Consider the following 576716-nt stretch of genomic DNA (forward strand, 5'->3'; position numbering starts at 1 on the left):
ATTGGACGTCTCAAATATCATAAGCCAGTATTAGGTCACATGCCCATTTCTAAGCCAATCATTGCAAGAAAAATACTATAACCATGATTGACTTAGAACAATCATTTTGGGGAATGGTTATTGGGCAATGCTAAGAGAATAAAGGAATGAGGACCACCAAAAGATATTCTTAGAGGAAAAAATAGGCACTAGACATGTATGGGGTAGGGGAAGAGGGTCATGGTATATAAGAAGGTAAAGGGAAATTACATGCATTTAGAAAATTGAAGAATTACGGGAATAACTCTGGTTTCTTAAGTGAGATATTAAAAAGTCTTTGTCCTAAACTTCAGAAAACAAAGTAAGAAAGAAGGAAAGAGAGAAAGGAAAGAAGAGATAAAAGAAAATGAGATGAAGGAAGGAAGGAATAAGAATAAAGAAAGAGAAAATCGTTTCTACGGAGCCTCAATCTTAGAAGAAACCCTGGCATCCCCTTCTATGTAAAACAAAGACTTCCATCATCATACTTTCAACCTGAAGATGGTATCAGAAGTGTAAGGCCTCAGGCAATCTGCTAGGAAGATGGCTGAGAGGCTTAGAACTTTCTTGTGAAGCCTAAAAAGCATGACAAAACCAAAGTGAGACCCTCTCCAAGGAAGGCATGCAAGGTCTAATCTGACCCAAAGTGTAGTAGGTACACCTCCACTGTTTAAGATGTAGTGTGTGAACTAAGCCATGGTGAGAGACAAGGAACTGGGAAGATGTAGCAGTCAACCAGACCTCTCATCAAAAAGCATCTTCACTCCAGAGAGTCAAACTTAAAAAAAAAACAAAACCCACAACTCAACGAATATCGAGTCAGAGCTGCTAACCTCCAGAAATAGGACATCAGAGAACCAGGCAGTAGACATGATGTTCGTAAAATGCCTCTTGTTGGCAGTTTATTTGCTATTTGTGGAGAGGACGAGGACCCATCTCTAAATCCTTCCCCTAGCTCACATCTCTGGAGTGCATTGTGATGAGTTTAAACAGGAAAGCACTTCACGTGTGGCAGTCACTGGGAGAAAGAGCCCAGATCCAGCAAGAGACGTACAAACCTTCTCCACTGCCTTCAGGGATGCCGTGGAGTCATCTTCTCTGGAAGGGAGTTTACAGTTATTTTTATAGAGTATCTATACAACTCTTTCCAGATCAGGGAAACATAGTTATTGAACCTTCCAAAAATTGGATTTTCTCATTCTTTAAGTCAGGGATTTGGATTCTCACCTTGTCTGAGAATCACAGAGATGGTTTGCCTCCGTTTATACCCAGGAAGCTGGAACCAGTGGTCCCAGGGGCAGGTATGTCACCAGCCTCCCAACTTCACAGTCACTGAGAGGAAATCAAGTGAATTCAGTGCCTCTGGTTTTGAATGTGAGCACTAAAGTACAAACATCGTCTGCTAGCTTGACAAAAAATAAAGATGGTGAAAGGTTTCTTTTATGTTCCAGGAAATTATTACATTTTAGTGAAGTGCTTAGAGGTATAATATGAGCTGGATAATTTTCACAGCATTTGATGTAGTGAATGTGGTGGGGCTCTTCCATGACACATAACCGGTATTAAGCCAACATTTATAAAATAAAAAATGAAACCAAGTTTCTCACCGGGAAAAATTAGTTTCCGTTCAGCAAGATGTCCTACGGCATCCTTATAATTTTTAGGTTTCAGTTTTCAGTACTAACTTTTACCACAAGGGATGACATTCAGAAAATAAAGAATCCTAGATGTCCCCTAAAAGGAAGTGTACCAAACGATTAGGAGAGTAGCTGACCCCAAGTAAATCAATATTTAATTATAACCATTGGTCTGAACCTTCTTCTTGCCCTCTTCTTATTATAAAAACCCCAATATTGCTGTTTTCTTTATTCTTCCCTTTTGAGTAACTTTACAGATCAACCCTTTTCCTAATATTATACTTAGTACTAAGAAAATGGACTTTTGACATGTCTATGGAGAGCTACATAAATTAGTGCTATTAGTATTAAATAATATTTAAGACATTGTGTAAAATAAACAGCAGTATAAAATATAATCCCTGCCCTTTAATAGCATGTAACTGAACAGGGAAATAAAACATATATGCTTATAAAAGTAACAAATAGGGCTTCCCTGGTGGCGCAGTGGTTGAGAGTCCGCCTGCCGATGCAGGGGATACGGGTTGGTGCCCCGGTCCGGGAAGATCCCACATGACGCGGAGCGGCTGGGCCCGTGAGCCATGGCCGCTGAGGCTGAGCGTCCGGAGCCTGTGCTCCGCAACGGGAGAGGCCACAACGGTGAGAGGCCCGCGTACCGCAAAAAAAAAAAAAAAAAAAAAAGTAACAAATATATAAAACATTATGCTGATACTTCTAAAAATATGGTCTACAGGTGATCTGTATCAGATGCATTTAGTATGCTGTTAAAACAGATGTGCTTAGGTCCCATCACAGATTTACTGAGTCAGAAATTCATGGGAATAGGACCTAAGAAGCTACATGTTACAGGCACTCCAAAGTTTGCACCTTTTTTTTTTTTTTGTAGTATATGGAACTACCAGAAAATATTAAGAACTAGAAGTTCTCTCAGCCAGCAGTAGAAGGGGGAGATTATATGCAGATGATCAGGAAAGGTGGCTGAGTATGTGAGATTTGAACTTGGTTTTGAATAATGAGCAGTATTTTGGCAGTGGTGGGAAGATAATACAAAAGATAGGGATGTAACGTTAAAAAATGCTGATGGGGGAAAAATAGCCAACTGGTTCTGCTAAAGATGAGGAGTGTTTGGAGAAAAATCTGGAAGGATAATTTAAAGAGCTTTTGAATGCCTAGCCAAGATCCCTAACCTTTTCCAGTTTTTAAAAAAATAGTGAGGTAAATATTAATTATAAATAATGCAACTACACTACTAACATAAGATTACAGACATTTCTGAGTTGTGTGGGTAGAGATGGCCTTCACAGAGCATGCGCCATCTTGAGAACAAAAAATAAAATGAAAAATCCCTCAAAACCACCTTTTCTAAGAACCAGCCCCAGAGAAATGAGGAGTTTTGTGAGAACTACAAAAATAATTTCTCCTGCTCCTGTAACTGCCACAGTGACCAACTGATTCTCTGTTTTCTATTTACAATTCAGGGGCACTGATATATGGTGCAAGTCCTTCTTGCTCAAATGCATTTTCTTTCTTTTACAAGTGAAAAAAAGGGAGCACCGTGGAAAAATCTATTCTGATCCTGAAAGCTAAAACTCCTATCCACCAGTTGATGAGAACGAGAAACAAGCTGAAAAGTTAATTCTTGGAAAATTGGCAGAGTGAATTCACTTCCTACTCTGCATATGTGTTAATAGGTGGATTCCTACTACTGCATTCACCTGCCAAGGTGAACCTTGGCCTGAGCCATGGCCCCTTTCCGGCGGGTGGCAGCAGGAGAGTTAGGGAACGCAATTCACAGTTAGGTGTCCAGCAGAGGGATGGTGCTGACAAACCCGGGTAAAATTACATCAAGCTCCTTGAAAGATGTGGCCCCTGGCTGGGGATGCCTCGCTAATTCTGTTGAAGGCTTTCTCCTCAGGAAGGAACAAAGCAAGATCTAGGTAAATGAAGGAGGAAGAGAGAAAAAATGGAACTGCAAGAAACTGAAAGAACAAAAGAGAATGTGATGTTGAAACCTGGAGAATGCTCTGAGTCCTGAATTAATAGAACTAAAATTAAAAATAGATCTTGTGCAGTAAGTCCCAGTAGGATTTTTTGATACCACTGGAAGAAATATATATGGGGGGGTCGGGCTTAAATCTTTAAGAATATTTCTGCGCAACTTTTTCCTCTTATCAACATGAAGCATGAGAACACTGGGACTCATGTCCCTCTAAGGGACATGGTACAAAACTAGAAGCCAACAATGGAAGTTTAAAGAAAGATAGAAATGAAGTAAAGTTCTTTACTACAGGCAAGAACTGAGGTTTACCAAAACAGATGGACTTCGTAAGAACAAGGGTAGGTGGGAAGGAGGTGGGTCAGGAGATTTCTTAGTAACTGGGGAAACACACCTGAGGGAAATGCGAGGAACACAGATAAAGAAACAGCTTCTTGGGCTCTCCATAGCAACGTCTTCGTCTGCAACTCTCACTGTACATACAGTTTCATCTTCTGCTGCCCTTTCCTCTCCCATATCCTCTTAAGACTTGAGACTTAAGATTTCTGAATGTAATTCTCATCCTCAGTACCAAGGACGGTGGGAACAATTACTCTCCCAGGAAAAGGTTGTACAGTGGTTTTGCAGACATACTTGTGTTGGAGAGTGTTCTTCATCCTACTTAAAAAATATTTTGACATATATTTGATATATTGTGTAAATTTAAGATGTGCAGCATGTTAATTTGATACGTATGTATAGTGTAATGTGAATGCCATTGTAGCAGTAATTAGCACCTCCATCAGGTTACATAATTATCATCTCTTTTTAGTGGTTGGGCATCATCATACTTCTTATTGAAACATGTTACCCACAAATGAGGCATGCTGAGAATAATCCTGTCCGTGGATTTTGTTCTGCACTTCTTTCTGCTGTTTTGTTCACCTACATATTTTAAGTGAACTTGCATCTTTCTTTTCACTTCAAGACTACATCTTCGTGGTTAAAAAAAAAATTTTTTTGAGCTTGCTCCCATTTTCTGTGTGATACGGTGTAGATAAGAGACTTGCAGATAGTCATTCTATCCTGAATATTAAAATACTAGAATCATTATTATATTTTGTCTACAGTATGCAAGTCAAGTAAAATGATTATTAAAATAATAGCTAATTGTTTTTTGATTTTACTAAGAGCCAGGAACTGTTTAGGTGCTTTTCATGCATTAAAACATTTAATTATCAAAATAGAACTGGGACATAGATATAATAATTATCCTCATTTTACAGATGTGAAAACTGAATCATACAACAAAAACAATGAAGAAGAGATGAAGCAATAATTCTAACTGCTAAGTTCACAGTCCTTAAGTCTTAATAACTTCAAATGGTGTGTTTTTTTAACTTAAAAAATCATAAGTGGAATATATGTAGCTACATACCCCAAACTCAGAGGCAACAAATACATAAAACTTTGATTTATGCAAAATGAACACTCTGTGTGTTCAAATGAAAGGGTTATAGAAAACAAACCCAACATATATGATCATGAGGGACTTAATAAAAAATAATCTGGAGGGACTGGGTGCTAAAGGCATGACAATGAGACTAAAAAGAATTACCAAAACAGTGAAAGACCACGGTATTTTCAGCAGCTCTGGTCTGGTTGTATCCTCTGGGTGCTCATCCTGTAGGCAAACATTGGAAGGAAGGATTCATTCCAAAAATTCTTTGAATTGGAAAACTGGAAGGGAGTCCACTTTATAAAGGATATGAAAGTTAGTGGGCTCTCCTGCCTGAAATGCCTAGGAAAGATCCATTGTGAAAGGCTGGCTGTGGGAGTTCCATGGAACTGAAACTGAGGAGGGTTGTTTTTGAAGTCTTTTATTCATTAGGGCCAATCACTTCCTGTCCATGCCCACTGCCCATCAATTGGTTACTTTGCTTTCATGTATGAGAAGATTTCTTATTTCTTATGCAAGAAATGACCCAGGGAATATTTGCTTGCTTTGGTATTCTCTGTCCATTGACAATTGTCTCAAGCCTTCCTCCCTAAGGTTTCAATTACGGAAGATAGTGTTAACTTTTCATAGTCTTCAATTTAACATCTGCTCCTGCCAGGTTTATTTCATCCAGCCTGGGAGAAATAGCATAAATAACACTTCCCCTCTCTTCTGCTCCACCTGATGAAATGGGGTATAAAACACAGAATGGTGGCAAACAGGGAAACATATCAGAACTTCTCTACCTGAGATCATGAAGACTATTAACAAAGACGTAAGTGGTAGAGAAAAGGATTATCAGATGGACTTGTTTTCCTCTGATGGGTTAGAGAGTGTTACATGTCGTTATGTGACTATCATTAGCCCCCTAGTTTACAAGTATACTATAAAGACTACATAAAATGAAATAAGAAATAAAAATAGTAAGTAGGAATAATAGTAGATGCAAATAAATATGGCATGAAAAAGCAGAAACTATATAATATTTCATTAATCCTTACTCCTATTTCTATTAAATGTGGTAGGAAGTTTTAACACGTATCTTTTAGAGATGCATGGTAGCAGCCCCTTGGATGTCAGACAGAGGTACATAGAAGGGACTCTTGCTGATTTTGCTGTCTAGACTAGGGCTTACATTGATCAGTTTATATAAAAATAATGAAAGAAGAACTGGCCAATAAAAACAGAATTAGCTAAAGAGAGGCTTCTCGACCCAAATGCAAGTCAAATGCCTGCAGCTCTGGGATGAGAATAGGTTACAGGTTATTCGATTTTTTGTTGTTGTTGTTTGTTTGCTTCCTGACCATAAGAATTAGAAGATTAGTCTGGGCATATCTTTTGATTTTTCACATCAATATTTTCCCCAAATATTATTCCTCAAACTGTTTTTGTTGAGACAACACAAAGATTCTAGGCTATCTATTTCCTTTTGCTAGTGTATGTCTGAAAGGACAAGAAGTAAAGTGGAAGTGGTAAATTAAGACAGGGCACCTGACATTCTTTAGAAAATTTACTAGTTGGACTTTTTAAAGATCCTGTCTTTAAAAATGTGAGGAAAAGTTAATTTTTAGGTTAAGGAAGAGTTCTAACATTTTACCGAAATGATCATGTGTCTCTAGGTCTGGACTAATTTCCTACAATAAAAGTGTCAAACCAGAAAAATCACACTCTCTTGTGAAATTCAAGTATACTCCTTCTTAAGCAGAGGCTATGATAAATGTAATTATATGAGACTTAAACAAATTGTTATGGAGGTTATAATAAAAGTATAAACACGACCCAGTGAATTCACCATAGCTATTTAAATACATCATAGTAGGTCCTACATGTCACTACATATAAGACATCCATATAAAGTTTTGGTTTTCAGTAGGGGTGTTGTCCCCACAAGATGGAAAGAGAATACTTCGTGGAAGGTGACACTGGTGAAACGCGGGATAAATCCAAAATTCCGATACCTAGTATTAGTGGGATCATCAGTCTAATGCATATCACCCATGGAATGGAAGAGAATCTAATACTCTACATTATTTTAAGGTAGATACTAAATACATAACATTATAACAAGGTGAAAGCTGATTACCTTCTGTATAATCAAAAGATTATACACCATCAGCTGATTTTTGTCACACACAAAATACAAAATGTCACATAGTAATTTCTCTAGATCAGTTACAGTTGGAAAAATTAATGAAAGTGATATCTTTTGTAATGGTATTCCAAAAATGACATGTCTAGGAATAAATCTATAAAAATAAATATAAGACTTTTCTGGGGAATATTATAAACTTTATTGAAAAACATTTCAAAAATCTAAATAAATGGAGGTATATGCTATGTTCATGAATACAAAGTCTCACGATCATGAGGTCAAATTTTCTCAAATTATGTACAATTTCAATGACATTTTAGTCAAAATGCTAGAGTTTTGGGGTTTTTTTTTGTTTGGGGGTTTTTTTTTTAAATAAAAATTGACTAGATGCTTCTTGAATTTGAATGGAAGAGCAAAGCATTAGAAAAAAAAAAAAAGTACCAAACATTCCTGAAGAAGAACAAAGAAGACTAATGTATGGCATGAGGGGTGTATGACACACGCTAACAACGAGAAACTATTGTAGTTTTGGCCCAGAGGTAGCTAATACAATGACCAAGAAAACAGAAGCTGAGCCACAGAACAGGCCGAGGCATACATGCCATCTTGACATGTGACAAAGCTCACATTGCCGGGTAAAGGGCTGGCTAGTTAAACCAAGGTATGGGGGAAAATTATTTATTGGGAAAAAAATTAAATTTCTAGCTCACACTTACAAAAATCAATTCCACGTAGAGACATTTAGTCTCATTAAATTTAAGATTTACTATTTAACAAACAATACCATGAAGGCAACAATATACTTGGAATACATATAACAAAAGGACTAGTATAGAGAAAGGATGCCTATGAATCAGTAAGAAAAAAATGGCTAATCACTAGAAGCAGGCATTTCACTTATAAGGAGATGCAATCAAACAATAAATACATGAAAAGAAATCAATCTCATTAGTTCTATCAAGTACAAATTAAAGCCAAATGCACTAGTATTTTATATCCTTTAAATTGGAAAACAAATGAAAAGCATAGCAATGCATTAGTAAGGATTAATGCATTCAAAGTTCTCATCTTCCGCTGGTGGTCTTAAAGCCAACTACAACTTTCAACACGGAGAAATCACAAAAATATGTTGTAAAAAAAAAAAAAGACAAGTCACAGAAAAATGTAGGCCATATAAAGTTGTTTGTATAAAAGTCAAAACTAGCAGAACTAAACAATATATTATCAAAAAATACACACAAATTTAGTAAAAAAAAAAAAAAATTAAAAACATGTAAATGATTAACACCAGATCAGGACTGTCATTCCCTGGAGAGGGTGAAGGTTCATGAGTGGTTAGTGTGGAGGAGATGGCTGTATTGGAACATACAGCAAGCTGGTAATGTTTCGTTTCTTAAGCCAAGTGGTAGCGATATAGTGTTTATGTTATTATTTCTTAAGCTGAACATAAAAGTTAATGATGATTTATATATAATATATTTTACCCTTAAGAATTGTTCATATGTAGTGGAATTTCACATTGAGTCTAAGACTCATTCTTTGCTGGGGCTAAGATAAGTTTAGAGATTTCAGGTAAACTAATTTATAAGGAGCACTGAGGAGATCCTTGGGAAGTAATGCAATCCTAAAGAAAAGGGGCCAGGTATGTTGCCTTTATTACTGGGAAAAATTAGAAAATAAGGATAATAATAAATTAAGGATCAGTCCTTAATTTTGCAGAGGGCTGGAGCCCTTGTTAGAGAGAGGAGTATCAAAAAGTGTTAGGATATCCACAGGTATCTCATTTAATGCTTGTAAGAACTCTTTAAGGTAGGTAGAATTTTCTCCATTGGGGCAAAACGGGCTTGTCTTGCATTCCACAAGGAGATGGACTCAACGATGTAATTTGTCCTATGGTCACATCTTAGTCAACAGATCTGAGTTCTAATCCAGGTGCCCAGTACCTTTTCCCTTACCCTAGAATTTCTCAACTTCTGCACTATTGACATTTTGTGCTGGATATTTCTTTGTTGTGAGGTCTGTCCCATGCACTGTAGGATGTTAAGCTACCTCTCTGGTATCGACCCACTAGATACCAGTGGCACCTTGTCCCCCCACCTCTAGCTTGTGACAGCCAAAAATGTCTCCAGACATTACCAAATGTCCCTTGGACAGCAGAGACCCCCTTACCCCTCGCCCCTCACCCCTCAGTTGGCAATCACTGGTCTACACCATATTTCAAAGGAGACCATGATTTTAAACGTGTATGTGTACATCCTTATACATTCTTGTAATAGTGGGTTTCTAAAAGTAGTTCATCTTATGAAGCTCTGAGCCTCCAGAGTTCACACCAAAATTACTTGTAGCACATGCTTATCAATATTGAAAGTCTAAGTAAATGTGCATAGAGACACATATGGTGAGATATATGTACATTGCAGCTATGAAAAGAAATACCAAATCACAACATTTTTAGATACTGAGGTAGAAAGAGAGAGAGTCCTTTTTCTTTCTTGATTTCCATCTCAAAAATTTTAGATCAAATGAATCCAAAGCAGTTATTGAAATAACTCCAGACAATACGAGGGCAACACTAAGGAAGTAAAAGTGGTGGCTGATGCATATATTTAATCAATCAGTAACTTTATTGTTTCTTGATTATTTGGTTTATTAGAGCAGTAATCTTTTTCATACCAATCTGGAGGATTCTCCTATCTATATCTGTGTCACCCATTAATTGATTCAAGGTGTCATAATTTGTTAACCTGCAAACTGGAAAATTTATTTACGTGATGCTCCATGAAAGGGGGGAAATCAGGAGAACATATCTGGAAGTTGAGAATATAGTCTTTTATTTATTTAAAAATATGTTAGCCCCTATTTAATACCAGGGGCTATACTAGATATAGGTAGAAATGTGATGAAGATATTTCAAGATTAATTCAATGCTGCTTAGGAAACAGTGTTCAATCTATGGGTAGGAAAAATAGCAGAGTGAATTGGCTGGTTTTGTTCTGGAGGAAAACCTGCCTTCTTGGGAACTTACAATAGCATGCATGTGTTTTAAAGCCTAGAGGAAAAGAGACTTTAAAATCTGTTCATGATCTCCACCTCCACTGTGCTTAGTTAAGACTTCAGTTTTGTCATTAAAAACAGAGGAAGTATTACTCTTTTATCTAGTCTCCACAACAGACCAATTTTCATCCCACCAAAAGAAGTTTACAACTGAGAATGATATCAAACAACTGACAATACTTTCATGCAGTGACTTCTCTTCCTACGAAAACATATCTTCAGTATGCTTTATCTATATTTCTAATTTATCAGTGTACACACCCACCTGGGTATGCACACACATACAGAGTTTTCTGCAGGAGTCAGAAAGATAAACTAAGCCTCTTATCTGAGGTTTTAAAAATAATAATAATTACCTTTATTCCCAGCATAAACTCAAACCAATGTACCTATCTTATTCATAAGTGTGTAATTGTATTATCCACTTGACAAATTGATAGTTTGTTACATAACCTTATTATCACCAACATGAATGTATGTCTTCCCCCTTAAAAACATCAACATTCGAAGAAAATGAGATAAGTTCCCCACTCTCTCAATCTTCTAAAGATTGAAAACCTAGTCATAATGTCGAAAATTATCATGGATTCTTAATTGACAGTAACTTTATTTGAGATGCATCTATTGATTTGGAAAACATACTTTTGAAAACTCTAGTTCTATGAATGAAGTCATGTTTTAAGTACACTTACATTTTATTTTTCCTAACATCTACATATATTTGAAATACAGTAACTATATGTGAAACATTTAGCTCATAGAAAATGCCTGGCGTGCAAAAAGGAGTTCTCACTCTGACGTTGTCTGTTTGTCAGTAAACACAAGATGGGGATTACTGAAAGAAAGAAAGGACGCACAAGGAATTTTTCTCCCAGATCTTGGGAAACACAAAGCCAATCAGAGACAGAACCCATAGAGTCCTCAGAGACTCTCAAGGGTGTCAATTTCCTTGGCCATAAGCTTGGGACAATATGTGTCTTCAATACAAGGAAAGTTTGGTAAGTCAGATATTAATTGTTAACTAAAAATTGTCCCTTGCCATCTACCTCTACAGAGAAATAGCAGGAAAGGGATCTCCTTTGCCCTGTTAACACTTCTCTCTGCACCCTTTCCCCATCTCACTTTAGACCCAGGCATCCACTCCTCCCTTCCTAGGTGCCTTTGGAGTACCAGGTGCCAACTACAAATTGTCGCTTGCCATCCGTTTCTACAAGGATGAAGCCACTAGCCACTGCAATCACTGACCTTCGACACACCCTGAAAAGAGTTCCCGGTGGAGATCAGGAATGGGGCACTCTGTGCTCTGAGAAAAATGGCAGAACAGGCCTTCACATAATTAGATATTTTCAGGAGAAGATTCTATAAGCCCAATTTCTTGCATCTTCTCATATCTAGAAAAGCACTAAAATTATTAACAGAGACATCTGCTCCTCATGACTAGCTGCGACCTTCTTGTGACCAGCAGCAAACAAGACCAAAGGGTGCACCCGAGCTGCACAAGCAGGCAGCCCAGACTCTCTTATACCTGTCACTGTGACACTGCACCTCTCCCTCAGATTAGACCTGTGGCCACAGGGGGTGTGTTCCTTATGACCAGCTGACAGAGGAGAGAAAAAGCCAAGCTTGGTTCATGGATGAGTTGGGTCAGTATGTGGATGCAAACTGAAGACAGACTGCCTGCCAGGGGCGGCCTTATTGATGGAGGTGAGGGGAAATCTTTCTAATGGACTGTCCACCTTCCCATCTGCTTTTTGTGGATTCTAAGGGAATAGGGACCTTGTCTACCTCCTTGAACTCTGCATTCCAAGTACTTAGGAGTTTACTGGCAGAGAAAGAGGTACTCAATAAATACTTGCTGAACGAATGAGTCAACTCAACAATATTCATTAAGCACATATGCGAACCCAGGAATATCGTAAACATTTGGTGGCTTATTAAGACTTTCATTGATTTTGTACCTGGCACGTCAACACAAAAACTAGGAAATGTGCAGAATCCGTTTTTAAAAAAAGCATTGGGTAGATCTTGAGTCTTTACTTGATTAGACAATTCATGCATAAATAACCAAGTTTGGAAAGGAAGCACAAGGAAGGTGTCCACATACAAAAGCATGGGGAAAAGGTGTGGATATGATTTGACACTATATTCTCCTCATATTTCCATAATTCTAAAACTTTTTTAAGAGTTTTTCATTTATTTTGAAGTAGATGCACATACTGCCCTTACACTTCTTTTGGAAGGAAAATTACTTTTCCCAGTCATTATTCCATTGGGTTATCCCAGTTTAACACAAGCATTTACAGATTTCTGCTGAAATGAATTGAATTTAGTTCAGTGAATGTGCAGAAAAGAAAATGCAACATGTAACTTAAATCAGATATTAGTCCGGGGGCTGATAAAATCCAATCAATTAGATTGTTTTATTTGTGGCAAATGTGTGCGATAGTTCATACCCTGCCCATAGGCTATAATATGGAAAATGTGCACACACATACGTAGAATCCTGGTCCTTGCAAAACTTCTGTTCAAGATTCCATATGTACAAATAAGACTCTGATCCAGCCATCACGCCGCTTGGTGTTTACCCAAATGAGTCGAAAACTTACGTCCACACAAATACCTGCACAACGATGTTTACAGCAGCTTTATTAATCGTCGCCCAAAGTTAAAAACAACCAGGATGTCCTTCAGTAGGTGAATGGATAAATAAACATCCCAACTATGAAATATTATTCAATGCCAAAAAGAAATGAGCTTTCAAGATATGAAAAGACAGGAAGGAAACTTAAATGAATATTACCAAGTGAAAGAAGCCAATCTGAAAAGGCTACATACTGTATGAAATGCAACTATGTGACATTCTCAAAAAAGGCAACACTACGGAGATAGTAAAAAGATCGGTGGTTGCCAGGACTTAGAGTAGCAGAAGGGATGAACAGGCGGAACACAGAGGATCTTTAGGGCACTGTAATAGTGGATACTTGTTATCGTACATTTTTTAAAGTTCATACAGTGTACAACACCAAGAATGAATTCTAATACAAACTGTAGACTTCGAGTAATAATGGTGTGTCCATGTGCGTTCATCAATTGTAACAAATGTTCCACTCTGATGCAGGATGGTGGCAGGAGGGAAGGCTATGAATGTCTGGGGGCGGGGACTATATGGGAATGCACTGTACTTTCAGCTCAATTTTTTCTAAAGCTAAAACCACTCTAAAATATAACATCTATTAAAATTTATAGAAAGAAAGTAAGCAAAAAAAAAGTAATTTGCTATAGGGACACTTATGGTTCATGGGCAGGATGTTGGCTAGGCTTGATAAGGGGCTAGGCTTGATAAGGGGCTGGGCAGAAAACAAGACAACTATTTGGAATGCAGGCAGGCATTCTCTTTTTTCCTTCCTCTTAGACCAATCCCTAGTCTATGCTTTTCTAAAAAAACAAAAACAAACTAGCATCTGTAACCCACATTGGTGGTTGCTTGCTCAGTGTCTATTCTCTGTATAGTTGTCTCTTCCCCATTACTAACAGAACTCCAGTGTGCTCAGAGAAGCAATATGCCTAGCTTTCCCAGATACCTTTGCATCTTGGACATTGTCCAAGCTAATGAGATGTAAGCAGAAGCAGATATCACAGGGTGATGATCTCAGAAAGCTGTGAATGAAAAAAACTCTCATGGTGTGGACCTTTTTCCATTCTGCCTAGAATGAACCACCATGCAAGGAGATGGAGTACGTATCTTGTGGCCGAGAGGGTGACAGCCACATGCTAATGGTCGTGGAGCAGAAAACTAGAAGAATTATGGGTATTTTACCAGCCCAGGACTGCCTATCTCTGTACCTCTCATTATGTGGAAAAAATTTTTTAAAGTAAGCCGAAGTAGTTGGGTTTCTGTTTCATTCTTTCAACAAATCTCTAATTGATAAAACATCTACTAGCTCTTTCTTTCTGGGCAGATACACATTCTCCGTTGCTCTGGTCCCTGGAGAAAGATGGCTGCCCACGTATTTGCAGTTTATATTATCTCAGTTGGTGAGAATGGTCCAGACTGAACTAGAATCTCTCAGATTGCAGGTGAGCTTCATTAGAGAAAGAATCTGATGAGCCTGGCTGGTCCAAATAACTATGTGTAGGGGCAGGATAACATCTATAAATATGGCTGCCCGGGCCCTAACACTGAAGGATTTCAGAGAAAATGGTTCAACATAAAGGAAGAAGATAGTCTAACTGTGTGAATTGCTATCACTTTATTTAGATTCAGTGAACTCAACCACAGCAGCTGACTCTCTGATCACTTCTGTTACGCGTGCGCAGATACAATTGTGCCTGATGATTTAAGTTCTCCTTAGCAGGGAGCATTTCTGGGTGGAAATAACTTTCCTGGAAGTTGAGTTGAGATCAGAGATGTGTATAAGAGGGTCCCTGATCTGGCATCCATTTTTCAGAATTTCTGTGTGTGTATGTGGGGGGGGGGGTTCATTTATACATAAGTGGGAGCCAAATTCAGTCAGGACACTGTGTATACCATCTGTACCACCTATATGCAAGGACTGGAATATACTAGCAATAGGAGACATGGTGTCTGTCATTTCATACTTATAATTTACCTACGGAGGCAGGGTATACACATAAAAGTAATTAATAAGGTAAATAAAGTTCCAGTTTCTCTGCCCCCAAAATATGATTTAGATCATAGTTGTTATATAAGAGATCAGAGAAAAGAGAGAAGATGGTTGTCATTAAAATTTGTTTGAAAATGACAGATCAAGTTCTATCCCAAGGTGAAGCAGGTATTATAATTAGACAAAAGAAAACTATATGTGATGGTTCTCCATTCAACCGCAGAGTTAGTGTCTGAGAAGACACATCTAAACACAGATGTATAAAGGAGTGACTTGCCAAAATCTTCTGTAACACAGAGTGGAATGGAATCCGGTAGTCTGCAACTATTTGACACCACTATAGTACCTGGGCATAGACCTGACAGCCTAAACTTCCTTACAGCCTACAAATCTGTTAAAGGAAGTGATGTCACATGTCAGATGCACTTCACAACCTCAGGGTCTCCTGGACTTACTCTGTGAGATATATTTTCTATCACTGGTGTTTACAGAAACATTATAGTACTGGCTACTCGACAGCTCATTTTAATATATTTTAAAGACACCTTCTTTTATAATCCAAAGACAATAATCCCAAGACTGTAGTAAAAATTTTGATAGAGATTCTGTGAGAATCATCACCTAAGACTTGCAACATCCTTCAGAATATTATATTCCCCATCCCTGTCATATTTAATTCACTCATTCAGTCCATATTTGTTGTGTGCTTAATCAATACCAGGTGCAGTACTAGGCACTAGGGGTACAGAAGGGAATAAGACAGATAAGTGTCCCTCGCTTTACGGAATTTACAGAGTACCGAGGAAGACTGATGTTAAATAGTTCCAAATGTAAAAAATGTTACGAGAGAAAACATATACAGACTATGATGGAGTGACCTAAAGTTAACTCATGGGAGGAGAATAGTACCAAACATTTACACCCTTTCCCCATAATCCAAATTTAAAGTGTTAGATTATCAACCTTTGAAACTATCTCTGGAAGGATAAGATCCGAAAATGCTCAATTCCAAGAGCACTTCCACTTTTTGGAACGGTAACTTGGGCCTTTGCCAGTATCACACCAAAAATAAATAAATAAGCAACGGGACCCATCTATATGCAGCTGTATCGAAAATTGTATTCCATATGTGACAACATATTATTAAAAGAGCAAAATCATAGCTTCCAACTGCCTGTTGAGGTGCACAGCATCACTCTTTTCCCTGTAATGTTAGACTTTATTGCATTTGTCGGCAGCATATTCTATTTTAATATTTGATAAATAGATACAGAACGAATTGTTTCAAGCTACAATCCTGTACTGCTTCAGCTGTTCACCTCCTTTCTGAAGCAAACTCTACCCTCAAACGAATATCCCCCCTCCAAAAAGGAAAATCAATTTTATATGACTGTGGAAATGTGTTTATTTTTCTACCCTCAGGATTAAAAAAGCTGAGAAATGATTAATAATAATTTGTCTAGAAAGATAACACAGGCATTTTAGGGGGGTAGTGATTTAGCATCTTTAATTTTCATCAGTTCTAACATTTTATCATTAAAACTGCATGAATATATATAGAAAGAGAGATGAAAGAAAACAAGAAAGGTAGTATTACCTCCTGTCTCTTAGGCGGTATTTCCTATGTTTCAGATTTCTACGTGGTCTGACCCCATTTCAGTCAATTTTCCATAGCCTGCCTGTCTCACATCCGCTGAGAGAACACACCAGTGCTGTGTTTATGCTAATTTTATGCTCTCTGAGTTGTGTCTGTTATTCAAAGCAGTTGAAGCAGTTATTGCCAGTAATCTTATTTCTGTGGGAGCCCCGGGGCAGACGAGGCCTCAAAATCAGGCCTGCAGACTGAGGCAGAGCCATCACAGCCTGCTGGTAAATGGCAGTTCTTCCCCTCCGAATCTGATATCAGTTACTTCACAAACACAGTAATAAAATGAAACAAATCAGATTTTCAAGTAAATAAACCAGACTTCAGTGAGAAGCGACAATGGTCAGGGCAACAGGAGTTTAATAAGTGATACATAGGGGGAAATACAAAAGCACTACGCCTCTTCCTCTACCCTCTTTATTTTAAAGCAACCTCCCTAACACTGGAAACAGAAAGTTGCTTGAACCCAACAGCAAGAAGAGAGGAGGAGAATCAAGCAGAACCAGCAGTAAGGTCGATGTCGACTTTCTCTTTTCTAAAATCAAGCAACAGTACTGAAAACTGTATTATTTGCTACTGAAGTGTGGCTAGGGATGTGTAAACAAAAGATTCACAAAGACTAATGGACTTGTCTGTTCTCTTCACCCATAAAAACTAACAGCCTTTAAAAAACTCAACAAAATGGAAACAAAGGTAACCAGTGTAGTTTCCTGATGAAGGGATATTAGTTCTCCGGTTAACACAGGGTAACAGGAGCGTTCTGATGCAGCAAAAGTGGTGACCAAGGTCTCTTTGTCTCATCGAAGAATCGCAGACTCAGGGGATCATTCATTTCTGGCAACTTCTTGTTTCCAATAGGTTGTTAACTGTTCATTCTTGGCTACTTCCCCACTCCACCCGCCTCCACCGTTATCACTCACTGGTTATAAACAACTAAAAAAGCTGCCCTGCAACAAAAAATAAAATGAGGAGTGTCTAAATCTACATTAGTAGTATGACAGAATTCTTCCAGAAACCATGTGCCTTCCGACACTGGCTTCCTTCATTCGGCATAATGGACTTGAGACCTTTTTTTTTCCTGAGCAGTATTCCTTTATATGAATGTACAACGTAGTTTGTTTATTCATTCACTGAAGGACATTTTTTTTTCCCAACTTGGGGCATTTAAAGCTTTTTTTTTAGATACATTTATTTATTTTTGGCTGCATTGGGTCTTCGCTGCTGCACGCAAGCGGGGGCTACTCTTCATTGTGGTGCGCGGGCTTCTCATTGCAGTGGCTTCTCCTGTTGCGGAGCACGGGCTCTAGGCGTGCAGGATCAGTAGTTGTGGCTGGAAGGCTCTAGAGTGCAGGCTCAGTAGTTGCGATACACAGGCTTAGCTGCTCCGTAGCATGTGGGATCTTCCTGGGCCAGCGCTCGAACCCGTGTCCCCTGCATTGACAGGTGGATTCTTAACCACGGTGCCACCAGGGAAGTCCCCAGTTTGGGGCATTTATTAACAGAGTTGCTATACACATTCATGTACAGATTTTTGTGTGAACACTGTTTTCATTTCTTTAGGGTAATTATCCAGAAGGGCATTGGAGGATTGTATGGTAAATGTATGTTTATTTTTATAAGAAACTGCAAGCCATTTCCGTAGTGGATGAACTACTTTTTATTTGCTCCAGAATGTATGAGATTTTTATTTCCTCCACATCTTCACCAGCACTTGATACTGTGCTAGTATTTTCTAAATTTTAGCTACCTAAATGGATGTATGCTGGGTTTAATTAGCATTTCACTAACGGCGAATGATACTGAACATCTTCTCATGGGTTTATTTACCATTTTTGTCCTTTGTCTGAAGTGTCTAAGCCCTTTGTTCAATTTTAAATTAGGTTGTTTGTTTTACTATTGCAGAGTTTGAGAGTTCCTTAGTGTATTCTGAATACAAGTCCTTTTTTGGATACGTGACATGCAAATATTTTTGTCAACCTGTAGTTGTCCTTTAATTATGTTACTAGAGTTTTTTATAGAGCAATTTTTAAAATTTTTGATGAAGTCCAATTTATCAATATTTTCTTTGATGAATTGTGATTTTATGTCATGTCTAAGAAATATTCCTCTAATCTAAGTCATTAAGATTTTCTCTTAAGTTTTCTTCCACAAATATTATAGGTTTACATTTCACTTTTAGGTCCATAATCCATTTTGAGTTACATTTTGTATAAAGTCAGTTTACTTTTTTCCACCTTTGGATGACCAATTATGCCAATATAATTTGTTGAAACCAGTTGGGTGTGGAGGAGTCTTCTTAAGGAGATTTCAAACAATAAATTCAATTTTATCAATTATTATAGGACAGGCAGGTTATCTTTTTTACCTTGGGTATGTTTTTTTCAATATTTTTCTGTTGTTCAGATTAGATAATTTCTACTGATGTATGTATCTTCAAGTTCACTAACTCCTTTGTCATCTCCATTCTCCTGTGGAGCACTTTGAATGAGTTTTATCTTGGTTATTGCATTTTTACAATACAATATTTAGGGAGGGACCAGGCTGCTAACTATGAAAGTGACTTTTATGGGAGCACTTGGAGAACTTGAAATACATGCCTCCTGGGTAACACTGAGGACTGGTGCCTGATTCATGCCACGGAGAGCTACAGTGGCATATGTCAACATCAGAATTGGCTTGCATTTGCAAAGTTTGGCAAAGTATGCATCAGTACTTCCTATGGTCCAGAGGTTGGTCACATGGAAGAGAGAGCCAGCTTGGAGCTTTTTAGTTCTATTCTTCCAAGAGTGAATACATTTTAACAGAGAGTCTGTGTAGTGTGAATCTATGGAAAAGTAGGCACTGAAGAGGGAGTTGGGAGTCCCAGGGAATACATTACCCATGAGAAGAGAAATGTAATTAAGAGGAGGTTTCCCAAAGCAGAGGACTCTGAGGACCGAAGGAACATCCCTTTGTTAAGAACTGTGAAAGGTCTGAGATTTTGTTTTTTTGCAAGCTGGGGAGTTCACTTCCCCCAGTTTCATGGATGCTGGCAGAGGATACAAGACTCCTGCATCAGAAACCAAGGGCTTTATTACTCACATCACTAGCAATACCCAAAAAAATCAGCATTCTCTCGCACTAGTTCCCTAAGCCCCAGGTTATACAGGGAATTGCAGGAAGGGTCAGACGACACCTACCTGAGCAATGGGTTGCATTACAGAAGAGAAGCCCTGAGCTCAAGGAATCTAAATCTTTTATACTGGGAAGTACACATGACTATTTTTTTCTCTGGAGGGAGACCCTATTCCTATCTTCTGAGGCTATACCCTGTATAAACAAACACCCTGAAAAAGACAGTCTAGAACAAAGGCAATCAGTGCCTCTACTCATGAGGTGTCCAGAAACAGAAGAGACCCACCAACAACTGTCTTCCAACATCACAAAAAAATCAGCTTTGAAAATCTGCTCAGAGAGAGTGGCCCAGGGAGGGTAAACGCCAACTTCCAATAATACCTGTCACTTGGCCAATACGTATTTTCTTGTCTTTTTTTCAAAGTGCAACCCAGCAGCTAGAGCAGGAAGTGATGAGCAGAGTAAGAAAGCAGAAGCCAAGCACACAAGGCAAACTGTCCACACGTACAAGTCAGCAGGAGGTGGGGAGACTCTTACTTTCCCATGAAGCTGAAGTGTTTACTGCTATCTTGAATGGAACACCTTTTCTTTTTAATAAAACTACATTTTTGTATCATAAAGTACACAGAACTATCTAGTATAAGTGGAAGGACAGGAAACTCATGTGGTCTGCTGAGTTTTCATCTAGTGGCAGGAGAAAGGTTTTCTCCAGCCTATAAAGTACAAAAAGGTGGTGAAAGAGAAATATGTGTTACATTTTGATTATTACCACTTGCCATGTTGTTCCGTTTATTGGTTACAATAATAATGATGACTACCCTCTATTGAATGTTTTCACCCTACTGGCACGTTCTTTTTCTTTTGCATAGATTAATTTATAAACAACCCGCATGGTGGTGGCCACTATTATGCCCATTTAACAGAAGAAAAAAGTAAGGTATAGGGAAGTTAAGCAACTTGCCCAAGGTTGCAGAGTTCATAAGTTGTGAAGACTCAAACCCCAAAATCTGACTCCAGAGCCTCCCTTTCTAACCTGACTTATGGCACCTGCCTGTGTGAAGCTAAGCATATGTGTTAAAAAAAAAAAAAAAAACGAAAGGTGAAGAAGATGGGGAGGGAGAGATGCTGCTTTCTGGTTGAAATCCGTATATAATTTTAGAAATACACTAATGATGTTTGAAAGCCACCACTAAACCTTTGTGAGTGGATAAGCAGAAGGCATACTTATCATGGATTTTTAAATTATCCTTTTGCTTCTCTGTGGAGTTTAATGATTTAATCTATTTAGATTTTATTCTTTATCTCTAATACAAGGGTATTAAATGGGGGAGAATTCTTAAGTTCCTTAAGATTCTTTAAGTCCAACCTATGCAGGCAAATCAAGACCCCTATGACCTCAAAACTTTATAGGCAAAGGGACAGAAATGTACTTAGATAAATATGACAGAACTAGAGAAAGGGTGCAGCTAAAGAGATGGTATATATAGATTATTTTGTACAATGAGGAAGTTGGCGCAGTTTCAAGAAAGAATAAAATGTACTTTAGTCAAGATATGATCTTGTGAGAGACGTTCAAGATGGCAGAGGAGTAAGACGTGGAGATCACCTTCCTCCCGACAAATACATCAGAAATACATCTACATGTGGAACAACTCCTACAGAACACCTGCTGAACGCTGGCAGAAGACCTCAGACCTCCCAAAAGGCAAGAAACTCCCCACGTACCTAGGTAGGGCAAAAGAAAAAAGAATAAACAGAGACAAAAGGATAGGGACGGGACCTGCACCAGTGGGAGGGAAACGTGAAGGAGGAAAAGTTTCCACACACTAGGAAGCCCCTTCGCGGGCGGAGACTGCGGGTGGCACAGGGGGAAAGCTTCGGAGCCGCGGAGGAGTGCACAGCAACAGGGGTGCGGAGGGCAAAGCGGAGAGATTACCGCACAGAGGATCGGTGCCGACCGGCACTCACCAGCTCGAGAGGCTTGTCCGCCCCCCCGCCGGGGCGGGCGGGGCTGCGAGCTGAGGCTCGGACTTCGGTCGGAGCGCAGGGAGAGGACTGGGGTTGGTGGCGTGAACAGAGCCTGAAGAGACTAGTGAGCCACAGCTAGCCGGGAGGGAGTCCAGGAAAAAGTCTGGACCTGCCTAAGAGGCAAGAGACCATTGTTGCGGGGTGCGCGAGGAGAGGGGATTCAGAGCACCGCCTAAACAAGCTCCAGAGACGGGCGCGAGCTGCGGCTATCATTGCAGACACCAGAGACGGGCGTGAGACGCTAAGGCTGCTGCTGCGGCCACCAAGAAGCCTGTGTGCAAGCCCAGGTCACTATCCACACCTCCCCTCCCAGGAGCCTGTGCAGCCCGCCACTGCCAGGGTCCCGTGAATCCAGGGACAACTTCCTCAGGAGAACACACAGCGTGCCTCAGGCTGGTACAACGTCATGCTGGCCTCTGCCGCCGCAGGCTCACCCCGCATTCTGTACCCCCCTCCCTCCCGCCTGAGTGAGCCAGAGCCCCCTAATCAGCTGCTCCTTTATCTCTGTCTTGTCCGAGTGGGAACAGACGCCCTCAGGCGACCTACACACAGAGGCGGGGCCAAATCCAAAGCTGAACCCCAGGAGCTGTGGGAACAAAGGAGAGAAAGGGAAATCTCTCCCACCAGCCTCAGGAGCAGCGGATTAAATCTCTATAATCAACTTGATGTATCCTGCATCTGTGGAATACCTGAATAAACAACGAATCATCCCAAAATTGAGGTGGTGGACTTCAGGAGCAACTGTAGATTGGGGTTTGCTTTCTGCATCTAATTTGCTTCTGGCTTTATGTTTATCTTAGTTTAGTATTTAGAGCTTATTATCATTGGGAGATTTGTTTATTGATTTGGTTGCTCTCTTCCTTTTTTTTTTGTATATATACTTTTTCCTCTTACTCCTATTGTGAGTGTGTATGTGTGTGCTTCTTTGTGTGATTTTGTCTGTAGATATTTGCTTTTACCATTTGTCCTAGGGTTCTGTCTGTTTTTTGTTTTTTTATTAGTATAGCTTTTAGCGCTTGTTATGATTGATAGATTTGTTTATTGGCTTGGTGGCTCTCTACTTTCATTCTTTATTTTTTTAATGACTTTTAAATCTTTAATAATTGTTTTAATAACTTTATTTTATTATTTATTTATTTCCTTTTTTTTCTCCCTTTTCTTCTGAGCCGTGTGGCTGACAGGGCCTTGGTGCTCCAGCCGGGTGTCAGTCCTGTGCCTCTGAGGTGGGAGAGCTGAATTCAGGACATTGGTCCACCAGAGACTTCCTGGCTCCATGTAATATCAAACAGAAGAAGCTCTCCCAGAGATCTCCATCTCAATGCCAAGACCCAGCTCCACTCAATGACCAGCAAGCTACAGTGCTGGAAACCCTATGTGAAACAACTAGCAAGACAGGAACACAACCCCACCCACTAGCAGAGAGGCTGCATAAAATCATAATAAGGCCACAGACACCACAAAACACAACACAAGACATGGACCTGCCCACCAGAAAGACAAGATCCAGCCTCATCCACCAGAACACAGACACTACTCCCCTCCACCAGGAAGACTACAGAACCCACTGAAACAACCTTAGCCACTGGGGGCAGACACGAAAAACAACAGGAACTACGAACCTGCAGCGTGTGAAAAGGAGACCCCAAACACAGTAGGTCAAGCAAAATGAGAAGGAAAAGAAACACAGCAGATGAAGGAGCAAGGTAAAAACCCACCAGACCTAACAAATGAAGAGGAAATAGGCAGTCTACCTGAAAAAGAATTCAGAATAATGATAGTAAAGATGATCCAAAATCTTGGAAATAGAATGGAGAAAATACAAGAAACGTTTAACAAGGACTTAGAAGAATTAAAGAGCAAACAAACAATCATGAACAACACAATAAGTCAAATTAAAAATTCTCTAGAAGGGATCAAGAGCAGAATAACTGAGGCAGAAGAATGGATAAGTGACCTGGAAGATAAAATAGTGGAAATAACTACTGCAGAGCAGAAAAAAGAAAAAAGAATGAAAAGAATTGAGGACAGTCTCAAGGACCTCTGGGACAATATTAAATGCACCAACATTCGAATTATAGGGGTTCCAGAAGAAGAAGAGAAAAAGAAAGGGACTGAGAAAATATTTGAAGAGATTATAGTTGAAAACTTCCCTAATATGGGAAAGAAAATAGTTAATCAAGTCCAGGAAGCACAGAGAGTCCCATACAGGGTAAATCCAAGGAGAAACACCTCAAGACACATATTAATCAAACTATTAAAAATTAAATACAAAGATAAACATTAAAGGCAACAAGGGAAAAACAACAAATAACATACAAGGGAATGCCCATAAGGTTAACAGCTGATCTTTCAGCAAAAACCCTGCAAGACAGAAGGCAGCGGCAGGACATATTTAAAGTGATGAAAGGGAAAAACTTACAACCAAGATTACTCTACTGAACATGGAACTCATTCAGATTCAATGGAGAAACTAAAACCTTTACAGACAAGCAAAAGCTAAGAGAATTCAGCACAACCAAACCAGCTTTACAACAAATGCTAAACGAACTTCTCTAGGCAGGAAACACAAGAGAAGGAAAAGACCTACAATAACAAACCCAAAACAATTAAGAAAATGGGAATAGGAACATACATATCGATAATTATCTTAACTGTAAATGGATTAACTGCTCCAACCAAAAGACATAGACTGGCTGAATGGATACAAAAACAAGACCCTTATATATGCTGTCTACAAGAGACCCACTTCAGACCTAGGGACACAAACAGACTGAAAGTGAGGGGATGGAAAAAGATGTTCTATGCAAATGGAAATCAAAAGAAAGCTGAAGTAGCAATTCTCATATCAGACAAAATAAACTTTACAACAAAGACTATTACAAGAGACAAAGAAGGACACTACATAATGATCAAGGGATCAATCCAAGAAGAAGATAGAACAATTTTAAGTATTTTTGCACCCAATATAGAAGCACCTCAATACAGAAGGCAAACACTAACAGCCATAAAAGGGGAAATCAACAGTAACACATTCATAGTAGGGGACTTTAACACCCCACTTTCACCAATGGACAGATCATCCAAAATGAAAATAAATAAGGAAACAAGCTTTAAATGATACAATAAACAAGATGGACTTAATTGATATTTTTAGGACATTCCATCCAAAAACAACACAATACACTTTCTTCTCAAGTGCTCATGGAACATTCTCCAGGACAGATCATATCTTGGGTCACAAATCAAGCCTTGGTAAATGTAAGAAAATTGAAATCGTATCAAGTATCTTTTCTGACCACAACGCTATGAGACTAGCTATCAATTACAGGAAAAGATCTGTAAAAAATACAAATGCATGGAGGCTAAACAATACACTACATAAGAACCAAGAGATCACTGAAGAACTCAAAGAGGAAATCAAAAAATACCTAGAAACAAATGACAATGAAAACACGATCACCCAAAACCTATGGGATGCAGCAAAAGCACTTCTAAGAGGGAAGTTTATAGCAATACAATCCTACCTTAAGAAACAAGAAACATCTCAAATAAACAACCTAACCTTACACCTAAAGCAATTAGAGAAAGAAGAACAAAAAAACCCCAAAGTTAGCAGAAGGAAAGAAATCATAAAGATCAGATCAGAAATAAATGAAAAAGAAATAAAGGAAACGATAGCAAAGATCAATAAAACTAAAAGCTGGTTCTTTGAGAAGATAAACAGAATTGGTAAACCATTAGCCAGACTCATCAAGAAAAGAAGGGAGAAGACTCAAATCAATAGAATTAGAAATGAAAAAGGAGAAGTAACAACTGACACTGCAGAAATACAAAGGATCCTGAGAGATTACTACAAGCAACTCTATGCCAATAAAATGGACAACCTGGAAGAAATGGACAAATTCTTAGAAATGCACAACCTGCCGAGACTGAACCAGGAAGAAATAGAAAATATGAACAGACCAATCACAAGCCCTGAAATTGAAACTGTGATTAAAAATCTTCCAACAAACAAAAGCCCAGGCAGGACCAGATGGCTTCACAGGCGAATTCTATCAAACATTTAGAGAAGAGTTAACACCTATCCTTCTCAAACTCTTCCAAAATATAGCAGAGGGCAGAACACTCCCAAACTCATTCTACGAGGCCACCATCACCCTGATACCAAAACCAGACAAAGATGTCACAAAAAAAGAAAACTGCAGACCAATATCACTGATGAACCTAGATGCAAAAATCCTCAACAAAATACGAGCAAACAGAATCCAACAGCACATTAAAAGGATCATACACCATGATCAAGTGGGGTTTATCCCAGGAATGCAAGGATTCTTCAACATATGCAAATCAATCAATGTGATATACCATATTAACAAATTGAAGGAGAAAAACCGTATGATCATCTCAATAGATGCAGAGAAAGCTTTCGACAAAATTCAACACCGATTTATGATAAAAACCCTCCAGAAAGTAGGCATAGAGGGAACTTACCTCAACATAATAAAGGCCATATATGACAAACCCACAGCCAACATCATCCTTGATGGTGAAAAAGTGAAACCCTTTCCACTAAACTCAGGAACAAGATAAGGTTGCCCACTCTCACCACTATTATTCAACATAGTTTTGGAACTTTTAGCCACAGTAATCAGAGAAGAAAAAGAAATTAATGGAATCCTAATCGGAAAAGAAGAAGTAAAGCCGTCACTGTTTGCAGATGACATGATACTATACATAGAGAATCCCAAAGATGCTACCAGAAAACTACTAGAGCTAATCAATGAATTTAGCAAAGTAGCAGGATACAAAATTAATGCACAGAAATCTCTAGCATTCCTATACATTAATGATGAAAAATCTGAAAGTGAAATTAAGAAAACACTCCCATTTACCATTGCAACAAAAAGAATAAAGTATCTAGGAATAAACCTACCTAAGGAACAAAAGACCTGTATGCAGAAAATTATAAGACACTGATGAAAGAAATTAAAGATGTTACAAATAGATGGAGAGATATACCATGTTCTTGAATTGGAAGAATCAACATTGTGAAAATGACTATACTTCACAAAGCAATCCACAGATTCAGTGCACCTCCTGTCAAACTACCACAGGCATTTTTCACAGAACTAGAACAAAAATGTTCACAATTTTTATGGAAACACAAAAGACCCCGAATAGCCAAAGCAATCTGGAGAAAGAAAAACAGAGCTGGAGGAATCAGGCTCCCGGACTTCAAAATGTACTACAAAGGTACAGTAAGCAAGACAGTATGGTACTGGCACAAAAACAGAAATATAGATATATGGAACAGGATAGTAAGCCCAGAGATAAACCCATCATATATGGTCACCTTATCTTTGATAAAGGAGGTGAGAATATACAATGGAGAAAAGACAGTCTCTTCAATAAGTGGTGCTGGGAAAACAGGACAGTTACATGTAAAGGATGAAATTAGAACACTCACCAATACCATACACAAAAATAAACTCAAGATAGATTAAAGACCTAAATGTAAGGCCAGACACTATCAAACTCTTAGAGGAAAACATAGGCAGAACACTCTATGACATAAATCACAGCAAGATCCTTTATGACCCACTCCTAGAGAAATGGCAATAAAAACAAAAATAAACAAATGGGACCTAATGAAACTTAAAAGCTTTTGCACAGCAAAGGAAACCATAAACAAGACCAAAAGACAACCCTCAGAATGGGAGAAAATATTTGCAAATGAAGCAACTGACAAAGGATTAATCCCCCAAATTTACAAGCAGCTCATGCAGCTAAATATCAAAAAATCAAATAACCCAATCCAAAAATGGGCAGAAGACCTAAATAGACATTTCTGTAAGGAATATATACAGAGTGCCAACAAACACATGAAAGAATGGTCAACATCATTAATCATTAGAGAAATGCAAATCAAAACTACAATGCGATATCATCTCACACCAGTCAGAACGGTCATCGTCAAAACATTTACAAACAATAAATGCTGGAGAGGGTGTGGAGAAAAGGGAACCCTCATACACTGTTGGTGGGAATGTAAACTGATATAGCCACTATGGAGAACAGTATGCAGGTTCCTTAAAAAACTAAAAATAGAACTACCATACGACCCAGCAATCCCACTACTGAGCATATACCCTGAGAAAAGCATAATTCAAAAAGAGTCATGTACCACAATGTTCACAGCAGCACTATTTACAATAGCCAGGACATGGAAGCAACCTAAGGGTCCATCGACAGATGAATGGATAAAGAAGATGTGGCACATATATACAATGGAATATTACTCAGCCATAAAAAGAAACAAAATTGAGTTATTTGTAGTAAGGTAGATGGACCTAGAGTCTGTCACACAGAGTGAAGTAAGTCAGAAAGAGAAAAACAAATACCATATGCTAACACATATATATGGAACCAAAAAAAAAAAGGTCATGAAGAACCTAGGGGCAAGACGGGAATAAAGATGCAGACCTACTAGAGGAAGGACTTGAGGACATAGAGAGGAGGAAGGGTAAGTTAGGACAAAGTGAGAGAGTGGCATGGACATGTATACACTACCAAACGTAAAATAGTTAGTGGGAAGCAGTCTCATAACACAGGGAGATCAGCTCGGTGCTTTGTGACCAGCTAGAAGTGGGGGATAGGGAGGGTGGGAGGGAGGGAGACGCAAGAGGGAGGGGATATGGGGATATATGTATATGTATAACTGATTCACTTTGTTATAAAGCAGAAACTAACACACCATTGTAAAGCAATTATACTCCAATAAAGATGTTAAAAAAATACTTCACATTGTATAATGTGGAATTAATAATAGACTCTAATAAATAGGATTGTTTTTTACAGTGGATCACTGTAGATATTGTGATTTACGAAGCTTTTAAAATTCATTATTATGATTATTTCTCTTTATAGGGTATAAAATGGTACTGTACTTTTTAAGAATATACTTTCCTAAGGCTATTTATATGCCACTATATACGCAACAAAAATGCCTGTATTCAAAAGAAACTATAAACTATCTGTTATCCTACCAGAAAGGCAGCAAAATGAATATCAGGTGAATAATCATCATAATATTGTTTCTAAGATGTATGGCCTTTAGTTAACTTTACTGCCTTCCTCATCTGAAAAATGGAAATCAAACTATTTCATCACTGTGTTTTCTTCATTGGAAAATATGTTTATCACTACAAAGTGTAATTATTATTTTTACAATTATCAATACAAAGCATTTTTTTCAAGAAATCGATATACTTGTCAATTCTCCTTTAACTTGAATATTCTATTTCAAAAAACTTAATAAGTTTTTCAGTATTTATATAAACATTTAGAAAGAGTAACAAGATAAAAGGAATCACGAGCAATCTAATTATTACCAGCAGCTGTAACCTGTTGCATGCAATGCAGGGACTACAATCTAGGCTACTTTAACCAAATGTTCAAGCATTTAAAACGCTTCTTTTCTCTGTTCTTGTGATTCAAAAGGAAATTACAGAGTGAAAGCCTTACGCAGGACACAAATGTGTTTTCTACCACATAGAAAAAAATCTTAATCCATCTCCAGGTAGCTTTGACACTTTTGAATTATGAGTCCCCTTAGTTCTCAAAAATGAATTCTATCTCCTATAAGTGGAGATGTCAAGTATTTCACACCATGTGGTCTCTTTTTCTCTGCTCTATTATATATCACTTTTAAGAAGATGCCATTGCAGTTTGTCATACTGCACAGTGATTGGAATAAATTGTTATGGTGTTTCATGGGAGAATAATCTCCTTTTAACCAAACATGATCAATGAAAAGTTGAGATTTGGGCTGATGCTTTATTTGAAAATCACAATATACTTGATTTAAAAACCACAATTTCAAAGAGCAAGTTGTCACAATTCATTTAGATGGTTCTATTATATACACATATACAATTTACAGTGTGCTTCTTACAACAGTATTTCATGAAGCGAGATATTCCTCTAATGAAAAAGAAATCAAGGGACTTCCCTGGTGACGCAGTGCTTAAGAATCCACCTGCCAATGCAGGGGACACAGGTTCGAGCCCTGGTCCGGGAAGATGCCACACGCAGCGGAACAACTAAGCCCGTGCGCCACAACTACTGAGCCTGCGCTCTAGAGCCCACGAGCCACAACTTCTGAGCCCTCGAGCCACAACTACTGAAGCCCGCGCACCTAGAGCCCGTGCTCTGCAACAAGAGAAGCCACCACAATGAGAAGCCCGCACACTGCAACGAAGAGTAGCCCCGGCTTGCCACAACTAGAGAAAGCCTGTGCACAGCGGTGAAGACCCAATGCAGCCAAACATAATTAATTAATTAATTAATTAATTAATTTTTTAAAAAAGGGGTCAAGCTCTATTTCATTCTCAAGTTGCAATACAGTGTGTCTTTTCCCCTAAATATATCCCTTAAATAAGCTTACTTACAGCCTTTGAGTGGTAAATGTACAAAGCTTCTTACAAAAGGTTCTGTGTATTATAAATGATGCTCCATTCTCTTTAATACAATTTTCTTCATTCATACAATGGGAAAGGGGTGAAAGCAGAAAGAGGTTAGAAAATGCGGCGTAAGGAGAGAAAAATTGTAAGAAAGAGAAATAAGACTTCCACAGTTTGTTTTCTTATAGAAAATGCAAACGACATGGGACAAAACCACGAGAAAATTTGTCTTCCTTTGTTTTAATTGAAATTAATTTTGGTTTCTTTTTCTGGTGGTCCTTGGGTGGGGGAAGCTTAATGCTTTGTTCTATAGAATTGGAGAATTAATACTGCTCCTTTCTGGTTCCCTATCACATTGCCAAGTGTCTGATAATGAAAGTGTTTTGTATGGTGACTTTTTCTGTTTCCTCCCTCCTTCCTTAAAATAAAGTTTATTGCCTTTCCTGACCATAATAAAGGAGAAAAACATATATTATTGAATTTATTTTTTTTTAAAAAGAAACCCCATATGTTGTATGTTCAACATACAACATATGTGAGCCTCCCCTCACATCGAGGCTTGGGAGGAATTTAGTGCTAAATAAATGCTGCCTCAAACCAGGCAAGATAAAACATAAATCACTGCATTAAAACCTCTAACAAGTCTATCTGCTTTTTGAAATGACTGGGAGATGAAAGCGAGGAGTCTCATTTAAGAAGGCCCAGCGGATCAGTTCTGCATTTATATAGCTGTTATCAAAAGCAATTCATTTGGAGATCAAATAGACTGACAGATAGGACAAGCAGGGGATCACCACTGCCTTCAGGCAGCCCAAAGCTGGGACGACTCCCCAGCACCATCACTAATATTGAGTCTAGTCAACGCTTGTGTTATTACCACTTCCATCCTCTGCCAACTGCACAGTAAAGCACACTTCTTCCATCCCATCTGAGCCAAGACACTGCAGAGGGAAGAGCAATGAGAATAACATTTCCCCAGCTGGGTCTGGTGGAAAACCCCTCTGCTGTACCACAATGAGAAGACTATGTTCATCTTAATTTTGGACGAGGGTGACCAAGGTGATGAGGAATAAAAGCAGGAAGTAGTAGAGGCTTGCCAAGGGACCTCAGGTTGCATGACCCCTCTGTGGTTGGCATATTCCCCAGGACCTCACCACGCTGCAGCTGGGTCCTCTTCAGCTGACTCTCCCACGGGGGAACAAGGGGGAGGCAAGCCAGTACAAAGTGAATTTGCGCAGGTGGGCACCTCCCAGGCTAGCGGCGGTGGGGAGGGGTGTTTATCAGTGCAGAGGCTGGGGTCTCTAGTCCTTTTTAAATAGAACTTACTGGATTTTTATCTAATTACAAGGTAACTTGTTAATGGTTGAAATTCTGAATAAAACAAAAACAAAGAAGAGAATGTAAAATACAAATAAAACCATCTTTCAGAGATAACTCTTGTTAACACGTGTACATATATATATATAAATATGGGCATCAGACAGACGTACAAATGTATGAGATCATGCTCTATTTGTACCCTATATGTTTGACTTACTAGTGAAAAATAAGGATTTCTTATGCAATTATTACATGAAAACATAATTTTTAATGAATCAAAGTCTTTTAATTATATGGTTGTATCAATTTAATTATCTCATTTACTTAGTTTTTAATTTAATTATTTCTCTTTTGTCAGTAGTTTGGGGAATTGGTTGTTATTGTTTTGGCATATAAGTGCAGTGTATAGTCCAATGAATTATTTAGGTAAAACTTTTTTGAATCACTTAGACAAATGTATACATTTTATAGTCCTTTGATAATGATCAAATTGCCCTCTATAAAGTTTATACCAACTGAGAGCCACCCCACATGGGAACACTTATTAGGCAGTGTTTTTGCCAATACCAAGAGTATTCCCATCTACTGGATATTACATATTCTTTAAGTATTTGCCAATTGGATAAATGAAATGTGGAGTCACCTTGTTGTTTGAATTTGCATCATTTGATCACATCGAAATGAGCCTTTTTATATGTTTATTTTTGTTTGTATTTTTTCTTTTGTAAACAGTATGTTTACCAGTTTAGTTACGGGTGGGGTTTGGCCACAGTCATCTTTTCCTAAATAATTTTAAGAGGCTTTTATTTATTAAGTATATTAATCTTCCTTTTCTTTGTTATAAATATTTTTATCCAGTGACCAGAGCTTTGAGGTAGCATTAAATTAAAGATCTAAAAGTGGTGTGATAGTGAAATAGACACATTACTGACTTTAAGGTATAGTATCTCTACCAAAGGTTTATGAAACATCATGTGATTATATAAACCTTAGGTTTTAAAACAGTACTACATGTGGTATATGCATAAAGTACTTGTTTTTAACTCACATTATCCAGGAGCAGATAAATGGGAAAAATATTATTGTAAGCTCCTCCCAAACTTGTTTTACACTTAAAACTTCAACCATTTTGGCATAGAATTTGGGGGGAAAAGGGCTAGAAAGCTAGCCAATGCCATGAAAATGAACCCAGAATAACTTTCCTTCTGTAGTACTTAAGGAACTATTTGTTGATTGATCAATCAACACATATTTATTGAGCAACTATTCTCCTCCTCTTTGCCTAAGAGCATCATAAATATTTAGAAATATTTATTTACAAATGTGCTGAAAGCACAGATCTTGACTCAAGTCTGATTTAGGAAAACAGTTTTCCCATACTCATTCATTCAACATCCACATCCACTCTGTTACTAAGTCACTGTAGTAGGAGTGTGGTGGAGAACTCACAGATACAGGAGACAGGGTCCCTGCTGTCACTATGTTTATAACCTGGTTGGGGAAACAGACATATTCTCTAAAATGTCAACAGCCACTCCTCACCTGGGTATGACCTCGTATTGTAAGGAAGGCAGTGTAGACAATTCCCAGGCAAGGGAAAGCTCACTGGGGCATGAGAGACCAGAGGCAGACCTTGTCTGGGCCCCAAAGAATGTATAGGATGTGAACTGTGGAAGGAAAGGAAAGGAAAATCGCACGTATAAAGAAAAAGATAAATATTCTCTCTTGGATTTCTTGAGCATTAAAACATACCACTTTTGCCTCAAGATCCAATAGGCCCCATTACTTCGATCTCTGTGTCTGTGGCCCCTTTCCTGAAGCTCGTATAACCCCATCCCAGCAGCACTGAGAGGGGGCCTTAGAAAGGACTGGACGGAAGTGGACAGGAGGGCTTCATTCTATGACCTCTCCATTCTCACTACAACAGGGACCACAAAGGTATGTGATGCTGGTGGTTACGCATGCAGTACTCCATCCCCAGTTCCCAAATTATATGCTCAGCTGTATGCAGGGATAAGGTTTGTCATCATTATAGCTTTTCCTTCCTACAGAGCCAACCTCACCATAGACATAAAACCAGAGAGAATATTATTTGTAGGAGGCTGAATAATGACCTCTCAAAAGCTATCCTCACCCTAATCCCTGGGACTGTGAATGTACCTTACATAGCAAAAGGGACTTCCAGATGTGATTAATTAAAGATCGGGTAATGAGGAAGTTATCTAGGATTATCCAGATGGGCCCTAAATGTAATTGCAGGGGTCCTCAGAGAGGCAGGAGATCAGAAAAACATTAGAAGTGAATCAAGAATCCAAAGTGAAGGACATTGGAGATGCATTTTGAAGATGGAAGAAGGTCCACAGGACAAGGAATACAGGCAGCCATGAGGAGATGAAAAAGGCAAGGAAACAGATTCTCCCCTAGAATCCCAAGTAGGAATCAACCTTGAGAGCATTTTTATTTCAGCTCATTGAAACTGATTTCAAACTTCTGACATCGAAAACTTTAAGAGAATAAATTTGTGGTGTTTTTAAGGCAGGAAGTTTGTGGTCACAGCAGCAATAGGACACTAATATCAATACGTTATTGGAGGGACCTCTCCTAATATAGCCTTCTCCACTTACTGGAATTCAATCTTTAGATCTATTCCTTTATGCCATGCCTTGAGAAATCTGTTAAAGTGAAAATACCATAGGAGGTGTGATATAACTAACATTAAAACACTAGTGTGAATTATTCTATTAAACTATCTAGAAATTCCAGACAAAATGGGTCACTGGATAGGTAAGTTTGATGGAAGGATATAGAAATGATAGGTCCAGAGCTTGAAATACATATGGTATGAGCTGGTTTGAGTACCAAAGGTGTGGAGACTAAGATTGGAAGAAATAAACTAAGACAAAGGTCAGGGCAAACCCAAAATACACACGTTAATGATTCCACCATTTTGCCTTGAGTTAGTGCTGCTTTTATGCTCTTTACACATATAATTTGTGCCCATTTTTAAAACAAAGTACCCTAGTTTAATTAATTAGTACACAAAAATACCAAAAAGGAGTAGTAGTTAAGAAACCGAATGTATTTCGTTAAACAATCAAGGGCTGTGGCTTCCAATACAATAATTCAAGTTAAAATTTCTACATTCCCATATAAACTGTCTTCTTGTGCAGAAAATAGTGTGGCATTATTTTAAAATTCTAAACATAGCACCATCGATCTCAGGGGTCAGACGTCTGCCAGGTGGGAAACGAATGCACTGTTTAGCCCAATACTTAACTTACATTTTCCGCTCTTAAATGCAATACTGTATCTAAACTGGGTTTTACCTTTTAACTAGAGGCATTTGTTTATGCAATATCAGCTGTGTTCTAGCACATCCCTAAGCCCCTGAAAAGCAAAACTCGGATGCCTTTATATTGATTACTTACAGCTGTATTAGGAAGAATGTTCTTAAAGCTTAACCACAAAGAAAGAAAAGGATAAGAATGCCATTTTCTCAGCTATCAAGTGTAATGCTTGCGTTGTGTCCTCACCTATTTTGGAAGCCTTAACTCTATCTGCCAAGTTTGACCAAGACAAGGAAATCACTTCCAGATACAGCTATAAGTTTATTTAGCTCAAAATCATTTCTCAAAAATAAAGTCTACAATACTAATAATTTATTAGCGTATAAGGGATTACTACTTTATATTATTTATAATAGTAATGTATTAGGGTGACCAACTCATCCTGGTATGCCTGGAACTTCCTGGGGTTTTCTGGTTTTCGCGCTGAAAATCTTATATGCTGGAAACCCTCCAGTCTCAGGCAAATCAGAACAGGTGGTCCAAATACCGATATGTTCTTGACAAAATGTCATTTCAAAAATAGTTTACCCACTTAAATGAGCAAGTTAAAAGAAAATAGATTCAATATTTTTTAAAAAACGTACAACAGTACTTACAGTTTTCATTTAAATTTGTCAAGTGGAATTTGGATAAATAGAGTGTGTATTTTAAGTAGTCGTGGTATTTTCAATGTTCACTTTTGGTTCAAATTTTATGTTATTTTGAGAGGCTGCTGGGAAGATGGCGGAAGAGTAAGATGCGGAGATCACCTGCCTCCCCACAGATACACCAGAAATACATCTACACGTGGAACAACTCCTACAGAACACCTACTGAACGCTGGCAGAAGACCTCAGACCTCCCAAAAGGCAAGAACCCCCCCCCCCCCACGTACCTGGGTAGGGCAAAAGAATAAACAGAGACAAAAGGATAGGGACGGGACCTGCACCAGTGGGAGGCAACTGTGAAGGAGGAAAAGTTTCCACAAACTAGGAAGCCCCTTCGCGGGCGGAGACTGCGGGTGGCACAGGGGGAAAGCTTCGGAGCCACGGAGGAGAGCACAGCAACAGGGGTGCGGGGGGCAAAGCGGGGAGATTCCCGCACAGAGGATCAGGGCCGACCGGCACTCACCAGCCCGAGAGGCTTGTCTGCTCCCCCGCCGCGGCGGGCGGGGCTGGGAGCTGAGGCTCGGACTTCGGTGGGAGCACAGGGAGAGGGCTGGGGTTCGCGGCGTGAACACAGCCTGCAGGGGGTTAGTGCGCCACGGCTAGCCGGGAGGGAGTCCGGGGAAAAGTCTGGACCTGCCGAAGAGGCAAGAGACTTTTTCTTACCTCCTTGTTTCCTGGTGCGCGAGGAGAGGGGATTCAGAGCGCTGCTTAAAGGAGCTCCAGAGATGGGCGCGAGCCGCGGCTAAAAGCGCGGACCCAGAGACAGGCATGAGACGCTAAGGCTGCTGCTGCCGCCAACAAGAAGCCTGTGTGTGAGCACAGGTTACTATCCACACCCCGCTTCCGGAGAGCCTGTGCAGCCCGCCACTGCCAAGGTCTCGGGATCCAGGTACAACTTCCCCGGGAGGACGCCCGGAGCGCCTCAGGCTCGTGCAACGTCACGCCGGCGTCTGCCGCCGCAGTCCCGCCCCGCACTCCGTGCCCCTCCCTCCCACCCCCACCCCCACCCCCACCCCCACCCCCGGCCTGAGCCTGCGACCTACACGCAGAGGCGGGGCCAAATCCAAAGCTGAGCCCCGGGAGCTGTGAGAACAAAGAAGAGAAAGGGAAATCTCTCCCAGCTGCCACAGAAGCAGCGGATTAAAGCTCCACAATCAACTTGATATATCCTGCATCTGTGGAATACCTGAAGAGACAACGAATCATCCCAAATTCAGGAGGTGGACTTTGGGAGCAAGGTTTATGATTTTTTCCCCTTTTCCTCTTTTTGTGAGTGTGTATGTGTATGCTTCTGTGTGAGATTATGTCTATATAGCTTTGCTTCCACCATTTGTCCTAGGGTTCTATCTGTCCTTTTTTTTTTTTTTTTCATTTTAACATCTTTATTGGAGTATAATTGCTTTACAATGGTATGTTAGTTTCAGCTTCACAACAAAATGAATCAGTTATATATATACATATGTTCCCATATCTCTTCCCTCTTGCGTCTCCCTCCCTCCCACCCTCCCTATCCCACCCCTCCAGGCGGTCACAAATCACCGAGCTGATCTCCCTGTGCTATGCGGCTGCTTCCCACTAGCTATCTACCTTACGTTTGGTAGTGTATATATGTCCATGCCTCTCTCTCGCTTTGTCACACCTTACCCTCCCCCCTCCCCATATCCTCAAGTCCATTCTCTAGTAAGTCTGTGTCTTTATTCCTGTTTCACCCCTAGGTTCTTCATGACATTTTTTTTCTTAAATTCCATATATATGTGTTAGCATACGGTATTTGTCTCTCTCTTTCTGACTTACTTCACTCTGTATGACAGACTCTAGGTCTATCCACCTCACTACAAATAGCTCAATTTCGTTTCTTTTTATGGCTGAGTAATATTCCATTGTATATATGTGCCACATCTTCTTTATCCATTCATCCGATGATGGACACTTAGGTTGCTTCCATCTCCAGGCTATTGTAAATAGAGCTGCAATGAACATTTTGGTATATGACTATTTTCGAATTATGGTTTTCTCAGGGTATATGCCTAGTAGTGGTCCGTTTTTTTTTTTTTAGTGGTCCGTTTTTTTCTTAATAATTATTTTATTTTAATAACTTTATTATATTTTATCTTACTTTATTTTATTTTACTTTATCTTTTCTTTTTTCCTTCCTTCCCTCCCTTCCTTCCTCCCTCCTTCCCTCCCTCCCTCCTTTCTTTCTTTCTTCTTCTACTAATTCTTTCTTTCTACTTTTTCTCCCTTTTATTCTGAGCCATATGGATGAAATGCTCTTGGTGCTGCAGTCAGGAGTCAGTGCTCTGCCTCTGAGGTGGGAGAGCCAACTTCAGGACACTGGTCCACAAGAGACCTCCCAGCTCCACATAATATCCAACGGCGAAAATCTCCCAGAGATCTCCATCTCAACACCAGCACCCAGCTTCACTCAACGACCAGCAAGCTACAGTGCTGGACATCCTATGTCAAACAACTAGCAAGACAGGAACACAACCCCACCCATTAGCAGAGAGGCTGCCTAAAATCATAATAAGTCCACAGACACCCCAAAACACACCACCAGACGTGGACCTGCCCACCAGAAAGACAAGATCCAGCCTCATCCACCAGAATACAGGCACTAGTCCCCTCCACCAGGAAGCCTACACAACCCACTGAACCAACCTTAGCCACTGGGAACAGACACCAAAATCAACGGGAACTACGAACCTGAAGCCTTCAAAAAGGAGACCCCAAACACAGTAAGATAAGCAAAATGAGAAGACAGAAAAACACACAGCAGATGAAGGAGCAAGATAAAAACCCACCAGACCTAACAAATGAAGAGGAAATAGGCAGTCTACCTGAAAAATAATTCACAATAATGATAGTAAAGATGATCCAAAATCTTGGAAATAGAATAGACAAAATGCAAGAAACATTTAACAAGGACCTAGAAGAACTAAAGATGAAACAAACAACGATGAACAACTCAATAAATGAAATGAAAAATACTCTAGATGGGATCAATAGCAGAATAACTGAGGCAGAAGAACGGATAAGTGACCTGGATGATAAAATAGTGGAAATAACTACTGCAGAGTAGAATAAATAAAAAAGAATGAAAAGAATTGAGGACAGTCTCAGAGACCTCTGGGACAACATTAAACACACAAACATTCGAATTATAGGGGTTCCAGAAGAAGAAGAGAAAAAGAAAGGGGCTGAGAAAATATTTGAAGAGATTATAGTTGAAAACTTCCCTAATATGGGAAAGGAAATAGTTAATCAAGTCCAGGAAGCACAGAGAGTCCCATACAGGGTAAATCCAAGGAGAAATATGCCAAGACACATATTAATCAAACTGTCAAAAATTAAATACAAAGAAAACATATTAAAAGCAGCAAGGGAAAAACAACAAATAACACACAACGGAATCCCCATAAAGTTAACAGCTGATCTTTCAGCAGAAACTCTGCAAGCCAGAAGGGACTGGCAGGACATATTTAAAGTGATGAAGGAGAAAAACCTGCAGCCAAGGCTACTCTAGCCAGTAAGGATCTCATTCAGATTTGATGGAGAAATTAAAACCTTTATAGACAAGCAAAAGCTGAGAGAGTTCAGCACCACCAAACCAGCTCTACAACAACTGCTAAAGGAACTTCTCTAGGCAAGAAACACAAGAGAAGGAAAAGACCTACAATAACGAACCCAAAACAATTAAGAAAATGGGAATAGGAACATACATATCGATAATTACCTTAAATGTAAATGGACTCAATGCTTCCACCAAAAGACACAGATTGGCTGAATGGATACAAAAACAAGACCCATGTATTTGCTGTCTACAAGAGACCCACTTCAGACCTAGAGACACTTACAGACTGAAAGTAAGGGGACGGAAAAAGATATTTCATGCAAATGGAAACCAAAAGAAAGCTGGAGTAGCAATTCTCATATCAGACAAAATAGACTTTAAAATAAAGACTATTAGAAGAGACAAAGAAGGACACTACATAATGATCAAGGGATCGATCCAAGAAGAAGATATAACAATTGTAAATATTTATGCACCCAACATAGGAGCACCTCAATACATAAGGCAAATACTAACAGCCATAAAAGGGGAAATCGACAGTAACACATTCATACTGGGGGACTTTAACACCCCACTTTCACCCATGGACAGATCATCCAAAATGAAAATAAATAAGGAAACACAAGCTTTAAATGATTCATTAAACAAGATGGACTTAATTGATATTTATAGGACATTCCATCCAAAAACAACAGAATACACATTTTTCTCAAGTGCTCATGGAACATTCTCCAGGATAGATCATATCTTGGGTCACAAATCAAGCCTTGGTAAATTTAAGAAAATTGAAATTGTATCAAGTATCTTTTCCGACCACAATGCTATGAGACTAGATATCAATTACAGGAAAAGATCTGTAAAAAATACAAACACTTGCAGGCTAAACAATACACTACTTAATAACGAAGTGATCACTGAAGAAATCAAATAGGAAATTAAAAAATACCTAGAAACAAATGACAGTGGAGACACGACGACCCAAAATCTATGGGATGCAGCAAAAGCACTTCTAAGAGGGAAGTTTATAGCAACACAATCCTACCTTAAGAAACAGGAAACATCTCAAATAAACAACTTCACCTTGTACCTAAAGCACTTAGAGAAAGAAGAACAAAAAAACCCCAAAGTTAGCAGAAGGAAAGAAATCATAAAAATCAGATCAGAAATAAATGAAAAAGAAATGGAGGAAACGATAGCCAAGATCAATAAAACCAAAAACTGGTTCTTTGAGAAGATAAACAAAATTGATAAACCATTAGCCAGACTCATCAAGAAAAAAAGGGAGAAGACTCAAATCAATAGAATTAGAAATGAAAAAGGAGAAGTAACAACTGACACTGCAGAAATACAAAAGATCCTGAGAGATTACTACAAGCAACTCTATGCCAATAAAATGGACAACCTGGAAGAAATGGACAAATTCTTAGACATGCACAACCTGCCGAGACTGAACCAGGAAGAAATAGAAAATATGAACTGACCAATCACAAGCACTGAAATTGAAACTGTGATTAAAAATCTTCCAACAAACAAAAGCCCAGGACCAGATGGCTACACAAGTGAATTCTATCAAACATTTAGAGAAGAGTTAACACCTATCCTTCTCAAACTCTTCCAAAATATAGCAGAGGGCAGAACACTCTCAAAATCATTCTACGAGGCCACCAACACCCTGATACCAAAACCAGACAAAGATGTCACCAAAAAAAATACTAGAGGCCAATATCACTGATGAACCTAGATGCAAAAATTCTCAACAAAGTACTAGCAAACAGAATCCAACAGCACATTAAACGGATCATACACCATGATCAAGTGGGGTTTATTCCAGGAATGCAAGGATTCTTCAACATACGCAAATCAATCAACGTGATACACCATATTAACAAATTGAAGGAGAAAAACCATATGATCATCTCAATAGATGCAGAGATACCTTTCGATAAAATTCAACACCGATTTATGATAAAAACCCTGCAGAAAATAGGCATAGAGGGAACTTTCCTCAACATAATAAAGGCCATATATGACAAACCCACAGCCAACATCATCCTCAAAGGTGAAAAACTGAAAGCATTTCCTCTAAGATCAGGAACAAGACAAGGTTGCCCACTCTCACCACTCTTATTCAACATAGTTTTGGAAGTTTTAGCCACAGCAATCAGAGAAGAAAAGGAAATAAAAGGAATCCAAATCGGAAAAGAAGAATTAAAGCTGTCACTGTTTGTAGATTACATGATACTATACATAGAGAATCCCAAAGATGCTACCAGAAAACTACTAGAGCTAATCAATGAATTTAGCAAAGTAGCAGGATACAAAATTAATGCACAGAAATCTCTAGCATTCCTACACACTAAAGATGAAAAATCTGAAAGTGAAATCAAGAAAACACTCCCATTTACCATTGCAACAAAAAGAATAAAATATCTAGGAATAAACCTACCTAAGGAGACAAAAGACCTGTATGCAGAAAATTATAAGACACTGATGAAAGAAATTAAAGATGATACAAATAGATGGAGAGATATACCATGTTCTTGGATTGGAAGAATCAACATGGTGAAAATGACTCTACTACCCAAAGCAATCTACAGATTCAATGCAATCCCTATCAAACTACCACGGGCATTTTTCACAGAACTAGAACAAAAAAGTTCACAATTTGTATGGAAACACAAAAGACCCCAAATAGCCAAAGCAATCTTGAGAATGAAAAACGGAGCTGGAGGAATCAGGCTCCCTGACTTCAGACTATACTAGAAAGCTACAGTAATCAAGACAGTATGGTACTGGCACAAAAACAGAAAGATAGATCAATGGAACAGGATAGAAAGCCCAGAGATAAACCCATGCACATATGGTCACCTTATCTTTGATAAAGGTGGCAGGAATGTACAGTGGAGAAAGGACAGCCTCTTCAATAAGTGGTGCTGGGAAAACTGGACAGCTACATGTAAAAGTATGAGATTAGATCACTCCCTAACACCATACGCAAAAATAAGCTCATAAAATGGGCTTCCCTGGTGGCGCAGTGGTTGAGAGTCCGCCTGCCGATGCAGGGGACACGGGTTCGTGCCCCGGTCCGGGAAGATCCCACATGCCGCAGAGTGGCTGGGCCCATGAGCCATGGCCGCTGAGCCTGTGCGTCCGGAGCCTGTGCTCTGCAACGGGAGAGGCCACAACAGTGAGAGGCCCGCGTACCGAAAAAAAAAAAAAAAAAAAAAAAAAAAGCTCAAAATGGATTAAATACCTAAATGTAAAGCCAGAAACTATCATACTCCTGGAGGAAAACATAGGCAGGACACTCTATGACATAAATCACAGCAAGATCCTTTCTGACCCACCTCCTAGGGAAATGGAAATAAAAACAAAAATAAACAAATGGGACCTAATGAAACTTCAAAGCGTTTGCACAGCAAAGGAAACCATAAACAAGACCAAAAGACAACCCTCACAATGGGAGAAAATATTTGCAAATGAAGCAACTGACAAAGGATTAAGCTCCAAAATTTATAAGCAGCTCGTGCAGATCAATAACAAAAAAACAAACAACCCAATCCAAAAATGGGCAGAAGACCTAAATAGACATTTCTCCAAAGAAGATATACAGACTGCCAACAAACACATGAAAGAATGCTCAACATCACTAATCATTAGAGAAATGCAAATCAAAACTACAATGAGATATCATCTCACACCAGTCAGAATGGCCATCATCAAAAAATCTAGAAACAATAAATGCTGGAGAGGGTGTGGAGAAAAGGAAACCCGCTTGCACTGTTGGTGGGAATGTAAATTGATACAGCCACAATGGAGTACAGTATGGAAGTTCCTTTAAAAACTACAAATAGAACTACCATATGACCCAGCAATCCCACTACTGGGCATATACCCTGAGAAAACCATAATTCAAAAATAGTCATGTACCAAAATGTTCATTGCAGCTCTATTTACAATAGCCCGGAGATGGAAACAACCTAAGTGTCCATCATCGGATGAATGGATAAAGAAGATCTGGCACATATATACAATGGAATATTACTCAGCCATAAAAAGAAACGAAATTGAGCTATTTGTAATGAGGTGGATAGACCTAGAGACTGTCATACAGAGTGAAGTAAGTCAGAAAGAGAGAGACAAATACCATATGCTAACACATATATATGGAATTTAAGGGGAAAAAATGTCATGAAGAACCTAGGGATAAGACAGGAATAAAGACACAGACCTGATAAAGAATGGACTTCAGGATATGGGGAGGGGGGAGGGTAAGGTGTGACAAAGCGAGAGAGAGGCATGGACATATATACACTACCAAAGGTAAGGTAGATAGCTAGTGGGAAGCAGCCGCATAGCATAGGGAGATCAGCTCGGTGATTTGTGACCGCCTGGAGGGGTGGGATAGGGAGGGTGGGAGGGAGGGAGACGCAAGAGGGAAGAGATATGGGAACATATGTATATATATAACTGATTCATTTTGTTGTGAAGCTGAAACTAACACACCATTGTAAAGCAATTATACTCCAATAAAGATGTTAAAAATTTTTTGTTATTTTTATTTCAATAAACATGCATTCAAAATTTGCTTTTTTTCCACTAAGTTAATCACACTTAAGACCCCAAATCAAGATTTTTCTCTACACACAGTCAGACATCACCTGTCAAAATTCCAGACAAGCCCGTAATTGTGCACATACACCCAGAACGAAGCATCTATATTTCTAATGCAATTTCAAGCCAGTGTATCGGGTTTAAGATCTTTATTATCTATGAGACAGGACAGCATGTAGATAAATGTCCGGATGGTCCAAGCTTTCAAAGAATGTCGGCATTTATTCTGTTGATATGCATCCCTGCACAGCCACCATCCAGGACTGTGCATGACACAGCTAAATACAATACTGTTTTCCCAATCCCCTACCTCTTCCCCTTTGCCCCCGAAATCTCCCCTCGTCTCTTCTCTGCTCCCTCCTTCAACTGTTCATTTTGAAGATATACTTTTCACTAGGATTAATACAGGGTTTGCATTTACAATTTTCATTTACCAAACAGAAAAATATTTTACTAGAAGGGAATGGTATTAAGGAGAATGATTTTCCATGTGCCCCGAGGCCGGGCATAGGCAGGATTTGATTTGCTATGTTCGGCTGGAATCTGAATTGATACGCAGAGAGGAGAGGGGGTGTTTAATAAAATTTACATTTCATTTTCTCACTTGACATCAGTCTCCTGTCACACATGGAACTGATGGGGATGCTGCAAATAACTTTTTTCAGAATCTAGTTGGGGGGACAGACTGGGAAATGAGAAGACAGAAGGGAGAGAGGGAGACAAGTACAGTCTGGCTTGTTTCCATCTTGTGGTTCCAGGATGGGAACAAATCCATGGTGTCTGGAGGACCTGAGAGCCGGCATCCTCCACCCTGGAAGGAGCGAGCGCCAGTGGGACACCCAGAGAGGCACCAAGACTGACGCCATCCAGATGCCCACAGGGTAATCTACGGGTCGAGTGAGGGGTTTAAGCTTCTGGTGGACTGGAATTGATTCATGTCCACTGAAAAAGAGATCAGGAGACGTCCAAGAGACTGGAGCAAGGACAAGACAGAGGACTCGGCTCCCCTTTAGTTCAGGGAAACCGTAGCGTCTCTATAGCTGCATAACAAATTACCACAACTGAGTGACTTAAAACAGTACCCACCATGGAATATCACTCAGTCTTAAAGAAGAGGGAAATCCTGCTGTCTGCAACAACACCGATGGTCCTAAAGTATATTATCTAAGTGAAATAAGCCAACACAGATAGATGAATAATATATGGTCTTGCTTATATGTGGATCTAAAATAGTCATACTCAGAAGCAGAAAGTAGAATAGTGATTGCCAGAGGCTGTGGGCAATGGGGAGGTGATGGTCAAGGGGCACTAAGTTTCAGTTATGCAAGATAAGTTCTGAAGGTCTACCATCCAGCATAGTGCCAACTGCTAACAATACCGTATTACCCTCAGTGGTCCCTCGGTATCCACAGGGGATTTGTTTCAGGAGCCCCTGCAGATACCAAAATTCGCAGATGCTCAAGTCCCTTACATAAAATGGCATAGTACAATTGCATATGTACTTATTGATACAATCTTCTGAGAGGGTCGACCCTATGTTAAGTGTTAAAAGATATAGTGATAATAATAAATGAGTCGTCATTTTGAGACTGAAATGAGGGATGATATAGAGCAATCAATTCAAATCCCAGTAAATTCTAGGAAGTCCTACAAATGTGTTAAACAGATCTTCCATCTCAAAACAGACCAGATTTATGGGCAGAATCTATTCTTTTTTTGAATTGTTCCAAGCAAAGAAATTCCCAGTCTTTTGAGGCCTAAAGATAAAAATGGCTAGAAGAATACTTGTAAACACCCAAATCTATGTATTCAACCATTTAAACCTCATTTAACTTTATAAAAAAATGTTTTATCCCTTTTTAAAATATTAAGTTCTGGAAATGTGATTTGCCTCTCAAATATAACTGTAATTTGTCACAGTAATATAGTATAAGCTGAAATCAACAGTTCTACATTCATCAGAGTAATTCCTTCTGCTTATAGCTCTTTCAAAATTGACACAATACATTGTAAGTTCTGGAAACAAAATATGGAACAAATGCATGAATTTTAAATGACAGAATTAATTAAAATCCTTTACTGTTATTGACATGTACATGACATTTTATAGAAGCTTGGTTGATTAATATTTGCATGTAATTTACATTCAATTTCCCCATGCTCATTTTTGCATATAGTTTGCATACATTTTAATGTATAGTAATTTTATACTTTTGGAGTTAGACTGTTAGATGGAAGGGAGCCATTCAACTGAATAATCCTTGAAAGGGGACATCCCTGAGGTACTCAAGCCTCTCAGTACTCAGCAGCCTCTTTGGGCAATGAGATGGGCAAGTTTGCTTCAGGACACAACCTTGGTCAGATTGGCCCAGGCTCTCACTCTGAGAGACACACGAAGCTCTGTCAGAGTCTGGTACCTTCCCTGAACACACTCCCCAAAACTCAAGAGATGGTGGAAACTACCCTAGCTCCCATCATCCCTCTCAGCTTTAACATCCATAAATATTTACAAATAATTTTGAACTGTCTACAATTTTAGTTTGTTCAGTATCTTGGAGGAAAGGAGTCCATCACACATAGAAAATCAGAAATGGGAGGCAAGAAGAGGTCCTTTGAAATTACACAGCAACAAGACATTTTAAAATTACTTATTTGAATAAAGGGTAAGGCTTGTTACTGCTGGGAAACACTTACTGGGTTCCCTATGTTAACGGTCTGAGTAAGTTTAGGGTTGACCTACAGTGGGGCTTTATTTAATCAGCTCATCTCCAGACAAAAAGGAACCAAGAACTCTTCTCTTTGCTTCCAGAATTTACCCAATTCTCTCATTTTTTGAGAATGAAAAAAAGAACTGCCTTGACTATGGGCTGGGGATTCTGGCTAGACTCTGAAATCCCATGACACATGCAAGAGCCCTGCAAGTTACTCTGGGTATTTCTGGCTGCCGTTCAGGCCCAGAGAGTCCATTCTGGGCCCAGGGATCCTAGGTTTTGCTAGGGTAAAATTAATAGGTCGATTATGGTTGCTCCCAGCCAGAGGCATAGGATCAAACTTGCCTTCAAAAAAGATCAGTGTTTAGCACATGGAGGATGGATAAGAAGATAGTAGAGATTGGGAGAAGGGTAAAGAAGGTGTAGAAATAAGAGCTGGTAGCTGACTTTTGGGGAAGGGTTAGATAGAAGAAGAAGTTGTGGGTGACTTCTAGATTTCTAGTCTGAATGTGGTCATGCCATACACTGTATGAGGGCAAGCCTAAGGAGAAGCAGGTTTTAGGCCCTGTTAACATTGTAGTGGCTGTGGGATAACCTAGTGGAAGTTCTCAGTAGGCAGCTCGATAAACAATATAGAGCTCAGGAAAGACACCTGGGCTGGAATTGGAGGTGGTGAAAGGGAGAATGTACAGACAAACCCTTAGTGGGCAGTTTTCTACTCCTCAAAAGCCTTAACTTCTGAAATGTTTTTGTAGTGAAAGATCACAGCTCTCTGAGGACCCAGAGAATCCAACACAGTGTCACAGAGAAGACCGCTTACCTCCTTTCAGGGGCAGCTTTAAGATCTGAGATGTCTGCGAGACGCCTCAAGAATGGACACAGGGGCTGAGAACTTCCCTGCCAGCTCATGGTAGAGTGAGACATACCTTCCCGCTGATGCCCTCAGATGATCACTTTCTGCCATTAATACCTCCTCCGGGGCTAATTCCAGGACATCGTTGTTTAAATTCTGCCATGGAAGAGTGTGTTTCCTTCCTCTGCTCCAATTCAAACATAGGACAGCCCCTTCATCTTTCAGAGATTGGAAAATCCTGGTTTCGATTTAGGGAAAAGCTCAGAGCAAGTTCTTTCTAGATATTTTCTTCACCTTTGCAGTCTTGGCTTTACTCCCTTGGTGCATAAGACCTTCTGGATCCACAGGCAAGGACACAGGCTGCTTAAAGTATCAGTTAGTTTGGACACAGACGGGCCCTCTGCAAATGTGTGAATTGGGTGAAACTGCCTTTCATAGCCTTACTCAACTTATCAGCATAGCTAACACTCTGCTCTGGTCTCCACCTGAAGCCCTAGCACACAGCCTAGAGAGGCTGCATATGATGTAATCTCTCCCATGCACTATCTTCTCCAAAAAGCAGTTAGTTCTCTAAAATTAAGTTAGCTGATAATCCACTTGGTCACCTCTAGTCTCCCAATACAGTTTTTTTTCCACTTGTAAATCTGACTCAGTTATTAACAGAAAGAACTATTGAAAAATATAACTGTGGTCCATGGACAATTTCCATACCCAAACTTGCTATTTTTATATTTTGTCCTTAACTAAAATCTCAGCAAAGCCCAAGAGAATCTCAATTTCCATGTGTCAGTACTCATGAGGTGCAAGCTTGGTATGTTTGCTCAACTGTGGGCTCCTAATAATGATTGAATTCAAGCCATGAAATAAAATCATCTTGTGAAAAACCAGGTGGTTGCCTGGTGGTTGGAAGGTAAGGCTGACAGACCAGGGAGCGGGGTCTTCTCCTGTCCTTCAAATATTCCCATAGGAAAAAGAAATGTTTTGCTTTAACACTGCAGAAATAGCTGTAGCAGACCAGACTTTTTCATGATCCCTTCTATAAGAGAAGCCCAAAGCTCTGTGGGTGATCATCCTAGAGGAAGCTTAATACCACCCCCTACTGGTATAAATGAGCATTACACCGTTATTAAAATTGGGAAATCAGAAAGATAAGCAGCTTAAGCTAAAAACAAGTAAAAAATTATCTAGTATTTGGGAACCTATTATTTGCCTGACATTGGACTAGGATTCGTGATAAATACAAAAGATGTATCAGATACCATTTCAATGTACATTCATTTATATGACTGTCTTCCGTTTTAAAGTTGAAGACAGAGAATTCAGAGTCCATATTCTCCCTTCTTAGTGTCCAGACTCCTCAGGCCTCATCTCCCCTACTCATCATGATCCAGATATATTTTCAACATTATGACTCTCAAATGCCCTCACTACTCCTTGATCACAGCTGCCCCTGAACGGCCTCTGGACGCACTGAATGGAGGCAGAATGCCTCGGCGGCACTGCAGGAGGCTGGCTTCTCCTGGGGCAGCCCCAGGCTACCATGCTCCTTGCCCAGGCGACTCCAGCCCTGCAATCGCTGCGTCTCTCGTCTGAGGTCTGGGCAGGGCAGCAGCAGCTGATCTTGGCCCGACAGCTGGTATCGGAGCACCTGCTCCTGGGCCTCCTTCCAGCTCCCAGTCTCCTGCAGGTACAGCTGCTGAGCAGGAGAGCCCAAAGCACACGTGTTCCCGTGTGATGCGACACTGGTAGTACCGGGAGCAGGCACAGCGGCCTCGGCCTCTTCTCGGCTGCCACCTTCCTCTTGGACTGCACGGCGGCTCACCTTCCTTCTGGACACACCATTCCGTGACTGATGGGGGGGCTGGTTCAGCTTGCCCAGCATGACCTTCATCCTCAAATCTGTGAGAGAAAAGGAGGAGGAGAAATAGACCTGGTCCTCAGTCAGCTGATCGCACATTTTGCACATTTAGCATTCCTGAAAAGATACCTCCAGCTAATTAAAGATTGAGTTATATCACCTTATCGATTTCCAATTATCTTTGGGAATAAATACTTTTTCGAAAAAAAAAGAAAAACACGATATCCTAAGCCCAACTGATAATTAATATTAACTGTCTAACACAAAGTTGATAATAACATCATAACTTTTATGATGTTAATAAGGCAATCAGGATTTTTCATTGTAAGCATGGCAGCTTAAATATGAAAATTAGGCCAGAGTCAGACCTTACCAAGTGGGTTAACTCACACTTGTATTTAGAAATGTGAGCTCTAAAAACAAGTCTTATTAACACTTTTGGCTTTTAAGCCAAATTCATCATTTAAATATTTTTGATTTTACAAAAACATAAATATAAACATATGCAGAGATAAATATATAAAAAACACATATCCATATGAGTGTGTATATATAATTTTTTTTTAATAGTGATCTTGGGGTCTTCTTATTTATTTATTTTTATTTTATTTATTTTTGGCTGTGTTGGGTCTTCATTTCTGTGCGAGGGCTTTCTCTAGTTGTGGCAAGCGGGGGCCACTCTTCATCACGGCGCGTGGGCCTCTCCTTATCGCGGCCTCTCTTGTTGCGGAGCACAGGCTCCAGACGCACAGGCTCAGTAGTTGCGGCTCACGGGCCTAACTGCTCCACGGCATGTGGGATTTTCCCGGACCGGGGCACGAACCCGTGTCCCCTGCATCGGCAGGCGGACTCTCAACCACTGCGCCACGAGGGAAGCCCAAATTATTGTTTTTAAACAAATTAAAGGAAATTCAAAATTATCCTATGTTAATGATACTCATCCTTTTACATTCCAGTATGTGTTCTTGTTCTTTAAAGAGAGAAAAGATAATCATTTAAAGTAACACTTATATAGCAATTATCACATGCTGGCCACCAATTTTTATATATATATATATATATATATATAAAATTTAATCCTTACCAGCACTCTGTGAAGTAAGTGCTATTATTATCTCCCTCTTAGAAGGGAGGCCATTGAGATATAAAGAGATTAAGTAACTTCTCAAGACAACATATAAAGGAATGGCAGATCTTACTTACATTACAGAGGTCAAGATTTGTGGCTCCCGAGTCTGTACTGTGAGAACCACACAATATACTGTGTAAAGTTAAGATGGCAGTGGGGAGTTAAGAAGAAAGTCTGGCTGGATACATGCATGAGAGTACGGCATGACATTTCCCATCCCTGCTTATCTCATATCTCACCACCAAATGCACAATGCGAACTGTCGGGAACCAGCTGCAAGCTGACACAGTCCTTGCAGCTTAAAGCACAGCAAAGTCCTGCTTAATTCTTGACAGGACCCCAAAGAGTTATTAGAGAAGATGTGAGTCTTAGCCCGTGAGGTTGCTTGCGATTTCTCTAACAATAGTTTGTACTCGGAATGCTTTGGTAGTCACAGTCTGCTCTCATGCATGTTTATATCCTGGTTCGCAGAATGTTTTGTACTATAATTTCAACATTAAGGAAATACTATCTGATGATTCGGTTTGGTCATTTTAATAAAAACACGTACTGTCTACTGCAATATATAAAAACAAGTTTGACGAGAAATAAAGTGTGTGTGTGCTTGTACACCACCCTCCTGACCCCGTCTCTCCTTAATCCCCTCCCCTGCTCTCAGGACCTGTTCCTCAGTCTAACAGCGACTGACAGTGAACTTTTTATACGTGTATAATTTTAAATACAAGGTAGATGGTAATTTATGAACCTGTGTATTATGCTCCTCTCTTAGTTTACTGAGACCCATCTTGGCTTGTGTTCGGAGACAGTCATCATGTCTATATCGTGGTGTAAGAGAAGTATTGAGGCAAAGGGTAACAATTTCCCACCTCAATTTAATCTAACAATGAATGGGAGCCGAGGTGAGGAAGAAAGAAGGTAATAGCAACATAATATAAATCTGAGTACTCTCTCTCTATATAAAATATATATAACACACTGTTAATTTGGAGCAGTAAAACAAGATAACGTAATCATGTTGTTTATATAGTTTTGATGATGTGTCAATTAATATTCTACGAAGCCCACATTATCCATATCTTCTCTCTCTTCTTCCACAGTCCTTTTGCCCAGCATGTATCTGCCATGGTCCTCTAACTATGGGATAATTCTCTTGCTTAGAGCTTTCAGGTTATCCTAGTCTCACTTATGAGATCTTCAAATCCTTCCAGAACTGTTCCTTGACAGCTCAAACTACATTGATTTGTGCCTCAATACTTGTTGGCTGGACTTTCTCATTTGACTTGGGCAACTCTTTCTATTACTGGACACCTTTCCTTGTATGATAGTCTCATCTTCCTCTTAGGACTTTGAGTTCCTTCAGGGAAGGAACTTTTTTTGCCGTTAACCTTGTCCCTCTGTTAAGCCCAATCCTATGCCAAGTATTGAGCTTGGTGTCATCTCTAATTACCGCTCCCACCAGAAGAAAAAGATATAGTTTATCAAGATCAGCAAATAACCAAATAACAAGAATAATCAATTGTCATATAGAAGCAAAGTTTAAGAAGGAAAAAGGGCTTTGGATTTTTATCCCTTGGTACAACCAATACCATATCATGTAAGGGGAATCAAACACTGCAAGTCACCTATTTTCAATCCATTGAAGGTATTGTTATCCTGGTTTTGAGAGACCGTCTTTGGAAATCTATTCTCCCTTGTTCTTCAGGTCTGCGTCTATTCATAAAAGACTAACACAAGTGTAGCTTTCCTCTGCAGGCCCAAAACCATTTAAAAATCTCCCATGAATTATTTACATGGCAGCTCCAATCAGCAACATAGCTGACAGACTCCCCAGCTGAAATGAGAGTGCACTGAGTAAAGGTGCAGAGGGGGGCTGGCCACTTCCCACTGTGAGGTTATAGACAGAACTAAGTCAGCACACATTATATGTCAGCACCGACATCAGAAGGAATCCGATCCTTTGATCTTGGACCTCCACAGGAAGCTTAGATCTCAGACAAATGAGATTAAAAAAAAATGAATTTATAGCAGATATGTGTCCTAAGGCATTCAGCTGAATATCTGGGTTTTAGGGAAGGAAGAATAGTGAGTATCAAATCATATGAAACGGCATGCCTCCTTTCCACCTCCACCTCATTGGTGAGTCCCCATTAAAATGGAAAGATAGCATTTCACATTGCTCCTCCACGTTAGCTCAGAGTCCCGTTTGTGGGTTTGATCAAGTTTCAGGAAGAACGGGGTAAAATATGGGAACACAGATCCTTTCTCTATGAAAAGGAAGACTCCATGGTTTTGGGTCCATCCAGGTTCATCCACAGTCAGCGAAACTTTTCCAGGTAACCTTGATCTCTTTTGGCTTCCAGAACTTTCTTGGGCAAGAAATATGCTGAGCTACGATTTTTAAAATTTGTGTGGGTAGTAGTCATTGGCTTCTTTTTATTTTTTTTCCTGCTTCCTTTTTGTTTCATTCACTAGTTTGTTGCATTTTTTAGATTCCACATGTAAGTGATACCACAGTACTGGTGACATCACAGACAGTATTTGCCCTTCCCTGACTTATTTCACTTATTGGCTTCTTTTGCAATGGGATAATGAACAATGAATCTCTCCTCTCCCCACCCCACTCCCACCCTTTATATTTTCATAGCATAGTCTCCATGTGCTGCATTTAGTGTTGGATGACCTGGATTCAGTACAAAAGACCCAGTATAATGACCTCTGTTTTGAAGCCTAAACAGGATCTACAGCAGCAAGATGGATGGCCGATCAGCCCGCATAAAGAATGGGCTCCACTTCGGTTTCTCATTTGTCAATAAGGGCACAGTCCTGCCCACATACTGAAGAAGACATATACATAATTAATAAATAACATTAAATTATTCATTATTAATTGGTAAGTATTAATTAATATTAATGGATAAATATTATAAATACTATCACCAATGTCCTTTCTAGATTATTAGTTCCTTTAAATGAAAAATTATTATTTATTTTTAATAAGCAATGCATGGCAAATCAGGAAGTATGAAAATTTTTAGAAGGTAAAGAAAAAAATGCCTTTGATCCCACATATCATAAGTAATCTCCACTTTATTATGTTTGTAATACTCTAGCAATGGCTATGTTTTAGTAAACCTAATTTAACTCATTAATCTATCCACAGTTTACTTTGGTGTATTTTTTGAAGTGTGAATCTAGATTAATAAATGTTCTAAATAGTCAAATTTCTAGCCCCATTTATAGACTAATGCTTGTGTTTTCCTTTATTTTTATTATCTCCATCACATGTTACATTTCTATATCTAATATCTATATCTATACCTAATTGAGATTATTTCTCATAATGTGCTCATATATTCTTGTGTCAGTATCACATTGTCTGAAGAAGAGTGACATAAATATTATCTCTCTGGTTGAGCTACCTTTTCCCACTGCCAAAAACAAACAATTTCCTGTAAAAAATTAGTTTTCTAGTATTGATCTATAGTTTCTGAAGAATTTTAGAATCATCTTATGCTGTTCTACTCCTGTATAAAATAATTGGAACTGTGTTAAACCAAAGTTAATACAGAAATAACTGAGGTCTTTGCAATATTAGTCAACCTAATTAGAAACATGTTGTAATTCCCTATGTATTCAAGTCTTCTCTTTAAACTATTCAATAAAATATAGTTTATTTTTTATATAAGTCCCATATATCTCTTGTTTAGATTTTTTTCTCCAAGGCAGCATATTCTTTGTCACTAACGTGTATTTCTTTGTCTTTCCTAACTGTATACCATTGGCTTATACAACATGATTTTTGCATAGACTGACATTATATTTGAGTAGGTTACTCAAGTTATTTATAAATGATAGCAGTTAGTGGTTGAATCTTTAAGTTACCATTAAATAATCATCTGTAAATCATCATATATCTTCTCCAAAATTGTCCTCTAAATTTTGTTTTATATCTGACTTTGTTTCTTCCTATTCCAAAATATATGTTATAAAATCATGGTCAGAATGAGCTCTGTGTTTTATCCTCATTTAAGCAGGAATTCTTCTAATATTCCGTTGTTAAAGGTGATATTGGATCTCGGTTGCAAGTAGCATTGGAACTCTCCATCTTATTTACCAGGCATCTTACTTATTCCTGGTTATTTCATTTTAAAGTTTCCTTAAGGAGTAAGTGATAGATTTTATTTATGTCTTTAAATTAGGAGATGTTCATACCTTTTTATTATATGGAATGGACATGCTATTTATTAATAACTTCCAAATATAGTTTTACTTCCTTGGGAACTTGGGACAATCTCTTGCTCTAAACTGTTTTGCTCTTCACTGTTTCCAGACATCTTGAGGCAAGCCCTCTCCTCTCCTCTCCCTGTCATTCCTATAGATTTGTGCTTACAAAAAGGTAAATTGACAGTCTTTTTTATTTTACATTCACAACACACAGCATATACAGTCAGTAGAATTCAAACGTGGTAGAGATAAGAAATCCACTAAGTTAATGTTTATGGTCACGCTTGCATGGTATGGAGCCCCTTTTCACACATCAGTCTTTCATTCCCAATATTCGGGGCATGTATTTCACATACACACACACAATAGTGACCAGTAGCCAGACACAGATCAGGGTACGATTTGGAGAAGGTAGCACTGAGATCTCCAGCAGTAGCTGTCCTGCAAAGACAAAGGCAGTCCCCAGGAAACTGGGAGAGGAAACTCAGGTGGCCAGCAGACAGCATCGCCTGGAAGGAAGTTGTTGCTTTTTGCCCATTGTTAGGACCCAAAAGATGTGTGGCCATTGTCCTGTTGTTAATCTTATGAACCAGGATAAAATTTCTCCATCTCTTTCAGATGAGATGAGTAGCCATTCTTTTTTTGTCAGCAGTTGTAGGAACTGCTGGAATCTAGGGGTCTCTGGAAAGGGGAGAGAGAAAGGAGAAAGGCTCATTTCATCTCTACCTTCACCATTTACTCAACAATGGTGATCAATGGTCTCGTGTCCTAACACCCTCTGGTAAATGTGCTGCTGGGATTAGAAGAGGTACAGAACTTAAACAGAAGAATCTGGACAAGATAAAAACAAATAATTATATTACATATAAAAGATGTTAAATGAATAAAAGGGAGGTGTCACAAAAGTGGACAGAAGGCGACTATTCCTTCTAGATAAAAGATTTTGAAAAAAAGAGAAAAAGTATTTGATCTGGGATTGGAAAGAATGGAAACTTTAGATCTGTGGGTACATTATAGAAGGGTATCTTGAAACCGAGAGTCTTATTCTCTGTGTACAGGGAATACTGTCCTGGTGGGAAAAGAGAAAGAGTGAAGGAAGAACATCTATAAGGAGTGTGTTAACTGAGGCTGAACTGAAGATATATCTGGGAAATGGAGTGGGTGGGAGATGAAAACTGACACAACAGAGGTGGAATTGATAAAACCTAGCAAGCAAGGGGGCAGGGTGGTAGCGGGAGACTAGCAGTTAAAGGTAACTCTGAGGTGTCTAGCCTGGGAGATTTGGGGGATATTAACCAAATAAGGGGAATAAGGGTACAGGTGAGAAGGAATGGTACAAAACTGAGCTTCAGCAGAGCAAAGCAGGGCTGCTTCCCTGCTCTTCTGTGAACCTGAGTTTGTGCAAAGTACACAATTAAGCCCTTAGCAAATGGGATTTGAAACCGTGTGATATGATTTGGGAGCTGGAAGCACTAAACATGTAGCTTAGGATAATGGCATTCTTTCTCTGCTTTGGCATTCTCTCCCCTCTTCAAATTCTTCAAATACGTATTGTTTGTTGTGACTGCTTTACACTTAATTGTTTATTGCCTGGAATTGTTCTTTCATTTTCCCCCCAATACTATTCTTGTGTCCCAATCATATTAGAAATTCATAAAGGATAGGTAGCCAAATATCATCTCTTTGTAACTATACAGAGAGGACCTTATAAGGTACAAAAAAATTCAGGAAATAAATACTTCTTTAATATGCATTGGAAGATAAAATTTAAGTTCATTCATTGTAATTCCAGCAATCTCTCACCTAAATGTTACAAAGACGAGTAATCACTTCTGCCAGGATTTCTCAACCTTGGAATTACTGACATCTTGAGCCAGATCATCTTTGTGGTGGGGGTGATCTCTTCTCACTAGATGCTAGGAGCATCCCCCTCCCCCAAGCTGTGACAACAAAAATGTCCCCAGACAATGCAAGGATCCGCTGGAGGTAGGATGACCAAAGGTCCCAATTTGTCTGAGACTGAGGGAGCTACTGAGACACAAGGCTTTCATTTTTAAAACTATGAAAGTTCTAGGAAAGCCAGGATGACTTGGTCACCCTACTTGGGAGACAAAATTGCCCCTAGTTAAGAACCATTGGCCTGTGGGAACAGAGAGCCATCTTTATGTGACAAATTCCAAAAAACATTAAGTGCTACTATGGAGGTATGATTTCAGTATTTTTGGAACCCCAAAGAGGAAAATATTCATTTTCATTGAGGTGGGGAGGATTAGAGAAGATTTTATGAAAAAAAAAGGGCATAGCAGCTGGTGTTGAAAAGCTTGAGGAGGTTTTAACAGGTGAGTGTGAGGACGGGGCAAGAAGATGAAACCCAGAGTAGGAGGAGGAAGACACGGTGGAGTCAGGTCTTGGAGGGCGTTGAGTCCTAAGTAACGAGAAAGACCAACAATAAGTAACACATACACAGCACATACAATACGCCAGGAATCTTTCCGCACTCTAGAGTGACATTAACTCAATCAGCATCACAACATCTGAGTGTGGGCAGAATTCTTACAACAATCTTCCTGATGAGGAAACCGAAAGGCACAGAGAGGACTGTGGACCTGCTGGAGGCCACGAAGTAAGTCAACAAGGGAATCAGGATTAAACCCAGTCTTGCTGACACCCGACTTTCACGCTCTTAACTGTCACATTCTCCTGCCTCTCTAAGTGAGGCTGGTAATTCATTAAATCTTCTGAGTAGCAAAGTGACAAAAGCAGATGTGAATTTTAAAAGCTAGCTCAGATGCTCCCTATGTCAAAAACCCCGGTAAACGTAAAACACAAGGGATACATGCTTTACTCCCTTCCCTGTTGCTTACATACAATTTTTGCTAAAAGCCGTAATGTGATGAATTTACAGTCTGAATCTACTGGACAGTCAAAATGCTTGATTCCACCAGCTAAATATGTGATGGTGATGCTGTGTGCTTGCAGAGTGCTTATGAGAGAGACGGCCAATCGCTTGATCAGCAAATGCCACAAGTTTAAAAACACAGAAGGAAAAGGAAACTAGAGTGCCCTGGTAATAATAAAATAAAACCTAATTTATTTAAAGCTAACAATAATTAGATGTTTTGTAGCTGGTAATAATCTCCAAAGAAAAGCAAGAGATGCCTCATTACTTCCCTTGGAAACAATGTTCTTAAGATTCGGACAAAGCTTAGAAGATAAGAAAACAAATCCGCTCTGATCCCCAGGGGAGGATTTGGATCACACATCTTTCTATTTCTAACTTGGATGTCCTAATAAAATGGCCTCTTTCATTCTTCCATCTCTTCAATCTAAACTCTTTCACAGGAGCCCTGTCCCTTGTTTCATTCCTGATAATTTATTAATAAGCTCCCACATAAAAAATGTCCCTTAATAAAACATCAGGCATCGTGGACTGTGTAATGTAGTTAATTTAAGCCGGGAAACTGAGATTCATGTAAATGGCCATATTAGATTAGGGGAAAGATTAGCATCACTCCTGCTGTTTACTGGAAAATGCAGTTGAATATGCCCTTCTTCACAGAGCTGGGTTCAGAGGACCATTTTCAAACACCTGTCCTGAATTTGCATGCCATAATATGGACAAGAAGCTTCTGGAAACCAAAGTCAAAGTGGTCTTAGATGGAATCTAGAAAGATTTCCTGCCCCCTTCTCTCTATCTTCATCCTTCACACCCCCACCCACTCACATTCCCTACTACTTTTTGATGCAGGTCCAGGAGGTGAATGGAGTATGGATGGCTAATTTGATGGGAAACTTAAAAAAAAAACAAAACCCTCATTTACTCTGTGGGAAAAAATCCAAACAGGCAAACAAACTGATACACAGATACACACAGTCACCAGAGTTCTTTAAACTCATTAGAGGCAGAACAATTTTGGACTGCTATGGTTTGGTGAAACATCCACTCAGAACTGGTAAGATTTGGATTCCTTTTCGAGCAGAAAATATCATGATAATTGGCTATCATTTAGGGGAAAAAAAGGAATATTCTCCTGTTTAGAGCATATGTTTCAAAATATTTCAGATCCATGGAAGTTTCATGTTTTTCATACACCATACTTGTACTTGGCAAATCCATCTTGTATTCTGCCCATCGTCTTTGTAATTTCTGTGTCCTTAGAAGGACAAAACATTGGTCTGCAATAAATGCTTATCTTTTCTCTGCTTGGCAGCAACTCTAATGACAATTTAACAATATAACAAGCAAAATCATCTGGCATCGTGCACAACGGAGGCAAATAATACCTTTTGCAAAAAGTACAATGAAACGACAAAGCAGAGCTTAACAAAGCTGACTTGTTTCTTGAGGGTTCTGCATTCAATCTATTTTGCATAGTTAGTATTTGGCAACTCCATTCTCTTCTTTCCCAGATTCAATTATGTTGCCAAACTGGCAGCTTTGCACTAGCTAAGGGAAAGATTATATGCCTATACTCTGGTTTTTCTTTCCTCTATATAACGAATTCAAATGTTAAACCCATAACCTTCTAGTAAGAAAAAATATATATAAATATCAACTCAGATAACTGGTTAGTAGCTGAGTGAATCAGCTGGACTTATGTGTTCTTATGCTGGGGTATAATTTCCTTGAGAAGAAGTAACAAAGGCTAAAGAAGAGACTATAAACTAAACTGATTCAGAAACTGGCAGCCAGCGGGAGGCTACAGTTCACACACAATGGGTTTGTTTCTCTTGTGGGAATCATCCCATTGTCCAAGCTTACCTTCTGCCATCATGGTGCCTTCTTTTTCAGTCTCTACTTGTGATTCTTGGCGTTTGGGTGAGACGTGGCTATGATTCTTTTGACCATTAGTCTGGGATTCAGAAATCTCTTCACTTTTTATTTCTGTATTAATGAAAAAATACATTGGCTTTTTTTAGAATAAAGTGACATTTTTATTATACATGGGCCCTAAGTGTTAGGATATTTCCCTTCTCCGCTCCCCCAAAATTATTGTGATATACATGCAGTAGAATGCATTTAATAGTCTCAGAGCTTAAGGAATAATGAAATAAAATCCCATATACTGATCACAACATTGAGGTATAAAACTACCATCCAATATAGTTGCCACCACATGTGGTTACTGAACATGTGAAAAGTGACTAGTTCAAAAAGAGATGTCCTGTAAGTGTAAAATACACACCTGATTTTTCAAAAATGTAAGATATCTAATATTTTTATATCCATTACATGTTGAAGTATTATCTTGATATCTAAAGTTAAATGGCTGCTAGAAAATGACACTATGTGTCTCACTTTGGTGGTTCGTGTTATCTTTCTGTTGACCAGAGCTGCAATGTTACTAATACTTTTTAAAAACATTTTATTTTGAAATAATTATAGATTCACAGAAAGTATCAAACAAAATGTACAGGGATGACCCATGCACCTTCACCCAGCCTTCTCTCTACTTCCAACAACTTGTATAACTGCAGTATGACATCAAAACTAGGAAATTGGCATTGGTGCAATCCACAGAGCTCACACAGCTGTGTGCTTTTGATTGAAGACTTTATATCTTCAGTCTGCTCTTGACTAGAGTGATGCCTTCTCTCCTATTCATTTATTCATTAAATATATTAATAAAAATACATTTATATTCTTCATGCCAGGCATTGTTCTAGGCACTGGAAAGCCAATGATAAGTATGAAAGACCAGGTCCACCCTTATAGAGCTTTTATTCTAGTTGGGATGGCAAAAGAAAAAAAATAAATTGTAATATGATGTCAGATAATGCCATGCCAAGACATATGATGATTTTCTCAAGGAAAGGCACTTTTGTGATTGAGTTTTGAGCTGAACTAGTTGATTTTTTTCACAGGACACCATTTTTACGTTGAACGAACTTGAAAGAATGATTGAAAAACAAATTATGGTTATTCATACTTTGGTACTGGGGAGATTTTTTTTTTAAGTAAATGAAGTGAGCCTGTAACTTCAAAGAAACGATTGACAGTATTTGTTGCCAGTGATATAAGTCAAGCTCACATGGGAAATTTTAGAACTTTAGAAAAATTTTATCAACTACTGTAAGCTTCACAGATTTCTAATTCTGTTGATATTAACGTGATTTTTAAAAAAAATTATAGAAGGAAATATATCAGCATTTTGTAGACCTCCATAACTCAGTGAAACAACATTTCCTAAATGGCCAAAGCATAATGTTTCAAAATCACGCATGCGCAAAATCTCTATTCAAAGTACAAGGTAGACTGGTGCATTTTCATGTAACAGAATACAAAAAGTACATTGAGATGTACCTTTAAGTAACTTCCTTTTGTCCAGTTTGGGTGCAGTATCAAAGAAGAATGTCTACAATATCTGTAAAGGTTATTAATATTCTTCCTTTTTCTACTATGTATCTGAGTGAGGCTACATTTTTCTTCATATACTTCAGCCAAAACAATACATTGCAACAGACTGAATGCAGAAGCTGCTAAGAGAGTCCAGCGGACTTTTTTCAGGCAGATATTAAAGAGGTTTATAAAAAATGTCATTCTTTTCACTATATAATTTTAAAACATAGTTTTTAAATTAAAAATATGTTATATTAACATATAATGCATGTCTTATTTGTATTTTAAAATAAATTAATAAATAAGCTTTACATGTTCTCTCTTAACTTCTCATTTGGAAATACTGATAGATAGAACACACAGTGACAAAAGCTCTTTGGGGATTTTGATAGTTACTGAAAGTGCGATGAGGTCCCGAGATCAAAATTTTGTAAAGTGCTGCTCTAGTCTGTACAACTGGATCAGAGAATCACTTTCTAGGAGGAAGATGGGGAACAGTATCCTCTCTGATTCTAAAGTAATAAATGCTAATTACAGCAATATGAAAAATACAGAAAGATATAAAGAGGGAAACAGAAATTACTCATACAGAACTGATTACTATGTATTTTTTCATGAAGTTCCTCCTAATCTCTTTAGATTTTTTAAAAGAAAGTTAGAAGTCTGTGTCCAGTCAAGAAAATATGGAAATTAAATACAGGGAAATGTGTCCAAAGATATTGAAAGGTTGAAAAAGCAAAAAGAGGACACTGAGATAACTGATAATTTTAGTAACTGCAGGAAGAAGCTTCCTCTAGAGTTGGGTGAACAAAAGAGAAGAGATGGGGTGAGCAAGCTTAGAGGACAGTCCCTCCATGGCTGGGAGGTTTAGCTATAAAATGGAGGGTGAGAATTAAATCACCTACTTCACAAACCATGAGATTAAAAACTATGAAAGGTCTTTACTTTCAAACCAGAAAGCACTATTCACATATACACACGTACACACACACCACACACACACACACACAGATTTTTAGATTTTAAAACAAACACCAAAACCCGTGATTCAACAAATCACAGGCAAAAAACCAGGATGAGATCCCATTCTTCTTGAGAAAGACAAGGGATCCTTGAGTTTTCTTTAAGTCTGTGAAGCCTGATGATGCCAGGGAGGGAGGGAGAGACCAGGCTGAAGCTTGGTTCAAACTAAAGAGCATCTAGTGGAGCTTCCATCCCTCAGCATCTCTCAGAAATCCAAGCATAGTGAGCTGTCTAGTGGTGGCACCAGGCTACCTCCTCTTTCCTTTCTTAATTTTTCACTTTCTCTCTTTGCCTCTCCTCATTTCACCTCTTTTATTCTCACTCTTCCTTATCACTTTGGTTTCCTAGTATCTCCTAATATCAAAGTGTTTCATCCATGTCTCCACCTACTGCCCCCCCCCCAAAAAAAAAGAAAGAAAGAAAAAGATCAGCTTCTGGGAAAATGCCTAAAAACACAATTTCTATGCTCCTAGTGAAAAAAACAACAACAAAAAAAACCACACCAAGCACTCTCTTCCTTCTTCTGAAAAAGCAGAGGACATTCCCCCTTTATTGAACTCTCCTTTTGGAGGGTCACATGGGCTGTAGGGCACAGTGTTTCAAAGAGTCAGATATGGAGAGAACCAAACTTTGATCCTGATGGTGAAACCTTGGGCAAGTCACTTAGCCTTTCTGGGCTTCATGCTCCACCCCTGAAACACAGATGTAGTACTTAGTACCTACTTCACAGAGTTGTTGTGAGAACTGAATGAATTCACATCTCTAAAGTACTTAGAAGCCTATCCATAGTGAGTATTCAAAAAATAAGAGCTGATATTATTATCGCTATTATTATTATTTAGAATTAGACAATCCTTGTTTCTACTGTATGAGTTGAGTAATTTGGCTCCATGTAGTTTGATATGTTACAGAGGCTCATAAAAATGTCTCTTTGGGGGAAGAAAAAGAATAGTTAATATATTGTACATGATGGCATTTCCTTCAGATATTTTTACTAAAAAAAAAATTACATACTTCTGCTTTTGCTTTTCTTAAACCAACAGCATACGAGGCAGCACAGAGCCAGCCACGAGACCCCTGAGCACAGGGAAGCAGCCAGTATGATCGTGGGCCTCTCGGATGGAGTTGCAGGTAAGACAGCAAACAGCCTGGAGCGAGCTGTAAAATTGACCCCTGTTAAAAAAAAAACCAAAAATAACAAAATAGTAACAATAGCATATTAATAAGATGCTAATATAAAATACTGTGGAAAAGATATGGTTACAATAGTACCTGGCACATAGTTGATTCAATAAATATTTATTGAATTAGATGATTCAATACATGAGTCAATAATAAATCCAAGACTCATATTTCTAAAGAATTTCAAGATTCCAACAATAATATATGATTGTTCTTTCCACTTCTGTCCATTATGATGGGGAATTCTTCCAATGCTGTCCTATTTTCAGACCTTTTTTCTCTACCAGTGCAAAGCTGTAGCTTCACTCTCATGTTCCACTAATTAGAACAGAAGCACTCTGGACTCCAGATTGCGTGAAACTACTTGCTATGACATATGTATCTCATTTCAAATACAACCTGTAACACATCAAAACAAGGGCACAGGGACTCCTACTATGGAACCAAGAGAATTTCTAAGGTCCATAAGAATTCTGTTATCTGGAAAACTAGGGGTAGAGCAGGGATAGATGGATAGAGTCACCGTGGCTATGGACGAAGGGGCAGAATAGCCGTTCCCTTCAGGGAGGACATCTTTCTAAGAACTCGTCTCAAACTCCTCCCTGTCTTGTAGACTGAAAAATTTGGTTCTCACTCCATTAGTGTTTTTGAAGCAAGGTAGAAAAGAATCTAAAAAAGCAAGAAAACAAAGCAAACAAACAAACAAACCCTGTCTATACACACAAAAACCTGTACACACGTGTTTGTAGCACCTCAATAACCACCCAAACCTGGAAACAATCCAAATGTTCTTCAACAGATGAATGAATAAACCAACTGTGTTTTTTTCAGGCAATGGAGTATGACTCAGCCAAAGAGAGAAAGAGAAAAAGAAAAAGGAGTGGGGAAGAGGATGAGGAAGAGAGGGAAGGAGGATGGAGGGAGAGAGGGAGGGAGGAAACTATTAATAACCTGTAACTACTGAGATGAACATCCAAAGCATTATGCTGAGTGAGGAAAGCCCATCTCTAAGGGGTATATATAATATGATTCCATTCATATGACATTTTAGAAAAGACAAAATTATACAGATGGAGAACAGATCAGTGGTTGCAGGGATTAGTGGGAGGATGTGAGGACAGAGGAACAGCATAAGGGAGACGTCTGGGAAATGTTCTGCATCCTGATTGTGGGGGTGATTGCATGAATCTATATATATCTTTGAATTCATAAAATGACCCCCTAAAAATCATCATTTTTACTGTATGTTATTTCAAAAAATAAAAATTTAAAAACTTTGCCTATAATTTTGGGAATGATAGATATGTTCATCATCTTAACTGTGGGGATGGTTTCATGGAAGTATAGATTCATCAAAGTTTATCTAACTGTATGCTTTAAATATGTATAGCTTATCATATGTCAATTATATCTCAAGACAAAAATTTAAAGTCAAAAAAAAAACACTTGCCTGTGATCATAAGTTAGCTATAACCAGTATTTTTGAGTAGGTCGTTCAAAACAAACAAACCCCAAATCTCTGCTTTCATTTGAATAATTCAGGCAAAAGCAGAGCTTGTATTTTCTCTACTCAAGGAAACACCATGTTTTCTTTGCTGTGCTTTCCTTGGGCTGAACCTGACAATTTGATTGGAAGTCACAGTTAGAGCTCCAGTCTCTTGACTCCTGGCTGACTCGGTCCCAAAGCTACTATAACAAAATTATCTAGAAATGCTTCTCCTGTGGGTACATCTTATCCTTGAGCCATATTTGGCTTGTTTGTTATTAATTAGTTGCTTTTTATGGGCAACTGAATAAGCTAACTCTAGCCCAGAGACAGGGGTATGGATTTTACTAGGGATTTACAGAATTAAGAACAAAATTCTTTATTCTTTTATCCATTTTCCAATAACTGCTCAGTGATTGTTTACTTCACCACGTGGATAAGTTACTGTTCTCATTCTTAGGATACTTACAAGCCAATAAATGAAATAAGATACACATACAAATATTTTCCATACAAATCAGAATGTGACCCATGCCACCAGAATAATGCAAATCCATTGCCTTGGAAGGTTATTTTCTAGGAATATGATTGGGGAAAGCTTCCCAGAGGAGAGAGTATCTAGATGGGGCTCTGCAGGTTGAGCAAATAAAGACAGAAAAGAGAAAAAAAGCAATCGACGTTGAAAAAAGTACTGCCAGGAGATACTAGGAATCAGTGCAGGAAAGCATGTGAGGCAAATTCTGGCGGGCATTAAATGGCAAAAGCCAAAATGCCCTTGACAACATTCTGAAGGCGATGAGGTGTCACAGATGGAAAAATTCTGACCTGGGAAGGGGCATGAGCCACCTGTGATATAGAAGATCAAGCCATGGAAGTGTTTAGAACACAAATAATGACAGAGAGGCTGAAGTCAGGCCTGAGGTTTATAAGCCTGGAGCAGTAACCTGAGTCTAAGGGTGAAGACCACCAGTTTTTAAATATTTTTAGCAGCAGAACATTATTTAAATGTAATCTTAGGCAGAATCTCAGTATACCCACTTATTCATAAACAAATATTTATTTGTTTTTGTTTTTTTTTTAACACCCTGAGGATGTAATGCTGAACTAAGCAGAATTCCTGTCCGTCCTGGGACTTAGGTTCTAATGGGGGACAGAGCAGGCAGGCAATAGATAAACAAGCAAATACACAGATACTCTGACGCTAGAGAGTGATGAGTGCCATGCAGAAGTCAGAGGATGGCTGGAGAGGGGAGCAGAGTTGAGACTGTGGTGTGGACAGAGTGAGGCAGAAAAGGGCTCTCTGAGGAGGTTACATTTGAAAAGAAACCTGGGTGAGCTGGTGAGCGAGCCACGAGAAGTTAGGGAGGAGGAATATTCCAGACTCGGAAACGGCCACTGCAGTTGAGTTTTTCTGGGTTGGGTGGCAGGGTGCATCCTGTCTCAACCCAGCGGCCCTGGAGAACCCCCTAAGAGTCCCATGGCTCCAGGAAATGGATAGAGAAACCACAGCCTAGACCATGGTAATGACAATGCATGTGGAAAGGTTGGGTGGGAAGTCGGTAGAACAAACTTCACAGACACTCTGCCCTCTTGACAGTGTCTCAGGAAGTTCAGAAACAGATAAATGAGCTGGATTAGTCCACATGTTATAAAGACTTATGAGGATTCCATACATACTTGGTTAGACCTATGTAACTTCTCAGTTCCTCAATTTCTATATTTCCAAAATAGCACAGCGATTATAGTCAATGATACTGTATAATAAACTTCAAAGTTGCTAAGAGACTAGGTCTTAATTGTTCTCACCACAAAAAAGAATGATAATTATGTGATGTGATAATTATGCGATGCCATATAGGTGTTAGCTAACACTACAGGGATAATCATATGGCAATATATAAATATATCAAACCACCATGCTGTACACCTTAAACTTATACAGTGTTATGTCAATTGTATCTCAGTAGAAAATAAATTATACATATGTATATGTATGTATATATATACATATACATATATCTTTAATGAACTAAGTCCTTAACTATAAGTCTTTGGTGTATCTACGGAGCTGAAGAAATGTATGTCTTTGTATGCAGTGATCAATGAAACATTGATTAAAGTGACATCTATTTCCACTTAAAAACATAAAGACATGGACAATGTTGGAAACTTTAGAAAGACAGATTGCCAACTTCCATGATCTAAATATAATCAGGAATCACATCTGCCATTATCTGCCATCTCTGGGCATTAAGCAGATGTTGAATTCTGTCCTTTTTCTTCAGTTTTAAGAAAAATAAATAAATAATGAGACAAAAAAATACTAAAATAGGAATAATGATGTGTTCCTCTCTCTAAGGGAGAAGAGGGAAAATAATGAAAATGATTGCAAGTCTTCTGCTTGTTTCAGGGATGAAGCAACAATTACAGTCCCATGAATCAATGCTTGTCACAGCTATTCTTTTGGAGCTTACTAAAAAGGAGAAATGTCATTGAGTGGCCTATCAATGTGAGGATGAGAGCTGCTTTCCCAAATAATTCCAGCCTTAGACACTGATACACCTGGAAACGAGGAGTCCCTCTCAGGATCTGCACTGGTAATGAACAGGTGGCTATGGGGTCACAGAAGTGCAGGCCTTCTGATGTTTTCTATTTCTCCTCCATCTTTTCTCTTCTCACTTAAACAGAGCCTCACCTCACAGAGTCAGTCTTGAAAATTACGAAGAATAATTTAAGGAAAATTCTAAAGGAAAAGTTCTCAAGACGATTCCTCATTTAGGGGACGTTACAAGCTGAAGGTGGAAATTAAAGGAAGCAGTAGTCCAGTAACTGTGAACACCAGGGCCAGCTCACAATCACACTGTCACTGAGAAGCTGCTGTCTACACTATAGTTTACATCCGGTTGTATAACTTATGCCTTAAAGTAAACTGGATGAAGTATTTAGTCTTAGTTAGCCACTGAGGAAACTGGAGGGCAATGGTCTTTTAAATATGCAGCAAATCGGGACCAAAAGATCCAGCTCTGCATGTGTTACCCTTCAAAATATATCCTTGGGAATCTCATGGTCAAGGCGCTGAACATTCTCCATGAATCTGTGCTTACATCAGGACAACGTCTTAGGTACTATAAGAATAGGTGCCCTACACAATTAATACTACTACCTGACCCCAGATGGTATTCCCTTTGTGAAGAAAAATTGTCCAAAACTTGGAACTGAGAGAAAAATAATGATTACAGATCTTAACAATATCATACTGGAGCATTTTCAAACAAGCCCATCCAAGGTTTATCAAATTCTCTGGAACACACTTTTGTTTGACTTAATAGTCAATATTTAGGGGTCCAGTCTTGTGAATTTGTAGAAGATTGGTAAGCTGCAAGTGATTTTCATCCAGTAAGAATGGAAGTGATATTTGTAGACATGCAACTCAAAGATTAGAGTTTGATTGCCCTGTATCCAATCTAGCAAACTGATTTCAAAGCAGTCCTTTCCAGGCTATAAACCTTGCCATCCTCCTGGTTCCCTCATTAAAGAGTAAAGTAACTTGTTGACAAGTACTCATTATATATTTTCATGAGAGCCATATTTTTAACTTTTTGAAAAGTATACTGGTGGTTTGAATTTAAGTTTCATGAAGGAGAACTAATACCTGGCCTTAATTAAATATTTGTTGTTGGGCTTCAGACACCTCACATCAAAACATTTAATTTCCTTTGCCATTTCCAATATCTAAGCAGTTTAAATCCACTCATGATTGTTCTAGTGTATTTTTTAAAACTTTGCATTATCACAGCTGTGCATTAACTACTTTCCACAACTGCATGTCTTAAGTACCAGACTAATTTCCCTGACTCAAATTAATAACTGATTATAATTATCTACCTTTCAGTTCAAACGTGATGTTAGTATTTTTAGAACTCTTTCAGATGCTCTCTTAGGGGAGGAGGGTTTTTTTCTGGTAAATTACAATATTTAGATAACTTTTTTCAGGTGGTAATTCTGTGTCTCTATCAGAGTTCAATCCTTTATAAAAAGGATGTCCAAAACTGGACTCTCGCTACTCCTCTGTAGGGTGCAGCCTGGACTCTACCCATCATGGAAATGGGAGAGTAGTATTTTTCATAAGCTCATCTGGCTTTGAAGTTTAAGTAACATATTATTTACTACAAAGTTATTGAATAGTATTACACTCTAATAAAGCAAAATTTGTCAAGAATACTTCCGAAGGGAGAAGGTTTCTCTTTAATGTTTTGTCAAGAAGAACTGGATCATATAAGCAATTTACACACACCTTATACCTACCCTTCTAAAGTACCAAGATTTTGAGTGGGTATAGTCACCATTTTAAAGGTGGGGGTGGGGCAGTGGATGAGGAGGGCAGGACTGAAAGATAAGATTTCATAATACTTGATATCCCAGGACTCTCCTTCTTATAAATTAAAATTCTTAAATTAATACCCAACCAAGTTCCATCAGATGTCATAGAAAAAAAATAGAACATTCAAAGTAAATTTTAATAACTAGAGGAAAATGTACTTTTGGATTCTTGCTTACCATGATTCTCATGAGGCTTGATTCCTACATGTGTTCTTGCTTCTCACACCTTAATGATACAACCAAGGGGATTTTTTTCTCTAAACTACAATGACTTCTTATTCATGATAGAAGCTAGTCCCATTATAAAGGAGAAGGAGTTATATATATATTTTTAAAAAGGAACAGATAATAAAAACACACTGTGCTGGAATTACCTGGAGGGAAAGTGACAGTAAAAATAAAGTGCCAATTTGACCCAGAGATCAAAACTGCCAAGTTGGAGAACCTCACATAACCATCTTGAGTTTCTGCCTGAGTACATCCTGCAAATAAACACAAAACCAAAAAGTGAATGTTAGTTACCTACACAAGAGCGATTTCTTCAACTCTTCCCTGTAGAGAGGCAAATGGACAGTATGGGAAAAAAAATTTAATTGAAGAGGTTACTAAATCCATCAGGCTTCTCTTAGACAAATCTTGGAACTAAATAATCCAAGACAGAATAATAACAACAAAAGCCAACATATATTGAAAGCTTACTATGCCAGACGTTGTGCTTTATATTCATCATTGTACATAAACTACACAACCCTATAAAATATACTATTACCAATATACTAGAGATTAAGAAATAGACTCAGGAAAGGTTAAATTACGTGGTGAGAGGGTTATAGCTCAAATCTGCCTGTTTTCAAAGTTTGTATTCTTAGCCCTTATTATATACTGAATATTTAAATGTCTCTCAAGAAAGAAAGTCTATTCTCTTTCTAGGTGGTCAGTTTCTAGGCTCTGCCTCTCTTCTATTCAAGGGATCTGTGGTTTATGCGGTGACAGAGTTAGGCCAATAGATCAGGACCACAGCAATGCATCAAATCAGGAGTGATAAAAGCTACCCTGTTCAGCAACTTGGATCGTCTGGGCTATGGTTTCCCTGAATAAAATGCAAAAAGGAAAGCTGACATCTTCTAACAATAGGCCATCCATTTATAAAGTAAAAGAAGGAAACTTAGCTCTGGATCCCATTCACAATGCCTTTAATTAGTCTTCTGACTCCACTATCCTCAAATTACTTTGCTAATTAACAGCTGCTCCATTTCACTCTGGAAATGTCACTATGATTGGTATGATGGACAATGAGATAGGAGAGTGGTCCTAAAGTTTAAAAATTGGTTTGAGATCTTTAAGGCTGAAAGGTATCATAAAGATAGAATATGCATAGTGTTCTATTTCTCAATTCAATTGCTCAATCCTTTTTGGGAAAACATTGTCTTTCTTCATCAATTTTTCAGAGCTAACTAAAATTTCCATTTTCAGAAACATCTTTTCCTTCATCTCTTCAGAGTCCCGAAATAAATAAAATGCCCAGAAAAAATGGAAATAAATAAGCCAAGACTGAAATAAATGATAGGCACCAAGACAAATGCCGTTTATACTCTTTAAAACCTATATGCATCAAAATTATGGTCAATAAACTCTTGCAAACAGTGAACTGCAGAGTACAGATGTTCAACATGAAATCATTTGCTACAGTTTTCCCTTTGACAAACGTTCTTATTGTTCCCATCTTTGGAGGAATACAAAGCAGCATTTAATTGAAATGTGTCCGGCGAGCACAGTGAGTCTGCCTCATAGAACAGCCGCCAAACTGCCTAATGGAAAGTACTTTAGCTCCAAATCGGTTTGCTTTTGTGTTAAATACAAGCTTGCCTCAGAGATCTCTACAAAGATTCCCATATATATCTACGATATTCTCAGCTTTGAAGCATATGTGCCCCAAAGCTGAGGCAGTTTGCTGCCAAGTACAGTACATGACTCCGGGGTTCATCATATCTCTGGAATGGTAATTGTAAAATAGACAAATGTCATTGACAGGCTCCCTGATCAAGCTGGTCCTGGCTGAGGGAACCTGGGAGGAGATGGGGTGTTGGGCTTCACATAAGATTGAAGTTGATGACATGCTTTATCAGGGAATGCTACTTGAATGTGATTCTGTAGGGCATAGGGTTTCTAAAATACTTTTCACCCCCAAAACGATCCCTCTTACACTTAGCTATCCACACTAGCAAACTGTTACATCATTAATGTTGAGAGTTTATTTTTTTAGTATTAAGAACACATTTTTTCTACAACTAGGATCTATAGCTAAATATCAAAGGATCTGAAGGACCCTAAAATAATTGTCTTTGCGTATATAAACCCATTTTTGGTTATAACCTCTTTTTTTTTTTGAACTGAAGAGGATTTACTGAGACAAAAGAACATGAAGTTAAACTGCAGAACAAAAGACTTAGGCTAGACATATAGACCGGGTTTTGTTGTTGTTAATTTATTTTTCTGCAGGAAATACTTAGAATAAGTTAGGTAATCCATGCCAAATGGTTTTGCTTCCATTCTTTCTGAAGTTAAGGAGAAATATTTCATGATGTCTTCAAGAGATACTTTCAATCACTGAAATAGGGTGTTTGGTGATGTGGGCATTCTACAAAGAAAATGACACCAGATTCTTTTCCTATTTTATGACACTCACACACACGCACAAAAACGTGTGCATATAAGATGACCTCAGCCCATTCCTCATAAGCTCTCATTGAATCTCCCAAAGAGAACAACAGTGAATATACTGATCCAGGGGAGTCAGTTGGCTTGAGCATGAGTTGGTGTTAATGGAGGAAAATAACAAACGGTTTCACGCCTCTTTCATTTTGCACGATCCAATATGATTCTAAGCTAGACAGTGATGATATCCTTGGGATAACTGAGAGGAAACCAATGACGAATGGGGGGAGTATGTGTCAGGAGTGGGGCACAGTAAAGTATGGAGGCTGAGTAAGGTATAGTAGAGGAGTAGGTATGGGATACGATAAGGTATGGAGTGTGAGTAAGGAACTGGGTATGGGTAATGTATGCAGTATGGCAAGGTACATATTTTATAGGAGGCATGTGAATGAGCTTAGACTCAAAGCCAGGGTAGAGCAAGAAGTAACTGGAAGAGGGCAGACAGCAGAAGTAAGAAGAACTACAATCCTGCAGCCTGTGGAACAAAAACCAAATTCACAGAAAGATAGACAAGACGAAAAGGCAGAGGGCTATGTACCAGATGAAGGAACAAGAGAAAACCCCAGAAAAACAACTAAATGAAGTGGAGATAGGCAACCTTCCAGAAAAAGGATTCAGAATAATGAAGTGAAGATGATCCAGGACCTCGGAAAAAGAATGGAGGCAAAGATCAAGAAGATGCAAGAAATGTTTAACAAAGACCTAGAAGAATTAACGAACAAACAAACAGAGGTGAACAATACAATAACTGAAATGAAAAATACACTAGAAGGAATCAATAGCAGAATAACTGAGGCAGAAGAACAGATAAGTGACCTGGAAGACAGAATAGTGGAATTCACTGCTGCTGAACAGAATAAAGAAAAAAGAATTAAAAGAAATGAAGACAGCCTAAAGACCTCTGGGACAACATTAAACACAACATTCGCATTACAGGGGTCCTAGAAGGAGAAGAGAGAGAAAAATGACCCAAGAAAATAATTGAAGAGATTATAGTCAAAAACTTCCCTAACATGGGAAAGGAAATAGCCACCCAAGTCCAGGAAGTGCAAAGAGTCCCATACAGGAAAAACCCAAGGAGAAACACGCAGAGACATATAATAATCAAATTGGCAAAAATTAAGGACAAAGAAAAATTATTGAAAGCAGCAAGGGAAAAATGACAAATAATATACAAGGGAACTCCCATAAGGTTAACAGCTGATTTCTCAGCAGAAACTCTACAAGCCAGAAGGGAGTGGCATGATATACTTAAAGTGATGAAAGGGACGAACCTACAACCAAGATTACTCTACGCAGCAAGGATCACATTCAGATTTGATGGAGAAATCAAAAGCTTTACAGACAAGCAAAAGCTAAGAGAACTCAGCACCACCAAACCAGCTCTACAACAAAGGCTAAAGGAACTTCTCTAAGTGGAAAACACAAGAGAAGGAAAGGACCTACAATAACAAATCCAAAACAATTAAGAAAATGGTAATAGGAACATACATATTGATAATTACCTTAAACGTGAATGGATTAAATGCTCCAACCAAAAGACACAGGCTCGCTGAACGGATACAAAAACAAGACCCATATATATGCTGTCTACAAGAGACCCACTTCAGACCTAGAGACACATACAGACTGAAAGTGAGGGGATGGAAAAAGATATTCTATGCAAATGGAAATCAAAAGAAAGCTGGAGTAGCAATACTCATATCAGATAAAATAGACTTTAAAATAAAGAATGTTGCAAGAGACAAGGAAGGAGACTACATAATGATCAAGGGATCAATCCAAGAATAAGATATAACAATTGTATATATATATATACCCAACATAGGAGCACCTCAATACATAAGGCAACTGCTAACAGCTATAAAAGAAGAAATTGACAGTAACACAATAAAAGTGGGAGACTTTAACACCTCACTTGCACCAATGGACAGATCATCCAAACAGAAAATTATAAGGAAACACAAGCTTTAAATGACACAGTAGACCAGATAGATTTAATTGATACTTATGGGACATTACATCCAAAATCGGCAGATTACACTTTCTTCTCAAGTGCACACGGAACCTTCTCCAGGATAGATCACATCTTGAGTCACAAGTCAAGCCTCGGTAAATATAAGAAAATTGAAATCATATCAAGCATCTTTTCTGACCACAGCACTATGAGATTAGAAATAAATTACAGGGAAAAAAATGTTAAAACACAAACACATGGAGGCTAAACAATATGTTACTAAAAAACCAAGAGATCACTGAAGAAATCAAAGAGGAAATAGAAAATACCTAGAGACAAATGACAATGGAAACACAATGATCCAAAACCTATGGGATGCAGCAAAAGCAGTTCTAAGAGGGGAGTTTATAGCAATACAAGCCTACCTCAAGAAACAAGAAACATCTCAAATAAACAATCTAATCTTACACCTAAAATGGACTAGAAAAGAAGAACAAACAAAACCCAAAGTTAGTAGAAGGAAAGAAATCATAAAGATCAGAGCAGAAATAAATGAAATAGAAACAAACAAAATAATAGCAAAGATCAATAAAACTGAAAGCTGATTCTTTGAGAAGATAAACAAAATTGATAAACCATTACCCAGACTCATCAAGAAAAAGAGGGAGAGGACTCAAATCAATAAAATTAGAAATGGAAAAGGAGAAGTTACAACAGACACTGCAGAAATACAAAGCATCCTAAGACCCTACTACAAGCAACTCTAGGCCAATAAAATGGACAACCTGAAAGAAATAGACAAATTCTTAGAAAGGTATAACCTTCCAAGTCTGAACCAGGAAAAAATAGAAAATACGAGCAGACCAATCACAAGTAATGAAATTGAAACTGATATTAAAAATCTTCCAACAAACAAAAGCCCAAGACCAGATGGCTTCACAGGCGAATTCTATCAAACATTTAGAGAAGAGCTAACACCCATCCTTCTCAAACTCTTCCAAAAAATTGCAGAGGGAGGAACACTCTCAAACTCATTCTATGAGGGCACCATCACCCCGATACCAAAACCAGACAAAGATACTACAAAGAAAGAAAATTACAGACCAATATCACTGATGAATATAGATGCAGAAATGCTCAACAAAATACTAGCAAGCAGAATCCAACAACACATTAAAAGGATCATACACCATGATCAAGTGAGATTTATCCCAGGGATGCAAGGATTCTTCAATGTACACAAATGAATCAATGTGATAAACCATATTAACAAACTGAAGAATAAAAACCATATGATCATCTCAATAAGATACAGAAAAAGCTTGTGACAAAATTCAACACCCACTTATGATAAAAACTCTCCAGAAAGTGGGCATAGAGAGAACCTACCTCAACATAATAAAGGCCATATACGACAAACCCACAGCAAACATCATTCTCAATGGTGAAAAACTGAAAGCATTTCCTCTAAGATCAGGAACAAGACAAGGACGTCCACCCTCACCACTATTATTCAACATAGTTTTGGAAGTTTTAGCCACAGCAATCAGACAAGAAAAAGAAATAAAAGGAATCCAAATCGGAAAAGAAGAAGTAAAACTGTCACTGTTTGCAGATGACATGATACCATACATAGAGAATCCTAAAAATGCCATCGGAAAACTACTAGAGCTAATCAATGAATTTGGTAAAGTTTCAGGATACAAAATTAATGCACAGAAATCTCTTGCATTCCTATACATTAACAACAAAAATCAGAAAGCGAAATTAACGAAACAATCCCATTCACTACTGCAACAAAAGGAAAAAAATATCTAGGAATAAACCTACCTAAGGAGACAAAAGACCTGTATGCAGAAAACTATAAGACACTGATGAAAGAAATCAAAGATAACACAAACAGATGCAGAGATATACCATGTTCTTTGATTGGAAGAATCAACATTGTGAAAATGACTAGACTACCCAAAGCAATCTATAGATTCAATGCAATCCCTATCAAATTATCAATGGCATTTTTTACAGAACTAGAACAAAAAATCTTAAAATTTGTATGGGAACACAAAAGACCCTGAATAGCCAAAGCAATCTTGAGGGAAAAAAATAGAGCTGGAGGAATCAGATTCCCTGACTTCAGACTATACTACAAAGCTAGAGTAATCAAGACAACATGGTACTAGCACAAAAACAGAAATATAGATCAATGGAATAGTATAAAGCCCAGAGATAAACCCATGCACTTATGGTCAACTAATCCATGACAAAGGAGGCAAGGATATACAATGGAGAAAAGACAGCATTTTCAATAAGTGATGCTGGGAAAATTGGACAGCTACACATAAAAGAATGAAATTAGAACACTCCCTAACACCATACACAAAAATAAACTCAAAATGGATTAAAGACCTAAATGTAAGACTGGACACTACAAAACCCTTAGAGGAAAACATAGGAAGAACACTCTTTGACATATATCACAGCAAGATCTTTTTTGACCCACTGCCTAGGTTAATGGAAATAAAAACAAAAATAAACAAATGGGACCTAATGAAACTTAAAAGCTTTTGCACAGCAACGGAAACCATAAACAAGACAAAAAGACAACCCTCAGAATGGGAGAAATTATTTGCAAACAAAGCAACTGATAAAGTATTAATCTCCAGAATTTACAAGCAGCTCATGCAGCTCAGTATCAAAAAAACAAACAACCCAATAGAAAAATGGGCAGAAGACCTAAATAGATATTTCTCCAAAGAAGACATACAGATGGCCAAGAGGCATGTGAAAACCTGCTCAACATCACTAATTATTAGAAATGCAAATCAAAACTACAGTGAGGTATCACCTCACACCGGTTAGAATGGGCTACATCAGAAAATCTACAAACAAGAAATGCTGGAAAGGGTGTGGAGAAAATGGAACCGTCTTGCACTGTTGGTAGGAATGTAAATTGATTCAGCCACTATGGAGAACAGCATGGAGATTTCTTTAAAAACTAAAAATAGAATTACCATATGACCCAGCAATCCCACTACTGGGCATATACCCTGAAGAAAACCATAATCCAAAAAGACACATGCACCCCAATGTTCATTGCAGCACTATTTACAATAGCCAGGAAGCAACCTAAATGCCCATCGACAGAAGTATGGATAAAGATGTGGTACATATATACAATGGAATATTACTCAGCCATAAAAAGGAACGAAATTGGGTCATTTGTAGAGATGTGGATGGACCTAGAGACTGCCATACAGAGTGAAGTAAGTCAGAAAGAGAAAAACAAATATCGTATATTAACGCATATATGTGGAATCTAGAAAAATGGTACAGATGAACTGGTTTGCAAGGCAGAAATAGAGACACAGATATAGAGAACAAATGTATGAACACCAAGGGGGAATCGTGGGAAGGGGTGGTGGTGGGATGAATTGGGAGGTTGGGATTGACATATATACACTAATATGTATAAAATAGATAGCTAATAAGAACTTGCTGTATAAAAAAATAAATAAATAAAACTAAAAAAAAAAAGTTCTGAAATACGTTGCAGCATAGATGAATCTTGAGGACATTATACTAGGTGAAATCAACCAGTCACAGAAGGACTAACACTGTATGATTTCACGTATATAAAGTATCTAAAATAGTAAAACTTATAGAAGCAAAGAACAGAATGATGGTTTTTGATTTTCATATGCACAACTCCAGAAAAGTAAATGAAGCTAGCAGTGGTACTGGGACTGAACAGGAAGGTAACGGAGGACCAAGAAAGCTGGAGAGGAGAAAATGAGCTCTCAGGGCCTGTTCTGGGCCAGGCGCTTTGCATTTGCCATCACATTTATTCTTTATAACATTGAGAGCCAGTGTTTGTTTCCCCATAGAAACCACATTGTACCTATGACTTGATACTGTACCAGAGAATCATCTGTACATGATTAGGGGGCCATGACCTTTTCCTTACACTATACTGAAGATACAGGTATGACAATAATACTCCTCACCATGTTGGCAGGGGTGGGGGTAGGTGGGCAGATGGTTTGTTAAACATTTCCTGCCAACCTAATGTTCCCTTTTGCAGACACTGGCGTTGTAGACTGGTGGTGAAGGGGATTTCTTCCAAACTAACAAAGATACTGAGTATTAGCGGCTTTTGTTATAGATTCCCAATGGTAGCAAACATTTCTGTGCAGATGCAATTATAGCACGTCTCCGAATGTCACAGGTACCTACCTCTCAGCATGGAATCTGATGTCCCTTCCAGAGAAACAGAAATGACCCAAGGCTCTGATGGGGGCCCCAACGACTCTACTCTCCGATTCTGGAAACAGGAAAAAAGGGGAAAAGTTGGACTCAGAAGAGAATTTTGTGAAGTTATCTGAAAAAGAAGAGGATTCACACAGAATCTTTTATAAAGCACACAATAAACAAAGGAAAAAAATAATAAATAAATATTTTCTTTCTCAGGTTAAGAAGAATATATCAAATTAGCTTACTGAGCAGAGAGAAGGGAGATTATTGCAAGAAAAGTTGGGGCAGGGCAGTGAAGAGGAGAAAGGAAAGTTAAGTTTACAGAAAAGGAGAGTGCCACGGTGTGCTGAGGGTTAATATGGAAGGAAAGATTAAGATGACAAAGCAGGAGAGAGTTGGGTGAGTGCCAGGCTAGAGCAGAAGTGTGGACCTCAGGCCCATGGCCTTTAGCCCTCTGTAAGCACGTCAGGGGAGGCATTTCTAAAGTCAAGGGTGGAAAGCTGATTTGAGTATCATATTTCACTTTTCCCCCCTTGATATTAGTAAATATAGATAAGACAAAATAGAATCAGAGGGCATGGACACTGAAATTAGAATTAAGCACAGAAGGCTCTTGTTGATGCTGTACTTAACCACATACAGGAGAAATCATTTAAAATAACATAGAACTATAATGCAGATGTGATGGCATAAATTCCTTCATTAGCATATGAAATGACTTCTTCAGATATAGATCCAAAACTTGGAGAAGGCGAGATTTCTGAAAAGATACATGAGACCTGCTGTAAGAATGTGCTTGAGGAGGGCTTCCCTCGTGGTGCAGTGGTTGAGAGTCTGCCTACCGATGCAGGGGACACGGGTTCGTGCCCCGATCCGGGAAGATCCCACATGCCGTGAAGCGGCTGGGCCCGTGAGTCATGGCCGCTGAAACTGCGTGTCCGGAGCCTGTGCTCCGCAATGGAAGAGGCCACAACAGTGAGAGGCCCGCGTACCGAAAAAAAAAAAAGAATTTGCTTGAGGAGAAAAAGTATCAGAATTCTATTTTTACCCTTGATCAAATTCTGGACACTTATAGAAAGTGGAAGGAAAGCAGGCTGTGAAATGGAAGGAAAATAATGAAAGTAGTTAGATGTTCTAAGTGCACCAAATGTCACAGGGTGGGCACTCTGTACATGTGTATCTTGAAGATGATGCAATGTGAAACATGCGCCAGATACAACATGGTACCCGGCTCTGAATAAAGATTGTTACCTGTGCACAAGGTACCTGCTTATCCAGAAAAACGAGCTGTGGTTGTACTGTAAGTTCTTTTCCCACTTCTCCATCTGAAGGCTGGACTAGGACTGAAAGACCATAGGGCCGAATATATATCAAGTTCCCAGTTTCGAAATTGCTTGTATTTCTGGCACATGTTAAAAAAGAAAAGAATACATGCCTAAGATTACAGATATCATATCACTGCAGTAGCTTTTTTCCATAACACATTATTACCAGTGAGAAGATTTGCATTTGCCTTTGTTTCTAGAAACTGAATAATACACTCTATAGCAAACATGACCTTATAACTAAAGAATAATTATATATTTACTTTATATGTTTGCTTTGCCATAGGAAAGAATGCACTGGTTGGGGCGGGGGGGGTGGGGGAGGTGGGAGGAGAACATACTATGAACTTAGATTTTATCACAATTTGTTAATATCAGCTCCAAAAAGCCTTAGTGAGGCAACTTATCAGACTAAAATATTTAGAAGGTGGGGATGTGTTCTAAGTATGCTAGTAAACCAGCTCTCCCCCAAGAGGTGTTAGTGTTTTCCAATTTCCACAGTATAAATACATTCACCATGGCTAATTCTGTGGTACCAAGATGACGTCACCGAAAAGAACTGGAAAGAGATGCCTGGGAGCAACCTCCCACACCACTGTTTCACATGGAATAGCTCATTTAATCTCACAACCACCCTTTCATGTTCATTGTCTCCACAGGATGTTTGCACTAAATAGAATCGACAACTGTGGAATTCATTGATTAATTGATTTCAGTTGAATGAAGTCCTTAGGGAGAATAATACTTATAATTAATATATGCTGAGCACTTACACCCTGTACCAAGTACTATTCTATGCTTTCCACCTATAAACTCATTGCATCTTTAAAGTGACACTATGACATAGGTACTCTTATTTGCACATGAAGAAACTGAGGTCCAAAAAGCCTTAAGTATTTTTCCAAAGGTCTTACCAAGAGTAAGTGTATGACCAAGGTCCAGAGCTATACTGTTTTTCATCTCTTTTGAGCACATTAATTGCTGATGTGACTTAGCAATAAAATGGAATAATTATAAAATAAAATACTTACATAATTCATGATACCTCAAAACATCTTTTTACCGGAGCTTTGGTATTTTTGAAGACCCAAGGCAGCTCTGTTAAACGAATATTCTGGGTTATACACCTATTGTCCCATTAAGCCTATTGTGTATTACACATCAGAGGCATGCAATAGAGTTTTAGCAATTAAATGGATATATATAGACACCATATATCACACATATTACCCTAATATAGGGTAATAGATTACCGTCAAAACACCCTAGGTCAGGTCTAACAAGGCTTTGAGTTTTTTTTTTTAAATAGTATCCTACCCAGCCCTCAATTAAATGCTTGTGAGTCAACTACTTGGTCCCCTAATCTTTTTTTTTTTTCTTATGTGAGGAGAAAAGGATATTTATTTTAACAGAGAGTGTATGCGAGGTAAAGGTGACAATTAGTCCTAAGAAGAGGAAACAGTGCAAGAACAAATACAGAGGATCACAAACTATGAAGTTTCTGTAGGGAGCAATTTCCCTCTCCCCTGAGAATCCTGGAAAATGGGGGATGGGGCATGTGTGGTCCTACGAATCCCTTTTGGTCATTTACCAGCTAAGGTCCTGACCTCTGCTAGAATCACTCACTCGGAATTCCACACACACTAGTCTGATCATCATTTATTAGTTTGCTTAGCCTGAATGAGTAAGGCTCCTTTTTATTTAAAGAAAAAATTGAAATCATATTTTAAAACCCCATGTTATTCATTGCATCCTCTATGGCTCCTAGGTTACTGGAAAATTCTAACATTGTTATCAGATGCTATTTCTCCACTGGCCTATTTCTTTTTTTTTTTTTTTTTTTTTTTTGCGGTATGCGGGCCTCTCACTGCTGTGGCCTCTCCCGTTGCGGAGCACAGGCTCCGGACGCGCAGGCTCAAAGGCCATGGCTCACGGGCCCAGCCGCTCCGCGGCATGTGGGATCTTCCCGGACCGGGGCACGAACCCGTGTCCCCTGCATCGGCAGGCGGACTCCCAATCACTGCGCCACCAGGGAAGTGGCCTATTTCTTAAAAGCTTTCTGATGCAGGACAGGACGCAGGCTGTCCGTGTACGTTAAAGAAACCAAAAGACTCCATCCAAGGTCCTGACATAAGCACGTTGATGTCTAGAGACGAAGGGATGGGAACCAACTACCTGAACACTTGCTAAAAGGCCCGTCTGTGACACACTTTAAAGTTTATTGTGAGCAAACATCTCTGATTAAATGTAAACAGCATCCCACTGGAGGTCAGAGACTTGCTGCTACAGCATATCCCAAGGTAATACCACTTTAAACTCCACATAAACTCGTAGGCAGTTTCTAACCTAAAACCTGACCGTAGGTGGTACAGTTTTTTACGATATGTTATAATAGTGCAATAAATCTGTTAGCTTAAAATCGAATCTCCGTGGCCTTTTAGAGAAATCATCATTAAATGCAGGGTCTTGTTAATGATGCCATCGAAGTGAAATTGTTTAATCTGCTAAGGGGGTGAAAGGTCACCAAATGAATTTTTTATAATACATCAACTTGACACGCAATAGGGAAAACTGTAATAGATAAAAGCAAAGGAAAAGGGCACTGTCTTCTTCTGATAGGTCAATAGCAGCCAAGAGAGTCACTCATCCACTTTCCTTTCACGATGGGGCTCCTTTTGCATTTAATATGGACACCCAATTAATACCTCAGCACCACAGACAACCTCATTTTAGGTGACTTATAGCAATTTCTCCCCCTTCCCTGAAATGAAAGTGATCACAATACATCATAGCATTGTGCGAATTAACGTTAATTGATTCAAGTTACCAAGCAATGATGGGCCACTTATATAACCTAGGCGTTATTGGGTGCTAGAAGGGATGGAGGGAAGATTAGATTCCAGTGTCCGTTGCTGTGACGACGGGAATCACCTGACGCCTTGTTAGACAGTTGTAAGGTTCTATTGCTGGCCCCAGTGGGGTCGTCAGTAAACCGGAGTGATGTCCAAACATCATTATCCGCTGCTCCGATATTAAAGCAAAGGGATTAGCAACTTATTGCAAGCAACCTGGATTTGTCATTGTGCTGTCGTTATCCAATTTCCAACCGCTAATGTGACTGTAGCCTGCAGGCAGAAGGACCTACAGCCAAACTTTAAAAAATGGGGGAGGAAAGTTCCCTCCAATCCTCCCAGTTTAACCACTATTTCACAGCTTCCAATAGCCAGCCAGGTATGTGGAAGAATTTTTTTTTTCCTTCAGTGCTTAAGTGCTAGCAAAAGAGAAAGACCAAGAAAATACAGAAATGTCTGAGTTCAGAGATCACTACTATTCACTCCAACTCTTGCTTTTTAATCTGCCAGATCTGCAATGCTTCCCCTACAGAGGAGGGGATTGTTTCTATCTGCATGGCAAACTGAGCAAACAAATAAATAAATCATCTTGATGAAGGCTAGCTCTGGGCAGTGAGGTGAGGGTGGGGCGTTTTGAGATACTTCCTCACTTCCTCTTCAGCCTTGGCCTCCTCAAAGTTACTAAGTCAGGTTCCTATAAAAGAGCTCCATGTTTTGATTAAATTTTTTAGGGTATGCCATGAGGGAACTTAAATTTCAGAGGAGTTTGCGAGATTCTGTACCCTGGAAGAAAAAAGCAAGTTCTCCACTCGGTTCAGTTTAACAAACAAATGTTAACCCTTCCACCATGTACAAATATTGTTTTAGGCACTATGAGATAGGCAAAGATAAATACAACACCATAACCTCGGTCCCTCAGGAATGTTCTTCCACAGAGTCCGTAAGGCAAGAATGACTTTCCTGGCTATCCTTCAGAGCTAACAGATACATTTTATTTATATTTCATAGTCCTAATGCTCCCTGTTAAACCTAGCCAAATGCCCTTAGCTGCCATCAACTCCTAAGAGAGAAAAAAATGTCTTATGATCTCATGGTTTCTTTCTGGCACCATAGCATAGTGATTCCAAACTTTGCACATTACAAGCATCCAATACATGTTACTATAGGAACACTATGACCAATCAGTACCCACCATGCACTTCCTCTGTTCTTAGGTCATTAAAATGCCTCTAGAAAGCCGCCACCTATCTTGGACTGGCCAACTTCAAGTTCTGATACAGTCTTGAACTGGTGCACTTACTGCTGTGCTCTAATACTTGTTATTAAACTCTTATGGTTCTTTGGAATTTTTCATTTCAAACTGAGATTTGAGGAACCACAGGCATAGGTTGCACTGTGCCATGAGAATATAAAGACACAAAATAAACGTGGCACAACCTCCAACAAGGTCAACTCAGAGGTCAAAACCTAAGTATTTTAGTCAGAAAATTGTTCAAAATAATATTTTATAATAAATCTAGCATGAATATCTTATCTGGGATAATGTAAATTCTGAATACATTTTTTAAGATCATACACAAATATTCAAAATGTCCTGTTTGTGATGGAGTCCCCTAGCAGTCATAGTCTAACCAGGAAAAGAGAAATCACTCAAGATCTTTCTGATGGAAGAGATTTGTTACAGGATATTGGTTGCACAGGAGTATTAGAATAGCAGAGAAGTCAAACCGGTTACATTTCACTATTTGCAACATGTATTTAACGATCACTTATGGTGCATGACACTGCTTAGGTACTCTTGGGAGTATAACAGTAAATTGAAGCCTTGACCAATGAACGAATATTATAAAGATAAAAATATACTAATTTTATGAAAAACTAGATTAATGGTTAAGCAGGTTCATATTGAATTAATGATTTCCTTGTAATAGATATAGAATAATGAGATTTAATATACCATATTCTTATTAGACAGTTGTGTAAATGTTTGTTTTCCCTATCTATTAATTTTTAAATCTCTAGATTTTCATATAAGCCATACAATTTTTTGGACATAATAACTGTTCAATTAATGTTTGGGAAATAAAAAACATTCAAATGTAAGTTTTCATGAGTCTTTATTATATTTAGCTACAACTTCACCACCCGTACACATAAATCTTAAATTGATTGTAAGGTAGTACGGTTCCGGTTCAATTTCGGAATTAGAACTACATGTGCATGTGGGTGGAAAACTACTGGATGCAGATAAGTCAACAGCAATAATGGATTAGAATTTTCCTCCTGTTTATAAGGAAGAGAGAAGGGAAAATGTAAACTGTAGAAGTAGAATCAAAGATTTAGTGGTCTGGGGCCATTTAGTATAAGAACAAGGGTCCCTAAGGGCATCACTGCAGTAACAGAGCTGTGAAATAAATGATAGCTTTAATGATGACATGAATCATCAATAAAAATGTGAAAGGTCTACATTATTTTCCATTTAATAAGGCTGGATAATATCTATTTCTTTTTAGTTTAAGAGATGAAGTCTTTTTTAAAATGTAGTGATAAAATAAACAATTTTTAATTAAATGGAAAGTTTACTTATGCAGAGCATCTCATTTTCCCGCAAAGCCACATATATAAAATACCATTATGATAATTTTACCATCCACCTAACTCAACAAAGCAGTGAATTTGTATTGTAGTGAAAAAAAGAAATGGTGCAAAAACACTCTTTAATGGCAAAGTTGTGGTTTTGCCAGGAGGGAGGAAAGAGACAGGCTAGCAGTACGGGAATCCCTTCCCGGATGAATATTCTGCCAGTCTTGAGAAGAGCATCCTTCAGTGTTGACAGAAAGACCCTGTCCTTGCATACTCCAAATAGCTGTTTCCTAGAATGCAGGTGCCCAAGGGGCAGGGAGAGATTGCACAAGAGAAGATGTTAAATGAGCCTGAATGTCACCAAATGACTCATGTCACCAATTGTCTCTCCTAGTTTTCTTCTCTATTCCAAGTCAGCTTGATAAGGTGTGTCTTATACACAGTGAGGAAACTTAAAAAGCTACTAATGTGAAGGGTGCAAAACACACAGGTGTATACCGCCACAGAGCCATGCTCACATTCCCTATAACTGTTTTTAGGGTCCAAGGTTCATGGCAACGTCAGAAACAAAGAGTTTTATGTGAGATAGCGTATTAGTTTTCTACGGCTGTGAAACAAAACTCCACACACTCAGTGGCTTAAAATATCACAAATCTATGATCTTCAGGTTGTGGGTCAAGAGTTTAGACAGGCTTGGCTGGGGGTTCACTGCTTAAGTGGAGGCTCTCAGGAGAATCCACTTCCAAACTCATTCCAATTGTTGGTGGAATTCATTTCCTTGTGGCTGTGGAATGGAGGTCCCTGTTTCCCCTGGGCTGTCAGCCAAGGTCCACTCTGTACTTACAAAGTGCATCTGATTTTTTTCTCATGTGGTGCCTTTCATCCTAAAAGCAGTGACACTTCAATTCCTTCTCACACTTGGAATCTCTCTGCCTTCCTCTTCTGCCACAGCAGGATAAAGCTCTCCTCTTTTAAGGGCTGTTGTGTGTAACTGTGCCACCTTGATAATCCTGGGTATTCTCTCCAACTTAAGGTCTACTGTGCCACATAACACAGTGTCTTCATAGAAATTCTATCTGATCCTATTCATAGGTTCCCAGGATTAGGGCAGCACACTTTTGGGTGGTCATCTTAGAAATTCTCAACCACAAACAGCTTTAGCATTTCAATAGCTAAACTTCCATGAAAGATACAGATATATTTACGCTTACTATATGACAAAGAATATTATTTAGAGGGGGGTTGTTTTTATGAAGCAGGAGAAAGAGAGGGAGAAGAAGAAAAGACAGGAGGGAAAGAAACTCAACAGAGCAAAAATCAAATTTCTACTGCCAGGATTCCAGTAAAAGGCAGGATATAAAGTAAGCCCCTCGTGGGGAACCCCAAGTTTAAGAAGCAGAGGTTGAACATATGTTTATCTCTGTTCCCTCTACTCCACCGAAATTACTTAAAAGGAGAAAAATGAATAAAAATGGTGTAAATCAACATGGATAAAGAAGGCAGGAGAGGAGAGAGCAACCAACAACAGAGGTTAACAAAGCTTTGGAAGATGGAAGACAGGTTCATGGAACTGACTGAGCCATGCAGAAGACACTTAAATCTAGATGCCTCTAGAGGAGGATAAGGACTGGGAGAGGCCAATGTGTTGTATATTATTTGATTAAAAAAATAGCACTCCAGTTCTCCCCACAAAGCAGAAAGTTGGTAGCTTTTTGAAAGCAGGTAGTACTCCCCTTGATAAGTAAATGTCTGATATGGCCTCAATTTGTTGAAATGCATGTAACGCCATTAAATTAACAAGAGTGAACCTTTAAAGAACATTGTAGATGTTTCCACTGAAAGGCCTATGTCCTCAGACTAATTTCTGCTGTCTAAAGGTCAATTCATTAGCTTGTCAATGGCTCTCCAGTGAGTTCAATGGAAGTCTGAGTTGACACTGATGGAAGTTGAAAGAAACAGGGCTGGCCCTGGGATCTGCCCCAGGCTTCAGGGTTGTTTACCATACTGTACAATTCTTAGGACCATGGGAAAACCTGCTGGTTCTCATTAAGTCCCTTAGGACATGGCATTTCTCATTCTGCAGAGATTTATTCAGATATACTTAAGAAGCAGCCTTTCGTTAGCTTCAGAAGATTTTTTTTTTTGCATATCTAGGAAACCTCTCTTAAAATACTAAAGAAACTGAGAGAGATGGGGACTATAACACATCCCAACAGAAAACTGATGCTACATGTCACCAATTGTCTGTCTGAGTTTTCTTCTCTATTCCAAGTCAGCTTGATAAGGTGTTCCTTATACAGAGTGAGGAAACTTAAAAAGCTACTAATGTGAAACTGTTGATACATGTTCAGCAGTTTCTTATCAAGTCAGAAATACATGAGTTAAAAATGAAAACATGATGGCTATGACAGATGGTGGGCAATAAAGGTGCTCTTTTATCTGAAGCTCATGATAGGATGATATCCCACACACATATGTGTGCATACCTACACTTGTGCTGGGTCCACTCTCTTTCCTGGGTTTCCTCTGCTTTATCTCCATTGCTTCTACTCTTTGACTTTGCTCTCCTTCTAGTTAAAAGCTAAATATTCACTGAGTCTTTTTTGTTGTTGTTTTGGGTTTTTTTTAAATTTATTTTTTTTCTTATTAGTCATCCATTTTATACACTTCAGTGTATACATGTCAATCCCAATCGAGTCTTTTTTTATATAATATAAAAATCAGTCATTTTAGAAAGATGACCTACTAAGAAAGCTCAGTACTGTAAAATCTAAATAAAATTGAGCAATGAACTGGCTCTATTTCTCTCTAGTCACCCATACATAGAATATGCTCATGAGAACTCGGTGGAATCTAAATGAAACTGGACTAAAGGAAAGAAAATATATTTAAATGTAAGCTAAGATACATTAGCACCATTTTTTCTCAGATTCCTGATTTTTATATTATCATGCATAATATCATAATTACATCAATAACATGGTGAAGGTTTAGTGGTTAGTAAAAATATCCAAGATATAATAGATTCTGAGCGCTCATGCAACTAGGAGTATTTTTAAATTCTAAACTAACAATCCTCAAAGCCCTTCACATCAACCAGAATCCAGAAAAAAAATTGCTTGAGTTTTCTTTCCATATCTTCCGTACATACTAGTGTCCTGTAAGGAAGAGGAACACCAAAGACAGGTAAAGTATGCTACATAAACATTAGCAAAGCTTTCATTTGGATATGTTGCTCTACGTATAAAAAGGCAATCAATGTATTAGTTGAATATTCCTTAAAATGTGAAGGTGTGTCTTTTTGTTTTGCTTTTTATTTTATAGTGAATACCACATCCACTGGAGATGGTTGTATAGAAGTAATTAATACCCATTAAATATTAGTTGCTTATTTATTAGCACTACGACAAATACAGTGAAAAAGCAGCAAGAGAATAATCTAAAACAATATGAGCATTCTAAACTTTCACTGAGTAACACAGCTCAGAATCTAAATAATTTTTACCTATTTCAGGGACCCAACATCAACTATATCAACTCAAAACGTGCATAGGTTTGAGCTTATTTTTCCAGTGGTGATGACAAGCTTGCAGGGAATATCCATGTTTGAATCTCCTGAGTCCTCTATAACCCAGCAGCATGCATGTGTGAAACGGTTAGTTCATACACGTTTTCTAAGCATTATGGCAATTTCACATTGTCTCTCAGTTTGGAGTATCATTTCTGGTTCTTTCGTATCTGCTAAAAATTAGAGCTTGGGACTCTAACAGTCTTGACCTTGTGACAGATGTCTTAGATGAACTTGGGCTGGACAATTCATTTCTTGGGTAATACAATGTACAAAAAAATTGAGAGTCATTTATACTTGCCTCCTCCTATTGTGTACTTCATGTACTAAGCTCGGGGAAATATTCAGCTAAATTTACTTCTGAAGTGTGTAGTAAACATTGATCTGGTAAAGAACTTCAAAATACAAGCTTGTAGAGGCAGAAGAGCATAGCACAAAGGGTATTATGGATCCTACACAGGTCTGTGCCATAAACATAGTTGGCAGCAATCATGTTCTGCCTCATGCAATTTGACATCCTTTCAGGGCTTTATAATCCTAGGCTAAATAAAACCCAATCAGGGTCACGGCTTTAGCTTGGTAAACTCCTGGGCATCCCTCCAAAATGTTCCTAAATATAAGTCTCTTCCCCAGTCCCTACAGGCAGTATTATTAACAACACCCTGAGTACTCAAGTCTTAGCTCATAGCTCTATGGAATTGTGATAGATAGTGTTTTTGTCCCATAAGGCAAAGATCATATCTGTTTCACCTTAGCAAACCCAGAATCTAGCCCACTGCTTAAATATGCATTACATGATAAATGAATGAACAAGCACATTGAAAACAAGTTGCCTTAGAAAAATCTCTTCCTCCATGTTTTTCATTTTAAAGTACCAAAATAAAACATCTACATCTACCCAGGAAATAGAATAACCATGAAGACTACAGATTTAATAAAGAATTTTAAAATTGAGAATTTAAGTCTGTAAGTGGCTCTTGACATTTTTATCCTTATCTTAAAAAGCAGACAGGTTATGTGACTCAGTGTAAGTAGGCTGACATTTGCAATACGCTTCCAAGAAATCAGCTCTCATTTAGAAGTTATTATAATTAGTACTTACCCATAGCCAATGACTCCCTTTGACTGAGTCACTAGTAAGGCCCCAATAGTCATATTCAGAACATTCTCTAGTACTCCAGTCTGCTGAGCAGTGATAACCTGGTGAGCCAAAGTCTGTAATTTGTTACTTGATAAGGATGGAATTACTCCAGTGTTCCTTACTGCTGGCAGATCACCAATTTCAACGACCATCACTTTTGAGATAGTTTCCATAGTGGTGGGCGGTAGGACTCTATATGAGCTCATTTCCATCATGAGAAGTCTACGCTGACCAACTCTATCATGACTGGCACAAGTCACAGTTGGGCAATTGCGCTTTCTCTTTGCTCTACGGTCAGCCATGGCCTTTAAGGTTGCTTCATTACCAGGCATCTCATGAATAAATCTGATTTGGTCTTGGCTAACCTGCAAGAAGTCAGTTAGTCTTTCAAGGGTCATCATTTCCCAGCCTTTTTCTAGAACTGAAAACATCACAGTGAGGGCCAAATGAATGGAAACACCTGAGCGAATTTCAACGGGCTCCTCTCCTTGTAGGACAACATACAAGAGGTTATCCATGATGCTGAAATAGTTGGCGCCAATAGACCCATTCAGCAGTGAGGAAGTTGATTGAACTTGAGTAGGTTTAATGAATCTTTCCCCTAAGAAAACATTTGGGCTCTGGAGTTCATGGTAGAATACAGCCAAGAGGAGCTTGGAGGTACTTTTGTTCCCCAATAGAAAAAAACGCAAAACTTGAGGAGTCTGATCCACAAAGCAGACCTTGGTGATTTCCTTGGTGGGTAAAATGGAATAGAAAGCAGATACAGACCCTGAAGTGGAGCAGGGAGTATTGGCATTTACGCTACTGAAGGTGTCAACAAAACCACTAGTCACAGATACAACTGGATATAACTTTTGCATTGCCCAAGTGGCATCAGCACTGTCAAGAATTAAGATCACTTGGTCAGTCTGTTTGCAGATGTAGCCTTGTATCAGCGATCGGTATGTGCATTTCTGCTCTTCTCTAAATGTGCCTATAAAATAAAGGAAAATAAACAAGTGACGTAAGAACCACAATCTCTCAAAGATGATTTACAATCCATCACTCTCACCATCATCAGTAACCTCAGGAAACATTTATTGAATATTCAAGTGTGAGAATGCAAAAAATTCTTGGGCAAAATATGGAAAGATACAGCTCTTTAATATAATTTAAATTTATATGTTACATAATATGCTATTTAAAGTTAATAATGGGCATAATAGCTAAGTGGTAAAAGAGCTGAATAAACAAAGTAATTAAGAAAAAGGAATAATCACTAAGGTCTACATAATGGAAAAAGGATAGGCGAGAAGAGGGTAATGATATTTGAGTCAATGGGAAAGAGGTAGATTGAGGGGGCGGGAACAGAGATTTTATGGAGGTATATTAAAATTGAAAAGGTATATTGTGACCAGATTGTGAAATAGTTTGGATGTCAGACTATATAATTTCCTCATACTTTTTCTCTAAACATGAAGAATAAAGAAATACAACAGGAGGAGAAGAGGAAAGTAGTAATTTGGGGAGTGTTGACATTAAATAGAGCCCAAGTTGAGGATGACTGCAGCTGATGAAAACATTTAAAGAAACAGCATTATTCACTATTCCCACTATTCCTAATCTTCCTGTCTATGAACCTAGAGTACTTCCTGTTCTGAATTCAAAGGTATGTGTTACCTTCCAACCAAAAAAAGTTCCTTTGACTTTAAATTAATAGTCACAAAATTGTCTTGTATTGTTTTCTACATATTTTAATTTTCCTTAGTGCATGTTCATCTAAGTAGCCTAAGGACTGGAACCAAAAAAAAATCAAATTATTACTACGTAGGATGTACTACATTTGAGCATGATCTAGCCTCCTTCTGCATCCTTCCTTCCATGTAATATGATAAGAAATCTGTGCCAAGCAAAAGTACAGTGAGGTATCACCTCACACCGGTCAGAATGGCCATCATTAAAAAGTCCACAAACAATAAATGCTGGAGAGGGTGTGGAGAAAAGGGAACCCTCCTATGTTGTTGGTGGGAATGTAAATTAGTGCAGCCACTATGGAAACAGTATGGAGGTTCCTTAAAAAACTAAAAATAGATTTACCATATGATCCAGCAATCCCACTCCTGGCCATATATCCAGAGAAAACTATAATTTGAAAAGATACATACACCCAATGTTCATAGCAGCACTATTCACAATAGCCAAGACACGGAAGCAACCTAAATGTCCATCGACAGATGAATGGATAAACATGTGGTATATATATATATACAATGGAATACTACTTAGCCATAAAAAAGAATGAAATAATGCCATTTGCAGCAACATGGATGGACCTAGAGATTATCATACTAAGTGAAGTAAGTCAGAGAAAGTCAAATATCATATCACTTATATGTGGAATCTAAAATATGATACAAATAAATTTATTTACAAAACAGAAGCAGACTCAACAGACATAGAAAACAAACTTATGGTGACCAAAGGGGAAGAGGGGAGGGAGAAGGATAAATTAGGAGTTTGGGATTCACAGATACAAACTACTATATATAAAATAGATTAAAAAAACAAGGTCCTACTGTATAGCACAGGGAACTATATTCAATATCTTGTAATAACCTATAATGAAAAAAAATATATATGTATAACTCAAACACTTTGCTGTACATCAGAAACTAACACAACATTATAAATCAACCATACTTCAATTTAAAAAAAGAGTGTCATAGGGCACTGAGGAAAGCTGAAAGAAGAAAAAAAGATCTGTGCCAAAGCTGCCTATGGTGTCAATAAACTTAATTACCAAAATGCTACTTCAGGAGTAGGACACCTGAACCTCAAAAATAACAGCAACAAAAGGGTCAAAATTATAAGGAAAACTGTAAAATATTTCAAATGGAATGATAATGAAATTTTAGCATATCAAAACTGTGGGATGTGGCAAAAACACTGCTTTGAAGGAAACTTATGTTAAATGCTTATATTACAAAAGAAGAATTGTCTAAAAGTGATGCCTTAGGTACTCCCTTACAAATTCAGAAAAAGAGCAAAGTAAACCAAGAGTAAGTAGAAAAAAAGGAAATGATAAATGTAACAGCAAACGTCAATGAAACAGACAACAAACAAACAAACAAGAAAAAACAGAGAAAGTGAACAAAGCTAAAATTTGGTTCTTGGAAAATGTCAACCAATTGATTAACCCCTCGCTAGACTGATCAAGATATAAAGGAAGAAGACACATCACCAATTTCAGGGATGAAAGAAGGATTACGACTTCAGATCCTACAGGCAAAGATTAAGAGACTCTTACAAACAAACTTTATGCCAACAAGTTCAACAACTTCGATGAAATAGGCAGATTCCTTGAAAACTGACACAAAACAGAAAATTCTAATTGCTCTATGTCTCTTAAATCACTTGAATTCATTAAATTAAACATGAAATTGTTAATCTAAGTAGAGATTTAATTATAAAATATTTTTAAATGGTCACCTATACACAGTGTGTTTTTTCCCGGTGGTAATATAATATGGAAACGTTAATGTGAAATCAAGAATTATCTTCCAAAGCATGGAACCAGTATGAAGGGAATTAATTAACTGCACGATCTTAACAGCCGTGGACATTTTGCTTTGAGACCCTGATACATCACTCGCTACTACAGGTATATCATTTTCAAAGGAGATAGTAAGGTAGCCTTTCCTCGTGGGTTATCCTCAAATCACACTAGTTCCTCTTTTCTAAACCTACTGCTCACTCTCCTTTTTACACATTTTTTTCAGCCATGCTGATGCCATTGATGAATCATTCACATTCCATCCAGTTTTATAGATCTCTGACTTTATTCTTCTTGCTTCTCATTCAGGAGTTATAAGGTCTTTCATAGTGACCTCTGTAGATTGCTAAATTCTTGGAACTGTACCTAAATAAAATACTTATTCTCTTAGTTGATATGATACTCAATCATTCTCTGCTACTAACTAACTATATGTACTTGATAAATTACATAAACACTAGGAACCAATGTCCTTAAGGTGTTATTTCTCAAGGCCTAAGGCTATATCTCATATTTAAATTACCATAGGGTTCAACATCCTACCTCAAACACAGTAGAAATTCCTTAATATGTATTAGTTGATTGACATGTAATGTCCTTTTCAAAACCCCTATTCTTCAAATAACTTTTATCTATTATTTCCAGGTGTCTAGTTATAAGATCATTATTCTATAGCTTGAATACAATTTAAACCAACTCATCACAAGAACAGAGTATACTACAGAAGGGCATTGTGAGAATTGCCCCTTGAATTAATGTTAATATTTGATAGTGTTCTGTGAGAGATCCAACTATTTCACATGAAACCATAAGACTGAAATTATGGCTGATTATATTTATATGAATCTTCTGCTCTTGAATCACATAATTGATCTGTCCACACACAAAAACATTCTGTTATGACAAAGCATTTTTTTCTTGGCTGATTCATTCATTCATTAAACAAATGGAGGAAGGGAGTGAAAGGTTGGATAAGCCTATGAATGAATCAGGAGAACAATGTGTCTTCTGCAGACAGTAAATAGAATGTGCTGGTGGATTTGCTGTAATGACTGAGGCAGCAGGGATACTAAGGAAAACACACCGTATCCTTATATTCTGTAACAGTGGCATGGAAACTATCAGAGGGGTCCTCCTGATAAGACAAAACTTTCACACAGTTTTGTTAATGGGAGACTCTGACTTATTGCTTCAACAGGTCTTAGATGGCCAGAGGGTGGTCATCCCATGTTGTTGCAAATAATATATAATGGTTGCTTGGGAGAGCTTCAGATAGAGAAATATCTGACAGGAAGTCCATAGACTCATGGGAATGGTACCTGGAAGGGGTATGCGATAAAAGAGGGATTAGAATGCCAAGAGGAAGACTTGACCTCACTACAAAGATACCCTCAAGCTATAAGGCTGGTAATCCTTCCTTCCTTCCCTTTTTCTTTCCTCCCTCCTTCTCTTCCTTCCTCCTTCCCTAACTTCCTTTACCTAAAACTTTCTAATAGCAAGTTTAATTATCCATAGTTTATAGATAGAAAAATTGACTCACAGCAATTATGATTCACACAATTACTTAGTAACAGCCATGAGGAAGAGGAGGAAGAGAAAAACATATTTTTTAACTTCTACCTGTGCTCTTGGCAAAATAAAATGGAATCCAAATAACTTCATTTGGGGATTGTATTTAGATGTGGGGTCAGCTGTGATGATTAACCCTGTGGGAAGGGTGCTGTATAGTCAGGAGTTCTCTTAACACAGTCTGTTGACAGGAACTCACGGAAAGGTTTTTGGTTATTTGTCAAGTCACATATTTGGCAAGAGTCCATTTGCTTCTTTTCTATTACCATTTGGCCTTTTAAATATTTGAGCATACTTTCCCTGAAGTATAACCGTATAGCCACTAATTTAACAAAGGCAATAGACTAAAGATTATCAGCAAGTCACATTATGTAGTTTTGTAGCCAAATGTGGAATCCTGGTGTTCATAAATAAGAAACTTTACTTTTATTTCTCCAAAACTTACCAATGACTAAGAGACAGTGGTTTATTGGTATCTTACCATCAATTTTCCTATTTCACCTTCAGAGTTAATCAATCCCAGTATTTTAATTTTGATGTGAGGCAAAAATCAAGCACAGGAAAGCAATGCCTGGGATTCCAAAGCTGCTACATGGGTGCGGTTCTTCATTGTGGGAGAGAATTGACATTAACTCCTTAGGAGAGGGCTACGCACACCCAAACACATGTCACGTCCCCTCTCCCAGACACAGCCGGCAGCACCCACATGGACAGTCTGGCTTCCCTTCTAAATAGCGATCCAACTCTTCCTTCCCTGGGTTTCTCTTCCTCCTGCCTCTCTCCATTGGAGAAGGATGTAGTTTTCAGTAATGATTCTCTTTCTCACTTTTTTTTTGTCTTTTCTTTTCTGATTTCTCCAAATGGCCTTATCTGCCAGTCACAATTTTTGTGGTCTGCAATTCTGATCACTTTTAAATGAAACCCATGCTGGCTTTGGTAATCATAATGTCATTTACAATTTACCACTAAACACGTTTATTCAGTTAGTAGCACACTGGAGAAAGAGAACTCCATATGAACTCACCGTGAAAGGCCTAATCTGATTATTTCCTCATGAAAATCCAGGCAGGGGTGCTTGTTAAGAGGGGCTGAGAGAAGAAGGGTGAAAAAAAAAAACAAACCCACCAAGGTCTGGCCACAGCTGACTTTCATAATCAATGTGAATAGATAAAGTGACCCAGCCTGTCAGGGGCAGCCACCCAGTCGCCCCAGGGCATTCCTCTCCAGAAGGCAAGAGTGGACAGGACTTAATAAATGCTGAGTGACCGGTGAGTATTGGCTTGGCCTATGCTCTTTCATTCAAGATGGACAAGACCAGTGATAAAGTCCAGAAGCTCCTCTCTAAGTGGGGGAAATTAGATGAAGCAGGTTGTATGTGTGTGTGCATGTGTGCATACGTGCACTTGTTTCTATGTGTACTTTAACATCCTAAAATATCCTAGACATACAATATGCTCTGTCTGCCTTTCCCTAGATTGGAAACCATGGACCTAGAAACCAGAAAGGAGGAGCGTTAGGTACTCCTGGTAAAGGAGGAAGCAGAGGAAAAGGTGGGTGGGTATGTATGTGAATGTGTGTGAGTGTGTGTGCACTCAGGTTGCTTCCAGGGTTCTAACAATTATTAACTTTGTGTCAATATTTGTCCTTCCTGTCTTGAAATGAGGATTTTCCACTTCATTTCACATTTGAAAAGAAAATATGCCAAAGGGGTCGTCTTTGCTAGGAAAAAAAATTAAAAGAAAAGGAAAAAGAAAAAATTTCTATCCTTTATTTAGAAAAATGGATCAGAAGGAAAGAAAGAAGTATTTTAAAAATAAATGTTTTGACTCAAAGGCACATGGATTCCTTCCATCTTCCCCATTTCAACAAAAGAGAAAAATGTATATGTTTGAAAATAGCAGATAGCAGATTTTGACAAAAGTATAGCAGATTTTAACAAAAACAAAATATATAATCATTCTCTTATTTTCAAGAAATGAAATCATTTATAATTCTTTTCTGTCAAACAACATTTACACCTCATTGTTTCTAATTTAACAAATATAAATGGCCACAGATCAAATAAAGTGAAGACAAGCTGAATTTATTCCCATTTATATAGGTTGTCATAGACCTTCAGGCTATGAGGAATGAAACTCCAAAATCTGTGTTCCTAAATGTACAAATGGAGTAACTGAAATCTTGCAAAGAAATATTAAAGAAAATATGTATTTTGTCATATTAGCAATAATAGAGAAAAACTATCTACCTTTTGGAATGGGGAATTCAAGCTAAAAACTATTTTTTAAAACCTCAAAACTAATGGGCATGTGTTATATTTGTAAAGTGAAGGTAAATTGAGGGTGATGTTCTTGTGCATAACAGATTCCATACAGATGACAAAAAACACAACCTTGCTAATTTGGAGTCTAGAATTGTTGGTCTTAAAATATATCGAGTGACCATAATATGGTAGTTCTCGTCCTTGTAGAAGACATGAGGTATATATGTTTGCACATATACCCATACACTCAGATAGTATTATAAGAAAATGTAATTTGAGAGACTTAAATTTCAATGAATTGGAAAATTTAATGTATTCCAAGTTCGGGTCGTGGAGCTTCAAAATAAAGGCATTTCCAGGTTGGTTTTCACAAATTGCTAGGCAGTGGCACTCAGGGGCTGAGTCTCCTTGCATCATTCTCAGTAAGGAAGACACTGTAACAGCTGGTGGCTGGCGTGGCGAAGTGACTCCCCACGTTCAGGAGTCAAGAGAGGACAGAAATAAGCCATAATTGAAAAGAGTATAAAAAAGGAATGTACATATGTGTATAACTGAGTCACTTTGCTGTACAGCAGAAATTAGCACAACATTGTAAATCAACTATACTTCAATTTTTAAAAAATTAAAATTAATAAAAAGAGAGATGTCTGAGCATGAAGACAGCTCTAAACGACAAGATACTGCAGAGGTGCGAAAGGCTCTTAATGACGAATGCACATCTAGAGGGGTAATGGGCTAACAGACTTCAGGAGCTACAGATTCTAGGATCTGTGCCCATTTTTGAGCAATCTCACCAAAGTTCTTGAACTTGAGTCTATTTTCCGTGGGAATACATATTCAAACTAATGTGAGAAAAATGGAAAACCACATAAGACCAACCATTATATGAAGCAAGGATGCCTGTAAGGCCTTCTGTGAAAGGTCCTTCTGTCCTTACTAAGTTCTCTTGGTGAATATTTTGAAATATTTGTTCCCTTTTATAAAAAGTGTTACTTTGATCAGGAGATGAAACTACTTTGAATGCAGTGGTAATGAAGATGAGGGAGAAGGTCAGATATGTATCAAATAGACCTTTCTTCTGAATCAACCATCTTTCCTTTCTCCTTTTTCAAACTAAAAAAAAAAAAAAATCTTAATTTTGGTGATGAAAGTCCATTCAAATTAATTCTAGAGGACTACTTTATATGATTTCACTATGTTGAAATGTCATTGTCTATATTTTGCTTGAAATAAGTCTCATAGAAAATATTTTTGCAGTTTTGTTATTTTATTTTTGGCTGTGTTGGGTCTTCACTGCTGCACGCAGTCTTTCTCTAGTTGTGGCGAGCAGGGGCTTCTCTTGTTGCGGAGCACGGGCTCTAGGCACGCGAGCTTCAGTAGTTGTGGCACTCGGGCTCTAGAGCACAGGCTCAGTAGTTGTGGCGCATGGGCCTAGCTGCTCTGTGGCATGGGGGATCTTCCTGGACCAGAGATCGAACCCATGTCCCCTGCATTGGCAGGCAGACTCCTATCCACTGAGCCACCAGGGAAGCCCAATTTTTGTTATTTTGTTGTATCATGATTTCACCTGCAAACATCTACGGGTATGGTCTCAATTATGATTTTTATTCAGTGAATACTGCTCTGAAAACAGCCAATGTAAATCCAAGTTCAGGAAGCCCAGTTTTGGGGGCAAGAGATCAGGTTTTCCTGCTAGAGAAACCTGCATTGCGTCCTGGCTCTGCCACCTTCCAGCTGCAAAACCACAGGCAGGTTACATAAGTATCCTCTCTCTGACTCAGGTAACTCATCTGTAAAAGTGGTTGAGAGCAGTTCCCAATCCACAGGCTGATGAACAGCATTAAATGTGATGATGCACGTGCAGAGTCAGGAACAAACACTTGCTAATATATACAAGCTGTTACATTCGCCATAATTTAAAAAGGAGTATTTTTTAAAATACTTTTTGCACTCTCCTCTTGCTTTTTTTGGCACTATCCTTATCTCCAACTAATGACATTTGCCTCGTAGGAGTCTAAAACAGCACCTATAAGTGTTGCAAGCATTCACAATAAAGGATTTTGAAAGAGACAAGTTACAGCTGAAGAAAACACTAAAATGTGGGCATAAAATTCTGTGATTTTAGAAAATACAGGTCAGAAAGAAATACATGTATACACACATACATAGGTATGTGGGCACACACGTGTCTCTAAGCAGGACACCTATTTTTTTTCCACTAATCAAAAAATAAATTAAAACCTGCAAAATTCAAGGTGATTTCCCTTTCATCTAATCTTTACTTTTCCCTTAAATACTCATATAAGTAGAGGACTACTTTATATGATTTCATATACTCTCCACCCCATTCCACCTTTTCTCGCCACCCTCCTATTTCATTTTTACTAGCAAACTTTGCCTGCCAGCTTTGAACAAAGTGATGTCCATGGGCTATATTAAAGGAAGGGACAGCCAACAGCCTTCTTTACAAATACAATTCGGGCACACTCTCTCCCCAGAATGATAAACTTATCCCCACTCCAGTCCTCGGCGTGAAGCTACAGCAGTAATTCTGTCGGATGCCAAAACTGAAATGGATGTAGCCATGCCATGCCCAGCTCTGAGCTGTGGCTGTAATGAGATTTGAATGGGAAACCCCGGACACAATAAATCCGCACCATATGTGACCGTTTCCTGTGTCAGTTCCTTTCTCATAACCAGTGGAGACTTTTTTTTCCCCTCTCATGACCCCACACCACGACTCTGAAATCTTTCATGGCTGCTTATGGGCCGCAGGCTCTTTCCAGCAGTTGTATAAATAAATGAATTTGACAGCAAACATCATAACAGTTAGCAGTAATGTGTGTTCGCCACAAGTGCCTATACTGCTCAGTGGAGAAATGGCAGAGGAAACAGCTTGTTTTGTCACCTAAACAAAAGTAGTTTCATTTGACAAGTGGTGAAAGAATTAGTCAAATAAACTTGAAATCCACTGGGACTATTTTTGCCAACTCCTCCTGCCGGTGAAATGTTCCCAGCTTCTCAATGCCCATGACTCATGAGAGATAAATTCCCGCCCTTTATTCTGCGATAAAGATCTGGGCTGGGGATACCAAACCTTTGGCTGATATTTTGTATTAATCTGCTTTGCAAGGCAAGACTGTCATGTATGGGAACTCAAGTACAGCAGGGGGTTTTCAAGGAGGCTTGTGGCAGACAAACCAAGGACACTTCAGGTGGGAGGGAGAAGAGTGACAATAATGACCCAGCTCATTGATGACCTGTTGACAGCAAACTGAAGCCTCTGAGTGCTTCCTTTTCTTTCACATTCCCTTCATTCCAGAAAGAGAAATGTCTACACCAGACAGTTGCTGAAAGAAAGGGGGTTAGCATTTTCCCTGTATCTCCACAGTCCCAGGAAAATGCAGTTGCCTCTATTCAGTGAATCTGTGGTCAATTTAGATAAACACCAAAATGGCACAGATTTTCCTACATGACATGGGTTGATTGTTTTTAAGTCCTTAAATTTTGCTGCTTCTTCACTGGCATCTCAATTCTAATCCAATTGTCCCAGCTGTGAAAGATGTCAGAGCACAGTGGTTATTCCTACAGTTGCTGGTTATTTATGGATTCTGGTGCAAACTGCGGTGGTTCAAATCTTGGTTCTGCTACTTACTCTCTGTGTAATATTAGGCAAGTAACAACTTCACTGTGCCCTCAGTTTCCTCCTTTGCAAAGTGGGAAGAAAAATGGAATGGTAACAAGCTCATAAGGCAGCTGTGACGATTAAATGTATTTTAAAAGGTTCAGAACAATGCCTGGGACATAATCAGTGGTATTATTATCATTATTATTATTCCAAACAAAGAAACTTAGACAATAGTCTCTTTAGAAACACTAGAGCTTTTCTCTGTAATAGCTTGATATTGGCAGTTAATCTGAGAAATGAAATTTGAAAACATAGCACCTTCAAGTAAATTACAATTAATTTCAAGGTATAGTACAACAGTACTTTAAATAAAAATATCATCTGGACCTTGAAAGTACTTTTTTTACATGTAGGTTATTCTCACTCTTTTTAAGCGGTCCTCTTTATCATGGTCAAGAAACCTTTGCCTTTAGAATCTTCTCATATTCAACTGAAATATCACTGATTAGGAGGGTGAAGGTTAAGGGCTATCACCAACTAAGGGATCCTAGTTCAGGTATATGTTTTGTTCTCTGTTTTTTATCTTTTTGAAATGTAATTATTAAAATGGCTTACTGAAGTGTTTTGCTGTCTGATAATATGCAAAAAATGCCCTAAAATTCTAGAAGGTATGGATTGTAATCAATATGAGCAGATATTTCCATGTATAGAGAGCCTGCTACCTGTATAATAGATTCCTAGTGTCTCTGTTTTAACTGACAGATCCACTTGAATATACATCTCTCTATATCTAGTCAAACTCTTCCTATGGAGAAAAGTCAGATATATTAATGAGTTGAAGTGTGTAAAAATAAAGGCACTCATTAAGTTTTGCTCTTAGAGCAGTAAGTACCAATAAAACTTAAAAGAGGTGAGTCAACGGAAGGCACAGAACCATTTGACTTTATAAAACAATGGTGAACCAGGAGGGGGCAAGGTGGGGTTGGTTTGATTTGGGGAGGGAGGTAGGTTTTGCTAGAAAACCAGATACACAAAGTGACATCATCCTGTGGTACAATGGGTTTAAGTGAGACTCCATCTATAGTAAAATGAACCGAAAACCCCATCTGTCACTGCTCCCTGTGACCAGGCTGCACTGCGACATCAGGAAACTTCTCAAAAACTGGCCTGCGAGAAAATGACTTGTCCCCTAGGCAATTTCACTGTTGAGGAATGTCATCTGATACAATGCCTCTCTTGCTCCTTCCAAATCCCTTTCCAAGGTCTGCTTCCAGGGTGCATATCCTGACTCACTTTAGGATCCCCAAAGGTGAAGGTACATGGCCCCCAGGGCTGCGTAAACAGAGCTGGGCAGCGTCCTCTTTGACTACCCAGCCACTTCCACCTCCTGTTACGGAGCAAATGAACACTGCACCTTGTAGTCTGATTTTCTGAGTTAAGGAGAAAATTGAGGGGACAGGGAAACTTTAAAAGACCTGTAGGTTTAATCAAGCATTGTGGAGCTGTGAAAATAACTGCTCAGCTATTCTTCTTCATTTTCCAGGTATGTGTGTGAACACATGTAAGGCCGGGCTTACCTCGGGAAGGGACAGGCTTGTACTTCCCCATCCTCTCGTGGTTGAGTAGAATCATTAGTTAGCCGTTAGTCATTGAGCAGAGGTACCAAGTGTCCCTTTGGGGCTATGCAACTTAAGTGAAACAGCTGGCAAACCACAGGCCATAGGCCAAATCCAGCCCACTGGCTATTGTTGTAAATAAAGTTTTATTGGAACACAGCCCATACTCATTTGTTTATGCACTGTCAACTACAGTAACCTCTGATTTTGCACTGCAGTAGCAGACTTGAGTCATTGTAACGGAAACTCTATGGCCTGTGAAGTTGAAAATATTTACTATCTGGCCCTTTATAGAATATATTTGCCAACTCCTGCTCTAAAGAGTTCCAAGTTTGTCACTAAGACAGTGACCAGCAAAGTACAAGATGAAGGTTGATTTCTCAGACTGGGTCCCTGCCAACCAGAGACAAATAAGAAGTGTAAGCAAGAAATAAACCTTGGTGGGTTTTTTTTGAGGTACTGAGGTTTGCAGAGTGTGTGCTATGGCATCCTAATCTAGCCTACCCTGATGGATACAGCATCTTTGCTCTTCTCATATGTATCCTTTTCTCTGAACATACATAATATATCCAGCTTTAGGGAAGCGAACAAAGAGCATAAAAGGACTTTTGTTGTTGTTGTTGTTCCTCAGGAGACAGGATGAGGACATGAAATGTTTGAATTCTCAGTTAACGTTTGGCCTAGAACTTTCTAAACATAAATATTCTTTACATAATTGATCCTGATATTTGCTTCCAATACCTGAGAATCAATCTTCTCTGTTAAAGCTCCTTGAAAAACTAGTCCCCTGGATCTCTGCAAATTTACTTTCTTTGCCATAAAATTTCCTCAATATACTGCACAGAGAAGGTTATTAACGTCAATGGGGGGAAAGATTTCCGTAAGCCCAGAACTGAAATGCTCGTGTCTTTCAGAATGAGTTCTTGCATTTGGGCTTTAGGAGTTTTAATATGGGTGAAAAAATGCATACAGATGGCCCAACTTGCTCATTTTGCTATATCTAGATCTTCTCCTTTGGAAGAATAAGAAAAGGTCCATTTGGGGGGCAGAAAACATGGTCCTTTTCAACTTCACAGAAGGACAAGTAGAGTGGACAGCCTGCTGCTCTTTGGAAGCAGGAAGTGATGGAGACACCTTGAGAGCATTGTGTTCCTGGTGTCAGACACTGAAAGGGGAGCCAAGGGGTATCTTGCCAAGAGAAGTGCTGTGATCAGATGGAGAGAGACACTGGTGTGAAATGTCGATTCCAAGTTATTTTCTTCCTATTCCTGGTAACCTTTGACAACAGACGGATCACTATGCACCTCAGTTTCCTTATCATGCATGCAAAACAATATGCATGGATATTGACCTACAGTGAGATGGCATAAACGTTAACTGCGCTAATGTCTAGGAAACGTGGCAGGGGAAAACGGGTTGAGAGAGGAGGCAGCCACCCAAGCAATCTGCTCACTGAGGGCAATAAATAGGAGCCAGGAGGGAGAGTGGATGGGAAACATGATCAGGTTGACCAGACACTGTTCAGTCACTTGAACAAATAAGTTGTTAGGATTCTTACAAATAAGGCAACAGACCAGGGCCTTGCAGGTAAGCAACTTCCAAGTCATCTCTTAAATTCAATGTTTCCTTTTGAAAACGGGTGCAACACAATTCAGCAAGGTGAAAGTGTTTTAAGGACATTTTGGAATTCAACTTTGAGTAACAAAACATAGCTAGATTACTGAGATGCACAAGTGGCACCAAATAGTCAGACAGAAAAATAGTGCAAGTGAACTTATTTACAAAACAGAAACAGACTCACAGACACAGAAAACAAACTCATGGTTACCAAAGGGTGGTGGGGGTGAAGGGAAGGGAGGGATAAATTAGGAGTTTGGGATTAACACATGCAAACTACTATATATACAATAGATAAACAACAAGGATTTACTGTATAGCACAGGGAACTATATTCAATACCTTATAATAACCTCTAATGGAAAAGAATCAGAAGAAAATAGAATATAGATATACACACATATATAGGTCTATAACCGAATCACCTTACCACACACCTGAAATTAACACAATATTGTAAATCAACTTTACTTCAATAAAAAAAAAAACAGAAATTTTCATCTCCCTTTAAATTCTACCCTTCCACTTGTTTACCCTATCTTGGAAAAAAAAAAAATTCAGACAGAATGGCTTATTTATAGCAAAGGCTTTACACAAAATGGGAGACAAAGTAGTGGCTGGAGCTATGAAAACAGGTACTTCAAAAAAGATCTACAAATGCTAACAAACACTATATACAAGCTTAACATGAAAAGGATAACAGATTAAGCAAAACTTTAGTTATACAAAACCATATATAAGATTTTTTTAACATCTTTATTGGAGTATAATTGCTTTACAATGGTGTGTTAGTTTCTGCTGTATAACAAAGTAAATCAGCTATACATGTACATATATCCCCATATCTCCCTCCCACCCTCCCTATCCCAACCTTCTAGTTGGTCGCAAAGCACCGAGCTGATCTCCCTGTGCTATGCGGCTGCTTCCCACTAGCTATCTATTTTACGTTTGGTAGTGTATATATGTCCATGCCACTCTCTCACTTTGTCCCAGCTTACCCTTCCCCCTCCCCATATCCTCAAGTCCATTCTCTACGTCTGTGTCTTTATTCCTGTCCTGACCCTAGGTTCATGAGAACCATTTTTTTTTTTAGATTCCATATATATGTGTTAGCTTTTATAAGCAGTTGCATACTGTGGTTTGCATATAGGGATCCTTCAAGATAATCTCTTCAATTTGGATGAAGGCTGCTATAGAATCAGGAAATCGATAGCCATCCTGAGCATTACCTTATCATCTTGGATTTTTGTAAATTCTGGGGGCAGGTGGGTGACGGAAAGAGAAAACAGGAAAAGAATCTCATTTTCTAGTTCCTTCATTGCACTGATTTAACGCTATTAAGCTTTTATCATTATCCTGATAGGATCTAGACCTTGGGAACATGATAGTGGACAATAAAAGGAGAGACACAGTGTTTGCCTCCATGGGACTGACTTAGTCACGTTTCTAGTAACAAATGTGCCTCCTCTTTTAGAGACAGTGAGCTCGTGAGCAGTTTGAGTACAGGTATCAGCCCCACTTCCTCTTGGTGTGTCTCCCTCCTTCCCATACACTCACATCTGTGCCTGATACACACACAGAGGGAAGAAACATCAAAACTTCCTGACCATGTACTATGCGCCAGGCCCTGTGAGAGTCATTCAACATGTCACATTTTATTTAATCGGCACGACAAACACAGAGGTATGCTTTTATGGCTTCCATTTTCCAAACAAGGAAACAAACCTGAAGTTGGGCTTGAAGGACTCTAAAATGGCAAAGCCAGACCTTAGCCAGCCTCAATCCCGGTGTCACTACCAGATGCACAGCTGCCAGGGGTCCCACCCACCCACCCTTCATCAGGCTGGCATGTGAGTAGAGACAAACTTTCCATTTCGTTAAACAGTTGAGATTTGGGGGTTATCTGTTAACTGGAGTTAATTGCTCTGCCCTACACAATGTTCATCTTATACCTAGGTAAATGAAGTCAATTTTAAAAGTGAATCGGTACACAGAGGCAAAGAACAAACAAGGTTAAGGTCCCAGTTAGTTTAGAAGGATTAGTAAGAGGAAAGGCCAAAGGCCCTGCCTCTCTGACCTAGACTGTATCTACCATTTTAAAGAGGCTCCATTTCATAAGAGTAGTGGCTTTCCTGTTTAGAAGTTCACTGAGAATTGACTACAAAAGAGTTCTGCCCTCCTAGGTGATCTCCACTCAGTGGCTAGCTCAAAATTTATGCAGGAGCCCTTAAAGCCAGCTAAGGATTCAGAGCCTCACTAAGGTCTGGAATACAAGAGTTCCAGCAGCATCCTACACGCCAAGAAAGAAAGTCAAAAGCTACAGGCAGCTAGTTTGAACTTTCAAAAAAGTTTGGCAAAAGGGCAAGAACATATTTTTAATTCCTAAGGGATAGCTCATGTGCTTTCCGTTGGACCTGCTCTGTGTCAAAGGCCAATTTCCAACCATTACGATACTCTAAGTTAGTTACATGAATATTATGTTTAGACACATTCACACACTGGGTCAAAAGCAAAATTAGACCGTATCTGTCATTGGGGAGTTTATCCTTCCACCAACTACAAAATTCTTTTTGTTTGGATTCAAGGCTGATTTCCCCTAAAATACAGGATTTTCCAGATAAAACTAGCCACTGGTCTTTCAAGAATGGTTTTTCAGGTTAATAAGAGCTGTCTCCTGGGAAAATATTACACCCCATAATGCACCTGGTCAATCCTTTGGTGTCATTCAAATTGTTAGGGGTAAGAGTGGGAGAATTCCTTCCTGTCCTCTGAGACAATCATTTTATGCCCCAAAGCTTCAACCTCATTATTCTTATCTTAAGGCATAATTACAATGTTATTTTTGGTCATAAAATTAACCAGATTTTCCTCTCTTTTCTGTTCCTCTTCAACATTTGACTCCCTGACCTTCCTCAGCTGAAAAGTCTATGGACTTATTATGCACTAAGTGTAGAAGTATTTCCTTTTATTTGTTTTAAATTTTCCCACTGTTCATTTCACTGAGAGCATACGTGTTCTCATATTGTGAAATGGGGTAAAGAAAAAAATAAAAGAAGAAGAATTTCCACTACTCCTTTGAAATGTGAAAATGTTTACTCTTGTCTCCCAGTGATTCTAAAACTTTTCACTTTTGTCATCTCACTATCCAGAGGTCCTACTCTGCGTTGACTTCACCCTGTAGGTCCATGGTTAACCTTATAATCCAAGCTTCTTTGCCAGTTGCTCCACTGTACTCTGTGCAAACTTCACCTCACTATTTTCCAAAGCAACTTATTTGCCAAAATGGCCAAAAAGGTTTCACTCCAAAGGCTGGTGCCCATCTGTAGCAGTAGTTGCTAAAATACAGTCTTAGGAAAGGCAATGAGACCATGCAAAGAGTCATTAGAAAAAGTGTTGCGATAGATGAGTAGTCTGCTGGGATGAGGGGTGTACCTACGGTGGGTCTTCAACAAAATTTACTCTCAATACAAATACCACTACATCTGCTATGCAAACATCTTGCTCAATAGAACTTATGTGAACCAGAATTTCATGGAACCAGAATCTCAACCCTAGTCCACCCACCATCCGGAATTCTATCCAAATTCTGTTCTACCAATGCACATCCTTTTAAGCAGCTAAAAATATTTTCCTAATATTCTTTCCGTGCTAATCACTGGCTGGCAAAATGTATTCCATCATTTACTCTAAAGTTGAAAATTATAATCACTGGCTGATAAGAATCATTATAAATTGACTAAAATTGAAAGTGTTGTCCCAGATGGATGGCAGCTTTGGCTGACACCAACTAAATCTTACTTTCCTGAATTCAGAAAGGCAGTAAAGATGCAGGATGAAAAGCCTTTTGAACAACTGATTCATGCTCCTTCATAAAGATGGACTTTATATGTGAAGGGAGTTAGACTTGATAATCCTTAAAACCACACCAAAAGCTGGATTTCTTTGCAAAAAAAACAGGGTGCCTTACGTCTGACCTCATCTTTTGATAATTTTCCTTTCCAACACTCTGCTCAGACCATTCACCCTCTTTGGGGCCTTGGACAAGGCAATCTCTCCACTCTTCTCCCAGCTTAGTCATGTGGCCCATTTCTACACCTTTTTTCACTTTTCTCACATGTTTCCCCCTCCATAAAGCCCACCTTGATCAGCCTATCCTCACACATGCTCTTGTTGTCTCTTATGATGCCTTGCATTTTAACATTTTGTCCATGGCATTTTTCGCTTTCTAACCTAGTAGATACTTCACTTATCTTTTACGGAGATCACTTACTGTCTCTTGCCTCTGGAAAGTAAGCTTCATGAGGGCAAAGATCTTTGTCTCATCTTACACTTATGTACCCCAACTAACTGACATCTTAGTCCAAAGATCTTGCCATAACATGATGCTCTTTGTGTTTCCTGTAAAATGAGTAGTGGGTAGACTTATGAGTGAATAAATCAACCAAGGCTTGACTCTGTAATCGTCAAAGTGACCCTGAAATTACTGTATTTTCATATTTTCAAACCATGTGGATTAATACCCAAAACATTTTTAATGAGAACATAGAAGAGGAGCTAAATTCTCAGACTGAATTCTACAATTACAGCCTCGAGGGCCATCCACTTGAATTAATCAAAAATGCCACTAATTAGCTAGACTTAAGCAAGGGCTGGTGCGAGGCAATGTGACTTTTTTATGTCACGTGTCACCTGGATTACATTTTCTTTCTGATATACAAGCCATTGGTCAGGATTTGACACCGTGGATTTATCTGATGAAGTGTGCAGAAGAGATTGGTTTGTTAATTTCTAAGCATGATCTAGAATCATTTTATGAGTGTTTCCACCTTTACTGAGCAAATCAATACTTCAGTGTTTCAAGTATATAACGGTATGTTTTATTAAACATAGTCCCATATTGGGAACAAGGGGATTTGGGTTCCTTTGTTTTGCCAAAATCCACCATTCTTAAACAAGTTGCCTTAGCTCTCAGAGCTTCAAATTTACCATCTTAAAAATGAGATTAGGCTAAATAAGTTATTGTTGAGATCCCTTTCAATGTTCACATCAAAAAGGATTTTATCACTTACACATCATGCTACTAGCCCCCCAAATGGCCGTACTCTGGCCCTTTCATTTCTCTGACATCTTAGAAAGGAAACTCATCTCTCCAACCAAACCTCCTGCCTTACAAAAACAAATGAACAAGCAGGCAAACTCCTTGTGCTTATACTCCTGCTGTACCTATTCCTTTACCTCCTTGAAACTTTAGTCTTGGTTCTTCGCCCTCTCCTCACTTCCTTCCATTTCTTACCTAATGGTACTTCTTCCTACTCCTTCCAGTAATCCCAACATCTCCTCCCTCATTCTTCTCCCATGTCTACATATAAAATCCCCATCCTTGACAAAGCTATGCATCTATTTCCATCACTTTTGCTCCTGGGAAGTTTAAGAATTCTGTAGAAAATCACATAATTAAAAAGAAACTTCCAGTTGCAAAATAAATGAGTTATGAAATGTACAATGTAGGGAATATAAATAACTAATATCTTTGTGGTGACATATTGTAACTAGACTTGTGGTGATGATTTTTGAAATGTACAGGAAAAAAAATCACTATGTTGTATAACAGGAACTAATAGAGTGTTGCAGGTCAATTATGCTTCAAAAATAAACACTCATAGAAAAAGAGGTTAGGTTTGTGGTTCCCAGAGGCCAGGTTGGAAGGAGGGGAATTGGATGAAAGTGGTCAAAAGGCACAAACTTCCAGTTACAAGATAAATAAGTACTAGGGATGTAACATACAACATGATAAATATAATTAACACTGCTGTATGTTATATATGAAAGTTTCTAAGAGAGTAAATACTAACAGTTCTCATCACAAGATAAAATTTTTTTCTATTTCTTGAATTTTGTATCTATTTGAGGATACAGATGTTCATTAAACTTATTGTGATAACAGTTTTTGATGTATGTAAGTCAAATCATTATGCTGTACATCTTAAAGTTATACAGTGCTATAGGTAGATTCTATCTCAATAAAACTGGACGAAAAAATACAAATAAAAATTACAAGCATAAAACAAGAATAAAAGCTCACATAACTGAGAACTGTATCATTTGGTGCTATCACAAATATTTTATCTGCAACCTCAATTGAGCCTTCAGTATTAACCAAGCCCTCTTCCATTCAACGCTAGTTAAAGTTCTCTTCTGTTCAAGGATTTAGTTGCCCCTACGCTCTCATATTAATGACCAAGTCACCGACTTCACAAATAAATCTGGGGACACGAGGAACTAATTTTCCTACATTTACTCCTAACATTTTCAAATATTCACTCTTCTTTTTCTTCTTCTCATCTGACTCAAAGAAATGGGTATCTTTCCTCTTTCCCAAGCTAACTTCTATATGGGCGACCTCAGCCCTGTCTCCTTCTCCTTGAATGTCACAAATTTGCCTCATCAACTGCTGCTCATTTCTTGGGTCTTCAAACCTCTTCCCCATTACCTGGAAGCATGTATAAGTTTCCCACCTTCCTTTCTTTCCGTTTACTCTCACATTCCTTGAAAAGATAGGTTTTCTTTTTATTTTGTTCTATTTATTGATTTTTCTCATCTTCTAGATGGGTCTCAATCCACTGAAATCTACATTTTGCCCAACTCACTCTATTGATACTATTCTCAGGGATGTTACTGGAAGCTTCAGTTCCAGTTCTAAGATCCAGTTGCTTTTTTCTGATTTAATCATAGTTGGCTTCATTATAGCACTTGTTGTTCTTCTTGAAATACTCTTTTGTCCTAATTCCTAGGACATCTTTATCTGCTATTCCTCTTACCCCTGTTTCTCCTCAACTGCTGTTGTTGTTTGGGGGGCCTCCTTCATCCAACCCTTTAAGGGATGGTATTCTTCAGGGTTCAGTTCTCTGTCCTCATCTCACAACACATATGCCCCCTGTTTGTATGCCCCTCACATATAAACAGAACGAGAGAGAGAGAGAGAGAGAGAGAGAGAGAGAGAGAGAGAGAGATTGATTGATTGATTCATGTGCTAATGGACCCCAAACTCATCATCTCTCCTGAATGACAGAACTGAGTGTCAACTACCCTCTCTTTCAAGGCATTACACACACCTCAAACACACCCACTGTCCTGCAGCCCTTCTATGCCTCAATATGAACTACATGCTCGTTCTCTTCTACGTAAGAATGATTAGAGCTAAGAAACCCAGAAGGTAACGTCCCTTATCACATATGTAAGTTTATAGGGAGAGGTTCCTATAGAATAACTTCTAACATTGAAACCCTGACCGTATGCCCGAGACTATGGGGAGTGGTTTTACAAGCACTGTGGTAAGTCTAACCATAACAATAAACCTAAAATGTCTATACAATTTTCATCTCCATCTAAAGATGTGGAGACAGAGTAAAGAGAAGCTCAGAAACTTGCTGAACAAATATGTGATAAAGACAGGACTCCCAACCAGCCCGCCTGGAGGCAGAGCTGCTCAGTGTGTGATGCTGCGTCCAGAAGTATATGCAGCTTCATGTAAGGCACCTGATGACCGTGGTACAGCCGTTCCCCCCTTTGCCCATTGAAAACCATCGCAATAATAATAATAATAGCAGGCTACATGTATCGAGTGATTTTAATGTAATTCATACAGCTTTAAGTGCTTTATAAGCATCAACTCACTGAATCTTCACAATGACTCTGTGGCATAGGTACTACTATTACTCTCCTTTTACAGATGAGGGAAATGAGGCATATATGGTTTAAGCTTCTTTTCCATTTTTCAGTAGCTTGAGGAAAGTGAACACAAGGCAGTCTGTTCCAAAGCCCATGTCCTTGACCTCTATCCTACACTCTCCAGCTCTTTAAGCATTTTACTGTGTTTCTTAAAATAATATTGAGTGCTGGTTCCTATACATCCCTTCCTCCACTCGCACCATCACCAAAACACCTGACTTTATCCTAATAATTATAGCCCTGTGGTCACGATGCTTACTTGTATCTTTTCTCCCCCTCCCTGTTTTGGCTTGTTAATGTATAGCAATGTCTGCAAATGTTTTCTTTCTCAGTTCCCACAAAACCCTTCCATATTCAGTTTCATTCTGGATCATCTAATTTTATTGATTCTTTTTCACAAGCCACACACTCCCAATACCATAAAAAAATAAACAGGAAAAGCCAAAAAGTAAACACTTGATCCAATTACCATTCTCTCCATATAGCCTCCTAAGTTGATGGTGATCGTGTAACTTATTGTTCAAACCAAGACACTTTTGAGAGTAGATGTATTACAATTACACTGGAACAGCAGGTACGAACTTAGGTTGTCCTGGGCAAACCAAGAGGTATGGTCAAATCACTTCTGACACACAGAGGACAATTTAGCTACACAACCACATTGTGACTAAAAGAGATTTCCTAGCTAACAGCTTCCCCACTGGCAATGATATCATGTCTTCTTCCAATAGCACTGGCTACAGAAGAATCAGAATTCTGCTGGGGCCTTCGAATAACAACAAGCACAAAGAAAACAATCTTGCCAAAATTTTAAAACAAAAAATGAAGAATAAAAGAATAAGCCTTAAGGTTCTAAGTCTATTATAACCAATAGCAAGTAGACAGAACTGAATAAAAATGGACTTAAAAGTATTTAGTAATATTTCTTTAAATCAGCAGGGTTTAAAGAACAGAGACCTTACTTCTTAAAGTCTTTCCAACAAAATCCTCAGTTAAATCTTATTGAAAACACTCATTTCTTGTTAAATAAACATTATCTAATGAACAAAGGATTTTCACAAAATCTTTTCATATCTTGTTATTCTCAAGTATAAATTAAAGCTTTTAACTTGTCTTTATAATGCAACCTCAGTGTCAACCCTCTAACCTTTCTCCATAGTATTTAATACTGCTATTTCTGAAACATAAAGAACAGCCACGTTGCCAAAAAAAAAAAAAAAAAATAGAAGAAGAAGAAAAAGAAGATGAATAATATATGAAATGAAATCCTGACTTCGTAATTTATTAAATTGGTAATGATCAAGAAATAACTTTGACCTATTCAACCTATTTTCAGGGTTCATTGCTATAGTTCTTCAGATTAAAACAATGTTGCATTTACCTGTCTCAGAAATTGATACTCGAGAACATTTTTTCATAGATCGTGAAAATAACTGATGGCTATTTAATCATTGGTTTAAAATAACAATATGGATATATGTGAATATCTCTGAGAAGTATATTAATTATAAATTTCTAGGTTTTGTAGAGACTTTAACGAGCCTGAAATTCTATTAGGTAACAGTGAATTCTAGAAAAGAAATCTTAATCCCTTCTCTTTCCTGCTCTACTATCTTGTATCTGTTGTACATCTGGATAAGAAAAGTAGAAGAAAAATGGCACAAGCCCAAAGTGAAATTTTGAAGTAAGAAAAGTCTGCCTTTGATGGCCTTCCTGGCCAGGAAGAAGAAAACCTCTCCTGCTTTTGGGTTCCCAAAACTGTTCTCTGTTCCTACAGAAGAAGAAAGAATCTGCCATTCTTATTTGAATTTTCATGAAAATTTGTTCTAACAAGTTGGCACCCCCAGTTTGCATTTATAAGTTTAACTTTTAAACTCTCTAGTGGATTTGAAAGTTTATCTTCATGCAAAGGAATGCAACAAGCTTTCAAGCAGTGCTGTGATTTTTAGAAAAGGGTCTTCCCCAGTCTGCAAAGCCATAGCACTCTGAAGGTGGATCTGAATCCAGTTCTGCTTTAAGGATTTGGCAGCGATACAGACACTAAATTAACCAAGGGTGCTTGTTGGTCTATAGCCCATAGACCCATTATTGATCCCCAGGAGAGGGACAAATGGGATTGAAGATTTTTAGAAGGTGAGTTCTTCTCAGGAGCAGCACAGCCAGATTCACGAAAGCCATCATGAGCACCACCCAGTAAGGCAAAACTCTGTCCAAACTTTTTTGGATAAAAATCACCCAATCCAAGGACTGAGATACCCATCCTGTCCCCATGCACTTTCCCCTGCACAACCCACTGTATATAGTCATCTCCTGGTCCAGATACCCTCCTATTTACTATCTCATTATAAAAAGTTTATTTTCAAGATCCAGAATCCAGAGAGAGACAAATCAACAGGATTTTTCTGCTCTAAACCCCCTCAAGTTTAAGATCAAACAGCTAAAGAGAGGATTAGCGAAACAGAAGTTAGAGGTGAAACATAAAACTGTAGCCCTGGAGAACTGTCAGGGGCAGCAAGAGAACCCCAGCTGGTGGGACACGTGCTCCAAACACTGAGAGCCGTTGATGGTGGGGATGAGGAAAAACCGATGACCGATCCTTGAAAACTATAACAGAGAAGAGAGGAAAACAATGCTTAGTCTCATAGGTTAAAAAATAATACTAGTAATAGTCCTCTTAATAAGCTGCTTTGCATGTGTGCCTAATCAAACATGCTATGAAATAAGTGTAATGCGTATCATGAAATTTGTGGTCAATACGCATTGCTTTGCAACTTGCCTGATTCCAATAATAAACACCCTCCCTTTCTGCCCTGAGTCTGATTTGATCAGTCCCTTGTGAAAATCCCCTCAATATATTCTCTGCGCCTATCATATTCAAGGCATTGTGTTTGACGCTCAAAGCACATCTTCTGTACTTTATAGAGCAGGGGTTCTCAATCTTGGCACAATTGACATGCTGGACTGGACAGTTCTTTGTTGTCGGGAGTGTCCTGGACATTGTAGGATGTTTAGCAGCATCCCTGGCCTCTACCCACTAAATGTCGGTAATTACACCTCCAAGCCCCCAGTTGTGACAACCAAAAGTGTCTCCAGATATTGCCAAACGGCCCCTGGGGGTTAAGCATCCCGGTTGAGAAAACACTGCTGTAGAAAATTCTCTATATACCCTATCCTTAGGTTATTTACTTCTCATGTGGTGTAGTTGCCTCCTTACCAAACAAACACCTCAGCTAGAACTCTGCTTATAAACAACAGCAACAGCAAATATTCTCATTGAGCAGGAAGCCTAAATTCCAATTCCTGCATGTTTGTAAAAGGATATGTCTCTCACCTGGCTTTCATTTTTAAAAAGTCTTTTTTAAGAAGATGTAAACGCTAAATAAGTTGCTGTTGACCCTAAAATAATGTCTATGCATTTAATATCTACCTAGGAGATAGGAAGGCAGAAAAGGATCACATTGTATCAGTCAATTAAACTGTTCCATTTTTAAGGAATCAAAGCAATATATTAGAAAGAAAATGGTAAAAAGTAACTGTCTAAAGAGTTACTAGTTGTCAATTATTTGGGAATAATTAGTTCTGAGACCATAGCACATAAAGCTCCGAACAGTCATCTTACAAACATGGAAAGGATCATTTGCTTTTCGCCTTATAAAATATAGGACTTCTAGAAGTATAAAACACGTTACATTATATGGGATTTTTATCTAGTCATTCTTGTAGCCTCATAGGGAAGTAGAAAAATCAAATCTTTGAGCATTAAATCAAGTGTGTCACAGCATTTCTTATCATTTGGGATCTAACCAGTATGGTCAAAACGGCCAAAATACAATTAGATTTTGAAAATACAAATGAATTAATTGCACTAAAAGAAATTTCAGCCCAAGTTTCTCATCCACATCTCAACAATGAGAATCAACACTATGTGAAACAATGGTCAGATGCTTTGGTCAGATGCTTTACAATAAAGATTTAAATGTCCCTCAAAAGCATCAGATAATTACCTAAGCCAGAAGCAAGATGTTAGACTAGGCAAACTAATGATCTGATCTAAGATGGTAATTCCCATGGTTCCTGAGGAGTACAAACATCAATCATTTAATAAATATGTGGTTTCCATTGGACTCCAGACTGGGTGAAAAAAAAATCTCAGCAGTGAGAAAACTGTCCAAGTTTTCCTGGCATATCAATATGCACGTCCCTTAAAGCAAGGCTATTTCTAACATAACGCATTTCTAATCTTTCTTTCAGATTCTGTTATATTAATTAATGCCAGAATAAGCACCAGAGGGGAAAATCTACATAACTGGACAATAAAGTGATGGCTTCAAACAAGATCTCGCAATTCTGTTTGTTGAATAAAAGTATAGGAGAGTTTCCTTTTTGATAGTACTACTTTATTTCTTTTGTAAAAAGTATACTATAGCTTACTTTTCTAACTTTCCACCTCTCAGATAACTAGATCACGGCTTTTAAAACCCATGGTCTCCAGTTGTGATGCGCCTGGGAAGATACCACTTGACTGTAAGTAAGCAGCCATTGGTTATACAATTACTTAAATCTTACTAACTGAGAGATTTTTTATGTTATTTTTTAAAATTACCATATGGTAATTTATTTTCTTTTGCTGTAAGGGTCTATGGATTTCAACAATGTATGGATTTGTGTAACTACCACAATTAGGATACAAAACAACTTGCTGATGCACCTAAAACCCCTGTGCTACCCCATTATAAGACTATTCTCACCACACCCAGACCTCTGGCAATCACTGACCTTTCACTGTCTTTACAGTTTTCCCATTTCCAGAATATCACATAGTTGAAATCATATAGTATGTAGCCTTTTCACACTGACTTCTCTCACTCCCACATGTCTTTGGGAATCATCCATCTTGCCTGTATCAGTATCAAAATGTATCAATAGTTTGTGCCTTTCTGTCTCTGAGTAGTATTCTACTGCATGGATATATGACAGCTTGCTTATCCAGACCCCTCGTGAAGGACATTGGGTTGTTTACAGCTTCTATCTCCAATAAAGCTGCTCTGAACATTTTAATGTAATAGGAAAGAACAAATCTGATTCCATGTTAGACCTGGTCTATTGCCTGTGCTTAGAAATGTTGGCTCTGCACATTTTGTAAAAGAATGTTGCCTATAGCCTGAAATATAAAGGATAGCCTATACTCAGGTCTCTGACCTTTAGGAGTCCTTTCATATAGAGATAAAAAGTTGCAGAACAGAGAATAACATTTGTTTTATTGGAGGTTTATAGGATCATCCTGACCTGACCTAAGTAGACAGCTGCTAGAACAAAGGATCGGACACCAAGAAGTTTGCAACAACTAACCACACCTCTCCCTCACCTTGCCTTTAAAAGTGCTTTGCTGAAACCCTTCCAGGAGTTCAGGGCTTTTTGGGTATGAGCCACCCTTTCTCCCTGCATGGCCCTGCAATAAATCTTTCTCTGCTCCAAACTCCAACATTTCAGTTTGTTTGGCCTCACTGTGTGTTGGGCGCACAAACTTGCACTTGCATTCGGTGGTAACAACACGTCTGCATGTTTTAGTGGGAACATAAGTTTTCATTTCTCTAGGGTAAATAACCAGAAAGAGGATTGCTGGGGCATATGTTAAGTATATGTATAACTTTGTAAGAAACTGTCAAACTGTTTTTCAGAGTATCTGTACAATTTTGCACTCCCACCACCAATGTATGAGAGTTCCAGTTGTTTCCAACACTTGTTATTATAGGTTGACAGTTTTAATAAGAATTCTAGAATGACTTTATTTAAAAAATTTTTTTTAGCTTTTTAAAAAATTTTTTTATTTTATATTGGAGTACAGTTGATTAACAATGTTGTGTTAGTTTCAGGTGTACAACAAAGTGATTCAGTTATACATATACATGTATCTATCCTTTTTCAAATTCTTTTCCCAATTAGGTTGTTATGGAATATTGACTTCCCTGGTGGTCCAGTGGTTAGGACTGGGCACTTTCACTCACGGGGCCCAAGTTCAATCCCTGGCCCTGGTCGGGGAGCTAAGATCCTGTACACCACGTGGGGCAGCCAAAAAAAAAAAATCTTTATCAACTGTTATAATATATTTTAGCACTCCAATTGGGAAATAGCATTATTTTCCAATAAAGTGTTTTGTAGAAAGTACTTTGATATCAAATATTTGAAACCATAATAAAATGTTTTATTCAATACTGTAATATCCTCTAAAATTGTATTATAAAATTGGTCAGGGGAGCTGTAATGGCTCTGAACTACTTATTTACTTCTTTTTGTATTTATGACAACTATAAAAATGTGCTGCATGCTTTTGGGGCTGCTGCAAGGACCAGAACCACACTCATCAGTTCAGCAAACAAATATTCAGTGAGAGTTATTATCCTGGGAATAATTGTGAAGAGAACAGATTCGGCCTCTGCACTCGTGAGGCATATATATATATATATATATATATATACACACACACACACATACAATAATTCAATTATTGTGATTATTCAATCACAATATTATTCAGTCTAAAGATATGCATAGGGTATATTAGCTGGGGATGTTTTAGAACTTGGCCTTAGTTTGAACAATGCCTGGTACTCACTCTTAGGAAACATAAATAGAAAATGTCAAATGTGCTTTAATCCTGACTTTGTAGCAAATAATGAAATTCCCAAGTGTTCCTGAGACATTAGTACAAATTAAAACCTAAAATATAATACAAATTGTGATAACTGAACACAAACCTCCAATATTGGAAGAAGCAGATCTATAATGCAAACAGAAAACCATGAACGGTGCTTTACAATATCAAACCTCTTTTGATAAATGGAGGGAACATATGAGTGTTATCGATAGCTAAAAGTCAATTCTCCTCTTTGGCTGAGGAATGTCACCAGTCCCCACAGCCTTCCCCTCTTCTTTCTCTGAATGCTCTCTTGTCCAGATTCCCAGCTCTCATCTCATTAATAAGGATCATATCAGGGTTCTTATTCTCTAAGTCCTCTGGATTGCTGACCCTGGATCATATCTGGAGCTTCGCAGTGGCAGACAATAGACCACGAAGGACTGGATTTGTCCCAATCTCAGACTCCTAACTCGCTACACCCCAGCCCCTCGGCTGGCTCATCCAGAGAGGGAATCAGACATGAAAAGCTCATTTGTGATTCACTAAGGAAAGGATAATATCCCGAACCGTTCTTTCACATGCACTTAACATTACTCCCTTCGGTAACATGCAGCCATTACCTGAAAGCCGTGTGAAATTTGCAGGGAATTGAAAACCTCATGCTTATACAAAAGGCTGAGTCGTTTTCTAAGAGTTAGGCAAGTCATTCAGAGAGTTCAACTGCTAACAAGATTCCTCAGACATGAAGCCAAGGGAACATAATCAGTTTACCCTAATTGATTGCACACAGTTTTATTACAAAACTGATGGTTTTAAACCCCAGCCAATTAGTTTGTCAAAGAGAGGTTAAATTCTTGACTGGTTTATTCCAAGTACATTTAGGCAGGATTTACAATACAAGCCGCCTTATCCAGGCAGCCGGAAATATACTTTTAACAAGTCAATTTAGGAAGGACTTCCTAGGAACCAAAAGGGAAAAAGAAATTCCACTAAAACGCTCAACTTAACTAACCAGGACATTAACTCTGGGTTTTTTTTTTTTCACTCGATGTAATTCCTTTGCTATGTAGTTACCTAATTTTGAGATCTTTTAAAATATTTTTATGGTTGGTGTCACTGGTAATGCTGCATTTGAAAATATCAAATTAGAATTAAGTAACAATCAATCTATTTAGCCTGACATATTCATTCAGAGCCATTTCTTAACCTGGGTGAGTTATCACCCCCAGTCCTTCACAGATTTTGCCAACTGGTAACATGTGGCAGAGAGTTAAGTCTGCCTGAAGATTCTGGCATTTATTTCTGAGTGTACGCCTCATAGTCCAGGCCAGTCATTTAAAATAATCCTCATTATAACTATCTGGGTTTCAGGGATTCCCTGGAGGTCCAGTGGTTAGAACTCTGCACTTTCACTGCCGAGAGCCCGGGTTCAATTCCTGGTCCGGGAACTAAGATCCCGCAAGCCTTAGGGCACGGCCAATAAATAAATAAATATTTGGGTTTCCATTGCATTTTTAAGAAGAGGCCATTCATTAAAATTCTAATGGGATCAGGCAAAATCTTTTCCTAAAACTGAGCAGCTTGAGAAAAAAATCAATTAACCATTACTACTAAGCATACATTCTGCATTCAGCCCTATGCCCCGTCAAGTAAAGTACAAAAGGAGGTCAGACATAGCTACAGGTGAGAAGCAGAACTCACCGTTTTAATGTCCAGGCCAGTGTTAAAATGTTACATTAGAGAAATTTTTACAAATCAATTGTCTCTTAAACTTAGATAAAGTATTTTACAGAACAGTGGTCAGCAAACATTTCCTGTAAGACATCTGATAGTAAGTATTTTAGACTTCACAGGCAAAGAGGCCAAGTTGAGGATATTACATACATACCTATATAATGAGAGAAAACAAATTTCCACAAACTTCTTTGGATGAAATCCAAAATTTGTATCAGATTTACCTTATCTCAGACAATGTAGTTAGCAGAAGTAATTGCCACATATTTTATCTTCTAAGACCTCAATGAATAACATGGAATGGACCAAACTTTCTCTGGGACTCAGAATGATCAGAAATTCATTTTTTGCTTGGAGTTGTCATCCATTAAATATTATTACTATAATTCTCCCGGAATTTGTGCTAGGTGATGAGGCCACAAAGAGAAATGGCCTCCTGCCCTCAAAGCACTAAAATTCAAGAGCAGAAAGACAAATGGACAAAGTACAGTAATGGTATGTAACGTGGCTGCAATAAAAGTATATATACATAGTGTTACATAAACATTTGTTTAAAGTGCTACATAAACACAGAGGGAGGACTTAGGAATATGCTGTTGAAAGTTTCTCATCATAAAAATGTATATTTCTCCTCTTGTAATCTTAGCAATAAGGATATTGGATCTTCAGAATATTTAATGAAGAATCCCTGTATCGCTTCTGAATAACAATTCTGGTCTATTTTCACTGCATAGCTTTACAGACAGGCATTCCAGATAATTTGACTGAATTGAAAGGGACGAGGAGGACACAGTCAAGAGTATTTTATTTATATCTTTTCACTACATCTATCACAATAAATTTTCTTTTATTCTGACAATTAAGATTCTTTTTATTTGAAAGCTCCAGTTAATGGAGAATTGTTCCCTAGCCATCTCAAGAATTAAAATGAGAAATTACAACAACAAACAAGAAAACCCCAGATTATTCAATATAAATCCAAGCTAGAATAAAGAAGAGAGAAAACTTTAATATTATTTTTTTTATCTTTCAAACTAGTGTAATATACAATAGGCAATAAATACCAAAACCACACATATATTTTATAAATTCAGAAGGAAACCAAAGTCTTATGTCTCCTCTCTCCTGAGGAGGCTGGTGGTGAACTATGACCTAAAAGGTGGCAACGTGGCTGATTGATGAAGGCTTAAAAGGCTCATAACCTTTTCCTCTTCAGATATCAGTCAGATGATGACTTCAGCATCTCCCTGTATTATACCAAAAGCTCCACCTTTGGTTTTTTTGTTTTTAATTTTTATTGGAGTATAGTTGCTTTACAATGCTGTATTAGTTTCTACAGTACAGTGAAGTGAATCAGCTATACGTATACATATATCCCCTCTTTTTTGGATTGCCTTCCCGTTTAGGTCACCATAGAGCATTGAGTAGAATTCCCTGTGCTATACAGTAGGTTCTCATTAGTTACCTATTTATACATAGTATCAATAGTGTATATATGTAAATCCCAACCTCCCAGTTCATCCCACCTCCCCTTTTCCCCCTTGGTATCCATACGTCTATTCTCTACATCTGTGTCTCTATTTCTGCTTTGTAAATAAGATTGTCTATACCAATTTTTTCAGATTCCACATACATGCATTAATATATGATGTTTTTCTCTTTCTGATTTACTTCACTCTGTATGACACTCTCTAGGTCCATCCACGTCTCTACAAATGACCCAATTTCTTTCCTTTTTATGGCTGAGTAATATTTCATTGCATATATGTACCACACAACCTTTAGTTTTCATTCCTGGAAGGCTTTTCTGGTAATAAACATAAATACAAGGGTTTAGAAGATGCTCTGCTGTTTCTGAGGGATGCAGGCTCTTCACATCTCTGCTCTAAAGATCCTAGTTTGGAGGGTTCCTAGCACATTTCCAAAAAGTTATTTCTACCTCAGAGTCCTGCCAGTCCTGCTAATACAGATGAGAGGCGGTGGTAACCAGATGAGAAATAATACATCCTCTACCCTTCTTTGTTGTTCCCCTGACATTCACGTCAATCGAGCAATACCTGTAGAAAGGGATTTTACCCCACAATCCCTTCTAGCGTGGAGTCTATATTCTAGACAGATAGACACTCGTGAAATTGAGAGAATGATCCAGAAGCACATACTGTCCAAAGGTACAGAGGCCTCAAGCAACATGAAATGTTTAATTGTACTGTGGAGGGAAGTGGTGCCTGAAGAGGAGGGTGGGGTCTTGTGATGGAGGTTCCATCACAAAGTCCATCAGACGTTATGCTAATGAACTGAGATTTTACTCTGCAAAATAAAGGGAAGCCAGTTAACCGTTTTATGCTGACGCTTACATGATTAGATTTGCATTTTAGAAAGAGCACGTCTTCCTTGTGTAAATTGTAGAATTATAGAGGTTTAGAGTAGGGAAAGGGAGAACAGTATTCACTGCTACAACTCAGATAAAGGCTTACTCTAAGGCAGTAGGGAGAAATGGGAGAGAGGATGAATTTAACAACCTTAATGGATTTGGCAAGCCTTTGTGACTGCATGAAGGAAGAGGTTGAGAGGGCAAAGCAGCCAAAGGTGACTACTAATTTGGGAGATTTAAGAGTAGGAGGGCTGAAGATAAGGCATTCTAACATAGATAGAATGGAGATATCACACAGATAGTTGAATATTCATATCTGGAAAGAAGGGTGAGTCTGGAAGAGAAGTAGAGATTTGTGACCTAAGAGTCGAAGGCCAGGTCATAGATAAGATCAGGAGGGGGAGAAGAGGAAAAGGAGAAGACTGTTAATGACAAAACTTTAAAGATCACTAACATTGGAGGGATAGGGGGGAAAAGGACTCAGATGGAGCATATTAGGAGGCAACGGCTGGGGCAGTGGAGATTCCAAACTTTCTATTTTGAAAGGACTCAGACCAGCAATCAGGTCAGAAGGGGGTTTGAATATTCATTACAAGAATAAGGAAATTCAGTCGTGTGTACCCAAGAGTGGGGATGCTGCTGGACATTACATTTCCACCCCAGCCCCCACTTTCAGTTACCCTACTACTGAGAGGCTGGAGAACCAGGGGAGCACGTTGTCTTGGAAACCAAAGCAGGATGCAATTTAAAGAATCAGGGAGCAGACTCAGAGTCAAATTCTGCAGAGACCATACAAATAAGGAGAAAACGTCCAGTAATTTGCAGTTGCTGATGCTGGTCAGCCACAATGCAGCGGGAGAGACTGAATGAGACATAAGGAAGAGTCAGTCAGGGCACTTCTCCTTAAAGAAGTTTGACTATGAAGAGATGAAGAGGATATGGCAGGAGCCACAGTGGGATACAGGGTCAAAGGGCCTCAAGAATAGTTTAAAGACACAAGTAGAGACCCTGTCTCAGAGCTGTTCCTCACAACCCACTGTGAAAGACTTGCAATGCCCATCGCACAGATTGATGGCTGCCCTTCTCCAGAAAACATCTCTCCCATAGGGCCCCATTTCCACCTAAAAGTCCACTATGAAAGATTCATTTAGTTGGACCTTAAAGGCTTTTTACCAGCAGCAATTTTCTATTAAAGTGCAAATACCCAAGTAACAACTGGAAATGAGGCCAGGATAGATGCTTGAAGTAGAGAAGGGAAGTGAGAAGGCAAACACCAAAGAAAACCAGTGCCTGCCTCACAGCTTTGCTTGAGTTGGCCCTGAATTCAATCAGCAGTAATAACAGAAGATGGGCAGAGAACACTGAGTAATCACTGGTGCTGTTTAGCTGAAATTATCCTTTATGCCCTACATACAGAGAAGCATCATACATAGATTGTCAATTTCCAAGAATAAAAATTCAACTTAATAAACTTAATACTAATTTGGAGAAAAATTAAATCTATTAGGTGATATACACGGCACTTAAAAGTTAAATGCCCAGGGTCAAACATAGGAATTCATTGTAATTTCCCCTAACTACAATCACAGAAGTGAAATGAGGATGTGGGGAAATCTGACAGTGGTTACTAGGTGACTAGGTAGCAGAATATGCCTCCCCCCAGAAAACACCAGTTTGGCAGGCTGATTACTTTGAGCTGAAGATAATTTAGAAGTAAGCAGATACAAGAAAAGCCCTCTGCAGTCCCCCTAAAAGCAGAATATAAATTTGCAAAGGTGTCTCCCCTCCCCTCTCTACCAGGAAGGACTGAAGTTAGTCATCTGAGATGCTAGACCCTTATTAGCCCAGAGATAGTACCAGGGAAACCATATAACTCTTATCTACCATTAGTGTCTCCGTACATTTACCTTCCCACAATTTGCCACCTCTGGAAGCTCAAAGTCCCTTTCTTTTGCCTTGTCACTTTTCTTTGCAATTATTGTTCTTTGCTAAGATGCTCAAGGTCTAAGCTCAAGTTTGAACCACCCTTTTGAGTTACTCATCACTGAGTACTTCCATGTCCATGCACAATGTACACATTAATGAACTTCTGTTTGCTTTTCACTTGTTAATCTGTCTTTTGTTAGCCTAAGTTGTAGGACTCCAGCCAATGAAGTCCAATGGGTAGAATTTTTTCCTCCCCTACACATTCCTCTCTTGATATTTCTTCAACAGCTGGAACAACTCACTGATATTTGTGTCTGTTGTGTCTGCTGCTCTCCCCATGCCAAGTCTTGTTTTTTGGATCACGTTCTCTCATATACTGAAGGCAGGTCATTCACAATTTATGCATGCCCAACCTATTCACATCCCTATGTGCACAGAAGCAACTGAAAAAACACTTTTAACCTGTATCAGAGGTACCGCAGCCCCAAGAAGGACCTTCCTTTCTAATTCCAGTTGAATGTTCTTTCCCATCCCTATCAAGGACAGCTTCATACGTCATCTCTAATTATCACCTCACCCCAGGTTTGGTCTATATTGGTAGAAAATGTGTAGCATAACTAGTAAAAGAAGGATAAGAACGAAGAAGAGGAGGAGCAGGTAGACTAGGTGGAAGGTGACTCATTAAACACCAGAAACTGTTTTCCATCTACTTGCCCAGCCATTCCTTCAATATTGGGAGACTCTTCTCACCCTATACACATAATTCCATTCAGTTTCTTGGCCTTGGTTCCCATCTACACGATGAATCTTACATCTTTGACCTTTCCTGTGAACTACAGAGCTGTGCATCTAACCCCCTATTGGGCACCCCCTCTCGGAAGTCTAGCATACACCTCAAATTCAGTCTGTCTAAAATGGAATTCTTCTTCTTTTCCAAAGTTGCTCCTTCTCCAGGGTTCTCCCTCAGTAAATGGTATCACCAGCCACCCAGTTATTTTAGGAAGAACTCAGAAGTCATTCTTGACTCCTTTCTCTTCCTCGTCCAATCAATCAACAAGTCCAGCCATGTACACCTCACAAATCTCACTTGAGTCCCTGTGTTTCTCATGTCATCATCCTGATCTGTGCTGCCTCATTGTCTATCCTTTGGACCTTTGCCACTGCACTGGATGCCCTGCTTCCTCTCTTGTCCCATCCAATCTGTTCTCTACAGGGCAGTCAGAAGACTCTTTTAAACATGCAAATCTGATCATGACCCTCCTTCCTTTTAAGTCCTTTATGAATGCCTCTTAACCCTTAGGATCAAGTCCAAAATCCTTAGCAGGGTTATAAAACATTCTGGGAACAGATCTCACACATCTCGACATCATCTTGGGCCACTCCCAGCCAGGATGGATTTCTTTTCATTCTCCGGTCCCTATGCCTTTGCACATATTATCTTTCCATATCCTTTTTCTACAACTCTTCCCCTGGCAGACTCACTCACCTTCTAAATCTCTGCTTACATAGGCCTTGCTCCAAAAAGGTTTCTCCTAGAACAAGGGTTGACAAACTACGGTTGACAAATTTGCCTGTGGCTGTTTTGGTACAGCCCTCAAGCTAAGAACGGGTTTTAAATTTTTTAAAGAATTTCGAAAGAAGAAAAAGAAAAGGAGGAAGAGACAGATGATGAGGAGGAGGAAAAACAGAAACCATCTATGATCATTAAAGGCTAAAAGAGTAACAACCTAGAATATCTCCTATCTGGCCCTTTACAGAAAAGGCCCCTGCCTTAAAGCATCAACCTAAGGTCCCCTACTATGTGCTCCCCTGGTGCCTGGACTTCCTCAGTCATCACTTAGGCTTTATTACAATTAGTTGTCTAATGTCTCTTTTTTGCACTAGACTCTAAGCTCAGCAAAGTTGGGTACCATGTTCATCTTTACCACACTATATCTCCAGTATGTAGTACATGGTAGAAACTTAGTAAACATTGTTGAATGAACTGCAACGAAAACGAAAATAAGTGAGAGCTTCATATTGCTGGGTCCACAGACAGGCCATGGAAGTACTTCTAAACGAGTATGACTAGGACAACCATCCCCCCAGTGCTCTCAGGACAATGATGATTTATGCTCGTTCTCCCAGAAAAAATATTAATAGCTCCCCCTCTACTCTCAAAAGTGTCCCTCTTTGGAGGAGTTAGGAGACTTGGAAAAAGTTCATAGGTCCAACTGCCTGTGAAGAGAGAAATTTCCCAAGATCACTGGAGCAGAAACCACAGTGGCTTTTGTAATCAAAGGGTGGAACTCTTTCCATGGAAGAGTTCAAATCATTGTAACACGTAGTATTCAGAAACCAGACTAATAGTAGAAAAATACTGTGTTTATGGAACATCATGATTAAAATAGACTTTTGCTTTACTGACCTGGAAGTCTGCCTATTATTTTTAACATAGTCACTGTGTGAAAACACATCCTTCATTGTAAATAACCAACTTTCAAAACTCAATCTACCTTGAGTCTGGAATGGCCAGTATAATTACTGTGAATAAATACTTTTATGACAAGCTCTTTTTTTGACATACACAGGTGACTCAATCTTTTTGTCTTTCAGTACAAGTGGGAAATCAGATATTCTAGCTAATTAATATTCAGGAATAATAAAATAAGTTATTTGGGGATACAAAACTTAAGAATTGAAGTAAACTTCAGAAATCATCTGATTTAACACGCTGACTTTACAGATATGAATTTGGAGAACACAGGAAGCAAATGTTCCTGCTCTGTGTAAGGCTCCCTTGGAATCAGGCCTGTTTAAAATTTTCCGATAAATTTAAATTAAATTAAACATCATTAATAATCAAATTTATGCTGTATCTATTTCTTTAATGATTGTGACATCACTTTGGTATCTTCATGCCTGAGATTCATCTTCAAGAACAGAAGTCTATATTGTACTTTATGTGTACATGAATCTCACCTGTCTAAAGAAAGGCATGAGTCCTACATCTTTCTTAAATTCCCTTTTCACTTCTTCTCTACAGAGTGTTTTGCCACCATCGGTCTGAGCTGTAGGCCAAACTCATCAAACCTATGTCGATTATTCATACTATTGATTATAATGATAGTATTTACTGAATTTGTACAAGGCACTAGGCACTAAGCTTATGTGATTCACTTTCTTGTCACGACAACCAGATGAGGTAAGTGTTATTAAATTAAAAGGGAGAAAGGTGGGCCTAGGAGCAAATAACTTGCCCAGGATACAGAGCTGGTAAGTCATCCAGATGGGGCCTCAACTCATAACTCTATGAACTACCAGCCTATAATAACAAATTCCTCCGGATGCTGTGTTGGATACCTGCGTGTACCATGTCAAGTCCTCTCCATCCCATCTCTTATTCCAGCCACTGATGTGTGGCTCCCATTTCCATGCAAAAGAAAGCTGACAGTGCCTTGCCTTCTGCCCTTGGGCCTCTCTCATGCTGCCACATGAGATGAACCATTTAGCATTCATACCTCTGCAACCAGGAAGTGTTGGGTTTGGAGCTTTGACCAGTTGGAGACATGAACCAGTGTCTTCTCTTTTTGCCCATGGGCAGAATTGAGATACACTTCAAAAGGGTCCTCACAAGATCAAGCATCTCCTGTAGACATCTTGAGCTGCTTTCCCTCCTTTGTTTCACTACTTCTGTCCTCCATTCCTGCTCCCTGAGATCATCTCCCAAATAAATAAACTCTATGCAAATTTTGTCTCAGGCTCTGCTTTCAACAGCATCCAGGATGAGAGGAGGCCTTCTTCCCCACCATCAGACCATCTTGTTTCTCTCCTCCTGAGCTTTCTATCACTAATATGCAACAGCTAACATACTTTATCTGAAGAGGAAATCCTCTGTCTCTGATGGACCTGACTTCTTCATTTCCTGTGAATAGCAGAGCTATCTGCATCTGTAGGGTCTCAGGACCACATTGAGAATATTTGTCTACCTCTGCTGGAAACCCTTCTGATTAGTCAGGCTCCTTGAGCTGGAAACATAAGGATTTATAATGAAAAAGAATCACACAGTAAAAACAGAAAGAATGAAAAGAAAACAAACCAATAAAGAACCTATCCTATCATAATATTTGAGGTTCTGGTATTTGCTGGCTTTGGAGGGAGTTCAAAATAAATGAAAGAAATGTGTATTTTATTAAATGCTAATATTTAGAAGATGTAGGGGGGGAAGGAAAGATAAAGGCTTCCAATCATATTTGCAAATATGGGTCGTCTCCTAGCCCCTTCAAAATGGTTAGATGTTTTCCTTGCATCTGAGCCACCTCCGCAGTTTTGGAAGTAACACCTGGGACCAACGAGAAAATCATGCAAGGGGTAGCGAAGCTGCATGTGTATCCAGCCCACAGAGCTGGGCACCACACCGTGCTCTCAGCCTGGACTGTAATACGATAACGAGCTCTTTCTAGCCAAGTTGCAGCTGCCCATCCGACTTCCTCCCCAGGAAGAGCCTATTGCTTCTGACCCCACATAGGTCTGCCTGTAATAAACTCTATCCTTCCCTTGCAACATCTGCTATTGTTAAAATGATCTCTGTTTGTCTTGAAGTATAAATAGGCCCCAAATTTCAAGAGTTCAGAATACACTGAACCGTAACAGCATAGCTTTTTCTTTTCCTTCTTGGTAAGAGCCTTATCCCTCTCTTGGGTTTTGGAATTCATTTTAAGAACAACAATGAAATAAAGTGGAGAGGAAGAAGATTTGAGAGGGTCAGGAGGACTCTAGGGGGTCAGAAATGAAGAGCTGGCCCTGGCTTTTGTTTTTCCTATATTTGCCGGAATACATGTTGATGGTCCATGTGAGCCATTTTCTGTATTCTTGTTTCTCCATACTAAACTTAAGACTTTGGGGCAAGAGAAGGAACTAATTTTATTACTAATGAGTACCCAAAGTGTTTTGCAATGTTCAAATCGACCAACTTTTAATTTTGCTTGAACGAGACAATTTCTTGTTCCTCATCATGAATGTATTGTTTTCAAGAAGAGAAAATAGGGGAGCCTTAGTCCTGGCCTCAGATGTAGGGTCTTGGTGAAAAGCAAGACACTGAGGCCTGGTGGCACTAGATTCCCAGCCTAGACCTGCCAGTAGGTAAACTGTCCTCTCCTCTGAACCTCAATGGATAAAATAAGTGATTATTTCATAGTACAGTTAAAGTAGTAAATGAAATAATGCCTGTTAAGTGTGGTTAATAACTATTAGATGATCATGATTTTTCAGTATATGAGATTTTATCTTCCAGTGAGACTCAGAAGGTCTTCCAGTCCAGTTATCAGAGCTTCCTCAGAGAGAGAGGAATCAGTTCCATATGCATCTCCAGCTGAGGGGTTAAAACAGATAAAATGCTTAGAAGAGTGCCTAGCAGGTTGTAAACACTTGATAAATGTTAGCTATTCATCACCATCATTATCTATGTATCATTAATAATGTACAATTATCCTTATTATTATAATCTGTTTACTGAGTGACCTGGACTCAGCAGGTGCAAGAGAGGAAATTTAGTCTTCCTAACCCATTCCCATTTAAACTCATGCTGTCAAATTACTTTTCTCAGATCCTGGATGAAACCCCAGGCAGATGACACAGCTTTTCTGATTACTTTCACATATGAAACATTCCAGTCCAATCCAATGCAATCTCAAATCCTTTTGAAACCTTCTTCCTTCCTTCAGCTTCAAAATCTGGGAAATCTGTGATGGGGAAAATATTGTTGGCTTTGCATTACTTCTCCCCCTTGATTCCTCTTCCTCCACTCACTACAAAGCCTCTGGTTTTCCAGAGGCTTTGTAGGCTCAGAGGGTTTGATACCCTCTGAGTATTGCAGATGTCTAAAACTGACTCTTTTTTGAGTCCTCCTGTGGGTTCCACAGAGACTTGCACTAAGGATCTGCAGTTGCCTGTCTGGCATGGGAGATGCCTGTTCCTGGTGGCTACTTATGACTTACCTGAAAGCCCCTGATGCCCAGTGTCCACCCCCACTTGAGGTCACTCCACACCTCTTGGGTGGGTCTCTGTTAAAATGGTACATGATACACTCCCCTAACAAGTCCACCCACACCTGGAATACTGTGGGCCTGGCATCTTTGCTCAGCAAGCTAGGAAATGGAAACTTCTTCAGCACAAGGCACTTCGGCCAGTCTCTCACCAGGAGACTCTTCTTCAGTGTGTCAGACAACAGTCTCTGTCAACTTCTAGTGGTGCTTTAAAACCCAGCTCCTCTGGAGAGGAACATGTAAGCTCTGCCTTCCTGTGAGCAGAGATGAGGAGTTCATTGCACACTGAGAATTATCTACAATATGGTCCTAGAACAGTTCCCTTCCACCTCCCAGTGAATTCTCCTCTTCCCGTATACCCGGAGGTACATGAAGGGCTAGAGAGTCAGAGGCTACACTAGGTTCTAGCCACTTCGTTTACAAGATCAACATAGATTATCTTAGTCTGCACTGTCCAACACAGTAGCCACTCACCACATGTGGCTATGTAAGTTTAAATTTTAATGAATCACAGTAAAACAAAATAAAATTCAGTTCCTCAATCTTCCCAGTCACTTTCAAACACTCAATACCCACACGTGGCTAGTGGCTACCATACTGAATAGCACAGATGTAGAAAATTTTCATCATTGCAGAAAGTTCCACAGACAGAGCTGGAACTCTGGAACCTCACTTTAGAAGGTGAAGGTTTTGTCAACTATTGTTTTGTTCTCAGGGCTTGGAGCTTCTCTTAAGGTCATAGTACAAGAGAAGATTCATATTTACCAGTTTTTTAGATAATCATTAAGTAGATCGATTTTGACATCTGGGTTCTGGACTAAGAATGTGTTAAAGCAAATGAATACAAGACCATTTTTCATGATGCTAAAATCTTAGATAAAGCAGAAAAAAATTAATTGGGGTTCTTATGTTTAAGCCTCAAGTCTAAAACAATGTCTACTAAAAATAAAATAAAATTAACAAAAGGAACAAAAGGAACCCATATCACTATTTTTTCTCACCTGGATCACTGCAATAGAACGGCTAACTCATCTTTCTCTTATCCATTCCTGCAAACCTCCAGTTACTCTTCCAAAGTTTAAAAAATGCAAAGTAAATTTCATCAGTTTCCATTGCAAGTCGAATAAAATCTCATGTTCTTAAAATGTCCCATAAGCTCCTCAGGATCTGCCTCTTGTTCACCTGTGCAACCTCATCACAGGCTACGCATCTGCATGCAAGCCCACTATTATTCAGTCCCTGTGGGCTTCCTTCCTCCGAGGTTCTGCTCCTCCAGCCTTGGGATTTACACACAAACTGCTTTCTCTGCCTTGAAGGCTTTCCCCTCCACATATTACCTGGCCAACTCTTATTCAGTCTGGGTCTCAGTTTTAATATTACTTCCCAGAGCAGCCTTCACTGACTCACCACCACCACCACGACCACTGTGACGCACTTATGGCATGCCTGTTCTCTTCTTTATAGCATTTATATGTAATCATATATTTACTTGCCTATTTTATGTATAGATTTCTTATTGCTTACCTTTCCTAATATGATATGAGGATAGGAATCATGTCATTTTGTACACCAGCTTTTATCCTGATACCTGGAATGCAGTAGCTGCCCACTAAATATCAGCTGGGTAAGTGAACGAATGAATAAATGAATGTGCACATCTTAACACTGACTTTCTTTTCTTTTTCTTTAATTTAATTTATATTTTATATAGCAGGTTCTTATTAGTTATCTATTTTATACATATTAGTGTATATATGTCAATCCCAATCTCCCAATTCATCCCACCACCCTCCGCCCTTGTTTTCCCCCCTTGGTGTCCATGTTTGTTCTCTACATCTGTGTCTCTATTTCTGCTTTGCAAACTGGTTCACCTGTACCATTTTTCTAGATTCCACATATATGCATTAATATACGATATTTGCTTTTCTCTTCCTGACTTACTTCATTCTGTATAACAGTCTCTAAGTCCATCCATGTCTCTAAAAATGATCCAACTTCATTCCTTTTTATGGCTGAGTAATATTCCGTCATATATATGTACCACATCTTCTTTATCTATTCATCTGTAGATGGGTATTTAGGTGGTTTCCATGACCTGGCTATTGTAAATAGTGCTGCAGTGAACATTGGGGTGCATGTGTCTTTTTGAATTATGGTTTTCTCTGGGTATATGCCCAGTAGTGGAATTGCTGGGTCATATGGTAGTTCTATTTTTAGTTTTTTAAGGAATCTCCATACTGTTCTCCATAGTGGCTGTATCAATTTACATTCCCACCAATGTGCAAGAGGGTTCCCTTTTCTCCACACCCAACACTGACTTTCTGAAGGAATATCTCTAGCAGCAAAGGTAGCACTTTCAGCCTAGAAGGAAGGACACAGCATGGGTAGGGAAAGTGTTGGGGGGTCAGCAAGGCCCTGGGTGGACCAGTCCCTTAAATCACCTTGTACCTGCACCAGTTTCCTCCATCGACACACAAGACTGGCCCAACTTCTCCTCTCACTAGAGGACAACCCACCCCATCTTTGTCACAGCTCATTGTTCTCCTTAAAACACCTCAGAACCCAGCAAGGAAACAAAGAGTGAGAGCTTTCCCGCCTCTGGTGGGTAGTCCTACCTCTGTGCCCCTTGTCTCTGCAACCAACAGTAAAATGATAAGCCTCGCTTATCTGCTTGCACACTTCCCAGTGAAGGCTCTCCTCAATGCCATGCATTCCCCAAAGTACGGGCTTCAGTTTCTTTTCTTTCTTCCTTCTTCAGCAATCATTTGCTCTATTGTTTCACCTAACAGCTAATTCCAGACAATTTTCAGTTTTCTCTCTAGCTGTGCTTTACCTTTCAGTTTCTAATCCCAGAGATTCCCGCTGCCAGATGGATATTTGAATAGTTCCTCTCCCCTATAGTGGGCATCCCAAACTCACTAAAGACAAAGCTTAGGCCAACAACCTCTTCCTTCTTATTTCCCCATATCTACTGTTGGAACCTTTGTTCCGCAGGATATGCTGACTATGGACAATACAGTAACTCTTGATTTCCTCTCATCAGTTCCCAACAGTCAGGAGTGGGCAAGCCCTTTCTTCTCCCTCTCTTTTGTATGTCTTTGATCTGTACCATCCTCTCCCTTCTGATGGCCATCAATCTCCTCCAGATCCTCAATGCATTTCCTCTAAAGCTAAACAACTAAAACAGTGTCCTATCAGGTCTTTCCATTTGGCCCATGCTCCAACCCAATCTTCACCCTGCTTCCTGCAGCCTGAGTAAAGTACAGCTTCCCATAGGCTCCTCCTCTATCCTGGACTCTTCAAAGTCCCCTCAACAGCTCATGAAGTAAATAAAGAAAAGTACTTCAGTCTGGCTTTCAAGGCTCTCCAAAACTACAGCTCTGTCCTCCCTTTTTCTCAACATGTCTCCCATTCTACAACCAAATGAAAATACCCCACACGTTGTGATGTCAGTGTCCTTTATTCATGCCTCGATAAGGGAAGTTTTTTCTCCTTCTGTCAAAGTCCCACCCATCCATTTTGCTCAGAGTACTATGTATGTATTTGCAGGTGCTTATCTTACATTGTTTCGAACTAAGGTCGAGTACTCGAATTATCATACTAAATTATTATACTAAATTATCTCCTTGAGGGTCAAAGATGAATCTCACTTATGCATAATTCCCCAGACAGCCTATATCCAAGAAAGGTCATGGTCATTAAGAAAAAAAAGCATGGGTTCAGACAGATTTGGGCATAAATCTTCACTTTATCACTTGACGTACATCTTAAACAAAGCCCCTAAACTCTGTGAGCCTCAGTTTCATCATATTTAGAATGATAAAAATGAGACTTACTTCCCAAGTTACTGTAAAGGTATGATATATAAAGCACCTAACATGATGTCTGGCATGTAAGAGGCACCCAGTAAATGGAAACTACTGCAATAGAAGTAACTATCATTAAATTGTAATAGAGAATCGATATGTATTGGTTAAACTAAGCTAAAACTAGCATAATAAATCTATTCTGCCTTCCAGAAGGTTATAATCAAATTGGGTAAAGAAGGCACCACCTCATTCTAATATAATTAATCATGCTGAGCAAAATGTAACATGAATGATGACATTCCAGTAAGAGCCAAGGCAGTCTGAGGAGGAAGACTTCACTTCCTCCTGGAGTGGAGAGGGCATCCCCTTGAAGGACGTGTAGATCCTCAGTAAACTCTTGAAAGATGGAATAGCCACAGGAATAGGCCTACTCTGAACAGTAAAGGTTACCCTCTATTACTTTTTCTTTAAAAAAAATATTGAAGCTTGTTTTAAACGAGACCTTAGTCACTTCATTAGTGTTTATTTCACTAATTACTGATTTCTTTTGTAATTAACTTTTTCTTAAAAGGGAGTTTAATACAGGGGGAAAAATACTGGCTGGAAAAGGAACTAAAAGTTTGGTCTGATAGGCTATACGATTGTAAAGGAGTCACTTTGTTCCTGGGACCTTTGTGATATCAGCTGCAAACAGTAAAATGCCAGATATGTTTTTGAGGAAAGAATCAGGTGATGAAACGCATTTTACAACAGATTCAAGAATGAGTTCACAACATGGATGGACCTAGAGATTATCATACTAAGTGAAGAAAGTCAGACAGAGAAAGACAAATATCACATGATATCACTTATATGTGGAACCAAAAAAAGAAAATGATACAGATGAACTTATTTACAAAACAAAAACAGACTCACAGACACAGAAAACAAACTTATGGTTACTAAAGGGGAAAGCAGGAGGAGGGATAAATTAGGAGTTTGGAGTTAACAGATACGCACTACTATACATAAAATAGATTAAAAAACAAGAACCTACTGTACAGCACAGGAAACTATATTCAACAACATACTGTAGTCACCTATAATGGAAAAAATCTAAAATATATATATTTCATGTACATATGAAATATATATATGTATATATATAAAATATATATATGTATATATATATATACATATATATAAAAAACTGAATCCCTTTGCTGTACACCTGAAACTAACACAATATTATAAATCAATTATACTTCAGTTTTTTTAGAAAAAGAGTGAGTTCATATGGAAGATCTAAATTGCCTTGGGAATTCCCTGGTGGTCCAGTGGTTAAGACTCCGCGCTCTCACTGCCGAGGGCCGGGGTTCAATCCCTGGTCAGGGAACTAAGTTACCACAAGCCGCTCACGTGCATATGACATGGCCAATAAATAAATAATTTAAAAATAAAAATAAATAAGAATTTAAAAAGATAAACGGCCTTTCTCCTTGTCCCGTAGGGAGATAATCTTTGTTAGCACCCAGCCTCCTGCAATATTCATTCCCCAGCACACATGACCCTGTGTGGAAGGGGAATATATGTAAGAAATTTACAAGCCTTTCTAATTACTAGGTACTATCACACAAACCAGTGCCAGAGTTGATAGCTATAAAATGACTGACTATTCAAGAACAATTCATGTGTGAGTGGAACCATTTTGAGAGAGGTGGGAAAGTCAACTGTTGAGTATTTCAAATGGTGATGATAAACCTACCTCCAAAACCAGAAGTGAAAATTTAAAATGATATAAAAAATTGATGGTGAGGTGTTATTTTAAATTTGTTTTGAGTGTGTGATCAAGAGTGATTTAGGTGATTCAGAATATTTTCTTTCCCCTTTCTTTTTCATTCCTGTCAAGAAGAGAAAGGGAAAGAAAATACCTTAATTGTCAAATCTGGACTTTCTAGATTAAAATATATATATTCCGTATTATCCAGGTGGGCTCTGCTGGGGAGGGAGAAATTTCCCCCTCTACTTCTCTTGAGTTCTTTTGGCCAGACTAATAATAAAATTGACACAAGACAGATTAACAGCAGAAAGAGGAACAAATTTTAATTCATGTGCACAGAGGTCTCATAGAAATGGGACCTAAGAAGTGGCCAAAGCCAACAGCTTTTATATTTTTTTAGACATAGAAACAATAAATTTGAGAGGAATTGGCAGGACAAAAGAATTTAGGTTTGGGTGCCCAATTAGTAAGAAATGTAAGCAAAGTTTGGGCTTGGGTAATAAATTAGGAAAGAAGTAACAAGGTTTATTTATACAAGCTTCTTGGCCCTGAATTCCCTGTGCCTAGCGATAAGGGTGTCCCTTCTACCTCCACATGCGTGAAGGACACCTTTCACATGGGAGATTTATTTCCTCCTTTCAGGGAGACAGAGAAGAAGGTCAGAGTGTCCCTCTTGCATCGAATGTTTCTTAAGTAACTTTAATTCAAAATAATCATATGCCGTTAAGGCATATTTTGGGGTCGTCTACCCTGGGTCCCAATAGTTCTAATATAATCACAAGTGTCCTCAGAAGAGTGATGCTGAAAACGTTTGAAGGAAGAAGAGAAGACAAAGTGACTACAGAGGCAGAAAGAGTCATGCAGGGACCTGCAAACAGCAATGTTACTGAACTGAACTTGGGCCCCCTTGCCCAATGCACAGCTGAGTCAATCTACTGACACAGGTTGTGGAGAAGGAAAGTACAGCATTTATTGCAGGGCATCAAGCAAAGAGAATAGGCAGCTCATGATCAAAAGACCCAAATTCCTTGATGGCTTCCAGGAAAGGGTTTTTAAAGGCAACATTTGGGGTGAGGGCTGCAGGGGGCATGACTTTCTTCTGATTGGCTGGTGGTGAGGTAACAGGGTGGTGTTTCAGAAATCTTCATCATCACCCTCTGATTCCAACCAGTCTGGTGTCTATGCTCAGCATGTATTCACCCTCCTCCACCTGGGTGGGTGGGTGGGGTCTTAGTTTCAGCAGAACAACTCAAAGATGTGTATCAGATTGTTATGTATATCTCTTGAGGAGGAGTTAGGACTCTGTTTTATCACTGAAATATTGTTTCTTGACTGCTTTTCCTTTGTTTCTGTATTCCCTCACTTCCCTAATTAGTAACTGCTGGAGTCTGCTCTTTGAAACTCCAGAAAGATCTAGGAGACTAAAGCCTTTTTCCTACAAGCAAGAAATTGGGGACCCAGAGGGGCCCTGCTAAGTTTCAACAAGATGCAAAATGAAGCAAAACATTCCAGTCACGCAATGAAAAAAATTATAAGACAGGTGCCAGCTATGAGGTTGTAGGGAGAAAAGGGTCAGCGAGAAGAAATGCTCCAGAAGCAGCTTTCATGCCCTGAGGTTCAGTGCTTCCTGGTTGGGGCCTTTGTTATGGGGGCGTTACAGTAGGTCTTGGGAGAAGGGAAAGCAGCTCGAAACTAGTCAGGTTCCTGGAACACAGAGGCACTTCCTGTGACCTGTGTGCATTCCTGCTGTGGGAAGGACCCATCCTTCATGGGTGATGAAGGTACATCACCCATTCACACGGTTGGCTTACCTGGAGGCAGTTACTAGGCAACCAGTGTGGGAAGACTAGCACGTACCCATCAGGAACAGGCATTTGGATCTTTTTTAAACAAGACTAAACAATTGCTCCTTCTTTTTCAAAACTCTTCTGTTTCTGTAGCTGTTTTCACGTTCAAGGCAAACAGAGAGCCAGTGGAGGCTTGGCAACTGAAACCTTGCCTCTGTTTTGTAGGAGATGTAACTCCAAGTGTCCTTTGGAAAAATGTCCCACCATGGATTCCATGACCCACATATTCCATTTGGAGAAATGGAGGGAAAGAGGAAGAAAAGGGGAAATACAAAGTAAAAGAAGAAAAATGAAACAGGAGCACGAGAGCAGGAAAGTCTGAGAAAGAAAGAGAGAGACCATCCTGCGCTTGTGCGCGACTCTCTTTCATATGGAATTAATGGTGGTTTAATGGGGTATGAAGGGCTGTTTTACTGGAAACAATGAGGAACAATTGTCTAGCTCACGTTTCATTTCACAGGTCATTATTGCATTAAGAAGTAAATCGACCAAGTCCGGTAAATAACAGTCTGCGTATTGCCGAGAGCTTCAAACCAACAATTTTAGCCATCGCCAACTAATATCTCTGTCATTTTAACTCTTGCAGGGGAGTGCTAGGGGGCTAAACAATTACAGACTTCACCCAGCTCTAGCAGGTGAGCATAATTCATTGCCCCTCCAGTCCCTCCTTTTGCAAAACCCAGGAGGCCATATTTTAGCACTGTTGTTGATGAACCAGCCAGAGCCCACTGCAGCTCTGGTGGCCTTGAAAAACAGCCCCCATTTTAGTGAGTCCTGCAGGCATCTTTAAACAGACTGCTTCCTCTGCAAAATTAATTGCTGCAAAATGCGGTGCTCCCTCATCTAAGCTTTTGCAAGTTCATACTCAGCTATTTGGGTGGGCCATTGATGTGTCTGAGAGAGCCAGGGAAAATGAGCCGCTTTCCCTTATTACAGAAGTTCACATTTGTGTCACCAAGCATCATCAGGCACTGGATATTCAGGAGTTCCTAATGCCTAGATTCTGGTTCCCTTAATTCAGGGGAAATTTGGTGACTGAGGCTGTATTTTGAAGTGACAGCATTGTAAATAAATATATCAAAGACAGTTTATAATAAAGTCATAGTTAAAACACATGTAATAAAATACATATTTAAATGCATATCAGTACACAAGCATACCTCATTTTACTACACTCTGCAAATACTGAGATTTTTACAAATTGAAGGTTTGTGGCAACCCTGCGTTGAGCATGTCTGTCAGCACTATTTTCCCAACAGCATTGGCTCACCTCGTGTCACTGTCGTATTTGGGTAATTCTCACAATATTTCAATCCTTCCACCAGCATAAAAGATGACAACTCACTGAAGGTTCAGATTATATTCAGCAGTTTTTAGCAATAAGTAATTTTTAATGAAGGGATGTGCATTGTTTTTTAGATAAATGCTATTGCACACTTAACAGACTAGAGCATAATGTACACATAACTTTTATATGTACTGGGAAACCAAAAAATTTATGACTTGCTTTTTTGCGATACTCACTTTATTAGGCAGTCTGGAACCAAAACCGCGATATCTATGAGGCATGCCTATAAAATATTTTTTGCTTCAAATTGTAACAAAGATGAGACAAAAATCAAGCTAAGAATCATAATGTTACATAACCATATCAAATAAATCCAGTTCTACTGATAGTTTTTCCATCAAAACCTGATGTTCACCCTGGAGAGCGGATACGGAGACCTCCATATTTCTACAATACCTCTAAAATCAGATAAACCAGGTCTTCCTTCTTTCCTGAGAGAAAAGAAATCTTTCAGAGATAGCATCAGTATTCCAACTTACTATTTCTTGTTCTTCCCCCTTCCAAACTAAAACTAAGGCCTTACAAAGAACTATGGTAGGCTGAGTAATAACCTCCCAAAGATGTCCATGCCCTAATCTTGACCATGTGAATATGGACTTTGTTGGTGTAATTAAGTTTATGGATCTTAAAGTGGGGAGTTTATCTGGGTGAGCTCAATCTAATCCTATAAATTCTTAAAAGCAAAGAACTTTCTCTGGCTAGAATCAGAGAGATGCAGCAGAAGAGAAGGCAGGAGAAATTCAAAGCATGTGAAGGACACAAGCCACCCTTGCTGGCTTTGCAGGTGAAGCAGGTCACAGTCAGGGAGTGTGGGCAGCCCTAGAAGTTGAGCATGATTCCTCCAGTCTACAACCAGCAAGGGAATGGGAACCTCAGTCCTACAGTCACATAGAACTGAATCAGGCCAAGAACCTGAGCGAGATTAGAAGTGGATTCATCCATAAAAACTCCAGAAAGAAATGCAGTCCTGCTAATATCTAACTTTCAGCCTTGAGAGGCTCTAAGCAGAGAAACCAGCCAAGTATCCCAGACTTCTGACTTGCAGAACTGTGAGACAATACATGGGTGTTCTTTTAAGTCACTAAATTTATAGTAATTTGCTACGGCAGCAGCAGAAAACTGGTAAAATAACCAGTTAAGATGGATGCTCAAATGTTCAAGTCATCACCCCAGTCAGAGGCAGGATAAATGGAGGCAACAAAACAGTGGTCACTAGTACTCACTTAGTGCCTATCCCAAGCCAGGTGAGGGGCTGAATAGTTTACAGGCATTGTGAGTTTTATAGCTCTAGGATCTGCTCCTTTGCCTCTAAAGTGCTCAAAGAAGAGAGAATATGGTCTAGATGTAGGGATAGGCTGGTTTCCACACGGGCCATGCTTAAGGAAAGTTGTGTCTCACCAACATCACCCAAAAGGGAAGAGACTATTATCCACAGGCACAGAAAAAAATCAGCTTCAAATCCCTTTCTCCATGGCAATTACTTTCAGGAACTTATATTCAATTTTTATTAACATTTTTCCTGTGAGGGAGTTAAGCAAATTGGAATTGGGTCCTACAGGGAGTCCGTAATTCCGTAATAGACAGATTGGCTTCTAGGGCTAGGAAAATTTCTTTTCTTCTGCGTCCCTTTTCCTGACATGCTTTACATAATAACCAACTCATATTTCAGGATTCCCATTTGTTATATAAATGAGTTTTACCATCATTATTCTTATTAAAATAATAAGTAATACATATATATGATGTTTAAAAATGGAAACTTCCCTCTAAGCTGCAGCACTGAAGATCGGGATAGCAGAGGGTAAAGACAGGGAATTTTTTTCTTTTTCATTATATATGTTTTACTGTCTTGTTTATTCGTTCAACAAAAATTTTTAGGATAACTTCCTAAAAGTGGAGTTGTGGAGTCAGAGGTATAGGCCTTTAGATAGTTGCCAACACTACTGCCAAAATAATCGTATTAATAGTAAATAATAGTGGCAATGGTCATCACTGTCTTGGTAGTAGTGGTGGATACTTTTGTTGAGTTGCTCTCTTTTAATCCTTCCAATAAACGTATGAGTATATACTATTAATATCTCCACTTCCTAAATGAGGAAACGGAGGCTCAGAGAGAATAAGAAGCTTTCTTGGAGTTGCCCATCTAGTAAGTGGACACAATGCAGACAGCTCAACTCAGTATAAAAACTCTTAACCAACGCTCTGATTATGAGAGAAACCGTCTTTCTCTCTTTGTATGTTTTGTATGGCTTTTTGTATGCTTTTTGGCATTTGTATTTATTTCTCTGTGAAATGCACTTTAGAATCCTCTGAATATTTTTTGAATTGGTTTGTTCTTTTTTTGTTCTTAAATATTAGTAAGATTTTTTTTGGTATATTAAGGAAATTAGCCCTTTTCTATATGAGTTGTATTTTTTCCCTAGTTTTTTAGTTTAGTTTTTAATATCCTTTGCAGAACTTTTTAATTTGAAAAGAGTCAAATTTATCAAATATTTACATATATGTCCTAGATTTTGATTCATGCTAAGAAAAATCTCCATAACTCTAAGGATATATAACCTCACCAAAATTTCCTGGTAATTATATATATTTTTTTCATCTTGAATCTGTATGAAATTTATTTTTATAAAGAGAAAGATATGAATTCCTAATTTTTTTCCCTGAGTGATTAGTCAAGTGCCTCAGTATCATTAATGAATAGTTTCTATTTTCCCATGATTTAAAATGTCATCTTTGTTATAAACTAAGTTCTTTAATGTATTTGGTTTCTATTTCTGACCTTTAAAAAAATTTTTGTTCCATCCACATATTTATTTCTAGGAGATTTTAATGATTGCATTCAGAATGTCACAAAATAGCATTAATTTTACACCTAGTGAGTGTGCAAATATATGGAGAAAAAAACTTTAAACTAAATCAAAGAATCTTTCAGATCCATAATATTGAAATGAAAAGGTTTCAGTCATGAACTTGCTTAGCACCTATTGGTAAGGCACAAGTGCTTTATTTATCGGTGGGACTGCCCAAATGTTTCCTTCCATTAAAATGCGTGTGCACGCATACACACATACACACACACACACACACACACACACACACACACACACACACACACAAAATAATCAAACACATAGAAACCATCCATCTGTCTTAGGCATAAAACAAGCTAAAGTTTGAGCTTCTGCCTTCTAAATCTTTCAATAATTCTTGTACCAAAAGAATGAAAGCAGCATTGAAGGATTCCTCCATTATTAAAATTTTACGAATAAGACCACAGTTTACTATTCAATGAAGTCCTGGAAATAATCCAGGGGCAGAGGCTGGGGGAGGAAAGGCGAAAGAAAGACAAGAAAATGAAAAAGAGAAAGGAGAGAGCCAGTATATCATCATGGCAAAAAGTTAAGTAATTTCACTTAGTGACTGACATTCAAAAACAGCCCCTCTTGTGGAACACTGATGTTACTGCTTCTCATAAAACAAACCATAGATATGTGAATAGATTTCTCAATAAAGGATTATACCCTGAATAGTAAAATTCCCAGGCTCAGGAAACCTTGACGCTTTATTTGGAGGACTGGATATTTAAACAGTAGTTTCTGCTAATAGCAGATAATCCCAGCTAGGCAAGCTTCTCTCTTTTACTGACCGAGTTATATGCCCAGAACCAATTAGGTGGTCTCCAGAATGGCTTCTAATTCTGTGGTTAGTTTCTAATTCTAGAAACCCAAGATGCATATGATGACCTATAAAAAGGACTTATAAAAGTGAAATTTATCAGAGACAAATACAGTCTAGCACATAGGTTTTAAAAAATCAGTTCTCTTTAATATTTATCCCTCCAGAACAAAGGAGGAAATACTCATCTGCGTGTAGCTATTTAGGCCTTGAAAAATGACTAGTGCAACTGAAGAACTAAATTTTAAACTGTATAATTTATATAATTATATAATTTATAATTATAAATATATAATTTAAAGTGTAAAACTGATAATTTAGTTACAAAAAATGTTTAGGTATATTTGGAACAAATTGTACGTGCATCTACTTTTCGATTGTAAAGTTTATGAAATCTAGATACAGATCAAATATTTCTTATGAAAATGTAGTTTCTGAATTGAGATATGCTGTAACTGTAAAATTCATGTGAAATTTTAAAGACAGTATGAAAAAAATACAAATATCTCAGTAATTTTGTACTGATTACATCTTCAGATAACTTTGAATATATCGGATTAAATAAAATATATTATTAATTAAATTTCATCTGTTTCTTTTTTCCCTTTTTTAACCTGGACACTAGAATATTTAAATTACACTTGTGGTTTGCATTATTATTTCTATTGGACAATGCTGTTCTGGATAGGCAATGCTCAGTTCTGGTTTCTACATTTTGGAAAAATCATCAACAATTGAAGAACATCAAAACAAGCCAGTTTAGAAAGTGAAAACCTGAAAAAATCTGTCATATATTTCCTAACAGAAAAAAGTTTAGAATTTCTATGCTAGAAAAAGGTAACCACTTTTGAATATGTAAAAAGATGCAATATGGAAAGAATTATTTATACTCTGTCACCAGAAAGCAGACTAGGTTAGTAGACAGAAATCATACAGGAAGATCCTAACAATTAAAATTATTCAAAATATATTAGGCAGTCTTGTAAGAGAATGAATTCCCACTTCCTGGGAAAGTTAACAATAGAGGCCATCCTCACATTGAATGGGAAGTGCAACTGATTGACCTTCAAGAAACCATCAAAATCAAAAATACTGTAATCTTATCATTTCGTTTCCAACTGGCATGTATTTCTGCAGGCTAATGGATTAATATGAGACAATATTCCCCAAAATGCATTCTGAACTACACTAATTCCAAGGAGTACTCATGCGTAGTGTGAAAATGTATTCTGTAGTCAAAAAGTTGGAGAAATACTGGATAACACAAAGTTGAACAGTTTTTGTTTTTGTTTTTAATTGCAGGACTTATCAGAACCTTTAACATTTTAATTCATGTGATGAATCTCCAAAACGGGAATGGTCAGAGTTTTCAACATATATCTGGCCATGCATCACATTTTTCGCAATCTCCTAAGATAAGTGAATGGGAAACACTCTTTAAAAATGCTAAAACAAATTGTACATTGAGTAAATCTACAAAACATTTTGTGAAACAGCTGATGGCAAACTTCAGTTCTTGACTTTTTCACTCATTTAGTCACCCATTTATTCATTTATTCCCTCACTCAGTAAACATATACTGGGCACATATTATGTTCCAAAGATTGTACTAAAAATTCAAAGATGTTTGCCTTCAAGGTACTCAGTCTGGTGAGAAGGCAGGCTTGTAAAGTGATGGCTGTAGAGCATGAGATGAGCTATAATGGAATTGAGTGATAGATGAAACAAGGACATAAAGAGACAGAGTCCCAACTGCATGTGGGAGCCAGGGGCATTCCATAGGAGAGCTATTACATTGCAACGCACAGGAAGCCCTGCATCTGCTCCTTCTAAACACAATTCTTTACTTGCCTCTTTCATATATGCCTTCTTTTCTTATCTACCTTGATGTTCTTTCTAGGTTACTCCAACAGTACACAGTGCTTTGCTCTCACTGGGTACTCGATAACTATTTGCCTAGGTTGGAAAAAAAAAACAGAAATCATACAGGAAGATCCTAACAATTAAAATTATTCAAAATATATTAGGCACTAGGTCACTGGGGGAAAAGGAGAAGCTACAGAAAAATTACCACAATACACTTTTGATCTCATGACCAAAGCTGCTTCTCCATACAACTCTATTGCCATCACACAACCTTCAGTGGTTAATGCTGGCAAAATGCTTTTCTTGGATGTGACAGAGTCTATTTAGTTTGTCCATGAAAACTAATATATATACACATATATACTAGAAGAAGAGGAACTAAATGAGGTTTTTGTGTGATTGTTATTACATTGTTTCTTAAGAATGTCATAGTAATCGACAGTTATTTTTTTTAAACCTAAACATCTATTTCCTACCATGTAAAGTGGAAATATGTGAATTACTCGGTTAAATATATCTCTGTACAGCACCCCACCAGATGATTCAGACCACACGATGATAATTACCTAGAAGTGGTTACAAGCCCAGACTTTGGAGTCAGACAAATACAGATTTAAATCTTGGTTCTGCACATTCTAGCTGCGGGACCATGAAAAATTAGTTAACTTTTCTAAACCCTTATTCCCTCAAATGCTGAAAGGGATAATAATTCCTACATGTTAAGGTTGTTGTAGGGATAAATGGGAATGTTTATAAGCCACTTAGCATAATGCGTGGCACATGGAATATGCCAGATAAATGGTAACTATTATTATTGCTAGTTGGGGTGGATAATTGCTGGAATAATTGCACAGTTTCAGTTTGCTTTGTTCTTCGTAGATAGAGCTTTGTGTGTGAGAAAAGCTGATAGATCTAAGAGAGCTTACCTTGGACAATGTAGTGAAAGAAGAAAAAGTCGAAGGAGGGTACTGTGTACAGTACAGCACAGTGTTAAAAACACGAGTTCAGTCCTGAATCTTCTATTAATTAGTTGTATGACTTGGGCAAGTTGCCTATGTGTCTCATCAGCTTCCACATCGATAAAATAGAGGGGACAAGAATATTTATCTCCTAGGATAGATCCTGTCCATGGCATTAAATGAGATCATTCATCTGAAGGTCTTAGCACAGAGTCAGAAACATACTCAACAAGTATTAGTTGTTAATGGAAGGGCTGAAGAGCAAGAGAATCACAGAAATAGGATGTCTAGATTGAAGAAAGGAAAGGGAAATTGCTCCTGTAGATCATAATGCCTCTTTACGTCACCCTTTACAAGTCACATAGGAAAATCACTCCAATTCACAGTACGGATTATTTAAAAATGCAATCAAATATTGTTATGCCCTTCACTGCCTGGAGACCAGACAAGTCGTGGAAGAGGGAGAGACTAAGGTGGAAGAAAGGTGCTCTTTGGGTCTTACAAAGCATCCCCGGAAGCTTTATCCTCCTCTGCTCAGGATAAAAATCCCTGCAGCCACATATCCCAAAGGTTCTAATATTTTCGGAGACTCCACTGTGCCTTTATATTTTAATACCCTGACATCTGGAATCCTAAAAGTCTAATGTTTAACCATAAATATCTGCTGAGATTAAAGAGCTATATACCAAGTTTCAATCTTTGGGGCCCATAATTGCTTGGGAAAAGAGAATGGTATTTCCCCCTCTAGCTAGAAGAAAAGACCTCTACAAGCACATATATTGGCAGACAAATTTTCTAACAACCGTTTCCTCTCTCCATTCTGTCCTCTCATTTTCTCCCTCCCTCTCCTTCTCCCATTTTATAATACCATGTTGCTGTCATTCCCAGGGCAAATGGGAAAAAAGAGAAGCCTGGAAAACTTAAAGAAAAGACACATTTCAAGACCTAGCAACAAACAGTTGAAAACATGCTGGCTGCTCTCTGTTAGGCAGCTGAGCACACGTCTCCACACTGAAACTTGAGTTTCCCCATTATTCAGTTACAAACCACTTCATCACTCTATGTGCTCACAGTCAAATGCCAGCTTTATTTTCTTTTTCACCAACCTCATCTTTTATTTTTGATTTGAGGCTAGTCACTTTTAAGATCTCCATAATGGTTTACAACTTTCTTTCTCAAGAAGTGTCCAAGAAGTAACACGGTTTGAAAAATGTTTCTTACTCTTTCCTGGGAAAGAATGGGAAACTCTCACCTGCCCTGAAGGTGGATTTGGTCAGAAGTCCCAGTCAGACCACAGTATTTTGCTGGGCATGATGTTGAGGAAAGTGTGGGAAAAGCTTATCACGAGTTTATACTTTTAGTACAATGATTCAATATATAGTTTAAAAAATAAACTTAACATTGAACCCATTTTTATCCAGTGATATATTGTGAAAGTGATATGTTGAGGTCATTTAACTCACTTCAACACTAGGAAAAATAATCTGAATTTTTAAAAAAGGTTTAATATATTCTTATTATTAAAGACTTAATTTAGATTGTAAATACTCCTATGTCTTTTTAGTTAATGTTCTTTTCCCTTTCAGAAATATATCCAGTGTGTATATAAGCAAGTATGTTTATGTCTGCTGGTATTTGGCACAGAGAGCTTATTCTTGATTCTTCATGAGAAACTGAAACTGCCCGCTTTTTACATTAAAAACATTAATTGTCTTCTTAACATCCTGTCTGTTTACTTCAAAGGGGGCGTATAACTCTATAACAGTGATTCTCAAGCCTTAGCACAGCAGAATCACTTGAGGAGGACGTCTGTGTGTGTATGTGTACGTATGCGTGTGTGTGGGTGTGTATGTATGCGTGTATGTGTGTGTATTTGTGTGTGTGTGTGTGTGTGTGTATGTGTGTTTGTGTGTGTGTTAAATACAAAGGCTTGGGCTTCACACACCTACCGACTCATGCAAACGAATGTTTAATGTCCTGGGTGATTCTGATAATAAGCCAGCTTTGGAAGCCACTGTCCTAAGCACATCAAATTTACCTCCTAAATTGAAGAAGCAGAAAAAGGGCAGGAGAACGAGGGGGTTTTATGCTTTGTTTGTTTGTTTCAAAATTTCCAGTCTATTGAGAACCAACACATTTAAAATATAATGCAAATTATCAGACAAATTAGACATACAAAATGAAAGCCCTAAGTTTTGTTCATTAGATCCAACAGATGTACAATTACTGTCAAGTAGCTCTGGTTCTACAGGTGACATTTCTGTCATCACCTCACTGTGGACCGGCGCAGTCTGTGGGCAGCACAGGGCGGTGGACCACTCATGGAGTCCTGCGTCTGTTGGGCCCCCTCAACCCCAGCTTTCTAACTACACTGCCTACTCCCAGCCTCGCTCTCACCACGATCCATTCACTCCACAGCAGCTTGTACGATCTTTTCAGGAAGTGAATAAAATCCTAGCACCATCTTCCAACCCCATCTTACTAAATCACTCTGGCCTATAAAGGGGCTAAGCCCTGACTACCTGCAACTACGCCCCCTCTCATTAACTATACATCACTCCTATGGGTCTCTTTTCCACCCACCCCTCAGACACATTGAGGCCATTCTGGTGTCAGAGCCCCTGCTCTGGCTGGTCCCTCTCCCCGGAAAGCTCCTCCGTATGCTCAGAGGAGTGATTCCTCGCTCCTCATTCAGGCCTCATTGAAATTGTAACTCTATTTCTAATAGCAGCTCCCTTACACACACACACCACATCACACACTACATACACGCACACACACCTGAAGCTACCTCTCTAGTCCAAAACTCTGTTTTATTTTCTTCATACCTCTCATCACTATTGAAATATTTTTATTTATTTGTTTATAGATATAGATATATAGATATAATCTCCACTGGAACATAAGTTTGATGAAGGCAGGAATGTTATTCACAACTATAGTTCCCATCCTTAGAAAGGCACTGGTAGACTACAGATGGTCAAATGCATTTGCTGAATGAGTGAAAATGTCAACTTCAGCACATCGCGTGCAAAAGGTGCTCAAGGGATGCTAGCTTCCATTACACCCCCTTTCTACTTTCTATATCACGGCTAAGAAATTGTAAAATGCCATTGAAACCAAAGCTCTGATTTCCTTCAGTCTTCTCCCAATAACATCAGTAGCCATATGTACAAAGTGGGCTGAGAGGTGATTCCATGCATTTGTAGACTGGGACAGACAGGAAATGAGTCAGAAGCCAGGGTGGAAAGCTCTAGTACTGATCTAGTCCTACCTAAATGGGATATTAATTTCAAGACTTTGTTTTTATAATTTTGGATTTTCAGATGATCAGATGTCTCCATCATCAAAAGAAATTCTCTCCAGAATAAAATGCAAATGGCTCTTAGAGGTTCTCCTGCCTGGGATTAGCTGCCTTGCACCCTGTTGCCATGCATGTTTCAAAGTTGGCTGCAAATGAGAACTTACAGATAAGTACAAAACAAAATTAACAGCTCACTTTTCCCCTGGCTAAACACCCTGCATTACACAGATAGCAAAACCCACTGGCACAGTGTTCCCCATAGCTGATCCACGTGGATAATTTTTGCTCCCAACACCAAAGCATATAACAATACATTGGGACCTGTGGATATCTGTCTGAATTTTGCATGTGAATTTATATGTGCAAATAAAATTTGTATTTTTCAAATTAAAAATAAACCTCAAAGGCAATGGACTCCAAACTGTTTGTTAATAAAATGGAGAAAGGCCAAAAGGGTGTGTTAAACTCAACGCCATTTGGAATAAATATAAGAGCTGGTTCCAGAGGCCTCCATTTTCATCTTTGCTGGCTGCTTCCACTGTTTTATAGATGACCATAGATTCTTGTCTTGAAGAGGAAAAATACAAAATAGACATTTATTCTCTTAAGATTACATTTGTGCTTTTCTCCTCTACCATATTGTGGACAGAAACTGGAAAGTAGCATAAAACTATGGTTTAAAAAATGAGAAGGGACTTGAACTAGGGAAGGAGGGATCTATTCCCATTTTGGAAGTCACAGGAAAACACTCCAATCCTGTTAGTACCCGGAAGGCACAATTTACTATGTACTGTCTCCTTCATGGCAAGAAGACACAGACTGTATTTGTAGTGCAATAAACAGTGGATTCTACTGTGGGAATCCTTACAGTTGGGACCTACAGCAACCTCATTTAAAATGTTATAAAGCTTTAAAACATCAGGAGTTTAAGGCAGTCCAGCCTACACACCTCCCAATATACCTTCAGCCTTCCACACGTATGCTCACAACTGTCCATATGCTGAGAGTAAGTAGCATGTAATATTGTAATACCTATCAGAGTTTTACCATTGAATCATGTTTCATAAGCAAGACAAAGAGTGGTGAAAAAATAAAATATACAGCTTTTCAACCAGCAGCAAATATGCTTGTGCCTAAACAGTATATTTATACCACATGGTAAGCACCACCTAAGAATTCATTGAAAGAATATTATTATTCACACCTGGAGTATTTGATGGACATTTTAGAGTTCCTGTTTGCAAGAGACATTTTCAATGTCACCCCATATCTTCCTGGCATTCACCTTCACATACCAAAGATGGCTGCTACAAAAACCTACCACTCCTTTCTGAGGAAGGTTTTTCCTTCCTCAGAAGGAAACCTTCCAGGAAACGTTTTTCCTGGCCTTGGGAAAGAGCATGATTGGCCTGTTCAAGGAAAGCCAAAGGGCTGGAGAGTTAGTGTACCCAGGAGCATCCCTCAGCCAATGAAGAGTAAGGTTTTGAAGTGTCAATATTTTAGCTTCTGCATGGCTTAGCTGGGACAACTGTGGGTCACGTCTCCAGGAGTCCCCACTTGGGGCATATTGAGTCTAAGATGCGAATTATACCTCCCAGTGGAGTCATTTGGTTATAACAGACTACAGTTCAGGGTGGAGTCTGGGCTGGAGATATAAATTCATCAGCAGTAAATGGTATTTCAACCTTGGACTTAGGAGCAAGATAGGAAGAGAAGATAGTCCTGGAATATTCAAAACTTCAAAAGAGAAAGGGAGACTAGAAGAGAAGTCTGAAAAGAGTCATCCAATGAAGTAGGAAGAAAGTTGGGATGTACTTGCAGCAGTTTCCACCTGAACAAAAATGTAAACTCAGAGTTACATTGTTTGTAGAAGCAGAAAGACAATGATCTCTCCAGGGGTCCAGCTATAAAAACTGATAGCCCGATGGGCTTGTAAAAGCAAATAGAATAAGAAGGGATTTTGATCATAGCCCCCAGGGACAATTAGCAGATGGAGAAAAGGAAGGCAAAAAGAAGGCATGCCATCTAGTCTACCACCCTTTCCAGAGTGAGGGCATTTAGCTCTGGTGGAAGAGAAGGATTCAGAATCCAGAGGAACTGCTTCCAAGGCAGACACTGCGAAACGCTGAGCACAGAGAGTGCTGCTTCAGGCCCAAGAGACCAACCTAGTGAGAGAACCATTCTCTTCACCTGTGCACAGGTGGGTGTTGGGAGTCTGTACCTTTGACATGGACCACAGGCAATCTCATGGAGGGCAAAACAGTGGTATTGTGACATCCCTTAAGCACCCAACATTCCTGAGATAGAGGTGAGTTGAGCAGCTTACTGGCACAGACTCCAACTCTATTGCTCAGTTCCTCTCCAGGATATTTTGTTCCCACTGGACCACACAGCCAAACCAGCTCCGTCCCATGCTTGTTCCCTCCACTGGAGACATCGAGTTCAGATAGAACTGACCTGTGTTGAAGAAGGATCCAGTCCATTCTGCTTCAATTTTAGGAAATACAGAAACTGGTGGAGGCAGACCCAGAGCTCTCCCATCCAGATCCTTAAAGAGATATTTTCTAGGACTTTCACAGTCAGATTCAGAGCAGACCAGTATTCCTAAATCTTTCCTGGGAAGATAGATAGAAAGCAACTCTCTCATTTCCATGATAAGCCACCAAAAGGAAACATATATTGGTAGTGCTGACGTTATGAAAAATAAATTCAATAAAATTTTATTATTACTAATGTGTTACCTAGATATGAAATAACACTCTATAGAAAATGTTATTTCCCAGTTATATGTCAAGAGAAAAAGATAATTCTTATTAACCAAATATTCTGGATATCGAGTTATATAATCTTTACATAAATCACTAATTTTCTAAGATACAATAAAATGCCCCTAACTAATAATATTTATTAAACATGATGTGATCAATGCAATGTTCCAATGCAATGGAACTTTGGGGCCTTGCAGTATTTTAAGATTATCATTATAAATATCGATTATACTTGTACTATATAAAAACAATGTAAAAAAAGATGTTCTCATGCAATAAATATCTATTGAAAACCTACTACTTGTACGTTGGGGAATACAATGGTGATAAACATAGGCATCAGAATTTAGAGTCAAGCAGGGTATATAAAGAAGTTATTGGTTATAAATAAATAAGTTATTATTATTCAATTATAACACTGAATTATAGAGAATTTATTTTATTTCCTCTCATCTAACATTTTTAGGTACCATTAGTAATAATATTAAATATTTATTGCATGCCAACCATGTGTCAGGTATTAATAGTACAAATAATCAAATGCTAATATCATTTAGCTTTATAACTATTTCATCCCATAGGTAAGAGTTGAACAAAAAGAAGATTGGACAGTAGAAAAAAATGACAGAATAACACAAATTGTACACCTAATAATGTTTAGGTTCCAAAAACGGTTCAGGGATGGGCATCAAAAAGAGACTGGTGTTGGGCCAAACATATAAACTTTCTAATTAGGGTGCTTTTCCTGATTCTTTTATTCCAACTAAAGAAGTTTTCCCAATGTTATAGGAAAGTAAAAATAACCTATTTTCCCTGCTCTGACTTTCCCACTCCCTCTTACAGCAAAAAAAAAAACAAAAAAAATTCCTCGTCTAGTTTTCAGATTCTTGAATAAAACTCTCAGATCATATGTTCAAGAACAGTAGTTACGCCTGGTCTGAGAGCAAATATCTGTCTAAGCCATATGGTTCATTCTAGGGATTCCTAACAGCAGACATGGTCTCCTTCCCCACCAGTGCCTGCACAAGGACACCCAAGCCTCCTTCTGAAAACTAGTGACACCATACTCCATGGAAGGTTCAAGAATCAGGGTCAATTTTTTCCATTGATTTAGAAAACATCCCAAAGAAGTACCTCTAATAAAGATAAAACAATTAAACAACATCAATAAGACTTGCAATCCATCACTTCTGCCTCTTTTGTCTGCCAGAGGACATCACGTGGTGGATTCCAGATTCAAGGAAGAGAGAAACAGTCTCTTTCTCTTCAGTGAGAGAGACTGCAAAAATTGTATCTCAAAGGGCACAAATATAGGAGGGTAAAGAATTGGGACCAATCAATCTACCATATTTTTCTAGAAGGACTTATTTCTATTCCCATTGATGATTTTATCCTTGTTTAAAAAACATGTTGAGGTATTTGGAGAATTACCAAACCCTTCATAAATATGGCTTACTATAAATACCAAAACCGGTACCTGGTTTGTAAAGGAGGAAAGTAGAACTTGTTTTTATCTTTGATCTTTAGCATCCTGGTCCTCTCTGCCGTTATTAGAGGCACGATCCCAGTGTTCTCTGCATTGGACAGAATGCAGACATCTAGATCATCGCTATAGCAACTCTTCACAAAACTAGAAAAGGTCACATCTGAAAAAAAATGTTTAAGGTATTACAACATTATATCATGTAAACTACCAACCACAAATACAGACTACGCAACTAAATATTCTTATACTAATGTATGTCCAGGAGTAAGTTTAAGCTACTGTCCAGGGTAGCTCCAGGAGTTTACGTAAATCTTGACTTAAAATATCTTTAATTCTTGAAGACATGGACATTGTATACAAGGTAGAAGAGCATTCCAACACATTGACATCTTAAGAGCAATACTTTCCATCAAAGGTTTGATCAAAATCCAGTGAGGAGTGAGTACAATAGTACAAAAGAGAGCTGACAGAAGATTCTCTGCGTAGGTTGTAGTATAATTGGATTAAATCCTGGCTGCCCCACCAACTACTTGACAACTTCACTGAGGCACAATTTCCGCGTATCAATTTCCTCCTCTGTGTGACAGGAAAAGTAACACGTACCTAAGAGATTAGGCATATAATCAAATGAAGTATTTCCCTGGGAAAGCTCTTCAACAAGTATAGAGCGGTGACTTTTTAAAGAAATCACTCACTGTCATTATAAACTACCATGTGGTTATCAATGCCCAGCAGATGGTCAACTGGACAGCAAGCACCAGACGACACTGTACGCTTTTGTTGATATAATTTCAAAAGGCTGTTAAAGCTTCTATGCACAGATGTATGACACTACATTGCTTGGAAACCCAAACACCCCACCTTGAAGTTTCATGATGCCTGAAATTAAATGGCCACTCCTGACTTTGTGCCATGGCTCCTGAGGCCACCGATTTGGTTCCGAGGTGAATACAGGCCACAAAATACCAACTCGACCTCCTCTGGGATTGGAAGGAGCTCGATCAGGTGATGTCACGTTGGCAGAACGAGGCTTAACTCTATCCTGAATGCAGTCAAAAGATGAGCTAGTGGCCACGATGACTGAATTCCTAACCACAATCTGTAGATTTTCACTATAACACTGTGGGGCAGAAGACACATAAACTACTGCCAAAAGGCCAATAGTATTGTCGACCAGAGTGAGGTTCTCTATTTCCATGCCATGCTCCACATGGAGCATGGCACCGTAGTCAAAGTTCTTGAAAGCCAAGAAGCCAGAGATACTGGTACAGTTGTCAAGTCCAGTCTCCTTATAGAGATGAAGGCCGTGAAGACTTGAGTGGGCCACGTTGTCAGACCAAAGGGCTTCAGGAGAGGAGCACCTGTAGCCTCGGATGTGAAAGCCAAGTCTCTCGGATCCTGCCACAACGTTGCCATGGAGATGGATGTCCTTTGCCTGATTCACTTTGATTCCTGCCACCCAAATGGGAGACCAGGCTGACTGTGTCATCAGAACCACAAGGTTATTAGAGAGAGAATAGTCCTGACCCTCCAAATCAATGCCATGGCCAGCTGTGCTAAACACTACATTGTCATTTAAAACGATCCCCTGACTGGCAGCTGCACGAATGCCCCCACCACAGCTTTGGTGCAGAGTACAAGATATCATCCAGGATCCTGCCGACGTATCAGTGAGCTCGATGGAGGAATACAGTGGTGAGCCAAAGTTCTGAATTTCCACATTGAAAAGTTGAAGGATACCTGCAAGTAAAATGCATGTCATCAGGTACTTGCTTCTTCCCTACAAAAGGCAGAAGGATGGGGCTTCCCTGGTGACGCAGTGGTTGAGAGTCCGCCTGCTGATGCAGGGGACACGGGTTCGTGCCCCGGTCTGGGAAGATCCCATATGCCGCGGAGCGGCTGGGCCCGTGAGCCACGGCTGCTGAGCCTGCGCGTCCGGAGCCTGCGCGTCCGGAGCCTGTGCTCCGCAACGGGAGAGCCCACAACAGTGAGAGGCCCGCGTACCGCGAGGATAAAATGTCTTTCTCACATAGATATTAGGATTAAATGAAACAAAGTAGGCATGGAAACCATCGTGGTTCCTAGTCCATAAGAAGCATCGAATACAGATTCTCTTTCCCTTCCCCAGGGATGATTTAAGAGCCCTGACCAGCAACCCAGAGGCTCAGGACTGAGCCAGCATTGCTGGTGGTTGGGCTCTGGCTTTGGTGCTCAGCTGTAAGAATCGGCCTTCTGTCCTGCTCTGGTGATGAGGTTCCAGCCTGGACTGCAGTTACCGTGGAAAGGGGCCCTGTCTTGCGCTCCCTCCCTAATTCTCTGTCTTCATAAACTGCAGGGTAGTTTTGGTTTTACACAACCACAACCGGGATTCAGCCTTTGTCTAGCCTTCCAGAGCAGGGTTCCTCCACCTCAACATGACTGACATCTTGGACCAGATAATCCTTTCTTGTGGGAGGCTGTCCTGTGCCTTATAGAATGTTGAGCAACTACCCGCTATATGCCAGAAGCTCCACCAAAGCTGTGACAAGCAAAAATGGCTCCAAATATTGTCAAATGTCCTTTGGCCAGGAGGGAAGAGCAAAATCACTTCTGTTGAGAACTGACGGAGCTGGAGCTTATGGAGAGAGAGCTTGTTCTAGGAACCAGAAATCGCGAACTTCGGACGCACAGGCTCAGCGGCCACGGCCCACGGGCCCAGCCGCTCCGCGGCATGTGGGATCTTCCCGGACCGGGGCACGAACCCACGTCCCCTGCATCGGCAGGCGTACCCTCAACCACTGCGCCACCAGGGAAGCCCTCGAACTTTTGTTTTAAGGTTCAAACATTGCTCTTTACTATACTGGTAAAGCAGATATACCCACAAAAAGTGTTCCGTGCTCAATATACTTGGGAAACCGTTAGATCCTTTGCTCCAGGCTTTCTCAGAGCCTTTATTACATTCATGTACGCAGTGACTTTCTGAGATGGGGCTTTATTTGACTAGGAAGCAACTTGGGAATCAATTTTAAGGAACCTAAGTTTAAGAAAAAGGTACTAATCAAATAACTTTGCAGCATTCCAGAAGAGCTAAAGCTTGAAAGAAATGAGAGAAATTTAACCGATCCCTAAAGCAGTCTAGAATATGGAAATCATTCTTATTTAAATTTACACTATTAATTTATAGCATGAGATGAGGCCTGCCATCAAATAGAGCATGCTACTGGGAAAGAGTAATAGAAATTCAGGAAAGAGATAAAATTCAATTGGTCATTAAATCATCTATAATTTCAAAGCAGAGGAAATTTCACATCTGCTGAAGTTTTTTTTTTTTTTTTGAGGTAAAAATGTGCCTGTGTGCTGATAGCTAGTATATTATTTTAACATCACACTGATAATTAAGCACAGATTAGTACTGAAAATTCATAGCTTCTCAGAGCACAGAGAAGCATCTATTTCAAATATTTTGTTTTATAAATGAAAATTCCCACCGTTGGAATTTCTGAGTGTCCCAGATGCATAGCCTCCGATTGGTAGTGCTTAGTAACTTAAAATTTCAGTTACCTGAAAATTCTTCCACGCTGGACTTCCTGAAGGACCCCACAAGTAGTCTCCCCCCGCATGATGTATCACCCTGGATTTGTATGTTTCGGGTCAGAAGTCCAACCTCTGAAGCCAAACGAATGTGTCGGCCATCCTCCATGACGTGGACACTTCCTGGGGCAACGGGAGTTGGGAAAGGAAAAAATTTTTAAAACCTATTTCGGAGATCGCCAGCTGGGGACCCAGCGAACCTGACAAATGAAAACACTCCTTTCCCCGCGGAAGTCCTCCCAACATTAAGGTCTGCTTTTCCTCGGGCGTCCTCCCCAAACGTCGGCCGAGAAATGAAAAGCCCTCACTGGTCTCTCATTGGGATCAGAGTGAGCGTGTTTGAGCAAGAATTCATTTGTCCTCAATCACTATGGGTACCGGGACAGGGATGTCAGGGAAGACCGGTCCAATTAGTGGGGTCCCCGGCCTCCTTCCTTCAATTCCTCAGTGTGAGATCCCCGCCTTTGGTTGTGCATTGTTCCTGAACCTCTTTGAGAGAGTGAGGAATCGCAGATCCACTGAGGCAGTGATAGGACTGAAGCAGCAGCGGCAACGCCCTCTCCTGGCGGGTCTGGAACTCGTCACTCCCAGAAAGAGCCTCCCCAGTCTTGCTGGTTTGTTCCACTGCCCACCCCACTTTGCATTGTACGTTGTGTATTATAGGCAAGGATTGCTAACGATGTCTCTTTTCCCCGCCACTCTTTAGAAACAAAATCATCCTTAAAGCCATGATTTAGAAATAGCTTTAGATACAGTCCTGCTGAAAGCATGTATTTCCCTCTCACATATCAGAGACAAGAAAGATATCCCCTAATCCCTTTATGTCCATGTTTTTTACTTATTAGCTATATTTCCTGGGTTAAATTTATTTATTAGGCTGAAGCGGGAAATATGGTTATTATTTATAATGCAATATATTTTAAGTGTGTATACTGTATTAAAATATTCAGTACTTTTTTTTTCAAGAAAAAGGTATTTGGTTTTTATTTATTTATTTATATTTTGGGGCAGTAGTAGTAGTCAATTGATACAATGAACTTCATGTCAGGAAGGACACATTCCTAAGTATGGAAAAAGGAGTCATTATTTACAATGACTACCACATTCTAAGTGGCTGTGTGATTCAGTATGCCAGGAAATGAACTGGAAACTCATCTCCCATGAGATTTATTCTGGCTCAGCCATGAAAATACCCGGTGACCTTGAACAAGGTTCTTAACCCTTCTGCTTGCTTCTAGGCTTGCCATTATAAATAGAAAGTTTAAAAATTCCCTCACATCAAAGATTTTTTTTAATTAGGCAATAAAAGTAATGAAGGGATGGAGATAAAGCCTTCTAAGGATGAGCCTAGGGCAGCAGTAAAATATTATCCATCCCCTCTGAACGCCGATCAGATCCAAGGTCCCAAGGCAGGTTGCTGAACACGTTTTTCTTGGCTCATTCACTTCCCTTAACTAACAAACCAAAGCCTTACCGACGTGCCGGTGTCTGAGCCGCTCATGGATGCTAACATGGTGGCCCCAGACTTCTTTCACAGTGAGGACCTCTGCTTCGTGAGGCTCATATGAAGAGGAACTAAGGACAATCTTGTCTTGGGGTCGCCAATCCACTGTGTTCTCTACTATAATTCTGTAACAGCATAAAGATGGAATCAGGTACACTGGCAGTACAACACAGATGACCTACTAAACTCCAGGGAGAAGAGGAAATCCACTGCAGACAACAATTCCCACCAGGGAGAGTAAAGCAGAAATATCAAGTCAAGACAGAGAAAAAAGGTCTTTGCAAAAAAATTAATGCCAATGGAGTTCATCTTCTGGCTGATATGTATACAATACAGGGTTAACAAAGATATTCTGTGGCCATGAAGTACCAGACAAAGCAACAAGAAAGGGTAAAAGTTCCAGAGTTTAGTATATGCCGTCTACATATGGTTTCCTAAAATGGAAATCGTCTTCCTCAATTGAGAAACAGTTTGAATAATAAAGGTATTTCAGAAGGGATCTTTTCTCAAATTTTCTGAAGACCTCTAATACCATTTTCAGACAATCATCATGCATTAAGGCTCATACCTTCGTGGTCAAGCAGAAACAGTGTGAATCCTAGAGGTTCCACTTAGTAGCTGTGTGACCTTGAGAGGTCACATAACTCTTTTGAGTTTCATATCTTCATTTGAAAAGTGACGATATTTTGAGCTTCCCTTCCCCATCTCTCTGTTATTGCAGGGACAAAGGTATGCATTCCCTGAGGGTGCTAAGTTCCAAGCATTGTGCTTTCATCACAATATGTAATAAGGGTTTTGTTCACTTTTGTTTTTTTAACTCACATTTAATAAAGTTTTTGTTCAATCGTTCCCTGCTGCCTAGCTTTTCCAGTGAATATATTTGCTTTATTCTCCATTTACAGTCATTACCAACTTCAATAGCGTAAGTTTATATTAATGGCCTGCCTCTTTTGCTAATGTCCACACTTTAGCAAGTGTTGACAATAGAGTCTCCTCTACCAGTAAAGGTTCATCCAGGCAGCAGGTCCACGTGAAGGCCATTCAACCGAGCAATATATATTGTCCGCTCTAAGCAACAGTATGCACCAGACACTATCGTAGGTGCTAGAGACATAATGGTAAATAAAACATATGGCCTTTGTGTTAAAAAATGACAACTTAGATTTTGACTAGCAGACACTCTTAAAGAGTCTATTGTGTGAGTGGGGAATTCACAGATGTTTTGTACATAATATTAACACCAAAAAAGAAAGAAAGAAATTAAAGGGGGTCATTCTTGGGCCAATGATATGAATCTGTTATGAACCAAAGATTGTAATTAATTTAAATCTGTGTGCCTGAGGTTAGACAGAGAATAAGAGAGAGTAAAAAAGAGAGAAAAAAAGACAATTGTGGATGGTTGCAATTTTAATTAAAGAATTTAGAGTCTTTGTAAGACAGGATTTGCTGATTTGCTATTATATCCTAGAAAAGAGAAAAAGGAATTATTGAAATTATTATCCCAAACTTTATATTAAAAACATAAATGAACTTAAGTCAACCTTTTTCATGAAGACTTCCCAAACTTTACAGATTCATAAACATTTCTCTCTCCTCTATACTCCTGAAGCCTTGAGATTCTATATCTCATAAGGACATACACAGATGGCAAGGGAGCATGACCCTATGTCCACACAGCAACAGTGGTAACTTGAGAAAATTTTGATCCTCATATCAATAGACTAAAAAGTTTTGCTACTCAAGTATCAGTATTCAGTATTCCTTAAATTCCAATATCCACTCTTCCTATTTGCAGTCGTTGACTCTTATGGTTGCCCTTCAACCGTTTCAAGAAATCCTAGCTTGGGTTTCCCTGGTGGCGCAGTGGTTGGGAGTCCGCCTGCCGATGCAGGGGACACGGGTTCATGCCCCGGTCCGGGGAGATCCCACATGCCGCGGAGCAGCTGGGCCTGTGAGCCATGGCCGCTGAACCTGCGCGTCCGGAGCCTGTGCTCCGCAACGGGAGACGCCAGAACAGTGAGAGGCCTGTGTACCGCAAAAAAAAAAAAAAAAAATCCTAGCTTAAGGATTTGAATCCCAGCTTAAGGATTTGAATCCCAGCTCTATTTCATGTATCTGATTAATACTAATAAGAATCCTATAGCTACAGGGAAGAGGAGAGACCTGCTCGTTGTTCTCAGCAAAACACACCAAAACTAATAAATAAACAAAAAAATTAAGAGTTGTTTGCAACATAACTGGACCTAAATAGAAACCATATGAGAAGAGAGAGGAAACAATAATCACTGAAGAAGTCTCCTGAAAGATAACTTTTGAAAAGTATAAAGAAAGTATCAGCAGTTTCCATTATTCTGGCATTAAATTTTACCTAGTATAGGGAAAATATAATACTTTTGGTCAAAAGAACATAATTACAAAGAATGAAAAGAAATATACTTCCAAATTTGATTTAAAAGTTTTTACCACTGTGTATAAACCATTCATATAGAAACACCTATAACTTAAATGAATTTAACTGAACTTTGGGGAGGTCTTAATGATAATAGCTGCACTTGACCACAGTCTCAGAGTGTCCAGATGCCAAAATGTTTTCCTCCAAGGAATAAGAGTGGCCATAGACTTCTGAACTCTAGTAATACTGAGGCTTTTTTTTTTTTAAACTCCAGTTTAAACTTTCTTTTGTCAACTGTCGTTGAAATCTTCTGACACTCTCAGACCACACTGGACTATGTGAGGTGTTTAAGAAATCGAATCCTGTAATGATGCTGACGGTGACAACAAGAATAGCTGTCGTAGGTGTCAACTGTTTGTCTACCTGACCTCCTTTCTCCTTTGTTCCAGGAAATCCACCACATCTCTTCTGAGAACCGCTCTCCTCACCCACCACACTAAGTGGTCCTAGTGAGATCTGAGAATTGCAGTCTCACAAGCCTTTTACCAAAGGGTGAGCAAGGGATCCAACCTGTCTTTGTTGATCAAAATCCTTCCCCTTTTCCAGCATTATGAGGTATAATCGAAAACTAAAATTGTAAGATATTTAAAGTGTAGAATATGATGATTTGATATACGTACCCATTGTGAAAGGATTTCCCCCATTGAACGAATTAATACATCTGTCACCTCACATATTCACCCCTTTCTTTTGTTGGGTGAGAACACTTAAGTTCTACTCTCTTAGCAAATTACACAGTACAGTGTTATCAACTGCAGTCACCTGGACTTTTGAATTGAAACTAAGGGGAAAGAGAAATGTCCTCCCTGGTGGTAAAGCTGGGAAGAGCCAACAGCTCTGGGTTCACGTGCACCCTATAGAACGTGGAAACCTCTTCAGCAGAACTAAATGAGGTTGAAATATAGAAACAGGAGAGGTGGAGGGAGGGCCTGATGCAATCTCCCAAGTGATGAAGAAGGGTGGCTTTTACTTTTACTTTTGACTGAAAGAATTAGGATTCTTACAATACAATACAATAACTACGATAACTACCACGTCGTGAGGCTGACTTGGAGCCAGAAACCGGGCTAAGTTCTTTATCCACATTAATTTACTTAATCCTTATAACTACTCTATTAACCAGGCATTATTATTCTCATATTATAGAAAAAGAAACTGAGACTCAGAGAGAATACTTTACCCAAAATTACACATTTAGTTAATTGCATAATTAGAAGTATTTTAACCTGCCTGCACTAAAAGTCCAAGCTCATTTTCATTGTAGAAATCTATTGCTCTCCTCCCTTCCTAACTCACATGTCTTTTCCTAGCATGGAGACAATAGGCAATCTGAGATTAGCACCCACTAGTTCATTGGACCAGAAGGAATCATCTTCTTTTGGAGACTACAAAAGTGATCCTGAATTCCTGCTAATAAATGAATAAGGCCACCAGCTCTACGTTCTAACATTTGAACTAAATTTTTATAGTATAATAATGAGGTTTGAATAATGAGCCAAAAAATGAGAGTAGTTTTTGAAATTAAATTCAAGGTTCTAATTTATTAGACAAGATGCCATTGAGTCAACAGGCTCAACAAGCTCTGATTTCCAGAAAAGATACATCAATCCAGCGTAGCAGGCATTTATTGGAACTCTTCTTTATGTTCTGTTGTGTACTAGATGCTAAGTAATATACCAAATCAATAAAAAACACCAATATTTTCCTCTCCTATAGAAGCTGCTTGGAAGAACAGGAAATACATACCTGAAGCAGTTCAGTATCAATCACTAAGAAGCGTATTTAAATTAAAATTATAAATCAGAAAATCACATGGAATAGTGATTCAGACAGTGGGAAAATCATTGTGTGCTGGAGGGGAGATTGAATGCCTTGTACGAGATGTGATGGAATCTTTAAGGATCAGTAGGAAGTGTAAAGGTAAAGAGGAGATGCAAGGGTACTTTTGACCCTCTAATTGCATATATCAAATATTTAGTAAGCCAGTACAGAAGCTGTTATAAAAAACCACGTGGAAGCGCCAAAGTGAGAATGTAGCAGAAAGCAGACAAACAAGAAATATTCCAAACAAATGTATCCATAGAGCAGCCACTGTGGAAAATAGCACGGAGGTTCCTTAAAAACTAAAAATAGAGTTACCATATGATCCAGCAATCCCACTCCCAGGCATATATCCAGAAAAAACCAAAGTTCTAATTTGAAAAGATACATGCACCCCAATGTTCACAGCAGCACTGTTCACAATAGTCAAGACATGGAAACAACCCAAGAGTTCACTGACAGATGAATGGATAAAGAAGGTGTGGTATGTATACACAATGGACTATTACTCAGCCATAAAAAAATAATGAAATAATGCCATTTGCAGCAACATGGATGGGCCTAGAGATTATCATACTAAGTGAAGTTAGAGAAAGACAAATATTATATGATATCACTTATATGTGAAATCTAAAAGATAATACAAATGAACTTATTTACAAAAGAGAAACAGACATATAAAACAAACTTATGGTTACCAAAGGGGAAGGGGGGTGGGATAAATTGGCAACATGGGATTAACAGATGCATACTACCATATATAAAATAAACAACAAGGATTTACTGTATAGCACGGGGAACTACATTCAATATCTTGTAATAAACTATAATGAAAAAGAACAGGAAAAAACCCAAAGTATATCTGTAGAATACCACCATTGATTGGATATGGTAGATAATAAAATAGATATCATCAATGATAACCTTAGAATTAAAAGCCTAGGACCTGGAAAAAGTTGAGACAAGAAATGATTTGTTCTTCAGGTCAGAGTTATTTTCTTATAAATAACAGAATAAGTTAATAAACCACATAAGAAACAGAAAAATACCAGGACAAAGAGGCCGGCCAAGGCTTTACGCACTTTCTTTAAAAAGTAAATGAGAGGGCTTCCCTGGTGGCACAGTGGTTGAGAGTCCACCAGCCGATGCAGGGGACACGGGTTCGTGCCCCAGTCCGGGAAGATCTCACATGCCGTGGAGCGGCTGGGCCCGTGAGCCATGGCCGCTGAGCCTGCGCGTCTGGAGCCTGTGCTCCGCAACGGGAGAGGCCACAACAGTGAGAGGCCCGCGTACCGCAAAAAAAAAAAAAAAAAAAAGTAAAAGAGATAAGAAAAAAATGAGAGCCTTTGAGAAAGGTTCCCTATAAGCCTACTCTTTTCCCTGTTGTCCTCTTCTCACTAAATTATATCTCACTAAATTATATCACTCTTCACCCAGTTGTTCAAGTCAGTGACCTTTGAACTCTTCCCTTTTGCCCAGCCCACCAGCAAATCATGTTGGCTCTTCTTCAACATCTATTTAACCACTTCTTTCCTCTTCCATCATCCTACCCCAATCTAAGCCATCAGCATGTGTCTACCTGAAATACTGCAATGTTATTGCAATGTTTTTTTTAAATTTAATTTAATTTATTTTTTATATAGCAAGTTCTTATTAGTTATCTGTTTTATAGATATTAGTGTATATATGTCAATCCCAATCTCCCAATTCATCCCCTCTTGCTTTCCACCCTTGGTGTCCATACATTTGTTCTCTACATCTGTGTCTCTGTTTCTGCCTTGCAAACTGGTTCCATCTGTACCATTTTTCTAGATTCCACATATATGCGTTAATCTACTGTATTTGTTTTTCTCCTTCTGACTTACTTCACTCTGTATGACAGTCTCTAAGTCTATCCACATCTCTACAAATGACCCAATTTTGTTCCTTTTAATGGCTGAGTAATATTCCACTGTATATATGTACTACATCTTCTTTATCCATTTGTCTGTTGATAGGCATTTAGGTTGCTTCCATGACCTGGCTATTGTAAATAGTGCTGCAGTGAACATTGGCAAAGCTTCAGTAATCAAGACGATATGGTACTGGCACAAAAACAGAAATATAGATCAATGGAACAGGACAGAAAGCCCAGAGCTAAACCCATGCACCTATGGTCAACTAATCTATGACAAAGGAGCCAAGGATATACAATGGAGAAAAGACAGTCTCTTCAATAAGTGGTACTGGGAAAACTGGACAGCTACATGTAGAAGAATGAAATTAGAACACTCCCTAACACCATACACAAAAATAAACTCAAAATGGATTAAAGACATAAATGTAAGACCAGACACTATAAAACTCTTAAAGGAAAACATAGGAAGAGCACTCTGACATAAATCACAGCAAGATCTTTTTTGACCCACCTCCTAGAGCAATGGAAATAAAAACAAAAATAAACAAATGGGACCTAATGAAACTTAAAAGCTTTTGCACAGCAAACTATAAACAAGATGAAAAGACAGCCCTCAGATTGGGAGAAAATATTTGCAAATGAATCAATGGACAAAGGATTAATCTCCAAAATATATAAACAGCTCATGCAGCTCAATATTAAAAAAACAAACAATCCAATCCAAAAATGGACAGAAGACCTAAATAGACATTTCTCCAAAGAAGACATACAGATGGCCAAGAAGCACATGAAAAGCTGCTCAATATCACTAATTATTAGAGAAATTCAAATCAAAACTACAATGAGGTATCAGCTCACACGGGTTAGAATGGGCATGATCAGAAAATCTAAAAACAACAACTGCTGGAGAGGGTGTGGAATAAAGGGAACCCTCTTGCACTGTTGGTGGGAATGTAAATTGATATAGCCACTATGGAGAACGGTATGGAGGTTCCTTAAAAAACTAAAAATAGAACTACCATATGACCCAGCAATCCCACTACTGGGCATATACCCAGAGAAAACCACAATTCAAAAAGACACATATTGCAATGTTTTAACAGTTAATCTCTCTGCTTCCACCTTTGTCCTCCCAACAGTCAATTGTCCACACAGCATAAATCAGATTCAAACATAAATTGGACCATGTCTTGTTTAAAATCTTCCCAGACCAGGATAAAATCTGAAAACTTTATCATAGGATTCATCAAGTAACCACTTAACTTCAAAGAGCACATGGTCTCCCTAAAGAGACCCACAGTAAAATATACTTAATGGATACATACATACTTGTAATGGATAAAAAAATGAATTTCTTTTAATCTAGGTATAACCTCCTTGGACTTATCTGTAATCCAAAAATCCAACATTTTTATTCATCAGTCTCCCCAAAAGTCAACTGAAGCAAGCAACAGCAAGGAGTAATTTAATTTAGAGAGAAATTGATATAATAATATGTAACAAAAGAAACTTAATTTTTTTTTCAAATATCTGGCTAAGCTTACTTTGGTTGGTAGTGTAAGAAATGAGCCTAAGTTTATAAAGTTAAAGTTTATAAAGTCTAAGTTTGTAGAATGAAAATTTTCCTCTGAAGATTTCACTGTAACATCCTTCATAAAATAAATACATTATATACAAATAAATTCAGATCTACAATTCTGGTAGAAAGAATTCTTGGTGAAAGTTCATAAAGGGGTCCAAGTAAAATCTGTCCCCATAACAGTATATTAGAAAGACTTACTAAACTGGCTTTTGATGGAAGAAAGATTGTAGATCAATGTTTAAAGAAACAGTTTGAATAAGGTCTGTAGTTCGGTTAATACTGTACTAATATCAACTTGCTGGATTTGATAAAGTCTATGGTTATGTAAGATACCACCAGGGAGTGCCAAGTCAAGGGTACATGGGAACTCTGTACTATTTTTGCAACTTCTTGTGAGTCTTAAATTATGTTACAAATTTTTAAAAGGTTAAAAAAAGAAATTATCCATAAAATAAATACACTGTGATAATTACATATCATTCATATAAACTCATTAAAGTACTCCTCATCAGGACTGATACTAAATAATTTTGTTTTTATATCTGTAAAATGAAGATAATAATACCTAACTTATAGCACTCAGAGATTTAAGTGAGATCATGTATATAAAATGCTTGGTAGATGCCTGACACAGAGTGAGCCCACATGATAAAAACTCAGTAAGTGGCAGCTAGTTAATTACTATCGCTAATTTTAATTAATAAAATTGAGTTTCTTTCAAAATAGCCTGTAGCTCAGATTCTGAATGAGGTTTTTAACACATTCTTATAAGAAAAATCCATTCATATGGCTCCTGCCAAATTCCAACTTGCTAACCTGATAATGATGAAAGATTCTTATTGATCCCTGTTGGAAATGCCTCCCTCACAAATCCTTTAGGGGATCAGAAAAGCACTTCAAACTCAACATGACCAAATCTGAGCTCATAATCATTTCCCCAAAGTTTAGTCCTCCTCTAGTGAATGGTGCCACCATCCATCTACGTAAACCAGAACCAAGAAAGCACCTCACGCCCGATTCATCCAAGAGATTCTATGTCCTGTCTGTACATCTGCCCACTTCTCTCCATGGCCACTTCAGCTCCTAACCACAAGTTACACTATCTCTTGCTTGCACCTCCTAAGTGATATCTCTAGATCCATTTCTGACTCCTCTTATAGTCTGCATTATAGCTAGAAATATTTTTTTTAAGATATAAAAATGTGATTATCGGTGCTACCTCCCACCCATACTATCCCCTTAGAAACCTAAAACAGCTGCACAATGTTCAGGAGGCCAAACACAAAAATTCTTGACATCACCAATGAATATGGCCCTGACCCGTAACTACCCCTTGGAATCCTATCATCATGGCTTGGTCTGTTCTCTTTGTCAGCCATCCTGGCATTCTTTCAAGTCCCTCGTGTTCTCCATTCTTTCTCCCAGCACAGAATCACCTCTTGGGTCTCTGTTTCTCAATCACCTGTGCTGGGTCCTCCTCTATCAACTTCTAAAAAATAAGACTGGCCCCAATCTCATTTCCAGGCTCCAGTTTTCTCCTCTACCCATTGATAGTCTTCTTATCAATAACATCATCCACTTCCAGGATGACTCCCTATCACTGTCTCCGTGAGCCCTAAGTTATGTGTTAAATTGCCTTCTTCACATCTCTACTTGGTGTCTCCAACTCAGCACATCCCTACTATCGTCCACCCTGACAAGCTTGTTCCTCTCCCAGTCTCCCCATCTCAGTGCGTGCTTCCACCACCCACCAGGTTGGTCAATCAAAAACCTGAAGGACTTCCCTCACCTCAACATTCAATTCATGAGCAAGTCCAGACAGCATCATTTCTTCTCTCAATCTCCACTCCCTCTAGTCCTAGCCATTATGATTTTTGACCTCGACTGACCTCCTGATACCCCAGCTTCTGCTCTTGTCTCCATGATCCATCATCTACATAGCAGCCAGAGTGATTTTCAAAACCTATATCAGACTCCACCAATTCCCCTGCATAAAACCTTTCAGTAGCTTCCCTTTGACCTCTCACACCTAAACAAGGTACCATGTGACTTGGCATCTGTCGTGTCATGCAACTCTACCTACTGCTCACTCTGGTCCAGCTAGAGTGACCACCTTTCTGTTCCCCAAGCCCCAAAGGCCACCTCAGAGACACAGCTGGATGTCCGTCCTTCACTGAGAACTCTTGTCCATTCTCACCAAACAGGAGGATCCCTCTTACCATTCATATCTCAGCTTAAATTTCCCTTCTCCAGAAGGATCTTCCTTGTCCATTCAATATAAAAGGGTACACCTGATACCCCCACCCCCAGCTATCTTGGATCATACCACCCTATTTATTTCCTTTTTCTTTTCTTTTTAACATCTTTACTGGAGTATAATTGCTTTACAATGGTGTGTTAGTTTCTGCTTTATAACAAGTGAATCAGTTATACATATACATATGTCCCCATATCTCTTCCCTCTTGTGTCTCCCTCCCTCCCACCCTCCCTATCCAACCCCTCCAGGTGGTCACAAAGCACCGAGCTGATCTCCCTGTGCTATGCGGCTGCTTCCCACTAGCTAGCTATTTTACCTTTGGTAGTGTATATGTCCATGTCACTCTCTCACTTTGTCCCAGCTTACCCTTCCCCCTCCCCGTATCCTCAAGTCCATTCTCTAGTAGGTCTGTGTCTTTATTCCTGTTTTGCCCCTAGGTTCTTCATGACCTTTTTTTTTTTTTAGATTCCATATATATGTGTTAGCATACGGTATTTGTTTTTCTCTTTCTGACTTACTTCACTGTGTATGACAGACTCTAGGTCCATCCACCTCACTACAAATAACTCAATTTCTTTTTTTTTAATGTCTGAGTAATATTCCATTGTATATATGTGCCACATCTTCTTTATCCATTCATCTGTTGATGGACACTTAGGCTGCTTCCATGTCCTGGCTATTGTAAATAGAGCTGCAGTGAACATTTTGGTACATGACTCTTTTTGAATTATAGTTTTCTCAGGGTATATGCCTAGTAGTGGGATTGCTGGGTCATATGGTAGTTCTATTTTTAGAAGAAAAAGTATCCTTATAGTCTTAATTTACTGTTTATTCCAAGAATGCAAGCTGAATTTTACTAAATGCATTTCTGTTTTGTATCAAACTGAACACGTTCTTAGTCTTTATATTTTTTGTTTAGGTAAATTATATTAATTAATTATTTCATTTTGAACCATCCTTCACTTGAATAAATCATACTCTTTTTTTAAAAAATAAATTACTGGATTTCATTTGTTGCTGTTTTATTTAGGATATGGCTTGGATGTTGCCTTAGTTTTCTTTTTTTGAGTTACCTTTAGCAGCTGTTTTATAAATTACTTTATGCTTGCTTGCTAAAACAAATTGGAAAGCTTCACATATTTTCCTATGCTATGGAATAGATTGTACAACACAATAAGTGTCTGATGACTAAGTGAATGGCTAGAAAAACATGACATAAATTTACTTGAGCCAAATGTATTCTTGGGAATAAATTTGTGATAACTTTATGTCTTGCTGTTATTGGTTCTTTCAGTTTTATTCTTCTTTAGCCGATTATGATCATTTATATTTCTTTTTTTTTAATTAATTAATTTATTTATTTATTTTTGGCTGTGTTGGGTCTTTGTTGTTGTGCACGGGCTTTCTCTAGTTGCGGCGAGCGGGGGCTCCTCTTCGTTGTGGTGCATGGGCTTCTCACTGTGGTGGCTTCTCTTGTTGTGGAGCATGGGTTCTAGGCATGCGGGCTTCAGTAGTTGTGGCACGTGGGCTCAGTAGTTGTGGCTCACAGGCTCTAGAGCACAGGCTCAGTAGTTGTGGTGCATGGGCTTAGTTGCTCCGTGGCATGTGGGATCTTTCCAGACCAGGGCTCGAACCTGTGTCCCCTGCATTGGCAGGTGGATTCTTAACCACTGCACCACCAGGGAAGTCCCAATCATTTATATTTCTATATATAATTTTTAAATTTCAGAATGACACTCTATAGATATATACATTTTTAGATTACAATTTTAATCTCTTTGATATCTATTATAGTTGAATCCCCATTTCTGAATTACATTTTGTTTTCTTTGTATGGTTAGTTATTAGAGATTAAACCAGTACCTCTAAAAAAAAATCAAGTCTATTAATTTCCTACTTTGTAATTCATCAATTTCTGCCTTTATCAGGTACGGATTGATTTCATTAGATTTGTTGGTTATTTTCTTTCTGATTTCTTACATTGACAACTTAGTTTATTTTGTACTTTCTTATTCAACAATGAAAGCATTTAATGTGATGACACGTATGGCCATCTCTCATGTAATACTCTCATTACTGTTATTTTCCAAGTAGTCTATTGATAAAGGTTTGATCTCCTCTTAGATACAAAAGTTATGTAGGAGAGCGTTTATCTTTTTTTTCTTCCATCTTGCAAGACATTAAGGTTGTTGGCTAAACTTTTATTTTAATCTCCATGTTTATTTTATTGTGATTATATTGTATCAATATATAATTTCTGTTTATTAAAATTCATTAAGGTTTTTAATTATATATATTAAAGATATATTGTACATATATACAAATTAAATTGCCTTTATTATATTGGTTATATTTCTTAATATTTTCTTTATAATTTTAATCTAAAGGTTAAAAACTGAAAGAGGTAAGTAAATTTTATTACTTTCATTACTATTTTTGTTTCTGTTTATTTCCTTTCATATTTTTTACAGGTTTACTTTATATATTTCTATATTATGTTATCTGGTATAAAACTTTCCGTACTACTAGGGTCTCACTGAAGATTGAAGTCTTTATTAATATAAAATGCATTTATTTTGATTTTTTACTTTTCTTGTGAATAATTTTGAAGTCCTTGCTTCCATTTTATTTTTATTTTAAGGATTCATTTTGTCCAATATTTAACTAAACATTTTTCTGAACTAGTTTGTTTTCCTCTGATAAAAAAAGTTATGATTACATTTTTATTCATTACTAATTTTTTTTCTATATAGGGTCATTTTTAACAAGCATATTTTCTTTTTATAATTGGCAGATTTATTCTTACTTTCTTACTTTTATTGTCATTTTGTACCTTTTTTGTTGTTTTAGTTATCACTATTTCATGGTCTTCTCTGTATTTCACCCTTTATTTTATAGTTTCTTTCATTCTTTTTCCTCTCTGGTGATTTGGAAGGTATATGTCTTATTTTACTTATTTATTTATTTATTTATTTATTTTGTGGTACGTGGGCTTCTCACTGCTGTGGCCTCTCCCGTCGTGGAGCACAGGCTCCGGACGCACAGGCTCAGCAGCCATGGCTCACGGGCCCAGCCACTCCACGGCATGTGGGATCCCCCTGGACCGGGGCACGAACCCGCGTCCCCTGCATCGGCAGGCAGACTCCCAACCACTGCGCCACCAGGGAAGCCCTATATGTCCTATTTTTAATTCTGTTAGAATTAACTCATATTTACATATTTACTTCCTATGGCTCTCTTATGCTCCATCTCCAGTTTCCTGTGGCTATAGTCCCCAATTTCAAACCTAGATTTTTATTTGAGAATTATAACCTGTGATGGTTAGTTTATGTGTCACCTTGGCTAGGCTATAGTAGCCAGGTATTCGATCAAACAGGAAGCTTACTGTTGTTGTGAAGGTATTTTGCAAATGTGGTTAACATCTACAGTCAGGTGACTAAGTGAAGGAAATGGTCCTCAATAATGTGGGTGGGCCTCATCAATCAGTTGGAAGACCTTAAAGCAAAATTGAAGTTTCCCTGAAAAAGAAGAAATTCTACTTCAAGATTACAGTATCAGATCCTGCTCAAGTCTTTGCACCCTGCCAGTCTGCCCTACAAAATTTTGAACTTATAGCTCTCCTAGGCATATGAGTTAATTCCTTGAAACATATCTCTTTATATATTATAGTGTATATAATATATATACACATACACATACATACACATATAATCTACTATTATATATATTTTATAGAAACAGAACCCTGACTAATACATTAACTTTCAGATTTTATATAGTTTCTTTTATAAGAGCAATTAGAATTTGTCTTATTTTAATAACCATAGTTACAGTATTATATTTAACTTATTCCAATGCTTGCCTTTGATATCTATACTTTATCTACCTTTATACAATTCCTGAATTCTATTTGTATTCTTAAATTTTAGACTCAGTTTAATCTCTGTATTATAACACATTTTTAAATTTTTTTCAGTTCTTGCAAAGCAAAAGAAATCTTTTGTTTACATTCACATGTGAACAGCATTTTAGCAGGGTCTATGTTTACAAGCCAGGCCTTTGCTTATAATCTTTTTTCCCCTGAACATTTCTAGATTTTGCACCACTATCTTCCTACATTTGATATTGCAGAAAATTCTAATGTTATCAAGCTTTATGTCCCTTTTTGTTTTTCTTTTACTTTTTCACTTTTTTTTCTTGTACTGTGAGGATATGTATCTATCATTATTCTCGATGTTATTCAAATTAAATAGAAATAATCCCAGGTCTGTTATGTGTATTTTAGTTAAGTTTTAGTTATTCTTTGTGTTGTCATTATTCTGGACTCATTAAAAAGAGCAGTTATCAAAATGCGCTTTTATTTTCTGTTCTCTATTTCTAATACCTTCTCTTTTATTATTTTTATCTCTTGATTTTGTCTTCTTCATTCATGTAGACTCCATCAATTTCTTCATGTTGCCTGCTCGCTTTGACACAGTAGTGATTTCATTCTTTACTACCTCCAATGCATTATTAAATTCTATTACTGCAATTTAAATTCCGTAAGATTCTTTATGTGCTTCATCTCACTCTTATTTCATTTCTATCTATCTCTTCACCACCTATCATTTCAATTCAGACATTGCGGTCCCTCCTTATATTTCATCTATTATCTCACAGAATTCATATTTTTAAAGATTTATTGGCAGCAGAAAACATGTATGATCTAAAATTTACTCCTTAAATAAATTATATCCCCCCTGCCTTTAGCTTGTTTTGTTCTTCCTCCATTATGTGACAGAGAATATTTTAAATTCCTTCTAGCCTTTTATTTTTCTATTTATTCATCCTTAACTTATGATCCTTAATCTAAAATTTAATTTCATATTGTAAAAAAACCTCCAGCAGAAGCAAACCAAACCAAAAGCTACATCCCTAAGTTACTCTCATTCCTTACCTCTCATTGCCTGAGGCAATGTCAGCCCCAAGATGTGTCCAGGATTTCTTAGGATAAGCACTATGAAGCTGAAGTTTCCCAAACACCCCTGAAAATAAAAGGAGCAACAGTTGGATAGGAAAATCCTTCCAAGAAATTAAGGCCACATAAGCAAAACTCATTAGAGAGCTTATTGTGCAAGATACATGATATAGAAACTATATATGAAGATGTCCACCTTATCAGAAAAAGAACACTTAACATCTCACTTGGCTATGAAACATTTTTATTCTCTCAAAAGCTATAGAGAAATGAATGCTACACCACATCTAGTAATCCAAGAGCTGGGAAATAGACCACTCTAATGGTCTATTCCCAGCTAACTAGTTAGATTTCTACCAGTAAGTCACTCCAAACCATTTGCAATTCTGTTTGAAGTTAACTGGTTTTGATATTTTGTGTTATACAGTAGACTTTCCAAAGGCAAGGTAATTTTGTTCCCTGAGGAAAGAGATTTGCTGCTATTAGCTTTGTTTTCCATAGCTGGATCTCAGATATTTTTGTATTACAGATATCAAAGGATAAATCTCTAGCTCATTTGTTCAAAATATAATTTATTTCAGACTCATAAATTAAAGTCTTACCAGGGACATGCTTGATGCAGTCCAGTTTTATTCCTTCAGGTATTTCCTCTTACACATTTTATTGCCATTTAAAATCACATGAAGCAAAATTCCTCGTATTCTAGTGGTCTAAACATGTTTTGAGCATGAACCCAAGCAGTAACAAAATTATGATCATGCACACCTAACACATGTCTATTTGTTTGTAGATAAATAACCATACATACAAATGAATATATTCATACATGTTTGAATAAAAGTTCTAATAGTTTATTCCTGCACCCAAATGGATTGATTGTCTTCATACTCCTGGATTAGTGCACCCCCATTTTATTGCAAATCACTAATCTTGAAATCTAAAGATTTCACAAATTTTAGCAGAAAATGTGTAAGGGAAGTAAAAACCAGTAAGGTACAAATAATATGCCTTGGGTTTTCATCCAATGTGAACTAAAAAAGCTCAGTTAATTAGAACCTAACCAAGTGTTTAAGTCAACATCCATAATTTTACCATACTCTAATTCAGCAAAAATTCAGAAGATAATAAAACTAAAATAAGGATTAGTGGAAATGGAAAAAATACTCCCACTTTTAGGACAGGACCTGGAATCAATCTTTCATAATAATAATAATATCATCATCATCAAAAAATTAATCACTATTAGCTAAGTAAGCTAGACAGGAGAGTAAAATGGAATAATTTAGAGAAATTTCCAACTACAAAGATTTTAACAAAAACCAGTTTATTTCCTTCAGTTTACCAGAAAGCAGATTTCTTGATCATTCCCAATCACCAAAGGTTAACTGTAAAATGACACCATTTCCTAGTTGTTTCAAGGCGATTATAATACTTGAAGAGATTAAAATATGTTATTTACTTATGATATCACCAAATTTTAAGCATGCAGTGACAAACATTCCTTTTTCAATTTAGTATCAGAGAAATTTTTTCAATTCAGTATCCTTTTTCAATTTAGTATCAGAGAAATTTTTAGAAACACTTGTTTTTTCATTCCTTTTTCATTTAGTATCAGAGAAATTTTTAGAAACACTTGTTTGGCAATACAGCTGGCACTGGGGATCAAGACAGGCACCCTCATATGCTCCTAACACAAAGTCCAGTTCAACGTGGCACTCCCTGGAACAGAGTGGACACCACAGGCAAAAAGAGTCCATGCTCCTGTTGTGATCCATCTAGCTTGTCAATTTGAGAAAAGTAAAATATTCCTTAACCTCATATTCTTAAAAAGATAAAATAAATAGCATATATGAAAAATCATTTGAAAACAATAAAGCACTATCAAAGTATTATACGGCAATGGCTATACTTTATGAAACCAGGTTACCAAACTTCGAACTATCCTAACATGATTGTTTTTACTGAGTCGCTGAAATCTTATAAAATTAGGATTACCATACAAATATAGTTTTAAAATGCTAGAAATCTATAAAAAGCCTCCTATACCTTTCCCTTAAAAGTAATTTATTGAGTGGCCCTTACATCATAGTTATACAAGTCCAGTCCTAGTTTCTGTGCTCTTCTGTGCTTTAAAAAAGGATTTGAATTGGGAGATTGGGATTAACCTGTATACACTGATGTGTATAAAATGGATGACTAATAATAAATAAATGAATAAATAAATAAACATTAAAAAAATAATAAAATAAAACAGGATTTGGTATTGTGGCAGTATCAAAGGAAGAAACTGCCAACAGTAAATGATTCTTAGTAATCTATAGAGCTATCAGTTTAAAAAATGTATCAATAACCACATAGTATTTAAAGTTGATAACACAGACTCTTCATCCAGCCTTTGGTGTGTGACCAATCTGGATATGAATCTAAGTTCTGACAGTATAAAACTGTGTGGCTTTCTGCATATTGTTCACCATCTCTGAGGCTTAGTTTTTGACATCTGTAAAATGTATACTCCTTACAGGAGAGCTGGTAAGTGAAATAATAAATTCTCTAGAAGATTGCCTGGAATTTAGTAGGTGTTCTATGAATGGTACTTCCCTATCAGAAACACACACACATTTCATTTTTAATAAAGCTGCACTTTACTCTTACCAATTGTTCCTGGATCAATACGAATTCCGATGAAACGGTCACAAAAGACTCCCTCTGAAGCTCTAAGGAGAATCAGGAGCTTTTTTTCTTTTTCTAAGGGATTTTCTAAAGTACCTGTTTACAAGAAAAGTATATCATGTAAATTAATTTGAAATTTAAGGAGGGAGAGGGAAATTGTGATGTAATTTTGAGAATGCAAAGTAGATGCTATAAAGTAGACTAGATGGAGAAAAGCCAGTGTTCATAGATGAAAAAAGAAAAGGTGGAAAAATGAGATGCAGTAAACTTCTCTGAGGGAGATTGGATTATTGTTCAGCAAATATTCACTCTTCTTAGGGCAGAGTATACTTTCCTGACCTATTAATACTGAGCCTGGACACATGACTTGTTTTGCCCAATGAAATTCAGGTAGAAGTGACAGTAATGCCAATTCTGAGTTGACGCTTTAAAATGCTTGGCAAGTTTCACCAGGTCACTTGCAATAATGTTCCCTGCCATGAAAGGAGAATTTCTTAAATAACCTCTAGGGCCTGGATGAAGAGACGTACACAGCAGACCAGAATGGAACCCATGAGCTGGAACCAAGTCAGATCAAGTCTGGCATCAACATTTGTTGTTGTGAGCCACTGAGACTTGGTGATTCTTTGTTACACAACATTATTACAGCAAAACCTGATTGATACACTGTCTACCGCTGGATCCCCACATTGCTCTACACGTATTTTAGCATTAAATCTTCACAACAGGGGCTTCCCGGGTGGCGCAGTGGTTGAGCGTCTGCCTGCCAATGCAGGGGACACAGGTTCAAGCCCTGGTCTGGGAAGATCCCACATGCCGCGGAGCAACTGGGCCCGTGAGCCACAATTACTGAGCCTGTGCATCTGGAGCCTGTGCTCCGCAACAAAAGAGGCTGCGATAGTGAGAGGCCCGCGCACCGCAATGAAGAGTGGCCCCCGCTTGCCACAACTACAGAAAGCCCTCGCACAGAAACGAAGACCCAACACAGCCATAAATAAATAAATTTAAAAAAATATACTGGGGCTTCTCTGGTGGCGCAGTGGTTGAGAGTCCACCTGCCAATGCAGGGGACACAGGTTCGTGCCCCAGTCCGGGAGGATCCCACATGCCACGGAGCGGCTGGGCCCGTGAGCCATGGCCACTGAGCCTGCGTGTCCCGAGCCTGTGCTCCACAACAGGAGAGGCCACAACAGTGAGAGGCCCGCATACCAAAAAAAAAAAAAAAATACTGATCACCATAAATCTACTGCACCCATTCCCCTGGCATTTAAAAAAAAAAAATCTTCACAACACACTTGAGAAGTAAATATGATTCTTATCTCAGTGTTAAATATTCATACAGAATGAGGCTAAGGGGTTAAGGGACTCGTCCAAATTTATCCAACTAGTAAGTATCAGTCTGAATTTGAACAATGGTCTGTTTATGCTGTGTTCTATTAAACAAGTAATAGGTTATTATCTAAGCCTAAATTCTTTTAGCAGTAAAAGGACACAACCTTCAAGCTGTGATACTCAAATAGCAGTTGGGAATTACTTTTGACCTTAATCTGCTGATGTAAACAGCAGACTTTGGTCACTTTCACAGTATGAGAATAATTTGGGGAAATTACTAAAATTGTGTTTCTGAGTACGGACCTGGCAAAGATTATTTTCTTCAGAAAATATATCTTAGAGTACATAAAATATTACAAAGCATTAGATTTTTTAAGAAGCAACTAGTGAGAAGATTGTCTCCAAACTATATACTGGATTGGAGAAGTTGACAAAACACATCTGCTATCAAACATGCCTTTCCACTTAGAAATTCCTGAAAACATAACCCAAAATGAGGTTGTCAAATATGGTAAAATGAGGTTGCCAAATATGGTAAAATGAGGTTGCCAAATATGGTAAAATGAAGTAAATGGAAACTTCAAATTGCCTGGTTGTGCTTTTGGCTAAGTGGTCTTTCAGGGGCATAAAATCATTTTCCCCAGTTGGCACCCCATATATATACCTGGTTAGCCAAAGGCTCGGTATGAGTTTCCAGCTTGCTACATACCTAGCTCTAGAGTTCAGCCTGCACAACCATTGGTCTACAGGGACTGTTGAAAGTAAGACTCAGAGGGGTAAGTAAATTTCCCTGGAGTCACACAGTAGGCCAACGGGCATGCAAGGATTGGACCCCACAGCGTGTGCTTTCCCAATAAAACGCTAAGGTACACAGAGGCTCCACGTAGGGAACGTCAATCCTCAGCTGAGTGACTAACACATCCTCTTAGCCAAAACAAAGATGTGCGAGAGCAGAAAGAAGGGATGTGGGAAGGAGGAGAATGTGAAGAAAATGTGCGTGGTATAGCTCTTATCTGGCCAGTAAGCCGTTTTCCAACTGTGATTTCATTTATTTCACGGAGGGTAGTTTAGATTCTTGGGGGAAAATGGTCTAGCACTAAACAGATACCAGAGAGAAAAAAAGTAGGACAGTTTTTGCCCTAGAGAAATGTACACAGAGTCCCACGAAAAGAGTTCAGTGTTCCTCTAAAATCAGAGATTAAATCAATTATGCAACCCAAAACGGCAGCACATGTGGAGCTTTCACAGAAAGTCTGTGCAAAATTAGTCAGCCTGCCGTGATATTTTGGTATCTGAAATGACCAAAGTTTGTATTCTTTTTTGTGATGTGGGGGAAGGGAAAGATGGAGAATAGGGACGGAGCAGAAAGAAGGCAAGAGTACCTAAGAGAAGGAAATAGATACTATTTTAACATGAAAATGCAGTGCTTCTCAAATGCGTGAAAACTGGTAAAGGGAAAGCCTTAAAGTCCGGACTCCTCATTTTATGCTCAAATCTAGCGCTCAAAGAAAGGTGAGGTGCTCTCACCAGCTTGGGCTTTGCCCCTAAATGAGAGGAGCCACCGCTAAGAGAAGGCTCATGGGATCATGCAGTTCTTCTCTGATTTCCCTTTTTAAAGCTGCTTCAAGCTGCTCTAAACTGTAACAAAAGGCATTTTCAACCTGGATGAATGCAGATACTCACGATGGAGGGGAAATCCTTGTTCTCATGCTGCCGAGACAAGCCAGGTGTTTTTGCATATTTCATTCAATTATCACAACCCTGTGAAGGATATTGTTGAGGCTCTCACAAGGAAACGGAGACAGAGAGAGGTTAAAAAACCTGTCAGAAATTACACAGCTAAAAAGTGGGGAAGCTGGGCTGAGACTTATAAGTCCCATCCGAGGACACATGGACGTAGCGGAATAGGAAAGAAGTAAACGGAAGTTGTCACAACTTAGGATGACGGTGGGCAACGGAGGGGAAACAGAATACGTTCCAGATGCTAAAATCACCTGGGGAGATGGAAGGAAAATAAGTTCTGGTATATAAAAGATAACGGTTATAATGATTTGAGGAATATGGTACAAATGGATTCCATGAACTTCAAAGGTAAGAAAAAGGTTAAAGGACTTTATACGATTTTATTAACTGAACTTCTTTGATGGAATCAAATATAAACCTAGTTTACATTTAAGTCCACTCTTTTAGTATGACTCCCCACAGCTTGTGACTAAGCCAGCCCACCCTGAATTATTTACCTCCACCCTCCTCTGTGCCCGTGAGATTCCCCAGGCTTTTATATACCTACTTTCATCCTGTCTAACTCCTAATCATCCCTCAAAACTTGGCTCCACTATAATTTATTTCTAAAAGCCTCCTATGACCTAGAGCTAGATGCCCCCTTTTGTGCATAAAAATGTCCGCACCTCTTGCTGCAGTAAGTCTTCTTCGAGGAACTTGTCCTAAAGAAATAGTATAGAACACGGGCAAGGGTTCATGCTCAAAGTTCTCCACTGCAGTGCTACCTATTTACAATAGCGGACATCGGAAAACTCCTTGAAATAGCAAATGATTGGGAACAGCTTTGTGCATTTAGAACCCCTTCCTTCCCCGCCACCTGCGCCCCAGTTTCCTTGCCACGCTTGAGAGCTGAGCCACCTAAACCGAGTCCCCAAACAAGAGCAAACCCAGCTCAGAGGCCACCTCCTCTGGGAGCCTTCCTTGTCAACTACGTCTGTTTTAAGTAGCCCGCTGTGGGCTACCACACAGGCCATGCTTTTACCTCAGTGCTTCAAGACTGTACTGTAAGTGTCTTTTATCAGACTGCCTCCTCTTTACAGTACACTCCCTGAGAGAAGGAGCTGTGTCTTTCCAGCAAAGTTCACATCTATTTTGTCCCCAAAATGGTGAACTAAGTAATTTTAACCAATCCTCTTGCAGAAAACAATTAAAAATAAAGAGGGATACTCCACAGTAAAAAAGACACCGATGTTATAAGAATAGTAAGTATGTATGTGCCTAGCATCATAGCTTCAGAATAAAGCAAAAATGAGCAGATATACCAAAAATAACAGTGGCAAATTAAATAAACAAGAAAATAGTAAGGATGCAACAGTTTTGACTAATATAATTAGCAAACAACATAATATGTGTAGATGCAAAACTAGACTCACAAAGAATACATATTCTTTTCAAGCTTGCATAAAACATTCACAAATATTGGTCATATGATGACCCTAAAGCAACTTCAAAGCTTTTGCACAGCAAAGAAAACGATAAACAAGACCAAAAGACAACCCTCAGAATGGGAGAAAATATTTGCAAATGAAGCAACTGACTAAGGATTAATCTTCAAAATTATAAGCAGCTCATGCAGCTTAATAACAAAGAAACAAACAACCCAATCCAAAAATGGGCAGAAGACCTAAATAGACATTCCTCCAAAGAAGATATACAGATTGCCAACAAACACATGAAAGAATGCTCAACATCATTAATCATTAGAGAAATGCAAATCAAAACTACAATGAGATATCATCTCACACCAGTCAGAATGGCCATCATCAAAAAATCTAGAAACAATAAATGCTGGAGAGGGTGTGGAGAAAAGGGAACACTCTTGCACTGTTGGTGGGAATGTAAATTGATATAGTCACTATGGAGAACAGTATGGAGGTTCCTTAAAAAACTACAAATAGAACTACCATATGACCCAGCAATCCCACTACTGGGTATATACCCTGAGAAAACCACAATTCAAAAAGAGTCATGTACCAAAATGTTCACTGCAGTTCTATTTACAATAGCCCGGAGATGGAAACAACCTAGGTGCCCATCATCGGATGAATGGATAAAGAAGATGTGGCACATATATACAGTGGAATATTACCCAGCCATAAAAAGAAACAAAATTGAGCTATTTGTAATGAGGTGGATAGACCTAGAGTCTGTCATACAGAGTGAAGTAAGTCAGAAAGAGAGAGGCAAATACCGTATGCTAACACATATATATGGAATTTAAGAAAAAAAAATGTCATGAAGAACCTAGGGGTAAGACAGGAATAAAGACACAGACCTACTACAGAATGGACTTGAGGATATGGGGAGGGGGAAGGGTAAGCTGTGACAAAGCAAGAGAGAGGCATGGACATATATACACTACCAAATGTAAGGTAGATAGCTAGTGGGAAGCAGCCACATAGCACAGGGAGATCAGCTCAGTGCTTTGTGATCACCTGGAGGGGTGGGATAGGGAGGGTGGGAGGGAGGGAGGGAGATGGAAGAGGGAAGAGATATGGGAACATATGTATATATATAACTGATTCATTTTGTTGTAAAGCAGAAACTAACACACCATTGTAAAGCAATTATACTCTAATAAAGATGTTAAAAAAAAAACCATATTGCATATACTCGTCTACCATAGTTCAATCAAAATGTACAATCCATCTTGAGAAAGGTCTATAAACTGAATTGTATTAAATAAAGGTTTTCCAATTATCTAGAGATAACATTAAGAAAGTGAAAAAGGAAGCCACAGAGTGGGCAAAGGTATTTGTAACACATATAACCAACAAAAGGTACATTCCAACGTGACCCAGCAATTCCACTACTGGGCATATACTCTGAAAAATATCATAATTCAAAAAGAGTTACGGGGCTTCCCTGGTGGTGCAGTGGTTGAGAGTCCGGCTGCCGATGCAGGGGACATGGGTTCGTGCCCCAGTCCGGGAAGATCCCACATGCCGCGGAGCGGCTGGGCCCGTGAGCCATGGCTGCTGAGCCTGAGTGTCCGGAGCCTGTGCTCCGCAACGGGAGAGGCCACAACAGTGAGACGCCTGCTCAAAATGTTCATTGCAGTCTATAGATTCAATGCAATCCCTAACAAACTACCAATGGCATTTTTCACAGAACTAGAACAAAAAATTTCACAGTTTGTATAGAAACACAAAAGACCCCAAACAGCCAAAGCAATCTTGAAAACGAAAAACGGAGCTGGAGGAATCAGGCTCCCTGACTTCAGACTATACTACAAAGCTACAGTTATCAAGACAGTATGGCACTGGCACAAAAACAGAAAGACAGATCAATGGAACAGGACAGAAAGCCCAGAGATAAACCCACGCACATATGGACACCTTATCTTTGATAAAGGTGGCAGAAATGTACAGTGGAGAAAGGACAGTCTCTTCAATAAGTGGTGCTGGGAAAACTGGACAGCTACATGTAAAAGTATGAGATTAGATCACTCCCTAACACCATACACAAAAATAAGCTCAAAATGGATTAAAGACCTAAATGTAAGGCCAGAAACTATCAAACTCTTAGAGGAAAACATAGGCAGAACACTCTATGACATAAATCACAGCAAGATCCTTTTTGACCCACCTCCTAGAGAAATGGAAATAAAAACAAAAATAAACAAATGGGACCTAATGAAACTTCAAAGCTTTTGCACAGCAAAGGAAACCATAAACAAGACCAAAAGACAACCCTCAGAATGGGAGAAAATATTTGCAAATGAAGCAACTGACAAAGGATTAATCTCCAAAATTTATAAGCAGCTCATGCAGCTCAATAACAAAAAAACAAACAACCCAATCCAAAAATGGGCAGAAGACCTAAATAGACATTTCTCCAAAGAAGATATACAGACTGCCAACAAACACATGAAAGAATGCTCAACATCATTAATCATTAGAGAAATGCAAATCATAACTACAATGAGATATCATCTCACACCAGTCAGAATGGCCATCATCAAAAAATCTAGAAACAATAAATGCTGGAGAGGGTGTGGAGAAAAGGGAACACTCTTGCACTGCTGGTGGGAATGTGAATTGGTTCAGCCACTATGGAGAACAGTATGGAGGTTCCTTAAAAAACTACAAATAGAACTACCATATGACCCAGCAATCCCACTACTGGGCATATACCTTGAGAAAACCACAATTCAAAAAGAGTCATGTACCAAAATGTTCATTGCAGCTCTATTTACAATAGCCCGGAGATGGAAACAACCTAGGTGCCCATCATCGGATGAATGGATAAAGAAGATGTGGCACATATATACAATGGAATATTACTCAGCCATAAAAAGAAACGAAATTGAGCTATTTGTAATGAGGTGGATAGACCTAGAGTCTGTCATACAGAGTGAAGTAAGTCAGCAAGAGAGAGACAAATACCGTATGCTAACACATATATATGGAATCTAAGAAAAAAAATGTCATGAAGAACCTAGTGGTAAGATGGGAATAAAGACACAGACCTAGTAGAGAATGGACTTGAGGATATGGGGAGGGGGAAGGGTAAGCTGTGACAAAGTGAGAGAGTGGCATGGACATATATACACTACCAAATGTAAAATAGATAGCTAGTAGGAAGCAGCCGCATAGCACAGGGAGATCAGCTCGGTGCTTTGTGACCACCTAGAGGGGTGGGATAGGGAGGGTGGGAGGGAGGGAGATGCAAGAGGGAAGAGATATGGGAACATATGTATAACTGATTCACTTTGTATAAAGCAGAAACTAACACACCATTGTAAAGCAATTATACTCCAATAAAGATGTTAAAAAGAAAACCAATATTTGCTTTTTGTAATAATAATAGTAATTATTAATAAATGTTGCTTGATTTGAAAAAAAAGACTTCAACAAATCAATATAAAAAAGATAATTCATCATTTTAAAAGGGCAGGGCAGGAATAAAGATGTAGACATAGAGAGTAGACTTGAGGACACAGGATGGGAGGGGGAAGCTGGGGTGAAGTGAGAGTAGCAAAGACTTATATACACTACCGAATGTAAAATAGTTAGCTAGTGGGAAGCAGCAGCGTAGCACAGGGAGATCAGCTCGGTGCTTTGAGATGACCTAGAGGGGTGGGATAGGGAGGATGGGAGGGAGGCTCAAGAGGGAGGGTATATGGGGACATATGTATACATATGGCTGATTCACTTTGGTGTACAACAGAAACTAACACAGTATTGTGAAGCAATTATACTCCAATAAAGATCTATTTTTTTTAAAAAAATGGCAAGAGAACGGCTACTTCACAAAACAAGATACCAAATAGAAAATAAAAATGTTAAAAGTGCTCAAATCACATTAAATATTAGAGATATGCAAATTAAAACAACCATGAGATCCCACTACATACCCACTAGAATGGATTCTTATTTAGTTGAACTTGTACTTTTTACTTTGCAAACTTTTCTGAACGTGTGTGTCATACTTCATAATTAACTATTATGTTTCAAGGACACTCATCAATACGTACTTGTTCATCAATAGAATGGGAACTCATCAAAATTATATTTGTTTTTCTGCTTCTCTAATGCATTAAATTCTTTTACAGCTTTAATGAAGTATAACTGATGTATTAAAAAAACTGCATATATTTAATAAATATTGATCAAAATTTTAGACTCATCTCCCTAATAAACTTTTTGTCGGGTCCTGTTCACTGAATCCAAAACAACAAATTGTGTTTCTAAATAATCTGTATTTCCCTCCAAGTTAACCTTGAAATTCCATAAATATCATGATTGCCCATAAAAGATAGGTTAAGAAATTACCCCCCAGTATCAATTTTACACATTTTCTCCTGCCCTCAGAACTAAGTTATATATTGATGACTTTGGAAGCTGAGCTTCCAACTGAAGCATGACTATTTTTCTCATGTCTTGCTGTAGCTATTTTCTTCAGAGTAGAGCCTCCAGAACATTCTGGACAAATAGTGATAAATCAATTAAATTGTGAAGCCTGTTTTATTCTGAATTAGCCTTTAATTCCCAGTGTATACTTGACCCACTTAGCCCTAAAACACCCCTCCTCAACAAAATCAATCCCATGTGAAAAAAAAAAAAAAAAGGAGGGTGGAAGGGCTTTCAGCCCAATGAAATAAGACATGGTTCTAAGAATAACCAGTAGACATTATCAAATGATAATCTCCAGCCCCTCAGACAGTGATTTTATTCAAGCTGACAAATTTCCATCATTGATGAGGGGGGCTCTCAATTTGTTAACAGTTGATAGAAATTAAAATAAAAGTTAATATATAACATATTCATTCACATATTTGCAACATGTATAAAAACCCTTATAATTTCATAAATAAGACTGAGCTAATTTACTTCTGTAAGCCTCAGTTTCTGCAACTTCATATAAAATAGGCACAGTAAAAGCATCCATTTTTAATTAGGCTTAAATAATTTAGTACATGTTAAAGATACATGGCAGGGTCTGCATATAATACATGCTCTTAAAAATGTTGGCTCTTAGTAGTAATAGTGTAGACAGTAGTGGTAGTAACAATAGAGAAGTGAAACATTTTAAAATCAATGTTTAAATCTGGTAATTAAGAGAAAGAAGGCAAGCTCTTCCTAGCAAGTAATGTCCTATCCCTAAGGTACTAGAAACTAGACATTTCAAAGGTAAACATATTAGGTGATCACTTACTTGAATGTCCAGACCAAGGAACTGCAGAAAACACAATTAAATTCCTCTTAAACTCAAATACTGTCATAAGAGTTTTCTAACCAAGAAAATAAAGTAGTCATTCATTCATTCACTTGTTTGCTTAAAATTATCTAGCTTTTCCATGAAAAAATAATTAATTAATATTTAACAATTTTTTTATTTATCATATAATTAACTATTTAAACATTTTAAAATAATTAATAAATTTCTAAGGAATTTTATGTTATTGTGATAGAAGTTCAAGTGTCCAAAATATATTTGGGGAAATGCTGATTTAGAAAGTATTAAAATATTAAAGTAAAATGATTACTGCAATTGTGTTTAGTAGAGACAAACCCAGCAAGATAGAAGGATTATTTCTTGTACCCATGTTTTGCTTAAAAATACATATACATTTAAGAATAATGTGATACATGGGCCAACTTCCAATCTTTCTTAACCAAACTTTTACAACATTTACTTCACTTGCCTTCCCTCTGGTTTCCCCCAAACCATCCACCCTTTCTTTACTTAGGATAAAGGTCAAGCTCCTTAATGTGACCCACGATGCTCTGCTTTCTCTGATTCGCAGCTCTATCTCACAAACCATTCTCTCTCTTGCTAACAAAGCTTCAGTTACACTGGCCTTATTTTAGTTCCACAAATGTTCCAGCTTCCCAGTTTTGGGGACTTCAACATGCTATTTCCATGGCCTGAAATGCTCTCTGGACATGACTTGCATCTCCATCTACCACTCCATTCTTTCTTCATCTCCCCTGCCCTCTCCCCCGAATCTTTCGCTTTCTCACACAGGGCGAGCAGAAGGTCTTTAGTAAAATAATATACCCACGTTGTACTATAAGAGGAGAGCAATATTTGCAGGAAAAAACTCTTGTTTTCAAAATGTGTCTGTGTGTTTATTTTGCAGGTGCTACACTCTAGAGATCCTAAAAGGCCTTACTCAATTAACACGAAGGCTTGAGAGGTCTCACAACTGCCCTCCTAGAACTGTACTAGAGCCAGGAATTTCCATGGACTTGACCACAGAGAGCACTGACTGGATGGAGAGGATCCTGGGGATAGGGCAGAGGGAAAAAAAGGGAAGACGAGATGAGATGAGAGCAAAAAGGGACCCTGGCACCCATCTGATGCTGTCTCTGTATGGAGTTAATTTAATGGAAAAAATTAAAAACTGTTTCACACCAAAAAAAAAAAAAAAGAAGAATGTGATATTTGTCAGAGGACTAATATCCATCTGAAAACAAACAGATATTTCTATGCCTGATCTAACTTTGAAATATGTATTATTTAACTGTTGGCTACCAATCTTCTGAGGAACTCACAGAAGTGGAGTTTAGTGCTTCCTGAACCTGTAAAGAACAAAGGTTTTATGCTTTTGCCCTTACAGTTAAGTAAGTATGATATTTAAAAATCACATCCCTTTGATTTCACCTTTTTATTAACTAGTAGTTTGATTAGAGAATGGTCAGTATAAACAGAAACTGATTTGTTGACTGATGATCTATATTAGCTAACTTATAAACCATCTACTTTACAGATATCTATGTACACATATTTACACATTAAATTTGTGGTTAATTTGTATTATTTTTTAATCATAAACTTGAAAGAATATATTTTTGTTTGGTTTGTTTTTTTCTCTTAATATATTATTTTTAAACAAACATCACCACAAGATTCTCTCTGGCTACTCAATGAGTCTGACTACTGGGTATTGTGTCTTTAAGCTGGAGGATATGTTTTAATCTACACTTTTCTCTGGTTTGTCTCCTTCTTATTACTTAATCATCCAATGAGCCTTACAGAACTGTCAGTTTGGAAGGCAATAAACTGTGTATGGATTTTTCTTCTTTAGGATTGAGAAAGTCCCAATCATGCAAGCAATGAAAGAAACTTCCATACACCTAGTACTTCATTTCCTGACAATCAAAGTCATGGGCTAATGATGACCTTAGGCTCCTGGCTACAAATGTGAGACAGAGCTGACAAATACACATCACTGGCTCTGCAAAACAATATGTGACAAGTTTTAGGATAAAAACCCAGTTCCTAGCATAATTACTGAGTGACCAGGCAGTGCATCACGTGACTTGGCTCTGACAGGCTGAAGGAAAAATGCACTGCTGAGTCCGAAGGGACTCTGAAATGTGGGGCATGTGTTGTTTACTTAGGGATCAAGGAGACTTCTGTTAAGTTTTAAAGACACACATATATTATTACTGATTATCCCTCTCTGAAATCCTCCTACAAACTATCACAAGAGAATTTTTCATTTGCAATTTTAAAAGTATGCATAATATTAAAACACTTTCATTGAGTTGCACATTTGGATCAATAACATGTTAATATCACTGATATCTAACATAACAAAGGATGCATATTAAAGCATGGAATGATGTCTCAACTAAAAAAGGACACTGGTGAAAAGGATGAGTTCAGACAGCTATTCCTGTACAAAGAAATACAAACATTTAAAACACTCAACAAACCAATGCTTATTGAACAGGCTTTGAGTCAGGCATTTTTATTAGCTTTCCTCTCCTAGACAGAATAAAATTTAGATTTGTACAAGATCATCAATTTTTTCAATGTGTTTTTAGCCCCTGTTTATTGCTTTCATATAGGGAGAGGGGGGAAACATTGTGGTCATTTATACATTAACACTGTAAGCCCTTCCTCACAGATGTTGACATTTAGGTGTCAGTAGACTGGATGTATTACAAGAAAAAGGCATTGAGCTGAAAGACACACTTAGATGTGTCCATTCATTTATCAATAAACTAATCAGTCACACAGCACATTATCAGAAGCGTACTATGCACAAGGTACTAGGGTTACAAAATTCTGTAAAGAAGCCTATCATCTAATACAGAGAAGACATTCATGAAAACATACCATTTCATAATAGTAAAATGAATGCAGGAATGACAATACGAATGAAAGAATGGACCAGGAGAAAAGATACACTGAAACCTATTGAATGGAAAATGCCCATAGTAAGGGTAGTCCTTGGGCAAAGGCTTGAAAGACAAATATTTGAAGTGACTAAAATAACCTCTAATCCTGGTCCTGCTCTTTACGAGCTATGAGACCTTGGAACCAATCAATAATCTCTTTGGATCTCAGTTCCATTATCCATACAATGATACAGATGATTCACATAATCTCTGAGGTCTGAGATATCACAGTTATAAATCCACTCTTGAGGAATTTTCCAGAAGTTGTTTAATGACTCGCTAAACTAGATTTATAATCCAGATTTCTAGAGTTCCCATATTCATGAAGGTCCTAAACTAATTTCTGTCTTCTTAAAGTCATATGCATGAGATTATCAAAAAGTAGCAATTTTCAGCACAATTTGGACTCACTCGCGTTCTTCATCGCTTTAGAAAACAACCCTGCATAGCTTAAAATCCATCCTACACTGTGAAACTCATGCCTACTTGTCACTAGTCTCCAGCTACCAAGGCAGCCTTTCTGCCTCACAATTATGTAAAGCACATGCCTGGCTCTGCCTCAGGACTTCTGCACCAGCTCTTCCTTCTGTCTGAAACCCTCTTGTTCAAATCTTTGTGAGTCTAGCTCTTTCTTGGCTCCATGGTCTGTAGTCACACTGATTCTTCAGAAAGGTGTTTACTGACTACCTAATCTATGGTGCCAACACCTCTCTTCAGCTCACTCCTCCATTTAGTTTTCTTCAGAGCATGTACTGCCATCTAAAATTATCTTCCCCATTTACTTTACTATTTCATTGTCTATTTCCCCAACAAAAGAGTGCATGCAGGAATCTTATCTTGCTCACTGCTGAATACTCAAGTCCCAGGAAGAATGCTTGGCACTGAGTTGACATTCAATGAAAGAGAAAGTGAGAGAAGTGGGGAGGAAGGGGATGGAGACAGGGGCAAATCTATTTTCTCCCTAATATCTACTGTTTTGCTCCATTTTATCATCGAAAAGAAAGTTTGTTACTCATGAAAGCATAGAAAGGTTTGATGACATCACTCTTAATATATACAACGGTTTATTTTCAAACATGAGATTGAATCTGTTCAATTGTACTTAAGGCTATATTTTAAGCCAAAAAATCAAGTTGTTAAAGTATAGGTAAATGGCATTAAGCTTATTAGAAGTAACTGTCTTTCATGGATTGTGTCGAATTTTTTTCTTTGTTCAAGAACCTACTGTGTAGCACAGGGAACTCTACTCGATGATCGGTGGTGACCTAAATGGGAAGGAAATCTAAAAAAGAGTGGATATATTTATACGTATGACTGATTCACTTTGCTGTGCAGCAGAAACTAACACAACATTGTAAAGCAGCTATACTCCGATAAGAATTAATTTTATGTAAAATAGATAGCTAGTGGGAAGCAGCCACATAGCACAGGGAGATCAGCTCATGCTTTGTGACCACCTAGAGGGGTGGGATAGGGAGGGTGGGAGGGAGATGCAAGAGGGTGGGGATATGGGGATATATGTATATGTATAGCTGATTCACTTTGTTATACAGCAGCAACTAACACAACAATGTAAAGCAATTATACTCCAATAAAGATGTTTAAAAAAAAAAGAATTAATTTTAAAAAAACATGCAAAGTAACATTTTCTATCAAAACTATATTTGACAGCCATTATATTAAAAAAAAAAGAATAAGATGGACAATTTCCTTTCCTGCTTTCTTTATTCTCTCCGCTGTATCTCATACTACTAACCACTCCCTCTTTCTTGCAAATTTCTTTCTTTGTTTCAAGACACTATCTTCCTTTTCTTTTTTTTTTTTTTGCGGTACACAGGCCTCTCACTGTTGTGGCCTCTCCCGTTGCAGAGCACAGGCTCTGGATGTGCAGGCTCAGCGGCCATGGCTCACGGGCCTAAACGCTCCGCAGCATGTGGGATCTTCCTGGACCGGGGCACGAACCCATGTCCCCTGCATCGGCAGGCGGACTCTCAACCACTGCGCCACCAGGGAAGCCCAACCTCTTGGTTTTTTTAAAAAAAGTTAAATTTAAGGTCACACCTCTAAGTTCAATGCACTATATACAGATCGTGCAGAGTATGACTATGAAGAGATACAAATTAGTCCATGCTGAAAAAGACTTACCAGGGTACAGAATCATTTTCATAAATACATATAAAAGTCTTGTGAAGATAGAAGAGGACTGACTCTTCAGGTTTTCTGAGACACTTTTCAAAGTGATTCAAGGCACAAAATGTGCACTACTGTGAATACATACATGTGCCTCTAATACAGCCCATCAAATATTTGGCTTCATGACTTACAAAACTAAATGTACTGAAATGAGATTCTGCTTCTTAGCTGAAAAACCACAGAAGCTATAAACATCATGTAGATAATTACTCCAAAATATGGAGATACAAATACAAGCACTTTATTTGAAAAAGCAAACACAAAAGATAGGTGTAAATTCAAAGTATTTAAATGCTTCCATTTTGAATAATTCAGTTAAGAACCTATACAGGTTTGTTCCCAGAAGCTAATGCATCAATCACTAGTCTCCACTAAGGAAAATGAATTCTAAAAATTAACATGGTTTTCAATAATTCAAATTTCACTATTTATATAAAAACCTAGAGAGACCAATAATACCCAATAGCTTCAAAAGATAAGCTAAAGACTTTTTTGATGTAATCAATTTACCGATGTTTGTCCAGGTCTGTTTAATATATACGCAAGGAAAATATACTCACTCTATAATTTCTTATAAAATAGCAAGTAAGGAGTAGATGTAGGAGATGTAGAAGGGGAAAGAGAATTCAAAATGTCCTTCTCCTCAGTAACTTCCACTTCAGAATCATCAAAAAGCAACCACTTCCCCTCATACTCCTTTAAGCTTTGCACTACATATGAAATTTTGTTTTCAAAACCACTCATGTTAATAATGCCTGTTTGGTCACTGGATTCCTTGTTTCTATCAGATTCATGGGTCTCATTAGTACTGTTAGTCTCAGAATTTCTGTTTTCAGCAAATGCTGTACTGGCAACTTTATCAGGATTAGATGCTTTGTTGTATAACTCATAATCTGCTTTACTCTTTTGTCCTCCAAGAACTCCGATAGCGTCTACGTTTTTTTTGTTCAAAACTTTGCTTGGCTGGGTATTTCCACTGACTCTAATCGACACTTCTTCATTGTCATAATTTTCAACCACACCCCTGGCTTCCTCCTCATTCAATGGTTCTGGCTTACCTATTTCACACATTGGTCGTTCACAAAATTTTCCTTATCTAGTTCTAAACTGTTAAGGTCAGTGACTTTAACAGAAGCAGTATAATGCCCACTACTAATTGTAATGCCACTGTGCATCACAACTGCAAATAATTCATAGCTGTCATTGGTTGGTTTTGTGCTCCGTTCTTCTAGTGACAGTTTAAGAGGTGTCAGTAAAGGAGTGTTGATCTTGGAAAGTCCACCACCATAACAATCAAACACAAAGAATACTGAAATAAGTACTAATATTCAGGTGCTTCTGTGAAGGATATATGGCACCTCCCCCCTTAATTTTCTTTATTTTCTCCAAGCCACTAGCAGCAAAGCACTTCAAATGAATAGTTATAACTTCGGGCATTTTGTCAAACAAAAGACTTCGTTCAGCTTCAGTATAATGATGGCAATTTTCACAGAAATATTTATCTTCTCCTACAATCCTCTCCACGGAGGCAAACTCTGAAATTGCCCATCTCAGGGTCTTCATTTCTGTTTTTGGCTCTGGAGAAATTTCAGAACTCTCCTCTACTTTGGAAAGCTCATCTTCTTGCACTGGTACACTGATGTCTTGAAAATCTTCTCTTCTTTCTGTTAAACTTTCACGTTCTAAGCAATGAGTCCTTAATACCAGCTGACCTTGAAATAATTTCTCCACTAGCTCAAAACCAATTTGCTCTGCACCTTTGTTTATGGGCTTAACTTCATTAACAGGCATAACATTATTCCCTGGAGATTCAAGTCCACAACCATTAGCTGTATTATCATTCTCATACTTCCCCAAGTCCTCTTCAAGATCATATTCATTTTCTTTAGATTGTCCTTTGGATTCTTGGTTTGTTGTTATTTTACCCAGACTACAGAATTTAGAAATAATGCTGGGCTGCTTAGCTGCAGACTTTAACCAGTTTATTTTAACTCTTGGTTTCTTTTGTGAGGGTCTTGCACTCTCATTTTCAGAAATGTACTTGGGGATTATTTTAGCAGGAATATCTAATGAATCAACTGTAGCTTTTCTTTTTGATCTGGTTTGTCTCTGGTTTTCTTCCAAAGACTGGTGTTCCTTAGAGACTTTAACTTTTTCCTTCATGTTACCAAATTCAATGTCACTTTTTTCTTTTCCCATTTACTTTTGGCAATTTTTCTTTATAGTCTTCCGAATGCCTCATACTGTCCATCTCCATGCTGTTATTACCACTCATTTCCTCTTTCTGATGTTTTTCTTCTACCTTAGTAGATAACTCTGCCACATTTTCTATGTCTTTCTTTAGGAGTTGGCATGTTTCTTGAATGTTTCCCAAAATCCACTGTAATACTTCCTGTGCATCATGCTGTAGATATCCTTCATACACAGGGCTGAGTTCCCTGAGTGTGTTAAGTAGTCGCCCTGGCTGAGTAGCCAGTTCACCAGTACATTTCTCTGGATTTAAGAGAAAACTAGCCTGAAGCTGTTCGACTGAAATGATCAAGGACTGTAAGCTGCATATTAGTTCATAACTTGCTGAAGAATCATCTTTGCAACTTCCCTTATCTTTTTTTTTTTTTTTTGCGGTACGCAGGCCTCTCACCGTTGTGGCCTCTCCCGCCGCAGAGCACAGGCTCCGGACGCGCAGCCTCAGCGGTCATGGCTCACGTGCCCAGCCGCTTCGCGGCATGTGGGATCTTCCCGGACCAGGGCACGAACCCGAGTCCCCTGCATCGGCAGGTGGACTCTCAACCACTGCGCCACCAGGGAAGCCCTCCCTTATCTTTTTGACTGGCTTCATCTTTTAGGGCTTCTTTCTTCCTTGAAATAATATTAAATAAGTGCTTTACTCCAGATCTAAAACCAGGACAAAAATATAATACCTGAAGTACACTATTAAGATAACAAGTATTGCCAAGATTATTCAGTCCCACAAACGGTAACAAGTTTTCTCTCTTCTCACAGTTGATAGGTGAGGACTGTGCTGCAGGAACAACTTGATCAGTTTCAGACCCTCTATATTCAGAAGTTTTTTCTTCACTTTCTTGAGAATCTGTGAAATCCAAGGCTCTCTTGGTTTCCTTTTTCTGAAAAAACTTCAAGGAAAGTCTGGGTTTTTTTTTGATGGACCACCTCTTGAAAGCCCATTACTTTCACTAGGTACGACACCGGGCGTTTTCTCTTCAAATCCCAAGGAGTTGAGAAGAATTAATTTATACAGGGACCTTGTAATCACCAGTCATATCTAGAATATAACATTTTACCAGGTGCCGTATCTTCTGCTATACCATTTCTTGCTGCTGGCTGTCCTTATCACTGGAGGTTGTTACATCAAAAATGTTTCTCCCATAACTCTGGTCATGGCCCAGAGCGAGGTCCGCGTTGGTGACGCCGAGGAGTCTAAGCGGGCTGAGGGCGGGTGCGACAGGTGAGCCCCGAGCCTGTGGGCGCCCACGACCCACGGAAAAGCTGGCCGGATTGCCCTCCCCGCAGGGGAGTGACCATTTGCTCTCAAGAGCGGGAACCCGGGCTGCCGCTCGGTCCTGCCAGGCGGAGGCACCGACTACATCCCCGAAGCGGCGACCGACCGCGTCCGCCCCCGTCCCTGCCCCGGGACGGCAAGGAGCGCCAGAAACGGCTCCACTCGCCCGGCGCCGGAACCGCTGGGGTCTCAAGACATTATTTTCTTCTCATTTTCCATCTACCTTCATAGCTGTTTCTTTTCCGTTCTCCTTCCTGAACTCAGCTTCCTCCATTACCTTAAAAGGTTGGTTTTTGCCAAAATTTCAGCACTGGTCATTTTTTCTTCTCTATCTCACAGCTTTGCACATTTTGGCTGATGACCCATACACAGTTAGCACAGTCCTCTCTCCTGTGCTTTCTCATAAATCTATTTGCCCTCTACATGTTATCACTTACACATCCCACTGAAACCTCAACTTGACAAATGTGAATCTATGGAATCAACAAACCACTGTACAGGCTCACTAAGTGGCTGATACTATTCAAGCACTTTAATAAATATTAATTCACTTAATTTTTATAAAACTCTATAAAATAAGCATGATTATTATTGCTCCCATTTTAGAAAGAGAAAGCTCATTAATTTACCAGAGTCACTCAACTAAAATGTGGTGGGAAGGAGGTTCTGTCCTGGCACCGCCGTGGACCCAGATCTCCCAACCTGAACCCTAAGATGTATCCTAACCAACTCCCCTCCTCACATCAAAATTGCCATGCAGTTCTAGTGATTTTTTACCTCCTCAGTACTTCCCTAATTCATTCTTCCCCTTTAACTCCAGTGCCTTAGTTCAATCTTTTACAATTTCTTTTCTGAAACACCTCGTAGCCTTCTCGCTTTTCACTGTGCCCCTTCCAACACATGCCCCACACTGCCAAGAGTGATCACTCTAAGACCAGATCTAATCATGTCACGTCCCTGCTTAAAACCACCCAGTGACTGTGCACTGCCTTCATGATAAAACCCAAACTCCGTAACATAATGCATAAGGCCAAGAAGCTTCATCAGCTACCACCATTCTATAAATCCTACAGTCCAGGCCTACCCATTCCCTACAGTTTCCTGAAGGTATAATGCTCATCCACAAATATGTGCCTTTTCCGATCTCTCCTTTTATCTTTAATCCCCCTCCGCATTGGAGGAGGTGACACTTCCAATTATGTTTTCATTTGTTTGTCTCCACGGCTTTATTGAGACATCTCTTGAAAGCTAGGTTCATGACTTCTATTTCTGTACATCAGCCTCTCCTGTGGTACTTGGCACGTGGTAGGCAACGAGCAAAAAACATGATGAATGAAAGTATGGACAAACAAGTGAAATACCTTAAGCTTATCTTAAGTGTTTTATCAGACTAATGAAACAACCACTGAACAAAGAATGAAACTGAATTTGGCATTTGTGATGCAGCTGCAGCCCTCTAAGCAAAGCTTTGATCTTAAACTTCCTTTCTAACGCTAGCATTATGATTCCACTCTACTAAAAGTCAATTGATACCTTTTGCCAGCACCAGTTGCCTTAAAAGCAGGACCACCAAGAAATATAATTCCACAATGTTGGGACTTGGATCAAATGGCATCAGATAGCAGACAGACTCTGGCAGTGCTCTGTGCCAATGTCCACATCTATTAGATTTATTTGCTAACTAGTCTTATTATCTATTTCATGTTGGGATTTCTTTAGGGTGTGGTAGAATGGGACAGATGGGTTGAAAGTCTTCCTTCAGGCATCATACAGATAGGATTGGGCAGATGGGTTCCTTTCAGATAATCAGCCTTTAAGCCTGGAACACATGGACAAGCAGAGAGAAAAAGAACATACCACGTCTAGTAATAGATGAAAATATCGTTGGTAATGGACACAATTAAAAGTAAGATTTGAAGTGTATAAATCAAAACTGGAAAGTGGCATTGTGTCACTTCCCTTCAAAGGTACAGATTTTCACAAGCAACAAGTTTGAATTATAGTAATAAGTGACCTCAGAAACCTAAAAAACTTACAAAAAAAGACCACTCTTAGCAATAGAAGATGCCAACCTGAAATAAGTTTTGTAGTAACAAGAACAAGGCTCAATTTTATTGAATATTTCTATCAGTTAACTGGATGAGAATTTTATAGAATATTAAACAAATGAGCAAGTGATATTAATCTGGGAGGAAAAAAGCAGAAGCCAAAAGGATTTCCTCACTGTGGAAAGATGGATTGAAATAATTAAAAAAAGACATAAGTAAAGAATATTGCACTTAGGTCTCCCTAAAACCCAAGTGAAAACAAAATAATTCTTATACAAGTGTACAATGTAGAGATATGTATTTGAGGCAGCATATGCAAAAAGAGAAGGAATTAGAGTTGATGAAGTAGTTGGCATAATCAGCTGGATGAAGTTGAATCTTTGGCTGTTTTAAAAGAAAAACCGTATCTGTGGTGGAGAGCGCCCACTGACGCTTCATTTCCAAACTCTGCCCTCCTTTGCTCACTGCCCCGGGACACAGCTGTCCTGGACACAGGACATCAGTGAATCTTCCTTTACTCAGAGTTCTGGTTGGGTTTGGCTAAATGGTAGCATGAGCAGGAGATGAGGGAGGACAGAGAGTAAGATGTGGGTATTTACTCCCAGAGGTCCTTCTGGGTACTGAGTGTGTCCCAGTCACACAAAAGTTCATGGTGCTATCTGACAACCATCTTCAGGCATTCACCTCCATCTCTGATTCCAGTTAACAATCTCCTTCTCTTACTCCTTTAGGGAAAGGGATGATAAGGATACTCTCCTGTTTCTAGCCCTGGGGTTTGCTCCAGGCCTTTTGGATTTTTGTAAATGGTTCCTTCATTAAAATCTCCTCCAATTGCCCAAGTTAGTATGACATGTACTTCCCGCAGGCACCCTTACAGATAAACTAGCATTTATTAAACACCTATTATATGCCAAGCACTTAGTAGGAGCTGTTATACTTATGGTTTCAGCATCCCTCTGAGGTAGGTTCTATCATATGTTACAGATGAAGTGATGGAGGCATCCAGAGGCTGATGTATTTAAGGCCAAACATCAAGTAGGTAACCAGGTTGGACGTGACCCCAGGCTGTCTGACTTAGAGCCCATGAATATAGCCCAATTCTGCTATATTCATTTCACTCTGTTCAGAATAAGTCATGACTTATGCTTATAGTCTTAATCTGGAGAATAGTTCTTTCCCCCTGGCTTCATACTTTCAGAGGAATTAAACAAAACAAGTGTGTTTAGTGACAATTTCAGGAAGCATGAGGGGATCTCATAACTCAGAAATGTGGAGGCAGTGCAAATTTGTAAAATCTTTCCAAAAAGCAATTTGACAATATGCATCCAGGACCTTAAAGCACATGCACTTACCCTTAGGCCCATTAATTCCACTTATAAAAGTCTATCCTAAGAAAATAATCAGAGATGTAAATAATGACTTAAGTACTAAGATGTTTATTGCAGAGTAAGTTACAAGGACAAAGAAAACAAAAAAAATCAAAACCTGAAATAATCTTGAAGTTCAACAATAGAAAAACAGTTAACTAAATTATTATGCAGGTATGTATATGTATAGACTCACATGGATGTGGAATATTAAAGCTATCAAAATTGTGTCTTGGAAATAGAATGAATTAAGGAAATTCTCATATTGTTAGTCTAGGATTCAGAAGATTATCAGACTGTATACTCTATGTTTTAGAGCACGTGTGTGCATGTACACATGCACGTGTAAGGAAAAAAATGATTTTAGGGCTACAAAACATTAACTGCATCTATCTTTACATTTGGGAGTATAAGTGATTACTTTATTTCTTCGGTATAACTTTCTACTTGCTTTTCTGTATTTTCCAGGTGGCACAATAGAAGCAAATATAAAAATTATTTTAAAACATCAATAACTGTGATTAAAATGATATAACTATAATTATATAATCATAATAATAACTGTGATTAAAATAACTGCGATTTATATATGGCTAAAATAATAGGAACTGCATAACCTGAAAAAGAGAAGATTCAATAAAATGTAGATGAAGGGCTATCAAAAGAAAGAGTTTGACACTCGTCCTAAATAGATCAAACAGAAGAACCTGAACCAACAGAAATTAGAGGAAGATAGATAGACTTTGTCTATAAGAAGGGAAAGAATTCTAACAGACTTTTTAAAAGTGGGAACACGTTGTCTCAAAAGGTTTTGATTTTTCTGTCAGTGGAAGCATTCAAGAAGAGGTTTGACCAAAATTTTTCAGGAAGCTTCTTGCAGTGATTTAAACTTTGGACAGGTAGTTAGGCCTAGAAGTCTCTCCTTCCAGAGAGTCTAAAATTTGCATGCTACTGAACAACAATACCTAAACATTTCCTCACCATCAGAGATTGTTTCTTTGGGATAAGGTATTTTTGTTTCTGAAAATTCTCTTTTAATCTCCTCTGTGGGGGCAAAGTAGAATGCCTTTCTGAGTTCAAAAGTAGTTCCTTTGAGGGCAAGGGACATGTCTTCCCATCATTGTGTACAACAGTTTCAAGTACAGAGCCTACCTAGAGCAACTCGGGTTTTTATTTAAGTAAGCCAGTGTACCAGACCTGGTTAAAGACCACCCCAGATCCACTCCATCCTGCAACATCCCTCACTTCCCAGCGGGAGGACCCTCATCTCCTAGCACCATTGCATCTCCCACACTGTGCAAACAGCCCTGGTTCCTCGAGAGACTCACTCTCACTGCACAGCGATTTCTGCCCCAGTATAGCACGAGCGCACAGCTTAGCTTTCAGGTCTGTTCTCTGAAGGACGTGCACTAAGATAGCAACTGAAATTTTCCTGTGAGTTGGTTGATCAAAGGATAACCAATCCACCCTACAAGATCTTCTGAAAGACTGAACCACGGGTAAATTCTCACACAAAGAACTAAAGGGAGAATTGATGTGTGGCCTGAAGGAGGCAAAAAGAGCCCTGCAATGAGTATGAGGACCCTGGGACCAGATGGCAGCAGACAGCGGGTGGACAGGAGGGGGTGACCAACAAACATCACCTCTGTCTGTGTCCAAAGCTTGCCAGGGAGAAGCTTTACTAGCAAACTTCCTCCTTGCTTCAGCCCTCCCCAAACTCCCTCAAGCAACCCTGCTGGAGGACACCATCCTCTCCCAAGGCCTCTCCCTCCTCCCAATCCTGGTGCCCTTGCCTTTGACTCACCGACTTTCAGTTCCCCGCCTGCAATGAGCATGCACGCCAGGCTCAGAACGTTGCTTCTGTCCACAGGGAATTCTAGAGTCCCCATCACATAGAGGCCTCTGAGGGACGGAAGATCTGTATCCACAAGGACAGTCCTGTCTGCAGAAGGAAAAGAAATTGCTCAGACGCATAAGCACAACGAGAATTACCTCCTCTCCTCCAGCGACCTGCACTGCGGTGCTCGAGGCAGTTCAGGAGCTGCTTCCCTTGCTGCCTGGGCCAGGACAGGGGCAGGAAGTGGAATAACAAATGGTTTTCCAAAGGCTAGGCTTTCATAAAGAGGCAGGGGAAACAAGAGGCATGATGCATACATTCTGCCATCGTTTTACAAACTGAGGGTCATGGCCAAAGGCATTGCTGATGCCCCAAACCCTGCCCCAAGCCTACTTTAGTGCAAATGTCCAGATGAGCTCCACACCCTTTGTCCCCATCCCTCCAGTTTGGCTCTCATGTCTGAGAGGTAGACAACCATACAGACGACCTTGGCCTCTGAAGTCAGACTATCTGGATGTGAATTCCAGCTCTGCTACTGTCTGACTGCGTGGACCAACAATTTTACCCCTCTGTGCCTCAGTTTTCTAATCTGTGAAGTGAAGATGATAATAAAAATACCTGCTTCATTCATAAGGTTTTTGTGAGGATTAAATGAATCAATAGACCTAAAGGGCTGAACCATTCTCAATTCCCCAATCCCACCACGAAAAGTCCAGTGTCTGGTACATGCTCAATAAACACTGGAAATTTTCATTATTAGTACTGTTGTCCATTAGCTTGGCAAGCTTACAGAGCTCATGGGACAACTTAAAGCTTATTCTTCATTTCCCCTTCCATAAAAGCAGTTTCCATACAACTTCAGGAGAAAGAAACATTGATTTTTGTTTGAAAGTAACAATAGAGTAATACATGAGTAAAAATTCACCTTTAAAACAGTAAATATTTCATGTGTGCCAAAGTATTAAGTGTTACTTTCTGAGGCTTGGTAGTAATTCAACCCAAATTAAAGATATCAAATAAACATTTCTGCTTACATCTTAAGTATCATAATCACTGACACATGCAAAGGTTTTTAAGGAATTTTTAAAAAAATTTATTTTGTTGAAGTATAGTTGATTTACAATGTTGTGTTAGTTTCTGGTGTAAAGTAATTCAGTTATATAAATATATATATTCTTTTTCATATTCTTTTCCATTATAGGTTATTAGAAGATAATGAATATAGTTCCCTGTGCTATACAGTAGGTCCTTGTTGGTTATCCACTCTATATATAATAGTTTGCCTCTGCTAATCCCATACTCTCAGTCCTTCCTTCTCCCACCCCCTCTCCCTTGGCAACCACAACTCTATTCTCTATGGCTGTGAGTCTGTTTCTGTTTCATATTTAAGGAATTTTTTAACATAATCTCACTTCTCATTCCAGAAAACAATGCACCTGTTGTTCTCAAGGACCTGCTCACCCAAATTAACTTCTCAGGAGTTGTCTTTTCTGGTTCCTGCCTACTGCTCAAAGGATAAGACCACCACACCTTCCTAGGGCAGAGAGCAGAGGGTTGTGAACCAATCATTTCCCTCTTCCTCCTGGTTCATAGTTAGACTACCTTTTCTAGCCTCCTCTACAATTAAATGAGCCATGTGACTGAGGTGTAGTCAATAAAATGTAGGCAGAATCGAAGTGTGACACCTCCGGACCTGGTCCCTAAATTCTCCTGCACGTATTCCCTCCCTCCCCTTGTGTCTCAGTTAAATAGTAGAACACAGGTTCTCATGGTGTGGGCATGGGAAAACAGCATCTGCATCACCCACTCATTCATCAGAAGCAACCCAAGTTTTAGCTCTGCTGGTAAGCCATTCATGGTCTCACACTGGATCCACCACTCCCCTGTGAAAATCTCTCTTGTTACAACATAGCACTAAAACACATTATTGTAATTACATACATGATTATTGCTTGTAAGGAGGGAACTGTCACTGGGCTGGTCCTCAGTGTCATTATGTCTTTCTCTCCAACTGTTACTTCCTTAGGAGAAGAGAACATCCCTTTTTCAAAATCCCTAGTGCTTACTGTGACATCAAAGATAAAGCCGTTAAATAAACATTGCCCAGATCTGTTGAGTTTAGTTCCCGACACCCCGTAAAATTCAAGTTTATTAGTGACTGATACAAAATGAATTATCAGGCTAAACAGATGAAAATAAATTTGCATTTCACTTTCAATTTCATGTTTGCTCCTTTCCACACATTCAAACAAGAGTGAAATATCTAGAGAATGTTCTAGGTTTAACATATATTTTATAGATTCATGGCTTTAACATGACTTCAAAAGCAAGATAGAAATTATTTCAAGCAAACACTTTTCAATACAAGAGTTCTATACAAATAGCCTTTATCTCTGCCAACCTATGGTCCATTCTACCAGTGTTTGGCTGTTGAACCTGATTGTACAAAATAACTGAATTTCTTCAATAAAGGTTTTCTCTCATTCACAAAATACACACAACACACACACACACACAAAAGCGTGATATTAGGTCTCTTTTGAATATACTTCTCAGTTAAAATATGTCTATTACATGGAATTTAAAGTTTTCCCTTTGGTCTTTAGCACATTCCCCCTTCGTAGATGTTTTTCTTTCTTTCATTTATTTTTTCTACTGTGCCATGAAGCTTGTGGGATCTTGGTTCCCAGGCAGGTCAGGCCCAAGCTCCTGTGGAAGGAGCTCTGAGTCCAAACCGCTGGACTAACAGAGAACCTCAGACCCCAGGGAATATCAATCAGAGTGAGGCCTCCCAGAGGTCTTCATCTCAGCACCAAGACCCAGCTCTATACAACTGCCTGCAAACTCCAGTGCTGGATGTCTCAAGCCAAACAACCAGTAAAACAGGAATACAGCACCACCCATCAAAAAAAAAAAAAAAAAAAGAAACAACAAAAAAATATGTTACATACGAAGGAGCAAGGTAAAAACCTACACGACCAAATAAATGAAGACAAAATAGGCAACCTACCAGAAAAACAATTCAGGGTAATGATAGTATAGATGATCCAAAATCTCGGAAACAGAATGGAGAAAATACAAGAAATATTTAACAAGGATCTAGAAGAACTAAAGAGCAAACAAACAGTGATGAACAACACAATTACTAAAATTAAAAATACTCTAGAAGGAAGCCGTAACAGAATAACTGAGGCAGAAGGATGGATAAGTGAGCTGGAAGATAAAATGGTGGAATAACTGCCAAGGAGCAGAATAAAGAAAAAAGAATGAAAAGAATTGAGGACAGTCTCAGAGACCTCTGGGACAACATTAAACACACCAACGTTCGAATTACAGGGGTCGCAGAAGGAGAGAAAAAAAAGGGTCTGAGAAAATATTTGAAGAGATTATAGTTGAAAACTTCCCTAACATGGGAAAGGAAATAGTCGATCAAGTCCAGGAAGCATAGAGAGTCCCATACAGGATAAACCCAAAGAGAAACACGCCAAGACACATATTTATCAAACTATCAAAAATTAAATACGAAGAAAAAATATTAAAAGCAACAAGGGAAAAGCAACAAATAATATATAAGGGAATCCCCATAAGGTTAACACCTGATCTTTCAGCAGAAACTCTGCAAGCCAGAAGGGATTGGCAGGACATACTTGAAGTGATGGAAGGGAAAAACCTACAACCAAGATTTCTCTACCCAGCAAGGATCTCATTCAGATTCAATGGAGAAATTAAAACCTTTACAGATAAGCAAAAGTTAACAGAATTCAGCACCACCAACCCAGCTTTACAACAAACGCTAAAGAAACTTCTCTAGGCAGGGAACACAAGAGAAGGAAAAGACCTACAAAAACAAACCCAAAACAATTAAGAAAATGGTAATAAGAACATACATTTCAATAATTACCTTACATGTAAATGGATTAAATGCTCCCACCAAAAGACATAGACTGGCTGAATGTATACAAAAATAAGACCCATATATATGCTGTCTACAAGAGACCCACTTCAGACCTAGGGACACATACAGACTGAAAGTGAGAGGAAGGAAAAAGATATTCCATGCAAATGGAAACCAAAAGAAAGCTGGAGTAGCAATTCTCATATCAGACAAAACAGACTTTAAAACAAAGACTATTAGAAGAGACAAAGAAGGACACTACATAATGATCAAGGGATCAATCCAAGAAGAAGATAGAACAATTGTAAATATTTATGCACCCAAAATAGGAGCACCTCAATACATAAGGCAAATGCTAACAGCCATAAAAGGGGAAATCGACAGTAACACATTCATAGTAGGGGACTTTTAACACCCCACTTTCACCAATGGACAGATCATCCAAAATGAAAATAAATAAGGAAACACAAGCTTTAAATGATACATTAAACAAGATGGACTTAATATATATAGGACACTCCATCCAAAAACAACAGAATACACATTTTTCTCAAGTGCTCATGGAACATTCTCCAGGATAGATCATATCTTGGGTCACAAGTCAAGCCTTGGTAATTTAAGAAAATTGAAATCATACCAAGTATCTTTTCCAACCACAATGCTATGAGACTAAATATCAATTACAGGAAAAAAAACTGTAAATCATACAAACCCATGGAGGTTAAACAATACTCTACTAAATAACCAAGAGATCACTGAAGAAATCAAACAGGAAGTCAAAAAATACCTAGAAAAAATAAACAATGAAAACATGATGGCCCAAAACCTATGGGATGCAGCAAAAGCAGTTATAACAGAGAAGTTTATAGCAATACAGTCCTACCTCAGGAAACAAGAAACATCTCAAATAAACAACATAACCTTACACTTAAAGCAATTAGAGAAAGAAGAACAAAAAAACCCCCAAAGTTAGCAGAAGGAAAGAAATCATAAAGATCAGATCAGAAATAAATGAAAAAGAAATGAAGGAAATGATAGCAAAGATCAATAAAACTAAAAGCTGGTTCTCTGAGAAGATAGACAAAAGTGATAAACCATTAGCCAGACTCATCAAGAAAAAAAGGGAGAAGACTCAAATCAACAGAATCAGAAATGAAAAAGGAGAAGTAACAACTGACACTGCAGAAATACAAAGGATCATGAGAGATTACCACAAGCAACTCTATGCCAATAAAATGGACAACCTGGAAGAAATGGACAAATTCTTAGAAATGCACAACCTTCCAAGACTGAACCAGGAAGAAACAGAAAATAAAAACAGAGCAATCACAAGCACTGAAATTGAGACTCTGATTAAAAATCTTCCAACAAACAAAAGCCCAGGACCAGATGGCTTCACAAGCGAATTCTATCAAACATTTAGAGAAGATCTAACACCTATCCTTCTCAAAACCTTCCAAAATATAGCAGAGGGAGGAACACTCCCAAACTCATTCTACGAGGCCACCGTCACCCTGATACCAAAACCAGACAAAGATGTCACAAAAAAAGAAAAGTACAGGTCAATAGCACTGACGAACATAGATGCAAAAATCCTCAACAAAATACTAGCACATTAAAAGGATCATACACCATGATCAAGTGGGGTTTATTCCAGGAATGCAAGGATTCTTCAGTATATTCAAATCAATCAATGTGATACACCATATTAACAAACTGAAGAAGAAAAACCATATGATCATTTCAATAGATGCAGAAAAATCTTTCGACAAAATTCAACACCCATTTGTGCTAAAAAATAAACTTTCCAGAAAGTAGGCATAGAGGGAACTGACCTCAACATAATAAAGGCCATATATGACAAACCCACAGCCAACATTGTCCTCAATGGTGAAAAACTGAAACTATTTCCACTAAGATCAGGAAGACAAGGTTGCCCACTCTAACCACTATTATTCAAGGTAGTTTTGGAAGTTTTAGCCACAGTAATCAGAGACGAAAAAGAAATAGAAGGAATCCAAATCAGAAGAGAAGTAAAGCTGTCACTGTTTGCAAATGACATGATACTATACATAGAGAATCCTAAAGATGGTACCAGAAAACTACTAGAGCTAATCAATGAATTTGGTAAAGTAGCAGGATACAAAATTAATGCACAGAAATCTCTTGCATTCCTATAAACTAAGGATGAAAAATCTTAAAGAGAAATTAGGGAAACACTCCCTTTTACCATTGCAACAAAAAGAATAAAATACCTAGGAATAAACCTATCTAAGGAGACAAAAGACCTGTATGCAGAAAACTGTAAGACACTGATGAAAGAAATTAAAGATGATACGAAATTAAAGATGGAGAGATATACCATGTCCTTGGATTGGAAGAATCAACATTGTGAAAATGACTCTACTACCCAAAGTAATCCACAGATTCAATGCAATCCCTACCAATGGCATTTTTCACAGAACTAGAACAAAAAATTTCACAATTTGTATGGAAAGACCAAAGACCCCGAATAGCCAAAGCATCATGAGAAAGAAAAACGGAGCTGGAGGAATCAGGCTCCCTGACTTCAGACTATACTACAAAGCTACAGTAATCAAGACAGTATGGTACAGGATAGAAAGCCCAGAGATAAACCCATGCACATATGGTCACCTTATCTTTGATAAAGCAGGCAAGAGTATACAATGGAGAAAAGACAGCCTCTTCAATAAGTTTTTCTGGGAAAACTGAGCAGCTGCATGTAAAAGAATTAAATTAGAACACTTCCTAAAACCATACACAAACATAAACTCAAAATGGATTAAAGACCTACATGTAAGGCCAGAAACTCTAAAACTCTTAGAGGAAAACATAGGCAGAACATTCTATGACATAAATCACAGAAACATCCTTTTGACCCATCTCCTAGAGAAATGGAAATAAAAACAAAAATTAAAAAATGGGACCAAACGAAACTTAAAAGCTTTTTGCACAGCAATGGAAACCATAAACAAGAGGAAAAGACAATCTTCAGAATGGGAAAAAATATTCGCAAACAAAGCAACTGACAAAGGATTAATCTTCAAAATATACAAGCAGCTCATGCAGCTCAAAATCAAAAAAACAAACAACCCTATCCAAAAATGGGCAGAACACCTATATAGACATTTCTCCAAAGAAGATATACAGATTGCCAACAAACTGATGAAAAGATGCTCAACATCACTAATCATTAGAGAAATGCAAATCAAAACGACAATGAGGTATCACCTCACACCGGTCAGAATGGCCATCATCAAAAAATCTACAAACAAGAAATGCTGGAGAGGTATGAAGAAAAGGGAACCCTCTTGCACTGTTGGTAGGAACGTAAATTGATACAGCCACTATGGAGAACAGTACAGGGGCTCCTTGTAAAACTAAAAATAGAACTACCATATGACCCAGAAATCCCACGACTGGGCATATACCGTGAGAAAACCATAATTCAAAAAGAGTCATGTACCACAACATTCATTGCAACACTATTTACAATAGCCAGGACATGGAAGCAACCTAAGTGTCCATCAACAGATGAATGGATAAAGAAGATGTGGCACATATATACAATGGAATATTACTCAGCCATAAAAAGAAACGAAATTGAAATAGTTGTAGTAAAGTGGATGGACCTAGGGTCTGTCATACAGAGTGAAGTAAGCCAGAAAGAGAAAAACAAATACTGTATGCTAACATATATATATATATGAAATCTAAAAAAAAAAAAAAGATTCTGATCAACCTAAGGGCAGGACAGGAATAAAGACACAGACATACAGAATGGACATGAGGACACGGTGAGCGGGAAGGGTAAGCTGGGACGAAGTGAGACAGTAGCATTGACATATATACAATACCAAATGGAAAATAGATAGCTAGTGGGAAGCAGCCGCATAGCACAGGGAGATCAGCTCGGTACTTTGTGATCACCTAGAGGGGTGGGATAGGGAGGGTGGGAGGGAAACGCGAGAGGGAGGGGATATGGGGATATACGTATGCATATAGCTGATTCACTTTGTTATACAGCAGAAAGTAACACAACACTGTAAAGCAATTATACTCCAATTAAGATGTTAAAAAAAAAAAAGATGAGTTAGACATGTCTCCCATCATCAGGTGAAGACAGACAAATAAATACAATGCAATATCCTTGAAATGATAATATACTTTTTCATTACATGGAGATTGACCTCATCTTCATTTTCATCGACTTCAAAACAGAAGTTCTGTCCAAGTGCCTATTATAAAAAAATTCTGTGAAAATGAAATAAACCTATTACCACTCAAGAATTTTGTAAAAGAATTCTCCTTGTATTACGGTAACAGAGATGACAGCTAGCATTGCAAGTGATGCAGGCAAAACACTTCCCCCTGACTTAGTATCTAGAGCAGATCAGGTCCAAATGGACCAACCCTCAGCTATAATGACAGCTTCTAGAGGATTTCTCTCTGTTCCAGGTGTGGAAAGTTAGGACCAATATGTCACACTGTCTAGGAGTAGCATGATTTCCATGAAGTTACTCAAGACGTTTCAGAAAAATCATTCAGAAGCAGTTATGCACACAACCCACTTAGAAACTTGAATGATAGACCACATCTAATTTAACTGTGGCCCAGTGCTTTTCACCTTGTCTTGACTTGGCCAAGGCTCCTGCATCCTACTATGTCAGTGACCAATCTATCCTACTGAAGAGAATGAGCACTGGCATATGGGAGGAACCATCTGGAATTTCTGTTGCTCGATGGGAGGCTGATGGGGGAACATATCCGTAAAGAGACTCCAAAAAGAATTAATGAGTACCAGATGTAATTAAAGACTTCTTTCCCCCTCAAAGGAGCTCAGGACCAGCCATGGGGTGGTGACTCTTGGTCCAGAATTACACCCTCTTTCTACTTGTTCATCCATCAAACACTAAACATCCCACCATCTTTATTTTAGTGTTTTTTCCCATGCGGTGTTTGGGGGTTTTCTTCTCCCCTGAAATGGTTGTATTTTGACAATGAGAAGGATAAAGCTTTATAAATAATATCTGGAAAGTTAACACTCAGGAAAAATCACCTGACTTTCCCCACGTATCAAATGCAACTACAAAAATAAAAACAAAGAGGCATTAGTCTTCTATAAATGCATAGCTACACTTAAGACCAGAAATCCTGAGCCACATCAAAAGGCAGATGTCTCTGACAGAAGGCGAGGGCTTCTTTGTATCAGGAATGATCTACTATAGCTACAAAGCATGCCATATAATTTCAAAACTAGATTTAAACTCATTTTATTCCCCCAGCAAAGTCAGGGGATCAAGGTCACTATTGTGTAGCATTCCAAGGGTCTGACATTCATTTAAATCCTGTAGAAAAGAGATCAAGGGCAAAGGGCACAGATCCTGGGAATAATGATGGGGTCTCGCGAATAAGCACAATTTAGGGCAGGCAGACCCACTGCTTGTGTTATATTCACTGTATCAGGCCCATAACTTAGGTGGTGAAGACAGTTTCCACGACAACCCTGCTATTGTCAGGAACACAGCCTACACCAACTTTGGACATGTCTCTGACTTCTAGGGGAGAATGATGGCATGCAAGGGCAGAGCAGGACATACAAGGACTATTTGTAGGCTTATTATTTTCCTGTATCTTCCATAATTAATAAGCTTGTTTCTACATTCAGTCTTAGCTCCAATACTTTCCCATAAATATGTGAACCAGTGGAAAAATAAGTTTTAATGCCATTTCAATCACTATTAAGTGACCCAATCTTCCTTTTTAAAAAGAGAAGACTATTTTTAGCTCTAAAGTAACTATTTTAGATATTTAGATATACATATGTACACAGTCATTGGTAGTATTTTCTCTCCTTTGTAGTCATTTAGCTTTTGGTGACTCTAACGATTTATCCAAATATTCCATCTATCACGATATATGAGGATGGTTCATCCAAAAATATTACTTTTATAATAGAATGGAAATTGTCATACATAAAGAGTTCACAGGAATGAAAGGTTAACATGATTGAAAATGAAAGTCAAGTAGACTAATTTACAGAGATGTTGGTATTCATTTATAAAGAATTCATTGTCTTATAGAAAAATCAGAACAAAGAAGTGCTAGAAGATGATGCAGTCTTTCTATAACTATATTCTTTTCAAAGAGCTGCTAACTTTACAGCCTGCCTTTTTCATCAAATCCACACAGGTGGTTTCTTTATTCTACTCTATCATTTTTTTCAAACTGGTCTTAAATATAGGCAGAAGAGGCAGTTTTCAAAGTACCCAGAGGCACATGATTCAGGCCTGAAAGCCAGCTTCCTTACACCTTGAAGAAAAGCCATCTGCCTGCCTGGTGTGTGTGTCTTTGGGGTGGGGGTAGGGGGAGGCTGCTCTCTTCACTCTCACCTCATGAGAAGAGTCCAAGTTAAACTTCGGACAACAAATTCCCATCCCCTCCCCACACACACTCTCTCTGTTTCTTTCTCCATCACAGACAAACGTGCATAATTCCCACAGTAGAATCAACATGTTAAATTATGATATTTTAATTGATCAATAAAATGTTTAACATACAGTGTTTATCTTTTCCTCTAATCTATACCATCTGTTCTTCAAAAATATTTTGAATCTATTTAATAGGAAGGTCTTTAAGTAAAATTACCAACTGTATCAGATCAATCCTCTAAAGCCCAAATTCTGAAAGGAACATACCAGAAGGTGCTGCCATTTTTATAGAAATAGAAAAGAATTTGTGCCTTCTTTTATTCCAGCTTTCTTGGTTTTGTTTTGTTTTTAGTCTTGAGATGCTGTTATGCTGCAGCTCTCTCCATTAGGCTTCAAAGAATTCAGCGTGGCCAACTTGGTATTGCCTTTTTTTAATACAACTTTAATATTTTAAAAATTGATGTATAATTGACATGCAAAAAGCTGTACATATTTCATGTATACAACTTAATGAGTTTAGAAATAAGTATACACCCATGTAACATCACTACAATCTAGGCCATAAACCTATCTATTCTTTCCAAAAATTTCTTCCCACCCGTTTAATTAATCAACTTATTTACTTATTTGTTATTACTTTTGGATAAGAACACTTAACATAATATCTACCCTCTTAGCAAATTTTAAGTACAGAATATCGTATTGTTTGCTATAGGCACTTTGCTGTACAATATCTCTCTATGATTTATTCATCATGCATAACTGAACATTGCACCCTTTGACTAGTACCTCTTCGTTTCCCCATCTTCCCTGTCCCGGCAACCACTCAATTTAAAAAATGGGCAAAGGAACTGAATAGACATTTCCCCAAAGAAAACATAACAAATGTACCACAGGTATATGAAAATGTGCTCAACATCACTAATCATCAGGGAAATGCAAATTAGAACTACAAGATATCACCTCACAACCCTTAGTATGGCTTTTATCAAAAAGAAAAAAGAAAACACAGATAACAAGTGTTGGCAAGAAACCGGAGAAAATGGGACCTTAGTGCACTGTTGGTGGGAATATAAACTGGTACAGCCACAATGGAAAACAGTATGGAGGTTCCTCAAAAAATTAAAAATAGAACCACCATATGATCCAGAAATTCCACATCTGGGTATTTACCCAAAGGAAGTGAAAACAGGACCTCAGAGATATCTGCATGCCCATGGTCATTGGTTTTGCCACTTGAAACAAGGTCCATGGTGCTCTGATTGCTCAGGTGACTCGAGACTCAAAAAAACAAGCAACAGGATAACAACAGCAAAAACCTAGACCTTGCAATCCCCAGGAGACATAAAAGTGAAGAGCAGGCATTCTGATAAATTTGAGGTCAGATGTTTTATCCACGTAATGAGGGCAGAGGCTTTATCCACATAATTCTGTTATCTCAATGTATCATTAATGAATCTGTACTAACCTGAAGTTTCATGATTAAATTCCTCTCCATCCCTTGCCGTACATGACACATTCATATTTGGAAAGGCATAAACTGATAAGTCTCAGGTGATCCAATTATTAAATTTTTACATGTGGCAGTTAGTGTTAAAGCCAAATGAGGCACCAAATTTATTTTATGTGGGTTTTTGTTTTATTTCCTTAAGAAAAATAATGAAATCAGCTTGTAGTAAATAAATATATTTTCCCAATTTAATCCTGAAGAAAAAACATGAAGATCTATGAAATAAGTGATATAGCTCCATGTAGCAAACATTATATTCAATGAGTTTATTTCCCCTTCAGCTCTTTTTTGAAAACAAATCCTCTCTTTTTTTCTCTGCTTGACACTAGAGAGGGCAATGTGTCCAGAAAACTATGAGATTCTTAACTCTTCTTTAATATTATTGGTTATTGTTTTCTCAAGCTTTCAATTATTTCTTCCAGCTGGAGGGAAAAACCCCTCCAAAACACTATTAAATTCCTTAAAAATAAAATGCTTGTATTCTATTTGTTTTAAAAATTATATGCATTATTTCATAAATGCATAATTGATGCTTAAAAGAGAACTTAGAATATAGTACCTGACTAATAAATATTGAGTAAATAACCTCTGTTCTACATTTTAACACATTGTATTCAAGTTCACAACTTCGGAGCAAACTAGTCTGTATTTTCCATTCCTAAGATCATGAACTGCTTATGTTCTATATAAATATAAGAATTACTTCTGTAGAGGTGTTCACTGTCCTCAACATTTCCATTGTTATATATTTTAAAAATTCCCAAAGTCTTTAAGAATTTCTTTGTAAATTCCAATAAATTACATTTATTTAATGCTTGGGGTTTCCAAAATAACTTCCTTTCCCCTTGAGTTCAAATACATCCCAGAGACCATGAAGGTTCCTAAAACTTTTATTCACAATTCACATGTATTTCAACAATAATATCCAGACTTTACAACCCCTGCCATAAGTCCCAATACTCTAAAATATCTTCATACTGCTTGGCAAAGATACTGAAATCCCCATCCTTAGGTTTAATCGTTCTTTTTAATCCAGGGTGTCTAGAAATTCCCAAGAGAAGAATGATATATAAAGCAAAGCATTATCACTGACCAATAAGTTTATTCATTCACCCATTCATTCACTTAGCAAATATTATCAAGTGCTTTGTTGGATACTGGCATATGTAAAAGAAATGAATATAAATAAAATAAGGCTTCCCATTCCACAGAGAGAAGTAAATACTTTTATGAGATTGATCGGATGAGTTTTTGGTGGAAGGAAGAAGTAGATCTGAATCCTTTTTAGTATTTGCTTCTGATATGCACCAAAATAATCATGGCAAGACCCAGGCACTATTTCAAAGTAAGGAACATTGTGTCTGTTTCTCCCTTCTTTCTAGTGCCCATCCATCCCCGAGAACCCAATGCCTTCATTTGCTCATAACCCCCAATGGCTGGAATCCCCATGATGCCCCACCTACCTACCCTCCACACATATCCAGGGTCTAAGTAGTTCTACAGTCCCATTCACATCTCAAGGATACCCCCATTCTCTCCAGGCTACAGTCACTGACACCTGACTAATAAAGAATTAGTGTAAGAAAAACATGTAGGCTAATCCATCTACTACTATTTGCCCAAGTGCAGCAGAATGCTCACCTGATTAGAATTCAGAGACCTAAATCTGAATCCCAAATAAGCCATTCCTTGGGAAAATTGCTTAGCTTCTCTGATTTTCTGTTCCCCGCGTGCAAAATAAGAGAACTAATACTTCATGGAGGTGATAGTAAGGATTAGGTGAAACATCACATATAAAAGTATTACAGTGGGGCTTCCCTGGTGGCGCAGTGGTTGAGAGTCCGCCTGCTGATGCAGTGGATGCGGGTTTGTGCCCCAGTCCGCGAGGATCCCACGTGCCACGGAGCAGCTGGGCCCGTGAGCCATGGCCGCTGAGCCTGCGCTCCAGAGCCTGTGCTCCGCAACGGAGAGGCCACAACAGTGAGAGGCCCACACACCACAAAAAAAAAAAAAAGTATTACAGTGCCTGCCCTTACCAGGCATAAAAGTATTAGCTATCATCTGTTTTTTACACCCAACATATATTTTTGAATGTTCGCTCTATGCCTGTCACTTCATTATTTGGTGAGCCAAAGAGACATAGGCCTGGCTCTCATGAAACTTAAGTTTTTGTGGAGGAAACAGACATCTAAATATAATCACACAGATAACTACATAGGCACAAACTGTGCTAAGTGGTAAGAAGGAAAAATGCAAAATATCATGGGGATAGAGCACCCTAGACAGAAAAAGTAGTATATATGAATAGCACAAAGTGGGGGAAGCTCCATACACCCAGAAGACTGACAAATAGCAAGGGCACCTAGACTGAAGAAGCTGGGGGACAGTGGTGAGAGGCGGAGGTGGAAAGGCAGGCAGGTGAGCGGGTCAGGCAGGACTTTGAAGGCTACGTGACAAACTGGAGACATTCTCCTAAGAGTGACATAAAGCCAACAAAGAGTTCTAAGCAGGGAAATTACATAACCACTTTGTATTTTTAAAAGATCACTCTGGCTGCAGTGGAGAAGAATGGAGTTGATAAGGGCAAGACAAGCCAGAGGAGAATACCTAAGGGGCATCCTAGTGGTTCACCTGAGAGGTGGTGAAAGGAGAGATGATGAAAAGCAGGCAGATGGGAGAAATACTTAGGAACAGAATATACAAGATTGGTTGAAGTGTCAAGAAGAACTGTGCAGTCGGTAATGGGAGACGACATCATGGGCTCAATCCAAAAAGCTGGGGAGGAGCAAGGTGGCAGCTGGGAATGGCAGACTCGTGCAGGGAGGAGAGGGATAGAGGATGCTCTCCAGGGGTTTAGTTTGAGATACCTGTAAGTCATCTTAGCAGAGGTTTCAATTTGACAGTTGGACATATGGGTCTGATACTTGGAAAAAGAAAAAATATTTTCCTGGCTTTAAATACTGTCTATAGGTTGATGGCTATCAAATTTACATTCTCAGAAATACTGGGGAAGCAGAGACAGAACGAGGAGAGAAGAACTAGCATCAAGAAGTCGATGAGGGCTCAAGGGAATTTTTTAATCATATGGACATGCAAAAAGATGCATAAATGCTGTTGGGAAGCATCCTGTAGCAGGGAAAGGTTGTAGACAGGGAAAGGAAACAACCTGGAGGGGAAGACCGGCACGTGATGCAGGGAACGCCAGGTGAGACTGACCTTTGAGAGAAGGTAAAACACTTTCTCTGTTAGAACAGAAGAGAAGAAGGTAGGGGCACATGCAATCCGTGTGCACTCATCTCCTTTCAAGAGGAAACTGAATATTTGTACAAAGTGTACAAATTAAAACACCCTGCAAAGATTGCAAACTTGGGACACCCTTTCAGCTCACCTTTAAATCACATAATGTAAACATTAAAATCCACCTGACAATAACCAATCAGGGATGATCTCTATTACAAAACTTTTTGTATGAAATGAATCTATATATCTGGGCATTTGGCTTAGTTTCTCCCTAAGAAATTATATTCCCTCTACAACATCTGAATGGGGTTCTTTTAAAAGTAATTGAATTTATAGATTCATATGGGGGAAAAATGTTGGCAACGTTGTGTCTTCTTGTACTAGTGTGTCATAATTTATTCACCTAAGTTTTAAGGTTTTTTCTTTTTTTCATATGCCTTGTTAAGTTTACATCTAGGGTTTTTTTCCATAAAAAGTAGAATCTTTTGTCTATTACCTTTTCTAATTGATGATTATTATGATATAAGAATGTTATTGCTCATTATATATTGGTGTGGTTTCAGCTGTTTTACTGACCTCTTTTGTTTAACAATATTTCATTTGAATTTCTTGTATTTTTCTAGTGAAAAATAATGTTTACCAGTAATTGTTTTCCTCCTTCTTTCTCATGGTTATGCCCTTTATTATATTTTTTCTTGTCCTATTGCATTGTCTGTCATCTCCAGTCACAGGAGCTGTTTTGCTCCTGACTCTAACAGAAAGTAATTAATCTTTCATGGTTATCTTTGAACTTTCCTGTGGATTTCTAATAAATACTTTATATCAGGTTAAGAAAATTTTCTTCTATTTCTAGCCTAATAATTTTGGGGTTGGTTGAGTAGGCAATGAAATCGATCAAATGCTTTCTCTTTCATAAGTTGGTAAGCCTTTGTGGGAAATCCTCTTGCTACTCCTACAGAATCCTCTTGTTATTACCAGGTAAACATTTTTCCTTTGGGTGGGGAGAAGATAAGTTTGACACACTGTGATCATTAGCTGTAACTTTTGCCCCTAAGTAATGCATAAAGATAGCTCTGTGCCCCATTCAAGAGGAAGACTGCATATTTTTCACACCAAGAAAAAAAAGCAGAAAATGGAATACTGTCAAAAAATCTTGCTTGAAATATTTGCTTAGATTTTATTTTTATTTTATTTACATGCTTCTATGAAATAACTTGGAGAAATTTTCCCTTCAGTGTCCCAAATATGCTGAGAAACTTGTGACTGGACACCATTATAAACCTATAATTTGTTTCAATGATTTACTCCTTCCTCAGCACTTCTTAACCCATCCTCTCTGCCCCACTGTCCTAGTATGTTTTTTTTCTTCATACTCAAAGTTAGTTCCCCAAAATAAATAACACTTCCATCACTCACCCCCATGACTACATGGCCTCTGCAGCCTTGGACGTTTTAGGTCTTCAAGAGCCCATTCTTATGTAGAGAGACAGAGTAGTGTAGGTGAAAACTGGCACTGTATTTGATAAGGGGAGAAAGTTAAACTTTTTTGGCCGTTCTCTGGCTCTTCATATATTGAAAAGTGTGCCTTATTATTATAAAGAGATTCAAGGTACAGTCTTGGGGAGAGAAAGGTGTTCTAATGTTGCCTTAATTAATTACGTTAATAAATTTTTCCTGAAGTAGAAACATACTTGCATTCCTAGGATTAAACTCTATTTAATCATTATATATGATTCTTCTAAAGTACAGGTACATTTGATTTTCTAAAACTTCTCATCAATGTCAATTAGATTAGCACCTAATATTCTTTCTTTGTGCTCTCTTTGTCTAATTTTAGAATCAATTTTATAGCTTTGAGAATGAATTCAGAAGCTTTGTGTCTTCTTCCGGGCTCAAAAAGTGTTGATATTTTGGTGATTACATGTTCCTTGAAGGTATGTTTTGAAGTTTTTAAGAAGCATCCTGAGTGATTTCAGACATAGGTGGGCTATGGATTCCACTTTGGAAATCAACTGGCCCAGAGAAATTCTCCCACTCGTACAATAAGGTATAAATATTTTTGCTGTAATAATGCTTGTAAAAATTGGGGGAAAAAGTTAAGTTCATCAGTAAAATAGTAGTTCAATAAATCATGTTACATTTTTTCTCTGGAATAGTCATTTTAGTAGGACGTAGTAGATTTCTTTTTACTGATATGTTATCTCCAAGATATATTGTTAATTTTTTAGAAGTCCATATGAATACTTAGGACATATTTTCATGCTGAATTGATTCAAAATGCAAATCATTAGTAGTTTACAACCTTCTCAGTTGATCTCATGCGCGCTAAAGTTTAAGAACTTCTGCTCTCAATCTTGGTTTCCTTGTGCACAGACTGTGGTGCCAACATCACAGCATCTTTATAAGCTTCAGTGAGATAAAATGATATTAACACAACGCCCGGCACATAAAAGAACTGAACTCATTTTATCATCTTATTAAACAAATGAGTATATTATTACCAGTGGCACTACTATTAACACTATACTGTAATTACTATTACTAAATGAAGGATCTAAATCTCTTTGATCTGTCATATGTTTCTGTAGCCTTATATTTACATAATGTATCCCTTTTTTTGGCTCAAAAAATTAAATTTGAATACTTCTGCTATTTCTTGCATCATTTTTTGCTGATAATATTTTACTGCCTTCTGATTTTAACCCAGCCTCTCTGACTACTATCATTCAAGTAATGTGGGACCTTGTGGCAAGGCCAGCACTTGGCACTGAAGTGCTGGAATGGTCCTTATTATGCAGTGTGATTTGGGTTTGCCTGTGATGGAATATGGTGGAATTTGGATGGGAGAAGAAAAGATACTAAAATCGTAGAGTTGCCAAAAATTGTGGCTAAAGTTTTCCTCTCTGAGTGGGGCTTGAATTAAGCATGCTATGGCAAAAACTATTTACCAATAAAATACTCTATTTTCCAAGTACCAACCAGTCTCTCCCTTTTCTTTGTTACCTGAAAGACCTTGGCACGAAGCTACATGCCCCTTTGGTCCTAGTTCTCCTTTTCCCTTGGGGAAAAAAGTCCACATTTCTCACACAGCTTAAGAGAAGAGACTCATAACCATACTTAATGTATAAAAGCTGTGATTTCCATGCAAACTGCTGCCTTCCCAGAAAAACAGAAAAGCCCTCTTTAGCCGTTTAAAACCCTTTAACTGTTTCCTTCCCTTTCCACTTGAACTACTGGGCTGCTCTGCCAGAAGCCTTCTCTGATGAATGAGATAATTTAAGAAGTGTGAGAAGCCTTTTTAATTCATTCAGACTCTTAAGATATCATTAAATACACACCAGGTACACACACCCGGAGCCAAAAAGACATACTGCACCACTCCGAAGATTCCCTCAGTTACAATGATTTCCTCACTAGTGCTATGATTCAGACCTGAACTAGTCAAACAGCAGCACTTGGGTCCCTTTGCAGTAGCCAGTGTCATAGCTCTAAGCAGGCGCTGATGTTTTCTCGTTTACCCTCTTCTTTTTATAGTTTCACCAAAAAAAGAAAACAAACAAAACCAGGTGCGTCCACGCTATGCAAATGAGAAAAGGTAACCTCTGAAACAATTTCCCAGCAAGCAAAAGATCCCCAAGCTGCTCTAGCTAACACCACAGGAGGTGTGTCATCTACCCAGGTGCTAAGCCAGGGCGGGCCTGCGGGCTGGGGAGGCAGTTAAGTCCCCAGAGAGCTCAGAGCTCCTGCTCAGCAAGCCACGCCAGGCCCAGCAGATCCTCAGGTGCTGACCCACGGGAGGAACATCAGGCTCCGGTGCAAGGTGCGGGGAGGAGCTTGAGCGAAGGCCACCAGCTCAGCAGGGGAGAAGGGAAAGCCACTGGGAACACAAGAGTTCGGAGAACTCCACTGGCAAAAGGAATGAGCCTGGGGCTTCCCTGGTGGCGCAGTGGTTGAGAGTCTGCCTGCCGATGCAGGGGACACGGGTTCGTGCCCCGGTCCGGGAAGATCCCACATGCCGCGGAGTGGCTAGGCCCGTGAGCCATGGCCTCTGAGCCTGCGCGTCCGGAGCCTGTGCTCCACAACGGGAGAGGCCACAGCAGTGAGAGGCCCACGTACCGCAAAAAAAAAAAAAAAAAGAAGGAATGAGCCTGAACTCTCTTGCACAGAGCATCCTCTTAACTGTGGGAAGCACAACTCACAGAGTAAGTTTCTGGCCCAAGGAACCTGAATAAATGCTGGCATTGAACGATTCCCAGGCCAGGTTCTGCGGCGGACCACCAGGGCTCCCCAACAAGGTCAGCACCTGCTAGTCAGTTGCTAAGGTTCTTAGGGTCTCACCACCCTCCACCCATCCCTAGTGTGCAAAGATTCTCAGAGTGACAGTAACAGCTCTCCCTTCAGCTTCCAAAACCCCTAGAAACACTTTCGCAGGAACCGACTAGGCAGTACCTGCCTCTCACTCTCCTTTACTCACTCTAGCATTTATGGAGTCTCGGCTCCACACCAAATCTTGTGTTTTCCACTGGGATAAGTTGAATAAGATAGGGCCTCTGTCCTCAAGGCAACATAAACGTAAATAATAATTACAGAATAAGGAAATAGGATGGAAATAGGCCCAAGGTGTTGTAGGAACACAGAAGAAAGAGAACTACATCAAACGGGATTCAGGGACACTTTCTGGAAGAGGTGACACTAAGTTGAGTGTTCAAAGACAGAAAGTAGCAACTGGCAGAGGGTTAGGGTGGGAGAAGTGGGAAGGATGGGTGGGGCAAGTTCCAAGCAGAGAGAATGGCAAGTATAAATGAGCGGAGAGGAGAAAGCGCCGCCTCAGTCCGAAAACAGTAAGTAGACGCGTGCGACTGGTCGGCAGGGCGCACAGGGAAGAGCTGAGCAGCGAGGCCAGATCACAAAGGACTCTGTGGTCCAAATCAATGATGTGGAGATTTACCCTAAAGGCCTTGGGGAGCCCCTAGAATATTCTACAATATTCTATACCCAAGACCAAGGCCTTCGGAAAATTGAAACTTGCTGCTTTTGACACTTAGGTTTTTCAGGTTTCCAAAAAGGTTAACCTATTCTCAAAACAAAATAGGTTCTGAAGTCAAATTTCTAATTTTATATGTTGTCACTTAATTTTTAAAACATCTAAAGTGATATACATATAGAATGATATGTACCATACACAGCACAGTCCAAATAAAGAGGACTCTTACTATAGTTAGTAAACACTAATATGGTATTACAGCAACCACCCCAAGGCATCCAGCCTCACTATGCCAACAACAATCATTCCTGCTGACCCACTGCAAGTCCAGCAAGGATGCCATCAATATGAGTGGAAGAGAGTGTCCGGGATTCATCAGCATTCCATCCAGTTCACTGTCCATTCATTCATTTAACAAAAACACAGAGAGCATCTCCTCTGTTCCAGAGCTATCATGGACCATAGGAACACAAAGATGCGAAGCTCCTGTTGGTACTCATCATGTCCTGGAAGACAGCAGGGTGACACCCGCCTTTTGCACCTGTGAGCACAGCCCAGCCGATCCTGGCACAGTGCAGTATGCTCACCACCTCTGTGCAAACCCTCCACACACTACTGCCGCCTGAGAAATGCAGTCAGAGGGGCTATCCGACTGTCCTTAAACCAGACAAAAACCCAGCTCAATCCAGGTAAGAGCAATGTTTTTTTATCCAGACACTAACTTGCCATCAGGCAATGTTATCATGTAAATAAAGTGAGGCAAACGGATGGCTTCAGACAGGATCCAGGGCTCACAAGGCATCACTGATGTGACAAATGCAAGAAAGTGAGGACAAGCCATTCGACACAGAGCAGGCCCTAGGAGTACACAGCAGCCTGACAAACAGCATCCTGGTCTTAACAACACATCTGTAGCAAAAAGCAGTCATATCCTACCTATAGGTTTTTGTTTATTAAATGCCATTAATTTTCAAATATGGGGATATACCTCTAAGAAACAGATATTCCTAACTTTCTCTTAAAATATGCTTTATGGTGGTGTATCTGTTTATATCACCATGACCCTTTAGATCATAGCCTTTGAAGGGCTCTATTCTGATCCCTCCCACATGATTAAATAGGGATAGTGTAATGAACTAAACACACTCAAGGAATCTGGAGGCCTAGATTTGAATCTGTGCTGTCTCCATGATCTCTAAACTCTTTCTTGGATACCCCTTTTGGGTCCCATTTTCCTCAGTTATAAAATGAGATATAATTGTGGCAGAGACCACTAGTTGTCTCCCAGTATCTTTTTTCTTTTCCCTTAGTCACAAGAACTCCAAGTTTTAGCTGAATACATTGTCACCTAGTCAAAAGATTACATTTCCCAGTCTCCTTTCCCATTAGTTATGGCCATTCGGGCAAGTTTTGGCCAATAAGATGTAAGAAGTGGTGTGAAGTGTGACTTAGAGGTGGAATCCTTCCTAACTCCTGCTGCCTAGAATGTGGTTGCAATGGCTAGAGCTCCAGACGACATCTTGGACCACAGAGTAACTTTGGGAATGGAAACAGCACATAATGGAGCAAATAGAGTCCAAGTTCCTGACACCACAGAACAGACATAAGAGAGATAGAAATTTCTCTTTTTCAGGTCTTTGTTACTCACAGAAGACCTAATCTTACCTAATACAACTGATGCCTAACCTCATGGAGTGGTAGCAAATGTTAAGTGTGAGAGTACTTTGTACTCAGAGTGTTTCCCTAAAATCTTGCCATCATGAGCTGCTCTGTGAATAAAAGGGTTACCTGGTTAAACATCCTGGAGAAACAGCACATACTATATCCCTCTGGAAATTACACAATCCATATTATCATATAAAGGGCTTTGAAAAGAACAGAAGCAAAGAAATTATTTTTCTGTTTAGTCCCAAATTTCCCAAACTCATTTGACATCATTATCTTTCTTACATGGGATGCTTATAAAGAGCTAATTTCATAGGAAACAATTTGAGAAATTCTGGGTAAACTTACCGTTAGTAATAGGTAACATCTACATGACTGTTTTAGCCTTACAGTACGGTTTACCTAATTAGATTCATGTCATTACAGTCCAGGTCCTCAGGTATATGCTTTCATAACTCTCTGTATGTTTTCTACAGCAATTCTTTTTATTTATTTATTTATTTTTGGCTGCGTTGGGTCTTCATTGCTGCGCGCGGTCTTTCTCTAGTTGTGGTGAGCGGGGGCTACTCTTCATTAAGGTGCACAGACTTCTCATTGCAGTAGCTTCTCTTGTTGACAGCATGGGCTCTAGGCATGAGGGCTTCAGTAGTTGTGGCTCATGGGCTTAGTTGCTCCACAGCATGTGGGATCTTCCCAGACCAGGGCTGGAACCCGTGTCCCCTGCATTGGCAGGTGGATTCTTAACCACTGCACCACCAGGGAAGTCTCTCTACAGCAATTCTTAATTTTATTAGTTTATAATGCTCACTTTGAAGAGGAGTTTTAACCACTTTCACTCCCTGGATAGTGTGAAGGCCAAGGGCTCCTCAGGGCCCATGTAGATCCTAATGAACTGAATGTAGGAATCCGCCTTCTAAGGGAGCATTCCTGAATACACATAAGAAATTCTGAGAAACACTGACATAAGGGTAAAATAAGAGATTTTTAATGTGTTTTCAAGTAAGGGGGAAAAAGACAGAGTTACCAGCAAGACCCCATTACTGGGCTCAACTGGTCTGGATGTCCAAGAGAGATAACTTACATGGCTGGAAACTGATGTTGGCTACTAGCTAGAGTTCATCTGGGCTGCCAAGCAGTGTGAAAAACACAGGGCCTCCATAGGATTTGGGGTTCCCATAGCCTGAGGGCTGCATCCCAAAAGGGAGCATCCCAAGAGCAAGAAAGACATCCAGGCAAAATGGTCTTCTTATGCAAGTGTTCTTCTGACCTAGGCCTGAAAGTCCCAGAACATCACTTCTACTATATTCTATTGGTCAAGCAAGTCAGGAAGGCAGACTCACATTCAAAGGAAAGGGAATGAGCCCCCACTTCTCCAGGGGAGGAATAGCACACACTTACAGGGAGAGAAGGAATTTATGGCAGCATTTTTCAAAGAATATCTACAACAACAACAACATGGACGTTACGATAGTAATTAGAACCAGAACTAGATACCGTTATTTAATGTGCTAATAAAGAAGCATATATATTAGTATATCACAAATTTGGTTTTTAGTATTTTGATAGCTGGATCAATACAACTGGCTTCTTTTATCATCCTATTTTATTTTATGCATTAAAAATATTATTCTGAGAATGGATCTAGGCTTCACTAGACTGCCAAAGGGACCTAGGGCACACGAGAAGTTCAGAGCCCCTGGGTTGTGTGAAAGGGTGGTGACCCCCAAGGATCAACAGTGAACCACTGTGTTAGCCCCGCCCCTGCTGGCCGGGCTGTACCTCTCATGGGCAAACTTCTTATCTTTAAAGCTCTACATATGAAGAGACTCCAAAAGCTCCCTCAAGAAAGTATAATCAATTCAAGAAATGCCAACTGTACCTAAACCAATAATTGGGAAATCATGAATTATTTAATTCAACATTCTGAGAATATCTGCATGGAAAACAGACCATAAAGTAAAGTAAAAAAGAAGCAATTCAATTAGAGCAAGTGAAAAAAGCCCTGCTCTAGATTAAGGGCCCCATGGGCAGCTGTTCCTTACTTGGCTCAAACTTCCCTGGCCCCAACCAGGAGGGTAAAATACATATGCAGTCACTCAGGTCCCCTTCTCTTGTAAGAAATGCCTGTGTCTCCTCAAAGAATATTAATTCCATGAGACAAATTTCTTAGGGGAACAAAATGAGGTAAAATATAGGTTTCTGCATTAACGTCAAGGAAAAGTTTCATTAATTCTCAGCAAATTTGTTGCAGTGCAGATCACAGACTATGAGGTCGGTAAGAGCTTGAAAGGTGATTTCTTAGTAGGGTGACCAACTCGTGCTGGTTTGCCTTGAACTTTGCAGGTTTTATCACTAAAAGTCATGTGTCCCAGGAAACTCCTCAGTTCTGTATAAATCAGAGTAGTTGGTCACTCTATTTACTAATGACTTTAAAGAGATTAGCTCCTAAGGTCAACATCCCAAAATAAATATCAAAATCTCTGGATGCTGCTTTCAGTATTCTGAATTTGCAAGGACTTCACCAATGTACTCTGATGGACTACTACTGGCTGTTTAAAATATGACCTTCAAGGCTTCCCTGGTGGCGCAGTGGTTGAGAGTCCGCCTGCCGATGCAGGGGACACGGGTTCGTGCCCCAGTCTGGGAAGATCCCACATGATGCAGAGCGGCTGGGCCCGTGAGCCATGGCCGCTGAGCCTGCACGTCCAGAGCCTGTGCTCTGCAACGGGAGAGGCCACAACAGTGAGAGGCCCGCGTACCGCAAAGAAAAAAAAAAAAAAAAAAGACCTTCAATATGACCTTCTGACCTCCAGAATTGAACTCATTGTAACAATTATATACAATCTTCTACATTTTTATAAAAAATGTATTTATTGTGTTGATTTATATTTTTGTAATATTGTACCCCTTTAGGAAATGACAATGATATCTTAGAGAAGATAGCCTAAGTCTATTCTATTCTCCCAAACTGACTGAGCTATACAAATTGACCAGTTCTGTTGGACTAAGCCTATTATATGACCTATTTATTTAGAACATTTGGCAGTACTCTAGAAAGAGAGTGGCTAGGGACAACCGGGCCGCCACCCTAGCAGTGCTGCGGTCTCACCAGGGAGTAATTGCTTTAAATTTAAAAAAATTTTCTTTCTTTTAACTTTCTCCCTTGTGGAGGAAAGGGAACCCTCATACACAGTTGGTGGGAAAGTAAATTGGTGCAGCCGCTGTGAAAAATAGTATGGAGGTTTCTCAAAAAACTAAAAATGGAACTACCATATGACCCAGCAATTCCACTCCTGGATATATATCCAAAAACAAAACCACTAATTTGAAAAGACACATGCACCCCAATGTTCATAGCAGCATTATTTACAATTACCAAGATATGGAACAACCTAAGTGTCCATCAGCAGATGAATGGATAAAGATGTGGCATATACACACACACACACACACACACACACACACAATGGAATACTATTCAGCCATAAAAAAGAATGAAATTTGCGGCAACATGGATGGACCTGGAGAACATTATGCTAAGTGAAATAAGTCAAAGGAAGATAAATACTATATGATATCACTTATATGTGGAATCTAAAAAATACAACAAACTAGTGAATACAATTTAAAAAAAAAGAAGCAGACTCATAGGTATAGAGAACAAACTAATGGTTACCAGTGGGGAGAGGGAAGAGGGGAGGGGTAATGTAGGGGTAGGGGAGTAAAAGATTCAAACTATTATGTACAAAAAAAGCTACAAGGATATATTTTATAACACAGGGAACATAGCCAAATATTTTATAATAACTATAAATGGAATATAACCTTAAAATAATATGGGGATCCTTAAGGCATTGATCTCTACCAGGGTTTTTATAGAGATCCAATACAGATGTGTTAAACAATAAGCCAAGACAAGCATTAGATTCTGCATTTGATTTGTAGGAGCCTGCAGAGAGTATACAGTTTTCTCTCAGGCAGTTTCTAAACTACCACCCTCCTGGTCCTCCATGGAACGTTTACTATGAACCACCTCCACCACCTCGGTATCACTCTTTTCTTGCCTTCTGTTGTCTGACTTCTCCTCCTGGTTTCATGATTGCTCCTTCTCTGGGTTCTCTTCCTGCCATTTAAATTAGAATTTCCTCCAAGATGTTGTCGCCTACCCCCTCCTTGCATCTCTCTATTGGCTCCCATGCTGGCTCTAACCCTAGTTCAATCTCCAAGGCTTCCTTAGTCAACTCTTCGAGGATTACCAAATCTAAATCCAGATTCCCAACTGGCTTCCTTCCCAAACTCCTGAGTCATCTTTTCAGCTTCATTCTCCTTTACCCTTCACAATTAATAAAATGCCAGGTCCTGCCAATTCTCCTTTCTTATCAAGTTTATGACACATACTTGTATTTTTCCATAGCAACCACCAATGCATTTATTGCTACTAGGAATCTTATAGTTTGTACTGTGATGGTCAAAGTACTCTTAAAAGTCCTAAGGAAAATAACACATAACTCCTTTAAAAATTAGTTTTAAACTGCACGTGGAGAAAGAAGTTGTTATAGTAGCAAAGGAATCACACCTAAGTCAATGGAAGAAACGCACCAGAGGTGTTTTACAGGTATACCTGTTAGGTTCCTCTCAGGCTAGAACCCAAAGTTCCCAGAAGGGTCACACTTCTGGGAGACTGGAGTTAGGAGTTTGTAAAGTTATAAAAGTAGTGATTCTCTAGGTGCAGTAAGTGCCAAAAATAAATCCTAGGTCTCCTACACACTTCACACTCCAATATCCCCCCACCCAAATTATGATCTGCAAGCCCTGGGGAAGTATGTGCCCTCCTAAAAAATTGCTATGATCCTAATACTAATGGACTATGACAATGAGTGTGTTTCCCAGGTGAGTAAGGACAGAAAAGAGTTTGAAAATCCGCTCAATTAGACTAAAACTCCAATTAGTTCCAGCAAGTTAGCAAGCCATAAAGAGTGTCAGGGTCTACATGTCTTGGGCCCCAAGAGAAGATTCTAAGTAAGTTCTAATTAGCCCAGAAACAAGCGCCATGACTGAGTCAAGCAGAGATTGACAAACTGAGATTAGAGAAAGGATATCAACTTATTTTAATATTTTTTTATTGTGTTCCTTTTGTCACTTGCAGGAAATGAAAATCTCTGCTGTGATTTTAATTGAAATTTACTTTTTATGGGGAAAACATATACAGTTGTAAAAATACTTTAAAAAAAATTCAACTGCTGGTTGTCTACCCCTGGCAAGGACATCCTATCACAGGTCTTGCTTGGTAGTTATAGCATTACTGCTATTCATTTGTAAAAACCCGTTTGAATCACAGTCATTGCAACTAAAAGGAACTCCCTAGCCTCCAGTGTGTCTCTCAAATGTAAACCTATTTTAGGGACACAAATCATCTAAAATATAACAAATAAAGCAAGAGTGTTTCTTCTTATAAATTTTAGAAGGCAATTTGCAACACTTGGGTTGAAAACAAGGAGACTGAAATCCCACTCTTATCCTTGATACAAAATGTCATATATGTTTGGGCAATGATAATAATGTGTTTCATAGGATTCTACAATTTAGAAAACACTTGCATTATCTTAGCTCATTTGAGTTGAGTGTCACTAAGTTCCCTACCAGCTCAACAATTCTATGTATCCATATTTTACATATATATAGATGTTTACGTAATACAATTAAATTCATGGAAAAACACCACAAACACAACAAATAAATTGTTCGACAATCATTCATTTCATCAAAGGAGTCCATATTGCAAAGGATTTTGCACTTAGATTGCCTTAAATAGTAAGCTTCTATGGTACATTCTTAAATATTGGATATATAAAAAGTCAGTTTAAGTTAAACATTTCAGAACTGTTTGGGGAGGCCTGTGGAAATACTTGCTCCAGGGAGCTTGGGATCCTGATGTTTCCTTCCCGTGGGAAGGACATGGCCTCAACACCCTTTACCATGAAGCAAGGTTTCCGGAGGTCTGTGCTCACTTCTAAGAAGCTGCCTAGAAGAAGGAGATTTATACAGTATCTAAAGGTCCTTTGATCTCTGTTTTCAGATTTTCTTTTTATTTGTTGATTTTTATTTGCTAATAATGCTGGTTAAAATTTCTGTGTCGAGTACCTCTTGAAATCATATTTGTTTGTTCTTCCCTTATATAATCGTAAAGAATAGCTTTCCCGGGCTTCCCCGGTGGCGCGGTGGTTGACAGTCCACCTGCCGATGCAGGGGACACGAGTTTGTGCCCCGGCCCGGGAAGATCCCACATGCCGCGGAGCGGCTGGGCCCGTGAGCCATGGCCACTGTGCCTGCGCGTCCGGAGCCTGTGCTCCGCAACGGGAGAGGCCACAACAGTGAGAGGCCCGCGTACCGAAAAAAAAAAAAAGAATAGCTTTCCCATTCATGTTCTAAATAAGGTAAAAGAATTGTTGACTGTTATCCTTGCAAACTTTTCATTTCTGCCCTGAAGGAAACAAAATGCTCAACGTATTTGTGCTCCACTTCTCCCCTCACCCCAAAGCACTCCTCTCTCTCCTAAGAAGAAGCTTCTGGTCACCCACATAGAGATTTGGACACAGGCTGCTGCCCAAACACTGTCATCCGTTGCCCATCTCAGGATGAGAAATCCCAGATCAGGGCCCCAATTTTGTTCAAGCGTTGAAGAATCCCACTTTCAGGCAGTGAAGAGGCAATACCATAACACCTGGCATGGTAGGTAGTAGAGAATAAAGAAACTAAAATCCTTTGACCAGTCTGTCTCCTGGTGTGCTTCAATTTCTGACTCACGTAAGCCAACAGAATCTAAATAATGTCTGCCCAGAGAGGGAAGACAGCACAAATTGACCAGACCCTAAAACTCTCAAACCTTTTGAATTAAGTCAGGTACATCTGCTCTTAATTACATACATGCACACACACTACACAATAAATGCATACACAGTGGTAGATTAAAGACAGCTGCAAGTTCTTTGCTCTTCTTCCCAATGAAAGTAGAGCCTAATTCTCCTCCTTTGTATCTGGGTTGGCTTTAGTGCCCTGCTTGACCAAGAGAATGTGATGGTCATGATATTCTGAGTCTGCTAAGGCTGGCTCGGAAGGTATGCAACTTTCACCCAGGTCTCTTGGACTGCTCACTCTTGGGGAACTCTGCTTTCGGATGTTCCTGCTTGGATTCCAGCTGCCACACTGTTAGAAAGCCCAAGAAGCCCCACAGAGAAACCCATGTGGAGAGGAACCGAGGCCTCTTAGCTGACTGCCCTGACTGAACTCCCAGCCAATAACCAGTGTCAACCATCAGCTGCATGAGTGAAGTCTCTTGGACCACCCAACCACGCTGGGCCTTTAGATGAGCCCAGCCACCATCGACGGCAATGCATGAAAGACCCCAGCAAGAATACCCCAGCCTAGCCCTTCCTCACAAAACTGTGAACAAAATAAAACGTATGTTTTAAGCTATGAAGTTTCTAGGTGGTTTGTTAAATATTGATAGATTTCCAGAATACACACATTCCCGCAATCACCATACTAATGCCATGCATCCTACAAAGGACCCCAGTAACTCAAGTTTAAATTAACTTCCCCTTCCCACTTGCTAGTAATCCAGAATAAATGGGGGTGATGGCTTGTGTGACTTTCTGTCCCATCCAAATGGGACAAGACCAGAATTTTGAAACTATTCAAGAGACAACATGATATTTATGGTATTTGGTTTCTAACTGATTTTGCAGACCCAAATCTCTGTGTTACCTGTATCTTATCCTATAACAGTTATAATCTCCGGTAAGAAAAAAGTATATTAAGCTTGTAATGCTCTACTCTCAACATTTTGTAGAAATTCCTCCCCCAGAAAAATTATTTCCTGATTTATGGTCATCTTAACTCATATCTCCAACCTCAACGTCTTGCAATTTAACAAGGAAATACGTTAAACATTGTTGACTTTGAACATCCCAGGACTTTGATGAGCCTCACTGCCATTTAAAGTACCCGAGTACTGAAAATCAGAACAAACAGAAGAACTATTATGAAAAAAACCCCAGTACTTATCCATTCATCTCTTCAAATAAGGACAGTTCAAAGTAATATGGGAAAATGGAACACAGTGAATTCTACCACACATACATGCAAAAATAAAACCATGCTGGAGGCTATATGATATCATATCTGTATCCTTCAAAACAGAATCCTGCCACTTGGAATTATAACACATTTTCCTTTCATTAAAGCTGCTCTGCGTGAAAAGGGTGTCATCCTGTCATGGCTGAAACTCCTTCAGAGAAAGAACTGGAAGCATCAAATCCTCGCAGGTCAGTTCAGGACAAAACCTGGAGTACAAGTTAGCAGGATCATTTGTGAGGGTTTGCGATTTGCATGATTTATTAGATAGAACTTGTTCCCACTCTGTAAGATGTCTTGAATGCATTTAGACCAATTCTCCCAGTACTTAGGAGGCAAAGACAATCAGATATACTTGTTTGTGTGAAGCAAAGTTATCATAAACTAAACTACAAAAGCAAATTCTCCATGATGACTTCAGCTCACTCCATATAATACCACCAAGAAGAATTTGCAGCTTTCAAAATCCAATGTCTATAAAGACAGAATGCCTCAAAGGAAAATGGTACCATACTTAAAATAGTGATATCTTTTATTAGTACAGTAAAGTCCTATTTTTATGGAATAGGATGGGTCTGAGGTCATTCCATAAAATTGATTTCCCAGAAAATGGAAATAGGCAATTTACCCTAAGAATTTTATTGAAAAATTATGCTAGTCTATTTGAATAATGATGGGAATGTTCTACACATTTCCTTTATTAATGAATTAAAATACACAAAACATCATAAAATTATATTAGAGGTTCAAAAGTATCACTTAAATCTTCTTTACCAGTCACTTTCATTTTGTAACATCAGCAGTTCCATTAAAATCGTATTATGTAAAAATGGGTTTTTACTGTAATAATAGTTATTACCTATTTAGCTCCCAAGGTTGGTGTGAAAATTAAATAATAAGCCATTGGAAAGCAAATACAAAGTGTTGCTAATACCAGAGGCCAAGAGGGGCAGGCAGATGGGAAAACGAAGGAAAAGAGCACCTGACACATTAAAAATCACAGCGTTCATCTATAATTCCATTATTGCCAACACTCCACGCAGCAGTGATGTGTGCTGATGTTATCTCATTTAATCCCCTCAACATGATGATATATTAATTTTAACCCTCATGTTATAGATGAAGTTCGGAAACGTTTAAAACGTGTCTAACGCCACACAGTTGGTAAATGTCAGAATCCAAATGTGAACACAGCTTTGCCCTCGTCAACAGCCCATCCTGTATCTCCTAAAACATTGCTCCCTCCCCAGTACACCCTTGTGTCTCGTAACTGACCTTCAGTTTCTTATCCCATCTATCAAGGTCCCCTTCAAATGCCTCTTCCTCCCTGAAGTCATCTCTCTTCATCTTGCCTGGGACAAGTGTTTGATTCTAAACACTTCTGGTGTTTATTACAGCTATTTGTTGTATTATTAAGTATTAGTATGTGTTTTATCAACCCAGCTAAGTTACTAGCTGTTTGAGATCACGGCTGTATCCCATTTGCCTCTGGAGCACCAGATCAGAGCACCTGGTGTGGTGACTGTTCAGTTACTGTTGGTTAAATTGAATTGGAAAGGAATGTTAACTTGAATTAAAACTATATTCGCTACCAGATGCAAAGCAGATACTTCTACCAACGGTTCATGGCATCAGATACCTCTTTGGGAAGTTTCTCCAGTTTCTCCACATGTATGTACCTAATGAGAATGTAGCAAGATTGAATTCCTCATGTAGAGTATCTGACATATGCTAGGTATTCAATAAATTTTTTTTAAATTCCAAGTGAAGGGAACAATGGGAACAGGAAGTAGAGATGTATAAATTCAGTATAATATGGAGTCTGATTTGAGTGAATCAGAGCAAGTAGGAATGGTGAGTTTTTAAAAATATATATGTGGTAAAGAGTTAGGGCTCTGGAATCAAACTGTCTGCTTTCCTGGGCCAGCCTTTTTACTTATTAGCTGGGAGAAACTTGGGCAAATTACTTAACCTCTCTAGCTGGGAGAAACTTTGGCAAGTTACTTAACCTCTCTATGTCCCAAATTCCTCAGCTATAGAAAGGAAGATAACAACAGGATCCAAATCAAAGTAGTTGTGAGGAATGATCGAGAAGATCCATGTGGAACACTTAGCACAGTGCATGGCAGACACCCAGCACGCAAATTATAGTTGCTGTTACCATCATCGTCATCATCAGGAACATCTTAATTCTTAGGACTCTGTTCAAAGGAAAAGGCATTACTTTCCACAGACCTGTAAAATCTGATAGCTGTACTGGGTCGATCCTGTGAAATCCAAAGATTCAGTTCTGGTGTGAAATGATGGATGCAGCATGGAGAACATGCGCTTCATTCGAGCAGTACTCGGTGTCTCTTTTGTGCCAGACTTGGGTGAACAAACTGACTTGTTTCAGAGGAGGCAGGAAGTAAAAGAAACCAGAACAGCCAGAAAGGTCAAGAAGGTAAAACCACAAGTAGAAAGACGAGATGAATTCAATCCCAAGGTCCATCAGAGGTCAAAATATCAGGGTTTGCCAAAAAAATCAAAACAGAAGAGTAAAGCCAGTACAGCGCCTACAAAAGACCCCCAAACTAGGGCTTCCCTGGTGGCGCGGTGGTTGAGAGTCCGCCTGCCGATGCAGGGAACACGGGTTCGTGCCCCGGTCCGGGAAGATCCCACATGCCACGGAGCGGCTGGGCCTGTGAGCCATGGCCGCTGAGCTTGCGCATCCGGAGCCTGTGCTCCGCAATGGGAGACGCCACCACAGTGAGAGACCCGCGTACCGCAAAAAAAGAAAAAGAAAAAGAAAGACCCCAAACTAAACAGAACAGATTAAAACATTGGCAACTATAAGCTAATTTTCTGGAATTAGGGCTTCTTTGAGGAGAGAGGCAGCAAGAAGTAAGGACTTCATTTATTATATATTACAAATCTGTTTTCATTCCCTTATTTTTCCAACTGAAAACTAAATAATGAACAATAATTGCAGATTTAAAAAATCTTAACTTCTCTGATCTTTACAATAATACTGAAGGACCAAGTGGGAGATACTTCAGACATCCAGTATCTGTGCCCGCCCATCCCCCTGCCGCCTTTTTCCAGAGCACTGATCTGTGCTCTTTAAGAGCAGCTTCACGGAGAACTCGGGTCCATCTTACAAGCTGACCATGAACAAAGGAATGAAGGATGATGGAGAATGCCAGGGGCCCCAGCAACCAGGACACACAGTAGATACAGTCAATGCAGTGCCAAGCAAGATAGCTAAGATTGCTCCTCGCTCAGCATAAAGGTCCCAAGGATACAAAAAGCTTGGCAACCTTCAAAAGCTTCTCTTGCTTCCCGCATGCAGTGGGGGAAACAGTTTGCTCAGTGGGAAAAACCATAGCCCAGGGCCAATCCACTGGCTACATTCATCAAAAAGAAGGCTGAGGCAGAACAGATTTTTCCCTTCCGTATAGGAATGACTCATGAGCTTGTTTATTCAAAAAGTTCCATCCTCCATGGAGAGAGGTGGATGATAGCGGGGTGGGATGATAATAATAGTTTAAGTTTGTACCGGTCAGCCCGCTCCCTCTGTCCTCACCTCTCTGTGCAGTTCCATGTGCACCCCACCAATGCCCAGAAGGTGGTCAGTACGTTTTAACCTTTCTGCCTTCATTTCCCATCGTAAATAAAGCAAACACCACCACCACTCTTTTCATTTACGTTAGTCCTTTTAGAAAGGAAATGTACTTGACTGGTTAAGAATAAGGACTTGGAGTCAGATCGTCTGGTTCAAAATCCTGGTTGTGCTGAATTGCAAACTGTGTGGCCCTTGGCAAGTAACTTAACAGGCTTGGACCTCTGTTTCTCTGTCAGTAAAAATGGGAATGATAATATTACCTGTATTGCAGAGCTATTGTGAGGATTAAACTAGTTAATATATGGAGAATGATTCCCAAATATTGTTAGTTGTCAACAAATGTTTGACATTAGCATTATTATTATTTCACAGATGACCAAATATTCTTTTTCCAGTACTGATCTTCTTTTATTCAGTATTACTTTAAGAAGTTCAAATTAAACCATAAATGGAAATAGGTCCTAAGAAATATATCTGTTGTATGAAAAACATTTTCTTCTCGGGCTAGGGAAATTTTCTAGTAGTTTCAAGAATTCTCTCCTAAGAATTGTGTTGTTCAATATATTTAAATGACAGATAACCCCCAATTAGATTGGCCCAGTTCAGTCTGTCTGTGATTATTTACCCCATAGATTGTTTCACTCACTGGGTAAAATCAGGACGTCATCCCCAGGGCCTGGAATGGTACCGCTGTGTCCTCCCCAGCCCTTCTCCATGCCTTCCCATGCTTCGGGGAGGGACCATTTTAAAACTGACTCAGGTGCAGAGGAAGAAGCTAGAAAACAAAAGGAAGATAGCAAGGGTAACTATGAAAATCTGATTCACTATGGTAACTTACAAATTCTATCCTTTATATTAGGATCCTGGTGACATTTTCACTTCCCAATGAAGCTGCCTTTAGATATTTTATAATGTTCCATAAAAACATTTATCAGGCATAAAGCAGGTAATTATTCAATCCTTAGAAGATTACCTCCCCTTCTAGGGAAAATATATTCTACTTTTGTTATTAAACTTTTGTGTTTTGCCTTTACTATAAATACTACAACATATTTTTATCACGAAACATTTGGAAAATGCAAATATAGAAAGAAAAAGAAAAATAATAATTGTCTACTATCTCACCACCTAGAAGTAACCGCCATTAACCTTTTATTTGTATTTCCTTCCAGAATTTCTCAGCATTTTTACATAATTTAGATCCTATAACATGCAATTTTACATTCAGTTCTTATTTTACTTGGCAGTTTTTCACATGCATTTTGTAATGTCATTAAAACTCCTTGTAAACATGATTTTAATGGTTACATAATATTCTATCACATGAAAAGCCCACAATTTATTTAATCCCTAATGTTTGGCATTTAGGCTTTGTCCACTCTCTTTTCAAATTATAGAGAATGCAGTGTTAAATATCTCTGTGAAAATCTGCCAGTATTCATGATTTCTTCTTAAAATAGAATCTTAGCAATGGAATCACTAAGTCAAAGGGTATGATTTTCTCACAACCCTTAATGTGTATTAAAGGCAGGGCAATCATCTGAACACCTCTCACTGCAATAATTTACATATAGTTCATAAGTTACAACTGGTTTTTATTGATTCTGCCACTGATGATCAAGTGGCATTTTATTTTCAACCATCCCACTGGCCTCTTCAAGAAACTGTAGCAGAAATCTAATAATTTCCAGTGGGGACCATACCACTCCAATGTGAAATGTACCCACACATTCTTTTCTGGAACATGATCCCTGGTACAGAGTCAGAAGGGCAGAGAGATTGTCTCAAAAGACGAGGATGAAAAGATTCACAGATGACCAAACTCTCTTCTTCCAGTACAGATCTTCTTTTATTCAGCATTCACTTAAGAAGTTCAAGTTAAACCATAAATGACATTAGGTTCTTTTAGGGGAAATATATTTGTTCTATGAAAAATATTTCCTTTTCCACCTAGGGAGATTTCCTAGGAGATTCAAGAACTCACATGATGAGGGAGGGAATCTCATCTATTACTTGCTAATTTCACAAGCATAAATAATGAGTGCCCTCTCCATCAGAACAGTCCTAAAAAACAGTGATGCAAAAAGAAATAAAATGTCATGCTTGCTCCCAAGGAGCAACTGGCATTGTGTAAGTATGTAAGTAAATACTGGAGGGATAGAACACTAAAGGGAGTACCTGACCAAGGGAGGGAGGGAGACCTTTCCGGGGGAGGCTTCCTGGAGAGAAGCATCTGAGATCTGAGCTGCACTGTAAAGCCTTGGGACCTACCCAGGTGAAGTGGGTGAGGGTGTGTGGTGAGAGTCTGCACTCCAGAGGGGTGAGCACGTGCAGTGGCAAGAAATGAGAGATCACACGGAAGAACTATAAGCAGTTTGGTGTTGCTGAGTCACAGAGCTGGAAAGAGGCAAGTGGTAGGGCTAGAGGAATAACCAGAGGTCAGAGTGGGAAGGGTGACAAAGATGGAGGAGCCAAGGGTAAGCCCTGGGTTTCCAGCAGGTGTGGTGTCAGATGGAGATGCCCATTAAGACAGACATTGACGAATTAAGTTTGGGCCATTTAGAGTTTGGGGTGTCTTTGAAGCCTCCAGGTGGAGATACACAGCAAGCAGGGGATGGCTGTGAATCTGAGGATGGGAAAGAGCTCTAAGTCCGAGAGATAGATTTTGGCATTATCACCCCAGAGGCCATATTTGAAAATCTGAGGATGGTTGTGAGAGCTCCAGGGGACTCCAGTGTGGAAAGACAAAATGCCTAAGGTCAGAACCACGGGGAACACCTGACTATTATGCCTACCTGAACCCAACTCTCCAGTGGTCGTGGTCTAATTAGGGCCCTGGGATAACTTAGAAGTACATGGATTGTGGTCAAGTAGAAATCCTAGGGATAGGGAGGGTGAGAGGGAGGGAGACACAAGAGGGAAGAGATATGGGAACATATGTATATGTATAACTGATTCACTTTGTTATAAAGCAGAAACTAACACACCATTGTAAAGCAATTATACTCCAATAAAGATGTTAAAAAAAAATGAAATCCTAGACAATTTAATTAACACAAAATATACCCCACACCATGGAAGCCAGGCAATGTTTTGCAACAAACTCTACTCAGAAAGAGGCTTTAGAAATATTTTATACTTACTCAATAGCCTGTAATAAACCATAGTGTGAAAGAATGTGAAAAAGAATATATATATGAATATAAAAAGTATATATATATATGTATGTATAACTGAATCACTTTGCTGTACACCAGAAACTAACACAACACGGTAAATAAACTATAATTCAATTAAAATAAAATAAAAAATATAAATATTTTGGGCTTCCCTGGTGGCGCAGTGGTTGAGAGTCCGCCTGCCGATGCAGGGGACACGGGTTCGAGCCCCGGTCCGGGAAGATCCCACATGCCGTGAAGCAGCTGGGCCAGTGAGCCATGGCCGCTGAGCCTGCACGTCTGGAGCCTGTGCTCCGCAACGGGAGAGGCCACAACAGTGAGAGGCCCGCGTACCGCAAAAATAAATAAATAAATATTTTATAAAAACCAATAATGCCTTTCTAAGTTTCCTCCCAGTTTTGTCTCTTTTTCAATACTATACCCTAAACACCCAGGTGGGGATAGGGTGGGAGTATTTGTTGAGGTGGCCACTAACACCATAAAGTCCAGAAAAAGATGTTCTTACTTCCAGTGATATTTCAAACAGGCAATGACCAGTTTCTTTAAAACGCTACTCCAAGCTCCAAAAACCCTTAATTGCTTCAATTTTGTATCACAGATGTTGGAAACAAACATCCTTCAAGTCTGTCATCTTCACTCTCATTTATGGGAATGTTTAAACTGTCTTTAATTGAACAAACTAAATCTTAAGGTAGCTATTCTAAGCAATGTTATGATGAATGAATTTGATCATTCTATACCATCCTGCCTTAAAATAAGAACCCTTAATGGACAAGGACATGTTTAGTCTCCTGCAGAATTATGAGATGTCTATACAGTTAAAATCAAGCTTCTAGATGACTATTTTTAATATAGAAAGAAGAGGGGAGGAAAAGAAGCCTAAAGAGTTAAAGCTATTGGAGGCATCCATGGAGGACCAGAAGAGAGGAATGTCTTGGAAAACTAAGAAATAGAGAATGTACAGAGAGTAGAAGTGATCTTGTTAATAGCAAATTTCCAATAAGAGAGGGAATAAGAAGTGGCTATTGAATGTGACAACTAGAGCATAGTGATCAAGATGAAGAGGGTCCCAGTGGAGTGATGGAGGTGGCAACCACTTGGATTACAGTAGATTGAGGAATGCACTGGAAGTAAGGAAGGGAAGACGCTGGGTCTGATCCTGCAAAAAGCTCATTAAGGAATGAATAGCCTTAAGATTTGAGACCCTCAGCCTTTGATCTGTCTTCCCAATCGTTAAATACGCTAGACTTATCTTGAAACTGGAGTCCATGAATTTTGGTCAGGACCAACATTTGTGATGAGCCCTCACCCTGCTTTCCTCTCAAATTTGTCAGTCAACAACAGCCACCATTTGAGATGGTCTCCAACTTGGTACGTGAGCCAAGTATTCCTTCTCCACCTCAATCCTTCATCTACCCAGCGTTCTATGGCTCCACATCAAGAGGAGGCTAGTATTCTGAGAAGTTTGCAGGAGTGATATAAACTACAGGAGGATTTAGGGTCCACGAATTTTGTTTTGATTTGATTTTTTAATTGAGAGGTGACAAAGAGTCATTTGCTGATAAAACAAAGTTCAGAAGATGTTAGAAGGGATGGGATGAGTTTAAACAGGAGAAAGGCTGACAGATCCAGAGACCAGAGAAAAGGAAAGAAACTTGATCTGTGGGGAAAGGGATGGCAAATTTACAAAGACAGTATCTGATCATCTGAATATTTTTATATGACTGTCAACAATATTTGCAACTAGCCTCCACTGAAAAGACAACATGGTTGAGGTAAAGGCTCTTCAGAAATATTTTTTGTGTTCCCCCAGTGTGGGTTGCTTCACCTTCCTCCTCTCTCCCATCTTTTATAACGCATCATGGACACCAAGAGGAAATCAATGGAGCCACAGTGTTGGAGGAGTATGAAAAACCTGCATTGGGGTCTTCAGAAACCTGGGTACCATCTTCACCCAAATTAGCATACATCCTTACCGCAAACCCATTAAGCACCCATACAACAACTTTCATCAGCACCACCTCCTCTGCTTCTTCCCAGCATTTGCCCACGTATACCCTAATTTCTGCTGCCTCTGGAGTATCCTGTCTACCAGGTCCCCATAATGACCAGCACAATCCTGTACACAGAATAAACCCTCAACTAACTGAGTGAGCTAAAAGGCCCTATAGCAGAACACCTCAACCCAAAATGTTTTTTCTGCATTACATATTCATTGTATCTCTGAATCGGTCAACATATAGATGGAACTCCATTATTTATTCCATTCTTGTTTTGTCAAAGAATTTTTGATATTGCAAAAATTGTACTATTTTTCATAGAGCTCTCCATTAAACAAAAGACATGCCATATTTAAATTTTGACATTATCACTTATACCCCACATGATAGAAATCAAGCAATGTCTTAGAACCATATTAATAATAAATATTTGAATATAATGAATGGTAATGTACTAGTTCTGTAACTCCCTGGGTCTTAGGAGTTTTCTGTCCCAACCTGTTATAAGATAGGAAAATTGGCTATATATATATATAATTAATTTTAATCTAACTCATAAGTTAATATATGCCAAAAAGGTAATTTGAATACCTTAGGGTTTACATGGTATAACAGAAAGAACACTGGACTGAGTTGGAAACCTGAGTTCTCATCCAGGCTCAACCACTGATTACTGATGTGACTAAGTAAACTATTTAATGATTAGGCTTCCATGCCCTCATTTGTAAAATGAGGCAATTGGATAGGACAGCTTGTGAGGTTCCTTCCCTTATTAAAATTCTACAACTCTATGAAGCATCAGCTTTCTATTTATTCAGCATGTTGTAATTGACAGGCCAAGTGAAGCACCTCCCAGTTAAAACTGACCCCTGCTGAAAAGCCCTGGATTCCAGCCACCCACAGTGTCCTTCCAAAGAGTCCTTAATACAGAAATCTTCGCACTAAGTGCTGAGAGGCACGTCATGCTGACGAAAGCTGCCCAACCCGGGAATGGCCATCCACAGATGGTCCAGTATCCTCTGAGGGGACCTGACATGAGAGCTCCCCCAACAGGTAGGTTCTCTACAAAAGAGGGGCTGACCCAACTGAACGTATCTCTTCTCGGGGGAATTTGAACACAGGACATCCAGAGAGGAGAGAGTTGTAAGATACTATTCTTTGGTAACAGTTATTTTAAAGGAAACATATTCCTTGATTATTTAGTCATTTGATGGACATTCCCCGGTGACCATAAGACCCCATGAAGTCAAAGACCATTCTATCTTGTTCACTGTTGTCACCTCCCACACCTCACATGAGAGGCATTCAACAAAGCATTTTGAGTCACCTAAAGGAAAAAAGTGATAAAGAACTAGGGACAGAAAGAGCAAAGGCTATGGCAGCTCAGAAACAGATATAAAAACAAAGAATCCCTTTCTTCTCGGTCCAATAAGCATGAAAAGGTCATCGTCGGTACTTCTAGTTTACATACAGTTTTAGTCCCATACCGTAACCTCATTTATTTATTAATTTAAATGGAGAAATTAGATCATTTTCTGATTAGCCCGGGCTCTTCTCTGACATAACACAAAAATGCCACTGGAAATCAAAGGAAAACTCAGCCTTTGAAAAGATTTATCCCGGCTGCAAATGTATAGTTAAACAGACTCCGGGTAAACAAAAACAAACAATGAAATACATTAGAAGGCGCTTATGAGTCATTTAGTCTTTGAGAGTTTAGCTTTTATGAGTTAGAAAGATTTCACAGAACCATCTGACTTATGGGGAGGATTTGTTTACCCTGATTTCCTGAAATTACTGGGAACAATTACAGTTTTAAGATACCCTGAATTTTTCTTTCCATTTGGTGGGGGCCTAATGGCTCATCTGCAGATCTGGACTCCTGTGTGCACATATGGTCCATAATTCATGAAATGTGCTTATTTACATGTTGTAATTCTTACTTTCCTATGTTTTGAAATGCACCAATTCTTATATCTTTCTTTGACATGCAGACGTATATTTTAGCTGTAGGGGTGACACAATAAGGAGTTGTCAGACATAAAAGCATTAGGGCTCATACTTGCCCTACAAACAGTATGATGGGAGGAATTTATAAAACGACTGGAGGACATTCTGTTGTACCAGGCAATTCTATTTGATGAGTTAATACTCACCTGAAATAGTTGGCGCCACACCTTCCCTCACCTGGAGAATTACTTGAACTTGGCCTTCACCTGAAACTGAACACAAAAAACCGTAACTTGGATGTGATACAAAGATTATCTTAATACGAAAGACATTCACGTTTGAGAACGATGGCTTTGTGCTAAATTCTCCCCAACCTAACTAAATTTTCAAAATAAAAAAATGAAGTCCTTGTTAATTAGTCTAACAATTGATTTCCAATACTTGATTTTGATTGGTTTTATTTGATTAAATTTAATTGCAGTGAGCTTTCCAAAAGAATTGGCACATAAATAATTAGGGAAAAAATTGTTTCACCATATGTTCTTTGGAGGCCAGTGTTGGTGAGCAGGACACCCCTCATATCCTATTTCCCCTCCATCAGTTTGAAGGCTCCGCTTTTAGAATTCATGTATTTTTCACCAGTAGAGTTCAGATCACCCATGAAATGTATTTGCTTTACCTTTATCCAAACAAATTGTCCTTTTAATGAAGCCTTTTCCCCACCCCGCTTTCTCCTCCCATCTTCCAAACCAACTGAGCACATTTAAAAGGCCTGGGGTTCATTAATTTTAAGCGTTCAATAAATTAGTGGAAATAATCAAAAGGCCTGATTCTTTCTGATAATGACAATTTGATGTCAGTATAAACCAGCAGATTAAGCTGGGAATATATGCTCCTTTGCCAAGAGAGGCTGCTGTAATTAAATAGTGAATTCATCTACAAGGTGCTCTCACGCCTGATTAATTAGTAATCAGGTGCGCGAACTCCACTCTTCAGTAACACCTTGTCTCTTAGTGGTTAATTACCTTTCTGCCTTATTCGATGCCATGGAGGCCAGCACCTCCCACCACTGAAGGACCCAATGATGCTGAAGGTTGCCGCCTTGGGGCCTTGGTCCCACCCATGCTCTCCTTTTGCCTCTCCCCGAAGCCCTAAACCCTTTCCTCTATCACAGAATGGAGTAGACGGAGGATCATTCTTTCTAATCACAAAGCATAAGCGTCAGAACATTACAAAGAAAATAATCCCCCAAAACACCCATGATGAGACCTCTCTGATTCTATTCTTATCTTGTTCATTATTCTCACTTAAAAATTTTCTGTAATAACCTATAATGGAGTATCATCTGCAGAAATACAGAATCACTACGCTGTATACCCGAAACTAAAATAATATTGTAAATCAACTATATTTCAATTTAAAATTTATTCCTGAGTCTGTGGCTTTCTCCTTCCACTGTACACACTTTTTTGACCAGGTAGAATGGCCAACATGTTCTTTATGTGCTCTACTTTATCATCACTTCCAAAGCTTTACCTATATTGTTTCTTTATACTACTGCAAAATTTCACCCACTTTTCTAATTTAAATAATAAAAGTAATTAATAATAATAAAGCCACCAGCTTAACATCTCTTTTTTTCTATAATGTCTAACTCATCCACTTCTGCTCACACTGAACTATGCATTTTCTAAAGTTTAAAAGCATTTCTAAAACCACACAGTGATACTTATCCCAAGCTCTCTTTCAATTGAGCAAATACCACTGTGCATCAACTGTAGTGAATTTAGGATTGTCTCAGTCCTTAGCTCTGTCTTTAAATCTTTGAGGGAGGGACTTTTCTCCTGTACCTTAAGACACTAGACATTGTTGGACATGTAGATACTTAATTTTCATGGACCAATCAGAAATCCTAAATTTATACTGCTCTACTCTGTATGCCAGAACTCAACTGGCAATTTTGACAAATTATACAAATGGAGGCAGGAATTAACCCTTTTAAAGGAGGCAAAAGACAAAATGGTAAAAAAGATAGGTTCCATCAGAAAGAAAAGAGAAAGGGAATATGGCAAAATGACATCTAAAAACATGTAAAAGTCTGTAACAATAGAATACCCTTGTACAAGAGAATGGAATAAAATATTGTAATGGAATCAAACTCTAGGAAAGGTAAAATTTTTTAAAATTCCAAGAATCATTTGGAAAGGGAAGTCAGTTCATTTAAAGATGTTATAAAAATCATCCTTGTACTCACTGATATAGAAAACACACTTATGGTTACCGAAGGTGGGGAGGAGGGATAAACTAGGAGTTTGGGATTAGCAGATACACACTACTATATATAAAATAGATAAACAACAAGGACCTACTGTACAGCACAGGGAACTATATTCAATGTCTTGTAATAAACCATAATAGAAAAGAATATGAAAAAGAATAACAAAACGTTGTAAATCAACTAGACTGAAACATCGTTTTTCCCACTATATAGAGGAGGGAATCTGAAGTAGAGGGAAAATAATCAATGTATCCAGAATCCCCTGGGTGAAAAGGATACTGCCAGCCAGTACGGTATCAGGAACTGTAGTTATGATGATTACATAGTCTTCATAGGCAGCAGTGATGATTACCCGGAAAACTGAAAAGGCGAGCCCTGGACATACCTGACCCCCAGTACAGGCTGTCCCACTTTTCTTCATCCATTAAAGCCCTTACCCAGGCCCTGTTCCTGGTAAACCAAGGCTCCCTGGAGCAGCGAGCACCTCGGCACCGGTGGCTTCTGATCTGGGTGGACTCTGACTTTGTTCAGCCTCTACACGTACACAAATGGCTCCCACCTCCAGAACAACCTCTTCCCCAAAGCAGACACCGAAACTAAAACATGCTTTGTTCACTTTATTAAAGCAGGTGTGTGAATATCATTCAATCTGAGAAGAGAAGCAGTTTCAGTATCACAGGAAATGGAGCAAGATCACCAAAAGCAGGAAAGATTAGAAAAGCCTGATTTCCTATACCACAGGCCCCCTGCAGGCTGGTTCTGAGCGTGGGAGCAGAGGGCTCTTTCTTCCCAAACACCGCTTCTAGGCGGAGAGAGACCGCAGAGACGGAGCGGGAAGTGCGTGGGTGAAATCCAACAGCCTGGATTTGAATCTTGGGTCTTCCAGGTCGTAGATGTGGGTACCGGACAAGTTCTGAACCTCACTCACTTCCTCTGAAAATGGGAATCATTGTACTGTCTTACATCATAGGGTGATTGGGAAGAAAAGATGGAAAATCCAGGTAACGTGCTTAGCATAGCATTTGGCTCAAATGAACAATACGTGTGAGTCATCATCAATACCGTTATTACGACAGGCTCATTATTCTAGGAGCCAGTTAACAAAACCCCAAAAATATGCTTTCACTCTTTTGACAGCTGCACCTAATCACAATAAGCCCTAGTATTCAGAGTTGTAAGCAACTTAACCAGATCCGCTGAAGTTTGCTAAGTGCTTTGACTCTATAAAAGCGTAAATGCAGTGTCACTTCCAATTTGGAGAAATACCAAGAGGGATAAAAATCATTTGAGAATAAAGGTATTGACTCAGGAAGAGTTTAAGAGCCTAACACAAGCTGTGACATTGTACATATGCTTTCTCAGTGCTTATGATTTCTGATTTTGTATTTGTAATATGAGAATGGTTAATCTCCTTTGTTTATCAATGGAGCCTCACTGTCGTTGATCCTTCCAAGATTGTAAGAATATCTGGTTGGTCCTCAAAAAGAAAAGAAGCCTTTGGGTCAATTATAGCCAAATTATTCTGATGAATGCTACATGATCTAAGCTTGCTATAAACACAGACATCTAGGAGAAAGAGAGAAACGTGTAAGAAAATGGCTCCCGGTGAAAGAAAAGAGAGTTACTCATGTAGATCTGATTCTCATGCCTGCCAGAGTGATGTGTTGGCAAATTTTGTCCTCACGAGGGCCCCAGGGAAGAGAAAAATTAATTGATTCTCTCCCAGGGCAGGTCCCATTTTCTCTTGGAATTTTGGAGGGAGAGAGTACCTGCTTACCTAAAAAGAAAAACCAGCTGGTATCTTAGCAATAGATCCCTTGCCTGTTTTCTTCTTCACTCTATCCCCAGGCTCACTTTGCCATTGAGGACTGTACATGTATTAGGACCTCTTGCTCAGCTCACATTTATCTAGCATGAGTCAGCTACTAACTACACGTGGAGAGAACGGGAAACAGCAACCGCTTCTGTGTCTGTGAGTTCCTTCCAGTCTCACCTGACTCGTGCCTGCTCTCCCTCTCTTTCGGCCCTGGACCCAGTTCCAGTGCCATCTTCATGGGCCAGCTCTTGGGTTGGTCCTCTCTTTGCATTTTCACCTTCACCTGCCCTGTCCCCGACCTCCACCTCTTCTCACACTCCTACACCCTCCTGCTCTGTTTCTCCCTCCCTGTTCAGTTCTTGCTCCCCAGAAATGAGCCTCATTCACTCAGCCACAGAGAAGGCTTTCTTGTCAACTGGACCCTGAGCAGCTAAAGCTTGATTCGCAGGACCACTCTCGTCTGATTCCAGCCTCTCGGAGAGAGCCACTGAGTGACCTTGACCTCGTCACCCAGGATCTTTTCAAGACCTTCACAGAAATATGATATGAAAATCCTTCCAACACTTGTGAGTCTTCTATTATTCCCAATAACATTCATTCATAAAAAGGTGTAATTTTTTTAAAAGAACTTGATCAAGATGCTGAGCGATACATCTGCATTAACCAGTCCTGAGAGTTAGCTCAATTAAACCTTCTTAATTAACTCAGAGAACAATAACAACTGTTATTCTGACTCAGAGCAAGGTTTGCCATGCTTGCACAGGGCGTATGTGATTCCTGGGCCCTGCATAGATCTACAGAACCAGAACTTCTGGGGGCGGGGGACCTGGGAGCAAGCATTCCAGCTGTTTGCCCATGAGGCACACTTAGAAAGCACTTCTTGAAGGAATTTTACAAACTTTTCCATACTCTACTCTTAAAAATGTGGTTTTTACTCACAGGTTAAAAACCTGTGAGTAAAAGTTTCTCTTAGCAAGTGGCAGGTATTCTTAGCAAGTGAGGAAAGGAACCCAGGTTAAAAAAAAGAGAGAGAGAGAGAGAGAGATACTTATATTCACAATTCTTACTTTTCATCAATTATACCAAAAATTTGAAAACCAAACTATACTCCCAAAATATAAAATGTAATGTGATAATTTTAGTAGTATAAAAGTTTTATTTTAATAGTTATGAATGTTAATGTGTTTTAGAGAAAGCAAGTAGGTCATTAAACCCATGATTTTATGGATAATATTGCTTAAAAAAAAGACAGGTTTTAAAAATAAGGCAGTGTGGGAGTTGATTTAAGAAAAAAATCAAGTAAGTAATAGCACAGGAGGCATAAGGATGTGACAAAGTGTGAAGGCGGTACTCAAATATGTAAAGTTCAAGAAGCACAGAGGAGTTAACAAGTACAGCTTTTTCCTACAAACAGGAGAAAGAAGAACTGGTTTACAAGGGTGGGTAGGTACATAAGCTTAGATTAAAACAAGACAAAACAAAACACTAGTATACTAGAAAAAACACTGAAATAGAGTCAGAAAAGCCAAGTCAGGATACTGGTTATACCATCCATGACCTGTGTGAACGGAGGCCAGCCACCAGCATCGCTGAGAATTAGCTCCTTAATCTTGAGTGATTCCTTGAAAAAGTATCTGATTCTGATTCCTGAGTTTTCCTTCCTTCCTTCTTTCTTTCCTTTTCTCCATTTCTTCCTTCCTTCTTTCTTTCCTTTTCTCCATTTCTTCCTTCCTTCTCCTCTTGGAGAAGTTGCTTGTAATTGAGAGGCAAAATCCCTTTTCACATCCGCAGCTCCTGTTCCGTTCTCTATATTTTTGCCATAAAGGTTTGTCGTGCATTTCCCTGAAGTCAGCTCTCTATATTACCGGTACCAATCCTTGGGGATCTTTGGGGAATGAGTTTTCTATAAGAATGTAAATTAATTTATTAACTAGAATGCTATAGATTGCCTTAGAGGGCCTCGGCATGGGAATGGCTGCAGATTTTCAAAGGATTATGATTCTGCTCTGCTCATAAAATCCTCCCAAAGAGCTCTGGGGAGCCAGCTGAGTCCTCTCTCATTAGAACCTAACAAGATTCCTTCTCAAGGAGTTGCATGGGGTCTCCTAGACCAGCTGAAGAACAGAAGGGTCTAGGCAGCAGCCTGCTCCGTCCCAGTGCCTTAGCGCTTTGAGAAAAGAGAAACCTGGGCCAGATCCCTGCTCGCCTCACTGCCAACTTAGGAAAACGTGTCTTATTTTCAGGATCTCCCAAGTTAACAGCATCTTTTCTGAGCCTTCTGGGTGATGTGACTTGAGTTGTTTTTTGAGACAATAAAGTCCATCTGTCTTTCTATCCACAGCCCACTTGCCCTCATAGACAACAGCCCCGGCTTCTTGCCAAACAGCCTGCCTTTATCCTGGTGAGGGGAACATTTGGAAACAAGCACTGACCAGCCTGGCTAGACGTGTCTTTTTTTTTTTCAGTCTGATCAGAAGAAGGTGGTACACGAGAGCCTCCAAGCCTAGCAGGCGGACTTTCTCAGCTGCCGCCTCACACAATATCCCAGCTTGGCTGCATCTCTGCTGTGTGAACTCGGGCGGGGGGGCGAGTGTGAATGGCTCAGCATCTGATAGGAATTTATCACCCACCGGCTGCTGGTTGGGCAGGGGATAAAGCAAGGGGAAGGGGGCTGTGAGTGTTTAATGCACACTGCCACAACCCAACAGTTTTCCCTAAAGAGCCTCTTCCCAATATAAAAGAACAGGGTCAAAAGTAAGTTGACCCCGGACAGAATGTACAATTATTAGAAGAGAACTGTGCAGGAACAGCTGCTGGGACCCCACCGGTTCCGCATCAGGCTTCCAAGAGTCAGAATATGAATAATCAACTCAAGGGTGTTTTCTCCACCCCTCCTCACCCCCACCACCTCCCCCAGCCTTGTCCTCCTGTTTTGGGCAAGTCCTATTGCGTTTCTACAGGAAGAAGCATAGCCCTCCCTAGCAGCTGCAATAATTGTGTCCCTATTGTGATGAAGACCTCCTCCTGGCCACCCCCCTACAAGTGGCCATTGTCAGCGTGGAGTCAGTGATTACACGCTCCGCCTGATGCTTTGGGGGACCCAGCTGCCTAAGTGCTGACACACGAGTGTGCGGAAGGCCGGGGAGGGGGCCGGTGGAGGTGGAGGCAAGAGGTGGGGGGAGCCCACGGCTGTGAGATGGGACTCTGACATACCAGACCTTTTGCATAAGTCAAGCCCAGAACAAATGAGGCTTTATCAGGCCCCAGTGATGAGGGGGTCTCATCTCCCTTTGAAGTGGAGCAGAGCATGGGGCCTAGCAGCTTTTCCTCCTTTGGACCAAGCAAACATCTTGCTTTTGATACACTGCATGCTCATTATCTCTGCCCCATTTAATGATTTTTGATTGAAGGGTGGCGGCTGGGACGCCGAGAAGATCGTTAGAGAGGCTCCATCCAGCCAAGCCCGCAAGAAAGGCTTTCCTTGTGCCCGGGCGTAAATTCGGAATTTCTTAACAGTATGCGCTTGTTCTTAGAGGCAGATAAGGGCAGAGCGTGAAATTCTTAATTAAGCAATAAATAGAGAGTGGGGTGTCAGCAGATGTAGCCGGTAGCCATGGCAACGGGAATCACATGGGCAAGAGAGCTGAGACTAGATGTAGGCCTCAGGCCTGGGCCTGACTGACAGCTGAAGAATCCTACAAAGCTTGTAAACCAGATTAATTAGCTGACTAATTATTTCATAGCGTGAATGTAACTAAAAAATAAAAATAGTTCACCACGAACTAAAACATCCCTGGGAAAAAAAAACAGGGACAGAGGCAGTGGGAAACTGGCTGTGTAAGTCAGAGACAGGAGTGCTACTGAATCCAATCACAGAGACTGAAAAATGGGCTCTCTGGATTTGACTCCAAGTTTGACAATATGAAGGAACACTTGTTTTACAGTCAGACCCGTTCGCAAGCATGGTGTAGAAGTTGCAGTTCGCCACTGCCGTTCATGATACCTTATCACACCAAATATTGCCCCTCCGGGATCCTACCACATAGAACCAATCTCCTTAAGAAAGATTCTTAAATGAGCAAGGTTATCTTATTCTGTGGGTAACAATTGCTTAAGTGATATTAAGTTTCAATCAGGGGGCCCATATATCATATACGCCATGTTATCATGAATCTGTTATCTTACAAAAGCTAGTCAAGGAAAGTAGAATGAGACTCTTTCAGACAAGTTATGACAGGTATATGGAATTCAAGGCACCTGAGATTGACCACCTTCCAGGAAAAAAGAAACATTCTAGAGAAATAATCTACTGAGAAAATGTGTAATAAAATAACACGGCATGCTAATCACACTTGAAGATGTTTGGGTGTTTTGTACCACAATTCCAAGAGATAAGTAAGTATTCTTAACCTCGCTGTATAGATGCAGCCACGGAGGCATGGAGAATTTATAATTCCATGCCCCAGGTAAAACAGCCAGCCAGCCACTGATTAAAACCCGAAGCCCTAAACTCTGGCCGTGAGCTTTCCAAAGAAGCTGCATTCTGTAAAGACATTGCTGAACAAAGACAAAACTTGCCTTGTTAAAGAAGAGAAAGGCAAGAGTCAAAAAATATTATATGTGCAGGACTTTTTCTTTGTCATGGGGACCAGTGAGAAGTTTTCTCCTGCACCACTGCCTGGCACCCCCCACCCTTGTGGGTCAGTGGCCCATGATTATTGAGTGGGCAGCACACTCTAGTGGAGAGAGTCACAGCCAGGAGCCAGAATGCCTGGGTTCTGCTCTCTGCCGTTCTCGGCTGGCTCAAAGACGAGTCAGGCATCTTAAATCACACAGCAAGGAGCTAAATGGAGGAAATGAAGATAATTGTGATTTTTTTAAAACTTCCTCTCTGGGGGGATGTGGTAGGGCTGCACACAAACAATACAAAAGACGGTCTGCTTAGAAGTGGTCAAGGAATGAGTGAAAGCCAGCCAACTGTCAGTGCAGCAAGACTCCAGATGGAAGGCCAGCAGGGAAAGGGGCAGTGTCCCCCCAGCCATGCCCACCCCCCAAAGCCTGACAGGAAACTCGGTGGACCTGGAGGAGGGTCAAGCAGTTTCCCTATAATAAAACGAACCTTCTGTATACACAACCTCCCCCTGGGTTTTTTGTTTTGTTTTGTTTTGCTTTTCATTCCAGGAATATGTCCACATAGACTGTGAGGGCTTCTCTTCCTGGATTAAATGTATTTTATGTAAATTATCCCAACCACAGAGACCTATAAAGCCCCATGGTCCAAAGAAAACAATTAAGTGAAAGTAACAAACGAATCAATATGTAACTGAACTCTACTGCTTCGAGGCTTTTTCAGGGGTCAGCCACAGCTACCTCACTGCTGTTGGGCTGTTGGTCTACGGACACCATGGTAGCCTCCTCATCAACTTCCTAGTGGTGGTGCAGACTTCACATAGAAGACATCCAAAGTCATACCCGATCCACACAACCCAATGTAGCTGCATGGGACACCACCACGGAAGACCAGTGCGAGCCTCGGTTCCTCCTGAAACCTCAAGTCCTCACTGTGCCAGCCCAGGAATGGGAACAGGCCTGGCTCTCGCCACCTACCTACTCCATTCAGACAGAGGACGGCGGAAGCACAGATGGCCATGAAAGCCGCTATTTGGAGGACCAGGAATCCTCTCCAAGGAGTCCGGGTATCCGACTTGCAACCCTCTGTGACTTCCTGTTCCTTGTCCAACTCATATTATTCAAAAGTGGAGATACCAAGGTATTCTGATACAAAGACTCTTTAATTAGTAAAAGCCATCCGCCTAATAAAAATGGCTTATACTGAAATATTCACCTAAGTCCTATATATGTACATATATAATACAGATGCACATCTACATAAAATATATATATATACTTATACAGATATGCATTTATACCATACGTGTAAATATAGTATAATACTATAACTTGCTGTTAATTCAATAAATAATGGGGGGGATGAAAATCTTTAGCTGCATGACCTGATTTTGTTTTCTTGATGCCACAAATGTTCCTTTATCGTGCCTGGTTTATGCGACTGTTCAAATTAGTTCACAGTTCATGAACAAATCTGATCAATGGACAAGACAGGCTCCTCGGAAGCACGCTAACTAATAAAACAAGAGCAATTTGAAAGTAAAATTTTGTTTCAGAATATACAGCAAATGAGTAGCCATAGTTAAAGTTAACGGCAACTATCTGCTCTTACTTAATGGCTGTATGTGACTCTAGTGGTAAAACAGTCTCAGGGATCTCTGTCCATCCTGATTTTTTATAGTTTTAGGTTATATTTATGGATGAATCAAATCAGGAATAAAATCTGAATGGTACAATTCAGTGCAAATAAAATATAGAGTAATCCATTTGGCCAAGACTTTTTAAAAACCCGGGAAGCACCATCCTCTCCTCTCTGGTGCTATTAAAATGTAATCGCCCCAGGGCTCAAGTGTAATCAGACCCAGTTGACAAATGGCTATAGGCACAAGTGAGAGGGACAAAGAACTCAGGGCGCCTACCAGCTCCCCAAACCCTTAAGGCCAAGTCTGGCTTGTGGCAGAGACTGGGACTTGCCATGCTTGACACGGCCCTGATTTCAACCAGGATCTATTAAGACCAATTCATAACAAAATTGTCCTTTTAGAGACTCATTTTGTCAGATTCTCCTTCTTAGAGACCACACTGAGCTAAGGTTGGTAGAAGTGGACACCATGTACTCAGAGTGACCAATGCTGAAATAATATGGAAAAGAAATATGAGATTTCAGGAAGTCAAATATGAGATTTCAGGAAGTCCAGGAAGTCAAAAGAAATGTATGGCCCTGACCCACACATTGGGCTCCCGTGAAACATGCACAATAAGAAGGTAAGGAAATCCTTTTGGCCCCTGTTACTCTGCAATCACTGTAGGGTTTCTGGTTCTATAAAATGAGGCTCCTGGACCCTTCACTGATGCTGCCTCTGACACAAGACAAGACAGCCCATCCCCCAGTCCTCAGATAGCCTTCCATGCATCTCATTTTTCTGACCTCAGATTTCCTCCCAAGGCTTCTCACTTTCCACATTGACTACACTCTTCATCCTGCCTCTCTGTACCTTTGCTGTTCCTTGTATCTGTGATCACAACCAGCCATCCTGTCTTTACATGTGCAGTTGACTTTTCTACAAATGCAACATGGCCTTAACATGAATGAAAAATATGAATAGCAGTCAAAGTTTATTAAGCACTTGCTCTGGGTTAGACCCTCTGCTAAAGAATTTTACATGTTATCCTTGATTTAATTTCCTATCCTTTAGATAGGTCCTTTTATTATCCCATTTTACAGATAAGGAGGCTGAGGCTTAGAAAGGATACCTGCACGATGTCCCATAGCTAGTAGGTGCTAGAGCTGGGATTCAAATGCAGGCAGTCTGATTCAGAGCCCAGCCACTTAACCATAACACGCAGCGGTCTCTTTCAGCTCCTCATCACTTCACAGCACCAATGTTTGGTATTCCAAAGGGAACGGTGGTTTCTGACTATGTGCTCAACATGCTCATCCAATTATACTTACCCAGATAGGTGAGTTGTCTCAACTGGCTGTGGAAGAACCAGTCACAGCCTTGGTCCCGACCAGGTGATGGAAGAGACGGAAGGGACCGCCCCACTTGACTCCCGCACCTTATGAGGATGTCAGGGTAAGGCCACAGGTCTGTGTGCACCAGCAGCAGGTAATTCCCAGGAGCAAAGTTCTCAAATGTCGCTGAGTACTTGAAGTGAGAGAAAAGTACAAAAGTGCTCATTGAGTGAGGAAGACTCTTCCCAGAAAAAGAGTTACAAAGAACTCAGATGGAGTAGTTTAGAAACAGGACTGTTCATACCGGCTACTTTTCTTGTGGGAAATGGGCTTACTTAAATCTACTCCATCATAAATTCATAACTAAAGCTACAAAAGCATACAGTGCGAGGACTGAAAACTGTAAGGTTCTTCTTGTTTAACAATCTCAATTAACAGAGGAGAAAACCAAAGTTCAGACAAGTGAAGTAACTCGTCCCAGGTCAAACAGCAAGAAGAGACAGAGACACATGTAGAATTCCTGTCCAGTTTTCCCCAAGACTCAAACAGGCAGGCAATGATAGGAGTGCCATCCATTTATAAGAGTAACAGTTAACACGGTTGAGCATTGGCTCAGGTATCATTCATATCAAGGCATCCAACCCTTGAAAGACTCTGGGGATTGTGACTAGTATTGCCTCCATTTTATAGACGAAGACACTGAGGCAGGTGGAGGTTCGGTAACTCTCCCTACATCACAAAGCAGGACAGTGCTGATCTGGGACAGAGATCCAGGTGTCCACCTCCAGAGTCACCATTCTACTGCCTTCACCTTCCCAGAATGTTCTCATGGGAACCTCAGGGGAAGGGGAGAGAGGTGTACATTCTTCCTGAGAGCTGTGGTGAGGGGATCAAATGGATTCTGCTTTGAATTCTTCAGATCTATGGCACACCTGCTTCCAGCTCCCTAAGACCTGCTCTTATGACCTTTAGGGAGAATGCGTGTGATGAGACGGGAAGAAAGAAATGTGTTAAAAGGAATAAAAGAAGCTTGAGGAAATCCACTGGATTGATTTTTCTGCAGAAAATGCACCTATTTTCCTTATGGTTTTTCCTACCTTCCCTCCCCCTAACCATCTGACTCCTTCAACCCAATCCAAACGAAAGGCTAGTGCCTTTCGTTTTCAGGTGCAAGTTAATCTTTGACCACAAGGTGGCAGTGTGCAATGTAAAAAATGCCTTGTGAAGCTATTTTCTCTCGGCTACAAACACTTCCCTGGGGTAAGTTGGTTCTTAACCCATGATATATAAGACTACAATTCTATAGGTTGTTTAGAAGCTGTTTTTATTTGTATTAATAAAGTTAAAATTTCAGGCAGAACCATTCTGTGTTCAAGGTGAGGTTTAAAGGGATTCTAAAATTTTCAAGTTTAAGATAAAAGACAATCATACCTCAAATTCAGGTTACATTCATCTGGTCAAAATGCTGCTGCAGTTTTCTTGATCAGCACCAGAAGATGCTAATACCTGCAAACTACTGCGTCACAGAAGGAAAGACGGGAACCCCCGGGGAATGGAATCTACCATCAAGTGGATGCCGGGGCTTACCTGCAGAGAGCTGTTGGTCCAAGGGCTCTCAAATCGCAGTGAGTAGGTCTCTTGATCCAAGAGCAGCGCCATCCAGCCATAAGGGTTGGACAGTGTGTCATGCACGTAACTGACAGTGGTTGTCTTATTTCTGCTGTCCGTTATGGTTAAATCATAAGAAACTTTTGGGGCATTGGCTCTAGAGTGATTTAAAAAGAAAAAAAGCAGGTGTAAGTTTTTTGTCCATCCTGGATCTAAGGCACTCCTCTCCCATCAGCTATAATTTATCTATTTTCTCCATGTACGTCTCTCGCCCCAGTGTCTATAGAGGTTTTAGCGGTCATGGTGTGTGTCAAAAAGCCCAGTGGGAAGGTGTCACTGGGCCATTTGTGCATCACACTGACCTGAAACACTCAGATCTTAGGCCACTAATCAATGCCATCTTAATGAGTTCATATAGGCCAGGACTATATATTATTATTTTAAAGAAATGTCCAAGGTCAGAATATTGCCATAGCCCGGGTTTATCAGCAGCAGAATGCGTATTACACAGTCACTAGTTATCCCTCTGGGGAGCAGTGGCTGAAGCCCAGAACCTCAGAGCCTACCTCCAACGGCCCAGCAGGAACAGCCTCAGTAAGCTTCCCCAGAACGCAGAGGGCCCTGGGTCCTCTCCTGTGGGCTTACACGATGCCCAGGGCTCACTCAGTGCCAGTGGGTTTGCGTTCTTGCTTGTTAACAAGGAATGCGACATACTGAAGCTAGAGACATTTTGTCTTTTCTGGTGTCCTGCCCCTTGGCACTGGGCCCTGCACATTATGGGCACTCAAACCATGTTTGTTACACAAACGAAGCCTGCATGGAGGAGCTCTTCCCAAAAGCGATGCCAACTTCCCAATGTATAGAAAGGGTTTCTAGAAGAACAGCATTTTACCAAGTGAGGAAACTGAGACAGAGTATGGTAAAAGTAGTATGTGAACATCACAGGTAGAGCTAGAAAGTTTTAAATTTCTACAAAGTATTCTATGCAGCCCATTCCAGAAAGTGATTTTTAAGACTTCACTAGAAGATAAATAGATTTTGCCACCTGCTTAGACCCTAAAAGAAAAAGTGGACAGAAAAGAAATAAAGCAAAAGCTAAAAAAAAAAATCAACACCCATTACGATCTTCCTTCCCCCTCTGGTTTAGTTTTGATGAGAATCTTTAACTGTGGCATGTTGCTACAGGCAGATAATTAAATTCTCAAAGTAAAGGGAAATGAGACAAAGGAGGATGTTGGGTTTTCAAAGTGAGGGGTGATGTGAGCACATCGAAAGCCAATTTACAATCTAGTGGCATATTATAGAGAGGAGACTGGTTTTAGTGTTAAATGCTTGGGCACCATTGTCAAATGGGTGTAAACTGGAAGTCTATAACTGCATGTGCACTAGGTGTATGAATTTGGGGGACTCACTGACCCTCTTTAAGCTTTAATTTCCTTTTTTTTTTTAATGGAGACAACAACAGTATGTATCTCCTATAGCAACTGTGAAACTTAAAGTGATAATCTACGTGAAGTATTCACTAAGTATTCACTAAGCCCAATAAGTCTACCTATAGCTCATTTAAGAAAGAACCTCAGATGTGCCTGGTTTGCCACGCTGTCTACTTATTTTACTGTCGAGAGTTTATCCAGGATATTTGGTCATTTAAAAACACACTCAAAACCTTTCATGGTGCAGAGCTTTAGCCCTGGCAATGTAGCACGTGATACATATTTCTTGTAAGATTAAATGTGTTTGTTTCATCCATTAATAAGTAAAATGAAAGGGATAAAGAATGCTCAGGGCATTTGGAATAAAAGAACTACTCTTTCCCAGATGTCCCTACGTAGCATTCACCAAACCTTTAGAAATCTTGGGGTAGGGGGGCTTCTTCCTCTCTTTGGGCCTGGGATATGGAGGGCTTTTTTTGCATGTATATCAAGATTTAAATCGGAACTTAAGTAAATCCTGGACTCACATTCTTAGAATCAGAGTGGATATGAAGGTCATCTGTTCTAACATCCAATCTACTGTGGAAATTCCCTCCATATTTTATCTTGTTCCTTCTTCCAGCTTTGGGGAGTTCACATCCTCAAATTCCTCCTCCATTTATGACAGCTATTTGTAAATTTTAATTTTAGACAAGCTTGAGAAAGCTTAATTTTCTCCCTTGTATTTTCTAGCCCTTTCTCCTCAATCGCTATGGCTTTCTCTTACCCTGACTGAAACCATGAGTCCCAGGGTCCCAGGAGATCAGCCAGCACAATTTGGCCCAACTAATATATTTACTAAGTGAAGATAGGTTACTGGGAAATAAATGTAAAACAAATGTGATAAGAAGAGATAAGCTGAAATACCAAAGAGGCAAATGAGTTAGCCGCAGCAAGTACCGAGGTCAATACATCAGGTGGGATTCCCCACAGTCCAGAAAATGATTCCAAAAATTTCAGGTTCTGAAAGAGCAGCCCTTCAGCTTTCACAGAGACATATGGGCTCTGGAAAATGAATCACAAGACTGAATTCCAAGAAAGACTCACTGATAAATCAGAATTTCCATTTAGTAATTCGCAGTGAGAAATAAAACTGCCTTTCACATAGTGCGTATTCAACAAATGTTTGTTGAATGAATAAATGAGTGTTGAACGGACTAGAACACCCTAACTGGCTATTTAGTGATGTTTGGTCCCAGGGAAGTCTACCCAGAAAACCACATGAGTGTCAGGAGATTTCTTGTAAACTTACTCATCGAAGGAGATAAGCATTTGATCGTAAGTTATCAGATCCTGATACAGTCAACCCCATTATCAGTAAGATATTCACCCAAAGGACTTATACACTTAAGTTTAGTGGTCAGAAAACCTCTCCTGGACATATACAAGCAATCTGCACTAACAGTGGGCCCTGGTTTAGGAAAATGCTAAGATTTCCTTATGAACTTAGATTTCTTCTATCCTAGTTGAGTGCTCTCAATTAAACCACTTTTACATTAGGGTTTTGGTTTTTTTTTTTAACTATAGGCCAAAAGAATTCTATTTGTTGAAATGCATCCATCTGTTCACAACTAATCACTCCAACCTGTATTTTGTCACTTACTTTGCCTGACCATCCTATATTTTATCACTCTTTTCTTAAGAGATAATGCATATTTCCAGAAATTCTTCTTCATTCCAGCAATGTAGCCCCAAGAATTCTCCCTGGTCACTTGGACTAGTCTTAAATTATTTCTCAGATTTCTATCAGCATCACATTTATAAGTCAGTTTTAAGATCTAATTTCTCCTGATTCTGTTTCTATAGATTGTAATTTCACTTACTGAAGGAGCCATTTTTCAGGCCATACTCCCCAGTTTCAGAAGGTCCCTATAAACATGACTCTGTTTTCAAATATTGTAAAACCACTAAATGCTAACATTAATTCAGTTCTATTAATCTTCGGGACTTTTCCACCTTCTTTTTTTTTTTTTTTTTTTTTTGCGGTATGTGGGCCTCTCACTGCTGTGGCCTCTCCCGTTGTGGAGCACAGGCTCCGGACGCGCAGGCTCAGCGGCCATGGCTCATGGGCCCAGCCTTTCCGCGGCTTGTGGGATCTTCCCGGACTGGGGCACGAACCCGCATCCCCTGCATTGGCAGGCGGACTCTCAACCACTGCGCCACCAGGGAAGCCCTGCACCTTCTTTTTGATGCCCTTCTTCCAACAGTATCCAGTAATCTGATGCTAACTTGGTCAACCAGAGACCCAACCATAGTGCACTGTGATCCTAAACCATCCTTTCCTCTACCTTTTCCTCATTCACTGCCCGACCCTACCAAGCCGCCCCATCCATCCTGACCAAGGCTCATGTGGGATCCAATTTCACAGGCACTCGAGGGCAGCATGAGCTTTCTTTAGGGAAATACAGGTAGAGGAGGAGGTTATCAAATATTCCTTTATCACAGTCGGTAGTGAAAAGGATCGTAGTGTGCGTTCTGAAAAGCAAATCAAAATGTGAAAGACCCATCTCCCAGTAGGCAAGATGCCTTTTGTTGACCATCACCCCAAGGGTCAAAAATTCTAGGTCAAATCAGCTCCCATCCTTCTAGGCCAAATGCCAGCAGTGACAGTGGTGAGCTCTTCTGAAAAGCACCCAAAGAACATCAAGAGTAGAAGAATACCGTGAAGAGAATTTACCAACCATAATTACTACAATTTTCGCTTGCCCTAAATAGCCACCAATCTCCCCTCTTTACTGTTAATGAAGCAAAGGAGCACACAAGTATTTCTAATTTGGAGAAGCCAAGGGAGTCTGCATGGGCCATTAGCAGCAGAAAGCTCATTACCAGGGGAAGAAGTCTCTCCCTGAACTTCTCATGGTTTTATGTGCAAGAAATCAGGAGGCAACCAGTCCATTTGAAATGTTAACCCTTACCTCCGAGTCAGCAACGGCTCCTGTATACAATCAAAAAGACAAGAGGACTTCAAGGCTTTCCTTTTCTATGAGGTAGCTTAATTTTTTTTTTAATCACCAAGCCTGTTTTTAATTAAGGGACATTTTCCTTTAGAAATACAGCAGTATCACTTGATAAAACTTCCCAACCTAAGTACCAATTTACAATACTAGTTGCATCAACAGTTACATAATTTAGTGCCCAGATACTGTGCAGAACTGTTGAGTGTATACTGCCCACAGAGGATTTGTTAGGCAATCAACAATACCAGTGAGAACAAACATTAACTCCCTGGTTTGTGTTTACCATTAGCTTACTTTTCCTGAGGGTCCACATCTCTGTGTATTAAGACAAACACTGCACTGAGCTCTAAATGCTCTAAATTCGGAGCAATTGTGAAATAAACCCTTTGTAATTACACATCTCCTAAGCCAGACACATCATAAAAACGAGCCCCGAATGGTACTGCCAGCATTGCCTGGGTATTCATGCTTGCCGCTGTCACTCTCATCTTTTACTGCACAAAGAGGACAAAATCAAAATGTTGAGCACAGCCGACAAATTTTTGTGGCACGACTCTTCTTGAGCATCCTTTAAAAATACACTGGGCTCATAAGAAGTCTTTGTCAGAAGCTCACCACTGTCCTTCGATTTGGAGAGTCTTATTTTTGCATAAGTAGCCCATCCTATACAGGTTGCTAACTGTGTATTCCACTTGCCCCTATGGCTACTGGTGTAAATAAACCGCACCTCCCCATCGGTGAGCAATAATAATAAACAGAATTTTTTTTAATGAAAAAAAAAGTCCTGTCCAAGAACCACTATTCTCTCTGCTGATCTGCCATCACCCAGTGATAACTGACATGTACCAGTAAGGGGTTTCCTGTATATACTACCCTTATTGATTGAGAAACAAATATTTCTCCTTCTGAGTAAGAAACCTAAGAGAAAAGAAACCCTAACCCTCAGTCTTTCTTCCAAACTTTTAACAATTCTTAAATTCATGTAAAAAAATAGAAATGATAGGCAGAGAGGCAAGCCGTATGAATCCTTGCATTTCTGGCAGGTACACCCCACATCACTCCTCCATGACTTTGCAGATATATATTTCTGTTTATCTTTTTTCAGAGTTAGCTAAAGCAATAATAATTGATTGTAGAAAAGTCCCCAAATCAACCTAGCACCTCCCCAAAGGTAGTGTCTAAAGTTTTTGCGACACACTTGGGATAATAATTCTTGCTTACTATACCTTAATCCTTGAAGAGAAGCAATAGATGTCTATTGTCCATCTGTCTATCCTTCACATACTATTGCATCTCTTTCTTGATCTGTGGAATACAGCTGGAATGGCTATCTCAGAACATGAAAACACCACCCTTGGAGCTACACAACTCCAAGGCAGACAACTACTTGTCAGGAATATTGAAAAACAATTGTATGCATCTAGCAGGGAGTTAGACTATAAAGCCTACCTTCTCTTTTATATATATGCACACCTGGTGCTGGTGGGGCTGACAGACTCCCCCTCATGAGCTCACCATCAGCCCCTCTTCCCAACTCCGTATTCAGTGATATCAGGACAGATCGTGTGAGAGTATTTTCAACACGGAATTAAGCAAATGCTACAAATCAGCATCTTTATTCTAGAAAGCTAGTTGTAAAACAGGTACCAGCACACCCCTGGACCCCTTTATTATTCATGAAATTTAATAACCGTGGAGTATTGTTGATGATATTCCTCAGTTTGGGCTCCATTTTGATGTTTAGATCCTTTTCTATTTTAATGCTGTAACCTCTGCTGCCGAGAGCGGATAAAACTTCTTGGAATTTTCCTGTCTCACATGTGGTTTTTTTGAGAACTGAAAAGATACCATTAGTGATGCTATGCCTATTTATCCCTAGGAAGGAGCGTTAGGTGATTATTAAAGGAAAAGCTTGGCCACAATTTCCATTTCAACTCTTCTTTACTTTTGCATTCATAGAGGCAGGGGGTGCCTTGTACTCTGAACACTGACACATTAAGAGCAGTTCCATAGGTAGACCCTGAGCGCAAGCACTACAGGGAAGGATATTCAGCAGGATCTAAGAATCAAGGTGATCAACAGCAACATTAGCCTTTTCTTTTCTAGGAGAAATAGGAAGAGAGAAACAGAAGCTTTGGGGCACAATGAATCATAAACTGTGTCCTGAAAGACTCCAGATTCCACGACTTTCTGGGATATTTCGTTGGATAAGTGCAATGTCACGTGGCTATTGGAAAGTGTTCCCTATTTTTCAAGAATTGGATTAAGTTTCATTTGAGCAAACTTAATTCCCTTGCCAGGCATTTGCTTCTCAGAAACGTAATCATCTATAACATTTTATTCTATTAGTAGTAAGTTTATATGTTGTTTTGTCAATCATAAATGTAGAGACTTTTTTTTTTAACTTCTTTATTGGAGTATAGTTGCTTTACAGTGTTGTGTTAGTTCCTGCTGTATAGCAAAGTGAATCAGCTATATGTATACATATATCCCCATATCCCCTCCCTCTTGCGTCTCCCTCTCACCCTCCCTATCCCACCCCTCTGGGTGGTTACAAAGCACCAAGCTGATCTCCCTGTGCTATGCAGCTGCTTCCCACTAGCTATCTATTTTATGTTTGGTAGTGTATATATGTCAATGCTACTCTCTCACTTCGTCTCAGCTTACCCTTCCCCCTTCCCGTGTCCTCAAGTCCATTATCTACGTCTGCGTCTTTATTCCTGTCCTGCCCCTAGGTTCATCAGACCATTCATAAATGTAGAGACTTTTGAAAGACAACATTTACTGAGCACTTACTACATGCCAGACAACGACCCTGTGAGTTAAGTACCATTTGGCTCATTTTACTGATAGGAGAACTGAAGCAGAAAGAGGTGAAGTAACTTGTCCAGGAACATACCTAGGAAGCGGCGGAGGGAGGGTGGGCTATGATTTATGCCCACAAATGATTCTTAATTACCTCTCTATTCTTCAGCCTTTGAAAAATAATTTCAAACATATGCATATATCTTGACTTTCTTTTATGTACTTCCTATTAAAACTCAGAAGGACTGGTTGGCCAACCTACAACATCTTGTAAACTCTTTTAATTTCCCCCACATTCAATTCAGTACATAATTGGAAGACAGATCAAGGCTTGATTTACTGACATTTGAATAAATCTATGTCAACTGAAGGAGCTGTAGAGTGCTCCAAACCAAAAAACAAATAATTCCCAGATGGTAATTGTGAAAGTTCATTCTCATTCCCCCCATCACAATTCTATGCATCTATACCACCAGGAAAAGAAAAGGATTGCAAATGTACGCAAACTGCTGATTCGGTGGGTGGGGTAGGGGCAGAGTGGAGAAGAAATCAGCTGTTAAAATAAATCATCTGATCAACTGACAGCCCCGGGCAAGCAAAAGCCCAGAAGACATTATGAAAGGATATTCTTACGTATTTGATGTTGCTAGGAATTTTAGAAACAAAGACTGAGGATAGTATTTTAATCCTGGATCTTCTAAAGAAAAGTTAAGGGCTGTGGACTCCTCATAAATATGTCCCAAGAGAGAAATGGACAATAAGGACACTACAGGAAGATTTGGGGGAGTCCACAATTTCTTAAATGATATTCATTTATTCAATACTAATTTTATTGAGTCACTATATGTTCAACATGGTACTGGGCACCATAATACAAACAAACAGAAAACCCTATCCTTGCCCTATTTACCATGTATGAGGAGGGAGGGGCAATTTATAAAGCTATGTAGGAGCTATGAGTATTGGTTAGAGCAAGTATAGAGAGCCAGCACACAGCAGGGATACAAAAGCTGTACAGAAAGCTCGGGGAAGCTTACCAGAGAAAACAACCTTCATGTTGAGTTCATGGAAGCTGAGCCTTATGGGCTGAAAAGCACAAAGAAGTTGAGTATGGCTGAGGCATAAAATGCAGGGAAGGGAGGGCAGAGCATTGAGAAATGATGCTAGAAGTACAAACAGGAGCAGGTCACGAAGTGCCCACAAGACATTACAAATGGCAGGCTTTCATCGGGAGGCACTGGGAAACCTTGACAAAGCTTCTACAAAGAAATGCATGGATGGCAAGACCAGATCCGATCTACAAAGCCTCAAAAAGTTTAAGAATGGCATCGCAGCAAGGTGGCAAGCTAAGAGGCTGTTGTGGTTATACAGGTGGGAGGCAGTGTCAACCTGGACTAGAGTATCTGGGAAGGAGAGAAGTAGAAAAACTCAGGAGAGATTTTTTAGGAGATAAAATGGGCTGGACTTGGTAGCTGATTTCTGTGAGGAATAAGTAAGAAGATGAGTCAAGGATGACTCCCATCTCTGGTTTAGATATAACTGAATCAGTTGTCTGAACACCCAGAGATTCTGAACACCGAGGGAGGAATAGGTCCAAGGAATAAAGACCATATGTTCAGTTTTGACAAGTTGAGTTTGAGATGGCTGTTGAATACTCTAGTGGAAATACTGAAAGCGTAGCTGCTCAACGGAAATATAATACAAGCCATAAATGCAGGCCGCAGATAGAATCTTAAATTTTACTGTAGCCACAATGAAAAATTTAAAAGAAACAGGTGAAATTAATTTTAATAATATATTTAACCCAATATATTCAAAACTTATCATTTCAACGTAAGCAATATAAACAAATTGTTGCACTCTCTTACATTCTTTTTTTCATACAAAGTCTTAGAAATAAGGTGTATAGTTGAAACTTATGGCACATCTCCATCTGGGCGAGCCACATTTCACGTGTTCAGTAGCCACCTGTGGCGAGTGACTTCAATACTGCGCAGGGCAGGTTGGATAAATGGATCTGGAATTCAATAAAGCAATGTAGACTGGAGGAACAAAATCTAGAATCAACAGTGACTGTTAACTGAGGCTGTGGAATAATCCAGATCACTTGGAAAGAGCATGACGTGCGAGGAAAGCTTCTCACAGAACCCTAAGGAACACTAGCATTTAAGGGGCAGGGAGACGAACTTACAAAGGAGGTCTAGAAGGAGCTCACAGAAATCCACTGGTGAGATGATCCTCGTTCCAGGTAATTTATCTCTAGACATAAGAAATGTGGGATCAGTAAATCCAGGAACTATGTGAGGCACGTTGCCATTATGAGGCCTCTATGGGAAACGTGCCTGACATTTTTCTGAAATGAGGTCCTGACTTACACTGATAGGGCTAACGCTTTCCAGTCTTATCAGGAAGGATGGGGCTGGGAGAATGAGATTGGAAGCCAGGAAAGGAACGCTATGCTGAGTACCTGTGGCCCCTATAGAAAGCACGTTTTTAGAACTGGCAAGTGAGAGAGAACTCACCCAAACCAAGCGTGTCATCATTTTAGCAAAACAGAAACTAGACTCTGCCTTGTAGAGGGTGGGAATCTTTCCTTCACCTAAATATTAAACATTATTACCAACTTCAAACATTTTTAAGCCTCAGTCAACCCAACTGCAAGGTCAAGTCAGAGGAAGGTACAAAACCGGAAATGCCACAATGTAAGCACCCATCACTCTTGGAAAAGGTAGTGACGGGAGGTCGCCAGTGTCAAACAAGGAACTTATAGTGAACATGAACCAGAAGGGGCCTCCAAGGAGGAGATCACACTCCAAGCACTCGGTTGCTGGTTAGGGGGCAGAGGTGCCCCATTAAACAGCTGTGCAGCCCTCACGCCTTGCCCTCTGGGGACCTGGGCTGAGGGAGGCAGGAGGAGGCTAAGAGAGGGAGGCAGGAGGAGGCTAAGAGTTGAAAGGGAAGAGGGCAGGGTCCTTGTGCCACATCAGATCTCCATCAACATGCAACCCCAAAAGATGGGGACCGTGAGAGCTTTGTAAATCAACTCTTAGGGTGCGTGCTCCAGGGCAAATAGCACAACAAATTAATCCTTTCTCCATGAAATGCAGCAAAGTTTGTATCTACGCAGAATTCAAATTGCTCATTAGCTCTGACATGTTCCTAATGAGGTTATAATGCTCTGGGACAGAGATCAAGTCACTGAACACAAATAGCTGAGGATAGAATCCTGGAAAGCTCAAGTTAGAAAGACCTTAGGGCAGTGCTTCTAAACCTTGAGTATAAATCCCCTGTGGGTCCTGACTCAGAACGTCTGCGGTGAGTCTGAGATTCCCAAGTCTAATCCCAGGCCACACTGATGCACTCTGACTAGCAAGGCCTTCGAGATCATCTAACCCAACCACCTTACCCTAGAGATGAGGACATGAAGGCTAAGAGGCTCATAATTGGGAGTGTGCTAAGACTCCCCTGGGGCGAATTTGGGGTCATTGAGCACTTGTCTGCAGACCTGTGAATCAACCTGAAAATGTTTAAATAGAAGCCTAGGGAGTAGGGTGACCAACCATCCTGGTTTTCTCAAGACTGAAGGGGTTTCTGGGACACGAGGTTTTCTATTTTAAAACCAAGAAAATTACAAACAAACCAAGGCAAGTTTTTCACCCTAGTAGGAGTCTTTTGAATCTACTTAGAATACAGTATCAGGATTATTATCTTTTTGACCTTGTCAGTCCCTGAGTGCTGGGATCATGACCTGCTGCCTAGGTAAGCACCTAATTATCCTGTCCGAAGATTCTCCAAGAGCAGATGTTCAGAGGATTACACCTGCAGAGCCTTCTAATGCCACTAAACGCCTCTGTAAGACACAGTCTCCCAGTAGGTCTCCAAGTAAGGCATAAAAAAGGAATATCAACAACACAGAGAAATCAATATCATGCAAGCACAGAACGTTCTTTTTAACTACATAAATCTATATTAATTTTCCTCATTTGGAAAAAACGCATGTAAGAAATAAATCGCTAACTTCAATAAAGCTCAAAATGCTCATTAAAAACATCTTTGTTAAAATCACTAAAATGATGAAAATCAGGATGCATTCCTAAGGATGAAAAGAAAAAGCATGCTCTGCATAATCTAAATGGTTAGAAATGAAAATATATCCCTCCACATTGTTACTTTACTCGCTGGAATTGGGTCCATTAACATTAGATAGAATAATAAACAGTTTGGAAAGCAAAAGTGGAGCATTTTCAGATGATTCAATGCTAGCAGGGTATTATATTACTAAGGTGTCTAAAACAGAATGTCAAGATACTGATGCCATATGCGTTCAGAATGCAGACTTAGTGCAATCCTGACCATATAGGCTCACTCTCTGGAGTTTACCTGTTTAAATAAGATGCCAGCATGATCTGGCTGAAGCACTTGACTTAATATTCATGCAGTTAGGACACAAAACAAAAGGAAAGAAGTGTGGCTAAATGTATATAATGCATGTGAAATAGGTAAAAGATAGAACCCTGGACACTCAGCAATCTTTACCTGGAAATTAAAGAGGGAAGAAGCAATCCTATTATGCATTATAAACAGCCCAGGTGCTGACTTAATGGTAGTTTGGGTAGCATAACCAAGGAGTCCTTGCTCCAATATTAATAGGAAATGTATTGTACAAATCCAATAGTTCATGAAATTAACAAGGAAAATGTACTGGGGTGAAGCAACTTTGCAAGTAATAGGGAGGCATCAGCAATTGCTTTCCTGGAGCATACTGAACACTTAAAAAGAGCTCGGGGGAGTAGGTGTACATAAATGAGAATGGACATTACTGGAATTTTTAATAATCCTCTTAATTTAAATATATTTCAAATTCTCTGTTGGTTGCAAGTCTTTTCAAGAGGAAGTTATTAGCTCAAAATGCCAATAAGAGGTCAAGGGCTATGAGACCTGGTCCATTGTTATTGAAAGTTAGCTGCCATTTGAATCAGTCTAAAACTACCGTAAACTTATGATTTGACAGCTGTCAAAATTGTCCCCACGTCACTTTTGTAGAACTAAATACTTCCAAAAGATTCCGGAAAACAATTTTGCTTCTATAAATATCAACAGCATGGATGATATATGCATGTGCATTGACAAGCCAAAATGTAGAGTTAATTCAACTTACAAACCAATAGACATACGATGGAAGAGAACGTTTTCCTCACAGACACTTCCATGGACAAGCTGACTGAAGCTGGCCTTGACCAAACAAGAAGCTGGAAGGGTTTCCATAGAAGCAAGAACGTGACTTCTATTTTTCCCGGACAGAGACCCATCCAAGTCTTCCAAAATTGCTGCATGAGGAAATGGAAATGCTACCAAGTTTGGAGAGTTTGTAAACTTCAACTGGTTGGTCTTGACAGTAAATCCACCTATAAATTGGCAGAAAGACTGTGATGCAGTGACACCAAAGAATATGATCACAAATGGCAACTGAACTCACAGGGATATTTTCAGTATTCTAAATTGCATATTTATACAGTTTTACAATCCACTCAATTTATTCAAGAAAAAAAAAATCCTAGGTGTTTACTATATGCCAGGCTCTGTGCTATGTACTGGAGAGAGAGGGAAACAGGAACAGTAGCGGCATTGCCCTCATGCAGCCTGTATTCTAGGGCAAGGATTCTCAACCGGGGGTGGTTTGCCCTCCAGGGGACATTTGGCACCACCTGCAATCATTTTTGGCTGTCACAACTGGGTGGATGGCAGGGCTACGAGCATCTGGTGGGTAGAGGCAAGGATGAGGCTAAACGTTCTATAATGCACAGGACAGTTCCCACAACAAAAAGTTATCCAGGGACTTCCCTGGTGGTCCAGTGGTTAAGACTCCGTGCTTCCACTGCAGGGGGTGCGGGTTCCACCCCTGGTCCGGGAACTAAGATCCCCCATGCTGCTCTGTGCAGCCAAAAAAAGAGTTATCCAACCCCAAATGCCATAGTGCCAAGGGTGAGAAATTGTGGTCTAGTGGGAAATGATGACACATAACATTAATTGACTAATTATTAAATGCTAAAATTGCTGTGGGTTAGTGTCTCCATCTTTCTGCTCTAGTTCTTCTATGGCAAACCGAACCCCACTTTTTATGAGATTTATACTTTAATCATTTACCCTCAAAAGCAATATTCAATCAATCACGTGGGTAGATAGTAATAGTAACATTTTTCAAATACTAGCTCTAGGGCTACACTTTTTAGCAGGGTTTCCCTCATGCCACCTCCATGTGATTCACTGTGATTCTGTTGCCAGTCCAGTTGCCCAGGAAGAAACGATGGCAGTGGTCTAATACTCACCTTCCTGTCATTAAAATTTAAAAATTCAGTACACATCTCTTAGTATATATGCTACCATATTACTATATTATATACCTTATAAAATACACCAAAAAAGGAAAATTTTAAAATAAAATATTGATACAAAGAGAGGCCCTAATGCTTTCATTCTCATCCCAGTAGAGTCCATGGACTGAATTGTCACACATTCAAGATGCCACGATTCCACCTCTGGCAACTTCTGTAGTTCATCTAATACCACAAGCAGCTCTACGATTCAGTTATACTGGATTTCTTTGCAATTCCCCAATCATAACTTGCTCTTTGGAATTTTTTTTGCATATGCTGTTTCTAATACGTAGAAACTTTTCTCTGCCTATTCCTCCTTGCAAACTTCTCTTCACCTTTCTAAATCCTGCTCCAGGCACTCTATGATGAAATCTTACCTGACCCCTTACCTTGCTCCCCTCACTGACCTTGCTCAATCCTCTAGTACTGGACTTATCACACTATTACAATCGCTGGCGTAGACATTTATTTTTGTGCCTAGATGGAGAGACGCTGGAAGACAAGAACTATGTGTTTTTCATCTCTGCACTGCCCAGTTCCTTAAACCGAACCTGGACTAGACAATTTTTAAACAAATGAAGGAGATGGCTCCGCCCAGACCATCCAGTGGGAAGAGATTAGAGCTCATAAGGAGCTTTTTTTTCAGTGTCTTATGAATGATATGAAACAGTGAAGCTATTAAATGACTGAGGAATTATGATTTGAAATGATTGCCATAAGGCATTTTTTATTCCCATTATTATTTCTACAATCTTAAACTCAGATGCCACCCAAGTAAAAACAATATTTGGCTCTGCCTATGGCGGGGGGGCGGGGGGGGGGGGTGGAAAAAAGCACAGTGGAAACTTGCTGATTATTCATTTAATTAAAAAAACAAACAATTATCTAAATTGGTGATTCAAACCACAAGAGCATGTTTACTTGAATCACTTGGTTTGTCTGTTTACAATGATCAAATCAACTAGATTGCTCTCTGCTTCTTTTCACCTTGGCCCATGAGTTCTCCAAGGTATTTCTCACTGCCTCTGAGATGTGGTTAACAAGTGGACAAGAATTCCTATGGTGCATACAACAAGTCTTGGGCTGTTGCAAACATAAAGTACCTGAACTCTGGCTCTTTCAGGAAAGCTTGCATGTGTGTTAGTTTATATCCATATGTCTATCCGTCCAGTTCCATTCATTGATTTAATCAATGAACCTACTGGGCATCAGGCTACTAGTTAACTAATGAGAAAACTCTGAGCAAAAGAGATGTGATCAGATATAGAGAACAAACTGGTGGCTAGGTTGGGGCAAGATGGGAGAGGGGTTCAAGAGGGACAAACTAGTATGTATAAAATATATAAGCTACAAGGATATATCGTAGAGCCCAGGGAATATAGCCAATATTTCATAATAATTTTAAATGGAGTATAATCCATAAAAATATTGAATCACTATGTTGTACACCTGAAACTAACTGTAAATCAACTCTACTTCAATAAAAGAGAGAGAGAAAGATGTGATCCCTGCCTTTATGAAGCTCAGAGTCCAGCAGAGACATGGCACCATAGTCATAGAGTGTGATAGGCACCATATAGGGAAAGACTGGGGAGCTGCAGGAGCCACATTGGGAGCACCTGGCCTCCTCTAGAATTTCTCTTAGGAGATTTGAGCAGCAGTTTCAACTAATGCAATCTTATAACTGAAAAAACAATGAGTCACAATGGCTTTTGCCACTATTTATCACATTTATGTGAGTACTCGCCTTATTCACTATCTATCTTATCTACTCAACTTACCCTGTCCTCGGGAACAGCCTGAACAGGTCCTGATGGCCACACAGTCAGTGAGATCAAAATTCACAAAGGTTGTGTTAGACACTGTCAGTTCCCACCTTTTGGGAGTTTTGATCCCAGCTGACATACACAGGCTTCCCTGTGATTTAGAAGGGGGACAAAAGGGAAGAAAAATAAGGGGACTGGCCACATGAAATACAGTTTTAATACATGAATAAAAACAATTAAGTGAGTAAAAAGACAAACTACAGACTGGGAAAAATGTTTGCAAATCAAATATATGACAAAGGATCACAATGAAATATGCTACACACCTGTTAGATGGCTAAATGAAAACATAGTGACCGCACCAAGTGCTGATGAGGAAAAGAAATAAATGAACCTCTCATCCATTGCTGGTGGAAATGCAAAATGGTACAACCACTTTGGAAAATAGTTTGGCACTTTCTTACAAAATTAAACATACTCTTAACATTGACCTAACAACTCAACTCCTAAGTGTTTACCTTAGAGAAATGAAAACTTATGTTCATACAAAGCCCTTACACAAATGGTTAAAACAGTTTTCTTTGTAGTCAATCACCAAATCTGGAAACAACTCAAATGTCCTTCAACAAATGAGTAGGTAAACCTGTAGTAGATCCCTATAGTGGAATATTGCCCCACAATAACAAGGAATAAAATACAAGTTAGATAAATACTAAAGGATTCGGGAACGAAAGAAGCCAGTCTCAAAAGGTTACATACTATCTTATTCCATTTATATGATTGTTGAAAAGAAAAAGCTATAGTGACAGAGAATACATCAGTGACCTCCGAGGGGTTAGACATGAGAAGAGGATGTGGCTACAGAAACGGAATCAGAGGGAGGTTTTTTCAGGCTGATGCAACTGTTCTGTATCTTGATTGTGGTGTTGGTAGTTACAGAAATCTACACATACATTAAAATTTATAGAATTGTATATCAAAAAAGTCCATTTTACTGTATGTTAATATAAAAATAAATAGTAAAAAGTCTAAAAAGAAACAAAAACCGCTTCCAGGATTTTCCACAAAATCTCTTCAACAGACTCCATCTAATCAAGCTGTTAGTGCTTCACTGTTCTGCTGCTAAAGATAATTGTCTGAGGATCACCAGAAATTGTCAAGGGTCTCCAGCATGGAAGACTGTGATAAAAAGAAACAGAAGAAAAGAAACCCAGTGGAGACAAAGCCAGTATAGAAATCAGAAGAAAACTTAAAAACTATCATTAATAACATCAGAGAAATAAGAATATCATGTGCATGAAACAAGAAGAAGCCTAAAAAGGAATATTTCGGAAAAGAAAAAGAGAACAAAAACAGGAGAGCAGTAATAATAAATTCAATAGAAAAAAATGAAATAACTTAGAAAGTAGGATAAAAAGGCAGTGGGGCAGTGGGAAATCAGAGAGAAAATTAAGAAGATTAGATAAGTAATTTAGAGAGCCAATATCCAAATAATAACAATTTCAAGAAAAAGGAAAATATATAGGAGATAAGTATCAAAGAAATAAGTGAAGGAAACTTCCCAGAAGGAAAGGATATGATTTTCCACAGTGAAAAGTCTGGCCCAGAGCCTAATACAGTGGTTAGAAGAAAAAGCCACACAGCAAGGTACACCATGTTGAAATTGCAAAATACCAGGGACAAGGGCGAGACCCTAAAAATTTCCAAAGAGGAAAAACTAATAGGTTACATACAAAAGACCTAGAATCAGAGTATCTAAAAACTCATTTCTTTTTGCAAAGTGATTCAGCATACATATATGGTTTTTAAAATTATTTTCCATTATGGTTTATCACAGGATATTGAATATAGTTCTCTGTGCTATACAGTAAGACCTTGCTGTTTATCCATCCTATATATATATAATGGTTTGCACAGAGTATCTAAAAACTCTTTAACCTCAAGACTAGAAGCTAGGAGACAATGAAGAATTGCCTTCAAAACGTCAAGGCAAAATGAACTCCAACCTAGTAGTCTATAGCCACAACCTTCCAAGAAGGGGGTCTCCATTTGTAGGTCAAAATCTTTAACTTCCAAAGACCCCCAGTTAGTTAAGAAAGTTACTGCAGGCTAATAAAATGAGAATTAAATCAGAAAGGAGGGAGACAGGGGAATCAGGAACAAGAGTTCCAATACTACAGAGACATGAAGAAAATCTCCAGAATGTTGGTCAAGAGAAATTCCAAGACCTAGTTATGAAACCCTTTTCTCACACTGCTGGTACAAGTTTAAATACTTGTAATTGTTGTTTGTCGTTTGGCATCGGCCACTGAAGCTGAAGGGATATACTCTGAGCCAGCAATTTTACAATCTGGCACATGTTCAACAGAAATGCATGCTTGTGAACACCAAGAGACATATACAAGATTGTTCATAACATCTTTCTCTGTAATAACCTAAAACTGGAAACAAGCAAATGTGCATCAAGAGCAACATAGCTTTAAAAAATGGTGATAGAGTCCATAAAGCGGAATACTACGTAACAATGGGAAGAATAAATGATTGCAACATATAAAAACATGGATGAATCTCACAGACATAATGTTATGCCAAAGAAGCCAGGCACAGAAGAGTTACACGATTTATGATTCCATTTATATAAAGTTCAAAAACAGATTTGAAATTAACCTATGTCTGAGAAGTCTAAATAATGGTTCTCCTTTGGCTTGGGGGCTGGGGGTTGGGTTAACTGGGAGCAGGCATGAAGGGGTTTCAGAGGAATTGGTGATGTGCTATTTCTAGATCTGGGTGGTATGCACGTGGGTTTTGCTTTATAAAAATTCATTGAGCTCTTCACTTGTGATTTGTGCACTTTTCCCCATAAACGTTATATTTCCATGAAACAATTTGTTTTAAAAGGTGGGACAATACTAGAGAAAAATAATGTATAAGATGGGAGGGTGAAGAAAGAAGTTAGAGAAGTTTAAGGTCCTTGTATGGCTCATGTAATTAAGTGCCGATGTAATTAAGACTTTGTGAAGACGAGCAGGTGTGTCACAAGTTTAAGTCCAACGTGAACAATCACAACAGAATGAATAACGTTCGAATGAGTAAATATAAAAAAGATATTATTCATTGCAGGACAAATCAAGTTCCGAAAGCAGAAAAAAAGAAACATAGAAAACGGATTGCAAACTGAAAGCACGAAATAAGATGGTGGAAATAAATGCAAATATGTGGGAGACATCAGCATGTGGATGGTAATAACTGAAACCACTAGAGAAAATGAGATTTCTCCCAGGGAGAGCAAGTATATGGAGAGAAGAAGGGGCCCTACGATAGAATTTAGACAAACAAGAAGATGAAAAGTCTAAACGGGGGAAGAGAAATCCACAAGTGAAGATGAGGAGTAACCCTGAGACAAATAGGAGAAAGAATGAAGCATCCCCAACAGCATCTGTCCGAATAAGACTTTTTTTTTAAAGTAGTATCATCTGCTTGAATTAATTACAATAACAACAAAAAGGCAACCATCCTACAGTTACTTCCAAAAGTAGGATGACCATAATTTACACCCAAATCAGGACATCCTGAAGAGTGTGAAAAGGGGTGCTAATTAGATGGAAGGCTAGGCCCGCACAACAAACAAAACCACACAGCCAATCTAGCATGTATAGTGATGGTTAGCGCACCTCCTTCTCTTGCATAATAAAGCCATCCTCATTGAAAATTATTCTACCCATCTCAGTAACAAGGTAATGCTGGGTATGAGGCATACACAAATATGCCTAAAAGAAAAAAAATCCTTTTTTCTTCCAGAGAAAACTTAGTTTTCTTCCAGAAACTAGTGTTTGTTTTAGAATAAGACTCACTGATAGCAGAAACTAACACAACATTGTAAAGCAATTATACTCTAATAAAGATGTTAAAAAATGTTTTTAATAAAAATAAATTTAAAAAGACTCACTGATAATTGTGTGTCACCAATTATACATGGGTGGAAGGTCTAAGAATAGTTAAGCCAAATTCTCTGAAAATTTTAATTCCTAAAGAAATGGCAGGTTTGAAAGAAAGAGGCTAAAATCAGATTTCCACAACCACAGAGAGGTTTGGCATCCTCCTTTTAAAAAAAAAAAACAATTAACACAGTTTTATACAGCAATAAAGTGGTTCCCAAATAAATCTGAGCAATGTTGTGTTAACTAAAGATTCATAGATATTTTTCTTGTTTGTTTTTAACTCTAGAACTTTGTGAAGATTTTAAAGTGTTAATATGCAATGTGAGTTTCAGGGGATGGGAGGGATGGTAAACAGCATATCCTGTATGTAATTAACCTAAGAATCTTTCTTTTCTCAGAGTCTCTCTTGGGACCAGCCTACAATGAAAAACACTTCAGAGAATACTGGAGTAGGCACTAATAAATGCTTATTGCCAAAGCCATCTTCCATATGTAATTAAACGAGTATTAGACCAGGCATGGGAAGATATCCAGGTGGTCCTAGCTCCACAATACTGGGCATGATTTGGGGCTATTATTTGACTCCCCAAAGCCTCCATTTCTTTACCTGTAAATTCAGGAGTTCTAACTAGACCAACTCTTAGGTAATATTTACCTCTAAAGTTGCATGGTTTTATGATTTGGATGCCTAATCAAGATCTAGACCTTTCCTAGAACCAGCTGTTTAACATTTTCCATCCAGGGACTTTGGTTCTGCACTCACTTGTTAGGAGACTCAGAAGCCCTCAGTTGCATTACCTTGCTGGTGAATCACACTCCAGGGGTGAGATTATTTTTTGTTATCTCATGATAAGCACCCTTTTGTCATAATCTATCTCTTAACTTATGTCACTCTCCCATGAATTATGATGTCTATTTAGCATCAGTTAGGATGTTGTGACATTGATTTGCCAGGACAGTTATTTACTCAGCTTGACGGGCATTTTATTTTCAGCATCTTCTCTATGGTTATTTCGGAGACATTTAAGGGCCTGGGTCAACCAGTATCACAGAATCTAAATCTGGGTCCCATGCTCTCTTGAAAACTATGCAACCTGAAAAGAAGAATAATCTCTCAAGGTGGTAATCCTTTCAGAGAAAAGGAAAAACTGGCAGGTATTTTCCCTCCTGAAAAGAATGGTTCAGAAGAGAAGTAATGAAGGAAGTTGGAGAATTAAATATAGGAAAATGTAGCTTAGTAAGAAAATGATTTTTTTACTCTTAATGTTTGTATCTATAGCTATGAAATAGTCAAGGGAAGTACTAAAGTCAATAATTATCATTTAAATATCAGTTGATCAAAGCATTCAGAAACAAACTAAAGAGAATGCTCTTTCCTTGGTCCCCAGAAGTACTCTAGGTCCCTTCCATCTATGATTATTCTGACAATATGACACGAATATTCATGTAACTCCTTCAAGAAAAAGAACTTGGGGGACCCGTTATAGGTCTGAAGCCAATGGCAGCCATGGACTTCCCTTGAGAACTAGTACTTCTTATCCAGGAAGTCCTCTAAGGCTCACCTACATTCTGGGCCCCTGGCCATGCAGTGGCAGGGAAGTCATCTATAGGTTGATGTTTATCATGTAGAAACCCACACTGAGGCAAGTATTAGGGAATCACATAAGAAACCGTAGTATATTAAGCAAACAATGTAAATTATATCACCTTTTTCTCTGGGGCAGGGACCCTAAATAGAGTAAGAACTCTATGAACAAAATGTTGATGTCGAAACTTGGCAAACCACAGATGCACAAAGACAATTTGGAATCACCTCATAATCCTTGTGAAGTTAGAGTAAATGACCCTAAAATTATTAGGCTTATTATTGAATTGTATGGACAATAATGCTAAATCGCAAACAAATAAGAGTTCTGCGAACCACTCAGGGCTTTTGTGATGTACATGGACACATAACATGGAAATCTTGTGTGTATTTGAATTTTATGATAAACATCACCACTGTTACAAATCAAAAGCTCCTCCAAATTTGACCAATTAAATACAAGATTTACTAAAGAATGCTATTTAAATTACATATCCTGGATTAGCAGGGGACCCAACACATGCGATTCTGTTTTGATGGACAACATAAAAGAATCACACGAAGGCACTTACCTTGGGGGCAAAATGAGCAAGTAATAAGCTGTCAGTAACTGAAGTATTTGCATCACTTTCCAAGATGTCAATTCCAAAATCTCTGCATGCATAAACCTGGAAGTTTTTCAGGTGAAGATTGCTACTTCTAAAAATCTATAAAACAACAGCATATATTATGTCAAAGGTCTGAGGCTTGGGTTTTCTTGCAGACTTCCTGTAGCTTCTTTAATTACTGATGAAGTATAAACAAGCATGCTATACCACATTTAAGCAGCTTTTGTCCATCAATATCTGTGCGGGCGTCCCAAAGTTGCCGTGAGGTCAGCACTAACTAGTCCCCTTTGGTAACATCCCCTCTATACTTTTCATTTCTCCTCCTAACAATTGATGCATTAAAAGGTCAATGTGGGGCTTCCCTGGTGGCGCAGTGGTTGAGAGTCCGCCTGCCGATGCAGGGGACCCGGGTTCGTGCCCTGGTCCGGGAAGATCCCACATGCCGCGGAGCGGCTGGGCCCGTGAGCCATGGCTGCTGAGCCTGCGCGTCCGGAGCCTGTGCTCCGCAACGGGACAGGACACAACAGTGAGAGGCCCGCGTACCGCAAAAAAAAAAAAAAAAGGTCAATGTGAATTCTTTACTTTAGTAAACTTGCAACTCTCAAGTAACACAAAATGAATGGAGAAAAACAGAGCATCCAAGAACTCCAGTACTAACATTTTCCTCGGTGTTGTATATGTTTACTAATATTGTCAGAAAATTGTAAATATGAAATAAGTAATTCAGCATGACTACAGACTCAAAATATGTTATATGCATATATAATGATGACAGCTTGGGCTAGTGGCCCTAAACAAGGATCAAGTATTAACAAGATGAGCTTGTTAGAGTTGAATCACACTAGCTTGGGGGACAGAGCCCTTGGTTTTTACCTAGCACTCATATTAACTAATTATGTGATCTTGGGCAAGACATTTAACTTTTCCTAGCCCTCACCTCAACCACCCTGAAAATCAGGGTGCTGTTAGGACTACCAGTTAACCTTACACAGTGGCCTCTTTGTTTACTAAATAGGTCATGCTTACGTTCGTACCTTAAAGTGGGAGTTTCCTATTACTTAAGGCCAAGGAAGCCTTGATTTATCACAGTATGGTGCTTCTACTTGTCGATCAGTCTTTGTGCTTGAACTTTCAAGAACTGAATAGCTTGCATTTCCCACTATGTATGCGCTGACAGCTTTTATAAAATGATGGATCTTTGAAGACACGTTTATGTAAACAAAATGGGTATGATCTGAACTGATAACTTGACAACAGTTGTTACCTAATTACAGGCATCAGCCCTTCTGCAAGGCACGAATTGCTTCCCTGCAAAAGAGGGATTTGTCACCTCTATATTTATAATGCTTGTGGGAAACAAAGTACTTTATCGAATTTAATGAGAAGAAAATACTTAATACAATAGGGATTCTTCCTGTTAGCTAACCCAATTTTGTATTTTGGGACTTTCCCAAATAGTTCTCCTTATGTTGGATAGGTGAAATAAATGCCTAACTTTCTTACTGTGACTTAATTATATGTTTTTATTCTATTTACTGAATGCCCTATAGATATATTTCTTCATCTGTGTATCTTAGGCTCCCTATTTCTACGTGGCAGAGACCAAATGTATGTAATTTTCTCTGTGTAGCACCAAACAGTGACCCTGGATAATTTTTATATGGTGCTGGTAATAGTGAGCATACAAAGCTTTCTTATAAGACATCACTGAAATAATGAAAATTAAATGGATAAGATGAACATTGTTTCCTTTCAAGGAAAATGGGAGAACATTTGGCTCATTGATGAAGGTAAGAATGCCACCTTGAGCTGGAATTTTTGCGTTTCAGTGATGAACAGAACTTTTCCTTACAACTGAAACATGTCCTATTCAGGATATTAGGGTATCAAATGCACAACGTCTGGAGTCTGGATTCTGCACCTGGTTTTGCTGCTAACAAACTGTGTGACCTTTGGCAAATCCCTTTACTTTCTGAACCTTAATTTTTTCTCTCTAAATAGGCATGTGAGGGGAAGAACAGATGACCCCTATGATCTTTCTTGGTTGCAAATCTCTATGATTCTGTTGTTCCCTATTAGAGCTGCTGGAAAATCGCCATACAGGCAATGAACTAACCTTGGCTTGCTGACTAGGAATCTGTTCATGCAACAACTATTTCACACACACCTATGATGCTGTTGGCTCCTTAAAGCTGTGAGAATATCGCAATGCTCCCCCAACAGCAAATCATCCCCCTTTAAGTAGAGATGCACAATAAATCACCACAAGAACAAAAAACTAAAGAAACGTACCTGGGCACCACCTGCACTTCCCCAAACCGTGAAATTTTGGAACAGGGTGGGACCAGTGCCGTTATCCCAAGTTGGCTGAAACTTAGGGTATACAAAGAGGCCACACCTAGGAAGAAAGATAAAGAGTGAAATTCAGCCAATTTCTGCATTCCAAATGTCTCACTTTTTCTCATTGGAAAATATAAAACTAAAGGTACTGAATAAGGGAGTGTGAAGAGGAGACCTGCGAGCCTTCTCTCTGACTGTCATTGCCTATCCCTCAGCCTTTCCTTTCTGTCACCCTCTGTGACCTGCTCCTGGATCTCAACAAGACACAGATTGCCATGGTCCCATTCCATTCTCTCAGCCCTTCTAGATTCATCCCCTTCCAAGGAGCATGCATACCCCTGCCTAGCCCTTCAGAACACGAGCCTCACTCTTCCATCAGTCCCTTCTAGATCCATCCCTTTGCTGAAACAGCAGATACCAGCCCCTGTAATCCCTGCAACTTTTGTGCTTCTCCCTGAAATGCCTTAGCATTGTGGTATTTTGGATATCTTCTCCCCTCACATCCCAGGGCTGCTGAGAGCTGCTAGATAAAAAACTTCATAATCTTAATAATAATTTCATGACACATGTACTAATTCTAGCCTCAGCTTCAACATAGCGGAGCAATGGTGCTTAATCCTTATTCCACTCTCCTTATCATTTCCCATCATTGCAGTATTATTTCACTATTATTAACATAACGACTATCAGAATTATTTATATCGAGGAATTCCCCGGCAGTCCAGTGGTTAGGACTCCATACTTTCACTGTTGAGGGTGTGGGTTCAATCCTTGGTCGGGGAACTAAGATCTCACATGCTGCACTGCATGGCCAAAAAAATAATAATAATAAATAAATAAACTGTTTAGTAGAATTATTTATATCAATTATTGAGTTCCTACCATATTCGAGATGTTCTCTTAGGTGCATTATAGAAGTCATCTCTAATTTTCACATCAAACTTTCACTAGAGATCTGTCCCTATTTCACAAATAAGGGATCTAACTCTTTAAAAAAAAAAAAAAAAAAAGGCAGTTTACTCAGAAAAAGTCCAGATTTGAATCGGGGCCTGACTGATTCTGAAGTTCACATTTTTCCCACGTTCCCACCATGTTTCCCAGTCCTTGCTCTTAGCAGACGACCTTATCCTCTAAATAGCAAAGACTTTGAATGAGCCCCTCTCATCTCACAGTGTGCAAGTCACAGGCAAAGAGCCTCTTCCCCAAACTTCATCTCCCCACTCAGCTCCTGAGCTCAGGCACTCTGGCTTCCCAGGTTCCCCCAGTCTGTTGGGAGTTTAATTCATCTCTCTATTGAATTCTCCTCTGGCCACAAAAGGTGCCCTCTGTCCTATGCCCCTTCAAGTGACCTCTCTCTCTTTCCCTTCCCTTCACCACCAAATTTATGATCCAAGATGCTCACTCAGACACATCATCAAATCTCACACGGATGCCAAGCATTACACAACCCTCTCTGTGAGTGTTGTGCAAAAAAAAAATGTTAAACCATAATGCTTACACCCAAAATGTAGATGAACTTCCCCCAAGTTACCTCGTACAAGCATGTGCACTGTTCCGGGTAAAGGAAAGAAGTGGAGCTTGGGATGTTTGGTTGGTCACAAGGTGAAAAAAGTAGCCATAGCCAGCAGCACACACCCTGTTTCCCTATGGAAATTAAGGATAGTTAAATCATAGTGAGTCCATTACAATAAGGCTGCTGGAAAGAAACACTCTTCTATGTGCTCATTCTGCCTTTTCACTTATGCTGCCAAGGTATATTGATATACCTTGGGTCAAAAATATGCTCATTCCAATAAAGAAGATGTGGTGTGTGTATATAGAGATATATAGAGATATATATACACACACACACACACACACACACACACACACACACATACAATGGAATATTACTCAGCCATTGAATAGAACGGAATAATGCCATTTGCAGCAGCATGGATGGATGGACCTAGAGATTATCATACCAAGTGAAGTAAGTCAGACAGAGAGAGACAAACACCATATGATATCACTTATATGTGGAATCTAAAATACAACACAAATGAACATATCTATGAAACAGAAACAGACTCACGGACATAGAGAACACACTTGTGGTTGCCAAGGGGTGGGGGAGCGGGAAGGATTAGGAGTCTAGGATTAGCTGATGCAAACTATTATACATAAAATGGATAAACAACAAGGTCCTACTGTATAGCACAGAAAACTATATTCAATATCCTGTGATAAACCATAATGGAAAAGAATATGAAAAAGAATATACGTATGTGTAACTGAGTCACTGTGATGTACAGCAGAAATTAAACACAACATTGTAAATCTAAATATATATATATATGCTCATTCCTCTTCCTCCAGGCAGTTCAATTTGACTGTACTTTGCCCACCTCAATAGCTGGCGTCTCATGTTAAAACGTCCTTGTAAATTTCCACAGTGAGAAGCTTACTTGTGTCACTTCATACAAGCTCTCCTCTTTAGTGTGTGAAAAATACTCGGGAGCAAAGTCTCCCTAAAGCCAAGTCTCCACAGAGTGTTCTCTCTGATCCTTTGAACAGAAGAAAAAACTGAGATTATCTGCAATGATCATTTAATATCAGTGTAGATGGTAAGGGATATGCACGTTGGGATGAGACACAGAAAAGGGTTAGAACTGAAAGAGGAAGTTCTGACCCACTCAAGGACAGAGCTCTTCCTCTCAGCCTTTTAGAGAGCTCGAGGAGTTTAGTATACTACACTGTGAGTAAGGATTAAGACCAAAGACCGCAATCACACCCTTTGAATCATAGCTGTTCTCTGTTTATCCTTAGGTTAGCAAGCAAACTCATTTCATTCCATAGCTTCAGCCATTCTAGACTAACATTTTATTGGCTTTAATTTTTAAATGAAAGGACTTTAGGTATTATTAAAGGCAGCCCTCTGAACCTGGGTGACCCACTGGCAGTCATTATATAGCAGTACTCTCTACAGAAGGGGATTTTAAAAAGTCTGTTCCTCTCTGGGAGTGCCACATGTTCCACATGCATGTGCGCACACGCACACACACAAACACACACACATACGCACAAGCACACAGAAGCAAGCAAAGTCGGTATGGAAGAAAAACTGAAGTAGGATGTTTTAAAACAAACAGTACTCAACTCCTGGCTTATGTGAGAGAAGGTACCCCAGCACCTGGAGGCCGTCAGCCTCTGGAGAAGTATGAATGAGGGCCAGAGTTGACACTGAGACGGGAGGCCTGGCCAGCAGGCAGCAGCTGGGACCTGGCCAGGGGAGCCAGCTCGTGCCGACACAACCACAGGTACTGTTCCCTGAACATCAGCCGGTAGTTCACTGTGGGCACTGAAGGCCCTCTCACCCTGGGTATCTGTAATCCACCAGCCATGCCTCCTCTTTCACTCCATTACAGAACGCCTTCTTTCTTTGTGCACTAGTGGCCCATTCGTTACTGCACTTCATTCTTTTGGATTCTAAGCATTTCTCCAATTTTCTGAGGCCACTTAAAATTCCAATCACATGTCTTACCACATACTAAAAGTAACTTTTGGACATCATTGAATATGAAGCTGAATCACTATTCAAGATGTTAACATGACTTCAGAACACCTGGGACACACCTCTGGGACCCCAGTTATCTTGGGGTGGCAGAGTCTGGAGCTGTGGTTGTCAGCCAGGGATGATACTGTTCCCCAGAGAGCATCTGGAAATCTCTGGAGACCGTTTTCATTGTCACCCTCGGAGGGACAGGGGTTTTACTAGTATTAAGTGGATAGAGACCAGGGATGCTTTATATAGAGGACAGCCTCTCACAAATGTGAGAGGCCCCAAATGTTAATATAAGCACGGTTAAAAAATAAAAAAAAAAAGTCTAAAGTCTTCACTTGTTCTTGAAATAACCCATACCCACTTTCCAGTAACCCATCTCCACATTTTGATGGAAAGGCCAACCTAAATATAAAAACATGGTTAATTACAATAAGAATATTTTGACAGTTTTTACTGGGAGGGCATTTATATCTTTTTAAACAACCAAATCTGCCACTAGACACTCCCCCAAAGAACACTTACTGGTATTGCATCAGTTATCTCATTCTTCCCTCGTGCTAGAAAACAAGACGTGCACTTATGATCCTCAGTTTTGGAATAATCACTGCCATTGGGCTGGCAAATACAAGCATCCAACAGAAGCACCAAATACAAGTGCCCTCACAGAAGCACAAGCAAGTAATATGGCTGTGTTTACGGAGCTCCACCTTCCACAGAGCCGGCGTTGAGCGGCTGTGTCTCTACCACCCCCATGAGCCACGAGAAAGGCCATGAGTATATAAGAATTGAGGGTTAGGGAATGGGGGCTTCTGAAACACCCACCTTTTCTGCAAGTATACAAACAGTAAGAAAGGTGCACTGGAACTTCCCCGGCGGTCCTGTGGTTAGGTCTCTGCACTTCTACTGCAGGGGGTTTGGGTTCAATCCCTGGTCAGAGCACTAAGATCCCACATGCCTCGCAGCACAGCCAAAAAAAAAAAAAGAAAGGTGCACTAGAGGCTAGAAATGATCATCTCACTTGGACATACATCTCTATTTCATTACCAACAAGATGCTAATTCATTACCATGACTCCACGAGGAAGGGAAAGATTCAAACATATGCAGAATATATTTCAAGGACTTCATCCTTACTCATCACCTTGGCCATACAGGTGCTCAGAGAGCATGTATTTTGACTGAATGAACAGATTTGTTGAATCATCTTCCGTGGTGTCAATAGTATTTTTGGAGCATCTGGGTGGTCATGTATAAATGCTTTCCAAGTGCATTTATAGTTGGGCAGGATATTGCAACTTCGGTCTTCTGTTAGCCAATAAGTCTCACTTTTCTTTTAAAAGAAGCACTTGAACAGTCAGATGACATTACTTTCCAGTCCTTTTTACTCTGCATTCCAGTTGGGTATGCTACAAACGATTTGTGAGCAGAAACCACATATGTATGCAGGCAGCCGGCGGCTTGTGGGGAAGGGTTTAAGGCAAGCAGGGAATTTTGTGTGGAAATCAATTCTTTGCGGAAGTCAATGTATTATGGACATTCAAGCAAGAGAAATTCCAGAGAGAAATTAACTGCCCAAGTAAGCCAGTTCCTTGTGGTGTGCATCTGTAGTCACTAAAAAAAAAAGTGAGTTAACCCTTCAGGCAGCTCTTAAATATACATTAGCTATTGAGTGGAGAGAGCTAGAGAGCTGAAATCGGCCTTTAAACACAGAATTCCTTACAAAATTGATTCACAAACCAGAACAAATTCCCCTCAAATTAAATGGATGTTTTCAAAGGGCTGGTCTTCGGGGGGTTTCTGTTGGCTGTTCTAAACAGGGGTCTGGTCATGGGAAATGTCCAATGCCCACAGACACATGGGATATTCTGGAGCTCTGGGAGTGAACAGTCTCTCGCTGATGGAGAGCAAAGACCTTCCAGCCTGAGGTCAACATAGGTTATGTCTCCTGGAAAGACGAAGCCTCTGGACAGATAAGAAACACCCACAAAGGAGTCAGAGACTCAGATGCTGGAGTGCGGTGGGGAGACAGCCTGGAAATGAAGTGCTCCGGACACTGCAAGGTGATGCATGCAAAGCCTATCTAAGGAGTATACAAAGGGTTTTCCAAGTTCCTTGTACATTCAGATGGGAATATCATGTTGAGTTCTCACTAGCAAGAAGGCACAAAGCTCAGGTTTTGCTTCTCAGAAAAACTGCCCTGGACCTGGCTCAGCAGCATCCTGGGCAGGGAGGCAGGCAGACCACTTGTGGCTATGAAAACTAAAAAGGAATATCGCACTTGAAATCCCCTCATACCAAGCAGGGCTGAGGGTGAGTGAACTGTAAAGATGGCTTCCTGGGAGCCCAGGTGAATTCCATGCACTGGGCAGAGCATTCGGTCCTAGGCTCTGTGTCTGAGCATTCCAGGAACAACGTACAACCACAAATAACTGCAGAGACTTAATTAAGGATCAGCTCCGTTTCTTCCTGCCTACCTGCCAGGCCAGAGATTTTAAGGTCAACTTCTGTATGTAGGAGAGAGGGTTTAAGCTATCTGGATTGGTTGCCCAGCCACTAGGATTAGGTCACCTTCAAGTCTAAATAAGGGCTTTCATTTACATAACAGTCTTGTCCCAATGTCCATTTCCAGGTTTTGCCATTGCTCTATGGCGATGGTTATGGTTATGTTACCATCGGGGGAAGCTGGCGGGAGGACACACAGGAACTCTCTGTTCTATTTTTGCAACTTCTGAGCCTAAAATTATTTCAAAATTAAAAGTTTAAAAGAGAAATAGCCTAATGAATCACAGTAATACAGTGGCTTTAAAAAAATGTTTTGCCAAACTGCAAGGAAACTGAAAAGCAAGGTGGGTAAAGGGGTCACAAAAACTGAGCGCATGCAAGGCTTGGCTCGATCCTCTTAAGGGGCAATCAGCTCTGAACCACTCACAGAGCAGAACATAAATGCCATGCCCCGTGAGACAGTTCCTCACAATATAAGGGATATCTCTCTCTTGAGCATCAGAACACCACTGGAAGAGGATAGGTTTCTGACACACACACACACACACACACACACACACACACACACACACCTCACCACTACCACTGCCACCCTTATCATTGTTGTTGTAGCCTCCTTATTATCACTTTGGGATTAAAATACATTTCTAAAATATATTTTCAAAGCACTCTGTGTATCATCCACATAGGACACACCTAATAAACACTAGCTTACTTTTTGCCCACTGACTGAAATGACCTTCGTTGGCACTAAGAGAAGTTCCTAATTTTTAGGTTCTGACACATATTACCAGTCACACCTATGTCCTTGGTTGTGGCACACTCCAGACAATAGACTACGAAAGAGACAGCACAGTGGAACCCCAGTGGCGCAGCTGCAAAATTGGAGAGGACTGTGCAAAATTTAACACTGAGAGGTGAATTCCACAGGATCTAAATGCTGACACAGATGAAACATCTTACTTGTCAGTCATCAAAATGATTGCGGGATCTTGCAATCTATTCTTTATTTTCCTTTTTCTTCCCCCTATTCTTTGATTATGGAATTATACCTACAGCCATTCATTCATTATATTTCATTAGTTCTTACTAAGCAACTATTACGTTTCAGACGCTGTGCTAAGGTCTAAAAGTTAATAAGCGAATGAAAAGAGAACTACAGAATTTTAAGATCAATGAAGATGAAAATGTCAGGAATTTACCTAATGAATACATTTAATGAATTTACATTACCAGCTTAAACTAAAATCTCATTCTCCAAACACATGCATTGTATTATTTTTCAATTTTGTAAAGTGGATATAAGAGGAAGAAAGTAAATGGATGGAAAGGGAAGGCATCTAGTAGAGAACAAACAATTTGTTTTGGGCTCAAATTTTTCATTGCTTTCTAGGCACTGTTCTGCAGGTCAGTCTGCAAAGATTCAAGTGACCTGTAAGTTTGTAGGTGGCTCTCTGGTTCTCTGCACCTATATAGCCAGCTCATTTCTTTTGTTTTGTTTTGCTTGTTTGTTTTGTGTTAGTTTCAGGTGTACAGCAAAGTGATTCAGTTATATATACATTATATATATGTGTGTGTATATATATATATATACACACATATATATATATTCTTTTTCAGATTCTTTTCCATTATAGGTTATTGCAAGATACTGAATATAGTTCTCTGTGCTATACAGTAGGTCCTTGCTGTTTATTCACTTTATATATAGTAGCTGGTATCTGTTAATCCCAAACTCCTAATTTACCCCGCTCCCCCATTTCACCCTTGGTAACCATAAGCTTGTTTTCTGTTTGGGAGTCTGTTTCTGTTTTGTAAGTAAGCTCTTCTGTATCATTTTTTTTAGATTCCACATATAAGTGATATCATATGGTATTTGTCTCTTTCTTTGACTTACTTCACCTTAGTATGATAATCTCTAGGTCCATCCTTGTTGGTATTGTTTCATTCTTTTTATGGCTGAGTAATATTCCATTATATATATATATATATATAATATATATATATACCACATCTTGTTTATCCATTCATCTGTTGATAGACACTTAGGTCACTTCCATGTCTTGGAAGCATTGCAAATAGTGCTGCTATGAACACTGGGGTGTACGTATCTTTTCAAACTAGATATACGCCCAGGAGTGGGATTGCTGGGTCATATGGTAACTCTACTTTTAGTTTTTTAAGGAGCCTACATACTGTTCTCTGTGGTAACTGCTCGTCAGCTCATTTCTTACTAGTCAAGTAGTGGCCAGAACACCCACCCAGGAGGCAATGAGCTACCCAGTGAAGCAAAGCCAGGCAGCACCTCTGACACTCAACGTGGGATTTAGATACATTCCAGCCTCCCGAAGGAAAATGACCTGGGCAACCCTGAGGGTCTCCTACTTCAGAGTAGTCAAGATTATGTTACCCAAGAAACTAGGCAAAAACATAACTCTTTAGTCCCCAAAGCTTGCTGGCATAATTGTGCAGCAAGCCCTGTGGTCACCAACAAGTTAAACGTCACTCTCATTGTTCTGCGTCTACAGGCTGGTTTCCTTCAATCCATGCACTGCTGCCTCCTGTCCTCACTGGCACATTAGCTGCCCCCGTTAGGCACCAAAAATAGTGTGTAAGCACTGTGCTTGGAATAAAGGTAATTAAGAGTCTGGCGGAGGGTTGAGGAGATAGCCATGACTTTTATTAGGGACTATTCAGCTGGGGGTAATTAAAAACAGATGATCAGAGAGGGAGAAGTTCCTCCTCTCTGGTCCTCAGAAACTTGGCATAACTGTCATGACACAGTAGGTACTCAGAGCCGAGTCCCGAAGAGTGAGACCCTTAACCCTTTCATAGATGGTCCATGGGACAAAATTATTGGAAAAGGGGAAACTAAATGGCCTTCCCACTACTCTGATGCAATTCCTCATTCACGGATCTATGGTTAAACTACCAGAAAAATTAATTTCTTAAAGTGTTTAGAGAGAAATTTACCAAGAAGAAGTAATGTTAAGTTGTATTAAATAATGGGATAAAAAACCAAGGCCATCAGAGTGTATAGCTGACCCTTGAACAATGCAGGGCTTGGGAGTGCCAACCCTCTACACAGTCAAACATCCGCATATAATTTATAGTCCACCTTCCATATATATGATCCCTCGGTGTCCATGGTTCCATGTTCAAGGATTCAGCTAACTGTGGATAGTGTGGTCGTGTAATATTTACTATTGAAAGAAATCCAAGTGTAAGTGGACCCATGTAGTTCAAACCCGTGTTGTTCAAGGGTCAAATGTAATTCATTCATCCTGGAATGTGATGTGATCTCACACACCTCGTGACTCTGCTGACCCTCAGTTTTGAACACCCTTAAAGGGCAACAATATGACCACATTAGTATAGTAACATAGTGAAGATTTATTAAGTCATTATTATTGGAATTGAGACCAAATTCAGCAACCACGGCAGATGGCTCAGGAAGATATTTTAGTTTGCATTAATCTAAATGACCAGAAAATAATCAATATCTACTTTGTTTTGCTTTTTATAAATATTGCTTCAAAGTGTGTTCACAGGAATTCTGAGGGAAGTGACAGCATTTATCCTAAAGCACTGTTTAACCCAAAATCATAAAGTAGTTTCCTGTTACCACTGTGCAGCTAGTAGATGCTGCATTCCACACCACTGATGCTGCCACTCTGGATAACTTCCGGAGTGAATTTTATGCCTCTCATTTCTGACCATCCTGGGAGCTGAAGATCTTACCTCTACAACATTGGTGGGATCGCGGATGTAGATACCAGAGGGTGTCATCATTTCAGTACTGGAAAGTCCCTCGGCGCCAGAAACACTGATGATCACATTGTTTCTTATTATATTCCCCTGTTCTGACCAGTCTAATTTAAGAAAAGGGGATTCACCAACATAATTAAAATGTACTCAACTCAACGTTCTTATTTCTACTAATACACTTTATAGTTCTCTTCATGCATATACGTATATGTATATATATAAACATCTAGTGTGTTCAACAAATTTAAGATATCTAACATACTGCCAGCAGGCTTGTCTATAAAATGTATGACGACTTAAATGGATGGTAACGGTTTTAAAACCAATTTACATATTTACCATTTTCTCTTCCAGGAATAACCTCCCAAGGGATATACCTTATCTCGGGGGGTGTACCTGAGAACAAAAGATCATGTTAGCTCAGCACGTTTCATGCCACCCAGGAAAATGAGAGATGCTGAAATACTATTTCTTTTTCTTGGTGTGGCTTGTTTTGATTTTGTGTTGTGTTTTTATCTATGAACCAGACAAACAGATTCAGATTATGTGAACTTTTTAGTTCTAGAGTATCATGAATCAGAAGCTCATTTTAAATTAAAAAAATAATAACAAAGAGATAGATCTACCGTTTTACTTCTTAGGAAAAGTCTGACTGTCTTCGCAGTTAAATGTCACACACCCCTGTGTCAGGTCCAGCCCCATCCTTAGCTATTTGAATTGGCCACCAGCCATCTTCATGCCCTTCTCTTCCCCTGGAAGAGCAGGAATGTCCTGGAGGAACAGGCTGGACAAGACCTGAGACCCTCACAGTCAAACCAGAGGTTTGAAATAAAAGAGAATAAAAGAGCACGGGCCATGCTACACAGAGATCAGCCACTTATGTGGTATCCACACAGAGCAACCCCACAGACCCCCTTTCTTCTAGGTCTTTAGGTGTCTGGGCTTCCCATGTCACTTCATGAGTCTGAGTTTGCAAACTCATCTTGCATGGATGTACATTATCTAAAATGCACTGACAGATATTCTAATTCCATCACCTGTAATGCAGTAGAAGTCAAGAGCCTCCAATTCATGATATCCAAGTACTCAAGGCCAAATTCCTCCTGCAGGTTTTCTTCCTTGCCTAGTTAATTCCATATAATTGTTTCCTCCTAAAATAATATTGTTAGGGTACCTCCCTGAATTTCTGCTCCAGGTTTCAAAACACTTTTCCCTTACAGCAACAAAAGTAAGAATAAGCAAAGTCAATCCTCCACATGTTAGTCTGACTGCCCTGTAGCTGTCCTTTTCCAATCAAAAGATTTTCCTTCACCTGATGACTTCTATTGTCCTTAGCTCTTTGCCTTTTCGAGCTTGAGTTAGTTTACATGATCCATAATTTCCCACTAAACAGTTTCCCTCTCAGTGTTAGAACCTTTCTAGCGTTTATCTTAACAGATCATTCCTAAATGAAACATACACATTTTCTCACTGATGATATCACAGAATTTATTTAAATAGAAAACACTATCTAACAAGTACAGTTAGAGTCTTACTTTCTGTGAAAACCTCTGATTTGCTTTTTTATGCCGATATAACCAAAGACCCGTTGTTCACTAATACATTCACTTCTTTCAACAAATATAACTCCAAATGCACTAGTTAAGGTGCTAAGTGTGAAGGGGACAATGTTCACACGAAATCTGGCGGTAAAACACATGATCAGAAACGTGATATATAATTTTTAAATCAATAAGTAATGATTGTTGGTAAAAGAGCTCAGACAGATGGACTTGCCTTGGGAGTGTGGGGGAGACACTCTTACAGGAGGAGAGTGAGTCGTATGAGCAGAAGGAAAGAGCCGTGCAAAGGCCCTGATGCAGGAGAAAGTGTGGTCTTTGCAAAGAATTAAAATAAAATAGGTCTGTGCAGTTAGAGTACACAAGGAGAGGACAATAGCAGGATAAGTGTACCAAGGTTAATAAAGGCAAAATCACTAAGGGAGTCTTTTAAGCCACAGTAAGGATTTTGGATTGTATTCTAAGAGAAATATGAAGTTTTTAAAGGGCTTTAAGGAGAGGAGTGACATGATGCAATCTGAGATTGTTAAGGATAATTCTAGGCATCGCAAGGGGAATGAACTTTAGGAAACAAAAGTGGATACAAGTGAACATTTAGAAGATTCTTGAAACATGGGCTTCTTCAGCAAGCCACAAGAGCAGCAAAGAATAGAATCCAACATTTTTAACTCCTTGTTCAACATCCAGGTTTGACATTGCATGAGACTGCACAAAAACCTATTTATGTGACTTTGAATTATTGTTAAAATTACTGACAATAAATTTTAAAATCTCCCATTATATATTTATTAACCTGAACTGAAATGCCATCTTTAAAAATCAGTTTCCTCAGAAACAGACTCAGAGACAGAGAACAGACTTGTGGTTGCCAAGGAAGGGGTGGAGGAAGGAAGGATTGGGAGTTTGGGATTAGCAGATGCAAACTATTATATAGGATGGATAAACAACAAGGTCCTACTGTATAGCACAGGGAATTATATTCAATATCCTGTGGGAAACCATAATGGAAAAGAATATGAAAATATATATATATATAACTGAGTCATTGCTGTACAGAAGAAATTAACACAATGTTGTAAATCAACTATACCTTAATAAAATTTAAAAAACAAAAATAAATAAAAAATAAAAATCAGTTTCCTATTGGTAAAGCTTAGTTAGCCAATAAGTAATGACTAAATTTAAAATTAGAATTTTTAACTACGGCCTATTTCTAATGACCAGAGGCTAAAGATTTTACAAATTGGAAATTTAAATTTGGGGATGATTCCTTTTATAAAATGATGTGTCCTCCACCAGAATGCCAAAATTAAACAAGCTTGTTTCACTTACCCAACAGCAGTGTGTGGCCTAAAATATCATAGAACACGTTACTGTCCACCTTCAGGCCCAAGGTCCTGGACACGCTGAGGCCTCTGCTGAAAGATCGCCACACAGTACAGCCCTGCATGTAGGAACCTGAACAGCAAAGAGGAAGGTAAAAATTAGATGGGAATCTCGAAGGCTCCTCACATTCTGTTAATCATCTCCAAAGCAAGCTAGAATATAAGTAAGAACATTCTCCCACACAATATATAAAACTCAAGAAATAAGGAGTTGGCAGCATAAATCAAATCAAGGTACCTGGCAGCACAGACCAAGGTACCTCAAAGATACCAAAGATAAGCAGGGTGGAATCCAAGGACCACGTGTAGTAAAGAAAACCACCTGACAAAGAGGCAGTATGGCCAAACCACAGAGGAATATGTGGCCATCAAGATTTCCAACTGGCCGTCATCTTTGGTATCTACTCTAATCACAATATGGTGGACAGCAGCTCAAAAGATGTTAAGGACGATGTGAAGAGCACTGCTTATGGACCAACACTGATCTCTGAAAACTGCCTCTGGCATGAGGAGAGGTAGTCATTATTTCCTGAGCTATGAAGTAATTTTTTAATTGAAGTATAGTTGATTTACAATGTTGCAGGTATATGGCAAAGTTATTGAATATAACCACCGTTGAATACGGTGGTTTGTGAAACTGAAGGGGAAATACCCTCTACCATATTAAGAGACATTGACATTTTAGGAAAACCATTACACTGGCTCCATGGCATATTTTATGATCCCCAAATCATACATCATGTATGTGGACTGAATCAATCAATGAATAAATATTTACTGAGTATCAACTATATATTTCAGGAATTGTGCCTTGTGCCAGAGACATAAAGATGAATAAAACTAAGTAAATTCTGAACTTGTGTATCTTGAGTCTGATGGAGGAAACTCACATTAAAATAATAAAAATGTATTATTTGGATAGTAAAATTATAAATCCTCAAAAAGGAGTTTTGTATTATTTCCAGGTAGTGAGAGAGATTATATCAATACCAAATGTCTGAAGTATTGGAAAAATGACTTTGGATTATGTAATAATTTGACTTTTAAATTGGAACTCTCAAGAAAATTCTCAACTATGATGTCCCCTAGACACAGAGACTGTAGATTCCTCTCGACCTCAGCTCCCCCAGTACCAGATGCCCTTACATCAGTCACCAATGAGTTAACCCATTCATACCCACTCACGTAGGAAACACTGCCTGCTGCAGACTTTTCCCGACTCCCGACCTCCACCATAACGTCACTCCATCAGAATACGCCTGCCCATCTGAACAACCAGGAAGTACTAACGCGTTTACAGAGCTATCTATTGTGGGTGGAGGTCAGGGCTCGGTAAACTTTTAAAAGCAGCTTGCATGCAAAGATTCCAACACTCTCCAACTCCAGTAACAGGGGACAGCTGGCCATACAGGTCATGGGAGTCTGTAGGGCATGAACCAATAAAGGATTCTTTGGCAAGCATGCCAGAAGTTTCTAACCTCTGCGTTAATGGGTTTCCCCCTCCCAGGAAACACATTTGCATTTTAACAGAGACCTACAGGAGATAATGTATTAATTCAGTGGATTTCAAACTTTTGTTAAGCACTGACCCCTTTTTCAAATAAAACTTAATGTATATAAATAAATAAAAGTGCAGGTACTCTGAAGCAGAGGTTGAGGAGGCAGATTAAGTGAATTTTTGATGGGGGGGTTGATTATGTTCATTGATAACTCATATGTGACTACTCCCCTCACTTCTACTGGAACTGGCCCACATCAAATATTCCTCAGCATCATAAGCACCATGAGACCGAAGAAACAGAGAGAAGGACACAAAGATACTGACGGTACTAATGAACTAGGGAAAGAGCCATGTGAGGAACCATCCTCCTATAGGGGTATAAAAAGAAATAAATAAGGTGGAAGAGATCTGGAAAATTAGGATAAATAGACATTCTTGGCATGCAGATGATTTGAAATAAGGAAAAAAAAATGCTACAGCTGTCTAGCCAGGATCTTGCTTTCAATGACCTCAAGGATTACTTTGTCACTACCTGTTGAAATCCTAGCACCTCTCAAGGCCCACCTGAACCTCCAATATGCCCTGATGTGCTTTGCCCTGATGTGCCCTGATGTGCTTTGCCAGGCATCAACCCCCAGAGCACCACCCTACCAAGGAAGGCAAAGCTTGCATATGTGGGTGTTGAGGTGCTGAGGTCTGGGGAGCATAACTGTGAAACGGCGCTGCTGTCCTCATCACTCAGCATCTGTGCCCAAGTCTCTCATCTCTGTATCTCAGATTCTGGCATTGGCATTTTGCCCTGGATGCTCCCACATCCCTCCAACTTTGATCTCAGAGCCTTTATCAGTACATCTGGTCATATTCTTCTTTTCTGATTCTGATCTTTTTTACCTACTTGTTCCCACCTGCCTTGGATGTCTCCTAATTCCTTCCTATCTCTTCACGTCTGGCCAAGATCTGCACACTCTGCCCGCTCTATATCCCCTGGAAGAGTGCCTGGTTCTCAGCCATTCGCTCCCATTTTCCCAGCAGGAGACTCCTCTGCGTTAGGACATCTTCACGAAGTGCTTTCTGCTAGCCTTGATGATTTACACTTTTCAATGTCAATCTGCCTGCAGTCACAAAGCCAGTAAATCGTAGTGGCAGGATTCAGAACACGGAGTTGTGTGGTTCCCTCCACATCTGTTGTACCTATAGTGACATTTCTCAAAGGGTACTCCTTGGACTACTTGTTCCAGCATCAGAAAGTTTGTTAAAAATTCAGATCTCGGGGGCTTCCCTGGTGGCGCAGTGGTTGAGAGTCCTCCTGCCGCCCCGGTCTGGGAAGATCCCGCATGCCGCGGAGCGGCTGGGCCCGTGAGCCATGGCCGCTGAGCCTGTGCATCTGGAGCCTGTGCTCCGCAACGGGAGAGGCCACAGCGGTGAGACGCCCACGTACCGCAAAAAAAAAAAAAAAAAAAAAATTCAGATCTCTAGGCCCACTTTATATCAGAATTTGTCTCAGCAGGGTCTCTAAGTGAGAATTTTAATAAGTCCCCCAAGTGACTTTTTAGGCATGTTAAAGTTTGAGAATCACAGATCTAGGGTATAGTTATCCATCTCTGATCCCCACCATGTCCCCACATACCACCTACCAGGACCCCCTGCATGGAGAGCCTAGAATATGGAAGAGGAAGGAAAAATGAGACGTTATGCCTGGGCCTCCTTACCTCTCAGAGCTCCCACCAGAGTCAGCGAGCTCACATGCTTACAGAAGGCTTGCCCCAAGTCCCGGAACTGCACTCCCTTCAACTGGACCCAGCTGGGCTCCTTTGGAAAAGACTGAATGATGACTCTGGCCCCCAGATCCCTGGATCCCAGCATCTTCTCACTCTTGAAATACAAACAGTTCTGCAAATCACCTGAAACACAGAACGAAGTCAAGGGGAGCAGAAGTATGTACAATATGCTTCGGGACAAATCTCCCAGTACGAAAAGAAAGGCACTGTTGGCACAAAGGGCAAACCATGATTGTTTATTTCGTTTAATAATCTTACTTCCCTTTTACTTTGATTCTCCCCTTTGGATTATTAATTAAAACATCCAATAACTAGGACATGATGTTGCCTTCACTCTATTATTTCCAGAAGGCCCCAAATCATTCTCCTTAATTACTGTCACAAAGAGGATGACTAGAACCCACAAACCCAACCTAAATAGATGCTTATTTCAATCCAAAGGATCCCCCGGAGGGAGTGTGCAATCAAATGACCCTCTTGTGGTGGATAATTGTAGGGAAGAGATGTGAGCGCTGAACGTAACCACGGCTCTTTTTAGTCTTGAGATGTCCAGTGGGGCTTTCCCGATATTTTGCCGCTTTATGGTTTGGAGGCACAGTAATCACGCCACTGAAGAAATGGCAGAGGGCTCCAGAGGAGTGACTGAGCAGCCCCCCACACCAGGGCCTCCTTCCCAGCAGAGCCCTTAGTGAGAACAGCAAACAGCATGAACATAGCACCACACGCAACTACCAAAGTGTTGTGACCTCAGGGTCCAGACGATTTGTGTTGACACATGGCATTTGGTGGTGTGGACTGACCTCAGGATGGAGAAGAAATCATCTCCTGAATTAACTCTTTATTATCCAGGTTAATAAACCAAAGAAGAAATGTCACTAATACAAAATGATGGACCATTCAACAGTCATTTGCCAGCACCCAAAGGATGAATATATGAGGTGAATAAAGAGGTGTTTTATATTTGTACACTTTGCCACAATTTTGATTATATATGACATTGATCCATAATGTTTTCCAGTGTCCAGGCCTCTTGTTATTGTACCTGGCTACCTTGTTCCCATACTTGAGCCCCACACAAAGAAGACGTGAGTGACATATTATTTTTTTAATAAGGGTCTATGAATTTTGTTTTATTTTTAGAATTGCTTAGTAATGTTTAAAAGTTGTGGTGTAACTAGGGTTTTTTTTCGATTAGGAGACAACAGATTTATACTGGTGTAAACCTAGAAGCACGGTCTCTCTTGCAGCATGATCAAATGCCATGATTTGTACAATATGATCTAAGAATACCTGTATGAGAATTACCGAGAGAGTTTGAATGGACTGCAGGTCCCAATTCAGCAGAATTGTTAAAGTTGGCAGTCACTGGATTCTAACCCACTGGATGCAAACATTTTTTTCAGAATGACACATGTATGAGCTAGATGACTAGAGGGGTGGAGAGTGGGATCCAGGTCCCTCTTACCCAACCACATCCCAACATTACACCCACAGGCGTCTATACATAGGCATGACTCGAATCTTTAACTCCAGCCTTGACATTTCTTCCAGGCTCCAGACACTACCAGACATCTCTACTCACAGGCTGGCCTGGCATCTCAGCCCCGACATGTACAAAATTAAACTCATGATCTCCACCCTCCCACCCCCAAAACCTGTTCCTCTTCCCATCTCAATAAATAGCCCCCTCATCCATCCAGAGCTCATGCCTGGGAGTCATCCTTGACACCCACGCCATCCTGGACCAAAGTTGACAAATGATGTCTTCACGACATGTGAAAGTCTCATAATCCACAGCCTGGGAAACCAAAACATAACCTACTAAACTAACCATCCCTGAAATAGATGTTTAATAGGTACATCAGTGTGATTCAGTGCCTGTTATTCTTCTAGAAGATAAATTGACTTTTTCAACCACTTACTTAAAGTATGTGGTAATTTCACTCAGAAAACAAACTCTAAAAGTGGGGGTGGTGGAGGGAGGGAAGAGCCTTACAGGTCTAACCCATAAGAATGTGCTGCCTGTATCCCTGACCCTGTCATTAATCAGTTTTCCTGAGAATTTTAGAAGAGGCCTGGAATCAGTGTCAAGACTTCATTATAACCTCTAACCTGGAAATTTAATTCAACTCTCCAGATTTCATTATTTAACAGGAATATTTTTCCCCAGAAAAAGAATTACTTTCTCAAGCAGATACTTTTGTCTACCTCTTTCACAAGAGGGTTGAAGGCAGGAGGGGAAATGATGACTTATCAAGAGCACTGTGAAAACTACAGAACATTAGGAACATGCACTTGAAAGAAGTCAACCACACCACTTATCATTGGACAGTAAGAACCTTCTTTTTCACCCACTGGACTTCCCAACAAAATGCTTCTCTACCTTGTGAAGCATTGGCCCTCTGGCATGAAGCAAGGAGCTGCACCCTCTCATCAGTGAGATTTCCCTGTATGGTAACACTCCTGCTGAGGAGAACCACCATGACCTTTAAAACATGGAGCTCTCCAGCCACCCAGTTCTCTGTGGAGTTGTGAGAATATCTGAAACAAAGAAAAAGAAAATGACACATCTGAAGATATCACCCAAAATCTTTGTTGTTGTTGCATTATTTTTTTTAACATCTTTATAGGAATATAATTGCTTTACAATGGTGTGTTAGTTCCTGCTGTATAACAAAGTGAATCAGCTATATGTATACATATATCCCCATGTCCCCTCCTTTTTGCGTCTCCCTTCCACCCTCCCTATCCCACCCCTCTAGGTGGTCACAAAGCACCGAGCTGATCTCCCTGTGCTATGCGGCTGCTTCCCACTAGCTATCTATTTTACATTTGGTAGTGTATATATGTCAATGGTACTCCCTCACTTCATCCCAGCTTCCCCTTCCCCTTCCCTGTGTCCTCAAGTCCATTCTCTACGTCTGCATCTTTGTTCCTGTCCTGCCCCTAGGTTCATCAGAACCTTTTTTTTTTTAGATTCCATATATATGTGTTAGCATACAGTATTTGTTTTTCTCTTTCTGACTCACTTCGTTCTGCATGACAGACTCTAGGTCCATCCACCTCACTACAAATAACTCAATTTCGTTTCTTTTTATGGCTGAGTAATATTCCATTGTATATATGTGCCACATCTTCTTTATCCATTCATCTGCTGATGGACACTTAGGTTGCTTCCATGTCCTGGCTCTTGTAAAGAGAGCTGCAATGAACATTGTAGTACATGACTCTTTTTGAATTATGGTTTTCTCTGGGTATATGCCCAGTAGTGGGATTGCTGGGTCATATGGTAGTTCTATTTTTAGTTTTTTAAGGAACCTCCATACTGTTCTCCATAGTGGCTGTATCAATTTACATTCCCACCAACAGTGCAAGAGGATTCCCTTTTCTCCACACCCTCTCCAGCATTTATTGTTTGTAGAGTTTTTGATGATGGCCATTCTGACCGGTATCACTCCAAATCTTATTAGGAATAGTAAGCCACTAAATTAGCCTAATTCTCCATCTGGGGCTCTATTTCTTTAGAAAACTCAGATAAAGAAGAGTGAACTATCATCACAAGTATGTGAAAATTAGGAACTACGCTGACTATTGCACTGACCATCTACTGCAAGACGAAAGTTCTAGAGTCTTACCAGAGAAACTTATTTAAGAAGTCTTAATCTTCCAAATGTTTCATGCTTTGTAATCTTGTCAAAATGTCTACTATTATTTAATGTAAAAATGCATTATCGAAAGACAAACAAATGTCAGACACCAACACAGTGAAGACCTCATCTTCTTCCATCTAAAAGGAGCCAAGGTGACATGCAGTACCTCAAGGGTGACCTCAGATGGAGGTCTGTATTCTGCGCAGTCTCCACAATGACAGTCTCTTCCAAGGGCTTGGCGCCTTCTGCACCCATCCCACTGATGACAATGACTTCATCCCCCGCGTGCCAGTCCACAGCATCTTCCAGAGCCAACACCGTGTCACGGGCATAGGCAGCTGCTCGAAGATGGGTGACCACTACTTCTGGGAGTGAACCTAAAGCAAATCCGAGGGAAACCTGCCTTTAGACATTTTTAAAACTTATTATGAAAGTGATGTTATTCAGCCAAAAAAATCCTGTGAAAGAAGAATCTGGGAAAGCAAGCTTCAGCCTCAATAGGCACCATGCCTTCCCTTTTTTGGATATTGGGTTTTTTGTCTGTCACACGGGGACAATAAAAGTAATCCAGGATAGAGAATGATACGGGGTGAAAAACACAGGAAGTGGAGTCAGACTAATTTTACAGTTGAATCACACTCTTGCCATAGTCTAACTATGTTTCTTTGGGTGATATACTTAAAGGTGGGTCTCAGTTTCCTCAGTTACAAAGCAGAAGCAGCAAAGCCTTCCCTCCTGGGGGTTTAGGACGATTCAATGAGAAAATATCTGTGAAACAACTAGCGTGGACCTTGCCACATAACAGACCCTCAATATATTTTAGTCTGCTCTCTTCCCTCCTCCAAGATAGAAGTTCACCATGTATTTCTAAACTGAAGACTTCAACTCACTGTACAATAGTAATAGTAGAGTTAAAAGTCAAAATTACCCTCAGAATGGTTGTCCTAAGTCTTAGGGTATTAAGTGATCCCCTTATACTGTAAGACAAGGTGTATCCAGGACAGGATGGCTCAGCAAAGCTGAACAAGGGGGAACGTGTGACTCTAGATACCTTGGTTTGTTTTAGGCTCCGGTGCAGCCGTCTGATCCTCCCCAAACCAGTACGCTGCTCCTTAACCAGTCTCGTAGTTTACTCTGGCCTTTTCCAGCAAGGGTCAAGGCAAAGATTTTTTTCCAGCCATTACCTGAAGCAATACCTCAGAAAACACAAGGCTTACTCCCAACTCCTCCTTTCCTCAGCACATTTCCTTCCTCCTTCGCAATAGATCATAATTTACCTCTAGCCCACAGCAACTTCCTGTCCTCCCTTGTTGCACTAAAGTGATAATACTTGAATCTCTAACTACAGAGGTGGGCAACGATAAATCATTTTCAAATTATTTTAAACTTCCCTCTTTATTTATTTGTCTATGTTGGGTGGCGGGGGCATTGTACCAGTAATGTTGTTCTAGGCTTAGGAAGGTCTCTGGGTTAATGATGTAATTTCCGAAGTTTACTTGGGCAATAATTTTATCTCAAAAAAAATTCCCAGAGTTCAAAATGTCTAATTATAGAGCAGGTGAAAATTAAGACATAAATCATCCCAAAAAGAAAATAATTTTATTTTTTTTCCTGGTTTGTATGTTTTAACCTTTGGGAACAATAAATGAAATAAAGTCTATTTTGATGTATATGCATATATATGTGAATTTCTATGATCTGTTCTTGAATGTCTGCATAGAAAAATCTCTAATATGCATAGAAAACGTTTGTCAAGGACAAAATTCTATTAAACGCTGTGATCAATGGTTCATCATACTCAGTCAATACTCAACAAACACCTGCTGTGCACCTATCAACAAGCAGCTACATGTGGCAGAACCAAGAATAGGCACAACAAAGATATTTTTTAGCTAATCATTCTTATAAATAATAGTCAAGTCAGAATGAATGGAAAAAAATCACAGAGGATCTTCGAAGTGAATTTTTAACTATTAACATAAACTTAAGACCTTTCAAATGTTGACAGAGCCTCTAGAAAGCAGTAAAATTATCTCATAATTTATTCGCTCTCATTGCAAAAACAACACACCTCTACATGTCTGACTAAAAAACATCAACCTGAGTGTCTGACGCGTGCCAGCCTCATATTTGCAGCTACATAGCAGATATGGATATCTGGATGAGTTACCATCATCTCAAACTGGAGAAGGTCAAAATAAATTTAAAAATCACCTGAGCTAGACCCTCTGCACACAGCTTTTATTCTTCTGACCATTATGCATTGTTCTTTTTTAATTACATCCCTTCTTTGTTCATTAACCTGCAGTATCTGCCTACAGTACTCAGTAACAAAGGCACAAATTCCCTTCTTGACTTTCAAGAGTCTCCTTAATCAGACTCCACTGTATGGTCTCTGACTCCTGAATAAACTCTCCATTCCAGGAAGCCTTTTTACTGTACTTCTTCTCATTTAACAGGATCATTCCTACCTCTACTCCTTTGCCTGTTCTATGCCTTCCACTGGGTGCCCAGTTTTCTTCCCTTCATCTGCTCTCCTAAAAACAGCTCAAGCCTCACCTCTTCTGTTGGATGTCAGGGAGCACTTCAGCCCATGCTGATGTCCACTGCCTCCTATAGACGCCACAGTGATAAGGGGGGGGGGGTTCTTATTGAGTAAAAGGTCAGTGTGCATCTGGGACTAGGCACGCCACATGTCTGGCTGGATTGTGGGCCATTTAACTGAGTTGCTTTGCATGGGAGAAGAAGTTCCACAAAGGAACAGATAGGAAAGGATGACAGAGATGGTACAGGGCCTGTCTCAGACATGGGCTCTCTCTCATGGACCCGTGACTGAACCTGAGGAAAGAACCTGCAGGAACTCTCCAGATGGATTTTGTACCTGCTGCTCCTCTGCCTGGGATTCCTTCATCAACTCACTCTGCCTCATTCTTCAGAATGATGTTCAACTTGGTCCTTCAGAGAAACCTCTGAGACCTCCAAACTAGGTCAAACCCTGACTTATAATCTGTCATATCACTGTGTCCCTCTCCTTTCTAGCACTTAACACATGTGGTTTGACCTCTATTACTGTCATTCTCCATCTCCCCTATTAAACATGGCAGCAGAAGTTATACCTATACTTGCCCACCATCATAGTACCAATGCATATCACAGTGTCTTGTATATAATAAGTGTTCAATAAATATGTACTGACGAAGGAAAATCATGACGGAAACACGGAGAAGCAAGCACCCCAAAGTTTTGGCACCCAGATGGTCAGGTGGGACCCCAAGTGGCAACAGTGGTTGCCTTTGGTTCCATCATGGAGCACAACCCTCCCACACCTGAGGGTTGGACCACCTGGGCAGCAAGGAAAGTCTGCACCCTTGGCACCCTGTGTTCAGTATTTTCATGGCAGGTACCCGAAACAAGGGCAGCAGGGCAGCCCCCAGCTGCCTTCCTGAAGGGAGCACAATGACCAAGAAAACCAAAATAATAGGAAAATAGACTAACTGATGAAATTGTCATGAGAACACCTATAACAAGCAGGCAGGGATGTTGGTAAGGGCTGGAGGATCTGTGAGAGTTGGGGGAGGTGAGCAGGAATACTTTTGTTATCACTATTGACATATCCACAGGCTGAGAGTGTTCAGGGAGGCCTGGGGAGACTTGAGTGATGTAACCTAGAGTCAGCACCATATATTTCATACTAAGTTATTCTGTAATTATTACAGTACCTATGTCTCTTGCCCCACCTTGAATGCAGGGCCACTGCCTCACGTCTCCTTTACAAATGTCACAATTTCTAACACAGCATTCAACTGGGTTCATGATTAGCATTCAACTCATAGGGATTTAAATTATTCTGACTATTGCCATACGGACAATCACTTACAAACCCTCATCAGATATATACCTAAATGAGCATATGATATACAGCATGTAAAAAGCTGAAAAACAACACAAACATTATTGAGAATTTAGAATAAATCCAATCTATGCTAAGTAGTGTTACTCTGAAGTAAGAACTGTTGGTTTTCTGGGTTTTGCTTTGTTTTGTTTTCCTTTTGACAGATTGTATAGATTAGGAGACTAAAATAGGCTAAAATAACGCTTCCAGGACAAAATCACACAGTAGGAGATGTCAACGCCAAGTTCTGAAACTGGCTCTTCTCAATCCAGAACCACAGAACTGGACACCTAATGGAATTCTAGCCTCTGGAAGCAACTGTATATTAACTGTGCCCAATTAGCTTTGATACTCAAAACATTATAGCCCTTACTTTATAAATACTATTTAAAAGCCATACAAGGTGGATCGACTGACTTCTCTGATGAAAACAGGATCGTACACATTTCAAATGTGAGTCATTTCACTTCACAGAACTCTTCAGAAACCCAGCTCAGGTGTCTCCCTTCCTTTCTGTACCACAAATCAAAAAAAAAAAAAAAAAAAAAGAAAGAAAAACCATGTAAAAATACAGTTTAAAAAGCTCAGTAATTTACGCATATGCTTACAAGAAAAAAAGATTATGCTCTTGACTCGTAATTTAATACAATGTTTAACCTCTTTGGGCTTTCAACTTTGACCTGCTAACCAACAAACTACTCATTTACTCCCACTAATGATTTCTACTCATAATTGCACTTCCTACAAATTATTGTTCAAGCATTTCAGTGCCATTCATCCATAATTACACAGGCCCAGAGAATCATCTTGCCAAATGGTCATGGAGAGAAAGAAAATCATCTTTGTGGGTTAACACACTTTAAAATCACTAATTATCCTCTGTTTGTTTTGTAGGACTTCAATCATTCAATTTATTCCAAGTGAATAACTGCCAAGACCTTTCCAAATCAGTAAAGGGCAGGGGGAGGGGAAAAGGGGGGTGGGGGAGAGGGAGAGAGGGAGAGGAAGGAAGGCAGAGAGGGGAGGGAGGGAAAGAGGGAGGAAAGAATTATTTCATCAAAATCATGTTCACATCAGAACAGAAATATAAAGAAATTCACAAAAGAACTAGAAATATTTTTCTCAAATACATGTAAATTATTTCCCCTTATTTCCGCATGCAGCTTCACCGTTATCCATAGCAAAACAATGAATGCTATCTTTCCTTTCGTGTAGATGAACATCTGTCAAGCACTGGCAAGACAGACGTAAAGGGAACAGAGTCACTGTCCTCCAGGGTCCATGAACAGTACAGGAAATAAACAAAAAAATCACAAATGCACTCTGTTAAGTGTTAAGGCAGAGGGACACCCAGGGTCCGCCAGTGAAGAGACATGGAACACCTCACACAGAGGCAGGGGTTGTTTCTGGGAATGCTTCCCAGAAGACGTGACAACTGAGCTGGGTCTTGAAGGATAAGCCACGGTGGAGCAGAGGACAAAATGGGCAGAGCCCTCCAGGCAAAGGCAACACTGTGTACAATGGTGTTGGCCAACATGACACACTCAAATAACTGCCATAGAGGTGGCACGGCCAGAATGCAGGTGCATGGCAGGGATGGCAACCTGAGGAGGGTCAGTGGGAATGCACCTGGAAAGGTGAGCAGGCCCTGCCCTGGAAGGACCCCGCAGGCCCTCCCAAAGAGCTTAGAGTTTACTCCAAAAGTGGTTTGGAAACCACCAAAGAAATATTTCACATGACAACTAAGGAATCATACTGTTGTGAGACCAGCCGTATTTTAAGTTCGTAAGCTCACATATCAAACTGAGGGCAGAGAATCCTTAGAGAGAAACTGTATATACTGCACACTAGGGAGAACGAGAAAAGTCTGAGTCATGTCCTGAGCTGGGTAGGAGCCAGCCAGGGGGGTAGGCGGGAGCTTGATGTGCTCCAGGGACTGAATGGAGATGGGGGTTTCTGGAGCAGATGAGTAAGAAGCCATGGTGTGGCTGGGACAAATCATGCCGGACCCTCTTGGCCTGCTTTAAAGGAACTGAACCTTATTCAGAATAGTTACTTGATCAAATTTATGGTTTTAAGCGTCACACTGGATGTGGCATGAAGAGTAGATTGCAAGAAAGTGCATAAAAGTTAAGAGGTGTATGTAGAAGCCTTCTGCAGTTTGTAGAAGGCTAATGTAGTAGATCAGACAAGAAGTTTTGGAGGTCTGAATAAGAGTAAGGCAGGGGATCTGGAGAGGAGTATAAAAATTTGAGGTACCTTTTGGGGAATCAAGAGGACTGGGTGATTGGCTCTAAAGGTAAGGAGAAAGAGGTTAATAATGCCTCACAGATCCAGAGCTGATGCAAGTCGGTAGACAACAGGGACATCTTGGGAAAAAGATAACAAATCCATTCAATAAATATTTATTGAGCACCTACTGTGTGCTATGTGCCATGTGCTGTTCTAGGTACTGGGAATACAGTAGTGAGAAAAACAGTCAAAAATCCCTGCCTTCATGTACTTTATATTCTAGTAGTATTCAGTTTTAGACATACTCGGTTTTAGATGACCATTTTAGACAGGTTACATGTTAGATACTAAAGAGAATATCCAAGTAAAAAGTTGAGTCTGAAGCTCAGAAGAGAGGTCTGAGCCTCGATATACAAAGAAATATGTGCATAAAGGTTAACGCTGGGAATAAGTGGGGTTTCTTGAGAGAAAGTACATATTATAAATGAAGAATATTCAAGACCAGGCCCAGGGGAACATCGTCATTCAAAGATTGGGCAGATAAAGAGGAATGTAAGGGGATCAGAAGAAGGAAGAAAACCAAAAAACTGAAGGTATGCATTTACCCATAATTAAAGAAAATAATGCAGTGGAAGGAAAGTTTTAGTTCTCCATACACCTGCTTGAGGACTCATTCCTCCCCCATCTCCTTGCTCTTTTTTGTAATGTTTAAGCTCTGGGCATCTGCCCAGCATTTCTTGTACTTGAGCCCTGTTTCCCACTGTTCATTTCATCCATCTGCCAATAGAAGGTAGAGTAGCAGGATATGAGCTTTGAGAGGAAAGGGGTGGAGAGAAAACCCTGGCTTTCTACTGTTTCTCAGTTCCCCTCCCCCTCCCAGCAGCTGGCCCAGATTCTCTGATCATATACTACCCCTAACAACAGCAGAAGGTTATAAGTAACCAGAGGAATTAGGAAAGGGCTGACTACTGCTGCTTACTCCACCTCGCATCTAAGCTGGCTCTCTCTGCTCCCAGAACCCACAGTATGCCAGGCCATCGTGTCACCTCTGGGCCACAGAAGCCACTCTCAGGGCAGAGGGACTTAGCACCCTCTGTCACTAGTACTCAACAGGAAAAGACTGATATAGTAGAGTCCAAATGGGATGAGAGCCCAGAGAGATGTGCCCCTGACATCTCATGTTGAAAATGGACCTGCTTCCCCACACAATTATTTGTATACACAAAGGTCAGCTGCTATACTCCCCTTAGCATTAGACAGAAAAGTAAAACACAATTTTGAGGGCTCACATAGGCCCTTAACCATAGGTTTATCAGCATTTCTTTTTCTTAATTGAAGTATAGTTGATTTACAATATTGTTTTAGTTTCAGGTGTGCAGCACAGTGATTCAGTTATACATATATATCTATTCTTTTTCAGATTCTTTACCCTTATAGGTTATTACAATATATTGAGTATAGTTCCCTATGCTATACATAGGTCCTTGTTGTTTATCTATTTTATATATAGTAGTGTGTATATGTTAATCCCAACCATCTTTAAACAAATGTATCCCAAGTTACAAACAACCAACTTAGAAGGGAATTCCTTGCACCCAAACCATTTGTGAATCAGAGGTGATCCAATTTACTTCAGAAGAGAAGACTGTGACATTAGCGTTAATACAAGACTATCTGGCAAACCAAAGGGATGGAATGGAGGCATTTTGCGTGCACTATTTCCCTCTGCCCTTGAGAATCACTCGCTGTGATTTCTCTCTTGGATGAAGACAAACCCTGGCAGAGGAATCCTGTATGAGATTGCTGTGTGTGCACTGCGAGCCTCCTGCATCCTTACTGGTCAATCTCCAGCGGTACTGATGGAGCCGTTCTCTAAATGTGCAGATCAGCTGGCTCCACACACAGCTGCTCAGCAAACATTTATGCCCTGCAATGAAAGACCTGGGTACCGCATCTGTCCCCAGTGCTAAGAAGTCTGCCATTCTTTTGGCACAAAGGGTTAGACCAAGGCTAACCAAGGTTATTTGGATGGTGCAGTGAGCCCTACTATAACTGAAGACCTTTTCTAGAGGTATGAAAGAAAGGCTAACTTTTTATTTTGACCAGTCTGAGCTTTACTGTTGCTACTATGATTTAAAAGTGACTGAGAAGAATCAAAGGATAAAGTTCAAAATACCAAGGAAATCGTACATTGTGAGATAAGTGGAAACATCTGGAATGCTGTTCCTAGCTCCTGTGTGAATTTCAGGCCAGTTCAACAAATGCCATTCTTAGGCCCTATAGAACTGTGCGGAAATTTCGTTAGTTAGAGGGGCAAGATAAAGACTTCTGACTTGGTCAGAGATAAAGACTTCTGTAGAGTATCTTTAACATCCACTTCTATTCATTGTCAAAAAAATATATAAAAACTCAGACATATTTCTGACCAGACAGACAATTGTTCTGAGAATCATCGCTATGGATTATGCTGTGGAGTGGAGGTGACAGTGAAGAAAGAGCTATTTTTTAATGACATAATTTCTTTTAGAAAGGCATTAAATGTATAATGTTTAAAATAAAAATATAGACAAGCAAAAGAAGACAATAAAGGCATCCATGATCTTATTACAACAGGTTAATATATGTCTTTTCTGTCCTCCTTTTCCTGTATTCATATGTTGACAAGATTTCATATACATATAAACAAAAATGTTATAATTCTGTACATACCATTTTGTGAAATTTTCTTTACTTAATGGAGAAGGAACATTTTTCAATTGTATTATATACTATTTAATATCATTATAACATCATAGTATCCCACTTTAAAAATCTGTATTTTATATACTAATCCATTATTTCTTCATATTCAGCTTTTTCTCAATATTTTTCTTTCATAAACAGTGAAGATGTAAACATTCTTGAGCGTAATTTTTATGCATACTCATGATCATCTCACTAGTATAAATTCCTAAAAGTGACACTGCCATATCAAGGCATATGCCTAGGTTTAACCTGTTGATATTATTACCAAATTGCCTTACAGAAAGACTGCACATACTCTATGCACATTAGCAGTATATGTGAATGCCCATTCCTCAGACTTTCTACTACTCTTTTTAATATTGGTGAAGTTGATGGTTAAGGGAAAAAAAATCACTTTTGTTTTAATTTGCATTTCTGTAATTACTAATGACGCGAAGATAGGAGAAAACTCATTAGAATAAAAAAGAATCTCTCCCTCCTTGTGAGCACAGGATAACCCAAGCCCTCTCTACATGCAGTCATGTTGGTCATTTGCATTAATTATACTGATATATCTGTTCACACCCATCGCCAGATTTTAAATTTGTTCTAAAAAGCTCTTTATTTATAAAAGACATTAATCTGTACCTGTATCAAATAAGAATTTAGTGTCTGATAAAGGTAACATTTAAAATTCCCAGGGAAATGTATTAGCTTCCTATTGCCGCTATAACAAATTACCACAAAATTAGTGTCTCAAAAAAACAATGCAAATGTACTGTCTCATGGTTCCAGATGTTAGAATTCTAACATTGGATTCACTGAGCTAAAATCAAGGTGTCGACAGGGCTGCTTCCTTCTGGAGGCTCTGAGAAGAAAATCTGTTTCCTCGTCTTTTTCAGCTTCTACTGGCCACCTGTATCCCTTGGCTTGAGGCTTGTGGCTTGTGGCCCCTCCTTCATCTTCAAACACTTCACTCCTCTCTCTGCTTCCACCATTGCATCTCCTTCTCCTCTGACTCCTCCTGTGTCCCTCTGATAAGGACCAATGTGATTACATCGGGCCCATCTGAAATCTTTAATTTAATCACACCTGCAAAGTGTCTTTTGCCAAACCTTCATGGGTTCCAGGAACTGGGGTGTGAACACATTTGGAGGCCATTTTTCAGCATACCATAATTGCACTGTTGCATCAATAGTGTTGAGAAAATTGACCAACCATTTGGAAAAAAAAATTAAATAACTAACTTATACACTATATCAAAATAAATTATAGATGGACTAAAGAAGGGATTGGCAAACACTTTCTAGAAAGGGCCAAACAATGAATAGATTTTGGTCTGCAGGCCAGGTTGTCTCTGTTGCAACTCAGCTCTGCCATGGCAGCATGAAGCAGCCATAGATGATACCTAAACACATGGGCATGGCTGTGCTTCAGTAAAATTTTGTTTGCAAAAATAGGCAATGGGCCAGATTTGTCCCATGGGCCATCGTCTGCTGACCCTATGTTAAAGACACTAATGTGAAAAAACAAAACAAAACAATAACAGTACCAGGAAACAAATAGATAAATTTTTATATAGTCTTTGTACAGGTGAGAATTTTCTAAACATGAAATCAAAGGAAGAAACCATAAAAGAAGACATTTGTAGATGTGCCATTATAGAAATCAGAAAATGCCATAAAAAATACTGAACATAAGGAACAAACTGGGGAAGAAGCAGGTTCTTTGTACCCCTATCAAGAATACTACAAAGGGAGCCAAAAGGAACAAAGCCCTACTTAGAATCCCAAAATAACCTGAAAGAATTAAAATTAGAAAGAATGCTCCAGAAACCTGGAAGGAGTATCTTCTGTTTATCTTTCTGCCACAGGTAAACACCAGCTATGTGTATGCAAAATAACAGAAAGCCCATGTGCATCATAAGCCTATGAAGAGGATGGAGTGAATACTAGTTAACTCCCCTTCCGGGCTCCAGTTTCATCATCTCTGAGATGAAAGTAACAATCCCAGTCGTTCCTACTTCACAGAGTTGTGAAAGTTAAATGAGAGGAAAGAATGGGAAGCAGCTTTGAAAATTATAAAGTGCCAGGATCTTGGTAAAACTCCAATTTTCACAAATACTGAATATAATGCCCAATCCAGTGATACTCCTTCTTCAGGACCAGGCTGAAAGCAATACCATTAATAATATTGCTTTGATGATACATGTGGAAGAATTCTCTTTGAAGGAAAAATCACATGCTCCTGCCTATGGAGCATTCCATTTACTTAACAAAGCTGAATTTCTTTTGGTACTCAAAAATGTAAAAATTGTAAAATCTAGACTACATTAACCATTTAATAAGCTAAAAGAAGGTTACTAAGGGCTTCCCTGGTGGCGCAGTGGTTAAGAGTCCGCCTGCCGATGCAGGGGACACGGGTTTGTGCCCCGGTCTGGGAAGATCCCACGTGCCGCGGGGCGGCTGGGCCCGTGAGCCATGGCCGCTGAGCCTGCGCGTCCGGAGCCTGTGCTCCGCAACGGGAGAGGCCACAACCGTTGAGAGGCCCGCATACCGCAAAAAAAAAAAAAAAAAAGAAGGTTACTAAGACTGAAAAGCACCGCAGTGAGGGAGAAGTGAGGGTTGGAGAACACAGCAGGTGATGCAGGCAGAAACCTACATTAGAGAGGGTGCTATAGCCATGTTAGAAATTTTGGACTTTCCCAGGGACAACAGGAAGCCACTAAAGGTTTTGAGCAGAAGCGTGATGTGAACAGATCTGTGAAAAGATCACCCTGGCTCCAGGGTAAACAATGAATTGGAGAGGGAAGAAAATAGCAACTAAAAGATAAACTACAAAGCTTAAACAATAGTCCAGGCACAAGTTCATGGCATCATGAACTAAGGTAATAGTCATGGAAGTGGAGAGAAGTAAATGAGTTACCCAAGAATTAAAATCAAGACCTAGTGATGGACACAATACGGGGAACGATAGAGATGGGGGTATCAAGAATGACAACCATGTTTCCAGATGACAGATTACTGAAAAGCAATAAACACCATCCCAGCCTTCTTAGAATAGCGAGGCAGCTTCATCAAATCAAAACTGTAGGCATATGGGGCTTCCCTGGTGGCGCAGTGGTTGAGAGTCCGCCTGCCGATGCAGGGGACGCGGGTTCGTGCCCTGGTCTGGGAGGATCCCACGTGCCGCGGAGCGGCTGGGCCCGTGAGCCATGGCCGCTGAGCCTGCGCGTCCGGAGCCTGTGCTCCGCAACGGGAGAGGCCACAGCAGTGAGAGGCCCGCGTACAGCAAAAAAAAAAAAAAAAAAACTGTAGGCATATAATTAATAATAATAATACTCACTGAGTAACTACTCAATGCCTGTCCTTGTGCTAAGTGCTTTACATGTTTTGTTTCATTTAAACCACCTAACAGCACCATGAGAAATGTTTTAGAATCATCTCTCCAACTTGTATATGGAAACTGAAACACTGAAGAGTTGACCTTTTCAAAGACCACCCGACAGTTAGTGGTAGAGATGGCGTTTGGAGCCAAGCAGCCTACTTCCAGAGTCCTCACACCTAACACTCATCCAGAGGAAGATGAGTGAGTGCTCTGTGACTGAGCAAGGCCCAGTTCATCTGGAGAAGATGCAGAATGTCAGCCAAGATCCTCACGACCTAGAAGGAGAAAGTAAACTACAGAAACCTTCAAAGGAAGACATGGATCTCCCTTGGAAAGCTTTGTGTCAAGACAAGAGGCTTGCTACCTTCCTGGATTATGTGTCTAAGATGTGATACAGGGTCAGTTATAGAAAATGGGATCCACTTTAGTAAAGGTGATGTGTCAACTTGACTGGGCTTTGGGGTACCCAGAGAATTAGCCAAACATTATTCTAGCATGTCTGGAAGGTGTGTCTGGATGAGATTAACATGTGAATCCATAGACTTCAGTAAAGCAGACTGTCCTCTAATGTGGGTGGGCTTCATCCAGTAATCCATTCAAGACCTGAATAGTACAAAAAGCCTGAGTGAGCTGGAACTCCTGCCTAACTGCTGAGTTGAGACACTGGTCTCTTCCAGGCTTCAGATTTGGACTGAAACTCTGGCTCTTTGGTTTCAAGCCTGCTGGCTTTTGAAATGCAACTAACACTGGTTCTCAGGCCTTTGGACTCAGACTACAGCTACATACACATCAGCTCTCCTAGGTCTCAGCCTCTATAATCACATGAGCCATTTCCTTATAAGAAGTTTCTTCATATGTATATATATCTATATGAATGTATATATAAATAGGTGAATTAGTGAATGAATAAGTCACTAGTCACTGTAGGCAGGGTGCTCTGGATAAACAGAACCAATGTGATATCTATATATCTGTATCTACATCCATCTATATACCTATCTATCTGTACGTATATATATGATATCACATTGGTTCTATTTATTTGGAGAACCCTGACTAATACAGAGACTTGTTCACTCATGACTAACACTGCCAAAAGGAAGTACAGAAAAACCTTTGGAACCATAAGGGCTTAGATAGGAAATTTAAGCCCTTATGTACTATTTTCATTACTTCATTCTATCAACAGTTAGAATTTTAGAAGGAAGTAGTTCACGGTTTTAAAACAAATCCATTTTTCTAATTTGAGAAATACCTTCCTAATTTATCTTTCATATGGTCTAAAGACTCTACTATACTACCAATATTTATAACATGCCAATGACTCTGCTTTTAAGTCCCAGGGGATGGAAAATTCACTAGGCCAAACAAAGGGGAGGTCTCTATCTTTACTCTCCTCCCATTACAAGGATAGGGAAAAGGGTCCAGGAGGCAGTTCTCTGGTTTCTGCCTCCTATTCAAGAAAGGCCTGGAATAGGTGGGCAAGACCAGCTCTCCCCTGAGCACTGGGGCAAGTGTGTTCTCCTCTCTTCTTGGACTGACTGGCTATGCTGGACTTGTCTTCCATCGAGGGCAAAGTCCCCAGTGTCTTGTGTGGCCTTAGGGATAAGGAAGGAATGCAAGCTGTTGTCCATCCCCTTCATAGCTTAGTCAAGAATCAGTCACATGATACAGCATTGCTCACGAGAGGTTCTCTTTGGCTTGGGCCAAACCACAATATGCAATAGTGATGCCTTAGCTGGCCATTCCCTGGGATGTATTGATACATATTTACACAAGAGTGGCCAGTCCAGATCAAGATCCATGTGGCCCTGAATCCCCTAACTAAAAACTATCTTACAAAGCAACCTCATACTTTCAATAACACTTTCTAAATATAATTGAATCTAGAAAATATCACAATATTGTTAGACATTTTTTAATTCTAAATTTTCTATTAATTGTGTTTCTATCAATAGTGAATTTGGTTTTGCTTAGTGAAATAATTGATTGGAATTTTTCTTATTTTCCTAGCCAAACTAAACAGGTTTGAAATATCCAGTAAAATTTTATTAATTTTCTCCAAATTAGTAAAAGTTAGATTGTCAAATATTTTAAAAGTAGACAAGCTATTGTTTTTACTTGCTCATTCTCTTATTCTGGTTGGATAACACACCTCTAATTTTAAGGAATCATCCTCTCTCAGTCTCAGACCATGTAGTTCTGGGGGGGTCTATCATACACTTGCTCCATCCCAGCCAGTAAGAGCACCACTTCCCCAGCCACGGTAGCAGCTTCAGTGATGGGCTTATGACCCAAACAGGGTCAAAGTTAATCCTGAGTCTTCTGCTTAAGCTTTTCATTCAGTTATTCACACAACATATACTTCTTGAAAGCCTACTGTGAGTCCAGCCACTGTTGTAGGGATTAGGATATTGTCAATTAAAAAAAAAAAAAAAAAATGAAAATCCCTGCCCTCATGGTACATACATTCTACTAAGGAAAACACTAGAATAAGTACAATAAATATCACAAATAAACTGTATATAATATGTTAGACAGTGTTAAAAGCCAAACGGGAAAAACAAAGGGGGTGTGAAATTTTGATGAGGGGAAATGTTGGAATTTGCTCAGAAATAGTCATTGGAAAAGAGCCCTTATTTCATCTGTAGCCACAGGGGCCTATTTCTACCTCTAGGAGTCAGATTGGTAAAGGAAGCCAGTTCAGGAGAAAGCAGAACCTAGAGCTGCAGAGAAACAAAGGCCTAATGACTTCATCGAAGCACCTGGACTCAGCTGTGCCTCCAGTTGTTTTAGTTTTATGAGGCAATAAGTGCCCTTATTTTTTGTTCGAATTGGGTTTTCTGTCACTTGCCACCAAAAAAGACCTGACGAATGCCAAGATGTTCAGGTATATATAGAAACTTAAAGTGTCTTATAATGTGTTTCTAAGTGGGATTCCTGCTGTACTTGGATTATCGGATAGCTAGAACTCATTTCTAATTAGCATTATACATTTACATGTAAACACCTAAAATGCTAAGGACCTTAAAAACAGCATGTTCACTTTAAAGCATTTAAATGAGCTCCTTAAGGTGTGCTTTATACTCTGAATGGAAGGAACCCTTTCTAATCCATTGTTCCAAGGTCACTCTTGTCCAGATCAAGCAATTACAAATTCTAAGTTATCTCAGTTAAGAATCAATGAGATTTTACCAAATATGTTTCTTCTATTGCACATATAGAATAGTATTTTGGATTTTTTTTTTTGAAGCCTTGTTAGGCAACAGAGAAAATTTCTGCCTCACTTTTGTTGGTGGTGTTGGTTATATTTTCAGAGACACATAGTTAAGGACCAATCCGCAGGTGCTCTGAATAGAGAACCAGTCATTAGTCACTGGCCATCCTACATGCTGAGGGTTCCAAGTCCACCAGAACCACGCTCACCAGCATTAACTTGACTGAGTAATTACCATCTGCCCCAACATACCAGCTGACCAGAACTGCCGTGCTGGACTGAAGTGTGTTTGAATTTAAGATTACAGAAAGCAACAAATAGGTTTTTAATTTTTCTTATCCTTCTTCCTCTATTTCTCCTTTCACTTTGATCTTACTTTCTTCCCACCCCTAAATCAAATAAAACCACACACACACACACACACACACACACACACACACACACACACAATAGCTGCTTTCCCTTTCAACCTAATATCCTTTTGCAGCACCCTTTCACATATGTAGCAAACTGTTGAGCATAGACTTCTAGTCCCCCAAACCCACCAAGAGGACCCAGGCCAGGGACAAAAGATGCTAAGCACCCACATTGTATGTGAGCCGTAAACAGACAGGGAGTAGACATTTCCTTGGGGCTTTTTTTTTTTTTTTTGCGGTACACGGGCCTCTCACTGCTGTGGCCTCTCCCGTTGCGGAGCACAGGCTCCGGACACGCAGGCTCAGCGGCCATGGCTCACGGTGGCTCACGGGCCTAGCCGCTCCGCAGCATGTGGGATATTCCCGGACCGGGGCACGAACCCATGTCCCCTGCATCGGCAGGGAAGCCCCCTTGGGGCTTATGTAAAGGAGGCTAACTAACTCCGCCATCTGAGCCATGCCTGGACAGACCCCAGCCCCCAGCTACATGATCAACCAAGAGAGGAAATTCAAAGAAGTTCTCAGAGATGGGGGTGAGTCATTAGCCTCAGTGAACAGCCATGGCCTTTTCCTCTCCTTCCCATACAGGGAGATCTGAGGCTACTTCTCTCCATTTAAGCAAAGAAAAAGGGCTTCAAATGTACCAGTCATACAGTTGCCTGCAAGAAGAGGAGACTGGCTTCTTTTTCCCAGGTTGGATGTCTGCATATGCAGCATATGTGTAGGCTACCCATGCTTATCTGAGCAGGGGAGAGGAGACTCAGAGAGAGAACAGAGGAAAGGGTGCTGAGAGGAACATCTCTGGTGTCTAAAGATTTGTAAGTTTCCTCTGGATCAAGTGGATTCTGGGGAAGGTAGCTTGACTTGAGCCAAATTTCTGGTGGAAGCTAAGGGGACTGCAAACCCAGGTGGGGCTTCCACACTGGAAAACAGTGGGAAGATTTCCTACAGGACTCCAGTGGTCGAGGAGAGAGAATCAGCAGTCAGCCAGTATTATCCAGAGAGGCAGCAATGCCCAGCAGAGGATACAACTGCATGGTTCAGTAAAAGGCTGGCCAACCTTCTTGCCTCATCTTTCTACCTGCCCATCACCCATCTCACATCTTCCACTTGCCGAGCACACGCCTCACCTCTTCTACCTGCCCCAGCACCAGCACCAAGAGACCACAAAATAAGAAGGATGGATCATATGGTAATTCTATTTTTAGTTTTCTGAGGAACCTCCATACTGTTTTCCATAGTGGCTGCACCAACTTACATTCCCACCAACAGTGTAGGAGGGATGTAAGCTATTATATATAGGATGGATAAACAACAAGGTCCTACTGTATAGCACAGGGAACTATATTCAATATCCTATGATAAACCATAAACCACAAGAAAAGAATATACAAAAAGAATGTGTGTGCATATATATATATATACATACATATATACACACACACATACACACACACATATATATGGTGAATCACTGTACAGCAGAAATTAACACAGCATTGTAAATCAACTATATTTCAATTAAAAAAAGAAAAAAGATGAGCTACTTGAGTAATTTTTAGTCACTATTTTAACAAAAGAACTCTTTCTTCCAATGAAATATTACTTTAACACAAATTTATGCTAGAGATAAAAGCAATGAAGCAATTACTTGAGCAATTTAAACCTTTATAGCTTGATCCTCAAATACTTCATTGTTGGCAGAACCCCTGAAGTTCCCCCAGGAAACATTCAGATTTTGTGGAGCCCGGTAGGAAAACCACTGCCCAGGACACACGTATCAACTACATGCACACAATATTGTGCTTCCAGACAGCCTGATACCCTTTAGCAACAGAATATGAGTGTCCACAGACAGTACTCATAAAAAGCATGGAGTTTACATACAGATATTTGGTACTTTGGTACCTGATGTATTTAAACCTGCTTATTTTAACTCCTTTTTTCCTATCTATTCCTATAAAAGTCTCCTGTTCATAACATTATACTAGTGTTTTCCTCAACCACATTCCCACATTCTCGCTTTTCCCAGAAACTTCCATTTATATTTAATGCCTGATCTTGTAATTTCTTGAAAAGGACAAAGACAGAAGTCCATTCAAGGCCAGAAGACGGCTTTTTCTCCTAAGAAACTGTCAGCCAAATTTCTCAGGGAGGAACTGGAAATGAAGTGAGAGACATTGATAAATTTCCCTTCTGAACAATCAATAAAAGCCCCACCATCCTGTTCAGACTCCCACTGTGGAAGCAAGGGCCGTAATTAGATTGTCAAAAATTCAACTTGCCCAAGCTGACAGCGACCCTCTCGAAAGTGACATGCGATTGGCACTCGGTCTGGGGTGGTGAGCCTGTACTGGCAGACAGAGGGTAGGGAGCAAAAAGCAAGAGTGAAATTTCCTCATTGAAAACAGCCCCCCAAACCCCACACTGACGAAGAACCTGCGACCCTTTAGTCATATTAACATAGCAAAGTGTGCAGCTGACAACTTACTAAGCCATCTAATCTCCACCACAGATTCAGAACCCAGCCTGCCCCATCCACTCCCAAACCCAGAAAAAGAGGAATGTCATTCCTTCACGACCTCCAAAGCTAAAACCTCTCTCTTGCTGTGATGAAGAGGTAGACAAGAACATGAATAAGGAGAAAAATCTCCAGACACAGATGGACCCGTGCCAAATAGAAGTCCCTCCATCCCTCACCCCTGAAAGAAACTATGAGATCATAGGCACAGGGGACTCACTGCTTTGGGGGAAAAATATCATGAGAATAGCCATAACTAATAGTGCTGGAGTGTTAACCGTGTGCCAGATACTTTGGAGCAGTTCACAAGCGGTAAATCTATGAGGTAGGAACTATGTTTTCCTGGTTTTATAGAGATTGATTTGCCCAAGGTCTTAGTTGATGAATAGCAGAACTGGACTGATTTCTGACTCCAAAACTTATATAAACCACTAAAAATAGCGTTTCTCCACGTGTAGTCAGTGGGCCCCCTGAATCAAATCACCTGAGGGTTCCACTGAAATGCACATTCCTGGGCCCATGCCAAACCCACCAAGTCAGATTCTGGAAGTGAGGTCCAGAAACCTCTATTTTTAAAATCTTCCTGAGAAGAGCCTTCCATGCACTAAAGTCGGTGGATCTCCTCCCTATAGCATCCTGGGAAGCTGAGTGAATGTTGGGTCTTTAGGGACCTTCTGGGGGCAAAGCAGTGAATCAAGTTGCTCACTGTTTTGCATACTTGACAGCAAGAGAAAATTAGTTTTTCCCTAAAGCCCCAGTGTCACTAGACCCACCTCTGGCCCTGGGAAAAGGCCAGTGAAATTACGTAACGATTTCAACCGTGATATACCACCACGCCACCAGAGGGGAAGACTGTTTGAGACCTCAGGTGGTGAGGGAGAGAGAAGGGAGAGGATTGATGGACCTCAGGCTGTGACTGGGATTCCCTGCCAGAGAAGGCAGAAGGGAATCCCTCTCACCCAATGGCTAAGCTCTTTCCTACATACTATTTCTTTCAAATGGATGAGATGCGGCAGCATCACCTCAATGAGGAAAACAGCTTGATTTCGCCTGTGTTCAATGTGCAAGCTCTGTGGTTCATGAGAGATCCTACTCAGGCCTATATTGACAGGGCTGTGGGGAAATGGGTAAAACAGCCATTGATGACACCCTAGTCCTGGGAATACAGGAAAGGAGAGGTGGAGGGAGAGGAAGGAGAGGGAAAAAGAGGAGAGGAAGAGAGTTGGGAGAGGAGAGGTGGAGGGGAGAAGACAGAAACGAGGGAAGCAGGGGAGAGGAGGTGTCTGCGCTCTCAGTATCCAGTAACATCACCAGGATAAAGTAGCAACGCTTGTAACTTCCAGAATTCTCAGAACACATTAGAAGTTATCTACTTTGCTTTAATTGTCCCATCTTAATTATAAGCAGTGGTCCCAGGGATTTTCTTAACTTGACATCTGTTAAAACACAAAGGTTAGGAGCACAGGGTACATTTACAATACAAGCACATAAAGGTATATTTGTAAACTCTTTTGCTGATCCTTCATAATAGAATGTGAGGAGAAAAAGGGGCTGGAATGAAAGAAGCCGAGTAAAAGAATGAGGAGAGTTTCATTCTTCTTCAGGTGAATTTCCATTTCGAGCAAGAGCTGTGCCCTCTGCATCTCAGAGGACAGTGGCTCTCAAACCAGAGGATCCCTGTTGAGCTGCAGGATACTTCAGATGGTCTATGGGCTGGTTCAAACACTGATCTGTGCCCTCTTGTTCTCCAGCTGTGTTTTCTCAATGGTAAACAGCAGCACATTGGGTTAGTGACCTAACTGGCTGTTAGACTATAGCAAACACTTGAAGACCATCGCTGACCTGTGAATAGACAGAAGCCCCTCATGGATCCTGGGTTACAAGATCGATATAAGTGCTTGATGAGGGATACAGGAAGAAAAAGGTCCTCCTTAGAAGTAGAATACAAGAATCAATATTGTAGGTATTTTGAATTTCGGTCTAGATAATTGTGGGTTTTTTAATCCTTACAAAATTTATCCCCAGTGTGTATCACTCTGGCTGGTCCATGGTCAACACTTAATAAATGCTTGATGGGGCTTCCCTGGTGGCACAGTGGTTGAGAGTCCGCCTGCTGAGGCAGGGGACACGGGTTCGTGCCCCGGTCCGGGAAGATCCCACATGCCGCGGAGCGGCTGGGCCCGTGAGCCATGGCCGCTGAGCCTGCGCGTCCGGAGCCTGTGCTCCGCAACGGGAGAGGCCGCGACAGTGAGAGGCCCGCGTACCGCAAAAATTAAAAAAATAAATAAATGCTTGATGATAAGATCTCGCTTCCTCTCATAGTAAGCCAAAAAAGGCAAAAGAGGGCTTTTAGTAGACAATGATTGAGGGCCACCATTTGTGATGGACAGAGCCTTAATGGAGCAAGAAGGGTGACTCCTCAGCATAGCCACATGCCATGCCTAGAATAACTACTCTGTGATAGGCGGCAGGGTCTTATTTTGCTACGTCAGCACAGAAATTCCAATGTAGAGAATGTCACATTTTCTGGAGATCGGGCTACTATCTGGTGTCCACATTTTTGATCTGACTTTGGCTCGTGCTATGTAATCAAATGTATATAAGCACCCACTGAGAGACACTCCAAGCTCATCATGTTATACTTACATTTTCTAGTTGATACTAAGGATTATTCTCGCACGTTTAGTAATTTCCTGAATCTCAAGGAAAATAAAAATGTCCATTTTGCAAAGTGGGATGAAGTTATCAAAAGGCAAACGAAATTGTAGCAGAAACACATTATAGTCTAATTCCTATTTTTTCCCAGGAATCCATAAACACCAACCCACCTGTAACAAAATTCTAGGTAGAACTCTAACTGAACCCTGTTCCCAGGGGGGTGAAAACAGCAACAACAACAACAAAGTGAAGTTGTCTCTGCTTTGGGCTGCCACCAGTGTACACAGCCATGGGTGTAGGCTAAGTAACAGTAAGTAACCATATTGGTTGGTTTTCACTAGGTTAAACTGCAGCTGCAAACACAAGTCTCAGTGGTTCATGACAACAAAGGCTTACTCCTCACACACATACATAGGAGCAGTATGCAGCTCTGCCCAAGCTTAAGGAGCTGCCCCTATCCCTATGGGGGATGGGCTATTCTCAAGCAGAAGGAAAAGAGAAAAATGACCAAAGTATCACAATGGCTCTCAAAACTTCTGCTTGGCAATGCAGTACATCAATTTCTGCTCACATTCCATTGACCAAAGCAAGTCCAAGGCTAAGCCCACTCTCAGCGGGACAGGGAAGTATGGTCCACCCATGGGGAGGCACTGAAAGTCACCTGACAGTGGGCAGAGGTGACAGAAAGGGGGGCAAATAACTGAGAACCACAGTACACTCTGCTGTGAGCATCATCACAGTCAATATTCCTTATTTAAGGAAACAGTGCTCATGCCATAATTGACTTTGTTGCCTCTGCGACTAACAGCCAAAGAGACGGAAGTAGTTTTATCATTTTCCCCATTGTCTGCACCTTGGCTAGACACACACAGCTCTACCTCAGTTCCTCTGGTCAACTGCCTCACTCACCATGCAGGGAAAGAGTTCCATTCCTCACAGCCAGGAACTTGACTCCATACGGAAAGAAGGGGGTAGAGTGGGAACTCCCGTAGAGTTTGATCTGAGCTTTGCCTTGGAAGGGCTTGTCCTCGGATCCAATCCTGAGCTCTCCACCATCAGAAACAAGGATGGAGTGTGCTCTGAGCTCGATGGGTCCTGGGTCCAGGAAAATCAGCTTTCCTCCTAATAGCCAAAGAGAAGACAGTCAGTCTCTGGGAGAATGAGGCTCACTTCCTTTTGACAGTTCCAATGTCTGATGAAATCCTCTTCGTTTATGTGCTTCTGCTGAAATTTAGACTCATTTTATCTTGCCTTCTCTTCTAGAAGCACAGTTGAGTGGATCAGACACCCAGAAGCAGAAGCACTATATTACTAATCTAGCTTAGGATAGCTATCACAATTCACAGCAGCTTTATTTGTAGTATTTTTAATGACAATAACCTAAATGCCTAGAAATTTAGGACTGGTTAAATAAGAAACGAGAAGGTCACCGTTTTTACCATGTAACAGCAGCTTAGAAAATTAAGGTTAAAAAAAACTGGGAAACAGTAAATAGGAATAGAAGAAAATATGCCAAAATTATAAGAATTACAGTAAAAGGAAGTGTAATTAGGAGGCACTATGAAATTTTTAGCACTTTAGCTGACCAACATCTATTATCCTTTTCTTTGGACAATAGACACTGATTTCCACAAGGAACTGTTCTGCTCCATTGAATAGAGTTGAGTGGGACTGTCAAACATGGTGCCTTATCCTACTATCAACTGAGTCATGTACCCAGGCTTCAAAAGGAAATCTGGAGCAAGCAAATCTCCCTCCCCAGGCTGGAGAAAATAGCATGCCTTGGCCCCTTACCCACGTATATTTTCCTTCATAACGCTTAGCATCAGACATACCATATATTTACATGTTTACTGTCTGCCCTCCCGCCCCCCAGGAATGCATGCTTCATAAGGGCACTTATCTGCCTTGTCCACTTCTACATTCCCAGTGTCTAGAACAGTGACTGGCAGAAGGTTGGCACTCAATATATAATTGCTGAGTAAATGAATAAATGGTTATATCCTTTTAGAGTATCTGTTTTAAGTACCTGAATTTCCTTATAGACACACACGCACACACATACAAACACACACATACTCACTCCCATTTTCTCAGAAAGGATACTGTTATGACATTGAATCAGTAAGTCCACACATTGTCTCAATGAGCTAAAGGTAAGCCCAGAATGCAGGGGAGGCAAGTGGCAGAAGTGGCTCAAAAGGTAGATTCCACAGGAAGAAGGAGGGTCATGGTGAGGGCCAGTGAAGAGCAGAGACTCCATCTGCTAAATGGAGTCCTGAATCCAAGGTACCAAATCCTTGAGTTGGATTGTTGTTTTGTACTTAAACACGTGCTGGAGGAATGAGAGGGAGCGAAGAAAAAGGCCAAGACGAGTCGTTTCTGTTATCTCCATCTTAGTACAGAGATAGTGACCAATACAGATGGAGGCCACTCCTCCCCTGACCTTCTGTTCTAACATTCTCTTCAGCTTTCCTTGGCTCCTTTACCTTTGATCCTAAAGCCCGAGCCACACACCATCAATAACAGTCACAGAGTGTTTACTTGGATTCAACCTCTTAAAGTGCTCTTTCCTTTCAGCCACATTTTAGAACAACACGCCCCCGTGGGTATCCAGTTTCACCATCTATAAATTGTCCATGGCTAGAACTCTTCCCTCAGAGATTTGTGGTGAGATTTCTTGAAATGATGCTTATAGATCCCTGGTCCTGGGTCTGACCTAGTAGACACTGAATGCAGTGGTGTAAGAGCCCTACTAGACCACCTCCTTCCAACACCCCGCTCTCCGTTGTCCTGATGTCCCTTTTCAAATATGGCGTAGAGATCACAGTCTAAGGTAATCGACCCAAGAAGCAACTCTCCTTTAGTGACCTAGAGGCTTGATGCTTGAGTGGCACCAGTCTGCTCACCAGACTTCCAAAGGGCCTGCTGGCAATTCTGACCTTAATTTTCCCTTCCATTGTCATCACGATGACAAGAATAATCATTAGAAATGCAATCATATCACGCATCCTGCTGTGAACAAGAGGGAAGAAATGTGACCTGTGGTACAGGCCACCTTCTTGAGTTCACTAGAACTTTTTCACTCACAGCTATGTGTCATTAATGTCTCAACTAATTATCTTCAACTGGTGGACCATGGGCTGGGCAATGGGTCCCACCATTATGAACAGTCAGGAAATCTGAATCTGAACCGAGATGAACCAGTGATGGAGACAGGATATTGGATCAGGTTCCTGTCCCCTCTGCTACTGACCTCTGAATGACCCTCAGTAAGTCTCACAAAATTGCTGGGCCTCGGACTACTCAGTTTCCAAATCTGTCCCACTCACTGCTGAGGGATGGTCTGTTTGCCCCTTGGCGATGTGCAGAACAGAATTGTTCGTTCGTTCGCTGAGGCTCCTTCCAGCTCTAGAACATTTGGCATCTGCATCTGCAAAGATGCAGTCAAGTGTGCATTTGACACTGATGGAGACAGGGACCTCACGTTCTCTCGCCACCACCTACCCTGCAGAGAACTTTGAATATCACCACCTACCCTGCAGGGAACTTTGAATACCACTTGAGGAAGGGATTACCTGCACAGTCAGGAATTCAAACGAGATTATGGGGAAAGCAAGGGAGCTGACATGTATTAAGCACCTACCATATGCCAGTACCTTTAGCTATGTTGTTTGAAATGACCTTCCAAACAAGCCCAGGAGGTCGATGTCACGCTCCATATTTCAGAGCAGACAGTGAGCTGGGGGAGGCAGAGCGAGCATTAGAACCAGACCACCTGACAGAGGCACTCACGCTCTCTCCACTTTGCAAACCCTCCCAAGTAGCTTTTTCATTAATTAGGAAATTAATTTCCATTAAGTATTTCATTAATTTCATAATTTATCATAGTTACTTTTAAGGAAAAACACGTGTTAACTTAAGTAGCTTTGCCTATGGCTTGTTTATATGTGGTTTATTTTAATTTTGTTAATGTAGATATACCTCGCCTCATTCCGAAAAGGATTTGAGGCAGACTACAAGGATTAGTGGGTACATTTATAACCTGGGTTTTGTCCCTTATACCATCAAGCAAAATATTAAATACACTGAAGCAAACTGGTAGAAATCTGAAAATGTCATTTACTGACAGGAACTAATTATGACGCTAATGAAGGGAGAAAAGCTCAGCCCCAAAACATGAATGACCTGTGTTGTCAAGAATACTATAAATAGGACTAATTAGTTAATGCAGTAATCGCTCTTCCCTGCTAAAAAGCCTTTCCTCCTTACTTTATCAGTGGCAGGTACATGTAAGAAATCTAGGGAAAGGAAGAGAGTTTGATGCGGAATTCAGCTAATTTTGGTTGATACGTGATAACCAAGGCGAAAGTTCCTTGGTGTGGAAGAACAGAAAGTTTATATACAGCAGGCTGCTTTAAAGGATAGTTATTTGAGTATGGGAGGGCAGTGGGAGGACTTTATTTCTGCACTTTATAGAGCTCAACCCCATTTCTGAAAGCTGAAATAAAGAGCAGGGCTGAAATCAGCCTTTGGCTGTGACCCTTACATTGCTTGTTATGATTGTTCATGAAAGCTGAGTATGTCCCACGAGTGACCTTGGGTAATTTTATAAAAATCAATCAACCATCATTATTGTTACTTCCCCTCCAAAATAAATAAATGAACACAACTTTTTACATGTAATCACTTCTTCCCATTAAACACCTCTTTTATTTCTTTTAAAGGGAAGTAAAAGAGACTTTTAGCAGCTAGCTAATGTTTGCAAAGTACATCAAAACCTGCTTTGGGCCAACCCTACAATTAGCCATCCTCTGTAATAACCGCAAAATGATTCTGTTGTATGTGTGTGTGTGTTTTAAAGAAAAACAAATACACAGTTCTAGCTATTTTCCCCCTTACAGAAAACATTTAGAGTATAAGTATTTTACCTTACAAGAATACTCCTCAAAAGAACTGGGTATACCTTCTATCCCAGTTTTTTCCCTCTAGTCTCTTTGGAACCCTCCCCAGCTGTGCCTTTTCCTGGCCACTCCACCAAAACTGGTCCTGTTGAGGTCACAAATGACAACCACATTGCTGAATCCAAGGCGGGATGCTCAGTGCTCACCTTTCCGGAGCAGCCAGCAGCATCTAACATACTTGTTCACTCCTTTCTTGATATTCCTTCCCCTCGCCCACCGAGCACTGTGCCCTCCTGGATGGCCTCCCACCTCCTGAGCCTTCCCCCCTGACCTCCTCTGCCTGATTCCTCCTGCTTGTCCCAACCACTGACACTTGGAATGTCACAAGACTCAGTCCCTTGATCACTTTTTTTCTCACCTTGTCTTAAAGTTTTAAACCCCATCATATGCTCATCGCTGATAACTCCCAGATTTAAATCCCTAAGGCCCACCTCCACCCTCAGCTCAAGGCTCATCGCCCCAACTGCTACTTGACATCTCCGCCTGGATGTCTCAAAGGTTTCCCAGCTTAGCACGTCCAAAAAGTGAGCTCCTCGTCTTGCCCCACAGTCCTTCCCTTTTCCATAAATGGCAACTCCATCCCCTCTTTGCTCAGTTTGAAAGTTTGAAAGTCCTTTGCTTTGTTTGAAAGAGTCAGCGTTCACTCTCTCTCACACCACAACCAAAGCTCCAGGGAATTTTGTGCATTCTTCCTTCAAAATATCCCTGTGATCCAACCCCTTCTCACCACCTCCACTCCTATCACTGGGGTCTAAGTCACCCTCATCTCATCCCCAGGTAACTCTAAAAGCCTCTTAACTCAGCTCTTTTCTTCTGCCCCTGTCCCCACCCCAGGGTCTACTCTTAAAACAACAGTCACTGTGATTTGTTTAATGTAAACTTTATCACATCACCTCTCTGCCGGAAATTCTCCACCGGTTCCCAACACACACAGAGTCAAAGCCCACCAAACCCTGCAGCGCTGGCCCTTCATGGCCCCCTCTCCCTCTGCTCTCCCCGGCTCACAATCCTCTGCCTCCGTGACCCTCTTAGTCCCCTGACTCACAGTCTTTGCCCTCACTGTGTACAAGTCCCCCCAACCACCACCAAACCACAACCCAGCTTCCTGTCCACCTTCCCTGCTGCATTTTTCTCCATGCTGCTCAGAAAATCTAACAAAAACTACAACTTGCTGACTTGATTGTTTTCCTTATGGAAATAAACTCCATAAGAGCAAGAATTGTGGTCTATTTCATTCACAGCTGCAGCCCCTGTGCCTAGAACAGTGCCAGGCATACAGGGAGCTGGGAAAGTGGTCACTAAATACGTGTGGAATAAATAGAAGTTGAAGTTACAGAAGTGAATGAGGTCTCCCTAGACGGACACGTAGAGTGAGAACACAAGAGAGACAAGACTGTCAAATAGTATTTAAAGACTAGACTCAGGAGAGGAAGTAGAAAGATTTTTGCATGTGAGTCAAAGAAACAGGTGAATTAGGAGAAGAATCAGAAGGTTGGGGTGGGTTCCTGGAAGAGCTTTAAGAACTGGGGAAACTGGTAGATGATGATGGCAAATACTTAGTGTCATTTTGAGCAGGATCTGGGGGAAAAGGGTGCAGAGCAAGAGTGTACTTGGTTAGGACATACATGCCAGGTGATGAAATGAACTCGGGGGTAGTGACTTCCATTTTAAGCAGAGGGAAAGCCAGAGATGAACGAAGGCAAGATGCAGGCAGAGATCTGATGACCCCCAATTCATTAGATCAATCTGCATCACCAAACTAGATCCTTCCTTTATTCAAAGCTTGAACCTAAATTTTCAGATGTAAGTTATCCAATTTACTTATCTATGTGGCTGAGCCTCCATTCAGCTTTTTGTGTCAACTCTGAATAATTCCTTAAAAAGTTTAGCATCCTGTATTTTGTTACCTTTCCAGTAATTCCCCAGGGGGAGCCTGTGGAATTCCCTCTCCCTGGAGAATTAGAGATGATCATCCCTTCAGGACGCACGGGTCCTGCTCTGCCTGGATTGAGAAGGGCAGACTCAGTGACTACACGGAGTTGGGGCGCTGTGCTACACCCTACTGTACCTACAGCACCGTGTTGCTGTGGAGGTGGGTGTCAGGAGAAGGTGAGGAAGAGAAGGCTAGCATTCAGGGAAGGCAGCCACAGCCCGGAGCCTGCGTTCTGATGGGGATGCACAGAGCTTCCTTTGTTGGTCAGATCTGGATTAGGCTTTTGCCTGATCCACTGGAGCAGAGCCTGGAAGCTTTGAGGTGGGCTTGTCCCCGGCCAGAGAGGCGGAAAATCAATTTGGCTGGCAAATGAGATCCCCCAAGAGCTCAGTGCACACTCCATAATCTTATCCACTACCAGCTCCGGAAATAAATGCCTGGGCCCTCACATATTCATGGGGGAGGTGAGGCATAAATCAGGCTTTAAGGATTGGGGCAGAGGCAATGGACTTTCTGGCTGGCTACTAATTAATCCAGCACAGAACACCTCAGCCTAGCAACCTAGGAGTGAGCCGCACACGCACAGGCTACTGCCGCTTTACTCAACTCTATTTTCATTTCAATTAAAACAGATATCAAATGCAATTCTCCCCTTTAGCCGATGCTGCTTATGCATCCCCCTGTTCTTCCTTTAATTAAAAAACATGCTTATTGCAATACTTGCCAGAATCACTTTAATGGTATTTTAATTGTAAGGTCTCTGCCTGATTAAAAAAAGAAAATATGAAGCAGAAAGTGTTTGCAAAACTGTTCTCAGGATGCAAGAAAAGAATCACACACCACCCCGAATGGATGCCACGTACTAATTCCTTAATTAGCCTGGCACTGCTAGTCAAGTGGGCAACGTGGAGGAGAAAACATATCGGAAATAAAATCATTGACTCAGAGCCATGAACAATAGGGAGGAATCGTTTTCATCAGCTCGTATTTCCCTTGTAGGAGAGACAACTGCATCTAACTAAAAATACCATACTCAGGACAGGGCCAGTCAATGTGGCCAGACAGATTTTTTTCCACTGTTCTTTGGGAAAAGAGTAGCTGGGGCAAAGACACATACTAATCAAACAATCAAAAATTAAATACAAAGAAAACATATTAAAAGCAGCAAGGGAAAAACAACAAATAACACACAAGGGAATCCCCATAAAGTTAACAGCTGATCTTTCAGCAGAAACTCTGCAAGCCAGAACAGAGTGGCAGGACATATTTAAAGTGATGAAGGAGAAAAACCCACAACCAAGATTACTCTACCCAGCAAGGATCTCATTCAGATTTGATGGAGAAATTAAAACCTTTACAGACAAGCAAAAGCTGAGAGAGTTCAGCACCACCAAACCAGCTTTACAACAAATACTAAAGGAACTTCTCTAGGCAAGAAACACGAGAGAAGGAAAAGACCTACAATAACGAACCCAAAACAATTAAGAAAATGGGAATAGGAACATATATATCGATAATTACCTTAAATGTAAATGGATTAAATGCTCCCAGCAAAAGACACAGACTGGCTGAATGTATACAAAAACAAGACCCACATATATGCTGTCTACAAGAGACCCACTTCAGACCTAGGGACACATACAGACTGAAAGTGAGGGGATGGAAAAAGAGATTCCATGCAAATGTAAATCAGAAGAAAGCTGGAGTAGCAATTCTCATATCAGACAAAATAGACTTTAAAATAAAGACTATTACAAGAGACAAAGAAGGACACTACATAATGATCAAGGGATCAATCGAAGAAGAAGATATAACAATTGTAAATATTTATGCACCCAACATAGGAGCACCTCAATACATTAAGGCAAATACTAACAGCCATAAAAGGGGAAATCGACAGTAACAAAATCACAATAGGGGACTTTAACACCCCACTTTCACCAATGGACAGATCATCTAAAATGAAAATAAATAAGGAAACACAAGCTTTAAATGATACATTAAACAAGATGGACTTAATTGATATTTATAGGACATTCCATCCAAAAACAACAGAATACACATTTTTCTCAAGTGCTCATGGAACATTCTCCAGGATAGATCATATCTTGGGTCATAAATCTAGCCTTGGTAAATTTAAGAAAATTGAAATCGTATCAAGTATCTTTTCCAACCACAACGCTATGAAACTAGCTACCAATTACAGGAAAACATCTGTAAAAAACACAAACACATGGAAGTTAAACACTACACTACTTAATAATGAAGTGATCACTGAAGAAATCAAAGAGGAAATCAAAAAATACCTAGAAACAAATGACAATGGAGACACGATGACCCAAAATCTATGGCATGCAGCAAAAGCAGTTCTCAGAGGGAAGTTTATAGCAATACAATCCTACCTTAACAAACAGGAAACATCTCAAATAAACAACCTCACCTTGCACCTAAAGCAATTAGAGAAAGCAGAACAAAAAAACCCCAAAGTTAGTAGAAGGAAAGAAATCATAAAGATCAGATCAGAAATAAATGAAAAAGAAATGAAGGAAACGATAGCAAAGATCAATAAAACTAAAAGCTGCTTCTTTGAGAAGATAAACAAAATTGATAAACCATTAGCCAGACTCATCAAGAAAAAAAGGGAGAAGACTCAAATCAGCAGAATCAGAAATGAAAAAGGAGAAGTAACAACTGACACTGCAAAAATACAAAGGATCATGAGAGATTACTACAAGCAACTCTATGCCAATAAAATGGACAACCTGGAAAAAATGGACAAATTCTTAGAAAAGCACAACCTTCTGAGACTGAACCAGGAAGAAATAGAAAATATGAACAAACCAATCACAAGCACTGAAATTGAAACTGTGATTAAAAATCTTCCAACAAACAAAATCCCAGGACCACATGGCTTCACAGGCAAATTCTAACAAACATTTAGAGAAGAGCTAACACCTATCCTTCTCAAACTCTTCCAAAATATAGCAGAGGGAGGAACACTCCCAAACTCATTCTACGAGGCCACCATCACCCTGATACCAAAATCAGACAAAGATGTCACAAAGAAAGAAAACTATAGGCCAATATCACTGATGAACCTAGATGCAAAAATCCTCAACAAAATACTAGCAAACAGAATCCAACAGCACATTAAACGGATCATACACCATGATCAAGTGGGGCTTATTCCAGGAATGCAAGGATTCTTCAATATACGCAAATCAATCAATGTGATACGCCATATTATGAAAATGAAGGAGAAAAACCATATGATCATCTCAATAGATGCAGAGAAAGCTTTCGACAAAATTCAACACCCATTTATGATAAAAACCCTGCAGAAATTAGACATAGAGGGAACTTTCCTCAACATAATAAAGGCCATATATGACAAACCCACAGCCAACATTGTCCTCAATGGTGAAAAACTGAAACCATTTCCACTAAGATCAGGAACAAGACAAGGTTGCCCACTCTCACCACTCTTATTCAACATAGTTTTGGAAGTTTTAACCACAGCAATCAGAGAAGAAAAAGAAATAAAAGGAATCCAAATTGGAAAAGAAGAAGTAAAGCTGTCACTGTTTGCAGATGACATGATACTATACATAGAGAATCCTAAAGATGCTACCAGAAAACTACTAGAGCTAATCAAAGAATTTGGTAAAGTAGCAGGATACAAAATTAATGCACAGAAATCTCTGGCATTCTTATACACTAATGATGAAAAATCTGAAAGTGAAATTAAGAAAACACTCCCATTTACCACTGCAACAAAAAGAATAAAATATCTAGGAATAAACCTACCTAAGGAGACAAAAGACCTGTATGCAGAAAATTATAAGACACTGTTGAAAGAAATTAAAGATGACACAAATAGATGGAGAGATATACCATGTTCTTGAATTGGAAGAATCAACACTGTGAAAATGACTCTACTACCCAAAGCAATCTACAGATTCAATGCAATCCCTATCAAACTACCAATGTCATTTTTCACAGAACTAGAACAAAAAATTTCACAATTTGTATGGAAACACAAAAAACCCCAAACAGCCAAAGCAATATTCAGAAAGAAAAACGGAGCTGGAGGAATCAGGCTCCCTGACTTCAGACCATACTACAAAGCTACAGTAATCAAGATAGTATGGTACTGGCAGAAAAACAGAAATATAGATCAATGGAACAGGATAGAAAGCCCAGAGATAAACCCACACATATATGGTCACCTTATCTTTGATAAAGGAGGCAAGAATATACAAGGGAGAAAAGACAGCCTCTTCAATAAATGGTGCTGGGAAAACTGGACAGCAACATGTAAAAGAAAGAAATTAAAACACTCCCTAACACCATACACAAAAATAAACTCAAAATGGATTAAACACCTAAATGTAAGGCCAGACAGTATCAAACTCTTAGAGGAAAACATAGGCAGAACACTCTACGACATAAATCACAGCAAGATCCTTTTTCACCCACCTCCTAGAGAAATGGAAATAAAAACAAAAATAAACAAATGGGACCTAATGAAACTTCAAAGTTTTTGCACAGCAAAGGAAACCATAAACAAGACGAAAAGACAACCCTCAGAATGGGAGAAAATATTTGCAAACGAAGCAACTGACAAAGGATTAATCTCCAAAATATACAAGCAGCTCATGCAGCTCAATACCAAAAAAACAAACAACCCAATCCAAAAATGGGCAGAAGACCTAAATAGACATTTCTCCAAAGAAGATAAACAGATTGCCAACGAACACATGAAAGGATGCTCAACATCACTAATCATTAGAGAAATGCAAATCAAAACTACAATGAGGTATCACCTCACACCAGTCAGAATGGCCATCATCAAAAAATCTACAAACAAGAAATGCTGGAGAGGGTGTGCAGAAAAGGGAACCCTCTTGCACTGTTGGTGCAGCAGTTGGTGGGAATGTGAATTGGTTCAGCCACTATGGAGAACAGTATGGAGGTTCCTTAAAAAACTACAAATAGAACTACCATATGACCCAGCAATCCCACTACTGGGCATATACACTGAAAAAAACATAATTCAAAAAGAGTCATGCACCGCAATGTTCATTGAAGCACTATTTACAATAGCCAGGACATGGAAGCAACCTAAGTGTCCATCATTGGATGAATGGATAAAGAAGATGTGGCACATGTATACAATGGAATATTACTCAGCCATAAAAAGAAACGAAATTGAGTTATTTGTAGTGAGGTGGATGGACCTAGAGTCTGTCATGCACAGTGAAGTAAGTCAGAAAGAGAAAAACAAATACCGTATGCTAACACATATATATGGAATTTAAGAAAAAAAAAAAGGGTCATGAAGAACGTAGGGGTAAGTTGGGAATAAAGACACAGACCTACTAGAGAATGGACTTGAGGATATGGGGAGGGGGAAGGGTAAGTTGTGACAAAGTGAGAGAGTGGCATGGACATATATACATTACCAAACGTAAAATAGATAGCTAGTGGGAAGCAGCCGCATAGCACAGGGAGATCAGCTCAGTGCTTTGTGACCACCTAGAGGGGTGCGATAGGGAGAGTGGGAGGGAGGGAGACGCAAGAGGGAAGAGATATGGGAACATATGTATATGTATAACTGATTCACTTTGTTATAAGGCAGAAACTAACACACCATTGTAAAGCCATTATACTCCAATAAAGATGTTTAAAAAAAAAAAAAAAAAAGAGAGAGTAGCTGGGCCAGCTTAATTGGTTTCCAGTCCTGACAATCCTATATGGTTCCCTCTATTGTTTTAGGCCAGTAGTTCTCAAACTTGAGTCCATCAGAATCACCCAGAGGTCTTAAAACACAGATTGGTGGACCTTGCCCCCTCATAGTACATTTGCTATGGGGCCCAAAAATGTGCATTTCTAGCAAGCTCCCAGACGATGCTCTTGCTACTGATCAGGGAGCACACTTTAAGAACCACTGCTCTAGGTAAATGAAGCTTGTTCTAGATGTCCATAGTCCATAGTCTAAAACAGGTTGAAAAATACAAAGCTGGGTGCAGATTAATTCACTTTGTCATTCAACTAACATTTGCTGTTATTTCCAAGCCCTTCTGCTAGGTGCCATAATAAAAATGTTAAAAATACACTTTCAGAAGGTCACAGTGAAGTTTAGTTGCTCCAGGTGAATAGAAATACCCTGGTTTTAGTGAACTGGCCAACTTTACAGATAACCAAGAAAGAAGATAATGGTGATGACTCAGCCCTTTACTTTTTCTATAAACATAAAACTCATGAAGTTAACCTTATCAATGAATTAACTCTATGCTAATTACAAAGTATAAACATATTTGTGGAAGAGAAACACTTAAAGGAATTCAAAACACTGAGATGTAAATAAATGCCTTTTATTATAGCTACTGTTGTCAGTTACTACTTAACTAAACCTTGATTTCCTTTCTACCTCGAGAAAATCAAAACTTCCTTTTACCAACAAAGTTTGTGATATTTAAGTTCTGAAGCCCCTCAGCTGTTCCATGGATTCTTAGAAAGTCACTTAAGGCCTCAGAAAGAAAGGAGAAAACAGGGGGGAAGAAACTGTCTTCTCCAGGCAGGTAAAAATCTCCGTAACTACCAAGTTACCCACTGATTCAAATAATCTCCTTCTTTCTCTGTATCAAAGGTCAATTAGCATTGATCCAATCACACTTTTTTACCAGCCCTGCAACCTGATACATTTCTCTGAGCAATCTGTTATTTAAAAGGTTCCAAATATAATTATTCTCTGAGTATTGTAACCATGATTCAGCTACAACATCATAATTTTAGAAATGAACAATAATAGTCGTTCATAGTACTTATTTAAAAAATGAGCGTACATCCTACCTTTACTTGACCCCCAGGAATATTACAGTACATGGGAAATGATAATAATGAAAAGCTGTCTTCAGTATATTTCAGTCTGCACAAGAATCCCAGATACATAAGCATCCCAGATTTCTAACTTCACTCCCAGTCTGGATAAACAGGATGTGAGAATCATTAATCAACAAATGAGGTAGAGAGGTAAGGAGAGACCAAGTCCTGAAGGACATTGTAAGCTATATCATGGTGTTTAGACTTGATGTTAAAGGCTAACAGAAAGTCCCAGAAGGGTTTTAAGGAAGGATGTTTGAAATATTTATCTTTTGTTACTGAAAATATTGTAGCTTCTGTGGTAGGAAAGGACTGGTCCCTTTCAATAGCATTTTTCATGTTACAACATCCAAGTTGTCAAGACATAAACTGTAAATTGTTTAATATCTATCTATCTGTCTGTCTGCCCATCTACTGAAAGCAAGTCCTTTCTCATAGCAGTGGCTTATCTTTCATTTAAGGCTAATCAAGTATGTCTGGGACTGTTCTCTGGAGGTAAATATTGTAAGTCATTGTCTGACTGGGAAAAATAAGGGGTTTCAGAGCCAAGTGTCCCCCCACATTAAAAAGCCTTTGTCTCTGATCTCCTGATACACAAATAGTAAATGAAATTGGTCACTGTCTGGACTAATCCACTAACATTTGAGGATACCAGGAAGGACTCTGATTACAGAGAAATTCACAACCAACATTAATCTGCCTCTTCCGGTCAGAAATTCAGTCATTCAACAATTATTTGAGTACCTACTATGTGCCTGGAAATATAATGATCCTGGCAATACAAAGGTGAGCAAAAACAGACCTGGCTCCTGCTTTCTTCAGCTTACTTGCCTAGATTGCACATTGCCAAAAGGTAAAGGGCAGAAAAAACACACCCTAATATTAAATTTGTAAAGAATTAACATAAAAGCAATTCATATAAAAGTTATATGATTTGTATATGAATGATATTAAAGTTCTTAGCCTATGAAAAATTCTATCAATGATCTACTTAGCTTTGGATATAAGCAAGGTCCCCACTCATAAAATAAGTAACACCAATTTGTCACCAAGAAAAGACTGACACCTAGAGATGCACACAATTAAGGGAGTTAAGGGTAGATTTCACAAAACTCAGGTAAATGTTTTCTGGTGCTGACTTCTCCATCTGGCTTCCACTTCAGATCACTGCACAGCCCAGGCCCTTCTCAGCACCATGCTTGAAACTATGGGAAGGAAGTTTACCAATTCCTTTACCACACTTCCCTCTCAGGGCTACAGATGAACAACATTAACAGCCGGTAGACATTTACACAAGCCACTCTCCTCCTGTAAAGGGAGGAAGTCACCACCATTTCCATTTTGTGCACTGATTTGAGGCCCAGATCCTTACCCAAAGCCACAGGAAAGTCCATGGGTGCCTCATATTTGAACTCAGGCCCCCTGTTTGCTGACCCAGCCCCAATCAGACAACCTTGTCACCTTGTCTGTACATAATCATCCCATTTCCTGCCTTGAAGGGTAGCTTTTAGCTGGAAGAAGAGTCAATTCACTCTATCTCCTTTTGCAGCCAACTTGCACATAAGTTGTTTTAAACTTACCCATTTGAAACAAATTTTGTCAGTTCACAAAACCCTCCCATGTTGACCAAGACATTCTATAGTTAGGAGAGGAAGAAAAAAAAATATTAACAGGGTATTGCATTTATATCCAATGCCTTCAGATGGATTTCCTTTAAATCCAAGCTGCTCTCAGTGAAGTCTTAAAACTGCAGACACGGGGTAACCTGCCCCGTAACTCCCAGGGTCCTGATGCATGCACAGAGAGACCACACAGGATGTCCCAGGAAGCCCTGTTTCACAGCATTCCCAGATTACTGCATTGTAAAGCATTATCTGAAGCATGCACCTACTGAAACTGAGGTCAGTTTGGTTCTAATTAGAAGGAACCAAGTGTACAAACCCTGGGATAAAAAGGCTGTGCTGGATACAGCACTTAATACCTCACTCCGAAATCCTCAAACCCTTGACTAAGATGAAGAAACCGTAGGAGACACACAGATGGCCAACAGGCACATGAAAAAATATTCAGCATCACTAATAATCAGGGAAATGTGAATCAAAACCACAATGAGATAATCACATCACACCTGTTAGAGAGGCTATTATCAAAAAGACAACAAATAACAAGAGCTGGCGAGGATGTGGGAAAAACGGGAACTCTCCTACACTGTTGGTGGGAATCTAAGTTGGTGCAGCCACTGTGGAAAAGAGTATAGAAGTTCCTCAAAAAACTAAAAACAGAACTACCATATGATCCAGCAATTCCATTTCTGGGTATTTATCTGAAGAAAACAAAAACACTACTTCAAAAAGATATATGCACCCCTATGTTCATTGTAGTATTACTTACAATAGCCAAGGCATGGAAACAACCTAATGAATGGATAATTAAAATGTGGTGTATATATACGTGTGTATGTGTATACACACACACACACACACACACACACACACTGGAATATTGTTTAGTGATAAAATAGAATGAAATCTTTCCATTGCAACAGGGATGAAACTTGAGGGCATAAGACTAAGTGAAATAAGTCAGAAAAAGATAAATGCCATTTGATCTCACTTATATGTGGAAGATAAAGAAAAGAACAAAACAAAGAAACAAATAAAAAACAGACAAATCTAGCTCACAGATATTGAGACCAGATTGGTGGTTGACTGACATGGGTGGATGAGGGGTAGGCGAAATGGGTGAAGGGCGTCAAAAGGTACATACTTCTAGTTATAAAATGAACATGTCCTGGAGATGTGATGTACAGCATGGTGACTACAGCTAATAATACTGTATTGTATATTTGAAAGTAGCTAAGAGAGTGGATCTTGCAAGTTCCCAACACAAAGAAAAAAAATTTTGTACCTATCTATGGTGACTATTGTGGTGATTATTTTGCAATATATACAAATACCAAAACAGTATGTTATACACCTGAAATTTATATAATATGTCATTTATACCACAATAAAATTTTTTTTAATTTTTAAAAAAGAAACTCTACAATGAACCCAGTAGTTGGTCAAAAAAGATGGCTCATCTCAATAAACCAAGAATATGCATTGCTAGACTATAGAAATCACCAGTATAATAGACTAAAAAGATCTGAGTGTCCTCAGAACTGTGAAATAAAAGAAAGAGTTTGAAGAAAACAAGACCACATTCCCAACTGCAGCAGAAAAACACACTTCCAGAGTCAAAATACCAAGGAGAATGAAGGCAACCTCATGGATAACTCTGCTACTTCCACCTCTGTATCCTTCCCTCTCTTGCTGCAGAAAAACACTTCAATATGCATTCTGAAGATAACAGAGGCAGAAGCCATCTGAGGTCTTTATTGCCCAGCTAATTCTTTGAGTAATCCAGTTTGCTTTGTATATAGAAACAGCCACTAGCTGTAAATAAAATTGCAGCTTAGGCCTGACATGCAGCCATCTCTTCTGTTATCCCCTTCAATCCAAAAGAAACAACAACTAACATGAACTGAATGCTTGTGCTGGGCCAGACCCTGTACTAAGGGCTTTAGAAACATTCTTTCATTTAGTACCCAGAACATCCATAAGCGTTGGGTGATACATTGCAGTATGGCTACACAATAGCAAACAGTAAACGTTAGCAATTGCTGTCCCTGCTGCTATTACTAAAACAGGCCTTACTCTAAAGAGGAGAAACTTGAGGCTTACAAAGGCTGTGCAACTTGCCCAAGGTCACAAAGCCGGTAAGAAGCAGAGCCCAGATTCAGACTCAGTTCTTTCTGGCTCAAAAGCCTGCCAAGCATTTAACTGCTTTGGTATACACCAGTAGACCAAGAAATAGAAAATCACATGAAAGGAAGCCAGTGCACTATTAAACAGCACAAGTTTCTGCTCAAGCCTTGTAAAATGAAGGCACTGTAAGTAATAAGAAACTACAAAATGTCTTCCTCTTGAAAGCCCAATGCCAAGGGAAGAGGGGTTTCTAGAGTTCATCCTCCCCTAATTGACCCTTTATTAGTCATCAGCTCTAGACCACTTCACATCAAGCTGCTTGACCACCAGGACAGAGAGTCACTGCTTCATTCAGAAAATATGGATGCTGCCCCAGCTACAGACCACAAGCCCAAGATCCTTGCCCAGAATCCATAATAGTGTACACAAGAGGGTAACGTTCTGTCTGTTATTATGGCTCATCATAATTACCTGGAATAAAATGATAAATTCAGCGATGCCTATGGCCGTTGGGCATCTTAACATAAAAGAATGAAAAATATAATTAACTAAATCAAGGCAATATGCCTATTTCCATCCCAGCTCATTAGTATTAATTGATGGGGTTAATTCTCTTTTGTGTTTAACAGTACCTCCTAAAAAATAATTAAAAAAAAAAAAAGGAGAGAAGAAGGAATGCAGGGAAGAAATCGAAATGGTAAGTAGACAAAAGTTCTAGGCCTTTTGCTAATTAAGATGAAATCATAAGAGATATAGCTGAAGCTCTTATCAGCGTCACAAAATAGTGTGCCATTTTTTCCAAAAAGTTCAGGAATCAGTACATACAGCAGCATAAATAATGGTGAAAACTTAGTCTTTGGGTGCCATTTCTCAATTGCCTCAAAGAAATTTATAATCCTCCTTTCTACTATAAGTTTTACTTGTAAGAAAAAAAAGTGTGTTCTATTTTATAAACATAAGGAAGGCCCAGAGAGTTCAGAACTCTCAAGGGCCATATGTAGAACTGTTGGTTTTCCTGATGGAGGAGCCTGGTCCCTGTATATATTGGGATTCTGGTTTCCATGAATGGAAAAACTATGGAGGATGCAATATCTTCATAAAGTAGTTCCAAATGTAGTTCCTAGGTGATCTAGTTTCACTTCTATTTAGCACTAATCCTTTCAAAGTGTGTACCTACTTCATGTGGAATGTTTTCTTCATAATACTGTGGAAATGGCTGAGAAAGTACTTCCACTATAATACTTTATATCTTGTTCGTTAAAATCTTTTTATCTTTTTTTTTTTTTTGCGGTACACAGGCCTCTCGCCACTGTGCCCTCTCCCGTTGCGGAGCACAGGCTCCGGACGCGTAGGCCCAGTGGCCATGGCTCACAGGCCCAGCCGCTCCACGGCATGCAGGATCCTCCCGGACCGGGGCACGAACCTGCGTCCCCCGCAGGCGGACTCTCAACTACTGCGCCACCAGGGAAGCCCCGTTAAAATCTTTTGAATAAATTATTTTTTGGCTTGAAATTTTTCATGACTTGTTTCATCCCATAGATGGTATCAAAAAATAAAGAAAATTTCACACAGCTATTTTTCTGATACCATGAATGGGTATGAAAAAGACAGACAGTAACAGATACTCAGAGAGTGAATTGCTGTTATTGATGATGATGATAACAATTCAATCTTATACTTGAATAGATTTTTATTGTCCTTCAAGTATCTTCACACCTATTATACACCAAGAGAAGACATTAGAGGTTGAGAGCTACACCATATCAACCAGATAGTTGAGAGCTGGGGTTCTTCCCCAGTGAAAGCCTTCTTCATATGTCTTTTAGAAACAAACAAACAAAAAATAACTTAGCAATGGATTTTATATTTCTAACTCATAAAGATATACTTTTTTATGTAGATGTGTAGATGTGTATACATGTGTATGTATGTGAATATATGTAAATTTATGTATTTATGTGTGTACATACGTATATAGATAGATATCAGTGAGCACAACTAAGGACAGTAAAAGCAAATTAGTTGAGAAAAGTGATATTTAAGAGAGGAAGAACTTCAAAATTATACTTCTTAAATTTCATCTGGGATCTGAATTCTGCACCATTTTACTTGTCCACCCATTCAAAAATCAACACATGTACTTTGAGCCCACATCATGAGTCAGGCACGGTCCTAGACACTGAAGAGACAGCAGTAAATAATTGATGGAAGTTCTTTGCCTTTTTGAGCTTATCCTAGCAGAGGAAATGAACTGTAAATAAACAAGTAAATTATAGTATCTCATGTAGTGATAAACGATATGAAGAAAAGTAAAGCAAAATAAATGGAGTCATAGGATTGCTATAATTTTAGAAAAGATGGCAAGTCCTCTCTAGTAAGTTGACATTTTCTCAAAAAGAGAATGAAATAAGTGAGCTAGACACATGAATATCTGGAGGAAGAATATTCCAGGCAAAGGGCATTATGTGCAAAGGCCGTGAGGCAGGTGTGTCACTGGTATATTCACAGAAGAACTGGAGCAGAGTGAATGAGGAAGGCAAGGTCAATGAAGGGATCAGAAGTTTAATAATGGTGTGAACCTTATTCCTAGTGAGATGAGAAGCCATTGGGGTAGGGGTGGTTGAGGAAAGAAGTAATAAGATCTGACATATTTTAAAGGGCGTGGACAATAAACTATTGGGGCTTATTTTAGCATATAGCACAAAAGTCAAATGCCAATGACTTAAACACATGAAGGCATATTTTTCTATCACAAAAAGTACTTCAGAGGTGGGCAGCCCCAGGTGCCATGCTAGTATGACAACTCGGAGAGTCCCGGGTTTCTTCCATTCTTCTGTTTCCTCATTCTGTTTTTTGGCCACACCAAGGGGCATGTGGGCTCTTAGTTCCCGTGCCCTTGCAGTGGAATCATGGATTCTTAACCACTGCACCTCCAGGGAATTCCCTATTTTCCCATTCTTAGCAAGTCAACTCATGGTCCAAGATGGCAGTTGAAAATGCAGCTATCACATTTACATTCCAGGAAGCAGGGAGGAGAAAGAAAGAGGGACAAATAGGGCATGGCTCCTACTAAGCCAGCTCTACTTTAAGAAATGTCTTAGATGTCCTGCACCACTCTTCCCCTTACATATCACTGGCCAGCTCTTAGCCACAGGCTATGTCTACCTACAAAGGAGATGAGGAAATATAGCATTTTACCTGGATACACTGCTGCCCCAAATAAAAACTGGGGTTCTTGGGCTTCCCTGGTGGCACAGTGGTTGAGAGTCCGCCTGCCGATGCAGGGGACACGGGTTCGTGCCCCAGTCCGGGAAGATCCCACATGCCGCAGAGCGGCTAGGCCCGTGAGCCATGGCCACTGAGCCTGTGCGTCCAGAGCCTGTGCTCCACAACGGGAGAGGCCACAACAGTGAGAGGCTCACGTACCACAAAAAACAAAACAAAACAAAACAAAACAAAACAAAACTGGGGTTCTGCTACTAAAGAAGACAAAAAAATCAGAAACATGGGAACCAGTTAAGAAGTTGTTTGAAATGGTCCCAGCCAAAAGTTAGGTTGAATAGGACTAGGTTGGTACTAATGGGACACATGTTGAAGATTCAGCCAGGAAGATTCACTGATGGATTGGTCATGGAATATAAGAAGAAGAAAGATATCTAGGGTGCCACCAAGATTTTTGGCCTGAGCCACTGGCTATTAAGTGAGACGGGGAAATTCCTCCCACGTTGAATCTGTGTGTATATTGATGTCTACACGATCAAAACTTGTCTCAGGTACAAAGTACATGCTCTTCACCTCCTCTCCACTATCCAACTCTAATCTTACATCCTGGACACTCGGATTACTTCTGTCTACATTCTGCCTTACCTCCTACATCACGTGTTTTAGAACTAGACATTTTACTCTTTTATATTTGCTCCCTAATTACTTTTTCTTTAGTAGTAATGCACATTATTCATGTTAAGCATTATTCCTCACTTCTTGTGTCTCACACAGAGCTCCTGGGCCACTTAATAAGCATTCACAAGTCATCTGTTGAACCAAATTTCATCTGTGTCCTTTCCCAGTTCTCATGCTTTCTAGAACCTATGATCCATATCTCTGTGATTAAAATCTTACTTTCACTCTAGGCAACCCTGCTCCCTACCAACAACTCCTGTTTGTACAGAAACGGATGTCTACCACTTATCCTCACAATCCTACCAATGGGGGGGATGCTTCACATAACAGACTTTCCCTCTCCATGGGATGAGGGTTAGCCCTTCTAAACCTAGTCACTTATTCTAAATAATGAGAGTGAAGTATTGCCTGAACAGGAACATTTAGGAATAACCACCACTGAAAGGTGACAGCTTGGGGCAAGTATCTGGGTTACTAGGATCTTGAAATCTCCAAGAGTGGAAGACAGGTATCCACATACCTCTGCCTTTCCCTTGCCCTCTCTTCTCCTCTGATGCCTCTTCTCCATCTTCAGTCTCTGGCCCTATCAACAAACACCATTCCTTGCTGGAACATTTACCTGGAACTACTAGGATATCCAGAGACTCAGATGGGCTGAGTTTGAGGACTTTTAGCTGCAAAACTTCTCCCAAATTGTATCAATATCAGGCAAAGACCCTTGAGCTCCTGAAGGGCATCCCATCCTCCAACAGGATTTGACTCCTGTGGCGAGAATCCTGGTTAAAGGCCTGTAAAGAGCATCTTTTCTCTGAGCTGAGACTTGAAGTCTGTAATTTTCTTTTGTCATTGCCAGTCCTTAGGTAGCTGCTAGCTGTCAATAAGTCAGTACTCCCCATAGCCACTGGCTACACACACACACAACCACCACCAAAAAGACAGGTCAGGAGCTCAAGCTCACAGGCCTTTTTCCTAAAGGGTACTAATTAATTGATTTGCCTGAAATCTTCTCCTTGCTACCAGAGGGGAAAAAAAATAAGCTTGCAGAATAAAGAATGTAAAATTCCTAATAAGTCCACCTGTAAGAGACAGGTAGTAACACTCCATCAGTTTATCCTCTGCAAAATATTTTATTCTCCCTCATATAGCCACAAGCTTACTTTAACAAGAACAAATGCTCCTGTAAATGTTAAATATATTTATAGTACAGAATTGTGTTTTAGTGCAGTTTTATAGATCTCTGTAACTAATCACACTTGCCAGTGAACAAGAGTCCCTTTGATAACCATTCGTTATTATCTGCCACTGAAGGAGGCAATGATTTTTATTCTCATTTAACAGATAAGGAAAGAAACTCATGAGGAGGTAGAAACAACTGACTTAGTCACTTGGTAATGAGGGAGAGGAGTTAAAATTTGAATTCTCAGTCTCTCCCCAATTCCCAGACCCTAGAGCTACGTGGCCGGTTTTGCAATAAGGAAGCCTATTTATATGACTTTCCACGGGACAAGGAAGTCAAAACCACAACAGGGTAAAAGCAGGAAGGCATTGCTTTCTTGGCAGAGAATTTCAAAGGCAGCAGCATTAACTGATTTCAGAGCCTTCCGCTATATCGTGAGTGCTGCCAGGGACAAGCATGAATACAAAGGACTTGAATAAAGAAGCATATTCTTGGAGAAAACTGATCACCCTCTTGCATTTGAAAAATTAAAATAATCAAGCTCTGTGCTTTTAAGAGTCAAAAGAAAGGGCTTTCATTTTGAACCTTCTGACCACTTCTTCCTCTCATAGGGAAATCTCAATTTGGTCCGAGAATAAATTGTCAACCAAGGGCTGGAACTTATCCAAAAAGTTCCCCTTTCTTCTGCCCCTAAAATGATAAAATCATATATAATAATGCCACCCCCATCTCCAAACTCCGCAAACCTTTCACGTGCAGGAAGTTGAGGATGCTGGTGTTGGTGTCCAACAGGAGCAGCTGGCCTTTCTCTACCGTGACGTTGTCGCCCTCTTGTGGCAGTCGCTCAGGAAACCAGCTGTGAGCCCTGGACCACCTCCGGCAGAACTGAAAGGGAAAGTTGCCCTGGAAAACAGGTTTTGTTATTTTGTTTTATTTTGTTTTCAAGCAGGATAGTCTGGGTGATCCATCAGAACAGAAACTCCTTAAACTCAAATTAATTTAAATATAATTTTAAACATCTCCATAAAATTAGTCACCCTCGTACAACTAACTCAAAAAAGGGAAAATACGGAAGGGGCAAAGTCGTACTCAAAGTTCTTCTGTGTTCAGCCTCTGGAATTCTCCAGCGATATGCTGGTAATACTTTCTTACCTTTTTGCCCAAGAACAGGCCACCTTCTACCTAACAGATGGGGTCGATTCCATTTTTTATTTTTACAGACGTGTATTGAGTCTTGGACAAAAAGTCATAAATAGCCAGGAATAGAGAGAATTAACACATTCTGCTTGATGGGTGGCATTTTGCTTTACATAACTGGTACCACTTGTCACTGGCTCTACTGCCAAGTGTCCCTGTCTTATAGGAATATTCCTCTCTCCACGTGTTCAGATCCATCCTCCCACCCTGCCTCTTTTGATATTACTGATGCCTTTCCGTCTGTGTTTGGTGTATCCATGCTGGCAAAGTTTGTGCACAGGAAAAATGCCAGCTGACTTCAGATGACAACCCAAAACCTCTGAGGGAGGTGCCGGGAGTGGGACTGTGAGGCGCCTAGAGGAGGAAGCACCCTTGACCTCCCGCAGTCTCCCTCTCAGAGCTTTTGGCTTCCTGTTAGTTTACAGTCACACTGAACTCACGTGGTTTTCAAACCAAGGATGTGAAAATCACAGAAAGCAGTATCTGGCTCATGCAAGAGGCAGAGAACAGGTTTAAATGTCCTGTGCAGCTATGGAACTGTAATTCTGATAAATGTAATGAAATCCTCTTGGACAAGGTGATTAGCTCAAGGTCATACAGATGACATGGGTATGCCTCTCTCCCAACAGTTCTTCTTCCCACACAGATTCCAACCTAATGCGAAGCCCCAGTTCCTATAAAACAACTGCCTAGAAAGTCCTCTTGTCAGATATTTGAGGCAGATGGGAGAAGATCGTGAAGAAGGGGAGGCATGTTTATAATACCAATAACTAAACCTCCACAGAGAACAATGCCCTGGAGTATTTCTGAGAGAGAAAATTCTGGACAAATGTGTTGCCAGAAGTCAGTAGATTTTCCAGGTGTACTGACCCCCAGCTCACTAGTCCTGAGTTATATACTGAACCCGATCACCAACAAGACTTGGGGATAAGGAAAAGCAGGATCTTTTCATTTTCTGCATCTACAAAGGAGAAATAACTCAGTGACTCATCCCAATTTAAGAGATGGAAAGGCATCAGGCACAGTGATAAGCAGTTCCAGCACCACAGGAAAAAAAGAACATGTGGTACCCAAGCATCATTGTGAGCTGTATGAACCGTGACCACAGGATGACCATCCAAACACTCAAAAAGTGGGAGAGAAGTTTACCTCTCCACCTATTTCACACTGAAGCTAAGCATGGGGAGGTAAAATTACAGAAGGGGCTCCTCATACGACTAGCCATTCTACCTTCCTATAATCCTTTAATTCACTCCTGCAGAATCCACAAAGAAAAAGGGGGGCCAATAGGAGGAAACTGGAGTGGAATAAAGTGGTGAGAAGATGGAAAAGACCAAAAGATGGCGAAGACAACTCCAGAGAAGGTGAACCAGATTATCTGTAAGTCAGCCCTGAGTCACTAAGACATGTGAAAAAGCCTGGATTTCTAGAAGGTCAGAGGTGGAAAGAACTCCTATCCCTTTATTTCAAAGATGATGTTTCAGACAGGGTTTCTCAGCCTAGAGCTGTTTAAGGTGCAGATTCTCTCAATGCCACCAGGATGGAACCAAAAGCTCAGGAGGAGGGATCAGTTAGGAGACTGGAATTAACAAATACACACTACTATATATAAAACAAATAAACAACAAGGACCTACTATATAGCACAGGGAACTATATTCAGTATCTTATAAAAACCTGTAATGGAAAAGAATCTGAAAAAGAATATATATATATATATATATATATATATATATATCTCCAAATTACTTTGCTGTACACTTGAAACTAATACAACACAGTAAATCAACTATACTTCAATTTTTTTTAAAAAACTCTCAGTAGGTGGGACCAGGGATCTGTCATTTTAATCATCTCCTCAGTGGCACTTCTGCATCAAATTTTGAGGACCAATTCAAGGCAAGGGCTAGAGAAGAGGGAGATAGATCCAAAAAAGGAACTGGGAGGCTCCCTTCACACCAGGCCCTGAAGCTCAGGGAAGGCCAGCAAGGGTGTGTGGATGAGCCATGAGGAGGAGTGAAGAATGCAGCAGCTTCAGCAGCTTGACTTTTTCTGAGACGTGAGCCTCGTGTTCAGATCCAAGCCCAGCTACAGAACTACACAAAAAACCTGGGCTCATGACCCTCACAATGGGAAGATGTGGAACAACTAGACGATCAGGTAAAAGGAAGTCAGAGGAGGACCATTCCATGATGTCTTCCCGTAATTAACTTGAGAACCTTTCAAACCTCAAGGTTAGCACTGATACCTGTCATCTTAGCTCTGAGGGAACTTTAAAGACTTTCTCTCTGGCTCAGAAGCAGCTGTGTGTATCATTGGCTTCCTTCCCTGCGTTCTATCATCTTGGCCTGGCCAAAAAGCCTTTGAAAATTGCTATACTCAGGACCTTCAAGATGGCAGAGGAGTAAGACGTGGAGGTGACCTTCCTTCCCACAAATACATCAAAAATACATCTACGTGTGGAACAACTCCTACAGAACACCTATAGAATGCTGGCAGAAGACCTCAGACTTCCCAAAAGGCAAGAAACTCCCCATGCACCTGGGTACAGCAAAAGAAAAAACAGAGACAAAGGAATATGGATGGGGGGGCTTCCCTGGTGGCGCAGTGGTTGGGAGTCCTCCTGCCGATGCAGGGGACACGGGTTTGTGCCCCGGTGCGGGAAGATCCCACATGCCGCAGAGCGGCTAGGCCCGTGAGCCATGGCCACTGAGCCTGCATGTCCGGAGCCCGTGCACCATAGCGGGAGAGGCCACAACAGTGAGAGGCCCGCGTACCACAAAAAAAAAAAAAAAATGGATGGGACCTGCACCTCTGGGAGGGAGCTGTGAAGGAGGAAAGGTTTCCACATACTAGGGAGCCCCTTCACTGGTGGAAACGGGGTGGAGGTGGGGAGCTTCAGAGCCAAGGAGGAGAGCGCAGCAACAGGGGTGCAGAGAGCAGAGGCTTGTCTGCTCACCCTCTGGGGCAGGTGGGGGCTGGGAGCTGAGGCTCAAGCTTCAGAGGTCAGATCCCAGGGAGAGGACTGGGGTTGGCTGCATGAACACAGCCTGAAGGGGGCTAGTGCACCACAGGTAAATGAGAGGGATTCCAGGAAAAAGACTGGAACTGCCTAAGAGGCAAGAGACCATTGTTTCTGGGTGCGCGAGGAGAGGAGATTCAGAGCACCACCTAAATGGGCTCCAGAGATGGGCAGGAGCCATGGCTATCAGCGTGGACACCAGAGACGGGCATGAGACACTAAGGCTGCTGCTGCCGCCACCAAGAAGCCTGTGTGCGCGCACAGGTCACTATCCACACCTCCCCTCCCGGGAGCCTGTGCAGCCCGCCACTGCCAGGGTCCCGTGATCCAGGGACAACTTCCCCGGGAGAACACACGGTGCGCCTCAGGCTGTTGCAACATTACGCTGGCCTCTGCCACCACAGGCTCACCCCGTATTCCGTACCCCTCCCTGCCCCCGGCCTGAGTGAGGCAGAGCCCCCTAATCACCCACCCCTTTAACCCCCTCCTGTCTGGGTGAAGAACAGATGCCAGAGGGTGATCTACACACAGAGGCGGGGCCAAATCCAAAGCTGAGCCCCGGGAGCTGTGAGAACAAAGAAGAGAAAGGGAAATCTCTCCCAGCAGCCTCAGGAGCAGCGGATTAAAGCTCCACAATCAACTTGATGTACCCTGCATCTGTGGAATACATGAATAGACAATGAATCATCCCAAACTTGAGGCAGTGGACTTTGAGAGCAACTGTAGACGTGGGGTTTGCTGTATGCAACTGACTAGATTCTGATTTATATGTTTATCTTAGTTTAGTTTTTAGTGCTTGTTATCATTGGTGGATTTGTTTATTGGTTTGGTTGCTCTCTTTTTTTATTTTTATTTTTTATTACTTTTTTATTTTAACATATATTTTTTAATTTTTTATTTTAATAACTTTATTTCTTTTATTTTATTTTTCTTTCTTTCTTTTTTGTCTCCCTTTTCTTCTGAGCTGTGTGGCTAACAGGGTCTTGGTGCTCTAGTCAGGTGTCAGGCCTGGGACTCTGAGGAGGGAGAGCTGAGTTCAGGACATTGGTCCACCAGAGACCTCCCGGCCCAACGTAATATCAGTCAGCGAGAGCTCTCTCAGAGATCTCCAACTCAACACTAAGGCCCTGCTCAACTCAACAACCAGCAAGCTCCAGTGCTGGACACCCCATGCCAAACAACTACCAAGACAAGAACACAACGCTACCCATTAGCACAGAGGCTGCCTAAAATCATACTAAGTTCACAGACACCCCAAAACACACCACCAGAAGCAGTCCTTCCCACCAGAAAGACAAGATTCAGGCTCATCCACCAGAACACAGGGACCAGTCCCCTCTACCAGGACACCTACATAATCAACTGAACCAACCTTAGCCACTGAGGGCAGACACCAAAAACAATGGGAACTATGAACCTGCAGCCTGCGAAAAGGAGACCCCAAACACAGTAAGTTAAGCAAAATGAGAAGACAGAGAAATACACAGCAGATGAAGGAGCAAGGTAAAAACCCACCAGACCTAACATGAAGAGGAAATAGGCAGTCTACCTGAAAAAGAATTCAGAGCAATGATAGTAAAGATGATGCAAAATCTTGGAAATAGAATGGAAAAAATACAAGAAACATTTAACAGGGACCGAGAAGAACTAAAGAGCAAACAAACAATGATGAACAACAAAATAAATGAAATTAAAAATTCTCTAGAAGGAATCAATAGCAGAATAACTGAGGCAGAAGAACAGATAAGTGACCTGGAAGACAAAATAGTGGAAATAACTACCACAAAGCAGAATAAAGAAAAGGAATGAAAAGAATCGAGGACAGTCTCAGAGACCTCTGGGACAACATTAATTGCACCAACATTCGAATTATAGGGGTCCCAGAAGAAGAAGAGAAAAAGAAAGGGACTGAGAAAATATTTGAAGAGATTATAGTTGAAAACTTCCCTAATATGGGAAAGGAAATATTCAATCAAGTCCAGGAAGTGCAGAGAGTCCCATACAGGATAAATCCAGGGAGAAATATGCCAAAACACATACTAATCAAACTGTCAAAAATTAAATACAAAGAAAAAATATTAAAATCAGCAAGGGAAAAACAACAAATAACACACAAGGGAATCCCCATAAGGTTAACAGCTGATCTTTCAGCAGAAACTGAAAGCCAGAAGAGAGTGGCAGGACATATTTACAGTGATGAAGGGAAAAACCTACAACCAAGATTACTCTACCCAGCAAGGATCTCATTCACATTCAACAGAGAAATTAAAACCTTCACAGACAAGCAAAAGCTAAGAGAATTCAGCACAACCAAACCAGCTTTACAACAACTGCTAAGGAATTTCTCTAGGCAGAGAAAACAAGAGAAGGAAAACACCCACAATAACAAACCCAAAACAATTAAGAAAATGGGAATAGGAAGATACATCTCAATAATTACCTTAAATGTAAATGGATTAAATGCTCCAACCAAAAGACATAGACTGGTTGAATGGACACAAAAACAAGACCCGTATAAATGCTGTCTACAAGACCCAGTTCAGACCTAGGGACACATACAGACTGAAAGTGAGGGGATGGAAAAAGATATTCCATGCAAATGGAAACCAAAAGAAAGCTGGAGTAGCAATTCTCATATCAGACAAAACAGACTTTAAAATAAAGACTATTACAAAAGACAAAGAAGGACACTACATAATGATCAAGGGATCGATCCAAGAAGAAGATATAACAATTGTAAATATTTATGCACCCAAATAGGAGCACCTCAATACATAAGGCAAATACTAACAGCCATAAAAGGGGATATCAACAGTAACACATTCATAGTAGGGGACTTTAACACCCCACTTTCACCAATGGACCACCAAAATGAAAATAAATAAGGAAACACAAGCTTTAAATGATACATTAAACAAGATGGACTTAATTGATATTTATAGGACAGTCCATCCAAAAACAACAGATACACTTCCTTCTCAAGTGCTCATGGAACATTCTCCAGGATAGATCATACCTTGGGTCACAAATCAAGCCTTGGTAATTTAAGAAAATTGAAATCATATCAAGTATCTTTTCTGACTACAGTGCTATGAGACTAGATATCAATTACAGGAAAAAAACTGTAAAAAATACAAACCCATGGAGGCTAAACAATACACTACTAAATAACAAAGAGATCACTGAGGAAATCAAAGGGAAATCAAAAACTAACTAGAAATAAATGACAATGAAAACAAGATGGCCCAAAACCTATGGGATGCAGCAAAAGAAGTTCTAAGAGGGAAGTTTATAGCAATATAATCTTACCTCAAGAAACAAGAAAAATCCCAAGCAACCTAACCTTACACCTAAAGCAATTAGAGAAAGAAGAACAAAAAATACCCAAAGTCAGCAGAAGGAAAGAAATCATAAGGATCAGATCAGAAATAAATGAAAAAGAAATGAAGGAAACGATAGCAAAGATCAATAAAACTAAAAGTTGCTTCTTTGAGAACATAAACAAAATTCATAAACCATTAGCCAGACTCATCAAGAAAAAAAGAGAGAAGACTCAAATCAGCAGAATCAGAAATGAAAAAGGAGAAGTAACAACTGACACTGCAGAAATACAAAGGATCATGAGAGATTACTACAAGCAACTCTATGCCAATAAAACGGACAACCTGGACAAATGGACAAATTCTTAGAAAAGCACAACCTTCTGAGACTGAACCAGGAAGAAATAGAAAATATAAGCAGACCAATCACAAGCACTAAAATTGAAACTGTGATTAAAAATCTTCCAACAAACAAAAGCCCAGGACTACATGGCTTCACAGGTGAATTCTATCAAACATTTAGAGAAAAGCTAACACCCATCCTTCTCAAAACCTTCCAAAATGTAGCACAGGAAGGAACACTCCCAAACTCATTCTACAAGGCCACCATCACCCTGATACCAAAACCAGACAAAGATGTCACACACAAAAGAGAAAACGACAGGCCAGTATCACTGATGAACATAGATGTAAAAATCCTCAACAAAATACTAACAAACAAAATCCAGCAGAACATTCAAAGGATCATACACCATGATCAAGTGGGGTTTATCCCAGGAATGCAAGGATTCTTCAATATATGCAAATCAATCAATGTGATACACCATATTAACAAATTGAAGGAGAAATATCATATGATAATCTCAATAGATGCAGAAAAAGCTTTCAACAAAATTCAACACCCAATTGTGTTAAAAAAAAACTCTCCGGGCTTCCCTGGTGGTGCAGTGGTTGAGAATCTGCCTGCTAATGCAGAGGACACGGGTTCGAGCCCTGGTTTGGGAGGATCCCACATGCCACGGAGCAACTGGGCCCGTGAGCCACAACTACTGAGCCTGCGTGTCTGGAGCCTGTGCTCCGCAAGAGAGGCCGCGATAGTGAGAGGCCCGCACACCGCGATGAAGAGTGGCCCCTGCAAGCCACAACTAGAGATAGCCCTTGCACAGAAATGAAGACCCAACACAGCAAAAATAAATAAATAAATAAATAAATAATAAACTCCTACCCCCAACATCTTCTTTAAAAAAAAAAAAAAACTCTCCAGAAAGTAGGCATAGGGGGAACTGACCTCAACATAATAAAGGCCATATATGACAAAAACACACTAACATCATTCTCAATGGGGAAAAACTGAAACCATTTCCACTAAAATCAGAACAAGACAAGGTTTCCCACTCTCATCACTATTATTCAACATAGTTTTGGAAGTTTTAGCCACAGCAATCAGAGAAGAAAAAAAATAGAAGGAATCCAAATCTGAAAAGAAGAAGTAAAGCTGTCACTGTTTGCAGATGACATGATACTATACATAAAGAATCCTAAAGATCCCACCAGAAAACTGCTAGAGCTAATCAATGAATTTCGTAAAGTAGCAGGATACAACATTAATGCACAGAAATCTCTTGCATTCCCATATACTTATGATGAAAAATCTGAAAGAGAAATTAAGAAAACCCTCCCATTAACCACTGCAACAAAAAGAATAAAATACCTAGGAATAAACCTACCTAAGGAGACAAAAGACCTGTATGCAGAAAACTATAAGACACTGATGAAAGAAATTAAAATGACACAAACAGATGAAGAGATATACCATGTTCTTGGATCGGAAGAATCAACATTGTGAAAATGACTATACTACCCAAAGCAATCTACAGATCCAATGCAATCCCTATCAAACTACCAATGTCATTTTTCACAGAACTAGAACAAAAAATTTCACAATTTGTATGGAAACACAAAAGACGCCAAACAGCCAAAGCAATATTCAGAAAGAAAAACGGAGCTGGAGGAATCAGGCTCCCTGACTTCAGACCATACTACAAAGCTACAGTAATCAAGATAGTATGGTACTGGCAGAAAAACAGAAATATAGATCAATGGAACAGGATAGAAAGCCCAGAGATAAACCCACACACATATGGTCACCTTATCGTTGATAAAGGAGGCAAGAATATACAAGGGAGAAAAGACAGCCTCTTCAATAAATGGTGCTGGGAAAACTGGACAGCAACATGTAAAAGAAAGAAATTAAAACACTCCCTAACACCATACACAAAAATAAACTCAAAATGGATTAAACACCTAAATGTAAGGCCAGACAGTATCAAACTCTTAGAGGAAAACATAGGCAGAACACTCTACGACATAAATCACAGCAAGATCCTTTTTCACCCACCTCCTAGAGAAATGGAAATAAAAACAAAAATAAACAAATGGGACCTAATGAAACTTCAAAGTTTTTGCACAGCAAAGGAAACCATAAACAAGACCAAAAGACAACCCTCAGAATGGGAGAAAATATTTGCAAACGAAGCAACTGACAAAGGATTAATCTCCAAAATATACAAGCAGCTCATGCAGCTCAATACCAAAGAAACAAACAACCCAATCCAAAAATGGGCAGAAGACCTAAACAGACATTTCTCCAAAGAAGATAAACAGATTGCCAATGAACACATGAAAGGATGCTCAACATCACTAATCATTAGAGAAATGCAAATCAAAACTACAATGAGGTATCACCTCACACTAGTCAGAATGGCCATCATCAAAAAATCTACAAACAAGAAATGCTGGAGAGGGTGTGTAGAAAAGGGAACCCTCTTGCACTGTTGGTGCAGCAGTTGGTGGGAATGTAAATTAATACAGCCACTACAGAGAACAGTATGGAGGTTCCTTAAAAAACTACAAATAGAACTACCATATGACCCAGCAATCCCACTACTGGGCATATACACTGAAAAAAACATAATTCAAAAAGAGTTATGTACCGCAATGTTCATTGAAGCACTATTTACAATAGCCAGGACACGGAAGCAACTTAAGTGTCCACTGACAGATGAATGGATAAAGAAGATGGGGCACATATATACAATGGAATATTACTCAGGAATGAAATTGGAGTTATTTGTAGTCAGGTGGATGGACCGAGAGTCTGTCATACAGAGTGAAGTAAGTCAGAAAGAGAAAAACAAATACCATATGCTAACACATATATATGGAATCTAAAAAAAAAAAAATGGCTCTGAAGAACCTAGTGGCAGGACAGGAATAAAGACGCAGACATAGAGAATGGACTTGAGGACATGGGTAGGGGGAAGGGTAAGCTTAGACGAAGTGAGAGAGTAGCATGGATATATATACACTACCAAATGTAAAATAGATAGCTAGTGGGAAGCAGCAGCATAGCACAGGGAGATTAGCTCATTGCTTTTTGACCACCTAGAGTGGTGGGATAGGGAGGGTGGGAGGGAGACGCAAGAGGGAGGGTAATGGGGGATATATGTATACATAAAGCTGATTCACTTTGTTATACAGCATCAACTAACACACCAATGTAAAGCAGTTATACTCCAATAAAGATGTAAAAAAAAGAACTATACTTAGCCCCAACCCAGCAGGTGGGAAGGTCAAATATTGTTATATCCTCTTTACAGCTGAGGGAACAGTGTCCTCTTTACAGCTGAGGAAACAAAGGCTCAAAGAGTTTAAAGGTTGTGCTAAAGGCCGTGGAGGTGAAGACAGCCTGGGCCCAGCCAAGCAAGTTCCTACCTCGGGTCTTCCCGCTCACATGGCCTCTCTTGGGATGCTCTCAGCCAAAATATCTGCAAGGCACACTCCCTTACTTCATTCAGGTCTCTGCTCAAACAACACTTCCTTCTCTGTCTCCTTATTAAAATGCTATGTCCCATCACTCCTTCACCCTAATACTGCTTCATCCTTGTATTAGACCATATCATTCCTTGTGTATTTATCATCCATTGAACTTATTACTCAAATGAAAAACAGGGACTTTGTTTTGGTCATTGCTATATCCCCAACCCCCTAAAAAGTGTCTGACACATAGTTAAGTGGAAAATAAAAATTGATGAAATGATTTAAGTGAATCATCCACCTGCAAATTCCACATGCATTTATAGATATCGCACATACACATAAGCATACATGCCTTCTTTATACAATAGGTGAGCAAATAAGTGATAAGGTCTAAAATTACTTTAAAATGTTATGTTCCCTAGGTCTCTTGATCCATTGAGTTTGGCCCACATCCTTTCCCACTCCTTTCTGTGTTTTCAAACTCTATGTAAACTTAAAACCAAACAAGGGTAAATGTATCAAAATTAAAACCAGAGACTCAGATTCAATCTCCCTATGAAATCTTCCACTGATTTTTTCTCACCTTAAGTCTCTTTATTGAATGTGGTACTTTTCAAATGGTTATCAATGGTAAGCATTAAATTTCAAAAGATCTAAGCTTCCCTCTGCCCAAAGCTTTTCCTTATCATAATAAAGGTATCTTGAAATTATATTAAATGTATCAATGATTCATGCCTATTACAAAACAGTGACTAAATACTAAAAGTAAAAAATTCCTAAACTTTTAGCAAAATTTTTTCCTAAAAAATTAATGCATCCTCAACTGTCCAACAGCACCTAGGGAAGGAGAAGAGTCAAATATCTCCATGATTTCAAGTTATCAGGGAATTCATGGTTACATGTGTGCCGCCATAAGAATTGTAGCTCTACATTTTCATAGTTGACACAATGGTAGTATAATGCTATTCCACAGGCCTCCCAGAGCAATAACCCCATGAGACAGAGGAGGTGGCCCACTTTCCAACATCTTTATCCTTCAGTTCCTTCAATTTGATCCAATCAAGCAAACAAGAATGCTGACAGCATCACTAAAAAGACTTCTTGTCCATATATTCGAAAGCCTCTCAACTGATACCAATGTAATGTTTTGGTGCAAGCCATGCTCTGCATCACCAACTCAGCTCCCAGGTCAATGCAAGTTTCACTTTCACCAAGTAACAGGTCTTTCCACCACAGTCCCCAAGGTGTTCAGCCTTTAGCTCTAGTTTTCTTCTTCCAGATAAACAAATCACTCATTCCCATTCTGCAGATGAAGAAAATCATCTCCCTATGGGCATATGGGGGTGGAGTAAAAATAGACTTGGGAACTATCCAGAACACGCCCTCATTTTTACCTTAGAACATACAGCCCCAAATAAACCAAAACAGAAACCAAAAAACAAAACAAAACACAAGCAAAAACTTTTCTGGCTCAGCGAGAAGCTTATGCAATTTGTTTTCTTCTTACAGCTTGTCAGCACTTCTCTGAACTTCAGGAATGTGCAGTGTCTGCAAATCTTACATGTCACCTTAAATGTACTTGCAGTACCACCAGAGTTATCTTGAAAGAAAGCACTGATCAGCAAGGTGGAACACCAGGCAAAGCAAAGACCTATTTGCAAGCATCTGTGTTAAGCCAGGGCTGTGGAGAAGGTAGAGTGTGGGGGTCTTTCTAGTCACAGTGCCTCCTAGATGACAAAGATAAGGAGGAACTATTTTGACACCTCCCCAGAATGCCTGCTTCAGCAAACAAGCCCTGGAAATAGGAAAAGCCGGGCTCCTGTCACCAACGCTCTCTCCACCCTTTACACTGCTCTGTTTTCTCCAAAGAACTTATCATCACCAAAACATTGTGTATTGTTTATAGTCAGTCAAGTCCCAGTGGAATGTAAGCTTCATGAGAGTTTCTTGGTTTTCTGCTGTATCCCAGTACCTACAACAATGCCTGGCCACATGGTCGGTACCCCCAAAAATGTGTTTGAATGAATAGTCAACACTTATGTGGGCTCATAATCACTATGCCATAATTCAAAGTATTGTTTTAATAACTAAAATAATTTGATATGACACTGCAATTTTTTTTACTTTTTTCAGTGCTCTTTTACATAGAAATGTTTTTAATTCTTATGAAACCAAATGTATTGATCTTTTTTTTGTAACATCCTCCATTCTTTTACACATAAGACTCCCTTCTTTCATTCTGACACAAATAGCACTTATATGTTCTTCTTGATTTGTAGGGTTTTATATTCGCATGTTAATGCTCAACTAATTTAGAATTTACGTTGGTGGGAAGTTTTCCATTTTTCCTTATTTTTTATCTTTGCTTTGTTCCCCCCCACCCCAAATATAATGAAATGTCTTCATACCATTTATTAAACAATAGAGTCTTGGCTATTTTCATAATTGTATTATAATGTTGGGTGATATTTAGCATGTTGGCCAGTTAAAATCCTAAACCTTTCCTGTATGAGCTAGTGCAAAGGTATTTCTTTTAGATACATGTAACTTCATCCTTGTTCTTAAGGTGCTCATGTTATCCCTGAAAAAAAGACAAATAGCCAGGTAATTAATATAAAGTGTGATTAATTCAATAATTAAAGGCATAAGCAAGGTACTATGTGAGTTCAGAAAATTAGATGGCTAACTCTGGTAGAGACCACCTTACAGATGAAAGCCTGTGCATTAATTACTTTTCTTTTTTTCAATCTGGACACTACACATGAATCAACACAGGCTGAGATTATTGCAGCTGATTATGAAACCCAAAAATGCTCATTGTAGGAAAAGTCAACCATCTACAAATCCAGGATTACGAATAGAGCCCCTGACCTCTAATCCAATAACTCCTTAGGGAACAAAAAGGAAATTAAATTAGTTTGGCATAATTTGTTCTTACCGGGCTCATGCTGGCTCTAAGTGATCACTTTCTTTTCTCGGTGACTACAAACCCTTCACGATGATGAGATAACATGAGAAAGTCCCCCTCTGTTGCCCGGCACATTGACTACTCAAGGAAATGTCAGTAACGCCTCCTGCCAGCCACACGGGCCCAATTCACATTTATGCTTTGTCCCTGTTAGAAAACCAGGCAGTTCACTAGCTTCTCTCTCCCTTCTGTGCACATCCTATATGCCATGATTTCTCTAAGAATATTGATGTTAGCTCAGTGCTTCATCCATGTAAGTTATTTTAGCACTCCTGAGCTTCAGGAACTAGTACAGTCTGCAAACAGAACAAATTTACAGAAACTTTCCTCATGTTCTCTTCCATTCAAAGCTTCAAATCTCCTCGGATAATGTCTCTTCTGAATTATAAGCCTGAAGATCATTCCACGACCCAGCGCCTCCAATGTCCCAGGCACAGTGCTAACATTTGACTTCTGGTATCACTAATCCTCACAAGTGAAAAACTTATGCATTACCCTCTCTACTTTTTTTTTTTGTGTGTGAAATTTTAAAATTTACTCATAATGACTAACATTTTTGAGTGCACTTAACAGTATAATACATATATACATTGTACTTATGTAATACATATGTACATACATATATACATTATCTGTATATGCATAACTGAATCACTTTGCTGTACAGCATAAATTAACACCACATTGTAAATCAACTATACCTCAATAAAATTTTCAAAAAACAGGTATTTTCTTAGTCATCACAGGCACTTTTCAGCCTCCTTGCCTGGAACTATGGAGCAGCTGGATCTCTGGATTCAACAAATATTTATTGAGCACAAAATAAAACAAATCCCTGATCTCAGGGAGCTTATACCTTAGGGAGATAAAGTTAAATAAATAAAACAAATAATGTGTTCTGAAAAGAAAAAGCAGGGGGAAGTGCAGCAGAAGTGTCAGAGTGGGAAGGGCTATTTCATATGGAGTGATCAGGGACCAGCCCCTCCGATAAAGGATCGGAGCAGAGGTGGATGGAGTGTGAGCCAGAGGTACTCTGAGAAATGAGATGTGTGAAATGCTGCAGGCTCAGCAAGGAGCCCAGAGAGGGCAGCCGGGCACAGAGGCAGGAAGGCTGCACAGCTCTTCAGTCTTCCTGTTGAAGCAGCAGGACATTCATTGACGTTTCTCACTGCCTGAAGACTTCAAGTTCTCCACATGTCATAGAGAAAAGGATCAAGTAAAATATTCAGTAGTCTATAACAGGGTCAGCAAACTACAGCCGAAATCTGACCCACCCATTGTATTGATAAATAAAGTTTTATTGGAACATCGGTTCAATCATTCACTTACATATTGCTGAAGGCTGCTTTCCATTTGTGACAGGGACTCTATGGCCCACCAAAGCTAAAATATCCTACCTGGCTCTTTACAGAAAAAATTTGCTTACTCCTGGTATATTATAATTTATACAATCAGTATAAGAGTAAGAATTGATATTGTCCAAGTACCTATAATATGCTTAGTACACTACATCTACATTCCATCAATACTGAAATATATTCAAAATAGAACTTTCTACGATTAAAAATAAATAATTATAATACAACTACCTAAGAGTCTGCAGACTGGCAAGCAAAAGGTTATATATTGAAATACTGAAAACTGGTTCAATTCTCCTCATTTTCCAGTGAGCAATAAGCCAGGTCTCTGAAGGCTACACAAAGGCAGGTGGAAGTGATGGTGCGTGTGTGTGTGTGTGTGTGTGTGTGTGTGTGTGTGTCACCCAGGCGTGCACACATACACATATACAGTCAAATCGGAAAACTGACATATACACGCTAGCCTTTTCTGCAGAGCTGACACACTGCCATTTAACCAGCAAGCACAGAGCACGTTTTTCTGTTCCCAGTCACTAGTAAGAGACAAGGTTAACATTTTAAGTGATGGACTACAGCGTGTTATTTCCCCATGCAATGGACCCGTGACTGCACCGCCTTAGAAAACACTTAATTTCAGTGATTGAATACACGGGAGCTCACTTTCCCTGCTATGAACCTTTGACAGCTCCTCAGTTTCATGTACCAGGGGAACCTTTTTTTTTTCCTCCTTTTCTTTTTCCCTCCCCTTTATACCTGAAGGGAAGCAAAATGAATACGTGGTGGCAGAGAGAAAAAGAGGAAGCCTAGAGAATGAAAACTGGTTTGTAAGCATCAGTGTACTTTACAAAAGCCGTATTCACTGCCATCTGCTCTAATTACTTTTAATGTTTGGGCTACCATCTTCATACAGTAGAAATAATGATCTCCTCAAGGGCAAAAAAAAAAAATTTTTTTACAGAAACAAACAAAAGTTGATTGCATTTAGCTCCCAGGCTAAAGAAGCATCAAGCTACTTTGCAGTGAACAATCAATTAGGAAAGTGGATAGGTCTCCAATGAACACAAACAAATTGGGTCTTCTTCATGGTTCCATCCCCCTTCCTTCTTTTCCCACCTCTTTGGAGGAATCATGCCCACAGCTCACAGAGGGCAAGGAGATGCCCAGCCACATTTCTAGGTCTGAGGTTACACCACACCAATTCCTTACATTTGGATCAGAACCAAAGCCAAGTCTTCTCCCCATCTTTGTGCTGGCATTAGACATGTCCAGTTTCAAGAAACACTGAATATAGAGATAGGTATTCTACCAAGAGTACAAATCCTCTCTCCTGGGGTAAGTTCCTCAGAGACCACCACAGACCTGAACCCCTCATTGGAAGCTAGAACTAAAACAGCCTCATTAAAGCCTTCAGGAATGGAAATGATCCAGAATGGGTCCCTTCCTTGGCACTCCAGGAGAACTCAGGACTCAGCAAAACATATGGAGTTCAGAAAAACATGGAACAGATGACTGCAATGCCAGCAGAATGCTGACTTTCACAAAGACTATCTAGGGATCTTCTCAAATCCCCAAATTCAAGCATACTACCTGTATTAAGAATTCTGAGATGCCCCCCAGGATTCCTGCCCCCTGGTGTACATGCCCTGGATACTCCCCTCCCCTGTAGTACAAACAGAGCTACTGAATATGATGGGATCTCACTCCCATAATTAGGTTACATCACGTGGCTATGGTGAAGGAATTTTCCAGCTATAATTAAGTTCAGAAATCAGTTGACTTCGGGTTAATCAAAAGGGGGATAGACATCTCTTGTTTAGGTGAGCTCTTAAAAGAGAGATTCTTCCACTGACCTTGAAGGAGCAAACTGCCATGTTATGGAGAGGACCCAAGAGCAGCCTCTAGGACCCAAAATGGTCCCTGGCCAACAGCCAACAAGAAAATGAGGTCTTCATCCTACAGCTGACAGAAATTGACTTCGGCCAACAACTTGAATGAGACTGGAGGAAGACCCTGAGCTCCGATGAGGATGTAGCGAGGCTGACACCTAAACTTCAGCCTTCTGAGATGTTGAACAGAGACCCCAGCTACTCTGTGCCCAGACGTCTCCTGCAGAACCTTGGAGATAATAAATGGGCATTGTCTTAAGTTGCTAGGATGGTGGTGCCGGACAGAAGGCCAGATGGTTCTCCCACTGCATAAGTGACTCCCAGCACACAGGAGAGGCAATACAGAATTTTTTTCATTTATGATGCCAAGAAGTTTAAATTAAACCTGATAGAGAACTCATTTGCTCAGGAAGAGTTAAGACTGCTAAAGAAAAACAGCAAATACCATACAACTGCTATGTCTTCACAACCTTTCTCTGTTTAGGCTGAAGAAATGCAAAACCTTCCTGACCCTGAACACAACCATGATGTGTGTCCTTTGGGAGATACTAAGAATTTTTGAAAGCCCAGATTCCAGCTTGACTTCTGAGAATAGTATTTGAATATAATTGGTATTAATAGCACTACTCTTTCGCTTGCATTTCTTCCAAGGAGAGACGTGAATCTGACTTTTTTATTCCCTCACTTAAAAAAAAAAAAAAAAAAAGCTATGCTCTGCAGGGGAAAACCAACCTCAGAAACCAGAGAAATCCAGCCTGTACCTGTATCTGGTATCTTCATTGGCCTTGACTAAATAAATTTTCTCTCATTCTTTAAGGGGAGAGATTAAGGTACTTTTTAGGAAGAACAAAGGAGATGTTAATTTAGGTTTTTAGATCCCCTGATATCAAAGTAGTGTCATGTTTTATCATTAAACATTCATGCATGTATTACGTGGTATTGTCTGATGATGCAAAAGATGATTTGTTTTAAGGCTAATACCACAAAATTATCAGTCCTACTTGGGAATGAGGAAGCCCAGAAAGGTTAAATGATGGGTTTCGGAGCTGGGACGCAATCTCAAGAATCTAGAATTTGGGGAAATTGCCTGTCCACTGCAGTGCAGATGCCTTTCTTGTATACACAGGTTGTGTTTATTAAATCATCACCATCCCCTCTGTGAACCTTCACTGGACATTTTCTATGGGCCAGGTGTTACAGGACCCTGCCCGGGACCCACAAATGCATAACTGAATTTGTAAGCTCTTAGAGCCCAGTTTCAAGTGCATTGTTCCCTTTCCTCTAAACGCATCTGCCACACACTGTCCCTTTTCGGCCAAACCCTGTTTATTGGCTCCAGATGCAATGAATCATCTACTGACTTGAGCGACATTAGAGGTAAACACCAAGGTTAAAATGTAGAGATAATTGAATAATACCAACTACCAGTAACAGCAGTCCAGGCAAAGGAGGAAATAGACCCGGAGATCTCAGATAGGGCAGTCTGATGGAAAACCTCCACTCTCAGGATCAAAACCACATGCTATTTTAACATGATGGAAAAAAAATCTCTGTTTTATTTTTCCAAATTTTCATATGCCAGTTATCAGTATGGGTAGGTGCGGCAAGCAGGCAGTGACATAATTTAAATGTCCCCATGACTGAAAATAAAACATCTAAAAATCAACTGAACTGCCATCTATTTAGTATCTCAAAGCAGTGTGCTTTAAACTGTTTTTTAAATATATATGTGTAAGTTATTGCTTTGACTGCTGATAAATAAAATTAATGAAATATATGCATTTCTTCCAACAAACTCTTCTTCAGAGAAAACCCCATAAAGCAAAAATTTTCCAAAGCCTTTCCAAAAATTCATAAAGCTCACTATACTTTCCAGATAGCAAAATGTACTTGAATCATTTGCTTTACAGTCACCTGGCATTCACTGTATACTATATACACTGTATACTATGCACATCATGTATAAACATGGTATAACATATACCCATGTTTATACAAACACTTGAAAAACTTTCCTTATTGTGTCTTTAAAGGCAGAAAACTCAGAACCCTTAATGAATACTAAACAATCCACAGGCATAGTTATCACCCAAGAAGCTTGGAAGTTTAAAAGCCACAAAGACCCCCATGAAATGAGCCTTAAAGCAGCAGTACTCACTCTCTAGGGATCCAAGTCTAGACTAATTCAATAAGCAACATGGGAGAGCGATCAGAGGCCACAACATCTGACATAACACATGCAAAATGCCTTGCCATGGAATTCTCCCAACTTTGGGAAATTACCCTCTTGTTGAAAATCAGGATCTCAACTTGCTGAGGGTTAATTATTCACATAGCTCTGTTTTGCCTTAAGGAAATAGGAGCTTCTTCGTTCCCCATTTTCCCAATGGGAAGAAATATAGCTCCCAATAAGCCCCTCTATTACTTAGGGTTAATGAAAGCTTAGATATTTATTCTAACATCTCATTTCAAAAAGGTGAAATTAAGGGACTGCTACAAGACTACTTACTCAATGAATTGAGCAGGGGTAGAGTCAGGACAAAAGCCAGACGAAGTGATTTGTTCTTTCCACCAAAAGACGTGGCCTTTATTTTTAAGTTAACATAGTGTAAGGAGCTCTTCTAAAATTTTCTTGATGGACCCGTCAACATGCATTCTGGCAGCTATGAGCCACATGAATGGATCCCATGGAAAAGCTGGTAAGCACATGGCACAGCTTCCCATTAGTCCCCATTTCCTACTTCTGGACAGCTCCTCCAGATGAAGTCTCCTTTGCCCAGGATCTATCCAAAGGCGTTTTTGTTGTTTTAGAAAGTTGAGAAAAAAAATCACTTCACCTCCTAATCAATCACATGAAGCAGAAAGAAATAACCTTTCCTTGTTACTCCCTCCTCTTTCCCATTATACTCAACTAAGTGGGGTGGGAAAGGTAGCTTTTAATCTGCAAGTCTTTACGTTTTTCATATGGGGCAGCCCAAAGCAAACCTAAACCATTGTTAGTTTAAAACATTTTTTAAACCTTCTGAACATACTGGGAACATTCATAGACAATGTAATGGACATAGATAATTGACACCTTGCCTAAATCCCCAAGAAACTGAGAAGATAAGAAGGTACCCAAAGGATATTTTGAGAATAGGAGGCAAAAGCAGAAAATAAATGAAGTTTAATTACTTTTTGCAAACTAAGCTAGAGATTTGGATTTTTAAAGATAGAACTTAAGCCAACATGATTTATATAAAAAACACTTATTTGTTTTTATGTAGGGGAAATCTTCATGACATTTGGATTTGGCAATGATTTCTTCACTATGATATCAAAAGCACAACAACAACAAAAAAATAGATAAATTGGACTTGATCAAATTTAAAACTTTTGTGTATCAAAGGATGCTATCAACGGAGGGAAAACGCAACCTGTGTAATAGAAGAAAGTATTTTCAAATCATATATCTGATAAAGGATTAATATCCAGACTATATAAAGAAATTCTGAATTGCAACAACAACCAAAAAAACTCTATTAAAAATGGTCAATGGACCTGAATAAACATTTCTCCAAAGATCTATATAAATAGCTAATAAACATAGGAAAAGATGTTCAACATCACTAATCATTAGGAAAATGCAAATCAAAACCATGAGCTGTCACTTGACAGCCATTAGGATGGCTATTAGTTTAAAAAAAACACAAACAAAATAACAAGTATTGATGAGAATGTGGAGAATTAGAACCCTTGTGCATTGCTAGTAGGAATGTCAAATGGTGCAGCCACTTTGGAAATGGTATGGCAGTTCCTCACAACATTAAACATTGGCGTACCATATAATTCTGACCATTCCAATATTGGGTTTATACCCAAAAGAACTGAAAGCAGGGACTCGAACAGATATTTGTATATCCATGTTCATAGCAGCATTATTTACAGGCCAAAAGTTGGAAGTAGCCCAAGCGTTCATCACAGATGAATGGACAAAGTATGGTATATCCATGCAATGGAAGATTATTCAACCTTAAAAAGGAAGGAAATTCTGACACATTACACCATGGATGAACCCTGAAGACATTATGCTAAGAGAAATAAGCCAGCTACAAAAGGATAAATATTGTATGCTTCCACTTAGATGAAGTACCTATGTTGCCAAATTCACAGAGACAGAAAGTGGAATAGTGGTTGCCAGGGTCTAGGGGCAGGGAGAATGGGGAGTTAGTGCTTAATGGTTATGGAGTTTCAGTTTGGGAAGATGAAAATGTTCCAGAGATAGACAGCGGTGATGGCTACACAACAATGCCACTGAACTACACAATTAAATATACTTAAAATGGTGAATTTTACATTATGCATATTTTACCACAATTTAAAAACTGGGGAGAAAAAGATATTTCTTCACTTCTAATAAGGAATTTTAGAGCCTCCTGTCTTCTCTTTTTCAGATGAGGATGCTGGATCTCAGAGAGGCTAAATGACTTTTTCAAGGTTCTAAAACCTGACGAAGGAATGCAAAACCAAAAATGAAGACAAGGCTCGGCATATAAGCTTGCCTTGCTGCTCTGTGGAGAGTGGGTTTGTCCCCTTGTTTTTGTGAGTGCATGTGCATGAGTGTGTCCAGAAGTCCTCTGTGCTCTAGTCCCTGGTCACCTCTCCACTCCACTCGATAGCATACAGAAATCACCTGCAGCTCCCCAGACACACTCTGGTATTTCCCATCTCCAGCCTCCAGTCCCAGAGGTGACCTCTATTACCTGTGCCCAGAAGACCTTTCTACCCTATTCCACTAGGGAAACCCTTGCTCAGTCTTCAAAAGCCAGATCATCTCCCTTTCTCTGTGAAGCTTTAGCTAGTGTCCCCTCACCCTGAAACAGAGCTGTCTCTTTTTTCTGCTTGCACTGGGCTTTGGACTTATTGCTATAGTATTTATCTTCATAGTGTTTGGTATCTTGTGGTATTTTCTATCTCCACGCCCACCTCATCTAAGTCAAAGGAGACAAGATTCAAGGGAACCAATGGGAGAGCTTAACGGAAAAGGCACCAGCATTTGCTTCAGACCTGGAAAGTCTAAACAAGAGACTGTGGCTGGAGCTGCCCCGGCCCAGCAGCAGAGGGAAAAGATGGAGCTGGTCTGGGAGCAAGCTGCCTGTCACTACAGGAGGAACAAAGGTGACTGTAGATCCCACTGAAGGGAACGGATTGGGGGTGATAAAAAGGATTTTTCCCAAGAGGCAGCCTGAACTATTGGGGAGAGCGAAGTTCCCCACCCAAACACTCAATGGGCCAGAAATGGGCCAGAATGGGTCAGAAAGAATTGTAGGCCAAGGACCTTAGTTGGAGGATTTCTGGTGAACCCACAAAAAAGCCCACGAGGAAGCTAAAAATGGTACCTCTGCCACCAGCAGTGCATTTGTTACCTTGTTGCTGTACCTGCCACATCTGATGTATAATTTTACCCCAATCCTCCCTCCCCCAGGCCAACTCCTACAAGAAGTGGGGAAGGGGATGGAGGGAAGAGAGAAATAACCACTCCCCCACCACAAGCTTCAAGCCATCTGGGGATGGGGAAGTCAATTTTTAAACTGATAAAATTTGTGGCTTTGAAATTACATTGAACTGAATTGGAGTTAGATGATTATTAGAGCCTATCAAGACTACTGCATTCAAAAGCAGGTCATAAGATAAGGATGAGGTTACAGGGGACCCTGGTCTGGGCGTTTCAAAGCCAAGAAGCTTGAGAGTAAGGATGCACCTGAGAGTGTGGGAAACTAGAAACAGCCAATGGCATTATCCTTTAAAACAACACAGTTATCAAGGGAAGGAGAGAACTCAACCCCTTTGTAAAAGGAGCCATAGCTTCGAAGGAAGATTAGGGAAAGGCTGAAGTTCTCTGGTTAAGATTAAACAGTTTCTATACTGAGGAAAATGAGCTAATGGAACAAGAGAAAAGAAAGGGGATCAATGATGACCTCGAATGGTGCCGAGATGGGAGACGGGGTGATTTACATACAACACTTAGGCAGGGATCAGCCCCTTCTCTGCTCATCCCACAAGCACTGGCAGTCCCCAAGCATCCATCCCCTTCTTTCTCATCTGCACATGCTTCCTGGATACTGTCACCACCTCCCTTAGCCTCTGTTATAACCTACCTTATGACAGCTTTCAAATTTATATCTCAGACCCTGAACTCTCTCCTAAGCTCTGAATAGCCAGATAGCTCCACATGTATGTTACATGGAACAGTCAGCCGTAACAAGGGTAAAACTGCATCTCTTAGCCTCCCCTTCCTACAAACTCACTCACTCTGCCATCAACACTTAGTGATGCAGTATCCACCAAGGTGACAGTGTCCCCCAACTCCAGAAATATAGTCACCTGCAATTCCTCCTAACCCTTATGTCCCATGGCCAACAAGTCACCAAACGGTGTCCGTTCACCCCAGAAATGCCTCTTAGTTCAGGCTTTTCTTTGCCGTGTGTAGGGCAACAGGAGGTGCTCGTTGTTCACCTGGATTTTCTGGAATAAAGGCTCCATGAGGGCAGAGAGCAGGTCTGTGTGTGCACCTAGAGTTTAGCACAGTACTTGGTCCACAGCAGGTTTGTAATGAATCCTTGTTCATCAAATGAAGGCAGGCTGCACGAAGGACCACCATGGCGATGGCGGAGCTGGCCTCTCTGCTTCCACTCTGCTCGCAGCCCTCCCCCCTCCTCCTCCCCACAGGCACTGCCCATATTCAATATTCTCTTGCTAGAAAAGCTAACCTCATTAATTCATATTCTCTCCCTCTCTCTCTCCCTCGCTCACACACACACACACTCACAGTCACACACCTGGCCACACACCCCCTTAGAATACAGAGGTGTGAAACTGATTCCCAGTGCCTAGAAAATAAAGTACAAATTCAAATAAGTATATAACCCTCCGCCCAGGAATTGGTCTCCGCAGCCTCATCTCCCACTCCTTCCGACTCCTCCCCGGGATGTGCACCATCCTCAGGCTATACCAAGAGCCACACCACCTCCTAAACACGTCATGATCGTGCTGATGTGTAAGTCCCTTCTCTCCTGGGCAATGCCATCATCTCTCAAGGTCTGGCTCCACTTTAAATCTCCCTCGATGACTTTCTCAGTTCCTCTTTGAGAAACTATTCTTTCCTCGGTGCCTGCCCTGCATCCTGCTCCTACTACTTCTGCGGTCCAATTTACCTTGACATTTACGTTGCTAGAATGTGAGTTCCACAGGGCAGGGGCTGCACCGTAATCATCTGCATATCACAAGTCACCAGCACGGTACCTGGCACACAGTGGGCAGCTACCGAGTCAATTAGATCAAATTCGTGAATTAGACTGGCTATGTGAAACAGGCAGCAGCAAACAGCAGATTACAGCGCCACCGAAAACCCTTCTCTTGCCTGAAATTTTACAATTTCTTTGTTCTCTGTTAAAATAATTTAATGTTTTTTAAAAGATTGCAGAATACATTCATCAAGGCGTAATCCAAACTACTGGTGCTGTGTCTGCCAGAAGAGTGCCTCCAGACCTGCTTCGATAAATTGATAGCACTTATTTGTAATTTGCAGCCCCCATTTGCATGCAAATAATTAATGCACTGGAGTCCATAAAATTGATTTTTCTCTTAAGTTGAATATTCTACCTACAATCTTGTTAGGGTATCAATTAATGAAGTTTTACTATATTCAACCAATAAACATCTGTTGAGCCAGGTACTGCGGTAGGTCCCAAGGATAAAATGATACATAACATAATTCCCTGCTCTCAGGAAGCTCACCGTCTAGAAGAAACCGACATAAAAGCCAATCCTTATTATATCACACATGCTTGTTTCTTTTCTCACAAGGGCAAAATCTGGATGTTTACAAGAGAAGATAGAAAAGATAAAAGCTAAAAAAGTATACTTAGAAATATTTCTGATTATGATCCTGCTTGCAGAAAATATAATCACTTGGCTTTTAAAAAGAAATCATGCAAACTTTTGATACTCTGAACAAGAAAACCTACTCAACATGATCTCATGTTATTAAAGCCTTTACCTGGGAGTCAAATATTATCAAAATCTATAAACAATAACTGGACACACATCATTTTAGAGACTGTAACTACGTATTTTTCATTTCAAGAGGGTGGACTGTTCACTATTAATAACCTTTGTTCAGCATAGCAACATTTGTCCAAATCAGTCAGCTGCTTTAAAAACCTAAATAAAATTATGGGGGAAAAAATTCCCTTATCTTTTGGAAAATGGGAGAAGGCCACAGGGCTCATAAGCCTCTGATTGGGACCCATGCTTGCCCCCAAGAGGCAACTGCCACAAATCTTCAGAAGAAACCCCTGATTCAACACCATCCCCGGACACACACTCCCCCTACATACTCGTCCACTCGTCCACCTACACTCCACATCTGCTCTAATTGGAGTCACACAAAAACCTCAGTGCAACCCAAGCTCAAATTCCTCAAGACAATTGTGGTCACTGAGTCCAATAAAAGAACCTTCGAGATAGCCACACCTAGACCATCTCTGAGACATTTGCCCTGGGTCCTTAGGCCTCCTGCACCAAAGCTGAAATTCAGGCGTTGCTTACATGGTGCCCAGGAAGCCTCTGCAAGATTCAGGAAGGAAACACAGTAAAGCCTGCTACTAACAAAACCCAGAATCAAAAGGGAGGCCAAGTTGATGTCAAATTTGTAATCAGCAACTCTATGATGAACTTGTTTTTCACAGACTTTAACACAGCAGGCCAGCCCACAATCACAGCTGCACAAGTAAACTGAGACCAGGTTAAAAAGTCTTTTTTGTTTTTCATTTAGTTTTCCAGTTCACCACAGTGGTGAGAACTGGCCAGACCACAAATAATGGGGGTGTAGCTCGTATTCATATTTTAATTCGAAACATTGTTATTGCGTAAAGGGAATCTCCTTTGACATTTGTATTCAGACAAGGCTGGAAACAGCATCTGAACTGGGATAATCATATCCCAGTGTGTTTCTCTCACTCAAAAGCTGAACCGTCTGCCTTAACACTTTCACAGACTCCTCCAGGCCCGCTTCAAACAGACAAAACACTCCTAAAACTCAAAGAAACATCGCGACACCTTTGTAATAGGCCTATTTCCCAAGGGGGGGATAAAAGGACAAGGCAAATTAAGGGAAATGCAAAATATAAACTTGAAACCTACTGTCAATAAAACCCAAAACAAACTCGAAGCAGAGGTGAAAAAAGCAGGGGGAGGAAAAGCAATGTTCAATGGTCATCTTTCTTCTCCTTTTATTTGAGGAAGTTAAGCGTGCACAGCTCCTTACAAGCTGTCTTTGGCTACAATCACTATTAATGAGCTTTGACATTTGAAATTCAACTGAGCATGAGCTAACAGCTTCCAGCACTGCACCACCCATGAGGACAACTGGAAATATTTTGCTAGGGCCTAACGGTGTGTTTATTGAAAAGACACAGCTTCCAAGAGAAAGTGTTTATAGCAGCCACTTTACCTGCTATCCCTGCCCTGTGATGTCTGTTTGGTTTCAGGGTTTGGGGGTCCCTCTTGAACTCATCCTCGTCATAGCTCTAATTGTTTTCAAGTCTAGCAGGAAAACATTAACGAAGCTCTTTGCTCTACAGCAACCTGGATAATAAGGACGGATCTGAGAACAAGGAGTTATGACAAAGGAGCAGGCCACAAAGAAAAAGAAGTCAGCCCTTTGGAAAGGCAAGATGACAATACTTGTGTTATTGGCAATGCCATTAAAATGATCCTTTTCCAAAGACAGCACAGTGAGCAGAACAATGAGGCTGGAAAGATGGCCTGTGTTCTTCTTAGCTAAAATCTTGGTTCATTGAATGGAAGTGAATCCATCATTAACCAGTCAGTCATTTCCCCAAGAGAAAGGCCTAGAAGGAAGCTATTCCCTTTACTCCTCACCAGAGAAGGCTTTGGGCGCACTGACTTGTTGAAGAAGGGAGGATAGGGACAAAGAGGGAATGAACTTGACCTCAAAGATGCTCACACACACCCCGATCCTGCACAGAGTCTGTGCATTCAGTCTCCACCTTCATGCTGTATTCAAACAAAATGGAAGCATCCTTCTGGATCTCCTGCCAAAGTCCTAAGAGCACTGTCCCGTGTTCAGTGATCCTGTACATATTCTTGACCTCAAGCATACCAGGATGTCAATATCAGTATGAAATTCAGAACCTCCACCCTTTCCCTGAAGCCACTGTTATGCTGGAGAATTTAGGGGTATCCTTTCCTTGAGGCATTCCCTGACCCAGCAAAGTGAAAGCAAAATTTCTAACCCAATCTGGAATGCCTCTGAGGAACGCAGACAGAATCTCAGCTACAAAGAAAAGGAAGTTCAGAATCTGTGACCTAGAAATCACATACAATGTAAGGTTTCATTTACCAAACCAAGCTGGGCCACACCTACAACACCAAAAAGGGAAAGGCTTGAGGATGACACCAAATCTTTAAGGTAATTCAGAGGTTATAACCGGAGGCAGAGGAGGAAGTGGGAAAGGTGGGCTCTTTGTCCAAAGATATTTTCTCATTACTAGATTTTATTTTCATAGAAAAACCAAATATTATCAGACTCTAATTTCTTTTAAAATACCAAATATTATAGAATCTTTATATGTTCCCTTATTCTCATACATTATATGTGACTTCTAAATTATTTCTAAAAGTTATACAATAGGCAGAATTTTTTAATAATATATATCAATTATTAATGCATCAGAATGTACTTTTGACAGTTATTACTTAACAAATGGCACATGGTTGCATTACCAATTCATTGTTCATCTTAGCATATTTCCAGTTATAAACGTGAGAGGGTGAAGTAAAAACTTAATGATAAACAGGAATAATTCTGTTTGGGGGGAATCTGTATAACTAATTACTTTGTGTCTTAAGTATTAAAAAAAAAAAGAAGCAGCAGCAGAAGTGTAAGTGACATAGAGCACCTGGTCCTCTAGGATCATGAGATTAGGTCTTCATGGTGGAAGGTACATCCCAGACCTCTCACAATCTCAGTCATGAAGACTAATGAGACACAGCTCAGGGGGGTGGGAGGGCAGGAGTAATTTCACAAGATTCACACACTGAACCTCATGCACTTCTTCAAGAAGTATCTTTCAAAGCTGCACTCAGAATTGTTTTACTTTGATTTTGCACATCTATCTACCAAAATTGTGTTATCTTGTCAGTCGGTGAAGAAGAGAGCAGAAGGACAGATTAGAAGGAAGTGGAGGCTGCTGACAGCAGCCCGCCTGACAGACACCTGCAGTCTGAACAGCAAAGGAAGGGCAGGATGGGTCAGTACGGTCGTGGCCATTTGGCGAGGAGCACACACCTTCCTGCTACTTCAATACTACCTCTGGCGGAAGTGTTATTTCCAAAAAGCAAAATCACTGAGGTTTATGCTAATGATCCAGAAGCATCCAGAGAACATTTGATTCTGCTGCCTAGAGTCAGTCAAAAAGGCAGGAAAGCCTTTGCTCTGTTCCAGAAGATAACATCCAAAATAAACAAGGCTCGGTATTTTAAGGGCAATGGTTTGGTTGCCTGGAAAATTGACTCCTACATTATCCCTCATTCCTCTAAAAAGAGGATTCTGGTCCAGGATGAAATCTGGCAGTGTCATTTATTCAACAAATAGTGGGGCAGCACCTACTAATGCCAGGCACAGTGCTGGGTGCTTGAACTGCCTGCTCCCCAGGACATGTCATCTAACAGAAGATGGGTATCACAGCAGGTATCAGGTACAGCAGTGGGTACAGGGGATGTCAGGGCACCACAAGAAAGCACCAGCCACAGGACCAGAAAGCCCTCCAGGGATGGGGCAATGCATGTGCACAGCACAGTCCCAGACTCAGTGGCTTCCTCACTCACTCAGATCCCCCCCATTTGGGGAGGACTTTCAATTGACCTGAATTTGGAAAATATCAAAATAAAAACCAAACCAACTAAAACTTCAGGGCTGAAGGCATAAGGCTTGGTGGAATGACAATTACAACAACGATGATGGTAAACACTGATTGAACATTCATCAGACACGGGGCACTGCACTAAGACCTGCGCTGTCATAACCCTATTTGAACCTCACAACCACCATCTGAGGCATCTATCTTATCAGTCCCGTTTACAGATGGGAAAACTGACACTTGCAGAGGCTAAGAAGGATGCCCAAGGACAAAACACTGGGAAGTGATGGGGCCAGGGCTCACTGCTCTGTTTCCAGACACAGACACCTGTGCCCTAAAGAACAATCTAGGGCAATATAAAAACTGTCTCAATAATAGTAAAGTTTTCAGAAATCTGAAATTATGGGAAAAATATAACCCCGGGAACAGAAAGAGTTCCACCAATCAAAAGTTGTAACCAATCACTTTTCTCCCCTCATGGAGGAGAAGTTCTTTTTCTTTAGCCCTTTTTTCCTGAACGTGTGGACTTTCAGTATTTCTGACTCTGCAGAACACCCTCGGGTCCCCAAACCTCAGCGATCGTTTTATCTTATCAGTTGAAAAAAAAAAAAGGGTTTTGAGGTAGCAACACGCATTCAAATTCCAACTTCACCACTTACTCACTGAGTTACCTTGGCAGTCATATAATTTCCTTGAAGTTCAGTCCCTCAACCATAAAATGGAGATTCTTCAAGGGCCATTATAGTTATATATAATAATATATTGTTAACAAACATACATGAAGACCAACTCAGTGCCTGACACATAACAGGTGCTTACTTCTTGCTTTTCTCACACTTTTCCTTAAACAAAAACAAAGAGAAGATATATATTTCTTAAGTTCAGTTGTTGCATCACCATTTATGGCAAAAAAAAAAAAGTAGAATCAACTTTCTTGGATGATGAAAATGTTCTATACCTTGATTTTGAGTGTGGGATTCATAGTATATACATATGTCAATGAACCATACACTTAAGACCTGTGCATTTTTGTTCTATGTAATTTATTTGTCAATAAAAGACAAACTCTTGACAAATAAACTTTAATTTTAAATTTAGTATTTCAAGTATATTAATTCTATGAGCAAGCCAAATTATACAGCATACATTCTATGGTGCCAAGCTAGAACCTGTTAAAAGCCAAAAAAATACACACTACATATTTTTCAGCTAGCCCTAAAATTTTATTCCTCCGCCTTGCCCCTACTTTAATCAATCTTGTGGAAATTTACAGGAACTACCAATTCATTGCTCTATTCTGCAAGCGCCACGTTATTTCCAACCACCACCTCCATACACCAACGGAATCCACACTGATACAGGACCTGTAAGAGGTGAGTAGCGCTTTAGTACTTTCAGAGGGTTTTCACATCTGTAGACTCATCTAAATTTCAAAATCTTTGCAGGAAGATGCTGTGAAGCACTAGTGCCATCATGTACACGAGGACAGTGATGGCTCTGAGAAATCGAGCCATGAATCCGGGACCTCTTAGTAAGGTGGTCTTGGCAGAGACTAGAACCTACATCTTCCAGCGTCAAGACTCATCTCTTTCCATTACTCTGAGGAAAGGATGGCAAAACAAGTCTTCCAACCTGTGCCAACTAAAGATGACCCCTCCCAGTACTGGCTACTGAGAACCAATATCGTAAAGCCAGGAAGTCACATCCTTAAACTCCTCTGGCCTTAGAAAAGGATGGATTCTGCCTAAAGCCTATTTCTCCACTCTTTCCAGAGTTGCTTTTGGGGACCAATATTTTTATAACCAACATGATTCTTCTCAAAGGAGAGCATTAATGCCACGGATCCAGCCCAGCCTTCAGGCCTTTTGCCCTGGAACCATCTTACCTTCTACAAACACTCTATGAGGGAAGAAAAAAACTAAATTTTTCCAGGTCAAATAAAAAGAAAAAATTCATAATTAAAGCCATGGTCTTTTAGACCAAAAAACTCAGTTCTCCCTTCTTTTCTTTTCTCCCTGCAAAATGTATTTCAAGACTAAAAGAGCCAATTAAAAATTCTATTATCATGAAGTAGAATTCTGTGGATGCAGCAATACTGAGCAAAAGCAATTATATTCCTGCCTTTCCAAAAATGTATAAAACCTACGCCTACAGGTGTGTGTGTGTGTGTGTGTGTGTGTGTGTGTGTGTGTAGGAAGGCAAGAGAGTTATTACAGAATTGAATTCACATATCTACAACAAATCAATTAATAATACCATATTATAATGACATATTTTCCATTATCTAGAGGAATTTCATTTTATTTGTTTTGTACCTTTTACACTTGAATTATTATTTCACAAAGTGGGGGGCTAATTAAGGCCTTTAATTTCACCTCTCCAAGACATTTTTTTAAAAGGCTTAACAATCCTAATCAGACCATTAGAAAAGTTCAAGAGAAAAACGAAGGATCTATGGCTACATCCGTTAAATTCTCCCGAATAGCTCAAGGCCTGTGTTAATTTAAAAAAAAATGGGAGAAGGAAGGGAGAGAGAGAGAGTGCAGAAGAAAGAAAATAAAGAGAAAGAGAGCAAGAAAAAGAGGGAGGAAGAAAGGAAAGAAAGAGAGAGGGAGGGAGGGAGGGAAGGAGGGAGAGAGGGAAAGAAAGGAGAGAAAAGGAAGGAAAAGCAAAGGGAACAAGCCATCTCACTTATCCATCCACGCATCTCACAGCCGCTTTTATTGTTATTTATTTATTTCTTCCCCTTTGGAGCCAGATCCTTTTTTCTCATTTACTCCGACAGAGACTGTCCTCCTGGATTGACCTTTTATTCTTTCCTTTTCCTTCACCCCTCAGGGTTATTGCCCTCGTGCCAGTAACTAGATAACATACTCTATCAAAGATTTTTTTTAAACTCATTGGGCAGGCACTAGGGCTGTTAGTGGCATCAATCGTGGGCTGACACGGGTCGGGGTCAACCATTTATCTCTGCGCGTAGCCTGTGGTTACCGGGCAGCCATCTTGACTTGCAGATGTCACCTCCCCAGCCTGATAACATCTGCTTCTGAGTCGTTTACTTCCCTTGTTTGGCCTGTTTCTTTGTTTTATTCCACTGGACATCTTTTCATACAAAATCTAGGTAGGAATGAGTGAAGCCCCTCCCTTTTTTCAGAGCCTTTTCAAATTCCAGAGCCAGGGAAACAGTTATGGGCTGGGAAAAGAATCTGGCTTTCCGGGCCAAATTTTTCAAAATAAAACTGAAACACTTTTGTTCCTTAGGAAATTCAGCCATGCCCTTGAAGTTAAACTAAACTCACAGAGTGTTGCTCAAATTCCACTAGACATGAAATTTTAGTAAAAGATTTCTTTCAACTCAAATTTATTTTCCATGCTACTCCATCCTTTTCTCATCTTGTCTTCTCCTCACCGCCCCGGACCCATACCATTTGCTATCATTTTGGTAACTTATTCAGCAGGCAGCATCATAGTGAAAAGAAGTTTCAGATGAGGCAGACTGCACTTCTAAATCCCAGCTCCAACATTTTAGCCATGGGGCCTTGGACAAGTCTCTCAACCTTCAGAAGCATCCACTTCCTGATCTATAAAATGGAGCTAATAATATCTACTCATAGTGCTGTGAAAATAATGTACACAAAATAGTCATATGCCTTGTGCCCGTCACATATAAAAGCTCAATATACATGAGCTACTATTTATTTCCTTAAAGTTAATAAATAGTCACTTAGCTGCTCAGGCAATGGAATTTGGTGGGTACCAAGCATGGCTCAGCCCATACACGAAAATCATCATCACCACCTATTTTTCTATGATTATAACCATTTATTTGAGTCTCTAAGAATTGTTATAAAATGCAAACATACCTGGAGAGTTTTGGATTTTATGAACTTAAACCTTAAATAGGAGTTGAAGTTGATTAAGAATGGAAGTCAGAAATTTTTTTAAAAAAGAAAAAAGAAGAGACGCTCAAAGGGAAACTTTATATATAGATATAATTTTTAATCTAAACACCCTTATGTTCCTATAAAATTGAATAAATGTGAAACGTAGTCATCCTTTTCACAGCATTTTGTACTCTGTGAGAAATACTAAACTATGAGAGATTCCCAGGTTAAAACTTACCTTCATCCTCAAAATTCCCACTAGCAGATTCCCCTTTCAAAATTAACCCATATAAAATAGTCTTCCATTCAAACTTAAAAAACAAAAGTAAGTTGATAGCTGTTGAAGGTGGGAGATGGGTACATGGAGTTTATTACATTATTCTCTCCACTTTAGTTTATTTGAAACTGTCTATTTAAAAAGTTAAAGAGGGGGCTTCCCTGGTGGCACAGTGGTTGAGAGTCTGCCTGCCAATGCAGGAGACACGGGTTCAAGCCCTGGTCCGGGAAGATCCCACATGCCACGGAGCAACTAAGCCCATGTGCCACAACTACTGAAGCCGCGCACCTAGAGCCCATGCTCCACAACAAAAGAAGCCACCGCAATGAGAAGCCTATGCACCACAACGAAGAGTAGCCCCCGCTAGCTGCAACCAGAGAAAAGCCCGCGTGCAGTAATGAAGACCCAACGCAGCCAAAAATTTTTTAAATAAATTAAATAAATTTTTTTAAATAAATAAAAAGTTAAAGAAAAAAATGGGCCCCAATAAATATATTACCTTATATAGGCCAACTGCACTGCTCTTCCCAATTGTACCATTGAAGTGTGTGATACACAGTAAATAATACGGTCAGTTTTCCGCGGTGCTGATACTGAAAGGAATGGTTTCTTAGGATGGAACAAAGAAGTCTTAAAAATTGTCTTTAAAAAGTCATAAAATTTATGGATAGGTGTATAGTCATAGACGTGAATATATCACCCTCACGCATTGCCGACATTGAACCTATGACCCTTCCAAGTTTATTCATCCAACATACAGAACATGTCTTTTAATTACTTCACCAAACTACCATACGTCTACACTCAGTGCCTGTAGACACTGAACTCAGGAGTGGCCGTCTCTAAACTCTCCAGCTTGAAGGTTATGAGGTAGAGGAGCCGGGGAAGCATTAACGGCTCATGACATCCCTGGCCAATATTCCCTTGGCCAGGATCAAAGCAACTGGATGCTGAAATTGTAGAGAATCTTTTTTGGTCTCTTTTTATTATCTCTTTTTACATTTTCTGCTCTAAGCAGGTATCCTTTTTGCAGAAGATAAAAAGGTGTTTTGTCTTGTTTTGTTTTGTATACTAAAGCACTTAAATGGAGAGTTCAAAACAGTAGGAAGAGAGAAGCTGGAATTACCGGGCAATATGATACTGGCAGGTGCCTAAAAATTATGACACTTGTGTGTCTCCTACAACAGCACCCCCATCCCTAACCTTACAAGACACATTGCCTCATTTCCCAGAAAATTTTAAAAAGGAAAATTAAGCTGAATATTCTGGAACTACAGACCTAGTCTCCAATTACTTCACTAATATAATACAGCAAAGGAACTTACGAGGTTCTCTCTGTACTGCAAAGATTAGTAATTTCTACAAAATATTGCTCACATTATCAAGACTTAATGAAACAGTTCAGAAAGATATTGTAAAAATCACCTGTCAAGCAGATCTCTATTTCTGCAACCCTCAGAAAAACCCAGCTGGCAAATGGCCAAACTATTATGTTTGTGGAGGCCAGATGCCTTCCTCTGTAAATGGAAGGCCTTTCTGAGTAAATCACCCTTTGTACAACTTATTTCTTTGGTAAGAGTATGACACTTCTGTCTTTCCCAATGTCTCCAGTCTCAATAACAGTTTCTAAAAGCTTCACAATGAAAGTTTTCAGACGTGATTTCCATCTGGTGACCATCAGCTTTAATGATGTTCACTCATGTATTCATCCAACAAAACTTTATTCCTATAGAGTTCCTAGAGTTCCTACAGTTATGAATATCAGGCCTCAGACTGCAAATTGCTACCCCACCAGCATAAATGAGCACACATCCACACACGGGCACGTCCACTGAAATCACTGGCAGAGCAGAAGGGTAGAGGAAGCAGAAAGTCTCGCTGGAAGGACCTAGAACACAAGTGGTAGGACAGTGCCCACAAGAAGGCAGGGGCTGAAGGGGTCGTGGTGGGTAAGGGAGCACAGCTAGACCCATGCCGCTAGCAGAGGTTGGAGCTCGGGAAGTACATTTTCATATACTTGTACTTTCTCCACTACCCAGAGATCCACTTCCACAAATTTATATTATAACTTCACATACTTATTTTGGAATTGTTCATAAAAGAGAACAGGTTTCCTTTCTTCTTCTCTTGAAAGCTTTTTTCCAAAGAACATTATTAATTTAGTAATATTGCTAAATGACTATTCTATTGTTATTAAAATTACTATTTTATTAACAATACAGGCTCTGGAATTCTTCTGTCTTTGAGTCCCTGCTCTGCCACTTACCTGCTGTGGGTCCTGAAACAAGCTACTGAACCTCTCTGAGCCTTTATGGATCCGTAAATTGGAGATGATAGGGACTTCCCTGGTGGTCCAGTGGTTAAGACTCTGCACTCTCAATGCAAGGGGAATGGGTTCGATCCCCGGTTGGGGAACTAAGATGTCGCATGCTGCACGGCGCAGCCAAAAAAAGGAAATGATAATAGTAATCACGTCAGAGCTCTATTCTGAGGGTTGAATGCGAAGCTCAAGTAAAGGGCTTCACTCAGTACCCAAGAAGAAGAAGTCACTATTCAGCCAACGTTATGTCCTTCCCTTAGTAATAGCAGTGTTTCTTTCCAGGAAAATACAGAATATACTTCCCTAGATGGTATCATATCTACTACTGAAATACCCTATTATGTTTTTCCTTCCATTTTCCTCAGTCTTCCCAAAACAGCAAGTATACACTTGGTTGTTCCATTTTAATGTTTGAAAACCACAGATTTATCCAGATGAAGTGATGAATTCTGTGAGCAGAAGGGATTCAGCAAAGGAACGAAGAATCACCTTCTGAGGCTGTGGCCCCTGGATTGGAGGGGGAACAATGTGAAGATGAATTTAAATGCTGGAATGGCTCTGCAAGAGAACTACACAATCTCCTTTTCAAGAAGCTACCAGTACAGGACAGTTTTATAACAATATTACCAAGCCGAGGAACCGGGAATTGTTCCCCATGCGTTTTCTAGGCCCCCTCAAGGCCTGGGTGCTGAAGGCTTCAATCAATGTGAGGCTAGAGGATGTGAGCTGTAGCCCAGATTTCATGCCACATAGCAGAGTGAGGCTTTCTTCCAGGAGTCTTTTCCATTGTTAACGTGTAAGAAACATTAATGAATTCCTATCTCAAATGTGCAGAAGCCTCGCACAAAGAGAGAAGCAAGCCTGTCCTCTCCCTGCACTCTTCTAGCTCTGGATTAAGAAGGTACAACTTTCAGGGCTGCTGGGACAAGGGTCCCAATTCAAACCTTCAGTCTCTGCCCCCATTAAAATTTAAAACCAGATTCAACCCATTATAGAGTGGCACTAGAGGACTGCAATTTTATCCAGCATGATTTTTATTAGCCCTGCAATTTCTTAATGGGCTCCCCCGAGGGCTGGCTGGTAGAATCCTGCACTACCTGTCCAGATTTGCTACAGGCAGCTTAATAAACATGGCATCTGTCCTGTGACAATTGTCATAACCTCTGACCAGGGTGCAGAAGACAGAGCTAAAGGTTAGCAAAACCACCATTCAGGTGGCAGGGTGGGGAGGACGCTGGAAATTGTCATCTGAAGAAAACTACTGCTCCCTGGGTCTGCGGCTCCTCCAGCCCGGCCAGCGTTCCCAGGAGCCAAGCCGGCAGCTCGCCGCCTCCTGCAATCAGCATGTTTTACACATCTCATCAGTGTCACCACTCCTGACATCTCATTATGCACCAGAGGTGGAAGTGGACAGGTATGGAACACCCGAACTTTTCCTTTTCTTATTATTTCTGCAGCTCACCATGAAGCTGGGAGTTAATTAAGTCCTGTGGGACAATCAGTGTCTTTTTTGCTAGGTTAAATTACATTATATATAGATGCAAAAAAGAGAAGAAAAAAATAATCCCTCAACTCTTTCCTGGTTAATAGAGTACGTTAGAAATATGATGATTCCAAACTAGAAGGTGAAGTCGAAGGCTCCTTAGCATACAACGTTTCTAATGAAGTCATATGATGAATCCACCAGGGATCTCCTTCCTTAAGGATCTCAAAGCACTTTCAAAAACACTTTTAAAGAACTCCTTGCCTCAACTCTGAGAGAAAGTTGACTGGGGGGATGATAGTCAATCCTATATTATAGGTAGGAAAATTCCCTCAATCAGACTGGAGGAGAAAACTTCCTTTGGATTTGTAAAATCCAAGGAAGAAACCTTCAGAGGTGACACAGGATCAGAGAATGTGAGGATGGGACCTTTCCTGAAAATGATCTAGTCCAAAATTTCCCAAAATGTTCCCCAGGCAGCCAATGGGTATTGCATGGAAGCAGGAAATAAGTAAGATTCTTGTGAGCACAGAGGTCTGGGAAAAGCTGAGTTCAACAGAATGAAACTACCTTCCCCTTAATGTGGACTTCGTGAGTGAGTCTGCAGCGTTTCTCAAACTTATTTGACCCCAGACCGTTTTTTCTAATGGGCCATTCTTTGTTACTAATTGTCCACAGAACCCACCTTGGAAGATGCTGCATTGGTCCCATTGCTCATTACAGATGAAGAAACTGAGGTTCTCCCAAGGACTTGCCCAGAATCACACAGGTAGGTGATACCCAAGCTGGGAGGTAGGACCCAGGTCACCCACTCTCAGACCGACCACTGTCCCACACTGCCTCTCTGTCACTCACAGCACAGAATCACCTGTGCTTTCCTGTCCCTAACGAGACATGGGGTGTCTCTCCATATTACCTTCAGCACACCCATCCTCAACCCTCTCTCAGCTGCAGCTTTCTGATGCCTCCTTTCCTGGGCTCCTGCCTCAGCACTGCCCTGCATCCACTTGCATCTGAGCTGTCAGTACTAACCTGGCGTCGGGCCACACTTCAGCCAGCGGTTCTGACTCTGATACCAGCCCTAAGGGATATTTCATGAGACAAAGTGGCAGCTATGAAATTTACAAAGCCTCAAACAGCCCTACATTTTCTCCTGGATTAAATCCACACTCCTTAGTTTCACACTCAAGACAGCTTATGTTTCCCAACCTTTGTTTCCAGTGACTCCCTTCCCCATTAATTCCTTTCAAACTTTACACTCCAGCCAAATACAATTACTTATATAAAAACCATGTTTTCCCACTTCTGGGATTCTGTAACACTCGTCTCTTCACTAGTATACATTTTCTCCTTATCTCCCCTTATCCTTCAAATCCTCATAAATTTAGGCCCAGATAAAATGACACACCTTCCAGGGAATTTGTAGGTAATGATTTTTCCATCCAGAAGATTGCTTGGCCTTCACTGATTTCCACAGTAAAATATGAATACCTTTATTATCCCATTTATTACATTTTGCTTATACTACAGTTATTGGGGTTTTTATATCTCCCCTACTGAAGAGAACATTCCACACAGTAGGGGTTATTCATCTGTAGAATTAACCCAACCCTTTCAAAGTTTACCGAATTACTTTATCCAAGCCCTTCATAGTTGCAAAGTCTTCTTTGAAAAGGGAACTAAGATCCCGCACGCTGCGCGGCATGGCCAAAAAAAAAAAAAGGCTGGCACCCTGAGAGTGATCTGTAAATGATATTTGAGAAGGGTTGAGGACAATAATCTTATCTTCCCAGGGTAAAAGTACCTTGCCCTCTCTGCTGGCCATACTGCTGTATTTGCTCGCCGTCTTAGTAAAGTCATCATGTGGTGTCCAATGCATACTCATTGGTGTCAAGCAGAAACAGAACAAAATATATTTGCTTCTGCTTGGCCATGCATACTTTTCCCCTCTGGGAAGTAAAGAAGTTAAATAGCAGTGCCTTCAAGCGACTGGTACTGGAGCCATGAGCCCAACAGTCCAGGCCATTGCTTTTGACATTAATTCATGGAGGGGCCTTGGTCAGTTGACTCTGTCTACTCCACCCCGTGTATATATAGGTATTCATTACAAAGGGACACTGGGAGGATTAATTAATATTTGCCAAGCATTTAGGAAGACCCATTATGAGAAACAAACACTATAACAGACCATTTCTTTCCCTAGATTGCTCTTTTCTTTGTTGTTAGAAGAAGGTTAGAACTGAATGATGAGCCATCCCCTTTGGGAGCTGGTACATCATAAAAACGACTACTGTCATTTTGAATCAGGAAGATACACATCACAAAAGAAACACATAACTGGTTTTGAGGTCCTGCAGGCTACTGAAGGTATGTGTGTTTTATGTAGTCGTTATGCTTTCTCATTTGCTTGTTTATTTGTTTGTTTCTTAAAGCAAACACTCTACGTAATTCTAAGGGAGGTTTACCAAACTCTTTGTTTCCTTTTCACTTGGCCAGATCCCTTATTGGTGCCTTGTTCTCACCCCCATCAAAATTCCATGCAACAGCAATGCCTTAGATTATCACAAAGGACCAGTGAGGAGAATCAGAGGAAGAGGCCTTAGTTTAGAGCCATAAAGACAAAAGTGAAGCCATTATGGTCAAGTGTTGGCTGACCTTCCAATGTCTATTCCCCTTCATCAGTAGCCCTAAGATTTTCCTTCCAGGCATCACTGCTGTCATATTCTCACCCAGGTGCTGGGGGCTGGGATTGACTCTGTTCCAAGGTCCGCAATATTTGGCCAAAAGCAGCCAGCAGATCCTATCACCCTGAGCACAAGGCAGTATGGTCACGTACAATGACTCAGTTTGGACCAATGAGTCATGAAGAGACATTTGTTGAGGGCTTTTGGAAAAGAAACTTCCTCCTTCTGAAACCACGCCCATAAAAGACCCCTTTATTCACACGCAATGTAGATAGGGGAGCAAGCAGCCCTGGGCGCTACTGGCAACCATCTTTTGCCCACAGAGGAGGCAGCCTTAGGTTGAATCTGACCCCACAGAAGGCAGGGCAGAGACATGGGAAGAGCTATCTCATGAGTGAGCATGGAACTATTGAGTCAGGCCATGCCTATGACTCCTGACTGAGCTTTTCTGTCCCATGAGCCATTCTGTGAGTCACTTTATTAAGTCCACTTGAGTCGTGTTCTTTTTCCCTTGTGATTGAAATCTTCGTAATAAGATTTTCTTAATAAAATTTAAAGAAAGAAACGAAAGAGCATAAGTGTAATGGAAAGAAACGAAAGAGCATAAGTGTAATCTATACATAGATTCTACAGGGCTATGGATATGGATAGAGACTACAGTATAAATATATGCTCTGTTGGAACAAACTTTCTTCGTACATAATGTTCCAGAGTGATTCTTAGGAGGAAATAAACAGAGATTCAGCACAGGTAGAGATACCAGAAATAGCCACATCGATCCCCCAAACTCCCACAGTTTGCAACAACACTGCAAAAGAAGATGATTAATTTCTCAGCACTAGAAAATTCCACAGAGGATCTTCAGGGCATCAGGGTGAAAATGGAAGCACACCACCAATGAAGGGGGAGGAAAGTGGGAATTCAGAGTCTGGTAAGGAGACTGGCTTTACCCCGCTAACTCCCATCAGGCCATAAGTTCTGCCTAATGGCCCCATCTCATAGTCCAGCTTGTCATCCCTGCCACCAAGGACATAAACCAGGACATCATTCCATGTGGAATCACAGAGAAGAATTAAAGGCATCATGTGGAATGCAGTGAATCAGCCACCAGGCTAAAGGTTAGATGGGGTCATTAGTCTATAGCTAGGACTGGCTAGATGACGTGCAGTAACGAACAACCCCAAATCCTCATGGGCACAACACAAAGTCCACTACAAATGTTGGCAAGTCTCCAGGATGGAATAGCTGTCCTCTATAAGCTGACACCACACTCTGGACCATTTAGTCATCACGGCAAAGGAAAAGAGAGGGCTGGAGAGTCGAGCCCGAGACGTGAAGTGTTTCTATCCACACGCTAAGCAAGTGACACGGCCCATCACACTTCAAAAAGGGGTGGGAGTGTGCCAAGCTTCCTAGGGCTCAAAACAGATGAGAACTGGATAGTGGAGGAGACTACCACACAGGGAACTAACTGCAGAGCTGCTGTACGTTCTTAGTTAAAAGATACAGTTCTGGAAAATCAGTTAAATATCCATTCACCTTGGGAGGTGACTAGCACTTAATTGTTAGGCACTTAGGCTTAACGACCAGCTCAACTCTGCTTCCAAAAGCATCTCCCTCCAAAGGCACACATCCCTGAAGACAAACACTGAATAAAAGAGGTGGTTTAAAGGGAAGAAAAGGAAGAAGACAGAGAAAAGAAGAAAAAGGAAAAGAGGAGAGGGGAAGAAAGTGATGGGAGGGGAGGGGAAGGGAAGGGAAAAGGAAGGAGAAGGGAGAAAAGAAAGATAAAGAAAAGGAAAGAAGAAAAACCAAAAGGAGAAGAAAGGAAAGGAGAGAAAACAAAAGAGAAAAAGTGTTTGGGGATTTCAGTAATACAAGAAAAAAAATCAATTAGGGAATAGAAAGCAGTTTCAAATTAGCCTCTAACTAGCTATACACATTATAAAGAAAATGTAAAATTTGTTGCATCACTGTATTGCACCAATTTTCTAGGAGAAGCTCCTTAAACAGAAAGTAGGGATTAAGTTAGCAGTGGGGTTTTGCTCTTTTAACAGCCAAATATCAGGGGCGTGAAAGCTAGTTTGTAGTCAGTAGAAGAATGAATAGAGTGAGAGACCTGCAGAGACTTGGTCTTGTCAAATCAAGTAACACTCTTGAAGACTCCATCTTGAATCAAAGCACCTTTAACATAAGAAACCATCCCTAGCGCCAATGATAGTGAGGTAGTGAGTATGGGCACAAGGAAGGAGCTGGCTGCCCACCACAATACTTACCTGCATCCCTCCTTTCCCTTCCTACTTGTGATCTGTATCAGCTGCCTACATTTACTCACCACTCACTCATTCCTTAACCCCTCAAAATCTGGTTTTCCTCCCCAACAATACTGTCCTGCAGCCTCAAGCATCACTAAGGACCTCCTGATCACATTACCTTTTGATGTGCCTCATCACCCCTTCCTTCAATCTCTCCCCTCCCCTGGCTTCCACGACACTGCAGCAAGAGTTTTCAAAGATACTTTCATCAACAGAAACCTCCTTTCAAATGAGATCTTGCTTGGAACTCCTACTGACTACCATAGCTTTATAGTAGACTTGAAATCGGGCAGAGTAAGTCATCAAAGTTTGTTCTTTTTAAAGGTAGATTTTGCTATTCATTACATTTCCATAGAAATTTTTAATCAGCCTGGAAACTGCTACCAAAAAATAAAGTTGGGTTGTTTTATTGGAATTGCATTGTCTCTAAATATTACTTAGGACTGACATCTCAACAGTATTGAAAACTCCAATAATGGATCTCTTAATGTTTCCTCTGATTTGGATTCATTAAGCTTTTTGGATCTATGGGATTGTATTTTTCATCAAATCTGAAAAAATGTTGGCCATTATCTCATTAAATATTTTCTTATCCCCCCTACCTCCTCTTCCATTTCCATACCTACCTACATAAGCAACCCTGAGCCCCAGCCTCCGATGGCTCCCATAGGGAGACTGCTTCTCTCTGCCTGAGGTCTCTTTCCCTGGAATACTGTTCTCAGACAGAAAGCTGCTCTCCTTGTGTGTTTCCCTTCTCTCAAGGATCACAGCCTTGTAACGTCTATTATCCAAAGCCTGAAATATATTCCAACTAGTTTCACAGTTGTGTACAGCAGGAGGGTAAGTCTAAAATCATCACTCTCTCGTGGCCAAAACCAGAAGTCTGTCCATTCACATTTAAGAGCAACGCAGTAAACATCTAAGTGGACGATCTGTATAAGCGGGATGTCATGAGGCTTCCAAATGTCCAAATCCGTGGGTCTTTACTCGGGTTTAATTGCTCCAGAAAAGTATCTTTTAGTGTCCTTTCTGGAAAGAATAGAACATGAATTGCCAGGATGCTGGAGCTGGGGGCAAAGGACAGAATTTCATGTGGGGTCGGGGAAGGCTGACCTCTCTTCAAAGAGTAACCAGATCTTCCAATCATCTTCGAGATTCTCCATCCCCTCCTCCCCTGTGCTTGATATCAGGCACCTAATTAATCAATCTGTCCATAAATTATGCCCCTGCTTCCTGGAGGAAGGAATAGGAAAGAGATGTCTGCTTGGGTCCACCAGTAGCAAGGTCCTGGGCTCCAGACACTCTTTATCGAGGATTTCAAGCAACCCCTTCCTGCCTCATGATCGTTTCCTGGTACCTAAATTTCTCTAAATCCAAAGCTCTTCTAGGGCCCAGTAGAGCAAACTGTCTTGCTTTTTATCTAAATGTCCCTTCGCAGGAACTTAATTTTGGCTTTCCTCCTCCCCATGAAGTCCTCCGCATTCTCCCATATACTTTCCATCTTCACATAATGCTGTGCATGTGCTACAAAAATCTCATTTTATCAAAAAGGGAGGTTTATGCCTCTGTTTCTTGTCCTCCTTTTATTATATCTACTTGAAACAGGAGGTTCCTGCCTCAGTTTGGTTAAGAGTTCATTGTTAACTACGTTAAGCTTCACAGCCATATTTTCACCCATTTTTACTCCGGTTTTGCTATTTTCAGGTTCTTTGTTCATTACTGTTTCTTGTTTCTCATATCATCTTCATCCTTGGATTCATTTTATGGTTTGCCAGAGCACGTGATTTTTCAGAGAGTGCACAGGGGTGATAAACGTTCTGAATTTTGTATAGCGTACATGTCTTTATTTTGTTTCTGTTCCAGATAGTATTTGATGGGGTGTAGGATTCTAGGTTTAAAATCATCTCCCAGATAACTTTAATAGCACTGTTTCCAACTTCTTTTTCCACTGATATGGCAGATCAGATGTTCAGAGAAACCTCTTCAAGTTATCACAACCGAAATTGCTAGGTGAAACATCTGGATGAGTGGAGGGAAAGTAAATGGATTCCTTCGAGGCAGAAATGAGGAGAATGCTGTTTTCCCTGCCCTTTTCTTCCTTCTTTCCCTGAGTCTGTCCTGGAGTTTCAGAGTTGCCTTGGGTTTGGCCAAGTTTAACAAAGACCCTAATATTCACAAAGGACCATACCCATCTCCTGTCCCCAAGCAAATAATCCCCTTTTTGCTTTGTGAGCTGCTCTTAAGACTTTGTCTTGAGAGCCACAGAGCCACCACTCTGAGTACACAGGGACAGAGAAAAAGAAAGGGAGAGGGAAAAGGAAGGGAAATGGCCCTAGTAGTTCTCCCAAGCAATCCTTTCTTCAGTTACCCTGATACCTGCCCTATATGACTCTCAAGTTTGGAATTTCTCCTGGAGCTCCACTGAAAAGTATAGCTGACTCTTTCTATCCATTTTCTCTAAACTGGCTTTGCATTGTGTTTATTCTGCTGTGATTTCTCTACCCATCCAACCCAATCCACTCTTTATCCTTCAGAGATCCCTCAAAACCTCTGGCTGTCTTATGGCACCTTATTGTGTTCTCTAGCACTCTTAGATTTTTGCTTTTTCTAATGTTTTCTCTTGTTTCATGTACCACGGCGATACACAGTAGGTATAATCAATGTCTTCTGAAGAAGAGACAAATGTACCTGTGCTAAAACGGAAAGATGACCATGATGCATTCACTCATTCATAAATCCATTCATCCATTCAATAATTTTTAACAGGATCTGCTGTGCATTAGGCATAGTTCTAAGCTTTGGGAAACAGCAGTGACAAAACAAAATTCTTCTTTTCAAGGAGCTGATACCCTAGAGTATCAATAGGTTTTTTAAAAATACAAGTTGAGGGCTTCCCTGGTGGCGCAGTGGTTGAGAGTCCGCCTGCCAATGCAGGGGACACGGGTTCGTGCCCCGGTCCGGGAGGATCCCACATGCTGCGGAGCGGCTGGGCCCGTGAGCCATGGCCGCTGAGCCTGCGCGTCCGGAGCCTGTGCTCGGCAACGGGAGAGGCCACAACAGTGAGAGGCCCGTGTACCGCAAAAAAAAAAAAAAAAAAAAAAAATACAAGTTGAACAGTATTAATGACGCAATAACATCTTTGTGTGCAAATGAGTGTACGTACACCAGGGTGTGTGAATGTGTGTACTTCAGATATACTCTTCAGGGGATGGAATAGGAGAAGCAACATATGAGAAGGCTTCTTTTAACTGCCTTTATTTGTATTTCTATATTGTTCATTTGTACAACTGATTCAGGCTCTGTTCTAGGCAGTTGGGATACACCATCAAACAAAGCAGGTAAGCATTTCTGCCTTCCTGGAGATCATGTTCTAGCAAGAAAAGTCAGATGCAAAACAATAAAAATAATAAATTAGTATCTTGGGCTTCCCTGGTGGTGCAGTGGTTGGGAGTCCGCCTGCCGATACAGGGGAGACGGGTTCGTGCCCCGGTCCAGGAGGATCTCACATGCTGCGGAGCGGCTGGGCCCGTGAGCCATGGCCGCTGAGCCTGCGCGTCCGGAGCCTGTGCTCCGCAGTGGGAGAGGCCACAACAGTGAGAGGCCCGCGTACGACAAATAAATAAATAAATTAGTATCTTACATAATATATTAGCAGGTGATAAGGACTATGGAAAAAATAAAGCAGACTAAGGAAAACTGTAGGTATGATATATGGAGTGAGCAGCACTGGGCTGTAACTTTGTGGTAAAAGTAGGCTTCATTGAGGAAGTAACATTTCAGCAAAAAGTTAAAACAGAGGGCTGTACTTGAAAAGGGATGGAGAAAGATGCTCAACATTGCTAATTATTAGAGAAACACAAATCAAAACTACAATGAGGTATCACCTCACACCAGTCAGAATGGCCATCATCAAAAAGTCTACAAATAATACATGCTGAAGAGGGTGTGGAGAATGGAGGAACACTTCTACACTGTTGGTGGGAATGAAAATTGGTGCAGCCACTATGGACAACAGTATGGAGGCTTCTTAAGAACTAAAAACAGTAGAGTTGTCGTATGATCCAGTGACCCCACTCCTAGGCATATATCTGGAAAAGATGAAACTCGAATTTGAAAAGACACATGCACCTCAATGTTCACAGCAGCACTATTCACAATAGCCAAAACATGGAAGCAACCTAAATGTCCATCGACAAATACCACTTATATGTGGAATCTAAAAACTAACACAAATGAACTTGTTTACAAAACAGAAACAGACTCACAGACATAGAAAACAAACTTATGGTTACCAAAGGGGAAGGGGGGAGAGAGAAGGATAAATTAGGAGTTTGGGATTCGCAGATACACACTACTATATATAAAATAGATAAATAACAAGGATTTACGGGGAACTATATTATCTTGTAATAACCTATAATGGAAAAGAATCTGAAAAAGAATATATATATACATATATATGTGTGTGTGTGTGTGTGTATAATCAAATCATTTTGCTGTACACCTGAAACTAACACAATATTGTAAATCAACTCTACTTCAATTCAAAACAGAAAAAGAGACAGTATTTTAAGCAGCAGACAGTATTTTAAGGAGGAGACAGTATTTTAAGCAGGAGGGAGAGCAGATGCAAAAGTTTCAGTGTGGAAGTGAGCCTGGCGTGTTCCAGGAACAGCAGGGAGCCGCTGGGCCTGGACAGACCAGGTACAGGTGACAGAAACAAGAGGTGAAGCCAAAGAGGAGTTGGAGGTGGGAAGCTGGTGCAGAGAATGGCCCTTTAGATAAGTGTAAGGACTTGCTTTTATTGAGAGAGAATTTGGGAGCCACGGAAAGGTTTTGAGAGGAGTGTAATTACCTGACATATTTGGAAAGGGTCACTGGGGCTCCATTAGAATAGACTGAAAGGGGAGGCAGAGGGAGGGGCAGGGAGACCAGCTCTGTAATCATCAGTAGATGATGGCGGAGGCGACAGCCGTAGACTTGCTACAAAGCAGTCGGATGAAAGGTACAGACAACAGAATTTCCTGATGGGTCTGACATGGGATTCGGAAGATCAAGGATGCCTCCACAGCCTGAGCAACTGAAAAGCTGCCATCAACTCAGTTCAGGACTATGGTGGGGGGAAGAGGCGCTAGGGGAGAGCAGCAATGGAGATCAGGAGTTCAACTCAGAACCTGTTAGACTTGAGATGCCATTTCGGTATCCAAGTGAAGATGCCAGGAGGCAATGAAGTTTGGGAATCGAAAGTTCAGGAAAGAGTTCTGGGCTGGAGATTGCAATTCTGGAATCAAGAGCATGGATATATATAGATATATAGATATAGATATATAGATATACATCAAACATCTGAAAAGACCATTGGGAAAATTGACCGATAATTTTCCCACCTCCCACATTGAATTTTCAATCTCTCTGAACACTTTGCCGAACACAAGTTATCGAGTGCTGACTATTGCATGTGTCCCCTCCCCTCCACTCCCTCTGCCACTTCCCTCCTTCGATTACCTCTCACCCATCTCCCCTCCGTTTCCCAGGGCGTCCCACACCCAGCTACCAGACCAATGTGACTAAAGCACGCCTGGGATCTTGCAGTAACTCCTTGAGGACTACTTGTCACCTGATGAATTAAAGGACAAAACGCTGAACCTGCCATCACAATCTCATCCTAGCCCATCTTTACAAACCTACGACTCACTAGTCCCCTTCATATACACCATGCTCTTCACACTATTCCTGTGGGTTCTTGCCTCAGTGCCTTGTGTATCCTCGTTTCGCCACCGAAAATACCTTTCCTCTGCATCCCCGCCTGCCTGAACCCTGCCCATCATTCCTGGCATAATACAAATGCTGCCTACTTACCTTCAGTTGACTGCCCCATCTAAAGGTAACCTTCCCCACTCTGACCCTCCACTCTAGGGTAAGGGGAAGAGCATGGCATGGGCAACAGTTCACAAAGTGAGGGCAGCAGGACAGATACCAGCCCCCAAAGAAATTCTGGGAATAAAGGGCTCTGTGGACAAACAGGTTCAGGTAATACTCCACACTACAGCCCTCTCCTAGAATTTTACATTATATATTCACATACTGAATGCTCTCAATAAACATATATATATATATATATGTTTTATATATATATATATATATATGTTTTATATATATATATATATATATATATATATATTTAATCCAACTTTCATAAATGTATTTGAGTTTGGAACCCTTTTATCCCAGAATACTTAACATTCCATGGAACTAGTGTTCCAAGGTTCTCACATAGTACTTGGACCTAGAGACCAGAACTCTAGCCCTGATAAAGCATCTGGCAGTGTTGGTTCTTCCCAGGCCCAGAAAAGGCAATTGTGTACCTAAGGTCCCCAGACTTCCCAACATCTATGGGACAACCATATATCCCAGGACTGGAGTTTCCTAGGCACTGACATTAGTCTAGTAGGTTTAGACACATGCCCCTCTGGTTCCTAAAGATTAATTGGCTTATTTCCTCCACAATGACTTATGGCTGCATGGGTTATGATGCCAAATTACAGCTGTGTGATTTATCAGATCACCTCTCTTTATGGACCTCAGTTAACTCATCCCTTGCTGAGTCACTGATCGGATGGTGTCCAACATTACATCCAACTGTGATGAACTGACTCTTCATGTCCTTCTTTGAACCTCACCTACCTCCATACATGACCTGTCTTCCCTATTGCCCCCTAAAGAGGGGTCTCTTTCCACATTTTTTTTTCTCTTTCATAGTAGAGGACCTTGAACATGATTGGAACTCAATAAATACATGCTGTATAAACATTTAAAGATGACAGACTTTTAAGGCCCTCAAAAAACTCAAAATTAGTCTTTGAGATGATGGGAAATTCAATGAAATCTAAGAAGTGAAATGATCTGGTCAAAGCAGCAAGCACTATGGAGAAAGGATCCTGTATCATTTTCTAGCACTGAGACTAGCAAATAAGCATGGACAAGAACAACCAACACTGGACATTTACTGTGTGTGACGTGCAGTTCACAGCGGCTCACATGCTAGAATCCTCATACCAACCCTATTTGCGGGGGTGGGGTACCATTTTTCTCCCCACTTTACAGATGAGAAAACTGATGCACAGAGGGGCTAAGTTGCCTGAAGTCCCCCAGGGGGCAACTGATGTATTCCATTCCCAGCAGTCCAGCTCAAAGCCCCTAACCCCTGTGCTACCTGCCTCTTCCTTCCTGTCACCGGCATTTGCTCAGAGGTGCACCCTAACAACCCAGCTTATTATTCCCCAGGTGGAAACTGAAGCCTGGAAAGCCTTAAAGAATGCTCAGTGTCCCGCAGCTGGCCTTCAGCCCACAGCTCTCTTTCTACAGTTCAATGCTGATTCAGCAGCCTCACTCACTACAGTAAACATCACTGCCAGCCAACTGCTGAGAAGGGGCACGGGCATGAAGAGGAGGCTGTGATTAGGGGACCATAGTGCTGCAGATAAAGAATTAAAGCTATCAATACACTGAAAGGAAGAGGTGAATTTGGCAGGGGGGGACACAATGAAGGAAGAAGCAACAGCCCTGTGCAACAACCTGAAGGTTTGGGAAAGGGGTGTGAAAAGCCTAGGAGGTAACAGGATGGACAGGGAGACCCCGGGGGACGGGGGGTGGAAAGGCAGACAGGGAACAGCTTAGAAAGGACAGAAAAATCACATTATTTGTAACTGCACGTTTTTTCAGCACCAGCCCAAAAGTTATAAAAAAACAGGCCTCACGAACCCAGGAGGTACAGTTTGGGATTGCAAAGGTTTCATCGGAGCAGCATTCATGAGAGGATCTCCGATAGCGTGTGTTACTTAATAGGCGCTCAATAAATGTTTGTTCCAATAAAAGAGACAAAAGAAGGAGATCTGAGGATCGCTTTCATAAAGAGAAAGACACCTAAGGGAGTAGTTGCTCAATAAATATTATTTTTTAGCTGTGTACCATGAGAAGCCTGGAGAGTTGTAAAAGATTATCTGATACATTTCCAAACAGCCCTTTGTCTCTGATTTCAATTTTCGAAAATTTCCTGGGAGGCTGTGGAATCTCCCACAAGGGACTTTTAAGGACACATTCTTACAAAACCCACTTGGAGGGGTGGCTAAGATGCTTTAAAAATGGATGGGTGAGGTAGGGAGGCTGGTCCAGATGACCCCGCAGACTTTTCAGGATGGACCAGGAGACACTGCCATCCCACCAACTGAGGATGGCTGAGTGATTTGGAAACCTTCCAGAAGGGCCTGGTTAAATTGTAGGCCATTTATTTCATGGAGAAATAAACCACTGAGAGCTTCCTTCAAACATGCTCGTGGAAAGCAGGACAAAATGCTGAGATTATCTGTTCAGAATGTGCTTTAAAAGAGCCCAGGCAGCACTCATTTATTTTTGAGAAAATATATGATTAACCATAGTTAACTATGAATTCAGATGCTGTGCATTAGACCAGCTCCTCAAAGTTTGAGAGCATTTAATATTATATATCGCTGCCATTTGGGCTAAATTGTTTTTTTAATGTACACAATATTACAAATTTAATTTGAGCTGTTTGAATCAGTCTGTAAAAAAGATTTGATTATACCTGAGTGTTCTGGCCCCAGCTTTTCTGTATCTCAGTAATCTTGGCGGTAATTGGCTGATTAGGCGTCTCACACTCCATCTTTGCCTCAGTTTCCATGGTAATGGTACAGGAGCTATTATAGATGAGAACTTCATCTCTTTCCACTTTAGGGCTGAAACGAGAGGGGAGGTTAAATGGGGTGTCATCAATCTTAATGAAATGCAATTATTTTTACTCTTATTAATCATTGCAAGCCATTAGCTTGTGGCAACCACAGGCCACCATTTGTCAAATTTTGCAAATTTCTGTAATTTTGTTTCCATTCTTTTATTGTTTATTTGTTTTCCCTTTATCTGCACACCCTGCAATGAAAATGCACATGGTAAATATCTTTCACTGAGGCCTTTCTCTTTTCCAGCTCTATCAGGAACATTAGCAAAAGCTTCTCCAAACCCAACCAAAGAAGCAATGCACAGATAATACTTCCAGTTCCAAAAATGGAAGCAAATGTTAGGAAAAAAATTTTTTTTTCTTTTCCCCTTCCCTCTTCCTGTTCTTACATTCAGTGATGGGGGAGTGAATTGCCTGAATCCCCCCAGGGCAGATGGAGAAATTGGAAAACCCACACAACTGGCTAACTGGTCCCTAATTCCAACTGTGAAAAAATGAGCTCATTTAGGCTTTCAATTCCCTCTCCCCAGCTGATGGCAATGAGGCTCTGTTGCTAGCAGTGGAACATTAACTTAGTAAATTAATTAAACTTACTTAACCACCCAGACTAAGGAGATTCGATATATGTGCCAGTTACACTACCAGCCAGTTGCTTTAAAAGTCCTCTTGCTTTAAGGAGAGAAACCAGACTGGATTTAAAATGAAAAACTGCAGTGTAGCATTACAGAAAGTCTACAAATATGTGGTCCAGAGGAGAGGAGAGCATGGAGTTTGCAGGGCATGGCCCCGAACAGGTGTGATATTTACTCAAGAATAATCCTGGCTTTAGGCATTGTTGCACCCAGCTCCAAGATTATTAGTTATAATAATGCACGATGTTTTACACTTTTTAACAGTTTCATACGTATGATCTCATTTCAGCCGGTAAATTAGGTAGAGGCATAAAAAATGTAACTCAAAGAGATTGGTGATTTGCATAAAGTCAAACACAAAAATAAGGCAACTCCGAGATGAGAATCCAAGGGGTCCCGTCTCCTAGAGCAATACTCCCAAGTTTTGAGATGCTGATGGGACATCACCACGAAGTTGGCATATCCCACGGGAAGACCAGGACTGGTGATGAAAAGGGCAAAAGATCACTGCTTGAGAAACTATAACTCATGTCCAACTAGAACATCTTTTTTCAAATCAATGTCGAAATGGTTTCTCCTACACTTTGCTAGAAATAATGAGCAGGATAACTATCACATCTACGTCATCTCCTTGTCTTCATGCTAAAACATTCCCAGCTCCGTATCCACCCAGGACATGACTTCCATATTCACTGTCTTCTACACCTACTGTAGATTGACAATATGTTAATATTGTGCAGCCCAGTTTGGCTGACCATTGAGGCTGTGGTCTCCCTTTATCGAAGCCCTCCCCACCATGGCACCTAATACTGTGTTCATTTTGTAGCCCCTAAGCTTAAATTAAGATGGTGGTGAACTCAAAGTCTCAGAGCCACAATTACCTGAGGATTCACCATGCTGCATGTGTTCAGCCGATTTTCTGAGAAGCATTATAATGCAAAAGAGAGGCTTGAAAGCCAGCCAGCTAGATTTGAATCCCCGAGCAGATATTTACCATCCATCTGACATTGTTGAAGACATGACTCTCTAAGCTTTTTTTTCCACGTTTATAAAATGAAGTTACTAATCATAAAGATACTCTTTTAAAGAGGTGTTTGGGGGATGGAGCAAAATGAAGCCTACAAAAGGACCTGCCCAGAATCTGGTGCAAGGAAGTGTCCGATAAAGTCAGTTCTTGTTATAGTTTTAGGTGGTAGTGACATAGGTGGTATTATTGTTGAAATGTCAATGTGGGAATTTACATTCATTGTTGTTACGGGTCGTCTCACTGATGTGGACCCATTGCTCAAATACATTTTGAATCTGAGCCTGTAATGTAGCTACACAACCATTTAGCTGAGCCATCATCCAGGGGTAGACAAAGCCACAGGATAAACACAGCATTTGCTCCTGGAGTGTCACTTGCATGCAAAGATTCAGAAAAGCAAAGCAAAGTAATTTAACTTTCAAATTAAAATGTAATATTTAGATACCTATGGAAATATGATGAAGTAGAATGCAAAATTCACATGGACTTTTCAAATAAAACACCTGACTTCAAAGCAACTTGATTCTGTGACAGGGTACCTTGGGCTTTGCAGCTAGAACCTTTTTTTTGCTACTGGGGGGCGGGGGGTAGGAGGGTTGCTAGAATAGTTTAAGAAGCTCTCCATCACCATTGCCATCATAAATCTCTTATAAAGCCATCAGAAAGGAAATGAAGTTGGTTTTCCACACCATCTCGTTCCTTGTGAATCGGTTCCCAGATTGCTACTCCCATTTCTGAAGGCTCACAAGCCATCTGATTAATAATTCATTCTGGAATTTTGTCAGGGATAATGTAAACTTAGTTGTCTACCTTTCCAGAATTCCCTTTTTTTGCTTCTTAGGCAAGGGAAAGAATATTTGCCTGTCACCTCTCTGTTCTGTGCTCCCCTCTCATGTTCATTTCCAACTGTGGATCTTCACTCATATGAGCAGGGTTTTTATACTCACTATATGATGATCTGGGATACTGACTTGAACTCAAGGGAAGGAGTGACCTTTACAACCTTTCTTGATCATGGGCTTCCACCTCCTAACAAGACTTCTTCTGCCCCTTCTAGGTTCTTCGTCAGCAAAGGTTAGAGTAAAATGAGGTAAGTCACCCTGCCCTCTTTTCATCTGCCTGTAGCAATGCCCACCAGCTCACAGTGGATTGTTCCATTTTGCTAGTGACTCCAGAAACACAATATATATCACCTGCCATTGGAAGGTCACTCCAGCTGACCAAGTCCTGAACAAATTAAACAAAGCCTGTTTCTTCAGCAAGTGCTCTAACAGCTGGTCCCCCAGTAGAAGACGCTGCTGATATCTGTCGATGCTGTAATAAGGGTCGCTGTGGCTTTCCAGGCCGTTCCCGGAGGAGACAGTCTGTTCCCCGCAGTCGTAGGCACACGACAGAAGAAGCAGATGTCACAGTGGGGCCACTGATCTTCCCAGGAAAGACTAGTGACCATGGTACAGAAGGTACTTCCCACCTCTGTGATGTCAGGCGTAGGCCTGGGCACCACGGCATCCCTGACTCTGCCTTGCATTGTCCTGTGTTTCCAGGCTGCTTCCCACCCTGTGTGCCCTGCTTCCCGATACAAGAAGAAAGTGAAAACAAATCATGTTCTTTTTGCTCTGAAAGAGTTAAAACCCTTTTCTGCTGGCTTAGACTTTCTCACAACCTTTAGCTCATATTTCTTTTCTTTTTTGGCCCTGATTATATGACTAGAAATTTTTTTCATTAAAAAGCCATCATCAAGATGAGCAGAGACACCAGGATGTCAAAAATGGACTAACATTTGCAAAATTTCAAAGTTTCTTAATATTACTATGTCATGTTTTCTTCCACAACCATCCTACAAATTAAGGAGCACAGTTGGCCAGTTTTAACTATAGACATATGTGTACACAGAGAAATACATAGATATAGATGATATGGATGTGCATGCACACACGCATGCACACAAATATTTATTTTGAGGGAATGTGGTAAGAATATTTGGCCCAAATGGTGGGAGAGACAGTTCTAGAACCTAAGTTTCCTGAGTCCCATTCTATTGCTCTTTCAGTCGGTCCAAGCAGATCCGAAAGTAAGCAGATATTCTCCTTGGATGCACTCTCTATGGTAGGCAGTAAAAACACATGCCATCATCCTGTCTCCCTCACTTAGTCTGAAATTGCTTCCCATGTCTCAAATCTCCTGGACCCGCACAGCCCAGCCAAGGCTCTGTTACTGATGCCAACAATACAGCATCATGCTGAGTACACTGTGAGTCAGAAGCCTTGGGTTCCAGTCCTGATACTGCCGGGGCTTGACTGTGACTTTAGAAAGATACTTAGTCTGTTCTTAGAATAGAATCCAAACTCCTTACTATGGCCTTTGAGGCCTTAATACATCCCCAAGCTCTTCTCGAGCCACTTTTCCTCCTTCTAACCCTACTCCTGCCCTTCTGACCTCTGACAGTTCATGAAACTTGATGGGTCCTTTGCACTTGCTGCCCCCACTGCCTGACTCTCCATAATGACACTTGTCCTTAGCTCAGCTTAAAAGGCACTTCTTCAGAGAAACCTCCTCTGAGCTGATCCAGTGATCCCACACCTGGGCATATATCTAGAGAAAACTATAATTCAAAAAGATACATGCACTCCAGGGGAGGGGTGGGGGTGGGGGTGGGTTGAATTGGTAGATTGGGATTGACATATATACACTAATATGTATAAAATGGATAACTAATAAGAACCTGCTGTATAAATAAATAAATAAAATAAAATTCAAAAAAAATGTAAAAAAATATAAAAATAAATGAGTATCTTTCCCTTGGGGGAAAAAAAAAGATACATGCACTCCAATGTTCACTGCAGCACTATTTACAATAGCGAAGATATGGAAGTAACCTAAATGTCCATTGACAGATGAATGGATAAAGAAGATGTGAGATATATACACATACACACACACACACACACACAGACACATACAGTGGAATATTACTCAGCCATAAAAAAGAATGAAATAATGCCATTTGTAGCAACATAGATGGACCCAGAGATTATCATACTAAGTGAAGTAAGCCCGACAGAGAAAGACAAATATCATTTGATATCACTACCTACTGTGTAGCACAGGGAACTATATTCAGTATCTTGTAATAATCTAAAAGGGAAAAGAATCTGAAAAAGAACATATATATATATATATAAAATATATTTGTATAACTGAATCACTTTGCTGTACACCTGAAACTGATACAACATTGTAAATCAACTATACTGCAACTTAAAAAATAATAATAACAAAAAATGAAATAAAAAAATTTTTAAAAGCAGCCTCCATTGTTTTTTATCACTTTATAGCCCTTATCAGAACATGTGATCATCTTGTTTATTGTCTGGCCTCCTCCACTACTCTTAAGGACAGGGACTTTGCATCTCATTCACCATTGAGTCACCAGCCTCTGGCACAGGACCTGGAACATAATAAACACTTGATAACTACTGGATGGATGGATGGATGGATGGACAAACTGGGCATATATTTGCCACAGATACAAATGTCTGTCTTTGCCAAATGACATCAAACCCATAGTGGTAGTGGCTGGCACGGGGTTAAACCATTTAATGGAAATGCGTTCTTTGCAAAGACCCTGGAAAGTAGTTCTCTGCGTTCACAAGCACAATCTTAAGAGGAACCAAGGTAAGCTATTTAGCACATGATATTCCTAGCACCCCATGTAAAATTTATATTGTGTTTTCTGGTTATTAAATTAGTACATGTTCACTGAAAAAATTACATAAAAACACACTGAAGAAAACAAATATGATCAGTCCTCCAGCCCCCTAGGGATAGGCACTATCAGCATTTTAGAATACATCCTTCCGGTCTTTTTCCCAATCACCTGTTGTGTGACACATGTACATGTACTATAAACACCATCAGGACTTCATTGAGGCACTATTTTGTGACCTGTACCTTTCACTCCTCAGTATATTGTAAGCATTTCCTTCTTTGGTTAAATGTTCTACACCATGGTTTTTCAAGGTTCTTAGTATATTATCACTTGGATTCATTCTTTATTACTAAACGCTTACTTCACTTCAACTGTTTTTGTTAATATACCTAAAGCATTGAAGACTATAGTTCTTCATAAATGTTACATATTTCCAACTGCTTTCTTAAAATCCTGGAAGCAAAATCGCTGGATCAAAGTATGAAGAATTAATAAATGAAAAAGAAATGAAGAAAACAATAGCAAAGATCAATAAAACTAAAAGCTGGTTCTTTGAGAAGATAAACAAAATTGATAAACCATTAGCCAGACTCAACAAGAAAAAAAAGAAGACTCAAATCAACAGAATTAGAAATGAAAATGGAGAAGTAACAACTAACACTGCAGAAATACAAAGGATCATGAGAGATTACTACGAGCAACTCTATGCCAATAAAATGGACAACCTGGAAGAAATGGACAAATCCTTAGAAAGGCACAACCTTCAGAGACTGAACCAGGAAGAAATAGAAAATATAAGCAGACCAATCACAAGCACTGAAATTGAAACTGTGATTAAAAATCTTCCAACAAACAAAATCCCAGGACCACATGGCTTCACAGGTGAATTCTATCAAACATTTAGAGAAGAGCTAACATTAATCCTTCTCAAAATCTTCCAAATATAGCAGAGGGAGGAACACTCCCAAACTCATTCTACAAGGCCACCATCACCCTGATACCAAAACCAGACAAAGATGTCACAAAGAAAGAAAACTACAGGCCAGTATCACTGATGAACATAGAGGCAAAAATCCTCAACAAAATACTAGCAAACAGAATCCAACAGCACATTAAAAGGATCATACACCATGATAAAGTAGGGTTTATCCCAGGGATGCAAGGATTCTTCAATATACACAAATCAATCAATGTGATAAACCATGTTAACAAATTGAAGGAGAAAAACTATATAACCATCTCAATAGATGCAGAAAAACTTTCGACAAAATTCAACACCCATTTATGATAAAAACCCTCTAGAAAGTAGGCATAGAGGGAACTTACCTCAACATAATAAAGACCATATATGCCAAACACACAGCCAACATCAATCTCAATGGTGAAAAACTGAAACCATTTCTACTAAGATCAGGAACAAGACAAGGTTGTCCACTCTCACCACTATTATTCAACATAGTTTTGCAAGTTTTAGCCACAGCAATCAAAGACGAAAAAGAAATAGAAGGAATCCAAATCAGAAAAGAAGAAATAAAACTGTCACTGTTTGCAGATGACATGATACTATACATAGAGAATCCTAAAGATGCTACCAGAAAACTACTAGAGCTAATCAATGAATCTGGTAAAGTAGCAGGACACAAAATTAATGCACAAAAATCTCTTGCATTCCTATATACTAATGATGAAAAATCTGAAAGAGAAATTAAGGAAACACTCCCATTTACCACTGCAACAAAAAGAATAAAATACCTAGGAATAAACCTACTTAAGGAGACAAAAGACCTGTATGCAGAAAACTATAAGACACTGATGAAAGAAATTAAAGATGATAAAACAGATGGAGAGATATACCACGTTCCTGGATTGAAAGAATCAACATTGTGAAAATGACAATACTTCGCAAAGCAATCTAGAGATTCAATGTAATCCCTATCAAACTACCAATGGCATTTTTCACAGAACTAGAACAAAAAATTTCACAATTTGTATGGAATAGCCAAAGCAATCTTGAGAAAGAAAAACAGAGCTGGAGGAATCAGGCTCCCTGACTTCAGACCATACTACAAAGCTACAGTAATCAAGACAGTAAGGTACTGGCACAAAAACATAAATATAGATCAATGGAACAGGATAGAAAGCCCAGAGATAAACCCATGCACCTATGGTCATCTTACCTTTGATAAAGGGGGCAAGAATATACAACACAGAAAAGACAGCCCCTTCAGTAAGTGGTGCTGGGAAAACTGGACAGCTACATGTAAAAGAATGAAATTAGAACACTCCCTAACACCCTACACTAAAATAAACTCAAAATGGATTAAAGACCTAAATGTAAGGCCAGACACTATCAAACTCTTAGAGGAAAACATAGGCAGAACACTCTATGACATAAATCACAGCAAGATCCTTTTCAACCCACCTCCTAGAGAAATGGAAATAAAAACAAAAATAAAGAAATAGGACCTAATGAAACTTAAAAGCTTTTGCACAGCAAAGAAAACCACAAACAAGACGAAAAGACAACCCTCAGAATGGGAGAAAATATTCGCAAATGAAGCAACTGACAAAGGATTAATCTCCAAAATTTACAAGCAGCTCATGCAGCTCAATATCAAAGAAACACACAACCACAACAAAAAATGGGCAGGAGACCTAAATAGACATTTCTCCAAAGAAGATAAAAAGATTGACAACAAACACATGAAAGGATGCTCAACATCACTAATCATTAGAGAAATGCAAATCAAAACTACAATGAGATATCATCTCACACCAGTCAGAATGGCCATCATCAAAAAATCCACAAACAAGAAATGCCGGAGAGGGTGTGGAGAAAAGAACCCTCTTGCAGTGTCGGTGGGAATGTAAATTGATACAGCCACTATGGAGAACAGTATGGAGGATCCTTAAAAAACTAAAAATAGAACTACCAAATGACCCAGCAATCCCATTACTGGGCACACATCCTGAGAAAACCGTAATTCAAAAAGAGTCATGTACCACAATGTTCATTGCAGCACTATTTACAATAGCTAGGACATGGAAGCAACCTAAGTGTCCATTGACAGATGAATGGATAAAGAAGATGTGGCACATATATACAATGGAATATTACTCAGCCATAAAAAGAAACAAAATTGAGTTATTTGTAGTGAGGTGGATGGACCTAGAGTCTGTCATACAGAGCAAAGTAAGTCAGAAAGAGAAACCAAATACCATATGCTTACACATATATATGGAATCTAAAAAAAAAACAAAAAACAAAAAAAGATTCCGAAGAAGCTAGTGGCAGGACAGGAATAAAGACGCAGATGTGGAGAATGGACTTGAGGACACAGGGAGGGGGAAGGGTAAGCTGGCACGAAGTGAGAGAGTGGCATGGACTTATATATACTACCAAATGTAAAACAGATAGCTAGTGGGAAGCAGCCGCATAGCACAGGAAGATCAGCTCAGTGCTTTGTGACCACCTAGAGGGGTGGGATAGGGAGGGTGGGAGGAGATGCAAGAGGGAGGAGATATGGGGATATATGTATATGTATCGCTGATTCACTTTGTTATAAAGCAGAAACTAACACACCATTTAAAGCAATTATGCTCCAATAAAGATGTTAAAAAGTAAAACACGGGCTGTCTTAGGACATCAGAAATTCTGACTGCCATGGAAAGGGCTGGTTCTCACTTTTCCTCTGGGTAGTTGGTCTTGTTTAGTTTTATTTTTTAATGGGGAAAGAGGCCTTCATTAAATAATAGGATGTAACCACTCTATCTAGATAAGAAATAAAGAAGGACGCAGGGCCACATTCAGCACTGAAATATCACACTTCACAGTAAGGAAGCTGCTTGCAGAAATGAAGGTCATCTAGAGCAACCGACAGGGCCACACTTTTTTTTAAATGTGTTTAGAAAAGGGGATTTTTACCTGGAAAGTTGTGGTATTTATTTGTTTGCTTTTTAAGTTCAAAAACTTATATAAGCCTATGGCTTTTAAATCCTAGATCTACAGTCCTTCGGCCCATGCATCCCCCTTTCTTCTGAATAAACATTGCACAATCTGCTGGATTTCTCTATGACTTTTTCTCATACTTGTGAATCTGTTTGGAAAGAAAAGAAAAAGGAAACGGGAAAAGAGCCTTCTGTTTTTCATAATGTCTAATCTTTTTCCCCCATTGGCATTCACCAGATGTTGCTCTGGATCGGAAGATAAATATTAAAATCTAAGCAAGAACAAAGCAGGCTGTTTACTGGGCAGATTTTTCAGATGTTCTCTTGAACACTTGAAAAGACAGGAGACTCTTTGATACGCAGACTGGCTGGAATCCACAATGGAACAGTCCCTCCAACAAGAGGGTTGGCCCTAGGGCTGTGTCCACGCAGCCTGCAGTTCCTGAGAATTCCATTAATCCACTGGCTGTGCATTCGTGGGGAAGGTCAGGGAGGGAGAGGACTAGGTTACCTGATGAAGAGGCCTGAGAAAGATGGAACGACAGACTCTGTCCAACGATCTTGTGCACAGATGCATCGGGAACTCTCTTCACAGGTGTAGAAATAAGGCCATGATTCGGGCAGGCTCTCTGTCCCCACAGCGACAGTCAAATCACACTGCACGTAGCTGCAGCCAGAGGTCTCACAGTTCTCCTCCTCAGGCCTCAGGCCACACAGGAAAGCCAAGGACACTGCATGAAACGGTCAGCGTTGGGTTAGGTAATAACCACAGAAAGAACTAAAGGCCTTACTTTGTTACATCAACCAAGCCCATGTGTTTTTCCTTGACCAATAGGAAAATAAACTTATTTACTCTTCTTAAAAGTGTACTATGTGTACATAATTCATACAGAAGATACAAATCATGTTTTTGTAAAATATGAATCACCTAGTCAGAAAACTCATGTGAATGTACCATAAATTCAGCCAACATAAGCCAATACCGTCAAGATGCTCTCCAGTCTATGTGCTCCTGGCCAAGTCTACCCACTTCCTCCTCATTCTCAGAAACAAACACTTGCATTTTTTAAATAGCTTTCTCACATGGGTTTGTATCCTAAACAGGAGATTGTTAAATTTTACTTCTTTTTGAACTTTAGAAAATAGACTACATGGCATAATATCCTTAGACCTGCTTTCTTCACTCGATATTATGTTTCCAAGATTTAGCCCTATTATTGCATGTAACTGTTGTTCAAACATTTTCACTGCTGTTCAACACTGCATTCTGTGAAAGTACTACAATATATTTACCTATTCTGTCACCAATGGACTTTTGGGTAATTCCCAGGTTTTGCTACTACAAACATGTATGGAATTTTCTCTAGGGTATATACCTCTAAGAAAATTGTCTACTCATAGGGTACGTGCAAGTTCAACCTTACAAGACAGTGCCATGTTGTTTCCAAAGTGGTTGTGTCATTTCACGTTCCTACCACCTATATTTATGACTTCCCAGTAACCCACATAATTGTCAGCACTTGGGATTATCAGACTCTTAATTTTGGCCAGTCCAGTGAGTATACAACAGCATCTCATTGTGGCCTTATTTTGAATTTTCATCATTACTTTTTAGGTTGAGCAAGTTTTTATATGTTTAGTAACAACGTATTTTCCCTTCTATGAAATTCCCATTTCTGTCATTTGCCTTTTTTTCTATTGGAATGCTTGTCTTTTCCTTATTGATTTGTGAGTTTTATATTCTGGGTACTAATCCTACAGAGGTTATATGCTTACTAATACCTTCTCCAGATTTCTGGCTAGACTTTTCATTCTCTTTATGGGATCTCTTGATTAACAGAAGTTCTTGATTCTCATAGAGTTATGACTATTAACATTTCATAAAGAAGAATAGCAATGATTTGAAGCTCTCTGACCCTGAGACCATTTCTTTCCAGGTCATGAGACACGATGTAAAAAGCATCACCAAGCCAGACTGGCAATAACCTTTAACAGGAGGATGAACAAATCTCTACATGAGATGGTTTGGGAGCATCTCTGCCTGAAAACCTTAATAAAATAGAAAAGAAAAATTTCCTCTAGCCTTCTACCTCTGCAGCTAGCTTGTTCATGCAGGTACGTAACACATGTTATCAGGGGCTATGAGCTTGAAGCTAAGAGGCCTGCCTACATCACAGGGCTGCATGCAGCAAGGGATAAAACAAGTACATGAGAGGGTTTGCCGTTATTCAATCACACACAAATAGTATTATTATTGCTGGTATATTCCAAAGCACCTAACACATAGTAGGTTCTGTGACTGTGTTCCCAAAGAATTACAGCAATTAAAATGTCTGGAAAGTAAGAGTCTTGTATGGATAGAAGAAACATGAGAACTTTCCAGTTAGTAAGCCCTGGGGCAAATAAAAACAGGCTTAACACCTATAAAATAATGAACTCATTATGGGTGATTAGGTGGATGCAAATTGACAAGGTGGATTATGAAAAGTGCCCAGCGTTGGGGATCAGAATCCATGGACTTTACTCAAGGTTCTGCCACAAAATAGCTGTGCGACCTTAATCACTTTAGCTTTTCATGCCTCATGGAAAAGTCAAAGTTTCCATGAAGAAGTCATGTGGTATAACTCAAGATATAAATGCAGGAAACCAAAAGATCAAAGATCTTGCTGATTTTAAACAAATACAGAGTATTAGACTGACAAGATGCTTTAGCAACCTATCATATGAAGAAAGAAAATTCTTCTTTTGTTAGAAGTACAATTTGGGGTAAAAGTAAAGATGATGACCCCAAAAGCAGCAACAGGACATTTTTAGAGCTCTACATTTCTTAACTTTTATTGAAGTATAGTTGATTTACAATATTATGTTAGTTTCAGGTGTACAGCATAGTGACTGCATATTTTTACAGATTATACTCAAGAAGCTCAGAAGAGAAATACTAAAATGTTTACTTGCTGTAAAGTTTCTGATACAGTAGGTCCCAAGGATTCGCACTGTTAACAAAATCCCAGGTGCTGCTACTGTTGCTGCTCCGGTAATAATATTTTTTTCAGTAATTCTCAATAATATCATTGAGAAGCACTGTGTTAGAAGGACTGAAATTATTCAGCTTTCCCAAGGGCTGCCAGCTGATTAAGGTTGAAAAAAGTAGAGTGGGGAGCATTAGTAGGTAAAAGGATAGATTTCCCTGAGAAAGGCAACTGTGAAACACTTGTATGGGTCGCTGCTGTGAAAGTGCCAGCTAAAATATCTTTTAAAATATAACAGATTCTTAACTAAATTGGTTCTGTGCAATCCTATCCAAAAGTAGGGGAATTATTTAGTAGTTTTTAATAATTTATGAGACACACTCCTTTGACAATTCGATGTACACTGTAGACCTACTTCCTACAAAAAAAAAATACACAATCATATTCTCAAAATGTCTTATCCAATTTCAGGGATACATAGAATCCCCAACTCCCATCCTGGATCTTAAGTAAGAAACCAGTGGAGTGACAAAGGATTAATCACCAAAATACACAAGCAGCTCATTCAGCTCAATATCAAAAAAACAAACAACCCAATCCAAAAATGGGCAGAAGACCTAAATAGACGTTTCTCCAAAGAAGATATACAGACTGCCAACAGACACATAAAAGGATGCTCAACATCACTAATCATTAGAGAAATGCAAATCAAAACTACAATGAGGTATCACCTCACACCAGTCAGAATGGTCATCATCAAAAAATCTACAAACAATAAATGCTGGAGAGGGTGTGGAGAAAAGGGAACGCTCTTGCACTGCTAGTGGGAATGTAAATTGATACATCCACTATGGAGAACAGCATGGAGGTTCCTTAAAAAACTACAAATAGAACTACCATATGACCCAGCAATCCCACTACTGGGCATATACCCTGAAAAAACCATAATTCAAAAAGAGTCATGTACCACAATGTTCATTGCAGCACTATTTACAATAGCTAGGACATGGAAGCAACCTAAATGCCCTATGATAGATGAATGGATAAAGAAGATGTGGCACATGTATACAATGGAATATTACTCAGCCATAAAAAGAAACAAAATTGAGTTATTTGTAGTGAGGTGGATGGATCTACAGTCTGTCATACAGAGTGAAGTAAGTCAGAAAGAGAAAAACAAATACCGTATGCTAACACATATATATGGAATCTTAAAAAAAAAAAAAACGGTTCTGACAAACCTAGAGGCAGGACAGGAATAAAGACGCAGACATAGAGAATGGACTTGTGGACACAGGGAGGGGGAAGTATAAGCTGGGACAAAGTGAGAGAGTGACATGGACATATATACACTACCAAATGTAAAACAGATAGCTAGTGGGAAGCAGCCGCATAGCACAGGGAGATCAGCTCCGTGCTTTGTGACCACCTAGAGGGGTGGGATAGGGAGGGTGGGAGGGAGATGCAAGAGGGAGGGGATATGGGGTATGTGTATACATATGGCTGATTCACTTTGTTGTGCAGCAGAAGCTAACACAACGTTGTAAAGCAATTATACTCCAATAAAGATGTTAAAAAAAAAAGAAACCAGTGGAGTTGGATTCCGCCAGTTCCTCTCCATCTTTATAGACACTACTTAAAAGTCTTTTAAAAGACTTTTTTTATTTTGAATTTTATTTCATTTATTTTTTATACAGAAGGCTCTGATTAGTTAACTATTTTATACATATTAGTGTATTTATGTCAATCCCAATCTCCCAATTCTTTTTTAATGAAAGAGGAAAATAAATTATCCATTTCCCCAGAGTAAATGAGCGGCCCTTGTACAATCAATGAGTGTTTGCTGACACCTAGTGACAATGGTAAAAGTTACAGCGCCTCACTCATGTTTTCCTCTTCTAAAAATCAAGGAATTTTGAGAATTCTTTTTCTAAATTTAATCAAATCTTTTAAAATATAATAATTTATTTTATTCCTCTCCTATGAGTTATAAAACTCCCAATAACACAATTTACCTAACCCTGAAACTTCATTGGTTTTTAGTTTGTACTTCTGGTTGAAACTAGATGTCTTGAAATAATAGCAAAGAGTTGATTAATTTAAATAGTGTATACGTGAAAGCCCCCCGCCCCCTCCAAAAAAACTGTAGCAGTATTTGTTAAATATTAGGACCTAGAAATGGGGAGTCGGTTTTACGTTTCCACCATTTCCCAATTCCCGTATTTATTCTTTCATCGAACATTAATTTTGCACGTCCCCTAAGCCAGGACAGTTCTAGGCACAGGAGTTAGAACAGAGGAAGAAACAGACATATTAACTTCAACTTTCTACCATATCCTAAATTTCCTATTGTGGAATCTTAAGTAGAGCAGATCTCTCATCTGTGATGTTCTGCTCATATACATGAGGTCATAGGACACTCGATTTCCAGTATCGTAAGCAAGGATTCTTTCTCCTCTCCCCTCCTTTCCTCCTCCTCTCCTTCCTCCCAATCCCCACGGCCACCACCACCACTCTTCCTTCTGGTCTAAGACCATCCAATGTAACTGCCATCACAACAGTATTATCCATCATGGAATTTTTGTCCAAGCTCAGAAGTGATGCTTTTATCACTGTAAATCTTTCACCAACATTCAAGTTGCAGACACAGAAATTAGGAATATAACTTAAAGCATTTTACAGAAAACATGAGTACAAATTATTTTTAAGTGCACAGGTATAAGATCTATGATTATGCAAACCAAATAACCACCTGGTTTAGCTGACCCTGTAGTGATAATAGTAATTTCATCCCTGAGACTTTTTTTTCTGAAGCTCAGTGGGTTATAAGCATGTGTTGTGAGCCCCATCATAGAAATATCAAAGCTTTGCACCTTCCATTCTAACCCCTCCACCCCACAAAGACATGGCTTCCCGTGCCACAATTTATGTGATGGCTACAAAGCTTACAACAGTGAGAGATCGTGGTGTTTTACTGAGTAAGGGCTCAGGTAATTATCTGGACTTTACAGAATAAAAGGATAATGTTAATGTTGGCCTTTTTTTCCTATAATAAGATTCAAGACCTGAGCACACTAATATGCAAGAGCTCTCCAGCAGAATGATCTAATCCCTTCAATAGGACCTCCAGAAGGCAGACATTTTCAGCAGCCCCACCTCAGAACAAGACAAGATTGTTTTCTCCACGATGCCCAGGCTGTCACTGAAACTAGTATTCACCACTCAGAACTACTTTCTCCATCTTTATATGACTGCTGTCAAGAACACAGACCTACTAGAGAATGGACTTGAGGATATGGGGAGGGGGAAGGGTAAGCTGTGACAAAGTGAGAGAGTGGCATGGTCATATATACACTACCAAACGTAAGGTAGATAGCTAGTGGGAAGCAGCCGCATAGCACAGGGAGATCAGCTCGGTGCTCTATGACCACCTAGGGGGTGGGATAGGGAGGGTGGGAGGGAGGGAGATGCAAGAGGGAAGAGATATGGGAACATATGTTTATGTATAACTGATTCACTTTGTTATAAAGCAGAAACTAACACACCACTGTAAAGCCATTATACTCCAATAAAGATGTTTAAAAAAAAAGAACATAGGTGATAAATGTTTTGTTGTCATTAATATGACAAAAGCTGTTATGACTCATCTTAACAGGTGGTCCCCAATTCTAACTACCATTTTAGATGGGGATCAGTGTATTTTCGCCCCCCAGGAACGCAAAGAAAAATTTAAAGTCAATACAGCATTAATTATCAAAAAAATGGAGTTAACCAAAGTATGTCATTTTCATATACACTCTTTAAAAAACGAATATGGCTTTTTTCCTGACCATCCAGGGGCAGAACCAGGCAGCTGAAGGCAGACACTGTCGCGTTAGCCAAGACTTGGCAGGGAGCACCACACACGGCAGCTGAGATGTTCTCAGGAGAAAATCCTGCTCCAAACACATGCACGAGCCTTCCACCCAGGCAGCCTTTAAAGACAAAATGATGAGTTCACCATCATAGAGGCAAATCTTTCTTTACTTAGAATTCAAACCCATGCTTTCCTGCTCCCCTTCATTCTTTCTATGCCCTCCTGAGTCCACACACTGGCCTTAGATTCCCTGTTTTCTCAGTTTCTTCTCACTAAGCTCTGGCCTCCAAAGCCTGGAGCCCTTATTCTGTCAAACCCCAATAATTCAACAACCTATAAAATGTGTAAAAATTCCTATGTAGAAAAATAATGCTTATTTATCGTTCTTAAACTTTTTATATAGAAGAGTATAAAGTGAAAGAAAAACTTCCCCTAACTACTTATCTCACTCCCCAGAAGTAGCCATGTATAGAATTTCTTGTGAATTCTTCTTGAATTTTCTAAGCATATAGGTTTTTTTATACAAAGGGGTCATTCTATACATAATATTCTACAACTTTTTTTAAAAATTAGAAGTGTAGCATAAACATTTTTCCAAGTCTATATATACAGATCTAGCTCATCATTTTTATTTTTTATTTATTTATTTTTTTTGCAGTACGCGGGCCTCTCACTGTTGTGGCCTCTCCCGCTGCGGAGCACAGGCTCCGGACGCACAGGCTCAGCGGCCATGGCTCACGGGCCCAGCCGCTCCGCGGCATGTGGGATCTTCCCGGACCGGGGCACAAACCCATGTCCCCTGCATCGACAGGCGGACTCTCAACCACTGTGCCACCAGGGAAGCCCCCTAGCTCATCATTTTAATAGCCACTTAGAATTCCATCATATGATTATTCCATAATTTATTGAGCAATCTTCCTATTGATTGATAGTTCCATAATTTCTCTTCTTTTGCTGCAATTAAGGATGGTGCAATGAACTATATACACTTATATGAGTAAAACTGGTGCAACTTCTTAGAAGTGGAATTGCTAGGTCAAAGGAAAAGTAAATTTTTAATTTTGACGAACACTGCCAAATTTCTCTCCAAAATAATGTTGCCCCAGTTTATACTCCTACCTGCTGTGTAAGAAGAGTGCCTGTCTGATGGGTAAAATCATGTCAGTTCTTAACAGACAACATGTTTTGCTTCAGTCTGAAAATCAATAAAGGAAAATGTCAGCTGACATCTGAAAATGTCAGATGTGCAGAGACCTCTAGTCTACATTGAGATAGAGGTCTAGTTTCTCCTGCCTTCAATGTCAAATCTAGGTGGTATTTACACAGCTACCTGACAAACTTTTTGCTTGGGTGCATTCTTACCCCTCCTCTCTCACCATAAAAGTCATGGATTCCTAGAGAGTTGAAAGGGGAACAAGGGAGCATCCAGCCCCAAACCCTTTATCAAATAAGAAATCTGAGGCTTAAAAAAGTTACCCAGCTAAGATAGTGACAGACTCAGGACCAAACCCCAATCCCCGTAGCATCCCGCCCAGCTGAGGCCAGACATATTTGTTCCAAGAAATGGCTTGGTTCATACTTCATCAGTCTAGGATCCTGCTCCCATAATTACTTCTAACCTTTCTGCATCACAATCACATTTGAGCTATCTCAAGTGTAGTAAGACATTAAGGGGACAGAAACCCAAACCATCACTGGAAGAAAAGGCAAGGCAAATATCAATACATCTAAAAGAAGAAAAAGTTCAACCAATGAAATCATACTGTGCAATTGGCTTATTATTGGTGGAGTATGAATTCATCTGTGAAATAGTACAAAATGATAAAAATTAATCATATTTAATAAGTTTAAAACAATTCAAATTGGCAGATAGGTTTAAAAATAAATGAAGGCATTTATGTTCTACTTAAATGATCAAATTATGAGCTCTTACAAATGGTATTACTTAAAGCACAAATTAAAGCGGGTTAATGTATCAAATTAAAATACAATCAAACACTTAGAGAATATGCACAATCTCCTCGATAAAAAACAAAGCCTCATAAATGGAGCATGACAAAGTTTTAGGAGGAAGCTGGGGCTGTTAAGAGGAAAACCGGCTTCTCTCTCCTTCTGTCATTCAGACTGACGTTGATTTCCTACCTCACAGAGTAGGGACAGGAGCTACTGATCCACTTATATAAAGAAAGCTCTTCTGCCTCATCTGCCTGACTTACCGAAGTTCTCGGTCACTGCTGTAACGGTCACTCTGGATGTGAACACCAGGATAGATGAGGCCCACCCTCTCAGGTGGTCATAACCTCTGACTTGGTACTCCCCAACAGGAAGGGATGGGACCACACACTGGAGAAGGGTACGGTTGCCAGAGACACCCACACAGGGGAACATCCCAATAAAAATGTCAACGTTCGCAGCTCCTGAGATCCCGGCCACTGAAAACGTTAAGACGTCATCAGTCTGAGAAACTGAGAGCAATTCGGGGGTGAAGGCGTTGCTGTAACCAATGATGCCCACCTGGTAAGAAAGTCCATCTACCTCTATGACCAGGGCAACGGAGCCATTCCCTGCAGGAACAGCGCACTGGATGAGCTCAGAGCTGAGGTTCACAGTCAGGCAGGCCTGCTGGCCAATGTAGACTAAAGTGGAGTTCCGTCCCCTCAGGGCTGTACCCTCCAAGGTCAAGAGGCTTCCACCATGGAGGCTGAAATTCTTGGGGAAATAATGAAACACTTGAGGCAAAATGTGGAAGTGTCTGTAAACGTGACCAGAGCAAGCATACCCATATCTCGTATGAAGAACCGACAGGTAGTGGGGCCCTGGGGCCAAGCCACTGATACAGCACGCCACGTGGGTTGTATTAAAGGAAGTCACAGTGCAAGGAAGGCAATCATCCACAAACACCATTGGTTCATCAGCCGCAGTACCTAACCTCTGACCCCTAATCAGCACTGTGGTCAGAGACCCACTGATGCTTGTGGTCCAGGCGTCCATGACAGGAGTTGTCTCTTCACACAAGAAAAGAGTGCAATTCCCCTGACAGGCGCTGCGCAGCCCGTTAACCAGGACAGTAACATTCAGGGTGAAGGAAGCGCCAGGCAAGGGGTTACCCGCTGGGGTAATCCGACAGAGGACAGCCTGGTCCCCCAAACTCAAAATCACACAAGTGAAAGGACCTGAAATGTCAACCTGAACTGACCTCCTGCTGGAATTGAGAGCCAAGCCCCTCACCGTGAGTACTGTCCCTCCACAAGTGGACCCAAGTGTTGGGGAAACGTCTGTTATCTGAGGCAACACCACAAATTGCTGGGGCACCGCAGACATGTCAGCAAACCCCATCTGCCTCTGACGTACTTGGAGAGGATAGATGCCCGCCTCCAAACTGTGAAGAGGAAAAGCGCACCCAGACAGGCTTGTGTTGCTACTGGGAGACTGGGTCTCAACATCACAGCTCAAGTTCCCCAGAAGGACCTCTGAGTTGGAGAGATTCTGCCCTTCCACGTAGAGCCTCAGGCTGTGATTTGTGATTTCTCCTCGCGTGGCTGTGACCACCGGGGTTGCTGCCATTTCATATGTGAAGATGAAGCCCTTCCCCACCAGGCTTGGCAAAGGTTGGTGGGGGAAGGGCTGGCTGCCAGCCCAGACCTCCACAGGGGCTGGGGCACCAGGCGGCAGGGGGGCTGGCGGGGTCTCACACCAGACGTTCGTCTCCGTTGAGTTCACAATGTCACAGGACCGATTGCCCACGAGCACCCAAACCAAAGCTGGGTCCCTGCTGAACCCTCTTCCTGAGATGCTGAGGATGGTTCCACCTAAAGCACAAATATTGAGAATAAAACTGAAAAGCTGATATTTCAGAACTAGGAACTCACAGCCCCTGTGTGAGCCCCAGCAGGACCAAGTAAAAGGTGGGTAAGTGTTAGTGAAAGTATCTCACCTCACCCATCAATGTTGATGTGTGATCATTTTGGCAGGAGTCAGATGCGCTAAATTTCACATGATAGTAAAACAATATAAATTATCCTATAAGAGGAATGTTTATACTATTTAAGACAAAATTTCCAAGTATGTTTATAGATCCTCAGAAACCTCCATCAACTTGGACACTAATGAAAAATCAAATTTCTTGAAGTGCTCTTGTCATCTGCTATATTATCTTAACATGTCAGTCTATATGATTCTACAAATTATTATGTAGAAAGAGGATATGTATATTTCATATACACATGTATACAACATATACATAATGAAAAATCAAATTCTTTAGTCTTCTTGTCATCTGTTGTATTATCTGCCCTAATATTCCATATTATTCACTATGTTATTATGTAGTATATATGTATATTGTTCTATATATATTAAACTTACTAATGAAAAATCTAATTTGTTGAAGTCTTCTACTTATCTTCTATATTATTCTATGTAATATTCCAGTATTCCATATATTATGTAGTCGTGTGTGTGTGTATATGACATATCAAGAAGAACTGAAACATTGAAGCATGCTTGTAATTTTGCTGCTGTATTCATAGACATCGTCTCACTTTCTAGTTGAGGCACAATCAAATCCCATCTTCAGGACAGGGATGGGGGCAACGTACCCCTTATCATTACCAAATCAGTGGTATAGCCAAGCAGCTTTAAAAAGGATTATACTATGTTCAAGAAGGAGAATGTACCTACTGTATAGCACAGGGAACTACTCAATACTCTGCAATGGCCTATATGGGAAAAGAATCTTAAAAAGAGTGGATATATGTATGTGTATAACTAATTCACTTTGATATACACCTGAAACTAACACAACATTGTAAATCAACTATACCCCAATCAAAAAAAATTTTTTAAAGGATAATGTGTTATTTCATCCACTATCATAATGATTATCACAGGCAAATACATAGCTTTCAGTTTTTTCTGAAAATGAGTAGTTTTCTAGATTTCTGTATTTGTCCTGTCCTGACATCTCCCATGTTGACATTTGTGTTTCTGACTCTGTCTCGTCCTTCATCTACATCCCTAGAGCAAGCGAAGACTTCAAAGACTCATGCCTCTTGCCCTTGCACATGCAGTATCAAAACGGCTGACTCAGGAAGCTCTTCTCTCGTTTACTACTGTTGTTTTTTTAATCGAAATATAGTTTATCTACAATATTGTGTTCATTTCTGATGTACAGCAAAGTGATTCGGTGATATGTACTCGAGATGCGCCACTTTTTAGATGTTTCAGCCTCCTTCCATTAGGAAAAAAGAAAACCAGGCACATCTCCTTTAAAGAATTAAAAATTCTTTAATTTCCTGAACTCACTGGGCTAAGGGATCCTGAGTTTTCACACCTTCCAAAGTACATCACTCAGTTCCCAGTGCAGGGGAAAGCACCTCTCCCCGCAGCCCCTTCTCTGGTCTCACCAGGAACAAACTCTGAATATCCAGGGAGTACACTTGCTGAATAAATAATACCAGTCAGGTCAAAGCCACTCACCCAGAACAGACCCACAGCAAGGCTGGACGCTGAAGACTTCTGTGATGTACTGGATGTGAAGATCCACACTATAGAAAATGGGGAGATGGTCATGAAATAACTGAGAGTCAGAAAAAAAAGAGAAAAGAAGGCACGAGACAGCCGAGATGTATGTATTGGGGGGAGAAGAAGAAAGAAAGGGGGCTGTGATGGAGAGCACAGGTGAGGGGCACAGTCCACCAGAGAAGGAAGGAAACGTGAAGAAGAGAAGCTAAGTGGGATATTTTCCTGCTCCAATATCAAGTGGGCACATCAGCCTCATAGAGTTTAGCTAGTTTCTGGAATGAAGCAAGGGAACTTCTGGAGAAATACTGGGCAGGGGGACTTCAGGGTAAAGAGGACTGAGCACGGCTTGTGCAGTAATTGAAGCCATTTATTCAAAGCCCAAGACACTGTTATTATTAAAGGTCTTAGTGAAATCACAGTCTCTTATTAAGCGCAGACTCTTCCTCCTCACATAGAGATGCCCATCCCATCTCACCCCAACCCAACTGAGAGACATGACATCTTAGTTCCAGAAAGTTCTCCTTTCCCCAACTAGTAAGCCAAAAACTGGTCTTGAGAGTGAACTGTCCTGTAGGGTCTCCAAGATTTGTTCAAATTTTAGGGTTCTCATATGTTTATCCCTTAACTTCAGAAGAAGAAGAAAAAATAAAGACCTAACTCAAAACTAGAATTCCTCAACTGAATCGCTAGACCATCAACAGACTTAAAATGAATGGCAAGGGTCCACCTCACCCTTGTGCGTGAATGTGGGCCCCATTGATGGAGACTGAGATTCCGTGGAGCCCAGCAGGCAGCGGGGGCAGCACCACCTCCAGGCCCTGAGCTGCCTGCGCTCGGACCCAAGCTCTGGTGTCCCCAATGTGGACTTGGACATCCAAATCCGTGTGGTTCATTGGCAGCACCATTCCAATGGAAAGGGTCTCACCTCCTGTGTTGAAAAGAATCCATTAGCCCCTGTGAAGTGGATTTATGGTCTCAACCGTTTATTCAATTCTAAGATTAGCTTTTGAGATTAAACACGTGGTTAGCCCTGTGCATAATACTCTGATTAAGAGTTTTAATGCCGGGAATTCCCTGGCGGTCCAGTGGTTAGGACTTGGCGCTTTCACTGCTGGAACCAGGTTTGATCGTTGGTCAGGGAACTAAGATCCTGCAAGCCGTGCAGCGTGGCCAAAACAAATAAAATAAAAATAATTTGAAAAAGCTTTTAATGCCAACCTAATTTTTATCATGAAACTTACAACTCATTTAATAGAGCTACAGCCTATAACTTCAAGGGCATAGAAAGAAAAATTGTCAGGACAATTGTACACAAGAGGCATTAATTCATATCCATACAAAGGCAAATCAAGTAGCTATGATGGTCTTCATAACCAGAAAATAACACCCCACGTCCTTTTTGTAGCTTCTACTTTTCTGAAGATAAAAGTCTAAAGCTCTGTCTTGATTATGCGCCGAGCCCTGTAGCAATGCTATATATAAGCGCAGTCATTCGCAGTTACAGAGCCCTTTCACCCACATTATCCCATTTGACCCTCACACTGTCCTGATAACATATGCAGGGCAGTTAGCAGGATTGGCATTTTGCTTTTGAGGAAACTAAGGCTCAGTAGCCCAGGTCTCAGAGCTGATTAATGGAAATGTGAGGGCCTGAGTCCAGTCTTGTATCTCAATGCCTTTTTAGTTTATTAGCAACTCTACTAAAATGCCATATATACTACGGACACTTCATTTTATCTCATATATGTATTGAGTATCAAGAGGAACAGATATGGCTATCAGATGTTAAATGAAGTTTCGCAGGGTATGTAAAGCAGATAGGCTCTAAAAGGTTATAGAAAATCTGCTTATTGGGGCTATATTTAAAACAATTAGGTGTGTAAGAATTTGAATTTGGCACTGGCGGACTTTTCAGCTAATGGATCCCAGCCTGCTGTGAAGAAGGAAACCACATGGGGCCAATGTAGAGAGGCCATCTTTGGCCCATTTATACAACACCCAGTATCTGGCAGAATAATGGTGCTCACTTCAATAAAGCATTTATGGAGTGCTACTCTGTGTTAGTTCCTGGGCTAGGTACTTTTATCTATTGATACTTTATCTCCATTTTTCCCAATAACGTTGAAAGACTTATTCCTACCTAACAGTTGGAGAAGCTAAAGATAAAGGAAGTTAAGTATTGTGCGCAAGGAGTGGTTGAGTTGGAATTCATTCAGATCGGGCGCTGACAGCAAAAATCACACTAATGGTCTCTCACATCAAATCCTTCCTCCTCCTTCCCTGCCCCTCTTCTTTTCTCTTTGATTTCATCTTGGCTCTATTGTCATCATCAGCATCAGCATCTCCTGGATGGAGATACGTAGCCCTCCAACTTTCAAAAGAAACTTTCCCAACAGGGCACCACTCACTGTGGGTTTTATAACAAGTTCTTCTTTATTCTGCCTGTAGAAAGATCTCATTGCAAGTGTAAATCCTGCAAATAATGCATCATGTTGTATATATCAATAACATGATCTCCTTGGGCTCTTGGTCAATTGTCAAGCTAATCTGAGATGCCTTTGAGGCACTGATGCAATGTATTTATTCTTTTCATTATAGGTGGGAAATTTTATTAAGAGCCAAAATCACTGAAATCTGAATAGAACACGGAGCTCCCTCCTCCCTTTTCTACTTCGTTGGGAAGAATCTATACCACTAAGGAATTTTACACACTTTGGTCGCCTCAGGCAGCAAATTCTTCTTCTGCACTATCCGAGCTGAATAATATTGAGAAGCTAAAGGACACCTCCCTTTATGTACTCTTGAGCAATGGAAAATGAGAATAGGACCAGAAAAATTGAGTCCAGGCTGTTTCTTTAGGAAATTTGATGGTCTTGTATAATAAACCCTTAGACATGTCTGCCATAAACTCTGTCAACTGGCACCCAATTAACCAGAACACAGTGCTACCTGCTACTTTTCCAAATCTATATGTTATGACATGATAATAAACTGTCATAATTCCATCCAGTCATATCATCTGAATCATCAAAGAAAGATTAAATCATTTCATGTAGTTGGATGCTAAATAATACACTCTTTATATATATGTCTCTCAAGGAACAAGTTAATCAGAATATACTATTTTCTAATCATATCAAATAACTGCTATAAAAGGACCTGCTGCCCCAAATGCTATTTTACAATAAACTGTAAGTGGCTGCATGCCTGGAATCTGCAACCAGACTGCCTGAGTTCAAATCCCCACTCTGGTACTTACTACCAGGTTGTTACTATCAAGTAACATCTTAAACAAGTAACTTATTCTCTCTGTTCTTTAGTTTCTTAATCTGTAAACTGAGGCTAATAATTCTATAAATTAATGACAAAGATTAATGTCTACTATGTCTTGCTATTACTATTGGCACATAGTAGGTACACAATACATATTTACTGAATTTTTAACTTCGAATTCCCATGTCATTTTCAGGATAGAAATGGTCCCAATTTTACAGAGAGAAAAATAGATATAAGGAAATTTATTCAATGATGGCTAAGAGGACAAAATCAGTCTCCAGGTTTTCAGAAAAATAACTTCCATCCAAAATATAATACTATCTTCAATAAAATTAATAGGCCATTGTTTTGCCTTTTTATACAATCAGTGCTCTAAGCTGAAAAGATCCTGCAGGATCAGGTAGTTTACCTGCTATGCTGCTTCTGTTTCTGCTGAGAGACACAATTACTGGATTTAAAGAGGAGACGTAAGTAAATGCCTTGGGAAGAACCACAGAATGGTCCCCTCTGATCACAGTCACATTCACTGTAGGTCCATCTTCCCCCTGAAAAATTAATTTTTAAAATCAAAACTCTGGGGACTCCCCTGGTGGTCCAGTGGTAAAGAATCCACCTTCCAATGCAGGGGACGCGGGTTCAATCCCTGGTTGGAGAACTAAGATCCCACATGCCGCGGCACAACTAAGCCCACGCGCCACAACTATTGAGCTCTTGCATCTCAACGAGAGAGCCCATGTGCTGCAAACTACAGAGCCCACTCACCCTGGAGCCCTTGCACCACAACTAAAGAGAGAAAACCCACATGCCACAACTAGAGAGAAGCCCGGGTGCCGCAACGAAGAGACCACACACCATAACAAAAGGTCCCACATGCCTCAACGAAGATCCCGTGTGCCACAACTAAGACCCGACACAGCCAAAAAATTAAGGAAAATAAATAAATAGTTTTTAAAAAATAAAATAAAAACTCTGTAAATAAGACTGAGTTGAGCAAAGTCCATACAGAATTAGTTTAAAGGGTTAATTTCAAGAAAATTGTTTTTAAAGACTATATTTGCTACTTTGAAGTCTCTCTCTGTGTCTCTCTGTGTCTCTCTCTGTCTCTGTCTCTCTCACATGCACACACACTCACAGTGACAAGTGCTTAGAATAGGCAAGTGCAGCATCCAACAGATTAAAGAGTAAAGAAGAATGATTTGCAATTAACACACCAATTGGTTCTGAAAAAAAAACGCAATTTCAAACAAACATCTATATCTAGCTAAACTACCCATCAAGTGTGAGAGTACTTTGAGATATTTAAGTACTAAGAAAACTTCCCTCCCACATTTTCTTTCTTGGGATATTTCTTAAGGCTATTATCTTATAAAATAAGCAATAACCAAAAAAAAGAGAAAAAAAACTCCAAAAAACAGTGAAGCTACTCAGGAGAGCAGTGAAGGGAAATACTAGGATGAAACCTATAGAATAAATCTAGAAAACACCAAGTTAGATTGAAGGAGAAGAAGAGGGAGCTTCAAGAAAAAAGAGCAACTGATATAATGAAATATTTTTTAAGATAGAGGATTTTTATAATAAGGAAGACATGTTAAAAAAAAAACTCTAGGGACTTCCCTGGTGGCACAGTGGTTAAGAATCCGCCTGCCAATGCAGGGGACACAGGTTTGAGCCCTGGTCCAGGAAAATCCCACATGCCGCGGAACAACTAAGCCCATACGCCACAGCTACTGAGCCCGCGTGCCACAACTACTAAGGCCCACACGCCTAGAGCCCGTGCTCCGCAACAAGAGAAGCCACCACAATGAGAAGCCCACACACCACAACGAAGAATAGCCCCCACTCACTGCAACTAAAGAAAGCCCACGCACAGCAACGAAGACCCAACACAGCCCCAAAAAAAACAAATAAATAAATTTATAAAGTAAAAAACTCTAAGAAAAAGACAAACTATAAAAAATATATATTGCCTGATTCTGTCAGTATCATTCAAATAGTTTAATAATGTAAATATGGTTTATTGATTTAACCAACAAATGACACTGTAACTATATTCAAAGGAATTTAAAGTGGTTGTTTCAGAAAGGGGGACTGAAGAATGGGGAAGTGGGTACGAGAGAGTATGATTGTCTTACTATTTTCTTTTGAAATTTGCCATGTATTGCTTTGTTCAATTAAAAGTTGGCTTTCCTAATTTTTATTCTCTCTAGTAAAAGAAATTCAAACAGTACAAATTTTACCCATTAAAATAGTAAATATAGCTAAAGTGCTGATACTCAATGTTGGCCAAGGCACCAGAAATCAGACACCCACACAGCGATGGTGAGAGTATTATTTAAAAAGAGTTTCAGACAACTGGATATCCATGTCAAAAGCTTTATATCTCTGTGCTGTTGTTGTTGGCACATAGTAAGTACACAGGAAATTTTGGAAATTATCTAAATGTCCAATAATGGGAAATATACAAATTATAACACAAACATATTAGAATTGCATGCAGTTTATACATAAAAGCTAACATTTCATAATATTTGAATAACTGGATGAGATAAAAATATGGGACCAGAGATCAAAGATTACTCTGAAGCCTCTCTTCTTCCAGAGATCTTTATTGTTCAGCAGACAGCCTTCTTTGGGGGTCATGGATGTGCTAGGAATCTTGAGGGCACTGAAGTGAACTCTGAATAGGAAGTTCAATTTCAGCTGTGAGCATGACTCTCACCCACAGCACCAGGGAAGGGTCTGGACCAAAAACTCTTATGCCATCTATGGGATAGCACCAGCTGAAGAGGGATGGGAAAGCTAAGGGACTTGTTTTTAAGAAACAAGGGAAGCAGTAGGGACTAACTAGGAAGCTATTTCATAGGAACCAGACATTCTAGAGGATTCCAAGTTCCACCAGTCACATCCATGCCAGAAAACAAAATTGCTAATGAAAACTAAGTTATTTGCTTACTTGAGAAAGAAGCGAGATTCTACGATATATGTCTTGCAAACCAACACTCAGAATGTGCACTAGGTAAATACATTTATTCTGTGGCACTAATACTCATTAAGAGTATGGACTGGGACTGCCTGGTTGTCTTCTTTTAAAAGAAATTAACTGATGCTAATTACAAGCCCCATTGGCGGGGTCAGCTTCCCAGTTCATAACAGAAGTGCTTCCATGTAAGCAACATAAGCATGCTCTCATGATGAAAACGTCATGTCAGTTAACTTAGTTCTAAGGAACGATTCACTGAGAACCTGACACTACACGTTAACAATGGTCACTCACTCAGAGAGGAAATGCCAAAAGATTCCACTTACCTTGGGTGGAACTTTGCATTGAATTCTTCGTGAATTGCTTGTGGTGACATTAATGGCACAAAACTGGGATCCAAATAAAACCAGGCTAACATCTTCCAAACTAGAGCCTCGGATGGTGGCCCAGAGCCCTCCTGTACAAAAGCAGCATTTTCAGATAGGACACACAGCCGTACAGACAGACAACAATTACTTATCCACAAGAGAAATAAATGAAATCAAAATATGAAACTCCTTAGTCAAAACACAAGGCATGTTCAAACTGAAGAAAAAGACTAAAGTTAAAAATATAAACTACTAAATGAGATGGAAGATACAGTGACTGAAGGGCAGAGAGGAGGAGATATTTAAGACTAAAACATAGAGATAAAACACAGACGTGGAACAGAGAAGTAGAGTATCAATAGATGGTCTCTGGAAACTGCTTCTGCTCCAGATTTCTGAACATCATCCCTGCCAATTCGATAAAACATACTCTCTTCCCAAGAAACCAGTATAAGAGAGCAAGTATAAGACAGTAGATAGAGCAGGGGGCCCAGAGTCAGGGCTATAGACTGCTCTACCACTTAGAGCAGGTCATTTGCATTATTGTCCCTGAGTTCACTGGTCCTCATCTCCCTCAACTTTTTTTTTTTTTGGCCATGCCACTCGGCTTGCAGGATCTTAGCTCCCCGACCAGGGATTGAACCCGGCCCTCAGCAGTGAAAGCTCAGAGTCCTAACCACCGGACCACCAGGGAATTCCCCCTCCCTCATCTTTAAATGACAGCCTTAACCCTTCCAGCTTTGTGATTCGATACCACACAGACTATGTTCTGGTCTCCATAATGATATAGAAGGGACTGTCATTGTCACCAAGTGCTGCCAGGATTTCTGTACTGACCACTGAGGAGGAGCAACCACAGAAACCCCCATCTCCTCACCACAAACGTCAGTAAGAGAAGGAATGGCACCAATCGCACTGATACCACGGCACACAATACCATTTGGAGGACCAGCCCTTGATCCAGCTGATGGACAGGAAGCCCACTTATTGTTGATCAGCAACGATTCTGGTCTGCCATCTTTCCAGAAAGGGACATAAAAGAGGCAGTGAAGCCACCAAATAGAGACACATATCCCATGCCAGTGGGGAGAGGCCACAGAAGCAAGGTTGTCATTCCCCAATGTGTCAGGGTGAGAAAGGAAATTTATACAACCTGATGAAACTCTTGCAGGAGCATGTGACTAAGTGGAATGTTACCCTGAAGTTAAATATATAAACATGCCCTTAAGATTCAGGACAAGACTACAATAAACTTCTAAGTTAAAGAATAACATTGAGGAAGAGCCAACATACATTAGCAACATAAAAGATACAATATCTGGAAACAATCTTGACAAGAACAATTCAAAAGTATGAAGAAATGTGAAGAAAGCTTTGAAATGCTGCTGACAAACCTAACAGATGAGTTAAAACTTAAATAAGAAAACTAAAGTAAATGTACGGAAAGAGTGAACATTGTAAGGTGGCATATCTTTCTTTTTTTTTCTTTTTGAATTTTATTTATTTTTTATACAGCAGGTTATTAGTTATCTATTTTATACATATTAGTGTATACATGTCAATCCCAATCGCCCAATTCATACCACCACCACCACCACCACCCCACCTGCCACTTTCCCTCTTGGTGTCCATATGTTTGTTCTCTACATCTGTGTCTCTATTTCTGCCCTGAAAACTGGTTCATCTGTACCATTTTTTTAGATTCCACATATATGCGTTAATATACTATATTTGTTTTTCTCTTTCTGACTTACTTCACTCTGTATGACACTCTCTAGATCCATCCACGTCTCTATAAATGACCCAATTTCGTTCTTTTCTATGACTAATATTCCATTGTATATATTCCATTGTATATATTCCATTGTATAAACTTCTTTATCCATTCATCTGTCAATGGGCATTTAGGTTGCTTCCATGACCTGGCTATTGTAAATAGTGTTGCAATTAACACTGGGGTGCATGTGTCTTTCTGAATTATCGCTTTCTCTGGGTATATGCCCAGTAGTGGGGTTCCTGGGTCATATGGTAGTTCTATTTTTAGTTTTTTAAGGAACCTCCATGCTGTTCTCCATAGTGGCTTATCAATTTACATTCCCACCAACAGTGCAACAGGGTTCCCTTTTCTCCACACCCTCTCCAGCATTTCTTGTTTGTAGATTTTCTGACGATGCCCTTTCTAACTGGTATGAGGTGATACCTCATTGTACTTTTGATTTGCATTTCTCTAATAATTAGTGATGTTGAGCAACCTGTCATGTGCTTCTTGGCCACTGTATGTCTTCTTCGCAGAAATGTCTATTTAGGTCTTCTGCTCATTTTTTGATTAGGTTGTTTGTTTTTTTTACTATTGAGTTGCATAAGCTGTTTATATATTTTGGAGATTAGTCCTTTGTCCGTTGATTTGTTTGCAAATATTTTCTCCCATTCTGAGGGTTGTCTTTTTATTTTTGTTTTTATTACCATTACTCTAGGAAGTGGATCAAAAAAAGATCTTGCTGTGATTTATGTCAAAGAGTGTTCTTCCTATGTTTTCCTCTAAGAGTTTTATAGTGTCCAGTCTTGCATTTAGGTCTCTACTCCATTTTGAGTTTATTTTTGTGTATGGTGTTAGGAAGTGTTCTAATTTCATTCTTTTACATGTAGCTATCCAGTTTTCCCAGCACAACTTATTGAAGGGCTATCTTTTCTGCACTGTATATCCTTGCCTCCTCTGTCATAGATTAGTTGACCATAGGTGCGTGGGTTTATCTCTAGGCTTTCTATCCTGTTCCATTGATCTATATTTCTGTTTTTGAGCCAGTACCATACTGTCTTGATTACTGTAGCTTTGTAGTATAGTCTGAAGTCAGGGAGTCTGATTCCTCCAGCTCCATTTTTTTCCCTCAAGACTGCTTTGGCTATTTGGGGTCTTTTGTGTCTCCACACAAATTTTAAGATGATTTTGTTCTAGTTCTGTAAAAAATGCCACTGGTAATTTGATAAGGATTGCACTGAATCTGTAGATTGCTTTGGGTAGTACTGTCATTTTCACAATATTGATTCTTCCAATCCAAGAACATGGTATATCTCTCCATCTGTTTGTGTCATCTTTGATTTCTTTCATCAGTGTCTTATAGTTTTCTGCATACAAGTCTTTTGTCCCCTTAGGTAGGTTTACTCCTAGGTATTTTATTCTTTTTGTTGTAATGGTAAATGGGGTTGCTTCCTTAATTTCTCTTTCTGATCTTTTGTTGTTAGTGTATAGGAATGCAAGAGATTTCTGTGCATTAATTTTGTATCCTGCAACTTTACCAAATTCATTGATTAGCTGTAGTAGTTTTCTGGTGGCATCTTTAGGATTCTCTATGTATAGTATCATGTCATCTGCAAACAGTGACAGTTTTACTTCTTCTTTTCCAATTTGTATTCCTTTTATTTCTTTTTCTTCTCTGATTGCCGTGGCTAGGACTTCCCAAACTATGTTGAATAATAGTCATAAGAGTAGACAACCTTGTCTTGTTCCTGATCTTAGAGGAAATGCTTTCAGTTTTTCACCATTGAGAATGATGTTTGCTGTGGGTTTGTCATATATGGCCTTTATTATGTTGAGGTAGGTTCCCGCTATGCCCACTTTCTGGAGAGTTTTTATCATAAATTGGTGTTGAATTTTGTCAAAAGCTTTTTCTGCATCTATTGAGATGATCATATGGTTTTTATTCTTCAGTTTGTTAATATGGTGTATCACATTGATTGATTTGCGTATACTGAAGAATCCTTGCATCCCTGGGATAAATCCCACTTGATCATGGTGTATGATCCTTTTAATATGTTGTTGGATTCTGTTTGCTAGTATTTTGTTGAGGATTTTTGCATCTATACTCATCAGTGATATTGGTCCGTAATTTTTTTTGTAGAATCTTTGTCTAGTTTTGGTATCAGGATGATGAGTTAGAATGAGTTTGGGAGTGTTCCTTCCTCTGCGATTTTTTGGAAGGGTTTGAGAAGGATGGGTGTTAGCTCTTCTCTAAATGTTTGATAGAATTCACCTGTGAAGCCATCTGGTCCTGGACTTCTGTTTGTTGGAAGGTTTTTAATCACAATTTCAATTTCATTAGTTGTGATTGGTCTGTTCATATTTTCTATTCCTTCCTGGTTCAGTCTTGGAAGGTTACACCTTTCTAAGAATTTGTCCATTTCTTCCAGGTTGTCTATTTTATTGGCATAGAGTTGCTCATAGTAGTCTCTTACGAAACTTTGTATTTCTGCGATGTCTGTTGTAACTTCTTTTTCATTTCTAATTTTATTGATTTGAGTCCTCTCCTTCTTTTTCTTGATAAGTCTGGCTAAAGGTTTGTCAATTTTGTTTATCTTCTCAAAGAACCAGCTTTTGGTTTTATTGATCTTTGCTATTGTTTTGTTTCTATTCCACTTATTTCTGCTCTGATCTTTATGATTTCTTTCCTTCTACTAACTTTGGGTTTTGTTTGTTCTTCTTTCTCTAGTTCCTTTGGGTGTCAGGTTAGATTGTTTATTTGAGATTTTTCTTGTTTCTTGAGGTAGGCTTGTATTGCTATAAACTTCCCTCTTAGAACTGCTTTTGCTGCCTCCCATAGGTTTTTGGATCGTCGTGTTTTCGTTGTCATTTGTCTCTAGGTATTTTTTGATTTCCTCTTTGATTTCTTCAGTGATCTCTTGGTTATTTAGTAACGTATTGTTTAGCCTCCATGTGTTTGTGTTTTTTACGTTTTTTTCCCTGTAATTCATTTCTAATCCCATAGCATTGTGGTTGGAAAAGATGCTTGATATGACTTCAATCTTCTTAAATTTACCGAGGCTTGATTTGTGACCCAAGATGTGATCTATCCTGGAGAATGTTCTGTGTGCACTTGAGAAGAAAGTGTAATCTGCTGTTTTTGGATGGAATGTCCTATAAATATCAATTAAATCTATCTGGTCTATTGTGTCATTCAAAGCTTGTGTTTCCTTATTAATTTTCTGTCTGGATGATCTGTCCATTGGTGGAAGTGAGGTGTTAAAGTCCCCCACTATTATTGTGTTACTGTTGATTTCCTCTTTTACAGCTGTTAGCAGTTGCCTTATGTATTGAGATGCTCCTATGTTGGGTGCATATATATTTGTTATATCTTCTTCTTGGATTGATCCCTTGATCATTACGTAGTGTCATTCCTTGTCTCTTGTAACATTCTTTAAGTCTATTTTATCTGATATGAGTATTGCTGCTCCAGCTTTCTTCTGATTTCCATTTGCATGGAATATTTTTTCTATCCCCTCACTTTCAGTCTGTCTGTGTCTCTAGGTCTGAAGTGGGTCTCTTGTAGACAGCATATATATGGGTCTTGTTTTTGTATCCATTCAGCAAGCCTGTGTCTTTTGCTTGGAGCATTTAATGCATTCATGTTTAAGGTAATTATCGATATGTATGTTCCTATTACCATTTTCTTAATTGTTATGGGTTTGTTTTTATAGGTCCTTTTCTTCTCTTGTGTTTCCCACTTAGAGAAGTTCCTTTAGCATTTGTTGTAGAGATGGTTTGGTGGTGCTGAATTCTCTTAGCTTTTGCTTGTCTGTAAAGCTTTTGATTTCTCCGTCAAATCTGAATGAGATCCTTGCCACGTAGAGTAATCTTGGTTTTAGTTTCTTCCCTTTCATCACTTTACATATATCGTGCCACTCCCTTCTGACTTGTTGAGTTTCTGCTGAGAAATCACCTGTTAACCTTATGGGAGTTCCCTTGTATGTTGTCGTTTTTCCCTTGCTGCTTTCAGTAATTTTTCTTTGTCTTATTTTTGCCAATTTGATTACTATGTGTCTCAGCATGTTTCTCCTTGGGTTTATCCTGCCTGGGATTCTCTGTGCTTCCTGGACGTAGGTGGCTATTTCCTTTCCCATGTTAGGGAATTTTTCGACTATAATCTCTTCAAATATTTTCTCGGGTCCTTTCTCTCTCTCTTCTCCTTCCTAGACCCCTATAATGCGAATGTTGTTGTGTTTAATGCTGTCCCAGAGGTCTCTTAGGCTGTCTTCATTTCTTTTCATGCTTTTTTCTTTATTCTGTTCCATGGCAGTGAATTACACCATTCTGTCTTCCAGGTAACTTACCCGTTCTTCTGCCTCAGTTACTCTGCTACTGATTCCTTCTAGTGTATTTTTCATTTCAGTTATTGTATTGTTCATCTCTGTTTGTTTGTTCTTTAATTCTTCTAGGTGTTTGTTAACTCTTCTAGTTCTTTGTTAAACATTTCTTGCATCTTCTCGGTCTTTGCCTCCATTCTTTTTCCGAGGTCCTGGATCATCTTCACTATCATTATTCTGAATTCTTTTTCTGGAAGGTTGCCTATCTCCACTTCATTTAGTTATTTTTCTGGGGTTTTATCTTGTTCCTTCATCTGGTACAAAGTCCTCTGCCTTTTCATTTTGTCTGTCTTTCTGTGAATGTGGTTTCTCCTTCCACAGGCTGCAGAATTGTAGTTCTTCTTGCTTCTGCTGTCTGCCCTCTTGTGGATGAGGCTACCTAAGATGCCTGTGGCATACCTTTCTAAGTTAAACTAAAGCATCAATACAATCATGATAAAAATACAAAAAAATTTTTAATTTAAATTAGACATGCTGATTTTAAAATTCAATGAAAAATAAACAATAGCCAGAAAACAAAATTTCAAAAATAAGAGTGAAGGTCTTCTGCCAGACATTAAAATACCTTACAAAACAGTTATAATTGGGGAGATCAGGTGGCAGAGTAGGATGATGCAGAGCTCACCTCCCCCAACAAACACATCAAAATACATCTACATGTGGAGCAACTCACTGCAAACAACCTGGATGCTGGCAAAAAGGTTCTTCTACAACCAAGGCTGTAAGAAAATCCTCACAGAGTTGGGTGGGAAGGGAGGAGAAGCAATCAGCTCAGGACCCACACCCCTAGCAGGGGACACAGAAGAAAAGGGGGATATCTCAGGCTCGGGGACCCTCCCTGGGGAGTGAGGGGTTTGAGCCACATATTGGGCACCCCAACCCTAGGGCTCAACACCAGGAAGATGAGTCCTGAATTGTGTCCCCCTCAAAATTCATATGTTGTAGTCCTGGCCACTTGTACCTCAGAATGTGACCTTTTTTGGGAATAGGGTCATTACAGATGTACTTAGCTAAGACAAGGTCATATTGGAGTAGGGTGGGTCCTTAATTCAATATGACTAGTGTCCTTATAATAAAGGAAAATTTGGGCACATAAAAGACACAGGGAGAACACCATGTGAAGATAATGGCAGAGATCAGGGTGATGCTTCTACAATCCAAGGAATGCCAAGGATTGCCAGCAGACTACCAGAATCTTGGGGAGAGGCATGAAACAAATTCTTTCTCACAGGTTGTTGCAGAAGGAATCACCTCCACTGACATCTTGATACCAGACTTATAGCCTCCAGAACTGTGAGACAATAAACTTCTGTTATTTAAGCCATCTAGTTTGCAGTACCTCGTTAAGCAGCCCTAGAAAACTAATACAGACCCCTAACCCACACTATATACGAAAATTAACTAAAAATGAATCATACATCTAAATGCAAGAGCTAAAGCTATAAAACTCTTAGAAGAAAATATAGGCATAAATCTTGTGACATTGGATTAGGCGATCGCTTCTTAGATAGGACACCAAGGAACAAGCAACAACAATAAAATGATAAATATATATTTCTAAGAGATATTGCCCTAGTCCAACCCAACATTCTCTCTCCCCTGGATGGCTTCAGTAGCCTCCATCCTTGCCTCCCTACAGTATCTCCTCACACAGCAGCCTAAGTCAGATCATGTTGCTTTTGCACTTAAACTTTTCCAATGGCACCTGTCTCGCTCAGAATTAAAGCCAACATCCTTTCAGACTTCCCTGGCAGTCCAGTGGTTAGGGCTCTGAGCTTCCACTGCAGGGGGCGCAGGTTGAATCCCTAGTCAGGGAGCTAAGATCCCACGTGCCACACGGCATGGCCAAAAAACAACAACAACAAAAACCCAATATCCTTTCACAGCCTCTAAAGCCATATGATCTGCTCCCAGTCATCTCCTACCACCCCCCTCACTCAATTTATTCCAGCCACAGAAACCTCCTTCGTTGGAACAAGCTGAGCTCATTCTGACTTAAGATTTTATCATTTGGTGTTCCCTCTGCCTAGAATCTCCTCCAAGATTTCCCCAAGACTCATTCCTTCACTTCCTCCCTGTCTCCACCCTCCAGTGACATCCTTGTCATTTCTCCAGTGCCAGTGACCATCCTATCACAACCACCACTCCCTCTGTCACTATTCCCCTGCTTTATTTTTCTCTTACACACTTACCTCCAGGAGAGCAGGGACTTTGTTTCAATTTATTGTATGCTCAACATTCATAGTGACTGGCACATAGTAAGAGCTAAATAAATTGTTGTCATTATTATTGTTGATAATAATTAAAAGTTGGAGAGGCAGTGACAATGCCATTCCCATTTGAAAGCTTAAGTGCCTCACAAGCGTCCACACCTTAGGACCTAACACACAGAAATGAACCAATATTTTTTTTTTTAATCCTTTTAAGGGCACTTGGCATATGGGCAAGTGGTGATTTGGAATATTACTGATCACATTATTACACATATTCATTACATACTCAACTGTTCTGTAAATTCCTTGTTGGTAGGACTCAGCCTGGTTCTCTTTAAATCCCCAATAGCGGTGTTGCTCAAACTGCCCTATTCATAGAAATTGCCTGAGGATCCTGTGAACATGCAGATTGATTAGGAGGTGAGAGATGGGGCCTGAGACTGCATTTCTAACAAGCTCCCGGATGATGGAGATACCGCTGGTCCAGAACCACACTTTGAGAACCAAGGTCTTCAGCACCTGGCACAGGGCTTTCCGCAGGGTGGCTTAGTCAGTGTTGAGTGATGGATGGATGGATGGACTGACTGATACTGGTTGGTACTAGGTAGGTGGCAGGGTGGAGGAAGGGTTCAGAGGGAAAGTTTAAATCCAGTAATAAAGTAGCAGCTAGAATCTCTCTCTCCTTCCGTTTCCCCTCAGTCATACCAGAGATTAATTTGGACCCACCCAACATTATCCCTTCTCTGAGTTTTCCATCTTTCACTAAAATACAGAGGGGTGGTGTACAGTCCTCCTAGACAAACCCTTCACCATGTATTGTTGGTACAGCATACCCTGACAGGGTAACCAACTCAACTCAGTTTGTCTGGGATTTTCCAAGTTTTAGCACTTAGAGTTCCATGTCCCAATTTTAACACTGAAAGTCTTGCATCCTGGGAAACCCCTCAGTCCCAGGAAACTGGGACAGTTGGCCAGTCTGCCTGTGTGAGTCACTCTGTGTAGAGGACAAAGCTGATTGAGTCACCTGTCTGCCCTGGAGGTACCTGCAGTCCAGTGGGGGAGTCGAGTGAGGAAGGAAGGTGTGGCCTGAACTGCAAAGATAACTTTATAGGAAGATCAAAGCCACTTATACATCTGGTGGGAAGACTCAAACCAATAGTTATTGGGTTAATATAGAGTGTGATCTTTCACTCTGAGCACCACAGACAATCTGGCTCCCTCCTTAAATCACTGAGAAATAAGGGCAAGCTTGTTCGGTTTTATGTGCAGAGAAGAAAAAAGCAGCCCTCTTGATTTACTCTATAAGGCCAAGTAAATTCAGAAATCAACTGTTCCTTTGAACAATGAATTTGTAGCCAGGAAACACTACTTTAATAAGTGTTCTAAGCCACGAATCTTTGGCCAACAGAATAAACAATGACAAAAATCCAAGGCATTAAGGAAAAATTTTTATGCTCTAAAAATCATATATTAACATATAAAGCATGAGTGTTCCTGAGATTCTTGCAGTCTGGCTGGGTTGTTTTAAACAGGCTGTGTCCCTCAGAAAGCCTGGGGAGAGCCTTGGTTGCCATGGCACTAAGACCCAATGCACGGGGCTGATGCTGGCAAGCCCTGCTGACCTCTCCATACCCCACTACTCAAAAGGTAGTTGGCTTTGACTGCTAGCCAAGTATCCGAGTGTACGTCATTTTACAAACATTTGTGAAACACCCATTAAGTTCCTAGTGGGCCAGGCCTGTACTTCACATTTGCAAATGCTTTTAATTTTCAAGGGACTTTCCCACCTGTTGGCTCATTTTAATCTCACTCAAAACTAAGAGGTCTAAGCATTGTTCAGCCCATTGCATGGGTAAGACAGCATGCTGAGGTAGAAGCAGCAGGAGCCTTGGCATCCCACAATCCTGGTTTGCATCCTAGCTCCACCTCTTTCCATCAGGAAGCCTTGGGGAAGTCACTCTTCTCTTAGAAATACTATTATCTCATCTGAAAAAATGTGGATAATAATTCCACCTTTCCAGCGGCTGTAAGCATTTAGGGTGTGCGACTACCTAGAACAGGTACTCAGTAAACGATCCTGTGCCCATCCTCATCACTGTTAGGAAACTAAGTCCCACAGAAGTATCTGAAACTTCTAAGGTCACACTTCTGATTTTGGCAGGCTGAAAACCCAGGCACATGTCCTAACTCCCCCTCCTAGTGTCATTTCCATTTGATCAGATTGTCCCAATGACTCAATGATTGACCCAGTGATGCCTGACGCCATCAGCCAAACTATGGTCCTTTAGGTGGCAAGTGAGTTCATGTCTATTACTCATTGGAAGAAATGCTGATGGCAGAAAACAGAAAGCTGTGAATCACAGTGGCTACAGAATTTATTCCACGGCAGGACTAGATTCCTGCAGATGGGCAAGAATGCTAGCTTCAGAGGGTCAGATGCAAGGCAGGTGCCCCCGGATTACCAATGTCTGCAGCTCTGGAAGGCTCCACAGCATCCAGTCTGGGCTCCACGTTTAGGAAGAGGCCTCCTCCACTGGCATTGACGGCAAGACCAGAGGGTCTCACCAACACTGAAATCTGATGCACTCCAACGGGCAGCAGGCCTGTCTGACACACCACATTCGTTTGGTTTGAGAAAATAACTTTGCAACTTGTTTTGTTCACTGTAACCTGCAAGGCCTCGGAGTCACCAGAGAAACCACTTCCAGTAATATAGACCAGTAGGTCAATGTCATCTTAAAAGAAGAAAGAAATTAAAAGAAAGAAATCATTTCTCAGTGATATCACTCCATTTACAAGAACTCTATCAAATGTTCATTCCCTCTCACCTTCCTCTCCCAAAATTCAAGGAATTAAATGCTGACTCATGTATTGGAATCTATATTGATTTTAATAGCATAGAGCCCTCATCTTAAACTTTCTCAAACTAGTGATGAGAAATCACTAGTCAACAAAAAATGGGGAAAAAAATAAAAATAAAGAAAATTTCAAAACAAGGGACAAAGAGAATACAACATTTTTTTTTTTTTTTTGTGGTACGCAGGCCTCTCACTGTTGTGGCCTCTCCCGTTGCGGAGCACAGGCTCCGGACGCGCAGGCTCAGCGGCCATGGCTCACGAGCCCAGCCGCTCCGTGGCATGTGGGATCTTCCCGGACCGGGGCACGAACCCGTGTCCCCTGCATCGGCAGGCAGACTCTCAACCACTGCGCCACCAGGGAAGCCCAACATTTTAAGTCATCAAAAATCCACCATTTCAGGACTTCCCTGGCAGTCCAGTGGTTAAGACTCTGCACTTCCACTGCAGGAGGCACAGGTTCGAACCCTGGTCAGGGAACTAAGATACCACATGCCACACGACGCAGCCAAGAAATTAAAAAAAAAAAAAAAATCCACAATTTCAAATCATAACCATTTCATTTAGATTGGCTAAAAAATTCACCTTCTGCTGCATCACTCAACATCCACCCCATGAACGGACACACCTTCTACCCACACATCACCAGGTACACGGCCTCCACTCTCAGTCTAAAGTTCATGCACAGAAATAGACCCACAGACATAGAAGACAAACTTATGGTTATCAGAGGGGAAAAAGGTGGGGGAGGGACAAATTAGGAGGTTGGGATTAACATATACACACTACTATATATAAAACAGATAAGGACCTAACGTATAGCACAGGGAGCTATACTCAATATTTGTAATAACCTATAAGGGAAAAGAATCTGAAAAAGCATATATATATATATATAACTGAATTCCTGTACTGAAACTAACATGACATGGTAAATCAATTATACTTCAAAAAAAAATAAAGTTCACGCCCATCTCAATGCCAGGTGCACATCATACCGAGGGCATACCACACAGAGTGGACCCGGGGAGTTGACCCTTCAAGGTATTGGAAGGAACAGGAACCTGAACAATAAGCTGGTATGTCGTTCACTCGCACAACCACCTGGAAAAGACAAAAGCATTAAAAGCAAACGTACATGTTTCATATGCTCCAGCGTATTAATAAAGTACTTGTGAAGTTTGCCCAAATTAAAATGTGTTAATGATTTACTTATTCTCTTTTTTTTCCTTCTATTTTCCAGTAATAGACCCTAAATTGTAAAGCATGACTCCAAACATGTTAGGCTTTTTTAAAACGATGGTAAATAAGCGGAAACCTAACATTTTTGCAATTAAATATGTTCAATCTGGAGTAAATTCCCTCTCTGTCACATAGAAGTAAATTCAAACTGAGTGAGAACTTTTTATCACTTTATATTTTCAACTGAGTACCTACTTCCTGTGAAAAGCCCTGTCTTTGCTGGTAAATGCCAGTGAAGTAGGCACCTCTGTTCTACCATTGCTACATGGATGTGTAACTGAAGATCAGAGTGTATTTGGACATTTGGCTTGGGGTCTTTTTTATCCTAAAATGGGAGGTCCCCAAGAACAAATTATATGTCTTTTCCTCTCACTGGGACTAAGGTTAATCTAATAGAACTCTACAATACTTGGAGATAAGAAAGGCGAAAAAGATTGAACTCTGAATCTCTACATATAAAATAAGGATTAAAAGCACACACACTATATTTATGATAGTGTTTGCTTATAAGGGAAGGGGTACTGGGATGGCATGAAGGCACAGGTGATAAGAAATTCTTCTTCTGTAGTGTTTCACGTTATTCATAAAGACCAAAAATAAAATAAAATAAATACATCAAATGTTGGCAATTGTTAATCCTCATTTGGGTACCCAGGTGTTGGTTATATTATTCTTTATAGTTTTGCATTTCAAAATTGTCTCTAATTAAAAGCAGATGACTTATAACAAGAGTATGGGCAGATGGGAAATAGCTAAGGACATTTTAAAGAGAAAAGGGGTTGACTTAGCTCATTTACTTTCCAAGGCCACTGTGTGGAGGTATAAGTCATATGTAGCTAGAGAGGTTCTCTATTTTTGGTACCATAGTAGCATCAATAATTATAATAACAGGATGCTGTATTTACAAAGCACTTATATTTTCAGCGTACTCTCCATACCCTGTGGAGGTAGAAAAGCACAGCCACAGCTCTCTCTGTTTTGCGAATTAGAAAGCTGACCTTTAGGATTGGTCCACATTACAAATCAGGAGGGGCTGCAGTAGACCTGAAACTAGTATTTCACTTTGGGTGGCCCATCCGCTCTCACCTGAGTGTACTGGTTGGCAGTGACCAACATGTCTCCAAATATGGGTCCAAGGAAGACTCCACCATCATATACCACACGAGTGGTTACAGCAGGGTTAACTCCCGTTAGGTTTTCATCAGATACCTAAGATGGTTACAGTTCTGGTGAATTCTGCCATGGAATCAAGTCTAATCTTGCTTAAAACAAATAACAAAGGGTGTTTTCACATTCTGTTTAAGATAATCAGATAGCTACAAAGTGAAAATGGAGAGACAGGGGCTTGAAATCTAGTAACCTAATAGTAAGTAATGGCTAATGAAAGCCCCAGTAGACTAGAAGAATATTTATATGCAAGTAGAGTTACCCAAAAAAATGCACACTATACTGATCTTCTAAGTCTTGAGATATTTTGTTTCCATGTGCTTTTCTATTTTACAAGTTTTCAATCCAAAATATTAAAATAAAATGTCTGGAAACAAGTGCCATGAGATGACTCCTATCCTTCCTCCATCTCCACCCAAGGATTTTGTTTGAAAACCAGATGACCTGCAATACCAAATAACAAGAATAAAATTTCATCTCGGGTTTCACTTCATAAAACCAAACGCTAGATGATCATTAGATTATTTTTTAAAACCCTAAATATGCAAGAGCATCTGGTTTTGTCATTATCCAAAGACAGCAAATCCTTTCCTAAACTTCCTTCTGCTGTGCCATCTGCCTCCATGATAATCTAAGTCAATCACATCTGCTTAAATTATGCAATAACAGATGTGGAATTATTGTATGCTGGACACTGACCAACAACTTCTCTACCTACATCAAGTTAGAAAAGGTGATGTTGGGTTTAAACTGCTTTATCAGGAATATGAGATATAAAATACGTCTTGAAAACTTTCAGAAAGATCATTGAACCCCTTTACTTGAATATTCCAACAAAATTCACAAATCGTGACAGTTTTCATTCATATAATTCTGATTTTTTTTCACAAAATTGCTCCAGAGCACTAAATCCACAAAACCAAAAGGGATACCATACATACCCTTATAAAGCTGGGCAAGTCCCCAACCTGGTTGGACCAGGAGAGAGTCCACACATGTTCATAGCAAGACTTCAGATCCTCCGTCACAGTGAAGTCACTGACATTAAGGTACCTAGATGTGAAGTCATCAGCGTTGGTTTGTAAGAGCTTCTGGAGATGACTAGCTGAGATGTGCACAGGGACAGCTGTGGGAGAAGGTCATGATATAAAACGTACAGGACACTAATTAGTCCACCTTGCAGCATCTCATCATCAAGACAGCAGAGAATACACATCAGAATGCCTACTACACATGCAGAGACCATCAGGTTCAAGAAAATCCTCAGTCCAGTTAAGCCATTTTTAGGGCAAATATAAGTAGGTGCTCACTTTTTATATCATGGTCCCTTTAATCAGCATCACATCTCTCAAGCAGAGAACACAATCGCATCAGACAAACCTATCTCAACTGTCAACTCAAAATGTAAATTCCAGACACCCTGGTAATCCCTGAAAGTCTAATTAAATATTGGGTTTTCCCCGGAAAAATTTAGCTGGCCCTGTGAACAGGGAAAAGTTGGCCGGCCACCTTTCACAAGGAGTAGGGAAGGCACAAAGCAGCTGACACCCATAAAAACTTAGCCAACCAAGCTGAGGAATGTTGGCATTGAACTTCGGTTTCTCCATTACAATTTCCTTTAAGCCCAACCACCTGCTTCCCCATCTCACATCCCCACAGAGAAATAACAGCACTTTGGGCTTAAGCCTTGCTGTGTTTGAACGCTGTTTCATGCTTTACCAAAAGTTTCCATTTCCTTAGGTATCCCAACATCTCTGTGAGGCGGGTCATCTAAATATCCTAATACCTCCTTGGGAGATGAAGAAAATGAAACCCAGTGTGATTCAGAAGCTTATCAACCAAGTGAGAGGTGTTTAGATTAAAACCCAGGTTGCCTTCTACCTACTCAAGAGCTTTCCTTTTGAATCCCACACTGCCCTGGAGTGTTGGTGAAATACCACTGTATTTCCAAAATGCAAACAAAATTCTCATCTTTTTTGAAAAGATTTTATATGTCATTTGAGGGCCATTTCAAATGGCCAGGTGAAGGCTGGCTTTCCCCCCAGTTGTTCTACAGGCAGTGATGTAAGGAATATCAGCAATAGGATATGACAGCAGGAAAAGTCTCTCTACAGACAGGCTGCAGCTTTCTCATTAGTGAGAAGGGAAACAGCACAGTAGTGGGCTTCATAGAGGCAGGGCTCTGATGAACTTATTCACCCACTTATCAGACTCCAATAGCCCAGGGGCTATCAACTTTTCCTAATTTGCCCTACTAGAGTAAAAACTCCACTCCATTCCTCCAGCCAAGAAGATTCTTTCCAAGTCCAGCATCTTTCTGCTTGAGGACAGAAGACTCCTGGACCATTTGCCAATTTTTTTTTTTTTTTTTTTTGCGGTACGCGGGCCTCTCACTGCTGTGGCCTCTCCCGTTGCGGAGCATAGGCTCCAGACGCGCAGGCTCAGCGGCCATGGCTCATGGGCCCAGCCGCTCTGCGGCATGTGGGATCTTCCCGGACCGGGGCATGAACCCGTGTCCCCTGCATTGGCAGGCAGACTCTCAACCGCTGCGCCACCAGGGAAGCCCATGTGCCAATTTTTATACAGCCATTCTTGAGTTCTCCTGAGCCTCCTTTCTGATTCCCCTATGTTTTTACCAAATAAATAACATATTATAATCACGTCTAATCCTGTCCTTTGTGAGATGTGTATGTACTTGAAGATTTAGAAACTGTTCTACCCTCATCGCAGCTGAAAGCTCTTTCTACATGTGTTATGATTCCTAAAATCCTCAATATCATGTGGTGTCACTGTGGAGTTTAATTTGGAAGGGCCGTGGCTACCATGGATTTTGGCCTAGGAAACTCCAGAGAGAAGAGGACCGAACTGAGAAGCAAAGACTCAAGTTCATACCTGGACCCTGCCATCAACTATTTTTATGAGCTTTGGGCAAGCCTGAGTATAGTGGACTGAATGGTGGCCCTCAAAAAGATATGTGACTGCCCTGATCCCAGGAAACTATGAACATTACTTTATAAAGCAAAAGATGTGGTTAAGGATCTTGAGAAGAGGAGTTCATCCTGGATTATCCAGATGGGCCCTAAACGCACTCATACACAGACGAGGAAGAGACAGTGTGACCAGGGAGGCAGGGGTTGGAGTGATGCGCCCGCAGCCAAGGGATGCTGGCAGCCACCAGATGCTGCGAGAGGCAGGGAACAGATCCTCCCCTAGAGCTTGAGGAGGGAGAGTGGCCCTGACAACAACTTGACTGTGGACTCTGACCTCCAGAACTGGAAGAGAATAAATTTCTGTCGTTTTAAGCCACCAAGGTTGTATAATTTGCTATGACAGCCCCAGGAAGCTAATCCACTCAGTTTCCACATCTACAAAACTGAAAGATTGGGATCATATTAACAATGATATGCTGTTGTTATTGTCCAGATCTTTAACTTTAAGAAGGTCATTCTCAGACACTGGAAAACAAAATAACTCTAAGACTGTCACCCTGCCTGGCAGGATGTTGTCAAATGAGAAACGCTGCACTCCCAATGGCCCCTTTACCAGGAATCACTGTGTGAGAAAGCTGGATGCGAAAGTGTCCTCCTAAAGGTGGACTTGTCCTCTGTAGTCTCTGTGTTGTCACCTGGACCAACCCGGATCCTTCTGCTCCTCCAGTGGGCACAGAGCTGTGACATACCAGAAGCAAAGCATTACCCATGGGGACCCTCCAGCAGCTGCTCCAGACAGAACATAGCTCCATCTCAAAGACCAGCGGTCTCCCATGTTTCCAGACCATGAGCTCAAGCTCCCAAATACTGGGCACCCCTCTCCCATCACAGCAGAGGAAATGTAAGGTAAATATGAGGGTTCTTTAGGGCATTCCACAGTTCCCCTCTATTGATCCTGGAAGCACAGGGATGCAGAGCAAAGAGTGATGACTCTGGTCCTCACAGCTCTGGTCCTGATGCAGAGTGGAAGGAGAACCCATTTGCACAGTCAGATGAAAACTTGGGCCCTAGTCCACAGATCCTCTGCACTCAGTATCCCCAGCAGAAACAGGCCACTCCATCTAGTGGAGTCCTTATCCAGCACCTGTATGCAAACACACTGCCTGACTAATCCTGCTTTTAATACAATAAATAAGTCAAATAAATCATGACACACCATGAGATGGAATACTATTCAGCCATTAAAAACCATATCTAGAAGCAGGCTTAATGAAATGGGGAAATATTCCATTTATACCAGTAGGTGAAAAGGGCATGTTACAAATATAGTGTCTTATGTGTGGTCCCAATCTAAGATTTAAAAAGTAAACATATACATGTATATATGCATATAAAAACTGCCTGGGGAAAAAGGCTGTTAGAATATGGATCCAGTGCATTAACAGAAGCTATCTCTGAGCAGAGGGATTCTGAGTGCTTTGTAACTTTTTCTAAGTGTTTTTCTGTATTTTCCTAATTTTCAACAACAAACGTGTGATTTCAATCAATAATATTACCTAAGTGCTACATATTGATGTGCATACTTAAACCATACAGAAGATACTATCTGTTTTGGGGGCCACTCTGAAGGTTGTCCTGACTTGCTCAAGCTGGAGGCTTCCAGAAGGAACTAAGGGACTTGAGGAAAACTCAGAAAGGGAGGTTGTGGGAATTCCCTGGCGGTCCAGTGGTTAGGACTCTGCACTTCCACAGTAGGGGGCACGGGTTTGATCCCTGGTCAGGGAACTAAGATCCCAAATGCCACGCGGCCGAAAAAAAAAGGAGGTTGTGAGGACCCCTCTAAGTGTGGACCTAAATTACACTCCATCATTTCAGAGTTAATAACTACATAATTCAGTAGGTTTGGAGCACAGGACCACGGGCTGGGTAATCTGACAGCTCCCTCTCCACCATTGAAGCTCTTTCCCTCCTTCATTCTATTGATGATTTCCGTGTCTGTCCTGCCCAGAGGCCCATGAAACACTAAGTCAAGGAAAATGGAGCACAGATTCAAGGTTTCTTTGCCTACTTTTCACACACTGTCCAAAGCACAGTATAAGTAGGAGAACTCATTTCGAAACATGTTAGAGATGGGAGGAAAAAAGAAATTTTAAAGACAGGGCATCTCAATTCTTCCCATCCTACTTGGATTTTAGTGAAAATTTAAAAGAACAAATTACAGCATACATGTGTTCCAAGAGCTTGGAGGAGACTTGATTCTTAGTTACTGCTTTGTAAACTGTGGCCAGAGAGGTTTGATTATTGAAGAACCAATGCTTATGGCGCTCTAGTGCCATCTGGTGGTGAGCTCTTAGAACTGGCTGGTTTTGTTCCTTTGGCTATTTCCTTTGGCCTCAAATGATTCCAGTAAGATTAACATATGGGGAATGGAAGGAGAGGAACAAGGTTTTCCTCTCAAACAGTGGTAATGTGAACCTCTGAAAAGCATAAAAATACAACTACCTGTAAACAAATTCACTAGGAACTAGTTCTCAAAATGTAGTCCCCAGATCAACAGAATCAGCATTGCCTGGGAACTCATTAGAAATGCAAACTATCAGGTCCTGCCTCAAACGTACTGAACTATGATGGTGTGGTTAGGGGCCAAAAATTTGTGTTTTAACACAACCTCCAGGTAAGTCTGATACGGCATTCTTAAGACTGAGAACTATTGCTTTGAGCAACACGGCAGGTAGCTTTTCCTGATAAAAAGTCTCACCTCTGTGTCTTCTAAGGGCAGTTAACAATTTTAAGCAAGGATAGGTGAGCAAAGATGGTTCCCTACCTTGCAGTGATGAGCGGGAGCTCCAAGCCACACCCTGCCAACCAGGAGGTCACACTGTAGACAGGAGGGGATCCCACCACAGAGAGCAATTCCAGCAGATTCCCACCAGGGCGAGCTGTTCCAGAGTCAGCCTGAGAAACTAGAGACCAATGATCCAATCATTATCAAGTAAATCAAGATGGAAGACCTGCTGTGTGGAAGGTCCCCGTTGGAGAGGCTGAGTTACTCACATCCCAGCATACACTTAAAGCAGAGATTCCTACCTACCTGCTGCCAGGAAGAGAAAAGGAAGAGGAAGTAGGAATTTAGTTGCAAAAGGAAACTGCAAGGTCATGGTATACGGAGACGATGACTAATTCCACAGCAGAGTTCAGTAAGCCCCAAGCGAGCCAAGCATCACTGCCTGTATCATTGGAGGTTCCCACCACGACACCGCCACACATACACACAGCTAATCTATGGCAGTGTGGACTGCCCCCTTTCCTCCTTTTCTTCCCAAAGCCTGGTAGCTCCAGGAACACAAGCTGATCCCCCTTGGGAACACTGAACACACAAAGCACATACTAGAGGTACTTGAGTTTTATCCGCAGCATGGCGTCAACATGTGTGCAGAGAGAGTGCAAGCTTTAAGATGGACCAGTGTTCAAATCCTTATTTTCCGCTTCTATTGGGTTACTATTTGGCTAATCACTATAACCTCTGTACGACTCTGTTTTCTCATTGATAAAGTGGGACTCATGACAGGTATCAGTCTGCATGGCAGGGAGAGTTTAGTGAGATGGCAGGTTTAAATGACCAGCAAATATAGTTTAATATCCTCTTTTCCTCCTACCAGGCACCATGTAAAGGCAGCTTCTTTTCCAAGTCTGGACAATCGAGGCAGTCTTTGCAGGCCCAATGCTGAGCACAATGCCAGGCACAGAGTAAGGGCTCAATAAATGTTTATTTGCTCAGCTGAGTATGGAGTCATTGAAGGTTTGGCTCTGGTGTCAACCATCTCTGGGTTCCAATATCCCCCACATACCAGCTGATTTGAGGCAAGACACTTAGTATCCTGTCAGCTTTGGTTTCCTCATCTATAGAGTGGGGATCACAGGACCATCTCATGGGGTTCTGAGAATTAAGTGAGAAATATTTGGGAGCTACCACTAGATGAAAAGAACTTTCACAGAGGACATTCGGTGGGAGAATATAACCAAGCATTAAGCTGATCAGATAAATGTCAGACAATTAACCATGACTATGGAGCCCTACTGTGTCGAGTTTATGTTACCATTAAATAATACTCACAGGAAACTTGTGGCCATCAGGACGACTGGACAGTGGGAATCAGATGGTTTTACCCAAGCCATCTCCCATCTTTCTTGTCTCTGCCTCCCTGCTCCCCTCCCACCTCACCCTTACATGGCTCCAGATACTGGAGCATTTGGTGGCAAAGCGGTGATGGCAGTGAGAAAGGATTCTGGATCCTGGGCCTTGAGGATTTGGGAAGGATAAAGGGAAATGACACCTATTATCAAGTCCTGAGTTTCCCAGTCCAGTCAGTGGGTTCGAGTGCACGCTGTAATGATCCCCTCAGTGCTCTGGGAATCTGGGTAGCACTTGGGGTCACCAAAGGCCCCAGCCAGTTGTCTTGGGCACCAAGAAACTCAGATGGTTACCCCAGCACACCATTTGAATATTATTTTCTGTGTGTCAGAACACAGAGTTTGAAATAAGCAATGACGCATTCTGACCCAGATACCCCCAAAACACTCACATCACTGAAACAGATAAGAGATGGAATTCTGAAGAGTATCAAAGATGATGTATTTTTAGGGCTGAAAGAGAGTTCTCCTACCCCACCCCCCACCTCCACGCTCCCCTGCCCCCAGCTCTACAACTTCCAGGCAAAAGATTAAAAAGCTGCACACTTGAAAATCAGAATTCAAATGCCTGTTCCATACTTTTCTCCTTGGAGAGAGAAAAACAGAGAAGCTATGAGAAGCAGGAAAGCCGAGCCCCAGAGTCACAAGGGATTTGAGAGAGAGGGAACAAAGTTGGAAGCCTGGAGGCCCTGCGAGCAAACCACACCATCTGTCTGGGCTTCTGTCCCCAGGGTGTGCGTCTGTCCCCAGGGTGTGCGTCACACGTGGCCTCAGGAGAACCCCTGATGAGCACCTTGCCCTTAAGACAAGCAAAGCCAGGTGAGAGCACTGCACCCAAGAGAGGTCAAGGGACTTTGTGCAGAGAGGGGCCAGGCCTCAGCTCTGAGTGATGTGTGAGAGGAACCAGATAGGGAGAAGGAAAGACAAGGCTGTTCTCATGCGGATGCGGTGACCCTCCAACTCCCACCGAGTCTGTCCTAAGGATTGTAAATCAGACTTGTGGCCCATTTACAGGGCCAGATGTTGCTGTGTTCCTTATAGCACTTTGTATGACAGATATTAACAGATGGAGAGATGGAGAAATCCTGCTGGCCTAACAACAGTAATGATAATAGTACTAATAATTGATTACACTTATTGAGCACTTACTAGTCAGGACCCATGATGAGCGCTTTACACTATACTTCAGTTATTCTTCATAGTAATCCAATGGGGTAGGGCCCTCATTAAGCCCATTTTATGGATGAGAAAACCAAGGCCCCTCAGCAAGAAAGTGGTAACATTGGGGTAAGATCACAGACACCCAAAGCAAGAGCAAGCATTGGAATAAATAGGGGGGGAAAAAGGAACTAGTTAGAGAGATATGGGGGCCAAGGACACAGAATTCCAACTCCATCTTCTCTCCAGGATCGAGGCAAGAAAGATGGAGAATCGTATGTTCTCTCACCATTAACAGAAAAGCAGCCCCTCCAGAAAAGTTCAAAGACAGCATTTGATGGACAGGTCCGTGGAGGAGAGTGGATTTGATAATCACCTGTTAGGTTTGTGTCTGCAATAATAATCTCATCCACATAGAACACGTCCATCTCCGGAGACAAAGGGAGGAGGTCAATCTGATGAACCAGCACTGGGGAGTTTGCGGGAGGTGGCTGGAGCTGCGCGGAGCGATGCACACACGTCTTCCAGAGGTCGGTGCAGGCGAACTGCCAGCTGAAAACAAGCGCAGAGCAGAAACAGGCCTCCTGTGAGCACCGCAGTTCTCTCTCCTGAGAGCCCCAGTTCTCTAACCTGGGCCTGAGGATCATGCAGCCAGGAGACCCAATCCATCATGGCTGCCACAGTACAAGCATCCATCCAAGATGGGCTCAGCTTGGCTGGGATGCAACACAAGTGAATCACGTTTAAGTCCACCATCCATTCATAACAATGTCAGCAGTACTTTCAAATTACAATATAATTATGTGTCTTAAGCAGACCACCTGTTGGGCTCTACTATCAGGGAAGATTAATACTCTGGACATTTCCAGACTCATTTAAGTTTAAAAACACTTACAAAACCCTTAAGAGATGTGGAAAGAGAGGTGAATCAAGAGATCAGGATGCTGAATTATATTCCAGCATCTTTGTTCACTCGCTGAATGAATTTTGGTGAATCACAAATTCTCAGGGCCCCAATTTTTCTCATCTGTAACGTCAAGGAATGTTCCCTAAAATCTCTTCCAAATATGGTGGTCTATGATTCTATCCCTATGAGAAATGTCAGACTCCCTCTGGGGAGTATTAGATTCGTAACAACTAACTGCTCTTAAATCAAATTTCTTTGCCAAATAAAATGTGTTCAGAGCTGAAGTTAGTATCCAAGTCCCCAATATCAGAGACAGTTAGTACCTCCCATAGGCCACTGTCCCCAGGAAAGCTAATCATCCCAGCTGGCAGAATTCCCACCACACCTGCCCACAGATGAGCTACCTGTTAGGGCTGGCCCCCGCGAGACTCCAGTCACAGGTGACGTTCTTCTTAACGGTGTTTTGAAAGCCAGTTGTGAAGGACACTGTCACCGTCAGGATCGTATTCATGTGGCCTTTGTATGCAAGGCACAGCTAGAGACACCAAACAAGAAGTCCTTCAGCTCTGTCACTAAGAAGCAGCAATTCAAGCAATGTTTATCAAGGACAATCCACTCCCTAGAACCTGCCTTGTGCTCAGAGAGACAGCTAGCCTGCTCCTGCCCTCCTGGAGCTTACCGGTCTAGCTGGAGAGACAAATAGTTTAGAGCAAATTGTTATTCATCCAACAGAGAGTTATTCAATGCCTAACACTGTGCGTGGCCATGAGGATTTTAGAGCATCTCAATTATCAACAGAAACCCCCTGTTGTGACCCAGATACCTGTTCCACCTTGAGCAAGTCACTGTACCTCTCTGAACCTCACTCCTTAACCCTAATTCACCAGCATCCTTGGCTTCTAACTCTGAGTTAAGTAAAATTATATGGCAGGATTTTTCAACTGCGGTGCTATTGACATTTGGGACTAGATAATGCTTTTCTGTGAGGGGGACTACCCAGTGCATTGTAGGACGTTTAGCAACATTCCTAGAACCTACCCGCTGGATTCTACAAACACTTCCCCAGTTTTGGTGACCAAAAATGTCTCCATGCACTGCCAATTCTCCCCATGGGGCAAAATCCCCACCACCCAGCGTTGGGAGCCTGTGCTGTAGAGGAAAGGCTGGAAGTCGGGCAGTGCCCTGTCCTGAACCGTATAGTCCTGGCTCCCACTGCCATTCAACTAGGAAAGGACTTGAAACCACTACCATGAGTTCAGCCACCCCAAGAAGGTTCACTCTGGTTCCCAAAGGGCAAGTAAGCTGCAATTTTTTATGAAGGACAGCAGAGCTACTGACACAAAGATATAAGGGGTATTGAAGGAATGTGTCAGTCTATCCATCAATAACAATAACTATGATAAATAATACAAACTATCCTTAAATGAGTCCTAATCACTGCCCAAGCACTTTACTGGATTATCTCATATACTCTTCACCTAAATCCTGAAAGCCAAACCTCATTATTACCCATTTCACAGATGAGTAAACTAAAGTAAAACATGTAGGGCATGCAGGGTATAGAGTCAGAATTCAAATCCAGAGTCTGACTGTAGAATCGGCGCTCATACCTGGAGAGCAAAGAAAATACTACAGTGTAGAAAAACTTCTGTAGGTCTCAGCTAACAGAAAGGCATTTCCATGCAGCAACTAGCTAATGGGAGGACCAGAGGTGTCTGTTCACCCCTGAAACCTAGCATCTCAGCCCGAAAAGCCCTACAAGGCACAGCGATCACTCCTGTGCTTCCCCAGGCTCAACCCCAGAGAATAATTCCAATCCCTCCCTACCCACCTCGCCTGCAAGCACGAAGGCTGCTACTTACATGTGTGTACTGATCTAGCCGGTTGCCCTTCTGGGCAGCCGCGAGTATCAGGACAAGGTGTCGAGGCTGATGGAGGCTGAACCTCCCACAGAAGGGCTCTGTCCCACTGGTGAGGTGCCCATCAGAGCTGGAACCTTCTAGGCCTGGATGCATTTCGAACAAAATAGGAAGATGGGTGTAAATGTTATATAGAGTTTCCCAACATGTCTGCAGGGAATGGGTTATGGGTTCGCCATGACATTGACCCCTCAGCCCTTGAGTGAGCTGGGCAGGGATCGAAGTGGTCGGCCCACCCCCCAGCCTGAAGGCTCTAGACATGAGAAACCCATCGTGTCTGCCCTACAGCATCGAAAATCTATTACCTTTTTCTATGTATACCATGACACAGAAAAACTACTGAGAAGCAAGGAGGTAAAGAGTGTTGACTGTAACTTAGTCCACCTTAGTATTTTTAAAACATACCCTCACATTTTTAGAATTTGTTAGATTACTGTTTTATATATAATTCCTTTACTTGAGATGCAATTTGAATTAAGCAAGATTTGCACTGTTTTGCTGTTTCCCTGCTATGTCTGTTGCCCGTTTCCCACTGTACGGCATGAGACACAGTTCCTTATTCCAGCTCCCCGGCATCCAGGTTTCTAACTCTGCTCCACCTGACAGCTCGGGAGGGATGCCTTTTCTTTCTCTGATTCCCACACCAAACAGCTCCCTCCCAAGCACTCAGGGTCTGAATCCAGTTTCCATATTTTCATTTGACTCTTAACAGAGTCACCTGGGAGAGGAAATGAAGATTGTTCCCCTTTGACAAAAAAAAAAAGAAGAGAAAGAAAGAAAGAAGACAAGGAGGGAAAAGAGGGTAGGAATTTGTCAAACCAGAGATCATACCTTGCTCGAATCCCAGCCGGAGTAGGATGTTCGCTGAAAGGGGCTCCAGTTTGCATTTAACTGCAAGTAACTCCTCAAGGGCTGTTTGAATCTGTTAAAAAGAAAAACAGGGAATTCCCTGGATGTCTAGTGGTTAGGACCCGGCACTCTCACAGCCGAGGACCCAGGTTCGATCCCTGATGGGGAAACTAAGATCCCACAAGCCACACAGTGTGGCCAAAAGAAGAAAGAAAGAAAAACAACCAGGAGTTCCTACCATGGGCAGAAAGACCACCTTTACTTCCCCCACCTCTGCTTAAGTGAAGAAGGTTCCCACCTGATGGGCCGTGGCATTTGCAGGGACTGGCTGGCTAGAGACATTGTCCCAGGTAAGGAAGAAGTTCCCTGTGCCAGACACCATCAGCATCTGAAAAGTCAAGAGTGACGGGATTAAGGAACATGTGCTCATTGAACCAGGGAGACAACCTAGAAACACAGGACATACCTCCCTGGTTTGTTATTTCCTTTGTATTACAATTTCAATTTCTAAACTCACTATCCTCTAGAACTATCTGGAGAACACAAGTGTCATCACGTAATGAAAACTTTTCTTGGAAGAATATACATGTCTATCTCCCCATTGATGCCTGCCTCCCTCCTTCTCTTTAGAATGTGACACCTAAATGTCACCACTGAAGGGCTCACTCTCAGCCCTTCTCACCGAGCTCCCTCCCAGGGCTGGCCTGAGAGGGAGAAGCAGCCCCATGCGTGTCACACCCTCTCAGAGGCTGATTCAGCCTCTGCTTTGCTTCCACTGCATTCTCTGCTGGGCACATCCCACTTTTGTAATGGGGTGACACCTAACATCTTATATTACTTGTTTTCTCCTTTGCTCTGTGGTTCTTTATCTGCATGTTTTACTATTATACCGTAAGCTTTAAGAGGCACAGTTCATACTGAGTCAACCTTGTACACCAAAAAGCGGACAACAAAAAGTACAACAAACACAACATTGTAAATCAACTATATTTCAATTTAAAAAAAGAAAGCACACCAAACTTGTTCAACCAAAATATGGGGCACAACCAAGAGACCCAAAGACCCTGACCCTTACAAAGCAGACTTAGAAAACTTAATATACGGGGAAATAGGACCCGAATGGGTCAAAAAGCTATGAAATCTCGTATGCGTACGCTCACAGGCATGCATACATGGGTGTGGGTGTTAGGATGACCTTATCTCCTCTCTGGGGAATATGTTTCCAAAGGAAGATTTACCAGGAACTTAAATTCCTGGAACTAAATCCATAAATCAGGGCATATCAACAATAAGACTTTGCATTTTTTTTAAAAGTCCTCTCAACCCTATTGGATGGATACCCTATCTCTTTGGCAGCAGAGTTACCATCACGGCTCAAGTCTCCTGGCTCCCAGCCAGCGATCCTTCCACTAGGCGGGACTATATTCCTCGCAGAGTTCACCCCCTGAACCTAACCCCATGGGACAGGGAAGACACCGAGACCTGGATTTCCGGAAGTCTCTGGGCCCGGGCTTGGATCTGATGCTTCTCCCGGAGGTACGTGCTGACCACCTCGGGATTCAGCCAGGTGTTATGGATCTGGACACCAATCCTCACCCCGCGGCTGGGGGCTCTCCCTCGATGCTCTGCTTCCAGGTAGTACCTGGCTCCCCCGAGCAGCTCCAGCTTGGGGGTCTTCTGTTGCCAGGTCTCTTCACTCCCATTCTGCTCCCAGGAGTCAAACCAGTCAGCAGTGCCCACTGTGATGGAGGCCACTTTCACCTGCACCCCAATCAATACATCAGGACCAGCACTATGAAGCTTCTGGGTCTCTTTTTCAAACAGCAAGTGTCTAGACAGCTACTTAACAGGAATTTGGGGGCTGGTGGCCTTTTCCAACAAGTTAGGACCTGTGCCTGTGTATGTTTCTCCAGCCGTTCTTCTCTCTCTCTTTCTCAATTACATAGTATTCAGATGAGGCTGGATGGTCCATGTTCAGAGCTGAAACAGACAACCTGAAACCCTAGCTTTACATGATGCTGTGGGTAAAGCTGTATGAAGTCCTCTGAGAAACCTAAATGTTACTTGACTGCATCATAATCTATGATGTTTCTCTAGCCAACTACCAAAGCAATTTCATAGAATTATATTCATCATTTGAGAGGAAATACTGTGTTTCTTTGTCAATGGCACTAGTTAATTTTGGCTGTTTGTAGAAACACTTTTTCTTATCCTTCAAAGCTGATCAGAAATTTCCTGCATAAAACTAACTACATCCCTACCCAGAATTAGTGGTAAAGATGCAAGTTTTGGAGTCAGACAAATCTTGGTTTGAATTCTTAATATGCCTCTTATTATCCCAGTGGCCCTGGATTGGCCATACAATCCTTCTAAGCCTCATTGCCCTTATCTGGAAAACAGAGATAAAGGGACATAGCTCACAAGATGCTGTGAAGGTTAGAAACAAGGTGTATAACAGCTGTAGCATAATGCCCAGCTTACAGTAAGACCTCAATAAACATGCCAACACATTCAGCCAAGCTCTTTTTCAACAATTAAAATCATGTCAATTATATCTCAATTTTTTAAAAAAACTTTAATAAAAAAATAAACCACACACACACAAAAAAAACAAAATGTTAAAAATCTCTGGTTGCAAAAAAAAAAAAAAAATCTCTGGCTGCTTAATGGCATGTTACAACTGTCAGTAGAATATGAGAGCTTTCATTGTAAGTTTTTGGGTTTTTTTTCAGGAGTTAAGGACTGGGGACCAGAAGAAGGAAAACGAGAGGGAGGTGTATACCTTGGTCCTCGGGTCCTCCGACTGACTGAAATACAGGGAAGCCTGGTTGTCAGCCTGGATCCAGAAAGTGTAATTATTTGTCTCTGGGGCCACAAAGAACCCACTGAGCCGCGCTCTGGAAAGCAGAGGAACACAGACAAAGAAGTGAGGGCAACCAAGTCCGGAATCACTGACCCAAAAAATGGTGCCCTTGGACCTTGTTTGTCTTTATGGCAATGAGGAGGAAACACCTGACTCTTGTGCCATGTATTTGGCCAAAGCCCTCTGCATGCAGCTTTTCCTGCGGTGCTTGCCTGGCTCAGTATCTCAGCCCATCTCTTTGCGCTGGCACAACTCCCTGAGCAATCCTGTCATCTTTGGGAAAGTCGTAGTCGCAGCGTAGGTTTGCCTGGAGGCTTAGCTGAGATCACCCACCTAACACAGCCAGTGCAGAGCCTGGTGCACGGTAGGAACTCAATCAATACTAAATATTATTCTCATTATTACAAATAAAGAGAGATCACCAATCAGAGTTTGTGCTGATTTGGTCTAGATACCAAGAATCTTTTCTGATAATAGTTTTGAAAGTAACTGTGTGAAGGTCCATCATTATCATAATTTTTCAATCAATAAATATTTCAGTTTTTTCATTTAAAAATTTTGAATTTTATAGAAACGAATGGCAGAAAGAATGGAAAGAGCTACTGTCTGGTTTGTGCCTCCTCAAAATGGCAATTAGAGAGACATACCCTACAGGTCATACCAGACAGCCCAAATGTTCTTTTGTCTTTTGAGGTGGCCTGACTCTCCTTGACACTCCTGCACACACTGAATATAGCTGAAAGGTTTTCCTTTGAACACTATTGATGAGCCTCAAAAACTATGACAAAGACGCAGTACTAGGTGCCACAAATATATATATATATATATATATATAGCCACTTTAAAACCACGTATACTGGTGGTTAGATATCTAATTAGTATGGCTTCCAAGACAATAGAAACTCTACTCTGTTCAGATTTCCTTCCCTACTTGGCTTTTCAACGTCTGAAATTCCCTGAACAGAGAACAAAACCTTCCATTTCACAACTGAATTGAAGTTTTAAATAGCCAAGGGACTTCTCTGGCAGTCCAGTGGTTAAGACTCCGTGCTCCCACTGCAGGGGGGCATGGGTTCAGTCCCTGACTGGGGAACTAAGATCCCTCATGCCGTGTCACATGGCCAGAAAGAATAAAGTTCAATAAAATGGCCAAATCCTTGAAAGAGGTCACAGGTTGGCTGGAATTCACACTCAGGAGTCATGACCAACCTCTTTGAGAAGAGTTTCAAAAGAAGAAGAGATCCATCACACCTAAAGGATTCAGTCACCTGAATCCACACCTTTAGAGTACACTGTGTCTCCACAATTCTCTAACTTTCTATATTTTTAAGCCCACATTAAAATATGAGAAATTTTGGCCACATCCTTGAAGGGATTAAAAAGACAAAACTAAACTAAGCAGGAAAAACTTTATCACACTGCAGTCACCACTATAGAAAACAATGTCTCCAGAGCCCACTGGAGTTTCCCCTGCTATTATACCAGCCATCTGGTTGACATTTGGCACTGGATAACTGTTCCCACAGAACTGTTGGCTGCCCAGCCTCTGCTCCCTCATGTGCCCAAAGGGCAAATTCTCGAGTCTTTCTTTAGTATCATCCAGATACTAGTCTCACCTCTTAACCATGTTCCTGCGGCAAGTTTTGCCCTGCTCTCTACCAAGCTTCCTAGACTATCCGGCTCAATGTTCTCATGAATAGTCCTCCCCAAAACAGATTTCAAACTAAGCTGTAGAAAATACAAATTTTACCTATTGATCAAAATTTACTGTGTACCCATAAAGGGCCTGTGGTCCACGAGCATAACCAACACCAGCTGAGAACAGCGGTCAAACTTTGTTGCTGTTGAATTAGTAGATATTTTAAACTTTCCCCTGGAAATCTCATTGCTTACTTACCTGTCTCCTAGCCTCACCTAGGCCAGTAGAGACACTTGTGATATGGACCCCCACTTTGCCGACAACATACCTGAAAGGCTGCCCTTCCTTTGACCAAAATCCAAACGGAGAGCTGGCATTAGGGACAATCTGCCATCTGTACCCAGGGGTGGCTTCTGTCAGGTCCAAGCCCTCAGCCGCGTCTCCAACTTCAAAGAGAAGCCCTCGATTGCCTGTAAGACACGTAAGCCTCATGAACATCAGAGGGCACTTCTCCCCCAAGCAGGGGAACTGCTTTACTACAGATTAGAGTGAAGATGATCCAGGAACTATCTAGAAGGTGAGTTAACTGAGACACAGATGGAGTAGCCATGTGAGATGTTCTATAGATAATACAAATGTTCTAGAAAGTGGAAACTACTGCTTGATGTAGGATTTAAGATCTTGGAAAGAGAGACTTGACAAGGAGCGGTAAGGGGAAATATTCTCAGAAAAGACGAAGGAGCTCTTTTTAATGCGAGTGTCTGGATATGAGAAAATGTAAAAGAGCAAATGAAGGCTCGTGAAGCCAGGACTGGACTTCAGTCTCTTTTAATATTCAGTTCAGCTTGGGAATTCTATTCCCTAAAACCCTGAGTCCCAGAAATTTGGCAATCCTTAAATTTTTCACAGGTCACGGCCTCAATTTGTAGCCATGGAGCAAATCACGTGACAGGCTGCTATTACATAACATTCTAAATGACGTCGTACTTATTCATGTGTGTTTTATATTAAACAAACCCTCAGAGCGAAGGCATATGTGCAATCAATATTGGCTACTAATTGGGATGAGGGTAAGAGCTCTGGAATCACACATGGGTGAGTTCAGAGTCCAGCTCTGCCACTTAGTCGATGTGTAGCTTTGAGCAAATTGCTTCATGCCTTCGTTTTCTCCTTCATCAAAATGGGGCCAATAGTAAACAGAGATACTGCACTAAAGACTAAGGGTGCTGAGTTATATGTCAATTATATCACAGTAAAGCTGGGGAGAGAAATAAAGTCAGTTCGACAATTCTGAGGGGGAAAAGACTAAGTGAGTTTAATATATATACAGAAAGAGCCTGAAATATAGTAAGTACTCAATAAAGGATAGCTAGAGTAGTTATTATTACTTTAAACTACTATTGTTATTCCTTGTTAAATCCTAAGAAGGGAAAACAGATAAGGAATAAGCATAAAAATAAAAGCATATTTTAACATACTATTTGAGGTTTCTTAACCTCAGCAGTATTGATATTTGGGGCTGGATAACTCCGTTGTGAGGGCTGTCCCGTGCATTCAAGGATGTTTAGCAGCACTTCCACCCTCTACCCACTAGAGGGCAGTAGCACCACCATCCCAGGTGTAAGGACCAAACATTGCCAAGTGCCCCCTGCAGGCCATTGAGAACCACTGCAGTACAGGATCCTTTGTCCTTCTGTTACGGAACGCAAGTCCGTGTGCCCAACACAGTGAGGCCAAACAATACCAAAACCTCGGAGTCTGGAGCAGAGGAAGGTTTATTGCAGGGCCATGCAAGGAGAGGGGGGGCTCATGCCTTAAAAAAAAAAACCCAAACTCCCCGAAAGCCTTCAGCAAAGCCCTTTTATAGGAGAGGTGAGGGAGGGGCGCGGCTATCTGTTGCACACTACTTGGTGTCAGATTCTTTGTTCTTGAAGTCAGGTCACGGTCAAGTAACAATGTTCCTGTACATCTCTACCAAACAAATGTTATTCTCTGTTCTGACAAGAAAGGGCAAGGTCCCAAGGCTCAACCTTCTCCCTCCGAGGTCCAAGCCCAGGCTAGGAGGAGGGGGTCCCCTGGCGGGCTGGTTACCCTGCCCGGAAGGGTTCGTCCAGCACCCAGTCTGGGTCCTCCCACCAGTGCCGCAGCCCGGCTGACGAGGCAGCTCTCAGCTGGTGGCACCCTCAGGGCCAGATCCCCAGACCCCACCCAGCCATCACCACTGAGGGAGCCAGACGCCCAGGACCCGGCCGGCCCTCAGGCTCCTAAGGCTTCCCAAACGGGGGCTGAGGTCCCTCAGACTGGGACCCCTGGAGACTGCCACTGTCAGTAGGTCACAGAGGTGGGGAGAGGTTCGCCGCCGCCTCAAGGCCTGGGCCCGGCCAGCGCGCGGCCGAGGCGAGGGCTCTGGAGCCCTGAAGGACACAGCCCTAAGCCTGTCCCGGGGCCCCCCCAGCTCACCCACGGGCCCCAGAGAGAAGGCCGAGATCCGCCTCTCACCGTACTCTGTCCCACGGACCGCCACGAGTTCCGCCACTGGCGGGGCCAGACCTCTCACTGCCTCGCACGCACTCAAGATCTCGCACTAAGGGTCTCGCGATAATGGTCACCTGCCAACAGCTGCGCGCCCGCCCCGCCCCATCACACTTCCATGGAAGAAATTTCAAAAGCGCTTCAGAAAGGACGTTATCAACCATCAAGAAAACCTGTGTTCAGGAAATTCCTCTACCGCAACGCCAGTAGCTAGAGCAGGCGCCCTCCTTCCTGACTCTGGAAACGCATTCTCTCCATCACTTGCTTCACACAGTAGTTTTGTTTCCTTGCATGGGAGCCTTCCCTGAGTAAAAACCGCAGATCGGGGACCTGGAGAATTCCCAGCTAAAGCTTTGCATGTGTTTTCACACCCGAATGGCCTTTCTTTAGAAAGTTTTCTCCCCTGATGAGATTCAGGAGACGAGCTCCCTGCCTGTGGATTAACGGTGAAGACAGCCCTTGCGGGGCACATAGGGCTCCCAACTGGTGGCCTGTGATTCAGGCTGCCCAGCACGCCAACTGCCCTTCGTCCCTAACTAAGCCCGAGCTCCTGTTCTAACGCTTTCCAGAAAAGTGCTCCCGCGGTGCACTTGCAACCTGCAGCCGTGGAGTAGAAGGTTTAAACAAACACAGAAGGACAGATGGAACCTGTCCCCTCGCCCCCTCCATTTCTGCCCACTTCAGGGGTAACCTGGTGGCCCCATCACAATACATCTCTACTTTTCAGAGTAGCAGACAGTGCCCACAGGGGAGAAGAAACAACATTCAAATATGCATCCCATTGCACCCCACCCTCTGCCTCGTCTAAAGCTGTCCTATGAACATAGAAGACATGGTCTGAAGCTCTGTCTTCTTAAATAGTAGGCAAGAGGGCAAGTGACCCAGAGGATGGAGGAGGCCGCTCAGGGGTTTCCACTGGTCACTATAGCAACGTCTTGATGGCAGTTAGGCTTCCTGGATCATGGTTTCCACTGAACCGCATTGGTCATTCAGCTGGCTGGGGCTAGGAGTGCAGGGCGTTGCCAAGCATCTGAGTAAAGCTAAGAGCCTCTCTGAAATGAAAGCTCTGACTCAGGACCCAGGGCTCACTGAGCAGCCAGTCAGACAGCTGAGACCGACCACATATCATAGACCAGCCGTGGAGACTTCCTTACCTGCCTGAGGAGCGGAGAGTCTTGCACCTTTACCTGGAGCTCTGGTGGTGCACTCAATCCTCCTGGGAGACACGTGTCTAATATCACACAGAATGCCTGAGGGGAACATTTAAATTAGATGCAGATGTCAATATCAGTGGAGATACAGATGTGGCGGGACAGAGGACCACACTGAGGTAGACAGGCAAAGGGCCAGAAGTGGAGAGTAGAGAGAAAGTTGTCACCTCAATGGAAGGAAGCAAGAAAGGGGGAGTGGCAGAGCAGTGGAACATGGGGCTGCTCAGAATAATCAGGAAGAAAGTGCCTTGCCATGTCGTTCACTGGAGATGAACTGAGCTGGGGAGAGGAATTGACAGGAGAGTGTGAGGACACTTTCCTGCATCCTTGGTGTCACCAACTAGAGGAGCATCCCACTAGGCAGAACAAAAGGTTCTAGACTGTTCTCCACAAAAGGGTTCATTAAGGGGGCATTCCAGAAGAATCTGCATAGCAAAAGCCTGCCCACTCTTACTTATTCAGACAGAGCTAAGGGGAGGGAGAGGGGTCGCCTTTTAGAAGTAGACCTTTGTGAAGACGCAGCTGTGCTTTTCCTTCTCTTCCCTCCCAAGATGGGGACACCTGAGGGACTTGCCCCTGAGTTGTGAGTGTGTCTGCAGCAGGACACCCTATTTCTGTTACATGTTTGCCAAGCTGCAGGACCAAAACACCCCCCAACCCCTGCAGCCTCAAACACAGGTCAAAGACCTCAGAACAGGATCCCATGATGAGTCGGAAGAGGCAAATATTGCTTCCCCCCATCCTTTCCAGGCCGTAAGAGATACATCATCTCCTATGGCATTTAAATCTATGAACTCTTTTCAGCCATTTCAACTTAGTTACCTGCAACGGTAACCTGGGCAGGATTGTCAAAGAAGTCCCCTGTAATTGTGATGTCTGTTCTTCCCCCAAGGCTCCCAGTTTCTGGAAACACAGACAGTATTTCTGCAAGAGGGGAAAAAAAAGTAAGCTTCCAAATATAAACCAGGATGTGAGCCAGATAATAATATAATCATAGAAGCGATCCATAATTTATTTCTTACTTTAACTTTCTAAGACCAGCAACAGTTGTAATTTTTTGCTAGTAATAGTCATTTAAAAGTGCATATAATAAGAAAAGGATTCACATATAACAATATTGATAATAATATATATTATACAGGATCAATATGTGAAAGGAATGGGAAATGCAGTCACTCATGCTATCAGCAAAAGTCCCTGCGTACCATGATGCTTTCTTAGGAACTCTGTCTCCTGACCTCAAGGACTCTGTTTACACATCACAGAACAGTCGGTTACACTTTATGGAGGAATCAACTCTGGATGCACCAGGCAAGGTCTCGATTTACCCATATGAGTCTGCAATTCGCTCTAAGCAAAAGAATGAGTTACACTGTCATATGCCACAAATCCCTAAGAATTTAACTTTTTCTGATCCTTCCCCCTCCTATGATCAAACTCTGAGAGTTCCAAGTTTCGTCTCCGCAAAGGGAATGAGGTCGTGTTCTCTGATAAACTGAAGGTACAAAGAGGCTAATTATGCATGGTTACCGCTTCAAAATAAAACCAAGGGTCAAAATTCAGCTTTGACAGAGGTAGGCTACCTAGAGAGTGAATGGCATTGGCCCCATGACTTAGGAAATTTCTTGCACTTTTGGCAAACGCAAACTCTGCTGCCTCTGGCATCTGCACTAACCTTGCAGACATTTTTTAAGTGGTTTGGGGACTGTATTCAAGCTGAGAATCTAGCACTCACATTTAGTAGCCAGCTTTCTACTACTGGACTGAGTTCACGATTTCATGCAAGTTTCCAGTTTTCAGATTCTTTTGGTATGAAGGATTTACTCATCAGATAGGAATACGCAAACTTAGCATCTGTATCAGCAAGTCATAAATTGTTGAATGAATGCTCAGAGATGAGATGTTTAAAATAACTGCAAAGATGTGCTTTAGATTTTTCAGTGCCATCTCTTTTCTGTTACTTGTTTAGAACAAAAAACAGGGATGACTCCCCTTTCTTTTATTGTCTATATCCCTAGACTTTGTATAAAAATCTACGATCAAGCCTCTTTTAATATAGCAACTAAAGTGGACACTCACACAAGCAACCTATTCTCATACAAAACCAAAGGGCCATCCATGACTTCAGGGATGGCTTCAGGTGTTAATGGTCATAGAGAAATGGCCAGAAAGAAGGGACGGAGGGTCCAAGGTCCAGGGCCGAGTGAGGGGAGGGGTGAGAAATACACGATGAAGGGAAATGGTACCTGAATATGTCTGGTACAAGAAAAGGTCCTGCTTAGCACTGACCAGCCATGCATCCTTATGTACCATTGACCTTCAAAAAGACAAAATTGTGTTTTGGATGAAAACTGCATCTGGGATTACATTTTTTTTGGGGGGGGATTACATTTTTTAAATTGATTGCCTGAAAGGAAAATCACTAACTTTAGTGATCTTTAAAGCTGTTCTGATACCAGCTCCCTTTGATGACTAGAGAATATCAATGCGGCAAAGTTTGTTTTCTGATCTAGAAAATTATATGGGAATAATAATACTTACTTTACAGAGTGTGACTAGCATTAAATGGAAAAATGAACGTAAAAGGACCTGGTTTGGAGCTGGCCTGTGGAAGATATTCAATAGATACTGTTTTAGTCCTTCCTAAAAGAGAGACAGCGACAGAGAGAGACAAAGAGCAAATCTCTCTACTTTGGGCTGTGTCACTATCTTCACAATGAAATTAATATCTGCTAGACAATGCCCTTTTCAGGAAAACACTGACAAAGTACATAGTGTCAGAACGTGAGGCAAGCAGAAATCCAGAATCCTAATAGATCTCTCCAAAGCGCTATGAAATTTGGACACTTCCCATCTTGAAGAAGGCATTTCCTGGAATGATACAAAGCATTTTATGGAACTGTACTGTTTTAAATTTCCAGTATTATGAAATTATTTAAGAAGAAATTCCCCAAATTCTGTACCATTATCACACTGAAACATCTACATTGCTTCAGGACGAGTGCATAGGACACAATTATATTCACCCAGGTAAAAACAAAAAATCAAGTGGGTATGTAGGGTTTTATTACACTACTCTATTTGGGTGCGTTTAAAATTTTCCACTATAAAAGGTTAAAGAAGCTAAGCAAGACACAAGAGTAGATAGTGTAAGATAAAGATAAATCTGCTTCCTCCCAGTTACTTACTTTCCTTTGTTAAATACTGAGAAACTAACATTCTGGGAGCCTGTAACAAAAAGAAACAGACATTAATACAGGAATCTGCACGAACTGCCTGGACCAGGTCACTGCTACCATAAACCCAAGGACTCTGGCGATCACCAAGGTACCACCCACACCTTAATCTCTTTAACAGTGCCCAAAATAAACACGTTCCAGACTCACACCATCAGCGATGGTGACTTCGAAGCACAAAAGGATAAATGTAGAAGCTCAGAGCAGGGAAGAGCAGGCTTGGAGTTACACCAAGCATGACAAATCCTGCCCCACCGCTTACTAGGTTCAACTTTCTCACCTGTAAAGCAAAAACAATTCCACCAGCCTCCAGGCTTATACATGAGGATTACTTTAGTTTATATTTAAGTTGCTTCAAACAGTGTCTCTCAGGGAGTTCTCAGCAAATGGCAGTTATCATTATCATCCTCAGGAGAACCAATTCTTTTTTTTTCATCTTTATTGGAGTCTAATTGCTTTACAATGTTGTGTTAGCTTCTGCTGTATAACAAAGTGAATCAGCTATAGGTATACATATATCCCCATATCCCCTCCCACTTGAGCCTCCCTCCCACCCTCCGTATCCCACACCTCTAGGTCATCACAAAGCACTGAGCTGATCTCCCTGTGCTATGCAGCAGCTTCCCACTAGCTATTTATTTTACATTTGGTAGTGTATATATGTCCATGCTACTCTCTCACTTTGTCCCAGCTTCCGCTTCACCCCTGTGTCCTCAAGTCCGTTCTCTACATCTGTGTCTTTATTCCTGCCCTGCCACTAGGTTCACCAGTACCGTCTTTTTTAGATTACATATACATGCGTTAGCATACGGCATTTGTTTTTCTCTTTCTTAACTTACTTCACTCTGTATGACAGACTCTAGGTCCATTCACCTCACTACAAATAACTCAATTTCATTCATTTTTATGGCTGAGTAATATTCCGTTGTATATATGTGCCACATCTTCTTTATCCATTCGTCTGTTGATGGGCATTTAGGTTGCTTCCATGTCCTGGCTATTGTAAACAGAGCTGCAATGAACATTTTGGTACATGACTCTTTTTGAATTATGGTTTTCTCAGGGTATATGCCCAGTAGTGGGATTGCTGGGTCATATGGTAGTTCTATTTTTAGTTTTTTAAGGAACCTCCATACTGTTCTCCATAGTGGCTGTATCAATTTATACTCCCACCAACAGTGCAGGAGGGTTCCCTTTTAGGAGAACCAATTCTTGAAATCGTTTTTTTCCAACACAGAGAAAAACTTTAAAATTCTGTTACTTCTCACACAGACCAATGTAGTTGCCTTCCACACGGCACTGCAGAGTCCCAAGACCATGGTCTTCCTGAATAGGATAGCTAGGGAAAGAACCGAAAAAGGTAAGAGGTAAGAATCACCAGGCAATTCAGTTCAGAAGCTCTGGCTCTTTAGCCAGGAAAGAAAATAAATAAATAAAATAAAATGTAAAATAAAATAAAACAAAATAAAGTAAAATAAAACACAACTGTAACTAGAGTTATCATCAATACCAGTCAAACACACAAAATGTTGTCTACTCCTAATCTCCATTGGGTCCTTTCTTTCCAAAATCTATTTTATACAAGGACAGCAAGACCCTTATCCCCCCAAAAAAGTCTATTAGCAAATGTGAACTGAAACAGGACAATTCTGAGCAAATGTTAAGAAACCACATTATAGAATTTGGCTCTACTAAACGCTAGTCCTGAAAGCTAAGCCACAGGGTATAGACGGTTAATCCACTCAGTCCGGAGGGAAGTGAAAATCCAGCAAAATGTTGGTTATCTGAACTACAAGCACATAGACACTCATTTTCTAAATGTTCCTTGTAATAAATAAATAACTGAATATTGAAAAGTTAGTTGTTTTCTCTCTGGCTAGTCGTTACAGTATAGTGGTTAAGAGGATGAACTTTAGAGGCTAGTTAGTGGGCCCAGGTTGAAACCCGAGCTCTGCCACTTGCTCCTTGTGAGACATTGGACAAGTTACTTAACCTCTCTGTGCCTTGGTTTCCTCATCCGTAAAGTGAGACTAATAACCGTATGTACTCACAAGGTTATTATCTGCCTTAAATGTGAAACCGTTGGTGCAGTAAGCACTTGGTAAGTATCAGCTATTTGTTTTCAAGAAAGCTTTCAGAACCCACTTCAAGTTGCATTGTGAATCAATTACTCTGTCTTTTCTAGGGAGTCTAAAGATGAGGCAGTCAACAGTTATGGGTGATTTATATTACAAATAGATGTGTGTGTGTGTGTGTGTGTGTGCACGCGCGCTATGCCCATGTGGGAGAACCTAAAAGCATACATGCTGGCAAGAAAGGCACTCACCGGCATCCTGTCTGTCTGTTTACAAGAGAACAAGGAGTGACCCATTTGTCTCCCTGAGCTTCCAACATCAATGGGCTGGATACAAAATAGAAACAACAGACACAAGTCAAGAGTGAATGCTCTCAACAAACATTCTTGGAAAAACCCAGAGGAAACACTGTTATGGACATTCATCTCTGAACTTATGGGGCATTAATGCAGGTGACTGGGGACTGTCCCCCAAGGAGATGCTAAATCAGACCCTCAGCCCAAGAGCAGGGTGCATAACATTGGTCTGTGGCCCACACTTTCACACCACAGAGGGAGCACTTCCCCTTTCCTGAAAAATCTTCATCATCTCCTTGGCTATACTGGGTTCACACAGAGCCACGGAGGAGTTTGTGTCTTTGTTCCCCCTTGCAAAGGCTGTATCCCAGACCAAGGCTGTGACGGGACCAAGTCCCGGGAGGGCTTCAGTCCTCCACAGGAAGAGTAATTTCCGTTCAAGACAAGTTGACCATTACAGTAAGTCCCTTACATACAAATGAGTTCCTTTCCAAGGGCGCATCCGTAAGTCCAATTTGTTCTTAAATCCAACAAAGTTAGCCTAGGTACCCAACTAACACAATCAGCTGTATAGTACTGTACTATAATAGGTTTATAATACTTTTCACACAAATAATACATAAAAAACAAACACAAAAAATAAAGAAAATGTTTTTAATCTTACAATACAGTACCTTGAAAAGTACAGTAGTCTAGTACAACAGCTGGCATACAGGGGCTGGCATCGAGTGAACAGGCAAGAAGAGTTATGGACTGGAAGAGGGAGAGGAGGTGGGAGATAGTAGAGCCGAAGGATCGTCAGTAACAGGAGACGGAGGGCAAGCTGCAATTTCACTCACGCCTGACGCTGATGACACAGGTTCTGGTTCCTTGCTGGAACCAGATGCACGTTCACATCTTTGAAAGTTCACAACTTGAAGGTTCATATGTAGGGGATTTACTGTATTTTTTTTTTTTTCCTTTGGCTTCACCATGTGGCTTACAGGATCTTAGGTCCCCATCCAGGGATCCAACCGGGGCCACAGCAGTGAAAGTGCTAAGTCCTAACAACTGGACCACCGGGGAATACCCTGGCCATTATTTTATGCCAGAAACGTATATCCTGAAAGTTTGCCAAATCACGTTCTTTTCAACCAGAACAGAATCAAAGGTTTGGAGCAGAACATGAGGATCCCCCCATTCTGTCCAAGGGGTGGAGGAAATATTAGACACAGAATGTAGCATCTCTCAACAGAGCATCTAATGAAGTTGTGGTCCTTCTACCCTATAAATCCTCATTATAATTGCTTCATACGTTGAGTAACGACAATTCCTTCCCACAAACACCTCAGCTTCAACACTTTCCATCCTGTCCCCCCCTTTCCCTGGCAAGGATGATTTACTAGTACCACTTTGCACTTTAAAAGTCTCCAATGAAAAAAGTCATGTTGGCATCCTAATCATTCCCAGAAAACATTAAAAACTCAATGGCTTTCACAAATAACATATGATGTCACTCATATGTGGAATCTAAAATATGACACAAGTGAACTTATCTATGAAACAGAAACAGACTCACAGACATAAAGAACAGACTTGTGGTTGCCAAAGGGGAGGAGAGGTAGGAGAGGGAAGGATTGGGAGTTTGGGATTAGCAGAATCACTTTGCTGAACAGCAGAAATTAACACAATACTGTAAATCAACTATACTTCAATAAAATAAATCTTAAAAATAACTCAATGGCTTTCAGTACCTCTTCCACATTTTCCTCTGATCACCCCAACAGAAATTCTATATACACAAATGTATAACAAACAAGGATGTTATAGTGGTCTTTTGAGTTCACACATTGTTATAAAGAATTTATTTCAGCCTGAGAAACAAGAGGGAGAAGGGGAAGAATCAAGAAAGAAAATCCACAGATGCAATTACAGTACAACTCACTGCGCCCAGAGTGACTAGTTTTCAGTAAATAAATGGACCAACTTAATCGACCAGTCGCAATTACATTAACCAAGTTTGTTGAAGCCCAGCTCACGAGGGACTGTAAACTGCAAAGAGGAAAAGAGGAATTCCATGCCAGCTGCTTACAATTTATCGTTATCGGGGAAGCTGGTCTCAGGAATCAATCCAGCATATCTGTAACTAGTTGAACACAGAAACAAGCACACGCTTACCTATGAATGTACTCGGCATCAAAATCAAAGGTTTCCGACCTTCCGGTGATAATCCAGCCATACACATGTATAAGGTTTCCTGTTTGAAAAAGATTTTTTTCAATTAATCTGCTTAGCTCACACTCTAAATATATAACGTAAACTGTATTTCTCTTTTGTTACCTCTACTCAAAATGGCCAAGCCAGTCATGACTCAGAATATTAATACATTTTTATAAACTGTACAACAGGAAAGGATCACCAAGTATAATCCATTCATCGATATTAAATATCAAAGAGGCAATAATAATGAATCATTGCCACTGTGGACTTATTCATGTATGTATGGAGCACTGAAGGAATATCAGGGCTTCTTCACAGTCCCAGGAAGGGAGGCAGGGAGGGGCCCATTTAAACACACTGCCTTGTTCCACTCTCTTGGCCGTGTGTAGAACATCCACCCACATGGGATTTAAAAATAATCTTCTTTGGGGGTGCTCCATGCTTCATGAGACTTTCCTCTGGACACATACGATAAGAGGAAGCTCGTATCACACAATCTGGATAGATATTCAAAGATACTAAACTTCTTTCTGTATCTCAGAGTACAAAAGATGAATGTCATGGATGAATCAAACGGACAGGAAGTCAGAAAGAATGGCACGAGAGAGCAGCAGAGTTATGGCTTAAAGGATGGGCTACTGCACATGCAATTAATTCAACAAATATGCTCGTGTTCAAAGATCAGGCAAAATGGGGATCCAAAGACGGTTGGCGTCTGCCTTGTCCACTGATAAATGGATGACTTCCACTGCTGGGTCTCCTCTATGCAATGTGTAGGGATTCCCATTGGGTAGCAAGTTTTTCCTTGATACTCACCTCTTTTGAGTTCATAAAAATGGGGGTGCAGGCATCAACAACGCCCTTTCATCAAGGGGAACTCTCAGCATTACCCCCACCTTCTCTGCTCAGAGGATCTGGGAAAGAAATCTAGAGTAGCCCCTTCTCAGAAAGAGTTTGGGGCCCATACCTGATGCTGCATGAGTTGCTTTCCTCCAGAGTTGAAAAACACCTAAATTCAGTTCCACGGAAATGCACAAAGCAAGGTTTTAAGCAAGCACACCAGAGCAAGTTAAAGTTTACCACTCAACCCCACAACGTGGAAGTGTGTGCCTTCCAGATAATGACGGAATTTAACCGTCAAGGCTGTACTCTTCCAGCATCACAACACTGAGAGGTAAGAGAGGTGTTGGTTAATGAGGCAAAACCTCACAAATAGAAGAGAAGAGGGCATCTTTGGGGCTCATGAGGTCCCTGAATTCAGAGGACTTTGGGTCTCTTCACGGCTACACTTCAGGCCACGAAAGAACATGAGCAAGAAGTAATGCTTCCCTACATACTGTGCATGTGTTTTATTAATAGGAAGTGACTTTGATCTGCAGTCATTGGATGACTGGCCCTAAGACAGTGGAAACCTTCCAGGAAGTATGGCGGACCCTTGACCAGAGAGCGGGTAGAAAGAGAGGAAATTCAGTGACTTAGACAAAGGTTGTGGAACTGGCAGAAGCCCAGAGTCTGAAGGTCTCGGCTACTGTTGCCAGCCAGCAAAGTAATTCTTCATTTTACTAGGGCTAACTGATGGACTTCCTGGCTTTAGCAGGCATGATTTCTACAACTGATGGGCACAATTTGACAAACGAATAACGGGTTATAGAAACTAGGAATTCCTGGGAGTTTTTGTTTTGTTTCTCAACAAAGGAGCCCAACAAACAGCAGCTGACAAATGGCTAAGCCAGACCGTGTGCTGGGCGGGGAGGGGGGACCCCGCGTCACAGTGGAGGCCTGTTAACCGCATATGGGAATTCAGCGGCTCACAAAACAGCTCTCCTGTCTCTGCCACCTCCCCCATTTCCCTGCCTGCTACTCTGGGCAGGCTTCCCAAAGGAGGTGAGACTAATCATCTGGCAAGAGATTTCAAAGATGCAGCCGTTTGGATCCTGCCCGAGGGATCACTCAACCAGCGCAGCCACCAATCGTTCTCCCCGAAGGTGGAGGAGACAGTGTGCAGAACTCAAACTGGGCGGGAGAAAGGGGCTTGACAGATCTGGGCGCCAGCTGATGCCCCATGTCACACCTCTCACGGCGGGCTTTCCTCCTCAACCCTCACCCTCACAAGGTTTCTGCCATCCGAACGGGAGTTTTCTAACAACACCAGAGCAGTGGGGGGGACAAAATGACGGCGTGTGACTTTCACAGACCACAGCCCTTTTTAATAAAACATGATCACGTCTTGATTATTCAGATGAATGGAAAGGAACAGATCTGTGAATAACAGGCCTTAATAAGACAAGGCCGAATTCATATTCTTCAGGATGTAATTTAAATACACACATACATCATCTGTGTCTATACACACACACACACCAAAAGTACAGACACTTTTCTGTGACTCAGAGATTCATTTTGACATTCTTGAACCGTTCGAAACAACTAGATCAGTTTATGCATTGAGATGCAACCACATGGAAAAATTGAGCAACTTGTATTCCCATACTTATACCATCTGGAAACCCTGAACAAATAAAACCTGAAAGTGATGTAGGAATTTGTCAAGAATCAGACAGCAAATTATATGTGATCCCAGCTCTGTTTACTACTTAGTTTTAAGGCGGGCTTGGCAGGTCCTGAACCTGTTTCTTAGTTGCAATTCCTTCTTTTACAACCACCCTCCCAGCGTTCTCTCTCTTCTTTTCTAGCCTCCTAGTCTCTGCATGTAAGTGTGCTCTCTAACTCATAAACCCCCAGGATCAGGACCAGGGTTAATGGCCTTCCAAGTGGTACCCAACTTGGCTCAACACAAAATAAAATGTAAGGTATATGGGCCCACTCTGGATTCTGACTGTTTGTGTTCAAATCTCAGCTGTACCACTCATTACGACTTTAGGCAAATAACTTAACCTTTTGGTTCCTCATTTCCTCACCTCCAAAATGGAAATAATAATAGTTCCTATATCATCAGGTGTTGTGAAGATCTAATGAGATAATATAATAATAAAGCTTAGAACAGAACCTGACTCCCAGGAAGGGTCAAATAAAGGTTTTTTATTATGTGGATGATTATAAAGTTAGGAGCGATGATGGTGTCTATATTCTCCAGCAACCTCTGGTTTGATTTTGCTGGCCTCTTTTTCTTTTCATGTTAAGATTCCTTTGGTTATCAGTGAAGTAATAGAGCAAAAGTGCCCAGAGGTGAAACCAAACCAGGTGAAAAATAAACCAGAGGTTGACACTTATTTTCAAAACAGCATCAGAGAAGCGGTTAAAATTTCCTATTTATAGAAACCATCCACCTGGGCAGAAGAGTTTGCAATAAGCTTCAGCTAAGGGATTTCTATTTATTGCTATCTTAATAGGAGATTTCTTACCTGGCACTCCACTGGGTGGATTAACTTGGTAAACGATGGGTGTCTGTGCCCTGGAAAACTGTTTAGAAAATGTTATCACAGTGAGCATTTCATTAGAACATCACAGCCACATACACAGGAAGCCTAAGTCATTCCGCACAGAGCGTTCATCTAAGGCAGCAAGTGTCTGCATCTCCTCAAATCACCTTACATCTATCTCCTTTCATCTTCAAGATATTTCTGTGAAGCAGAGATAACAGACATTGTTATAGTTCTTCCATAGATGAGGTCAAGGGAATCTGATCAAGGTCATATGTCTTCCCTGCACCATATCCCTCACACCTGGGCAAGTCTGTTTCTACTTGCTCACCTGCCATACCAGGAACATGTTTTACCAAAGGAAAGGTAGGCAGGCCACGCTTTAAAATACCAAACTTTTAATTCCATTATTGCAACTTGATATCTTGGGGTCTTGAAGGTTTTTTTTTAATTTTTCTAGACAATAGTTTGCTTATTTAGATAAAAAGGATTGCAAATTAAATTATCAGCCAGCACCTTGGTAGGGATTAGCAAGCTACAAAAAATTGGAAGTTGGAGAGATACACAAGGGAAGTTTGTATGGGAAAATGGAAGGTGCCTGTTGGGAGGAAAATGATTCAAAGGATGCAAGGAATGAGAGCCAACATGACTCTCCAAGGAGAAAACCAGCATTGATTGGAGAGGCAGGAGCCTGGAGAAGCCTGGTCCTGGCACTCAAGTCATCCTATGATGCCCTCACCCCCTGAAGCACATCAACTGCTAACTATAAGCTCCAGAAAGGCAGGGGCAATGCCTGGCTGAGTCATTGGTTGTATCCCTGGGCACAGCCTGGTATGTAAAAGACATTCACATTTTTGTGAATGAATTGAGTGGCTCCATCTGAGATGACTGATACACTGCCTGGAAGCAGAGGAGAGAAGGAGACAATTCCGGGAACTCCATCTCACCTATAGGCCTCTGGGTTAGTTCCAGATTAGAGCATTTCACAGTCAGGGCCGGCATGAAAAAAGAGAGAATCGTAAGGATGGGCTGACCTGGCCAAGGTTTGAGCCATGGCCTAATGACTCACCTTCCTGCTACCTTCACCCCCATCCTACTCTAGACGCCTAGACCACCTTCACTCCCCTAACCTACTGTACCTCCCATTTGCAAAACAAAGACAGCAAATTGTTTTGCTTGGTCTGCTTCCAGCACCCCAGGAGTCCACCTTCCCAGGGAGAAAAGCAATAAAGAATAACTCTGGTGTTAATCAACAACCCTCATCAGACATGGACAATCAACAGACATTTTCACAAAGCTGATGCTGGCTGGGCAAGTGCAGGTTTTATGTATCGATTCACATGGCTGTACAGTCTGTCATCAAGGCTTGTTTCCTCCCTTCCTAACAGAAAGGGTTAGAAAAGAGTTCACAGAAAATATGTACAGTTAGGAGGTCAAAATAAGAATGCTGTGACCTCACAGTTTGGCAGCTGGCTCTGAGCTCACTGAAGGATAAAGATTAATGCAACTCCACACACACCTGCCAAACGTACACTACACCCCTCCCAGCCTCCTCCTGCACCCAGACCTTCAACTCCCACTGGGACGCCCTTCATACCATTGTCATTCCCACTGGAACTTTATCATAGGAGCTTCACGATACAGAGCAGTGGTTACTGCCCACCTTCCAGATGTTAGAAACTGAGGCAGACACAACAAATGAATCCAAACCACATAAGGAAACACACCTCTCGATTTCCAATTTAAAATACAAGGTCTAAAATACCATATGCTAACACACGTACATTTGGAATCTAAAAAAAAATGGATTTGAAGAACCTAGGGGCAGGACAGGAATAAAGACGCAGACATAGAGAATGGACTTGAGGACACGGGGAGGGGGAAGGGTAAGCTGGGACGAAGTGAGAGAGTGACATGGACATTTATACACTACCAAATGTAAAACAGATAGCTAGTGGGAAGCAGCTGCATCACACGGGGAGATCAGCTCGGTGCTTCGTGACCACCTAGAGGGGTGGGATAGGGAGGGTGGGAGGGAGATGCAAGAGGGAGGAGATATGGGGATATATGTATATGTATAGCTGATTCACTCTGTTATACAGGAGAAACTAACCCACCATTGTAAAGTAATTATACTCCAATAAAGATGTTAAAGAAAAAAAAAATTCCAGGTCTATCCTTCAGGCTGAGAGCCTTCCACCAGAAGTGCAGGGGAAATAAGGCGACTCCTGCATCACTCCCTCCCAGGTCCTCAGAGAGTGGCAGGGCAGGCTCAGAGTGAAACCTCAAAAAAGGCTTCACTTGTGAATCTCTCTGAGCTGACACAATATAAAATGGCACTTTTCTAAGAGAAACAGGTCTCTGGTCACCCACGAAGCTAGAGACACGACAAAGTGAAAAATTAACGAGCTTCCAAATCCAGCTTCCTGCATGCTGATCCCTGAGCCCGAATGGGGTCGGCAGCAGCAAGGTGGGGGGAGCAGAAAAGCAGAGGATGAGAATGATAAAGCCGCAGCTACCAGCTGCTTGATAAACCTTCTGTGAGTTGTTCAAACTTGTCAGTGCCTGCAGCAGGCTCTTTGGAGTGGACTGGAGAGGTGGAATTAATTTTTAATACATATGGTTCCCCCAGCCCCAGTCCCCAAACAAAGAGAGACACTGGGTTTCCTTCAGCTCAGAATGCCTCTCATTAACTGCATCCCCTGGTGATTTTTCATCAATTCACCAAGCTAGTGGGACCACCGGAGGACTTGCTTTCTTTTATGTGCAATTTTAGGAAGTGTTTCTCTTCTTTCCCCTCTCTCTCCTTACCGGTCTTTTAATAAGTAGGAAAACTATTATCTGGGGTGAAAGGACATCAAAACCAAACACAGCACAGTGATTAAGGACCATGCTCAGCCGTCTCTCTTCTGTTTTATTCACTGATACAATGTAGAGGTGCTGGTGTGGGTCTTAACAAAAAAGAATTTTTTTTTTCTTTCTGCCGCATACGTGCAAAAGCAAAATTCTGGAAAACAAGATTCTCTTGGAGTAAGAAACAAGTTGTTAAATGTGAATTGATGGCAAATTCCAAAGATGAATTGCCTATGTAAAATGTGGATCGTATGAGAGATGAATTTAGAAGATGAAGTCTTGTTGTAAAGGAGCATTGATTAATAACTAAATTGTGTTATTATAAGCATTAAATGAATGTGCATAAAGCACTTAGTGAGAGCCTGACATACACGTGCTCAATACTTACCTTCTTAAGATAGTCTCAGAAACTCTGTAACTATCATCCACCTGTTCTCTCATCCTGGCAAAAAAGACAGACTCCCCAGCTGATTTATAACTTTCTTGTCGATAGCGCAAGCACACTCTCAGACCAGGCAAACACACATTCCTCCGTGCTTGGTACCCACCTTGAAAGTGCAGCTGTCTCGTGGTCCTGAACTTGGGCTGCCTACGACCTGTCCCCCAGCCTGCACTTCCAGGTAATAGAGACCTTCATGTGCTTCGGACAGCAGAGATCTGAGGGCAGAACGTAGCAATCCTTGTGAATCAATGAAATTGCCAAAGCCGGCAGCCCCACTTGACCACTTCAAATTCCCCCCCCTGCACCTGTGAAACAGAGCTAACCCAGGAGTCCCGTATTTCACCTTTCACCTCCTCTATCCACTCATCCAATAGACTTTAAACCTCAGATCCTTCAGCAAAAGAAGTTATGAAGTTTTCATTGAAAGTGCCAAAACATTTTTTAAATTTTGTCCTGTTTCTCAGCCTCATAGTTTCTCAGGACTTTACGAGTTGGAGGGGACACTGATAGATAATCTATACCAGTTTCCATTAAAAAAATAACAAGTTCCATATAGATTAAGAGACCTGGGTATGCAAACACCACAGTTTAAGGGCAAAGGAGGATCTGAATCCTAGGCTCTTTCTAATAAAAGGCACTGATTTTATATGTTGCCAAAAATTCTTAATAATTACCCCAGCAGCCCATAAACACCATAAAGAGAGCCCTAGACCTTCTCTCCTCTTTTCAAGAGGATCACAGTGATTTCTTTGCCTCTTCGAGGCTGCCATTCAATCTGAATTTTGAGAGGGGGAATATGATGAATAAGGAGTTAGATTTTAGATGTGCCTCCCCTCCAAAACTTCTCCTAAAATCTTTAGTATGACCTTAAACCTTTACATCTTCACTGTCCAATGTGTTTAACCATTAGCCATATGTGGTTATTGAGCACTTGAAATGTGGCTAGTCCCAATTAAGATATGCTATTAGTATAAAATACACACTGGATTTTGAAGACTTTGTATTCAAAGAAGGATATAAAGTATCTCGTTAATAATCTATATTACATGTGAAGTGGCAATATTTTGGATATGTTGAGTTAAATAAAATGTATTATTAAAATTAATTTCACCTCTTTCTTTTGACTTTTTAATGTGACTACTAAAGAATTTTAAGTTATATTTGTGGCTCGGATTATATTTTGGTTGGGCACTGCTGATTTAGATGCAACAGTGCCTGTTTTTGCGAACGCAGACTTGTCTTTTTATAATAATGAGTATGACAGTATTTCATTGATGATAAAATGCACGTTTTCCCACATTTGAGTGTTAATTTAATTTGATATTCATCTTCCAATCAATGAGTACATTTAAGAGGGTGCTATTTCTTTTTTTCTAAAATGATGTTATAAAGTCACTGGTGCATGGGGTTTTTTTTGTTTTTTTTGTTTTTTGGCTGCATTGGGTCTTTGTTGCTGCACACGGGCTTTTTCTCTAGTTGCGGTGAGCAGGGGCTACTCTTTGTTGCGGTGCGCAGGCTTATTGCTGTGGCTTCTCTTGTTGCAGAGCATGGGCTGTAGGCGCACGGGCTTCAGTAGTTGTGGCTCGTGGGCTCTAGAGCGCAGGCTCAGCAGTTGTGGCACACGGGCTTAGCTGCTCCGCGGCATGTGGGATCTTCCCGGACCAGGGCTCGAACCCGTGTGTCCTGTGTTGGCAAGCGGATTCTTAACCACCGCACCACCAAGGAAGCCCCATCTTAAAGTCATTAGCATTTGGGGATTGAGGAGATAGAACATACAAATCGTTAGAGCTTTGACTTATTTCATAGCAAGTTCTTGCAGGAACTCTATGCCCCAATATACCATAAAACCTATGGAAATCATCTCTACTGACAGCAGTGCTATAAGGAACTTTAGTTCAACAGACATCTTTTGAGCATCTTCTACTAGCAAGATATTGTGCTCAGCATCATAAGGACTACAAGGTGGGTGAATCACATCCTCTGTCCCCAAAGCACTTAATTCTGTGAGGATGAATCTGAAAAATGAGCAATTGACAAAGTGTCATGAGAAACATAGGGCTGAAGAAACAGGGCCACTAAGGCTGTGCATCCTATGCCTTTGTGTAAATTACAGAAAGGTCCTCCCTTCAGGAAGATGAATTGCCCAAAAAGTGTGTTTGTGTGTGTGAATACACAAACACATGTCCCATGTGTTGAATACACAATCCATCCATGTCCCATGGATGAATGACTAAAATGTGCTCCTTCCTCAAAAGCTGGATTTCAGTTCCTACTTGTCCCCTATCAAAGAAGGGAAAGATGACACTCAGTTGGCTGTTCAGGGAAGAGGTAGCATTTGCAATATGGTTGGTTCAATAGGCAGAGATGGAAGAGAGGGAACTTTCCTGAAAGAGGGAACAGAAAACAAAAGGAAATGACAATCTCTTTTTCTCTTAACCAATGATCCACTTTCAGGCAACATCTGTTAGATATTAAAGAAAGAACAAACTAGTGTAAGCTTTAGAGGTCAACAAAAACTTAAGTAGGACAATAGATAATCTGGAATCCTGTAAAAATCATATCAGACTCAGCAAACAAACTGCGGACTAAGGTGAATTTCCTTTCTAACTGATTTTTAGTTTATGTACAATCATTACAATTATGCCTATTCCAAAAAAATAGTTAGCAAAATGGCCCCATTTATTGAAATCTGAATAGCAATAGAGACCTTCACACACACACACACACACACACACACACAAAACTGGAAACATCATCCAGCCCCCAACCCCTCCTTATAAATGTCTCGGAATTCTCAAAAATCTTTCCCATATTCTCATCCTCCCTTAAGCCCTAAAGCTCTGATAGGGAACTATACTGGTAATTGCAATCATGGCAGGAGTTGCTCTAATTTGCCACTGAAAGCTACTGAGATGAGCAAAGCACTCATCCTGTCTGGCCTTCTCATTCCCGGGGCAGGTGTACCTGGTCCTACACATCACTACCGGCAAATCCAGGAGGACAGGAGAGATGTCACAGGGTATGATGGGCAGCATGGGTACAGCCACATTCACCAGGTGGATCTCCAGCTGAGAGCCGTTGGCAGGATAAAGGAGACCTGGCTCCAAACCTAAACGCAAGGGAGAGTGGAGTCTCAGGCTGAACAGAGCAGTAATCCACCCAGGGTAACACAAAAACCTGCCACACGGGGGCAATGGCAGCCCCTGAGTTTACCGAAGGGTTAAAAGTAATATTTCTCATTTCCAAAGGCTGTATGAATGAGTGTGCTTCTTTATGACTTTATTTTTTTTCTTAATTCTCTCTTCAGGTGCATCCACTGAAATCCAGGAAAGCATTTTCCAACCCTCAAAGTTACTCTTTTCCAGTGGTATAGATGGATACACTGAGCCATGGCTTAGAAGCTCCCATATGTAGGATTCTCGACAAGGAAGATAACCAAGGTTCTGAGGGTCACATTGCCAAGTTCTGTGCTACATGGGTATCATCTCATTAGGGTTCCTAGAGTTCCACCCCACAGCTTGGGATAAGGAAGTGGACACAGACATATAATGGTGTGATGTAACATTAGCATGTGGGCATCCGGTAACACAGAAGTTGGTCAGTTGGTCCATCTCCCTTCCAGATCTCTTTTACATCTGTCCTTAAACAGGACTCATTCTTTAGGATTCTTTAGATCAACAAATAAGAAACTTGCACTCGGTAAGGCCCAAACCTACCATCAAAAATGACAGTGATCCACGTTCCTCCTGCGAGGCTGCCTTCTTCAGGTTCAATGTGGACACTCAGACAAGGCACTATAAGTGAGTAGGAGAAACCCTGGCTTCAGTGTGCAAATTCAATCCACCGGCTTCCTTTGAGCATTCCTCAGAATCACCACAAGGGCTTCATACAGCACAGATCGCGGCACCCACCCCCAGGGTTTCCCATCCAGTAGGTCTGTGGTGGATCCCAAGAATTTACAGTTCTAACCAGGTGCTGCTGGTGTTACTGGTCTGGGGACCACACCTTCCTCCCATTTTAAGGGAAGTTTTGACTGATCTTCTTATCTTAGACATCCAAAAACCATGTGTTCACGAGGACAATCCTGAATTTCCACTTCCTTTGGAAAAGGCTCCAGGATACATTTGGTTCCTAACTGAATCCATAAAATGTCTTCTCTCTTTCCCACTCTTTAATTAGGGGGTCATATTTAACTGTTACCACTTATTTCTTATATTTCCACTTCCCAGAGGAGAAAGTTCTGGAAGTTATCCCTACTTCACTCCTCCTGCTTATAACATCATCCTCTAGTTTCTCCCTTTTGAATACATGATCAGAATGACTCCCCAAAGAGACACAGCATTCTCTAGATTTTTGCTTTGCCTGCTCAGAGAGGGGCTGAAGCATGAATCAGTGCTGGAATTTTTTAAAAGCCCACTATAGACTTACACACTAGGCTAGACTGGCTTCTCGCATAGAGACTATGGGCTGAGCGTGACCTTATCAATGCCTTATTTTTGAAGATGATCCTGGATGGACATGCCTTGTCCGAGGTAAAGCCAGCAAAAATCAGTTAGCTCCTCAGTGAGGTCTACAGAACACTTTTCGGTTTCTATATCAGAAAAGTTAAAGGATCACCCAAGCCACGCTAACTCTGGCTAGCCCAGGGCTTCCATGTACATTTATGCAGGTGGCGCTCTGCACGACCAAGAGTGGTGAAGAATCATTCACATCGACACAACCATTCGTGGCAGCCCTGGCCAGATGGGCTCATGCTTACCCCTCAAAGGTGTATTAGATACTTCTACCTCACGAAGATCAAAAACAAATGTCATAAAAAGATACAGAGGATAACCAAAGTCACTGAGAAAACGAGAGACCCGGTTCGAGAAAAGGAAATTTTTATTGGTCATTAATCACTAAGACAAGATAAGCTACTCCCCTTGGGAAGATAAAGTAATAAAATCTAAAAAGAATTGCATTGTATGGCTCAAAAAGAAATTATAAAAGGAAGGTTATAAGTTATTATTAAAAGCTCTAGACTTAACAGCAACTTCCACTGGCTGTTAAAAATTAAAGTATATAACTATTTAATATATAACCTCAACTACTAAACAGAAAAAAATTATTAAGCAGAGAAAATTTAAACCTAGGGGAGATACTTTAACACTTCCTCCCAAAGTAATATTTAAGTATCAGTAAATTAGTTCTCAAGGTAACCTGCTGCATTCTATCCAAAATCCCTTCAAAACACATCCAACTCACCTGCTAAAAGTAGTATTTTGATACTTGTCAGAGAGACCAGCCAGCCAGTCATCTTGTTCACGTAAATCAACCCTTTCAAAACTGTTCAGACATTAAACACATTTTCAATTTTGATTGGAGCAGCAGAGATTTATAAAAACAAAATGAAAAATTACTATCACTTTTGCTTACATACAACTGCTTTGCTTCGTTAAAACTTGGGAAATTAAGGAAATTATACCAATATGACCCTAGAGTCTTCAGAGGGACCCACCATCTTCCCAAGCTTGGAAGGAAAGGATAATCTAAGAATCTTACATAAAATTATCATTATTCTACCCCCTTGTCCCACTGACTTATTTTATGCATGTTTAAGCTGGGTAAGTAATAATAACCTCTTTCCTTAATTCATTATTAAATAAACACTTAAATTTTTAAAATAAATGAATTCCAGATTCAAAATACTAGTTAATGGCAATTACGGAGAGGGGGTGCGGGTTGTTTTGTTCTGTTTTCTGGAAGTCTCAGTCCTCTAGGAACCAATCAACACAAAAAGAGTAAAGAGTTAAAGCAAATGTTAAACATGGTAACAAGTTGAAAAAAAAATGGTGTTAATGGAAATTTGGGGGAAATTATCTTATCCTCACAGCAGAGGAAACAGGAAGGAAAGAAACAGGAAGAAAAAGCTGGACCCTCCAAACTGGACCCTATGACCCCAGGTCCCTCTACCTCAATCCACAATGCCCGGATCAATCTCTTTAAACTCTGCCTTCACTGTGCCCTTCTCCTGCTTAAAGCTTTCAATTCAAAGCAAAACCTCTATCACTTCAAAAATGATAGGAACACTTGGTAGGATTTTTATCAAGATTAACTGAGACGATAGATACATAAAGAAATTAACACAGGGCCTGGCACAAAGGAGATGCCCACGAACGTTAGTTTTCTTTTTGAGGGTTCTCTGCTTCCAAAGGAAAGCCCTCTCTCTGACTTTGCAGTCCCACCATGATCTGCCCCCCACCTTTCCAACTTCCCCTCGCATTGCTCTCCAAGGTGACCCCTGCACCGCGGCGAAGCTGTTCTCCCCACCGTCTCCCGGACAAGCTTCCCACACGGCAGCCTCTACCTTGGATCCTGCTGGATGCTTTCTGGATTCCCCAAACTTTCTTGTGCCCCAGTGAACTCCTGGCCTGCATCAGGGCCCAGCTTGGGAGCCACCTCTCCACGTAATCTGTCCCTGTGTTGGTTCATAAATTAACTGGCCCCCAAACACAGAGGGCAAGGAGAGACCTTAGAAAGAGGGAAACACTCCAGATTGGCAGGTGTCAGGTTTCAAGAAAACTTACAAACGAGGAGGCTTGTCGTGGGCGTCAGCGAGATGAGTAGATCTCCATACCCGCCACAATCTTAAAAGTTTACAGAGTCTTCAGTGGAATTCAGTCACCGTATTCAATCCCAGTGGTCTCAACACCACCTGACTCTGAAACCTGCATCCTTGAAAACAGCTCCGGCTGTGGGACCTGTGGGCAGAATGTACATTTCAATGACAGGGAGGGAGTGAGGAGCCTCCAATTGCCCAGGGTCTGCTTGCAGGTCAACTGGTGGTCACACCCTGTGCATGACCTCCTCCAGCCATCTGCCCCTCATGACTAGCTCTAACAATCTCACTTGCCCCCTCTTCCGAGATGTGCCCTGAGAGGTCAGCAAAGGGTTTCACCAGCCTGGAGAGGGCTCCTTTGGCAGCTATCTGGCTGCATAGGAGATAGAGGCCACAGCAACGGTCTAGGCACATGCGAGAGAAAACACAGATTAACATTCCCAACATAAGTAACATTTTTTTCCACCAAGAGCTCCATGATCTGAACCACTGATTTTTCAGGTTCCCTGGGTTGGTGGTCAGATCACTCAGGAAGTTCCCCTGTGTCCTCCTGCGATTTAATAAAGATGATGCAACAGCAGATTCATCAGGTGCAAACACGCAACATTCTGCTTGGATAATGGCTCAGGTGCCTCCTTGCAAGGCAGGGATAGTATCTGAGGCCATCCTGTGCTGGAGGACAGCTTTTCTCATTACAGACATTTCAGTGTTCCGTCAGGACAGCTATCATTTAAGGACTGTTGGGTGAATTTAGTAACAGCTTCTATGTGCTCCAGGCCAATGGAGGGAACAAGGGCAGCAGTCAAACGATGGCACCAGTGGAAAGCAGATAAGCCCATCTGGTCTTGAGGAAGGGGAGGTTGGAAAGTTTGGAAACTTGACCTGGCTGTGTATACCATACAAGGCCAGGGAAGGCAGCACTGTCAGGCATGAGGAAATGGACTGGGGGATATGCCATACCAGGACCGCACCTTCTCCCCTCTTTCCCATGGTGCCGGCTCCATTCCAGATGTAGTACATTTCCATAGGTCTGGCTGGCAACAGGACAATGGGATCCTGTGGAGACTGAAGTAATTCACCTGTCCTGGTGGGATGTCCCATAGTAAATTCCAGTAGATAAAGTCTTAGGATACCTGGGAAGGTGTGATAGGGCTTGCTATTATCAGCAGCATAGCGCGTTGATGCATGGTGAGAGTCAGGGCAATGGCCTTCTCCCATGACTTTTGTATCTTTACAATGTTGGGTGTCCTGGTAAGGGTACTCAGTCTCATACACGGGGCAACAGGTTTTACTGGTTGATCAACTATATTGAAGCCTAGGATAGGACTTTAGTGCACGCAGCCAAGGTGGCTTTACCTGTTATTAATTTAATCTGCCGCTTTAATATTGCACTTTTCCTTGTTACTAACGCTACTCCTTACAGGTTGTAGAGGAGATGGAACCTCCATTCATGTCATGTTCTTTTGCCCAGTCTTGCATATCATGACCTTTGAAATGTGACCCATCAATCACTGTTTTTCGGATGAGGGTACCCAAACATAGTGCTCGGTTCTCTAATCCCCTAATGGTGGCAGCCTGGTTTGTGCAGAGACAGAGGAAAGCTTGGGTTAGGCCAGATGCAGTGTTCATAGAAACCAAGGCATATTTAGAACCCTCCCTCAGAGGGAGGGGTCCAATATAATCAATTTACCAATCCTTCACCAGTTGGAAACTCCAGTAGATGGTACCAGACCACTTTGGAAGTTGCTTTGGGTGTTGTTTAGAACATATAGGACATGCCGTTACTTACAGGAACCAAGTCACTGCATTTCAAGGGCAATCCAGCATCCTTGGCAATATGCCATCTTACCCAGGTGTTACAGTGGCTGCTCTTCCTATGTACCCAATCTGCTGTGGCTACTGAAGGGTCAGTTGCTTCAATCAGCTTCCTGATTGCCAGAGGGGGCATTTGAAGGATCTACATATTCTGCAGGACCTAGTAGCACTCACATTTCTAGAGACAGGGGCCTGGTGGACAGGGTGTTCCCCTGCTACACAGAGGCATGCCACTTAGTCAAACTGGGCCTTTGAGTCATGGCAAATGTGGGTTGATGGAACATATTCTCAATCCACCCCTTGAAAGGAAGGGAAGTTCTTACCATGATATGCTGTGTACACTGCTAGAGCTGTTGCTCTCTGGGGGCATATCAGAGTTTTGCCACCTTCTAGAGCTGGGACCAAAACCCTAGGGACACTCTTTCCTTCTGTTGTCTCTGCCACAGGGCCTAACTGACACTTTCTGGAGTCACAGACACATATAACTCATGGTAGCCCTGCTTGGGAGACGCCCGGGGCTTTAACCTGCTTCCCTAGTATTCTTGCCTGCTCAGAGGTAGCTTGTAGTTTTGACTCGCAGTTCCACACGTGCCCTTTTTTTGCCAGGTTGTATAAGGGACAGAGGCATTGTGCCAGGTGGGCAATAAAAGTCCTCCAAATCCCCAAAATGCCTACCAAGGCTTGCATCTATTTCATACTCTTAGGGCTTGGATAGGCTTACATCCTAGTTATAGCTTCTGGAACAACTTGAGTCTTAGCCGACTACACAACTCCCAACAACTTTACAGTGATGCCTGGGCCTTGACTGTTCTGTGGATTCACTGCCCATCCTCTTCCTTGCAGATGTTCCAGCAAAGTCTGCAGAGTGTCCTGCAGCAGAGGCAAGGCTTCACGTGTTAACTTTCTATCATCGATGTAATGGATCCCTTTCATTGATACAGGGGGATTAAGAAAACACTGAGACCAGAAAAAATAATTATACCATTTCAAAAAAGTAAAAGCCAAGATAAATGCCCAGAAAAGGAATATCTACAAAAAACTTAGAATAAACGTATCTTATGTGTATGAGCTTCCCTGGTGGCGCAGTGGTTAAGAATCCGCCTGCCAATGCAGGGGACACAGGTTCGATCCTTGGTCCGGGAAGAACCCACATGCCGCCACAACTACTGAGCCTGTGCTCTAGAGCCCATGAGCCACAACTACTGAGCCCACATGCCACAACTACTGAAGCCCACGCACCTAGAGCCCGTGCTCCACAACAAAAGAAGCCACTGCAATGAGAAGCCCGTGCACCACAACGAAGAGTAGCCCCCGCTCACTGCAACCAGAGAAAAGCCCACGTGCAGCGAAGAAGACCCAATGCAGCCAAAAATAAAATAAATAAAATAAAATAAATAAATTTATTTTTTTAAGAAGCATATCTTATGGGTATGTCCTGATTAAGTTGGTGCAATGGATAAAATCATCTCTAGTTAATTCAACTCCACAAACACTTATCATATACCTAATATATGCTGGGCACTGTGCTAGGAGCTGGGAAAACAGAGGCAAATAATCTGTGTACCTGCCAACAAGTCCCCAGTGGATGGGGTAGGAGTGGAGGCTACTTGCATTTACAAGAGGAGTTCTAAAGTTTTCAAGTAGATTCAGCAGGTGTTCCTTTAAATTGCAAAATTCCCTACGTTTTTACACCTATTTGGAATAGAATTCATTTTTAAAACATTCAATTTTCAGAAATACATCTACTGCCTAGAGAAAGGTACCCAGGACTATTTTCTACTTAGTCCAAAAGCACAGGATCTGATTTGCTTGTTACGCCCAACAGAGTACGCTCAGCACAGGAGAGTCTATTTCCAATCTGCCTGTGATTTTAACATTTTTTTTCAAGCTTAAAACAATGGAAGTAAATAGTCACACATTGGTTTTCTTCAAGCCCTATGTTCAGAGCTACATCTTTCCTTTAAAACAAAACAATCAGATCAATAACACATGTATTTTTCTTTATATGATTTTCCACTAATTCTTCCTAAAAACAAACTCAGCCTCCATTTAATTCTTTTAACCAGAATATTTTCAACCAGAGGAGAGCTGTGTGCATTGGGTCAAGTCTTCTCTCTCCCCTTGTCTCTCTCTCTCTCCTCTGCCCTCATTCTTCCTCTTCCTCCTTTCCTCCCTCCCCTCCCAGCCTCCCCCCACTTTGGGACTTTGACAGACAGAGCTGCAAGGTTGCTACTACAGATCCCCCATTTCCTTTGTTCACCACGACATTGGCAAAAGGGCAACACCTAGAAAACACAGAGCAGAGACATTTCTGAACCCAACAGTACCTTTGTCTGTTTCTCTCTCGTTGTGACTCAAACGAGAAATTATCTTTCCTTTTCCAAATGACCTTGTTTCTCTCTGTCAAGAACCGATGGCCCTGCTACCTGGTTAGAGCCCAGCCTGCAGCTACCGCGCGGGTAACTCACTCATGTTGGACTGTAACTCACCTAACTCGTTTGTGGCCCGACCAAACCTATGCCAAAGTGAAAGTTCAGGCTGACCATGGGGCAAGTTTAATGATTAACACAAGCTATTTAGGCTTTTTCCCCAGGGTCTTTTTTTAATGACCAAAAAAAGTGTGTCCTACATTTTTCTCCACTTACTGCATGTGCCCTAGACAAGAATTTTAAGTGAAAGTCCACCCAGTGACACAAACAGACATTCAATGATTGAAAGAATTTGCCAGTAAGTCAGTGACCTTAAGGCCCAGGAGAAAGGGCCACCAGAGGGCTGGTCCCCATTCATGGGCAGTCTCTGACTTTTCATCAAGAGAAATGGCTTCTAAGTGCCTGCCACGGGCTGGCATTCTCACTATCGGGGGGCAGTCTAAAGAAGCAGAGAGAGGATGATCGACTCAAAGTCTTGCTGAGAAAGGGGCAACTAGCCCTCCCTGTTTTTTACTTTCCTCCCTCCCTCCTGACCTTGCTTTCTTGGCCAAGAGGAAGTCCTTGACTTGTACCCATCACCTTCTATGAGGACCCAGACCATGGGTCTCAGTCACTGGCTTGACTCTCTTGATGAGACAAGCAGCTGACCTAGGAAGTCAGCACCACCTCCTTACCTGGTCCACATCTGACTTCCTTGTCTCTGTCCCACCATACACTCCAACTCACATCACCAGCTTCCTGATTGAGTCAGTCCATGCCCAGTGTTTCCTGACCGGAAGAAACTCTCATCTTCTTTCCTTTGAGACAGAAGCCTTTCCAGCATAATTTGATAGCCCTGAGTCTCTGCCTCAAAGGACCTGGGAAGCATCCCCAGCAAGACCAGATTTAATCCATGGCAATAGAGCACAACTCTCATAAGAGTGCTGGAACTATCCTCTAGAAAGTATGGGAGTTTATACCAAATCTGATGTTCATCTCAACTTGGCAACGAGCGACAAGCAGAATGATTTTCCTAGCACTGCTGCCAGTAGTGTAGAGAGAGGATGCCTGGCCAGGTTAGCCAGCTAGGATGTCAGTCATCGGGCCACCCTCCTGCCTACTGACTCTCAGGTTCCATTCTAGATCTTCCAATTCAGGTCCACAGGCATCATCTGAGCCACACTTGTGTGCTTGGCATGTGGGAAATAAGGAAGAGGTGACAGACCAGGTTCCGGGGAGATAAAGGAGATTTCAAAATTATTGGTAATTTTTATTTTTGTAAAGAAAATTATATTCATGAACCACTTAGATGATCCAAAATTATTTTTTTAAAGAATATAACACAGTTTCTGCCCTCAAAGTGCTTGCTGTCTGACGGGAGACATCATGATCCGATTCATTTACTATATTGTAGTCAAGTATCATGATTAAGACTTAACTCGTGTTTTATTTCTTGCTACTTTAACAAGAGATTCCAGAGATTAACCCCATCTATCCTTGAGTAAAGAGCCTATAATGGATATTTATAATTCTTTTTGGCAGCCTCGCTATCAAGACTAAAACACCCTAATTTTCTTATGGGTAGATGTGTCTCTTTACTCTTGACTAAAAGAAACCTAATGATACGCAAGACTTTGGTTTCTGTGCTCTAGGAATTTCCTGGTGGGCAATCAGGCTCTACGGTTAAAGAAATGAAGTAGAATGAGCCATTTCATGCTCCAAGGCCTAAAAGGAGAAGCTGCAGAACTCCACAGGCAGTGGCTTTGCCACATGGAAGTTGGGGGAGCCTTAAATACTCCTCTCTGTGAGCTCCATCCACCTCAAGACCCTCAAATATACACACATATCTAAGTTTTGTCATGCAAACACAACCTCCAGACAAGTCCCCTCCACCAACTCTTCCATCTAATCATACTCCAAAGTCCCTGTCGTACAGAAATTCTAAAGAAAATCTTGAGCTTGGGTCTCTGAAGGCAACCAGAGCATGGTTCCCCTACCACCCCAAGGCAGGCAGCCATGCTCACCCCCAGACATTGACACTCTTCCATAGGAAGCTATTTTTACAAGACCTTGTGAAATTCTCAACACACAAAAAAAGTGCCTATAAAGCAAACTCGAAGAGGTCAAAGGAGCAGGTCATTTTCTGACCCCTTTCCCTTAGATTTCAACACCACTCTGAATTCCTGGGGACTAACAGCTTTGGGAATTGGGGAGGGGTGGTAGGAAAATGCATCTCACCGATCTCCAATTATAGGAAGCATAATGACCAAAGGCCTAGCTGCTGTCCTTTCAGATTCATCTCCACATTTGCACTAAGGCCACACTTCTTCAGACTCTAACTGATATATAGGCCCTGAGAGATAACTAAGTTCCCACATGGGTAAATACAGAGTTACAAGTCATCAAAATGTGGGTGCCACTGTAAATGTGACCTCATGAGTGTGGTGATGCCTGGCAACTTTTAGGTTATACGTGTCATTCCCAGACTAGATGCTGCCTTTCTTAAAGAAAAAAATGATATGTTCCCTCTGTACCCTCAAAACATTTTGCACAGTGCCTTACATAGAGTAGGTACCCAAATGGAAAGGAATGCCTGGGAATCTATTTGAGGAAAAACATTCTGGAATGGATGAGGGCCACCAAAGTCAAAAGCAGGTTTTAAATGGAAACCAAAAATGCTCAATGCGTTTTTTTCTTTTTTTGCTTTCTCTTTATCAAAATTGTTTTATCATACCCTCTTCAACTTACATGCATATTTCTTTTTTTTTTTTTTGTCTTTGGAATTCATTGTTTCATTACGGTTCTTGCAAAATACAAAGCTCAAACGTAACTGTCTACGTCCACCACAAAACAGAATCAAGTAATTGGTTAGCACACAAACAATGATCTTTTTCATTTTTTTATCAGAATCTGTATTTTATTTTATTTATTTTTAATTTATTGATTTATTGGTTTTGTTTTGTTTTGTTTTGTTTTTTGTTCTTGGCTGCCTTGGGTCTTCCTTGCTGTGCACGGGCTTTCTCTAGTTGCAGTGAGCTGGGGCTACGCCTCATTGCAGTGCGTGGGCTTCTCATTGTGGTGGCCTCTCCCGTTGCGGAGCACGGGCTCTAGGCGCACAAGCTCCAGTAGTCATGGCGCACGGGCTCAGTTGCTCCGCGGCATGTAGGATCCTCCCAGACCAGGGCTCGAACCCGTGTCCCCTGCATTGGCAGGCGGATTCCCAACCACTGCGCCACCAGGGAAGCCCCTCTTTTTCATTTTAAAAAATATAAATAACAACATTCAGCGTTTGACAGTTTTCTCTTGTGTGTGTGTTTCTCTTTAAGGCTTTATGTTGCAGACCCTTAAGTATGCACATACCTGTTGTCAGGATACACCGCCCACAAGCAGGGAAGGCCACAATGGATACATTCCTGAGGGTGACACGCACTTATCCATGTTGTACAGGCATATTTCTGATAGGAAGTGAACCTGGAACAGGACAGTAACATGGTCCTTCCATCTAAGTAAGAACTTCACTGGGTAAGTGGGGCTCTGGAGTAAGCGGTGTTCTTACTCTCCTGATACACCATTTGTGTGACTAGCCCTGGAGCTATGCCTCAGCCACAGCCCTCACATTTTCTGTGTGGTCAGAGTCCTCCTCGGTGAGGTGAGACAGGTGAATTCCCCTTTCACCTGTCTAGGATTGACCCAATTCCTCCTCCTTCCTTTTCCTCAAGTATTCCTAGCCTCCCTTTTTCATAAAGAAACAAAGCTAAAGGAATTATGTTCTCTCTGGTTCAATATCATACCCCTGATTAACTTTGGATCCAAAGGATAATGAGTATATGCACTCAGATTTGTAGAAGAAATGAATCTGTTCCACTAGAGGGTCAAAGCTATGGATAAAATATTTGCTTCATAGTTTCTTTAGACAAATTTTCTTTCCCACTAGAGTAAAATTACTTAAAAGTAATCTATCATTATTGCCTCTGACCGGAGTCAGTTTTGCTTATTAACTTATTTTGATAACAATGACCCCCACTTATCTGGAATCCAAACTGTGGTGCCCTGCACCATCCTGATGAGGGTCCTGAAAACCATCAATGGTGCCCTGGGTGACACAGGTGAAAATAACTTAATGAAGTCCATGAACTTGGGAGTAACACTGAACTGCGGGTAGGTTCCTCATTTGGATGAGCAGAGCTTACTGGCTACTCCAGCATCATATAGGCTGGGAGCCTATGGGGCCACATGCTCAGTCATCCCGAGGGCATCACTGTCTCACAACGCTCAACATAGCTAGGTTCATACCAATGACGTAGGGTAATCGGAAAGTGGTGAAATCGAGTTCATATCTAACTTGTAGGATGACCAACTGTCTCAGTTTGCCTATAACTAGGTTTCCGAGGTTATGGGTCTTTCAGTGTAAAACAGGGAAAGTCCCGGGAAAAACAGGATGGCTCATCACCCTACACTTTAGACAGCTCCTAGCCCAGACATAGTCAACATTTCCTAAAATGCTCTGGCACTCAAAGAGGATAGATTTCATTCAGTTCCTTATAAAATTCACTTATATGTCGAGTAACTCAATTCCTGCCATGTCAGATAAAATAGGTGTTGCAATATCCAATGTTTTCCAGACCACAGAAACGTCTTTCTCTCTGAATTTGGAGCATTTGTGAGAAATGTGGGCAAAACAGCATATGTCAGTTTCTGAATTACACACAGTACAGCGTCTTCTCCTGGGTTCAGCAGAATTTAAAATAAATCATGTCAGCAGGGAGCAACAACACAAAAGCAATTAATTTTTTTCTAGTTTGATACCATGCTGCTCTCTGAGTCAGGAGCCCAACTGAGATGCCCAAGCGTATCTCACTCCTTGTTTTAAAATTATGAGTGACGTGGAAGTCATACATTTCTGCAGCCCAGTAGAATGCTTGCTTTAGCAGCAGAATGTTATGATACTGTCAAATTCTATATCTTAGAGAAAAATTGTTTTTAAAATGGAAGAAATGTTTTCCCCTTCTCTGGCAAATGTTGCACAGCTGATGAAATAGCAGAGAGTCCAATACCTGATATGAGGGACAACATGGGTGGTGAAAATGAGGGGAACTCCAAAAGTCTAGAAGTAAGATTGCCTTCAGAGTTAAACAATGAAAACAACCAGTAATGGATCAAATTGCTCAGTAAGACTTAAAGCTATTACTCTATCTAAGGAAAACCATTCAGATGCTTATTTGTGAAGATAGATAGTGTGGCAGTGTTTTTTACAAAAGGTAACAATTTGTCAATTATCTCATTGGAAGGAGGCATATGTCTGCCCCCTCTTGAACCCTGGAGGACTTGTGACTCACTTAAAACCAACAGAAATCCTCCGAGATGATGCTGCCTGACTCCCGAGGCTAAGTCAGAAAAAACAATGCAATTTTGCCATGTGGGTTGGAACATTAACTCTTGGGACTCTGAGCCAATCCCTGAGACAATCCCTGAGAATTCCGACTACCTGGGGCCACCGTGCCAGGAGGAAGGCTCCGGTAAGGCTTACCATCATAGGGGCTATTGCACCCATGTTTCATGATACTTGGAAGTATCGAGCAGCCCTTCTAAAGTCACAGCTAACTCATGTGGAGTCGGGCCTAGAAACCAAATGCCTGGATCACAGACCCAAACGTGCTTTCTCGGCTGTAACTAGTATACGCCTTCTGCCGTATGGACTGAATAGGCACCGATGCCATAAGGGATGCTCAGGACTCTGGCAGAGAGCTGGGAGAGGCACTTAGAAAGAAGCCTCTCCCTCTGCCCCCACGAGTTCAAATATCACCGTTTTCTATATGTGCCTAGAAGTGAAAAATCGGGGAAAGCTCCCCTTCTGTGAGATGGAAATTCTTATACTCCCGCTCCGGGGGGAAGTCGTGAGGATGAGGTGAGATAACCTAGCATCTTAGAGTCAAATAATGCAGTCACCCTTTGTGTTACCACCAGAAGACTCCAGGAGGCTCTGCTGCTGGGGGAAAGTCTGAACTGATATGGGCTCCTGGGCTCTTATCCAAATGCTCGTTTCCTTCTTCTTCCTTCTTGTCAAAAGGAAGCAAGAGAGAGTCTGCCAAGTGTGACGGAGCTTTGATTATTCTCTCTGGGGCCTTCATGTATTTTTTACATGAAGTCGGAAGTGGGAGAATTGAGGAGAGGTGGGGGAAGACGTATGAAAGCAGGGTCTCTACCTAACACTGTCCTGCACTTTCAACAATCTTGTAAGTGAGCCGTGCCCTTCATCTCAGAACTTTGATGGTGCTGGGCATGCCTTATTTATAGACAACAACTGCTGCAGAACTTCAAAGGGGGCACACAGCCAAGCCAGAGAGGTGGAGGGAACACTCAGAGGAAAGGATGGGACACAACAGCTTCTGGGAGCCAGCTCTGAGCCCTGCCAGAAATGCCTGATTGTACCCCCCCGTGCAGTAAATGGCCAAAGCCATTTATGTCAATCCCAGAAGTGCAGCTTTCGGCCAAGGCAGGTGATCCAAGTGGGCTTTCTTTGCCTTTCTGGCAAGATCTGACCAACTCTCACATTTATCAGATTCATCCATGGCCTTTAGAGACCATGATTTCCAGAAAATGAACACCAAACTCTCACCTTAAATCCTTAAAACAAAACAAAAAAAGAAGAAAAAGGAGAAGGAGGGGGAGAAGCCAGTATGTATGGGGGACTGAATAGCGGCCCTCCCATAGTTCTTCACATCCGAATCCCCAGAACCTGTGAATACGTGACCTAACATGGTAAAAGGGACTTTGCAGGTGTGATTAAGTGACAGGTCCTGAGATGGGGAGATTATCCTGGATTATCCATGTGGCCCCAACATAATCACAAAGGTCCTTAGAGGACGAAAGCAGGAGGATCAGAGTCAGTAGTAGGAGATGTGATGATAGAAGCCAGAGTTTGATGTGATAGGAGAAAGGGGCCATAAGCCAAGGAATATAGGGGGCCTTTAGAAGCTGAAAAAAAAAAAAGCAAGGAAACAGATTTTTCCCACAGAACCTCCAGAAGGAACCAGCCCTGTCAACATTTTGACCTTAGCCTTTTGAGACTGATTTTGACTTCTGACCCTCAGACTGTGAGATAACAAACCCACATTGTTTAAGCCACTAGGTTTGCGGTACCTTGTTACAGCAGCCATAGGAAACTAACACAGCCAGGAAGGGTTGTCATTTGGTGCCACTAAAGTGTATATGTCCCTCTTGGAAGACACTGGTGCAACTACCCATGAAACATAGTGGGTTACTTAGCCCCTGAATTACCCCTTTAATGTTTCACCCTCTCTCTCCTCCTGGCTCCTTCAAAAGGACCAAAAATACTCAAGGAGCAGGTTCTTAATAATTGAAGTTCAAATAAAATGCATGCATGCAAGAGAAAGGCTGGAAAAAATATTTTTTTTAGTTTAGGAGGAGGGAAAGTCTGAATTTTTATGTGCATGTAGATAAAAAAGACGGAAAGGATATACACGTTAGAATGGTAATGGTTAACCACTGAGGTAAGATTATGGGTTATTTTTGTTTTCCTCATTTTGCTTACCTTTATTTTCTCCTTCTAAAACAAACACATATTATTGTGTCATAAATTTTTTCAAGTGATATCAGGTATGATAAAAGTAGTATCTTTTCTGTGACTTTAAAAGATTTTTTTTTTTTTTTGTAGAAACTACCAAGGTCATTTCCCAAGTTTAGGACAATTGCGCAGAAAATTTTAGGATCTGACTGGACCCACTAGGGGGCAATATTGAACCCTTGAAGACGAACACAGAAGCAGACTGCTGTGAGCAAATAAATATTAATTCAGACTGTGAGAAATAAATTTCTGTTATTTAAGCCGAAAAAAAAAAAAACTAATTCGGAAAAGACAGCCATCCAAAATGTAAAATTTCAGGCACCTTAGCACCCAATCTGGCCCAGAATATCTTCCCATCACTCAACTTCACAGTGTGACATTAGAGCAACTTCTTTCATTTGAAGGAGCCTTAAAAAGTATATTCTGTGCAACTCAATAATTTAGAAAGACAAGTCATGAGAAAACAAGTTCTGTGGTCAAATAGGGTGGAAAAGGCTATGAGCTATAAACTTCTTTAAAGACTCACAAAGGATATTTTTTGGCTTATTAAAGCCTCTGAGATGTCCTGCCGAAATGAATCTTATTTAGGTTCATTGAAGTATTTCCCAAATACTTACTTCATCACAGATCCATCATTTTCATTGGAACTAGGGTTTCTGAACATTCTTTGGAAAATTCTGCTGTGATTATGTGATTTGTAATAAGAAATATATATTTGTAATAAGAAATGTAGATCTGGCACAGAGCTCCTAAGACCCTTGGAATTTCCTAAGTGATAAGAGGAGTAAAGGTGACTTTTGATATTCATCACAAACCTCTTTCAACTACCTTGTGTTTATGTTAATAAGATGACTTCTGAAAAGTAAGGATGGGGGCTGGTTACCAGGGGACTAACCTGCAATTAGGGGTTTGGAACTTTCAGCCCCAACCTTGGAACCTTTGGGGAGAGGAGAGGGGCTAGAGATTGAGTTCAATCACCAATGGCCAATGATCTAATCAATCGTGCTCATGTAATGTGATGAAGTCTCTATAAAACCCCGAAGAACTGGGTTCAGAGAGCTTCCACGTTGGTGGACACATGGAGATGTGGGGAGAGTGACGTGCCCAGAGAGGGCGTGGAAGCCCCGTGCCTCTTCCCACATACTATCTTGCTTTATGTATCTCTTCCATCTGGCTGTTCCTGAGTTTTATCCTTTTATAATAAACCAGTCATCTAGTAAATAAAATGCTTTCCTGAATTCTGTGAGCTGCTCTAGCTCACTGAAATTAATCAATCCTGAGGAGAAGTTCATGGCAACCTCCAATTTATAGGCAGTTGGTTCAGAAACACAGGTAACCTGTCCTTGCCATTGGCATCTGACATGGGGACAGTCTTCTGGGACTGAGCCCTAAACCTGAGGGTTCTAACACTACCTCTAGGTAGATAAGCATCAGAATTGAGTAAAATAGTAGGGCACTCAGCAAGAATTGCTTGATGTGTGGAAAACCCATACATCTGATGTCAAAAGTGTACAAATATCATATGATATCACTTATACGTGGAATCTAAAAAAAATGACACAAATGCACTTATTTACAAAACAGAAATACACTCACAGACATAGAAGACAAACCTATGGTTACCAAAGGGGAAAGGTGGGGAGGGATAAATTAGGAGTTTGGGATTAAGGAATACAACTAGTATGTATAAAATAGATAAACAACAAGGACTATAGCACAAGGAACTATATTCAATATTTTGTAATAACCTATAATGGAAAAGAATATGAAAAAGAATAGAGATATATATGTATGTATAACTGAATCACTTTGCTGAAACTAACACAGCATTGTAAGTTAACTATACTTCAAAAAAATAAATAAATAAATAATTTATTTATTTATTCATTTATGGCTGTGTTAGGTCTTCATTGCTGTGTGCGGGCTTTCTGTAGCTGCGGTGAACAGGGGCTACTCTTTCTTGCAGTGCACGAGTTCTCATTGCAGTGGCTTCTCTTGTTATGGAGCACGGGCTCTAGGCGTGCAAGCTCAGTAGTTGTGATACGCGGGCTCTAGAGTGCAGGCTCAGTAGTTGTGGCGCAGGGGCTTAGTTGCTCCACGGCATGTGGGATCTTCCCAGACCAGGGCTCGAACCTACGTTCCCTACATTGGCAGGCAGATTCTTTACCACTGAGCCACCAGGGAATTCCTAATAATTTTTTTTTAATTTTAAAAAAGTGAAGTGGTGTTGTAGTGAAGTGTTGAGAGTAGAGGTGACACCCAGGAGAGTGTTTTTTGGTCACACCTGATTTAGATGGTTGGATGCAAAAAGCCCCCAATATATTACCCGAGAGAAACAACATATTCCACAAATGCCAGATGGGATTTCAGAAACTGATTTTTCTGTAATTTGGTAGAGTTCAACCATTTCCAGAAGTACTAGCTACCTGGTCCATCCTGTTTACCTGTTTGACTGCTAATGTCTCCTCTATTTGCCAAAGAATTTATGAGATGGGCTAGGAGCAGAGAGGTTTCATCTTAAAAGTTCTGGCATGTAGGACCAGTGGAAGAAGCTTAGAGGCATTCTGGGAAGCAGGAAATGACATCATTGTTTCCTGCAAATAGGACTCTTCTCGTGGAACTCTGAGCCGGGGAGACCCCACAAGTTTAAGGGCACGTCAACACATTTATGCAGATGAAATATGGATAAAATGAGTCCCAAGTACTGACTTCAGTAACTCAAAGGCACATAAAATAGCACTCGAGGGGACAGGGGGAAATGCAGAGGAGCATCTCACCTGGTTATTTAGCCCTAACTATGATGGGCTGCCTGGAGGGAGGGGGAAGGGTGGGGAGAGGGGAGGGAGGGAGGGAGGGAGACCTGTGGGCATGGGATATTCACACCATTCCCCAGGGTCTGTGGTTTGTATTTCGTTATTTAACTCTAGGTGGCTGCCTCCTTGAACCCCTGTCCATACCCTTGGTCACCAAATCGGGGTACCCTCCTTCCACAAGTATGGGATCTAGAAGTCCCCTGATTTGAGGGGGTGAGTGTAACAAAGGGTGGGACCAAGGTCAGGAGCCACTCAGAGCCTCCTGGGCAGTGATTTAAGGTCATTGAACTAAATTAGGAACTAGACCAGATTTGCTTTCTGACCTCCCACCTCCAGGCAGCTACCTTCTCCCTCTTCCTCCATCTCTCTTGCCCACACTTGCTCTAGAAAAGTCTACTGGCCAGGGCTGTTCTCCCAGAGTCTTTCAAAAGATACGCAGATATGGACCATTAGCTGAGAACACCTGCTAGTGAAGGTCAGATGAGAGAATAACTGTGAATACACTTTGTAAACTGTAAAGTCCCTTCAAATGTGAAGGATGGGTGTTATTTGAACATTTTAGTAAGATGTATTCATACATAACTTGTGTGATTTTTTTTAAAATCCCAGGTGGTTGGTGCTGGGAATGAAGGTACTGATGATATGTTTCAGAGTCAAATGACATTAGGAAAGAAAATAAGTGCAACAACATGATTACGTGCTCAGTGAACTTTAATAAATTATTGAAGATAAATCAATCTCACAGTACTATATTTCAAATTGGATTGGAAACTGAATTAAAATGAAAAAAATTCAAAGGAAAGGAAAAGATTAAATAAAACAAAAAAGTATTGATAAATCCTTAAAGTGTGAGTTATTTGTCTGATGATTCACTTCCATGAAAAGCTGAAGGGAACGCTGGAGGTATCTGGCCACCCTCCACTCCCACCCCGCCAGAAGGCACCCCTTTCACCCCAGTGCCTCGTGACTCATCACCTCTCTTTGGAGCTTTCTTATCCCCTATACATACTTGACAGCCATCCACACGGCTTCTCAAGGGCAACACGAGATTCCTGAAATGTGATCCCAGCTTGCTATCCTGGGACAGTTGTTCACAGTGGAAAAAATCTCCCTGTGGTATTCAGCCCGTTTGGCAGCCTCTGCTGAGGAAGGATGGAACTTTGCAAGGGATTTGGTGGCATGCGGCCCTCTTGCCCCACCTGCTCCCTCTCCTCCCGCAGGGAGGCAGCTGCCTGTCCTCAGAGCACGCCATCTCCTGCCCAAGAATAAAAAGATCTGACTGTTCTCCCAGGTGCCTTGCAGTCACAGGCTGCCTGGAGAAGCCACATAGAAGACCCCAGCCCAAGCAAGATATTCATTCATGGCAAACAGCTGCCACAAAGAAACCGGAGAGTGAATCACGCTGTTGCTGAACCCAATCAAATTTGAATTTAAAACAAAATGTAACAGGAAAAGCAATGGAACCGGTTTCTTTCTTTTTAAGTGGAGAGGAGGAAAAAGAACTTGTATTTTTCACTTATACTCTTCTACACTGAACTTTTTACCATAAATATGTGATGTTTAAAAATATTTTAGTGTTCATTGCAGCCCTATTTACAATAGCCAGGACGGAAGCAACCTAAGTGTCCATCAACAGATGAATGGATAAAGAAGATGTGGCACATATATACAATGGAATATTACTCAGCTATAAAAAGAAACGAAATTGAGTTATTTGTAGTGAGGTGGATGGACCTAGAGTCTGTCATACAGAGTAAAGTAAGTCAGAAAGAGAAAAACAAATACCGTATGCTAACACATATATATGGAATCTTAAAAAAAAATGGTTCTGATGAACGTAGGGGCAGGACAGGAATAAAGATGCAGACGTAGAGAATGGACTTGAGGACACAGGGAGGGGGAAGGGTAAGCTGGGACGAAATGAGAGAGTAGCCTTGACATATATACACTACCAAATGTAAAATAGATAGCTAGTGGGAAGCAGCTGCATCACATGGGGAGATCAGCTGGGTGCTTTGTGACCACCTAGAGGGGTGGGACAGGGAGGGTGGGAGGGAGACTCAAGAGGGAGGAGATATGGGGATATATGTATACATATAGCTGATTCATTTTGTTATACAGCAGGAACTAACACAATATTGTAAAGCAATTATACTCCAGTAAAGATGTTAAAAAAAAAAGAAGTGTTTTAGGACTTCCTTGGTGGCCCAGTGGTTAGTATTGCCAGGCTTTCACTGCGGTGGCCCAGGTTTAATCCCTGGTCAGGGAAGATCCTGCAAGCTGCTGGGTATGGCCCACAATTTTTTTAAATATTTTTTTAATTTTTAAATATTTTAAATAAGAAAGAGAAAAAAAAAAAACAAGCCTAAAATAAATGCATGGTTTCCTACAAGTACCATTTCAGATACAAAGATATCAAAATGCTCTCAAAACTACACCAAGATCTTCGTTCAATTTAAAGCCCTTCTGTTTGTCCTGAGCTCCTCTTTTCTTGAGCTGTCTGTCCCGCTGCCCGCGTATAACACTGAATGATGGTGGTCTGAACACAGGTCCAAAAGCTTCAGGAAAATATTGTCCCCGTGCACATCTGGGTTAAGTGACTGTCACCATCCCCTTGCCAGCTCGGTTGTTGAGGAAGGCTCAGACCTGATGCAGAAGGGAAACTTCAAAACAGAACTAAGTCTAAAGAGAGAGGTCCAGTCTTGTCCAGAGTAACCCTGGTGCGAGGGTCGCAGGCCAGACCAACAGAAAGCTCTGGCTCCAGTTGGAGACTCTTGAGTACTCTGACACTGTAGAGGAGTGACCAAGCAAACAAGCCTTCCCAGAGAGAAACAGCTGTGGGAGAAAAATGTCACCTGCCATTTCAGTAAACAAAGGATGTTGCGGCCATGAAGCCCGCCGCCACTGCAGCTGCTCCCCAGCGGTGCACCCTGAGGGGATTCAGGATGGAGAAAATCAGGATACTAGCCCTAGACAGCTAAGGTGCATAAAGGAGTGGTTTCAATGAGCGTGGACTCTTGCATCTTCCCAGACACAGAAAAGTGCTAAATTCATTAAAATTCTTTAATTAACAATAATCTTTTGATGTTCTGACTACCTGGTTTTTGTTGCAAAAACCCCTATATATTCGGGCTCCTCCCTTCCCACTTTGGAGCAGTCCCTCAGAGCTATCTGAGAGGCTGCCTCCCGAGCTGGAGCCCTCAGAAAGTTCGCTGAATAAAATACAATTCTCAGCTTTTAGGCTGCGCATTTTTTTCAGTTGATAAAGCCATGCTAGAACCATTAAACTGTCTGATGAATTTTGACCTCACAGATGCAACCCAATGCCGGTTTTTGTTTATCGTCTATTTCCATGGCTTCGTGTACTATCTATGTGCTGATGACTCGAATCTTCTGAGCTCCTAACCTGAATATCCAACTGCCAACACAGTATTTCCACTCCGCTATCTCTCAGACGCTCGAAGCTCAGCAAGTCCAGAGACTTTAAGCCCTTGATCTTCTGCCTGAAATCTCTTCCTCCTCCAGTGTTTTCTGTCTCCAGGAATAGAACAACCAGCCATTCACACGGGAAAACCCTAGATTCATTCTTGATGCAGCTTCCCATTTCTTTTTTTGTCCATGGTTGTTCAGCAATTAGTTGTGATTTTGATGTTTTCATGAGAGGAAGTGAGCTCAAGTCCTTCTACTCCGCCATCTTGTCTCTAACCATAGCTTCCCATTTCTAATCGATCCCCAGGTCTTACAGATTCAGACTCTATTTTTTTAAAAAAATAAATGTATTTATTTATTTATTTATGGCTGCGTTGGGTCTTCGTTGCTGCGTGCAGGCTTTCTCTAGTTGCAGCAAGCGGGGGCTACTCTTTGTTGTGGTGCGCGGGCTTCTTATTGCAATGGCTTCTCTTGTTGCAGAGCATGGGCTCTAGGCATGCAGGCTTCAGTAGTTGTGGCTCGTGGGCTCTACAGTGCAGGCTCAGTAGTTGTGGAGCACAGGCTTCTTTGCTCCACAGCATGTGGGATCTTCCCAGACCAGGGCTCAAAACCACATCCCCTGCATTGGCAGGTAGATTCTTAACCACTGCGCTACCAGGGAAGTCCTAGATTCAGACTCTTAGCAGTCTCAAACACACCCGCTTTTTCCATCCCCACTCCCCCAGCCCTAGTCCAGGCTACCACTCTCTCTCCTCCAAACTCCTGCTAATCCTCCTAATTTGTCATTCCATATACACACTTACTCTCCCAATCTATTTGTCCCAAGTGTCCAAAGCAATCTTTTTTTCAATGGAAAACTGACACTTTTCTGTTTCACATCATTCAATGCCTTCCAATAAGTCCAGAACTTACGACGAGGAATACGAGGTTCTCCCTAATTTTTCGTTCACTCAATAAATGTTTACCGAGATGAGAACTACTCTGTGCCGGGCACTGCTCGAGCACTGAAATATGACAGTGAACGAAACAAACAAAAACCCCTACCCTCAGAGAACTACAGTCTAGTGGGAGAGAGGGAAAATAAATAAGAAAAGCAAGTAAACTATAGAACAGGTTAGATGGTGTTAAGTGCCAAGGAGGAAAATAAAGGAAGGAAGAGAGGAAATGTCAGGGTGGGACGAAAAGCTGTGATCGGGAGTGAGGGAAGACATCAGATAAAGACATGAAACAATGAAGGAACAAGCCCATGGATGTGTCAGGTGAGAGAGTTCCGGGCAGGGGAACAGCAAGGGCAAAGACCTTCAGAAAGGCATCTGCTTGGCACATCCGACATTTAGTGAGCAGGCCAGTCTGACCAGAGTGGAGTAAGAAAGAAGGTGAGCTTACAGAGTTGGTGCTTGAGAGGCAAGGAAGTTTTGTAGATTTTGGAGGACCTTGTAGGTCATCAAAGTACAAGACCTTAACCACCTCTAAGATGGGAAGAAGTAAAGGGTTGTGAGGAGAGAGGGGACTGGTGAGCACCCGCTATGTGACAAGCACCTTTGTAGGCACTAGGGATTGAGATCAAATCAGACAAAGTCTCTGATCCCATAAAGATTCCATTCTATTGGAGAAGACAGGCAACATACAAGTAAAGAATAAATGAACAAGACAATTTCAGATAGTGAGAAACATCAATAATAAAAAGTAAGAGAAGATGAAGTGGTGGGAGGGAGAAGGTAGTGTCTCTAGATGTTCAGGGAAAACCATTCTCAGCCAATGATGTATCAGCTGAGACCAAAATGCCCAGAAGGAGACGGCCACATGAATGTGTGGAGCAGAGATTCCACACAAAGGGACAAGGGCAGAGGACCTAAAGTGGGCATGAGCTGGAGTGTCAAAGGAATGGGAAGGAGGTCAGCGTGGCCAGAGCTTAGGGTATGGATGGAAGGACTGACACAAGAGAAGCTGACAGGGTTCATATAATTCACAGAGGAAGTCTATATTTTAGACTTTATTTGAAATAAAATGGAACTGTCTTAGAGGAGTTTAAGCCACAAAATAAAATAATCTGATTTGTGTTTTTAAGAATCTTAGCACTAACTAGGTACAAATTGACCGAAGGAAATCAAGACTGGTCATGACCCAGATGAGAAATGTTGGCTTGGAATAAGGTAGTAAGGGACTGGAGGAGACAGATAGGAAACCTGTTTGGAAGAACTTGCTGAAAGATAGATAAGGAGAGTGAAGGAAAAGAGCAATCAAAGAGGACGCCAACCTGGATTTGGGGTCTGAGCCCCAACTGTCATCTTCTGAGATGGATAAGAATGAAGGGAAGAACGTAAAGTAGAGGTGAGAGGTAAAAGTCACAATTTGGCCAGGTGCTTGGACTTCCAAATGGAGGAGTCAAGTGGGAGGTTGGGTGTATGAAGGTAAAGGTTGGGGAGAAGTAAATCTGGAGTCATGTGCATAAGGATACTATGTGAAGCCATGGGACTGTGTAGGATCACCTTGGGAGAGATTATAATTAGAGAAGTGTTATGCTTCTATTGGTTCCTCCATTGCTACAGCCTCCATCGGATCCTGGTTACTTATACACTTGATAATCTTCTAGTTGGGTGATGATGATGTCCTTAGACTCCCAGCAGCTTCCATGAATGGCCATCAGCCCACCCATGATGAAAAATGCAATACCAGAAATAATCACTAAATGTTTGCAGATTCTACTTGAACATCCTATTTTTCAAAACCAGGTCCTCTGACTGTATCTACAGGCCAAGCAAAAGAGAAAGCGCCAAAGAAAGTAACTGGGAAGATGCAGCAAGTGAGTTGAATGCTGCTGAGATGCCAAAAGGGGACTAGAAAAATCACAGATGAACTTGATGATGTGAAAGCGATTGGTGACCTTGCAAGAGTATTGATACTTTCACTGCAGAGAAGAACAGAAGTCCAACTGTGAAGGAGAGGAGAGAATAAAAGGTGAAAACGTGGAGTCAGAGACAATAGATGACTTTTTTATAATAAATTTATTTTTTTATTTATCTACTATTTTTGGCTGTGTTGGGTCTTCGTTGCTGCACGCAGGCTTTCTATAGTTGCAGCAAGCGGGGGCTACTCTTCTTTGCGGTGCACGGGCTTCGCATTGCAGTGGCTTCTCTTGTTGCGGAGCACAGGCTCTAGGTGCGCGGGCTTCAGTAGTTGTGGCTCACAGGCTGTAGAGCGCAGGCTCAGTAGTTGTGACCCACGGGCTTAGTTGCTCCACGGCATGTGGGATCTTCCCAGACCAGGGCTCGAACCCGTGTCCCCTGCATTGGCAGGCTGATTCTTAACCACAGTGCCACCAGGGAAGCCCAATAGATGACTTTTTCAAGAAGTTTTGCTATGACAGAAAGAACTCCAAGTACAGGCCATCAAGAGGTTAGATCAGCAGTAACACCAAAGTAATGCGCACCTGGTAATTGCTGACTGGCACACAGAACGAACCTGCTTCTGGATTTGGGGAATGCTCTCGATACACAGCAAGTACAGATGATTCCTCAGTGTCAGGGGTGCCTCTAATTCATTTTAATATCCACAGCACCTAGTATAATAATGGGCACATAGGAGGTACTCAATAAAGGTTTGCTGGATGGAGGAAGGAAGGAAGGAAGGAGGGAGGAAGAGAAGGAAGGGCAGGGAGTTATATACGATGTAAAATCACTGCCCTTATAGTAGTTCTAATGCCCAGTGTGAGTAGTTTTTCTATATTTCCTTTCTTTTTTAAAAAATTTTATTGAAGTACAGTTGATTTACAATTTTGTGTTAATTTCTGCTGTACAGCAAAGTGATTCAGTTATACATATATATATTCCTTTTCATGTTCTTTTCCATTATGGTTTATCACAGGATATTGAATATAGTTCCCTGTGCTACACAGTAGGACCTTGTTGTTTATCCATCCTATATATTAGAGTTTGCATCTGCTAATCGCAAACTCTATCTCCTTTCTTTAAAACTCTTCAGTAGGGGAATGCCCTGGCAGTCCAGTGGTTAGGACTCTGCACTTTCACTGCTGAGGGTGAGGGTTCAATCCCTGGTAGGGGAACTAAGATCCCACGAGCCGTGCAGCGCAGCCCCTCTAAAAAAAAAAAAAAAAAAAGGTTAAAAAAAAAACTCTTCAGTAACAGGAAGTAAACTAACATGCTTGTTAAAATTCAAACTTAATCATAAGCCACTCCTCGCACACACATAAAAACACACAACTTCTGTGTGGTGTATGGCCCTCTCTTGGAGACAGGCACGGGACCTCACTTGATTCCCAAAGTCTTTATCTGTAATCTGCAAGGGAAGAACATAAAGTGGAGACAAACTCACAGAATTGCTTTCTCTCTTCTGTAAAAAGACATATATGATGCCATAAAGACCAACATGAGAAGAAGCCCTAGAAGACCTAGAGAAGGGATGCCTTTCTCTCAGCCTCACAAGGGGAAAGGCCTTCAATGCTCTCTTGGGAATGGGAATCAGCCCAATAGTAGAACCACACACAGGGTGGTTGAGCTTGCCTGCCCTACCCTGACTAAGGGAATCCAAAGGAAAATACAGCTGATGTATTTCTGCCCCCAGAAAAGACCCTGGAATCCCACAGCTCCGAGCTGGATGGAGAAACCAAAGGGAAATTGATCCTGACTGTAGCTGCTCCCGGCGTCCCCTCCCCTTAGACAGCCACCGGGGCTGCTTCTACAAACACGTCATGGCTCATGCAACTGCTCTGACAACAGGTTTGGGGCTTCTTTGGTTTCAGCCACCAGCTCAGCCCCGTGCAGCCCTCCTGTATCCATGGGTGCTCAGGAGGTGTGCTCGCAGCCATCCCACCTTTCACCCCACCCCCCGTTATAAGGGCAGCAGACATTCTGCGTGTGGGGAGGGGTGAGATGAGTGGGTTTCTCCCTCTCCACTCTTGCCGTCCAAACAGCATGGAGTATCACCTCTGGCTTTCTGCAGGTATGGTCAGGAATAAGCTAGGAAGGAGTCGTATATTAATGGTTGCAACATTAAAAACTGAGCTAAAAACGTATCCTGGACGTACTCCCAGATTTTCTTAGAAAATTTCTTTATATATCGTTCTTAATGCTTTTCCTGGGGTCCAGTTAGAGCTCTCCTAGAGTTAATATAGCCTTGATTACGTCAGGCTAATTTAGCATCAAAGTGCTCCCAGCCTTCAATTTTAGATTCCTCTGGAAGAATTCGTAGATTTCCATAGGCCTCCTAGCTGTCTATTACTCCTCTCTCTAGTTGTCCACTGGCCTAGGAAGGAAGGACCTAACTTCCCAGAAAGACTTTAAGCTCCAGAAAGACAGGGCTCTTATCTCTGTTTCACCACTGCATCTTGGCTTCTGGCAACAGTGCCTAGCAGAGAGTCAGTGCGCAATAAATGTGTGTGGAATAAATGAATGAATGACAAAGGAGAAAGAATTGTATTTCCTCTCTGCTTTCCTATTCCTCAATTCTGTGCCATCATGGGATATCATGACACATCAACCTGGCTGTTGCTGGGCCAAGTATTTTCCTCTTATGGAATGAAGCTTTATCTCTTCTTCTATCCCATAAAATATCCTGTAAATAACAGCTATATTCCCTAAGAATTTAGAAATGCAATGCCGGTTGGGAGCACACAGAGGAAACAGTCCGACTTCACATGCAGATCAGTTATTTGCCCTGTAGCAAATATCTCGATAGACTATAAAATTGTGCTTTTTGTCTCCTTTTATTCACCTGAAAACTATAAAGGTAGCTCCCCTTTGGAGGGGGATTAGGGCAGCTACCCTAAGACAGGAAGCAGAAATGCTATCAGTTGGAAAAAGGGATAGAATCAACTTTCAGATGATTTTTAGGGTGAGAAGGCTAAGAAGAGGGGAAAGAGAGACACGGCCCGGAGGATGCAGGAGCAGGGCACCGGGAAAGCCAAGACTGCGAGAAGCACCCATGTGTCCAGAGGCTGTGCTGGCCTTAGCAGGCTGTCCATCCCATCATGTGGGCGGGGCCATTCATGCAACAAACACTGGTCTGATCATTTAGGATACACCCATGAACAAAACGCTGAATTTATATTTTAGCCATCATCCTTTCTGTGCACAGAAACCTCACCCATCCACTCTCCAGATACTGCCTCTGTGGGAACATGACCCTACAGGTAAAATTCCTTCAATAACTATTTATTTGTCCACCCATGAGGTCAACCCTTGTTATGCCCCAGACATTTATAATCCCTAAAGGGGCTACCTCTACCTCTTAGCCGAGTAGGGAAGGGAGGGTGGCCCCTGAGGGGTCTGCTAGTGCGCCCCACGCTGAGGATGAAGGGGTACAGACACTCTCATTACGTGTTCTTTCATTATTATCAAACAATTCTAAATAAAATACCCTTTATTTCAGAAGAATCCTCCATTCCCTCCACTTTTCCAGATCACAGGCTAAATGTCAAATATTTACTTAGTTCTTCTCTCTCATTGCCCACGTTAACCACTTTTACCCAGAATTCCAAAACATTCTTCCAGTGTCGTTAGGGCGGGTTAATGATTGTCTCATCACCAAAGGGCTGATAGGACGGCCTTTCTCAGAAGCCACTCTGACACCAGCTGTTCTATGGACCCAACTCATGGCCATCCTTATAGCTGGTTTGTGTTCAAAGGACCAAAGACCCTCTTTGGACACACCGGTGTTTGGGGCCCATTAATCTTCTCAGTGCCCCCTCCCTTGCCCTAAAATTCTAGGCTCTCCCTCAGAACTTTATCTTTCCTGGCCTAAATGCCAATAATACTCTTCCCTGAGAAACTGGATGCCTTCTCACCAAGCATTACTGGAGATAATGTGTCTAGTGTTCCCTGCCGAGGAGAGGTTTAGGAGGGGGGTGTCAGTGCGAAGCCCTCTGTGCTTTGGAGGAATTTCTTTTTGTTCAACAGGTTTTTGTTTTAAACATTAACTAAGCAACCTGCCAGCCTTGGGCTCTGAAGACAGGACCAAGCTGGGGAACAGGTGGGATTGCTGTTTTCTGTCCATGGAGAGAAACCATCATTTTCCCATTGCCATTGTGAGGACCATCTCATTCCTCCTTCACATTCCAGGAGGCCTGGAGATCTGCCTCAATTAGTCCATCAAAGGGCTTAAAGGGAACATTCCAGTGTTTGCTTTGGAAAAAAACAAAAAGAAAAAGGCTTGCTTCACCCCGAATCATTGCAAAAATGATACTTTCCAGCCCTAGCCTTTTATGGAACGAAGGAGGGCACTGGGGGAGGTAATTCAAGAGGCAGCTCACAGGGAAGAAGGAAGGGGTTTCACCAGTTGCTGCTCAAAAGAACTAAGGTTTTTATATGTAATCTAAGTTTCCACTGGACCCCCTCATACATTGGAATGTGGTGACAAATGGGATGTCATTAACCCAAATGTTGTGGTACTTGCCCTTACCCACGTGCTCAGCTGAACTTTAACTTCCTACAACTCTCCCCAATTACAACAAAATTTCTGAGACTCCTCAGGGAGGGTTTCATTTATTACAAATGAGTGCACAACCTACCTAAGGCCTCTGCTAGTACTGCTGACATTTCCTTGGGTACTAGAGACCAGAATATGGATGCCATTCTGCTTTGTACAGAGTATAATTAAACGTGCCCTCTGACTGCGCCATTCTCCAAATTTAATTTTTATCCATCTTACACACATTAATTATTAATAAAATACTAACATACATAGATAGAAATGTAGCTTATTTGTACCCATGTGATGTCTCCCAGATGGAATGATGGATATGTGAAACTCTCACTCCATTACTTAAAGAAAAAGTCTAATTCGAAACAGTGAAATCCAATCTGATGTTTTGAACAAAGTAAGAGTTTCCACTGTGATTGAAAAGTGTAAAAGGCAGTCACCTGGACTCTCCCTCTAGATGTCTGTTTGCATGCTTCTGTGCCCTTAGACACAAAAATAGACAGATTCATGACACTGAATGAGTCTACTTTGGCTGATTGGTTTGACTATAAAGACTGGTTTTGCCAATCAAGCTATAATGGAAGACACCCCTGCAAACTGAATAAGCTAAATCTATGGCTCCACATTTTTGATGACTATATATTTAAAGTGCATAGTAAGATTTTTCAAAGAGTTTTTCAAAAATATATTGACAAGGGTGCATCGAAGTTAAAAATATTTAGATTTTTCTAACACTTTGGATTATAGTAAACAGGGTGCCTTCATGTGAAAGAGTGACTGCTACAATTAACAATTCAATGAGCCATGGTAATGCCTTCTTGGTATTCTTCCCAGAAATTAAAAACATAGTATGTCAGGGTCTGTGAAGGGTCTGGGATTTTACTCTGCTGAAAAGCTAATAAACTAGTCTGTTAAGGTCCCATGGATTCTGGCAGAAGACATGAAATTCATGGGTCAGAGGCTGTGACCTTCATTGCTTTAGGCACAGCAAGAAGCATAAGCATAATGTTGGTTTGCATTGGTTTCCTATGTGCTCCAAGTCCCGTGGGGGCAATGCAAATAGATGGATGGTCTTGGATGTGTGTACACTGTGGGTCTGTATCACCCTGAGCTGGGGGATTTGACACTTTTACAGCAAACAGAAGCAAGCCCGCTCTTTGGGTGGAGATCTTAGCTCATCTCAAGGTGGCTCACTACCCTGAGAAACGGTCTGGATAAAAAGCAGCCAGGGCCTCGCATTCTTGGCACACGAGGCAAGAATGTGCAGAGACACTCATGGCCTCTCCCAACAAAATACTCTCATAACCGAGTAACAAGCTCTCCTGCAAGTCATGAAGTTCCCATTTCATAGCTTGCAACAAAATTGAAAGAAAACCTCAACAAGCTGTGAGTGATGGATCATTAATAATAATTTTGACAATGGGATACTATACAGTTTCTGGCATAAAACTCAGATGTGTATCAAAGAATTTTGAGAAATCGCCACCATAGAATTCCTTCCATTCCCGTCTTCTCATTTATGTGAACAAATGCTCCCAGTGTCCATAGCTATAAATGGAAGAAAGAGAGCTGATGCTAAACCTCCACCCTGACGATTAGTAATATCTATCTATGGATGTATGAAACGAAGGAAAAAATTTAAAAGCCCTATCAATTTCATGAGAGATATATTTCCAATAAATATTAATTTAGTAATTATTATTTGCAATATATTTATGGTACTTTGAGTAACTCTGTACTAATAAAAATTGTAATGATAATTCAATCCAAAAGAAAAAACTTAATCTTAGCTGTGTAAGTCACAGGAAATTAAAACTATTTTAATTTTTAATTAGAAAGTTCTTAAATTTAATTTCAATCTTTGTATATTCATTCGTTGTAGTAAAATCTGATAGGGTACTTTCAAACATAATGCCCTCATTAGGATAACATTTTAAAACAGAGTAATACAAGTTCTAGGAAAAAAAAAAAGGAACATTACAAAATTCCAACTGTTTAGAAAAAGCTTGCTTTCATATTCCTTTAAAGAAAGATGACAAATGCTAAACTGCTATGGTTTAGGTTTCACAGGATGCAAAAGAATGATGTAATATTCAAGCTTAAAATGTCAATATTCATAACATACCAGAAATTGTCTTTAAATAACTATAATTTTAAACCCTAAATATAATTTTTAATGTGTTAGAGAATATGTCCATTTTCAAAATTAAGTGGAGCACAGACAAAAAAGGACATAAGCTACCTTTTTTAAAATAATAATCTGAATGCAGAAAGCCGTGACAGGATACAAAAGACAAGACAACCCCTGCCATTGAAGAGTTTAGCATCTATTGGGGGGTAAAGGTAGTTTTGTGAGGATTAAATTAAAAAACATGTGTGAAAGCATGGAGCTGTCCCAGGCCAGGGGCCTGATAAAACTTAGTTTCCCTTACATTTAGCTAATCTTTTTTTTTCCCTGCATTGAAATCAAGTCCTCTTGTTACAGAACAGGAAAAAAAAAATCACATGACTGGAAATCAACTTTCATTTAATATTTCTTCAGAAAGAGAGTTAAATCACATTTCTAGTTTCTTTTAAATTCTGACCAAGCCTCAAATGTAAATTTAAAAAAGAACAAAGCACAAGGAAGGAGGGACGGAGGGAGAAAGAGAGAAAGAAGGGCTTCCCTGGTTCGTGCCCCGGTCCGGGAAGATCCCACATGCCATGGAGCGGCTGGGCCTGTGAGCCATGGCCGCTGAGCCTGCATGTCCGGAGCCTGTGCTCTGCAACGGGAGAGGCCACAACAAAAAGAGAGAAAGAAGAAGGAGGAAGAGAAGAAGAAGGAGAAGGAGGGAGGGAGGGAAGGAGGGAGGGAGGGGGGGAGGGAGGAAGGAGGGAGGAGGGGGGAGGGAGGGAGGGAGGGAGGGGGAGGGGGAGGGAGGGGAGGGAGGATGGAGGGAGGGGGAGGGAGGAGGGAGGGGGAGGGAGGAGGGAGGGAGGGGGAGGGAGGGGGAGGGACGGGGGAGGGACGGAGGGAGGGACGGAGGGAGAAGGAGGGGGAAGTGGAAGAAGAAGAGGAAGGGAAGGGAAGAAAAAAAATAAGAGGAGAGAAGAAAAGGAAACAAAAGAAAAGAAACGAGGGAGGGAACATGGGAGGAAGAAAGGAAGGAAAGCTTTTAAACACTGCATGGACTGTCTTCCCAAACCAAGCAACTGGGATAAACTTCTGTGTTGATTTAAGCACACATTTAACCAAATGAATTTTTCATTGTTCCCACCTGTTTCCTGAATAGCTTCAACTGTTCTGCCTTTGACCTGCTTTGGCCTGATCCTGTAAGGAATCTACACTCTTGGAATACCCGCCGCGGGGCTCCCCTCCACAGAGCTGGCCTGAGCAGCAGCTGGGAAAACTTCTAGGGAGCAGCTGGTGTCCAAGACCTCACACTGCTGCCATCACCCAGGATGAAGTGTCATTTTCTGCAATAACGGTATTCTGGGGACACATTTCATTAAAATAACACGGCACATTTATGTCATATTATTCAGTTGACAGATAACTCTCACAATCACGATCTCATTTGGCCTCCCTTGGCCTTCAGCACAAGCCTGGCTGACTCTGTAACGTTAGGAATCTGGGCCTGGGTTCTGACCCCAGCTCTGACAATTATTCCATGAATGACATTGGCGGGGGAGGGGGAGGGGCCGGAAATCAATTTAAACTCTTAGGACTCCATTTCCTTACTACGAAATGAGAAGTCTGGACTAGATGATCTCCCCTCAAAATGAACATCTATGGGCAGATGCCTCAAAGCAAACTTCCCCCAGTCAACTCCATCCACTGCTGAATGAAATTCAAACTGGTCCCTCCTTTCATTGCACTGCTTACTGTTTACCCACTCAAATACGACTAAAACAAACTAAGATCCCCTTCGGGCTATCTTACAGCAAATAAGCTACCTCATTTAATCCTCCCAGTAAGGGAGGTAGTTCACTTATTACCACTAGTTTGCAGATGAGGAAGCTGAGGTGAGAATCAGTGATTTCTGGCAATCACACAGAAGGAGGCAAAGTCCTACCTTCCAGTTCTGAAGAAACCAAACCATCTTGGAAATGAGAAAGTTAGCGAAACATTTTGCTCACGCTACCGTAAGGTGTGTCCAGCTCCACCGCGCTGGTAACTGTCGACCGTGTGGTTGAAACCATGGTAACAAACCAGAGCACGTGATATGTGATCTCTGGTTCACGCAAGCCAGCACATGGGGCCGTAAACGCCTCTAAGTGAAATCTGACAGTTTGAGCACATTTTCAAGTGACTAATTCCTCAAGGGCAGAAATGGTGTCTAAATTGAAACCTTCACCTCCAAGTGGCTCTTCCCTGTGTGTGCCCTGCACATCCTTGTTGACTTGTTTCTCCCGTATCAGGGTGGGTCTCTGCTTGACAACTGGGGTCCACATTTAGCCAAGCAGCTGCCCATTGGCGTCTAAAGCCTCCGATTCATAGTTCTGGCAGCATCTCAAAGGATTTATTCTTATCATCCCATGATTTCATTATTATTATTATCGCCCTTATGAAATGCCATAGCTGAGCCCACTACAGAGCGTGAAGCCCATGTTTAACGTGGAACAGTCTGTTCTCTGCATGCCCCCCACCAGTGAGGGATTTCCCCCCAGTTTCTGCTCACTTTTGGAGGGTTCTAAGAAGTGGCCTGCAGCCATGAAGAAGTCAGCCCGAGGAGTCCCTCCACCACCACTGCTCTGTCCCAGGGTCACCTTGGTGGGGAAAAGACCTTTCGAGGGGCTCTTTACCAACTGAAGCCAATTTACAATGTGATACAAAGAGCACAGAGCTGATCCGGGGATGCCAGTTTTGTGAATGAGGGCAAGTCTCTTTGCCAACCTGGGCCTTGGATTTCTCATATTTTCTTTTTTTTTTTTCTTTTTTATAAATTGAAGTATAGTTAATTTACAATGTTTTGTTACTTTCAAGTATACAGCAAAGTGATTCGGATATATATACACACATATACATACATATATATATTCTTTTTCAGATTCTTTTGCAATATAGGTTATCACAAGATATTGAGTACAGTCCCCTGTGCTGTAGGATTCCTCATAGATTAAATGAGGTAACCAAGTGAGATTATTTTGAAGATTAATCTTGAGGATAATTTTGCTCAGACAGCTCTAGTTTTACCCTTTTCCTGGATTCTGGAGATTTCCACAAGGAAGAGCACCTCACCGGCAGAGATCTCAGGAAAAGAGCCTCCCCACTCCTCACTCCCGTTAAAAACCAACCTGGTTTATGTGACTGAATCACTGGCTGTACACCAGAAACTAACACAACACTGTATATCAACTAGACTCCAAGAAAAATAAAATTTAAAAACCAACCTGGTTTAAATGAGACTTTAGGGAAAACAAAAGTAGCTCTTTACCAGGGAAATCAGAATTCCTCACCTAAAATGTACTAAGGTTAAATAAACAAATAAATATAAACAAACAAATAAATAAATTTATCAGGAGTCCAAAGATTTGGATTTCAGGCCAGCTTTTTCAGTAACTAGCCAGGTAGCCCTCAGCAAGGCCCCTCTTTGCTCTGTACCTCCGATGGCTCATCCTCCAAGTTCAAATAGCTATACTTCTCTGACTTACCTACTGCAAATAGTCTTTGAGGCCCACAAGAAAATGTGGCTTGAAAACGTGAAGTATAACCCTCTATCCAGATAAGTCATGAAATGAAGGTCACTTCCCTCCTTTGACCCTAGATAAATCTCAGAAGAGCTAAAAGACTGATGCAATGTTAAAAAGATGCTTAGCTCCCATCGGTAGGGTGGCTGGTGGGTTTATATTTTGTTGTAGAGTTTTAGCAAATCTCTTTATCCAGTCTGATTTACAAGCATTCTTAGGAGCCCACTGTATGCCTTACCTTTTGCTGGAGATGAGAAGAAATCAAAATAAGAATAAATTTGACCTTGAGGAGTTTACAGCCTTGTAAATTCAAGACTTGCACACATACCAAAAAAAAAAATTGTTAAACAAATTTTAAAACAGTATAATGACACATTAAACTGTATATAGGCCTATAACAAATGCATCGTCCAGCCAAATTGGGATCTGAGCCTTCAGCAAGGGGAAAGATTGGTGTTAACCAGAGTTTGGGGCAGGCTCGTGAAGGAGACAGACTGGAAATGAGTGAGAGAGCAGTTTTCTATATTTATAACGGTAGACCTTCAATACCAAATGCCAGAATTAAATAAGAAACAGAATTTTAATATTTACGGTTTCGAGAGAAATGTTTATTTCTCTCTATATTCAATAGTAACAGATTTCAGACCATGGTTTTTCAGATGTTAATTCTCAAAGAATCCATATATATTTAAGTTGTAGAAATCATAACACTATAGCAATTATTCTTTTCTCCTTTTAAAATTAAGGTACCTAGGTCTTCCCTAGTGGCGCAGTGGTTGGGAGTCCACCTGCCAATGCAGGGGACACGGGTTCGTGCCCCGGTTTGGGAAGATCCCACATGCCGCGGAGTGGCTGGGCCCGTGAGCCGTGGCCTCTAAGCCTGCGCGTCCAGAGCCTGTGCTCCGCAACGGGAGAGGCCACAACAGTGAGAGGCCCGCGTACCGCAAAGGAAAATAAATAAATTAATTAATTAAATTAAATTAAATAAAGGTACCTATAAGGTGTGGGCCAAAGGAACTTTTTTAAAAATTGAGATCTCCTACTATGAGTATATTTGTTCTGTGTCCAAGGCTGCCCCCAGGCTGACCACTTACAAAGCACTGGATCTGGCCACTGGTTAATTAGGACTTTCTGAGCACACTCTGTACATTCCTGCTTCCATGCCTTTGCTCGAGCGCTTGCCCCTCTGGGAAAGCCCTTCCCTCACCTCTCCAAGTATGTCAGCCCTCCCCACCTTCAGGACCCAGGTGAAACCCAACATCCTCCAGGAAGCGTTCACAACCTGGTCCCTCATTCATCAATCCCTGTTTCTGAATGCCGATAGCACTTATTTTCTGTACCGTCAGTTTGCGGTTATCATATTCTTTTCTGTGTGCGTATATTTTTCCAGATACAGGTCCTATCCCCAAAAGAACCTTAGGTCTCTCAAGTCAGGAAACATAGATGCTTGTTTGTAATACCAGTGCTTTCTGCTGAATATATTCGGCAAGCACTACTACTGAGTATAGATGAATGAGCGTCTCGTCAAGTCCCCAGCTAGCCACCTTTTCCCTAAGTCCACTACTAACACCCACCCATTTGAAAAGTGGCCAAAATCAGTTAGAGACAAGCTAAAAGGACTGTATCTGAGGTGGCAAATATTGACATCACCTAAAAGAAACCTAGTGTCGGGAGATGGGGATTCATTCGCTTGAAAAAACTTTCTGTTCTTAGTCTTTAAAATAATAGATGCATCATTTCAGTGTATTCCATAAACGGAAGCATGACTATAGATTGGTCTATCTGAGAAAGGATTTAGCAACGGGCATTTCTCTTTGCGAAGGGACAGCTGAAGAGGTGTCATTTAACAGTTTTCAGAGGCCCGTCACTTCAGTGATTGAGGTGGACAGAAGGCATGGACATGACCAAGGCCCTTAAAAGACACAAACAGGTGGGAGAGCATGCTGGGGGTGGGCGGAGGGCTGGAGGGTACAAAAGGAGGAGGCTGGCCTTTCGAGAGCAGAGACAGAGAAGGCAGAGGGCGAGGCTGCCCCGGGAACAAGAGGAGAGGGGGCAGCAGAGGAGGTCCCATCTAGGCAGGACACAATGAGAGGTGAAGCTAGAAAAAAGGACAGAACTAAAGGGATGAAGGACAAATGAGTGGACTGGACACAAATAGGGAGAAAAGATGGATGGTCAGGATAGGGAAATCACCCAAAGGAAAGACAAAGAGGATTTCTCTGTGTGTGATTACACGGATAGTGATGAAAAAGATACGAGTGAAAAGAAAGGAAGGAAACGGGAAAAGGGAAGTAGTAAGGAGACAAAATAAGGAATAAAGTGCATAGGACCGGCTAAGTGGTTAGAAAGTCACCAGGCGGTTCGGCTGAGTGGGAGAAGCACCATAGCCAGACCCAAAAGGTCTCCATCAGAAAGACGGAGGCAGGCAATTTAAGCAGCTGGCTCCTGAGGTAAAAATGAAAAAAAAAAAAAAAACAAGATGGAAAAGGTGAGAAGCAGGAGAGGGAAAACCCAGAGGAGACACTGGCCCAGAAACCTTTTTAACTTTCTGTAAAATCTTCAAGGCCCCAAACTAGGCCAAGATTCTGACTGACATTTCTCACCAGCTGCTGTTTCCTTGAGAGAATTCTGACAGCAAGGCATAGAAATGCAAGCCAACACTGCTAGCTCTGGAGGAAAAAAAAAAAATCCATGCTCTAAACACCTCCACGGGGCTGAAGGCTGCCAGGGAAAAAGGCACACAGAGGAGGGACCCGCCGGCGACTTTTCCCCAGGTAGGTACCGAGCTGCTCCCACGTGGGGCTTTCTCCTCTAACTGTCCTCTGGCCGTTCCTGCCTTGCCCATCTGTCTTTCTCTCTTTGTGCATTTTGGGGAAGCCCTGCGGGCAGCCTGCTTCTGTCATCTGAAGCCAGCTCCGCAGTGTCTACAGAAGCAGGTGAAGCTTCCCGTCTGCATCCCACATGGGCAGGGGAGCGTCGCTGGGATCCAGCTCCATCAGGCAGAGCTAGGCAAGGGGAAGTGGATGAGAGAAATCACCCCAGCCCGCATGACTGGTGTGTGGGAATGACTTGTCGGCTGGTCCTGACAGTGAACTTGATTCTGTGTGCTGGGGCTTGAAGCAAAAGCAAAGGGGAAGGGGGAGGGTAGGTGTAAAAGACAGAGGGACGATGAAGAGGGGAGAGATTTCACAGTCGCCTAGGGGCTGGTCCATGACCTAAAGAAGAGCTAGGGTTTGGGGAGTGAGGGATGAGACTTGGACAGCACTTGACCTTGAACTTTCAGCTTGCCTTTTCAGTGCCTTGGTTAAATATTTTGAACGTATGTTGAAATTTTCTTCAAAGCAAAACAAAGGAATTTATTTCTAATCTGTCATTTATCTCAAATAATTGTTGAATGGCAGTAGTTTCTTCTGATGACCCCCACAGACGTCCCCACTAAGACAATGTGAAATGTTACATCTTTTTTAAAAACTAAGAAACGAAGTCCCTGCGCAATGTATTTCTTTGGAAAACTAGGACAAGAACCAGATTCTCTAATGTGTTCCCTGGATCTTAAGCATTTCTTAATCCTCACTCAATCTAATAGGTGCACTTAAAAAAAAAAAGTAAAAGATTTTGGAGCTAAAGAGTTTTATCAATATTCTGTACTGTTATATTATCATTATGATCCCTCTGCAAATACAATTTGAGGTCATGTGAGTCAGTGGACCCACTACTGAGCTACCTTCTCAAGAAAAACATTCACATCATTTGATATCCATTCTTCCTCAAACCCCATTTGAAGTTTACTGGTAAGACTGGAAGCCAAAGGGATGGTCTCCAGTTGTGTACAACCCCTCAAGCTGAAAACTCTTAGTAACTTAGTAACTTCACAGGCCGGGCTCCTCTCTTTGCAGTGTTGCCTGTCTGTCTGCACCCTTGTTGGTGAAAGCTCCTACAACTGCACCCCTGAACAGAGCTCACAGCTTCCTGGCTTCTGGGTGGCCTTACTTCTTTTCCTCACCTTCTCATTTTAAGGAAGCTCAGAATGTAAGGGCTGATTCCTTGCCCTTGAATAGTTCAGCGTCAGAAACCTTGAACCACAGCAATGGTTCTCCAAGTGTGGTCCCCAGACCAGCAGCATCAAAATCACCTTGCTAGAAATGCCAAGTCCTGATCCCACCCCAGACCTACGGAACCAGACACTCCAGAGGTGGGGCTGGCATTCTGTGCTTTAGCCTGCCCTCCACGGAACTCTGATACACCAAATTCGAAGGTTAAGGTTTTTTAAAAGTGCTGTTTCCTTTAACACAGAGCTCAGATCTCCTTACAGGTGGGAGTCTGGTTGCCTACAGGGCTGTCACTTCTAAAAGAGACCCTTCCACAAACAACCACCTCTGGGTCAGTGTCTTGTGTCCTTCAGCTGCAAAATAGGAATATTTAATAAAAGTTGCTTGTTACAGCACTGAGAACAATGCCTGTGCACAGTAAGTATAGCAGTGGTGGTGGTTTTATCTGCTGTACCCTTACTGTGCAAAAGGCCTTCACCGAGTGATGTGGGAAATCAAAAACAAAGCAGTCAGGTCCCAGCCCTCTTTTTGAGGAAATGTGTGCATTACAGGTACCCAAGGATTCCAACAGCAGGGTAAGATGTGACATGTGCCCAAGGATAGGTAAAAACAATAGAAACAAAGGAGAGGAAGAGGGGCAACTGGGAGAAAACTTTGTAGAGAAAGTGTCTTTTGAACTGAGACTTAAAAGAGAACTTTTAACTAGTGAAGATGGGCAAAGGGAAAGGAACATTCCAGGTGGAAGCTGAGAATAGGGAACATGGAAAAGATAAGACATCAGTGGCCAGGTGTGGACCACAGGGCCTGCTCCCCTTTCTGTTACTAATATGTTAACTGTTCATGTGATGGAAAGGGATCACCTATTTGTCATCATATTTGCAGAAATTCTTCCTTTAATCCAAACTAAATAATTTTCCTCAGACTGCTGTGAAATGAGTCCTTTCCAGTATTAATGACTTCATTACTTTAGTATCCACATCTCTCTTTCTTGTTTATTATTAGGTCAATGTTTTTCAAATTCTTCTGCCCGCTTGCAATGGGGTAAATTGGGAATAGCTGCAAAAATGCAGATTCCTGAGTCCCGGCCCACGTGGCTTCTCTCAGCAGCTTTGAGGGCAAGTCGGAAGAATCTGCATTTTGACAAACTCCCTTGAGATTCTAACGTTCACTCAAGTTTGAAAGTAGCTCTCCCAGCTCTGTTCTTTCCCAAATTTGCTGAGCAAACACCTACGAGTGTTTGTTAAAAATGTGGATACCTGGCCATTCCCATGGAGATTCCAATTCTGTGGCTCTGGGATGTAGAGAACAGGGGTTTAAATAAGCACCTCTGTGGCACTAGGATCAGGTTAGGTTGGGATATACAGCGTGTTAAATGAATGTGTGTTTGGGGTTGGGAGGTCCTTCAAATCCTAGGTTAGACATTTATCAGCTGTGTGATTTAGCTGAGTTTCTTAACCGCTCTACGCCTCCAAATTATCTAATCTGCTGGAGTCCATTTCATCCTGTGTAATGAAAGGTACTTCACAGAATGGCTGGAAGCATAAATAAGTAAATGGCTTAGTATAATGTTGGCTCTCTCTCATCCCCTTGCCCCAGCCTCCCAAGTCAGGGCTCAGCTCTCCAGCTCTGATGAGAAACAGGGCAAGAATGCCACCAAAACTCACCTCTTCCGAGAAAGGTGGCAGGGTGCCCACAGGGAGAGAAGATGGGCTTTTGGAGCTGGCCTTGCTCTTAGCTGCCCCTGGGAAGTTAAAATGCGACTCATGCCCGTGCTGGAATCAACATTCAGAACTGGGCAGTCCTCTAAAAATAGCAAGATGTCTGGCTGAGTCTTTGGAAAAATAAGGTTCTATCCCAACACGTTACCCAGGCTTGCCTTAAAAGGAGGGGCCACTGCTTTATTTTCTACCTCCTCAGCCAGATGATGGTAAGCCCCAAATAATTTGGCTTGTGCCTCGGTGAACTCCAGAACAGATTCTGTTTCATGGACAGCCACCAAGAACACCAGCAGTCATATTCCCGGGTGGGTGCGTCTGTGGGGACCACTCCTCCTGCAGATACCAGAAGGCTCCTAATCTCCATAAAAGCATGAAATTTTGGTTACATTTTAAGAAACTATTATCAGGCTTTTCTATGGGGCAGAGAAGGGATGGGAAAACTAAGATGTCTATATTCGAAATTCAGAGAGTGAGATGGGGCGATTTTCCTTCAGTCTTGCTTTCCTGTCCTCATTCAGCAAAGGGCTGACTAACTAAGGTCAGCTCTGTCATCAGAGGGCAAGGCCTTGCGGTCAATAAGGGGACAGTCTGAGCATCTCACCATTTATATCTTTTCCTAAAGGTCCTGACAATGAGACTGGGGCCCTGGATATTCAGAACCTCTATCGATTCTTGTCAGAAATGATACTGACGAATTCCTTTCCTTAACAAATCTTTTTCAAACATATGAAATTATTAAAAATTGGGTTTTTTAAAAAAGGGAAACCAAAATTGTGAAATAGTTTTGAAAATATTTAAGCTTTCCCAAATATCTTAGAATCACCCCTTGTACAACTGTCACGTGAATGAAACTCTTTAAAGTAGGTCGAATATAAGGACCTCCATGGTGTGGGTAGTTTCAGTTGCCGTATTAATTAATAATAATTAATATTAAGTATATATTAAATAATAGTAACAAGAGTGACAGAGACCATTTATTAGACTTCTAATACTGTGTTCATGGCACTTTACATGAATCTATATCATTGAAGCCTCCTGTTGAATAAGTATTATTATAGTCACTTTACAGGTGAGGAAACAGGCTCAGAGAGGTTAAGGAGCTTGCTCAGGGTCACAGAGCCAGAACGCACAGATGGCCAAGCCATGCTCTTCCTCCCCATACCCCTCTGCCACCAATAATCTTGACGATTACATTGTCTATCATTCAGACCTCTCGCTGTCTTAACCCGTCCTTGACTCTTCCCAAACCCAGGAGTCTTTCTGAGGACCATTCATGGGAAATCACCATCCTCACTTCCCTGTCACACTGTATCTGAGACATTTATGTTCAAATACTGCTTGGTGAAAGAAATAGGAAAGAACTATAATTTCTGCTTATGCTTTTGATGCTACCTTAACCGTTACTTAAGTTCTGAGTGTTTTTAAATGGAACTTAATTCTCAAGAACAAGGGAAATTTAAGGCTTCTAATCAACTGTCTGACTACAGGACAGAAGCAGGGAAAAATAAATCTTGTTTTCAATAACATGTTGAGTGACATTTTATATGGCCATCAACCTGTTCTCCTAAGAAACTCAAGACTCTCCACATGTGTTATCTCATTAATCTTTAACCCACCCTGTGATGGGCAGATGGGGTTACACAACCACTACAGGAATGAGGGAGAGAAGGGTAGTGATTTCACCAACATCACAGAGCACACCCATGGCCACTTAACACACCATACCTCCCCATCCTTCCTACTAACACCACCAGCCAAAGTCACAGGACACTGCTGTATCAATGTCCCTTGCCCTGTGCAAAACTCAGAGAAAGTTGTCTTTCTATTCCCATCCTAGATTTTTTCCTCTCATTTATGCCTGGTCTGAAATGTTTTGATTTTACTGCAGCTGTTTGTTTTGTTTTATTTTTCCAGCCTTCCTTTCACTTTGTTTCCTCATCTGTTTCATGAATTTCCTTCCTAGCATCTTAAGTTAGATGACGTGGGAAAGTAAGATGAGACTCAAAACAATCAAGTAATTAGTTACTAAAGGTTTATTGTTGGTTTTTTTATGCAAAATTTGAAGTGAACTTTTATGTAATCTTTTGACCACATGAGGTTGGGCTTGACAAAAGGACAAAATAATTCACACCCAAATGCTGGGGACAGTCTCAAGGGAGGGTTAGCACGGTCTTGGTTATCTCACATAATTTCTTGGGAAATCGATTTCTTTTGTAACCTTACGTGAATTAATCACCTTCTGGACCTCAGTTGGCTTATGAATGGTGGGTCCCTTAAAGCTGGCTCTTTCTAGTTCTTGGGACCAAAAAACTTAGTCTCTCTCATCTGTGCAAACCTGAAACTCACACTTTGGAGATCTTGATGTGACAGATTTAATGGGTTAAAATGAACCTGTACTCAGCTCTAAGCTCTCTGGTTCACTGGAAGAGATGAGACATTTTAATCTTCTCAAAGGCACAGCTACATCTTCTCCTTGGCCCCTCTGCTTCTCCTCGCCACCAGCCCCTGTTTTTGATGGACCACCGCCCCCAAACTTGGGGGTGGAAGATCAACCCCACATTCTCACTTATACTAAGCCTGCACTTGACTCTGGGGGACAAATGTGTTTTCACAGCAGAAGCTGATACATAGCCCTTGGATTGGATTAAATGAGTTACTGGATGATTCCTGAGGTCAGCCAGAAAGATTCTGACTTGGGTGCCTAGGACATTTTCCTATTTTCCTGAGAAAAAGTGTGATTCATAAGCCACCACTATCACCAACACCTCAGAGGCAGAGCTGCAGAAGAATAAATGTTCACAGAGCATAAAACCCATAGACATTTTCTTCCCTTGCTTCCCTCTGAACTCTCACCTTCCAAGCCTATCTCCATGGGCTGATCCAAGACTGTTCCTCCAACCTGATTAGTTTTTTTTTAAAGAATTACCATTTACGTATATGTAAACCAATTCATTTCTACGACACTAATCTGTAAAACCAGATAAAAGTAATGGCTATTTCATAGAGCAGAGAAGATTCAAGGAATTTGTCAAACACCAAAAATCATCCCTGTCATGCTTGAAAGAAATTTTGTTCTTATTTTTATTACTTTTATTGTATGTCATTGACTGCCCCTGTCAGTGCTGTAAGTCCCAAACCTTCTTTGGGGTGCAGTTCTTCCCTTGGCTTCCTCCCTGCTTCCTGGCAGAGTATCAGATCCTCTGAAGCTGAAAACCCCATCTCCCTCCAGCCAGGGGTGGCCTGTCCAGACCCCGGGTGGCTCCCCAACTGCCAGCGTCCCTCACTTCTCTGAGGCTCGGGCCTCACAGATCGTAGGGCTGGTGATGGGGAAGGGGGAGCAGAAGCCGAACAAAGAGATCCTTCCCACAACGAACAATGGTGCTTGGAATGCTGCGTGGCAGCTGCCGCCCATCAACTGCGCCCAGGACAGACATACAGCAGGACGCACAGGAGAGCCTGGCGTGCTCTAAGCCAGGGTAGTTCACTGTGCACGTGCAGAGTAATTCTCTGTCGAATGCTCTCTCTCTCCTTTTTTCTTTTTCTTTTTTTTTTTTTAAATTTTCCTTCATGGGATTCCAAACGTTAAAAAAGAATCATATTGAGCTTTGAAATATGAAATCATATTTCATACAAAGCCAAGGCAAATTAATAATAATAAAAGTTTGGATGCATTGTAACTGCACCAAAATAAGCCAGAGGAACTTGGGTGCCATTTATTTCTGAACAAACAGTAGGGGGAGGACGGGACCACCCCGCTCCCCAAAGCACCGCCATGCCTCACAACAGGATGGTTTGGCGGGGAATGATGGGACGGATGGCATGAGGTCCCGGGAGCTTTCCCACCTAGAGGAGGAGGAGAGTGCGAGGGGCCCACATCTGAGATGCGGGGCTGCATCTGGACGATGGAGGAAGCCAGGCGGGGGCCAAGACTGCTTCCCGAGGCCACATGCTTCTTTATATCCCCATACGGATTACTTTGCTATGGAATGTAAGGAAGTGTGTGGTTTCGGCGAGCGCCTCTCCGCGGCCCCATGGTCCCACCCAGAGCATCTGGTCCCCCTTTTCCTTATCCCGGCCTTGCGCCCATGGGCATCCCTCACCGAGGGCTCCGAATCCCGCCTGGGGTCCCCCTGCCCCCCGCCCCCTTCTCTCCCTTCTGAGGTTTCACCCTCTGCCCAAGGGTCAGGAACACTGATTGCTGTCGTCGAGACCCCTCTGTGGCCAGCCTCCCAGACCTAGCTTCTCATGCAGGCAGAGGCCACGTCCCCTGAAGGTTTGTCACAGGATCAGCCCTCGCCCTCCAAGTTCCTTCCTTCTGTCCGTTTGCTCCTGAAATGAGATGTTTCTACCAACCAAACTGAGCCGTAGTGTCTTCATACCCGGCTGCGTCACTTTCTTTCATAATCATCGGCGTCTAGGGCAGTTCGTGCATCTCCAAGGGCTCTCTTCGCAGGTGCTGTGAGGCTCAGAAGACTGCAGCCTAGTCACACAGCCAGTCCCCTGACCCTGCTCTGCTGTCTTTTCCTCTTCATGTCACAACCCCATCGCCAAGCGGTGCTGGATGAGCCTGTTTGCGGAAAAGGTCTGAGGCGCTAAAATAGCGATTTACTCATCCAGTTAGCTCAGTTCCTTTCTCTCCTCTTCCCTGAACCCCTGTGTTCCCAGCCCTGACACAAAGGGCCTGAGTCCACACCAGGAAGGAGTTGGACGTATGGAGGGAAACTCCGAGCATGAGGGGAGGCTGCGGTCCCCCAAGGCTCAGGCCATCAGCTACCCCAGCTCTGAGAAGGGTCTCCCTCCCTCACTGACGCCCAGCCCCAGGAGGGCTTCCTGCATCCCACAGCTCTGCTTCCTTCTTGTTAAGTGAGTGTGTGTGACGTGATGGCTGGGACCACACTAAATTTATACTACGAGTTCTCAAGCAGAACCACAAGAGGAAACAGCACAGGATTTGATGGATATGTGCTGAGATGCACAGGAAGGGGCTGTAAAATGGAACTGAGAAGCAGCGGAACGAGGACCTGGGATGAGAAGAAAAGGGAAGAAGGAAGGGAAGGTCCGCCATGTTTAAACAGCAGACAGCAGGTGAAGGCTGAGTGGCCAGCAATGAAGAATGCCATCCCCACTGGGGGACAGCACCCAGAGCACAAGAGGCTGGACCTCTCTCCGGGCTGCAGCAGCACAGGTGACATCACCCACCTACCTCTTCCAGACACCAGGCCGTTGACTAACACCCTTCAAGGGCAGCCAAACTGGACTCCTTGAAAACTGGGGAAAACTTAGAAGAATGTGGGAGAATTATAAAGATGGGGCAGCTACAGAAACCTACAGCCTTAGATCAGCAGTTCTCAACTGGAGGTGATTTGGCCCCTCAGGGCACATTTGGCAATGTCTAGGGACATTCCTGGTTGTCACAACTCTGGGGTTCTATTGGCATCAAGTGGGCACAGATCAGAGATGCTGCCAAACGCCCTACAATGCACAGGAAAGTGCCCACAACAGAGACTTATCCGCGTGTCAATATGCCGAGGTTGAGAAACCCTTGCTTTAGATAGTAGTGCTATGAACGAATAACGTCTCCGACACGGGCATATTATGGTATATTGTCTCCCAAAGAAAAGTACTGCCCTTCTTTTACAAATGTTGCTTTGTCTTTGAGCCTGTAAAATGGGCAGATGCCTCAAAGTTGTGCTTCTCTCCAGTGACAACCCTTCCCTTTTCTGAATCACGCCTGCTCCATAATAGTTTTCCTTTTCCTTCCCTGAGATTGATTTCATGTCACCTGCTCAGGAACTGGGGGCGTGATGTGTGGGAGGGGCAGGACGTGAGTGAAGAAGAGGGGAGAGATGATGAAGACCAGTGTCCTGAGTTAAAGACATTGCAACACCAGGGGCTTGAATGATGAGCTGGACACAAGTACTTTTTCCTCCTGGATGACCTCTGCCCCCACAGCTGCCTTCTCCTTCGCTCCCCAGGAGGAGCTGGAGGATGATTGGGCTAGGACCAGGGTAGCCAGAGGAAGAGCTGGTGAGCCCTGAGTGGCAGCCACAAGACACCTGTGTCACAGGTAGGAGGTGGAGGGTGAAGATGAGCTACTTGACTGCAGAGTTATAGGATGCCAGCCAAGGAGGAGGGGACTCAGAGCAAGAAAGATGCTTCAGTATCACTGTGCACAAACCATTCTAGAACCCAGCCACAGTGGGCGGGGGCCCCTGCTTCCCCGCCACCACCCTCACACCTGCCACTTCTCTGGTGCCTTGTTGAGCCCTTTGGTTTCTGGGGTGTCTTATTTATTCCAGGCAGTGCTCCCAAGCTGGGGTCTACCTGGCAGAGGTCTGCTAGGCTGGGTAAACCAGTTCTGCTTTTCCCGATCAGTGGTTTCCACAATTTCAGAGACCAAATGAAAATACTTGCAGCCAAAGGAAGGCAAGAATGTGAAGGAGAGGCTAGAGTTGAGAGAGAAACTCTGGGCCTCAGAAGCAGTGGGAATTGTCCCTAGGACTTTCCCACGACCCCTGAAAGTGTCCCCTGGGCCCCTTTCCTTTGTTTTCACTAAGCCTTACAACAGGTAGGTGCAGTAGGTACACTCCCCCACTGTACAGAGGCAGAAACTGAGGTTTAACTTCCAAAAAGCAAGAGAGCCAGGGAACATCAGTGGGATCTGAACCCAGGTAAGTGTGACTCCAAGGCCACCCTCCTGGCATTCCATTACAGTCTCTCCAGATGAGGGAGAGGAAATAAAAGGGCAGGCAAAGCCCACTCCCAAGAACAAATTCCCGGCATCACTAAGAATATCCTTTCTTCCCCGACCTGTTCAAATGTATGGTGACAATAGCCAAGCCACCTTGCTGGGGAACGTCTCCTCCTTAATCAGCTCCCTGCCCCCTTGGCCGCACTTTCCCAGAAACACAGAGGAACCAGTGGGTGCATCTGCTCATCCAGTGGCCCTCAAACTTTAGCTGCATCAGACTCACCTGAAGAGCAGCTTTTACCAGATCTCAAACATCTCCCATATGTTTGGAACTGGTAAATGTTGCTTTCCCTTTCCAAAGTCAACATACAGGTTCTTACGCACTGCACCCAGACTCCTCCTTTAACATCTACAAGATTCAAAGATTTCCCCACATCCCTGGGGCAACCGTATAGTCAATTCTGGCCATTTGTCAAAAGCAAACAACCTCAATGTCTATCACCTGGAGAATGACTAACAAAACTGAAGTACACTCATGCAGGAGAAAAATAATGAAAGTTAATAAATGATGGCTGCCATGAAATCTGGATAAATCTTACAGATATCATTTTATGTGAAAATACCATCACAGAAGAATACGTATGGTATGATACTATTATGTTAAAAAACAAACAATATATTATTAAGGAATATATGCATAAATGGCAAAAACCATAAAGAAGAACAGTTAAATTGTAAGAAAAAAAGAGCTCAGAATAATAGTTACCTCTGACGGGAAATTAAAGAGATAACTTGGGAAAAGCATTCAGAAAGCTTCAACAGTGTTGGTTTCACCAATTCTTTTTCTAAGGTAAACAGTTGTTTGTGGGTATCGATTTCATCATTATATATCGTAACTTACACATGTATTACATTCATTCTTTTATAAATATACAGTATTTGAATTAAAAATTATAAAATTTAATTTACTTTTAAAATTATAATGTAAGATATTCAAAAAATATACATCAAAATGTTAAATTTATTTTGGAAGATGGGAGGAGGGAAAATTGTGGGAAACTTTTATTTTCCATATTCTACAATTCTATATCATGTTAGTTCTCCACAATGTTCATATCTGAAAAAAGAATAAGGATCAAAGAAAAAAAAAAGTCATGCAATGCAAAATACAAATTATATATGGTTTTCACAAACCCTAAGAGAGAATATCATAGGAAAGGCAAGCTCTTGGGATCTGATTCATGCTAATGCCAGCTCTGTCTTTGTCACAGGCTTGGACCAGTGGTGCTCAGGACATACCAAGAATCCTCACCCTAGAGGCTGCAGTCAACTCCTACAGAAGCTGCCCCCTGCTCTGGCTGGTCAAACGGAACCAAGTCCGTCTTCCTGAGAGGTTTGGTCCCCTTCAACCAGCTACAGCAGGGCTGGCAAGGCCCAGTCCTTGGAGAAACAGAAGAGATTCATCTGTGGCTGAAGTTACCTACTAACGTTTCCCTTAAGAAAGCGACTCTGATTTTGTTATCACACTGTCATGCTTCCAGGAAGGGAGAAAAGGGGAGCCCTGGGTTCAAAAGTGAGCCAGATTTCCATGCTTAACACACAGAGCTCTGTGCCTGTGTACCCACAACTAGACCCACTCTTATGCTCTTGACACACAGTAAAGATTTTAGGATGGACTGTGGTTCAGCCCTGGGCCAGCCAAGGGACGAGCATGAGCCCCAGAAGACAGGGCCCCTGCTCAAAGGGCTAAGAGTCTAAGGAAAGAAATTGGACTTATGAATATGGCACAATTCAATGGAATTGCAAGTCATGGCAAGGCTGGTTCCAAGACATAATTGTGTTACACAGCCCACCAAATGTGTCTGGCACACTGTGTACTATCAGGTCAGCCCAAAGATAGCTATTCACTAAGAAATTCACACGTAGCTCAGTTTCGCATCGGCAGAATGGGGATAATGATAATCATAGTACCCACCACATATGGTTTTATGTGGAATGGAATGAGAATACATGTAAAGGAGTTAGAAAGATCTCAGTAATTTTTACCTGCTATTAAAGAAGGGATCCTGACCTGCCTTCCAATTCCTCTCTCAAAATTTCTATCTTTGGGGCTTCCCTGGTGGCGCAGTGGTTGAGAGTCCGCCTGCCGATGCAGGGGACGTGGGTTCGTGCCCCGGTCTGGGAGGATCCCACATGCCGCAGAGCGGCTAGGCCTGTGAGCCATGGCCGCCGAGCCTGCGCATCCGGAGCCTGTGCTCCGCAACGGGAGAGGCCACAACAGTGAGAGGCCCAAGTACCGCAAAAAAAAAAAAAAAAAAAAAAAAATTTCTATCTTTGACCGTGTTGCTCAGGGTGTGCCCAGGACTTAGCTGGGGTTACATTTGCTGATGGCATTCCAGAAGCCTGTGTTCACATGCTGTCCTCTGACACAAATGTGGTCTCCTGATGTCCAGGGACCACAAAGTCTCCACCCAGGGAAGCTTATTTTGTGCTCATCTGCACGTGCCTAGGGAGTCAGGGAGACCGAGGTTTGAATCCTTCCCTTCTCGTTTATTAGCTCTGATGTAGCCTCCCTGGGCCTCAGTTAACATTGTGTAAACCTTCGTTTCCTCATCTGTAAAATGGGGACAATAATACTTAGGGCTGATTGAAGGATTTTAAAAGGTAATGTTTATCAGGAGCCACATACAAGCCCCCAAGAAATGGCAGCTGGTGTTGTTTGGCTGCTGTACATAGCAACAGCTCAGAGAAAATGCTGTGTCCACGGGCACTCACAACTGGAAGGGCAAGACGAGATTTAAAACAAAAAAACAGAAAAACAAAAAAATCAGTAAAACCTCATCACAGGGTCATTTTATATTCCAACTATTAATTCTATATCATGTAGCATGCCTTCATTCTGGTATGTGTTACTAGTATGGAATAAGTTTTACTAAAAAGTAAATGCTTCGTGTATGAGACTGATCCTATTACCTTCAAGAAACATCCTGCCTAGAAAGCAAGCCCTCATCTGTGAACACTGTCAAGAAGCCAGTCTGAAACCACTGAGTATGTGAAGGCCATAGTGTATGGGCTCAAATCCCAGCACCCTCACAGTGGCAGCTGTGCCACTTTGGGCAAATTGTTTGACCTCTCTGCGCCTGGGTTTCCTCATATGTAGAATGGGGATATTAGTGATAGTATCTACCGCATAAGGTTTGCATGAGAATGAAATGAAAATACATGTAAAGATATACAACTAGTGCTGGGTGCGTAATAAACTTTTAAGTCTTTATCTTTGACACTGTACCTGAAATGTTCCTGAAACTAAGTTGGTGTTCAATAAAAATTTATTTAATAAAAGATCACCTTTATTTTTTTATTCTAAACACAAATATGAGATCATGTAATCTCTGGTTTGACTATTTCTGTGTATCTCTTTCAATACAGTGCACTGGTGCAAACACCGAGTTAAGGGTGGGATGCCCGCCAGCTGGCTCTGCGTCCCAGGTCTGCAGCGTGTGATGGAGCTTGCCCAAGAGTTAGATGTGCATCTCCGGGGGAGAGACAGTGGGGCCCTGGAGCACAGTGGCAGAGCACTCAGTCTCCTGGGAGCACAGAGGGTTAAAAGACATGAGAACAAACGTGGCAAGGTCAAGTACTTATGTAACAAGGAGAGACCTTTGCAACCAGGAGAGCAGAGGTCATTTAGGTAGGTTAGACAGACAACAGCAGGTGCAGGCAGGAACACCTGCAGATTTGGAATTTTATGGCTAAAATACCTGATGAAACTGGACAGGATGTATCAGTCTAAGACTAAATAATATCTTCCTCTACATTAGGAAGAAGGCAACCCACACACGGCTTGACTTGAAGGACACCCAGCTACTCCCACCTACTGGGTGGTTTTAGACGCATCTCCTTGTCCTTGGCAGGTCATAGGATTTCCAACAAGACTCAGAGAACACGGGGTAAATGTTACCATCTAAATCCACCCACCCTTGCCCTTGGTGAAGCCGAATCTGGTCTCTGTACCCCGACACCAAATTAAATCTAAGAGACAGAGGTATGGATAAAGTAGAAAAGAATAGCTTTATCGCTTTGCCAGGCAAAGGGGGTCACAGAGAGCTAATGCCCTCAAAACTATGTGTCCCAACCTGGACGGGGTAGTGAGAAGTTTTATAGCAATGGTTCAAAGAGGGTGTAATCAGCCTGTGGACGTTCTTCTGATTGGTTGGTGGTGAGGTAAGTGGGAGTCAGCATCATCAATCCTCTGGTTCCAACTGGTCTGGGGTCTACATACTGGTGGGCAGCATAAGGTTAACTCCTCCTCCCTGGGGGTGTTGGGGGGGGGCTTCACTATCTGCAAAACAGCTCAAAGATATTGTTGTGTGTATCCCTTGAGGGGGAATCAGGACCCTGCCTCAAGGCTGCACTATTGTTTCTTGACTGTTCCTCCCTTGTCTCTGCATCCCCTCCCTTCCTTAATTAGCAACTGTTTGAACCTGCTCATTGGAACTCAAGGAAGGTCTTGGAGGCTGAATGAAGCCTATTTCCTGTAATCAAGAAATGGGGGGACACAGAAAGGCTTTTGTTCCCAGGAGCCCCACAGGGTCCTGCTTGGTTTCATTGGCCACCCCATCTTTTTGGAAGCAGCTCTAGCCACAGGCTGCATCCAAACTCAGGATACCATACTGGTCCCTCGTGCTCAGCCCCTGAGAATACAATGGAAATTCACGTTTCAGTCAGATTTTCATAAAACCAGACGAGGAACCAAAGTACCCCTGCTCCCACCACACTAAAAAGGAAGGAAGAACCCTTAAGAAAGCACCTGTGTAACAGGGAAGAGCCAATTGTGATTCCATGTTGGATCTGTTTCTTCGACTTTAACCTTTGCTTTTTGTTGCTTTTGTTATTATAATCACACATAATGGCCTGCCTCAGGGAACCCTGCCCCTCTGCCTGAATGTTAAAGTGCCTTTGTTCAGCTCACAGGGAGACAATCTGACCCTGCCCACGTGTGAACGGCTGGAGAAGAGAAGAAATTAACACATCCCCTCCCCGCTGCTGGCCAAGCCAGGCAAAACTAATGGCCTTTTCACTTTACTTCCTCACCTCCTCCCCCTCTCTGTTCTATAAAAGAAACTGGCATCCAGACCCCAATAAGATGGTTTTGGGGGGACCCTAGTCTGCCATCTTCTCTGTCTGCCGGTTTTCCGAATAAAGTCTACTTTCCTCAACAACCTGTCTGCCGATTTATTGGCGTGTCGTGCGAGCAGAGCGAGCTTAGACTCGGTGACACGTGTTTTCTGGTAAGTTTCAATGGACTTGGCATCTTTGTCCAAAAGTCCCCCAAGACCAGACAGCGTGTTAGTCAGGAATCAAGCTCAGTCAGAGGCAGGCATCGTGCCTCAGGGCTGTGCTTGCGCATCCTGCCATGACCCCTTTTCAGGGCAAAATCTAGGTTAAGCCACTCAAGCGGGGCATGTGGTTTTGCTCTTGCTGCTGCGTCCCTTTGTGTGTGTTCCTGTACAATCATCATTCCTGTGCCAGGAAGAGGCGGCACATGACAACGTCACAGTGATCAAAATTGACAACTCTAGGTCACCTTCAAAATGGCTCCCAGGCCCACCTCCGGCAAGCGGGAAGCGTTATCTCTACAAGTGACACCACAATAGCAGAAAGTGCTGACGCTGCTCTTCCCCGGGAGGAGTTGATGGGAAATAGTGCTGGGGCCATCTATCATACAGGAATTCGGAACAAACGGAAAAATCCCATTAGGTGAAGCTCATCACAGATTTTCTTTTTGATGATAATTCCCAGTGCCGGCAAGCCCTTGGCCAACAGGCCACCTTGTATTGCTGTGTGGAGTGAATACTGGTATATACTCGTTAGAGTATAGTTTATTCACACATATCCATGGAGGATGCTATTATTTTCTCTACTCTGAATCCTCCCTTCCTGTTAATAACTGTCTCTCTTCCTTGGCCATTCTTCTTAAGATTCCTGCTCCACCCCACTCACCAGCTTTCTATGAGAACCTTTCCTGATCACACACTGCTATCAGATCTAAGCAATCCTAGTGCGCCCTTTTGTGGGACTTTGACTTGAGGTCTATAAAAATCAGGGATGCATTTCCTTGGAGAGCTCAGATGGAAAGATGTGACGCTCCACAACAGGTCCCAATATTTCCCTGTAGTGTTCGGTAAGAGAGATGAACCAATTACATAAAAAGAAACCAAAGATAGGAGAGATACAGATTCCTGGAGCCACTTAAGTCCTGCACCTACTCATTCCCAAGGCCCAGTTCCTATAACCTGTATCCCTTTTTACCGAAGGTACTTAACACTGAAATTCTGTCACTTGGACACAAAAGGATCCTAATTCAAATGCACACCCTTCGACTTAGGAGTTTATTCTAAAGCTATATTCTTTAGTGGCAAAAGCAAAATAACATGATCCATTTTTGTTTAAAAAAAAATACATCTATGTATATGTTGAGAAAATATGGAAGAATCTAGGACAAAGGTCAGTAGTAAATAATTTCCAGATGGTGGAGCTTGGGTGTGGTTCTCTGAATTTTCTAAATTTTGCCCAGTGGGTATGTATTACTTATACAACCAAAAATAAGCAGCAGATGTTTTTATAATAAAATTTTTACATAGTTTTACTTTTTCTCAAAGCTACATATGGACAAAATTCACATTTTTAAAGCTTTTAATGAAAAAAAGCAGCCCTCTGTCCCATACCCAAGTTCTACTCCCCAGTTGTAACCACATCCAACACAGTAGAAATATTGAGGAGAGAACACAGGTCCTGACTGGAAATGCAGTTTGGGGATCTACTGTAAGTCAGACCATCTAAATATGACCATTACTTAGGGTAAAAGGCTGATGGCTCTTTGACAGGCAGGGCCGAATTCAGACACTGACTCCACCCCCTGAGTCCCTGCAGGCAGAGGGGGCTGGGAGAAGAGGGGCTGGGGGTCACTGCAGAGGCCACTCTGTCCAAGTCCCAGTATGGACCTTGCTCTGACCATCCTCTGTCCCAAGGTAAGAAGCTTCATGCACATCCTTGACAGAATCTTGCTACAGAAAACTCTCCTTGGTGCTCCCCATAAATCCCCCTACTGCTATGAAAACCCATTTCCTCTTAAGCTTTTCTCTGGGAAAACCAACAGTAGCTGCATTTTCATCCACTCCCCACAATTTTTTCAGTTGTTTCTTCACAGAAGGTTAATAAGTGGCTCTCATCTACCTATAGAATTTCCCCCGAAATGTCAGGAATTCTTGTTCTCATAACAGAAACATGTGACCATAACTGATGACGCAGGATTCCTGCTCCTAGGTACGCAGCCTAAAGACCTGCCACCCAGGTTTACAAAAGAGCGGGTACAAGGATACTCATTGCAGCCTTGCTTGGGGTAGAGGCAGAGGGCAGTTGGCTGCACCCTGGTGTCCATCACAGAGGGAAGGGCTGGGTAAAGTGTAGGGCCTGAACACCACGGGGTCAGAAGCAGTGGTCAGCATGTGCTCGAAACAATTTAGATGGCCCTCTAACAGCGTCCTGAGCGAACTGAGAAACAAAATGCGATCTGTAACACAATACCATTTGGGTAACTTAATACACGTGCACAAAACAATACCCAGCCTGGAAGATCACAAACAAGCAAAAAGATACACAATAAGCTCATTTTAATGTTGCCTGAGATGGGGTCAGGGTAAGGGGAGATGAGAAGAGGAAATGGGAATAAAATGAAAGAGGGAGGGGGAAAGCTCTTAAGCCAACCAATGACATTTAATAAATTGAGAATCCCATGATCCAAAGAAGGAAAAAGAGAATATATTCATGATGACTCATTAGTACACCCTTGAAAATGAAGATGTCTTACAGTCCTTTGTCTATGAACCAGCCCCCTATCAGCCCCGTCCCCTCCTCAGCTTCCACCTCCCCCTACTCGTACCCTCATCATCCAAGTGCAGTGGCAGGTGCTGGTACAAGAGCAAATTTAACATCCCTTAAAATGCAGCTATGAAAGTAGGTCAACCAAAGATGAACACTTGAAAAGAAACAAGTAAACGTGGTGCGTTGATCAATTGATGAATTGGCTTTCAGGAAGTTGATTTTTGGAGAGTTGACATCAAGCCATCAGGAAAACCTGATTCTCTTTTCCTAACACATTGGAACAATGTCATTGTCCTGGACTCAGTTTCTGTATCTATAAGATGGGGGAAACCAGTAAACGAAAAAAATCAATTTTATAAGCCAGTGAATCTTCAGTAGGCCCAAAAGCCAAAGAATTAAACTGGGTAGTTTCCAATGTAGCATGTTCCTTCATGAAAGGACAGTAGTATTCCTCAAGAGTTACTGGATACCTGCTATGCACTAGGCGTTGTCGTTGGAAGGGGCACAAATTTCAATATTTGAGATAAAATCTATCACCCAGGACCAAAACTGTCAAAGACTGCATATCTAATAAGCAACCAAAATATAGCATAATCAAGGTAATACAATATAAAGTAAAATGAGATATAAATATGCCAATAATTATTAATGCATTTTTGGTAGGCAAAAAATCACTGGAAACATTAAAACTGATAGTACATAATTTGCTTTGTTTCTTTTCAGCTTCTGTTGAATTAAACCCTGCTCCCCCAAAGAAAAAGCTTTAAAAGTTCTCAAAGTAAAGATTTTTCCTTTAAATCTGCATCCTATTCCAAACATACAACAGGCTTCTTCTTAGGTTCTCCCCATGGACAGAGAACTCTGTTATTATTGTAAGCATATTATTAGCATATATTCTAAATATTCTACAGAGGCAACTGTATTTCAGTGCTAGGCTGGAATCATCCACATAGGAATGGATTTCCTTTGCTTCTCTCCTGAAGAGAAGTGGAACCTTGTCTCGGTGATGCTCCCCACCTGCAATTGTCTGGGGATGTATCTTCCATCAAGTATTTCTGGAGTCCCCAGAAGAATTTGGCCCTATTTTTTCTAAATTTTCTTTTAGCTATTAAAGCATTTGTAGAACGAAAACATTAATTAAGAAACTATCATGTAAAAGAAGTGAAGGAGGTAGCAGGGGTAGGTGCAAGGGTCCCAATCCCACTGGCCAAGCACCCCCTTCCCTTCCTCTCTCTCTCTCTCTGGCCTCATCACATGTGGAACTCTGAGCACATCTCAGATCCCAGCTGGAAAATCGATGATCCTGTTCAATCCCATGGTTTCATGGAAGAAAGGAGTTAGTGAGTCAATACAGAACTCTAGTGGGTCAGTTAGAATATTCTTTGCAAATATTTAGCACTACTTCCCAAGGGTTTGCTATCATCATTGGAGATCCCAGTGGATTTGGGAGCTCTCTCTGGGATCTCCATTTGCAGGTGAGCCCATTTTAGAGATTTTCTTCATTCACAGCTAATAGAGGAAGATTCTCTTTGGGACTTGAGCCAGTCTCCCATGTACAGATTACAAATTCTAGCTTGCCTCTGAACAGTCCCAGGTGTCACCATAGAAACAATTCCTTCCACAGAAATTTTCCATGTATACCAGTCTTCAAGGATGTGGAAATTATAATAGCTAAGTGTAAACCTTTGTGCATACATTAGCAAGATATGTATTGTTATTGATGTTTTTTTCTAGTTTGGATTGTTTATGATAACAATGCCAGTAAGGACTCAATAAACAGTTATCATTCATTTCATTCAGTCAATTTAATAACGTTGTTGACCTGAAACAAATAGATTGCCAGATATTTCTCCAGCAAAAATGAGTTTATTTAGGATCAGCAGAAAATTGCAATTCAGGGTCTGCAACCATGACCAGCCACAGGTAAGTCTCCCCCAAGGCAAGGGAACAAGACGGCTTTTATATGTAGAAGAAAAAAGAAGTCCGGAGGGCTGCAGTAAACAAAGAGTCCATGGCTTTTCATTGGCTGAGTCCTTGCCAGGAAAGAAGAAGAGTCTTTCTTCTTCCTGTTGGGCTCTGCTAAGGTCACAGGGCATGAGAGCAACCCCTTCTGGTCTCCCAGCTCTATTTCTTTGGGTTTCAGTTTATTCATTTTTTACATGTATACTAGAAACTGCACTCGCCTTCTCTACTAGGAGTATAAATTGGAACCCTGGTTTTCAGAAAGTAACTTGACAGTATGTAACATGAGCCTCAGAAATGTTCATACCCTATATATTTCATTTCTAGGGTCCTAAGGAAATAATCCAAAGTGGAGTCAGATTTATGCACAGAGATGTTCATCACAGTATTATAGCAGAATACAAGAAAGTCTTAAGTACTCAAGAACATGGAAATTTTAAATAAATGATGGCATATCCACAAAAAGAAAATTTAGGTGCCCATTAAAAGTATTTACAAAGATTTTTAATCATATAGAGAAATATGTATCATACAATTTAACATTTTTTTAATGTCAGATATAAAATTGTATATCTAGGCTAATTTCAGCCACATATGACAATAGACAAAGGCACCAAAATACTAACAGTGTTTATTGTGATGCTTTTATGAGGTGATGGGGTGAGAGGTGAATGGTTTTTATCGTATGAATATTTCTCTACAGCTTCCAGCTTTTCAAAATGTGCAGAAAAGTGTTATTTCCTTTAATGTTCCTCTAAGCCAAAAACAATAGACCTGGGCATGTGACTGGAGATTCCCAGCATTGCAATTGGGCCTGAATTTGAAAGAGGAGCTACAGATCATGGAGCCCCCAATCAAGGCTGTAACCCCAGGGATTAGGAATACTGGACAGGTCTCTGAGCACATGATGAAGCAGGAAAATTGATCTCCTTTGCCCTGTCAGCACTTCTCTCTGCACCCTTTCCCCATCCCACACTATCCCCAGGCAGCCGCTCCTCCCTTCCTAGGTGCCCTTTGAGTATCAGGTGCCAACTAAAAATTGTCGTTTGCCATCTGGTTCTACAAGGATGAAGCCACTAGCCACTACAATCACTGACCTTCAAAACACCCTGAAAAGGAAGATGGCGGAAGAGTAAGACGCGGAGATCATCTTCCTCCCCACAGATACACCAGAAATACATCTACACGTGGAACAACTCCTACAGAACACCTACTGAAGGCTGGCAGAAGACCTCAGACCTCCCAAAAGGCAAGAAACTCCCCACGTACCTGGGTAGGGCAAAAGAAAACACCCTGAAAAGAGTTCAGGGTGGAGATCAGGAATGAGGCACTCTGTGCTCTGAGATAAACTGGCAGAACAGACCTTCAGACAGATATTTTCAGATTTTATGAGCCCAATTTCTTGCACCTTCTCATATCTAGAAAAGCACTAAAATCATTAATGTCGACATCTGTACCTTGTGACTAGCAGCAACCTTCTGCCGAAACGTGTGCTCAATTTCATGTACCCCCTTCACCAAAATCACATATATACTGACCTCCCCTGCACCTCCTCAGAGCAGTTCCTCAGAGTTCTCTCATTTTGCCCCAAATAAAACTGAACTCACAACTCTTAAAATCGTGCATTTTTTTCCCAGTCGACACAGGAAAGACTTAGTAAGTAACCCACTCTTCTATGTGCTTGACTTACCATCACTTATTTTACTAAAAAGAGAGTTCCAGAGAACGGGCAGATCTTGCCTGTAGGCAAAGAAATTTACCCCTAACAATGGCATTTCAAGCACTACAGTGACTCCCGGGTGAGAAAAATGTGACCAAGGGACCCTGTTTTGAAGACGCTGTGCATTCAGCCTCTGTACATGCAAATGCAGCCTGGGCTTTGGCATCTGGAGCTTTAAATATTCTGTCTCCTTTTCCTGTGGGCAACAAGAAAGTTTTACTCGTCCCCCTCAATCTATGAATCTCAAACCTGATCTTTAAGACTCATCCAAATGTGAAGTAGATCTCATTAAAGAAAAACAATTGTATTTGTTTTCCTCAATCCCCATGCCACTTTCAGACTCCTTCTTACAGCATCAGACCTAAGATCCGTGTACTGAGTCAAGCATGTCCATAGCAAAATTTTCTCATCTGCTGCTACATGAGAGCAACAAAGACGGGTGTGGCTTTCCAAGAAAATCCCCAGCATCTCCGAAGATTGCTTTTATTATGGAAGCACCGTATTCGGATAACCAGGAATGCTACAGGTAAACCGTGCCTCTGGGGCCTGGCACTCAGTGGCTCAGATGCCTGAAGGGCACCCAAGGGAGTCCCAGGCCTCTGATGCAAGAAAGAGGATTGTTTCCTCCCAGTTGTGCTAAGATGCTGGTACTCTGCAAAATCCTACATCAAAGACATCTAAAGAACAAAGCTCACAATTATATCCATTTTCATAAAACATTCTTAACATTTTTTTAAAAAACTGTATTTTTGGACCATTTTTCCTTTCCATTTGTATTTATTGATATTCAATAAATAAATACTTTAATTCTTATTAAACATAAATAATAATAAAATCTTTCTTGTTCTAACAGTGAAGATTTATTCCAGTCACAATTTCATTTCTTCTTATATTTTCAAACATTTATCTTTGATGCGTTTTTCAGGCTGTCCTTTTATTTGCTACTTGATTGGAGACAAATTCAGAATCCTTAGATTCTTATTGCTCAAAATATCTTTCACAGTACATGCTGTTTTTCTTATATTCACAAGTCTCGAAAGCTTCTAAACTGTCTGCTAACTTTTCATAGATATATATCTTTTTTATTTCTTGGAGGGGCTGAATTGTCAGATTTTTAACTTCAATCGGAAAATCTTTTTGTAGGGAAATTACAAGTCATTTACCTCTCTCATCCTCTCCGTTTCATCCTCTCCGTTTGTCATTATTGATTTCCGATCACTTTCATTTGCATAGCTTCTGTAAGTAAACTTGAAACTTTATTTCCTTAGAAAATAGGTCATAAAATAATCTTCGCTGAATCCATCTATTTCGCTAACAAAGATTAACATGTTGCAATCCAGCGTTTTAAATTATAAGATCAACCTACTTTGTTAACCCAGCAATTTCTAATCTTCTTGCTAGGGGATATAAACTATGTAGCCTTCTCCCCTTAATATAATACCTCTTAATTAAAAAACTACATATATTTCCTTTCACTGCCCTTATTTCGAGTTGATTGCCTGAAACCTGTTAAGCATTCTCCTCTTATACATTCTAGTTCTAATATGGGATCTAATTTACCAACAAATTCCATTCAGTTAAATTTAGATTCATTTATTTCTGAAGTTTCTCTGTTGTTTAAAAAAAAAAAAGGCTTACTCTTCTGTGATATTAGTATATGGGAAATTTAAGATGCATTGTTTCAGGTACTTCAGTCTTAAGTACATATGTTCTTTCTACCCTTAAACATTATCAACCTCAACTCTTCTCCATATCCATTATTTTTCAATGCTTGTAGTGAGTTTGTCATATTACCATCCAATAGCAATTAAAGATGAAGAACCATGGTTTAGCAAGCTTGTTTACTTCACATTAAATAACACAGGCTGTAGAACAGCCAAGACTTAGAGTATTACTGGGAAGATCACCACACAGGATAAGTGACAAATCATTTTTTTACCAAGTGGTACACACATATGTGTGCTCAGTTGGACTGTATGGTGGGCGGTTACTTTGTAAAACCTCCCCCATCTCCCCCCTGGTTAAGAACCACTGATCTAGGAGGAGAGAGTAAGAGATTTGTCAGAAGGTCAGTAGGAAGTTATAGCCTCCTGAATTTGAAAATGATCAAGGGATAGTTAGGCCTTGGATCTTTGAGGGTGAGAGGGCTATAAATGAAGGACCCCAGCTATATATCCGTCAGAGCTGTGGAAGCATTCCCCTCACTAACTGCACCACCATGACTTCCATTGTCCAGCTAAGCTAGTACCCCTCACCCTCCCCACTAAACCCATCACTTTCCTATATTTCCTCCTCTTCAACACAGATTAGATTCACATCTTCAAAACATCTTTATGAAAAACTAAAAGGAAAAATTATGATAAAATCTGAAAGCAAAAAAAAAAAAAACGTTGAACATACAAGATAACAGATATGAAACTTAGATAACTAAACCCTAGTCACAAATTTCTTAGTCAACAAAATGTTCTAAATACATACAGGTCGCTGTTCTTCTTTTCATCTACAAGAATATTTCTACCTAAAATCATTCAGAGTGGCCCTGTCAAAAAAAAATCTCAGTTCTTTGCAGAATCCAGTTCTTAATCAAGTATGTCCCACATGGCCCTTGCCTCTTCCAACCAGACATTTCCATCTTACCCCCAAAATCGGTGCCCTGAATCAGCCCAAACCTATGATTGCCTGGTCTCTCTCCCTCTCTCTCTCTGACTTCCTTAAGTTAGAAAAGCCCTTCTCCAACCTGGACCTAAGTCTAGAGCATTCTGACACCCTGGAGGTTCTAGGACCATATTGTCCATATTTCTCCCAGCCGGTGCTAGTGCTTGGCTCAGCCTTTAGTGAGACTTGGTTTCTTCACATTGAATTTCTCCATAGTATCCAAGCAAAGTTTCATCTTGGCCTGGCTCAGTCCCAACTTCATCCTACCGTCTTGCATCCACTCAAACCCTTAACTAAAGCTTCTTTCTTGTCAAATGTCCTGCTTCTCTTCATGAAAGTGGTGGATCCTCTCCACCGAAAACAAATGCACATATGAATGCATCTTTAATTGTAATTTTAGTAAGTTCACAGTTTCCTTGAATCCCATCCATAGACTTCCTAGAAACCCATGGACCCTAAATTAAGAATCCTTCCCACATTTCCCAGGTTCTGGTCTGAGGAAACCACACAGTTCCCAGCTCATGTGTAAGCAGAGATGATTATCCACAAGTTCTATGTCATCCATCGACCCTCTCAACTCTTCTCTCCTGCAATGAACTGCTAGCAAAAGTTTAAACCTTTATAACTGTACAGTTTTTGAACCATTTAGCCATACAACAATCAAAAAGTGAAGGAAGAAATAGTTTATAGGAGCAAAGACTTGCTGAAAGATTGGGAGTACTGTGTTTGCAAGACAGAAAACTAGCTGGACAGAAGCAGAGCTGGGAATGATAAAGGTCAAGGCTGTACAGGAAGGGGAGTCCCACATGTGGAGGACCCCAATGTACAACGGAGAAGCCCAAATGTGATCTGTCCTATAATAACTTTCCATGGGAAAACCTTTAAATGGCTAAAGAAGATGGATGTGGTTTTGGTGAGCAGGATGGGCTGCAAGGAGGAGGGGTCTGGAAACAGGGAAGTCCCAGTAGGAGGCAATGACTACTGGAAAAGCCCAAGGGAAGGGGGACCTGAACTAAGGTGGGAAGAACGTCCACCACATGGCAGAAGAACACAGAGAATCAATAGGACTCTGCGACAACTGGTGACAGGCCTCAGAAGGGAGACAGCAGGGGAAGAAAAAAATAAACTACAAGAATATATTCGGGAAAGATAGCCAATATTTTATAATAACTGTAAATGGAGTATAGCCTGCAAAAATTGTGAATCACTATATTGTACACCTGTAACTTATATAATGTTGTACATCAACTATACTTCAATTTTTAAAAGGCAATGAAAAGTCAAAGACAATGGAAAAGTTTTGGACCTCATTAACTTAGAAGATATCACTTAAGGATAAAGCAAAACAAATTAATTGAATTTACAAATGGGGGGAGTTCAGTTAGAAATTAGGGTATATTTCTAAGGCAGTTACAACATCTCTTTCTCTGAATGTGTTTAGATAAAGCATAAATATTTAGGCAAGTTTTTAAGAACACCTATTGATTAAATAAGCTCTCTGTATTATTTTCATTTTTCATTCTGTGGGTCTGAGTCTAAAGCCATCTCTGCAGGCTATCCAAACCTACAGGTGAAAAGTGAAAACATTAGCCCACCCAGATATAATAGTACATAAATAAGAAATAAGTATATTTGGCAACAAGTTGGCAAAGCATTCTGATAACCCTGGATTTTTCTTTCTTCAGATGCCTTATTTTATGGACACATCCCACATGAAGCAGTCAGTCTCCTTAAAGTGACAGCTTGTAACAGGCAGAATTTACCTTCTTTCTGTATATTCCACAATGCATAAAATTTTGAGCTTCTGTAAGAACTCATTGTGGTTGGTAATGAATATGATTTTGATGATTAGAAATAATAGTACATAATATTTATGGCTCTGTGCAAAAAACAGTACCTACAGTATCTCTTCCAATCCTTACAATAACTTTATGATGTAAGTACTATTATTATTGTCATTTTAAAAGTGAGGAACTTGAGGCTCAGAGAATATTAAGTAACTTGACTAAGGTCTCATAGCTAAGAGGCAACAGAGTGAATCCAGATATGTCTAACTCAAAGCTAGGTAATGAATAGGTAATTCATTTGTAAACTTTTAAGTGTGACTCAACCAGTGCTCCTTCTAAAACTATAGTTCTTGCTGCTTTTCATACAGTTATTTTTCAATAAATGTTTACGAGGTGGATAGATGGATGGATGGATGGGGATGTTTGATGAATTAGGACAACCAGTGGGCAATATATTTCTGCTGAGACCCAGGTTCCCAAACAAAAGCAGGTTTAGAGCCTTCATATGTTTACACCAGGCATCCTGCTGAAGTATGTCTTCTGACAACAAGTCTAAAGGCAGATGAGTTTCTCACCTCAGTCAAATGGTCCATCAACCACTTCCTTGATGGCTGTTTACTCATCATGTCTAGCAGATGCTGTGTTTAGCCCACATAGGACCCGGCTCCCTGTCTCTCACTTTCAGGTGTCAAGCTCACTACATTTGGTCTACACATGCTTAATGCAGCAGATCTTATCAAAAAAAAAAAAAGCTTAAAAACCACATAGGTTCAGCAGCATCCACACAGACTTACATAAAACATACAACTATTTTTAAAAGTGGGCAGACAATCGTTCTGCATCCAGCCTTTTCAGACAGGAAGACCATCTTGAAAAGATAATAAACAAGCATGTATTAAACGTCTACTGTATATATTTTGTACAATGCTAAGAACTGCAACTTAGTAAGTTTGAGTCAATATAGACCCCCAAAATTTTATTCACAAAGATATAGAGATATATGCACATTACATATATAAATTATAAAGTACATGTATAAATTATATAAATATATTTAAAATATAGGGGCTTCCCTGGTGGCACAGTGGTTAAGAATCCACCTGCCAATCCGGGGGACACTGGTTCAAGCCCTGGTCCGGGAAGATCCCACGTGTCGCGGAGCAACTAAGCCCGTGCACCACAGCTACTGAGCCTGTGCTCTAGAGCCCGCGAGCCACAACTACTGAAGCCTACACGCCTAGAACCCGTGCTCCACGACAAGAGAAGCCACCACAGTGAGAAGCCCGTGCACCGCAACGAAGAGTAGCCCCCACTCGCCGCGACTAGAGAAAGCCCGCACACAGCAACAAAGACCCAACGCCACCAAAATATAAATACATAAAATTATTTTTAATAAATAAAATATAACACCATCAACAAAATAAGAACAATCCTATCACTCAGGTTGAGGAGGAATAACAAAGCTCAGCGAGCTGGAGGCATTCTTACCAAGATTTGATGGGGTGGAGGGAAGAAATTACTTTGCCACCTACGTATGCTTTTCCTGTCGTAGGAGGAAATTTACTAGAGTACACACACCATTTAGAATGTCTTCCCAGCCCACACTGCTTTTCTTCGAGATAAGGGCTAACTTAACCACAAAGCTGGATCCCCAGCAGCCCTGTTTGTACAACATGATTCCACTCAACCATAGCTGATTAGACACAAGAGTTAAGTTAAGCCAATCAGACTCTCCTGGTTCTATGGCTTGAAACTGAGAAATGCCTATCAGCGCACCTTGAATATGTGAACTTGGCAGAGCCGGGAGCACAGAGAAAATGAATCCTCAGCGAGAGAAATGACATAGTTCAGGGAAGAGGGTGTTTGAGAGACTGAAAAAGCAATTGTTTGACTCCCGTTTTTGTTTGTTTGTTTATTTGTTTTTATACATGTATTTATTTTATTTTTATTTATTTTTGGCTGTTTTGAGTCTTCGCTGCAGTGCACAGCCTTCTCATTGTGGTGGCTTCTCTTGTTTCGGAGCATGGGCTCTAGGCACATGGGCTTCCATAGTTGTGGTACGTGGGCTCAGTAGTTGTGGCGCACAGGCTTAGTTGCTCTGCGGCATGTGGGATCTTCCCGGACCAGGGCTCAAACCCACGTCTCCTTCATTGGCAGGTGGGTTCTTAACCACTGCGCCACCAGGGAAATCCCCCCCATTTGCTTTTTAACTCTTGTTCCAGTCCTTTCCTGCTGTAATCCCTTCCCTTGGTTTCCCTAAAACCAGGTTTTTCTTAAGCTGGTTCAACTGAGTTTCTATTACAAACCAAGACAGAAACTAGAAAATCTTAGTAAAATATAGATAATAATACAAAAACCCATAATGGTTCCATATCCTCTAGTAATAATATGTATTTGAGCAAAGATCTAATGAATAAATATTTATCATGTACTGATGAATAATGAATAATTTGAAATGAATTTTAAATGCACTAATAGGAGACTAAATAAATAAATTATGGTATATACATGCACTTGAATTCTAACCAAATATTTTTAAATGATATGTACATTGGAAATTTTTCAAAATTAATTGCTCTTCATATACTATCCTCTTATACTTGGCAACAGGTTCATGAGGTTTAACTCAATACTGGTCAAATGTTTAAAAACCTGACTCCTGCAGTTTTTTGCTGTAGCTAAAATGCATTATGACTGTAATGGCCTAGTTCTTCAGATCAAAGAGAAAACCAGTCTGATTCATAGCCATCATCTAATACTCCCCTATGAGGTTCTCATGCTTAAATTCAGCTTCTTCCAACACCCACCTTTTTTTTTTTAGGAAAAAAAAAGAAAAAGAAAGGAAAGGTTACTGTTCTTCTAATCCAGCTGGGAAAGTGAGCATTAATCCTCTTACCTTGATCCTCAGTGAAACATAGACATATAGACACCTCTCTCTGCCCCTCCTTTCATTATTTTCACAAAAATCTCCACTTTGAGGGAATCACAAAATAAATATATGTTGGGGATATCTTAGTCTAGATACAGTCATAGCACTAGACAGTGAGGGATGGTCAGTAAAACAAAGATAATGGACAAGGGTAAATGAAAGAGGTGATACCACAAAATGGATGAAAGAAAAACAATTCTATAATTTTTAAGACTTCAAATTTTTCAAACTTCAAAAACATCAGACAGTCAGCTTCGGAAAGTTGGAAAGTCACTTGCAGAATAAGTCTTTAAAATGTTTTCAATATCAATGTTTTCAGCTGGTCATAATGAAAAGCCCCCAGACCTGAGAATCAGCCATGTCTATGATCCTTCGACAACCTGCCAACTAGATGATCTTGGACTAGTTACTGAAACCTTCCAAACCTTAGTTTTCTTTAATGTAAATTTGGATAACAGTATCTAAATATATAGGATAGTTATAGGATCCAAGTACAAGATTGCTGTAGAGATTAAAAGAATGGATAAATACCCCAAAAAAGGCCTTTCTCAGAGACATTACAAAATTTATATCATTTACATTTATTTGACACCAGTCATATGGCAGATCACTGTTTTTTATACTATCATAAGCCTTTTTTTGTAAATATTAATATTTTTGTTGATGTCTTTAATGGCTATTGCCCTTGTAATAACATTACCTAAAATGTTTAACAAGCTTCATTGATCTCTGTCAATTTATTTTAAGCATTAGCTTTATTATTTGATTGTCATGCATCTGTGTATAGACTACATTATATTCATGTGCTTATGGACAAGACACATACTTTAAAAAGCTGTTGACATCAACACAATTTCTATTTTTTCTTATCAAGTGAAAGTTGGTGAGAAAGTATTTTAAGTCAAAATACTCACTCCTTTCTCACCACGGGAAAATGCAAACCAGAAAACTGCAACTTAGAGAAGCCTGAACAAATAAATCTTTTTATTTAATAATTTATAACCATTAAAATATTGAATGTGTCCCATTATAAACTTCTCAAACCACTATAACTACAAAGAAATCTTTGTGCTCCTAACCCATCCTGTTGGGCTTTGTCACTAAGTCATTCTTTGTTTAACTCTTGGGTTGGGGTTGCTTCCTTCTGAGTCAAGCCATTATTAAAAACATTTGTAACTTCCCAGTGTTATGAATTCACGACTGTCGCTCTACTTACGCGACCAAGCATGTATAACCCTATGGATCTTTCTCTTCCTTTGCTTTTAGGTGTTGACAGCACTGCTCTTCAGCCAAATTCAGTCCCTTTGCAAAGGTAGAACTCTACAATAATTCTACTGAGTACTCAGGTATGAGACTTTTTGCCACTATGGACAGATGACACAGAGAAGTCAAAGAAATAATAAAATCATGGAAGCAATCAAAATATTGAAAAAAAGGCAGCTGGTTAAATGGTCTGCTCTTCATCCATGTCTCAGGATGTTAGGCAGGATTCAAACACACATAAACGAACAAACAAAAGCTTTAAAAAGGGTAAAAATGTTCAGAATATATTGTAAGGTGAGAAAACAGGTCACAAAACAGTATTATAATATAGCCCAATTTGGTAATAATAATACTTATGGTTTTTTTAATGTATTTTTTAAACTAGAACAATACACTTCAAATGAGTCCAGTTTTATAAAATAACAGGAACAGTATACTCCAAAAGCTTATTTCTAAGAACCAGGATTATGGGTTAATTTTGCTTTCTTCCTTTTGCTCCCCTCACCTGGCCCCCATTATTTTGTATAACAAATGACCATATATCGCTTTCATGGTCAGAAGAAAAATGACGTGTGTGTGTGTGTGTGTGTGCGCTTGTGCATGGTGTAGATAGATAGATGATAGATGGATAGATAGATGATAGATAAGTAGATAGATGATAGATAGATATATGATAGATATAAAATACGTATTACACACATACAGGGTGGCAGTTCTGAGTTAAGTTCAATACAATATATGGTAAACCTTGAAATTCCTTATCATCAGTACAACAGTATATAAACCAGGACAAATTAATAATTTGTAGCAGGGACTATTCCTTTCCACTAATCAGATGCCTGTGTCTACTATCCAGGGCACTGGTTTCCAGGTTATCTAAGTACCTAATAAGCTCAATTCATTATCAGCAATCAGTTTGAAAAGCACAGAATATGAATAAAGGGCCTGGATTACCCTTGAAAGTAGGGCCTTGTCAACTTGTACCCTGCTCTATCCCCAGAGTTCAGCAGTGCCCGGTTCAGAACAGGTACTCAAGAAACATTTGTTGAATGAAGGGCTATTTCATCCAGACCATGTGGAAGCTGAAGAAATCTCCCTACTTTCTCACATTGTAGACATTCAATGAGCAGATAACTAGTCAGATCCAATGTCTGACCCTCACCTCCAATGTCAGATCTTCAGATCCAGTGTCTGACACTCACCTCCAGTGTCTGACCCTCACACCCAATGTCACCTTCAGATCCAATGTCTGACCCTCACCTCCAATATCTGACCTTCAGATCCAATGTCTGATCCTCACCTCCAATGTCACCTTCAGATCCAGTGTCTGACCCTCACATCAAATGTCTGACCCTCACATCCAGTGTCTGACTTTCACATCCAGTGTCTGACCCTCAGACCCAATGGTTCTCTTTCTCAAAAAAGTTTGACAAACTCTGTCAGATTCTCTTGCCCTGACATTCCTACAAAAGTTAATATTTCATCAATATGCATTGCCACATATATTATTTAATTTACTCCTTTCAATAATCTATGAGTCATATTCTATTGTTACCTCCATCTTGTAGGTATGGACACTGAGATGTGTGTGACATAATTTTCCTAAGGTCACACAGCTAATAAAGTGGGGCTGAGATCTGATTATGGGAATGTCTGAGGCCACAACATGTCTTTAACCAATATACTAAACAGGAGCCTCTTATGAGCCCCAGATGGAAATTTTATTTCAAAATGTAATGATAGGAAATACTCCATCTCTTCTTTTTTTTTTTGGTACATTATATTTTTTAATATTTTTTATTAATTTTTATTGGAGTATAGTTGCTTCACAATGTTGTGTTAGCTTCTGCTGTGCACCAAAGTGAATCAGTTTTATGTATACATATATCCACTCTCTTTTAGGTTTCCTTCCCATTTAGGTCACCATGGATCACTGAGTAGAGTTCCCTGTGCTATACAGTAGGTTCTCATTAGCTACCCATTTTATACATAGTAGTGTATATATGTCAATCCCAATCTCCCAGTTCATCCCACCTCCCCTTCCCCCCTTGGTAAGCATAAGTTTGTTCTCTACATCTGTGACTCTATTTCTGCTTTACAAGTAAGTTCATCTGTACCATTATCACTTTTCATATAAGCGATATTGTACAATATTTGTTTTTCTCTTTCTGACTTACTTCACCCTGTATGACAACCTCTAGGTCCATCCTACAAATGACCCAGTTTCGTTCCTTTTTATGGCTGAGTAATATTCCATTGTGTATATGTATCACATTTTCTTTATCCATTCTTCTAACTCCATCCCTTCTAAGGAATTAGCTAGCCTCTTCCTTGCTGATAATGAAAACTATGTAACTGAGCGTATCTACCTTTTCTCTTTGGCTGACAGGAAGCTCAGAGACAAATGTAAACCTCAACTAGAGTAATTCTATTGATCCCTATGGACTGTGACTTTGGGTTTTCTTTTCCTTGATCTTGACTTTTGACTCCATATTTGCTGGGCCTGATTCATATTTTTTATCTACTTTATTACCTGAATTTTTGTTACAAATCATCTCAAATCCTTCGAAGGATTTTGGAATAAAGGAACATAGCATCACTATTATTGATTTTACTATATTTCCAATCTGTGGAGAAGACACTTCACTAGAGCATCTTCTATATTGTCTAAAAAGAAAAACCAATTAGCAATTTGTTCTGAGTCCACATGTTGTATCTTGTCCTTTAAATACATTCTGCAGTTGTCTCTAAATCATATTAACTTCAAAATCGCTGAAAAGAAAATAAAGCTGATAACTTGATAGCCCAACCTCAGTGTGTGGTTTGGTTTGCTTGTTTAATTTTAGACCTTACTTTTCAGTGACATCTTTTCAGACTTGAAACTTCAGTCATTTGCTGACCTTAATTCTCAGGGTATTAGATGAAGTCAGCATTGCCAAAGGGAAGGCCACCCGTAAAAAAAATTTGCATGTGCCTGCTAATATATAGGGATAGAATTCTAAATGTATTGGTTTGAAAAAAAATGGAAAGTTTTCTGACCCACTTTAAATCAGTGTTTCAGTAAAAGGCTAGTGAGAAACCTACCTAAGGAAGAGGCTTGGTTTCCATGAGGTTAGTAGTAGTTATTACTCAAAGGAGAAATTGACATGCTCATCTGATGAGTTGGGTTGTGGATGTTCGTGTAGAGATAGGGGAAACACTGATGGATTGCAGTTGTTTTAAGATGACGTGATGTGATGTGTCTTCCTCCTTGCATGGCTTGGTCTCATCACTGCTTCCAGGTATCACCTCAATGCTTTGAGGCTGGGAAAGATGTGTAAGAGGCAAGCCTCATTTACCGAAAAGATGAAGGTGTGGTGCACTATTGGGGAGTCACCAGGAACAGAATGCCTGTCTATCAAATCCCTCACGTGGATAATGTCATGGCCCATCAACATTCTTTTGACTCCATAGATTAAGTTTGTTTTTTAAAGACGTACAAACAGTTTTGTGATCTGATTCCATCAGATAAAAATAGTCTGTTCTGGGCTAGGACTAGGCTCCTGCAGCATCAAAAATGAATAGCAGAAGAAAGATAATTAGTCACTCACAGGAGCTGTTCACAGAGGGTCTTCATCAGGGAAGAACAACCCACCAAGTGTTAGAATGCCCAGTGGTGAAAAAACAGAATTGAAATGTTGAAAAAGGATTCTACCTCTCACCTCTTAGCCCTCACCAGCCCATTAACAATGACTTATTCAGAAGTACTCATTATTAATCATTCCTTCAATTCATCATGTCATATAAGGAGGAGAAATTCCTCCACCAGGGATTCCAGAGGAAGCCTGTACCTACCCCTGGAGGATTCCCACCCAACGATTCATTGTTCAGGATGGCCCTCAGAAACATAGCCGTAGTGAACACCTAACAGTGTTGCCCTGGAGAGGAACACTGACACTGTCAGGCTGGTACTAAGATGATATTTCTTATTTAATAAACCATGGCAATTTCATAGACAGTAAGTCCTGATTCTTGAAAAAAAACAGCTTTAACCTCAGAGCTGAGCCTCTGGTATATAACACTATTAATACTTTGAAGTTGGAGATATTATAGATGATCTAGATCTTAAACAACTAGATCTAAATCTGGATATCAGCTAAATCCTGATTTTATCAATGCCCCAAGGCCCTCCAGATGACTCTCTGTTGCAAACGTTCTCCTCTCTCAAAACTATGTCTTCCTGTTAAGTATCTGACATTGCTTCTTGTCAGTTGGCCCATTTTCAAAATATCAGCCCCCAGATTAAAAACCCAAAAGGATTCTCTGCAGCTACTCATTACCTTCTCTATATTAAATCAAAATCAAGAGAAAAGGAGTTTTCCTTGTGATGTGCACAGCATGAGATAAAATGATACCCATTTCTTTGAGTAGCCATTGTCTTTAAACTATAATATACAATAAGTCCCCTGCATATGAACGAGTTCCATTCCGAGAGCGCATTTTAAGTCCAGTTTGTTCTTAAGTCCAACAAAGTTGGCCTACGTACCCAGCTAACACAATCAGCTATATAGTACTGTACTGTAATAGGTTTATAATACTTCTCACACAAACAATACATTAAAAAACAAACACAAAAAATAAAGAAAACATTTTTAATCTTACTGTACAGCACCTTGAAAAGTACAGTAGTACAGCACAACTGCTGGCATACAGGCGCTGGCATCGAGTGAACAGGCAAGAAGAGTTACTGACTAGAGGAGGGAAAGGAGGTGGGAGATGGTAGAGCTGAAGGATTGTCAGCAACAGGAGACAGAGGACAAGCTGCAATTTCACTCACGCCTGATGTTGATGGAACGCACGTTCACATCTCTGAAAGTTTGCACCTTGAAGGTTCGTATGTAGGGGACTTACTGTACATAAGTCATTAACAGTGGCACAGGGCCTCCTCCTCTACTGAGACCATTGTTTGTTTTTTAAGGCTGTAGAGTAGAAAAGACAATAGTATCTCGATGGTAACCCCACCACCTAAGCAAGAAGTTTTTTTTACTTAACTTATTTACTTATTTATTTATTTATTAATTAAAAAAAATATGGAACGCTTCACGAATTTGCGTGTCATCCTTGCGCAGGGGCCATGCTAATCTTCTCTGTATCATTCCAATTTTAGTATATGTGCTGCTGAAGCAAGCACTATTTATTTAATTTTTTAATGACAGTCTTAATTTAAGGGATATATGTTCTTCTATCTCCCACATTGTTCTCTACTGTAAGTACAAGGGGATGCTGTTTGATGACCTAATGAGGTCAAGGAGCCTTGAAGATCATTTCCCTAAATCAAGAAGCCCACAGACACTTTACTAGGAGCAGATGAATGCTTGGCTCCCAGGAAGACTTCCCAGCCTCCACTGCTCCTCCTCTTCTCACCTCACCGAGCTCCCAGCTCCCAACTCCCAGGATGCAGTTCCCCGTTACTTTGTGGATCTCTGTTTCCCAAGCCCTCCAAGAAGCAAGACTGATAAACTGGGGAAAATCACTAAGCAAAATCATCACCCCTAATTTACTGTCCCTATTTGTTCTTTCACTATTTTCTTTCTCTGAAAACTCAGATAATCAAAGATTACCTGGTGCAAAAACTCATTTTATCGAGAGGGAAACTGAGCCTCAAGGATGTGAAATACCTAAGGGCATGGGTAGTTAATGGCAGAACCACAGTGAAAATAAAAGTGTCCTCTCCTCTAGTGTTCTGGGCACCTAATTTCCAGTCCAGCATTCCTTCTGTCTGAACAGACTGTGGTCCAAACCTGAACCAGCTGCCTCTGCAGACAAATACCCTCCTTGCTCTGCACACCATCTTTGTGCTTCTGACTGTTCCTCCAGCTCAAGAGTGTATCTGAGAAACCAGTCCTACTGAAGACTGGGCACACTGAGCTCCAACCACCACCTCAAAATGGCCAGTTATACACTTTTGTGAAAACCCACCTTGTTTCCCATCCTTATTTCAAAGCTAGGGTTGGTATTTCAAAGGACAGCACACAGGGTGTATTTCACTGGCACAGGAGGCGGGCATAGGCAGGACAACTAGAATCAGCTTTGCCCCTTTGGCCAGCAAACACATTCACCTTGACCTCATCCTTACCAGACAGCAACAAGCAAGAAATCTTCTACTTAAGGATGGTCCGAAACAGGCCACAACCTTGTCACACTACCTTCAAAACGATCAGCTGGAGAGTCAAGGTGTTAACTCAGTACGGTCACTGGCATGCAATTGGGTCCCAAAAGGAATATTCAAGATTCCAACCTACCCAAATAACATTATTTGTACTTTAATTCAGTCAAAATATTGAGCACTTCCTATTTCCTAGACACTGTGTTAGATGATACAAAGACTAATAATAACTGTCTCCAGGTAGCTTCACAGTCTAGCAGGAAAATCAGATACATAAATGACATGCAATATGATAGAAACATGAATGAACAGCTGTGTCCCAGAGAAAAACCAGCAACACAGAAGCAATCTGTGGAGACCTATGCTGTATAAAGCCGCACAGGAAGTACCAAGGGAGTTACGAAGATGAATAACACACTGGCCTTGAAGGGTAACAGTAAAATCTAAAATTGGAAATGAACATATGTCTTAGACATACTTTTTCCAGCCAAATAAAACACAGTACAAAATGAAGCAAAAGTTACTAGAGAGGCAGGTATAAGCTATGTGTTATGGGAGCTGCTCATTTCAGCTAAATGATCACGAGGGACCTCCAGACTTAGAAGACACATTTGAGCCGGAGCTGGAAGGAAAAGGCGCATTTTGATATAAACTGAGGATGGGAAAGGGCATTTCAGAGACAGTACCTAACAAAAGGCATGCAGGCATTACAGATCTTCCTTGACTTGAGATGGGATTACATTCCAACAAACCCAATAAATTCAAAACATCGTGATGTAAATGCATTTAATACACCTTAACCTACCAAGCATCATGGCTTAGCCTAGCCTACCTCAAATGTGCCCAGAACATTTATCTTAGCCTACAGTTGGGCAAAATCATATAACACAAAGCTTATTTTATAATAAAGCATTGAATAGCCCATGTCATTTACTGAATAATGTACTGAAAGTGAAAAATAGAATCGGTGTCTGGGTACAGATGTTGGTAAATATATCGGTTGTTCACCCTCATGATTGCATGGCTCACAGCCACTGCAGCCTCATGAGAGAAGATCATACCACATAGCACCAGCCTGAGAAAAGATCAAAATTCAAAATCTGAAGTACAGCTTCAACTGAATGTATATCACGTTTGCACCGTCGCAAATTTGAAAAATTGTAAGTCAAACCATCGTAAGTTGGGGACCGTCTGTGGAAGGAGAACAATCAGGACCCCATGAGCCCAGGTCATGGAGCGTGGTGGCAGGTAAAGCTGTAAAGGTTGCAGATTTCAGATACTAAGTCAAATAATAATTTAAATGCTAAGGGGTCTGCATTTTGTTCTGAATGCAAGTGAACGATACAAGAAAAGGCACAATCAGAGCCATGCTTTGAGGATCATTATTGCAGGAATGTTGAAGGCGGGTGGAAGATAACAATTGGGAAGAGCAAATGTGGTTATTAAAACAGTCCAAGTACACAAAGGAACCCATCTACAGAAAAGAAACAGACTCACAGACATAGAGAACAGACTTGTAGTTGCCAAGGGGGAGGGGGTTGGGGAGGGATGAATTGGGAGTTTGGGATTAGCAGATGCAAACCATTATACAGAGAATGGATAAACAACAAGGTCCTACTGTATAGCACAGGGAACTATATCTATATTCAGTATCCTGTGATAAACCATAATGGAAAAGAATATAAAAAAGAATGTGTATATATGTATAACAATTGCTTTGCTGTACAACAGAAATTAAAACAACATTGTAAGTCAACTATACTTCAACTAAAAAACAAAAACAAAACAGTCCAAGTGGGTGAGCAATGAGTTAGAGGAATGGCAGTAGGTCTGGGAATAGGAAATAGATGTGAGAGACACAGATGCTGCTGAGATGGCTACGTGATCACATGTGGAGGAGGGACAGGGGAGCTCACGATGACTCCATGTCTCCAAGGTACATGGTGAGGTCAACACCAGAACCAAGGAAATCAGGAGAAACTGCATCCCACTTCCTCTTCCATCTGTATCTGCTTCGCCTACCAAGGTCATCCATCTACCATCGCCACTGAGATTTCAGCTGCTCGTGGCCTTCCTCACTGATCAGTCAGGGTCTGTCTACCCAAGAAAACACCTCACTGCAGAGAACGGGCAGAGACAGGGTGACACGTCACCAGCCATGTCTTCATCCACTGACCCCTCATTTTTTTTTTTTTTTTTTTTCTGCGGTACGCGGGCCTCTCACTGCCGCGGCCTCTCCCGCTGCAGAGCACAGGCTCCGGACGCACAGGCCCAGCGGCCATGGCTCATGGGCCCAGCCACTCCGCGGCACGTGGGATCTTCCCAGACCGGGGCACGAACCCGTGTCCCCTGCATCGGCAGGCGGACTCCCAACCACTGCGCCACCAGGGAAGCCCGCTGAGCCCTCATTTTATCAACCTTGGGATAGGCCTCAATGTTTCCGAGGAGGAGCCGTCCTCAAGGACCTGAAATGGAAGTTCACCTCACTTAGAAAGTGGAGAGAAAAGGAAGGAGGAACCAGCTCCTTCTGTCTTTCCTTCTTTTTTTTTTTTTTAACGATTTTTTTTTTTTGATGTGGACCATTTTTAAAGTTTTTATTGAATTTGTTACAATATTGCTTCTGTTTTATGTTTTGGGTTTTTTTGGCCCAGAGGCGTGTGGGATCTTATCTCCCCGACCAGGGATCAAACCCACATCTCCTGCCTTGAAGGCAAAGTCTTAACCACTGGACCACCAGGGAAGTCCTATCTCTCTTCCCTTCTTATCCCCCTTTCCTCTCCTCCTTTCTTGTTATCATTGTCTTTTCTTGCCTTCCCTCCTTTTCTCTACCCCCACCTTCCTGCAGTCTCTACCTCCATTTTCATTCCTCTCTTTGTCAGGTTACATTTCCCCACTCCTTCTTCCTCCTGAGGAATTGCGTGAGTTAACAAGTTGCTTGGTAACATGCAGTGTTAGACGTGCCTTTGATAGTAAATCTCACGTCTCTTGAACCTAGTTATTTGTTCCTCAAGCAGAGTAGACATTCAACAAAGCAGGCATTAAATCGATGAAATAATATGTCCTGTCATCATGAAATTATGTATCCATTTTTTGTTTGTTTATATGGTGAGACCATGGGTAGTTTCTGGAACGGTCTCCACCACATCTGGCTAGGGAAACTGGTGAGGAAAGGAGTTATCAAATGGGAAATCAAGGCATATGACCAAAGAAGACTTGAATGTGAGGTCAAACTTTTATTTCCCCACGAGCCGTTAAAATAGAAGGTATCTCTTACGGCAGTTTCACGCACGCTCATAAATAAATGATTTCTGTGTTTCCACTCAGCTTCTGACAAGTCATAGTTCCTTGAAGAATGAAGAGAAGACATAGTCTTTAGAAGCATAAATTTCTGTCCTTCCCATTTTCCTCCAGAAGCAGATTATTGCCCGTCATGAAGGGGAGGTTTTTCTCTGACCTCATTCGGGGATGGAACTTTTAACCAAAATGGTGTCACCCCTGAACTCACTCCTACACGCCAACGTAAGTGACCACAGAAGGAGAAAAGCCCTATAAAAAGAGAGAAGGTAGCACTACACTCTGTCCATCTCGCAGCAAGCACAGGCTCATCCACTTACAGTGAACTGGGAGAAACTACCATGGCTCGTGTGAGAACTTCATCCGTGGTGAGTCCCGCACTAACGTGCAATGCTCTCGTCGATTTGGGCCAGATAATATTTCTGGACTGCAGGCATGAAATCCTGGATTCTAGCTATGGAAATCCAAGAATACTGTCTACGTAGGATGGGAAATGAAACCCTTGATAGATACTTGTCATTGTATAGCATTTTCAAGAACTGGTACACATCAGTTTGAAAGGTGAGATTAAAACTGAAAGATAGCTATACTGGGGGCTAAACCACACAAGAAGTGTCACACGATGCTGTGCTCTAAGAAAGAACGCTTATTGAAAATCTGTTTCTCTGCGTACAAGGGATTCAATATAATTCTCCCATTTTTCTTCAATCCAAAATGAGATGGGTCACTATCCTTGAGGATTTACTAAGTTGTGGCAGTGACTTTTCTTTCCATTATCCTGTTATTATACTATAGTCTTGGTACGCTAACCCTATTTATTCTAACTAGACATAGATGTATAGATGGTATAGGTGTGGTTTAGAGTAAATGGTCTTTATGTTTTTAAAATATTTAAGTTAAAACGTCTTTTTTGAAACCCAATTTGATTACCGAATCAGTATATGTAAATTTAGAAAACCTGGGAAATATACCTAAGAAAAACATAAGGGGGGGTCCATTTTGGGTTGGATGTTTGCCAGTGGTACCAACAGAATTTTTAACTGATACCACATGGATTTTCTACAGCCCTTTATTTCTAAGGTGTACATTTGATTTCACATAGGGTTTCACAGAATGCACGGGGCGGGATCGATGGTGTAGGAGGACATTTCTTCCTAGAAAATCAAGGTCATTACCATCCCAATGACCTGAGAGTGATGCATGTACTGACAGGTTGATGACTTGCCATCTTCACTAAAATTACTGCCAGCCAATGAATAATGTGGTTTTTCTAAGTTAGAAAAGAAAAATGTTCAAGACTGGTAGAAATGCCATCCTAATATTATTTTGTTCATCTAACCAGCTTTTCATTTAACAGACCTGAAAATTTCGTATAGATTGTCGTTGCCCATAGCATGTTCTCAACTATCAGCAATTCCATCATCACCACACTTTGTTGACAAAACCCATGTAGCACTAACCCCGTTTCCCACCTCTCTTTCCTTTCCCACCCAGTTCCAGTCACTGCTGCTGCTGCTGAGTCTGGTGGCTCTTGTGAAGGCAGGAATCATAAGCCCACAAAGTCCAGGCTGCCCGCATGTTGAGGACAAGAACTTCCCCCAGTATGTGAGGCTCAACCTAAACATCCTTAACCGGAACGTGAATTCCAGAAGACCCTCCGATTACTACAAACGCTCCACCTCACCTTGGACTCTCCAGTACGTAAAAGTCCCAGATAAACTCTCTGTATTCTTCTACCCTGTATGTATCAGACTGCCAGTTAAATCACCTTGAGAATGGTATTACTCAGAATCATCCGTCAAAACTGGAAGGGCCGTTGTGTAAACCCATGATTCTCAAGCTTTCATTCTACAGATTTCTTTGATAGAGCACAGCTCTCCCCAGCCCCCATAACACCTATTCTACTAGTTCTCATTGCCCCAGAAATCCATCCAAATGAACGGCGGTCATCATTCTCATATTTATGACACCCCAAGTCTGTTGTTTATTTATTTTAAAAAGAAATAGACATTTATTGTAGGAGATTAGTGCTTGAATTCTCTTTACCAGAGCTCCCAGAGAAGATGTGTTGAAAATAACTATTAATTAACTGGGATTTTTGTGCTTTTTTGGTTGTATCAACACTGGGAAAATATAGCTTGAATACCAGTGGAAGAAGTATCATGCTGGGTATTTCCACCCTTTTTTGAGTTAGACAACATCCCCAACAGACCAATATTTGCTGTGTCCTTAGTACATCTAGTATTTAGATGGATTAAGTACAAAATGTATTTTGATAATTTGATTTTAGTAAAGCAAGTAATCCTCAGTTGTATGGAGCCTATAGATTCACCTGACTGTAGGGTTTCTCGTCTTCTTACTTCTACTTACTAAGAATAGTTCAAATAAATGAATTCAGAAGTCGAAGCAGCTGGAGGGGAGACAGAAGGTTATAAAGGGGCTTAAGATCTTGTTTGCAGCCCTTCACATCAGCCGTGGGCTCTGTTCCATCAGTGTGCTGTCAGATAAAATTTGAGTGCATTCTCTGCTTCAAAGACAGACTTCATTAAGTCAGATTAACAGTTATCTTGTTTCTATACTAGTCCTTTAGTCTTTTTTCATCTATCAAATGTACCCTAAAGAAATTAACCTTTGTGTCAAATTTAAATCCTTTCTGTGGTTTCAGTCTATCTTCTTTTGTGTATGCCGGAAATTGGGGAAAACTAATCATTGTCTTTTTTTCTATAACACTTCATGGGCTTCGAAACACAAGTTTTCCCCAAACTACTTCTTTTTCAGACTAACAGCACTTAGAGAATTCACAATGCCTATCATTTGCTCCCCTGTGAATTTGTCTCCCTCTGTTTATTCCTGTTTGATTTCCTTCCTGCTCTACCAGGAATTCACTTTCTTCCTGGCTTTTGTCTCCCTTGCAGCCGCAATGAGGACTCTGAGAGGTACCCCTCTGTGATCTGGGAGGCCAAGTGCAGCCACTTGGGCTGTGTCAATGCTGAAGGGAAGGTGGACCATCACATGAATTCCGTCCCCATCCAGCAAGAGATCCTGGTCCTGCGAAGGGAGCCTCAGCACTGCCCCCACTCCTTCCGGCTGGAGAAGATGCTGGTGGCCGTGGGCTGCACCTGTGTCACCCCCATTGTCCACCACATGGCTTAAGAGCTTCCGGTCTGACCCCCACTCCCCAAATCAGTTAGGCTTTCTGGGGATTAGACCCAGCCCCATTTCTGACCCAAATCACCAGGGTTCTTAGTTCATCCAGTGGAAACTCCAGAGGGAACACTGGTTTAGAGATGGAATCTGAACCATTTTTCCCTTTCCCCAAGAAGGAAGTTTTAGACTGAGTACCAATTTGCTTCTTGTTTGCTTTTCTAAGGGCTTTAAGTTATTTATGTATTTAATAGGCCCCAAGATAACTTTGGGGCATGAGATTCCATTTTAATGAATTACATGCCTTATTTTGTATTTTTTTAAAACAAGATTCCAGACTTGGGAATTTTATTATTTAAAAGGTAAAACCTATATTTATATGAGCTATTTATGGATCTATTTATGTTTCTTAGTCTTTAGAGAAAGGTGAAATATATGAGTATCTGTACTGCCTAGGGAAATCCTAGATAGGATTAAATAGCAGGTGAAAATTTCTGAGTTTGTACTGCATATGGCTACAGGATTTTCTTCTCATTGTCTCTTAGGAGTGCATGACATGGCTGAAAAGAAAGACTAAACCTAGTTTCATATTTATTACCTTAACTTTGTAAATTGTTCAGGTTTCACAAGAGAGACGGCAAGTGTAACTCTGCTCTGTTAAACTCTTGTAATAAAAACAATTGATAATAATAAAGTTTGGGAAGAAAATTCGTTTCCTTATTTGTTTTCTCATTAAAAGGACTTCCGAGGGCTTCCCTGGTGGCGCAATGGTTGAGAGTCCGCCTGCCGATGCAGGGGACACGGGTTGGTGCCCCGGTCCGGGAAGATCCCACATGCCGCGGAGCGGCTGGGACCGTGAGCCATGGCTGATGAGCCTGTGCGTCCGGAGCCTGTGCTCCACAACGGGAGAGGCCACAACAGTGAGAGGCCTGCGTACAGCAAAAAAAAAAAAAAAAAAAAAGGACTTCCATGAGCTCAGCTCTTTCATATTTGGAAGGGTGTGCAAATTTATCAATAGAGCAAAACAAAGCATGCCTTTGAGTAGCAACAACCTCCACCCACCCCAAGTCCAAGTTCTCAATGTTATTCAAGACAATACAAGATGGAGGCCTGCATACTATTATCCAATGCTGTGGACACGCGCACTCTGGAGCAAATTAAGCAAATAAAAATAATGGCCCTGGGAAAATGACATGTCATTTTTAAAGATCATATGGGGGGAAGAAAAAATCCTCCCGAAGGTATGACCTGAGGTTTGACAGGAACGAGGAAGTTCTGGGAGGAGACATTGTTTTCAGACTAGAACGGCAGTGTCTCCCCAAGCTCAGTCTGCTTTTGAAGATTAATGTCAACCAGAGATCTAGAAAGGAACATTTCTCTCTTGCTCAGGTCATACCCCTAGGACAACCTCTCCTGCCCTCGGCCTCTGATTCTGTGCACCCCAGGACACAGAAAAGAGCCACCGGGGCAAAACAAACTTCAAGCATGAGAAAAGTTCAGCCCAAGTAAAATAAAAACTGAACCATATTCAATTCCAGAGTAGTTTCAAGTTTCAAGTCATAACCATTTTCCCCAATCACGGCCCAGCGTGTCCTACTTGCCCTACTTCTGGGTGCCCCTGAGAACTCTCAGGCTGGACCCACAGGCTCCCTGCTTCTCGAAAGACCATCTGCTGCAATATTTTATTCTCGAAACTCCAGCCGTACCCAGAGGGCCATGGCTTTTCTCTGCTTCTTTTCCAATTCCAAACCCAGGGGTCACCTTCTCCAGCCCCGCTCCTTCCAGTGTTCTTGTGCCCTGAGATCTTGAGTCTCATGACCAACTCCCATCATGGTTTCCACACAAGAGATTCACGGGCAGCTGCCACTGACAGTTTCTCACGGTCTGTGCTTTAAAACCTCTCCCTGCTGTTCATTTCTCACTCTTCCTTGAATGGTAGTGGTGAAAATAAAACTGTGTTTTTCCTTTGGGACGGAGAGCAAGAAAAGGACATGTACATCCACAGTCCTGAACCATGATTTCCCACTAGACTATATTCCTGGGAATTTTGAGGGTGGGAAGAGGCAGTTGCTTTCCAAGCCTCTTCTCCCCTGATGTGGGCTGCTTTTATTCTCCCTTCATTTGCCCCAGTTAGCACCATCATTCACCCCATCATCTCTGCTAGAAATCTGCAAGGCATTCCTGACTCTTCCCTCTTCCTCTCTCTCACTCCCGACACCCACAAATCCCCAACCTCATTGTTTCACTTCCTGAAAATTCTCAGATTAACGCCCTCCCTGCCCAGGTTCAGGACTTCATCTTTTCTCATTTCCCTCCTGCTATTGGAACAGCTTCCTGTCTGTCGTTGCTGCTGATCTATCCTCCAACATCTATCTATGGCACAAAATCAGACATGTCAAAAGACACCCTCTGTAACCTGGCCCTGGACGTGCTCCTGCTTTATCTCATGCTGCTTCCGCCTTGATGTTTCACCCTGCACTCTTGACTGCCACGCTGTTCTTGACCTCCGTGCCTGTGTCATGCGGTTTGCTCTACCTGTATACCTTTACCACCTTCTCCCTTCCTGCTCCTCTATTCATACCCTGCTGGTATGGTCTCAGTGTCTGTGTCCCCCCAAAATTCATATGTTGAGTCCTAACCCCAAAAGTGATGGGACTGAGAGGCAGGATCATTGGGAGGTGATTAGGTCATGAATGAGATTTGCGCCCTTATTAACAAGGCTCCAGAGAGCTCCCTCTCCCCTTCTACCAGGTGAGGACACAATGAGAAGTCCTGGACCCAGAAGAGAGTCCTCACTCAATCATGCTGGCACCTTGATCTCAGACTTCCAGAACTGTAAGAAATAAATTTCTCTTGCATATAAGCCACCCAAAATATGTGATATTTTGTTATAGCAGCCCAAATGGCCTAGGACACCTGCCCTCCGCACTCTGCCCTACCCCCACTGCTCTACCCATTCTCTCCACGTAGGTATCATCTCCTTTAAAGAGCCTTCCTGGACCTATCACTCCAGCAATCCCAAATTAAGTCTCTCTCTTCTGGGCTCCAAAAGCACTGTGGGTATCACTTATCACTACTCTTACATACGATATGAGCTCTTTCTTTTAACCAGTTGGTGGTCCCTTGAGAGCCAGCCCATCAGCACCTGACCTGGCACATAGCAGACAGTCAATATTGAGGTAACCTTTGAACCAGTTGTCCAGAGACACCTCAAAGTCAACAGACAAAACTAAAGTCATGAGCTCCATTCCGAAACTAGCTTCTCTACTGCCTTTTTTATCGACTCAAATGATATCACCTGTTCATCTGAGCGAAAAACCTAGATTTCTCTCTGTCACTCACTCCTCTCATCCAATGAAGGACAAATCCCTCATCAGTTGTCTCATATCCTCTCCCCCCTCCCTAACTCCAGAGTCATGTTTAAAGTTGCACTGTAAAGGGGGACTTCCCTGGTGGCACAGTGGTTAAGAATCCGCCTTCCAATGCAGGGGACAGGGGTTCAATCCCTGGTCAAGCAACTAGATCCCACATGCATGCCACTACTAAGAATTTGCATGCCACAACTAAGGAGCCCGCCTGCCACAACTAAGACCTGGTGCAACCAAAATAAATTAATTTTAAAAAAAAAGTTGCACTGTAATGGGATCCTAACTGGTCTCTCTGCTTAGCTTCTTATAGTTTATAATTCAATGTCTCTCAGCTTCTTGGGGAGTCTAGTCAGGGTAAGTAATTAAGAGCTGTTGCAACGAGCAAAACTCAAATAAACAATGTTTATTGCTTGCTCCTGTTACTGTCCCCCAGGGGTCCTCAGGGAGCTAGGCTCCACTCAGACATTCAAGGACCCAGGCAGGTAGAGTTTCCCCTCCTTGTAGCAGAACCAGAACTGCACTGTCTCATCCAGTAGCCACCAAGCACATGTGGCTGTTGAAACCTTGAAATGTGGCTCGTCCTAACTGAGTTGTGTTATAAGTGTAAAATACATACTGATTTCAATGGGTTTTTTGTTATTTTTGAGAGTAATTCTTTGCAAGAGCTCAATTATCAGTTTTCTGAGTCATAATTTTAATGTGTGGCCCACATGGAGAGGGTGCTAACAGTACACTTAGCATGTATCTTTCCTAGGTACAAAGCACGAACAGGTAGTGTATAAGATATTAGGGGGATTGTGAAAATATTCTTAATATTTTGAGGGGGTTAAGGCAGTGGAATGGTGAGATACTTGTTTTTCATTTTGGTTCCTTAGTTCTGGGGATCTGACATTTTCCTTTATTTTAAAAAAAACTGAGATGTAATTGACATATAACATTGTGTTAGTTTATTTGATATATGTATATATTGCAAACTGATTACCACAATAAGTTTAGTTCACATCTATCATCACACATAATTACAACTTTTTTTTCTTATGATGAGAGCTTTTAAGATCTACTCTCTTGGCAACTTTCAAATATGCAATACAGTATGGTTAACTATAGTCACCGTGCTATGCATTATATCCCCAGGACTTATTTATCTTATAACTGGAAGTTTGTACCCTCTTACCATTTTCACCCATCCCAATATTTTTTTAAATGTAAAATATCTGGCTAGTTTTTAAGTGAATCTGAAAATTGGGTTTAGACCAAATTAATTAAAAGAGACCATATTCAAATATATTAAACTTTTTAAATTTTTAGAAGTAAAGAAGATATAAGGCTCACACCTAGGAGGAAAATACAAAATACCAAATCAGGAACCAAAATTATATTGATGTCAAACTTTTCCACATTGAACACCAGGAAGTAATGGAGTAAAATCTTCAAAGCCCCAAAGGAGAGAAAGTACAGATCAGACAGCAGCTGCTCTGACAAGCCTTCTTTGACCACTAAATGATACATTTGTGACATGTTATGGAGTTATGCACTTAAGAGTTGCACATTTCTCTGTATGTATGCAGTGGTTCAATACAAATTTTGCTTAAGAAAAAAAATGTCTAACGTGTAGCTTCTCTCTCTCTCTCGCTCTCTCTCTCTATATATATACACATATATACACACACATATATATATATATATATATAAATGGAATATTCTTTATCCATTCATCTGTTGATGACCACTTGGGTTGCTTCCATGTCTTGGCTATTGTAGATAGTGCTGCTATGAAAATTGTGGTGCATGTATCTTTTCGAATTACAGTTTTTGTTTTTTTCTGGATATATGCCCAGGAGTGGAATTGCTGGATCATATGGTAGTTCTCCTCTTAGTTTTTGTTTTTGGTTTTTTGGTTGTTTTACTTTTTACTTTTTATTGGAGTATAGTTGCTTTACAATGTTGTGTTAGTTTCCGCTGTACAGCGAAGTGAATCAGTTATATGTATACATGTATCACCTTTTTTTAGATTTCCTTCCCATTTAGGTTACCACAGAGTACTTTCAGGTTTTTAAGGAGCCTCCATACTGTTTTCCATAGTGGCTGCACCATGAGGTGATGTGAGGACACAGCAAGAAGATGATCCAGGAAGCAGTCCTCTGCCAGACCTTGATCGTGGTCCTCCCAGCCTCCAGAACTGTGAGTTTCTGTTGTTTATAAGCCCTCTAGTCTCTGGTATTCTGCTATAGCAGCCCGAATGGACTAAAACATCACAGAATAGTTCAAGTGAGGGGTTCCTGGTCGGTGAGCATGCCTCCTTCCTGAGGAGATTCAGGAACCCAGTCTCTTTTTCATTTCACGAATATAAGGGGTATTGGGAAATGAGATCCCTGGATGAGCAGATGCATCCCAAATACAACTCTGCACGGGCCAGCTCTGCTTCACTGGCCCCAGCCCACAGCTCGCAGTGTCTGCGAAGTCTCACTGCTGCCCTCCCCGGATGTTCCTGCAAACTCTCCAGGAAGGTGGAGCCAGACCATGAGCAAAATATAGAACACGGCTCCTGGGAGCCTCCCGCAACAGTGGGAATGAAGTTCTCCCCTCATCAGCCAGGTTTGTGTTCACCACCTGGTTTTCCAAAACTAAGCAATATATCGTCTAAGCATGCAAATATAAGTGTGATACTATAGAGAACTATAGAGAAAAGCAAGACAAAGATGAACACCAACGTCAGGATAGTTGTTCCTTCTAGAGGGGAGGGGAGGAGCATCTGGGCAGCAAGTCCTGGAGATGTTTCACTTCTTAACTTGGGTAGTGTGGTTTTGGGTGTTTGGATTTTGTTTGTCTTTACTGAACTCTTTAAATTGTACACATACATTTTATTCATTCTTTTGCGTACATGATGCATTTCACAATTAAAATTTTTAAAAGGTACAGAAAAAAGGGAAAAAAGTGATAGAGGCAGCTACACAAAACTGTAAATCTTCAATAGGTTAAAACATTAAACTGAAAGGCAAACAACAAACTGAGAAAATATTTGTCAGGAATACTGCAAGAGGTTAATATCTGGACTATGAGCCTCAGTACTAGACACACTCCCACCTCTGGAACTTTGCTCTTGCTCTTCCCTTCGCCTGACACACTCTTCCACTGAAAGCCTCGCGAACTTCCCTCCCCTTATTCGAGTCTTTGGGCAAATGTCACCTTCTCAGAGAAGGCATCTCTGAGCACCCTGGCACTCCCTCTGCAACTTCCCTGATTTATTTTTCTCCATGGCATTCACCTCCTCCTAATATACTATTTCACATGTTTATTCTGTCTTTGTCTATCTCTCCTCACTAGAATGGAAGCCCCTTGAAGGCAGGAATGTTTGTCTGCTTTGTTCAATGCCGTATGCCCAGCATCCGGAACAGTGCTTTCCTCCTTGTAAATGCTCACTAGACATCTGCTGACTGAATGATTATGAAAAGCTCACGTTAAATTTTTTGTATTTATTTTATTGAAGTGCAGTTGATTTATAATGTTGTGTTAGTTTCAGGTGTACAGCAATACATATATATGTATAATTTTTCAGTTATACATATATGCATAAGTATGTATAATTCAGTTATACATATATATGTATAATTGTTTTTCAGATTCTTTTCCCTTGTAGGTTATTACAAAATATTGACTATAGTTCCCTGTTCTATACAGTAGGCCCTTATTGGTTATCTATTTTATATATAGTGGAAAAGTTCACATTAATTGATAAGACAAGCATTAAGAACATCTACTCAAAAGACAGAAGATACAAACTGACAACACAATAAGGCACCAAAATGTCTTTGAAGCACATGTGGAAATATTTACTATCACTAATAAATAAATTCACATTAAACAATTACCTATCTTTTGCCTATCGAAGTAGCCAAGTTTATCTTTTTAACTATAGTAATGTTGGCAAGAATGTGCCAAATTGAGCAATTATTCACTGCTGATTAGTGTAAAAGTATACAACATCCTGAAAAGCAAGTTTACAATTTCATTCAAGAAACTTAAAAATATTAATGCTCTTTGGACCACTAACTACTCTTCTAGAAAGTTATCAGAGCAAAATAATTTTAAAATATATTAATAAAACTGTGTACAAAATTATCATAGCTTATCATAAATATCAAGAAAACTTTTGAAATGTTTAAAATGTATTCTAAATACTTGGGTAAAAATCAGGATGAGAGAGAGAAAACAATTCAACCTTCGAAAATAAGCTGGACTTCCCTGTGGCGCAGTGGTTAAGAATCTGCCTGCCAATGCACAGGACACGAGTTCAAGCGCCTGGTCCTCGAAGATCCCACGTGCCGCGGAGCAACTAAGCCCATGCGCCACAACTACTGAGCCTGCGCTCTAGAGCCCTTGAGCCACGACTACTGAAGCCTGCGCACCTAGAGCCTGCGCACCGCAACGAAGAGTAGCCCCCGCCCTCCGCAACTAGAGAAAAGCCTGCGTGCAGCAATGAAGACCCAATGCAGCCAAAAATTAATTAAGTTTTACAAAAGGAAATAAGGTATTAAAAAACAGGAAGGAAATATTAAAAATACAGGTATAAAAATACAGGAATTACTCTGGGTCATGGGGAATGGATAATTTTCATGTTTTCTTTCTAATTTCTCATTTTAAATGAACATCTATTTCTTTTTAAATAGGGATGCCTTTATGGTCTGAAAACTGGCAACTTTAAAAATAATGGTTAAAAAATAAATAAATAAACAAATAAAAATAATGGTTGTTTGGTAATTTGAATAAATCATTTCCTTTTTTTTTTTTTTTCTTTCTTTTGTGGTACACAGGCCTCTCACTGTTGTGGCCTCTCCCGTTGCGGCGCACAGGCTCCGGACGCGCAGGCTCAGCAGCCATGGCTCACGGGCCTAGCCGCTCTGCGGCATGTGGGATCTTCCCAGACCGGGGCACAAACCCGTGTCCCCTGCATCGGCAGGCGGACTCTCAACTCTGCGCCACCAGGGAAGCCCAATCATTTCCATTTTTAATGAAATAGCATAATGAATGGAAAATATGAGATTATATGAAAATGGCTCTAAGAAAGAGTCAGTATCTGAAACCTGGAACCTCAGACCAAAACAATAAAATAAAATAATGTAAAATAATATAATATAATAAGAGATAAGGTAAGGTAAATAAAATAAAATAAAACTTTAAAATATCCAGGCCACCATGATCATGGCCACTGAACCCCCTTGTGGCAGGAATGCCAAGTAGGGAAACAGTAAGGTAAGAATCCACTCTAGCTGGGGAAAAAAACTGCAAAATTAACAAATAATACACTCTAAAGACATAGCTCCATGTTCAAAACATCAGGAAAAACATGTCACCCATACAAAGCAACACTGAAATAAACATATGCCTTCATTCTTTTTATGCTGTTGTGTCTGTCCCCTGGGATTGAAACCTGCCACCATAGGTATTGTTTTACACCACCATGAAGGAGCCATCCATGTTGAAGGCACAAATTATCTACTTTGGGGCATAAATTACCCAAATGGACTATTTATCTTTATCAGTTTAGATCATCACTGCCATATCTCCATCATATGCTCAGCCTTGTGGTACCTCAGATGAAAAATAAATTCGTCAGGATCAAAAACAAGTTATGGTGGCAGTTTAGGTGAAGGTGGGGAAACAAGAGGAAATTGGCTTCAGAAGCTTTTAAGTATCAAAACATCACAAATCGAAATGCTAAGGTAACAATAGTAGTTTTCCACCTCTCACATCGGGAAAGGGTTTTAAACATTACAACATCCACTCTAATCAAGTTTTCCCTCCCATCATTCCCCCGAAACGGTTCCTGTCACCAACACCGGCCTCAGCTTTAGTACTTTTGTGACATCAAGCAAGTTTTTAAATGTCCCTAAACCTTCACCCAGAAAAAGAAATTTGAGCTGTGCCTGGGCAAAGTTTCAGAGTAGCTGGAGAGAGAAGTGATCAAAGCAATTGAAGGCTTAGGAAACTGATAGACAGGGAGAGAGAGAGAAAGAGAGAGAGAGAGAGAGCAGGGACATGGCATGGGGTCCTCCTGTTTCTTTTACCACAAAGGCCCATTTAGAATCCAGGTTCAGAAGCTCAGAGCCTGTCACAAAAAGAGCACTGAGGAAGGCTGGTGCTAACATCAACAAGAGAGGCCTGGAGGCTTCCAGGGTGGTTGCTTGTCCTTGTGATTCCTCACATCCTCAGGCATCCACTACCACCAGGTGTACAACTTAGGGCAGAGCTGACAAGGTCAATTCTCAAAGCGTGGAGCTCTTTAATGGTGATGGAGGGGAAATCACTGTATGTCTGTGGTTAAGAGCAAGCAGCCTTCAAAGGCTCCTCTCAAAGGTGATTTGTATCTCACTGCCTCCTGCTAGAAGACCACAGGTTGGTTACCCTCATGTGTTCCTGGAGGAAGTAACAGAACACGTGGTTTGCACATACCCAGATGTGTGCCAAATACGGATGATGGTGATGGTGACAGGGATGGCAATAAGATTTGCTCCTAAACTAACATTGATTGAGGACACCTGGGTCACTGAGCCTGCATTAATATCTTGGAAGAGGAAGGTTAAACGGCTGACTCATTCACCTTTATCTGCCCAGGGCCTTCCTGGAGGAGAAGGACCTTAGCTGAGTCTTACTGGATGATTACAAGGAAAATTATGAAAGCTTATGTTGGAAGAAAGTTTGAACAGTCTTCCAGTCCATTTCTCTGTCAAAAGATAAGAGAAAGTGATACTATGTATGAGCAAAAACATTACAAAGATTAATTTTAGACAACTTCAAATATAGACCTATCCCAATCCAGGGATTATTACCCCAAAAGGCAAGAAGTCCTTCTCATGCCCAACTGAAATCTTTCTATCCTGAATTGGGACCATGTACCATTGTATAAAAATTCATTACAACTGTTATTAAAATGGAGCAGGACCCTATGATCCTTGTCCCCCGGGTCCTCTGCCTGCCTTTTGTCCGTGAAAAAAACTTTAGCCAAAGAATAAGTTTAATCAGAGAAGTGAGAACATGCAGAAACAAAGGAAAATAGTCAAAGGAGACCAAATAATAATAGTTTAGTCATTAAGCATAGTCAAGGACCTTCAGTTCCTTCTCAAGGGCTACAGATAATATCCTGAGCCATATCCTTTGAAAAGTTGTCTTATAGACACTGAAACCACCGCCAGGTGGAAGAAGTTAACTACATGATGACCAGACTGTAGCCATGACATAAGCTGCCACAATTCCAAGAACTGGCCTCGAGGAAATGGGAACAACCGACCCTGGAACTGAAGATTAACTGTACTTAGAACTATCAAGATGACGCAGGTCAGACCACCGATGACCAATTTCAAAATGACTGTCAGAGCTGACTGTGCTGTTTCTGCATGTAGCCCCCTCCGTCTGTCTATAAAAGCTCTTGCCCCCTGATTGTCAGGGGCATGGGGAGTCGGCCTATAGACAGGTGTCCGCCCTGCCCCTCCCACCGACCCGGGTGCCAGTATCCAAAATAAAGTAAACTTTCCTTTCCACCAACCTGACCTCTTTAATGGCTTTTGAGCGGCGAGCAGCTGGACCCCACTTTCGGTTACATTACCTCATTATTGGGGGGGATGATATGGGATGTCAAATAAGCCACAATAACCTTACTTTTTAATTAAGAAAAAAATGGGCAGAAGACCTAAATAGACATTTCACCAAGGAAGACATACAGATGGCCAAGAGGCATATGAAAAGATGCTCAACATCACTAATTATTAGAGAAATGCAAATCAAAACTACAATGAGGTATCACCTCACACTGGTCAGAATGGCCATCATCAAAAAGTCTACAAACAATAAATGTTGGAAAGGGTGTGGTAAAAAGGGAACTCTCCTGCACTCTTGGTGGGAATGTAAATTGATACAACCACTATGGAAAACAGTACGGAGGTTCCTTTAAAAACTAAAAATAGAACTACCATATGACCCAGCAATCCCACTACTGGGCATATGCCCTGAGAAAACCATAATTCAAAAAGGGACATGTACCACAATGTTCATTGCAGCTCTATTTACAATAGCCAGGACATGGAAGCAACCTAAGTGTCCATCGATAGATGAATGTATAAAGAATATGTGGCACATACATACAATGGAATATTACTCAGCCATAAAAAGAAATGAAATTGACGTATTTTTAGTGAGCTGGATGGACCTAGAGTCTGTCATACAGAGTGAAGTAAGTCAGAAAGAGAAAAACAAATACTGTACGCTAATGCATGTATATGGAATCCAAAAAAATGGCACTGATGAACCTAGTTGCAGGGCAGTAATAAAGATGTAGACATAGAGAATGGACTTGAGGACACGGGGTGGGAGAGGGAAGCTGGGCGAAGTGACAGTAGCATCGACATATATACAACTACCGAATGTAAAATAGTTAGCTAGTGGGAAGCAGCCATATAGCACAGGGAGATAAGCTTGAGGGGTGAGATAGGGAGGATGGGAGGGAGGCTCAAGAGGGAGGGGATATGGGGACATATGTATTCATATGGCTGATTCACTTTGGTGTACAACAGAAACTAACACAGTATTGTGAAGCAATTATACTCCAATAAATGTCTATTTAAAAAAATAAACGCACACAACTGATTCAGGAATAATGCAGTGTTGGTCATAATGACATCAGATAATGATATAATACTATGTTAAATTCTATTCAGTAGGTGCATATTGCAAAGTGGCATTACCCTTTTAGGAAGATCTATGGAAATTTAAATGGAGCAAGAACTACAGAGAAATCATTATCAGGAAGAATTCTGGAGCTATAAGTTTGAGTAGGGGTGAGGGGATGGGAGCCGGTGAATGAATGGAGGAGTTGGCCTTAACTCGGAGTACAGTCAGGTCACCCAGAGCAATAGGAGAGTAGCTGGATCCAGGTATGTGGGTATATTTTTAGGACCTATAGAAATTCTCTTCTGGTTGCTTTTATTTTCTGAATAAAATAAGAAGCAAGGTCATCTACCCAGAGTGAAGGTGGTGAAGGAGGTAGTGGAGATTTGAAGAATATATTTATCAAGGAGATGAGAGGCAATAAATTGGTATCTGGCACCAGAAGGTAAGAGAGAACATGAAATAGTCATGTAGGGGAATGAGGGAGCAAATGGGTGTTTCAGGAGAATTACAGACCCAGCTGAGGTTAACGGTCATACATTTCAAGTAAGATTAGTCAGCAGAATTGCAGGATTTTCTCCACCCACATTCAGCAGTGTAGGTTCAAGCACGGAATAAGTAAGTCAAGACTTGAATTTAACTGGTGTTGGGATTTTACCAGTTGAATATGACCAAGTGAGAGAAGCAAGGGACCGAGGTCAGGTGCAAAAGGAGTGGTTATAATAGCTGGCCGTGGGATTTAAGTGGGGTAGAGAGGGAAATAGGACACAAAGGCAAGAGACAGTAAACTGATTATAGGATTTAGCAGGGGTGAGAGAGCAGGTGACAAAGATTGTTGGACCCTCACATCAGTCACTGATGACTATTAACTTTTCCATTCCACTTGCATGTCACTGAGGTGCAATTTAATCTCCTGCTAATTGGTGTAACTCCAATCCAGCCTTCAGAGTAATGGAATTGATCATGGGCAGAGTGGCCAGTTTGGGGGATGGTATGATGTGGGAGTGGAAGAAAGATCGGTTTAGGTTCAGACTCCTAACATGGGGTTTAGTGAGGAATCAGTCAAGAGGAAGTGTCCAAAAGAGAGTAAAACACTTGACTAGAAGCTGAGACTACCCCCCTGAATAGTAGTTTGCATATAACAAATAGTTGCTGAATATGTTTGAAGAATGAAATTGAACGGATACATGAATGGCATTCTCAGCCTGGACGAAGTAATTTGAAGGATATGATTTTCCTGAGGGAGATGGTAAATAGTGGCAGTAGATACAGAGAGAAGGGGTGAATTTGAGAAATATTAAGCATAAAATTAATATGACTTGATGGCGAAGGTGGGGGGAAGTAAGCAGGAATGGAGAAAGTTAATGATGGTGCCCACATTGCTAACTTGTTTAATCAGGTGGATGACAATACCCTGCAATAAGATAAGGAATGGAAGAAAGAAGAATGCCAGGCTAGGGGCCAACGGGAGTGGTGAGCGACTTTGAGCTGATTGAGTCTGAGATATCTGTCGGATATCCGTGTGGCACTGTCCAGCGGGGACATGGAAAAATGAGCTCAGCCAAGATCTGAGCTTGAGGAACTTGGAGAGTAAAGCCCCTCAGTCAGAAGCAGGCTCCAGAGCACAGCGAGGGCACATACCTGATTATCGGAAGCCATGCGTTCACTGGTGTCTCCTAAAGAGAAGTCACAGGGTGAAAGGATCCAACAGCGAAAGACTGTACCCCGCAGAGCCCTGATGTCTAAGGATCAAGAGGAAGGAGAGGGCTTCCCTGGTGGCGCAGTGGCTGAGAGTCCGCCTGCCGATGCAGCGAACACGGGTTCGTGCCCCGGTCCGGGAGGATCCCACATGCCGCGGAGCGGCCGGGCCCGTGAGCCATGGCCGCTGAGCCTGCGCGTCCGGAGCCTGTGCTCCGCAACGGGAGAGGCCGCAACAGCGAGAGGCCCGCGAAACACACGCAAAAAAAAAAAGAGAAAGGAGAAGAGTCCATGAAGGAGACTAGGAAAGAGCTACCCAAGATGTATAAAGAGAAACGCCAACAGAAGAGAGAACTTAAAGGCAAGGAACTGGTTGAAGGAATCCAATGCCAAGAAATGTCGATTAAGTTGTGACCTGAAAAGCATCTGTTAGATATGAACTATGAAGCCATCAAGCCCTAGAGGGAGATGTTTCTTTGGAGGGGTGGAGGCCAAAATCAGACTAGAATAGTTTGAGGAGAGAATAGAAGGGGAGGACGTGGGAGACGCAGGAAGAGGCTCTTTTTGCAGGAGTTTGGCTGTAAAACGAAAGGTGATGGCCATGGGAACCTGTGACTTATTTGTAGGGTTTTTTGTTTGTTTTGGTTGTTGAAGATTGAAAATTCCTTTTTTTTTCAGGTTTTTATTAATTATCTATTTTATACATATTAGTGTATATATGTCAATCCCAATCTCCCAATTCATCCCACCACCCCCCTCCCTGCTTTCCCCTCTTGGTGTCCATATGTTTGTTCTCTACATTGTCTCTATTTCTGCCTTGCAAACTGGTTCATCTGTACCGTTTTTCTAGATTCCACATATATGCGTTAATATATGATATTTGTTTTTCTCTGACTTACGAAGACTGAAAATTCTTGAGCCTGTTAATAAACTGAGAGAAAATGGCTGGAGGTTAAAGATATAGGAGAGCTGTCAGAAGAGTAAGGTTCCTTGGGCAAAGACAAGTCAAATATAAAGCCCAGAAAGATGTCTTTCCCGACTGGAAGCAGCAAAGAATGGTTCAGATGGAGGCATATTTCTATCTGCCATGCTATTGAAAGATGTCTTTCTTTCCCCCACTTTCTCATCGCTTAATTCTATGCATTCTGGTTTCTGACTCGACTGCTTTGCTGAAACTGCACTTTCTAAGTTCTCAAATTACTTCCCAATTTCAGATTCAGTGGCATCTTCTCAGTTCTTTCCTTCTAAGCCTCTGTGGAACATTCACCCTACTGAACACCCTCTCCTTCCTAAAACTGTCTTTTGCCCTGGTTTTTGTGACACTGTGACATTCTACCTCACCTCCCTATTAATTTCTTCTGTCTCCACATTGGTTTCCCTTCTTTGTCTTCTGCCCTAAATGTGGATATGGTCCCAAGATCTGTGGGTTCAGCTCTCATCTTTATGAAGATGGCATTCACAGTTACATGTCCAATCCCTGTTATATGACTTACCTGTGCAGGACTGTGTTGTTCAGGCCTCCACCCCAAGATATTTGTTTGCAATAGAGCAGATGAATCAGAGTCACTGGGCATTGTGAATAGCACGAAATCAATAAAGAAAATCAATGATGATGGGCCAAATTTTCCAACATATAGCTATGATTGAGTGACGGCGACACAAACATGAAAGCAGCAATACCCAGTATCACCTGCAGTGGGTTTAGAATAAAGACGAACGCCAACCCACCAGGAGATAAGAGAAAGACGAAAGGTGGACCATGAATAAAGGATAAAACTGAAGCCAGATTATTCACCGAAGGACACATGACAAGATGTCATATATTCTATGAAGAGAGGCTCAGAGGAATCCTCCCAAGATCAGGACAAGATGACATAAAAGGACAGGGGAAAAATCAACTTTCCTGATAAAACATTGACTCAGATGGAACTGCCAGGACCTGGGATCAGCCCCTTGTGCATGCAGTCCCTAAGCAGTGACACCTAAATGAAGGGGCAGGGCTCTTTGGTGGCACAAGTGTGTAAATCAATATAGTGTGACATGCCAATTAAAAGCACACTGAGATACCCTAACTCAATCACTAGAGTGACTAAAATTTAAAAACTAGCAATACCAAGCGCTGGCAAGGTTGTGGGAGCAACCGGAGCTCTTATATGTTTCCAGTGGGAATGCGAAGTGACAGAGTCACTTTGGAAAATAGTTTGGCAGTTAAATGCACACTTGTCATAGGCCCCAGAAATCCTACTCTTAGGCATTTGCCCAAGGGAAATGAAGACGTATGTCCAAACAAAGACCTACATGTAAACTTTTCATCATAATAGCTAAAAACTGCAAACAACTGAAATGCCCATCAACTAGTATAGGAATCAATGTTAGCACATACATATAACGGGATACACTCAACAATGACAAGGAGCAAACCACTGACGCCCAGCAACATGACTGCCTCTGAAAAGCATTACGAACATGAAAGAAGGCAATTGCCAGAGAATATAACCTCAAACTACCCGCTGCTCAAACTAAGAAATCGTATTTATATTTGACAACCATACATTCAGTCTACCATTTCACTCTACCTGTGATGAGCAAACAATTTTGCCTGAGGGCAAGTTCCAGAAAAGAAGAACAAAAATATTTGCAGGCTACACATTATTTTATAAATTGTACAGTTATGTTTTCTTTTTGTTTTGTTTCGTTTTTTTATCAGGAGGTACAGTATCTGCAACTGGGCTTAAACATTTGTTTAATATTTCTTTAACCAAGGGTTTCAGAATTATTTGGCAAAGTTTCTGAAATGACAGAGGCGCACATAGTACAGTATCTGGTTTTAACTTTTGCCCTTGAATAGATGTTGTTGTTCTGTAAAGTATTCATGAAGCTCATCACTGTCCCAGAAAACTGAGCCTTTATTTCTGTGTCATATCCAAGTCAACTCGCGCAAGCACCCTTCTCTCCAGGCTCAGTCTGCCTTGTGTCTCTGTGAGCCGTGTGGTTAACCAGACCATCTACACCGTCCTGAATGGTTGATGGCTCACCATGGTGATGCTTACCACAAGAATGTGATAACTGTATCTCTCAGCTCCAGAGAGAAAAGGTGGGGTTGGGGGAGGGGAATGCATGCACTTTCTTCATTGCAGTGAAGTAGAAATTCTCGTCTTGAATTGAAGTTAACACAGACAGAAAGAGCTACTCCAATGCCATTCCCTTTGGAGACTCTTTCTCTTCCTTTTAAGATCCTTTGCCTGTTCTCAGCATCAGCTTCAAGTTCAAGGCTAAAGAAAAATCAAACAGGACAAACTCTTCTCTACTTCTAGAAGTGAAAGGTTCTATAATCATTCATGGCTCAACCTGAAATACTCCTGAGTTGTTACCGTAGTTGTAATTTTTCCAGATTTTTTCAAACACTGGCAGTTCAGCAAGTTCAAATGGGTTCTAAACAAAAAGGAAGAAAGAGAGAGAAGGAAGGGAGGGAGGGAGGGAGGGAGGGAAAAGAGCTTCTATGGAGACACGACTGCTCAACATACATGACATTTCTAAATCCTCATTTTTAATTACTCCTGCTGAATACTCAGATGTGACCAAAAGAATCAATGAGCTTAATCACCACATTCATGTCAGCAGCAGCGCATATTAGAAAAATGGGTGCATCCACCACAAGCATAAGCATGATTCGGCCACAGCGTCCTTCCACTCTCTCATCCCTAGTCAGGTCAGTAGCAACCAAATCTCAGGGCAAATCTCAGAGATGCTTCTCACGCCTCATCTTACAGAGAGATTGTTAATGGACAAGTGCCTATGACTGACTGTATATTGTTTTATAACATGTAAATTTAACCAAACATAATATGTCTAAACATGTAAACTTAAAATAGACAATCATATAAAGTTGAGGTAAATACTATTAAGGCATGTATTAAATTCATCACTACCTCTCAGTGATTCACAAAGGCCATGATTCCTGGGTGTTCTGTCACTCGAACAAGTTTGGGAACATCTGCCCAGGCAATCCCTGTGTCTATGATACCAAAGTTTACCTTCTCTTCAAAGTATCAACCCTACCCTCATTCCCCTCCTACTCCCAGAACCTGCTTCCTGAGCCCAAAGCCTTCAACATCCACCCTTTCCCTCAGTTATAAGCTTTCCTTGTGCCTCAAAGATAGTGATAGCAGTAGGGAGAGGGGGGGAGAGAGGGGGCGGGGAGAGGGGCGGGGGGGGGGGGGGAGAGAGAGAGAGAGAGAGAGAGAGAGAGAGAAGTATTTGGTGCCCAAAGGCAAACATTTCCAGTCAGTTCAGGGCAGAGCCACCTGGAAGAAGGAGATAGGCCATGAATAAGATCAGAAGGTCCTGAGAGCAGCACCTAAGAACCCAGGGGACTGGATGAACCTAAGATTCTCTCCAGGAATCTCCACAGGGAGGAGGGGAGGGCCCTCTGGCTGTCTGAACCAATTGTCATCTAAATTTCAATAGACAGGAGGACCCCAGCTGACCGGGGCCATCTTTGCTGACTTGTTTCTGTCCCCCTTGTAGACCATGAGCATCACAGTGGAGAGAATGGCACCTTTGTGATCTCTGATTCCCCAGTAGCTGACACAGTACTAGACCTTAAAAGGAGGGTTTTCGGAGGATGACTGGAAAATTGAACCTACCTTACCAGCTCAATGTGTCAACCTCCCAGAGGTGTGTATTTTTCAGTAAAGTCCTCAAAAGTGATGTTTCAAAGAGAGGGTTTCAGCAGAGCACAAAGATATAGTTTGCCGGCAGAGTCTCTTCCCATGGCCCACAAATTACAGCACAGGGAATGTAGTCTGTCTTGCTAAGCCTGAGACCCAACCATAGCTGACATTCCTGGAGGAATCCCACATGAGGATGAGAACGAAGACTGAGAGGCTGTGGAAGTGGAGGAACCAGGTTTTCCTAAAAAACAGCATGCCCACAAAGACTAATAATCATCCCCCCAACCATGTTGCCCTACTGCCCTTTAATCTATCAGATTCAAAGAGTTGGATGAAACCAAAGGATTTCAACTAATCCTTAGATTAAATGTGATTGTCATGCACTGTTTACTTTTGTTTAAACTTGAACAGCTACAGGTATAGTGAAGGTCATTTGGGAGGCTGAAAATGTAGGTCGGGTTCAAGTTCGTGGAATGAGCACCCCACCAACACTGACTTCCTTCCCCTGAGGTTACTGTAAGAAGTTGCCTGTTTCAGTCAGATGGTGAGAAGCCAACTTCAGGTCCCAGAATGCTCTTCATGCATCTCCCACACAGGGCACTCAGCAGTCAAACTGAAACAGCATCCCTCTGCATCCTTTCAGACCTACCACATGAGTGAGTCAGAGGCATTTCCCTTCGAGGCCTCCACCTCCTGCTCTCATGGTTCAATAGAACTGGCCACGGGATAAAGCAAATTGTCCAGAATACACTAAAAAGAGGTCTAAGCACATGAACCTCAATTACTGCTCTGAGGCATGAACAGTGGCCAGGAGATTAGAAATGTGTAGATCATAACCAATAATTTCTAGAGTGAATGTTCTCCCAGCCCCGAAATGTAATTCTTATTTAGGCTAATCAAACATCCAAGTTGATGAAGAATTAGCCATGCAAGAAAGATGTCAAAGAAAAAGAAAATTCAATTCGTTTCCTATCACTGCTATAACAAATTACTGCATGCTTGGTAGCTTAAAGCAGCACACATTTATTCTCTTACAGGTTCACTGGGTCAAAACCAAGGTGTCAGCAGGGCTGTCCCTCCAGAGGCTCTAGGGGAGAACAGTTTCTTTGCCATTTCCAGCTTCTAGATATGCATTCCTTGACTAGTGGCCCCTTCCTTCATCTTCAAAGCACATCACTCCAACCTCTGTTACCAGTCATCACATCACATTATCTTCTGTTGTCAAATCTCCCTCTGCCTCCCTCTTATAAGGACATCTGATTACATTTAGAGTCCACCATAATAATGCAAGATAATCTCCCCATCTCCATAGCCTTCATGTAGTCACATCTGCAAAGTCCCTTTTGCCATTTAAGGTAACATTCACACGTTCCAGGTATTAGAGTGTAGATATCTTTGGGGGCCATTATTCAACCTACTATTCCATGCAAGAAAGATTTTCAGAGAAGAAAACAATCAGAAACACCCTACAGCACTCTTAACACAATTGAACATAATATCTCTTGATTATTTAGGAAACAATATCTAAGAACATTCTCATTATGAACATCAGTTCATCACCATATTCTAGGAGCACAGAAATGCTTGTTAGTATAGAGTTCTGGCAAATAAACGAAACCAGAGATTCAGCTCTATTTGACTTCAGAATAAATTATGAGGTATGGAATCATTTTCGTTCAGTAAGAGTGCCCTAAAATCTTTGAAACCTTAAAGCAAATAGTAGAATTTGAGAATTTATTTCCAAGAGGCAAGCAAATTTTTTGCTTTGCACTAGAGGTATCTTGAAATCCCCTATTTTTTTCTGAGAAGTGCCAACAGTTGGGCCATTTAATTATGCAAATATAAAATACAGCAACTTAGGAACTATAGTTCCTGGGGATTAACTTGCTTTTTGTAAAAGGTGATTTTAAAGGTCATTAATACTGAAGGCAGAGTTGCATCTTTGCAGACTATGTCCTTTGCACAAAAATTCCTTTCTAACTATCAATATACTTCATTGTTACACCCTGTTGTATTTTAATATACATGTCTGCGTTTGTGAGTTTTTAATTAACGTTGTTGAGGTGGCCAAAAAATGCTGCAAAGCTATAGAGGCACAATTTTTAACTCCTGCTGGACGACAGAACAAAAAATAGAATTGAACTAGGCATAGCTCAGGTTGCCTCGACTCACAGATTTAAGGCTGAATGAACATTTAGAAAGGGTAACAGTGCTGGGCTATTGCAGTCTGAAATCATTGTTTTTGGAGCATATCATAATTACTATGGCCATGTAATAAAACCCCCCAAATTTCCTGGTATAAAGCAACCATTTTAACCCCACAGCTAACATCATACTCAATGATGAAAGGCTGAAAGCTTTTCCTCTTAGATAAGGAACAAGACAAGGGTGCCCACTCTCTTCACTCCCATTCAACATAGTACTGGAAGTCCTAGCAAGAGCAATCAGATAAGAAAAAGAAATAAAAGGCATTCAAATTGGAAAAGAAGAAGTAAAATTGTCTTTGTTTTCAGATGACATGACTTTATGTAGAGAAAGTCCTACAGACTCACCAAAAAACTGTTCGATCTAATCAACAACTTCAGTAAAAGTGCGAGATACAAAATAAACATACAGAAATCAGTAGCATTTTTATACACTAACAATGAATTATCTGAAAAAGAAATAAAGAAAACAATCTCATTTACAATAGCATTAAGAACAATAAAATACTTAGGAATAAATTTAACCAAAGGGGTGTAAGACCTGTATACTGAAAGCTGTAAGACAATGGTGAAAGAAATTGGAGAAAACACAAATAAATGCAACAATATCCCATGTTCATGGATAGGAAGAATTACTATTGTTAAAATTTCCATACTACCCAAAGCCATCTATAGTTTTGATGCACTCCATATCAAGATTACAATGAAATTTTTTACAGAAATATAAAACACAATCCTAAAATTCATTTGGAACCACAAAAGACACCAAATAGCCAAAGAAATACTGAGAAAGAACAAAACTGGAGGCATCCCTTCTGATTTTAAACTATATTATGAAGCCATAGTAATCAAGACAGTATAGTACAGACATAAAATAGGCATATAGATCAATGGAATGAAATAGAATCAAAATCTCCAAATAAACCCATGCATTTATGATCAAGTAATTGACAAGGGAGCCAAGAATATACTAAATGGAGAAAAGACAGTCTCTTCAATAAATGTTGGACTTCCCTGGTAGTCCAGTGGTTAAGACTCCACACTTCCACTGCAGAGGGCACGGGTTCGATCCCTGGTCAGGGAAGCTCCACATGCCACGTGGTATGGAAAAAAAAATGTGGCTGGGAAAATTGGATAGTCACATTCAAAAGAATGAAACTAGACCCCTATCTTATACTGTTTACAAAAATAATCTCAAAACAGTTTAAAGACTTAAATATATTATAAATTTTTAAAAGGTTTAAATGTAAGACCTGAAAGCATTAAACTCCTAGAAGAAAACATAGGGGAAAAACTCCTTGACATTGATCTCGGCAATGAATTTTTGGATATGACACCTAAAGCACAAACAACAAAAGCAAAAATAAATAAGTGGGACCACATCAAACTAAAAAGCTTCTGCACAATAAAACAATCAACAAAATAAAAAAGCAACCTATAAATTGAGAGAATATATTTGCAAACCACTTGTGTGATAAGGGGTTAATATCCAAAATATATAAGCGACTCATACAACCCAATAACAAATACAAATAATCCAATTTAAAAATGGGTAAAGAACCTTATTTTGTGTTCCAGTACCACAACTGCACCATCTGGGCATGGGGGTTTCCCCCACATGTCTAATAAGCAATTCTCAGACACCAGCTGGTTGTCCTATAATTCAACTCAATACTGACACCACCTACCCCGAGATAGCATCAGATTCCACAGGGTAGGGGTTCAGTTCTAAATGACTCCCCCCAACCCCCCTTCAGATGACAGTCACAAGCGCTGATTGTTACTTGTGCTTCAGACCAACTAGCTACAGATTGGGGGTTCCCATGACCTCCTTCTAGGGTTTGATTAATTTGCTAGCGTAGCTCACAGAACTCAGAGGAACATTTAACTTACCAGATCATCAGTTTATTATTAAAAAAATGTAACTCAGAAACAGCCAAATGGAAGAGATGCATAAGGTGGAAACAGGGCAGAGCTTCCATGCCCTTTCCAGGCTCGCCACTCTCCCCAAATCTTCACCAGTTCACCAGCCCAGAAGCTCTCCAAAGCTAGTCTTTGGGGTTTTTTATGGAGGCTTCATTACATAGAATGGATTCAATCTCACAATATATACGTATATCAAATCATTGTGTTGTACACCTTAAACTTCTACAATGTTATATGTCAATTATATCTCAATAAAACTAGAACAAAATAAAACAACCATTTTATTTCAATCACAAAAATTTAAGAAGGGCTCAGCTGGGCAGTTTTCTCTTGGGATCACGAGCAGGCTGATTTCCTGGGTGCACAACCTGTATAGTCACATAGGGCCCTCAGCTTAAACAGGTCCTATTGTTGGTTTAACTCTCTGCTCAACATTCTGAATTTTTTAATGAGGAGTTGTGCACTTTGTCACTAGGCCCCATAAACCATGTAGCCGGCCTTGCTCACGAGGTGCCTTCAGATACTGGCTGGGGCTCTGGCCTTTGAAGACTTAGCTAGACAAAGTGAGCAAGATGGCTCCCTCACATGGCTGTCGGCTGGGAGTGTCCTGGGACAGTCACCCAGAGCATCTACACATGGGCTTTCTGGCATGGCATCCTCAGGGTGGCTGCGCTTCTTGAATGGCAGTTGGCTCTCCCCAGAATGGGTGTCCCCAGAGAACCGGGTGGAAGCTACATAACCTCTTGTGACCTAGCCTGGGAAATTGTAGAGCCTGACAGAAATGACCAGGCCTCCACCTGCCGGTGGCTGGGCGGGGCAGAGATTGGCTGTCAAAAACCAGAAAGTTGATCAAGGTAGTGAGCATCCTCGGGGAAAATTGGAGGGAAATGAGGATGTTGCTCAGAGATTCCCAGAAACCTGTGAGGAAGAGGGCCTGGGAAAGAACTGGCCTTCCTATACACAAGCAAGATGAGGGCCACTACAATCTGAGGTATTTATGGAAGCTGGCACAGTTGAGAATCTATTGGTTACATTTCCAATGAGCTTTCCATAAGCTTAAAATTCTGCAGTTGCATGATTAAGCAAATACTGAAATTAACGTGCTCTCTCTGAACACTCACAGTGAGAACGATCCTCAGAGAAGACGCTGTGATTCAGATTCCAGTACAGGCAAGGGATTCCCAGTGGACCACCTACAGCAAGGCAATGTAGCTGAGGAACAAAAGACAGGATAAGTATTGTCACCTCAAGGAAGGCACTAACTCAGTCTCTGTCTCAGTGTTCCCATCTGTACAGTGACACGAATTAATAATTCCTAATTGTAGAGTTATTATGACAAATGAGTGTGTGAATGCATGTAAGTTAGAAGAGGTCTATTCCACTGTAACCATTCAACAAGCGTCAGCTTTCATTAAAAAGGGTTCCAATACTAATGAGAATACTAGGGAATCCCTTGGTATTCATCAGTAAGAGTAATTAAATCAATTCTGTTTTACTTTTATTTTATTTAATTTTTTATTGAATGATTCTTTAAATTCTATAATGCTTTACAATTTTCAAAAGTTTCACACACATGATTCTATATAATCCCATAATAACCCTTTTATCCCCCTACTTCTATATTGCCCCTCCCCCTGCCCCTCTCCCAACTGGTAACCACTAGTTTTTTCTCTGTATCTGTGAGGCTGCTTCTTTTCTGTTATATTCACTGGTTTGTTGTGTTTTTTAGATTCCACATATGAGTGATCTCATACAGTATTTGTCTCTCTCTGTCTGACTTATTTCACTTAGCATGATGTCCTCCAAGTCCATCCATGTTGCTGCAAATGGCAAGATTTCATTCTTTTTTATGGCTGAGTAATATTCCATTTTGTGTGTGTGTGTGTGTGTGTGTGTGTGTGTGTGTATATACACATACATATACCACCTCTTCTTTATCCATTCATTTGATGATGGACACTTAGGTTGCTTCCATATGTTGGTAATTGTAAATAATGCTGCTATGAACATTGGGGTGCATGTATCTTTTTGCATTAGTTTTTGGATTTTTCCACTATATACTCAGGAGTACAATTCTTGGGTCATATGGTAGTTCTATTTTTAGTTTTTTTGCGAAACCGCCATACAGTGGCCGTACCTAGTAAAATTCATTCTCATATGACAAGAACTTCAATTCATCTAAATTCTCAAACCCAAATCATAGTACTTAGTGGATTTCACAAAGCTAAGCAACATAGAAAGAGAAAAGATTTGTTTGCTTTTATACTTAATTCAATGTCTATGTGTTTTCAAATACAGTCACCAGAAGTTTAGCATCCCACATGCAGACACAGTCAAAAGCAAGTGGCTTTCTTCATGGACCTCACTTGAGGTTTGAGGTAACCACAGAAGGCAGTCAGGAGTTTGACAAGTGGTCTGTGGGAAATCTGGGTCTTTTTTCTCTTAGAGGTCTCTTAGGAACCTGGGAAACTCTTGCCTCATGGATTAGTATTTTCAGAATTTTTCATGAATAGCGTGTCCCTTCCAGGGAGGCTCATCACACACAGACCCCACTCCAGCTTCAGCACTCACAGCCCATCCAGAGCTGTGCCTCCCAGATCTGTTTTCTGTCAAAATCACGAGACCATGGTTGTGGGAAATGGTTACATGGCTTCTGGTGTTGTTACCACCACAAACAAGGTCTGATCCTTGCCTTCACGCCATGCAAAGGGCTGTGGTATGTCACCTACAGACAGCATGTAAGGAAACCACAGAGGTAAGCTAGTGGAGTAGGAAGTCTCTGAGAGAACAGAGAGAACGCACATAGAATTTTAACATGGAAGGCAGCTATACATATATAAAGACGTACACTCTTCTGTCTGTAGTGTATATATCACATTAAAAAGTCATTAAAACAGGGCTTCCCTGATGGCGCAGTGGTTGAGAGTCCACCTGTCAATGCAGGGGACACGGGTTCGTGCCCCAGTCCGGGAAGATCCCACATGCCGCGGAGCGGCTGGGCCCGTGAGCCATGGCCACTGAGTCTGCGCGTCCGGAGCCTGTGCTCCGCAACGGGAGAGGCCACAACAGTGAGAGGCCCGCGTACAGCAAAAAAAAAAAAAAAAGTAATTAAAACAGGTATAAGCATTATCTAATTTTTCTAAGCAAAACTAGTTAAAGGTTCACAAATAAGGAAATACCCAAACAAATTCTGATT

General features: G+C 40.6%; 2 protein-coding genes, 1 long non-coding RNA gene and 1 other non-coding gene across 4 annotated transcripts; 2 read left to right on the plus strand and 2 right to left on the minus strand.

The window, feature by feature from the left end:
* Window positions 1-48652: 48652 nt before the first annotated feature.
* Window positions 48653-473293, minus strand: PKHD1 (PKHD1 ciliary IPT domain containing fibrocystin/polyductin). Its single transcript, XM_049716350.1, has 66 exons — window positions 473242-473293; window positions 471714-471791; window positions 470962-471106; window positions 468104-468212; window positions 464685-464742; window positions 461281-461359; window positions 459079-459153; window positions 458027-458091; window positions 456705-456744; window positions 455763-455833; window positions 454339-454440; window positions 453460-453555; window positions 450102-450243; window positions 448054-448168; window positions 446754-447032; window positions 445570-445659; window positions 445254-445344; window positions 444366-444508; window positions 442908-443038; window positions 441973-442148; window positions 439072-439210; window positions 436861-436985; window positions 434259-434443; window positions 433237-433359; window positions 431907-432012; window positions 430516-430788; window positions 419664-419794; window positions 416767-416902; window positions 413814-414009; window positions 413037-413104; window positions 409775-411367; window positions 407533-407676; window positions 401245-401464; window positions 391268-391418; window positions 340956-341112; window positions 318511-318723; window positions 296721-296931; window positions 295288-295445; window positions 292836-293027; window positions 289573-289698; window positions 287021-287077; window positions 286655-286785; window positions 278400-278512; window positions 276821-276926; window positions 274493-274627; window positions 268413-268548; window positions 265416-265662; window positions 253003-253180; window positions 251413-251608; window positions 239943-240008; window positions 233254-233382; window positions 199092-199229; window positions 175390-175503; window positions 172717-172804; window positions 157741-157895; window positions 156237-156389; window positions 153558-154436; window positions 152688-152856; window positions 150900-151057; window positions 89190-90204; window positions 79011-79161; window positions 77742-77829; window positions 69211-69318; window positions 62803-62961; window positions 59188-59310; window positions 48653-49113 (listed from the first exon to the last, which is right to left on the minus strand). Exons 1-66 carry the CDS (start codon window positions 473291-473293, stop codon window positions 48653-48655), a joined length of 12237 nt encoding a protein of 4078 aa, XP_049572307.1.
* A 34465-nt stretch (window positions 473294-507758) lies between these two features.
* LOC125965673 (uncharacterized) lies at window positions 507759-520286 on the plus strand. The gene is made up of 3 exons (XR_007479882.1): window positions 507759-507844; window positions 508359-508526; window positions 519482-520286. It is a non-coding gene; the product is annotated as an uncharacterized LOC125965673 (long non-coding RNA).
* A 23187-nt stretch (window positions 520287-543473) lies between these two features.
* LOC117198706 (U6 spliceosomal RNA) lies at window positions 543474-543580 on the minus strand. The gene has a single exon (XR_004479927.1). It is a non-coding gene; the product is annotated as a U6 spliceosomal RNA (small nuclear RNA).
* Window positions 543581-548020: 4440 nt separating this feature from the next.
* IL17A (interleukin 17A) lies at window positions 548021-551701 on the plus strand. Its single transcript, XM_049716155.1, has 3 exons — window positions 548021-548074; window positions 549344-549546; window positions 550765-551701. Exons 1-3 carry the CDS (start codon window positions 548021-548023, stop codon window positions 551000-551002), a joined length of 495 nt encoding a protein of 164 aa, XP_049572112.1. The 3' UTR covers window positions 551003-551701.
* Window positions 551702-576716: the final 25015 nt, after the last annotated feature.

Source organism: Orcinus orca, chromosome 10 (genome assembly GCF_937001465.1).
Source record: "Orcinus orca chromosome 10, mOrcOrc1.1, whole genome shotgun sequence".
NCBI classification, from domain to species: Eukaryota; Metazoa; Chordata; class Mammalia; order Artiodactyla; family Delphinidae; genus Orcinus; species Orcinus orca.

What these genes read in the sequence shown, in the direction of transcription:
- PKHD1 (XM_049716350.1), bottom strand. Translation starts at nt 473,293, where the DNA reads ATGACTGGCTGGCTGGTCTCTCTGACAAGTATCAAAATACTACTTTTA. An exon ending in TTCTCACACAGTGATTCCTG is followed by an intron (nt 434,444 to 436,860) that starts GTAAAGGGGCCA and finishes CTTCTCCCACAG; the next exon opens with CTGTCCCTGTGCACATCTCA. An exon ending in AGGCCACACACTGCTGTTGG is followed by an intron (nt 287,078 to 289,572) that starts GTAAGTGAAACA and finishes TTTTGTTCTCAG; the next exon opens with GTACACCCCCCGAGATAAGG.
- IL17A (XM_049716155.1), top strand. Translation starts at nt 548,021, where the DNA reads ATGGAACTTTTAACCAAAATGGTGTCACCCCTGAACTCACTCCTACAC. An exon ending in ACTCACTCCTACACGCCAAC is followed by an intron (nt 548,075 to 549,343) that starts GTAAGTGACCAC and finishes TTTCCCACCCAG; the next exon opens with TTCCAGTCACTGCTGCTGCT. An exon ending in ACCTCACCTTGGACTCTCCA is followed by an intron (nt 549,547 to 550,764) that starts GTACGTAAAAGT and finishes TCTCCCTTGCAG; the next exon opens with CCGCAATGAGGACTCTGAGA.